This window comes from Ciconia boyciana, chromosome 8 (assembly GCF_034638445.1).
Source record: "Ciconia boyciana chromosome 8, ASM3463844v1, whole genome shotgun sequence".
Lineage (NCBI taxonomy): Eukaryota > Metazoa > Chordata > Aves > Ciconiiformes > Ciconiidae > Ciconia > Ciconia boyciana.
In genome coordinates, this window is record NC_132941.1 from 26752394 (window position 1) to 27329109 (window position 576716).

General features: G+C 39.1%; 1 protein-coding gene across 4 annotated transcripts; it reads right to left on the minus strand.

Annotated features, from left to right (window-relative positions):
• Positions 1–2295: 2295 nt before the first annotated feature.
• Positions 2296–381057, minus strand: PCDH15 (protocadherin related 15). Of its 4 annotated transcripts, none has more exons than XM_072869956.1 (36): positions 380967–381057; positions 349955–350020; positions 286845–287005; positions 282442–282597; positions 271625–271744; positions 266086–266196; positions 262677–262847; positions 236044–236152; positions 229192–229304; positions 206746–206952; positions 194284–194418; positions 193015–193164; positions 182943–183136; positions 176297–176429; positions 170403–170482; positions 164230–164323; positions 147092–147220; positions 128061–128366; positions 126638–126862; positions 111469–111585; positions 97884–98024; positions 95499–95611; positions 82025–82134; positions 81098–81238; positions 67909–68036; positions 50906–51121; positions 46445–46533; positions 34738–34914; positions 27167–27385; positions 23270–23380; positions 12073–12094; positions 10463–10501; positions 9127–9200; positions 8179–8311; positions 5942–7408; positions 2296–2850 (listed from the first exon to the last, which is right to left on the minus strand). In XM_072869956.1, the coding sequence occupies exons 1-36, from the start codon at positions 381055–381057 to the stop codon at positions 2296–2298; spliced, it is 6603 nt and encodes a 2200-aa protein (XP_072726057.1). The 4 variants fall into 4 exon arrangements, with proteins under 4 accessions (XP_072726057.1, XP_072726060.1, XP_072726058.1 ...); XM_072869957.1 differs by having other exon boundaries at positions 2678–2852; positions 5874–7408; XM_072869959.1 differs by lacking the exon at positions 5942–7408.
• Positions 381058–576716: the final 195659 nt, after the last annotated feature.

The following is a 576716-nucleotide window of genomic DNA, read 5'->3' on the forward strand; positions in this document are numbered from 1 at the left end:
TTTTGCCTTTGATAAGCATGCACAGCACTGCTGACCACCAGTGTTAGGCTTGACAGTCCTTCACAGAGCTAGAGCTAAAGCTGGTACAGCTGTGAATCTGTAGAAAAAGAAACAATTTTTTTTCCGCTCAGAAAATTGAGAGTAGCTGGGAGAAAATGTTTCTCTAAAAAGCATATGACCTTATTGAAGTACTTAGTAAGAACCGAACTGACAGATCTTGCAATAAAAATGATGTAGTGAAATAATAACAGTATCTTAAACAGGATTAAAATATAATATTTTACTAGTTATTTCAAAGAATAGATTTCTTTTTTTTCCTTCCATCATTCTTATCTGTATGTTCAGACTCTAGCTAAACTCCAAACAGCTATTTTGTGTTAGGTACCAAGTGCAAATATGACAAGATAAAAGAGTTCGGAGAAAGAAATACCCTGTCTTTCTGCCCCGCCCCCCCCCCCCCGGGGTAGGCTACATTGCATTTCTCATGCCTAAAAACAAGCACTGGCTCTCAAAATATTTGGTCAGAAACCTCAGCTTGAAAAGGAGGTATTTGACAGAAATGTCACATTTACATCGGTGTAACATGCGAACAGCTTCTAAAGACAAACATTAAGAGGAATCTTGTGGAGGAGAACCTGTGCAAGGGGAAAACAAACACAATCGCAGTAGCAGAAGTCCATTTACTGCCAGGGCAGAACCAACAGCCATCGTCATCCAGATCTTGTGGTGAAACTTCAGCTATAGCAACAGGGAAAGAATGATTATACCAACCACTTCCTTACTAATTGCACACATTTATCTGTTGACTCTTCTATCTTTTGAGAGGTATTCATATTGTTCTCACAACTAGTTGGTCATATCTTGAAAAAAAAGTTTCCATAATACAACAGGACATTTTTCTCATGTGAATACGCATCTTCTTTTTTTTCTTTCCTATATCACATTGGAGAAAAATACTTTGCTCTGTATTGCTAGTGTCTTTTAGGTATTGGTGATTATGAACAGTGGCGTTTCTCAGCTCCCTATTCAAGTTGTAACACAATACACTTACTACTTTGAGGTACAAATAGAAATTATAAGTAGATGCCAAAATTTATGTAGTGTATTGTACAAGTTATGTTTTCTTAAAGTTTTTGAAACAATTCTGTGTGTGTGTTCTGACACCCTTTGCCCTTCACAAATCCGTTCATGCATATTAGCTTTGTAAAATATTCACTTTTTATCCTCTTCACCATGATCCATTTGTCTTCTCAGCAGGTTTGTGTTCAACACTATTGGAGTGGAATAGTGATTGTACCATTTAACCCAACAGCTAGCTGGGCTTGAAAATGTATCCATCCCATTCCTATTAATTACTCTTTAATGCCTATTTCTATCATGCAGACCTGTGTATCATCCTGGTTTATTTTGAAGGAATATAGCCATAGGATGACAATTATTGATGGAGCATATAAACTGGAGGTAAAGACCGTATAAAGAAGAAAACAGAACTGATGTGGGAAGAGATGAAAAGATGAAAAATTGACTAGAGAAGAAAATTGGAATGAGCTAATTTACAAAAGAAAATGAACAAACCACGGCCAGGTAACTCTCAATAAGATGAATTGCTACGCATTTCCTTCCTCTTTGCTATTTTTATCTTATTTAATCTTCTATTCCACTTTTCTATGTAACGGTGCTATACTCTTACAAACTCTATTCCACTCTTACATAAGTTTGCTAGCTGGGTGTTGAGCGAGATCCTCTGTTTGCATAAACTGGTGTATCACTATCGACTTTGGTATTGTTACTCAAATTTAAGCCAGCCGAGGATTTGCTCCATTGACTTTCATGGATTTATTTTTAATTTATTACTCTGAGTTCAGAATCAAGAGCTCTGGATATAAATCTTGAACATAAATAGGCAATTTCCAAATCTAAACAGTATAGCCACAAGTACCATACAGAAAAACAAGCTAGGCATGTATAGAACTGTCTGAAAAGTTAACCAAATGTTGCTGTGCATTTATTAGTAGTTTACTGTTTATTAAACAAAAAATCAAGATCCAAAAAACCTAATTAATTTAAATGAAGTACTGTTTAGTGAAATGGGAGCCTGTCAAAATAGTTGTTGGGGAGGACAATTAATTGGTACAAATGTGAGTGCAAATTTTGTTTTTAAATTTTTAAAGCGTGTCATTTGTAGTATACAACATATGTGCACAATACAAATTTAATACATTTTCCTCAGTGACAATAAAAAGCGCAGTTTATTAAAAACTGAAGTAAAAATTAAAATAAAAAAAAAAAATAAAATCACAGTTTTGTCATTGGTATGTGAAGGTTGTTCCAAGGGCCCATCCAGAGCTCCTCTTCATCTGACTGCGTGTGTTCACTGTGCGACTCCAAGGGCTCTTTGACATCCTCATTATCAACAACTGATTCTTGCTCTTCTGTGCTTTTCATTTTGGAGCCCCCTGGCTTTGTCACTATATTTTCGGCCCCTATAGTAGAGGAAGCAAATGAGACACTGCAAGGTCTTGTGTTCATTTTATCACTAGAAGATGGTCCCTTTGACAACGTGTTCAGTGGGACATTCTCCTCGTGTGTCACTGCAAGCTTGTCCAGTTTCTTGAATTGTTTCCCCAGCCTCACTGGAGATGTGACTTTTAAATTATTACCAAGGCAAACACGACGGGTTCTGACAACAGAGCCATTCTGTGCGATGTAGATGTTACCATTGATGTTGTTTTGAATATTCGGGTTATTAAGACGATTCCTGTGGCTAGAATCGGGAGCGCTGTCTTCTCCAGTGGAGCCGGTCTCATACTCTGGGTCGACTATCAACTTGATCCTTTTCTTTCTGGCCCACTGTTTGACAATAAATAGAAGCGTTGTTAAATCTCAGCACTATTTCTTACAGTTTCCTGCCCTTTTTCTATCTGTTATCTAGACACTCATATGAATTTTTATTAACGTGGTCTTTTGTATGCTTCCTTTTAGGTTGTACACAGATAATTCTTAATTGTTTTGATTAACACTGTGTGCCAGTTTGCATGAACATGCAAACAATTCTTTGTACTAAAAAGTTATAAGAAAGATAAACTCATTTTAGTTCATGAACTGCATAATGCGAGTCAGAGCGTATAAAAACTGTGATGTTTTTCTTCAGGTTTGGAAAGTAGTGACAAATTTATGGGGTTTTTTTTTGCTAAAGATGCATTCAGCTGTGCTCCTGTTAAGTCAGAGCGCACCTTCTTTGGAAAAATCTGAGGATGGAGGCATTACTTTCTGAAAGAAAATTTCTGTAAATCACGATATTGGTAAGCCGGTCATATTTTGACAAAGCAATGTCTCAGTCTGTCTTACAAAGAGAGATGAAAACCAACTAGATTAATTACCCCTTTAACAGAAACTGGAAGGCACTAATGATGAAGCCGTTGTGTAAATGATACTTCTAAGAAACTACTGTACTAATGGGTAAATGCTAGAAAGGTCTTAGAAGTTTTCTTCTAGAGTATTACTACATTGTAAATTCAGTGCAGAAATGGGACTGAGCAGGTATGTTTTATACGCACAACACATCAAGCAGAGAAAGATCTCAGGACCTAGACAAGGGAAATTCTCAGGCATGATGTTGGCAAAATTGGCTGGTTAAAAAAAGAAAAGCTTGATATAAGGCTTTGTGCCAGTTCCAGCCTAGTGGGATCAATGGAGATGCTTTGCTATTAAATGGAAGATGGTGGAGAAATGAGACTTTAGATTTTATATAATTTATTTTTTCTTTTAAAGAGTTAATGCAAACAATTTCCATGTTGCTGTAACTTTGTACTAATAGTGATTACACAAAACCCATTACTTATTTTAATTTATAATTGATCTTTTTAAAATAAATGCCTCCTTGCAGTGCACTGAAACAAGCTACTATCATTCTTGAATTAATAATGAAAACACTGTTATTTCACTAAGGCAGCAGATACCATCACAGTTAACTCCCACTGCAATACGTACACATGCACACAAGAAAAGCCAGTTTTTAGGGAAAGAAAATCATGCAAGGTACAAACGTGTGATGATTACTCTTAAGCTTTTGAGAAGTTACACTTTGTACAAATTACTTAGAGGCCTATTCTTTTGTTCCTGATAAAGACATACAATTTTCTTCACACAGATATATTCAGGTGGATGAAAAGACTGACTAGTTTAAATGGGATTTATGTTAAAACACTGTGTGCAGCTACAGCTTTGTGCTATATGGGAATACAAAAAAGTAGGTAAGTGATCATAAATCTAGTTCACATTTCAACTGGAATTAAAGACAATAGTTGAAAAGTTAGTATCACGCTTTGCAGCTCAACATCCATTGTCCTGCCAGAGTTACTCCACAGCAGGCTCAAGTATCTTAAAAATTCAAACATTTTTCTCTCCCAGGTCTAACAGAGACTTCCTGGCAGAGCTTTAGTGCATATGCCAGAATTTGTACTAGCTTTAAAGTACTCACTCACAAGACTAATCCAATACTGGCTCAAAGCTTTAATTTTATTTAGGCTTCTTATGGCTTATCTGGATAAATCTAGTGGTTGAGAAATGGCTCTGTGGCTTTTGATACAAGATAAATAAAGCACAGATAGCTTGTGTGTATACAAAGCTTGCATACTCTGTGTGCTGACAGCACGGATAAGAGCTCCATGAGGAAGTACATCATGCAGAGGTTGCTTCTTGTATGAAAACACAAAGGCCACTTGCGCTCTCAATAACAGAAGTCCTTCCTACATAATCACACTCATTCTGAGCAGAACTGTTCTAATGAAAGTGCTACAAGATTTCTCTATTGAATGACATCAGATATTCCAGGTTATTGAATTTTAAAAGGCAGATACCAAAATACAGAACATAGGTGATGGTTACCTTCAGCAACACTTTGCTGTTACGCATCTCAAACTTTTCAACAGATTAAAAAAAAATAAATAAAACCAGTGTACTGTTAGGTGGGCAGGGCAGAAGTTGGAAAATGTAATCCATTTCCTTTTCTGACCAAGCTCGCTTTGTACACCTACCTCTGCATTCTTGTCTTGTACATCACTGGTACCTGAAACCTGAATCCCATGATCCATAAACAGTTTAATCCCAGCTCTGCTAGTAATACTCTATGGTTTTGGGAGTGTTGCTTTGCTGCAATTTCAGTTGTCCTCCCTGCAAATAGGGCTGATGTTTACAGCAGAGAACTCATATGAAGATTAGCAAATGCTGTACGGTAGGGGAACATAAGGCGAAACCATGTATGACTTCTAAGTCGTTTCACCGTCATCATCATCATTCCTGTTCCTCACTGAATTCCATGTTTTGCCCCTTTTCCTTTCTGCAGTGTTCCATTTTGTAACAGACATAACCTGCATGAACATAGGGCCCTTAATAGGTTTGTGCCGTCAGGTTTGTCAAGCTATCCATCACAGCTAATGCAAAATGCAATGTTACTTTGCTTCACAATGTGCATAATGCAAAAAGGATTAAATCTAAGAACCAACACAATGCCTCTTTAACTACATTATTGACATTAGCAGAGAAAAAGAAGTACTCCTTCCTGCTATTGCTCAATGAAAATTAATCTTTCTAGATCCACCACTAAGTATACCTGAGTAGTCTCAGAGGAATTATATTAGTTTGGTTTTCTACAGTTCTATTCTTAAGACCCTATAGGGTTCAAATGCTGAAGCAATAAACTTTGACATTTTCTTTTTGTCTGTCTCTAGTCAAGTGTGTATTGCTTAGGAAAGACCACACAGAAGGCACAGCAAACAAGATCATTCCTTACTGCAAAACGTCCACCTACTGTCGCTCCTTTTTAAAAGGATGTAGAATCACCAGTAGTCTCTGACTCTGTAATGGCAGTTTCCAGGGTTTCATCTGACTGAGACTGACTGTTTTCCTGGGACATCTTTTTTCTTATTTTCTTTCTTTTCATGTTGGTGTCTGAACTTTGATTCTCAGTATCAGGGGAAGTAGCATTTTTAACAGAAGTGGCACTAGTGCTTTTTGTCCCTTCAGTACCTTTGGAAGTAACACTGATTTCACTTTCTAGGCAAGAAGATTCCTTCTTACTGACAGTTTCCTCCCTGTCAGTAGCATCTGTATCAACCTCTTCTGTGCTTTCATCCACGCTATCCTCACGATTAATAGTTGATTTTCCCCTCTTGTCTTCTTCAGTAGCAGCAGTTTTTGCATTGGCAGATGTTTCAGAAACTGCCTTATCTGTGTTATCTGCTGTCTCATCTGGGCTCGCGCTGACTTGCTCCACACTCACTTGTTCATCTTCTTCTGACACCTCTTCTATCGTGTCTTCTATTTCAAGGCTGGCAGAGGAGGTTTTGCTCTTATAGCTGGATCCTGAAGTTTTTGTGTAGCTCGTGTCCCTGTCACTACCTGATGCATTAGAGGTAATATTTGATTTCTGGCTGGATCGCCTCACTCTGCCACAAGAGCTACCTCCCCTACTTTTTATACTGGACCTTTCAGTGCTTCTTCTACTGCTTGACTCACTAGTCCCTGATTTGCTATATGAACTTTGCGTAGATGAGCTCTTTGACAGGCTACCAGCTTCATCACTGTCAGAGTCTTCCTCATCATCATTCTCTTCAGATGAGTCCTCCTCCGATTCACTGCTAGAGCTGGATCCAGAGTCATCATCAGAATCCCCAAAATCGTGCCCAGTTTCTTCATCTGAGTCCACAGTACTTTCAGTGGCTTCATCTTGGTCCAGAGTTACTTTCAAGTACTCTTTATCTTCTGACTCTGAACCAGAGCTACTACTCTTCACAGATGACTCATCCGAGGTGTATTTTCTTCTCTTCTTTTTCTTCTTCTCATAATCACTATCCTCATGTTCACTCTCTGCTGTGATATTTATTGAAACTCCTGATTTTGCTTCCTCTCTTTCATATTCTTCCTCTCCTTTTCCTCTTGCATGCACTGAATCTTTGCTAATAGGCTCTCCAAATTTTCTGGAGACACTGATCCGTTTTAACACATGATTTAGTTTTCTCATTGAAGGTCTGTCATCTGTTGATTTCTGGAAGTAACTTCCCCTGATAATCATGCTTTTCTCACCATCCACTTGGTGAGCTGACATCAACTTGGCATAACTGGAATCCTTCCTACCGCCTTTCACTTTCTGCAGAATCATCGGGAATATCTTTGCTTTCTTCCATGGAGAATGAGCAGACTCAGTTCTTCCTACTGGTTTGTGAGCACTGACTGCTACACGACTTAAATGCATCACTGCTTTTAGTTTCCTTTTTCCCTGGCTGGTCCTATATGCTCTTCCAGAACCATGTCTTAGATCCATCCCACCACCTAAAGGTCTACCTTCTATTTGAGCCCCTGCTCTCTGGCTTATACTTCTGCTTGAAGGACCTCTGCCTTGACTCATCCCCTGCAAATTATGAAAATGGAACTTGATTACAACTTGAAAGATAGTTACTACGAAAACTTGTACCCTAAAATAAGTCAGTAGGAATAAATGCAACATTTTTTTCCCCGCATCAAAACTAACTTACCTGTTTTAGAATAGCTTTTTACCAAAGTTATGGGGAAAGTTTTACTTCTAGAATAGGCTGCAAGTGCACAACTACCTTACTCTGCAACAGCAAAAAATACTGGCTCAGAAATGTTATCTCTTCTCACTTAATTAAAACCCATGCGATGAATTAAGAGTACAGTATTTCCGAAAATTAGATTTAAAAAAAAAAAAAAAAAAAAAGGAACATTTACTGACATTTTAAAATTTCTTTACATTCAGTTGTGAGCTTAATGATAAATAAGTTTAGGTGACTGCTTTTCTCAGTGGAAAATCACCAGTTATAGGCTGAATATTAGTAATACCCCATTTGGTTAACAATATAAAATGGAATTACCTAAGGCTATGTGCATTTTTCCTTGAACAAGAAATCTACACTGAGGGAAAAATAGACGTTGATATTAAAAGAAACTCTGCAATTCCTTTTTATTTCTAGAAAAAGGGAAAGAGGTGATGACACAAAACTACCACTCATCAGAAGGACAAACAGTGATTAGCACTGGAAGAGCCGCTTATTTGGTCTATACAGAACACAATATTCTAATCAATTACAAAATATATTTGACAAGGTTTAATGGTCCTTCACCTTGTGGCAGAGACAGAATCAACACACCAGAGACGCTTACCTCTTCTGCTGTCGATCCATGTGGACTATAGTAGTAGCCACCATCACTCTCGACCATGACTTCCCCATACTCATCGTACATCCCTGAAGGAGATAGCAATCGGCGGCGGCTCCCATATTGAGGCAGTTCATACCTGGCAAAAATGCCATTGTCTCTTTATAATGTGCACCAATGTGTCTCCATACACAGCAACAAATGCACACACATCTCAAAAGGACAAGAATTTCTTTGCTCTCTTTTCTCTCTACCTTTGAGAAGATTATTATTTTGTTTTCCTTAGCAGTAACACAATCTGAAACCTCTTCCTGTTGCAATTGGCTGTAAGCCCGCACTGCCAGGTCTCAGGGATCAGTCAAGAATCCCCCAAGTGCAATGACCTTCTTTCCAGGTACCTGATTTTTTGGGGGATCTTTTTTTAAATTGGGGGATGAAAGAGCAGGTTCCCTGGGATCAGTTCTGGAAAACCCTGCAAGCTTGTAAGAACAGCAATAATCCCTGAAGTGCTTGCAGTCAGATGGGCATTATCAGAACAAGGCAGGATGATGCTTTCCAGGTAAGTGTAACAGGCCAGATGCTGGCTGGGAACTGTGAGCAGAAAGTATCAGTCACTGAACTCAGGCTGGTGAGCCACAAAAGGGGAGGAGATGATGGAAATTAATTTCCAAGGAAGCAGAAATACGCAAATAAAAAAGTGAATATAAAAATGGCATGATAGATGGGGTATACACTCTGCAGCGTAATAATTAGATTCTTAAAGAAGCAGTGAGTTATACAACACCCCCTTAACTTTTAAAAAGAGTTTTGTTGTCAGCGCATGCCTTCGTGGACACAAAGATTAAAGTAATCCTGAGGTGAAGGAAAGTCCCCAGATTAGATGCTGTAATAATAAACATCACCAAGCTGGAAAAGCAGCGTTTTCAGAAATATATAGGAAAAATGAAAATATACCCATGCTCATAACTGTAGTAATCTTGCCCATAGTATTCCTGCCCTGGATCAATTCCAGACTCCATACTTAACTCCTGTCAAGAGAGAAACACTGATTGAATGCAAACAGTTACACACAGTATGACTGATGAAAAAAGCACAAAGAATGGTATCCCAAAGCACAAACAAGCAAAATAAAAAATGCTAATAATTTGAGGAACATTGACAATTGTTAAGAACCATAATGAGAAGCCAACAGGAGCTTTAAATGACCCCTTCCCTGGTCTATTCCCTGCGAGTGACTGTTCTAAGTCAGCTAAATGCAGACACTGGTCTGGTGTGGGACCCTGTCTCACTTACCCTGTACAAAAACTTCATTCAGTAGACTGGACTCACTGCAAATATGCTGTCACTTCTTGCGCCTCTCTCAAAGGAAAAAGCAGCATCGAGAGATTAGGGCTATTTTACTTACACTGTTTGTCAGGTCTCTTTTTTAATGTTTTCTCAACCATCAACAATCATCAGCAGCCTTGGACTAAGTTTAAGTATTTGTCTGTGTCCTACAAAAGCACCAGTGTGTCCTTAAGCCCCTTTCACACACTGTTTGGTATTAGGCTGCTCTGTGGAGTATCTCTGAACTGCAGCATCGACACAGAGCACCAGGGCTTGGGTTTTGGCAAGGGACTGTATGTCGTCTCTATCTCACAGCTTCCTAGAGGTTTTTCTCCTGTCCAATGAAACAATATTGTGTCAGAGCATCTTGCTGTAATTACTTATAATGACTGCAGAAACGACCACTATTCTCTACCACAAAAATGCCATCAATAGCAACGTCTCACAAAAGCTACATTTGCTCTATTGCTTATTCTGGAAATGACATTGGGCCTAAAAGATTTGAAACAGAAAGTATTGGGTTTATAATCCAGAGCTGCCTTTGCACTCCACAGCAGTGTGCTAATGCTTCCCTTGCCTTGGCAGACCAACTGCTTAGTTCATCTCTAGGTACAATAATCAATTATCAGATGACTGACATCTGAAAAAATAGATTGTGGTTGGACAGCGAGGAAATTATTCTGTCTGTGAATCTGGAGATGAAGCTAGGAAAGCCTTTCAGTCTGTGTGATGGAAGTCCATGGGAGCAACTGAAAGATGCTCAAGGGGAAAATACCAAGACACAGTAAATTTAAGGTATTTAAATAAAACAACATAAATGGGGTAACAATGTCAGGACTTTCCTTTTCATCTAAAAGAGTCAGGGGAAAAATTATTACCTGAGACAGACAAGTTTTTATTAGGAAATTATGTAAAAGCCATTTAAAAAGTTACAGAATAATTAAGAAATGAAAAATAGTGGTACCTCTGGTCTGAGAAGAGAAGGTCTCAGCAACTGCTGTTGCTACAAAAGAAAATTAGAAAGGGGTTAATTAAGCAGCAACAATTGAAGTGCAGGTCATTTGTGTTAAGATTGGAAAGAAATCCTAAAAGCACAGGTCCTTCAGAGCCTTTTGTACCGCAGTCACCTGGATACTTCCATACTCAGTGAGAAGTAGAACACTGCTAAGCACCTAATGGAGTAAAATCACTTTACAGTCCACTATTTCTTTTGCCTAATATAAAATCAAATTCCCAGTTTATGTGGTGATTCTCTAAATTATTTAACTCAAGAACTTCTGTCAGAGCCCAAGAGAACTATTGTGTGGTGTATGTTGGGAGACAGCAGGGAGACAATGGCAGACAAAAAATTATCCACAACAGGTAGAAAGCAAATCTATGGGAATCTGCAGTAAAGTCTGTGATTCAGCTATTAAAAACCTGAAGTGATTTGATTTCTTACCCAAGCTTCTACTGCAATACCATGGCTTTAATCCTCTATCTATATTTATATACTTCTGTGGCTTTTAACTGAGTACCTCGCAACCACAAATATGCTTTAATTCACAATACTAATAAGACAGTGAAGAATTATCTCATTTCTTTTCTCTACAGCTTATGTGTGATTTCTTTCTGTGTGTGGCATGCAGCAAGAAAAGCATGCTGACATGAGGGAAAAGACCCTGGGAGGCTGCACAGAGAGGACCGACAGGACGATATGGCTCCTCTCAGGTGTGTCACAGCTAAACTTGGGTCATTTTTGGTAGCCATGTTGTTAACTACTCTGCAGCTTCAGTTTTCTGCAAATGACAGACCAATACACATCACTTGCTGTTTTGTAAATTAGGATCAGATTTACTCAGGAAAATCAGTACCATTGTCCCCACACTCCTCCCAAAACTTGGTGGCACTATTCCAGCCAAGTTTCTTGGCCAAAACTAGACCCTGAGAAATGAGGAAGTTCTGTATCTGAATTAAGAGACACAAATTGGCTCTGCAAAGGGAGGAAAAAATCACAGCAGAACAACAGAAAGCTTGCAATTTGTAGAACACTACTGAATAAGGAGCAGTAGGGTCCAGATGTGCACCTTAAGATTATAGTAAAACTGATCCAGCTCTCAGCAGTAAATATCAGCCTTTACAATAGAAATGTATTTTGGAGAACTTTCCAATTATTAAATGAGTTCATTCAGATTTCTGAAGGAAACTCTCAATTTACTCATTCCTGGAGAAAAAGATGCTGCAAGAACGACTACACTGAGTTGCAGAGAAGGTCTGTGTAGTCCAGTACCAGGCCCATGACAGAGGGCAGCGGCAGATGATCAGACATGACATAAGAAAACACAACAAGTGTGGAGGGAATTCCTGGGGAAAATGCTTTTGGCAGTTTGTTGAGCAGCAGCCTCCTAGTGTGGAGGTTACGTTTGTGCCATGACGGTTACTAGCCCCCAGTGAATCCATCCATGCATCATGAACTTTTTGAACCACTTTGTATCTCTAAAACACCCAGTAGCAAAGAGTTTCACAACATAGGCTGTATAGGAAAAGTATGTTGATGCAATTAATATTTTAAACGTAACTGGGGCACAGCCTTACCTCTTGCTGTGCATATCCTCGCCTAGAAGTCAGAAAAAGAAAAAAAAAAAATTAGTATACTTCTGGGAGACCATATAAAGATGCAAATAGCCATTCTTTCTGGAGAGAGGTGAAAAGATAATGTAATAAGAAAAATTACTAGCAAGAAAAGAAATACATATCTACAATACAAAATATGTTTTTCTTTAGATTTGCTTTGGACATATGAATTATTGCATGGGAAAGGCTAGTGAATCTTTGGGATCTTTTCTTGCTTTAGATTGCAAATGAATGAGAAGAAATCCCCAGTCCTCAAAAGCCAGAGAGCCAGTGGACCCAGTGGAACACAGCAAAGAGAAAGGGGATGAACGCTGTGTTTGGTTTTCCTTGCGTTCCCATAAGAGAGGTCTGGCCCTGTCACCTTCTCCGTTGTCTCAGAGACCATCTACAAAGAGACTCTTATTTCATGCATCTGCTTAAGCAACGAAACCGTTTCTTTTCTACTTCTGGACTTTCTGTATCCACTCAGGACTCGCTAGAAATTGGCCTAGAGCTTCAATTACTAATTCCTTGTAACAATATTACAATTAAAATTACACATATCCTGACATTTCCTCTGCAGGGGGGAGTTAAATTATTTTTGCTATCTATAAGTATTCTGCCACAGGCTTTGTGCTTTTGATCTTATTGGGAATTTTTTGTTGTTGTTTTAATTCATTTTCTTGGACACATTCATATGCATGACAAATACACTTATGTCTATCAAGCTCTCTATTTTCACATTTTGTGCCAGAAAATTAAAATGGTTTAGACAAAACTAGGGAAGAGCAATTTAGGTCTTAGCATTAGTATTAAGGTTAAGCCTGGATTTTTAATTTTTTTTTTTTAAGAAGGAAAGGGTAAATGCTCAAAATTATGTTGAGCTTAACCTAGTACACAGACAGCAGTCTAGGGAAATTCTTTAATTACATTTGAGTAAATAATAAAGAACAGAGTAGAAGTCCTTTTAATTCTTTAATATCACCATCTATAAAGTTTTCTATTAATATTCAGCACATGGAATTGATTATCAGCATTAAATTAATGCTGTTACCCATATAATATAAAACTAATGAACATCTGAAATGAAGATTTATCATCAAAAGATGATCTGTGACTTTTCAAAGCCCACTTGGGGAACACTGTATTTAGTTTCCATACCACCTACAACAATCTTCAGATAAAGAAGGCCTTGTGTTGCACAGAGGATAAGTAAGCCTATTACTCTTAATTGCTCTCGAGTAGTCACTATATTGCAGATTAAAAGCATAATGTAAGTAATTCTCATTCAATTTGGAATTCAACTTTCTTAAAAATAGCACCACGCTGTGTTTTGAGAGATGCTTATACTTCTCACAGTTTTGTGTGGCCATGATTAGAAGGAAAAGCAGCCCCCAAAACACAAAATATACCCATTCACTCAATACAGCACAAGGATCTATTCTGACAAAAAAGGCAAAGGTCAAAACAACATAATTTGTTTCCAGGAAGGAATTAAAGCTCTCCACTGAGGGAGGAATTGCTTCTGGATAAACATTATCACTCAGACTTCACTGCAGTCAGTCAGAGAGAAATCTTCAATGCAAAATGGGAAGCAAGGCCATAGTGCCTATGATGATGTAGGAGAATATGACAGCTAGTATACACTGCTGGTACTTAACAAGAAAGATAAAACAAGAATGAATGTACATGTACAAAATGTGCACCGACCTTTCACAGGCCTGTATTGCTAACATAGGTTAAAGGAGCTGTGATTTGCCTAAAGCAACCATTTTCCCAATTACTGGCATCCCAGCAGGCATTTGCTATTTCATACTTTATATCTGTTTTCATATTAAAACCAAAAGCATCAGAAACCCCAAATACTACAGATACTACTCAGAGGACGCAACTGCTTATTGGTTTGCCCTGACTCTTAAAATGGAGGTTTCTTGCAGTTCATAGCTGGAACTGAGGAGAAAGAATCTGGAAGGGAGAGGAGTAATACGCTAGAGAGAGAGAGAGATATGCTACTGCTCAGTTCCAGCTTTGCAAATGGGTTTGCAAGGAAGCCCTCTCCACTGATGCAATCTCTGCTCCTGCTCAGAACTGAACCCAGTCAAGCTGATGATGAAAGGATGAGAGATATACCCAGGGTCACATCTGACCCTAATTAACCAAATCAGACAACCTGAAGAGGGGTCAATAAGCTTATATATGCTCAACTTCTTACAAACTAATATATTGGTTGTAATACTTTGTAGTGCTGCAGAACTGCGGTAGCATCCAGATATCTCAATGGGACAGAACTTCCCTGGGTTAGGTTAAAAATACACACTACTGGTACAGTTTATTTCCTGGTCTAATAGAAAGGTTTTTTTTTTTAAACAAAGGCTGTTCAAAAAAACAGCAGGAGAACAATTAATTCCAGACAAAATGAAACTAGGTTTTGTAAACTTTCCAGCTTAATAAAGGTTCCCGGAATGAGAAAGTAGGTGTTCCTCATTAGTGAAGAGCTGATTACCACAATCCCCACAGACTCTTCTGAGACTGATGAAACTAAATATTTAAAAAGGAGCTCCTGTGTGATGTCCATTCTTTCTGCTTAAGGAATGCCACAAATAATTGTAGCTAAATAAAACCTTTGGAGTTTGTGCTGTGACTTACTAAACACCTGCAGCTTTGCTGCGTTACACTACACACTGCAAAATTAGGTCATATTTGTCTAATGTTTCACTAGTGATGTAATGAACTTCACAAAAGCATCTTTTACGGGTCTACAAGCTCTAAAGTGGGATTTGGGTACTTAAAGTCAAATCTCTGTCTTAAGGTTGATCCACTCTGAACACGCTTAGCGCAATAATTTCTCATGCTCATCTCTGCACACTTTCCACTGTCCCACTGCCTCCACGCCTGGACCATGGCAGACACACAGAAGTTAAGTACACATTTAAGTAATCTTCCGATTCTGGCTCTTAAATCCTAAAAGTTTCTCTACCTAATAGCTGCTGAACTTTGACAATTTGCTGCTGGTGCTGCAGTAGTGCCACTCTTGGAGAATTTAGCGTCATCGGCAGGTATTCTACATGTGTGCATCTCATCAATTATACAGATTCTGTTACAGCAAAAATGCTACCATCGATAATCATTCCCCTCACACATTTAGCTACTATACATGTCTTGGAACTACAGTCTAGCCCAACAAGAGTTTTAAGCAAAGAAAAATTCTAATGTATCAGTGAAACTTGGGTGATGGAGTTCACGGAGTTTGGCTCTGGGACAAAGAAAGAGAGACTACCTTCAGCAGCTTCCAACTGAAGCATCCATACATGTCCTAACTGCAAATTTAAAAAAAAAAAAAAGAGAAAAGAGAAAAAGCCAAGCACCATAGAAATGCTGAGTATCTCCAGACAGTCTGATAAATAATTACCTTTTTGCTCAGAATTACAACACTTGATACTGAACTGAGGTTTTAGTTTTTCTTCATTATGTAATATTTGCCTTTCCCAATAAGTTTTTAAAAATTGTCATTTTAAACAAGAATATTTTGAATTTTGGCAAAAGACTAAAAGGAAACTTGCAAGTTGAACCAAACATTCATTTACATTCCAAAACTGCTTTTACTTACCATTTTTTCTCAAAGGACAAGCTAATTTACTATAATTGACATATTTAATGTAAAGGTCTGATTTAGATGACTGTGAGCAAAAAAGCCAGTAAGTAAATCCATAGTACATGGATTTTTACAAGTACTTGAAAAATCTTCACTTGGTGACACTAATCAGAGTGACTTTATTACAACTTAAGTGAGATGTTTCAGCTGTAAAGCTCATAATAAACTAGCATGAAAGTTGAAGAGAGACGCCAACAACATGCACATGCAAAATAAAAACCAAACCAATGCTTTGTACGTTAAAGAAATTTACAAAATAAAAACTTTTAACACGCAGTTACAATATAAAAAAATGCAATGGAAGGCAGAACATAGGTAACAGGAGGGAAGACAGCCAGGTTTACTGACACATCAAGACAAAACCCGTCTTCTGACTTGAGATGCGAACGTGAGCTGCGAGAAAGCATGCCAGCATAGCAGAGCGCTGCATCATCTCCCACAGAATAAGATGATGCATTACTGCAATAGCTCTGGCTCACTATTGCTGAGCCTGCTTACTACTGTTACGTGCTTTCTTTGGCATCCAATATTTGACAGTAAGATTCCTCCCAGGTGGTACATTTTATGGACAAAGTAAGATATTCCAATTACAGCTGCAGAAAAATCACTCTGCTTACCAATACTACCTACAGTGAAGGCTGCTTAACATAAAGCAGTATCAAGCCCTCTGCCATCTATGACCAATCCTTGGGTAAAAATGGACAGCTTTCCCCAAGAATTTTTGGTAAACAGACTAAGAACCAGCATCATAGAACAGTAAGATGTAGCTCTGAGGAAACAACTTGTAGAATTATTATACATTACAAATTTCCCAGTGAACAGGAAAGACAATGTCTCTCAATTTTGGGATTAGGACTGAATAACTAGTGATATACAGCAGAGAAAGGGAAAAAGTCTGAATTTCTAGAGAGTCTGAGGCAGATACCATGTGCTGCATTAGAGTCATCTCGCTCAAAATGTTACATGCAGAAAACATCCAACCATGAATATTACAATGCTGTCGACTGAGACGGAAAGCGTTTCTCAAGCTCCTCCACAACACAGCTCAGGTTGCCATTCTGCTGGTTGTGCTCAGCCACAGCTTCTGGAGTTGGCAGCTCTGGTGTTGCAACCGGTTTGAGCTTAGAAACATGCTTGGGCAGAACATGGTTTTTGTCTATTTGGCTGTACATGTTGGCCACAGACTTTTCGATTGCCGCTAAATTCTGAATGTTTTTAAGAATACCTTTCAGCTCCCTACGGGGAGGAGGCTCTGGCACTGTGGCCAGTGGCAGTACAGCTGGCTGTTTGGCAGGGGATTTTGAATGCTTGGCAGGGGAGAGGTGCTGGGTGCTAAGAGGAGATGAAGAAGAAGAAAGAGAAACTGTGGGTGGAGGATGTGGTGGCAACAGAGGAGGGGATGGAGGTGGTGGTGGAGGTGGCAGCAGTGGAGGTGGGGGTGGGGGAATTTTAGGTGGGTCTGGAATGCTTTCTATAACTTCTCTGGTCTGAGGAGCTAGAAAACTTTGGCAAACTGATTTCTTTATCCTAAAAGACGGAGGAGTTGGTTTGTGAGTTGGTGGAGGAGAAAGTTCTTCAGGATAGTCGTGGTGAGTGATGATTACAGAGGGGCCCGCGGAGGCCTCCGGTTCAACTACTTCAGCACAAGGTGTTGGAGAGGACAGAGAAGGGCGAAGGCAAGGAGAAGCAACCACACTTTCAGGAGACTGCTCTAGCACATTCTCTCCTTCTTGGAAACAGATGCTGTGTGTTGGCGACCGGATAGATTTCACATCAGGAGATTTCACTTGCTTCATTTCCTGCAAAGCCTGCTGCTCAAACTGTCTTGCCTTCTCTTTTACAGTTAACTTGGGGCCACTTATTTTTTGAAATAGTGGACTGCTAATATCAACACTGCTATGTTGATTTTCAGTTCCTTCATTCTCTGCTTTGAGTCTCTCCTGTTGCCACTGAATGGGGTCCATGATAACTGGCCTACTCGGAGAACCAGGTGTGTGTCTCTTAGTAACGCGAGTTGGTACCGTCCATACACGGTGACTGCCTCCCAAAGAGGCATCTCTCAACGCTAGTCTTGAAGGAGAAAGAGTATCTAGAGTATCATTTCTTTTCCGTAGAAACCCAGCAGGAGCAGGACTTTGAGTGACACCTTCCACATATAAGGGGTTTTGAGTAGTTAAGGGGTTCTCATCAGATAAAAAAGTAATGTTACTTGAAGATTTGGGGAGATTATTGTTCAATGATCCATTGATATTAGATTGCTTGTGAGCCTCAATAGCACGGGAAGCAAAGCTGCTTATAACTCTCTGACGGTCTCCTTCTTCTAAGACTGACTTTTTTCCCCTGCTTTGTTGGAAATGGTAGAGAAGAAAAAGACTTGAAAGAAAAGAAGATAATCACATGTGAGGAAACATGCATGGACATAGATACTTATGAGAGAGAAAAAAAGAACTTATGATATGAATCAGAACCATTAAATTACTGCTAGCAAACTACTATCCAACAGAAAGATCACATTTACTAGACTACTGGGCAAGACATTTACTTTTACATCTTCTTTAGGGGAGAAGGACTTGAGGAGGAAGAAAAATCAAAACAAATTTTCAGCTACTCAGCAAGTTCAAAAATAAATTAACCTCTTAAAAAAACCCCCTTAGATTTCAAAAGTATCAGTCAATACTGTACACTAACTCCCCAGTGACACAAAACATCAATGCTATGTAGTTATGCGATACGGCTTCTCTACGAGATAATATGGAATCATGATATGTATACTGTATGTATGTATAATTGTGTCTCCATCATTCAAACGGCAGTGGCACTGTGCCATACTGGATATAGCCAACACTGAATATTCACAGGGATTTTTACATTAAACCTATTTATACTAATTGTGCATCAAAACTCTGCTATTTTATAACACACATGTACGATTAGGCAACGTTTAAGTGTGCCTGCATTGCCTTTTAAGGACTGGCCATAGGCCACACACAAAATTAGAACTGTGGTTCGAGCCAGTGGTGAGCCTGAAACTACGGCCCCAGGAGGAGTCAGAGGTGCAGCTGGGCACACCTGAAGCATAGACCTGTAGTGTCTCTGTGAGGTGGCCAACGGGAGCCGAAGCCAGTCAGCTGAGATGGATGTTGTACTCAGACCATTCTCCTGACACTGATTCTTAAAGAATTACCAAGCTGGGCATCATTTCTTGCATTTACGATACACATATTGATGCAGAAATATCATTATGTGTATGAATTTAATCTCTGCACCATGTTAATCCGAGAGAAAAAACCCTGCAGTTGGATTACATTGAATTTCTACCCCAAAAAGTCTCACCATTTTCTGGAAGTCATCTAGCACCTCTGAGTGCCTCATTAACTTACCTTCCTCAAATATTTTTAATACCACAAACTTCTGAGCAGATTTTAAAATAAGCAGTATTTTAAAATCAATATTCCCAAACTGCCAGCTAGAAAAGTGTGCCCTTAGAGCCCTATTTTAAATAATGCTTACCTGACACTGAAAATAAACTTATTTCCCCCCAACCTGTGTCAAATTTAAGATATTGGCCAATGTCAGATAGAGCTAAAACCAAACCCCTTATCCTTTCAAAGAGAAGATTACCCTCGTCAGCAATGAGACTGAATCAAAATGCATTTCTATTACTGCCATATACAAATTTATCATAACTAAACAGATGGGGATCCAGCACGGGGATGCAAAAAAAAAAAAAACAAAAACCAACCAACCCACCAAAAACCAGTCTTAAAAAGGACACCCACTCTAAAAAGCTCTCTGAAATATTAAATTTATCTGTAAGACAGGCTATGGTGAGAATATGATGGTATAAGGGGACATTATGGTAGAAATGGGGTATAAAGATTGCATTTCACTTTTGTACAATTCATTTATAGCCTCACTACCTCTGCCTAATGCTGGTACTCCACATTTTGAATGCTATACTTAAAACCTTCCTATTTTGTGTGGTTAAGCAACTGCAGCTAAAGTATAGCGTGAGTACCAATGACTTCTACACACACACAAAAAAATAAAAAACAACATATAAAACTACTTTTAGCAACTTAGAGCTGTCCGATATTTTCACAAAACCTTCTAAGTTAAAAATTCTAAGTCTTGTCTCTAACAAAATTTGATTTGTATTATTTGGCATTTAGATAAAAAAGGGTTAGGCTTTGTTAACAAAAGGAATAGGGGAAAAATTACATTTTACATGATTACGTGAATGCTGGAATATGAAGTTTTAGAACTCTTGGCCAGATTGTTCCCTCTTTTTTGGTGTTGTTTTTTCATATCTCAGAAAATATTACCAAATCTAAATTAATGGAAATTTAACCTCTGGTGGTTAAATATTCCCTAGCAAAACTGAAGAGAAATTGAAATAACTAGATACTGGATAGGACTTAAGAGGAGATTTAATCTCTCTTAATAAGTTATTTAATATATAAAAGTCCCCCAAAGGCCTGTATTTAGAAATGAAACACATTTGCTTCTTAACTTTTGTTTCTTGTTTTGACTGGGAAATCACCCACACAGAGAAACTACAGCTTCTTCATGGTCACAGGAACCTCAGAGGACCAATGAGAAGAATCACTGCAGAGTACACAGCTTACTCTCCCATTTGTGAATAACACCCAGCAAAGCCACAAAGGGTTATACCAGTGAATAAACTCTCCCCAAGCACTGCAGTTCTCCAAAAAACAGTATGCCTGAGGCTTGCCTTTGGGCAGAATATAACTGTCTGAAAAATAATTGACTTCACACTAATAATAAACTAATTCTTTATCCTAAAGCAGCATACTTCGAGGTTGGTCAAGCACCCTCAGTCTATTTAGAGGGGAGAGAAATAAATGATTCTGAACTTGAAGGAAACCCTCCAGTAGAAAGCTCATGCAAGATGACATAACCTTTATGATACTGGAACAGATTATTTCAAAAGCTTCTCAGTTCCTTCCTCGCTTCACATGATGCCTCTCAATGACGAGGTTATCCTGCAATCTTTTTGTGTTTACGTATAAGTATTTTAATCAATGAGAAACATCAGCTCACCAGTTTGAAGCACATTTCTGTAAATTGAAAGAAAAGTACCTGCCTTGCAAGGAACTGTAAACAGCAGACAAGAAAGATTTTGCTTGCATCCAATTGTGAGATCTTAAGTCCATAAACTGAAAGCAACACCTCAGTGTTGGTTTTGTTTGTTTTTTTTTTTAAGGTAATAGGGCTACTTAGCTTTAGAAATAACACCATTCAAGTTCAGCAATCATACTTCACCTCTACTTCCAAGAAAAGGATAAAGAAGCATTGAAGTATTGAAACTTCACAGTAAATGTCTTTCCTGTACTTGATCAATGGACAAATAAAATATGAGTTTCAGATTGCAAGGTTTAATGGGAATTACTGAAAGGAAAATTAACTAGCATTTCTACTAGCTACAAATATTAAGACAATTAAATGAGCTTACTTACTGATGCCTACGTATCCAAAGACAGAGAAAAATGAAAATTATGAGACAAGGCAGATTTAAAACTAAAGAGCTTAGTTCCATTTCATTTGCTATAAACACCAAATTAAGAAAACAAGACACAAGGCAGCACTGCAAATGAAAGATGACTGTCTTACGACAAGTAAAGACAGGAAACATTGTACTACAATTCATGAAAAATGTTAATAAAAGGTATTCCCAAAGAATAATTTCCTCAGGTATACCAGTGCCTTGAAATCAAATATTTGACAGAAAAAAAAGATAATTTGTAATTATTTTTATTGAAACATGTTGTTTTCTTTAAAATCCTAAGGATTTTCATGTATTTTGTAAGGATTTTTACTAGTTTATGTTTAATCAGTTCCTTAGCATGATGGATATGTGTATATCTTAGCTGTATGCAAAGACATCTGAGAGAAAATATTCCAAATATGGTATCTTTTTTGGGGCGATGAAAACTATTTTTAGTTAAAATGAACAGAAATCTAAGCCTCAAAGTCAATATTGCAAATCTGTAAATGTGCACCCATATGTTGCAGTACTAAAACGTAAAAAAATCTGTGCAGGTAAAAACCCAACACAATGAGGCTTGTTCTGGGTTTAGCATAAGGTATTCATCAGTACAAAACATAGATTCATCCACTGGGATATCCAGTTCCTGCAGATAATCAGCTTTATATCACTGCCAGTAAAATAGTAGAAGTGAGTAATTAATTTCAGTAGAAATTTAGGTAAATGCCAAAGAAACATGAATTTTATCCAGCAGGGCACCTCACTGTATGTGTAAGTGTACAGATGTGATCTCATGTGGTTCACAAGCAGAAGTGCTCACATTCAAAAATGCAACTATAAGCTACTATTGAACATACATTTTTCCTCCCTTCCTGCCCAAGCAGTAACACATCACAAAGGCAAAAGGCATGGGAGGAAATTCAGCAGTTAGGAGAAGCTATTCTTGCTTCAAGTATGGCTCCTATATTTACACAGAAAAGCTCAAGCTCTGGAATTATTTCAAACTCAGAGAGTGCACTCAGATGACCAAGAGTTAAAGCAGCAGTGATACGCTTTGTCATGCTTCCTTAACATTTTATAAACTCAATCACAGCATCTGTAAAATTTCAACTTTCTCAGTAAAACAAATAATGATTGAAAATAGAACAGAAGTTGGGCAATCCTCAGCAACACCACCAGCAGCTCTCTCTCTACCTGCCTCCAAACATATCATTAATACTATGCTCTTCAGCATTACTTGGTTTTAAAATATAAACACAGACGAGTAAGCATGGCAAGCTTATCAACAACCACCCTGTATGATACAAATATTAATTGCCTATTCTCCCCTGTAATATTCTCATACTGATAATTAAATTGTTGTTGGAGTCCATAAACTTCAGATTTACAGAAGCATGAAAAAGTAGGCATCTTTGCACTATTATTATTTTACAAGCATATAATAGGTAAAAGATTGATTCATTGAACTGCCAATGGTTTCTCTATTTTGATAGTTCCTTTATCTTTAATTTCAATGTTCAAACAGTTTCAAATTTAGAACAAAACCCCCCACTCTACTCAACAGAATATTTCTTACTACACCAAATGGGGACTTCGGGGCAGCAATTTCATTGGATGTGTTTAGTCAACAGCTTTGAAAAATGTGGCATGCTGGCCTGGATTTGCAAAGGCACTAAAGAGGCCCAGTCCTGGCTCACTCTGGTAGCAATGGCCTGCTATAGGCTCTTGCTTACAAAAAACCATCTGGTTATACCCTGCTTTTTGCCAGCTTAAAACCTGTTAAAGATTCCCCCCATGCACTACAAGAAATCCCCATTAGCAGGTTAAATTGTTTTTTCTTTCCTTACAGATTTGTCCTATTTATTTTCTGGATGTTTGAGAACCCCAAGCAGCTGGGGAAAGACCCCTTCATGAAGAAAAGACTTTTTGACGTAGACTGTATGAAGTGACATCCCTGGAAAGTGAATCATGGCTTCGGTCACTAACAATTTTATTGATGTATCACAAGGAATACTCACATGGTGCTGTCGCCAAGCTCTTCATAGAGGTTATTGGCAGTGGTGCTTGCTGGTTTGCCTGCTGGTAAAGCCATCTGGATTCTCGCAGTCTTTGCACATTCAGCTTGCCGCCTTCGGTAAGCCATGTAGGGAAGGAGAAATACTCATTAGAAACACTCTATACCCTAACAGAAGCTGAGATGTAAAGTTTTCTATGTTTTTCCTACAGTTTTCAAAACATCCCTGCATTTTGTCCTCTTCAAAGAAAAGTAATAACATGATAATCTTTTCCTGGCTTTTTCATCTCTCTGTTACTTGTTCTCTCTGGGTGGAATCCCAGAGCTTCCCCTGGACAGAAACCTCCTGAGCAGCAGTATGTCACTGCCCTGGCAGGTATCTCCCAGGAAATAATGTATGTGCTAGCTTTGACACTGCTCTCATTAGGAGGTTTATCTGTTTTGGTTGCCCAAGACTAACAGTGGAGAGAGTAAGCTCTTTGGTCAAGTGCTTCATTCAAGTGCCAAGAAACTGTAATTTTAAACACAAAGAGTCTCTGTCAAAGTTTAAGTTATCACTTACAACTCCTTTCTCATTAGAGTTGGCTGGGAAATTTCCGTCTCAATGAACGGTTTTCCTGATAAAATTATTTTCACTAAGAAACAGATTTCGATTTTCTAGCCAGAAAACAAAGCCTGTGGCCCCTCGTATGCGTAACTAGGGGAGCACCACTGAGGTGGCATGACTGATCCTACCTTTCTTTGGTTTTGAGGGTGGTCGATACTTGACCCTTTTTAGGGAAGTCTCCCTATGCACTCTAGCCTGACATGCACTTGCTTGCTTGAGGAATATCACACACATGGAAATATTTCCTTTTATCTCTGCAGGAAACAATGTCCTGAACAACGGTATCTTTCATGTGTGCTAGCATGCAATAATAAAATACACTGAGTAGCCATATAAGTAACTTTTAACCTTGCCATGCAAGGTGTTCAGGAACAAGTTGGAGTATAGGAAGTAACTCTTACTGAATGTCAACTACCCCTTCTTAAAAATAAAGACTGGTAGACTGTCAGTATTCCTGTGCCATCTATTAGAAACAAAGCTGAAAATAAGTACTTACTCTTTGAATCTGGTTTGTTATGCAAAAAAAGACAGAGAGATAAAAAGGAAGGTTAAATGAATTCTGTTTGCAACAGTTGTCCTAAACAGTGAACCTAATAAGAGTAATAAACTAGATGCTACTTAATTATTCCACACACAAAATTACAGAATTAATGACATGTTTAAAGAATCATAATTTCCAGAGCTGTACAGTGTTTAGCTGCTATTTGTTATACTCTTGAAACAATTTTGCAGTCAGCATAAACATGAATTACAGTGGGGAAAACTGCTTTGGGCTTACAGAAAACAACTCCCTGCCACACAAACACACAGAGAAAAGAGTAAGACATGAAAACATGAATATACCTCATGATATTTCTTTAACAGGTGGACTATTAGGAGGGCATTTTTACAACTGTTTTCTCATTTTAACATGTTTCAAGAATCTTATAGAAAACATCTTCAGTAGTGAAGGAGTATTATTTTTGGTTGCTATTTAGAAGATACCGGTCTTTTGTGATTAGTAAATAATACAGTCTTTATAGTTACCTTATGGGGTTGTACTGGATAGTGTATTTCAAAGACACTATTTAATAGAAAAGAATAATGATGGTTTCTGGCTTGTTTACAAGTCATAAATGTAGGCACTGAGCTGCACTTTGACAGTGATAATTTTATAAATTAAATTAGTTTTCAGTAACTATTAGTTTTAAAAAATTTAGTAAGCTGATCACTGATCTGGAAAGTGCTGAAAAATGGACCTACTGCACATAAAAAGTTTTAACAGTGAGAAAATCTTAACATTTCCATTGTATGTGCTGTGAGTCCGACAGTTACATTTATCCCGCTATAATCTCAGGGAAAATATTGAAACTGATTTTGAAAAGGAGAAAAAAGGCTGTAATGCAAAAACAAACCATAAGGCTCAGGATAGCTTTTGGTGTTGATGTTAACACTAAAATTCCTTTTATTTTCTTTGGCACTCTTCAGTGATACATTTTTCATAAAAGTGTACTTTATTCACATTGGTCTGCTATAAATCCAACTCCAAGTCATACTTCTAGACAACAAAAATGTGATTTTTTGATGAAATGAAGTTATGCAGATACCTTAAAGCTCTTAAAAGAGATTGATAATCTTGTGATAACCTAACAGATGTCAAGGAAAAATAGTGCTATTAGACTTCTTAAAGAAACAAGCAATTCAGATAACAACAACAACAAACTAATTGTAGGTGGAACTGGTTCAGTAGTGTTTCACTGGAAGCAAATTTTATATACAATTTTGGGAGAAGTAAAGCAGCTTTGAGAGGCACTGCCATCCCAATGGCGCAGAATTTTGTCAAGCTCTTTCAAAGTCCTTTAAAATTGTTTTTTCCTTTGACCCAAATTGTTTGGAGAAACAGGGATGTAATTATAATCCAAAGAACGTGCAGTAACCATCAAGAAATGGCTATCCTTGGCTGTTTTTCTGGTGTCACTAAGGAAAGTGCTCTCAGGCAGGCTGCTGTTTTTTCATGTAGGATATGCTTTTTAAATTATGAGTAACATAGTGCTTTGCTAACTCCTAACTGCAGTGCAGAAAGGAAAAATGCACAGTTTAAATCTCACCTGGCATATTGTACCACATCTATTGCAGCATTCAGATTGTAATTGCTTTACTGTAATACATGTATATCAGCTCTTCCATGCCCTCTCCTCCCACAGGCTGATGCAACACTGCAGCAGGAGTCTGCACAGGCACTGACACTTCATTGCGCTCAACACAATGAAGGGAGCAGATGCCAAAGCATTTTTTGTAGAAACAAAACAAACAAAAAAGAAAAACAAACAAACAAAAAGTCCAGCAGGGCTCTGGGAAGTCCTTCCTACATGGTCCTGTGGAGCAGAGGTTTTCCATGATGAGGACATATTACATTCCAGCTAGTTCACCAATTTTAAAATGAAGATAGAAAGATATGGAGATACAGACTGATATATACAGAAATTGAATATAGCCATTTATTGGGGAAGAATTCTTTATATTTTGATTTTGTAATGATTGGTAATTCTTTGAGTGCTCAGAGCATGCATGTGGAATTAGAAATCTTTTATGAAAAGAAATTAAAGAATAAATATACAGCCTTTAAGACCAAATGCATTGATTTTAAATATGAGTGGACCTGAAAAGGCTTAGTTGAGAGGAACTTGTTAGCGATGTTGATCCTTTAATTAGTCTATTAGCCCAATTACTTAAACCTGTTAAGTCTATGAGAGGTGAGCAGAAATATAAAGAAGGTTCTCTGTGGTGTATGCTGCTTTAGAGAGTGCTAAAATAGCACAAAATCAATTCTTCATGAAACATTTGTAATTAAGAAGTGTACAGCTAGGGAAAAAATATAACTGTGAGTATTTTAGGATGTAAACACAAAAAAGTTTAGTCCTCTTATTTTGCCCAAGCTACACAATTTGATTTTTTGATTCATTTATTGAAATAGAACCTTTCTCCTCTTTTTTTTTTTTCCCCCCCATGGAATTCAGCTCTGAATCTACACTTGTGTTTCAAACATCTGGCTTTGGATCTTGTCTTTCGGCATGTATTCTAAAACAGTTACCGCACCACAACTTTACAAAGTATATCAAGATGCACTTCCCATGCATTTTCTCTTTTCATGCACAGCCCACATCAAGCAGTGACCAACTCTTGTGGTGAGAAGGAAATTAAAATTATTTCCCTGTATAATAATTTCCTTGCAATGAAGGATAATTTTCAAAGCAGTTCTGCTAAGAAATGTAGCATCCCTACAACAACGTTGCTACCACAAAAAGGAGTACTTACTGTCTGTAGCTGACCATAACTATTAAAATAGCTGGCATACAGCAAAGGATGATTATGACGGCCAGAGCAAGTAACGCGCCTTCTGTGTAGCCTACGGCTTGCGCCTGCTTCTTGACATTTGCTACCACGTCTGGGGTGCGGATCTCCAGGATGCGTCCCCCCTGCCCCAGGTATGGCTGAAACTCCTTATTGATATCCAGCAGTTTGCCATCCAGGAACCTTCAATGTCACAAAAGAAAACTATTACAGCCCAGTTCATTAACTGTGTTTGAATTACTGCATAGTTGGGTTAATAACTGTGGTCTGATAAAGCACATACCTCTTCTTTATATGCTTAAGAATATTAGTAATTCCCTGTAATCCCCGTGTTAGTGATAACTCTAATGTACTTAATACCAGAACACAGTTTAAACACTGAAAAGGAGAGGTGAGCTGAAGCTTATCCTAATTTCTAGGGGCAAAAAGTTCTCCATGCCATTGAGAGCAGCATGGCAAACAGCTTGCTTTGTGCTTTTTCCTTCAGTGGTCTGTTGCAGAGGATTAACTAACCCTCCTGCACACATCCCTAAAGACCACTCTGGCCTAAAGATCAACTTGATGCTACTCTAAAAGCAGGTAATTTTTAGAGGACTTTCCTCAGCTTCTTAGGGAAATTCTCTGGCTGGAGGGATACCCTACAGGTCGTTCCCTTTTGACTTCCCTTTCAGTATTAAAAAGAAAAGGGATTTGGAAAAAATAAGCTTTTATTAATCCCCACCCCCTTCCCCCCAGCTGCATCAATTCTGAACCTCATTCTCGCATCTGCTCTGTCTAGTTAGCCTCTGTGTCTCTGCTATTTTCTTAGATTGTACTGCTGGTACTACGTATTGAATTATTTGAGTAAGACTTTCCTCTTATAGCATGACTGTTTGATGGCAAGAGGAAAACACAGAGGGACGATGATCTGATGAACTCCTCTCCAGTGGGAGTGAACATCAGAGTAGCTGAAGGATGTGCCCTCTCAATGTTTAGCACAGTGCTGAGGGAGTTTATTCACAGGCTTCAGGCTATCTGACAGCATCTTCTCCGTCACGGCAATTTTGGGGTGGAAGCTGTAGCAACATTCCTGAGAGATGCAGGACAATTTTAACAAGGATAACAATAGCATTTTAGAAAATGCTACATCATCTGTACTCATTTCCTTGAAGTCAAATTGAAGGTCACAAAAATGACAGACAGAGATTACTGTAAACTGCCTCCTCTTTTTCTTTTTCTGAGAAGATGCAGGCCATTTCTTCTGGAGTTTCACACCTCTTCTAAAAGGAAAAGCACTAAATGCTTATAATAAAACTGTAATTTAAACTTCATGGGTTCTCCAAACGCTGCCAGATACCAGAACAATCTTGACTAACATTACTAATTACAGGAACAATAGACTATCTATACAGCTATCAGAAAATCACTGGCGTCAAGTAGGCCTACAAGGCACACTGGTAAGAGAGTTAGGTCCTAGGTAAAACTAGGGTATTAGCTAACCAGGAACCATGTGCTGCTGTCATTGTTTGCAACCCATAATAATGTCCATCTTCTGTTTGTGCATCACCTACGAGAGGAACTTGGAACAACATAGTTACCAAGCAAAGGACTGGAACAGTCTCTGAAAAAGCAAATGCAGAGGAAGAAGTTCAGTATCTGATCTGATAACTGGCAGTTTAAAGACAGGTAGCCAAATGTAAATCCTAATCAAATGACCTCATTTCCCATGTGATGGAAAATTTTCTATTGGATGACTTTTTGATAGCAAACAGTATGTTTGTTAAAGAAATTTACTTTAGGAGTTTGAAAAAATATTTTGGCCAAGGCTTTATTTGAAAAAATATATTGGCCAAGGCTTTAACTTCCAAAGGAAAATTAAAAATTCTTGGATCACTTTTGAAGTGAGGATTGACTGTCTCACAAGCTGCCAAGTAGTAGGCTCCAGCTATACAGATCAAAGCAGGAGGCACCCATTAGAATGGAGGAGGATCCTGTTGGCTCTTAGCTACAGCAGAACCCGAGACCTTTATATGTAGAGTGGTTCTCCTGGAGAAAGAAAGTCAAGTGAAAAATGCTGAGATTAAAAAAAAAAAAAAACAGCTAAAAAAAAAACCCATTCTGAAAGGATTTCTGCATATAAACTCTGAATGTCTAAAGAAAGTCTGAAATAGCTTTTATTTCCTTAGTCTGATCATGAGGCAGAAATTACACTCCTAAAAGACGATTTCTTAAAGGGTGTTAATTTCTTACAATTTATTTCCTCTGAAATTAATTTACTGATAAACTCTCATAGCATTGTTTGCCCCTGGTTTTTTTGGAACTCTGGGGAGAATGCACTCTGATCTGTGTGTATAACGTATTAGCTGGATCTCATAACATGCAGAACAATTCATCCTAAATTATGAAATGATGCTGGTTTCACAATACTATCTTCAAAGAACAGCGGTGGCTGCTCACTCACAGACCCACACTCTCACAAAAAGCAACCCAAGGCGTTTTGAAGAATCATTTCCCTTTGTATTAGTATGCTGTGCTAATATTCACAACTAATTCCTTGATTTCTTCTGCAATACACTTTCTTGGTATTTGAGCAAAAATCCCTTTTCACAGCTTAAAGACCTGCAATGATGGTTCACAAGACATAAACCGAGTATAAACAGAGCTCTAATTCTTTTGTTGTACGCTAGATGTCACTGGTGCATGTTACACGTCCTTTGAGTTGGCAAAAGCATTCGAAGTAGGACAGCATTAAACCTCTGGATGATTTTAACAATCTCTCAGTTAAAACTGTTACCATTTTCTTGACAAACCCTATTTTAACAGGTTCGTAACTCAACCGTGCACATTTACTCCACGATGAAACATGACACATTGTGCAAAAGATTCAGACAGGGTAAGCATTTTATTTTTAATGGTGGACATTTTCCACTTAATATATGCAGGAGAAATTTTCTGGATTAAACTGTTTTTATGCTCCAATAAATCAAACCCTCTTTCACATAAAAGATAAAAAAGGAGGCTGATCATTTCAGTCTGTAAAATTATCTAAGTGGCCTTAAAGTCTTTTAGGAGTTTGTGGTAGAGGGAGGAAATAACAAAGCACAGTTACTATTCAGACTCATTTTTTGGTGTAACCAGACAGATTCCTGATTAATAAAAATGTCAGGTAATCAGTCGTAACAGTCTTAAGGAAAAGTATGAATCTCTCGTTGCGTATCAGTCTTACAAAGTACAGGATAGAGAAAAATCACATGGTTTTTCCCCAGCTGGCAGCGATGAACACAGCATGGCTGTTATGTCCATGACTTCTAAATCAGGTCTTTGTTTTCCAGCCAAACATTTTGCTTGAATGCAAATATGTGGGATTGGACTACTTGATTGGGACTTCTGGATGTGAGGCAGCCCATTCAAAATAGCCTGGTAGCGAGTATGGCAGAGCCTGTGCATGTGCTGTCGTTGTGCACATCAGCATTAATCCAGCACATCCAGAGCACACTGCATCTCCTTGTATCTGTTCATTTCATAAATGATTGCTGGACATGACCTGATGTATTGGAGTGACATTTCCCAGAGATGATTATGGGAGCCTCAAACATTAGCTTTGGTTTAGTGGGCTTTACTTTTTGTAGAAATGTAGCTCTGTAGCTGGTCATGAGTATGGCTTTGCTCAGCTGCTGATGAGCATTAGCTGTCTTGACTACCTTTTCCTCCCAGCTCCAGTGTAAAGCCAAGCACCTTTGGGACCTCAACACTGCTCTGACTTGCGCCTGGCTGCCAGCACCAACAAGGATGAGTCACCAGTGATATCTGTCTGTATCCCAGCAGCAATCCACCTGCAAAGGGGAACAGGTCACTCTGCTCCACTCTGTCCTCAACTTACCCCACGTTCCTTAAAAGACCTTCGCAGATAATTGTTTTCAAACAGTGACAGGTTTAACATAAACTCCGTTAAAGTCAAGGCCTCCACTATGTTTTATAAGCAGAAACACAGCAGGGTGCTCCCAAAAAGCCCATTTAAGAAAAGCCACAGGTATCTTCCAATATCCAATAATTGTGTAAGTTGTGTTAAAATCACAACTGGCAGAATTCACGTGCTAAATCTGTGCTGTTGGTACAGTTCTCTCTTCTGTATACATTGTGAAATTTTTGAACACTTGGAAAATACTTTGGCTAAATTTATATTCCTTATTGCTAATAAGTTTTTAAAACAGGGCGCTCCATCTCTTTCTGACTTTCTAACCTTTCTCCCATCATATCCAGTTTATTAAATGATACTTCCTCTTATTGATCTCTTTTCTGCTAGGATCTGGAGCAGATTCCTGGCTGGCAGAAGGATGGTTGTGACTCTTGGCAATCTCTTCCCGATGAGGGGACAACCATTGCTGCTGTGTCCTGTGACTGGGGCAGGAAGAACATTGAGCCATCCCTCTAAAGATCAAATCTCCAGGAAAGATAGTCACAGAAGGAATTTCTTTTTAGATTTGGTTAAGCATCTGAGCTGAGCCAAATCTCTTGAGGTTCACCCACTTGCTAGCAAAAAGCTATTAACTTCAGATGTCAAGCTACAAAACTCTCACTTCATTTTTCTCCTTACTTTAGTAAGCTGACACTTACTCACCTCTACCCTAAAGCCAGGAAAGCATTCCCCGGGATTTTGCTGATTTAAATATTTAAAAGCTTTTGAAGAGAGAAAAGAAAAAGAAAAAGAAAAAAAAAAAAGCTGAGTACGCAGGCACATGGAGCATTTTAATGAGCTTGCTTCTAAGCTGATACCCTATACATTTGCAGACCAGGCAAATTAATAACCTTCCCTTCACATTTGAAAAACTGCTTTTTAACTTATCTTAACTCTATTCTATTCTGTGTATGTCACTGGACACACAAACATCCCTAAAAAGACATTCCTATCTTTTCAAAGGGCACGAAAATTAAGAGGGACACATTTTGTGACCATGAAGAGAGTCTGCATCAGAAAAAGATTCTTTTTATGGAGTTGAAAGAGCTAACCACCTCCATGCACAGATACTAGCTCACTTTCATATACTAGTAATAGTAGATTTGCAGAGAGCTTTCCAAAGTGAGGAGTAAAAGGGTATCAGAATTTTCAACTGTCATCAAGGTCACATAAATTTTCTGAACCTGGACAGCACCAAAGAATGTCCTTTTGACCTTGAGCATTTGTAATGGGATCCTACTTTGGCCATACTCTAAACTGGCTACGACTGGAAGAAAACACAAACCTCAATGAATTTACAAACTGTAAAAATGGAAAAGTAATGATGAAGAGGGATCAGTAGATAGTCTGGGTGTAAGGCAGTAAGATACATTTTATTGAGACTACTTTTGGGAGTGGGTTGGGGTACAACAGTCACTTACAGGAGCACTGCAAGCAGATTTACTGGCACTTTTCCTTAGAGAGAAAGGAAAATGGTTATTTATCAGGGATTTCTGCTGGCTTCCTGCCAGGTTTCCTTAATTTCCACTTCCACTCTTGAATAAAATTGGGAACAAAATCACAGAGACCCCATTCTGGGAATGATCAGCATCTCTGGCAGTGGACAAGTGAACACAAACTCCCACTGCATCACTGAGATCTAAAAAGATTGTTTGACCATGGAGATACCTACAAACAAGAAATGGCCACTAGAAGGAAGGAGGCTGTATTGCTATCGCTCGCTCTGAAAGCTACCACTGCTAAACTGCATCTGATTTTTATATTCCTAGTTCAGAAAGTGATGCTGGAAGACCGGAGAGGGTTCAGAGAAAACTGTAAGAGATTAAAAGAATTAAAACATAGCCCAGAGTGCAGAGGTCAAGGAACTTCTCAAGAAAAAATTTAAGAGGATGATGTGATCATAAGCCTAGACCTTGGTAGGAACCAGAAATTCAAAGCAGCAACTGGATGCTTCAATCTAGCACCCAAAGTTATAAGAAAACTCTATGACTGAATCTAGACAAATTAAAACAAAGAAAAAAGGCCTAATTTTTGACAGGAAAAATAATTACCCTTAAATAATTAAGGTTGTAGTTGTTTGGATTTTCTTGAGCAGTTGCTTTGCTGAAAGACATGCTTAAAGCAGGATTAATTTTGGGAGTTCCTATAGTCTTTATTATACTAGGTCAGACTGATAACAGTGATTTTTTCCAACCTATAAACTCTGAATATATGCAGAGCTTTAGTATGCTATAATTCATCTGTACTAAATTAAGAGCTGAGGAGAACAAGCTCTTTTTCAATCCCAGTCCACTGAGATGGCTCACAGCCATTTGCTTTTCAGGCTGCCGACTGACATGCTGCTTTATACCATCATGGAACAGTCTGGTCTAGTTTTCACCAAGATAAAAAGCAAACACAAAGGTGAAACACATGCAAAAAACCCCCAAAAGATAGCGTCTGCTTTAGAAGAGGAGCCTGATTTACATTTTAATTGGTTTGAATCACACACAGAATGCTGAAACACAAAAAAATAGTTTCTAACAAAATGATTCAATGGCCATATTGATACATTGGCAGCTGAATGGACTGAGATACTAATTTTGTCTTAGAACCTACTTGCCACTAGTGATGACTCAGAAAAACCATGTAAAGAGATTACCTTAATTTCATTTCCTTACCCATGTAATCTCTGGCTTCTCTTCTTATGCAGGCAGTGAGCAGAGTTACCGCTGGCCCCCAAAGCAGTAGCGTGCCAGAGTGCTATTCCACCAGAGCTCTGCTAAGGTGCAAAAGCCCAGGTAGAGTGGCACCCTATCAAACCGCTCTGCTGCAGCGACCAGAGCTGGCTCATTCACTGGCAACGTGCTGTGAGTACAACCAGTCAATAAAAAGCCGCCTCTTATGTTTTATGTGACACTGGAATTTAACTGCTAATTTGGAAGTCGACTGAAAAGGCAAAACAATGTCAAATTATGAAAATAAGTGTCCTGTCTACTGCTGTTCACCATCTCCTCTAGCAGCTGGTGGGGATGGGCCCACCCAGACCGGTCTGCTCAGCCCACTGCCCACCTGCGAGCACTGCTGGTTTCCTGCATGTAGATGTACACCTGGGTCATGCCCTGATGTCTATGCTTCAGACTAGGTGCGTACCACCTCTCTTCCTTCTCCTTCCCTTTCTTCTCCTTTGGTTTCCACAAAAAAGAAAAGAGAAAGAGATATGCTCCAAATGGAAACTGCAGAAATCCTGAAGGTCAATGACTGGAGCACCAAAGCCCTTGCCTGGAGATCACAGAGAAGTTTTGGTACATAGAAAGTAAATTCCTTCAGAGGAATTTAAACTGGAAGCTCCTCCACAGGGTGGACCAAACGTAACACAAGCTCTCATGGTGACAGTGTCTAAATCACACGTACTGGGGCCATTCAGCTCAAGGGAATGGACTGAATCTAGTAAAGTTGTAAACTCCCAAGCTGCACATAGGGTAGGTGTAGGGGCATACACCAACTGCTTCAACAGATTTTTCTGTTCCTGTTGTGTTGAATCACTTGCTAACAGAGACAGACCAACAGGCTTCAAAACAGTCCATCGAAATATAGGCAGAGCAACAAATAATATACTTACTTAAAAAGTTCGTTCCTCATTATAGCTCTATTTGTTTGCGGGTCGATTGCGTAGACCATGAGGTCAGACTTGGTGTAATCCTCTTCAGAGTACCCATCCCCAAACCTCCGTGCACCAATGGATTCCACCACGACCGTTGCACCAGGAATCTGATCTTGGATATAGCGTTCCAAAATCCTAAAGATGAGATGGAGCCAGAACACTGCAGTGATTTATTTGTGCTGATCAAGACTGACAACAGCCCAAATGAGATACTAATAGACAAAAACCACAGGCTTAGGAAGACAGTAACCTTCAGAGCACTTTTAAAAAATCTGTGCTCCAATATAACCTCTTAAATGCTGAACTCTTGGGAAAAGCGTAGCAGTGTTAGGAGAGGTCACCAGAAATAGTGTCCTTAAGTCTAGCTCTTTGTATTTATGACATCAGCTGAGTTTTAAATGGCTCATGAGAAACACCATCTATATTTCATAAACCCCCCCGTCATTCTTTTATTAAGCTATATGATTTCAGAACTCTTCAATTCCAGCCTTACACAGGGTGCATGCAATAAATTTTCACCCACAGAAACAACTACTTCAACCATTTTCAGTGGGATATTTATCTGGCCCTCCAATATAGGACAATATATCAGGTTCCAGAACACCTGCTACTCCAAAAGGCATGAGCAAGTTTTACAGCTGTAAGAAAGTTGGAATATTGAGCTGACACATTTACCACAGGAAAAAAATAAAATAAACTGCAGAAGTTCTACAAGCAGAAGAAAGATAGGTTGATAGAATTCAGCGGCAGCTATGCCCGAGATAACAAGGGCGTAACAACTATAAACCAAAACAAATCTGTTCTTTTTCCCAAAGAGAAGGATTCATTACAAGCTGCCAGACCAGAATGGCACACTCTGTGGATATGTACATGAATCACAATGTGTCAATACATGAGATAAATGCAATTCTGGGGAATTAAAATTTATTAGAGAAGATGACATTTACTGGTAATTTTATTCTTGTCATGTGACCAATTTTCTTTATTACTGAATAGTCTTTCCTTTCTTTTTTTTTTTCCCCTGACAACTGACTGTCATCTTAGTAGACATCTTAGTATACACTTTTGGAAGCCTTTGTTCTAAATTCAAAATCTCATCTTTTTCTAACTTTTCCATGCAGAACTGTTTATGGGAGAAGTCCTAACATGTGATGTTATTCCTAAAGTATTCAAAAAGTCAAAAAGAGAATGGCTGTTTGCAGAACATCCCTCCAAACGAACAAAAAATACTTATGCCTATGCCAGGTTGAAATGCCTTCAGAAGCACCAAACTGATGGGGAAAAGACCTCACTGAGCACCTGAAAGTTTCTGCACAGATTGCAAGCATGGTTGTACCTCAGATATGGAGAATTTATGGAAAGTTATAAGCATAACTCACTACTGCTCTAACAAACTGCTTTAAGAAAGGACAATACCTTAATAAAGTTTTTTAAAAAATATATTCTTTTCCTTCCTCCTTGTCTGGTCTGCTGCTCTAGTGGGGCCCATGAAATTTTCTGAGTTCCTGTAGCAGACTGCTTCTCTGTATCTGCTGCACTGTGCATCCAACGAAAAAAGGAGGTTTAGAAGAATTACAGCTCAGCTGGATGACCTTCAAATTCTGTATGCAACAGGGAGAACTAGTGCTCCCATTAAGACCATAGCTGGGGCTGGCAGCCAAGATGGTGGGGACCCCAACTCTGGCAAGAATGGATGGAGCCAGAAGGAAAATGGAAAGCTGCTTAGTGCCATCAGAATAGCTTTAACCATGACTGTTGGGCAAGGACAGAATACATCTCAGAGAAAACGGGAAGAGCGTCTTTGCACACAGACATGGTAACAGCACAATGAGGTTTCCAAACTGGGAATAAGAAGGGTTCAGTTAAAGCCCACAGAGAGTTTTATAAACAAAGGCATAAAAGCAATCATCAATACTGGATACAAGGGCAAGAAAGTATGGAGAAATAAACAAGAGAAGCTGGAAAGCTAAACACTCCATCAGAACTATGAGTTATGGGAAAACACAAGATTTTCTGGGCTAATTTATGTGATCAGAATATAAAATCAAAAAGCAATAGCTGAGTTGGAGGCAAAAGCAAGGGAACAAGAGGGAACATGCTGCCTGATATATCAAGGATGCACTAGGGTGTGGAGGAAGACAAATTTCAAAAAAGTACCTCAATGACTTTAAGAAGTCACTTCTTGTTTTAAATAAAATCTTTTGCAGTTACTGAGGTTACATTTTGCTGTTGTTTTTTTTTCCTGACACAAGATTTTCAAAGTACAGTAATGCTGTCAAAGCAGTATCAACATGTCATAATTTTTCAAGACCACTGATTCACATTTATCCACCCAGTTTCTCTGCTCTTTGTGAGAAAGTTTAGTGTGCCCTTAAAATACAAGCTTTTCTGTAAGATTTTGAAAAATCCAAGTCTGTCAGACCCAGGTCCTAGCCTAGCAGTGAATATATACTCTTAGTGCAGAGCTATTTTTGTAGGGAAAATAAAAATAGTAGATTGTCTGACACGTTGCTAGTTGACTGGCGTCCTCTAAACAAGCAATCCTGTTGTTTGCAGATATGGTAAACTCTACTCATCTCTGCTTCTGGCATGCACTTAACTGGCAGCTAGGGTGATAACCTGTCACAGGCACCTCAGTAACAATAATTCCCCCAGGTAAAACTTGACAGAACAAATCTGGGATATGCAGATTACTATAAAAAGAACCCCAAACATTATGTGAATGTAAGTGACTAAAAGAGACAATAACCATCTTTAGAATGGCATTTTGCACAAGGATTCAGATAGACCAAGTCTATAAAAGATTTACCTTCCTAATTAGTATACAATAATCTTCTGTTGCTGCAGGGGGGGATGCTTTTGTTTCCTTGCACAGAACTATTATTTCACCCAAGACAGAAATGCCCTGTAAGGTTGGAAAGTTATAATGTAGGTTTACTTTTAGCAGAATTGGTAGCAACATACCCTTTTCTCAGAAATTCCTGGCATAGCTTCTGCTGGAATTCATTGCCTTTGAGAATATCTTTGCTAAAACATGATTAAATTAAAACAAGAACAAATAGTATACTATTTTCTGACTATGAGAAACAGGTACATTGCAGCCATTGGCTTTAACTGACATTGCAAGAAACACCACAAAGTTAGTGGAACGACAGTAATATTTCATCTGAAACACACAAATTGCATGTTTAGGTTGAAATATATAATAAAAATGCACTGAAGACTGAAAAGTAGCAATTAAAGAATACACTTTAAAATAGGGCAGTTCCCTGTAGAGTTATTTTAAAAGTCATTCAGCTGAACTTGCGATGCTGAAAACACTGTAGTGTTTTAAAACTCTACTGAAAGCGGCCACCTGCTTGTAGTAGTACTCACAAGAACCAATTTTTAAAATGCATACTTAAAGTAACAACAGCGTCTGCAGTTCTACTGTATTTATCAGCAAAAGTTAGCTTAAAATTAGTCTGTCACTTGTTAATCAACAAGGGTAATTACCATCCTCCCAACAGTGGTGAGAAGTAGAACCAGCAACTTAACAGGCAACGAGACCTTCCTACTGCTCTAACTCCATTTAGCTCTGCAGACATAATGTAATGAACAGAAATGCCTCCCAGTGCATCTTCATTACCATCGCTTTCCAAATTCCCATCAGTAACACCAGTGAAATGAAATGAAGGTCAAGAGGATTTTCACTGTCATTGAGGACATAATGTGGCCCTAAATATCCTGAAAACTCAGAGATGATTTTTTTCATCTTTAGATGCAAAAGAAATGGAAAGGCAAAAAAATACAGGTATGTTGGTTTGTTGAGCTGTTTGTTGAGCCGTTGACCTTGGCTGGTGGCATTCTGCTTCCCAGAACATTTCTGAAACCAGCAGACAAAAACCCCAAATCTGAGATAAGGCACCACATTCCTGGGCCACACTCAGCACTACGTCCATGAGCTGATATGCGCACCTCAGGCATCATGCCGCGTGGGCAGGGCTGAGGTTGCTGCACCCCATTACAGGCAGAGAAGACCCTGCTGAACACAGGCCTAAATTAAGCGGTGCACCCTGGCATTGCAGCAATGTGCTGTTTTCTCCCCTCAGCTGCATGGATCCAGCATGCCAGACGCGTGCCCCAGCATGGGAGAGATCCTGCTACTGGGAAAGATGCAAAGGACCACTTGGAAGCTTCTTTGGAAACTAATGTGAAAGTCCATACAAGTCAGTTATCTCACCTCAAAATATGAGATACGGAATCAACCGCATGGGAGACCAGGAGCAATGGCAACTCAACTACACTAATAGTCATTGTGTAAGACTTGGTAAGTCAGCAGCAAGGTTTAATGACCCTCCATTGTCCCTGGCAGAGAAGATGCATGACATGGCCCAAAAGAGCACAGCAACATTCCAGTAGTTTTATATCCTTGAGACAAATTGCTAAGTTGTATGCATAGCCTCTGAATCAGCACACAAACAAAAGAAACAATTCAATTTGCAGAACATTTTAGATCCTCACCAGTACCTGAATTTAATTACTGCACAATTTCCTTAGCAGAAAATTCTATGGGAAAAAAATGTTTCAGTTCTCTAGTAATTTGACAGCCTGCTGTGTTTCTGGAGCACATACAAATATTTTAAGAAATTACAAAAAAAAAAAAAGAATTCACTGTTTCTTTCAGGACTCTGAAATAACTGGTACCATAGACTTGGAGCTATAACTGTTGAAGACTAGATATCGTGCATAACCTTTGGCTCCTCCACTGAAAGCTCCCCAAAATAACTTAGTAATAATAATGAATTTATATTCTACATATTTGAATATGGAAGCAAATTTGGCAACAATGCACAGATGAGAGCATTCAGCTCTGCTGGTACACATCAATACAGACTTTTCAAGTGTTTCATTTAACCCAAGTACACTCTCAATTTTGCTCAACTTCAGCCAAATTCTGTCTGTGTTCACTTTTTGCAAGGTTAATAACTGACAACTAAACTGTTGGATTTTAAACTGTACTTTCACAAATAGATAAGGACCAATTCCAGCCCCTCCTGTGCAGTTAGTGATAGCTTTGGGGGGGGTGATGCACTTGGGCCCCAGTGACCTGCTCCCACATGCCTTCTTACAACACACATACAGCACAGGGAAGGTTGTACTACTTCTGTGGCCTCTGGAGAGGCACTGAGCTGCTTTGGAGCTGCCAACACAACTCAAGAAACCCTTACTAGTTGGCTAAGTCAGCCTGCTTTGTGCTGCAACGTAGAATAAAAAAGCCAGAACTGGGGTTTATTTCAAGCCTAAGACTATTCCTTCTTTATAAAATAGCCTTTTGACAAAGATTATTTCTACTTTTACATCACACACACGGCATGTATCTAGCAGGAAGGAGCACCACTGAGCCAATTTACTCTGCATATAACAACATCTAAATTATTTAGAAAACAAGCCAGAGAGAATGTCTTTATACATACTTATCCTAATCCTGTAAAAGCATACTGGATTGCACACCATAAAGGAAATTTGCTTTCTTACATACTGTTAAAGTTTCTTTTCTTCTTTTTGTGCTCATCATGTACAACCCTGTCCTCCAAAAAACCTACACGCACTCCAACTTTTTATTTCAGTATCATTTTTCCCAGTCGCAGAAGGAACATTATGCTACACTCACCCGAAGAGTAATATACAGACATCTTGACTTTAGCCCACAAGACACATCTTCAGATCTCAGCACAAAAGGGTTTTACTGCAATAGTAAGCAAATTTCAGAATAAAGCAGAAATTTACAGCTTTATCTGAGAAGCCATGCACTGCATTATAGCGCTTCAGAGAAAATACAGTAACAGAACAACATTCAGCATTACTGAGAGGAGGGGGTAGAAGGAGATTGCTGAACCCGTGCTTCCCAGCTGGCAGTGGAAGTAGCAAGTGGAAAAGCTGGAGTTGAATAAGCTTTGGTCTCTACTACCTAACTTAATAAAGGTAGCCTAATGTTATTCATCATCCTGATTACAGTGGAGGGAGGCTAAGATCAGCTAAGAAATGGAATGGGCTCAGTTAAACACTGTACAAAGTGAGAACTACAGGACATGTATTCTCCAAGCAAAGCCAAATGTAGGGTGGATATGAAATACAATGCAGCCAGTGGCAAATGTCCCTCTAATCTCATTATTTATTTGTTTGCTAATTTTGCAATTTAATTTAGAATGAAACAATACAGTGCAAAGAAGTGAAAGGCAAAAAGGCAGAGGGTAGGTGGACCGAAGGGCCAGGAGCAAAATGAACCCATACAGCGCCAGAGCACGCTGAGGCAAAGAACAAGGCAGCTACAGCAGTACCTGTGACTAATGAACATTTAATAATGGGGAGGAAAGTTAAGCGCTAGCTGTGAAGAGTGCTTAATGGCAAGTTCACTGCCACCACCCCAATATGCAAAAAGTCCAGTCACGTGTAATTAGGCTTAATTCAGTAATTACGTGGCAAAAATCATAAAAGCAAGCAACAGAATGGTACTTCTCCCGTGGGAAAACTAATGAGTCTGAATGATTTATATACTGCAACTACATCCAGCAGGAGAGACATGCTCATTTTCTACCAATTCATGGACTGAGGAGAAGAAAAAACACTGTGCACTAAGGTTGAATATCTTAATACAGTCAAGAGCGCTTTCAGAGGCACTGCATTTCCAAACAAGCAACTCTAAGGTGGCCCATCTGAGGGGTAGTTGTGTCTGGCTTTACTAAACGTACCAAGAATGCTGGAATCCCAGTGATGCCTCATAACATCTGATTTCATTTATACACAGCCACAGCTTGATAAATATGCTACATTTCAGAGGCATTCACTCATTCTCCCAATTACTGAACATACTGACATTCTAACTAAAAAGAAAGCAGGAACAAAGAAATAGAATACGATATACACAAGTGCCATGTAAAGCACTCACGTAAGCTGTCCCTTTTAAATACCACCGACTGGCTTCTGCAACTGAGATTAGAAAACACCATTTGCTATGTTGTCAACAGCCAAACACAACTGAAGGGAAATCATCTAGATTCTGAAACATTTCCCTAAAGAGAGGACTGTGCATTGCAGCTCCTATATAAAAAATATATTATCTCATATACTATTATACATAAAATTACAGAATCACAGAATCAAAGAATCGTATAGGTTGGAAAAGACCTTTAAGATCATCAAGTCCAACCTTCTTCTGGTAGAAAACTGCCTGGTCACTTCTACATTGCGTTAGAGGTTTGAGTGTGGTTTTTCTTTAACTATAGAATTGTTCCATTCTTTTATAAGCATTACGGTATTAAAGGACTGCAGCTTATAACAGGCCAAAACACACATGAAGGAAAGTTCCCTGGAATTATCACATGTGCTATTTCCAGTAATTTTGTCTTGAAAAGTAGGGAATAACCTCTATTAAGATACACATGAACATTCAGAAGACAGATAAAGCTGCTACTCAAGGACATCTGCACTTGAATTCCACTTCCAGAGGCAGGTCTGGCCAGGAGGCTGCACGCACCTAAATTCCTCAGCCCAGAACAAAAAATCCTAGACTGACGCGGAGAGAAGGCAGGCTCAAAAGCCCACGACATACAACTAGTACAAGCATTTTGGGACCTCTACCTTTGCACTAATACAGGCACTGTGACTTGTCTGTTAGGAAGTAAAAATATGAAAAAAGGGAATCACCACCAAGACCACACTGAAAATACGGGAGACTACAGAAACTTCTTGATGTGAGAAGTCAAGATTTCAGTGTTTAAATATTTATAACTTGTTACATAATTTATTATCAAACAAAAACCAATTATCTATTGTTATATCTATGCACATTTATTAGCAGCATGAGGTGATTCAATCAGATCCTCTTTTCAAATGAAAGATTCCTACACCACCACTAACAGATTTTCTTTATATGGATGGAAAAGAAACTCCGTTCTTTCCAGGCTCACTTTTCACTACAGGGAGGGAAGAACAACATGGGAAACTTCATATGATTTTTGAAAGTGAGGAGATAATCCTCATACTGTTCTTTAACAACTCCAGAGCAGTCCAAGTACAGCTAAATGTGTTTTGTTTACCCACCTGATTGGCTCAGAAAGCACACACAATGCAAAAAACGTTAACATTAATGTTGAAAATGATGCCCAAATGGTTTTGGCTAGCTCTAATTCAGGGGAAAAAAGTTCCCTAAGCAATATTATCTCCATTTTGTAGGGTTTGTAGACTGTAGGGCAAAACCAGCCTTTTCAAGAGGAATGTATATGGAGTATTCAAAGCACTCATTTTGAGCCACTCCATTATTCCATTTCAGAGAAAATTATTTCCCATCTATAGAAGTGTGTACAGAGGGATTTAATTCACAAGACATTTCTATTACCTATGGGATGAAAGAAACACAGGTCTCTCTTGGTAATGTGGCATATCTGATTTTAGCTAGAGGTTTAAGTTGCAGCCACGTGAAAACCAAAGAACTAAATGCTCTGAGCATGAAGTTAGCTATTTTATGCTAATTGAAATACTGTTTCTTGCCCAACAAGTAAGCACTCACGAACATTGCCATATTTAAAGAACACTGTGTCATTTGCCTTCACCAAGTTTTCTGAAGGAGAGGAACACACACTGAATTTTCCACTAAGCCTCACTCCATTTTCTCTGTCATCTTCTGTAGCAGACATAAATGGACCTATCTGAACAGACATAATTAAAGTCGGTGAGAGAAATGGCAAATCTGAAATTGATGTGCAGTCCAGAGGATATGAAAAGCTTGTCAATGACATTAAAGCAGTTGGAGGAAAACTGAGGTGCTTACTGAATGACTGCAAAGGATCACGACACTATCAGAAACATCAGCTGAAGACATACCCATTGTATCCCTTGAAAAGCCCAAAATCCTAAGCCAAATAGATAGTGATGTTTCAAATCTTTTCTTCTACGGTGTGCTTCCTTTATTTGGACCATTAACCAACATACAATCTCAGGACTATGCTGAGTAAGCCTTTCCAGTGTGGAAGAACTGAATTAATTATATATTTCTTAATACCTTGTATCCACTCTCTAGTGAAAATTACAGGCAGCTGGGGAGAATCTCTTATAACTTGTTCTCCAAAGTTTAGATCTCTATTTATTTTATTGTGAAAAATCACTATAATTTCAAAAATGACCCAACTACCAACTTCCCTAACAATTCCCCATGACCAAGTACTGCAATTGGTGGTTAAATGTTATATTGAAAAATCACAAATTCCTATTATTTTATGTCCTGCATGAATTATTAAAGCCTTTATAAAAACACGGAGATAGCATTCTTTTAAACTTCAGGAGGAAAATCCAATAAATTTGAAGATGGCACTGAAATAAATAAATTTCTATGTGAAAAAGACAAGTACACATACACAAAACTATTTCTGAGACTTTCGCTCTCTCCAAATATTTTCAATAAGGGATGCGACAATTTTAAAACAAGCTAATCCAATATCTTCTGGCAAAGGTTGTCCTTGGAAGCCTATCCTTAGAAGTGAAATTCTTACACTATACTCACTTGCTGGCCTACTGGTGTTCATGAAGGTAATGGCTTCCCAAGCTAATTTTGAGAATTCAAAACCTGGCTGTGTTTTTTTGTTTTTATACCCATTCAAAAGCTTCATTCACTGTGAAATATTTACACATCTGCCAGAGACTTCCATGCACAAGGGCCAGAACAGCATGAAACAAATTTTAAAAGATTCCAACCTGGCAGAAGAGAGTTTTTTGGAGCACAGAGACTGAGGAATGTGGCTCTGGGCCATTTTCCAAGACTGTGGCAGGATATGCCAGCTATTCCTCTGGGCCCCAGAGGAGAGAAGTGACAGTATGGTTACGGTACAATTTATTGTTGAGCCACTGAACACTGCTGAGACCTGCTGGGAGCTGGAAACAAGCTGCTCCAGTGTTTGCAAAAGGAGATTTTTGCAGAGATGGTAGAAGGGTGAGATGCAATCTGCTCTTGCCATTCTTGCCATGCCACCCATTGCAGCATTCACGCTTAGTCTCACGACACGTGTCATGCAGTTGACAATCTTCATTCAACCCAGGCTTGTTCTACCCTGTTTTCAATCCACCTTCTGTAATAGCTATCTGTATTTTGCTGGTGGCTCCTTGGGCTCCGGGGCAGTCCAAAACTGGGAAGATCGCAAACACAGCTGAAGTCCAATTTAGCATGAGATCTATGCTATGTCATGCAGAAACACATGGTATAGAACATATATTCATCTTCTCCACTCAAGAAAACAGAAGCCCAGGAAGGCTATAAATGACTATGTGAAGAAACATTTCTCCAGTGCAACATGCTGAGGTGAACTTGAAGGCTTAGCAAAGCAGAAGCAAACTTTTCCTATTACTGTCACTAAAGAGATATTGTTCTTCGTCTCTCCAGCCAACACCAACACCTGACACTTTTAGAAAGCTAGATCTTAAGTTTTAAGCAAGCAGACTCCCCTTTATTATTCTTCAGTCTAGGAAATGGAGTCCCTGTGAATCCAGACTATTGCCTGAACTTAATTAGCATTTCTGACATTAGAATCTATGACAGCTAACTTACACCTGGCTCGAAAAAGAGAGAGAAAAGGGGAACATGTCCTAAATCTCCAGAATTAAATCCATCAATATTTTTTCCTAGCCCAATGAAGACATGGGCCATTTAGAGACAACACACTTCTTTTTTCAGTGAGTGATTATATCATCAACTCTAAGGTATTTCAATTTCCATGGAGAAGGTATGACAACAGTCAGGATGGAACAGACCTGCTGAAATCTGAGAAATGCCATTCATCACTGATTCAAGTGACAGAGATTACAAAGATTGTTTTTAAACTATTTCCTATAGTATTTTCTTTCCCATATTGTCTAATTAATGGTTTTATGCCTGATGACACAAAGTATAGAAAATCACCCTTGTCTTACAAAAAGAAGCTAAAAGTGAAAACCTGACTCCTGGAAGCTGATGATGTTGTGGTGTATGAGTGCTATTAAAACATATTTTACCAAAACGATTTTAGCTGGCTTCCAGTATGATAAAATACTTTGCTTTTATTGCAAAGCATTAATGTTTCCAATTACCCGTCCCCCCATCACAACATTTTATACCTGCTAGGCCTGAATAATGACACCCTGTTGCCAATTTTTTGCGATTAATATTTTATGTAGTGATGCTAGTAGTATTAATTGTACCAGTATAAATTTTCTAAATTCTGCTTTCCCTGACAGCTACGTCACCCAAATAAAATCACAGTGAAGCAATACAGCTCACAGACACACTGCCTCAACCTTTTGAAGATGTGCTTTCTTCACTTTACATCCTGGATTTTGACAGATGCAGGTTCTGTGCTCAGTGTTTGGAGGCTCCACTATGGGAGCAGCTCTGAACTTAGTTTGAACCTGCAAAGTGGGCAAATGTGCAAGCAAAGAAGTGCTGTACCTCTGCCTTCTCCAGAAGAGGGGCAAAATGTGGATTTGGGGAGGCCAGTGCTGTCACTCAACCAGTTGTGCTCCCCATCAAAGCACCCACTTGCTCATTTTCAAGTCTTTTGGCAAAAAAAGTAGATCATGGCATAAAGGGAGTACTCCTTGCTGAATCTAAATGCAAAACCAGTGAATTGTCTGATACTTGTAGAGTAAATAAATTTATTACCCTATGAGTTGATCTTTGTTTTGTTCCACAAGGGTGGGAGGAACATTAGAGACGATGACTTGCATATCCAACTGATTGACCACAGAGACCTGGAAACAAAAGAGTGAAATTCAATTGGCACTCCCATGCATAACATCCTCCCCATACAAAAAGAATGGAATAATTACTTTCCTGCCTTCACAGCCATGCCCTGATGTACGGATTTCTCATTTTAATTCCAAATAAGAGAGCTGGTAAATCTTGCTTTGCTTGGCAGCCAAAACCAATAAACAGCAGGCAAAGATTTAACTTGAACTGTAACTATGGGACTGCATCAGAATTATAGATTTTTAAGGTGGGGACTAAGAAACCTGTTCTTCATAGTTTAGACTTTACTTACAGAATCATAGATCTCCCACATGCCACATTCAAAATCACTTATGAGCATTTTGGTATTTTTGATGACTTGACAGGAAAATCCAACCTTGGAAATATGCAGTCTGCACCAATGTAAATGCAAATACCAAATTAATTCAACTAAATAAATTATACTTTGTTAGAAAATCACAATGGAAATTGTTCATCTATTTTGAAGTCATCAGTGTAAGTTATTTTAATCTCCAATTTTTTTTTAGCTTCTCCCTCTATATGGCATAAAACTGTGCATAACCATGTGCATTTTACAATTGTACTTTTATTTAAAAGGACAGGAAAAATGCCTTTTTAATACACTCAATACTTGTGTGTTTTGTTTAAAAAAAAAAAAAAAAAAAAGAAGTCCAGCATTCTATGAGAGAACTGACTGACCTCAGAACAAATCTCTCACATTAGCATTTTCTACTACAAAAGCAATGTAATTCTTCTGTTTCTCATTGGACAGACAGGGTGTAGAAGGGACTACGTGCAAGCATGAAATTCAGCACATTTGGCAAACTCTGCTTCACATCTCCTGATCTAGACTCCTCAAGCTATTTTTATCCCAAGAGAAGGCTGTCTTCCAGGAAAATGATTGCATGCATTTTCCTCCCTTTTAAATATTTTTGCATTTTGTAATAGCTCTCTCTTCACTAGCACAGCCAACCTCCCCTTAGGTTGTGATAGGAACAGTTACTTCCCATACTGGTGGAGAAAATAAAACATTTCTTAAACTTGGTTCATGTCCATATAGGCATGACAACAAACATTATACTCCAAACCACCTCCCTGTAGAGGATTCTGGAGGTAAATTTGGAAAAGTACGACAATGTTAAACCTGATAAATTTAAAAATCAGAGTTAGCCAATTCAATTCTCAAATAAAAGAAACAACCCCTGTTTTTCAAAACAGAAGTCTGAGTCCTGTAAGCAATTCAGCGGACAAGCCATAACATACTTTCACATCAAACACTGATTCACCAGCTTTAAAGCTTAATTCAACTTGAAATATTTAAATGTTCTTGAAATGTCATCAGATGCACTAATCAGCATGTACAGACTCTTGTGTAAGAAAAACAGAATTATAATGAACTCAAAATAAATTTTAGACTAAGATCTTTGAAAGGCACTCTAAAGCAATGAACAGTTTAATAGAATTAACTACATTAGCCAGTTCAAGCAACCACTGTACTGAGTATGTACCATAGTACTATAGTACATAGGACTATGTACTGAGTACTCCATCAATACAACAGTTAAAAAAAGGCAATAGTTCTTTTGATATTCAAGGAATCACAATTATGACTACTTGTTCATATACAAAAATATGAAAACACACACATTCATGACAAGCTATAGTAAAACAAGGGTGTTGAACAAAAATCAAGAAAATGTTAAGGTTTCCATAGTAACGTTAACTTGCTTGCTATCCACATTTGTAAAGGCTTTCATTTTTAAATTATTAAAAATAGCATTAAGTTGAGGAACTAAGTCCAATTTAACTACATTGTAAGAAAAGCTGTGGGGAGAAACTGTTCCCTTCCACTCGAGGAGAGATGGAAACATGCTGGGAGCAGAGGTGGAAGGTGTGGGAAAGCAAAGGCTCTTCCTGAGGCACCACCATCACCACTCTCTGGAAGCTTTTTGGGGCACAGTTACCAGGGATCATCTGACCCACCATTCCTTAGAAAGCTTTTGCTACTTCCAGTCTACTGAGCAAAAATACAGCCAGGTCCTGTGATGCTAAATAGCAGGCACCAGCCTAAATTATAGGGCTGGAAGTCAGCATGTTCAGATGTCTCATGTCCATCAGTATCTGAAGAACATACTGGTGAGAACTAGGAAAGTTCCAGGTTAAATTAAATAAGTAGCACAACAAACTGGAAGTTTGCAGCAGAGGCAGGAAAAGCATATAATTGTTGCTAACCACTAGCCCTTAAGCAATATCCCTTTGATTCCATGCTTCATTCACTAGGCGCTTTCCAATTTTTAAATCAAGCAAGGCAGAGCCCACAAACAGTCTTGATCATTATATGGCACTAATGGATTCCTGAAACTAGCTTATGCTGAGAGCTGAATGAGGAAGGGGCCTTGGGACTGCCCCAAAGCCCAACAAACATTTGATTAAAGATGATATCATAGTGAATATTCACTATCCACACTTACTTAGTACCTTTAAGTGCCTACTTGCAGCAAACTTATTTTAAAATGTAATTTCTTATTTCTTTCTTTTGTCTCACAGAGGCTAAAAAGGGACATTCCATCACATGGAACCAAACTGTAGATCCACAGGTGTCTAACTTGAGCCATCCTGTCAGTCCCAGCGAGCAGGAATGGACTGGTATCCTTCACATAGACTGTCCCCTACAGCATGAAGACATTTTACCAGTGGGTTTGGCAGCTTATACAGCTCACAGAGCTGTGCCAGGGCTCTGGGGAAGCATCCTGGCTCCAGTTCTGGAGGATACCTTGCTCTGCTCAGGTTCTTCATAGTACTGTCCCTCTGGTGTCGCCCCACTTCTTCTCTCTAGGCCTCCTCCCAGTGCAATCCTATCTTCTTCCCCCACAGCTTATTCTTTTGCATGTAATTAAATTCATTTCCCTTATCTATGTGCACTCCTTGAGCTTGTATTGAAAGGAATTAACACCTCCCACTCCGAGCACCTGACACCACAGTGTGAACAGAAATTCTGTTCAAATCATGAAGCCCAGGAACAGCTTAGTCTAGTTAGAAAGGATCTTCGCATATGGATCATGTTCAGTGCAAACCCGAACTTCCACGGTGGGATGGTGTCAGTCTGTAATTGTATCTACAGCTACTCTAAGCTTTCACACCTTGCTCAAATACACTGTACCAGAGAGCTCATCACTCACTCGGACAACCTAAAGATACCTCTATAAATTAATGAGACATACTTCACTTTCTAATTTTAATGTCGATGCCTTCTGACTATATTTTAATATACTGTTACTGCATAAATTGCAAAAGGATGCCCTATCATTTTGGGAGGTCAAGCATGAGGACATCATACATTATGTTTATTTGCTGAACTCCTGCATAACTCAATATACCAAGTGTTATGGCTATCATATGTATAATTTGACAGTGTTCCCATGAACTAGATAATGCACTTCATCCCTATTACATTATGCTAATATTAATCCAATCCATCAAGTTATATAGGCTTTAAAGAAATTTAGCTTTGATGGTTTCTGTGACTGGACTAAGTCAATGTCCTTTACTCAGCACAAAAACATAAGCTCAAGGCCTAAAGCTGGTGCCATTTTTGAAATGTTGCTTCCCTGAAAACTTAGAAGTACAGTCTCAGCCCAGAATTATTCCTTGCATCTCCCTTCAAGACATGAGCAACTAAGACATGGCAACCTTGGCTTTTCCCAGTAAGTCTTGAGCTTTCAGAGACTGTTTGCTGAGATATTGCCTGCACTGCAAGCCAGATAGACCAGATCTAACTCTGACCCAGAAGCTATGTACTCATGTTAACACAGAGTACAGCCCAAGTTAGCAAGCTTTCAGCTTGGCTTATTAACTGCGGTTTCATGCCATGCTAACTCTGCTTCACAGGTTTGATACGGGAGCTGGCTGCACCTTGCTGGCTTAGAGAATAGATGGAGATGATCTGTAAATGCTTGTGTCCAACTACACAGATATGAACTGCTTTATACTTGTAATGCACAAAACCAGCACTTTTTTTGCTGTCATCTGGGTCCAGAAGACCCAGAACCTAACTTAGGTCCATGTTTAATGCAAACAATTAGAATCTAAATTGAACCGTTAACAATGGCTCATTGAATAAATAAAATACTGAACATCATGTCTAGTGTGGTGACTGAGATCAGTATCTCTGCCATGAAACATGAACACATTTCAGATAGTCATAAAAGCTTTTGGTTTAAAAAAAAAAAAAGCTTTATTTCAGTGAACTTAAAAAGATTAAGTACACACAGTTTATGGCCTTCCTATATGGAAGGAAACTGGAATGAAACTTCATGTAGTGTTTGAATTTCGTCAGGAATTATTCCATTAAGAAAATGCCCGGCTCATACTTACAAGTACTTCTGCTTTGCTGCTCAGTCCTTTTCCATAATTGTCAGTTGCAATGACCTGAAACTTGAAATAGGATCTTCTCATATTTTTGAACAGCATAGCAGTTTTTATTAGCCCTGTGTAAGCTTCAATCACAAAACCTTCTTTACCATCCTTGATTGGAGGAATGATGAGTCTGTATTGCATGGAACTGTAATTCCCAGTGTCTTTATCATCAGCCTAATAGGAAAAAGAAAACAAGCAGAGGCAAATAAAGGAAGTATACATGCAAAGACTCATTAACCTTGTCCTTTAAATAAAGTTGCATATTGGTCCAGCACATTTCTTCCACTCTGACCTTTAAAACATTAGATCCCGGAGAGCAGATATTGCTATTATTTTAAATGGTTCATTTAACTTCGCTGCACACAGTTTTGCTTTTCCAGCAATTTCTTTCTCTTGTGTTGGCACTAAACTGCTCAAAAAAAAAAAAAAAAAAGAAAAGAAAAAAAGAAGGAAAATATAAATGGACTTTTCAAGTCTGCAACAAACTGAACAGGTAAGAATAGTTTAATTCTGAGAAACCTCCACTGCCAAATTCTTGTTGACAAATGTTAAATATCAAAGAAAAAAACCCCCAGCAACGCATTCACAAACTTACTCAACAAGAATGTCCTCCCTCTTCTTACAGACATTCTGCGCCCTCAGTGATTGAGCACATGTATTTTTGGAGTAATTTTATCCTTTTTTATTAAAAAAAGAAAGGATTGAGTGGCATTCCTGCAATGCTGTACAATGAACCTGATGTACAGACCCAGTGTAGGATACAAACCTGCCCTGGCATTCTCCCGTTGCTGAACTGCTGCAATTAAGATGCAGTCCTGGCATCTATTAGGCAGCCCTGGGAGCTATATTATTTCACCTACCTTGTGCCTGACAAACCTGCATAGCCCTGTTCTAGGCTCTCCAGACCTACTCCTTTGCAGAAATCATGCTCCTGTTCAAAAGGCAGTACCCGTATTCAGATGAGAGTGTTTTTGAGGACCCTTATAATGCTTTCATGTCCTCTTTCTAGGAAGAGGTCAGCGAGATGGTAGCTTATTACTGCCTGTACATTTGCCCACTCATTAGACTTGGGCACTGCCTCAGCATCTGGGACACTTCAGCATCTATTAGCAGGCTTTTGTCAAAATATTGGCAGGACTTCTTAAGCCTGTGGCTTCAGCTAATGTTGGAGAAAAAACACCCTTAACTTCAAAAAGGTGCAGATCTTTGTGTAAAATCCATATTTCACCACGACTTAAAAACCAAAAACAATAATCACTATCTAGTCAGGGTTTATGGCAGCGTGAAGACTTGTTTACCATGGTATGCCACTGCCATCTAAAAAAGCATTATCTGTGCAAGGCCATTAAGCCTTCAAGAGATGGCCATTAATCATCATTAATTGTTTCCTCACCATCAGTGAACAAGAACTATGAAGTGGAAACTTTTACTAACTCCTATTTTGTCTTTATTTTCTGATAATTTTCAGGGAATACCAGTGAGGAGATACCACAAGCGAGTCTATGCAGCACAGTGATTGCATTGTGCACCATCAAGAGATACCTGTGCCAGATGAATGATCCAAGTACTCAAAACTGTACGTGCTTTCCATGCTACTCTGTCTGCTATGTGACCAGATGAAATAGATATAACTATACAGCGCTTAAGCAATAATATCTGGGCTGGTTTAGCTAGAGGTAGCAAACATGTTTCACACAGCACACCAATGTGCGCCAGAGCTGCCCAAAAGATGAGCTCCCTCAGTGACACTGGTTCCACTCATCACAGAGACAGCACTGTTTAAAATGGTCCTTGCATCCTTTGTAAATGTTTTGTTTTCCTCTAAATTGTCAAAGCTTTATCTGGCTCGGCTATGAAAAGTGTAAATATAAAATGTGTCAAAAGTGCTTTTGTTCTCTAGTTCTATAGCTTTTTTTAAGGCTTTTAAAATCAAGATTACTACTTCTTGGGTGATCTCAAACTCCTTTATTAGCATTTTTAGAAAAGATGGGGAAGGTTAAAAGCTTTCTGAAATTTACCCCTTTCTGTCAGTCAGAAGGTAAAGATATCAGTGAACTTTTCCAGAGCACTCCTGCTATCCAACTGGCATGGGTAACTACAACCCCAAAACATCATGGAGCCAGCAGACAGGAGCTTGACAGGTGGATTTTCAGGACTAGGCTCATTTTTGGTTTTCCTTTTGACAAGTAAATTGCTGAAGGAACAAATAAATGTGAAGCCATGCTATATGGCACAAGGAAGCAAGGAAGTGGCTGTACCTAAAAATCAGGTTGATAGGCAAGTGCTAACAGTCATCACTATTTGAGAGCTAAATGTGAGCGCTCAGCACTAAGCTCAAGTCAGCCCTTTTAAGAAGTACATAAATGCCTGAATTGCACAACAGGTTACCTTCATTCCTCCAGCAACCGCACCAACTTCACTGACCTTATTGAACTCTTACTCCCACCACAGTTTCATCTGATGTATTCTCAAATTAGCATGTTGTGGTGGGTTGATCTTGGCCAGATGCCGGAGGCCCACCCAGCTACTCTCTCACCCCCCTCTTCAAAAGGACAGGGGAGAAAATAAGATAAAAAAAGCTCACAGGTTGAGATAAGCTTACTTATCAATCATTGTCACAGACAAAACAGACTCAACTTGAGGAAAATTAATTTAATTTACTGCCATATAAAATAGATTTGTAAGATAAGAAACAAAGACAAAAACTAAAACACCACCTCAGCCATGCCTGGCCACAGGGCTGTTGGAACCGTTTGTGCCTGGCCTGGGCAGCATTGGCCTCTCCTTACAAGAGACCCCTCAGCTCCCACCAGCGGGCATGGGCATGCTGTACACATCTAAAAATCAAATATTTCACTTCAAATACCTGTTTGTAACCAAATGCAACGGAAATTTTAAAATTACAACTAAAAGATTCCACATGATTACTATTACTACTAAAATTACTATTACTAAAGAAACATTTTAAACCAGCATGGTAATAGAAATAAAACATCCTTGAAAACATGCAAACTGTAGGTTACAGAGGCATTCAAAGTAGCTTCTCGGTGCTTTTTGGATAAATTTTGCCTATGTGTTCTAGGAGAGCTTTACATCCTCCATATACTCAAAAAAGAGATCAGGAAGCCTCTGCCTGTAGTAGCAGGGGATAACACTTGGTACAACCCATCCAGAAGATCACCTACGCGCTGCTCAAGACACAAAAAAGAAACTTCTTCGGAAATTATTTCATGGTGATGCAGAGCAGCTAACTTTTAAAAATAATCACTTCTTTGCCTCATACCTAACAAATCACTGTGTGCATGCAGCTAAGACCAAGCAAGTACAGGTTGTACAACATAGCTCAGTTTTAAGCCATGAACAACATAGAAAAGATCAGTCTGGCAAAAACCACTGGCTTATCCACGCTCAATTTTGCATGTTGGTAATGGAGCTGGGGGGGGGGGAGGGGGAGTAATTCCTGTAACCCCACACGGCATGTGTTTTGGCACATGAACCACATAGGCACAGGTAGTAGAGCACTATCTGATCTGGCTCCTTTGCGGTCTTCACCATAGCGAGACAGGATTTACAGTGACTGCCTGGCTAACTGTCAAAGGCTCTCTGGAGGTGCCCTGTGAGATGAGCACTACACCCTTTCAATAAAAAGCCAATTTCTTTTTTAAAATGGATTTATTAGATTGGTTCAGCTGGGCCATAAGCCTATCTTTTTTTTTTTATTATTAGCAAATTCTATCTCAATAGAAAGATATGACTTTTAACAGTAGTTTGTTTCAGTAACAACAGAAATCAATTTCACCTTCAGTATTTTACGCTTGTATATGTGTCCAACTAAGGACAAACAAAATTTGGATCCAAATTAGGGTATCAATATTGCAGGCACAGACATTAAATAAAGTCAGTCTTTCTGAACAAACATCACACTAGTGTAGTTGCTTAGAAGTAACAGTATGATAAGCCTTGCAGCTAAGTTTAATGCATGAACTCCAGTGAAACTCCAGTGAAAGAGGCATTTTGAAATTTTAAGCATGCAGCCTCTAAAATCCTGCAGTTCAGATGCCCAAAGCTGGTAGGCAGGCTATGAGTTAATTTTCAGAGGTTCTGAGAACTCAGTGGCACTCTGGAGAAATCGATGGCCGCAAAATCATTACAGTTCAGGCTATTTCCGTCTCAGAAATCATCTACACGCAGATGAGCAAAGCCAGGTGCAAAACAGCCTGAGGAACCTGGAAAAATCCAGATTCCAATTTCAAATATTTTAACTTTTTGTTTACATTTCCCTCCTTTTCACCACTATTTATACTTTGATAAAGTATAAATAACAACACTCAGTACAACGTTCAGCTTTGCAGGACCACCAGAGAGAGCTTGTGAGCTGCTGACATTAATGCAGCAACTTCTTTAATACAGAGTAAGGATGTTTGCTATTCTTGTAATTTGTCCTGAAGGTAAATATTTTTGACACTTCATTAGGAAGAGATATACGACATCTCAAGAGCTGTGTTATAACTGTCAAAGAAGAGAAAGAGCTATACTTAATCTTAATATTACAGCAGTATATCTTCCTTTTGTTATGTGCAAGAAATACAGATGTCTCCTAAATTCTGCTATGATTGAGTACTGATAAATATGTAAGATTTTTAGGAATTACCAGACCAAATTCAACCCTCTTGTAATGGAGCATAAGCATGCCCACACGAATGGAGTTTCATTGGCATCATTGTGCCCTGCCTCCAGCCCTTACCCATCCTCTCCCACGGTGGAAAAGGTGCAACTGCCAGTGTGCTCCCTAACCCCACCACAAAAGCACATTACACCAGCCAGGTATCAGCTGAAATATGCTGCTCTAGGCCCTAACATTGAGGGTATTTACCACAAAGTCATCAACAGTTATTTTTTATAACTTTATTGGCAGCTATCTTTCTTGCAGCAAAAAGACCAATAAGCCAAGCATTCTTGGTGACTACATCTCCTATACACGGACTGCCAGCACAACTTGCAGCAAGTCATCAGAAACGTTAAAATTCCTGGCACTGCAGAGGCAGCAAAGAGACAGACGTGGTCGGCACCGGATTCGCTCTCAGATAAGCAATGTCTGATTCAGCTCAGCACTGCAGCAGCAATGGGATGAAAGGTACAGCTCCTTTGCTGCGAACAAAAAGTGCTTTTAACACATTGGTTGCCTTAAAACAGAGAGGGAGCAGAAGGGTACTTGGTTTGGTTTGGTTTTCAGCTTTAGGAGGACTGAGAGGGAAAAAAGCATTAGCTCAAATATGGACATATATAGGACACACTAGAGATGAGTCAAGCTGCATGTCTGGAAGACAAGAGATGAAAATATATGAGCTGAAAACTAGGAGTGATAGAGATCCCTTTAGTGGTGCCTCTGTAATAGTTAGAGTTTGTCCTAGTATATATGTTTTTTTTCTGGCGTAACTAATTAACACAAGACTCGGGTTGTATTTGAGCACTTCACACAGCAGCTGTCCCTAAAGGCCATCCAAATATCTCACAGCTAAGAATTTGGTGGAAAGAGGTCTGTAAAGGACGGTCAGTTTGAGGAGCAGCTGCCAGGAGATGCAAAGCTACAGAATTCTGAGGCAGTCTGTGGCAAAAACAAGCTGATGACCATGAGTTCAAAAGTGCTAGAGACAGGTAACAGTGTAAAAGAGCACAGTAGTGAAGAAATACAGGAAAAAAAAAAAAAAAAGAGGAAAACTGCAATAGCTACAACAAACTTACTGGCTTAAGTGTCTGTAAATCACAAAGTAAAACCGCCTCTAAAACAGTACAATGGCAGATGTGGCTTCAGAACTGAAAATATTCAACAATCTGTAAATTCCTACTGGCAAAAATGGTCTTGTTCTAAAAGCTATTTTATGTACCAGCAACTGATTGGAAACAGTTGAACCTGCCATCGGCTTAGTGGCACTAAGCTAGGAAGAAGACAAAAAACCCAACAGCCCAGTCCCACTCATTTTACGTGCCCTGTTAGCATCCTCAGGCTCATGATTAAGGGTGACCCTGCTAGGGAGACTGGAAAACATTTAAAATTAACAATTACATTTAACTCTAAGCAGCTAGTTTGAATTTAGCTCACACTGAGAATGATAAAAACTTTAATCGTCTGATGATTATGCAATAGCTTCAGGAGCTATGGTTAATGAAGATTTTAATGCTCATCCCAAACAAGCCACCAAACATGTCAGCCCACTGGCAATTTTGGTGACAGTATCAGAGTGTTATTGCCACATGACATTGCTTTTACACGTCTCTCTGGGTGAGGGGATAAATGCCCTATCATAACTCTGTGATTGTGTGGCCACATAGTTGCACCTCACACTGTGATATTCTCTGTGGAATTGTGCAGATTTGAGAAATGTCAAATAATCACCTTTCATGAGGGCTGCATGGAGCCAAAGATTAATTAATTTACGCTTTAAATGCATTGTTTGTTAGGCATACTTACAAAGGTACTTCAACAAAGAGGAAAAGAACAGACTCTGCTAAGCTTATTGCTGATCACTGCCCAGCCCACTCCCGAGTAAACCCCAGCTCCACAAAAACTTCTGAGAAATACAGGTAGTAAGAAAAAAAAGTGAAGGAGAAGTGTTCACTTTTTCCTCCCATGATGTCAAAAGGTGTAGAAACATGGATCAATTTTGATAGGCTGTCTCATGGAAAAAAAATGTGAATAAGAGGTGTTCCCAAACTTGTATTTTGAAAAAAATATTAGAAACATTGGTTTTATAGCATTTTCCTGCTATGCTAATAGCAGTGCTCAATACAGTAGGTTTATGTGTATGTGCTGCAACCGAGTGCAGACCACGCAGTTGATCCTCCATGGGATGGGAATGCTCCAGCATTGCGAACACTCCAGGCGTACTCACCCCTTCCAGCCCCTGTAGGAGGTACTTTAGAAGGCCCGTGCAGGACTAACAGTCTCAAAAATGTTAGAAAATTACATAGTAATTAAAACAATCTAATATGACATTTGAAAAAATCACAAAGGGTAGTAGTTTTTCTGAACACTGCCGGAGGAAGACATAGTACTGTTTTTTACAGTAAAAACTTTAGCAAGCCACCATATTATCTAGAGATATGTTCTTTGAAAGAAATTACCTGTGTGCTTGGAATTACTGTAATATTATTCTTAGCAGGACAAGCAGCTTCCTGTCAGAGGCCAGATGTTATAGCAAATGGGTGTGTTTGAGGGTGTGCTGTTGTCACTGCAAATAGGCTTCAAAGTAGATTTTTACTTCTACCAAGTATGTTTTCTCCCTACAGATTACTCTCTGTGATTCATAAATTGTATTTTAACTAATGAAAGATTGTGACTGGCAAAGCAGTTCATTTTTACAAAGAAGTTCTCTTGTGTATACGCAAAAGCATAATTAGAGAAGGAAAAACTTTGTGTTTCACAGCAGAAAGGTGTCTCAAGGTGCTGAGGGTTGAATCTCACTTTTACAGAACTTGGCACTGTGAAGATTTACGTGTCATCCCAAGGAAAAAGGAAATACCAAAAGAAATCTAGAGGTTATAGGCATAAGTAGAAAATAACTGGAGATCTAACATGGATAAATGCATCTGGGCAAAAAAGTATTCCCAGTATTCTCTCTATATGTAACACATAACCATACCCAGGAATTTTAAACATTTATTCTATCAATTGCTCTAGATCAGTATGCAACTGCTAAGTTAGATTGCTTTCAAGGATTATGGTTAAGTAAAGAGTAATTCCTGTTTCCCCCTGTGTCATTAGGGTAAAAACCTGTAGCATAAAATGCCTTTGTTTTATTTTGCTGTTCTGTATATTAAGATAGTCAAATAGTAACAAAGGATGAAGTTACATTATGAAGTTACATATCAGAAAGGGGCACAAAATACAGAAAAGGTCTGAAATGAAAATATGATCAATCATATTGTAAGAATCAAGTTTCCTTCAGGATGTAACTGCATTTCAGACTCCACTGGCTCATATTATCATCATCAAACCTCTCTGCTCGCTTCATATTAGAGCTATTTCTATCAAATACAGGTCAGCCACTTCCAGAGACTTTGATTCACTGGCATTTATTTTGGCAAGCTTCCTTTTCTGCAAACATTTTCAGTACAAAAAATACCTTTATAAACTGAGGAGTAATTCAGAAAAGAACCTCTCACTTTCTTTACTAGAATTAGCATCTCTGATATTTCCTCATTTAAATGCACTTCAACAAACAAAACTAGAGAGACTAATACTGTAAAAGAAAATGTTTAAAAAGAAAGGGCTAATAACATAGTGAAAAGTCAATTCCTGCTAGTAATTTCCCTGAAGATTGTGTTGATTTGGGTTTTGTTTTTATAGAGCAGATTGAAAATATTGTGTATGTGGCTAAAGGAAGTCTGGTTCTAATTCTGAGGGGAAAACCTGGAGTTATATGAAAATACCAGTGGCAAAGAAAAATAACTAATTCTAATATAATGAAAAGCAAAGCAAAGCTCAAACCACAAAATCCATAAATTAGTAGTTATGAGTACTACGTCTGTTTTTAATTAATATATTCATAACAAAAAGCACAAAAAGGCCTTTAGTCATGGAAATGGGCTCTTATATACATTGAAAATTCTGGGGGAAAAAAGAGAATTGCAGAACAGGGGAGAGAACATAAAAGGTTATTATTATACCAATCCCCATCAGGACTGTCCAACACCTGAAACCTTTTTCTGAGCACCACCAGAACTGTAATTAAAGCAATTATCCAGACCACTGTTCCAGCTGTCCCACCACTGCAGGCCCAGCACAATGGTTGCAGGGTGAAGGGGAAACCCAAATAACCAGCAACCAAGATGCCCCACAGCTGTCCTACCACCACGGCTTCTGACTAGCCTTTGGTCTTGCATCAAATCATCGATCATGACCTCAAAAGATCTCATCTGTGTGTTGTATATCTTTGATAGGCTTTGGGGGAAATGAGTAGGCTTAAAAAGACGGCTGTGTGAAATTGCCTGTAGATTTGAGATGTGATAATCAGCCTCAGCTATCATTTCAAGAGAAATGGTATTTAACACAGCTCCACATTTCCTGCTGAGCTATTAGCAATATAAACATGGTCTTTAAGATGCAAGGACTAAAGCCTCAGTTAAGAAGTGCCATTTGAATAAATACATTCTTTTTATCTTTTTCTTAGAGACATTAGTACTTATCAGCTTTCAGAGGACACTAGCCTTAAAACAATCATATTCATATAGAATAATTCATATGGCATATCATTAACCAAATTAATTCTAATTAAAAGTGACTTCTTGATAATGATTTCTGGCATTCTTCTGAGCTCAAGCTTCCTTTATATCTACTTATAGTAAACTTTCTGAAAATCTAGAGCAAGACAACACACTACCCTATTCTAAAAGGATTTTGCATTCAAATGAATATATTTAAGAGAGTGGTTGATGCTGACAGCAAAATTGTTGCACCTTATAGAGCTTGGAGAAGCAATCTATAGTATTTGTCTTAGTCACATACGTAACTGTTTTGATGATGAGAGAAGTGTTTATCCAATATTTTATTGGCCTATTTGTCTCTAAATTCAATTTATGTGTCAGATTATGTACTCAATACTAGTTTTCTTCTCTCCCTGCATTTTTTTTGTGTTTGCCCCATGGCAGTTAGATTATTTCTCACTCCCAGTGCTACTCACTAGGCTGTATGGCATAATTAGTGCCAAGATCGGGGTGCTTTACAAAGTATTTTTCAAGAGGGGAAGAATTGTGCTTTGATGGGAGGGGTGAAATTTTGTTCAAGCCACAGAGTACAGAATGATTTAGGCAACTGAAGTTAAACATACAAATGTTAAGCAGTATATTTGTGATGAATTTATCTAAAAGTGATTTACATAAAGTGCTATATTAAAAATTAATGGCTACAGCACATCATTAAGTACTGTTAAAGAGGAACTAATTGTGTTTGGTTTTTTTTAATTTGAAAGCTGTATTTTTTGCATAGGGCAATAAAGCTTGTCATCTTATTTTTATATAAATTACATTAATAAAAAGTGAGCCATTTTTATGTGCCAATAACATTGTACAAATAAAAGAGAGGTAGTTGAGAATAACTTATTAAATGCCAAAATGAAACAGAACTGGAGATCTGCCTACAGCTTAGGGGAGCATCAGCAGGACACCAATTACCCAGGGCAAAGCCTGAGCAAAAACTGCCCTGCACACACCCCTGGTTTCCGCTGGGAAAACGCAAGTGCATGGCCAGGAAGAGAGCTGCGGGCACCTTAACACAGCCCTTGGCCTGGACAATTGCTGGAAAAGGCCATTGCAGATCTTGGTGGGGTAAGGATCACCTGGAGGTGAGGATCTGGGCATAAACACAGCTGTTAATCCTAACCTGCAACATAAGCGTCTCTCGGTATTAACACCAACACTGTTCTGACATTTCAGACTATTTTTCTTTTTAAACTATTGCAAAACTAGATACATTTTAAAAAACTTAAAATATTGTTTACCTCTTGCTTAATGTAACCCATATACTCTCTAAAATAAAGACACAGTGAATTTCAACTCAGATCATAAAACAATTTTTGAACCTCCTTAGTATCTACACTGGTAAACACCTATAATTTAGTGCTTCCTAGCTAACGCCTCTCAGCTCATCTTTTCTATTTCCTATTTGATAAAAAGGAAAAATTATATTAGCTTAAACTGCCACTAAATGATAACTGCTGGCAAGTGCCTGCCACTGTGATTATTATGCGTAACTAATTTAATTACAGCAATCACAAATAAAAGCAGGCATACCCTGTAAATAATATCTAACTGCAGGAGCCATATCAATATCTAAATACCAGCCGCCACTCAGATTACTGCAATTAACCCACCCATCCATTGATCTTTTCCCATGGTTATTCCACCAACAGTGACTGGACAAAGCAAACCTGTTGGCACAGGCCTGCTCCAACCTCTTGGCAGACAACAGGAGCTGGGTTAAAGCACTGTATTAAAGCAGCTCCACGGTGTCCATAAAGACCTGCCCATTTGTAAAGCTGTCCCAGAGCTTCAGCAGACTGAGCTCTCTGACAGTGCAGCCATGCTAGTATGATCTCCCTCCTGGCCTCTGATGCTCAGCTCAGGAACATGTTGCAAACTTCAGGAAGCTGACACTGAAGATGCTTGAACATAACAAAGAACCATGCGGTGTTCATTCAAACACTCTGCTAAAGTCACAAACAGCTTTGACCTCGAGCTTTTAGGAGAAAGGAAAAGTTTCAAGATGAGTCTTGGTTTTCTGTTGCTGGAGCGTGTCCAGAGAAGGGCAATGAAGCTGGTGAAGGGTCTGGAGAACAAGTTTTATGACAAGCAGCTGAGGGAACTGGCGTTGTTTAGTCTGGAGAAAAGGAGGCTGAGGGGAGACCTTATTGCTCTCTACAACTACCTGAAAGGAGGTTGTAGTGAGGTGTGTGTCAGTCTCTTCTTCCAAGTAACTAGTGATAGGAGGAGAGGAAATGGCCTCAAGTTGCGCCAGGGGAGGTTTAGACTGGATATTAGGAAAAACTTCTTTACTGAAAGGGTGGTCAAGCATTGGAACAGGCTGCCCAAGGAGGTGGTGGAGTCACCATCCCTGGAGGAGTAAAAAAATGTGTAGATGTGGCATTTCGGGACATGGTTTAGTAGGCATGGAGGTGCTGTGTTGACAGTTGGACTAGATTATCTTAGAGGTCTTTTCCAACCTTAATGATTCTATAATTCTATGATATTTTCCTCAAAAATCGATGCATGGATAAATGGTAACAGAAAACAAACCACTATCTGCCACTTGGGCTTAACATGAAATTCCAGACCCTGATCTTCAGATGTAAAAGGCTGAAGTAGATACAGGTACCCCAATGATGAGCTGTTACCTCAACGCAAGTAGTATCTACTTAACCCGCCCCCCCCCCCCCCCCCCCTTGCTTTCAGTATAAATAAACTATCAATGACCAGCTTCTTGCAATAAATCTGACCCTTATGTTCAACAAACGATATCTCCTTCTGCCACTCCAGAAAAAGGCATTTCTCGCTAATGGAGCCAGTGCGGGTCTTTCCAAAATTAGGGCTTCCAGAAGCAGCATCCTCTGCCAGCCTGCCAGAAGGCCCCTGTTGGGGAATTTGTATTGTACCCATTGAGGCAAATTAAACGCACATTTGTGCTTAAAGTAGAAAAATATAATTAATGAATGTGATTTAGCTTCTCTGAAAGTCTGCTAAAATATGGTTAACTAGTAAATTATGCTATAGAAGTTGTGTTATACAAAACTTTTTGCTACTATATGAAGGCAATCAAATAGAGTGCCAAATGGTTGCCTGCCCTTAATGCTTCCAACATTTGGGCAAGTAGGTCACCTCAAAAAAAAGAGAACTTTGCCATATTTTATCACTTTCACATGAGAAAGTAAATGTAGGTGCTCACAATGTGAATTATCTTCATTCATGACTTAAATATCCCTTTCTATGATCTAAAACATCTTTATGGTACATAACAGTTACACAATTGACCAGATAGTCATGAGAAATATATCACCATTAACTTGAGTTGCATTTTTATGATATAAAAGCAGAGGATGGACCCTATCTCACCTCTGATCATGTGCTGGTTTTTTCCTTCTTATTCTCTCTTCACTGAATTGGGTTGCTCTCATTTCTCTTCTAATATGCCCTACTGTTTTACAGACTTCAGTTTATCCTCTCCCCTGTGCAATTTCTTAAGCATCTGGACATCTTTAACATCATCTTTACAACGTCCTGACATCATCTTTAACCTTGATAACTGCCTCTACGTATTGACAGCACAGTAAATGCCTGGTACAAAACAATGTTATGACTTACACTAGCCCTGTCCACAGGTGCAGGAACTGACATAGGTCATTAGGAGCATGGATATTCACATGAAAAGATATAAATATAAAGGCCTTGGAGAGTGATGAGTAGGAGTTGGTATTAAACATACACACACACACTATGACTGACAAAGAAAAGGTGGACTGAGAATTTTCAAACAACTGACTTGACTATCCAAATCGTCCACTACTAATAGAAGTCTTCAACTTTCAGGTTTTCAAATAAAATCTGTCACACAGATAAAAATCAAGAGAAAAACCAAAGAAGCTAGGAGTTAATCAACAGAGTCCCTGCTGTACCTCTAGAATGCCCAATTTTCTTTAATACAAGAAAAACACTGGCTCAATTCAGAGTCCATTCTTTTTTTGGTAAACAACAATCTTACACTTTAATTTAAAATAAACACTTTCTCCTTCCCTCAGGATAATGGAATGTACATAAAAAACCAATTTAAAAGTTAATGTCACTTCTACAACATTTAGTACCTATGTATTGCTGGTATCTCCTTGAAGTACAGGGGAAAAAATGGCAAGTTTGGGTCCTAGTGTGCAGGAAGTGTTGCATACTTTTCTACAACAGTGACTGTATGGCATTGCTGTGACAAATACTGTGACGCTATTCATAATTAGAAAATGTTGGTTCACTGAGTCCCAATAACAATGATTTCAACCATCTATAATATGCAGTTTTACATTTCTCAGTTGTAAAAATTCTTCTGCTAGTCAATACCATGTTCAAGCATCATCAAAGTTGTTGTGACAGGGAGAATGAGAATATGTTGAGAATGTAAGTTTCTTTTCAAGATTACTCAGATGTCATTAAAAAATTTAGTAACAATTAATGAATGCAGAAGATGAAAGAAAATGCATTTAAAACTCCTACTAAGGAGGATTTTTTATTAGAATAAAAATTTGAATAATACTACTAAAAATATAAATTCTAATAATTTTTATTAGAATAAAAATTTGGATAATTTCTACAGTGCAAGCTATATGTGTACTTTATTAATGTTCTTAATTTCAACTTGGAAAACTACTCATTTAATTCTGCTCACCTGAACTCTTCAAGAAAATACATTAATTTGATTAATTCTTAACACTAATTGGAATGGGTATCGTATTTAAATAACAGAGCAAGTACTTTTTTTTCTATAGGACAGAAAATAAGCTAAGTAGCACCAACTGCTGAAAATGCTTGGTACTGAAACAATCAATTACAGCCTGATTTTCTGTGACAAGCACTTCTTAACTGTTTCTAATTTAACTAAGCACACAGTTATGTTTGATACCATCCACTAGTAACAATTTATCTCTTACACCTTGTTCTATTTTGTCTGTCAGCAAAGACAGGGAGAATTCTGTCATACATTTTAACAGAAGCAAGTTAGAGACATAAAATTGTAATTTCTTTTGTGTCTTCCTTTGTGTTGTCCTTTTCTGTCCTCTGATCACCTTTCTTGAGTCAAATGTTTTTGAAGGGTAAAAGCAGATTTCCCTCTTCACCCCCAAATATCCTTTACCTGTATGCCTGCTCTTTTTCACACACTTCTTATTCCCTTGACTGACACACATGAATATCTGTGCCTAAGAAATCAGGAATGCCTCTTCAAAAACTAGGTAGGGTTTCACAACCTGTTCAAATTTTGTATGATCAACTCAAAATGTAATTTTACGTTTGTGTCTTCTGTTTCATTTACTTTCACACACATAGCACTCCTTTATCTAAGTAACTTTGCTATTCACTGTACTTTATCTACTCCAGTATCTTTGTGCAGTTCTATATCTTCAGCACTTCTAAAATTCAAGGATCTGACACAACTTTCTGTTTCCCATTTTTGAGTATGCCAGTGCTTCAGTTAAAGGTTCGTAGCCAGATACAATAACTGGCAAAATGTCTGGAAAAAGAGACAGGAACAAGAACATTAGCCCTACCTTCAAAACTGTGCTCATTTATGGCCTCAGATCACCCTAACAGCAACACTACCACAATTTCTTTAACTTGTGCATCTAGAATTTCCTTTTCATTGAACCAAGCAGACATCTGGTTATACGTCACTATCTATTTTGTATAGCGTAGAAATCTGGTGTACCTTCAAACTTCAAGGAAGAAAATAAATTTATAAAAATAAATTTTGCAATTCATTTTTGGAACATATTATTGCCAACACAAAATGCTGCTTTATTACTCACTTTGTAATGTCTTTATTTGCATGCAAGTAAACCTCTGAAGTAAATACAGGCATTGCACAAGCTAGGTGACTTTTTTTCGGTTTCATTTACAAAGTCTGAACTGAGCCTTCACAGTTGATAAAGTAGTAGTAAATAAACGTGCCTTGTCAACAAGCATTCTGGGCTAATCGTTCTTTCCAGTTACCAATGCATATCTTTAATCTCCTCTCATCATAATTCCTTCCTACACCTTCCCTTTCATTCAGGATTGCTAATTCTTTTAACCATCCGGTGTTCTCCTAATAATGCTATGAGAGAAGTTCCACTGACTTTGATCTGCCAACAGATCTTTTCTGATCCGGTTTCCCAAATTATCCTGCAGTTTGGGCACAGGTCTTTCCATCAGGCAACATTTAATGCTGCCTGCTGAACAGCATCCTTTGCTACACCAGGAACACACTTGGGGCAAAGCGGTATTAAGGGTCCTTCACATTTTTGCAGTTGGGATACTAGCAAGCACAAGCTTAGCCTTAGCACCATCCCAGGGCAGCATGTAATGTGAAATTCCTGACCAGCCCCATTCAGTAGGTCTGTCCCTACCTGCTATGGCCTCAAACACAATCTGCCTGAAAAGGAATCTGGGAAGAATTGGCGTAGGGCAGATTTATACACTATAATGTTCCCTTTCCAAGTTATGTTCAGTAAATTCCCAGCTGTTTACTTGTACTGCTGTATGCGTTTCTGGAAAAGACCAATATGGAAACTCTGGGGACAAAAAATTGCCTATGATAAGCACTGTATTAAAAAAAAAAACACACAAATATCTGGACTAGTGCACAAAGTAAACAAATTTCATCTACAGAGGCTTCTATCCAATAGTCAATGCTTAACAATTTCCCACTTCTCTGCCATTTCTGGGCTTACTTTGAGAAGGAGTGCCATGAAACAAAAAAGCAATGGACAACTTTCATAAGCTCTGATATTCTCTATTTCATTCCTGGTTCTCTAAACACATAATGAGGTCAAAGTAAAACTCTTAGCAGGTCTTATTTCTGTGCCCTTTCATGCATAAGCTAGAATCAGCAACTTCAAAGCTATTCCACTAATGCTTAAGGTGAAAAAAGATGCAGGAGGCCTGCTGAGGTAACAAAATAAAGGCAGAGGAAACAAGCTGACTTGGAAAGTCCTGGCAACTCAAGCTGTCTCTAGCACAAAAGATTGCATCACAAAGCATGTTACAGAAAACAAACAGCTTTTATTCTAAGCTCTATTTCTATCTGACACTAATTACAATCTATATATTTCCTTGAATTTTCTCTTTTGTTTGTTCTTTAAAAAAAACAACCAACCTACAGATAGTCAATTTTACTCACAAATTGCATCACAGTGCACAGACCTGAAATTGCTTTGCTGACCTGAAACAGAAACTGTTCTTTCCTTTTTAAAGCATAAACATGCTGCTGCCAAAGAAGCAGTCAGAAGAATGTAAGGTAAAGACTAGTGGTGAGTGTAAAAGAATCCTCTAAATATTAACGTATCTAAAAGGATAGCTACAAGTCTTCAAATGAAAAACGAGCACATAAATTCAATAGAAATAAAACTTGCAAAACTGAGTTCTAAGCTCAAAATCAACCTTGTGTCAGTTACTGCCAGAATACTATGCCGATGCATGTCACTCATATACGCACAAATGGAAACCATCACACTTATATTCATACTCAAACACTGATTTAATAAGAATAATTACCCATTCTGTGCTCACTATACTTGATGATAAAAAGAAATAAAATGAAAATTACTGCCAGTGTCTGAGGAGCTCAGGCAGTTTTAGGAGAAACACGTTACGTAACCTCCTGTGAAAAATCAAACCGGTGAGTAAATATTTTCCCACTGCAAGTAAATGTTATTTAAAATAAATTTCCATCTTACCTTAACTTTAAGCACAGAAGAAAACATTTTGGCATCTTCAGAAACTCCTCCAATGTACATTTTTTTGGTGAAGACAGGCACATGGTCATTTTCATCCTTCACTTCAATAAACACCTTGGCTGTATTACCTAAAAGAAGGAATGAAAAGTATACATGGACCATTTGGCAATAAATCTTTAACACCTACTGGAGTTCAAACATTTACAGCCCAAACAGATCATGTAAGATAAGTGCACAGATAACACTGCAAAAATAAATACATTAGAAATAATAGCACATTTGGTATGAAAAGTATGAACTTGAAGGAAGTAAAGAGATTTCTTTTTTTTTTTTTGTACTCTGCTTTTATTGTTTCTGCATTTGCAATTTTTTCTGAATCAATCTTGAGCCGAAATTTGTACCTTTATAGAAAATTATTCCCATTATCTGTACACCTGCGCTTTGCTATTAGGGCTATCTGAATTTGCCTGTAAGCAAAAAGCTGCCATGGCTTTCTTTAGAAAGCAAGCTACTTGGGGAAAATATAAGAAAAGACCTGTAACTAATTTTTCAAATAAATAGAAAAGCACAAGTAAGAATATTGTACTTCAGTAGCACAGATTTTGGTCACATTAAATTCTCACAAGTGTTATAAGGAGGTAATGAACAGGTGATGTATACTAGTAGTTATGTTGCAAACAGCAGCTTGCTTTTTCCACTTCATGTACAGCTTGCTTTATGTATTTTAATCATTACTAACTCCCACGCAAATACTGAATGGGTTATTCTGCCATGGAGTCTGTAAAGTCACAAATGTTCATGCAATAGCGCTGGAAGAAACATCTTCTGGATGAACAACATGCTACTTTACATTGCAGGAACTCAAGAAGTATTACTTCCCCTCTAGAGGTTCAACACACCTTCAAGCAAAATACAGCTGTTAATTTGTGTTTTATTAAACAGTTACTGATCCACCCCACTGAACAATAAACATCTCTCTCCTTCTGCAAGGAAAAGACATCTAGCAAAAATTATGGACCTAGTGCAAAAAAGATTCAACTGCACAGTAATCTATACCAACATCTGTTTGTCTCTCAGAATTGTGTAATCCAGAAAGATTGCTGGAAATTATAATATCCCATTCATTAAAACCACATTTTCAAGTGATAAACTGCCTCATTTCAGAGTTGGTTTTCCCAACTTGTTTCAGTGCCAGGGTAATTTAAATGTTGCACAGGTGCCATGCTGATCTGAGTTAGCTTCAAAATGCAGTCTCATTTAGAAAGAGCTTAGTAGCTGTATCTTTAGGGGACAAAAACTTAAAACCCAGACTATTTCTTTAGACTGCCAAAGTCACCAAAGATATCCTGTCTATCTGATGATCCAACTGATGGGAAACAAATGAGGACTTCATAAACATAACTGAAAACTGAGAAAAACATTTAAAATGCCATCCAATGCATTAGTACAGAGAGAAGAAAAAAAGAGAAAGGAAAGAAAAAAAAGGAAATGACATTTCCTCACAGGAATAATCAGTTATTCACCTTCCATACAGATCTGTGCAGATATGTTAAGCAACTTGTAGGTGCTGTTACTTCATGGGGAAAATGACTTCACGACAAGCTCTCTTTTTATGGATGTGAAAAAAAAAGCCATAATCCAACATATGAATGTGTGTAATGTGGACATAATGGTCTATTTGTAATAATCTCTAGATTGCTTATGTTCATTTTAAAAGAATGCTTCTTACCTTGACTACATTATTTATTACAGTGAAGAAAAATTTCAGTCAAAGAGGTATTGTGAGGTCCTATGAATAGTCAAATCTCTCTTGTTAAACCGGATCCTTAATGTTTCTGGCTGCAATACTAATTTACAGTTAGAAACTGCAGCCCTGTTGAGAAAAATTAGATTCCCAGGCAGGCTTTTTCACTGCAGCTACACACTTAAGGGAAGAAGGCAATTGAAGCAGGATTACAGGCAATGTGTGTAAGTGACCTTGCCCTGCTGAGCTAATAAACAGTTATATCAATGGCTGGCACCAGTTTACTGCTGTAGGGAAGATCCTAATTGTATCACGTTCAGTGCTGGTAGGACTAGGCATTTGCTAACCTGCACTAGCTCTCTAATGCAAGTGAAACATCTTTTGCATAGTACTCGCTATCTTCATCATTTCAAAGCCAGTTTTGGTGAGGTGGCTTAGCCTCGTGCAAAGTTTGCTTTGCAATTTGCTGAAAAACATTTGTTTAATTTTCTGATAGTTCTCTGAGCTGCCAAAATGATGATTTGTTTAGCGATGGTTGAATGTTTTGAAAATGAGAAATGAAAGTTACTGCATTAAGAACAAAGTAAATTAAATACCCCGCGTATATACAGAATAACAGTAGCATCGTTAATGTTAAACATATACCTTCATTTTATCTTACTGCCTGATTGTTATACACAGCTTATATTTCATTCTTTCTGGCAGATGGAGGGGAACACAGCATCTGTGAACTCCTCACTACCGCATGCTTTTTATCTGATTCCAACCTACAGCTGGCCACAGTGAACAACTCCCAGCCAGTTACAAAGGTTACCTTATTCTCACATCAGATAAGCCCAGAAGAAGCGCACATTAAAATCCCTCATCAGAAACTGTGCCATGCGTGTGAAGGTCATGCCAGACCCTTCGCCATGGGGATTTCCCCAGCCACTCTGCTTGATTCAGTCAGACATTCCCTGCACGCCGGGCTCTGGTGCCAGAAACACGGGGTATGGTGCTCCTACATCCACCACCCCTGCACCTCCAGTGCCCTGCCTGACTGAAAAGGTCACCCAACCTGAGCATGCTCTTACAGAGTCTGGTTACAGCATTAGACTCTTTTTTCCTTCATATTCCAAATATTTAGTGCTTGTTCTAAATATTGTTTGTGTGTGGCTGTAGCCCTCTTTTCTTGTACCTGAAGGGAGGCAACAGCATCCACTATATAATGTGCCCTGTTAGTTACTGGTAGTCTCGCAGGTAAGGCAGTGAACACTGAAGGACACCAATATTTACATTCACCTTCCAGAGGGGAAATTTTGTATCCCCATGTATGTAAAACCTTGTTTCTTTGGTATTCTAGGTCTGGAATCCAGCTCCCGTTACATTCTTTTTCATGGATTCCAGGAGTTGAAAACAGAATTTACTCCTCCATGGTACTTCTTGTGAGACCTCACGCAATCAAAGTATAATTCTTATTACTGTGAGTGAGCTACCTAAATAGCTGGCCAGGTGAAAGAAGAAAGGATCCTTCCCTGGACAAAGCAGCACAGGACTGCCAATGTGGCCAAAAAGAGCAGAGAAGAAAATCTTCTAGATTTTCTAGACTGAGTGCTATAACCACCTTCCTTCAGCTGTGAGGGAAGTGCTTTTCTGCACACAAAGTACACCGATCATATTTGATAAGCAAACAGCTTCTTTAGTTTTACTGCACATTTTTATTGCTAAGACACATTTATTGTCTGGATTTTTCACACCAATTAGTTCAACAATCATGAAGGTCAGGTCAGCTTCCCAGACAATACACTGCAAAGGAAGTTTCTGCACCACATCCTCCTGCAAGGTCTCCTGTGTCCCATTGGCCTCCTCTCTTCTAGACCCCCCTGAGATGAGCTGCAGTGCACAGAGTACACAGAACCGCAGCTGCTTGTAAGTCATCTTCAGCTTATAAGAACCAAACATATTGCATGCACTGCTCCAGCTAAATAATTGCTCCCAAGACTAGAAGACGAGGCATTTGGATCTTTCAGCTTCTGTGATTTGCTTAAGGAGAGTGAAAACATCCTGAAAGCTGCTCTAAAGGAAACCTGAGGATCCTCTGAAACACATAAAACTAGTAGATCATGAATGACTAACATAAAAAACAAAACCAACAAAAACTCCAGGGAGCTGGTCAGAACTACTGTGTACTAGCATTTCCAGAAGTTTTTCCCAAACACACTTGTTGAAAACTCTTTTCCACTATCACTGCTTATCTAAGTAGTGCTAATAATGTGCCTGATTCATGTAGTTTCTTGCCAGATTGCAGAAATTAAGTTCAACTAAAGCAATGCTTTTTGAACACTGGGACAGTGTCAACTATGCTTTGAGTGTTACCAGATTTGTTTTACATTATGCTTTCACCGATGATACTGCACTTGTCTTCTATAATACGCCAAACCAGCCATTGATACAGCTGCTCTTCATGCATCGATAATTTTAGCATAAAAACCCCCTGCATCTAGCTTAAGCTGTGGCTGTGTGTTCTGCAGTAGGTAACAGCAGATTCTTCTCTTTTAAAAGTTCATTTTAATCAAACTGGGAACAAGAATTGTAATTCGTCAGGCTTCAATAGCACTTTGCTTTACTACTGTCTTACAAGTCTGTCGAGCAGACTTTGTACTTTGGTAGGTAAACTAAACTGAACTGCAGCTGCACTCAATCTCGCCTTACTAAATTTGGCAGAACCAAATAGGAATCAGCACCAAATATTTTTCAGTGGCATTCTGATCTAAATCAGCATGTGCCCATAAAGCCTGAAGAAGCTCATCATATGCTTTAGCTGATCAAGAACAGTGCAAAAAGAAGCTTCGATGAGACGTAAACAGCAATGTATTTGAAATAGCACTGATCCAAGGTCTGATTTAAATAAATATAAAACATCTCTTTCTACCAAATAATGAATTGAAAGGGAGCTCACATTTTATGCAGTCTCTCTAAAATACATTGCTTTGCTGCCCAGAGAAACTTGAAGTTTGTCCCAGTGGCTTTCACGGAAACTACCTCAGAGCTGTGTGGCAGAGGAGGCAGATTCGCAGCTCTTTAGACTCTGCAGCATATTTTTTGTCCATCTGTCACGTCTCCCAGATTCAGGGACTGGCATAGCAGCCAACTTATAAAACACCAACAGCATGAACTTTTGCAACATGTTTGAAACTAAAAATGTAAGGCTACTTGAAAAGTCAATAATACAGGGATACAGAATTAATTTTAATATTTAACTTAGTAAAACTATTGTTCCCAATTAGTATGGAGCAGTTGCAGAATTTTGCTTGCAAAACTAGTTTTATCCCTTTTTGCTTTATGATTCCCAAAGGTTTATTTTGTGATTATAAAACTAAAAACATTACAGTAGAGACAGAACTGTTCTCCTTTTACCCTCCAACTCCCACAGCAAAGCCCTGCCTCACAGCTGGGATTACAGCAGCAATTTGACAACAGAAATGACCCTCCTTGGGGCAGTGCCTCTGCATACGTCTGGGGAATCGGTATGCAGCACTTCTTGCTTGGGGCTGTGCCAAAGGCAAAAAATAGTTCTAACTGAATGAATAAAACATGTCAATAATAAATTGAAAGGTGCATTTTTGCTGAAAAATCTTTCGATACCAAAATAAAAACATGTCTACCAAGATCATATATTCACACCTGGCAGTGAATGTAATATTTAGCACACTTGATTGAAATGAAAAAACATGGCAGTGTATTCCCCTCTCAGCTGGTCTAACACTCTTGAGATACCTTACCTCTTGCTTGTTGAATTCTACTTCTAAGTCGATTTTTAACAAAAATTCGTGCTACTCTGAATTCTGCAGCACCCATGAGAGTTTGGAGGGATATCTTGTTTTAGTCACCTGTAGTAGGCTGGATGCAAACACAAAGACAGCAATTTTTTGCAATTTTTAAAAAAGAAATCTGCTTATCAAGCCAGTGCAAGCACAACTGTGAAAAAAAAAAAAAAGTTCGTTGTTTGCAGTGCTTTTCATTTCTTTTTAATTCCTCTTAAAAGACAGTAAAACATGTGGTTCTGTCATTATTCTTGCATCTCTAGGAATGTGAAATACACGCTTGCTGCTCTTCCTTTCCCTTTCCCTTTGCTGAGCCAATCAAGAGTGCAAGCAAAAATAAAAAAGAGGATGCAGGAGAGATGACAGTGGGACTACAAGCAATGCTGGAAGTTTCCTAATGAAGATGCAGGTGACAAGATCAGGGATGTAGGGGAGAGTTCCACTGCATTTGCAAGTCCATGACACAAGAACCTCCCCTTTTCACCCCTGCCATGAGAATGTGACTTACTTGGGAGGCAGAGGTGTCTCACAGTCAGTCTTAGAGACAATCAAAACAAGACAAAACCTACAGTAGAGCAACCTGCAGTCAAAAATACTCCCTTGGGCCTCCCTTTCAACAACTGATCGAGCAACAAGCTGTTAACACAGGTAACTTCTAATGAAGACAAACTTTTCATGCAGAACCTGTGCCAACTCGTAACACCTTCGCCCGTAATGTTTAATTTTTAAACAATCTGTTTCCATCCATGTCCATTTGCAGACAGACACCGGAACAGCCTGGAGGCTACCTTGCTGAGCAGCCACAGAGGCCGGGTGAAGCTACACACAGACAGCAACAATAAGTCAAGATAAGAGAGCAAATGACAACTGCTGTCGGCAGCAGTGCAGTGAGCAGTGCAGTGGCAGGCTGAAAGGGTCATATGTGCAGAGTCAGGGAATGAAAAGATGCGCTCTTCTCAGATGCTGGAAACTGTGAACACTGGAAAACATGAGACTGAATCCTCCACTTCTGTACTTGGAGGAATTTGGAGGGCCCTTTTGTCAGTGGTGTTCAAAAGTAAACGTATTCTGGCGCTCTTGTAAATATACCCTTCTCTCCAGGTCAAAGTGGGAAGCCTTGGTGTCTCCTACCACAATGCATGTTTCACCTGTCTGGCACAGGAACCAGACAGCCACTAATGCTTTGATTCTTAAAACCAGGACCATGTCTACTTTCATGGTAAAACTCTCTTTTCACCCCTTCTTGTCTATATCACTCCACTGCTCTTTCTTACTGTGTTTAGGCAGCACTTTCTCTTCGCTGCTCCCTTTGGTTTCCTGCAAATCCCTCTGCTTCCTCCTGTTCCTTCATTCCTTGCCACAACAATGTTATTGCTCTGACCGCATTTCTCCTAGGTATCAAACTGCAGGACAGTGAGATGCTGATTAAAACTTTGCAAACAGCTGACAGTGCTCAAATGAGGTAAAAAGATGATGTTTCTCCTGTTCTTGTTCAAGAAGTACTTCCGGTTTAGTAAATGATAAAGTGCACTGATACATCCCCTTCAGCTCTTCACAACTCTTTCTGGGAGGAAGGAGCTGCTTGCTCTGTGATAGATTACAGAGCAGCACCTTCCAATTGCAGAATACATCCTGCCACACAGTTTTGGGATGTTCACCTTATATATCAGAGGTTTTTTTCATCTTATCCATTGAGGGAGAACTGAAAGCTTCCACCTGGAAGCTAATAATCACAATCCTAATTTGACCTACGGTATACTACTGGACTGTCCTGGTTTTGGCTGAGATAGAGTTAATTTTCTTCCTAGTAGCTGATATAGAGCTGTGTTTTGGATTTAGGATGAGAATAACGTTGATAACACACTGACGTTTTAGTTGGTGCTAAGTAATGTTTAGACCAGTCAAGGACTTTTCAGCTTCCCATGCTCTGCCAGGTGCACAAGAAGCTGGGAGGGGGCACAGCCAGGACAGCTGACCCAAATTGGCCAAAGGGCTATTCCATACCACATGACATCATGCTCAGTACATAAACTGGGGGAAGTTGGCCGGGTGCAGTGATTGCTGCTCAGGGACTGGCAGTGCGTCAGTTGGAGGGTGGTGAGCAGTTGTATCACTGTTTGTTTTTTTTTCTCTGGGTTTTGTTCCTCTCTCACTCTCTTGTTGTTTTCCTTCTCATTACAATTTATTATTATTATTTTTGTTCTAATTATTAAACTGTTCTTATCTCAACCCATGAGTTTTCTTACTTTTGCTCTTCCAATTCTCTTCCCCATCCCACCAGGGGGGGAGGGTGAGCGAGTGGCTGTGTGGTACTTAATTGCCGACTGGGGCTAAACCACAACAGACCTTTTTGGCGCCCAACGTGGGGCTCAAAGAGTTTGAAATAATAACAGATTAACCAGAGCGTATTAAGGAATTTAGATCTGTTAATAGTTGCGGGCCACAATATTGATTCATCTGTTCCCTATATTGGCTTATCTGATCTGCACCATGCTCATTTTTCTGGTGTACATGTTAAAGATTGGTGTTGGTTTTCGCAGTTTGCTATGCTCTGCAGTGATTAGTGATGTTTTGCCTGCAAGATTTGTTATTAAAACAGTGACCTTGGGTTTATTTTGGTATCTAAGTGTCATACTGAAACCATTACTGTACGTCAGGTACCACCTTATGGAGACAATTAGCAATTGTATTTCTTCCTCTGAGAGATTTTATGGAGGAAATACAAAATGGCACCTTCGCTACTTTCTTCTACAATGTTTCCTCCTCCGCTACAAGAACTTTTCAGTATATTGAACATCCTTGGGTAGTTAAGATACATCTACTGGTATTGCTTCGGAATATTGTTTCGGTTTTGTCTAAGATTAGTAAGCAATTTGAGAATATCATCCAGAGATCTGCCCCAAGGCTGGATAGTTATGAGTGGCAGGGTGTGTGGGATAGCATGGGCAAACGCCTAGGACGGTGGGCACCTCCAGTGTTCTGGAACTTCACCCCTGAACAAGTGCAGAATCCTGAAAAATTAGTACAATATTTGGAAAAAGTATGTTGTCACTCTGACAATTCTAAGGAGATACAAATCACTGCAATGTTGTGGGGCCTGGCCCATGCCTACCGAGCCCTGTTCAACACTATTCAGAACCCTCAAGGATCTGGTGACAAAATGACAGACACCACGGCTACTCCAGCCCCCCCTGCGACAGGCACTTGCAGTCACTCCAGCCCAGCCCTGCAACATGGACTATGGTCTATTGTGATAGGTAATCTAAGAAGCAAAGAGCAGACAGAAAAAAAACAAGGCTGCTAAATTTAACTGAATTGGAGAAGTCGATTAATACTGAAAGTCTTTCAGGGCTCAGCATCACCAGTTGCTCATTCCTCAAGCCAGTATTCCAACCTTTTAAATTCACTGTCATCAGAAATCCTAACAAATCCTAACTTCCATTCAAATGAAGTAAAAATGCACCACAACTTCATATTATAAAGTTTCAGTTAAAGTAACTCATTTAAGGAGTTCAATTCCGCTGAAAGAGTGTGATTTTTCATGATTTAGCATCATATTTTAAAAACCCAGTTTAAGTCACCAATTTTATGTTCTCATACTCCAAATGACATGTCAATTTACTTTCTCTCCTCATTTATTTATTCAGTTATTACTACGCTATCAGTTGGCACTATCACTGAATGACAAGCTTAGTTATACTTAACGCAGCATCATCCACTTTTCCACTGCACAGATGAAAAAACCTCCTACTTCTATATAATTATCTTCTGTAATACCATACAGTTAAAAAAAAATTTGGTACCTAGCTTCTGAGTTTCATGAAATTCAGCACTGTTTTGTGGCTGAGCAGTTCATCAGTGCTGCATTATCTAGCTCCAAAAGGGCTCACCATTGCAGCTCCAGAGTAGGTAATCAATTCACCGCCAACAAATTCCAGAATGGTTCACTGATTCAGTGGTTCACCAATTCAGTGGTATCCAACACCGGAACTGGCAGAAATTCATTGCCATTGAGTCTATTAATTCAATGTCACATAATTCTAGAGAAGTGCATTCAAAGTCACCTAACTCTAAAGTGGTTCATCATTTCAATGTCACCAAAGTCCACAATGGTGCATTAATTCTGTCTCGTCTCCTTCCACTGTAGTTCATCAATTCAGTGCCCCGAAACTCTGAAGTAGTATTTAACCTGATTAAAACTCATCAAGAAAGAAAAAGGTGCTGAGAAAATGAAGAGACATACATCATAACAAATGTAGGAATCAAACCTAGAGGTCAAGGGATCTCCATTGCAAAGACATAGGTGATTTAGTTAGGCAGATACTTGTAAAGTATTTTAAAAATATACATCTACCAAATTCTTTAGCTATCCATCCAGCACAGCGCATATTCAAAACTTAATACATGCTGTGTACTCATGGATATCCAAACACATACAGCAAGTGCATATCTTCCTTTAAATTGGACTAAATTCAAACTCCAGTCATTATCAAGCATCCCCGAATAAAATAATTCAGCCATCACCTTTTTAAAACTGCTGCCCAGTTGGGAGAACTGCTCTAGTGCAGACTATGAGTCGGAAGAGGGATATAGACACCACTGCTTCCCTGATCTGTGAGGTCTGCCCAAAGACCCCTCCTGGAACCTGCCGACTTCCTTCCTCGTCTGTTCATCCATGTCAGAGAAAGACTTGAAAAAAGCTGGATGCTGCACAGAAGCCTTATCTCCTCACTGCGTATGGTCTGGCCACATTTTACAGAATATAACCTTAACTGCACCTCTCCCAGACACAAAGAAATGCAGTCAACTGCACTAGCTCTCTCGTTCTCTCCCTCTCCAGATATATCATCGATGGTGGCTATAACTGCACACAAAATCTTACATCGCTGTTAATACAATTCAACTTCTGACCATTGAATAATCACTACATGTTACACCACACACATGCTCAATTCTTTCTTAAGGAAGAAGAAATATCTATGATAATATATGCTCAATTTCCAAAAATCTTCCACTGGTTACATGGGTAGTACTGGAAAGCCTGATGAATGTATTTGAACTGCCACCCCCTGTACAATGTCTCAGGCTATAGTCTATCACCTCATTTTATGGCATGTTCCCAAATACTTAAGCCCATTAAGTCTAATATCTTTAAGAACTTTAAAAATCTGTAAGCAAATTTTCATGAAGTACCGATTTCAGTGTCACAAGCAGGTTCTACCATAGTATCTTTATACAGAAGAAACAGACTTGCACCGTGTTTAAATTACTATCCTGAAAAATCTGAATTTTGACCTCTAATCTATACACAATACTCTTAAGCATATGCACCAAACTGGCACTGAAACAAACTAGAGATGGGTTTCCTAATATTCACAGCTATTATTGTATCCATCAGAACAATAATTAGAAGACTAACTATAGAAAAAGGACAGCAGAATCAGCCCAGTTAGTTAAGGGTGGCCCTTTGTTTGTAACCCTCAGACTATTAACTCTGTGGATCACAACCTGCAGCGTGGAAAAGACACTGTCTGTCATGGAACAACTTTGTCACCTTTGACAATAACAGGGTGGCACTTTGGCTCTCTGCCTGCCCATGTGCCAGCCAAAGAGCCCAGAGTGAGTAGCAAAAGCAAAAGAGCTGGCACAGCTCACTTCTCCCTGCAGCAAGGGAGAAAGAGGGATCACACTGTGCTCTGAGTCCTAATTTGCCCAGTGCTCTCTGTGCCTGGACACGGGCACAATGAATTATCTCTTACTCAGGGCAGGTGGAAAGGTGACAGTCTAACATTAGTGACAGATGAAAGACTGATGGAATTTTTTTTGCCCCTGGCTTGCCACACAGACCTCCTTGGGAACAGAGATCAAAACAAAGTCCACGGTCGCACAATCCCTACAGCATCATACTGCCAGTAATGACTTAAAGGATGCACTTGAACTAAAATTGCTCATTATATTACTGGGAGCTTCCAAAAACTCTAAGAAGGTTTTATTATGTACACACTTTGATAAGTGCCCAAATCTCACTCATGTTTAGGAACAGTCTGGTACTGGCATTTTGTTTATGGTATCTCCCCCTGCCTGTCTCCCTGGATTGACAAGTAACTAAATAATGGTTACCTGCATAAAACTGAAGTCTGAAGTAAATTTGAACTCCATTTGTATTTAATGGTTTCAAAATACCAAGGTGATGTCCTTTTTTGAATGAATTTTACACACACATCAATAAACAGCAGGTACCCAAAGCTTGGCCTCCTGGGGATTCCTCAGCTCACACAATGGCGAATGCAATGAGATGGCACAGCAGCATCTCTTGGACAGACATTTATAAACTAAAGAGGCTGACATTTCCCTCTCCATCTATTAGTTCATGGGGGTGTTTTTGGTCAGGATTAGCCTGCTTTTTTCCAGTGCTAAAGATTTGCTCTATGATTAACACCGGTGGAAGTGCAGAGGAGAAAAAAGCTCCAGCCACCAGCGACAGATCCAGCCCACAGCTCATACTGGAATAACTGTGACTGCAGAACAAATGACCTGAAATAATCTTACATTCAATTTGAAATGAAATAAGGTAATATTTTCACAGCCTTTAAACAAATGTTCAATTCCTCACTGCCCTTTTCTCAGTGCAACAGTCCACTGCCCTGGGCTTATTTTCATTGCATCCATGATGCTCCTTAGCTAGAGCAGGGAAAAACTGAGACTCACAGAGACCAAAACTACAGGAAAAAAAAATAATTGAGAAAACAAACACAGTCTGTGTAAAAATGTGTACCAAAACACTTTTTGGTACAAGGTTTGTTTTTTTTTACTAGGGCCCAACTGTGGCTTAAGTAGGAAGTTGTATAGGATGGGACAGGACACTAAGTGAGCCAGATGTTGGAAAGCCAGATTTCCCAGACCTTTTCCTTACACAGAGGATGATAACAATAATCAAAAGACTTTTCAAATTACTTTCATTAGAAAAAGGAAACCATTAAAGGGAAAAAGAAAACCCTCACCATGAGACAGAGCCAAAGCAAAACAGCTTGTAAATAAACTCCTTCCTGCCTAGAGATGCTGCAAAGAACCTTCTTGTCTTTGTCACAGCAGGTCCTTGCCTCCAGTTTGCTCTCAGTCAGGGTTGCAATAAACTCCTCAGGGGTGCTGCAGGAGTCTTTTTCTTCCTGTCACCCTTGCTGTGTAGCTGTTCCCCATTCCTCTTGGTAGCGTCCCAACATTTGCTGCGATGTTACCAGCCCAGCAGGGAGGAAGTCTGTATTTGGGCTGTATAATGTGTTTACAAAAAAGTAACTGTGACATTCCATCACAAAAAGCTCTGATTACACTGAAAATGTTCAATTTGTGCCATCAACTCTCTGTTTATATATAAACATGACTTGCCAGTATCAGTGAGACCTACAACTATGTAATGTTGATATGATTTGTGAGGATTTAGCTCAAGACTGATTAGCTCCATGTATGGAAGGCAAGCATAGAGATCCACAAATGCACTCTCTGCTGCTCACATACCATCATCACCATTGTATTTCTGATAACAAAACAAGGTCACAAGCTAGAGTGCAGTTATCAATATCCTCAAAAAATAACAATACATATGTATATTAAAAAGAGATTTAAAAATAAGGATTTTTAAACTTACTTTTGGAAGGGACACGCAGATTGGATCGTACCACTTGTAAGGAGTCTGCTTGAACTCGAAGCTCATAACTTTTCACACTTTCATAATCCAGAGACTTTCTAACTGAGATCACGCCTGTTCTATTATTAATAGCAAACACATCTGAAATCCAGCAAAAACAGAAGTAACTTTTTAAGATGCATAAACACTTTTTTTTAATGCCTAAATGCTTCTATTTTGGTGATGACACTATTTTCTGACACTGTCTTCAGAAAGTCATTCCCATCCCTCCCTCAGGCCTGTAAAAGCCCATATAAATCCTCTGTGAAGTTATCTTCAAAGAAGCACAGCAGCTGAATCTGACCTGGCACTGGAATAACCAACTAGAGTACACACTGGCAAGAGCAGCCAAGACACACAGCTCACTCTCACAAAAAGGAGGATGGGATGGGGAATTCTTCCACATGCCTCCAAATAATTTAGTGTAATTTTGCTTAGAGATTTCAAGGTGGATCACAGAGAGTACCCAAGAAGGATGCAAATGCAGGAATGATGTTTTATTTAAATATCAGGCTCTAATCTAATACTTGTAGCTATGGCATGGCAAAGACTATAATGCCTTAAAACAGATTTCTAATCAAGAAGTTCGACTACATCAAAGCTATTTATATTCTTATTTCAGTATGCCATGGATTCACATCATGTGGCACCACTGTGAATTTTCACATCAGTGAAAATTTCATTGTATTTTAGTGTTTATTGTAATCCTGCTAACTAATCTGATCTTTAGCTGATCTCTGAAGGCTTGATAATAGCAGTCCCTCCTGCTTGTTCAGATGAGGTGGGATTTCACCTCAGCAGCTTTATTCCTCATCGCTATTTCTTGAAGACTTCGGATGCATGCACTAGGCTCAGCATAACCACTAAGACTGAAATATTAGTACTTACCCTCTTCATTTCCGGAAACAATGGAATATACAATTGTCTGGTTCAACGCAGCAGCTGTAACAACTGCGACCACAGTTCCTTTTGGTGCACTTTCACTCACTGGCGGCGGTCTGCAGAATTGAACAAAAGTATTTGTGTCATCTTCCAGTGGCCTGAACAGCAGGTTACTGAAACTTATTCCTCAGGTTAACAGTTTCATCCATCTATTAGGCTACCAAAGTGAGAGGATGTTATTACAGAAAGACATATTAAAAAGGCAAAGGTTTAACCTTTGTCTCTGCAAATGCAAAAAACAGTAAGAAGTCTGTTTCATCAAGAGGTGACAATATGATGATATGAAAATATAAATGGTTCAATATGAAGATATAATGGTTCTTTGATATAAGAAATGGAAAAGCAGGCAATAATGAGTAGAAAATAACAGAAACACAAGAACCACCACAGACTGATAAACTGCAAGTAAAATTTAGAACATAATAGCTCTTTTATGATACTCACCTCTACTAAGAAAACTCAGTAATGTATCAGAAATGCATGCAGGAAAATTCATTCATGGGTAAACCTCCATCATTTAAAAAGTAAGCACTTTAAAGCCACCTCCACAGGAATTCCTACTCTTCAGAAAGATCCAAATATTTTCCTGCCAACCCATTTCAGTACTAAAAGCCTGCAACTGCAACTCAAGTATACATACACATCTTTTAAGCATTCAGTAAATTGCTTCTGATTCACTGAGCACTGATTCATGTAAAGAAAGAAAAAGAAAAAGGATTACACTACTAACACATTGGTATCTCATGTTCTTCGTACCCTACAAACACTGAGAACAGAGCATCTCATATTCAGCATAGTTTCATCCTGTATAAATAATGAGTTTCCTCCTGAAATGCTGCAAAGAATTACTTCACTCTTTCTCTTCTATTGTTCAAATGCTGTCTCCTCAGAAAATGTGATGAGTAACATTTTGAGATGCTGTTTCCTCAAGGAAACTGTAACTACTTCAGAATGAACAAAGAGTCTGTACTAATGTATTTAAAACAGCAATCTAAACAATTTCAACAGGGAGAAGTGAGACTCTTGAGCTAAGCTCAGATTTTCATCACAGCAAGTAAAGGCTGAATTCATGCTTAAAACTATTCATGCTAGTGAACAAATAAATTTGAAAAGAAGTTTTTGCACTCATTCATAAATGCAGATGCATCTTTATTAAAACTAACATTATCCAATTATTTTCCATTTTAAAAAATTACACTCACTCAGTATATAACAAAATAAGAGACAGACGAGGATATGTTGAGATAGGCTCCTAAATAGGAGTAGACTTTAAGGCGTATATCAGCTGTGCACTGATCTTCACAATTCTGGACAGAATCTACACTTGCTTTTGTTTCAGAGAATATTTTACGACTTCCCTCTTTCATCCTCCAGGTATTTTTCAAATACTCCACCCCATACCACATTTTCCCATTCTAAGGGCAGAAAGCTGGAACCCCAGGTTACAATCCTAACTATTGAACCCAAACCTTTGCCATCACACACCAAGAGACCAACAATCTGCCCTTGATCTCTGTCTTACAAACATTTTATTTGGGATGAATATTGGTTCGAACATGCTAGAAAAAGTTCTAGATAATGACACCGAATATACGGAATTAAGTTAAAAAATTTCAGCAGGTAAATTATTCATTATCGTTTAAAAAAAAAAAATAAAAAAGACACCTGGTTAGTTTGGGTGATGATGCCTGTTACACGACCTCTTGCCCTGGAGGTGATGTACTTGCCTTCATGCTTTGCGGCTTTCTGCAGCAACTGCCTTCTGCCTACAAGAACATTGGTCAGAAGTTTACCTATGCTTCTGCCTCTTCCCTCAAGTTGCTATTCAGACTGCCTTCACCCTGACCCTAGATTCTCTGACTACTCCCTTACTTTGCCCTAAGGGCTATAATTCTCTTGCTCTTCCTGAGTTCTTGCTCTCAGCTTAATCCAATTATAGCACCATATTGCTGGCTTGACTGCTCATGCTCCAGATTACATCACCTGTAAAAAAGATGCCAAAGGCAAACCACCTGTAAAAAAAAATGCCAAAGGCAAACCATACCCATGCCCCATAGGGGTAAAACGCACTCTTCCTTCCCTTCTTGTAACATCTTCCATGCTTTATTGACTTGTTTTGTTTTGCTTCCTGTGGAGGGCCCAGTCTGTCTTAAATTAAAACACTGTATCTCACTTAGCATGGTGAGGTATCAATTCTTCTGAGCATCCCTAGGCCTTCCGCTGTACAAATAATGGGGAGAAAATACTGTTCCAGGCTGAGACACACTGGATCATGTAATAGTTACTGTACTGAAACACTGACCTCCCAATATTTTTGCAGAAAAAGATGACGGTAAGTTCACTTCTACTCACACACACATGCACAGAGCAGATCACTCTGGCTCCCAACTGTCTGCCTCAAGTGTGCTATCAGCAGTAGAAATAAAATTCATTATTGCTACCTGATTTATTAAGCTGCAAAACTAGTGCTATAAACTACTTACTAATGTGCATTTTACAAACGAAAAGGTTAATCTTAAAGACAGGAAAAAAAGGCTGTCAAATCTGAAAGCATTTCAAGCTGTAGCTCTTTTGATGAGGTCAGAGATACAGGCCAGTGAGGAAAACAAAGATCCTTTTTATGTTGCATTATGTATTACATTGTTTTCTTTTTCTTCTGAAGGCATATAATTTGAACAAAAAACCTCATGACAGTGTATAAACAAAACCCACATTTCATCTGAAGCACACTTTCAGTATATTCTTTTAACGGAAATGGCCTTGTAACTTTCCCTCTGACATAGTTGAATTCAATGAATTGACAAATCAATATCAATTAGCAAGCAGCTTTTGTGTTTGCTATGAGACGCTATAGAGGGAGTGGACAGAAAACTGCCACAGTAATTGTACTGATTTTGTTTCCCTGATTTAAATAAGGTGATCAGGTTCAACAGGAGCAATGCATCAGCTGAATTAAAACATACAGCTGGTCTCTTAAGAACATTTTGCTGAATTGTAAAGAAGTGAACCAGCAAAAGACAATGGTATTCAAGCTGACAATATACTGCTCTTTATCCTGTACTACAAGCTCTAATAAGCTTTCTTTGGGGAGAAGTTCATTATTTTCCAATTTTTGAAGGACTAAGATGTACAACAGTGCTTTTTTGGTTTTTTTTGTAAGTGGTAGACATTCTATTCAAAGACATTTTAGGGGACAGGCAAGGGCATTTTTATGCAATAATTTTGCATTACTGGATGATAAAGGCTGGTTATTTTTGTGAGAAGAAGTGACACTAGGAAAGCAGTGCAATTCAGTCCAAGCCACCCAGAGAAGCTTACAAAACAGACAGCATAGTGAAAGGGAAGGGTACTGCTGTGACTTCAACACATGATTAGGATTCAGAGCATCTGAAGGTATTTTTCTCTGATAATGTTTGCAACACCTTATTGAGCCTCTGAATGCAACTGCCAATATAGTCATTACCCTGCCAGCCACAGGCTCTGACTATACCTGACAGTACATTTCTGTCACTGTCACCTGTGTAGGATTGGCATGCCATTGCCTTACAGTCCAGTGCTGACTTATTTGACATATTTTATATGAAACAGTTACTTTTTGAGCTTCTAAACAAAACATCTTCTCAAATACGTGGTTTCTAATATTCCTCCCCAATACGTACATGCATGGGTATCCACATACAATCGGTCACTGAATGAAAGAAGGCCCTGTGCATTAACATGATAATCCACTTGCACCTCATAAATCTTAGGGTGAAATGGAATAAACAGCAATTAATGTACACTTTAGTCACCTCAGCTGCAACTCAGTCTACCCATAGTCTTAATCTTTCCTCCTGAACACTCTCCTTTGCACAGCTATCTTTTGACCATGTCAAAATAAATATATTTCTATACCAATGTTTCATTCATTCACATGGTATTTTTCTGTAACCATCACAGCAATGTGCAATTTAGGTTGGTCAATCTTCACTTTAACGTTTTCACAGAAATAGTAAACAGTATCTTGTCAGCATCCAGGATGGGATGGATACCAGAGGGGTCCCCATCACCGCAGCGCAACGAAAACCCTGTAGGATCCCCGGACTCAGCGTGAAGCCACCCAACCTGCCCAAACCCTTCCTGACAAGCTGTGGTGGGAAAAGCGGGCAGGAAGGCAGCAAAGTGTAAAAAAGGAGCAGCCTCAATCGCTTTGTGCCATGCTGAGATAAGATTGGTATCCCGATGACCTCGGATTTGGGAAGAACAAAGTAATTTAACAAAATAGATGTTCAATAATAAGTGTTCTGTCCCACTCTTCTGATTTAGTTACCCCGAACAAGTTTAAGATTTGCCTGTATTTCTTTGAGGCCTCTGTTTCATTGCTTACTGCTTCAGTATGAAACCAAGCCACAAAATGTGTTTGCCCCTCAGAAAAAAAAAAGCAACCCCAAATTAGAAGAACAGGATTAAAATAAAGTCATTATTTATATGCAAAAACACTGAAAAAGAATACAAATTGTAAAAGAATAGTATATTTTCATTAGCTATATCTCAATTATCCTTATCTTGATCAGAGGGGGAAATGGAGACTGGACACTATCAAATACATTTCAGGGCTTAACTATTTTTAATATCCAAAGCGAAATTTTAACTTTTTCTCTCTTCTTTTCTGCTTCTTTTTTTCCTTTGCTAAACACGTCAGACTCTCATCCATTTTTCAATTTGCCTGATATCCAATATGCTTTAAATTCACCACGAAACTTTTCTATCTCCAAAAGCATGAACATGAGATTTAATCAAAAATTAAATTTAAAACCAGCAAACCCAATAATAAATTGGGAAATTGGTTTAGTACTGAAGTTTAATAGTGTGATATGTATGTACTCTGTATTAGACCCTTCAAGTTGACTCTATTTTGTGGATTATATTTTAGTTCATGGAGGTCCATAAGCATACCTCAGAACTTACATTTCTGTTTGTTTGTTTGTTTAATTACATTGCTAGGATTCTTAGCTCAGCTTGACTAAAATGTCATTTGGACCTCTCCTGCTAAAATCGTCTCCCTACCTTCTCTCACATTACAGCTTCTTTAAAGAGTTTTGGCCTTAGCTACTTTCAACTCTCAAGGGCATTTTACCTAGAGCTATTCCACCCTCCTCTATCTGAAACATGTTTCTGAGCAGCGTACCCATTCCTGCACAGACTCTTTTCATCCGACTCCTCGTGGGAAGTGATTTCATCTGGCTTTTCGTCTGTCTGATGCTTTGCATTAAAGAGAAGCCATGTAAGCCATTAAAAACAACTGAATTTATGTATTTTTCTGGAGAAAAGTCAAGTGTAGACAGCACACTAGAGTGTCTAAAATGAGGCGAGCTAATACTGAAGTTATACGGAAACTAAAATAGCTAATAAAAGCTCTACAAACAGAAACACTTAAATTGGTCTGGCTATACAGCTGAGTTTTTAAAATTGTGAAAAAAATGTACAAGTTTCTAACTGGTGCAGCAAAACAAGAAGTAAAGAAACAAGAAAGCAAGAAGTAAACATCATGATGGCAGCTCTTTTAATCCTTTCACCAATGCATTTAGACTCAGCTTCCTGTCCTTGCTCAAAAAAAGAAGGACCTAGCCACATTTTAGAGCAATAATTGAACAATTTCTCAAATTTTCAGTTTCCAATAGAGCAACTGTAACAATCTGAACAGTTTGTCAGAGACAGTGATTCTTTTTTTCTGGAAAATAATATTTTCTTCTTAATTAGATGTATTTTTCAAGCCATTTATCTTCAAAGTGTCCTGACAAGGATCATGTATTCCTTACCGTACTTACTATCCTCACTTTCTGTCTCAATTCTCAAATTGAGACAGAAGACATTCTGACCTTTTCATGGTGTTTATCTCTAAAACAGATGACAAGGGAGTCTGGAAATTGTTACAGTGAACCCATCATAACCTGTTATTTTTTAAACAAAATGTCAAATTTTGTTCCTGTGAACTCTCTGTCATCAGGCATAATGCATTTGTGTTATCCCGCCAATCTTCCTAAATTAAAGCTAAGGACATGAAGACATGAAAATTTCTGTCATGGTTACTACAGAAGCAAAAAACAAAACAAAACAAATTTCCCATCAAGCACAATGTAGGACACACTCACATACTTGAATTGGTCAGACAGGTATTGATAGGATCAATTCGAAGACCAAGGATAATGCCGTGGCTTTGTGCTCTCATAATACACTGCCGAAAGCTGACAGGGTTTAATACTACAGCTGTGTATTATTTCTATTCCATATTCACATTCCCAGAGTGACTTGGTTCTACATTTCATTAAACTGCAACATGGTGTTGAAAGCTCTGACCCCCATCCTCACCAAGCACAGCAAGGCAGATTCTCTGCACAGACCTGGGCCCTGTGGTTACCTCTTCTGGTATAACCAGGTAACATGCAGCTAGATTCATTTTGCCATAATATTTCATTCAAAAAAGCCCATTAAAATAGTTTCCTTTTCATTTGGTATAAAGAAGTAGAAGATTTTAATAAAATGCAATGTAGCACTACTAAAACAAGAAAAACCAGAAAAAATGGGTGATCCTTCTACTACACTGTAATCATCTGCTAACTTGCTCACTAATTTTTCTATGGCAAACCATGCTTCAGTATCTGCTGTAGAAATAAGTTAATTTCCTAACTTTTATAACCACACGCTAAAGTGTGCTTTCTTATTTTTTATTACACACTGAATAAGTACCAGGAGACCACCACCATAAAACAGTGATTTGAAAGGCAAAATCACACGACCACCACCATAAAACAGTGATTTGAAAGGCAAAATCACACATATTTTCCTGAAGCCAAGCTGCCACTGACACGAGGCAAATAAAAAATGCATGTTGGAACCTATGCATCATTCCTCTAGCTTCAGTTTGAGGAAAACATTGGCTATTTGTCCCTCCACCTCAGAAATGCTGCATCAAAAATGTTGCCAGTGGTATTTCACTCTTTTTCATGTCTTTCATTCATAAAATGTAAATGTAAATTCATTATGGGAAAGGCAGGAGAAGCAGTGGTAAAACTTGGATATCCTGGGAAAAGGATTACCCAAATGGATCCTCTAAATCTACCATTACTAAACAAAATACTTTTGAGGGACAAAACTAAAACCCTGTGCACTCCTGTTGCAAGAAGAGGGAAATGATCCGCTAACTGAGCACTACTTAAAACGGCAGTGAGCTCTAATAGGAAGGAAAAAAAGAAAACTTAAGTATAGAGGCTTAAAGAAAGCCTGATGAAAAACCAACTGCATCTAAGGTAGAAGTTTATACACTGCCACTTCGGCACATGGTTTCATTAAGGAAGCATCTTGATTCCCTGAATAATGACATTTTACTTAGAGAAAATAAGTTATGACTTTTCAAATTACTTCTCAAAGCAACATGTCAGAGACAAGTAAGTAAATCAGTAAAAAAATAGCTTTGGAAATCTCACTGTGGCCTACAACCCAAAAATGTTCCCTTCCCCTCCAAATGCCTGGTGTATACGGTTTGGGTTTTTTTCCTCTGTTTTGCTCTTTAACAAAGGACATTGTCAGCTGCTGACCTCATTTCTGAACAGAGCTTATCACTCCTGATTTTTTAAGACACGTGTAGATTAACCTGTTCCTCTCCCTGGAATAACTCATTTCTCTTAATACTTGTATTTTTCTCTCATGCACTGTAAAGAAGGATGGCTGAATTAGTAGGATACTCATGATAAGAAAAGCACAGTTGCTTCTATGAGGCCTCAGACATTCACAACATTGTGGATGCTGTTCTGTGCCAATCTGCACCTTTTGGAAGGAGGCACCGAATTAGAGAGATTTCAAACATGAAATGCTACCCATACCCTCAATGCTGCTGTGCAGGATTCCACATTTCCATTTCACAATGAGAATAACTGTTTGACTGAATGGCAGTAAACCAGAGAACTGGGAAAAGCCTCTTGGAATAACATTTCCAATTGACTCCTCATATGCCTCTAAATTTTTTTTTGTGAAATCCTGCAGTACACAGCTATTTGCTTTGATGATATCTGCCTACAGTATCAACGGATTTCATTAAGTGGAAAACATTACATCCCATCTTCTACTGAGTGAGCAAGAGGTCCACATGTCACAAAATCTCACTTTTTAACCGGAACACATTTTCACAGTAGAGCATTGTTGCTAGTAGAGAAATAAAGTGCCACACTACATTTACGTCAAGTAATAGCCTCAAATTTGCAACTACACGTATTTCCTCATCAATTGGAACCAAACTTCAGGTTACCATACAACTGGACACATCTTTTCAAACAAGTTGGGGACCTATAATGCAATACTAACAGAAGCTAAAAGTTCCCAGTATTTTCCTCTTTTTGCTATGAAATGGCTGAACACCTGTTTAATGTGCCCACAGGCAATCATTAGGAACCAATGACACTGCTTTTGGTTAACATTTCATTTCATTTCCTGCACATTGCTATTAGCAATGCCCTTCTAGTTGCAGAGGATGTAATATTTATTAATTAACAAAACAAGAAAAAGATCCCAAGTCCCTTTGAACTTTTAATTTTTTAAAATGAGAATGTACTCATAAAGAGGACAGGCTTGCTGAAAAAAAACACACCTCTTTATATTCATCTCAGGTTCACTTCACATCTGGTCTTCACTGTTCCGTAGCACTACTAATTATGATTTGTTAATTAAGAAATGAAAGTGCTGCCATTACCTGTTTGGAAGAAATGGAAACTTCTGGATCAATTACTTGCTCTGGAGTTCAATCAAGAGGTGATCTGGGTGGAGCCCTCAGAACAAGAGAAATAATAGCTTGGGAAAGGAGCACTCAAAACAGCTGATTTGATTTTCCCAAACAAGTGAGTTATTGCCAGAGACATGGCTGTTTCACCAGCACTAAGCAGAATGAGATCAAAGTCAGCATTAAAAACCTTAATAAACTGTGTGAACGGCCACACCCTGTTTTGGGCAGCAATGCAGAAAGTCTCACATGCGGTGTGCCAGCACCCATTTCTTCATCACCTTGCTGTGCCCAGCACCCCCAGGCCCTTGCTCTCCAGGCTGTCACTTTGGCTGGAGAGAGGCAGCGGAAGTGGCACGTCAGGCCTTGTCCATATACTGCTGACAGCTGTCCCATGCGTCAGGTTCGGCGCTCCCTCTGCCATCAGTGCTTTGGAGAACAAGCAAAATCTGACTGACTGCCAACTACCCTACAGGGAGATGCAGCGAGAAAAGCATCAGCAGCAGTGTCCTTCCCCGGCAGCAAAAGGTCAAGTGGGCTCAGAGGTGGACTAGCCATCTACAATTAAATGTCTGGATGTTACAGGCCTTTGATTCTTTTTGATTTTTGCCTCTTCACACATTGCGTTTTTGTGGAACAAGCAAACAATGCTTGGTTGAAAAACACTTTACTTAGTAGGTACTGCTGCTGTCAGCTCTCTGAAAGTCATATTTAATATCCATGACAAGGGCAGATAAGGATCCAAGTAGAGAAGGATCCACATCGCTAATGCAGTTAAACTCTTCAGAACGAAGATCTGGGCTAGGAGCACTGGGATAGCCTGCAGTACCAGCTAAAGTGCAGTGAGGGCAGTTAGGTTCACACCTAATGATGCACTAGAGAGAGATCTGTAGGAGTTGCAGTGTATCGGTGTCCCCAGAAGACAGTTATGTGCAAGGAGCACTAGGCATGGATCATCTGGCCCTGATTAACTATGCTAATGGCCAGCAAGCCCCTGAGGGTGGCATCTTCACAAGCTGCTGGACCAGATCATGCAGACCTGCTGGCTGATGCTGCTCTGCTTCTAACAGGATACGAGTGCATGGAGGAGGAATGTCCTAAAGCATGCTGCACTCAGACTGCTGGGATGCTTTGCCTTGACTTGCTAGTTCGCACCAGAAGAGTTGACTGGTTGCAGCTTTCTGATGTACTTTAGCGGTCATCTCAGTCATTAGGACGGAACTATGTTTTATCACTCACTTGTCATAAAGCAACTGCTCCATGTTGTATTTTATGGTTCTCAGAGCTCTTAGCTTCCCTTTGCTGTTTTATATGTATAGCGCAGCAGCATTTAGAAGTCTCCAGTATAATTTACAATCCAAACAAAGAAGGTGGGGGGGGAAAAGAGACTAATTAATTTTCCCCAAATTATGGAATAATGTAGAGGGAGAGCCAGTGAATAAAATGCAAATCTCTGACTCTCATCTACTTGACTGCTGCCTCCTGTGGAAGTCACTTTAAGACATGGATAATAATCAATCAAAGCCTCCCTTAGTATGAACAGGACTCCAAGCAGAGATCCTAATGCACTAGTGTACTTCTGACAGAGCAGAGAGCTGCCAGTCCAACAGCTCAAGGCAGAGTTGCACTTTTATCTCCCTATCTGCCCAACACGGCTATGCCTTTTTGATTATGCCATCTGGTCCCCTCTCTCCCATTTTTTGTATTTATTTTTGATTTGTAATACATGCTGCAACTGCACAGGCAGCTTTACTGTGTGAAACTGTTCAACTGTGACCTTCTTCTAAATACACAGAAATGAAGTTTGTAAAACAGCTAGAAAACAATGCTGGAATCATCCGGATTATGATAATTATGCAAGCAAAGATCAATACTAATCCGCTCTAAAGACACTAATTCTCAATCCTTCAGAAATTCTAGTACCCACATGCAACAGTTTATCATTTTGCAAGCAGCACCATTACTCTGTGCTGACATTTACCCAGAAGATATACTATGTCAACTGAAAAATAAGGTTATATGAAACCTGCCAGTTTCAGTTTGCACCGCTGTCAAGAGACCAAACACGAAGTGGAGTTTTCAGAGTGTGACAATCCCTGAAAACCTTAGGAATCAAAACTAGTCCTGCTCCAAAATGTTTGAGAGAGTCTCAGAGCTGAATCAGAAAGTTATGGGGTTGTTTTCAGTTAATTTCTGATGCTGAAGAAAATGAGTAACTGCCTTTGCTGCCCCCAAAAGATTTTAAGAGTTTTTTTACGACGGCGTGCATCAAAAAGTTTACCAAGAATGGAGTAGCGCTATTTCTTTGGAAAGAGAAACTAGGCTATTCATCTAATCCTGATGAGTTCACAAGGAGGAGAAGATAAAATGGGTCATTCAGTTGTCATCTAAGGGTATCAGGGGATATGAGCCACTTTTTACTGTGTGTGAAGCTTTCTTCACAGTGAAATAAAGTTCCCATCTCCTGGGATAAAACTGGAGCTCAAGGTGGCCTCAGAAACTGTGAGCTCAGTTCATTTTTCAGAAGGCAATGCAAACTCTGCCTGTGCTCCTGAATCTTAAAGTCTCTTCTCACAACCCTGCAAACAAAGACACTGTGTTGGTTGACATGAGAACTGCAAGATACCTCTTCTACATCGTAGAGGTGGACCACACCGTGCTCCAAGTACTCCTGAGGCTGGGCTCATGCTGAATTTGGCCTGAGCGGCCTAGCACTGTGGCTGCATTGTAGCCTCTCCCAAAACACACTGCTCGGGATCACATTTGTCACCAGGTAAGAGTCAAGAACAAGCTCCTTAAAGGTGAAGGTCATTTGGAATAAAGTTATAGAAGAAAAAGGAAACAAAGCGCATTACTAAGTATGCCCCTAGCAGCGAAGAGTCTCTTTAGCGGCTCCAGCCCCCTGCCTGGCTCCTGAGGCTACGTAAATTAGCTTTTGTAATTTAGCCAAAATGTGGAGTATCTTGGAAGGGTATCATCGTATGTCCTTTTTATGTCCTTCTGTTAAACATAACTACACATTTTTTTCCTCACAGCTATGCATATAGGACCTGTTCATTTTTTTTCTTGAAAATTGTTAACACAGAAGGTTAAGTCTATTACAGAAAGGCTTTAAATATTATTCAGAAATTGCATGCACTGACATATCTGAAATTAAATAAAAATGTTTCCAGTTGTTACTGTAATTAACTACCTTTTGCTACATCAACTAAACTACACTTCATACATTTGGAGATATCTAATAAAATACAGGGAGTAGCAGGAATAATCTCTCTCAAGAAAAATCCTTCAGGAAAGGATTATCATTTGCACTATCATTAAATGCAAAGTTTGTAATTTTGCACTATTCCTTCAGATTTCGCATTTGTTTCAGGATTAAATACAAAATTAGTAGAGGACTGGCAGTATTTTGCTATTTTTCATTTCCTTAAGGTATTTAGTCAAAATGCTAATACTCTAATCATGAGGAAAAATAGAATCATGAATTTTTGTCTAAACTCCTTAAAATAGCTGGGCAAGTCCTCTCATTAGGGTCTACTGAAGGCAATACTACTACATTCAATTTCTGTTTTCTGATTTCCCACAGTACTTTGTTTTGAAAACATATGTACAAAACCCATTATACCCATTCTGATACTGATTATGTCACTACATTGGAATCAAGAACGCATATTGCGGCAAGGCTGTAACTTCTTGATATCGGGAGGAGGCTGGTTGCATTGGTCCTATCACTTCCTATTATTATATAGATGTCAAACTGCTTACGAACACATTCTCTCTAACAAAATTTAACAAACTAATGAGCCTGTGCACCACTTTTTTTTTTTTTTAACTTAAAATCAACCCATTTTCTTAAAATTATCAGAGGGTAAACTTTATCAAATCTTGACTCTCTAGTAATAACAACTATCATCTGCACTTCTAATGTCAAAGAGGTCGAGTCTGAATTCTCTTGTGTCCCACATGAATGGTGTACAGGATTAAAACACACTCAGACAGACTGGAGGAAACTTAACCTAGAGCCCCAGTGATCTGAGCTACAATTTCAATGCATGGAATTTTTTGTTTATCCACGACTGACATTTTCAACAGCTTCTGAAAGGATAATTTCAAACAAACCTCTCCTCACTGTCATTGTCACCTACAATCCAGATCTTTTCAGTTGGAGACAACCTGTTAAGATGGTAAAATTGCACCACTATCTGATATGATTAGGGAATGGGTAGCTGCCAAATAACTTGTGGCTAAGAGAAAGAAGCAACTCTAAAGTATTTTGCCACCCTCACTTTGTCAAATAGGAGTGCTGCAAAAAAGTCCTGCATGTAATTTCACACAGTCATGCTTCTGGTGGAGCTGAGCACTGATTGCTCTATCTCAGAGCAGCATCCAATTTATTTCCTAAAGAAGCGTTAACACCAGTAAATATGTTATCAGCTCTAAGTACACTAGGCTTTTGGTGCTCTGGTTCAAACCTTATTTTTGTGTCTTATTTCCTTCCATGAGCCAAAGTGAACAGCAGAAGGTATAAAAGTTGAGGTATATGCAGGGGAAGCACTTCCACACTGACAACGGAGTATTTTCATAGCCTGCGTATCTCAGACTAGCATTCAAACAGGAACTTATTTCAATTTAAAAAATAACAGCTGTAATGTGAATGAATAAATGCTTTACCTGTATTCATCCTGCATAAACCGTGGAATTACTGAAGGCTGCAGTACAGCAATTTCTACAGTAGTGGTGCTGAACTTCACAGGATCCCCATCATCATACGCAATGACCACTAGCTAGAAACAATACAAAAAAATCACTCTCTTAGTATAGGCAAGAACATTTTTTCTGTTGACTTGCAACAATACTACTTGTATTTTCAGGGTCTAACAAGTCAGATGAGATTTTCTTTCACTGCAAATCATACATTGTATAAGAACAAAACATAGAGGAAAAAGGTGACAACCATCCACAAATTGAACCATCTGCTAGAAAATTTACAGAAACTGGAATTCAAATACAACAGTCTTCTACAAATACCTCTCAAAAACACATTGCCAGATTCAATCACATTTTTCAGGGGATTCCCTTTACATCTAATCACAGACTGTCCTTACTCAGAACTCCAGAATAAATTTCAACTTCTTTAATGGTATATAATTCAATTCTACATTTATGCAGTAGAATAATTTTTATTGAAAAACCACCTATAACTCCCAATAAAACAGAAAAAGTGATAGGTAAGAATTCTGTGTTGCTGACATTAATATTTAAAATTGAGGTCTGATATAAAACCAAAAAAATTTAACATTACCTCCCCTCCAAAAAAACCCCTCTTAGAAGAGAGATCTTTGGTATGCTAAAACACGGACAAGCCCAGAAGACCTTCTCCAAAGGTGGCTTATTATAAATCTTTTGCTTATCTGATCTTTACTCATGTCTATTTGTTTCTTTAATCTGTGCTTGTCTGCTGGGAAAAATAGGTTCAGCTGTCTTCAGCTTTCATATGAAGGTAAGCTATATGCTAGCAAAAGGATGAGAGACCAGCCCACTGAAGATGGAGTAATGGACAGTTTTCCAGTTTCCCCTCTCTCTAAATTTGTCCTTATTTCAGGAGGTCACTAGATGGAGCAGGTCAGCACCTCATTCTAGCAAAGGGTTTTCAACTCATTTCCGCAAGTCCAAGCTATTGTCAGAATAGGTCGGTGAAAAGACAGCTTAAAACAAAATAAGGCATTTTTTTCCAGCCAATATATTAGGGAACTAACCAATGCAAGATATCGTAATTGCAGAAAGTATAAGCATGTTAAAAATTGACTGGAAAAATTCACTGAAGATTCAGTGGCAGATACAGGCCCAATGGTCTAGATGCAAATACCAACTCAAAGTCTCCACATCACTGATTTCTGGAGTCTTTTCTGTGCTTCTTCCCTAAGCATCCATATTTTCTGAAAAGTAATGCTCTGCTACATTTACCATTGGTCTGCCCTAATATAGAGCAGTCTTCATACAGAAATGTAGCTCCATGTCCATGTACACATCATCTGTGTGTTATGTATCACAGCTTCAGAAAAAAGCCACACAGAACAGTTAATAAGAAGGAAAAATAAAAAGTGGAACAACAGAAAAGCTACACTCTGGTGATGTTAACCAAGAGATAATTCTCTTCCCCTTTGAGTTTTACTACGTTAGTCAAAAACTGAAGAGAACTCAAATTAGCACTCTCCTAAGTTCCTAAAACAGTGACAGCATTTCAGTGCTATTCAAGCTCACAGTAGTGCTTGACGGGACACTCAGAAGTGGAAAACGGTGGACAGCTTTATTCCTTATAATGGAAAAGTAGGCAAATAAACCTCTCTTTAATCCTAATTTCAAAAATAAATAACTGGAAGAAGAAACAAAACACACCTTAATGACCATACAGAAGGTGGGCAGTTTCCAAGTAGGGAAATTACATATAAACCCCCACCTATTATAAATACTTTTTTTTTTTTTTTCTTACTGACACACTTTAATTTTCATTTTTAACTACCCCCTCCACTCATGGATTTAAGAGGGAAGATCTGTCCCAATGATTTTGATTAAAATCACAACTTACTCCACACTAACTACACTTGAGACTTTTCAGGAACAATAGCAACACAAGAGTAATTTAAGTCTCCTTAAAGCCAATGTTTTTACAAGTCCCAAACTATCCAACTGCGTAGTAACTTTCTTTACAATATATCTCGCTATTCTTACAACGTTCTCACAAAACTGCTATGCTGACAGCCCTGCTGAAAACAAAGAGATCAGAAAGGTAACTTTCAAAAACTGAGATTTCCTTCAGCTGCCTCCCTGTTTCTTCTGCCCTCCTAACGGTAGCAATCACATCCATTCAAGACATTTCTGAAATCAAAGAGGCACAAAACATGTACCAGGAAGCAATTAAGGAAGCAAAGAAACAAACAAAAAAATTTCACATCTTTCTATGCAATATAAAGCAACACAGAGAAACACGAAGGTAAAAGGAATTCCATCAAATGCAGGCAACATTTACTGACAATATACAGCTATATGAGTTCATACCTTAAACACTGTACTTGGCTCTTCATTTAGGTTGACTCGAGTTACTACACGACCTGAGTTTTCATCCACGTCAAAAATGCTGGCACTGTAAGGAAACTGGACAACATCTACTTTGTATCGGACTCGACTTGCTGGTGTGCCCTGTAAGGCAAAACCAAAGCAACTCGCATATTTTTGTATTTTTACAGATCTCATGAAGTTAGAAAAGGATTAAAATACAGCATTGGTAAACAGACCCTCACAAACAAAACTTGCAGTTTGCCTTCCTCAGAACGGGGTTTGTTACTAAGCATCCCCCCCCGCCTCCAAAATACCTTATTCCAAATACCAAATCCCCCAAAATACCTTACAGTGACATTGGAGAGGTCCAGTAAGAAAAATGACCAGAGGTTTGGAAAGAAGAGAGCTGAAAAACCCATCTACTTAAATACAGACAGAAGCAGTGGTCTGTTTTATAACTACTGAAATTTTTAAATAATAAAGATGGGCATGGCTTAAAGTTGGTTAATACACCTTTCAAGAATATTTGAATGTATTATAAAAACTCCTTTAAAGTTCAATAAACTTCTAAATACTCTAAAAAATCCAACACTTATTCAGCTTGTCCTGAAAGTTACAGTGTCTTGTTGCTGAAGATGGGAAGATGTGTGTTATATTATTTTCTGAAAAGTCAGACTATAGTTCTGCATACAGGACAGTCCGGCCTATGTGACATTCACATGCTTTGCTTTTAGAGGAAACGAAATGAAAAAAGCACCGGGTTGCCTGGGCAAACCCACCATGCGGCCTAAATAGACTTTTTTACATACAAATCAAACAGTAGCATCTGAAGGTTTTACTTTTCACCAAAGCTGAGTGATTAAGAACTAATACATTTCAAAATCCTCATCTCTAAGTAGTAAGACACAGAGATTATAGGGCCTGCAGCACTTCCAAACATATTCCAACACATGCTCTTTCTGTGGCTGAACTGTACAGGTCTAGAAATTTTTGGCACAACCATCTAAAAGCTCACATCCATGCCTTCCTCATTGAAGAGGTGAGCCTGTCCCGCTCTGCAGGGCTGAGATGGTCACAAGTGCTTGTGTGAAGTGACGGGACACCTGTGGCCCTCCTCACCTGTAACAGAGGGCTTCTGCCTCTCAGCAGGACACTGCACATTAGCAGTACCACTTACTATTAGATATCAGAGCTGGCTCTAAGCGCAACGTCAGAAAACAAAAAGGAGAATACATTTGTCATATCAGTGGTAATGGAAAATGCAGTTTTGCAAAGGGATTTTAAGTAGCCCTGTAATGAACCCTCCCACTGTTCAAACCCTGTTTCCATGACAAGGAATGAACAGAGGCAGCCCATGCATGTGTCACAAACTGTCTGCATGCATATGCACCCAAAAATACCAAATTAAAAGGGGAATCAGAAAAGGCATTGCCAGAGGGTATAATAGATGAATTTTTCAGATCAGTAACTCAGCATTTTCTAAAAGAAGGCTATTTACCTGATTTAACTGTTTTAACACTAACTGCCAAAATAAATAACATTTATTATGAAGAATGAAGTTTCTTAAAGTATTCATTATATTCCAATGATCCCATCCCAGCAGTCACCCTCCAGGGACCTTCAGAGGACATGAAGTAACACCATGCCTATAAGCACAGCCTAAGAGGCAGCTGCTCCCACATCACAGAGATGGGAGGGCCCTGGCAGCTTGCACTGACCTGTGTGATCTATCAACTCTCAAAAAGCAAAATGGGTGGCAATGCTTGTCCCTGGGATCTCCACAGTCCCACCACTCCCTGGTAGCACCCCAGGCCCTGCTGCAACAGCTGCTTTCCCTCGTGCGCCTGGAGGAGCTTCCCCGGTAGCGGTGGGATGGTTCCTGGCACCCATCTAACTTTAAAAGTAGCAGACACTTCTGGCAGGAATCACCCAACCTCTTTCGGATGAGATGAATTATACCATTGACTGGTTACAGAGGATGTCTGGGAGACATTAAAATTTAACAGGTTACTTCCATTCTCAGTGAGTGCCCCTTCACTAGTATTGATAGTAATCCACTGTTTTCAAAGACTAAAAGGTGACGTAGCAGCAGGTTACTAAAGCAGTGAAGCTAGTATGAATATAAACTACGTACTAAAGAGCTGTAAAAAGAAAGGGGCATCGAAGAAGGGGTTTAAAACAAAGAAAGGGGTTTTTTGCACACTGATGTCTGAATAACTATTTTTCAGCACACCAAAGTCTGTGTTACCTGGATATGTAGATACTTGAGACATTTCACAAAATTCAAACTAGGTTGTTTGCTAAATATATTTAGGATTAGATTCAGAGAAGCACTTAGAAACTCGGGTCCTATCGTTGGTATGATTTCAGTTTCTTAATGCTTCTGAGTCTAGAACCTCAGATTTGGTTTTGACCTTTACATTGTATTTAAACAGACAAAATATCAGAGCCCACAGTTTCATTAATAGCTAATTGATAATTTTCATCTGTATTCAATAATGTGGTATAAAGCAACTCTGTTGTTATTGAGAATATATTCAATGCACCATGTTAGCTACTAACTACAAGGAAACATGAAATTTACTTTCGTAAACAGCAACAGAAACAGCTGCAAAAGTGGTTTAAGCGCACTAAATCATATCAACATTTTGTTGATACAACAAAAGTGCACCGAAATGCTCAGTCAAAATACATAGTCTAAACTAAAAACTTCACTGGAATGGATTTAGCACAGGTATTTTACATCATGCTAATGCATGCTACAGAGCTGTACAACATGGTATCAGATTTTGCCACGTTAACTTCTGATGAGTAGTAGGACTATTCAATGAATAAACCATACTTCAATGTGAGAAAAGTGACCCTTCAGCGAAGAATATTTATTTGAATTAAAAATTATAGGTAACTTGTAAAGAATTTAATTGGCGGTATCAATTTTACAGCTGTTAAAAGAACAAGAATACTTAAGTCTAATACTAAAAGAGTAGGACAGAGGACAAGGCACCCAGGCCACCTCAGCCTTCATAAAAACCTGTGCACATAACACCTTGCACGTAAAGAGAAGGGAGAGAGGGCTAGATGCAACCGAGACATTCACAGAGTTTCTGGGGAGACTTGTACAGCTTCTCCTCTGGATGATTTTAACTACAGCAGTGATGAGGCCATTACCTCTTTGAGCCTTCCAAGGAAATCCAGCCCAGGAAGGGTTTATTAGCCACTACACTGCTCCAGTGCTGCTGGCAAGCCAGGACCTTTTACAATTCAAGAACTGGGTTTGCCAGATGTGTTTTGGTGTTTAGTGAAGTAATATATAAAAGATCATGTTAAAAGTATTTTTATGGGACCACACACACTTAAGAGTGCAAATCCTTGAAAACATGAGAAATTTCAGAGATCATAGCATAACAGAGACGATTATACAACTTTCCCCTGGCATTCTCTGATTGAATCATTTTTCTTCAACATTATAATTAAGAGGAAATTACCTGCTGCTATCCACTCTATTTGGTTTCAGAGTAGCGGTCCGCACATTTGCTTGGAAGACTAAAAGCTATCATCATCATTAAACCTGCACACACTACGTAATTTGTTATTAAATAAACAAAAATCTCATCAGGTTATTGCTCCTGATATAACTATCAAGTACACTTTTCTCCTGTCATTTCTGAAAACAACAAAACAGGGATTTATTTTTTATTTACTACATTTTGGCACCAAGGTAATCAGAAAAATCTCCAGAGAGATTTCCCAGGGAAATCTATTTAGAAGCAAGTTTTAATTATCTCAAATATTAATAATCTTTTGCCTCTGTTCTAAATTAATTAGATGCATTCCTATGTCTACAGCAAAACTCAAATATAGCAGATAATATTCTCAAATAAAGCATAGAGCAAGGATTTTACTTGGTAGGAACCATGTTCATCCTCTCAAACTAAAGTTTTCCTGAGAGTTTAACACTAATATGAAACTTAGATCTAAAGCTCATCCAGCTTCAATTATTTCTTTTATTGCTGCATAATTCCTTAAGTTTCCATTTGCTCTGGGGAAATGACATTCATTTGTGACACAGCTGAGGGGTATGAAAATGTCCCCAACATTGACGTTAGATGATCAGGCTGCACACAAGAGGCCCTGGGCAAAGAGGTCATGGAGGGTGCACATGCGCACTGTCGAGATAACCCTCAACAGGCATAGATAGGTTGCAGAGAAATTGTAACGTGATAAAGCCAGGAAAAATGGTGAGAAGAGTAACACAAAGATAACTTCTGTATGTTTTCACGTATATTTCTGCAAGCAATTCAAAAGGAAGCTAGGAATCATTACTTCCACTGTCCAAATGGGTAACAGACATACAAAACGAGAATGATCTGGCCCAGGAAAGAGCGGGAAAAAATGCATTACACTTTCATTTGCAGTCTACTCGTGAAGATCCCCGTTGCACATCTGGTAGATGACGTGGATTTTACCCCTAAGTACTGGTATGGAATAGTGGCATAATGAATACAGACTTATTTACCTAGTCTCTTTATACTCAATGCCACTTTCTGACTGAAGTTAGAAAACTTCTGAGGGTATTATAGATAAAATGTGAAACTGGTAAGGAGTTTAATTTATTAAATACACTATTTATTTATTTAATTTAGTAATTATCTCCATCTGTAGATTTCAATGCAAATCTGAATTCTGTAAAGTTAATTCTATGAAAAAAATTGGAAAGTGATGCTAAAAACAAAATTTACAGGTGGCTGCTCATGTTCTTTGTAACATGCTCAAAGTAAATCATTAAAGATGGGGCAGACCACAGAGTAGGCGAATGATTTTGGTGGGTCTTATACCAGCTATGAGTTGTGAATGGTGCACTCACGTATATTCATCCTAAATTCATCTACATAAACTCTTAAAATTTGAAGGATTTTACTCTTTAGTATGTAACTCAACAAGAGGGTCTGAAATATTGAATTATTAATTATAGCAAGCTGAACACAAAAAGAACATGAACTTTTAAAGCCATGAGATAAAATTACTTTAAGAACTCATTGAATTTGCAGCATGTTTCCCATATACAAATCTCCAGCAGACACTATGAAATCCAACAGTAATAGTTTTTAAAAGATCAAGCTCTGGACTGCCTGAAAATGCTTTCATCTCCAATTAAATATCTGTGAAATCTCTTAATTAAATATCTGTTAGCATCTTATTTTTAGTGGGTGCCTGTAAAACAATAAGGACAATTACTCTCAATTTGACAAAAGGGCTCCATTGAACAAAAACCTTACAAGGTGTTATGAGATTGGAAAAACCATTAAATTGGATGTTCTGGAGCTCTGGAAGCTGGCTGCTTGTAAAAATTAGTGTCTTGCATCTGTTTCTATTGACATTTCAAATCAACAAAATCAGAATAGGCAGGGGAATTGCCCACAGAAGAAATATTCCAGTTTTTACATTGATAAACCATACAAAAAAAGGCATATACAGGAAAAGCAAACATCTCAAGTTATATCAATCCTGGGAATATTCACCTTCTGATAAACAAAGCAAGCAAATGAAGCATCTATCAAATAGCTCTGGTTGCTCTCCTTTCAAAATATTTGCAGGGTTAAGAACTTTGAGAACATAGTCATAATCATTTGGCATCTTTCATCGCCATGCCACTTCAATAAAGCATAAACTGTTCACAATGAAGAAAACCCTATTTCTGCTCTCCAAGGATGATCTCAGGTGTCCTTGAATAACTTAGGTATGTGTACAGCCATCTGTTCAGACCTGCTGAACATAATCACAGGTAGCCCCTTTGCCAAGCAAAAAAGCAACCTCAATTCAAATCCCTCCACATGCAATTGTATCATTTAAAATACAGATTTGTAAACTTTGGTATATAACAGGAAATAAACCACGTTTAAAGCTCTTCCTCATCACCAAAAGCTTCCCAGCCTTGAGACTGATCAAGTTTGACCTCTAAAGTTTCAAAGCAAACCATTGCTCTGCTGTGCATTTGGTTTGATCATTCCACAGAGCCACAAGAGTCCCCTTACTTTTCTTTCTCTTGCTCCTGGAAGTGACTGTCCCTATCATTTTAATTCAGGCTACACATTAGCTTGTGTAGGAAACAAAGATACCAGGCCTTTTTTTTTTGTGGCCATGTACAATACAGGTTAGCATTTATTTTTAGTTTAAGTTAAACCAAAACCCACAACAGAGAATGGAAAAGCAGCATAAGGGAGGTAGTTTAAAAACAACTTCAGCTGTGCCTCTGTACAGCTGCTGAGTGCAGAAGTGGTGACTCACCCAGATGGCCCAAGCAGTATCTAGACACTGGTTCCACATGTGTTCACTTGCCACTCCTGAAGCATTTTAAGCAGCTCTGCTTTTAGGCAGGCCACTTGTCATTCTTTGAGCGCTAACCCCTCAAACTGAGCACCGAGAGGGGAAACATTATGAACAGTCCTGAGGACTCTCAGCATCTGATTGACGTCAAATTGAGGGATTTATGCACCTGTAGCAACCCTGATACAGGTTTCAGATTTCTTCAGCTACAAAGGATCATCTATTTGCCCAAAGAACAGATGGCAATAGATGCTGGCTGGGGATACTAAAGACTGTGCTAATAAAACTCAGAAGCGTCGGTGAGAGAGTCAGACACTAACTTTGTCCAGGCTTTGAGGATTCCAGGTATCTCTCCCTGTAAAGACTTGAAAATACCTCTGAGAGAAACCAAAGCTGCATAACATTTGTGTTAGCTAAACCAAAGCAGCACTTAAAAATACATTTTGTTCTATAGGATATTATCACATCTACCTTAGTTGCTAGAAGCACTTCTTTGGCACCTCCAGCAGAGATGCAGTGTTTCTATGGTTTCCCAGCCACACAAAACTCTTGCAAAGTTATGCACCTCACACAGGACATCTGTGTGCACTTTTCACCATTTTTGACTTTGTCTTTTGGTCAGATCACTGTCTTCAACACAAAAGAGTCGGTGGAGAAACTAAACTCAAACAGGGTCAATGGAGTTCTTCCAGGAAACAAAGCAAGGAGTTTAGTAGAGGGAAAAAAACTGGGTTTCTCACTTAGTTGTATCATATTTCTGTCTGGGATTACTCAGACACCCATTTACACTGTGTATACAGCAAGTCAAACCCACTTGGGACTCACTGAAGCAACTTTGGCAACATAAATACAGCAAAGCCTGTCTGAGTGACTCTGCACACCTGTGCTCGGGAAGTCCAAGCATGTTTTGGAGGCACAGCTTCACTGTGCAAGGCTCCAGACTTGCCCTGAACATGATGCTTGACCATGATGTCCAACAGCCTAAACTAATCCACTCCTGGATACTAAGAAACCCCAGATAAATAGACAAAGTCCTTCAGTTCCAGCTGAACAATGCTTCTGGAAAGAAAACTCAAGATGATATGTGAGGGAAACCCTCGATGCACAACTGTCTCTGCTGTTTCCCACTTACACAGTGCAGCCCCCTAACACAGTGTTACCACCCTTTTAGCTCAGTTTGCACAGTGGCTTTGATGCCTCACCCATCTGCTTCTTCACAGTTACCCCCCACGCAAACAGTACAACTTTTCTCAACTGGTCTAAAAGCTACTTCCCTCTCTTCTTTCAGATCTCTACACAACAAAATATTTTGAATACATGAGTACTTATACCTTAAAGGGATTATTCAAATGCCAAAGAGAAACTGTGCTCAACTCTCTCAACAATTTCAACTGCAATGTTTGTAAAATTGAACATTTTTATTTTACTAAGGTATACCAGTTATTTAGAAAGAATTGAAGCTGTACTCAAGCTTTTCCTTAGCAGTCATAGAACCATGGCTCTAGCCTACTACCATAATTCCCTCTGGCTCCCTTGGCCTGTTTTTGTTGCTTTCTGCTTAGTATTTTCTTACCCTTTACATGTAGTGTGCCTGGAATTAGATGTAAGCTCTTCTCAGAAAGACAGGGTGAGCAACTATAGGAGGTACTAAGTCATTTGAAAAGTCAGATACCATGTAACTATTTTTAAACTGTAGGAAAATATACTGTGGATTGTTCCAATAAACCAAAGGACAATATGTTGATTTACGATATTCCATGAAACAGATGTAAATCAAAGTTTACCAGATTTCAATTACCAGAACAGTATTTTGAAGTAGAGCATTTGCAACAAATGTAAAAGTAACTCCTGAAACATAATTTATATTCTCAGTCACTGCAAAAAAGTGAATTCAAAAGGCGAAAAGGAAAGGTGAAACTGGTTAGAACTTAAACTGACATTTGCTCAAGACAGCCCTTCAAATCCTGTTTCTGGCCTTTAGCTGCAAATAATTTACTGCATGGAGATTTGATGGGGGTAGTTTTTTAAAGAAAAAACAACAAGATAACCTTTAATGTACATCTTCAATAAATTAATTAAACAGTACTTAATTTAAGAGTAAAAGCTCACTCTTACTCCTTGTGACTGTTTTCGGAAGCATATCAGTCACTCATGGCACTTCCATATCTATATGCTATAAGTTTCTAAATCACTTAGGAAATACACTGCTACTGTAAACCAGAAAACTCTATGCCACAAGTCTCTTCCAACCTCTCACCTTTCACCTATGTTACCTTTTGTACCCATGCCACCCTCACCGACCATTTAATGCTTGCATTTACATTTATGTCTTGTCCTTTAGAAGTCAAAAGCCACAGATAAATGATCTTTTCTCAGGAACATCACTGAATGAGCACTTCCACAGTCAAAAAGTAACACAGTAGGTAAAATACCTGCATCCTTTGCTACAGATGATGATTTATTAAGGTTGACTTCAGTGGTATGAAATGTTTTTCTACCACTTACATACCCGTCACTGCTGCTGTCACCCTTGCTGTTGAGGGACTAGGAGGAACAACAGGGCAACACCACAATAGTCCCAGTCCAGCAGCTCAAAGGAGGAACGGGCTGAGGATGGTGCCTATGGGGTGAAATGGAGAGCCAAACTCCACTGACACCATTCAACACCTCCTTCCTATCCCAAACCTGCTCTTCTGCTTTTGGAAAATTCAAATTTGGCTTATCTGCAGAGAAATCACATGCAGGTGCTGAGCATTTCAATTTGGATTCTCATACTATCCATATTAATTTGACAATGCAGAGCAAAGTTGGGATTTGCTGAAGACAGTGTGCAGTCTCTGAAGAGCTGATTACGCCTGAAAAGCTTTTATTGCAGATGATGAAAAAAATCTAGCTTGACTTTTATTCTGGGCTGAGTTTAACGTTGACAGGGGAATAGTCTACATTACTTGTAAAATGACAACAGAAAAATTCAGGTTTGGATACTTCAAATTAGTTAGGCTCTTATTAGACCTGCCCTGATAATCAGGCATATTTTAAAGCCACAATTATTTTCTTAATAGATATGTATTTCTTTTCCTGAACTGGTAAAATAGATGTATTAGTACTGTGCAAATAAGATTCCACCAAGTTAAAACACCCAAACCAAACAACTAAAATATTGATGATGATGATAACTAACAATATTCTTTCCCTTAAGGCAAGTTTAGAGGAAGGTACTCTTGCTGAACAGAGAAAAGGTTGTGTGTTTTTTTAAAACAATTTCTGGTGAATTCATATCAAATACTTTGTGACACCACTTAATGTCAAAGCCAGCTCCAAATAAATACAGATTTGCCAGCAGCACAAAACATCTAAACAGGCTGGCTCAGTCAGAAAAAGAAACAAAGCCATTTATGCCTGATAGTTTTCTCTATCTTCTTTTTTATTTTAAAACTAAAAACTATCAGCCATTAGTTTGAAATAAAATACCAACTTTCAAAAACTATTTTATAAGTTTTCCTCCATAACTGACTAACTTTTATGGCTATTGTATTCATTAAATGCCTAAGGGTAGCTTCATTTTTAAGTCTTCATAAAAATCAAAGAAATGCAACAGTTGATTTCAAAGAACATTATCTTAACATTACTGTCATATGCATTTATGCCTGTTGTAATGGTAATAAACAGGATCCTACAGTCAGTGATTTTGATCTCTCTCTCATGCACGTGCATCAATTTCTCCACAAAAGTAGAAGCGATCCCCACATCTTTCAAATATGAAACACTCAAAACCATATAAAAGAAATCCACTTAAATACGTGAGGAAATCACAGGAAAGGAATCTGGGAGACATAAGCACTTTAGGTTTTTATTCTGCCATTCTCATACCACCTAGAGATGGCTGTTGTTTCCCACTGTACAAAACAGCACACAAGCTTACCCACGTCCATTTCTACACTTATCTGTTAAAGTGATAGTGACAGAAATGTTAGAAAAGCAGAGTGTTCAGAAGGGCTTGGTTTTTCTTAAATGAAAGAGTGAAATAACTTTGCTTAGGAAATGCTGATTCCACAGGACTAAGAATTGTTATAAATATACGTTAATCAGTTTCTGAACTATTTTATTTTCTCCAATATCTCAGTGATATCTGAGACACATTAAACCCAGGGATTATAAAATGGAGCTTATATCAGAATGGGCAAATACTTTATCGAGACCAAAATATCTTGTTGTAGGGCAACAGATACTATTAACTAAAAGCTGCACAAAAATGAAGTTAAAAAGTGATTCTCTAGCACCAGTGAATAATTTTTTTTTCTATCCTCACTAACCCATTTATGTCAAAATTTCCATGGAATAGAAATTAATCTTCTTGCCCAGTTTCATTGATCCTTAACATCCTTTTCTGCAGGCTCTTCTCAAAGGTCAGTATGATAAACCTGGTAGGAGCACATACGTACTGGGGCAAGGGGCAGAGACAGGTCCATAGAACTTTGACTAATGAACTTAATATTTTAGATTTCTACTGTGGCAATCAAAAAATCACACAGTTTCAACAGTCATGCACAGCCAGTTTTCCCCACTCTCCGCTGGCAGATCACTCTGAAGCAACTCCACTTGTGATATGGGCAGAGTGCTTCCTTTTGAATTATTTGCTGCTAAGTGCTGGAGATGAGAGCTCTTGAACAGAAATGGTTCCCAAGTCATTCCTAGGCAGAGCAAGAGAGAATCTTCTCCAGCTAAGCAGCATCTGCTGAACTCCCTGAAATGCTGAATACAATTCAGATCCATTTATATGAAGGCAAGGTTTACTAATTTGGTGGTAGTATTCCAGTAGTACAGTGTTTTATTCAGGAAGAAATGTGAGCAGAATGAGCTACTGTCTTTGTGCAATATATAGTGGAAACATAACCCTTGCAGGCTTCTAATGCCACCCAGAAACTTTGCCCACTTTGATGTCAATTTCCATTCTGTAATCGCCATGTATTGTGCCTAACATATGGAAGAATAAGATATTCATGAAACATGACAGTAAAACTCATTCACAGAGTAGAATCAAATAGTCTTAAAATCAATTTCAAAATTGTTTTCCAGCAAATAACTATGAGATCTGAGCAATTGAGCCTACCTTCCCCTGCAAATCACTGTTTTATACAGTGACTAAGATGATGGTGGAAAGTAGGCCTGGTGTGCCCCAGGGAACAGGGAAGGAGATCAGACAAAAGCATTAGACTTCCACAGAGCAAAAAGGCAGTGGGAGCAAGAGTGTAGGTAGGCCACAAAAATATGAACACTTATGAAGCCCTCTGAAGGGCTATAGCAGGGAGTTCTATATTTTAGACTTCTACAACGCTACTAGAGATATATCCCCTTGCTTAGGTGTAATGGTTCAAGTCCAGAAAAGGACCAGGTGATGCGGTTACAAGTCTGGTTAACACTGCATGTCCCTGATCTTCACAGGTGCTGCAGCTTGTTACCTTTATAGCAACTTCCTGGCTTGGAAGACTTCCACACACCTGCAGGTATGCCTCAAGTTTTTCAGGAACTCTGGACAGACTCTTTCCTGGTAGTTAAGGTATTTTACATGAAAATAAAGCTAAAGATTGGAATCCTTCAGCCAGTGGAGGGAAGGCAGCCTAGGCCTCTTAACACCTCATGGAAAGACTTTTCTTAGCAAGGTTAATATAACAAGATGCAAAGAGAGGAGAGCAGGTACTACTACTACATCATCTTTCTCCTGCTACATGCTAAAAGCTATGAGTACAACCAGATGTGTCTTTGAAGAAGAGTGTAGGTGCCTGCCATGAAGAGAAGGGTCCTAGGCTATGCATTTTTAAAAACATCTCTAAAGCAAGACACTAGAAATTCCCACTTGCCTCTGCTGATCAGTCTAATGCATACACGATGACTATTCTGCTTTTAATTCAGCAGATTTGTGACTAACATGTTGGTTAGTTGGGACGCTATGCCAATGTGCCTATGCTCTATGGAAGGAGCTTAACACACACCTTGGGCTCTATTCTGCAAGCAGAGCACTCAAATCAGGCACCAACATCTCTTATACTCCCCTTCAAATTGTCCAAGACTAGCCATTAAAGCACACCTCTCTCCATTTCTTTTGTTTACTGATCAAATAATATCTACATCCTCTGTTGCCGCATTCCTTATATATTCTGTAGCACTATTAATTGATAACTACTGCTATTCATTACCTACTTGATGATACTACTGTCTTTCATATACTTTAAACAAACAATAGTCCAGATCTTCAGCTGTTATAAACTACCTTAAATGCCTCCAAGTTCAGTACTACCCCACTGATATGTATCACCTGCAGGGAATTTACTTACCTTTGTGCGTTAGGACTTTTTACAAGGGGATAGCAGGACTGTCCCTACAGAAGCACTGCTGTAGCATTTCTGTCCTTAGATGGTAAATAAATTACTATGTAGCATATTTAGCTAAGCTACAGTTGATTTGTGTCAAAGCACTGCCATCAGCTTTTAATGTGCATGGCACATTCTCTCTGAACTCTTCTCCCTGATAATTATTCTCCTTAATATGCCCAACACTAACAATTAAAAATTAAACCTGGCTGGCAGAACATCTTTGGCTTTTACTGTCCTCAGTGTATCATCTGGTCACCAATGTTCATCAACCTCTGATTACAAAAATTGATATTACCCTTCAGAATAGCTAACAAGTCAAAAATATGTGCCCGGTTCTGTCAATCAAGTGCTTCACCAGGGAACAGCAATAAAAGCCAGTGGCAGAAATAACTTTATCCCCCAAACAGGTGCACTTGGTTCAAATACTGCACATCCAATAGGTCTGGTTGGTGAGCTGTACAGTTCCACGTGACCCCGTGATGTCTCACACTGGAAATGCACAATGACTGCAAAATGAAGAAAGCGACAATCTTACAAAGTTGTGCTTTGTTTCCTCTTTAAGCTGCAGAACTGTACCAAAGACAGGCACGGCTTCCCTTCCTGCCTATTCCTCTTATTAATCTACAACGTGAAGTTGGATAAAGAGCTTTCAAAAAATATTCCTGACAGAAAGGAGCTGTATCACTGATTTGCCAGCTTCAGGAACAATCATTGTAAAGGCAGCCTCTGTCCAGAACAACAAAGGACAGGCTGACATAAAAAAATGTATGAGTTACCACTCTGTGAAACTCATAATAATCACCTTTATTGTTGAGAGAATAAGGCCAGTTATGAGGGTTAAAGATTTTTCCTTCTTGGGTGCAGAGCATTAATAGAACCTTTTTGCTTACCGGAGGATCTTGATCCTCAGCTGAAACTGTAGTGATAACGGTGCCCTTGACTGCATCAGGAGCAACCATTCCCCTGTAGAGCTTTTTGCTAAATACTGGAGAGTAATCATTCATATCCTGCAAAACATAATTAAGAGTTTAGTTCTGAAGTTCAAACAAAATTATAGACGCATTCACAATCATTTTTTTTTCAAACTCTACCCAATCACTGTTTCCTCATTAGGAAGCTTATTTGCCATTCACAGTCTCTCTCGGCTCTCAATTCCACTACCATTGCACAAAACTAGCACACAAGGGGAAGGTGTCAAAGTTTAAAAAAAAAAAAAATTCATGTGAGTTAGATCAACAGAAGGAAATTCTGCAGAAAAACACACAGTCTCACAAGTAAACAAAGCAGAGATTACCATGACATCTGCTTCTCAAGCAGTGGGCCACAACATGGCTTTGCTAATTTTCTAAAATGAATGAGCTGCTGTTGCTTGACAGTGTTTGTTACCTCTAATATGCAATAAATGGACGGAAAATATAATGTCAGATTAGTATCAACACCTCATGAGAACTAAAGATGGTGTTCTTCAGACTGATGTGCACGTTGTCAAAAAGAAGCTTCAAAGGCTTGAGTTAAGCCCAATTTCATTGACGCAGTAGTATGTGTATGCACATAAGTATACTTGCACACCTATATATGTGTGCACAGCTATATATGTGTATATATACATTCATGGGTATCTCCTTGGTGAAAGAAACACCATGCTGTGTGGGATTGTGCAAGGTGGCACTAAGGTAGATTCAGCAGTCAGATGCACGTGGCTCTGAGTGACATGGTGCCCCACGCATCAGGAGCCGCAAACATTTAGAAACTCAACCAGCATCACAGGTTATTAAAAAGGTATTCATTCTGACTGTCACAAGTTGTCAGAAAATAATTTTTTGTCAAAATTCTCTCACAGACAGTCCAGAAAATTTATTTGTAAGTTCCTTTAAAAAAATAAACAGACATCTCTAAATCACAATCTTTATTCTACAAAGAAAACTGAAGTCCATTTTTCTGTAGAGCCACCTCCCTAGCTTGAATTCTATTGAGAACAAATTTATTCATTTTTGCATAGTACTATTTCCATTGTTTTGTGTATATGGATAACATAGATTAAATTTTCTGGGTTTTTTTCAGAACAAATAAGAATCATAGAATCATAGAATGCTTTGGATTGGAAGGGACCTTTACAGGTCATCTAGTCCAAGCCCCCTGCCTTCAGCACACAAGAGTGACTTTCCTGATCCACAAATGAAGAGCAGACTTTTTTCCCCCCTTAAAGCAGAATGTGTGCCTGAGCTCTGGGGGAATACAGGTGCCTCCCATCTCTTAGTAATCCACACAAACACAGCTACTCAAAGTTTATACAATGATGCCTCTACCTGTTGTCACAGCTCTTCATGCTGCAAATGCAATATGCTGATACTGGCTAGCATGCTGTATTACACAATCATTTAAAACATTCATCCATACCTCATCAGAGGAAATGACAGTATAATAAACATCTATATAAAAAAAGATCATTACAAGTCCACGTAGTAAATGCCTGAATAATTAATACATTTTGTTCTGCTCAAAGGTCTGCAATCCAAGCCTTCAAGGCACTGGAAATGCTTTTTCTCCGATTTTTAGATTTTCAGAGAGACAACTGGATCATCAGAAAGCAAGTACTAGGTAATTCAAACTAGGAGAGCATTCAGATGAAAACATTTTGGAAAAACATCCAAATTCAAACAGAACAGCATTTTTGCATAGAATTACAGGCATTGAATCTCATAATTTCAATTACTTGACCTGTTTGCAAGGAAATAATTTACTTCATCTGAGAATTTAATACCCAGGAGTATTTTACATAATCTTGTTTCTCATGACTCTTCAAAGTGACATCGTGTTTATAAAATAAGCTATCCTTTGTTCCATGTTGCTCCCAGAAACTCCACTCCAGAGCAATATACTGCTGTGGCAAAGAAACCAACATCACAACAGCAATCTCACACTGTAAGACTCCATTCACATCCACTGTACCCCAAAGAAAAGACGGGGAATTACTTTATTTGAAGCAGACACAATGTAGCTATGAATACAGAAATCCTAGTCATAGAATATTAAAAATAATCTCCAGTATGATAGGAGAAATGTGATACAACACTACATGCATAGGTCTTACAACTGTGTAAATCAGTGTGTTTGGAACTGTTTTGGTTTGTAGACCCTGAAAGTTTTCCAGTGGGATACACAATATTTTAAAAACTGCATACACACAAAGACGACACCTTCTGTCCTTCCATATGAAGTCTCCATCTGGGGTAATGACCCAATACTATGCTTATAATAACTGTTTTTTTGGTTTTTTTTTTTTTTCAGCTTCTGCTTCCCATAATCTAGATGCTTAGGCTCACCTCCATGAAGCAGGTGAAGTTTCTGAAATAACCCATCCTTTTATCTGTATTTATTCATTTATTTTGAATCAATCTCCCTCTGTGCACCTGCAAATCCACAGCCATACCTGGTCTTTTTTCTTTGGCATAGCAGCAAGAGATCACACTCTGTTGTTTGTTCTCTGGGGGATGGGAAGAATTGCTGTGTGATGTTTTTGTTATCTTTTGAATACCTTTATGTAACCTTAGTGCCTGAAAATCTGTGACTTAAGGTATCGGAAAGCATAATCCTGTTTAAAGATGATACACTACATTCTCTTCTATAGAAAATGACTAAGTCATCCTACTTAACACACCTATTTTTCAAGATACATGGATCAGTACAAAATACACAGGAATACAAAGCAAAGCATAAAGTAGGACACAGAAAGCCTTCTGCCTCTCCAACTTATCTTTCCTCTAAGACAAGCTTTATGCACAATTGTGCCTCATAAACCTTAGCCGAGCCAAGTGAATAGGCACCAAATGTTTCAGTCATAACTAGACAGAACAGCTCCACGTACTTTTCTTCCCAGCTCATCTCTTCCTGAATCCTAAAGCAGCCACTAATTTTTAATAGCAGAGTTCAAGCTTAAATGTTTCCACTTTTAAACAAAATAAAAGTTCCCCATAAGAATCACCACAGGTCTTCTCATTATGCAGCTGTAGTAAGTGCACTTCAGAGAGCACAACTATCATTACAGACAGGTGATCAAGTCTCACGTACTCATCACAAATGTCTATGATAAATAACTGTTAGAAGCAGAACAGGGATTTTTGCAGGCCGAAGGTTTAACATGCAAAACAGGCAGATGGCATGGAAATGGGCTTTTTTTTTGGTTGTAATGCCGTCTTTATTCTAGTAAAAGCCTTGGTTCAGAGGCAGCAGGAAGAAACGACTCTTCTGGGCAATTTTCGATGAAGTAAGTAGACATTTTGTTAAGACACACGTGTGTGACAGGTACACAAAGATCGGGGCTTTTGGCATAGCGATCACCAGCTTTTCGTACCTCATTTTCGCGCCTTTTGTGCTCTGCCGTGCCCCCCGGCACGTACCCACCTCGGCAGGGGCAGCAGGAGAGGCGGGACCCCTTGGTCACCAGACAGGGTCCACACAGCCAGTGAGGCACCGTGGCTTGGAGAAGCTTCTGGATCATGGACAATTATGACCACAGCTCAGATCCAACCCAAGGTATAAATGGGGCTCCACCGGAGACCCCCTTCGAGTGTGGTCTTCTCGGAGCAGCGGTGCCGTGTGTTCGGGACCTCTCCCCTCGGGTTGGGACGCCACCTGAGGAAACTTACTGGGATTGAGTGCCCTCACCTCCTTTGGTGAGTGATTTTTCTTCTGGATATATCCTTGCGTGAGCCCTCGCTCCCCCCCACCCCAGCATGAGCAATTATATATTCTGGGTACCCACGAGAGAGAGAGTTTCCCCCTTTGTGAGTGAGCGTGTGTGCACGCTTTGGATCCTCGTTCTTGTGTGTATTGCTGTGTAGTAACAATACCCAGACTGACACCTCGAACCTGTTAACGTGTTAATGTTATCAGAGTGTTGATTGATTTTGGTTTACCCCTGTTTCTCATTGGTTTCTGTTGTGGTTTGGGCTGTTTTGTGAAATAAAATTGTTTGAGCTTGTCCCTCATTTGAATTAGTTTTAGTGTACCTCCGTGACAACATGTTGGAGAAATTCATATATTATCATCTCCTTCAACTGGTATAATTTCTTTTTACATATTACGGGCACTTAAAGGTACCAAAAGGTCACCAAAAGAAACTATTGATTTTCCATCAAAAAGCACCACCAAGGATGGAATACAGTCTAAATCTGATTTTGTTAGAGCACAGAAAGAAAGCAAGCTCTGTATTTTCTGTGAATAGCTCAAGATGTCATGGGCATGATCCGCCCCATCCCACCCCCAAAACCTGTGCCCCTGTAGTCAAGGTCCCCAATCGAATTTTCTTCACTGAAGTAGACTTAACAGTGAGTAGTGTTCAGCATTCCCTGACAGATACAGAGATAGAGTTTTCAGGTTTTCATCACAGAGGGACTTTGGGAAAAAAGATAACATTTAGAGAAAGTACTGGGCTTCTGTCATTACTGGAGACCAAAGACATAGACATGTTTTTGCACAGCTAAATAATAGAAGATTACTCCATACCTGATAGCTTCTGCTTAAAACACCACTAAACCTGACTTTGCATAGAAATGGATGCAGCATATGAGTGCAATCCTTAACCACAGGTTAGGAATAGGGTACTAACCTTCCACAAAGTGGTAGTAAGAAGTAGTGTAATCACCTTTAAAATCTGGGGCATAATCCTACGCATGCTCTTGTGGCCAAACTGCAGCATCTTACAACTGTTCACAGTTCATTGCTTCAGTCACATACATCCAGGTTGCTATCAACTATCAGACACAGACAAAAATATGTAAATGGAAAGTATAGGTAATGAATTCTCTATATATCTCACTTTAAAATACCTGGGCTGTGTATTTTGACAGTAAGGTAATAGCAGCCTCATATTTATATATAAATACAAAACAGCCTTTGTGTCACTGCTCACCTAGCTGCAGATTTATTATGTTTTCATACATCTTTGTTTACAAAACAGTGAAAGTCAAAGCATAAAAACCCCAAAGCTTTCTCCCTAGCAATAGATGCTCTTTATCTACCACTTTTTGTTTGGTTTTGTTTCACATTGCTCACACTGGGCAGCACATAAAAGCAGAACAGGACACATTCTTACATCTTTCCCTTGTGCAAAGATTAAGAATCCAGCATGAAGAAAGCACAATAAGGGAGAGATGCTCAAATATTACTGTCCTTGAGAATCCACATTAGGACCTTCCAAAGCAAAGGAAGACATATTAAGAGATTTCTTGATGCCACCTCATTTGTTAACTCAGACGTCACCCTTAGCATGTGAATGATCCTACTTCCTGACCAGCTTCCTTACCCTCTGAACAAGACACATCTCATTCACAAGATTTAAAGGGTTGTTATTGAGCAAAAGGTTTGTAGGAAACAAATACTGACCTGTCTGCAAAGATTATGAAAATGCTGAAAAAAAAATGTTGGTGAACTAAGATAGTAATCTAGGAATGCCAATGAGGAGAAACAAAGCATGGGGGAGGAAAGGCATTAAGGAGTAAATCAATATGTAATTTAAAAATCATTAAGACAGCCACTAGCTGTAATGTACTAATACTAAACTAGGTGCTCCTAGACAGGTGGTGACTGCCAACATGGGAGGGCAACACACAACTAGAATAGAAGAAAAATACCGGCAGTACAGCGTTCTCAACATAAAATTAACTTGTAAACTTCATTGGACTTCAGAGACATTAATATATTTTTGATTTATGGGGACACCAAGAGACCTTTAATGCTTGTACTCCACTAAGTTAACATCTAGGTGAAATAATCTCCTCTGCCTCCTCATTCACTGACCTGGGAAACACACAAATTGGATTCAAATGTCTTCTTCTTCCCTGCACTGTCACTGCCCCTTAACTTCATCTGAAGTGCATATAGCTCAGGGTGTCCTGTGTGTGCAGCGCAGCACAGAGAGCACAGATCCGCATACTTGCAGTGAGCAGAGGCTACCCTAGCTCAGCCACTTTGGCAGCTCCTGGATCCTGGAGTCACCAGGATTTACGACAGTCTTTGTCACAAACTGGAGCAGTCCCTGCGTTCCTCTCTGACTTCACAGTGGATCCTGCAGATCCACCTCCCAAAGGATCGAGAAGCATGTATGAAAATAAAATCCCACATTTCAAAAACATAACCTGAGCAGCAAAGCCTGGGAAGGTCAACTGCACCAGGAGTTGCTATGGCAGTTCCAGGACCTTTGGAAAATCCTGCCCAAAGGAAGGAGCTGGATACACCAGGATTACAGCTCCTTTCTGCTGGTTGCTGAGAGCAAGGCAGTTGTGATGAGCTCAGGACATGGCCCCTTCTCACTCCAGTGAGCTACAGCTGCAGGTCATGACTGTTACCATGTTTCAATTAAAATGCAACATTGCAATGAGTGACAGACTTGCCTGATTTGAATATTACCACTAACCTAAAGACTTTCTAAAGAATAATAAATTTCTTTTTAAAATGTGTTTTGGTAGAAATCTTGTTTTCTAAGAGAAAAAAGAGAGTAAAAACTTAATTTTTCATCAGCTATCTCCACGCAAACAGAAGCAACTCCGGATGACACTCCAATATATTTGATATATATATATATTTACGTGTATATACGTATATTTATATATACATATCTATCCCAGGCATAATAATTTGTGCAAATGCCCTTTTATCCTACAAAGGGAACCCTGTTACTGCACTGAAAAAATTGCTTCCTTTAGCCTGCAGTGCACTAGAGGGCAGCCCTACCAAATGGGAGTGAAGCCTCTCCTCCTCCCCAACACCCATAAAAATGAACATGTTTTACCCTCTCCCAATTTCCTCCTTATGAAAACAGGGTTATACTTTTTTTACATTTAGTCATCTAGGTTTGGGATTTTTTTGAGCTTATAGAATCAGTCTGATTTTTTAATTCCTGTTTTGTGTAGTATGTGACCTAATTATAATCAAGTATTATTTATTAAAATAGCTGTAATTCTGTGATAGAAAAATATAATTATTAATCTGCTGAATAGTTCCAGAGGGACAAATTCCTGTCAAAGAACACTAAAATCACAGATTCTTTGATTTATCTAGACCACTAAGAGAATCACACTGTTTAGAAGATTTTTCACCATTATCGACAGAGTATATGTGTAGAGGTGCCTACCCCGGGAGCCTGCATTACAAATGCAATTTTGCACAAAGCTTCCTTTTCTTCTTGCCTCTCTCCTCAACTGCTAAGCAGAAAGCATCGTACCATAAAGATTCTAACAGTCTGAGGAAATGTTTTACTCCCCTATTTCTGACCTGTTGAAAAAAAATCACTCATTAAGTGTGTTAGCTTCTTAAATATTACATTTTCTTGGTTTGTAAATACATAACGAGTTTGTAAGCACATCCATGTGTTTTTCCTACCACTTTAGGACTGCGCTCTTTGATTACACCTGCTGATACCAAGGTTTCTAGTCAACTATATCTAAGTGGAAATCAACATTCCCTTGCTATAAAAAAAGTGTGACTAAACAGCACCTGACCTAATAAATGCGTATTAGGCATTTACAACTCCTTTTGCAGTCTGCTGGCTTTTATCACAAGTGTAATAAATAGGGGGAAAAAAAAAAAGGGTATTTTTAAAGTGATCCCTCCTTCCACTAGTGTTAAGTGTGCATAACATAATCCCACAAAGGGAGAAAGTAAAAAGGTTTACTTCAAAGCATATGTCTCACACTGAAATTTTCAATCCTTCCCAATTTTTTCTACAGCTACAGATATGTATCTGTAATTTTCTGCTGTCATTTTGTTTTGAACATCTGCCACTTAAGTCTTTGTGCACATTACCAGAGCTGGTGGCTTCCCATCTGAGCTGCCTCCAAGTGTTTAATAATCCCCTGCTGTTTGGGGACTTCCAAGGGCACATTTAACATTTCTCTACTATATCCGTGAAACTCTCTTCTACAGAAAGGAAAGGGGTGTTTTGGTATCACTATACTTGAAAATCATTATTCCTCTTGTGCATTCTTTAACCACAAAAAGATGTCACTCAATGCCTTATTTAAAAAAAAAAAAAATCCAATATATTTTATTACTAAATAAGCAGAATGAAATAACCCTTAAGGCCACAAGATACCATGGCCCTAAGGGCACCCGTAGCCTTTAACGGCCCAGACCTGCCTCACCTAGGCCCCCCCAACACCCCACCCCTGAGCCCAGGACCCCATTTCAGCCCAGTCGGGGCCCTCAGTCCTGCTCCAGTAATGCCATAGGATACCAGGCTCCAGCCCTGCTTCTGGCCCCATCCCCTTTTGCTCCTGGCTGGACTCCCTGGACAGACCCCAGACTGGGTTCATGCCCTCGCCATATCTGGGGTTGTTGATGGAGCCTGTTGGTCTGCCTGGCTGGCTCTGTCCCCACAGGGACTGTGCCCAGTCGGGGAGGGCACTGCCCATATTGGGTCACCCTTGGCTCCTGGCTCATCCCTCCACATGGAGCAGCCTTGCTCACACTAATCTCTCACAATAATTTTCAATTTCTTCATCTGTTAACTACCAGTTCATGAAAAAAACAGGAAAGTGGGAATTGAACCCTTTGTAACAAGCACCCAAGGAGCCACAGATCTTTGACCTCTACCACAAGGCCTTATCCTGCCCTTTAACAAAACATTTTTTGGGCCTAAGTGAGCAAGTGCTTTCATTTTGATGCAACTATGTAATGGGTTCCTGAAGCTCTGCTTAGCTTTAAAGGAAATGCCAAGTGCAGGTTATCACTTGGCAGAAACCTCTCCATCTCCACAGATGACTGAACAGATAAGTTGAGGTTGGGGGGGGCTGGGAATCTGTTTACTGGCACCATAGTCCAACACCATGCCCGTTACTCCATTAATGCCACTAGAAAAGAGATGAATAAGCAGTTACATTTTGGAGGCAATACAGCTCATTTTTTTAACCTTTGTGTAAGTTATGTGCTGCTGTTGTGCTGGACTGCCCTGTTACTCTTTAAACAGGAAATGGTTTTCATTACATGTTAGAGAGGAAGGATTAGCTTCATGGATGTAAATTTATTGAGAAAACATAACTTAAATTTTATTTTAGAAATATTAGAAACTGATGACTGTTCGACCTTAACTGATTCACTAATGTATTTTACCTTCCATGGATCCTTCATTACCTGTATAATTTCTGGCAGAAAATCTTCATTATTATTGTAATTAAATCTCACCATAACATGAATATGGTTTAGTGGTGGACTTGGCAGTGTTAGGTTAACGGTTGGACTCTATGATCTTAAAGGTCTTTTCCAACCTAAATGATTCCACCATTCCAACTATGAAATCCCACCATAATGAAGCAATGATGTATTACTGCTCACCTGCTCATTAGAAATAAGACTTGAGTGAATTTCTAGTAAATACCTGCAGGAAGAGAAAGCAGTGACAGCTACACATATGCATGGCTATTTAAACATCTGGTGGAGCAGGGTTTGAACCAAAATGTGTCCCCCTCCCTAATGACAACCTGTGGATCCCTCTTCTCCCATTCTCTCCTAGTGATAATTTAAGCATTTTATAGAGAATAAAGCCACTCACTCCCCAGCACTCTGCAGCAGTACACTAAATGTGCTCTGTGAGAAGAGGGGGTCCTGCTGTAATATTGTACTCCACTGTCTCAAGTGCTCAGTTCCTGCATACTTTCTCCAACACACCTTCATTTTCTTTGCTTTACTGTTGGCTTCAATTGTTTGGTTTGAGAGGGTGATTCATCCACAAACATGCAGCTTCTTCCAACCTTCCCACCTTAGAAAAGCAAACAAATTATATTTCTCCTTGTTCTGATTCAAGGTTTTGGTTGTAAGAGAAATAAAGGGAGCTTTCTTGTCTAAGCAGGTTGGAGCTCTGCGCTGCTATGGCATCATTACAACCAAGATCATGCCATTGGCTTCCAACTTCAATGTGAAGGACCGCAAGAATGTTCATGTTGATGAAGGACCATTCAGAGCAACCATGCAGAGATAAGCATGCAGAGATTTAGCTGATACACATTTTTGCATGGTTGGTTTGTTTCTTTTATGCAAAGTTCCCAAGGAAGGGAAGACTTAGCATAGTGATTATGAAAGATAAATTCACCCCCACAGTGAGTACCAATCAATGTATATAATGCATCATCTAAAGCATATGTTGACCCAACTTCTCAGTGGTATACCTCTCTTGAAAAACTAGTTTAACTGTTGCAGTTTGTGTGTTCTCTGATGATAGCAATATGTTTATTGATGTTCATGGGTAAAGTCAGTTTTACTAAATCTGGAAATTAATTGTATAATGTTTATAACAGTCCACTTGGATTAAGGCATGGATTAAGGCATTAATTATATGAAATACTTGGTAGGCAGTCTCGTAACATGGCATTGCTAGAAATATATAGATCTGTTCTTACTTATTCTTGTTGCTCTATCACTTTGAATCATCAGCCAGAGATAATGGCTTCATTCCACTACATACTCTACTTGAAAAGCTAAAAAGAAAACCAATCTCAGAACACATAAGGGGGAGAAAGAGCAATTATAACAAACAAGAGAGAGACATAAAGTAATAAAAAAATAATGCAGGTAATAAGAGGAGGTCACAGCATAAAATATGCAAGTACCTTACAGGCCCCATGATACAGAAATTCTTATAATATGTATTTAGGAACACATTACTCATTTAACAGCAATCTAAACTGGAAAAAGGTTAGTCCTGTTTCTGTTAAGAAGCTCTATTACCATAGTAATTGTTTCTGAATGCTAAATCCTAATAATAAGCATACCATTTGAACAGTAATGATTTTGCTTCTTCCAATACTTGGGAACATTTATATTGTGAGGGGATGCTTGTGCATACTGCAATATGCACTACAGGCACTCTTAGCAAACAATTCAGCCCTCTCAGACACTGAGCGAATGCAAATCTCTGCCGTTCTCATGGTGAGAGAAATTATGCCTTGACAGTGGCAAACCACTGAAAAATAGCACACAAATTGTTTCTTGAAGTTGCTGTTTTTATCCCTTAAACTATGTTTTCGAGACTGATAAAATTTTCTATGTCTAACATGTATAATTATATATATATATAAAAAACCCAGATAAAATAAAAAGTTTTGTGTTCTTGATTACAGATCAGATTACAATCATCAGTTATTCTGGATGAACATTTGTGCAATCTCCCATGCCATCCCAAGACAAGATGACTCATTACTACTTTCAGGTTAAGGTGAAAAGTAATGAAAGCAGCAAAAGGAATGCGAGAACTGTGGAAAGCAGAAAAATCTCAGTCTGGTTGGGGTGGTTTGCATCTTTCTGGCAAGAAATCAATGCCACTTATACTATTCCTCCTCAGTAATACTAGAGAGGATGCAACAATTTATTAATTTACCTTTGGCTTTCTTTGAAGAAAGAGTCATAAGACACTCATACAATGTAAAAGGCCATTTGGCTGCAGCAGTGGCCAATAATGTATTTCAATACTGACATGCAGGTAACAGGTTAAGTTCACGGAGGTTAATACAAACTATTTGTAACTTGTCATGCCAAAGGCTGAAAGCGAGAGTCTAAAGAAAGTCACTGTGCGTATCTACGCTCCCCCAAGCCACAAAGATCAGTGTGATTATGGGTATACTGCACTGCTGCTCATTCAGTTTTATATCACATTAATGATATATGAAACCATCAGATGTTGTCCATAGTTGGTTAACAGAATCCTATTACACAGTAAAATTACAATGCTTTTGGTTAAGAGCTGGACTGTGAAAAATGACGAACATTAACAGAGCAGCACAAGCCCAAAAGGACTTGGAGACATCTGTAATACAAATAACGCTTTGAGGATTATAGGACCTGAATCCGTAACAGTTACTTGAATTCCCTGCTTGGACCCACTATTGCCTTAATGCTTGCTTCTGGTTTTCTCTAGTTCAATTTTGTGTTATTGAAGACTGCAATTGGCACAAGTTATGTTAGGGCCTACTGTGTATCTGCACTTGGTTTATTTGCTGTTTGGGGTCACAAACACTGTATTAAAATAATTACTCTAATACCATCTTCTAAATAAAGTAAAAGAACTTTTACTACTAAGAAGAATCAGACACATCCAGTTTCTGGTCCCAGAGCCAGAGCAAAAGACAGGGTGAATGGAACAACTCCTCCAGAGCCATGGCAGAGGGATGTTTATCCCCACGCAGAAGCACTGTGTCCCTGAACACAGGCTCTGATTTGGCAGGTGATCTGGCAGAAATCGTGAGTTTTAGAACCCCTTCAATTCCCTGTGCAGACATCTTAATTGGTCAACAAAAAATTATAAATTACTCCAATGAAACAGTGAACATGCTCATCAGGAGTTATCTATTTAGCTAAGCCCTAAAACAGCAGCTACATAAACCACTACATAATGCATGTCATGTACGCCATCATGCATTCAAGACCCAGGGATGGATTCAGTGCCCTGTAAACAACCCTCACTGAGCTGCTGGACAGAAATCAGTTCCCTCTGTCAGCTTACAAGAGTGTGCTGATGTTGGCCCTGTACAAGGTGTACACTGCCTCTGTCCTCAAGGGAACTTTAGTGCCTTGCCCTCTCTGCACTGATCAGGACTTTTCACCCCCAGCCAAGGCACCTCAGCTCTCCTCTTTCAGAACAAGGGGGAATATGAGTCTCTTCCGTTAAGAACAAACTCAGGCTGCACTGCAACGCACTTTGTTACTTCTGTATTTGTCTTCACACCTGAGGCCTGCTCTTCTCCATGTTCTCGCTTGGCTTCCAAGACTCTGCATCCCTCTCCTGCTGCTCTGTCTCTTGAATCAACCATTCAAGGTGTCTTCTTGTGGATCCTTCTCATCTCACACAGGGGTAGCACATGGCTCTGATTTCTATCTCCACCTTTTCCCCCACCCTGTAAATTTTCTATCTGGAAAGTTCATCTATAAGCTCAAATTAAACCATTCTTTCTATTTTATACATCTCTTGTGACCAAGGTTCTACATTTCTACCATCTGATATATAACCCATTCATAACACCTGCGCAACAAAATGAGATCTTAAAAATGTTTTTTCCACAAGCCCTCCCCAATTCTCTCAAAATACTACTGCCACTCAAAATACTACTGTTCTACCTGTCACTCAAGGTTGGAACCTAAGCATCATCTTAATCTCAGCAATATATTTAACATTTAATTATGTCCACTGATCTGTTGCAAGTCAGCCTGTCACTGAGTATGACACTTAATAATTTCTTTGATTTATCTTCTTTCTCATTTAAAATATAAGCTGCTTGTCCTCACTTTCAGGCCCTGTTCTGTCCCCAGCCTAACACCTGTTACTGCTGAAATTGTTACTCCTGGCTCCAGCCTATATTCCATAGGAATATAGCCACTCCAGCCTCTCACATACTGCCTTTCCAATCAAGTATCATCATGCTCCCTTTTTGTTGTTCATGTGTGGGCAGTTTCCAGGAAAACAAGAAACCTATTTGTTTGATCCTACTAATCCCCTTCTTAAGTTCCCTATTTCCATACCACCTCCTTTGACAGTGCACAAGCTGCTGTTACACTAAAGCCACCAAGTTGAACTGTATTGCTTCCCTATACCGTCAATGAATACAATACAAACACACAATCATACAAGCTGGGTCAGCCCTATGATGCAGACTACAGCTTTTCTCTGAATTCAGTCCTATTTGAATTTCAGTACCTTTAAAAAACCCATCAAAAACACCAAACAAACCCAAACACTTAATTCTTTCAAAAATTCACTGTGCTGGAAGAAAGTTTCTTTAAGGAAAAAAACAGGTTTGAGCAACTTCCTCCTTAAAAGTATTAATAGAAAAGGCTCAAGGAATGATGTCAAAAGTTATGTTTTCTTTGATTGACTTGGAAACTGCCAAGGAAGAGCACAGACTATTAGGAAACAGGTGACCTGCATCTCAGTCTGGGAAACTTTGCAGAGATGGAGAGGTATTATTGTAGAAGCCTCCTTACACTGTCATCAAAGCTAATAATCGGAGACATTTACTGTCCCTAAAATAATTCTGAGCTCAGTAGAGACTGACAAACAGAATTACTCAAAATCACATGGCAATTGATAGCATCTGCAGATACACAGTAAGCTAGAACCTGAGACTGATTCATATATGCTAACTACTTTCTGCAGACTTACATTTAAACTGAAGTTGCCAGATATGAAGTTCACATGTGAGCTATGCTTTTCTTCCTGCTACAATTTTTGCTTCTTAGCTAAATTACGAGTAATTAAACTCTCTTCTCTCCCACAGTTCTTCACTGACAAAGTCAACAAAAATGAAGCAACTGCACAAAAGGACTCATCTGACTGGCTCCAGAACTGCACCTTTGTAAATGCAAGGAGGCATGATTTACAGCATCTAAAATATCCTCTCCTCTTGGACATGACTACCTCAACCAAATTAAGATGGGTAAGTACTAATGTTTCAGCTACAAACGCTTTTCATTTGTGGATCGTTACCAAACAGAATACCATTATCCCCATATTACTGGCGAGATAACTGAAACCCAGAGGTGATGCTGTAACTCACTGCATAAAAACAATTAATTGTGCAAGACCACTAAATAAGCCTGTTCCTTTGCAGCTCTGTATTTTCAAGCAGCAGAATCTGAAATATAGCATGTGGTGTGCCACATCAGCACTCAATACACCCAAATGGTTCATAAAATTACAATTTATGAGAGCTTCAACTGAAACGTGATGGTGTCATTTTTGCAAACAATTCCATTAGGTACTTATTTCAACCTTTCAGGGATTCTAAAGGACTAAACGTTTATATGCGTGTCAGGTATTCTTGTACTTCATGAATCTGTGATCCAAGATTTAACTATGTAATTGTATATAGCAAAGTAATTATAGCTGTTATAAAGTGTATATTTAACTGAACAAGTTGCTGTCAGAAAAAGGCAGTAGTTTCATACAAGTGAAAAAGCAGGAAAGCAGACATACTGCTAGCGTGCTCTGGTGTTTCATCAGGACACCTGTAAGGGTTGATGAAGTATTTTGTAACAAATAGCAGAGGATGCTATCAACTGACAAGCTATTTCTCTTACCTTTACTCTCACTGTGACAGTAGCGAGACCAGGAGGCATAGTGCCCTTGCTATCGAAGGCTTCCACAAGAAAGGTGAAGGTTGCGTCTGTGTCAGAGAATGATTCATAATCCAAGGACTTCAAAAGCGATAACTCGCCTGTATACTTGTTCAGTGCAAAATACTGTAGTGCTTCCTGCGTCCGTATTCGATAGTTAACATCGGAACCAAGATCAACATCCTTCGCCTAGAGCATGCCATACAGAAAACCCCCCCATTTTAACCAAACAAAATCCATTTTCACAAAAAAACCCTACTAGATTTAAAGAACATAAAAAAGGAAACTACTGCAAACAACTTAAGTTCCGTTACATTATTCTAATAGTATTAGATGTACGTAATACTATTGTGCAAACACGAGGTAGACAAATCCACTTAAGGTTATAAAATCCAGATACCTGCCATGGCAAATGAGCACAGTATTCTGGGCAACAGTCACTGGAAACTCAGTCTGTTCTCGTTCTCTTCCCTGCTATTGGCCACTGCCAGGGAGAGGATGCTGGGCTAAGCAGACATTTGATCTCACCCCATATGACAGCACGGATGTTTTTATTTCATACCAGTATTTAGACAAAGAATATTAATTTTCATCAGGATAAGGAGTATTATGTGGTTGCTCCATCTGTAATTTGACATTAGATTTATCTGCAGTCAGGTTCAGAGAAAACCATTCTTGTTGAAATTGTCTCAGGACAGATTCTTCTCATTAAAGGATGCTGACCAAAACATCGGGAGAATACATAGACTGCTTGCGGGAAGTGCATCTCAGGCGTCTTTAGAGATCTAGCTCATCCTTGAACAATTAACTCTCACTTGTCTGAGTATCTTTTATAGTCAGTGAAGAGAAGACAACACCTCCAGGTGTTCACTTCACTTATCCAGCTCCACTTCACTTATCCAGTACTCCAGCTATCCTAGATGATGATCTTGGTATTGGATGAATTGCTTCTGGAAGCAACTATTTGTCTCCATTAATCATAATGTGAGGTTAGACAGCCAGGTTTGACTTAAATGTCTAAATCAGTTGAGATAAAGCTCTCTTTTGCTACTAATGCAAACAGGTAGAAGCAGTATGATGAGCTTTCAAAAACAAATCAAAAGCACTTTAAATGTATAAAACAATATTCCAAAAAATGACAATAGTAGTGTAGGTTTTGTTGTTTGTTTGGTTTTTAATAATTGCTCTTATTTCCAAATGAACCTCAGCTTCGAAGTATTTTTATGTACCTGTCTAAAGTCATGCATTTTTCAGTCTGTTAAGTGTCATAGCTTCCCCCACTCAAGTTTGCTGTCTTTTACTGCAGTCTCACTGACAAGTAAGAACATGCTTAGTATTGCAGAACATTTACAAAACATCTTCTTCACTTTATAAAATGCTTTCTTACCTCTATTTGCAGGAAGACAGTGCCTGGGGGGAGATTTTCTGGCACGCAGACAGTGTAGGAAGCATTAGTAAAAACAGGGCTGTTGTCATCAATATCCAGCACCTTGATCACTAAAGTTAGCATTGAACGGCGAGGGTCCACAGCTCCGTCTGTTGCTTCAACAATAAGTTCATAATAGTCTCTTACTTCTCTGTTCAGTTTAACTGCTGTATAAATGCTACCATTTGATGTGATTCGGAAAAGATTGTTGAAGTTTGCCAAACTGTAATGAACTTGGCCATTAACACCAGCATCTGGGTCCGTAGCCTAAAGAAACAGAAAAAAGAACCATGTTTTAATGCACATTTTAAATACCTACAAGGGACATACCTACATGGGAGTAACAAGGTAAGCTAGGGTAATATCCAACAGGGTACTAATGCTTGTGTGGCTACTCAGCATTTCTTGTTTATGGCAGCTTGCCTCTCTCTGATATTGTGCTGAAGATAAAATATCCCACAGAAACAAATCTCTTCATTTGCAGTGACAGAAGGTAGGTTTACTGGATCCCAACTGGACTTCAGGAGAAAATACACATTTAGTTGTTCAGCCTTGGACAACTGTGTACATAAGCAGAAGACAAACTAGATGCTTTTAAAGTCAAGCCCTTAGATACTTCTAATGCTGAAGTATCTTCAGGGTTAGGTGGTGTCTGAGGGGAATTTTTGTTTTATACTGTTTGATTTAGGTGTTTCATTGCTGCTCAAATAATTATGGAGTACAGGCTTAGATGAAAGATGGATGCAGTCAGCAGATAGCTAGAATGCACACATTAGTTAGAAATTTTCATTTCTTTTTGACAAACATGACAAACATGTTTGTCACATTTCGTGATATTTTAATCATCAGTCTCTGAAGAGCTTAACTTTCTATAGTTTATCATGTTCTTCAAAACCAAATGTTATCACATTTCATCCTTATTCTTCTACACTCAGAAGAGGAAGATGATTGCAATAGAAAACTGTTTAGGTTTTGTTCAGTTGGTATCTTTGTTCTCACACACTGAACTAAGTCTCAAATTTCAGTATCAGCCAAATAATTCTTGCTATTACATAACTGCCCTTATAGAGAGGGACAAAATTCATATGTTTTTCCTAGAGCTACCAGGCCCTCAACATAGTCTGAATACTCACCTGCTATTTTGCCTCCTCTTAATTAAATTATGGCATGATGAATAAGGTTATGTAAATTAAACAAAGAGCATTCTGTGAGCAAGGTATTTTCATTTATTTGACTTTATAAATAAGGCTACAGACATCTGGGAAAATTAATAAGAGACTTTCATGTTTTGATATCAGAACAATTGTCAGAAAGTTTCCATGAATGTTTAATTCTGGTGAAAGTATTAATTGTAAGACTTTGTAATGAAACCATTTATCTTCCCAGAAATCAATTAAGAGTTAATTAAAATTGTTAGTAAGAAAAATTTGACTGTGCCTTCCCTCTGCACTACATCAATGCGCCAAGCAGTAATGGCTACAACTTCATAATGACCAGTCTATGGATAACACATCCTTTTAATCGACATCTTTCAATGTATGGTTGATTTGCTTAGTTTACAATCAATTCTATTTCCTCTGCAGAAATAACTGATTTGGGGCAGAAAGACCTCCTAGATGACATACTGGAAAACCATCAGAAAGCTTCTCAAGGAGAAAAGTTTAAAGTATACAGTAACAGACACTTAGCCCAACAGAAAGAAAAGCAAAGTATAGGAATGCAGAGTAAGTTGCAGAGCTTCTGGAAAAGACACTAACAGCAAGATTCACTTTCATAAGACTTAATGTCCAACACATGCATGAGGTCAGTCCTCATACTTAGCCTCTAATTTAAGCCAAAGCCATATTATAGCAATTAAATTGATACTAAACATCTGGAGTTAAAAACCAAACAAAAAAACCCACCAAAATCTCTAACAGTAATCTGAAATACTACTACCATTGGGAACTATGAGAATAAACCAGGTAACATTTTTATTTAAGATTAATTTGGAAGTATGTTTTTGAATAGACAAACTTATTTTTTTAGGAAAGTAAATTAAAATTATTTTCAAATATATGGCAGGCTTTGCAATTTGGTTCCTAAAAACATGACTATGTATGTTGTAAGCTCATTTGTGTACAACCTTGGTCATAAACATCTTTTCCACATTCTGCAGGACTGATTTGTTTCCATGCAGAGTAGCAGGCAAATCATCATTGTTAAATCCAATTAAACTAATTGTTATAATACCACCATAACACTGGTGAGAAGTCAACCAAAGACATGTGAAGACAAGCATTAGCTCTGTGCATTTTTACATATCTTAGTCCTGTGCTTCCACAGCACAGGGCAAATTCAGATTTCAGAAGGATGCTCTGACTGAGCCCTCAAACAGAAGTTTGCTGCACTTTGTCCACTAAAATTTCTACCATATGGATTCTCAAATTATCTATTAGACAAAAAAATCATCTTTTCTCCAAGCATCCTTCTCTATCTGTGGCATTACACCAGAGACAACTACTGCCTATTTACAAACCCCATTGCTTGAGCAACACTTCGTGTTACCCATCTTTGATGAACACCATGCAGAAGCACAGCCACTGAGGAGAAGAGCAAAGCTGAGAAGTTACAAGTACGAGCACTGTCCAACCTACCTACAGCTGGCTTTGCAACCCTTAGAGATGTGGAAAGGCCAGAATGTCATAGCTGGTGGCTGCCAAGCCCATGCCAGGGGCTGCCTTCTCCTGCCCAGACTCCCCTATCACACAGCAGAGGGGCTTTTATATCCCATAACAGCCCCTCCCTGTCCTACTGTGGTCTCCCCACAGCCTGTAGGGGAATCTGCTCCAGCACCTGAAGCTCCTCTTTCCTCCTCAGTGCTTGCAGGGCTGTTCCTCACTGCCAGGAGGAGTTTCGCCCTTTCTTAATTCTGTTTCCCAGAGGCACCACCAGAACCACTGATGGGCTCAGCTGTGCCCTGTGGGGGCCATTGGAACCAGCTGGAACAGGTTGGAACGAGCTGTGCCTGACTTCTCCCCACAGAGACCCCTCAGTCCCAATGCCAGCCCTGGGCAACCCATGCACATGTATATATGTCCAAAACTGAAGTGCAGGTTTTTAAAGAATGAAAATGCATTTTATTGTGAAAAAAGCTTTAAGAAAATGCTATTAATTTTACCAAATTAGATCAGGTTTACAGTTTAAGATCTCTATTAATTAACATTTTATCACTATAAACTTGAAAAGAGATAATGTACTCTTTATGGATATGACAGAAAAAGAGTTCAATCTGATTTCTGAAAAAATCCTATCTCAGGGGTATACAAAATTAACTCTTTCCACATGGAAATAATTTCACAGAGCCTCTTGGAGCCTGTGGGCAGCAGCTCCATGGAGAAGTCTTTGAAGGACTTGCTGGTGGCATGGTTACTATCTGTTCCTGTTTGCAGCTATTGCTTTGTATCAAAATAGATTACTTCAATTCATCCCCCCACTCTGTCACTGACAGGTACAAGCTGGCATGCATGTATTACAAGCTTCAACCGGAAGGTAAAGAAAGAGGAGGTCTGCACAACGAGGAGCTGGGCTTTCAGAAAGTCCTGCTTCAAAAATCAGCCCTGCTTGAACTTATCACTAACCTTAAAACAGAAGCCAGCAACATCCCAATAAATTTAATATGATTTGCTCATTACCAACGCTGAGATGAATTACCTGGGTATACAGTTACCAGAGGTGGAGAGAATCATAGAATCATTTAGGTTGGAAAACACCTTTAAGTTCAAGTGCAACCATTAACCTAGCACTGCCAAGTCCACCACTAAACCATGTCCCTAAGTACCACGTCTACATGTCTTTTAAATACCTCCAGGGATGGTGACTCAACCACCTCTCTGGGCAGCCTGTTCCAATGCTTGACCACCCTTTCAGTAAAGAAGTTTTTCCTAATATCCAGTCTAAACCTCCCCTGGCGCAACTTGAGGCCATTTCCTCTCCTCCTATCACTAGTTACTTGGAAGAAGAGACCAACACACAACTCTCTACAACCTCCTTTCAGGTAGTTGTAGAGAGCAATAAGGTCTCCCCTGAGCCTCCTTTTCTCCAGGCTATACAACCCCAGTTCCTTCAGCCGCTCCTCATAAGGCTTGTTCTCCAGACCCTTCACCAGCTTCGTTTCCCTTCTCTGGACACACTCTAGCAACAAAATGTCCTTCTTGTACCGAGGGGCCCAAAACTGAACACAGTATTCGAGGTGCGGCCTCACCAGTGCTGAGTACAGGGGGATGATCACTTCCCTACTCCTGCTGGCGACACTATTCTGATACAAGCTAGGATGCTATTAGCCTTCTTGGCCACCTGGGCACACTGCTGGCTGTCAACCAACACCCTCAGGTCCTTTTCCGCCAGGCAGCTTTCCAGCCACTCTTCCCCAGGCCTGTGGCATTGCATGGGTTTGTTGTGACCCAAGTGCAGGACCTGGCACTTAGCCTTGTTGAATCTCACATAGCAGCCAGTTCCCTTGTCTGTTTTCAGCTATAGCAATGAGATACAAATCACAGATATTATTTTTCTCTGGGCTACACCAACATTCTTAATAATTTCTTCTATTAGGTAAGGTCCATTAGGAGTAAAAAAGATCAAGGCAAACACTGAGCACAAAATTGGCCAGATTTCTTTCTATTCCCCATAGTGCAGTCTCTGTCTCACCCTAGCTTCAAATCCCTACACATCTGATCTTGCGTAAGATACGTGCAGAACACATTTCCCCCCCCTACGATAAGCCACAGCTGTCAAAGTTGAGGCAGCAGAAGTGATAATCCACATTTCCAAAGATGAACACTCACTCTTTCCCCGCCACAGTGGGATGTCAAGACCAGACAAGTGAAGAAAGAACACACTCATTTCTGCCTTGTTTTCCTGCTAGAAGACTTTTTGATCACATCCAGGCCTAACCCAAGTCCTCCTTCCCCTCATCCCTACAGTCTCAAAAAGAAGGAAAGTATCAGTTCAAGTGAGCGTAGAGGCAGAGCTGGGTAACAAGCAAGAGAGCAAAGGAGCCTGAGGCACTCTCAGCCTTCACATGAGCACTACTGCAACACCTGAGTTTCCACTCATCATATTACCCCAAAATCTGCCAGTGCATTCTGGTGTTTGTTCACTTGCAGTCACATGCAATACACTTGGTAAATCTGGATAGGAAACTAAGCTGATTTTGCTATTCTGGGTAAAAGAAAAATTCGGAACAATCCCTCTGCATGCTCAGAGGTTTTCCTCTGTTCTTATTCAAACTGGTTCAAGCAGCCTGTTAGGCAAATTTACTACACCAGTGTTACACAACTGAAGGCCTCATAAATTCACTTAAGTCAACGTGGCCTAACCAAAGGGGATTTTGTCAGGATAGAGGAGCCTGCTTTACATAGGTCTAAGGTAATTTATTTTCTTTAAACCGAGAGCATCTGCAGGAGTATAAATTAAGACTTAAGAAAAGAAACAAAACAATCCCCTGATGACTGGCTCCTCTCGCCAATGCTGCAAGAGACGCAGAAAGATGAGATGCATGTTTCTACCTCTCCCATCTCATTATGTTTATCCAGAATTAGGAAAAGCATGTTCCTCTGAAAAGCCTCTAGTAACTACTGCTGTTATTCTAGTAACTCCTCAGATCTACATGACTACTCTCATTTCCACCTCTCACGTGGCTACCTTATAAAGTGCTGTATGATAAGACAAACCTGGAAACCTAGGAATATAAATGAATTATTACTTTATTTCCCAGAAAATATGTCCCACATTTACTGGAGATACCATAATCTACAAGTTGATATAGCCTTTATCTGTTGTGGTAAGTTTAAATTTGCATTACCAACTATGCTTCAACATTACTAAGAAACCTTCATTAATACAAACCAACAGTGTTCCAGAATAACAAATTATCTTCCTTTGCCTCAAACAGCTTGAAAATACAATTCTGGGAGATCTGAATTACCAAAATATCTCTTGAAGGATCATTAACTCTGAAATATAATGACAAGTGCTTAAATGTCAACAATATTAATTATATAATTATCATTCTTTTCAAAAGAAACCTCCTACTAGCAACCACAACTCTTGCTCACAATGGGTGACAACAGGATTTAAGCAGGTTAATTGAGGGTTTATGCTCGGACTGCTGGAGCTGGAAAACAGCAAAATAAGGCAGTGGGTTGTTATTCATACTTGCCTATAAAGCAGAGGCAAACATGACAGGTATCTCCTCATTAAACCTGCAAGATGAAACACTTCTTAGGGACCACTTCACCACCAACCCAACTTCCTCCAGATTAAATTTTCCTTCAGGTCTTCTTCAGGGACAGAAATTCCCCATGATCCATACCCACCCCAACAAAAGCTCTTGATCTCTGACAGCCTCTCCAGTATTCCAGCAAACACTGCAGCTCAAAGGAGGGATGGAAATTGTGCTGGAGGATACAAAAGATGCTGTTGGTGGGAGTTGGGTTGTTTTCATGGATGATAACATGATTTTTTTATTATTATGGGTTTAATGGGTTTATTATTATGAGTTTAATTTTTTATTGCCCCTCAATTGTGTCAAATAGCAAATCAAGTGTGGGTGGGAGTGCTAAATTGGATTTTGTACTTGTTTTTCAGGGAGGTTACTGTTTGTGCTTGTAGGACAAAATTAACATCTCCCAGATGCAGTAGGAGGCCACAGATATTTGAAACTTTTCTGACCTCTTGATATTTATTTAAAAATATTTTAAAGGAGGGAAAATAGTCATCCATAAAAGCTTGGAATTTTTCTTCTTCCCTATATTTCAGAAAGGCTTTTCCTCTCTTTCATTTCTTTTTGCCTGCTTTTACACAGTCTTTCATTTCTCTATTTCATTCATTACGTGCTCTAAGCAAAGGAAAACAGTAGAAGGTACCAACAGTTTTGAAAGATTCCTGTCAGCTGGACTCAAAATAATGTCAAAAGAAGTAAGGAAACAAGGAAATAATTTTGTCTTCCCAGTGTTGTCAGCAGTTTCGCACACACTTTTCTCTTGTTTCATGCAGTTAGAGTAATAAATCATGCTCCTAAACATACATGGCATCGCTGTATGCCCATTACAGATAGTTGCAATACTCCCTTAGGCAATGCAGCCCAAAAACTACAAGAGTTCATTTCTAGAGAACTTCCTACAAAGCTGACATTAAATTACATTATTCATATAAAGAAAAAAAAAATTCTTTTACAGCCTTGCAGGATTAGAGGACTGCAGGTTTTGTACAAGTTTCACATAAGAAATGATATTATGCTTTCATTCTGTGTTCATGCTCAACCGAAAGTATACAGAAGGCTTTCTAACTTACTTGATTCTGCTATATAATTTCTGACATGCCACGAAACTTAATGTTACACTGCAAAAAGAGACAGAGGCTTAGTTACAATGTGTGATAAATCTTAAATGTTCTGAATTATTGGCCTGCAAAAAAATGACTTGATGAAGAAAGATGATAGAAAGCATATACAATAAAATTGGACATTGTAATACCAAGGGGCAAATTCAGTGATCTGTCACTGGCTGGGGCAGTCCAATTGGGTGTAGCCGGCCAAAAAAAAATGGAGAGGCAAAAATGAAACTCAGAGGCAACACCCTCAAATTTTCGCTATCTTGAAATTTCAAGGCAACTCCTACTTCTTTAAGAGAACAAACTAATGCCCTACACACAGGCTTTTGAAAAACACTACAGGTTTTGTGTATATCCTCCAGGAACTTTTGGAAAGAAAAAGTATCTTATTGAACTACCCAGTCATACCACCTTATAATTTTTCTCATAACTACACTTAGAGAAATTTGTTAGCGTAAAGGTAGCACATGGTAAAATTTTCAAATACTGACATTTTAGCCATTATATAAGATGGGAAAACCTTTGATAATTTCATAGTCAATGCTAATTCCAGTGCATCTGGGGGGGTTAGATCAGAAACCAATTAAAAGTGACTCTAAATAAAACTACACAGTAAGAACAGTTAAATACTACAAGCAAATATAAATTAAAATAAATGAAAATCGGAAAGCTCATGGCTACAACACCATGATTTAATGGACTGGTGAACCTCCTACAAAAGTTAATCACATTGTAGCACTTAAAAATAGACAAGCTTTCTTTACTCTGGCACACAACCAAATCTTATATTTAGAGACTTGCACTGTCTGTTTTTACTTGAAAGATGATTAGAAATTTTGCTTTTATGATGAGTATGTTCTTTGGCAATGATATGATCACGCAATTCAGAGATTAATCCAATGAATATATATACTAGCAAAAATAAAAACCAAAGCTTTCTAAATCAAAGTTGAAATATATTTATATTGTTTAAAATCTCCACATTTAGCTGGGCTCCCAAACATTTCTGTAATATGTTAATCCATGTTAAAGTTATTTTTGTAATTTCTCTAGACTGCTGGCTCTCCTCATAAGCCCACCTAATTAGACAACATTAGAATTAGAATCCAAGCTGGAACATAACAGCCAACATTTGGATTTGAAACTACTTATCTCACTGGCCAGACTCTTAAAACACTCTTCGTTGTGTTCTGTTGTCTTCTCTTGTTCACAGAAGAATACTTAAAGGAAATTAGTTTTCTTAAATCACTTACAGATATCGAGGCCACAACGTTTGAATATTAGAAAAAAGTTAGACACCTGACATGTATCACAAGAAAACTCCCCAACTTCTCCTTCTACCAGGCAGTCTTCAAAAAAGGAATCACTAATCTAGACAATTGTTCAAGTCACAGAACACCTATAATGAGAGACTGCAGTCAAAAGGTAGCAGGCCCAATATAAACCACTCTAATTTATAAGCTCAGGAAAACCATAGTTTCTTAGGCTAGTGACAGAAATCTCAACAGCCAAATCTAAACAAACAGAATCAGCCATCAAAATACTAAATAAACGTGTATTAGAGACATGAAAACACTGATTCAGAAGATTTAGTATGGCATCAGGCTCAAACAGATGAAAGGGCTTAAAAACCACACTGGGATGCAAGGTGTCAGACTGGCAAAACCAAGAATTCCTTTAATACAAAAATCCCTGGACTCTCAATGATCAACTGCTGTGAACATGAAAGTGATTGAAATGCTCCTCTGAAAAAAGTATCAAAATTTCCACTGCATTAAAGCAGAAATGTTATTATTCTGAAGACAAAAATGTAAATTAATGCATGAACATAATATTGGAAACAGGAAAGACAAGACCACAGCTCTCAGCTCTTGAAATCCATTTAGTTTAAAAAGTCACCCCATTTACCATGTTATGGGTGGCAAGGAGCTTTTTAAACCTATTTGATCTGAGTCTTAAGCTCACCTAAGTTCAAGGAACTGCTGTAAAGCAGAGGGAGCGTGGCTGCAGCCACATGCTGTGAAATACCCTCCAGGAATTATACATTAGCTAATTATACATAAGCTAATCCTGCCTAGCACTGCTGGTCTAAGATGAAAAAAAACTGCACAAATCTACGACCACAACTACTATTTCTTCTCATGCCACAGATTTGGACTTGAAACCGTGACATCTATCCTGTTTTAAGAGGCTGAAGGAATTTGCTTGTTAACAAACAGGTGAAAATCCACCTAGAAGCACATGGGACAACCATATTGACTTCAGCAATGGCTGTCATTTCATTTCTTCTCACTGTCTAAGTATAGATGCAGCATTTAATAATTATTATGACAGCTAATTATAAAATCTGAGAAACTATAAGGGGGAAGAAAGATAAAATTAAGTTAAAATATATAGTGATCACTATTCATAGAAGTTACCATTTTCTGTATTTCTCATCCTTCTTACATATCCCCTTCCAGGTCAGAAAGAAGATATTCCCCAAGACTTATCATTTTGATGAAAGCAAGGAGCATACCATTTAGCTTAAACCAAAAGCAAATCCCAACACCTTTTCTGTACACAACTTTAAGCAGTGTTCAGCCAAGCTGACATGAGCATGCCCTATCATGCGCATGCAAAAGATTAAAGGCAGACTCTGTGGATGCAGTGATTCAGAGAAGCTGCAATTCTTCCACCTTGATCAGGTATTAGGGACTGACAAAACTGATATGGGCTGGGCAAGAAGCAAGAGTAAAAGCACTTGCAACAGGACTTGAGCACATCCATGCCCTATTGGAAATACTCTCCCCTCTGCACGTCTTGTCTGACATGAAACTATGAAAGTCTTTATGTCACCAGCATCTCTATGAGGATCTTAAGGGAGACAGTACTGAAAGCCTTACTAAAGGCCTCTCTAACCTACCATGTAGACAACTTTCTTAATAAGCATGCAAGGAAATGAATCCACAAAGGTCCTATCAAAATGACCTTGTGATGATCCAATCACTTATAAGAAACTACATGGAAGTTACAGTAATGAGCACAAACAGAAACTCAAGAATAACAGTTTATGAGCTATTTTGCACTGGAAAGTCACACCTCATTCCTACACACATAGACACTGCATAGTCGTGCCACTAAATGGTAACAGATAGTGATACAGATGCACACATTGCAATCAAATACAAAAGTCTGAATTTCCTCTAGTTGTGGTTCATCTGCCATGTTACGATTCTCCAATTTTAGATTCTGATTAATTTTTTTATGCATTCTGATTTTAAAATCCTAGCTGTTCATATTGCGTTTACATTTATTAGATGAATTTGAAATACGTTGTTAGGTAATGCATTATGTAGCGAGCGGCAGTCATGGACTCACTCTGGGTATTTGAGATTTACTTCAGAGGCTGCGATTTTACTTTTTCCCAAAGGCTTAATTCCTTTCCCTCATAGACTATCCTCTCCTGCCAATAAATCTCCCTTTTTTCCCGGTCTTGTCCTTTTTTCTCCACCTCTAATTTTCCTACAAGTTGTCTAAAGGTACAGGAAACCTGAGAATTTCATATCAGAAGCTGGTATTTTTAATACAGATAAGGTGTAATCTACAATGCAGGTTGTGGGAAATCATATGCTGTTCTATGAGCCTTCCCACAGAAAACTTGACAATGGTGATTTAGGTAAAGCCAGATTCCTTTCTAAACTTTTTACAACAAAATCTTTTAATGTAATACCTCATCAGCATTTGAAGCAGTTTTCCTGTGTACAGAAACACAGAATCATATAATTGTAAGGGATCTCCAGAGGTCATTTTGTCCCACACAAAAAAGCCTTACCAACATCTGTGGAATTTCACAGAATCAAAGAAACATTAAGGTTGGAAAAGACCTCTAAGATCATCTAGTCTAACTGTCCACTCAACACTTCCATGCCTACTAAACCATGTCCCGAAATGCCACATCTACACATTTTTTTTACTCCTCCAGGGATGGTGACTCCACCACCTCTCTGGGCAGCCTGTTCCAATGCTTGATAACCCTTTCAGTAAAGAAGTTTTTCCTAATATCCAATCTAAACCTCTCCTGACGCAACTTGAGGCCATTTCCTCTCGTCCTATTGCTTGTAACTTGGAAGAAGAGACTGACACCCACCTCACTACAACCTCCTTTCAGGTAGAGAGCGATTAAGGTCTCCCCTCAGCCTCCACTCCTCCAGACTAAACAACCCCAGTTCCTTCAGCCACTCCTCATAAGACTTGATCGCCAGACCCTTCACCAGCTTCGTTGCCCTTCTCTAAACATGCTCCAGCAACAAGATGTCCTTCTTGTAGTGAGGGGCCCAAAACTGAACACAGTATTCGAGGTGCAGCCTCACCAGTGCCGAGTACAGGGGCATGATCACTTCCCTAGTCCTGCTGGCCACACTATTCCTGATACAAGCCAGGATACTGTTGGCTTTCTTGGCCACCTGGGCACACTGCTGGCTCATATTCAGCCGGCTGTCAACCAACACTCCCAGGTCCTTTTCTGCTGGGCAGCTTTCCGGCCACTCTTCCCCAAGCCTGTGGCGTTGCATGGGGTGGTTGTGACCAAAGTGCAGGACCAGACACTTGGTCTTGTTAAACCTCATACAATTGACCTCGGCCCATCGATCCAGCCTGTCCAGGTCCCTCTGCAGAGCCTTCCTACCCTCAAGCAGATCGACACTCCCACCCAATTTGTTGTCATCTGCAAACTTACTGAGGGCGCACTCAATCCCCTCATCCAGATCATGGATTAAGATATTAAACAAGACTGGCCCCAAAACTGAGCCCTGGGGAACACCGCTTGTGACCGGCTGCCAACTGGTTTTAACTCCGTTCACCACAACTCTCTGGGCTCGGCCATCCAGCCAATTTTTTACTCAGCGAAGAGTACACCTGCCTAAGCCATGAGCCACCAGCTTCTCTAGGAGAATGCTGTGGGAAACAGTGTCAAAGGCTTTACTAAAGTCCAGGTAGGTAACATCTGCAGCTTTTTCCTCATCCCCTAGGCGGGTCACCTGGTCATAAAAGGAGATCAGGTTGGTCAAGCAGGATCTGCCTTTCCTGAACCCATGCTGGCTGGGCTTGATCCCCTGGTTGGCCTGCACATGCCTGTTGAGCACACTCAAGATGAACCGCTCCATAATTTTCCCTGGTACCGAGGTCAGGCTGACAGGCCTGTAGTTCCCCGGGTCCTCCTTCCAGCCCTTCTTGTAGATGGGTGTCACACTGGCAAGCCTCCAGTCACCTGGGACCTCCCCTGTTAACCAGGTCTGCTGGTAAATGATGGAGAGTGGCTTGGCAAGCTCCTCCACCAGCTCCCTCAGTACTCTCAGGTGGATCCCATCTGGCCCCATAGACTTGTGAGTGTCCAGGTGGCATAGCAGGTCGTTAACTGCTTCCTCCTGGATTATGGGGGGTTTATTTTGCTCTCTGTCCCTGTCTTCCAGCTCAGGGGGCTGAATTCCCTGGGGATAACTGGTCTGACTATTAAAGACTGAGGCAAAGAAGGCATTAAGTACCTCAGCCTTTTCCTCATCCTTGGTGGCAATGTTCCCCCCCGCATCCAATAAAGGAGGGAGATTCTCCTTGTCTCTCTTTTTGTTGTTAATGTATTTGTAAAAACATTTTTAAGTATCTCTTACAACAGTGGCCAGATGGAGTTCTAGCTGGGCTTTGGCCTTTCTGATCTCTGCATGACTTGATGACATCCCTGTACTCTTCTTGAGTTGCGTGCCCCTTCTTCCAAAAGTGATAAACTCTCCTTTTTTTCCTGAGTCTCAGCAAAAGCCCCCTGTTCAGCCAGGCTGGTCGTCTTCCCCGCCGGTTCGTCTTAGGGCACATGGGGACAGCCTGCTCCTGTGCCTTTAAGACTTCCTTCTGGAAGAATGCCCAGCCTTCCTGGACCCCCTTGCCCTTCAGGGCTGTCTCCCAAGGGACTCTCTCAACCGGTGTCCTGAACAGGCCAAAGCCTGCCCTCCAGAAGTCCATGGTAGTGGTTTTGCTCACCCCCCTCCTTATTTCGCCATGAATCGAGAACTCTATCATATCATGGTCGCTAAGCCCAAGACAGCCTCCAACCACCACATCTCCCACCAGTCCTTCTCTGTTTGTAAACAGCAGGTCAAGCGAGGCACCTCCCCTGCTAGGCTCACTTACCAGCTGTGTCAGCAAGTTATCTGCCACGCATTCCAGGAACCTCCTAGACTGTTTCCTCTCCGCTGTGCTGTATTTCCAGCAGACGTCCGGTAAGTTGAAGACCCCCATGAGAACAAGGGCTAGCGATTGTGGGACTCCTGCCAGCTGTTTACAGAATGCTTCATCTATCTCTTCATCCTGGTTGGGTGGTCTATAACAGACACCCAGCAGGATTATCTGCCTTGTTGGCCTTCCCCCTCATCCTTACCCATAAGCACTCGACCTTATCGTCATAATCGCTGAGTTGTACACAATCGAAACGCTCCCCTAACAGACAGAGCCACCCACCGCCTCTCCTTCCTTGCCTATCCCTTCTGAAGAGCTTATAGCCACCATTGCAGCACTCTAGTCATGAGAGTCATCCCACCACGTTTCTGTGATGGCGACTAAGTCATAGCTATCCTGCTGCACAATGGCTTCCAGCTCCTCCTGTTTGTTGCCCATGCTGCGTGCATTGGTGTAGATGCACTTGAGCTGGGCTATTGATTTCTCTCCCAACATTGGCATGCCACCCTTAGGCTCCTCTCTAGCGAGCCTGGTTACATCCCCTTCCCGCTTCAAACCTAGTTTAAAGCCCTCTCTATGAGCCCTGCCAACTCACGAGTGAGAATCCTTTTCCCCCTTTGAGACAGCTGAACTCCATCTGTCGCCAGCAGGCCCGGTGCCATGTAAACATCCCCATGATCAAAAAACCCCAAATTCCGCCCATGGCGCCAGCCTCTGAGCCACATGTTGAGCAGATGAGTTTCCCTGTTCCTTTTGGTATTCTTCCCTGCCACTGATGGGATTGAGAAAAACACTACCTGCGCTCCTGATCCCTCAACCAATCGCCCCAGTGCCCTGAAGTCCCTTTTGATTGCTTTTGGACTTCTCTCTGCAACCTCATCATACCCAACCTGCATAACCATTTAAACTGGGCTTTAAAAATCATGAGACTTGCAGGGTTTACCACCTTATGGTAGAAGCTTGTAAGAATTCATTGATATTCACAGACAGAAAGCTGTGTTAGGAAATTGGCATCATAATTACATTTCATTAGCATTCAAAAGTGACAGTTTGCTTCTTTACACAACACATCTAAAACACTTCTATACCATTAAAAGAAAATGTTTAGAATCAGTAGACTGGTGCCATATAGGCTGTCTTTGTCTCACTTACTTGTCTTACAGTTTTGCCTTGCTTTGTTCTGTAGTGGACAGGTGCTATTGGATATATACCACAGGTATGAATTTACATTTATTATGTAAATAGAAAAGTAAAAGATTTCCATTGTACAGCACAATCAAAGAAAGTCCTCCAAAGCTCACTTTTCCAATAGGTAGAATAGCTCCATCCTAAAGAGCAACTTACTTCAAGCATTTCTTTCCTCATTTAAAAAAAGCAGCAGAAGACAGAGGTATTACACACACAGTTTGCAAACCCCTTTCATTATTGGAGCTTATTTATACCATCTCCATTTTAGGGAAGATCTAAGGTCCAACATTACTTGAACATCTGATTAGGGGTTGGTTTGTCCACTGCCATGTAACTCTTTATCCATATTTTCCTTCTTATTTCCTTTCATGTACCTGTCTCCCCTTGATAACAACATGTTCCTGTTGGAGATTTCAAACAGTGCTTATCAGTGACACAAAAATATGCCTACAAGAAACAAACGATGGGTGTGTATGAACGAATCTGGGTAAATATAAAAAACAGATGAATAAAAACTTGAGTTTTTTTCAAGTTTCCCATTTGAAGCTTTTTGTTTCTTGTTGGTCCTTTATAGAGAACTTCATTCAGCAATTCTCCTCCTGTCTTGCTGGGGGATCCCCACGATCAGACATGAAAGAACAGCAGGGAATCTAATACACCTCTGACTGCCCCAATTTAGACAACATTACATAAAATAAAAGGGATTTGAAATACATCCGCTACACTTCCAGCCTTATCCTTTCTAGCTTTTGTTCTTTTAATCTTCAGTACGCTCCTCAAATCCACACAGGCAGCACTCCTATGCCAGTGCCTTCAGGAACTCCAGCTTGCAGACAAAGAGCCATCAGAGCGGCAGAGAGTGAGAGCAATTCAGAGCGTGAATACTGCCTCCCTGCCGGTAACAAGCTCTCTGCTCTTCGACAGAAAATCTTTAATTGTCCTTGTTCTGCATCTCCTTGGGAGACAAATTCCCAAACGTTACCTAAGCCCTTATGGGAATCCCTTTTTAAGTCCACCTTTCCCACTCAAAACCAAGTAGAGCATAGAAATCTCTTGTCTGTGGCAGGAGTTATTAATGGGAGTGTTTGACCTAATTGTTTTATACCCGAAATTGCTTATAACCTTACCTGTATTAGGGGACAGGGGACAAAAGGAGGGTGTGAATATGATTCATCACTTATTTAGAATAGATGAGCAAACAAGAGACATGAAGTTTTGCAGTCTCAGGAGAGGAAAGAAAGAGAAAGCCCATATAGAAAGTCAAGAATGGGAAAAACATTTCAATAGCTGTTCACATGTTATCTAGACTATTTCTAACATTTTAATATAGGTACTGATAAATTTATTACAGCTTTACCTTTCTACTTATTGACATCATAGACTATATACCCAGACCTACCAGCATGACTATCGTGTCAACTGGCAATTGTAAAAAACATTGTAAAAAAGAAATAATAATAATAGTAGCTAATAATGAAACCATATAATAATTGATTTTGGTGGATCTTGCATGAATAAAATAATGGACTTCACTATAAAATACATTCAAATAGTAAGCCGATTAAAACAAAATAAATTCTGTTGGGAGGGAACTCTGGAGGTTGTTTGGTCAATCCTTCAGCATCCAGGTCATTGCTTACATCTTATTTCCTTAAAGTCCACAACTTTATCATCTTCTGCTGTGGGTAGTGCTTTCCTCCCCCAGGGTGACACTGGGCTCAGGCAGCTTACAATCCTGGTACCAAACCTTATCAGTAAAAAAACCTGAGGCATCAAAGTAGTGAGCACCTTTTCCATATCCTTCGTCACCAGGTCCTCTGAGGCAATGAGCAGCAGGGCCCATACCTTCTTAGGTCTTAAGATAAAAATCTCTTGCTATATTCTTCCCCATGCAAAATGGGAAGCCAACATTCAAAAGAGAAAGGGACACCATAAAAGCTGTTTGTTTATTCTTTTTTCAATCATCTATACCACTGCTTACTCTGGTGGATTTCAGGTTTCTGTTTGAAAAGAATATAGTAAAAGACATTCTGAAAAGCAGGCTTGCCAGTTAGCGGCTTAATTCTTGATAGTGAAAACACATGACACAATAAGGGCTACCTTCTTTTATCAGGCTGTTTTCATCTAAAATAGGCCTTTATGTTTTAACCACATTACAGCTTCTATACAAAATGTATTCCCATACCTATTGTGGTTCTAATGTACTGTGAAGCACAACACCACAAAAAAAGATATTTAAATTTTTAAAGAAGAATATCCTCAAACAACATAGCTACACCTAAATGTTCGTCATCCTTATGTCAATAATCTCACTGAAGCCAGAAAAAAATTCCAAAAGCCCAGATCACTTTTCTATACTATCTATTTACATTTGTAAATATGAAACAATGGAAACTACATCCAGTATTTGTGCTATAAAGAGGTGCCTTTTCCTGGACTGGGAATTAGGACCGGTGATAAACATGACAGTAAAAGCATTTATTCCACAACTAGAAATAAGCTATCACAAGGCTTGATTACCTATTTTCATTTCAACACAACTTATAAAGTATACTAATTTATAAGATAGAGAGATTCTGTTACAGTAACTTGTTTTATTTTATAGTTCCATCTAAGCTAAAAATAGACCCAATCTAGTGTTTGAGAAGATTATTGCACCTTGACGGCACCCAGCAAAACACAAAATGAATTTTAAAGATATTTTTTGGTATTTATTTGAAATATCATGTCCGTACATTTTAGGATGCAAAATGAAAAATGACCACATAACATGAATGCAATGACAAAAACCAAAGCAGTAACTTATTGATTTATGGAAACTGATTTAATTGCAAGGATCCTAATTTCTATATGTCCCAGACTTCAAAACAGCCTTTGACGTGGCTGATATTTCTAACATAACAAAATTAAGCTTTAGGAAAACTGTAATCTTCATCAATGCTGACAAAAAGTTATTTCCCTGGAAAATTACACCTGAGCTTAGACAGCTTCAGAGCAGTACCCACCTTTACTGATACTAGGTTATACAGCAAGCAGAGCATAGACATATGTAGAACCACTTCAGTATAAGTGCAAATGAAACTACTGAAGAAGCCTACAAAACCTGAAGTACAACTTGAACAAAATCAAACTTCATGAATAACTAACAAAATTAGACGGAAACACAAACCTAACCCAAAGAAGCATTTTTTCAATTTATAAATACCAGAAAACAACTGAAGTGAAATTCACTTAGAAAGAACACAAAATTAACAAGAAAGGTGATAGATGAGAAACTCTGATGGATGTCTTACTGAATAACATAAATTTGGAAACAAACATGATTATTATGGCTATATGCTGCCCAGTATGGTTCCAATACTACCTGAAACGTCCTATTCTTTCTGAAGGTACTGCTAATACAGCAGTTAAGGAGCTCCCATTTTCTATTGATATGGTTGCTATGGGAAAGAAAGGCAGATTTTTCCTAAATTCCTGAAAAAACATGCTTCCAAATTAATCTTTTACCTACAGCTCATATTGCATCTAGCTTTTGTGCTAACGCATCACTGAAGGAAATATTAAACATTATATTCAACCGCTACTTAAAAAAACCCCAATTCATACTTTCTTCTTTCACCTGATATTAAGAAAAACTGACTTTGCCAAAAAAAGTGGTGTATGTTTCACGTGACTGAATCTGCATTCGATAGTCCAGAAGATCCCTATATGTTATAAACATTTACACAGCTTCAAATCACTGAAATTAACAATACCTCAAGCACAACATATTTTTATGACAGGTAATCAATTACTTCAGTCAACAGTTTAACTGTCTTTATATGCATGACAATTTTATATACGTGTCACTTATGTTCGAAAAATATTTTAAAAGAAATCGGTAAGAGTATAAAAACATGGCGACAATATTGTAACACTGTAAATCTGTCATAAGCAAGCTTTTACAGTGGTATGTCTTCAAAAACAGTTTTTTAATGTGCTATTTTTAAATGAAAAAGCCTTTTCAGCTATTAAGCATAGAGAAGAAGAAAATCAAGGCTGTATTTTAAAGCCCAAAAGATGAATTTGTTAACATAAATGCATCTGACAACAGACAGTTTGCATTTAAACCTAAGACATTTTGATGTGAATTTGTCTAAGGTACAATTATTTTGTGCTCTTTCCTAACAGTCTGGACACTTTGGGTAATAAAATAAACAATTTAACTCTCTGCACAGTTAATAACTTACCCTTACTTGACCAACAAAAGCATTGGCTTCCTCTTCCTGTACAGACAGGTTTTTAGGTAGAAACATATCAAAAACTGGTCCGTTGTCATTTACATCTGTCACCACTATATTAACAGTAGCAGTTGAGGTCTACAGAGAAAGATAACATGAACAAATTATCTTTATTTTACAGTTTCACAGATGACAACTGATCAGCAACCTTACTGCTATGTATTAGACCCATGCAGTACAGAATCACAGGTAAACAGATTATTGATTTTTTTTTGCATGCTTTTCTGAAACAGGAAGCATTATTTGTTTGAAGAGTTTATTTTTACCTTTCCTTTCTTATAAGACAAAACAGGCTTGAGACTGAATAATGTATTAGAGATGCTTGAAGGTTTCAAGTATCTTTCTTCTTAAACGGTATTTTAAGGATTTAAGGATCTTTCATTCTGAGTGGGGAAAAAAGCCAGAAATATCAAAATTTGCCAGAACTATAAATTTGGAAAGAAATGACTGATTTTACTAGTCAAAATATGCTACTGTGATGATTAGCCAGCCTCTTAGCTGGCACAATCATGCAACCACAGCTCCATGGTGAGCTCAGCTGGCCTTAGCTCAGAGATCTCTGTATCACCCTTCACCCACATGACGCTGACGTGCTATTAAGCATTAGCACATCAACTTTAACATACAGAGAGGTGCCTAGTGGGAACAGCATAATTAACTATATTTAACACACATAAGATTTTAATAAAACATGTCTGTGCTCCCTACTGAAATTTTCTATCCAAATCAAAGGAAATGGAGAGTGCAGATCTTTGTTTGCAGATCTTCACAGCTTGAGTCAAATCTCTTTTCACTGGTCCTATATACTGTTTCAGACACAAAACACCACGTTATTGTATTTAATACATTAATTGTATTTTAAATCCATTCAACAAATGCTAACACCTTTGTTATCAGAGATACTTTTATTCCATAAATTCAAATCCAGTACAGCAGCAAGTACCATTGCGAACCATAGCTTCAAGCTTATTACAGTTTAAGATCATAATAGAAACAGATACATCAGCTAACACTAGCTACTTCATGCAGTTAGTTATTTCAGAACATGCCTAAGCATTGGCATCTCTTCTCCGTTTCTCATGTTTAACAGTTTTGCATTGAGGTGAAATACCTCAGTTTGAGCCTCATGAATTTAAACATTGTGGCAAGAGTAACAAAAACATGCCTTTATTTTATACCCTATAAATATAACTACAGAAGAGCTGAGGCTAATAATGCAAGTTTCTGTGGCCAGTGACACAGGTTGCAAAGAGAAGGAATGAACAGTACTCTTCATCCACTAGAGAAAAGAGAAGCACTACTAGGCAAAAACCATGGTAAGAAAGATTGAAATTATGCACTAGGAAAGCCTTTCATTGCAAGAACAGAGAAGCACAGGCACAGTGCAGGGAGGCTGTAGCATCTTCCCCAGGAGCAAGGTGCGTTAGTATCTGGCATGACTGATAGCGGTGTAAACTGATGCTGTGGTGGAGTTGTGGATGGGCAGGCTAACCTGGTATTATAACACGGTATCATTAGTCTATGAATGCTTCCTTCATAGACATATGAAGAAAAGAAAATAAAATTATCTTGTTCTATAAATACAGCCAGTTAGACAAGTATACTAAGGGAGATGGATGCTAGAAAGCAACACGTGTGAAGTTTAACACTGATGCCTTATTGCTAATGCTGGTTGTCCAGACTCTGTTTTGTACTGTTCCCCCAGTGACAGTAATATTTGTAATTATGTCCATGCTGCAGCCACTGCTACTGTGAAGTGCAGCGTAAAATCAAACACAGTGTATTAAATCAGCTTTCCTGTGCTATATCTAGATGCCTTCTGATACTGAACTACTTTGCGTCAAGCTACATTGGGGAAAACTCTGAAGAAGTTCCTTGCTTTAGGCACAAGACCAACCTGTTAGAAAGTGGCACCTCACACGATTCATAAAGAAACCTGTAGCCATCCTCCCTTAAAAAACAAAACCCCCCAAAAAGTCTGAATGTAAATCTGCATCTTTGTATGCCTTTTCTGAAACATCTGGTGCAGTACCTCCCATGTAACAAACCTCAAGCAGTTTTACACTCTCATAGGTCTGTGCAGCAACTGCTCACAATAAATGCAGATTATCGTCTAATTTTTATTAAGGGGCAAGCTCCTTGTATCTGCCACATGGGAAAAGCACTTGCAAAGGACAACTAATGTACTCACTATCTTAATAGTATGTAGTCATGCTTTCATTGCTGTGTTGCCAGTTCAATCTGATAACTTACTCTCTGCAGGAGAGATCCTCTAACAGGTCAATCTCCTTCACCTTCCAAATCCTCAGACTTGGCAAGTGTCCCAGTCACGGGTATTGGAGTCAGCTGCCTCTTTTCACAGCTATAAATCCAGCTGGTGCGTTTGCACAGTGTCCCACACATTCACTGCGGTGCTACCTGTGCTAGCAGGCTTCCTTTGCAATCCCTCTTGATATCGGCACAGCAAAGAGCAGATCCCAAACACACACAAGTAGCATAAATAATATCCATGCACAATACAGCTCTTTCAGAGTGAGAGTTTCTACAGTTTTTGTATAGAGGCAAATGCAGAAAACAGATCTGTTCCACAACAAGCACCATCCAATAACTACTTAATACTTAAAAAGTAATGAATACAGAATATTTTGAAACAAACAAACAAAAAGATGCTTTCAGGCTGGCTTCTTATATTTGCTTATGCTCAGTTATTTGCTAATTGTTTCTGAAACCACCATTCCCACATTCAATTTATATAAAGAAAAAGTACTTTACAATTTATGCATCGTCAACACAAAACATACTCCAGAATGTTTGCTCTGATGTGCAACATGCACTGAATGTAAACCAATCTTCCGAAGCTAACTTGATTCCACAGAATACAGGGTAATAAAACCTCTTAGATTTAATACAAGAGAGAAATATGGCATAAAAAACACTGCCTTAAGACAGTGAGTAATTCTCAATTTGAAAATATTTATTTTGCATTCAAAAAAATTTTAACAGGATGTGTCTGATAATCTGTGGCATGTTTACTTCTGATGATGCTGAATCAACCCACAGCAGCTCCCAGAACAGCTGCCAAAACATGCCTTTGCATCTGATAACTTCCGAATCAAGTGACGAAAGTAAAATTACTGTTGGGAACTACTTACAGGCCTAACTTTTGTACAGAAGTGCATGCCAATGGGGGTGCTTAAATACGTATTTTAGATAAACATAGCAACACATTATGAGGTACTCCTATGAGCACTTCTCCTAAATGACAGTGTTTTTCTAAACCCAAGCAACACTCTGCTCTGGAAGCATGCAATTAACAACATGACCCTGCAGCAATACTTTTATGTCTTGAACAAAAAAGGGAACTTTTCTTCTCCTCAAGCCTTTTTGAAACCCAATCGTTATAATATTATTAGAAATACAGAGCTCACAGAAATACTGGAATAAGTCTAGAAGGGGTCATTTGAAGTATCAAAGGAGACTCAGGTTTCATCTAAGAGGAGACAGCAGAGGCAGCAGGGAAGGCTGAGCTCTGCTTAATATAACCTGGATTTTAAGATTAATTTTAAGATCCTTTTTAATATCTTTATCAGTGATGTAGAGGAGGTAATGAAGCACACTCTCCTCAAGTTTGCAGGTGATACCAAACTGGGAGTAACAGTCAGTACGCTGGAGGGCAGGGCTGCCATTCAGAAGGACTTTGGCCAGCTGAGAAATGGGTCAACAGGAACCTTATGAAATTCAGCAGGGACTAATGCCCAGTCCTGCCCCTGGGAAGGACAAGCCCCTCACAGGGACCTGGGCCAGGGCTTGCCTAGCCAGGAGCAGCTCTGTGGGAAAGGCCTGTGAGTGTCAGCAAACAGTGAGTGGAGCAGGAGCAGCTGCGTGCCCTGGCAGCAACACAGGCCAGCAGCTCATGGGCTCTATGGACAGGGGTCCAGCCTGGAGACCCAAGGAAAGGATTATCCCCTCTGCTCAGCCCTCAGAAGACCACACCTAGATACTTCGACAGTGTCAGGAGAGAAAATGAGTGTAAACGGAAACAAGAGAGGTTCAGACTGGACATAAGGAACAGCTTCTCCCCATGAGGACAAAAATGAGAGCATTTCAGCACAATGAAGTACAAGTGTTTTCCATACACTGTGCTCTAGCTTGTCTTTGCACTGTGGACAGGTACTGGGAACCTGTTCTCAGCACTCCCTGGATAAGAACACAAAGAATCAAGTTTTTGATGCCTTTATACCATTAGATAGGGGTTACCTGAAAAATGCAGTAAATCAACTATCAGCCTGACTTGTGTATGTGAAGGGTGAAAGCTTTCTTGAGTTATTCTATAGGTTATTCTGTAATGTAGGGTAGGAATTGTTATTGGTGCTGAGGGATTCCAGGTCAGACTAAACCCCCAGACTAACAAGAACTGGAAAGATTGAAGAGTTTTTGCTTAGCTTAGTTTTGCAAGAAAAAAAAGAGAGTTTGTGGGGATTTTATAAGAAGGGAGAGAGGGAGGTAAAAGAGACGAGACATTGGGAATTGTTTCCCAACTCTTCTGTTATCTAAGAATTTTAGTATTTTTCAAATTGATGGCAATACTTTTACTCATCTTAAGCATCCTACCTTACCTGCCAGTCAACACAGCCACACAGGATAATGCTTCACTTGTTATCAAGTCTCAAGCCATACTTAAACTTTCACTTTGAATTAAAAAAGCGATAAATTGCAAATGAATAATATTTTATTGAGATGCCAAACAGGAAAATTATTTTATAAAATTAAGTTTTCTGTTCTTCCTAAACTTCCAAGGGTACTGAAATAAGATCCTTTAATAAGACCAACATTTCAAATATATCCTCATTTTTATATTAGTCACAATTTAGCAAACTATCAGAAGTGGATGCATTCAGTGGCAGGATCACCAAGAGGGGCATCCAAAACAAGCTCTGGGTTAGCAGCAATGCCCCTGTGTTCTCTTCCTTTAAATCAGTAACAACAAACTCTGAAACTGAGAAAGAATATGGGAATACTCAAAAATCTTGTTATTTCATCTGAATACAGGAAACATTTGTTATCCCACTGATGGAGCAATGCCAACCTTTTCCATGAAGTGGTAGTCAGTTGGCTACCTTTATTTCTCTGAGATCATAGGGCAGCTGTTCTGCCATTAGCATCAGAAACTGCTATAATCAAAGATTCTTAAATAAAATTAACATTTTCATATCCCCATTAGATAGCTCCAAAGATTTGCTTAAGCTCTCTGCAAGCCACAGCTTAAGACTGACGTGCTGTTCTGAAATAGCCTTTATTAGACAAATAGAATAAATTACAGTGGGTTATTCAGAACTGCAACACAGAGCAGTATTAGTAACATTATGGTCATCCGTCCTGTGGATAATGTAAAAAGTCACTAGAAACACTAAAATTACATTGAGTAAATAATCATTGCTTAGAAGTTATGTTCAAGGCTAGCCACAACCTTTCTTCAGTCTGTGACTGGAACAGAAAATAAGAAAGCAAGTAGACTGTGGGTCATACCCTTTCTTACAGCAGCCAAGTAACTATTTGGCACACTAGTCAACAGGTGAGAAGGACCCCAGGTAGTGAATGCATGCCTTGGGGATAAAAAGTGCACTGCAGAGAGGATAAAAGTAAACACACTGAGAAAGGGTCACTATATTTTGTATGAAGCTCTGTTTCTTGTACCTTTAGAGAAGCCTATCATTTCTTATCACTATTTTCAACCGCAGGTAGCAGTGGCTGCCTGAGAATGCTCCCACTGTCATGTAAACTGCACTTCATTTTCTATGTCACTAGCTTAAATTCTTCTACTAAGGAAACCTCCAGCACACAGAGAGGTGGTGATGCTTTTAACTCTGTCACAACTCATCACACCAAAATTTTTAAGTCAGTGATGAAGAGCATAAGGAGCTCTAAAAGTAATTCTGGCCCTTGACTATCAAAGCAGCAAAAGTTATATTTAATGACAAGTTCCAGTTGGGTGCCCATTTACTTCTGCAAAGCCAGCTTTCTTGTCTTGTTGGGGTGTGTGCATGAAGATAGCTGTACTGCACATCTCATAGCCTCAAGATTAAAAAAAGATTTAATTTCTCTTCATTCATCAGTTCTCATACTTCAAGTGCTGTAACATGTATCAGGAACCTATGTCCCAGCTCCCTACAACATTACTGTCCTCTTTGGCTCTAGTCTTGTACCACTGCAAGGTGACTTGAGTATGGCAGACTAAAATTAAGGCAATGCTTATAACTACCAGCAGCATGAAGCAGAGTTTTCCTTGCAAAGCTTGGGGAAAACGAATAGAGAAAAAGATGATGTTTGAAGAAAAGATGTTTGAAGAATCACAGAATGCTTTGGATTGGAAGGGACCTTTACAGGTCATCTAGCCCAACCTCCCTGCAAGAGCAGGGACATCTTTAACTAGATCAGGTTGCTCAGAGCCCCATCCAACCTGACCTTGGATGGGGCTCTGAGCAAACTGATCAGACAGTCAGAAAGAAAATCAGTTGCAGATAGAATCTTCTAATTCTCCCACTTGATTGTATACATGCTATTTTGTTCATTACATCAGAATGAAAGCAGAAGTGTCACAAATTTCTTAAGGAATTATGAAAAGTTGCAGTGTTTTGTAGAGAATCCTAAAAGAGACAGTAAAATAGCACACTCATGAAACAGAGCTGCTGTTTCACTAAAGCTCTTGACATGTTTAATGACCACTAAATGTCTTTAAACAAACTTGAGTGGTTCCCCAAAGTAATGAGACACACCTAATTCACAGCTGGTTTTGTATATCAACTGAATGGATACTCCTCATGCAAATACGAAGATAATATGGCAAGGATACATAAAAAAGCGCCTTGGCTGTTTTAAAACTAGGCATTTCTACAAAAGATTTGTCAAGTATGGTTTGGAAAGGAGCGTTGAAGCTATTACTGGAAAATCACACAGGGAAAAAAGTAGTACAGCCTCATATCAGGCATTTCCTATTTATTACTGAAGCAAACCATGTTTACTTTTCTTTTATAATAAACATAAGTCAAACAAAAGATCAACAGCTGCAATTTATAGCTTTCTTAGTGCCACTAAAATAGTTCTTACATATATAATTCTTCCCAAGCAATAAATGTAACATCTACATTGTCTCGACAAATATCTTTTGTCCTAAGTATGCCAGACACTGATAAATGTTATGGATGATAAATTTGATGGAGATTTCACTTGTGACTTATTTTATTTGTACCCTGCCATTTAAATTGAAGTTGGGAATTGATGAGAGCATTCTATGCCTTGGAGAGGAAACATTCTTAGCTCTAATGTCAAGCAAGTTTATTAATTTAGACAAACTCCAAGACAAATGCTATCATCTCCAGATATAACTAGTTTGCAAATAATAAGACCTGAGGCAAAGCCCAAGGCCTTATTTGATCGAAAAAGAAACTGTAAATAATGCTTCTGATCAGTCATATCAGGACTTATCTATATTCAATTCAAGAAAACTACACTTAAATGATGATATCCAAAATAATGGCTATTATTTACCAAACAGGGGAAACAGCTGCTCAGATCTTAAGATACTGGGTGTAATAAGGATCAGGATAAAATATACATAAACTGTGTAACATGTAAATTGCCATGCTGTCCAAATTCAGTGCTCCAGGAGAGTGACAGCCTGAAGAGCAACATTGCTAATGGGAATCTAATAAGAATTGGTAATGGAGGATGACAATGAAGTGCCCAAGTTGGAAAAAGTGATGGGTAAACGTGCACAACTGATTATGGCCTTGTTCACCGACCTTTCTGAATGCACAGAAGCTGCATAACCACAACAAACAACATCCACTGGGCCACAGAGAAGGGGGGGGCATGTTATTCTTTTCCGGTCTGTTCCTACCAGCAAGGCTGCAAGCCTCAGGTATTTTCAGACCTTGTTTTCTTCCAGTGTAGGGCATGAGAACTTTAAAAGCGTTATCTACTGACCCACTACACCTCTCCAAGTTATAAAGAAGAAATGGCCAGCTAGACTGCAAAGACATTTAAGAGAGAGGAGACTGAGGCTGCAGGGAAAGACAAGGCTGGAGCTTGTCAATAATTACACTGATGAAAAAAGATCAGAAAAAGCCTGGGGACGAGAAAAAGAGAAAAGCTGTCAAACACACAAAAATAAATCTCCAAAGGAAACTCCCCCTAAACTAAACCCTCACACATCCAAAAAAGAAAATGTAAAAGATGAGAACTCAGCAGGAAAGGAAGAGAAAATCACATACATTCCAGAAATGTCCTTGACAAATGCATGGGACTGACAGGATAGGTCTCCACTGTTATGCCAGTCACTGGCCACGTAACAGCCAGGGCTCCAACACTGTGTATCTATTTGTGGAAGAGAAAGAGTATTGATCTGCTGTCCAAGCAGCTGAAAAGCATCTCAATATCACAGGAATGAAACATTACTGTTTCTGTGGGATGAATCAGCAGCAACTGGTAGCTTATATCCCAAACTATATAGCTCACACTAAACCACTCAAATTTAGAGCATACTGTGTGCTACACATCACCTAACATAGTTGGAGGCTAATGTACAAAGTAGGCTACGTTTGTCATGCAACCTGGCAGAGCCAAAGCTGTGGAAAAATGGGTCTGCATCTAAACTAAAAGCTCGGGATTCAGCATCTTAATGGCAAATGGATAAAGTGGTAGCATCTCTACCAATGTCCTTATATCATAAACCAAACCTGAGAACTTCAAAACAGGTGAGGAACATGGGCTGCCGTATCCTTCAGCTGCAATTCCCCTAGCCTTCTTGCATGGGCTATCTATTTTGAACTGGAGACTTCACTGCTGTTATAAAAAGAACAGAGGTTTCCGCTAACCTGCAAGATCTGTCTGAAAGGCATGCTCAGCTACAGAGAGGGGTTCAGGGCAAGGAGCTTTAAGAGGTGTGTCTGCTCTTGAGCTCTCTAACTTGAGCTCTCTAACTTGCGCTTGAGCTCTCTAGCTCTCTAATACAGTGCTGGCTGAAAAACAGTCTGCCTGACTTATGTTTTCCAGTTTAACTAGAATTCACAACCATTGTATTTACTGTCATGACTGTGGTATTACTGTATACACACAATAACAGTAATTATACTCAAAGTTACACTATACATCATTGTTATTGGGAACTCTGCTGCAAGATCTATTTTAACATAGTTTTACTTAAGCTTATTTATTTTGGGATACAAAATGCTTCTATTGAAAATGCTTCTATTTTATCCTTGGTGCAGAACTGTTTCTCACCTTAAAATAATTAAAGTCATCTTTCAAAACGGAATTACAATCTGCTCTACGTCTTTGATTGAAAACTGTGATCAATCTATTTCTTATGAGAATTAGTTAAATCACCCCTTCCCTGTCAGCATTTGAAATCAAAGCCTTTATGGGGAATATTACCCATGCAATGCAAGCAGACAAGTTGTACAAACACTGGAAGTTTGGGAGTCTCCTAAAGCTTGCCCTAATAAAAGAGCTGATGCACAGAGAAAATCCTTCTCTCACAGAAGAGGAAATCTGGCCAGATAAATTCTTCTCATGCAAACTGAAGTTTACAGATCAGCAGAAATTTTTAAGGCTTTCTCATATGAAGTATATAACTTGTCAGGAAAATAGTAATAGGCAGTGTTTCTCTTCAGTTACAGTTTGTATTGTTGAAAAGAAAATCATTTGAGGAGTGCTTTAGAGGTGGAAGTACAAAATCTTTTATCTGTTTATATTGTTCCTTTTCATATATTTAAGAACTATTCCTTCCCATTGCACTGACAGATCAAAATAAATGGGCTACATTAAGGTAGTATTAAGGTTCCACAGTATGAACAGATTCCATTGATTTTTTTTTTTTTTTGCAACCTTGTTTTACTGATTACAAAAAGGTCAGTTAAGTAGAAGCCTTTTTCAATATAAGCCTTTTTGTACACAAAATCTCTGTTCAATGAGTATTTACTGAAAGAGGCGTGCATGCTTTATTCTTGATAGTTAATGGAACTGATGTGGAGCAGATACAGGTAATATTTACAGGAGTAACAGAAAATTTACTGTAATTAATTCTCTATGCTATTCAAGTAGTAAATTTTTGTCTAAATTACCTTGTTCTAGTGCTACCTGTTTGCTCTAAGGAATGTAATTAATTCAAGTGTCATGGGAGATAGATGCTCTAAATTATTAAAGATCTTCTAAGATGACTGAAATACCCAAGTCTAACTTACATGATGAAACACAATGCACTGAAATAAGGCCACTTATGGTTCACTCAGCAGCTGAATATCCTCCTGAAATGTTGGTCTGCTCTGATCAAGAACAAGACAGTGAGGAGGAATATGGCATGGTTATCTGTGTCTACACAAAGCACACCAGTGTGCCTCAAGGCCCCTGGGACTGAGAGACTATTAGGCTGCCTCGCTCCGACGCATCTTTGTCTAGGATCAAGAATACAATGGTATTTATTCTACCTTCATTTACAGCCTGTGGCAATTATTTAACTAGATCATAAGGTAAGCAAATTCTAGTTTTCAACTGTTGGTCCTTCTGAGGGCATTGTTGTGGCAGACACCACTATGACCTTCTACGAACGCCATACTCATGCATACTGCAGCCAGGAATATGGTTTTCAGAGCTTCTAAATTCTAAGTCCCGGTACTAAGTACAGTGCAAACCCATGAACGTTTTAGCCACACTTAAAGGTTAAACATCGCGGTGTCTCACTTTTATGCATTGGACATCAGAGTGGAATCTGGCATCCAGTGCTGGGTACCCAGAACCACATATAGAAAGCACAAAAAAAGACTTAGAGTGTCTTCAAAAATGCCAATTCAGTCCCTGCATTCAGCACGCAGCTGGTCTGGCCAGCCCAGCCCACCGAGAAAACAGTTCTCTCTCCAATGCCTTTCTAAGGGTCACCTGATGGTGCCTCTGTCTCCTTAGGAAACACGGCCCCAAACCAGTTTTGGGGTCCGCAATGCTAAAATTACTCTGATTTTTTCATGAAGTGTTCATTGCAGAAGAAATGGGCACTGCCTGAGACTAATGGGCAAGATCTTGGATTCATGGCTTTCAGAGACACCCTCCCAGAGCTAGGTCACCTTTGATCTTTCCTATCCAGCGAATCTCAGACTATATCCTGAACAGCCCAACTTCAAAAGAGCAAATGGACAACAGCTTCTTCTGGACTTCCAAAGTAGTTTAGTGGTCTGGTGGTTGAGTCTTCCAAGACATACAAAAGAATCTGAACCCCTGTCAGTATTTTTTGGGTATCACAAAGTGAGTGTAACAAGAGACATCAATATTGTCGGTCTCCTTCAGCCATATTAAAAAGGAAGGCTGCAGCTACCTGGCAGGTTGAGAACACCCCCTGGATGACTGACAATTTTTAAGAATACCTAATTACTAACTCCCAAACGGCTTTGTAAACTAGGCATTGCGCTGCTCTGTTTTGCAAAGACTTGGGCAGAAACACATTTCTGAAGTGCCTCGTGAATATTTTCAGGACTTGACATTTGTATTTGGAGGTTTGAATTCTGCTTAAATCACAAAATATTACACAGTAAGACAATACAATGGAGCTTCCTGTTTTATCTATATAAATGAACTGACACATACACACTCACGCAAGCCAAAAATAAATAGCACAGAAGGCTTTTTCTTTCTCCAAAAAAAAGTAATGCATATTTATTTCTGACTTCTTGCTCTGAAATGCAGAGACATGAATTCTTGCCTTTAAATCCCATCCAAACATACCACAATTTGTGAAAACAATCTGAGCTTGATATAGTTTTTTATTTGCACGTCACTCCTCTGCCCATCTACAACTAAGTCTCATTACTAGGGAAATAAAAATATTTTCCTGACTACTCAATTAATGCATACTTAATTGTTCGTTGTGTTGTATTGTTAACAGTGACAGGTGGTAGGTCATGTTATTCCAAGGTCAGAGAAAAACCACAAGCCTGTTAATGCTCCAGGTTATAAATCAGAACAATAACTTGGGAAGCATAGTCAAGCATTTTAAACAATCAAGAGCATTATAAGGCATGCAAAAGTGATGAAACGGTGTCAGCCACGCCACACCACTAAATGGAAAGCTGTATTGCTTGGTGAAGGCATAAGTAGGTCTGTATTAATTTTGATGGAATAAGCAGTCCCCAAAAGTCAAAAGGTGTCAACATGACTGTCACCACATAACATTAGGCAGTTAAATAAGCCTTGGGGTTTGCAATAGAAACCTCAACTACTTAGTGCCATAGCAACGTTGTTAAAAGTCTCTTAGACCCTTTATTAATGACACAGAAAAAGGAGCAAGAAAAAAAATACCATTAAAACACCAACAATTTAAGGTGTGCAGGACCACAGACTTTTCAAATGCAAAAATGTGTTCAACAGACTTCATAGATAATGATGGAGAATAGTTATGTTCGTCTAGAGAACACTGGGGATAAAAAGGAGGGCTGATACCATACTGCATACTGTGTACTAGTCCAATATCCCCTGGGGTTTACAGCAGAGTGGAGCAAGCAGGTCACACAGCTGCGAGAGGCAGAATTTCAGCCCCTAGAAGATCAGGAATCCAGTAACCTGTGAGTTTAGAAAGGTAATGGTTCGTACCACCACGATGACAGGAAAGGCACCCGAAGAAAACATGGCCCCCCAAGAGACTGGTGATGGGGCTGCTTTACTCCAAGCAGAAGTGTGATCCTGTGTGGGAAGTGTCCTGCTGCACCATGTGCTGACCTCCAAACTCCTGGAGATACCAGAACTGGAAAGAAAGATCCATTTTGGCATGTCTCCCCGGGCTAAAGATGACCCTGTCAGGGCTGGAGATGGCAATCAGTGTGTGAACTGGACTAGCATTAAAGGTAGGAAACAAGATGAATCTTTCTGGCCCTTTCTTTCTGTTTGCTTCAGGTGAGCCAATCCCAGAGACTGATGACTCAATACCAAAATACAGGCTTCACCCACTTAACGAGCCTTACTTATCTCTAAGGAGAAAAACATTCTTAGTTTTACGAGAACCATGCTGAACAGACAAGAGAGTCGTCACCTTGAAACAGACAACTTTTAAAGCAGCATGGGATAAATTTCTTTCTGAAAGCTCTAACAATTTCAAAGCATAGCAACAGTTCCCATCTGAAGTATTCCATCTAAAATGCAGTATTTTATACACTATTATTTAAAAATTAAATGAGCTGAACTTATGCCCCTTTGAAACCTACGTTATAATGGCTAAAAATCTTTGTTCACAACAGAATTTAGCTGAAAAATATTATCGATATTGAAATGTCTTGAGTACTGTTCACAATTTCTGAAGCAAATTCAATGGATGAAGTTACAAAGACTGAACTTTCTCAGATAAGTATGAAATGTCAATAAAAATGTTTTATTTTTTCTACTACGTAAGGGTACTAACATGGCTTTTTATGCATCTTTATACTTGAAGGCTATGAATTAAATAACCTGCTCCACAGTTAAATTGTCAATGCAAGCATAGCTGACCATGCTTGAGGAACAGGCTCAAATGACATAACCTCTTGAGATCCTGTGCAACCTGAATTATCCTGTAATCCTATGACTGTTGTTCATAAAACCTAACTACAAAAATGTACAAACGCCAAGTTTTCATGTTGTAACTGAACAGGAAAGTTCTAGTTAAAAAAAATTACCAAGAAAAAAAACAACCCCAAACCACACTAATAAAGTATTTTCCCTTTAAATTCCTTTCAAATTTTAAAGAAACAAGCAAATACAGAAAAGGTTGTATAGAATACAAAAGCTTATTCTAAGTATATTTGACACTAATGGGTAGTTTCAAACAGCCGACTATTGGATGGAAGAAAATCAGTTTTTGTATGTTACTAGCTAAATATGTTAATGTCATTTAAATTAAGTTGCACCTGCCTATGGAATTAACTCTGTGATTTTAGGGAAACTGAAAAAAGTTCTTCAATCAGATAACTGGTTTTCTGTAGGCACTAATAGAATTGTTCAAAAAAGTAAACCTTGATGACAAGCAGCAGGTGAATTAGTTGAGGGAACAGTAGTTTTGTAATTGTAGGAATAGTTTTTTTTTCCTAAAGAGACATCATTGCTTTCTGATATAAACTAGTTAAAAAGAAAAGGTCCTCCATGAAATTTCACTGACTTGTTGAAACAAGCATTTATGTCCGTAGAACAGTTTGCCATGTTACCAGCTAGCAACTTTAAATTAGTCCCTGACCCAGGAGGAGCCTGTCAAACAGTAGAGAGTAAGTCCAAAAGAGCTGCAAATCAAAGAAATTGTGCAAAGACACAAGGAAGCCTTGTAAATTAGTCAAAACCACTGTTTCCTGGCATGGAAAAGGCATGGACATTTAATGGGCTGAGCTGCCCTGTTTCATCTATTTGTTTGTAAAATAAAAGCCGAGAGACTTATACAGTCTCATTTGTGACACTGGCAAGCCCAGCCTAACCCTTGAGCCTAACCCTCAAACCCAACTCCTAACCCTTTCGTTTCAAGTACTGTCACCAGAAGCTTAGGGTGCAAGAGCAGTCAAGTCAGCTTGTCACGTAAGCCATACTGCTGGGCAATTTTAAGAATAAAGGTGCCCCACCACCGGCAGAAAGTATCGTAACAGAAGAAAACAGCTACAGCCAGGTAAGAGAGAGTGTTGAAGATCCTAAACCAAGCAGCAGTAAAGAGAACACACACAAGCTAAAAATGTGTGACCACATTTCACTGTGAGAACAATTAACACACACACACACACCTGCAGATACAAAACTCCAGGAAAAAAACATATGGTATTGAGGAAGGAAAGCAGATAATGAGATAGCAAGGGAATGGATATTTTTTTTTTAAGTGTATGTTGTTGTTATAACAACAACAACATAACACCACCATCCATCAAGAGCATTCAGTACCAGAGAGTCAAGCAACCTGCTGCTGCTTTGCTTGTCTTTCTGCTTGCCAAGTGACTGCTGTACTAGTAAGAACTGTTATGCTTATTGAGAAATGATGAGTTTTGTGCCAGTGTTAGGAAATCACAAATACCTTTCATTGATGTTACAACAGTTCTTTGGGCTCTAATTATTTGACTTCCTTGTGGGATACTCTTGATATTTTCTCTAAAAAACCCCCCACTAAAAAAAATAATCCTTGAAATTTGCATATCATTACAACTACTTTTGAAAATGCTACTGTTCTTATTTGTATTACCAGACCTCTAGGAACCTCTAGCCCTGTCTTCACTGGGCTACGCAATGCACGAAGAAGAAAAGGACAGTCCATTCCTCCAACAACATGCCTGCTACTTGCCCCAGCCTGGCTACTGAACTGCTCACAGACTGAAGTATCGATGACTTCTGCTGCAACAGGTAGTCCACCCTACATCAGTGTAGTTCAGAGACTATACTAACGAAGCCCTCCACAGTTTGTTTTTGGTGGTTTTTACACAATTGAGCTTCAAAAGCCACATCTCACCTTATGTACAACTATTTTATATTAAGGAGTATGCTGTGATTAACTGGATTTCTATTAAAAAAGCAACTCAACTTCTGAGTGTTAAAATGGATCAGATGTCCAGTTAAGTTCCAGGACAAAGAGAATGAATCTCTAGATGAAAGGAAGATGAAATATCTTTTCAGTAGCCTTTCTATGCCCCAGACAGTATTTCAGCAGCATAACATAGTCTGAAACAGAATACAAGTCTTTTATTTAAACCTTCAGATTTCACAGCTGGAAGTTAGAGATTAAAACAATTGAACTCAGAGCTATCAAGAATGGAGAATACTTCACAAGTAATAAAATTACAAGTATTAAGATGAATTACTGAAGATAACTGTAACCCAATTTTTAATGGAAAAGGTGTAGACCCTATTATAGTTATTCCATATTACCATAGAGTTGCATAAAGGCTCTAAAACTTTCTCAATACTTTGGGAAAAAAAAATTCTGAGTAAATGCTGAGCAGGAAGGCAAATCTTATAAGCTGAAGAAGCTAAAATAGGGAAAAGAGCATGCCACAGAAATAAGACATAAGATTTTTTTCTGCTGTGGTGAAGACAGGGTGAGCAAGGATCCAAACCACAGAGCTTCTATGATCGCTCCTTAGCAAACTGTCAAAGATTTCTCTGTTTCAATCTCAAAGCTGAACACTGCCTCCTAGAATAGCCCAGATAACGTGGCTATATTATTTTACATCTGCCCTTATACACTGTAATTTTAAGGTCGGATACTTAGAGACTTCTCCATCTATGCTATTATTCCATGGCACAAATCCATAGCAGAACTGCTGCACTCCCATGTACCTTGCACAATCCAACTGTGGTAAATTTCCCCTGTTCGGATTGCTGCAAACTTTTAGAAAACCTAATTCCATTGCCTCTACTTGGTACATAAATACTTATCCTTAAATAGCCCTCCATTTTTTATTATGGAAATTGAAAAATCACAATTTTGTTGTACTAAACACAAATGTGAGCAATATGTTTGTTGGTTTGATTGCGGGGTCACTGCACGCCTGGATCAATGCAAACATACAAGACTTAGAAATACCTCCCGGTAAAAAAGTTTTATTTTTTAAGAGAAGTGGCATGGGCACTTTTCCAGATTTTTCCTGAGAACTTAAAAAAATTGAAGCTGGACAGTGCTTTCATCTGTCAATTCTGAAAAAAGTTCAATGCATTTGACTAGAGAAAGCACAAATCTGTAATACAGGTGCCCACATAACTGATTTTTAGGAGAGGGTATGAAAGAAGTCTGGTTATTTTACTAGCATGGAGAAGAAATAGTAAGATGATGCACATATATGAATAAAACAAAACCTTGACTGCAGTGGTTCTTGTTGAAGGATAACAAAAAGGCAGAAGTAGCAGCAAAGTCACTCTGTTTCAAGATCAAGGACATTACCCCAATGATATACAGGCTTTATCTACACAAACCTTTTTGAGATAAAGGAAAATTGTTGCAGATTACAGATATATTTGATCAAGACCCATATAAAAGATACTACAATTAGACTACTTCATGTCCCTAACTACGTATCATAATAGCCCATTTTCTTAAACTATTACAGGAAACTCACCCCATCTGGTCTGCCATCCGAGGCTGTAACAATCAGAATATAGCGATCAGTGCTTTCTCTGTCCAAGGGCTTTCCTAAGGCTAGGAGTCCAGAACTAGTAATAAAACAAAAACATAAAATGTTATCACAACAGTTTTAAGACATCTACAAGCACTTTTGTTCCACTACTTTGTGTTACACAAATGTTTCCCTTTGAGCAAGTTAATAATCTTTTAGGCTTTATTACAACTAAAAGCATATTTTGTGTAGGTAAAGGCTAATAAAAACAATGAGCCAATTTCTAATGTTTTCCACTTCGATACATGTATAATTTAGGATTAAAATAACAACCTACTGATCTATAGAAATATACAAAAGATAGACCTACACTGAACACAGGACCGTCACTGGATAGAAAGCTGCATGCTATAATAAATGAGAGGAGAGAATCACAAGCAGTCTGTTAATCACAGAGGACTCCTGATAGCCCTGACAGGATTGCAGCAGTAAACTGCGGGAATACAACACACACGGTCTTAAGTATGAGGCTCTGTAGAGTTTTACAGGGCAAGGTTACTAACTTGCATGCTAAAGGTTACTAACTTGCATGTAGTCAAAGTGCTGCAATGAGCTAATGCCCATTCAGTGCATGCATAGATACACCATATTCCCTAATAATAAAGTATTAACATAGGCACAAATGTTGTGGAAAACTAATCAGGATATTGTGATTATTGATGCCCATTTAAAAAAGACAACAAATGAAGGGCTATTTGGAAGCCACATGCACAAAAAATAAAACAAAATTTTACAAAAATGCTGTTTGAAAGCATTGCGAATTCCTACAACTGCTGACAAATAAAACAACCTAGATTTTGTCTCTAGGATGATCTCATTTCCTCATGCAGAAGTCTGGAAGCCACCTGGAGGTGTGTTGTAGCAACACAGAGACAAGATCCCACTGTGGACTCATTACTTTAATATTAGGAAGCATCAGAAAAGTACCGTTGAGTTGACAATCCTGTCTAAGCAAGCTAAACTCTGCTTAACTGAACTGGCAGAAGTGGTACTTCCATGACCAGCGCTAAAGCTCTGCATCTCATTTACAGGATTTTGGTGTCTACTGGAACATGGTCAAGTATGTAACAAATTGAGATCCCTGTTAAATGCCACCCAATCCACAGGCTATTTAACAAACATGCACCAATAAACGTGGATTCAGGATGACAGTTATCCTCTTGTTGCAGGGCTGAGCAGCTTCTCCCATGAAACTCCACCAAACGTGTCACAGTTGGCTGTAACATTTTAAGAAAAGTGTAACAACACATGATTTTGCAGTGCAAAATCCACACCGGCTGGGATCTTCGTATGCTATGACTTTCCATGTGTTATTCCATTTTTAATGGACATATCAGACACAAGCATTTGTCAGGCGCAACTATAAATTTTACTGGTTAAACCTACGTTTTATGTTCATAACCTAGAACCTAAACAGCTACTTGTTCAGAAAGAGGTTTTATTAAAACAACCAAAAAAAGCCAAAGCCAAAGCCAAACTGAACCAAGAAGTCCCAAACTGAGATCTCATTAGCTGTACTTCTCCAGAACACTTAAGTGTATGTAATCTGTGCCTAAGCATTTTTTTTTCCCTAGGCTATAAATTTCTGCAGAGTTTCTGCTGTGATTTCTTACTCTCAGAGAAGACCTCAACAAACTGGTTCTAGACCAAGACTTTTTCCAACATTGTTTTCATCAGAGACAAATACCAACACTTACTGGCAAGCTGTTACTGCAAGCAGTTTCTTAAAATAAATACTACAGAAATAGGTGGAAACAGTGAGTGGGAGCATAACTCTCCCCTAGGACTGAAAGGTCAGTAGGTAAAATAATATCCAAACTCAGTAATCAAAGAAAATAATATTTCAGGAGATGCTACATTCAATCTGCCTCATTGCTACACAACTAAAACATAGGAACATGTCATGTTTAGCTTCCTCAAAAAAGGAAAAGCTAGCAACCTTCATTGTACCTAAAATACTTTCTGGAGGTTGGTAAAAACCAACAGGACACATGAATATTGTGTGTAGATTTGTGACCCAGTAAATATGGAGCTGACATGTCTTGTGCCAAGCTACAACAGGGCCTGAGGACCCATCTTGCTTCTTTGCATGGACTTGCCTGGGCCTGCTCAAAGGTTGGTTTCAGCTTTAAACAGCAATTATCTAATGAGCAGGTACCCGATACCAATGTTGTTTTAGCTTTTGCTTACTTTTCTACAATTTTGTAGCGTCATGCCTATTTTTATATATATAGTTTTTGTAACTAATGGGTAGCTATAACATGGTTAGTGTGTGAAGATTGAACTATGTATGGAGCTGGAGAGGCATGGTGTCTAGTGTACTGAAAGTTCAGGCACAAGATGACACCAGAGCCTGGGGCTACAAACACCTCACCAGTGGCCTACTACTGATAAAGAAACACAACCTTAGGGGCTGCCCAAAACCAGTCTGGGGTCACAAAGAGAACAATAAACAAGTATCCACATATGTAAAACACACCACATGCAGTAAGTTCAGATTAAGATAGACTTGCACACAGATAGGGGGGAAAAAATGTGGTACAGAGCGTGTTAACAAACATTAAAATGACTCGAAATGGATCCTAGAGTGAGGAGAATGAAACTGTCAGCATTATACTCCTCCTATCAGGGCAGGACTTCAGATGCTGAAGGCTCGGCATAGACCCCTGCTCCAGAGGAAATTACTGCCCTTAGGGCCCAAAGGGAAAGTGGAAAGGTAAAGCATAACACCAGAGCAAGGGACAGACCTTAGAAAGTTTGTGTACATATTTATATACGTTTTTTATATATAGTTATATATATAGTAATATAAATATATGTAGCTATATATATAGCTGTAATGACATATAGCTATATATCTAAACATATATAGCTATATATAATTAAAATACATGTATATATACATGTATGATTATACATATATAAATGTTAAAATTACATATATACATAAAATAAATTACATTATACATATTTTATATTTACATACATACACATACTAAAACATATGTATATATGCAATTTTAGCTATATGCATTAGTGTCATAACTGGACTACTAATAAGAGTTTGAATAGACTATTAAGACTTTAATTAGACTAACAGTAAACTCTTAGCTTTGCATACATACATGGCCCACAAGAAGGCAACGAGTGTAAAAGTGGTGGGATTTCCAGCCACCTATCCTGTAATTTGCGTGCAACAAATTAATAACACTGCGTATCTCATTTTTGCTTCCAGTCTCATGTACTATCTCCTGCTAAGGAATATTCACCTGACCTCAATTAATATTATTGTTATATACTAAAGACCATTTAACTTTTAAACTAAATTTTTTATAATTTATAAATAGCAGATGTTGAAACAGTAGTGACGCTACTGAGAAAGGCATTAACTTTGAGGGCTGTAGGAAAGTCAGATGTTTTATTAACTGACACGAAATGCTAAAGCATGCTCTGTATTTTAACAATTCTCTTATCTCCAGGTGTTTCTCCAAATCAATTAGCTATCATAATATATCATATATATTTTTCAGCATTTGTTCAAGACTGCAGTAAAATATGAACAGAAGAATTTTTTAGGAAAGGAACAGTGAACAAAACATAAAACATTTATGTGGTAAAGTATTCACAAAAAAAAAAAAAATCAAAGTGGAGCTAAGAATAAAATATTGACAACAAGTACTGCTTTACTAACACTGACCTTTAGCTGCATGTATCCGTTTAAATTTCTCCAATACCTTTGCACTATCATACCACCTTTTTTTATCTCCTCCTCCCTACATCTTGAACAATTGCAATCTACCTTCTCCATTTCAATAGATGAACATCATTCAAGAGACAGGCTAATTTATAAGAACTCCTGTGCTTTACTCAAGGATTCAGATGTACTCGCATTCATTTAATACCCCAGCTTTTACTCATCACTTTCCCTGGGGAACATAAGGAGGTACTGAATTACTACAGATCATGCTCAGGTTGCATTGCCAAAGAATAAAGAACAAAACCATCTCACAATCCTCAGACTGAGGGTAAAAGAGATCTAGTAGGTAGATGTAAAATTGGTAAGATTTGGTAGTCATGCCACCAGTTAGGGAATTACACAGGGATTAACTGACATGCTCCGGGATGCAAGAAAATAATCCAGATGAGAAAAAGGAAGAGAGAGAATCATGTTCATGGCCTCTGCCTTGGCCTTAATGTATCTTAAAATGTATTTATGTAACATTGAGATAAACTTCTGTAGCCTTAATATGCCACTCACATTAACTATATGCTTTGTTTAATATTAATCCTACTTTAAGCTCCTATCAAGACATTTCAGCATCTAGAAAAAAACGTGCAAAAGGCTGAAGAAAGCTCTGCACAAACAATTTCCAAGAAAACAGATGCAAGGAGAGAAGGAGAAAACACTTCAAAGACCTCTCCTTTTTACCAAGAGGCAACAGATCAAAAAGACAAGCAAATGCCTGAGTTTGTGCTGAAACCCTCAATGCGCCATGATGCTCAGACACATGTGAGGGATGTGAGGTTGGGTGGGGGGAAAGGGGGCATGACAGGCCCTGGGGAGGTGACACCTGCAACTGCTGCAACACTGCCCGTGGACACGTAGGGGTGTGCTGTGCCCACAGCCTTCAGAGAGCACACCAGTGACTTCTTACTTGTTTTCAGACTGAATTCAGAGCTGTGAATTCACATGCCACCTTTAACACCTTGACTTCTGGGTATCACCACACTGTTTACATCCAAAGCTGGACAATACAGGAGCTGCCTAGGATCCGACTTCTAGAATACCTTCCCACCACGGGTTTGGCAGGCCAGAAGTTGGCCTGAATTTGCACACATTTTTTAAGTCTCTCTGGTATGGAGAACTATCAGGACTCTTCTGGTGCGATGTGAACAGCACTGTGATAAGCATGAACTATACAAAACAACTACCCACTAAGTAACTCCCCCCCTTTGGAGCATTCTCTCATGTAGCCAGGCACACTCCTCATTATTTAAGTTCTAAAGGTCACAGAGTAGATCAGACCAAGCTTCCCTATGTTAAGGGGAGGATTGCTAGCACTGCTTGTGCAGAAAACCCTCCAAATCTGCGCTGTGCTGGAGCTACGACTCCTAGTGCTCCCCTCTGAGCTGATGAACAAAGCACACCTTCCCTGATTTGCACTGAAAACTCCAGCACTAAGCAATGAATAAAACCAGCAGCCCAACATCATTTCCTGCTCTTGCCACCTCAATGAAACAGTCTCCTCTCTGTAAGTTGTCCCTTTCCTTGCCTGACAAGTCTATTATTAGAGGGCCCATAAACCTTGGTGGATAACAGCATCAGCATCTCTGGGGATCTTCAAGGCTTTTTTCACATTGTTTCATAAGTGATTTGATTCTCCGTATATGGGAGATTTATCACAGCGAGTAACCTAGAGCTTACTCAGGATATACAGACCTGTTTCAGTACAATCTCTCCCCCACACTGAATTAGAACAATTTTTTGCAATTATACCCGCACCATGAACAAGTAAGCCCCAGGTTACTTCCGTCCCATCATCTACCATAGGAAGTCAGCTCACCACCCTCCCTTCTTCCTGCAAAGAAAAAAGATACTTCGGAGCGTAAATAACAGCTGCTTGGGTAAAATAAAGAAGGGAGCAGTGGGACAGGCACAGACCCACCTGGTGCTTATAATTTCATAATGTACCCTTCTCTTCCTAACTATGTTTAAGTTGATATTCAATTTAAGGAAAAGATACTTTCAAACAATGCTCAAAAGACTTTCCACTACAGACTAAAACACTTGAAGGCAGGAAACTAAAGCAAAAATTGTCCCTGTCATTATTCAAGAGCTGACAAGTATAAGGCTTTATTTAATCCGTGGTCACTCTTTTAAATACAATGTTTCCACCTCAGAGAGTTTTACCTACTAAAGTGTTTAAAATAAATAAACAGTCCCCTGTGAAAAATTCCAGAGTTCAATAGCATTCACAGAGCTCTCATTAACGTCTGAGTGCCAATCTAAAGAACAGTTGAATATGTCTGATTATAAGCCTTTTCTTTTGCTCTCAGCCCACATATTCACTTGACTGAAAAGTTACAAGTCTATTTTCTAAGGGTTTTCCACTTACCTTTGAGAGAGATTAAAAACTTGTTGAGGATCTCCATTCTGAATGAGGTATCTTATAGGGTCACCCTCTCTATCAAAAGCCTTTAGGAAAAAAGAAGATAAAATGAAGTCACTTATAAAGCTTTCTTTTCTTTCCTTCAATTTATAAACTGGAAAATTAACACCTGAAGTTATATCAAAGTTATCTACAGGAATGATGCTAACCTCCCTACTTATAAGGCAACAGTGGTAATTACAGACAGGCTACTTAAAATAAAGCTGTAGCACATCCGAATTCTTATCCTACAAAGAAAAGACAATATCCTGAATACAGACTTTCAAATTGCTACTACACATAAACACACAGCATCACAAGTATGAAATTCAGGCTTTATTCAATTACTTTTATTTTTGTACAGCTACAGACTAATTAGACTGAATGTTTTGCTTCCTTTGCTCCTAATTCTTCATTTCCACTTCTTATCCAGATTCTTCTTTCTGTTAGTTTACCAGAACCCCAATCCTATTGCTGATGCTGTGTTGAGCAGTGTAGACATTGCAGCACCCACCCTCCACCATAATTTGCTTTTGGGGGAATGAAGATCAGGATGAGACCTTCAAGAAGGACTCTTAACAGCACCAAAACAAGTATATTCCACCTACTAGATGACAAAGCAGGTTTTCAGAAGCTGAGTAAACTACTTTTGAAGTTAAGCTTCAGCTAATCTATTTCCAAAAATAGCTGTGTAATTGTTACTTTATTTGTCAAGTTGACACACACCTTTTCCCCAAAAAGACTATCAGGTACTTTTCAGAGAAAATACCGTCTACCAAACTGTCTTACAGTTACAACTATTTAGCATTGAAAATCTGAAGTGATTAAGCATGTTATCACAGGAAAAACAGTAAAAACGCTGCTATGAGAATTGCAAGGCCAACCAATAAGTTCAAAGAAGGGCAGATAGGATTTAATAGGAGACAGGTCAAAATTAAAAAGAAGATAAGGAGAGAGTATTTTTGTGTTTTTCATCTTTCAACAACCATCCTTTTTCTTATTTATTTTCCATAAGCATTTCCTGTAGACCACAGTCAAGAACTGTGTATCTTTGGGCTGACCATATAAAAAGCAGTTCTTAAGACAAAAAAAGAAAAACAAGAAAAAACCAACCACCACACTCCAACATGAAGAACAGAAGCACAAACTATTCCAGTGTGCAGGCAGAACAGGGAATCTAGTAAGAGACCAACTTGCCTTAACCAAAGGAAGCATATAGTAAATAGTGGCTAAATCAGATGAAGGGGACCAGTATAAAAAAAGCAAGCACAACTATATGGCGACAAAGTTAGAAAAAGTCAAGGCAAAACTGTAATAGAAACAGAAAAGAATACAAAGGATAACAAAGGAATGTTTAAATTACAGAGGAAACTTTAGGAGCGTGGTACCTTGCCACAGTATAAAAGCAGAAAGGATGATGTTGAGAAGGTCAAAGAGCTAACACTTCTTGCGTTTCAGCTGCAATCAAGCAGCTAACAAAATTAACTGTGGAAACAAAGGGGTAAAATCTCAGACGAGAGTAGGGAAAGAATAAGGCAGAGAATATGTACATAAACAGAGCATCTTTAAATCATCTGCTGAAATTAAAGCCTGATGAAATTCATCCTAGTGTATAAAAACATGGGCTGAAGCAATCTCAAAGCCATTAGCAGTTTTCTTGGAAAACTCACAGAGGATAAACGTGCTGAAGGGCAAACACAAGAGTGCATCTTTCATAGAGGAAAGAGCCAGGAAATCACAGACCAGATAGATAGAGCTCAATTCCCAGAAAACCACAAATAATCAAATTATTCGTAAGTACCTACGATGACAATACGGAGATGGATAACACAAAGCTAAATTTCTCGAGAACAAGGTATGTCGAAGCAATCTAATCTTCTTTTACAACAAGACAACAGGTCTCATAAATAGGGAAAAAGCTGTGGATGTAATAATGCATCTCAGCCATAGTAAGGCTTTTCACACTGCCTTATGTGACATTTTCACAAACAAGTTTAGAGAACATGGTCTCCAAATGGAAGATGGAATTAAGCAAGAATAAAACTGATCATAAAAACTGAGGTCAGACAGCAGTGGATAGCATTTAGTATTGACTAAATTCTGCAAAGGTGTGTGTATTTGTTCCAATACTGATCAATATTTTCATTAACAACATCAGTGACAGAATAGAAAATTTGTTGATAAAATGCACAGATGGCACCAAGTGACAGGAGGTGCCAGCACGTTAGAAGGTGCCAGCACGTTAGAAGGTGTGAGTGGAATTCAGATGTTCTTATGCTGAAGACATGAATGGTCAGTTAAAGACAAGTGAAAATTTGTTAGCCAAGAATATGAAACTATACAAATACTGGGTGCAGAAAATCTGACTAGCTGGCATCTCTGAGGAGTACCATAGATCCTAAATCACCAGAATCACATTGTTGCTTCTATCTTTAGTGGTCCTTTGTATTCTTTTTACCTTACCTGCAGGGGATCCTGTCCTCACTTCACATTTAGGGGTATCTCAGAGGTTTGTTTATGGTCTACATTAATTCATAACAAGTCAGGAGACTTTTGAAAAGACAAAAGATAAAAGACTGGTTCTAGTTCATTTAATTTTCTCCTTATGTCCGAAGAAATGCACCTTTCAATCAACATACTTAAAAAATAGGGGGAAAAAGTTTATCATTGTTTTAAAAAACTTCAGTTTTCTTTAAAACCAAAGAACAGCAAGTTATTATGTACATAAGAAAAACACTGAAGACTTGCACATGAGAAAAGAGCAATCTATACCTACTGTTTTCCAGATCAATTTTATACAGTGACTTCATAAATTGTACACAATGATTTCATGTTGCTTCCTTGTTCCACACATAACTGGACCGTGATAGCAGTCCTATTTGTTTTGCAGACTCACAGAAAAATTACACTATTTGCATATTTTAATTAATAATGGCTGGCAGAACATGAAGCAAGAAATGCCTCCCAGGCAGGCAATAAACTCTGAGGTTTATTTACAAATTAATACTGCGGAGATCATTTAATATTGCCTTAATCTCAAATGTTGTTAATTAAAACACCAGTCACAATCAACTGGGTACATTATAAAATAAATAATAGTATAAGAAAAAATATAAACTTCCATCATCTGCATGAAAAATTTTAACAGAAAAGAAGAAAGTATATTTTATTTTTAGAACATGTATTTTAACGTCTAATAGGCAAATTTAAAACAGCTGCATTTGCACTGCTATTGACACTGACGTTTTGCAGATCTTCATATTTGCTAACTCTGGAATATTTAGACTAACTTGCTCGGTCTTCCCCAGTTTTTGTAATCCTCATGCTGTATGCAACACTAACAAAAGATTATTAATAGAGACTCATAAAAGCATAACCTCTCAACCCTTCTGCACCAACCAAAACATACTTTAAGTCCAAAACACTTAATGTATTGATAAGACTACTCATGAAAGAAAAAGTCAGTGTGAAAATTTACACACAGAAATGCTTGTTAAATATCCGAGGTCAGGTAATATTTCATATTATCTGTGGAACACAGGCAATACCTTAAGCTATTGTTAAATTCCACAAAAAACCAAGATAACTAATTGGTAACTTTCTGTTTGCCTGGAAAAGACAGCACAAGATTTCATAAACTTAAATACTCAGTTTATGAATGTTTAAAATGTCCTGGCCAATTTTATACAGGGAATAAAAAAAGATGAAGACAGAAATATACTCCACACAACAGAAGTCCTTTAATACTGATGGGCGTATTAATGCAGAATGAGGCATTTGAACTAGCACTGTAAAGACAATGCATCCCCATCTCAGGTCCAGGACCACCAGCCCTACAAGAGATACAGTCTTTGACTAAGCCCCTAGACATGAAGCCAAACATACTCGTGATTTAACAATTAAGTAGTTTTCATAAACAGAAATTGTCTAGCAGAATTCAAGTCATGCATAGCATACTCGTAATAAAAGATAAAGCTACATTGCAGTAACAGTAAGTAGAAGACAACATTTTCTATGCGTTTCCAAAGCTCTTAAAAGTAACTGATGCATTTCACTCTTTCCCAAACACAGCAACTGGTCATTTCTGGGGATCTTGGGCATGTAGCAAGAGAACAGCCACTGCTGTATCACCAAAACACTCACCAGCATCCTGGCTAGGAGGAGAGTAGCTGGCATGACCATTTTGCATCTCTCCTGCCCTACCTAGCACAGGCTCTCTCTCCCAGGTTTACTCAGCATACATTACCAAGGATCATTTGAAAAGGGAAACAAAACCTGGGTGAAATGTTTGGGGTTTAGTGAAGCATAAAAGCAGACAGGTTATTCCAACAATGAGGTTCACTTTCTAACCACATTTAAATAGCATAAAATCCTTAAATACTAAAACCTGCTAATAGTTTTTCTGCCCCCAACGATCACCCAGACCTTCAGCTGTATATTCCAGCACCTGTCAAGTAAACACAAATGTTTCTGTTTCTCAGCACGCTCCTGGCTCCCATTACTCTTTGGGGTTTCCAAAACCACGCATCTCCCCACCAGTGAGGAGAAGGCTCCGGAATAGCATGGCTCTTCAATTCTGAAGTCACTGCAGGCATTAAAGACATGCCAGAAGTTAATTTTCAGCACGGAGCTAAATGAGTCATCCTCCCTCAGTGCAGGTGACTATATCAGCTTAATGATCCATAATCATATTTCATCAGCAAATGATTTTAACAGAAACTTACCCATTCACCTGCATCAGTGACTCAAAGTTCCTCTATTTCACACACTTTGGTTTAGATTATTCTTTTTCCATGCATTTACTGAATGTGCAAAACAGAGCCACGCACTTCAGCTGATATGAACTGACCTAATTCCACTGAGTTCAACAGACTTCAACAGAGCTACACTGACTTAAAGCAGATAAGACTATTGCTCTCTACGGTTTCTGTTTAGCTCAGGTATCTCCAGTCTTCTTCCTCTGAATGGCTTTATATGAAGTCTGAATAATGCTATGATGTTTACAGAAACCACGCTCAGGGGAGCATGCTGTACTGAGTTTATTGCTTTAGACTTGAGGCCATAATTATTTCATAGTAATATTAAGTTCCTGAACACCCCAAAAAACATCTAGAGTTGTAATTTATCTGCCTATTTTGCGCAGCTGGCTTTCAAGACATGTGGACAGAACACAATGCAGCAAAAGCTTAGGGAAGAGTAAATAAGCTAGGAGAAAGCTGATATATTAACCATGAAGCAGCACACAGAGAAGCAACCTGGGTCTGCAAAGTACATCAGTGCAGCATTATTTATAAGCAATACTGGACTAACGCGCTTTCACTGCTTCCACTTGCAGAGCTCTATCAGGTGGTCAGTTAGTACAGGGACCTCTGCTTTTTGTTAGCCTGTTAACAGCAGTTGTTACATACACCAAGGGGAGTAAGTATCTTCAGATGCTTTTCAAAAACACCAGGCTAAAGAAGGCTGTGTGGCAAAAATCTTGCTGAAATTCCATGTGAATGAGGTGCAGAAGGTCCTAAGCTCCTCTGATTTGCTGGCAAACATATATAAAGAGATTTTAACATACGAAATCACAGGCCTTTCAAGTTTTGAGCCATTCATGAAAATTTTTTCTCATATACTTCAGTCCCATATGCAGCCTACAGTACCTTTTAGCACATTTAACACAAAAAAGAAGTTACAGATATATCCAAATAAGCACTTTTCCTATATGGTCCATGTAAAAGGGGCTATTTATTACAATTAAATATTTTTCAATCCCTATAAACTGTCCTTTCCCCCTGTATGTGAGGACTGGGTTCTGCATGGCATGGACAAAAACAGAAGGAACGTGGTAAAGGCTTACAGGGAAGCATCTGTACCTGCAGGTTTAACAAAACAGCTCCAGTTCTCATGGCCTCGCTGACTTCAAGGCTGTACATCAGCTGGGGAAAGCGGGGAGGGCTCTGGTTGTTGGGTGGAAGGACCTCAATATAAACAGTAGTAATAGAGCTCCTGCAACGTGAGGAGAGGGAAAAAAGTTGTCAAAGCCAGTCAAAAATCAATAAATCAACAAACACAAGGCAACCAACAATGTCTATTTTATACACTGTGTGTTCTCTAGCTCTAACAACCTCCCTTTGCTCCTTTAAAAGCTTCAGGACATATTTTTCATTCTGCATCAAAAATAAAGCAGGCTGGCACATTAACAGAAGAAAAGCTAAATAATTTATTTAGAAGTAGCCCAAGTGTTCTTGGAAAAACAAAACAATAAGATATCGGTGCACACTCCACATAAAAAGAATACTCATAGTCCTCCAGTGATACTGTGTCCTCTAGAAGAGGATGGCATTCTGAGATAGTAACTGCCCCTGCCAAGCACAATATCCACCCCTGGAACATCCCTGCCATCATTCGGTTTGCTACCTTTCTTTGGAAGAGAGAGAACAGAAAATGTTCACAGAGACAATAATGCCTGAAGACGACTGATGCACACAACTCTGTAATAGGCTGCATCAATACTGTGGTTCACGCAGATAAACCCAAGCCCACTTCAGACTGGTGAGCCACGGCAATACAGGTGGCTTACAAAACCCACCAAGGAAACCTGGCAAACCCTCCAACTAACCCAAATGCCCAGCAGAAAGTATTCCAGTTTGCAAGCTGAAAGCTCTTCTGGAAACACTGACACCCACTACAGACCCTGCAAAGACCATGCTGTACACACACTTGCTATTCCACTGCGCCAAAATTATAAAGGTAGCCAAAAGTCTCCCTGAAACTGAAAGAGATTTAAAATTTGGCTTAAAGTGACCTTTCTCTTGCATCTTTGCTCATTTATCCTGTCTACCTTCTCTCCTGAATGTTAAATCAGCACCCCGCCCCAGAACAAACACCCGATTAGACCAAGTGTTACACTGCAGGTGGAGATTTCCTCCCCATAAGCCCTTGGACAAAGTTGGTAAATCTCAAGCTTTAGGGCTGAAGGAACGAAACCGCTTCAGGACAAAGGGAGATGCCTCCCTTCCTTTTTTTTTTTTTTTTTGGGGGGGGGGGGGGGGGGAGGGGGAGGGGAGAGAAAAAAAATGTGCATGCACAGTGAGCTGCTTCTTGCAGGGCTAGCAAACTCAGAGCATTTTTAGAGACTCCTTCCAGAAATTGCCAGATATATTTTAGTTGAAAACAGCTTCTGTGTTAACTGATAGAGTTTATTAAATACCAAAACGACACGTCTCTGATCGGTATTTTTCATTAGCTGTACAGGATTCTGACCAAGCACAGTCACCACTGTTACAAATGCTTCCCACGATCCTTTCCCAGCAGGTTTAATAACTCCGCACCACTGATTGGAGCTGGGCAGACCATTGCTGCAACACCGTGATAGCTAGCTACGTTTTAGGGGCTGTATCGCACAGCAGGTCTGACCACGTTCCAAGATAATGAACCACGAAAGCCTCTGTCCAGAAAGACAAGTCCCACCCATAAGTAACTGCCACAGAAGGAGCTCCATCCCTACAGGGGCACATCCACACACACAGCCCGCACTCCACAGCCCAAGAGGAAGGGATTAAACCCAGCCTGGTGCATCCCACCTTTCACAGCTCATCCACACATTTTGGCCAGTTTGGAGCACATACCGAGAGCTGCTTCACTGCTGCCTGCTTCGTCAGTTGTATTGCACAGGGTGCCTGGGCCCAGGGGCAGCAGCGAGGCTGAGGGGTCTCTGTGAGGAGAGGCTGGGGCTGTCCCAGGGTGGGCACAGCCAGTTCGGACAGCCCCACAGCCAGGCACAGCTGAGCCCCTCAGCCCCAATGGTGGTGCCTCTGGGGGAACAAATTTCAGAAAGGGGAAAAACACCAAACAGGAGAAGACTGAGGAAAAAAAGCGTGAGGAACAGCCCTGCGAGCACCGAGGTGGAGGAGAGGAGGAGAAGGAGGTGCTCCAGGCACCAGAGCAGAGACTCCCCTGCAGCCCGTGGGAAGACCTCGGTGGGGCAGGGAAAGGTGTGAGGAGGAAGAAACGGCAGAAAGGAGCTGTTACGGACTGACCGTAACCCCCATTCCCCACCCCCTGCACAGCCCAGAGGTAGAGGAGTTGGGAATGAAGGAGTGAAGTTGAGCCTGGGAAAAAAGGGGAGTTGGAGGAAGTTGTCATTTTAGTTTTTGTCTTTATTTCTCACCATCTAAACCCATTTTAATTGTCAATACATTAAATTAATTTTCCCCAAGTTGAGTCTGTTTTGCCTGTGATGGTAACTGGTAAGCGACCTCCCTGTCTATCTCAACCCACAAGCTTTCTCGCCTTATTTTCTTCCCTGTCCTGTTGAGGAGGGAAAGTGAGAGAGCAGCTGGAGGGTATCTAGCAGCTGGCCAAGGTCAACCCACCACCTATATATTAACAATATATGCAAGTTGACTCTAATGAGCCTTAAATGTTCAACTGCTCCCTGCCAGCCATGTCATGACAGCCTAGCAAACATCCGTCTGTGCCCCAAAACCCTGGCTACCAGCTAGTGCAGGGCAATCCCAAGCTTCCCATGGTCAGCGATGCTGCAGATGCTGCTTTGCCACAGCTGTGTGTCTCTGTAGGAAGTGCCAGATTCTACAAATAGAGGAGATGAGGATCTTACTGCTTTGAACATAATACCCAGGTCCTTATTTGATTTAATAAAACTTTAAACAAGTGCATAACTTGCACGGAAATGCATCAGTGAATGGTAGAGCCTTCCCATCTGCCATATTCTTGGGCATTTAAGAAGCGGAATTGGCAGATTACTGACTCAATGGATATAAACAAAACCAGCATAATCAGGGGAAGACGGATGATTACAACTAAAGTTGACCATTCAGTGTAGATTACCTCCTTATGAACTACAGTCAGTTTCCTGTCTTCTTGTCTATTTTAAAATACTCCCTCATATCCCACTAATCTTTCTGAATTGATGTTCCACACTTACATTGTTGGAGTAAAAAAACACCATCACCAAATGCTCAACAACAGACATAATGAATTAGCAGACAAAATATCACTTGAGCACTGGGGCTGCATATTTTCTTGGGATAGCTGCTGTCTGTGTATGATATACACATCCAAATAGTTGTGGTTTAGTGTGCATTTTTCTTCTACTGCTGAGTATTTAATAAAAATATATCGTTCCGTATCATTTTTTTCCTGATCCTGCTACATCTTAATAATACCCAAGCTGATTTATTGTCTATCAAGCTCTTAAAAAAAAAAAAAAAGTTTCTGTTCACCACAATAGTAAGCAAATTTTCTTCAAATCTTTAGGATAAGATCACAAAAGTAAAGCACTAGTAGTCTGCAAACTAAAAGCACTATAATATTAAATAGCTACTTTTTTTTCATATCCAATCCATTTTTTATTAGTGCCTTGCAATTTTAACCCATTGTTTTTGTGTGTGTTTTATACAGCCCATTTAAGTGGCTGGCAAAATCTAGTTTGGCATGCGAAAGGAAAGGAGACAGAGCTGAGCCTTCCAACAACTGCAGTTGGTGTTCTAACACTGCAGGGACAGGTGAATACACTGAGAACAGAACAGAGCTCAGGAACTGAATAGTGCTCAAACTCACACAAGCATGGAAATACAGCTTTTACACTACTCCAGTTAAATGGCAATGCAAGAAAAGCATGGTCGACAAGTCACTGAGATTGCATCCCTGTCTCTGCTTTAACTCTGTGTGCTTTCCACATAAAACTAGATTATAAAGTGTATAATGAATATATTTATATATATGTGGACCAATATTTCTTTGGCCAAACAATCTCTGCATATGCAAGTCAAAAAGAAAGTGTACTTTTCCACTATGTATTTCAATAATCTCATGATCAAGTACTTTCTAGATTGGACCTGATCTGGCAAATCGCTGTTATCACTAAGTGAAATGCTTCCACTGTACAGGAATCTGAGGTCAATGGTGAAAAGGCTAAGGTCTGAAATGAAATTGTTTGATTTTACAAATGTTGTTCTCATTTTTTTCAGTAACAGAAACTGCTAATCACTATATGCTTAACTGTAACTTCAGTTCTGAAAAGCTAAATGTCATCTTTAAACTTTTATACTTTGTAGAAACTTAAATATACTTAAAGTACATAAGTGTACTTAAATATACCTCAATAACTGACATTAATGATGCTTCCTATAGATAGAAACTTTAATAATACTCAACAAAATATCTTGTTTTATGCACAGTCACCCGCCAAGGATTTAATGTGCCATCCTATGCAAAAAAGCTGCACAGAATGCATTTCAATTTAAATTTGTGCTCACAAAGGCTAAAGAGCTACAGTTCCTCAGCCAGGTTTAGTAGTTTGGTCTTGCTTTGTGCATAGCAAGGGGATAATTGAAACCCGGCCAGTTTACACATGACTACATGTAGCCTAGTATGTCCTGCAGCAGAATCCAGATTTGGGAAAAAAAAAAATTTAATATTTAAAATTACATCAAAATCCTTTACTTATTTTACAGGGCACACACCTTCCTGCCTGCACAGCTACATAATGGCTGGCTAGGCCTAGCCCATTCCTAGAGGCTCAAATACTGGTTACTGCCTCCACCAAGGCAACGTGAACCATCTAACACAACATGACAACTTTGCATTAGAAGGAGCAAGAAGTTCATACAATCCCAACTGCGAGGTACTAACCACCTCTCAAGACAGAATGAAGGAATTAAGGAGATGCAAAAGGACAGTTTTAAAGACCTCAGAGCTGTAGCACACGTGAGCTCCCCCTGGCTTTTCTCTGCATAAAATGATAGGAGACTGCTTCAAGCACCACCAGCTCATTTCTGGTTTTCCAGCCTTACAGAAAGAACATCAGGAAGGCAGCAAAATGTTTTTATCCAAATGTCCATTACCATACAGTAAGAGTTGTCCATGTTCTTTCTCCATGGCACCTTGCTGAAGATGCAGTGGCCCTCCCCCTCATTTTTTAACCTTCGCAGACACAGAAAAAACAGCTCTGGACCCCAAATACACCTCAGGGGTACACACCTCAAAGCCAGGCTGGCCCCAGGGCCACCCACCCCAGCTATGGGAATACTGCCTAGGTGCAGTGGTTTTTTGAACACATATTAAAAGCTATGAAGCAAATTACATAATGTAATTCCATAAAAGGGGAGACAAGCAGAAATGACAAGAAAGGAAGGCTTTTCCACTTATGAAGGTTATTCCAATAAAGACATTTTCAGAGGAGGAAGCACACACTCCCAACATACATCATCAGAAGTATGTATTTTTAGACAATATAAAGATTTCTCAAACATAAAAGGAGCTGACAGCAATCAAAGCTGTATTGTAGGGGCTACTGTTGTTGGGGCCACGCGGCTGGATTCTGAAGCTCTCTGAAGTGGCACTATTGATTTTTCTCCTCCACTTTAATACTATGCTAGTACCACACAAAAGTAAGTGCATAATAGTCCACAATCTTCTCCTTGGCACAACTAACAGCCTATTATCAGCTACCCTAAGAGAGGGCTTATCATGAAAGCAAGGAACAGAGGCAAAGGAGAAGAAAATTCAACAAGACAACTGTGTTACCAGATATTAGTTTTATGAACAGTCTAACAATCTGAATACTTCAGTGATTGGAAAACGTAATTATAAAATCTGTGCAGAACAGTATAAGCTGCTTTCTTGGAGACATGATAGAAGCAGCGGGTCCTGAAGAAAAGCCAATGACTGAAATTCCGCTTTTGTGTTATCTTTCCTTCTTACATTCCCCATCTGAGGAAAAGAGAAAAGGTTGTGGGAGATTTAAATGCTGGAAACTACTTTTCCTCTCTGTCATCCTCTTTGGACAATGAGGTTATCACATTATCAATACCAGGCCCAGAACGTGAAAGCCACTTTTATGCACCCCCACACACACGTTCATGCAAGCAGGACTTGGTATCTTTACTTTTTGAGAGCATCCTATTCTACCCATACTAAATTTGCAGGCTGCACCTCTCTATCAGCTAGTGGAGAACAGAAATAATTCTGCTGGTGAGAATTTAGATCTTAGTGAGAGCACTGCTCACCACTGGCACAGCTTGTCAGGTATGTCCACAGCATGCCAAGTCTGGATGGCCTTGCACACCCTATACCTGGAGAGAAGGTCTCCAGCTCAGCAGCCAGGCTATTTCTGATCCTTTCTGCATCACAGCAAGCTGCATTCTGAACCAAAAGCACCTCCTTTCTCACTTGCTTTCTTCCTTACATCCCTTCATTTCAATTTCTCATAACAAATGGGCATGCGCAATGACAGCACAACATACGAACTTTTAAAAAATAGACCATCACAAGCAAATGAAATAAATGAAAACTGTGTACTGTAAGGAAAACATAAATAAGGAACAAAAAGTGAAAGACTTCCAATATGACACTTTCCCAAAATGTGATCCTTACACCAAACAGAACACATTGAATCGTATTCCAGTGCAGAGTTATAGACATAAGGGTGTGCCACACTTCTTACGCACTGCTAAGCACTGATTAAAAAATTAGTTTCATTATAAGATGAATTACCTTCTCTGTGCAGGAGGAGCACTATCAGATGCTTTGACAGTGAGAGCATAGGATCGCCCCACTGACAATACAACTCCTGGAGCAATGGTGATAAGGCCTGTTCGGTCATTGATGATGAAGTCTCCCTGATCCCCAGCCAAAATTTCATATGCTATCTGTCCATTGGGTCCCTCGTCCGCATCTACAGCAGTGAGCTGCAATTCAAAACCAGAATGTCAGCACGCATGGTTCTGTGTTGTAGTTCAGTAGTCTTTTATAAGGCAACTCAGTAGGGGTAGAAGAAGCAGAGATGAGGGAAAACTTGAATACTTGTAACATATGCCATAATTTCTGATTACTGCACAACAAAGATACAGTTTAAATGAAGGATAATAGGTGTAAAAACATCATGAAGCAGAGAAAAACTGCTTACCTAAGATTGCAAGCAAATTATTTTAAGATACGAATTAAGAAAACTAATTAAGACCAAGTTTACTCTCTGTGGATTGGAATTTATAACACTTCCTATTAAAGGGGGTGGGGAGATACTTACTGTGTCGCAAATCTAACAAGAGGATCATATTTAATTACCTGAAGTTCCCATCCCTCTCTACACTCTTCAAAGTGACAGCCTTGTAATGCAAGACCTGGATATTAGAATTTCTGGCAGTAACATGCCCTCATTGTGTGGAACTGGAGAACAATGTTTGTGTTACTCACATGTGCACGTACCGTAAAGGAAGCCGAGTGGAAGGGAAATGGCAGCTATTCCCATATGGATACACACGTAGGAGGCACAACCACGCACATCACTGACGCGCCAGGGCCTGTTTCACATGACAACGTGACACCACCTACCTGAAAGGCTGTGCTTGTGGGGGCAATCTCAGAGCCGTGTGATAAATGCAACTGAGCATGTACCTCTGCACTTTGTGGCCTCTACACCGTCTCTCTACTGGGACTGTGATTACTCTCACATGTAGCATTTCTTCTATATAATTGTACAATTTTGATTCTCAGCATGAGAAAAATCTAAGGCCTAATATTTTAGACCCAAATTATAATGATGAACATGAGTTGTTACCAATGAAATGAGGGGGTTCTTATCTTGCCCCTGGGAAAGGCAACCGGTTTATCCCACTTCTGTAGCATGCCATGCTAAATCAAACACACTGGGCCAGAAAATATAGCTCAGTAGTCATATTTGTTTGCTTTTAGCTAAATGTCAAGTACCAACAACTGACTGCCATGCCATAAAGCAATTAACTAGCAATCTGAGATTTCACATCAGACCCCTGCCATCACACAGCCAGAAATATGCATCCATGCCTCAGTCACGCCAGTTGACAGCCCCACATCCTAGCTAAGCCTTTTCACCTGTCCTCTTCCTTTACACCTATATAGAATAACACAAGTTATTCTACATATGACGTATAATCACACAGCAAACTGCTCACAGTACCTATCACTTGACCTGTATTACTACGATTAAAATTGCATCTTAATTACCACCATGTTCAGAAAACAAAAAGGAGCACAGCATTCTGTTACATTTAGGGTTGAGTCACCTAAGTACCACCAAACTATGCCAGTACCTCTGGACTTTCTAAGGTGAATTTCTTCTTCCCATAGGGTTAGTTTGCTGACACACACACTGGTTTATGTTGGCTCTGAATTTTGTAGGACTGTGTATCACCTCAAACAGCACATGGGATGATGTAAAGCTGTACGAGCAGTACTTGAACATCTAGGAGGCCAGAGCTGCAGCAGGCAGTGGAAGCACTGCCTGTGCACCCAGCTATCCGGTACCAACAGCAGTGGAGTGGAAATGACAGGGAACGATGGCACAATGGGCTCCTGCTGCTCCCAGCTGCAGCTGAGTAGTTCGAGGTGGGAAATGGCAAGGAGCACCAGCAGGTACAGCAGCAGAGCCCCCCCAAGGATGTACAAAGCAATAAGAAATCCCAGCCTCAGAAATGATTCCCTGCAGGGCTCCTAAAGTGAGAATGAAAAAAAAGAATAGACGTGTAGCTCCTTGGAAGGTCTCTGCTGGCCTATCTGCTTTGGCTTTCTTGACACAAACACTCATGCCAGTGGGCAGCATTGCATGTAGAATTGCAAGTCCAGGATTTAAGGGTAACACACAGTGACACAAAACCTTGTCTGTGAAGCCGACAGCAGGATCAACAGATGTTATCTCAGCCAGGGCCAGGCAACACAGCAGGCTAAATGTCTGCCTGCCAGACACCCTTTTCTCATCCCTGTGACACTCTCAAAGTTGACAGCAGTGCAGACAGGTAGAGGAAACTCATTCAAGTCTCTGCTACATTAGGATATAATGTAATCTATTAATCAATATAGCACGATGCTCAACCTTCAGCAGGTCACAGCCTTTCAGAGCACTGCCTAGAACTTTCAAACCACCTCTGCCCATTGATAGCTAAAGAACTAGAAGAGTAGAAATGAAACCTTGCAATTAGAACAAGAAGGGAGATGAATAATAAAACCCAAAGCTGTAATATTCAAGTTAATCACACTTGCATACAACATTAAACACCAAGGGGAGTATGTGAAAAACTTAAGGATCTAGCTGCTTTAAAGGATAATCTCCATTCTTTATGCATATAGGGTCAGTGAAATATGAAATTTCATATGAAAAGTAAAAAAATTGCTCAAAACCAAGAACTAAGCCCACAATAGCTTAAACAGAATAAATTAATTGAAATGCTAAAAAATAAGTGATTTAGGTGTATAAGCAGAAGTGGGGTTTACCTTCTTTGTCAGGAGTGCAAGCTATTACTGCTGTTGGGGACTGAGCTACTTTATTGGAGAACCAACCATTTTTAACATGGAATAGGTTGTACACAGGATTCATCAACTGAAAAGCATGTTAGTTAAGTGACTTTTCTCCTGAAGTAATCAGTGTTCTGCTTCTTTCACACACAGCACAGCGATCCAAAGCAGATTTCCAACACAGAAGTATTTATCTAAACTGATTTTATTTGAATTCCTGCCATAGATGCTTCCTTCCAACAATGCAAACTGATCACTGTTGGACTACAATAAGCAAATCTTCTTAATTCATCCTCTTACAGTATTTTGAGACATACACAGGATAAACACTTGAAATACCTTAAAAATCACAAAACAGATATCATCTCCTCTTAGAAGTTTAAAAAACAAATTAATATCCAATGTGTTATTTTTGGAGAACAAATCTCATTCTGTATTTTCTTTTGAAATTCTGAAAAAGTCATGCTATGAAGACTGCACTTCTGGAACGTGCTTTGCATTCCATCCATATCATGTCTTGATATACCCATATATTAACTTGCAACAGTCAGAGTTAACACCAAAACTCAGCACATAAAACAGACTTTCTGTGCCCTTTTAGGGTTTAGAGCTTAAAACCCTCTCAAACTCCATTTCTTTAATCACTCGTTCTATAGTTTCTATACACAACTGCCTGTGTTCATTAACCTCGCAAAGAGTAACTATCAAACTAAGTGACATAGTTAAGAAAAGTGCTGCCATAACCTTCTCTACTGAACTTCAAAAGTAAGGCACACAAAAAGATAAATAAAGGCTTTATGCAAAATACAAGGTCCTAAGTATTTAATGACAGGATTTGGAACAAGGCCAGTTTTTACTGTGATGACATGAAAAAGGAAATTAACACAAGTACATAGATTAATAAGGTTAATTAAACTTACAAATACTGAATGCTTTAAAAGATAAGTGATTTGAATAACGTTTTGGGGCAAAAACAGGAATCAAAACCAGAATTAAACAGAATTAAGGTTTAACAGCTGCCATAATATATGATTCTATAAATTCCATCTCCAGCTGTCCCAGACCGATAGAGCTTCATAGTTAACAAGATTTGAGAAACACGGTCTAAAATATACAGAAAGAAGTACAAAACAAGATTTATTTTACTTTCCTAAGAAACTTTTTGCATCCACCAGTATTGGCTTCATTACATTCACATTTAATGTATTGAAAGTTTTGCAAAATAGGTATATGTTCTATTGCAGCAACAAGTGGTTTTCTTGGAAGGAAAAGGAGACTTACAATGACGCCTTACAGCTTACAAAGACACATTCTTAAGTCACTATACAAGCTCTGTTCAGACTCACTTTACGCTTGGAGGAAACTGGACTTCAACACTTGACCTGCAACCGTTCCACAGCAGCACTTTTAGGGACCTTGCCCTGAACAGATAAAGTGATTACCAACCTTTCCAGTAGCCCTACATTTTTCAACAAATTAAATGTTTAGCAAAGTTGGTCTGAATCGTACCAACCTAAAGCAAATCCTGCAGAAACTGTGAGTCACACCAGTTCACCTCCCAACGGCTGTCCTTGAAATAAGTGTTCCAGTCAAGCGAGTGCAAGGCTCCAGAGCCACATTCAGTACACATTTATGTTGTATAACAGTGTCAAGGAAACAGTACAGTTCCTCTCCGGAGCAGCATACCAGTGAAAAACACTGGGCTGCCAGAACTTAGATGGCAACTACACGCCTCCCTCATGCTTCTAGGGCTCAGCAGTACAACTCAGCCATTAGCTGCAATAGGAAAAGCAGTAATAAGTTTCTATGTGTCAGGGGCAAACAGGATTGTGATGGAGATATTCCTAAACTTGAGCTAACAAAATGTAACGCTAATGTAGAGTAGGTCAAAATACTTTCTCAATATCTTCCTTCAGACGTTTCATTAAGTCTCTATCCATTATATTTTTACTTGAGTATATAAGTGCATTTACTGAGAAATGCAAACATAACCCAGTTTTGTCTTCTGTTTCTGTTAATAATGTTTACTTTGTAGTTGGAAATTAATATGCTGATGGACTGAAGGCAAAGGGTTGCAAATAACCACATAAATAAAACCTTAAGTATGGTTTGGAGATGACTTTTACAAAGATTTCCTCTAAATTGTTCTGTGGCTTTATAGCAAGATGCGTGTTTAAGAGCTGTAAACCATGAGCATATGCCAAGCTGCAAATATCCAAACATGTCTAATACATAATTTAGTATGTGTCCGTATGCAAGGATGGCTCAAGTCACATGTGCGTACGTGCAGGAAATGAAAAGAAACTGTTTAAAAGAGACAAAGTGATCCAGCGCTGAGAAGCCGCATTTGAGGTAATGGCAAAACAGTCGCAGAGGAGGCATTTATTTAATGGCTCTAAATAAAATTTGTCCCCGTGTACAACAAACTACAGTTACTGCTCGAGACTAATTCTACTGTGAGCAAGAGATAAGTGACAGAGACTTTACTGCCTGCAGTTTAACCATGTTTTTATCTTTTTGCTTTCATTTATGACCTTCAGCACAATGGCCGTTTATGCTGCAATGTGTGAAGTTAAGTACTCTGCGTAACCAGGGTGTAGGGCAGGACCTCCAAATTAACTTGCACTGGTGATCTTAGGCAGAATTGTTTCAGCTCACACAAGGTGAACAGGTAATGCATTAATCCACTGCATAGCTTATTTTCCATTTTTAATCATAGAGTTATTTAATTCTTCTTATAAGAGAGCCCTTGAACATAGGTCATACCTCTGCAACAGGAAATGAGGTAGAAATTAAGATACACAGATAAATTAAAATAGGTTATTTTGGTTTCATACATTCAAAGCAGAGCAAGAACAGCATATCATTCTTAAGGCCAGTTCAGGTGTCTTTCTGTAAAGAGAACATACACAAAATCTCTTCACAGGCCAAGGAAGTCTTTGACCTTCAGGCAAATTTACGCCAAGATTTAGGTGGATAATGTTTTTTTGCCATCTTCTATCCCTTCTCAGCTCTCTCATTTTCTTGCTCAATATTCTCTGTGCCCTGCATAGTTTATGCTGTATACAGAAACGAGAGATGTCTAAAGAAACAGAGTGGATTTAAATTACTTATGTGAAATATTATTGCATTACGACTGCATGCTCCAACCATCAATGCGTAACTAGTTTAGATATCTGAATCACAGTAAGAAAGTACTAATAGAAAAGTGGAAAACAGGACAGCAAAATTATAATAATATAAAAAAATGGAATTAAGTACTTTAACAGGTTTAATATGAATCAGTCTTTCTACTGATAATTATTATTTACCACACATTTAACTGTTTTAAATGACCGATTTCTCAATCGGCTATTGTCTCTCTTATGGAGCACAATAAAATACCTATAAAAGCAGAAGGAAAAATCAGATAAGAAATTCTCAAGCTGAAAGGGACAGAATACACAGACATTTAAACTTAACTGAGAAAATACTCTCCTCAACTAAGGCCTCAAAACAATCTCACAAGTACTCAGAGTAGACAACTGAAATAAAAACTTCCCAAATCAATTCTGTTTTCAACACCCCAATGGTACTGCCATAGCCCCTGCCCAAGAAGTCAGGGAGCAGAGACTTCATGCTCCGCTGTGTATCCTCAGAAAGTGGAGGGAGGTCGTTCCTATAAAGGGGACAAGCTTCTCTATCATGATACGCACCAACTTTCTGAAAAATATACAAGCAGCCATGCAAAGCTGCAGCTAACATGTGCAACTGGAAGGCAAAATGTAGATTACCCACCACTACCAGGCTCCCAGATGAAACCAATGCAACTCAGTAGCACACAATTTTGTTTCCACTGTTTCGCTCGCTCCTCTAAAAGGCAACAGGGAAAGGAGGGAAATGCCTTGCTCTAACCACCCGGGGGGGGGGGGGGGGGGTGAGGGGGATTGGAAAAAAAAAAAAAATTAATTTCATTTGTAATGAATTTTTCTTTTCCTGCTATTTGTGGTTATTTTCAAGCAGAGCCTAAGGATTTTTTAATTTACCTTTTTTTAAGAGTGTACCAGACAGTAAACGCAATCTAAACTATTAACTAATATGTTTGGGGTTATTTTTCAGGACTAAAATCAAAACATTTTCCCACAAAATGGGACAACAAGCAAGTACAAACTGGGGTTATTTGTACATTTTCATGCAACTGCATTCATCAAAAACAGAAAAAAAAATCTTAAACCCTTATTACACTCAGGATAATAAAAGCAAAGTGGCAACTACATGAGAGCACTTACACTGCTATATCAGAAATTTTCATTTTTGTAGAAAGATGACATGCTTCGTTAAAGAAATACTTTCTTGATCATCTCTGAAAATAAGTCTGAGTAGAGTTAAGTCCAAGCCATTGCTTATGAGTAAATGATTATGAGATTGTACAGATTCACTGAGGTCAGTGTTTTTTTTCTAACCTTTCTCTGATTAGAGAAAGTGGTTTTTACAGACTAATCATACCTGACCTGTGTCATTTTCCTCTGAGAACTATCACAGCTGATCATCACCTCACAGCAGAGAATCTCAAATGATTCTTAAATCAATTATAAGATAGGGTTACAAGATGAGTTTGTTCCAAATACAGAGAACAAGCTAAATATATAATCAAAATCACTGTATTAGCAGTTAAAAAAAAAAAAAGTCTGTTTTCCATTTGAGAAGGTATTTATAAAGCAGAAGCAAATAGTGACCAGGCAGCACATATCCACCTTCCTGGCCTAAGGAAACCCATGGGTATGCATGGCACCACAGACTCAGTGGCTACTCATAACTCCACAAGACAAATCCCATTCCTCACACTCCTATAACACTGAATGAAAGACTCAGTGCCTGCAGCCCAGGCAGAATAACAAGGTGAGCAACTTCCCAAATACTCCAGCAGCCCAAAATCATTATTACTGGCATTATTATAGCATGCAGAAATCTTAAGATGACTCTTAGGTTTTTTTATGTCAGTTAGTTTATAAACTCAGATCATCTGGCAATGTAAGATTAGTTGAAAAACCACCCCTCTCCCCAAACAGCCAGAATTTTCTACCCTCCATCTCTGACCACATTATAAACTCACATAGTCTGAAAGTAACCACGTGTTGACCTTGCAGACAGAAGTGTGGAGGAAGGAAAAAACTCACTCTCAGAACTCTTACGTTTTTCAAAATAATTTTAATTTTTAGCAAAGGCAAGTTTAAGGCCTGACTTCCCCACTACTCATTTCCAACTTCACAATGTCATTCTAGAAGGGACCTGTTCCAGACCTACTTCAGGCATTAACTAAGTTCAAATGCTCTGCACAATATTTACATCTAAACTTTTCCTCTTACCATTTCTACCCTTGCACTTTTTTGTCCTTGCAGTGTTTCTAATCTGCATAATTCCATTGATCAGATCGATGTTCTTTATACAAGCGGTTACACAGTGTCAGTGTGGGAAGGCGAAAGGTAACTGCTGCCATGGGCAGTGGAGGAGCAGGAACATAATAGTCTCTCAGACCAAACCAGCTCACAAAGTAATTTGTGTCTCAGCTAAGCTAATTCTGGTGGCACAGGCTAACGCAGATGGCCTTGCAGAGCCACCCTCTTGCTTTTTCCCAGAAGGAACAATTTATTAAGGAATTTGTACTCCTGCTGTTTGCACACCTCCAGGATCTGAAAATATTTGCAGTTGAAACACCAGAAAGTATAAAGCCTCAGAACAGCACATTCCCTTGAACACAGAAGTACTGTAGCATTGCAGCTGTTTTAGAAAAGCACAGTAGCTGCTCTACTTGACCCCAGGTACCATAACCACAACTCAGGCAGCTCAGAGTATCCTTAAGGCCAACTTTGGGGACTGAAGGGTACTTTGGGGACTAAGGCCTTCTTTGGGTACCATTCTTTTCACACATGCTGCAATCTCATTTAGCAACATCTTCTGCCTCATGTTTCCTGGCACAGGCACCTTTAAAAGGAAAAACCATTTAGATACTCAGATACTTTAAATCCACAACACTCTACTTTGCCTGATGCCCTGCACAACAAAGGCCATGTGATAACCCTAATAATTTATTTTTGGACTAGAGTGCTTATGCTTTAGGAAAAAAAGCCTTGATGTAAATATTTTCAGCACTGTATGTATCTCTGTACCTTAAATATCAAGTGAATGTATTGTACTCGCAAAATCCACATATTTATACAGGGAGTTAGAAGTTTATGAGATGTTGCAAATACAGCTCCTGAGCTCCACCTGCCTTTCGATCGTTCAGGACAACAGTATTTGGTCTCTTTTTTTTTTTTTTCCCCCACACAGCCTTGTGCATAGCTTGAAGGAATTTAATTATGTTTCAAACTTTTATCTTTCCCCCAAATCTCGCGAAAATGTCCCCATGGCTCTCATTGATGCTTTTTAAGCACTTGTAGCCCAGACTGATGAAAAGACAAGACTAACATTAATGAAGATCGAAGATTGCAAATGCAGCAAGCCAATACAGCTCAAGTAGGGCATATGTCAGAACAGAGACTGAACTCTCTTCTCCTAATACTGTTAAATCACTGCTACCTTCAAATGCTTAATTCCTGATTATATTCCAGAAAATGGTATTTTATTAGTTAAGTCAGCTGATTCCCGCCCCCCTCCCCCCCCCAATACTCCCAACTGTCTTCTCCCATCCTTGAATGCTGACCTCCACTAACAGCATCTTGTCTTCTCATCCATCTAGACTGGAAGCACTCAGGAGCATGGTTGATATCTTAGAAGAATTACTACCCAAAAAAGCCTTTTTCCATTAACTTCAGTGCAACCAGGATTCACCTCCAGTCTGCACTGAAACATAAATCAGTTCTTGCAAACTTTAATTAAAAGTGCTTCTCTCTCTGGGCCTGTGTTCAACACATTTTTCACTGCTCATTTGCTCTACAAACAAACGGCTTCTGTAAAAACCAAAAGGTTTTATGACATGGTAAAACACTTCTGGTTATGTTCTAGTGAACTGTTTACATGTTCTCCCAAAATATTTTATTTCAATATCCCGCTAATACAGAGGAATATTTTTTTCTTTTGAGATTTTTCAGATGACAAGGTTTTGTAAAACTTCAGATGAAACAGCTGAACTGCAGCTATGTAAGACAGGCCTATCATTTAGTATTATCAACTTTTTAATATTTATGTAACTAATGCAGCAGATCGAGATACACAAACTTCATTTCTAGCTGTTTTCAGTGCATCTCCAATTTGTATTAATGAGACCATCTACTGCTAACAAAAAGTGAGTTAACAAGCTAATAAAAAGACCTGAAATTACCTTTATAACGCCTTCCCCAGGCCTCATATCTGTGTAAATCTTGACATTGTATGATATATTGGAGAAGGCTGGGGAATTATCATTTGCATCAATCACCAGGATATTGACTGTCACTGCAACACTCTCCTGTACACCATCAGAAGCTGTCATCTTCAGGTTAAAAAAAAAAAGGCAGAACAGGAACATATTTTAATGGTGTGTTCTTATACAATTCCAACTATGAGAAAACACAGTGTGACAACTAAAAATCAGCATTTCATTTTTCATTTTTTGTCTGCACTTACAACTACAGGAAGCTTCAGCTGAGCTTGAGCCTGCAGCGCGCAAGACTCAGGGCAAAAGCAAAGTGAAACAATGCCTTTAAAACATACTGTGTCAGATTAGCAGGAGAAATGAGAGGGAAACAGTTATGAGGGCTGGGGCCGGGATCTGAGCTGCAGTCCATGGCTGGAAGGGCCCGTCCCCAGCTGTGCTGAACACCCTCAAGGAGCAGGGCCTGGCCACAACAGCTCACAAACCTAACACAGCAAGGCCTGGGCACGGCCACACACAGGAGCTGCTATACGTTATGTTAAACCTCAAAGACAGCATTTTAAGGTGGGACTTAAAGAGCTAGAGGCCTTCTTACTCCATAGAGGAAATCTGAGCTCTCCTTTCAAATGCTAAACGGACAGAAAATACGGAGGCATTGTTTGGGAGCCCCTGCAGAGGAACAGGGTTTCCCTACAGCACATTTGCAAATTGCTGTAGGGCTGTTAAGATGTTTACTCACAGACTGGGAAATGCCCGAGGGATTATTAAGTCCATTCAAGCTTTTCTTTTTTTACATATTGCTGGCTGTGGTTTATGTTAGCCTACTTTTTTATTTTGTACTAAAATAAAGCAAAAAGGCCATTTACAGGCATCACATTCATGTCTCAAGGGCCGAGAAAAGACCTGGCAAAGGTGGCCTTCAAAGGCCATGCCAGATACACAAGAGTCAGACTGTGTCATGGGAGGGTGGTGAGGAGCAGGATATAAGCCTGAGACCATGGAGATGATGCTGGTAGGGGGATCTGAAATGTTGCTATCAAATCAAACACATGCATTTTGGAAGAGCACACTACCCCAATTATCAACTCCCCCCACCCCCAGTATTGCTTCTGCTCATCCTTCACTGGTTTTCTTCTTCTGTGCCATTTTAATGATCTACAACGATGTTGTAACTAATGATTTTTCAACACTTGCTCTGAACAATGCCTGATGTGCCTTCAAGTGCATTTAGCTTACCGAGAAGGTGTAAAGCTGCTGGACTTCTCTGTCAACAGGCTGCAGCAGGGTGAGGTAGCGGGTGATGCCACTCTGAGTCACAGTGAAAAACATATTGTAATCGTTCAAAAAGAGATGGAGCTGGGGATCCTTGGTCTATAAATGATATCAAAAAAGAGCATTTTATTATAAATTCATATATACCATTAAGTTTCCAATTACCCAATGCAAGTGCTTGTTTTAGTTGAAACCTAAATAAGCAGAAAGTACAAACACTGTGAATAACAATCTACAAAACTATATTAAAAAAAGTGCTGATCTAAAAATCTAATCATCTTGATGAAAGACATATTAAAAATACACTTTAACCTATAGAGTAAGTAAACCCAATGGTAAACAAACACTTGTATCTGTTAGTTTTAAATGATGCTTCTTTTCATTAAAACAGTAATTTTTAAGCCAAATATAGCTGACCAATATAAGAAACCAGACTCAAGCATTTGTCTTCAACCATATTAAAAACAAAACAAAACTTATTTTGATTAATGGAGCGATAAAACAGTTGGGTTGATGCAATGAAAAAAGATAATAATATGTGTTGAAGCATATTGCTAAATAGATGCTTTCAGAAATTCTCCTTACGTCTCGAAAAGAATCAAAATACATTGATACACAATTACAAATCTCCCAGCTGATCAGGTGAAAACCATAGTAAAGCAACTGTGGTATAATTTTCAATACGAAGTAACATTTTAAGGTAAAGAGAGAAAAAAAAGGCAAGTCAAGGCACTGTTAATTTTTTACTCATTACTTCCCTAGGTAGCCTGCTGGGAACACGGATTTCAGGTCTGGATGGCTCCACGTACAACCAGGTGAGCACTAAGAGCGGTGCTGCAGTTCTAAAGCTGCATGCAAAACCACGTGACAACATAAAGATACGGCAATGCCTCATGAGACACCCCCTGAGCAACCACTCAGGAACTCATCCTTCCATTTCCATCCTCTCTCCTAGCATGGTTGGCAGATTATAAGAGTATGGGGAAGAAGAATGAAATGTTCCCTGGGGAAAAAGACTGATATTAATTTTGGGGCAAATGGAATCTCAGCTAACAGAAAGGGGGAGGAATGTCTCTGCCATGCACAGAATCAGAAGTTAGTACTGTATTCACAGGGAACAGAGCAGATTAACTGAAGTCCAGAACCTCAAGCCAGTTCCTTCCAGTGTGAACTTGCCAGATGGATACAAAGCTGCAAAATGGACTTCCTACCCTTAGTCCTGGATGCCAGCACAGAGCAGGCAAAAAGGGTGTTTAAGCTCTGTATGCCCTGGTGGTTCTGAAAAGCCCCACAAATTCAGGCACTTTTCCAGGATGTCAGTGTTGTTGAAATGCCGGAAATGTGAATCGTGACCAGAATGAAATATCTCAACATCTTCCCCCATCTCTTTAAAGATGCCATTGAGTTATTAAACTGATTAGACTGCAAGCGTCACTATATTACAGTTAAATTTAAAAATAAACTACATTACCTTTTATTGCCTACACTATTCCAACAAACATTTCTGTGTCCTTGTATGTAATCTGGTTGATTTAACCTGACTTAATGTGCTACTCTTGGTCATTAGTTATTTAGTTTATTTCTGTTATATGAGGCAAGGTTACAAAAGAGGAATGCAAATGTGATCGGTCAAAACACAAAAGGCTAGGAGATGAGTCCTATAAAAACTGTTCTGAACTGCCCCAAATAATGTGGAGATGAGGAATCTTAGGACTAGAGAGGACAGAGGAAGCAGAATAAAACCTAACAGAAAATCCAGTGGCTGCGCAAGGCATAACTCGAGAAGTATTTTTACCAGCTACTTTCCAACATAATTCTACAGAACCTGCCCCATACAGAGTAGGAGACACAACGCAGTCAGAAATAGCTGAATTCAACAAATTATCCAAAAAGTAGCATTATGTTCTTCTTCTCTGAACATTTTCTCAACCTCAATCCAAAACGCTTCCAGGAGGTTAACTCCTACCCTGTCATTATTGTCATTCCTACATAACTAAAAAAAGAAAACAGACCACTGGAAAGTTCACCAATCCCTACAGTATAGTAGGCATAAACACTGGAGCCAACTCTAACATGCACTAAGTGTCATAATGAACAACTATGAGGACAGATTAGTACAACAGAAGGAGAAAGAGAAACTTATTTTAGCAATCCAAAATACTCTAAAGCGCACGTTTTGGAAGGCTAAGATTATACTATTTAAATGAGAAACTATTTCAGTTGCCAAAAGCTACATGAAAGAAATATCAAAGTGTTCCAAATGAGTGGTTTCCTATTGCCTAAAGCTTTGCTGCAACTATGCCAGCTTTCAGTAAAATTAAAATTCATTTTACAGCTAGCAATGCAAACGGTAATTTCTTTTTTCCATGAAAAATTACAGAAGGTAATTGCCAATAATTGTTCACTTTGTAGACACTAAAGTCAGTCAAAAATTTAATTTCAAAAAACTCGGGTTAGTTGTTACAGTTCTTGCTTGACTTGCCGTTTTGAACACTAATAAACAGTATTTTTTTCCTAATTTGTTCTTGAGAAAAACCAATGATGGAGATCCCATACACTCCCAAAGTAATCTAACCTATTCCTTAGGTATTCTTGTATTAGAAATTTTATCCTAATGTGTAAATTAAATTGCCTTTACTGCAATCAATGCCTATTTCTATCATCTTCCATACATATTGAAACTACAAAGCAATTTATTTCCTTAATCTTTGCATTGTTATGCCAAGATTGTTATGCCATAATCTTGTTATGCCAAGATTACATTTTTATAACATTTTATGCTGAAAGAAAGTCTGCTCAACTTAACTGTGAATGTTTTATGTGGCAGATACTGTGAGAGAATACACTTCTGGGAAATAATCCATCTATGTTGCCAACACTATTTCCAATACTTTTATTTTTTAAACTATTATTTTATTTTGGGCCCTCGACTTAAGCATTGTGATTTCTGACAACATTACTGGGTCAGGTAGACTAGCTTGTCTCTGCTAAATTGTTTGGCATATAATTTTATGTAGAAAACTATCAGAATCCACACAAAAGAGTATACATGCAACCTGCAAAGACCCTTTCAAGCACGCAGTTCAAACCTGATATGGTCTGCATACTTCAAACTGACTAGTAGGTACTTTTTAAATTAAAAAAACCTTTTTGTAATACTTAAGATTTCTATAAAGACATATAATTATTTAAGGAACATAAAGCAATCATAACATAACCACAGTACAACTTTATGCCCTAAATGAATTTGGTCCAATGTGTTCAAAGGGCTCTTTGCAGGCTTCACAAAACAAATGACAGTCCCAGTCTCCAACACCAACAGGGCAGAGAAAAATCAAGGAGGACAGGGGGAAATAAATAAATAAAGCACACAATTAAAACAAGAAGTAATTTTGCAAACATAATACCCAATACCTACAGGAATGACACCTGGTGCAAGCTACAAAGAAAAACATATGATACAAAATGAATACAAGTAAAGAAACACAAACCTGATACTGATGGACATCATAAAAGCAGTACATTTGTGAAAAAAATGGTTATAGAGAAAAATACAATAAAATGAGATGCATAAAGTGCTTCAATGCACTCTTAATAAACAAAGCCTGCATTTGAATTTGTTCTGCTTGAAAATTTCTGGAGAAGTTCCTGAAAGTTTGAAAGCCTGTGCAGATGCTAATATTACATTTCTGCTGCTCCTTCCCTCCCACAAGGGCTTACAAGCTCTTCCTAAAGCAAACAGTTTTCTACAATTTACTAAGATTAAACCAAAATTACATGATATTGTCAAGAATGAGCAGACAATGACACATATTCTGTATGTGTTTCAACATCCCCAAGGACTTTTTAGAGGGAATATATTTGGCTGTTAAATTCTCCAGAGTAGCCAGAACAAGCACCCAAGAGTATCAGAACTGCTTAAGCTTCCTGATTGCTAGCACAGGCTTGTCTCCAAAAAGCTGTAACAATAACAAAGATAATTTAATGACACATCTTGGTTTTCCAACATTCTTCATGCAGAGGATGATCAGCACTGAAATGCGCATGGAAGAGAGTTATTTTGTTGAAGAGATGTTTCCAGCATTTGACCTCCTCATTTCTGGGTGAAAGTAGAAAATCTTTTCCACTCATGTCTTTCATTGGAAAAATCTGAGATTCACAGTCTTGCAGAGGCAAAGCAAGTGAGATTCTCAGTCCCACTGACAAGGGTCTTGCAATCAGACTGTGTTAGCACTGACCTCGTTGCTTTTCTCTAACTTGTATGAGATGAGTTCTGCGGGGCCTAATGAGATGGTCATCCAGGTTCACAATAGCTTGGATGGAATAGACAAGGAAGACACAGCATCTGGATTGAATTTCCTGCATCTTTAACATTGCCATTAGATATCAGAAAAATAACCTGAAGCACAGTCTCCTGAGAAGTCTTTGTGATGGCTTAAGTCATAAAACCGCTTAGATCAACAGAACCCAAGGAGGAGAACAAATCAAGCCTAAATTCTGAGCAACTGAAAAACTGAGGGAGATAAACCAGTCTGAGAAGACTTTGCCCAGGACACCCTATGAATGATTTTTTTCTCTTTAAATATTTTTTCTTTAAAGTGAGTTTATTTAAATAATATTTAATTGTACAATTTAAAAATAACAATAAAAAAAGCTCTTCACCATTTGTGTCATCTCCACTTTGGAGGAAAAGATGTCAAAAGGCTAATGAGAGAACCAGGATGGATGCTGAGCACTGCTTTAATTCTGAATTCTTTCAGTCACCACCAAAACCTTTCCAGTCCTGGCACAAAGCAAGGGCTGCAGCACTAGCATGACTATAAAGTCAGGGACTAAAAAGTGCTACAACACTTTTTAGACTTTTTCAAGTTGAGGTGCAAAGGGCCGTGCCCCTCCCTGAATGAAAAGCCGACAGAAAAGTTTTGAAAAAAATAATCTTCTGTTCCTCATACAAATGAGCCACTCCTGGGAGAGGGCAAAAAACAAATGCCAGCATCTTCAGCACTTCCACTAATTAGCAATAGCATTTGTTTAAAAAAGGGCAGATATACAAAAAAGAAATTCCTTGAGGACTCCAAGAAACTCAAAGAGAGAAAGAATAGCTTCAGAAGGCAGAAAACATTAGGTATGCATCCTGCACAAATAAAGGAAGAAATACAATGCTATGGTTGCAATTCAATGTTAAGATTTTTATTTTTCCGTTTTAAGCAGAAAGATTCAGAAAAGAAAAAACCCTATCTTTATAAAGCCTAAAGAAAGAGAAGAAGCCTTTTTGCTTTGCCTTTCCCTTTTGTTTGTTTTAATAATGATATTAATGAGCTGTTACATTTGGGAAGAATATTTCCTGAATTATTATTTTGTAATGTGACTATTAGAGTGTCACAGAAGTGCTATACAGGGATAGCAGTATTATGAGAACTCTCCTCTCAAGAGAATACTGGCTGCAAAACAAGTTCAAACAATAACAGTGAAAGATACAAGCAATCAGGCAAATATTAGAGAAAAACGTTTCAGTATTTAAAATGCTTCAGTACTCTTGGATAAAAAAATCCATTATTTTTCCTTATCTTGATATATCATTGAAAATCCATGACCTGCATTTGTAGTTACATTTAAAAGTTATTTTATCCATTATTTGCTCTGTCCTCTTGGGTTGCTACTGAGACGCCTTTATGTAAAATAATAATTCTTTAAAATTTCCCACAAGTGCTCTGGAAACGCAGATGTTGAGCAACCATTACTTAGTTTGACTTCAACTTTGTAGACAATGGAATCATAAAACAAGAAACTGGTCTAGTAGAAAAGGATTTGGAGAGGAACCTATGGTAATAACTGACCTGCATCATATTCCACTTCCCAGGGATGCTGCACTGGGCTGTAGGCATTCGCTGAAGCATCAGGGTTACTGAACAGGTCCTTTTCTGAATGTGTGCTGGGATGTTAAATGCTTTTGAACACATGCTGGCACACCTTATAAACATGACATAAATTCTGTGTTCTAATGAGCAATGTACAAATTACCTTACACCCCGAGTTTATTCATCAAGACACTGCATGTGGTATCAGCAACAGCTTCGTAGTTGAGTATTATGTAATGGATATGAATGCTGATTAGTGTCTTTCCACTTGGAAGTTAAATCCTGGGTTGGGGGTGTGTGTGTGTGTGTGTGTGTGTGTGTGTGTGTGTGCATGCGTGTTTGTTTTTAAGAGACTTTCAACAAGACTGGGCATACAAGGCAGTAAGGCTGTTACTGTGTAGCTTTTTCACCAACCCTAACCACCAGAGCAGAAGAAATTAGCACCCTCCCATGGAACCAAAAGAGTAAGGAAGCAAGTGGCTCAGGAAGCCTTATGTAAACAGCAATCAGATCATACTGTTTAAATTCCTCATCTCAGCTTTGGTTTACTCAGGTCTTAAGGTACCCGTATGGCTTAATTTAATTTATGCCATTTAAACAGACCACTTAATTATATCAGCACTTGGCAGTGCTGCTCTAGTTAAAGGTCTGTTCTCAATGTCACATCTATAAATTAATTTTTGGAAAGTTTATAGCAGGACCCTATTATAATTCCCACAAGTTTTAAATTTAGAATGTGTGTTGGTTTTTTCTTAAGATACATAGTTAAGATGACCACTTTCTTCATGCATTTATCTGAAGCAGGGAGTTATTTTAATGTGAAATATAATCTCAACTGATTCGTCAATTGAAAGACTGAATACATTTAGCCAGTGTCAGTATTGGAAACTAACATGCACAAGCACGTAGAGGATCTATGTCAGCTTCTCATCAGCAATCCCTACGTACTAAATACATTAATTTACCAAGATACAATGAAGTCATCAGAACATTAAGACCTGCAAAAGTTAATAAGCATTACCTGTGCTTACTAACCTACCCTGAGCTACCACCTAGTCCCAGCAAGAAGACACCTGTCATTTTAGTTTGTTTGGCTGTTTTTATTTATGAGTTACATGTAACTACTGCACTCCCAGCCTTACTCTGCTGAAGTCTTATGCCCACAACAGGTTATAAGCACCACATGAATCACTGACACATGTATTAACACACAGGCAGTTAAATCTGATTCTCTCCTCCCTCACATCCATGTTACACGTGCACCATTTCATAGAACTAGAAAGAGCTATGCTGGCATGAGCCAGGTGATGCCAAAGGAATAGGGAATTGCACAGAGCACTTCCACCCAAGGACAAGGCTGATCATCTCTCTGTGGCTGCAGGCAGGTCTCTATGTCCTGAGATAAGTCTACATTCAGGAAAGTCAGCATTCTGGAAAGAGAGAGGACACATCACCTCTGGTAGATCTGATGCATCAGGTCTGGTTGGCCTTAAGCATCAACAAAACATGCAAGAGAGAAGACTGATACAGTCATGGAATCTGGCACCAGGTTCCCTAAGTAGTTCAGGTTGTTGAGACAGAGCAACCCTTCCCTCCCCCTGTATCTCCCAGGCTTGGTAATGAGCACTTACGGCTGTGCCACTGGCCCTTATCCCCCCCTACATAACGGAAGCGTCCTTGCAGGTACAGAGCCATCCTAGCAGCAAGGAGAAGGACAGAACATGAGGGACACTGGCCAGGTTACACCACAGCCCATCTCCCCCGGCACATGGCATTACAACCCAGCAGGTCCAGAGATCGTCATTATTTTGTCCTCACTTTGGGGGAATGGGGTGTCAAAATTAAGTTTTTACGCCACATCATTTCCCAGTCTAGAAATCCTTGGCAGTTATTCATCATGCAACAGTGAAATATTACACTTTTTCAATAATAAACAAAAATAATTAACTGGAAAACTTTTGTCTCTGTGTCATTTTGTGTCGTGACTGAACTAGATTTTTCACTAACTTAACCAAACTCCTGTTATTAGTTGTCCAATGAAAATAACAACATGATGTAAAACAACCAAGTGTTAAGTTCACTGGGAAATACTTTTGGGCCCTTGAATGGTCACTTCCTGTGGATATGACATTTCAGGTCTATTTGTACTGAAACACAGAAATATTTAACAACTTCTAATCAGCTGCCTAAAGCAGCTTGTGTTCAAGAATGATAAACTTGTTTTCCATCGTCTTTGGATGCAGATTATTTAAGTTCTGTTAGTGCTCCAAATTGAAATATCTGCTGCAGATTGGACACATCTTTTTATTATTAGTTGTGCTGGTTTTGGCTGGGATAGAGTTAATTTTCTTTATAGTAGCTAGTACGGGGCTATGTTTTGGATTTGTGCTAAAAACAGTGTTGATAATACAGAGATGTTTTAGTCGTTGCTAAGTAGTGCTTATACTAAATCAAGGACTTTTCAGCTTCCCATGCTCTGCCAGGTACACAAGAAGCTAGGAGGGGATACAGCTGGGACAGCTGACCCCAACTGACCAAAAGGCTATTCCATACCAGGTGACATCATGCTCAGTATATAAAGCTGAGGAAGAAGAATCATAGAATCATTAAGGCTGGAAAAGACCTCTAAGATCACCTAGTCCAACCATCAACCCAACACCTCCATGCCTACTAAACCATGTCCAGAAATGCCACATCTACATGTTTTTTGAACTCCTCCAGGGATGGTGACTCAACCACCTCTCTGGGCAGCCTGTTCCAATGCTTGACCACACTTTCAGTAAAGAAGTTTTTCCTAATATCCAGTATAAACCTCTCCCAACGCAACTAGAGGCCATTTCCTCTCGTCCTATCACTAGTTACTTGGAAGAAGAGACCAACACACACCTCACTACAACCTCCTTTCAGGTAGTTGTAGAGAGCAATAAGGTCTCCCCTCAGCCTCCTTTTCTCCAGGCTAAACAACTTCTCCAGTTCCCTCAGCCGCTCCTCATAAGGCTTGTTCTCCAGACTCTTCACCAGCTTTGTTTCCCTTCTCTGGACACACTCCAGCAACAAAATGTCCTTCTTGTACTGAGGGGCCCAAAACTGAACACAGTATTCGAGGTGTGGCCTCACTAGTGCCGAGTACAGGGGCACGATCACTTCCCTACTCCTGCTGGAGACACTATTCCTGATACAAGCCAGGATGCTGTTGGCTTTCTTAGCCACCTGGGCACACTGCTGGCTCATGTTCAGCCGGCTGTCAACCAGCACCCCCAGGTCTTTTTCCGCCAGGCAGCTTTCCAGCCACTCTTCCCCAAGCCTGTAGCGTTGCATGGGGTTGTTGTGACCAAAGTGCAGGACCCGACACTTGGCCTTGTTAAACCTCATACAATTGACCTCAACCCATCGATCCAGCCTGTCCAGATCAAGAAGGAAGGGGGGGATGTTCGGAGTGATGGCGTTTGTAATCATTACGCGTGATGGAGCCCTGCTTTCCTGGAGATGGCTGAAAACCTGCCTGCCCATGGGAAGTAGTGAATGAATTCCTTGCTTTGCCTTGCCTGTGTGAGGGGCTTTTGCTTTCCCTATTAAACTGTCTTTATCTCAACCCACAAGTTTTCTCACTCTTGCCCTTCTGATTTTACCCTCTCCCACATCCCACTATGGGGGAGTGAGCGAGTGGCTGTGTGGTGCTTAGTTACTGGCTGGAGTTAAACCATGACATTAGTGATGCAATTAAAACTACAAAAATTTGGGCCACACCTATGTTGAAATTTCTAGTGCAGGCAAACACAAGTATATCAATGAACCACTCTATTCAATATCCAAATATTGAGATAACTTCATGGGAACATGCTACTGTACTACAGAGAAGGCACAACAATAAGATGTGGAGCCCTATGGTCAAAACTGCTTGTGATGACTTTCAGAGCAGCCCTCAAAACAAGGTAGTGAACTTGTACTGACAAAATCAGTAACTGAAAGCACTTTCAGTGGTGAACATAAATACCAGGATTATGTTACAAACCTCATAAAGTAGTTTATATTAAAGAAACAAATTACTCTTCCATGCAGAAGTTTTTGAAATTAAATATTTGCAGTTTGAGTGTATACAAATATCATGTGCTATACTAACTACCTGGTAGTTACATGATTCATTGAAAGAGTCAGCCCAAATTCAGGTTTTTAACAGTTCGAAGTAATCTTAATTTTCAGTCTTGTATATGATCCAATATGTAGTTACATCAAAGAACCTTGTATTATCAAATCTCTCTTTGACATCTTGTGGGTAGATTTGTGCAACTGCCAGGGAAAGGTTAATCAGAGCACTATTAACTATAACCTGAAAAACCTCTGGAGGTTAATGAAGTCCAAAGTCTTCCTGTCATTCCTTTAGTGTAACAATATCACCTACTAGGAAATAGGAGAGAGTCCCAAAAAACCACCAGCATGGAAAACTGCCACATAGATTTAAGTGTCTGAACTAGGACACTGAATTCTCTTTAATTAAAACAGTTGTTTTGAATTAGTTCAAGCACAACAGATTCAGCCCCTCCCTCACTAGCCATGCTACGTGACTTCTTTTACCACTGTGGACTTTGTATGCACAGTAGGATTTTCCTAGGTCATTGCAGCTACAAAGGCTTGAGGGCAAATATCTCAGTCCCTGGAACATTGGTGGACTTGCAGATAGAGAAATACTGGCAGCACTTTGTGGATTAACAGTGAGATTTTTGAACTATTTTCGGCTGTCCTTTCGCCCAAACTGGCAGTGTAGCAACCCAGGCAGAAACGGTTCACAACAAGCTCTCCAGCTTGCCAAAAACCCAATTCTGAGTTTCAGACCATACCTATCTAACATGTAAGTCTATCAGTCTCACAGACAGACTTGCTCGGTTTCAGTCTTCCACTCTTCAAGTGATGAATGGCCTCTCTTTCAATTTTTGTAAAGTTAATATTCAGCCACGCATGTTATAAGATGGGCATAAATAGTGCCCTAAAGTTCCACATTTCTGTAACAAACAGATATGCACCAAGGCACATTTGAACCAAAGGGTTTTACCAGTACTTTCATGAAGGTGTGGATAAAAAAAAAAAAGACATCAATTTGCTTAGGCTAAAAACATCTAAAAATATCCCCATATTTTTTTGTTTAATACACAAAGATCACAGAACTAAAAGCAGCATTCTGAGAAAATCTCTCAAATTAGTAGCTTAAAAAGGACTTAGAACTGTGGACACTAACTCATATGATTTGATTTCTGTTGTGTTCGGGCACACATGACATGAATAGATTTTATACAACACAAACAGACAATGTATTGTAAATATAAACACATACCTGATGCCTGCACACCTTTCTTATTCCTATATTAAGCCTTATTCCTATATAATAAGGAATTCCTATATTCCTATATACAAGATCCCATTAAGCTGATCTAAACAAGAAAACAGCTTTGCTTTTAACAAAAGCAATGCTGAACAAGAGTATTTCACAAGTAATACAAATCATCAGCAATGCCTGCTGATGACTGCCACATGCACTTAGTCCATACCTTTTATCCAGCCCCTAAGAAAGCCAGATCCAACAGCCATTTCCACTCACCTTTCCAACTGATTTTTATGAATGCCCATAAATTGACTGAGATTTTAATGGATAGGAAGGACATATTCTACATGAGTTTGGGCTTTAAAATAGCTTCTTAGGACTATAAATCACTCTAATGCAGTGAAGTACTGTCTGTTCAGTGACAACAGCCTCTCGTGTTTCTCAAAAATAATGAATTTGCCTATGTCAAAAGTGAAACTTTCAAAAACAGAAGATGGTTTTCAGACTATCAAGTTAAGAACTTTATTAAAGAGTATTGGTATATACTATAAATATTACTACAAAACCTATGCCTACAACTTAACTTTCTTACGCATCTGAAGATAACAAGAGAAAACAGAAACAAAAAAGAACAAAGGGGACAACTGGAAAGACAACAGTAATTAGAGGAAAAAGAAACGTTATCTAAAAACACATAAAAGCAACAGCCGTGGTGAGAACAGAAGAAATGTTAGCTCTAGAGGTGTAGTATTGTTACTACTTGGTTACTATTCTTTTGTAGATCCCCAGTTTTTACTATGAGTAAGGGTAGTTATCAAAATCCAGGTAAAGCAAAGAATGGATTGAACTTTTAGCCTCCTGACCTCCTATTCCTCTTCTTTCTGGTTTGTTCAAACTACTACTTCCTTCCACTTTGAGCTTCTCTCTCCCATTTCCCCACACCCTGTGGCAGATTCATCCTTCTCACAAAATGCATTTTTTTTCCCTCTTCGCACTAAGCATTCATCAACTCTAACAGAACACAATCTTAAGGAGAGCTGAGTAAAATACAGATTAGTTTTTCAGTTCAGACGCACTTCCAAATCTATTTGAAATCAGAATGAAAACAAAAAAGAAACCATAACAATATTAAGATTTTTGTATTTATTGATCAAAACAATTTTGTCTCAATAAAAAATAAGAAAAAAGAAAGAACTCTGAAAATAATAAAAAAGTAAGTACCAGTATGACACTATAAAAGAACAAGAAACATACCTCCTCTACATCGTTGTCCAGCACAACAATTTGTAGTGGAGAAGTCAGATTCTGGTTATCAGATATGGTCGTTCCCACTGGGGAGGATTCGAGGATGAAGCCCTCATACGTAGGTCTTGTGAAATAAGGCTTCTGATTGTTCTCGTCAAGGACTTCAATGTGCAGATTAGCAAAGGCAGGAAGAGGATGGCCGTTGTCTTGTTCAGCCTAAAAAAATACCTCATTTGTCAAAGGCTCTCAGCTAAGTAAAACTACAGTTACTAACTGGAGTTGGCTTATTATTAAGAATTACAATCCAGTTATAAAAACACATAACAATGTATAGATCACCCTATTATGAAACTTAGCATCATGAAAAAAAGAAATACCAAACAAAAATTAGCTAGGATATAAGAGCAAAAAGAGTTTCAGTCACAATAACCTTTTAAGTAGTCACAATGAAACTCAAAGCTATACAGCACACATGCAAACATAGTTCCTTAAACTACCAGTATTGAGAATTTTGGAAAAATCTTTGAAGGATGAAAGAACGCTGGAAGCTGCTGATTGTACAACAGAACCTACACCCACACCAGCAGCAAGAGAGTGAAAACTAAAAGATGACAACAGTACACGTGGACATATAATACTTGCTACAGATTACCGGAAGAGCATATTGCCCTGGATATGACTCTTTCTCCCTCTCCCCCAAAATCCATCTTTCTAGTGTTAGATGAGCGGGATTTTAATTTTGGTTTTGCCTATTTTTGAATGTCAAGCAAAACTCTCTACTTCAATTAATAACCCCCACTTTTCAATCGCAACGCCTCACCTACCAAGATTTACTCACTGATAGTTTCATCTGTTTTATTCTTATTTTCAAACTTCCTAAACAAAAAAGCACTAATTACCCATTCCAGTGTGCTAATCCAATGTAAATGTATGACATTGCTTTCTTTTTGGTTTTACTACCTATGAATAATTAAACAAACAAGGGAAGTAAAAGACAACAAGTAATTTGTTCTTTAATTTATAAAGAGCAAAACAGTTCTAATTATAGTCCTGCACACATCCCTGTAGCAAGGCAATAGTAGGGTACTGTAAGACAGTCTCCTATTGCTATGGCTTCATTGCCAAAATCTGTAAGCACACAGACCCTGAGACTGCAAAGTAGTGCACCATTACCTTTCTGCAGACGTGGGAAGTGTATTGTGCAATAAAATTCTCAGGTGTAATTATGCTTCAGAAGAGAAAAAACAGTACGTAAATTACTGTTGCTAACAGTACTTTTTGTTTGCAGAGATTTTATTTTCATTCTGGTATTTCCCCCACTTCAAAACAGGTAATTCCTCGTTTTTCAAATCCAACATCCAAGGAGCCTTCTTCTGGAAACATGCTATTTTGATTTCATCAACTAGTTATTTTTAATTTCTTCTTTAGACACTTTTTTTTTTTTTGTCTGCAAAATGTTAATTCTGTATAAAGCCTTGCTTTGTTTACCAAGCAACAATAGTATGGTGTTGATAAAAACTTCCATCACAAGCAAAAAGAAGTATAAACATCAAAATTGTTATTTTGTTCAAATTAGGTGATGACGCTTTTAGTAATTCATAAGAAATTAATTCAAAACACTCAGTTTTTCAGAAAAATGTATTTTCCTCTTTAAAATACATCAGGATTACTCTTGACCAAGAGATGGGCAACAGTGATACTGGTGCAGATTTAAAAGCAACCACCAACCTATCTGTATGTGGCTATTTTCTGACTCACGAGGATAAGGTCAGATCTGGCAAATGGATTTACATAAGCAGGCGCTAGGATCTGAAATTAATAAGGTTTTTCCTAGGAGATTAATTTCTGTTAATGAGACAAAACTCTTGAAGAAATTAGGAGTTCTGCTAGTTAATTCACTGGCACATGAAGATTTCAGTAACCAGGGTGCAGGAGGCAACATACTTATCAACTGCTGTTATTACATGCTTCTAGGGATACAGGATACTACCAGTGATCAAACCCATAGTTGTCTCAAATAATTACTACCATATTAAGTATGAATATATTTTTTTCAGCCAGATTCAATTATTCATATTCAAATAAAACACATAACAGGAAAATGGTACACCAGGCTCCAGTCCACCCAAGCAGACCGATGCTTCTGGGTGATTCCAACCAATTTTAACGAGATTTGCATTAGCTGAGAAAGTCTGCCTTCACACCGGTCATTGTAAGAGAATCACATGTATCAGTTTTATTAGCATCTAGTTATAAACCTTCCAATTGCACTGAATTTCATTCAACAGAGCAGCACTCAAACACCCCTGAAGAAATCCTGGTCCTGCAGAAGTTAACAGCAACGTATTTCAAACTCAGTATAGTAGTACCTGGCAATAGCATTGGAGACTGGATAAGTGACTCCCAAATGCTGAACATAATTTACAGAGTGAGATTTATTTTGAAGTTGATGCTCCACAGAATGAAAATAAACTTTATGTGTAAAAACTACCATCACCAAAATTACTTGAAGTACTCTGGCTACTGACCCAGTAGGATGAAACTTCAAACACATGCTGATATAGAGAGTTTTTGCCTAAGTTAATATACTAAAAGCATGAAAAAAGAGTCAGAAAAAAGACTGCTCTATGAGCAAACACATACTGATCCGATTCTATTTTATAAATAGATCTATGGCTAAGCATCGTTAAATACTCTTTCAAGAAAAATAGGCCTCTTCACAGTAAAAAGTTTACACACAACTGCTGCAAGTTTCTTTATAACAAACCTTGATGTTCCTTGCAACTGCTACGAAGAGATTCTAAAAAAAAAAAAGGAAAATGCAAAGAACAGAAGGTCCCAATCTTAACAGCTTGAACTGCCACAATAATGGCATTGCTTTAAAGCAAGGAGCACAGAACCCATCCCAGGTTAAAAGAAGAAATACTCATCTATGCAGGGTGTTTACTACATCATCATCACCACAGTATTGCAGTGTCTTTCTGAAGGAAAAGACAGTGCTTTAAATTACATACGGTCAAATACAAAGAAGGATGTGTGCTCCCAAGATTGGACTTAAAATTTTAGGCCCTGGAGACCAAAATTACAATGAAAAGGATTCCTTCCTCAGCAGGCAATTCAACTCAAAAGCACTTTGCAGGTGCTTTCCTTTTTATTCACTAGGTTGGGTACACTGGTCAAAATAATTAACTTTGGCCTCCCCATTTGAGAATTGGACAGAATTAGGCAGCTAATCCTTCAGAAAGTCAGTCAATTCTCAACTGCTTGTTGCCAAAACCAAGCGTTTCTTGCAGCACCAGGACACAGTGTCAGTGCTGCAGCAGGACACAACTCAGCTTCACTCTTTCACTTCCTTAGCAAGTGCTCTACTGCAAGACTACCATGTGAAAACCACCACGCCCAGCTCACCTCTTTTGCCATTTAATTAAGTTTTGTTTCCAAAGACACCTATATTTAGGAAAAAGCAAGCTTTGGAAACCGCCACTCAAAGTGCCTCCCCTCCAGAACTAATCCAGAAACAGATGTATCAGGGTAGGACCGGAAATCCCCAAAGCATCAGGAGCTCAGCTCTCGGGGTTCAGTGCTCAGGCACAGGCAGTGAGACAGATATGAATGCACTCGCTCTGCTGCCCTATGCACCTAGCTCTTCACCAGCACCAAATAGAAAACCCCAGTGCCAACCCTGTGACCTGAGATTCCTCTTCAAGTGCCAGGCAGAATTAGGTACAGCAGTGCCTGAGCCCTTTGCATCTGACCTTATGTCCTACTTCAGAAAGAATCTCCTTTTACAACAGCAGAAGAAAGTAAAGCAAAACACCTCTGGTAAAAGAGAGGATAGTACTTTAAAAAAAAAAAGTGCTGAAATTTTAACCAACTGTCAGTGTACCTTCCTTTAATGCTATTTTAGTAGACTTGTAAAATTTCTGCTTTTCTAATCCAATTTACCTACTTGTGGAACTGCCATTAAAACTCACTTCTAATCCATTTTAGAGACTAGTGCTATCACTTTACATTGAAACTTCTCTGACCAATACAAAGGACAAAACACAACCTCCATAGAGAAAAGTATCTATTTTCTGATCCTTATAGTACACAATTACATGTTTTAAAAAAACAGCTGTAATATTCATAAGAGCAGAAAGATATAACCTTTTCCTCTCTTTGAAAAGATTTAGCTGAAAGCTGGAAGGGAGAACAAATTGTTCATTTCTTTACAAGGCCTCTTCCAGAGTTTTTCTGTTTTAAGCCACTGGACAATACAAATAACTGTTCTTTTTTCTTTTGGCCTTTACACATAATGATGGGTCCAACAAAGCAAATTAAGAACTAAAGAAGAAATTAGTAAGCAGCTAGTTACAAATATTCACTGTCAAACTTTTTTTTTAAGAAATCATTTTCTCTAACAGCCACTTCTTTTTTCTTTTGTTTGATACAAAGAGTTTCATATAAAATATGAGAAATTTATTTGTTTTCATATGTTACATAAACACATTCCCAAAAGCAATTCTTGGCTAGAAGCAGTTCTTGTACCTTTGATGCATACCCTTCATAATTCTCTAAAAATATACAATACCTGTAATATTGTCAATATTTGCTGCATTCCCTTATTCCTTAACTTCTTCTTGGGGATTTTTTTGGGTGGTGGGTGTTGGTTTTTTTGTTTGTTTGTTTTTTGTTTTTTTTTTAAGAGACGAATTAATATATAAGTTCTTCCAGACATTCAGTGCTGTTAGTGAAAACAGTTGTTCCTCATAGTGGCCCATTAAACTCTTGCTTGGGCTTGCTGGCCACAGGTGGAGCATCTCTGCTTCCCAACACATATTTTGGAGCACACAGAATAGACAATTTACATTTCTTTCAGAAAGCAAGCCACTGATATTTAAGACACAAAGCATTCTGGTTCTAATCCCCAAAAGAACATGCTCTGCTGTCAAAACAATGAGTGATCTTTCAAACAAACCCAAGGATATTGTATGAACTTAAATGGACTCCACAGTTCTTCAGCGAAGAAAGCAGTCTGCAGTGAAGCTGGCTAGATGGTTAAGGTTGAAGATATACAATCATAAGGAGGCACTAATAGAGCAAAAAAGAACAAGTGTGCAATGAAGCCTTCATCACAGCGACACACATGGTGATGAAGACTCTAGACTTTCACATTGTTATGAAAACTACCTAAGGGAGAACAGCAGGTACCTTCACACTGCCCCCAAGATACACAAAGAAAGAAGCACAGAATGACACTCTGGCAACTACTGCTTTAGTTAAGTAGTTGAGCACACCTAAGGAAAAAAAAGGACAAAATAATGTGAAATGTGTTAATTCTCAAATCAAAGATGTTTAGCTATGTTTATTATGTAATCTGCTGTGAGAAAGTGTATGTAATCTGCTGCTTGAGCAGTTTAAGTGCAGTGTTGAACATTTACATGCAGTTTGCAGAATGCTTATATTCGTAGTGGCCAACACATAATTTTATCCTTATGGAAGATGACTAAAGATGACACGAAACCAGTCTCACCAGAGATACTGTGCGAGGAGTGAAGAGTAACGGACTGGGTTACCAACTTGAAGAAATGTTCTATGCAGGAACAACATGAAGTTCACTTATTCAAAGCATTAGACAAAACAGCTCCCCAAAAGAAAGCAGAAATGAAAGCAATGCGATAAACTCCCTGAATCTTTAGGAAAATAAACAAAAATACAGAATTTTCTTTCCTCTTGGTGAGATAAACTAAACTTTGACAACAGAACAGCCTCCAGATGGACACTGATGCATATAGGCAAGACACTCTGGTGCTCCTCTTGCATCATCTCTGCTCCCTGTGCTCATTGCCACTGGAGGACGGCAAAGCACAGAAAAGCTGGACAGACCCATGGTGGGGATGCCTGGACAGTCTGGGGGATACAGCTGCCGAGGAATGCTGTGGGCAAAGAAGACTTAGCAGACTATCAGCATTATTCAGAGCTGGAAGCACCTGTCTTCTCCATCCCATAGCCCCAGGTTCACAATGTCATCTCCCACTGCGCAAAGCAGTATAGTCTTGTCTCAGAGAAACATCTAATAGAAAGCAAAACGCAGACACCTTTGCTTAAATGCAGGGTTCCTATTTCTCCATGGATTCACAGAATGTGACTTGTGCACTGCACCCTTGTGTAACACTTCAGGAATACTTAGTCCAGAAAATCTGTCATAAGATGCATGAAAACCAAACAGTCTGCAGTTTATCTAAGACACTTCCATGTTGCTGCTCCACCACAGGACCTCAGAGTTGATCTCCCCAGTGAATGTTAATAGGCTAATTAGGAAATAATAATGAAAAAAAACAACAAACAACCAATACAAACAAACAAACCCCCCAAACCCCAAACCAAACAAAAAACAAAACAAAAACAAGCCAAAAACCCCCAACTGACCAAACAAACAACAAACCAAAAACCAACCCAACAAAAAACCCAACAACTCCTAACAACCCTGTTGGTTATGGCTCAGGTATCCAGCAAAGCAGCCAGACACACACTGCACAACTTCATCTAACCTGCCATACAGAAGATACATTTTCTCTTCACAGCTTTGATTCTGTTTTACCTCGCCAGCCCCTCGCTTCTACATCTGCATCCTCTCCAGCCACCGGCCTAAAGCAACACAGCAGGTCCCTGCCTCTCCATTTCAGCTGTTATTTCTGAGCAGTGTTAATTCACAGATTTGACCTCTTGGGAAGATGGCTGCCACTTCTTCCAACGCAGCTAAAACTTATCTCAGCATCATCCCTTCCATCACACATTCAAAACCTACCTACAAAGACAGAAGCAGCGTCATATAAATACTACCCAGTCTGTTCCCAGGCTCTGCCCATTACACTTTTAAAGGTCTTGCTCAGCATCCAGTGAAGGTAATGGGGGCATGTGTCAAATTCAGATTATCTTAATTCAAAACATTCAGCTCAAGATCCTTTAAATTGAATTTCTGCCAGACTTTGCCAACTATGACTACTGTAATGCTGGGGTCAACAAACACCTGACATCCAATCACTGTTGCATATAGGAAACTGTTGCCTATAGTTCAGTAGCAGTCTTTGCTGAATGAACAGATTCTCAAAAACCGTGGTTGCTACATGGAAGGCAGCACAATTTTACTTTCACATCCTTAGGGTTACAGCAAGATACTATTATATTTGCTATCTGTCAGTCCTACAATGAAATAGCCTGGCTTTCTTTTCTGTTCTTTATTACTTCAGTACTCATACAGGCATCTTAACTCCACATAGCTGGTAAAGGGGAAAGGCTGAGAGATCCATGAGAATAACTTCAGAGTACAAAGCTGAGTATAGGTGAAATACAGGAGCCTAAATCCAAAGCTCTAGCTCTCAGTCTCCCTGGCTCAGCTGCTGCGTAGCACCGATAGAGTCTGGATTCCAGGATGTCCTGTTTTCTTTTCTTCATGTAATACCTTTCAGCATGTTCCTGCACATGCAGGAAAGCGCTCCTCTGGGCAGAGCAGCCTTTATCCCTCATCCAGGCCTGATGTGAGTCCAGAGAAGGTATATTACTTCCCTGTAACCATATTTCTTCGTGACACACTATTTTGTGATAAAAATTTCAAGGTACATACCTGCAAGCACCATCAGCTGGTGCATTTTGAGCAGTAGTAGCACCAGTAATGGGCATGTTTCACACCTGCTCTTCACAGGCAGTTTGAGCATCAATAAAAAAGAAAACCAGGCTTCGTTCTCACCACCCTCCAAATCAAACAGGAGGATGAGCAAGTGGAGCTGAGGGGAAAGTGGTGTGGTGGGGATAAACATGAACTTAACACAATAACAGCTGGGACATAAGTAACTTTTCTCTCCTTCAGGTGACAGGCCACATGTACACACAGTGTGGGAGAGTGGAAGTGAGACCTGCAAACCGATCTACAAGGTCTTGGAGATTTAAGGAAGCAAAGGTAGGTGGATGTTTCCTCCAGAGGCAGCAGATCCACAGGCTTGGACAAGAGCATGGTGCTGATGAATGGTGCTGCAGGTAGCTGCCCAGCGTGAACCACCCCTGGTAAACTGCAGGAGGTGTCTGAGCGAAAGGGCTCACACTGGAAGCAGATTTCTTTGTTAGCTATTTAACAACATCATTTCACACAGTCTGCAACTGTAGCAGCAACTAACCTGAGAAGAAACTGCGGAGACCTTTTAAGTATTTCAACAGCACCCATGATGAAGAGGAGTTATTTGCTCACCCCCCCTTCAAAAGATCTCATCTTGTCAATACAACAAGGCAACATTTGCCCATCATCTAGCACTTGGACAGAACTGACATTGCTCACAAGGGACAAGATTTCTGTAGGGTGGAGGGGAAAAGTGAATGCATTTTACAAGAAATCCTGTTGGAATGAAATTTTGGTTACCTTGAAATATCTCCCCTAAAGACCATTATACGCAGATTGACTTATAAAGGCTTGCATTTCTTTTATCCTTCTGGCTGAAGCAATGTCTACATTAAATAACTATTTGAGAAAATAGAGAAACACTCCTGGGAGCAGACTGGGATCTCATCTTTGCTGCTTTAAATATTTCCTCACAAGGACCATTCCATCCTTGGTGTAAAACTCAAGCTTCAAGAAACTCAGATTCAGAAATCTTTCTTCTTCCTTTTGCATGCAACCTTTATCAGGCCTGAAAGTCTCTAAAATTCCCTCCTGAAAATGCCCACTCTAGCACACGTACACACACAGAGTCTTCAGATCCAGGAAAAACACCACCACACTAGCAAAAGGGAATACAAGCATATTCTAAGCAGCAGCATTAAGTATTCCCATATTCCTTTGTTCTGTGTTTTTCTTGATTTGCTGGTAAATCTGGCACACACAACCACCCACATAACAGCACATTTCTGGCAATTTTTAAAATTCGTATATTGACTTTCTGATCCAGTTAAAATAGACATGCTCTGTTTGCCACAATGATGAAAACACTGGAAATAGTGTCTAAAAAAACAACAGAACTTATTACAGACCTCCTGACCCAAAAAAATGAAGGTAGGTTATCACCATCTAATAAATAACTGAGCCAATAATGTCTGAAACCTAAAAAAAGTGCAAAACTGAAAGAATAAATACTAGTAGTGAAAATAGTCTAGTTTACACCAATATCAGCCCTAAGAATTTTTCTTGGAACCCACGCAACCAATTGGTCCATTAAAATGAACTTTTACATGCACTACTGGACCATGGAGTTTGCTAGAATTAGAGCCAGCAATCTTTTCTTCTTCACAACCAAAGTTTTTCAAATTGCAGTTAGGTCCTGAAGTCATTTACTCTGTGCTATCACAATCCTCTTAATTCCCTGAGCAACTTAATACTTTTATTCAACAAAACAGATGTAGACATTGTTCTCCTTGTGCTTCTGTAGCCTAAGCCTGCTATACCTACACCAACCAGGTTAGCTTCTCGATATTATTTCTTTAAAAATGTGATCAAATCATTGCTTTTTTCCTGCATGACACAGTATGTGAAATGCATATCACAACAATGTACTTGAACTTACATTTGTTATCACTCATGAAATATTCAAAATTAGATTAAAAATTTCTTTGATGGATAAATATAACTTTGAATTTTTATTCCATGGCTAGACTGATTTTTTTTTTATAACATTCAAAAATCATGGCTTACTTGGAAATAGTTGCATAAAATAATACTATGTCTTTTATTTCTTCTAATTCAATTATAATGATACCTATATACCCCAACACGCAACTATTTAGCTTAAGATTGAGATAAAGTTTGCAGAATATCTGCAACATCACACATACAATCCCATGCCAAAAAAACCTGCCACTGCATCCTAGATATTTAAATGTTCACATGAAGCAAACAAAAAAATAGAATGCTATTTGAATAAGAGTCACAATATATCTAAAATTTACCTTTGGCTTTTCTGAAAGGTAAATGAGCATGTTCATTTGCTATTGGAAGTTAATGTTGGGTTTAGAATTAATGCATCCATTTAAGCATGCTGTAAAAAAAATTACAATAAACTTTACTGCCAGAAAATACCAACCTAAACAAGACAGAGAGAACCCCTAATGGGCTACTAGAGACTCCCTCATAGAGACCAAAGAGAGAGCCACTGCTTGGTTGACAACCATCTTTGTGCATCCTGTGAGTTATGTCATTTTTTCATTTTGGTTACCTTTTCACAAGCATCCCAACGAGAACCATAAATGTTATAAATTCAGTTGCCATAATTGCTTCCAGTCTTGCACTCATCTCCTTTCCAAAGACCACCAAAATCCTCTGTGCTTCCCCTGCCATTGATTATACCCTAGCATTTCAAGAGATACAGTAAAAGACGTAAGGAATAGCCTCTGGCAAACATATTTGATAGCTCACTGAGGGAGATGTAGTACTGGAGAACTGCAGACAGGTCACTTCAGATTTTCTATTTAATACAAGAACAAGGAAAGAGCCCAGGAACTTCAGACACTCAAACTTAAACTTGACTTCAAGCTGTGAAGAAGATGGAAACATTATATAGTATTTAAACCAAAGTAAGTAAAAAAAGGAGCAGTCAGCACAGATACAGAGAAGAAAGGTCAGGTCTGACAAAGTTGCTTCTTCTAAGTGCATAACTGAATTGGGAGATAAAGGTGAAACTAGGGACATAATTTATCTAGATTTAGCGTTAGCTTTAGGATTGTATATCACACACTGGATTAATTTACAAGGTCGGAAAGCACAGCATAAGGAAAGAACTACTGAAATGGATTAAAAATTGGCTTAAGGACAAGAAGCACAGAGCATCTTTAGAACATAGAAGAAATTTGACTTTACCATCAGTGAAGCCTGTGATGCAGCAGTGAAATGAAATTGGCACAGGATGTGTCTAGACACTATGCTTAAAAAAAACCATCCCAAAACATACATTTTTTCTTCATGTATCAAGGGTAAGTGACTTCAGTATCAGTAAGGCTTATGATGCTGTAGTGCAATGAACAGTAATACTTACAGCTGCCCATCTTTCCAAATAATGAAACTCCTTCTTCTTCCCTTCGGTTAAAGAAAATGCCAACTATGAAGTCATTATGCCAAGTTTCAAGTGATGGATGTTTAAGTTTTAAATGAAAAAAAGTCTGTTCACTGCAGAAAGGAAATACAGCTATTTCTGTAAATAAAAGACATTACAGAACTTACCATTTATGTAGTTAAATATTTTCATTGGTCTGTGAGTGATGACACACAACTTAGGATCAATCTTAACTCACAATCACTGGTCTTTCTAATGTGTATCTGTGACAATGCTCTAAAGGCAAGGAAAAACATTCGCCATGCTGAGATGCTGCTAAATATGGGAAAAGCTTCCTATTTTCAATATGTATGTGATAACTTTAGAGAAAGACTGATATGAAGAAACATTTTATTGATGTATAAGAATGGGTTTGGTTTTCCTGCACCCTTTTTATTCTCTCCCTATTCACAAATGCAAAACCTGTGTCTGCACTCAGATTTTCAATTTTCCATCAACTATCAACACTGTATTACACACAAGATAGAAAAAAAGGCCGCCTCAGAGAACAGAAATTTCCAGACTATTTGGACTAGGTACACTTTTGTGACAGTGATAAGCCAAGAGAAGTAATTGAATACTGAGTTCACATAAGGGATAAACATTTGAAAAGCCAATTTAAAAAGCAGTTATTGTACTTAATACCTACAGGAGATGCACAGCAGTTCAACTGAACTAATGATTTTGAAGATTTCATCATTGTCAGGAAGTGGATTGAGCAAGTATTTAATGAAAATACATTTCTCCCATTCTTTTTCTAATTTGTCACCATGAGTATAAAAATACTGTCATTTGTTCAGTTCATGTTCTATTTTGAGGCAGAGCAATCACCCTGTTTCCCATTATAGCTGATACATCTCTACTGTTGTGCAAGAACATCAGAGGAGACTATCTTCAGTTGCATTTCAAAAGAGAGAAACAAAAACAAAGCAGTTCCAGAACAAGGGCAAAACATTTTTGGAAAACCATACTTGTCATGGGGTCTATATTTTATTTTCCACTTTCTACTCGGAGAAATTTGAGAGAAAATATCAATATTTAGGAAGATGAGCTTTTTTACATATGGGTTTCTTTCTAGAGACCTATTCAATAGCAATCACTGTGAAGTTTTCTCAAAGTTCTCAACTGGTGCAGCCCAGCCGTACTTCAAACTAATAAGTCTTTATCATGTTGAATAAACTAAATAAATAGGGCATTACTCTTTGTGCTGAAATCCTTATCTGCACCACTTAAAAATTTAGAAGAGCAAAGAATAAGCACGAATCCTCTTTAATGCAGGAAAATACATTCTTTAAGATACACTGGAAGAGGGGAAAATTAGAGCTATCCTGAACAAAGATAACAAATAAAGGTCAACAGATGCACAGAGCCCAGAGATCAAAACAGGATGAGAAGAGTTGGAGGCTGACATTATTACAAAAACCTACCAAACATTGCGAATATGAAGTTTCTCAAGTGGTGGAAAAATGTTAAATAATTCAGGACTTTTAAGTATCAAAAAAACATGGACATTGGACCATTTCTGTACAGCAGTCCAGGAATTTCCAGTCTAGTGAGCCTCAATTGATGCACATCTCCTCATTGCGTGCTAGCACTGTGTTTTCTTTTGATGTTTTCTGAAACTCATAATGAAAGAGCATAAGAAGAATTGTACTAGAACAGACCAATAATCCATCCAGTGCAAAATCATGGTTGCAGCTGCAGCCAAAGACAGAAGCCTAGAGAGTAATGTAAGCAGCTCAGATTTCCCTGGATTTCTCTTTATATCAATAGATTTTTCTTCCATGAGCCAGCCCTGCCTCCTCTTGAGCCCATGTCAACTTTCGGCCCCACATTGCTGTCTGTCAAAGCAGACAAACTATATTAGATGAACACCACCATTATTTTGCTTGTTTTAAACTTGCCACCTGCTTGTTTCATTTTATAACTCCTAGCTCTTGCATGGCTGGACACAGTGAACTATTGATTCCTCTTCACTCTCAGAATTGTGACACCATATTTTACGGGTGTCTATCATATCTTCTTCATTCCTCACCTGATATGAACCTGCTTCAGTTCTGCTCTGTCCTTTTTGTGATAGAGACCAGAGCTGTGCACTGTGATCAAGACACATGTATAGCCTGAATCTGTACAGTACTGCAGAGATTTTTCCTCTGTTCTGTTCTCTATTTTTCCTCATTATTTTTAATGTTCAGTTTGCTTTTTTGCCTTTTTTTTTTTTTGGATAGCCACAGATCACTGAGCCAACCTTCACACTCAGTTATCAGTTACAATGTCAACATCTCATTCCCAAGTCAAGCCAGAACCCATCATTTTGTGTATAAGCCAAGGATGATCTTTTCTGACTTGTATCACTTCATTTTTAAGCTATTCATAATTTTATCAGACATTTTATCACCCACTCATTTGGTCTCACAAAGTCCTTCTGCAATTCTACAGTCAATCCTTGTCTTTACTACCAGAATGGTAGGAGTGGGGCAACAGCATCTATGCCAACTGGCTGATCAACCCAGCAAGGAGAAGACAACCAACAACCAAGTGAGAAAGTGGTGGACCCAGGCTGGCCACCAAAGCCTGCAGGGTGATATGAGCAGGACGCACCCCATAATCATTACAGTAGGGCTGAAGGGGGACCACCCTCATATGCACATAAATAAGGGAATGCCAACAGGGCCACATTATAGGTAAAGCTCTCATAGCCTTTCTGTGAAGTCAGCATGACCATATGCCCCCCCGAAGTGTCTGTACACTAATGCACACAGCATAGGAGCAGACTTTGGCTTAACTCAGGGATCTGCTTGGCAGGATCCCATTGGATACAGCCTTGGAGAGAAGCAGGGTGCAGCAGAGCTGGTTGACTTTCAGAAATCACCTCCAAGTCCAAAAATGGTCCATCTTGACAAGCGGGAAATTAAGGAAAGTGAGCAGCAGGCCTGCGTGGATAGGCAAGGAGCTCCTAATAAAACTCAAACATAAAAAGGAAGCCTACAAGAACTGGAACTAGGAACAGGTGATGCAGGAGGACTATAGCATGCAGGTTAGGGTTAACATGCAGGTTTAGAAAAGCCAAAGCCCACCTGGAACTGAATGGCAACAAGAAAGGCTTCTACAGGTACATCAGCAGCAAAAGGAAGACTAGGGAAAATGTAGGCCTGCTGCTGAGTGGGACAGGGCAACAGGGGACATGGAAAGGCCGCAATACTCAATGTCATCATCTTCTCAGTCTCTACAGGTAAGACCTGGCTTCAGTAATCTCCATCCTTGAGACGCACAAAAAAGTCTGGAGCCAGGAATACAGTGGAGGATCAGGTTAGGGATATATTTAAACAAACTGGATATACATGAATCCAGGGGACCTGATGGGATGCACTCACACATGCTAAGGGAGCTGGCCAATGTCACTGCAAGACCCCTCTCTACTACATTTGAAAGGTTCGTGGCAATTAAGAGTGGTTCCTGAGGTCTGGAAGAAAACAAATGTCACTGCTATCTTCAAGAAGGGAAGAAGGGAGATCCAGGGAACTACAGACCTGTCAACCTCACCTCAATGCTAGGGAAGGTCGCGGTAGAGCAAATCATTCTGGGAACCATTTCCAAACACATGAAGGACAAGGAGGAGATTAGGAGTTGTCAATGCAGGTTTATGCAGGGCAATTCATGCTCGACCACACTGACAGGCCTCTAAAATGAGATGGAATGGCTTGGTGGGTATGGGGAGAGCAGTGGATGTTATTTATCTTGACATGAGTAATGCTTTTGCTGCTGTCTCCATATGATTTCAGAGACAACTAGTGGACTAGGTATATGGACAATGAGGTGGATTAAAAACTGGCTGAATTACTGGGTACACAGTGTTCTGGGAGTCTCATGAAGTTCAAAAAAAGGCAAATGCCAAGTCCTGCACCTGGGGAGAGATAACCCTAGGCACCAGTACACATTAGGGGCCAACCAGCTTGAAAGCGGCTTTGCAGAGCAGGACATGGGGGTCCTGGTGGATGAATTGAGCAAAATGCCCTTGCAGCAAACCTGTGCTGCATTAGGAAAAGTGTTGCCAGTGGGTCAAATACTACTTAGCACTGGTGACACACATCTGGAGTGCCGGAATCAGTTCTGCGCAAAAAAAAAAAAAATAAATTTAAATACAAGTTACTGCATTTAAACATAAGAAGAAACTCTTTTAATCTGAGAGTAGTCAAACACTGGACCAGGTTGCCCAGAGAGGCTGTGGAGTCTCCAGCCTTGGAGATACTTAACGCCCGCCCCACCTCCAACCTGAGCAGTGGGGTTGGACTGGATAATCTCCAGAGATGCCTGCCAACCTCAGCAATTTTATGTTTCTGTAATAGCTCAGGATTATAAGAAGCTTTTTTATCTCAGTATTTCAACCTTTCAGATCATTTCCAGGTTTCTTAAAAAGCAAAGGGCCCCAGCCTACTGCTGTGCTGGATGACCTACCTGTTTTTTAAAACTGATCATTTAGCCTTGCCCTCTGCACCTGCTAGGGGCTGGCAAAGCATCCTCACCGAGTCTCCCTGTACTTCCACTCTGAACAGAAAACAGTCTTTGTTCAATTAATAGGCTATACAAAACAACACATATATACACTTCACTTTCTGCCTTCAAATTGCACATTTGTCCACAGTTTGGTCCTGAGACTGTTGCTGAAGTTATGCCTTCTTTTCATGTAATGCAGTAAGCTTTCAACAGCCTCGAGAGCAATGGACAGGAGAGATCAATGAAGTTCCCAACAGGAACAAAGAAACCAATTAACCTCCAAGCACGAGTAGTAGGAGAGCATCAGTTTCTGTAATTTCTGCTGAGATCCGCATCAGGGAAAATCATCCACATTGCAAAGGGCTTAACTATACTGGAACAGCTGATACACGTACTGGGAGCATCTCTCTGATCCAAATCACCTCCACCAGAAAGGAAAAGTGGCCTTTCCAGCTCCCAGGCAGTTTCTTGGGATAGGCAGGAGAACAGGCACACAAATTCATGTCATGCCAGTATCACAGAATCATAGAACCATTTCGGTTGGAAAAGTCCCTTAAGATCATTGAGTCCAACCATTAACCTAGCACTGCTAAGTCCACCACTAAACCATGTCCCTAAGCACCACGTCTACACATCTTTTAAATACCTCCAGGGATGGTGACTCCACCACTTCCCTGGGCAGCCTGTTCCAATGCTTGACAACCCTTTCGGTGAAGAATTTTTTCCTAATATCCAATCTATCATGACAGTATTCATGTAATCAAATATGTGCACCAGTAGATAGTACTTTATATTTGTAGCCAAGCTTCACACACAATCTTCCTTCATTAACAGGGAATTTGGTCTGGCTAATACTCAGGTTCAGTCTCTACATGCATACTCAAAGCAAGTACAACTGATTTATTAAAACATCCTGTGCCTAGTCACAGCCTATATAAATGCCACAGCCAATTCAGCAGGGGGAAGACTTCTAAAAATTGGAAATCACACTCCATTCAAAGATTCAAGCCTGAAGAGTAAACAGAGTAGATATTACTGCTGGAAAGTTCAACATCACTTCTTGCAGAATGGGACCCCAAACCAATTTTCTTGTAACACTGGAATTTCAAACAGTCTGTTCAACTCTGACACACGGCATTGACCTTCTGTTACCACCTAAACAACAAGGAAACGCAATCCCACTATAGAATTGTTTCTATGGTATTATCTGTCAGGAGGTTAATGCCAGTCTGACTGAAAAACCACCTGGGAATAACAGATTTTTGAGACAGGTACATAAGATACGGAAAATACTCTGTAAGGATATTCTTCAAAATATTCTGCACAGCCGCAGCACAGTGTTGAAGTACACTTCTGTTACCAATACTGTTGGGAAGGTACCAAAAAAACCAAGCAACTGTGACACACAGCAATTCTGTTTGTAAAGAGTCTATTCCCTAAGAGCTGTAAAACTCTAAGATCCAAGGAAAAGTCTTATTGAAAAGTCTTATTAAAAAGTCAGTCTACAAATGTCATTTGAAGCTGGGAAACTTATTCCCCCCCCCGCCTTTTTTTTTTTTTTTTAATCTAATTGGAGTTTTTATTGAGATGTCCAATTTACACGAATCCCTCCCAATGGCACAAATACAATCAAATACAACAGCTAGTGGTTTAAGAATTAACCATACAGGCTGTATGAAAACCTACTCTAAAACTACATTATAAATTTAATTTCCCCAGTACACAGGTGTCCACATGAGATTAACAAAACATTCCTCTATTTTTCCACCTCATGTCATAATATTCAAAGTCTTTTTAGTCATTAATACAAGTATCCCCCTGCCATTACAAATGAGAAATCAATTCTTGCAAGAGAAGTAAAATTCCTATCCTGATTTTGAATCTGACATGCATTTTCTTTATACTGGAGAAAATGTGAGGTATTGATTGTTCTAGGTAAATAATGTAGACTAGAGAAATACAACCATAAAGTGAAAAGGTACACTTATACTTCATCAGCCTCAAAATACTTCCAGTCTTTTTTTTCCTATTGCAACTCGTACAGGTTTTACAGCAATCCTGAATGAACAAAATTCTTGATTCTTCCTTACCTACTGGATACCAACCCACTGCAATATTGATGTGTTGGAGAACCAGAGCTGACTTCTGGCATATATTATAAACTGGTTATGCAACAGTTGCTAAGAAAACACCTTCCCTACCTCCTTTATTCTGTATTACTATTCATATTTTTAGTAGGACCACCTTGGGTCTTAACAGAGTTGACAAAATTTCTGTAATCATAGTAAAGAACATGGCTGTTTGTTTATTTAGAGGAGCATCACTTTTTGCTTTACAAGATACTGAAATAATCTAAGGAGTCATGATAGTTTTAAGTATTTTATAAAGCAAAAACTCTTTATGATTTGCTAGTGATAATTTCTCCCCCAAATCTCCACATACACATTCTCTGAGCAGGACTGACAGCCCTTGTAGTAGCGTAGCTCCTCATCCTCAGCCTACTCTGAAAGCCACGCGAGGCCCTGTGAACTAAATTAACCACTCGGCATGAGTAATTTTATCAAAAATCTGGTCTCTTACAGGTGTGGTAAATTCCTCTGTAGTGTAGCATTTCCATTCATTAATATTTTATTGACTGTGTAAGCACATCTAGCCTTCAGTAATCCATCCACTTTGCAAACTGATTTTAATAGAACTGTTGTTAGATTTTGTCTGATTGATAAATAACCAAAGTTCAAATAGAAAAGGATCAAAGTGCATCAATTTGATTAATTTTCCTATTTGTTTTATCATATACATGCTTAAAAAAATATACAAACCAAAAAACTACAAACAATGAAAAACGACCTCACTGACACTTTTTAGAGCTAGTATCAAGAACATAGTCTCAGTGCAATGGTCATGTTTTTTCCAGAACGGTGATCAGAGCTGCTGCCATTTTCTTCAAGCAGCTATATCCCCTTCTACAAGCAAAGGGGTATCAGAGGTGAAGTTAACTCTATTGAGGACTAAACGGATTACAGGCCTTCCTGTTACAAATCACTGTCCTCCAGAAGAAAGATAGCTACCGTAGCAACAATGCTAAGGAAATGTAGTTTTAAAAGGTTTATTATTTTATTGAGATCTCAGGAGATGTTTCAGCAAGGCTGCAGATCAAAGATGCAATTATTTTTTAGCCTTTGAGGTTGCTGAAAGTGTGCTCCCTCTCACTGTAGCTTTGGTTTGATTTCTCTATCAACTACCTTCTATAAAGCAGCACCGTTTGCTCCAGAGGAGACTGTTCTCTCTCCAAATTGTCTGCTGTCCAACGAGACATGCAAGTCCCTGCCTTTATGGACATAAATCTTCAAATGACACACGTATGTATTTATAAATAAAACTTACTCCAAAAGCAGTAATTTATTTCAAAAAGGGAATTAGTATTACAGGGTGTGATTTTGCATCTCAGAACAATCTTTTTAACAGAAGCAACAGTAAGCAAAGGGGAAAGAACACTTACAATTCACAATGTTCACAGCCTTACATACACCTTTTGGGTCTCTACTATATTTTTAGTTACAGTATTATTAACACTGGAAAGCCCTTTCAGTTTAAAGGCTCTAAATCCACATGCTTATTGTGACAGCCTTGCAGTTGCCACATGGAAATTTAAATGGGACACACACACAAAAAAATACATGCTCTTTTGTAAAAGCTCCTGTGGCTTTGCAGGGTATGGAAGTGACAGGAGCTTCCCTAGGTGGGCCAACAAGTTTGCCTCCTTGCTTATCATCAAATATCTTCTGAAGATAGCAGGGAGACTGAAAACCTTCTTATTAAGGTTTTCTTATTAAGAAATATGAGAAAATTAAGAAATAAGAAAAAGCATTTCTCATTAAGAATTTTAGCTTTTTCCACTGCCAACCTATTTGAGAATTCAACATTTATCAGCAATGCAGTTTTTATACCACAGATGAGCACACTGATTTCCTGTGCGCCTTACTTCATGCATTCTAATATTCATGTATTGACATAACCACCTTTTCCATTTCACTGTTTTCCATAATATTTAGGCAGAAAAAAACCAACCGTTGATCTCCTGGTATCAGAGGGAATATTTTAAAGATTAAGTTTAGTGAGTCCTGCAAAAATAGCATATTTTCTGTTTAAAGGGAAACACAACATATTGCACCCCTCCAGATAAGATAGAATCAGATTCAACAACTTCAACACTGAGAGAAATGCAAACTTGAGAATGTGCAAAACAAGAACCTGAAGATTTGATTTGGTACAAGTCTGAGACATTATACCAGTTCAAAAGGTCCCTGAACAACACAGCATTAAAACTTTTATTATTCTAGCAGGTGGCATATTATCATTCTTACAGACTGGTAATTTTCCTTATTATCCCCTTGACTGCACATATAACACAGCAATATGAACTCAATAATGCCTATAAACATTTCCATTAACAACAGAGCTTGCTACTTAGACATACAGAATGTGGTACCAGACCAGTGTAGTTTATTTTTTTAACTGATGTATTGTGCTACTGTATATGGTTGCTGAATTTTGACAACAACGAAACCAAAAAAAAGCACTACAGGGCTTTAACCCATAACTTCTTAGCATATTTATTTAGATATTAACCCACCTAAGTTTCTTCATCTGTCCCAGTGACAGCAGAACTCCACAACAGGAAGTAAGCTCAAAAATAGATTATTATAAAAGAATCCAATCACAAATTATTTCACTCTAAGCATATACAAGCTTTGTACTTTGACGCACACACAATCCACTGAGGTAGGAAATTAACAAAAGTATTTTAAAAGGTGTGAAGTTATTCAAAATTTCTATATGCTGCAATTTTATCTCCTCTTCTGTCATACTACAATCAGTTATATTCCTCAGAAGATACAGAAAGGACCTGTATATTAATGAACTTATTACCATCTTCCCAGAGAAACTGCTGCCCTCTCCGAGATGCTCAGAGGGAGCCTGCAAATGTGTCCCTAACTCTCCTGTGCTTAATAAATGTTCAGAGTTAGTTTAAAAAAGAAGAATTCCTACAAGTTACACAGGTACTAGCCACAGTCAGCTTTTGCATTGCCAGGCACAGGCACAGCTGGGGACCCAGGTCGCTCTGTCACATCATATTTGTATATGTTCCTTCATCCCTCCTTATTTCGAGAGCTGAAGTGCATATTATTGCTCCCCCCACTCCCAAATGCTTGAAAGACTGAGCTTTGCTTCTGCTCTGAAGGAAAAAAAAGAACAAAATACTACTCATTTTCCCTGAGGAATGATAGCAAGCATTTTGGTCTGACTGCATGACAGGCCAAAAGCATTGAGGCTGGGGCCAGCCAAACTATGGCACATGATTTCAAAGAGGTTCATAGGCTGGTATAGAAGCAGCTGCTCTTGCCAAAGGGACTGCCTGCTGTCAGTGCCACCATTAACACTCCCCCAAAAATTAGGTGGTTAGGAAAGGCAAATAAATAATTCTTACCATATCAGTACAACCCCTGTATTTATAAACAGGTTAATACTAACAAACTGCAAGAGCTTTATGACATCCCTGTGTGAAAACACGCTGCAGTTTGGAAAGCCCACCCTTTATTCTCCATGAAATACACAGATAAATACACAAGTGATCTACTACTTTAAAATAGACTACAGCAATTCCTTTCTCTTTTATTTGCTCCTCTGCTTACCAACAAATACAGCAAAACCTATACAATTTTCTGTGTCATTAGACAACAGCTTTAGGGACAACTCCAGACTGTCTCCAAAAGAACCAAATGTAATTCTGTTCTATTCTCATTAGAGACTGTCTTTACTGAACTGCCTTTTGCAGTCCGTTCACGCAAATTTCGCCTGCAGCAAAGCTTACGGCTTTGTACAATTTTGCTCAAAGTAAAATTAATAGCTTACTACATTTAACAAGTTTAGCAATTAAACACTGGTATCACGACCTCCTATTCTTTTCCTCTTAATCCTCAAATTGGCAACGAAAGCAGCAAACACTGAAAATATTTTAAACTGGCAAAACCAGGTCTCAGTAACCAGATGAAGATACATTTTGAGATTTTCTGTAAAGACACACTCTTCACAACTAACTGATATGTGCTTTGATCACTTGGCTCAGTTATGAAGAACTGCAGACTGTTGTCAAGTCAGACTGTAAAATTAAGGACAAAGCAGTATGTACAAAAGAGGAGGGAAGCCAACTCTCCTCATCAATGGTAGGATTTGAAAAGACCAAGCCCACAGAAGTGGTTTATGTCTTTTCCCAGCAATAGGAGCTGAATGAGATCAGCACTGGTTATGTTCCAGAAGCTTTCTTTTTTATTCAGTAGCAGAGCTCTAGCATGAGCTTCCTTTTTTTTTTTTTTTTAATCATCCCTGAATAAAAAGGGGGGGGAAAAAAACAACAAACCAACCAACCCCAAACCAACCAACCAAACACCAAACCAACCAACCAACAAAAAAAACACCAATGCAAAAATTGCTACAAGATGCAGAGATGATTTTTTTGTTCTCCTTGCTCCCAATACTCAGTACTCAGACAATTATTTTTATCTATATGATTGTCTAGCATTGGTTGTGAACTGGAGGAAACGTGAAATATAAAATATGCAGTCTCAGGACAAATGAGTTTGTAAAAAGCAAATGTACAAGTGGTACTTAGTTTGTTCATACAATATCAATATAACATGAAATGTCAGAACTCTGTCATGATTCATTCCCTTTTCAAAAATACTTCACACCCTTCTACCCTGTGATTGTGCAAAATGATGCCTGGTAGGCTAAAAAGTAAAAAAGAAAAACACAGGAAAGGCAAGCAAGCCCACCCCACATTTTCTCTAGAGCTTTTTGTTACTAAGCAGTTTTCAAAAGCATATGAAAATATGAATTCAGCCAAAATTACCTTAATAACCAAGTCAAACTTCTGGTGTAAATCCCTATTAATTGGCTTTAGGAGTGTGAGTACAGCTGTTGTGAGATTCATATGGAAATACTGTGGATAATCCTCAGGAGTTCCTGCAAAAAAGACATTGAGGTTTGAACAAATGCTGTTTCTGAAAGATTTAGTTAAACAATATATTTATTTTACTCATTAGTCATCAAAGGAACAAAAACTAATCCTGCTATTATAAGGATAAAATATTGCATCATGTGTACATGGAGCTTAAGGATACTACTAACATTATGTGTTTAATATTATCATTATTTCCTTACTCTCCCTAACCATGAAGATTCTTCTCAACTGGGAATCCCTAAGTACTTGATAACAACAGGAGCCCACACACACCTGCAGCTGGTGGAAATTCTGCTTCTCAGCTTCCAGGAGATATGTATAAACCTAATCAGATAAGAGGACATATGGAGAAACGAGCTTTCACTGCAAATCATCTTCCACTTGTATCCACCACATTCCTGAAACCCAACTTGCTAAACACATACCACTGAGATTTTCTCTCTCCAGCTTTGAAGTACGTTTCCCCTGAAGTATTGCTGGACATAGGCTGACGTTAGTCACAAAGCAGAGAACACTATGAACCCTTTTTTGAGCACACACATTTAAACAAAGAAAATACACAATGAGGCGATGTGACAAAGATGTTACCACTAAGTTCATGGTAGCCATGTTATTGCTCACAGATGATGCCCTGACATTTGCAATTTAAAATGCCCATTTTTAAATACCTTAGTTCTTGTAGCCCTCTGTTGCACCTATGGGCAAGCTCTTTAATGCATTAACAATATATACATAAGTAATACCAACAGAGAAGTTATTTTAGAAGTCATTCTAAAAAACCAAGTTTCTCATCAGGAAGAAAGCACCAGATGAAACCTCATCTGTGTCTAACAGCTTCCATTTATTGTCAGGAGTAAATAGCGTCTTCATGGCTGTGAGTTTTCAGGATACTCTCCAACCCAGTTAAAACAGAAGCAGTCAGAGCCTGAACAGATTTGCAAACCCACAGAGATCCAGCAAGGGCTATGCAAAGGATGGAGACAGCCATGACCTTGCTGTGCCTGGCCCCTAGGCTGGCCAGCGAGGCAGCTGCAGCCCAGAAACTTTCCTGTGGTACTGTGCTCAAGCCAAAAGGCTCTAGCAGCATAACCTGACACAGGAGGAGGTAAGAATTAAGCTACAGTGATTTTGAGCCACATGATTCTCAAATAAAGTATACAAAAAAAGTACCAATGGTACAGCATTAATTGCCAGGACAGGATGAAGCAATAAGCATATGGGATACTTTTCAGCAACAGTCTTTCGCCTATCAGGGAACAGAGGCTATACCTTTTTTTTTTCTAAAAGACAAAGGGATGTTCTCTCCTCATTTGTGTGGCGGAAAACTGTATCTGCCTTCTCTAGCCTGTGTGTCTCATCCCAATTTGTTTTGGTTTAACTTTCCGTGAGCCAGCCTGACTCTCAGCTGGGGAAATGTGAGAGCACAAATCTGAACAGAGCAGGGCTCAGAAAGCCAAAGTGTTTAGAAATGGCACGAACTCTGGCATCTCGCAGCTTATCAGTATTACTAAAAGTATCCAAAGAAACCTAAATACAGATTACAAGCCTAAGATCTCAAGTCATTTTAGGTCTAGGAGTAGTCCTGCGTAGCAGCTGAGAGACAGAAAGCACTCCTGGCTGATGGTATAAATGCCCCAGTAAGTCCTCTGAGCTCATGAGTTACGACATCTTAAAGCAGCCATGAGAGCAGGACAAATATTGCTGTGCCAATACAGTATAACAGGACATAAGATTCAACACAAAAAAGACCACTTTTCAGATAAATGATGCTATTATTTGTTCACCTTTCAAGTGGAATGATTAGAAACTGCTTTTAGAAAGTCAGTAGCTATCCCAGGAGATAGATTACTGTCCAAATTCATGTGCAATACTTTTAATATGCAACTCATCATATGACAACTATTTGCTATACTGTGTGTATATTGTGTATATGTTGTGCATGTGTGTATATATATACACACACACTGTACATATTCTGCAAATATCTCTGTATACATGTATGCCATACACCCAGACAGCAGTAACAGGAAGAAACACTATAGATTATTTTTTCTATTACACCACCAACATAAATGCAGAGTTTCTAGCTCCAAGTCCTCCCTCCCCTTCTGCCCCTTTTAACTTCAACTCCTAATTAACTATCTAATTTTTTAAGAGCACTAGGCATCCAGCAGGAGCTCCAAGCTTTTGGCAGATAACAGACTGCTGCACTCTTAGGAGGCTGCACATCACAAGGGCTGATGCTGAAGCTAAAAAAAAAAAAAAATCAAGACATGAAGAACTAAATGCAAAAGTAAAAACCAAGACATTCCCTGAAGGAGAACAAATACTTAAGGGAGGATGGAGACAGCTGTAAGAGGCATGAAGTGATCTACAGCAGGGAAGATGAAGCTAATGTTGTGTAAGGATGCCAGGAAAGAATCCAAGGGAAAAAAGCAGGTAAAGGAGAAAAAGACAGCAAGGAGCACAATCAGGAAAGTAAAGATTAGAGTATAATAGAGCTGGATTGCCCAAATCCTAACTGATGATGCCTGCTCAGCTACTGCCTACCACAGGAAGAGTCCAAACTCCAGGATACCTTAAATTCTGACTGTAAAGTTTTCTAGGAACAGAGATATCTGCTTCTGCATACACAAAAATATTTGTATTTTGACAGAGCAGACCAGCCCTCAGTCCACACTGTTGCCTGATCTGCTTCCAGAAAGCAGAAGTTTCCTACTGCAACTGTAACTATGTGTCTTCCAAATGTGTCATCTGCATATTACAGACAAGGACTACTGGCCAGAGAACTGTTCTCACCACCCCTATGCTGCCAGTCTCTTACGAGTCCAACCTGCAAGAAGATGTAACTCAGGAAAAGCAGAGAGGTCTAAAGCTCTATGGATGAGCTCTGAGTCTCCTGCCTCCAGAAATTCATCTGGTCTGTGCGTTTGGAGAGGTCTAGCGTATCAAAAGGTGGTGGGCCAGCACACACCAGAAGGTCCGTAAGCACCCTTGAGAAAGGAGGACAGCACATGAAGGGTGATACGTGGTTTCTTTTCTGTTCTTTAGCACATGGAGATGAGATTGCACCATCCGCACCAAAAATGAGGACCAAGTGCTCAACAGACCTCTGGTTACACTCTTTTGGCCCAGGCAACAGAAGCAGCGAGATGACAGCCCAGGAGGGAACATGATCTCTTCTACCTTGATGACCTTACAGTAGAGGGGAATGTCCACAGGGTGAAGAGGCCTCTTAGGTTTGCTTTTCTTGGAGCCAGAGGAGGGCTTTTGTGGGACATGTTGCCTGCCAAGCAAATGTGTCAGGGAGGTCATAGGACTGGAGAGAAACCCCAAAAAATGTTGTGGTGGTTTTTGGCTCATCATTTAAATATCAAACAAATAGAACACTTACTTGTTCAAAATTTGCAGCAGAAATCACAGAGACAGTTCCAGGGTCAAAACAGAAGCTAATGATTTAAAGGAAAAAATGACTTTTCCAAGAACCAGCCCCAGATAAAAGAAAGCCTTAAAATTACTAATAAAAATAGCTAAGGGAAAACCTTCAAACAGGGCTGAGCAGTAAGCACGGGGCTGTGATGCAGTTAGCACTAAGGAAAAAAATAGGGTGAGACTGCAGATGAAAGTGAGCTGGCTTCTATCCCCTTTTTATTGCACACACACTACATGCAAAGGGAGGAGGCTTGCTTACACACTTGCATATGCCAGACACTATATGTGCGTCTACTGGAATAACCCAGATATATTAACATTCCTGAAAGTCAAGGATTGGAAAAATTAGTGCATGAAAAAAAAATTTCCAAACATCACGATTACAAATGTAAAGATATCGAGCATTTTATAAGAAATGAAATATTACAGTATGGCCCCAGTTCAACCCCCTTCTCTGAAGTACTTTACTGTACTTTGAGAGGTAGTTCTTTCATCATGTGCTTTACCCAATACTTTAAATAGAAGACAACAATCCCAGTAATACTGTGCTGTAACTAGTTCTCTAATCTTAGGATGACCCTCAAGAATATTTAAGACCTAGTCTTCTACCATTTTATCAGTGTCAGTCCATAACTACTTGAACAAGAACATTCAGACATCTTGATATATCCTTTGAGAGGATTGTACTCAGAGGTCAGAATGAGAAAGAAAGCAGAAAATAATAGGCTAGTAATACACTTGGAATATTTCTTAATTTCTCAAGTGTCTTACCCTCAAGTTAACTTTTGCCTTCAGCATTGCTATGCTCACGTGAATGTGTAACAAGACTTCCACAGGTATTTATCATTACCTCATGGAGTAAGTCTAACTCCTTTTCAGTGAACTGCAGGGGAACCTGTTGTTGTTGGAACTGGAGAGGTTCACTCGTACCCTCTCCATGGGAAAGATCACTAGATTTGGTGAAAGCAGCACTGAGGCATCTACCTGAACACTTGAAAGGCTAGTTAGCTTGAAAGCATAACAGGCGGAGATCTTTATGGGCACTTAAGGATGAGGTTAGTAAGCCACATCAAGGAGAAGCAAGTTATCACTGTGGTGATGCTGGACTTAATTAAAAGAAACACGTCTTCAAAGTAGATCCTAAAGATACTGAGAAAGATGCGCAGACTTAATATATAACATCCATAGTGCCCAAAGCATATGCCAGGATTTGACTTGTATAGGTGTGCAGTGGGAGGAAGAAAGCATGGTAAAAGAACCACCAAATTACAACTCAGTCAAATAAAATTCAAAATCACTCTCATATTTGGCAAGTAGCTTATTCTCTCATTCTATGGGCATAGTTCAGACCTTCCAGTGTTTAAAAAAAGACATATCCAAAGATATAAAGAAGAACTACCTTTAGATCTGAAGCAAGGGAAAAATCCATATAACAAGAAATATCTGCAAGGCCTATTTCCTGTGAAACTATTTAATATTTTCTGAGGTAAAGTCTAAAATATAAATAGCCCTGCATACTGGGAAAGATGAAGACAGACTTAAAATCTAAAAAGAAATTGTTTTGAAGACCATGGGGGTGGGGGGGAAGATAGCCTTTCCATTGAAAAATCCCCAAAACCAAACCAAATTGCTATAATACATCTTTCTGAATTATTTCTTTGAGGTCAAAACAGTCATTCAAACATTAAAAATATCACAGGTTAGTGAAACACAATTTTTAGTAAGTTCACTCCTGAAGAACTTTGCAAGTTAAGCCAAGAACATTAAAAAAATGGACTAAATGTTGCATTAGGGCATAACTGTCAATAGGAGAATTTATAAATAAGCCAAGAATTTATAAGTAAACCAAGTCAATTTTCAAACATAAGAACACCTAGTATATTTACTCTACATGTATTTATAAATTTCCTTATAAAACAGTTTTGCTGGAAAAGGACTAGTTGACAGCAATGCATCCCTTGGTTTGCCAGATCTGAATCCAGTTACAGCCTGAAGGACTCTAGCTTGCCACATGGCTATCCAAACAAAACCTGATTTCTTTTCTTAGAGGATGCTGAGGTCTGCCATGCTGAGGCTGGTCTGCCACGGCCATGTCCCTTGCCATGGTCCTGGGAGTAGAGCCCTGGAAATGCCTCAAGACCAGTCTGTTGGCACTGCACAGATTCAGGCTCCTGCATTTTGCACACAAAGCTCAGGACCTGCACATTCAGTACAGTGGTACCTGGTACAGTAGCAATTCATTTGTACCCTCTTAAGATGGCTCTCAAAATGACAGACATCAAACCATCAAACCTACTATTTTTCCCCTTTCACAACAGAACTATAATATACATAAGCATCTTTTTTTTTTTTTTAAATGACAAACAAAACTATGCAATCTGGTCATTAAAATCTTTACTTCCACCTCTCCATGGCAAGCCATGGAGAGGATTTAGCTGCAGTTTAACACAGCAAACATGAAAAAGATGCAATTTCACAAAACACACGATTCTGAATTCCCACGCTAGTCACAGGGCACAGAAATTACTACAACATCAGTCTCTGTACTTTGGGAAGAGCAGGGCAGGTGGAGGACTGCAACTGCAAACCACTGCCTTAGGCCTTTTCCATTATCAAATCATACAAGCTAAGCAATTGGAAACAAATGCCAAACACAGGAAAGTAGCAAGGAGAGGAAAAAACCAAAAACACACCCCCCCAACAACAACAAAACAACAAAAAACCAAACAATCCAAACCCACAGCAGAATATAAGAAATCCCCCAGCAAAGTGGGTATTCTCTGAACTCTTTCTAGAACTGCATTCCTCTCTAGCCAGAAAACAGCACAGTCAACTAAACAAACACTAAATTACAAGGGAAAGCATACAAGCTCACAGGCAGCAAACTTAAAGGTAGATGCAGTAAGACCCTTTAAGCTGCTCTGTGCCAGAACACTTTTGGAAGGAAGCCTGCTCTAAGTGACTTTCTTCAGCATCTTTTATTGCACCTTTCCATCTGTGAATGAAAAATGCATTGCAGCATAGCTATGAGCAAAGACAAATCTGTCTTCTTTTGCTTGCTGTGTTGCTCCATTTGCTAAACCAGACAATTCTGAATCTAATCTGAATAAATAATAATAAATAATGCAACCATCTGAAATAACCTTCTAAATTGCTATTAAATGTAAATTGGTAGAACAATGATTTCAAACATCCCAGTAACCACAATATGAATTTTTATTAGGTTTCCACTCTCCCAGTCAATCTTTCTCTGGCTAGTCATAATAAAGTGACTGATCGTGAATGATAGCAAGAGTAGCAGACACCAACCAACTAGGATGGAATAGAGGATGCCCGGTCGATCAGAAGGAGGCTGGATGTTTCGGTCCTGATCTATGGCTTGTATGGGTGGAGTGACACTGATGGGATTCACACGTGCCTGAAATGAAAAATCAGACAGATTTGAAACAGAAAAATTAGAAAGCCAGTAGGCAGATCCTTAGGTTTAACACAAAAACATCCCACTGAAAAAGATATTTGCTGAAATTGCACGAGGAAAAAAAATGTCATATTTAAGAATAGTTACAGCACATGTCCCTTTTGAAATCAAAATTAAGTAGGCAACATATATTTCTACAGCAACCTCCCTTCTTTTAGATACGTTTTATACTATAATAGCATCTTCAAGGAAAGGAAGCTCACAAACGTTCAAGCAAATGCTTGACTATACTACTATAAATAGTTCCTTAAATCAGGTATTTCAGACATCATCATAGCAGTGAAATACAACAAATGCTTTAAAAAAGGAAATAAAAACAAACTGAATTTGAGAATCATTAGGAGCTAGAGTGGCTGTGATACACAAATACATACTGCAAGAAAAATTCAAGCCAAGGTACAGACATTCCAAGGACAGATACATTTGAAAAGTTTGGATGGACACTGCAATAATTCACACCATTATTCAGAAGTGGAGTGATCTTGCACGCCAAACATGGAAACAGAAAGCCAGAAAAAGCATTTGCAGGCTTTCATCTTGTTCAGTATTTATACACCCAATTTTTTACCTACCAACTTAATAGCATTCCTGTACCTACTAATAGCACTTAGCCCTCACTATTGCTTTGAATATTTTCTAAAGTTTTCCTATGCTGATACACTCTCCAGTAATAACATCAGATCTGCTATTCCCAACTCTAAAAGAACAGTTTCAGTAACCTTGGCTGCTTAATCAACTAGAAACATAGCTACCCCATGAATGTATGTGCACCAGTCTTTTCTCTCCCCTTGGAACTTTCATTTGTGTGGCCAAAATGTTTAATAAACTCTATGAAAAACCAGATGCCTTTTTTCCATGTATGACTAAACCTAGAAGCCTTTGGGTTGGAAAGCTCTAACCCTCCATGTTCTGCAAGAGGGAACTTGAAATTTAGCGTAGGAATAGGAATGAGACGAGTCCACACTTGGCAAAGTTTTGGCACAGCCTTTAGAAATCCTCCTGCTGAGATTTGGAAGAAATCTGCAAGAGCTTTAGCGATGTCTGTCAATAAACCCAGAGGGAAAAGAGGTGAGCCAGGAGGAAGAGAACAAGACAGGAATGGATGCAAGGCAGTTTGCACGAGGGGAGAGTTAATACCCCCTCCCATAATTTTGGATACGCAGCCGCATAGTCATCTGCAATAACACAAGCTATTCTGCCCGCGGTTTGTCCACCCAGAAGTCACTTCCTACAGGTTACTGAGGTCCGACCAGGCTTTTCCAGGCTCATGAGCCAGGGCTTGTAGCCACGTGTGGTTACACAGCTCTTGGCTTTGGGTGCAGAGCATCTGCCTACCAACACGGGACTGGTACCTCTTCACTCTGCCTCTCTGCTCATGGCTTTTTCCACAGTTCCCAACGAGCAGGTGAGGCCCTTTGTCACACGCCTGTTTCCATTTTTGACTCTTTCAAATATTAAATTCTTAAAAGTATAAAGAGGAAGATGAGCTCAAAATAGGCATAAAGAAAGAGAGAAGAAGATATATTTGACATATGTTTGAATTTTTAAAATGCTTTAGGACTGCATAAAAGTTACATGCTGAGAGATAAGATTATGCGTAAAACTGTCCAAGACTAAAATGCTATTTTTAAATTTACAGATCAATTGAAGCAGTCTCAGACAAATCTACATTATAGTTAAAAACATACCCACAACTAAAACAGTTTCATTTGCTAAGGCTGGCTAGGTTTTAAACTCACCATAAAACTAGGTTTTAGACTCACCAAACTCACTCACAATATTGCAGGCCAAGCTGAAACATCCAAGTCTATGCTAGAGTAACAGCGATGGATCGCGCCTTGTCAATAATGAGCTGTCAGCTGTACCCAATCGCCGGAACTAGACTAAAATAATAATTGTTGGATATTTAACTCAGATAGCAAGGACATGTGCTTTACTTCCCAATTCAAGGAGAAGCTCGAGAGCAGCATTTAGAAAAACTGCATTTGAAATTAAACAGGTTCTACTTGAACAATAGATATTTTGTCCCACGCTGCCACCATTACACTGACTCCTCAGAACCAAAGCAATCAATTTAACAGAAGCAAGTTGTAAAAGAAAACAAAGAAGTATAAGACGACTAAGAATAAAACACGAAATCCATTAAATTTTCATTCCATATAAGTTGTTTTTCTAAGTACTGTACACACCCTGAAATGGGCTGCTCATAAACTAGAAGATACCACACAACAAAGTCAGTCGCAATCCGCTGAAATGTTTAGGGATAATTTAAAGCTGTTTTGAATTAAATAGGCTGATGCGCCTTGAAGCAAAGCTAAAGGTACTTTCATATTGTTTTAATAATCCATAGATAACACAAGTATCTTTTTCATTTAAACTTAAATTTGAGCTATGAAAACATAACTGCACAAAGAAGCAGACATTAAGTATGTTAATAAATTTGTAAAAGCATGCGTATGATCATTTCAGAAGGTGAACATGTACTTTTAATGAAAAATAATTATTTTTAAAACTTGTAGTCAAAACATGCTGTGATCAATACCAGTAATAACCATGATTATTACATAGGGATATTTCTTTCTTTCCTGAGCACTTTAAAAATGTAAAAGGCACAAACAGGTGCTCACAACATCCCCCATGTCCCGCTGACGTGGTGCTGCTTGGCAGCAAAGCCATTGGGGCTCATGCAGCCCAAGGCAGCTCTGCGGAGCCCATCTCGCTGTGACAGGGCCCCAGTCCTGCCCCCAAAACTGTTCTGCCTATCACGGTTAGCAGTTGTTGCTAGAGGCCAGCAGACCACAACAATACAATACCCACTGCCACCCTCACCAGGAGGTTCAGAGAAAAGACGAGGCTTTGCTCAGCCTTTCAAGAGAGATGACACGGTCACATAAAGATAGAAGGTGGCTGCTGACTTAAGCAGAGGAGGCAGAGCCTCCTCACAGCTCTGCAGAGCGGGCAAACGTTAGAAAGTGGGGTGTGTGACAGCCACCATTGTGTATTAAATCCAACATCCTTGCAAAAGACAAAAAAAACCCCCTAGCATTGTCGTTCTCAGCCTCAAAGGAGAGCTTCATAAAAAGATGGAAGCTCATTAAAAGGAAGGGAAAACAGATTACTGAAAAGAGTGAAATGTTTGCAGGGCCCACGACTGCTTAAGGACACTCAGTTGGAGGCAAAGAAAAAGCACATGGGGTTTTTATTGAGACAGGCTTGAGAAAGGGCAAAGCAAGGCAAGCCAGCACGGCTATGCAGAGGTGCAGGGAAGGTTACTCAGGATAAATAGATGGCCTTCAAAAACCAGCCACTTCCAAATGAAGAACATAAAAGGGTTCACAAGCCCTGGCAGATGCAGGTGATTAAAAAACAAACTAACAAGGAGATCCTGTCAGTTCTAGGGTAAAATATGCAGTAATTTATTTACTTTTCCCCATTAGGGAAGAGATCTCTCAGTTATTGGTTTTGGTATTAATAGACTTCCAGGTGCTTCAATATAGCAGAATACACCATCAGGCAGGCCAAAAAAAAGAACCCAAACCCCAACTTGCAAATGTTATCACAAGTATTAATAAATTTTAAAAAACATAAATCCTTCTTCAAACAGAACTGTGACAGGAAGCCTGCCAGGGAGTCTGCAGGGCCAAGAGATGATCAAGGCAAAAAAAAAAAAAAAAAAAAATAAAAAAAGCTCAAAGAGATTAAGATAGTAGCGCAAAACCTATTTTTTTTTTTTTTTTCCTTCTTTTGTGTTCACCATGAAAGGACTCTGATGGGTCCCCATGCCAGCACCTTCTCCATGCGGCATGCCTAGCACGTCCCGCAAAAAATCATAGCATTCAGAGGCATTATGGACTGAACAAGCCAAATGAAGAATAACATGAGGCCAAGAGCAGATGGGTTTCTAAAGGAAGGCAAGAGTGAATCATATGAACTTGCTGTGCTATGTAATCTCCTGCTTAAAAGTGCTTTGGTACCTGAGAAACAGCAGGTAGCAAACGTAATACCAAAATTAAACGGGTCCCAGGGCAACCCAGGGGAATACCACCATGAAGCCCGAGGCTTGTACCAGGAAAAATTAGCAGGTGATATAATAACAGTCTGAGCAAACACATAAATAAATACACCAGGGAAAGTTTGGGTTTCTGCATAGGGAAATCCAGCCTCTCAAACTTACTGTGGCTCCCTACAGGAATCAGTGGCGCATGTATACCACAGAACTGTTTGATACAATGCATGTAGACTTCCAGTCAACTTTGACAAGCTCCCTTACAAAATACTCTTAAGGAAATTTGGCCTCGTCAGAAAACAAGCGAAGACCCGCGTATCCAGAAACAGTTAGGTTAAGAGACATGACACAGAGCAGAAGTAAGCTTTCAGTTCCCGTAGGGAGAGACGGGAGACCCATAGGGATCTGTGCTAGTACCAGAGCTGCTCAGCTCATTCCTACGTGACCTCAGAAAGATGGGGGAGAGCACAGCAAGAAGAATTACAGACTATACTCAATTATTCAGAGTAGAGAGGATGAGGGTCACCTGCAAAAGACTGCACTTTTAAGCACTGAAGGCTGCATACTTAGTGAAGTGCCTCAAGTTTTCGCACATTTTTCTTGCGCATATTCAGTCCTTTTATGAAAAACCACCAACCAAAACTCTCAGTACTCTTACACAGATAAATCTCAGCTATGTTTGGGAGGGCGATGAATCAAAATGATCCTCCTCATCAGTGAAATCAAACAAGACTTGACCACTTAGGGGCTGTGAGGACAGAGCACTGGGAATCTTTTCCTCAGCTCTCTTCAATAGAACGATCTCTCATAATTCATTATGAAATGATCAGTGAATAATAAAATGTTTATTCACAAATGTCATAAAACTGTGCCATTCGCCTACCCCAGTCATCAATGATACACGCTTCAAAAAGCGGCATCGAGTTTCTGTCATGGGAAAGAAGACTGGAAATTATCTGAAGTTACTCTTATAAAATCGAAAGGGCTAGAAAAAGAAAAAAACCACAACCGCAAATATTCATTCAAATGCTTTGTCTTAATGCATTTAGTGTAGCTGGAAAATGCTTCTATTAATTTTCTACAGTGTTTTTATGTCTTGCTCTTTGACCTGTGTGGTTAGCCAAAATTTGGCTACAAACTGTTTCTGTTTAGAAGAGAAACCGATAATGCAGCCAGGTCTGTTTTAAACAATCCTGTTTATTCAGTAGAAAGGCAAAAGTCATGTTTCCCTGGAGAGCAGAGAAATTTAGCTTCCAGACACCAGTACTCCTGCTTACATCTTTGAACATACTTCAACCACAAAAATTCTTTTTGCTTTTATTCAGGAACTGACTACCACCACCACATCTGAGCCTGTCTCTGATGCTTCCTTCTCCGCCTGCGTTTCTGTTTCAGCATACACACCTTCATAACGCAGTGAAGGTCTTTCAGTTGATATCTCTATTGCAAATGGTGACACGTGGCTAGAATACAGGTGTCTAAGTAGGATAATAACATTATAATAATATGATAATAAAAAAATAGTAGTGACTGGCAGAAACCTCCCTATTTTTTCTTACCTGAAAAATAAATAAAAAAAATTTAAAGCAAAAGATCTTTAAAGTCCCAAAGTCCCAAAACTTGCAAAGGAAGCCATAAACCTCTGCATGCATTCACGCAAGAGTGTTTTAAGCTCCTACTAAGGATAGTGAGGAAAAGGAGCAACTGATTTTTTAATTTATTTATTCACGTGGAGCTTAAAAAATTTAGGATTGCTGTTGCATTCAATAATCCAAAGAGTATCTCTAGGCATTTGCATAAAAACATGTATTTTTTTCACCGTCACATGGTGACTGAAATACAGTATGGAACAATTAAAAGGAAGCTTACAACCAAGATGCAGAATATGCATTTTGTGCTTTCAAGCATAATAAAACAAAAGTGACTATTTTTGAAGATACTATTTTCCAAAGATTTTGCATGTACATTATTTTATTTAAAACATTTTAAGATGTTCATGACTGCCAGACTTTCAATAGAAAGATATTTAAAATGTCATGTGTTAAATGTAATAACTCAATTATTTGATTAAAAACTGAAACTGAGGGTTTTTGTCATCTTATACAGACACTTTTGATTGATTGTTCAAATGACTGCCATCTGCCTCCTCCACCTGCCTTAGTTATAACTCCACTCACCATCCTCCTCCCCTGAGATTTTTCTCATCTACTTTTGAGGGTAAAACATTGCTTCTCAGCACTGCACAAAGTCTTTGGAAGATATCAGCTTGGACCTTGCATCTCTGGGAAAACACTGCTTATGGTTTAAAACCAGCACGTTGCCAAAAAACTCCCAGAGGGTCATTTTTGCTAAATAATTATTAATAAGCAAGATAAAGAAAAGCAAAGAGAAGACCAACTTCAGGGAACTCATTTACCTGAAGGAAGTACCTTCCTTTCTTTATATGTTCACCTGGAGCTCATCTTCCTGATTTCTAAAGCCATGCAGGTCAGAAATGCTATACTTGAAGTTAATGAAATAAAAACTGGTTCAATCTCTTAGGAGTGAGAGCTGAACTTAATGCTGCATATCTACAGTTTTACCCAGATACCTCCCCAGAATACAGCGACTTCATGCATTATTGAACAGTAGCTTTTAAGTGACTTAAAACCTCTCATGTCAAGAACTCAGTTCTCCCTGTATCTAACACTGTTCTCTCAATATTGTCTGTTTGTTACTAAATAATTACATGTTAGAGTCATGAAATACCAGAACCTAACTGCAAGACTGAACAACCATTTAGGATTTCAAATTAGCTACCCATGCTGTACCACATACAGCATTATGCTGAATTCAAGTTGCCATAGGCTTATCCAAGGCACTGATTCTATCAAGTACTAAGCATTAAATGAGGAAAGAAAAAAGCACTGATTGGTATTTGCTATGAGTTACAAGTTTAGAGTTTGGTTTGTTTTTTTTTTTAAGACAGGGGACCATAATAATTGTTGCACAGCTGATACCAAGCATAGTTCTGCTTTAAAAAAAGAAAGATTTCCTATCTTTTCCATGGTCTACCTGAGATGCAAAGGTAAATTTGCCAACCGTATCTATTTATGGAGAACTTCTTCCCGTAGGGAAGATAAGAAGGAAAAAGGAGGAAATGACACATTTTTAGAGTTAGAACAACAACATGATTTTCTGCAGACCTTTTTTTTTTTTTGCTTATTACCACAAAAATGGTTGTGTTCTGAGAAACTGAGACACAGTTAACCTTACTGAACTAGGACACTGCCTGGTTTTGAGCAGTTAATTTATTAATAAGAACTGTCTTTTACATGGTTGAAGACAACAGACTATGAACCAGCCATAGGTTCACAAACTGGGGTGATGCTGCTTTGATGATTCACAACCACTTCAGCTCCCACGTGCCTGCCCTGAGATGCTTCTGGGAGTCAGTGGTCAGGGCTACTACATAGGCAGAAGTAAACATTACCAACTACTGTAAAAGATAAAGCCATATGAAAAGAAGAGTTCCCAAACTTTTGTTTAGATTCACTAAGGCGAGCTTCCCACCCATAATAATGCTCCTATGTCTATTAGCCTGCATGAAATCCACTAACAGAAGGGGCAAAAACTAAATCTTTAGAATTTATTATTGTATTCAAACACAGTGAGACATTTTCTACCCACTAATTCACCTGGAAGACTAAGTTATTAAGACATACACAAAGATTGCTAAAAAGTAAAAAAAAAAAAAAAAAAGGGGGGGGGGGGGAGGACGAGGACGGACACAGGAGGATGGATGGACATAATGAAAACATGCATTACTCCAGGTTGACCAAAATAAGATACACCACACTGCCCTGAGCAACAATCCACAAAAAAAAGGAATGTTCACTTGCATTAATAATTCAGTCTGCCAGTTTGTGGTGGCATTTCTTAGGCAGACACACAGCTAACTGACCTTAACCCAATATATGCATTTCTAACATGGCTATGAAAACCTGTCCTAAATCATAGTCTTACCAAATAAATGGATATTGTTTTAAAATAATTCCCTAAGTCATAGTAAACCCTGTGTTACCTATTTGATTGTCCTAAGAGCTCTAAGGCACTCGTATACACATATATGACCTGTTCCCCGGATGTATGGAGGACATTTTTAAGATGATTAATGCTGAACAGTTAAGCATTTTCTGTAAGGAGTTCAATAAGTTGTCTAATATTGAAAAATCTGAAACATCTCCCCAGGCATTCTTCTCTGAGAACATAAGAACATATATCCCATTGTGAAAAGAGCACACCTAATTCCTAAATACTAGCTTATTCTAATTTATTCAGATTCAGCAGATTATAATATTAATTAATTGAATATTACAGGATTCACATTTACTAAGTGTCACAGTGGCGACAATCTGCCGCCTCCCTACCCCACACCCCCATCTACACTGGCATCCCCCATCAATAACTGCAAGCAAACTCAATTGCCTTGCCCTCCCATTTTCTCAGCTGCCAGCAATCCTTGCTTCCCTGCTGCCGCTTCCAGACAATCAATCACTCCACAAGGCCTTGTGCTGCCTTCATGTCAAGTGGCACGCACTGACACCCCCAAGGAACACCAGTATTTTTATTGAGTGGTAGCACCAAGTGCAGTGTAACTAAAAATCAAGGCCAGGGACTTGTATGCTCAAGAATTCCCCTCTTTTCCCAAGCTGTGGGTCTGAATCTGTACAATCATCCAAATTTCTAGCCAAGGACACAAGGAACTGAATTCTGCACCGATTAAGTGGCTCAATGATTTTCAAGGAAATAAGACCACAGTTCCCTGCCTCTCTGTTGTCAGGTTAAAATATATAAAGAGTTTGGCAAACCGGATTCATGAATTCACTGAATTTACCAATATGCTGGTTTTGGCTGGGATAGAGTTAATTTTCTTCACAGTAGCTAGTATGGGGCTATGTTTCGGATTTGTCCTGGAAACAGTGTTGATAACATGTTTTAGGTATTCCTGAGCAGTGCTTCCACAGAGTCAAGGCCTTTTCTACCTCTCACACCACCCCACCAGTGAGTAGGCTGGGGGTGCACAAGAAGCTAGGAGGGGATACAGCTGGGACAGCTGACCCCAACTGACCAAAGGGATATTCCACACCATATGACATCATGCTCAGCAGATAAAGCTGGGGGAAGAAGAAGGAAGGGGGGGACGTTCGGAGTGATGGCATTTGTCTTCCCAAGTAACCGTTACGCGTGATGGAGCCCTGCTTTCCTGGAGATGGCTGAAAACCTGCCTGCCCATGGGAAGTAGTGAATGAATTCCTTGCTTTGCTTTGCTTGTGTGCGTGGCTTTTGCTTTACCCTATTAAACTGTCTTTATCTCAACCCACGAGTTTTCTCACTTTTACCCTTCCAATTCTCTCCCCCATCCCACCCGGGGGGAGCAAGCAAGCGGCTGTGTGGGACTTAGCTGCCTGCTGGGTTAAACCACAACAACCAAGACAGCAGAACTCTCATCTCTATACAAACAAGGGTGAGAAGCTTTTTGCCAGCTAGAAAATATTAGTAAAGCAACATACATTACCCTTTCAAAGGGAGCCCTACAATATTAAACCAAGAAAGTTTTTGATGAATTGATGAATCATTAGGATCACACTGGTTCTCCTTGTGCTTTCTCGAGGAACATGTGAGACTAGAATACAAACTGTAAATCGGAAATTAGTTAATTTATATCCGTGCTGCACAGAAATACATACACTATTGCCAACACACAGTACTAAAACAGCAGGAAGAACTGCAAAACCATTCCAACATCATTTCTTGCCGCTGCTTCAGATGCTTTGCCAGTACAACAAGGGCTGTGACGAAACACTAATGAACACAAATACATCATAAAGTACTTGCATGTCAGTAAAATGCAGAAAATATTTCAACAGTTATCCAACCACAAGTGAAGTAAATCCAAAAAGCAAGAAACACCCTAGAAAACTATATTCAGCTGAAGATACTACCAAAAACTTGCCATTAGTCAGACTGAGTTTGTCATGTCAAATTTCCTATTTGCAGGATCTCACTATCCTCCCTCTCTTCTTGCCTTCACATTGATAGCTACAAGTGCCTACAGACACTCCCTTTGATCAGTGAGCAAACACAGGGAGAAGCAGTGCCTCCTGTTAGGGGTCTGCAGAATTTCCTATGCTAGTCTTGGAGGGCTAATGCGATATGAAGATGTACAGGAACACAGGGTGAATGGGATTTTCTGACCCTCCTTTTTGACACAATACAGAACACCAAACTTTTGGGCTAAGAGCTCAACTGAAAGCCAGTACAAAGAGAGAGGAAGAAAACCCCAAGCACAGCTTTAAAACACACTGTGAAGCTGAAAGAGAATGGAGAGTAAATCCTCTGCAGAAAGCTGTTCTGATCAAATTGTCACAGGAGCTAGATTTATATAGCAACAATTCTGTGCCTCGGAAACTGTTCCCCAAGAAAGGGCAAACCCACATCAGGAAACCAACCCCCTCAAAATCTATGTTGCTCAACCTAGAGATTTGCAGCCAGTTCACCTAATTGATACTTCTTACTTTTTTGCAACACTGTACATACATCTGAAGGTCCATGCTCTGTTAAAATAATACCTCTTACCACCAGATGATGTTTCAGAGTTCAATCAGACTGTGTGAAATGTCCACACTTGATATGAAAATGAAATACGAGCAGCACTGAGCAGCATTCCTGGAGATTAGCTTTGCTGTGTAGCACTTGGGTGAAAGGGCACTTTTATCAATACCAGTAAGTAAAACAGGAACTGTGTTACAACAGTCCATCCAGCGGAATCTAACTATTAACAGTAGATAGTAAAATTGGTATTATGAAATCATTGTTAAAAATTGTTCAGTTCAAACATATGTATTAAGCAGAAGGTAATTATAATGGGGGGTTGATCTGCAAGTTTAAAATAAATCTAACTTTTATATTTATTTATTTATTAAGAAGTTTACTTTCATTTCTAAAAGCCACTGATAAAAAGCAACAGCAGATAATTTATGCAGTTGACATGTCTGAACTAACCTCTCATGTCTTCTCTGGGGGTACAAAAAGTGTTTTGCTAACTGATAGGAAAAACTAGGTCGCAAGATTGATTATTAAAAAGGAACTTGCTTTCTAAATTCAGCACCATAATTGTCAAATAGTTTTTAGTACCTAATTTGGTTGTTCAATATAATCCATGGTTGCTGCATTCTTAGTTTTCTGTTGTGTCCAATGTTTATGCAGTTTACTAAAATCAAAACTGTAAAATTCAAATATCCTGACAGATCGTGTTGTTAACAGAGTAAGCTGTCAAAAACCACAATTCCTTTCATTTATTTGTAAAAACAAGCCACCTTTGAGGGGAGAAAAATATTTTGAAAGAGCAGCAAGATAGCATAATGAATCAGAGCAAACAGAAAAATAGAGACTATTTTTATCAATGATGTCTTCCAGGAACGGCAGGTCCAACAAAGAGTTGAATTTCATCAGGATCTGATTACAGTGTTTACTAAATTGCTTTTTCTGTATCTGACATGCTTTATAAGAAATGTCTCCAACAGAGAATCTGTGCTGGAGACTAAACAAAATGCATTATGCAGTGGGCCTCCTGCCTTGGCACGCAGGTATAATCTCCTGTGTAATTCAGGCAAAAGCAAGAATTCAATTTGGAGGTTCTACTCATTCCAATGTGATGACTGTGATTAAAGAACAAGAAACATTTCCTTTTTGACATGTCACTTTTTTCCATACAAACTATGAAGCCTATTTCCTTGATTATCTTTCAAATTCTTGATGGTAGGTTTACTATTATGATTTCTGTTCAGGATTCAGAATGAGATAAGAGAACAGCTGCAGAAAAACAAGGTGTAAAACCCAAGACAAAACACACCTACTTCTGCCTGACACAGATTCACAAAGAATAGAAATTATTTAAAGGTCATTTTAACACTTCACTGTACTAACTTAAAGATATTTTTTTCTAAGAGTAACTTCATTACCAAAAAAAATTGTTTTCTTTTAAATGCATATTTCTCTCAGATGGTAAAAAGGAACACAGTTGTCAGCTATGTCAACAGTTGCTAATTTCAGCTGAGTTTGCAAACATTTAATCTTAATTGATACTGTTAAGGAGAAGAGGCTGATGGCTTCCTTATGCCTTTGAAAAATTAGCCACAATATAATATACTAGAAAAGGCATGAAAAGTTATGATCAAAGGTATGATCAAAAGCAGGGCATAGCCTGTATACATACAGACTCTGGCTTAGCAAGTACCTTTCAGCCTGAAAAAAATGACAAGAAATACGTGAAAGGTCTATAAAACTGTGTGTTACAGAGAGCATGCATCAACTGCTCACTGCTTCTTGCAAACCAGCAGCTCAGGATCGTCTAAACAAATTACCTGGTGGCAGGCTCAAAATGCGCAGAACAACAAGGACCTTCACCCAAATACAGTCATGCTATGGTGGCTCCTTGCTACAGGCACTGTAGGGGCTAAAAGTTTACCTTGGCTCAAAAATCAGACAGGTTCACAGAACAAAAAAAAAATCTCTACTATCAATTTTTAAGACAGCGCTTCTAATTGCAACATGGGAGAACCCTTTGGGGAAGTATAATCAGTATCACTGGTGGGATCTTTCTTACATTAATTTGTATGAAACTAGACAAAAAACCCCATAACAAAACACTAATTCATTTAAAAGTCAAAAAAGGTAAACATAGAAATGAATAGGTCAGTGTTTCACCCAGATCCTTTGTCTCTTGACTGATTCATTTTACACATACATTTTATTAAGATAATGTTGTTGGTTTGGTTTTTTATTTACACATTTAGTATTTTCCTTCAGAGAACTTTGCTTTGGTAGACCCATTTTCTCACCTGGAGGAACAAGCAAAGTCAGAAGTCTCAAAGGAGAGGAAATTTCGGAAGTATTGAATCTGCAGTCAAGCAGTGTTCCCATCAGTCAGGCTGATACAGGAGTTCAACATTTGGGGTTAGCAAAACATCACTATGGACCAGCACTCTCAGCTTTATGAAAAAACATTTACATTTTCTTTACTGATTTTTTTTTTTTTTTTTTTTTTTGGTGGTACTTGCAAGTAAATGGATGCTTTTCTAGTTCAGGCATGGGAATGTCAGCTGTAACTACCTAACACCTGACTTATTCAAACTGTATCCACCACTGTCCTTTTTCTCATTAAAGTTTGTCACCCTGTCAAGAGATAATTTTAGGTAGAGATTTTGTGCCCAGAGCCAGCTACAAATTCTATCTCACCATTATTATAACCACTTTATTACACTACTTTAATGGTAACATTAACAGTGGCATTAATGCCACTTAGAATGAAGGTTAAAGGAAAAATTAGTTTTCCTAGGTGTATTCTGATAGTTTAATTTTCAATAAATTTGTGCAGTTATGCAGATATATCACGTGTGTGCATGTACACACACAATCTGCAAGGCTCACTTCATCCGTAAGTTCATCCTCACATCTTTTATAGTGAAATTTTACTCTTGCATTTAAATCCTTCTTTTCTCAAAGCCCAATACTCTTCCAGAACAAAAAGCGGGAATTATTTACAAAGCAAACTCCTACCTATCTAACCATATTAGCTGCTTTAAACTTGAGCACTGCTGTACAGCCAGAGGTATTGATGCAGAGCCAAATGCAGACTAACCACATTTTCCTGTTTCCAAAGAGGGCGTTCCAGCTCACCATGAATTTCCTCATGCTCTAGAGGAAAAACTGCTAGGATTTAAGCAAGGTTTTCTACAGAAGCATTATCAATAGCACAGAGAAGAGACAAACATAATCGTCCTGGTAATGGTGATGATAGGCTGCTCATTCCCTACCCTACAACTGCATCGTGCAGCCCATGGCTGGAGGCAGGGAAACACTCTTTGTCGTGGCACAACACATTCTCTCTGGCTTCTTCACATTTTAGACAGGGGGGCAGGGCACTGGGAGAAGCTGAGCTGCTGGACTGGGATAGCAAGGGTTCTTTGGCTGCTCCCTCCCTGGTGTGATCCCAACATGGACAACACAGCTGGGAAGGCTGCTGGCCCCTCAAGGGCAAACACTGCCTTGGGAAGACGACAACAACAACAAAAAGTAGAACAAGGGCACATCTGTACCACAGACTGCAGTGGACCAAGAAGACTCCCAAGTTAGCCTTAAAAGACCAGGGACAACCAAAAAAACAGGTAGAGCAGGCCAAGGTGAGCTCTGAGCTGCCATAACTATGTTGCTAGCAAGAGCTATACTGTGAATGCCAAGCCTGGCAAGGAAGTCTGTGTCAAATCACATGCTCTTGGCTGTGGAATGCCACGCAATTGCTGATGAGAAGGTGACAGCAAAAGCCTGTTTCTGAGCAGGCCACAAGACTTCGTGGTGATCAAAAAGGAAGCAGCACTCCTGCAGCCTCCGAGGGTTAACACTTCCGCCCCAGAAAGGAAGCTCCTCTGCTACTTTATCTCCCATTACCTGCAAGCGTACTTGCAGAAATCTTCAAAACCTTAACTAATGAATCATTATTTGAATATCTGAAGAACTAATATAATCTGCACCCTCTGCATTGTGACAACAAGCTGAAAAGAGGAATCTTTCTTCCTCACCCTTAAACAGCTAGTTTATAGTTTAACAGGATAGCCTAGCTATTGAAATGGTAATTATCTCTACAAGAATCAGTGTTAAGACATAAATGAGAATTTTTCTGAAGTTCAGTGATAAAGCATCAATGCAAAAGTATTTTCTCTAAATGTCAACACTGAAAACCTTTAAATGTTTCTAAATGACATTTAAGGATCAAATAAATTAATACATATGCTTCCTCTGACAATAGTGCCACTTCACACCGTAACAAACACGGTTTTATGAAATAGAAAACAGACGTGCATATTGTGAAAGTGGCTTTTTTGTCATGGCAAATATCCAAGGCAGCAATTAAATCACACAAATAGTTGATTGTATATTCAAGACACAGACCAGAGCTCAGAACAAGACAGGGATGGTATTTTCTCAGGCACTCTTTCCTCTCCTGAAGCTCAAGTTTTTGAGGAGAGAAAGGCTCAATCACTTCATATCTGAAATCCCTTAATGGCATCACAGAAAGCAAGACAGTTTCAAACCCCAGGTTGTGGGATATCTCACAAATGTGAGGAATCACACTTTTCTACTGTCCTCACATAATTATTTTTGTAAGCTGTGTGATCTCACGCATTATGCTAAAGTCTTATTTATTATGAGGCAGTTGGGTTTTTTTTTCCTTCCTTCTAACAAACTTCAAAATGAAAACTGGAGAATGAACAAAGAATACAATAAGATGAAACAGCAAGATCTTTTGAACTAAGACTAGGGTGTTTGTCAGTTTTTGTACTTCATTAAATGAATAGATTTTTGTCATTGATTCTGCCACACAACAAGAAGGTGGTTTATGCTAGTGAACCTGTACTACTGCACACATCAAACCCACCCAGGAACCCTGGTGATCTCTCTCAAATATTTTATGTATTTTGCTTATGTGGCTGATGTGCCAGACCAAACTTTGAATCAATCAAAGTAGATCATCTTCTTTTCTTAAAGGAAATGACTTCTAATTACAGCTCCACAGTTACTTCTTCCAAGCAAAATCGGGACTGTTTTTCTTCTTAGCTTCTGACAAAGCTATAAGAATCGAATATTTTCCCAGTGTTCCCAGTAAGTTACTAACCATGATGATAAATATCAGGCAATTAATGGAACATTTCCATATTTGGAAAAAAGAAGAAAATTATGTATATGATAAAAATCAATCATTTTTACCCGTTTATTCCCCCCTTACTTTGGATAATTAAAGGAATCAGATTTGAGATTAACTCTCTAAAATTTCTCTTTACCACTTGATAAATACCTAGAAAATGTGCCTGTTTTCACCATCAGCCAAATATTCATCCCAGATTGGGTCTCTGGTGAACTACAGAGTTCCTGCTCCTCCCACGCCTGCAAGGGAGCCCCATAGCCACTGTGTATCACGGCTCACTTGATAACCCAGTCCTAGCAATAAACAAAATGTGTTTCTCTCACCCCAAACATAGCTTCAAAGATGATCTGCAATGATATATTTCTTTTCCTATTTCATTTTTTACTTTATATTGCCCAGAACTTCTCAGTTTTCAGTCAAGCTTGAACTTTTTTCCCTTAAAACCTCCAATTGTGCATTTTAAGAAGGATTATTAGTAGTGAAAACCTAAAGCATGTAAATCATGCTCAACCAATTCTCTTTTCACATGATAAAAAGAGTCCATGTGTCTTTCTGGTCTACCTTTCAATTAAATTTGCTATTCTCCCCCCTTTTCTGGTATGTACCAAACATACGAGGCAAGATCTCCACCATAGTAACCCCACATTTAAAGCAAGTTTCCTGTACTCAGAGCGAACTGTGACATATCACTTTACTCCTACCCATAGACATCAACTCTATTTCTGAAACGCAACTTGATTAAAATCACCAGCAGGAAAGTATATTTCAGACTATATTCACTTATTCTGCAGCCTTGCTATAATTTTCTCAACCAGAAACAGTGTTTTCAATAACTGAAACATCTGGTTGCTTTAAAGATTCATCACATTTTATAAATTACAGGCATGGTTTTGTTTGTTCTTGAAGTGAAAAGCAGCCAACTTAACTTCCCCTCTATCTGAAATACATCTATATTTAAAATCGCAAGTTAATCTTAGACACTAAACAGTGACTACCCTGCCTCATCAATATATCAAGCAAGTGAAGTGCTTGCCTGCCTGCTAATAGAGATTATAGAAAACAATTCTCAGGTTCATGTATTCACACATTAAAGTTACTGACAGTTTTACTCACAGTTCTTTTTAATTAGCCATGCCATCTTGGTATACTCCCAAATACATAAAAATTAATTACCTGTAATATCACATCTTTGTAATTTTAAGCTTTTCATGCTTCACTACTTTTCAGTGACATTTCCTTTAAAAAAAAGGCCCTACTTATCAAGAGATTGCATATAGGAGACAGACAATCAATCACAAAAACAGAAAAGGAAGGGAAAAATCATAACAGAAGACTTAGAACACCTTTTATGACTCCTTATCATGCACTAGCAGATAATCAATAGCTTATCAAAGCTGTCCCTTTTGACTTTGCTGAAAGAGTCATTTCCATAGAGTTAATTCAAAATCACCGATATCGAGTTATAAAAAAGCCTATGCTAGTAAATCTAGTGTGAACACTACTGCTTGTTTAACATTGTCCATTACCTTGATCTTAATATCAATTTGGTGACTTCTGTATGGCTGCAATTAGAGTGAAAAGAGTGGAAAAAAATGCAAATGAAAAGTTTATCCATAAACTTTAAAGGGGAAACTGCACATAAGAGAGGATTTTATCATTGCTTTTGAATTGCTTTCCGACTTCCAAAGCAATTCAATATTGCCCAGCAGTTCATCATGCATCTATGCTTAAATTTAATTAGAAAAATTGCTATCTGCTGCTCAACTACACTGCAAATAACTTGGCCATAACAATTTGCCTTTTTCAATAAAAAAAATACACCAACAACTGCATACATGTCATGGAAATCAATCTTCATTTTCCCTTTCCTAGTCTGAGTTTCAGGTTTTACCTAAATTGCTAATGAAAAATTAATACCTGAAAAATGGGTCAATTTGCTCATCTTTCAGCCAGTGGCAAAGGGACTATTCAAAGCCTCAGACATGACAGAAATTCTTTTCTAATTTACTGAACAAGCAACAAGCCAAGAACATATAGATACAGCCCCGATTTTTAAAGCATTTCTCTGGTTTGTTCTTGTAGTATGGCTGAAGTGACACCATTGCCCTGTCTACCAAATAATTTTTGACTAGTAAATACACAGGAACTCATTCATCTTACAGCCCAACAGTTGACAGCACATGCTATCTTTCACCAAAGATTTTCATCTAATTAACGCCAATTGCCAGGCTTTTCTAAATAAATATTCTAAGATATAGTATACAGGTAAGAAAGTACATAAACCTTTTAGAGCAAATAACGATTTACCAGTGCTATTTTGTCTAATATTTACTCAGATACAGTAGCATTTGTGAAGAAAAGGCAAAATGATTATGGCATTAAATATGAGAATGAGTTCATACAGAAAGCTGGACAACACATGCATACAGTAAAACCAAAAAGTTAACAGCCTAGACTATAACGTACAAGAGGCATGATTTTCTATGCTCTGGAGCTACTACATTCATTAGAGAATGGCTGCAGAAATGTTAAACAAAATATAAAGCTTTTACCTTTAATCATTTGTTGTACAGACTGTATAGAAACTCTGAAATAACAGCTATTAGAAGTTTATCTTCTCAACTAAACATTTATTTAAAACCAAAGCATGCTTATGCTTATTTCTCTTTCCTATCAAGCCCTGAAACCACATGGTACAAAGAACGCACGCATTTGTTATTGGTAAATGTAAAAGGGATCCTCAGGCAGCATGAATGTAGTTGAAGTCAAAGATGAACACAGCACAGTTAATAAGGAATTTGTGCGTTCCCATGTATTGATTACTGAGAAACGCACATCTGAATTCAAAGCTAAGATCAGTCTCTAACATAGGAAGGGATAAAGAAACAGACGGAGGGAAAAAAACAACAAAAAACTTCCACGCAAGAGGGAGACAGAGCATATCTACTGGGCTAGGCAGCAAGATGTGCCTCTATAAACAGCCAACCTACTTTCCTAGAGCGCCTTGGCATACCTCCAATTTCAGCATTAAGTCTCAATGCCAGGTACCACTGCAAAGCTGGACACTGCCTATTCAAAATGCAAAGTCACTTCTTTCCTTATCAAAAATGTTTGTATAAAGAGAAACATGAGTTCTCCTACTGATTATAGCTCTATTTCAGGAACCCACAAACCCAAGCCACACTTCAAACATCCAGTTACGCCAGCGGACATCATTGTGCTCAATCATGGTCTAATCCCAGGACAAAGCGTAAATACCATCCCCTACAAGATCATTTAGCATCAGTCCCAAAAATTGGATAGCATCTATTTTGCTGAGAAAAGAATAACTAGAAAGAAATTATCTCTCAAATAATTTCCTGATGCTTGATGCAACTAAATCACCAGTACAGCTCGTAAGACTATACAGGCAGAGTAAGCCAAAGGCTGGCTTTTACCATGTTTCAATGAAAGATTCCAAATCTTAGTAAAAGAGCAAAGAAAAAAAAGACATATTGACATAAACTGCTTCAGAAACTAACAACTTCCTAAATTAGCCATGAACATTTGCAGTTTTAAATGTACCATATCTAATCAAGAAAAAAATGATTTGGGAAGAAAAACTGGCCATCTAACCTGATTTTTTACTTTTATGCAGTTTGAATGTCAGCATTCACCCCCATGCACATCTGACTTTAAGCGGTCATGCTTACAAGAAAAGGCAAGAAAGGTTGAAAGGTTTTATTAAAGTTGATTTAACCACACGTATTCACTTCAACTCAGTCTAAATTTTTAACTTCCCAAATTATGAAGACTGTCTGTTTCAGTGCCACAAAAATCTTACTTAGCATCTGTATGGCAGCTCAGGCTGAACTAGCAAGTCTCTCTCAAAGCTCAGGGAAAGTTATTTGGTTTTAGTTTGCACGGCAGGTACCTGGATAAAACGTCTTCTGTGGGTAGGTATCTCCCACAGCAAAAATTCGAAATAACTAAATAAAATAAAAAGCACCACTAAAAAAAACCCAGAACATTTTGATGAACTTTATTCTTTGACTAATACCTGCCACTGTAACTAAGTTGAGGAGATGCTGTTTCTAGAAGTTTCAGATATTACTTGTTTTGCAAGTTTTATATTAACATGTCTCTATGAGAAAATTTCCAGGAGGTTTTCTGTTTAGAAGGAATTGGGATTTGTACAGATAGCAAGGAAGTGCAATGAAATTACTTTAGAAAGAATTGTTAAGTGGTTGTCATCCTCAAGCCCAGAGGTACTGAAAAAACAGCACATCCTCTGCAATGTTAATTAGCTATCAATAATAAGCATAGAACTGATTTGTACAGAGCTGATTAAACCTGGTTACTTACAGAAGCATCCTGTGTTCCCAACACCAGCCCCACCCACTGGATCAAATGACTTCAAGTCCTCCAAACTCCTTCTTTCTTCTCCACCTCAATGAAACCAGGCTTTCCTGTAGTGCCGTAATCTCATTTCCCTCCTACAGCATTTCCATTTCTCATACCCAGAGAATCACCTATTTCCTGCACATCCCACAGTCTGCCCACTGCAATAGGTGATGGTGCCCAGAAGGTACCATAAAGGGTCAGTTCCCAATTCCCCAAACAATAAACACAAATAAAAGCCAAACAGCAATACACCAGGGAAGGTGATATGAAAGTTATTTTACTGCAACCGCTACAGGACGTCGCCCTGGGCTAGAATGTTGCAAGAGAATGGGAAATGGCTTGGAGAAAAACTGTTGTGATTGCCCCTAGAGTTTCAGCAAGAAATGAAAAGATAAAATGCAATTTTTAAAAAGCACCTGTCATTCTTGACGTAACTATCAGTCTGATGCAAAATACATTTTTCACTGCTAACTGGGAACTATTCCAGTGACTCTGGATTCCAAGTAAGATGTACTTTCTGTCAAGATACATTGAGGATTTGATGAATTTACTGTATAGCCACAATTACTAATACTATGATGGTTTATTACGCTTTGTATTATGCTTTGCATATATGAAAGTCAATGTACTTTTTTGTCCCTTGTATGAAGTATTCAAAACCTTTCTCCTTGGGGGCGGGGGTAAGAAGCTGGTTGAAGCAATCAGAAAAGACTCTGCTCAGTTTTAAATATAGAATATATAATGACCTAACTTCACAATTAAAAAAATATTGTAACTCTTGATTTCTGTGACAGCAAACTGTTCATTTCACCTTACCATCAAAAGTCTGCAGTTTCCAGAGTTTCAAAACTATGTGTTACAGGATGCACGCAGTGCTCTTCAGGGAGGACTTCCTCCCTGACTGATCAGGCAAGGCTTTTATCCAGCAGGATTACCACCTCTTAAAAGTTCAGTTTTCTTCCCCTGAATGCAAACTAATCTAACTAAAGAGGTCCTTCTTGCTAACAAAAGCCTGAGGACTTCTAAGGGCACTTCCTGCTCTTCAACATCTTTTTTTATCCCCCTCAACCACATTGTTCTTTGGAGAATTTTTATTTATTTATTTTTATTTTAGCGTTTCATCTAGCAGTCCTCTGCTCAGACCCATCTCCTTGAGGCTCTGCTCAACAGGGCAGCTGAGCCCACAGACTTTGTAAGGTCCCTGCTGACACAACTCCTAAGGATACTGAGGATAATTAGTACAAAAATAAATACTTTCTATGTAGAAAGATACATCAGTGATGCATTAATAAGCAATGTCTCATAATGCAGCTAGGTGTTTAAAGTGTTGAATCTTGAATTAGTACAAACAAAGCCACGTAGGTGTCATGGAGTATATTAGTGTTCTTGTGGACTGATAATTACCCTACAGAAACTGATAGTTAATCAGTCTGTTGCGAAAGTCGTCCAGTAACTGATTAAATAAACCTAATCTATATTTTACTGCTAATTGGCTTTCCTTCTTTGCATGACAATGGAAAAAATTGAGTATAGAAATGGACAAAACCTTCAAAAGTAAGCATGACAGGAATAGCTTAAAGGGGAAAGAAGGAGGAGAAATCTTTCCAAGGTTATGAGATGTTCATGAGGTTACATTTTTTTTAACTCCATTTGATGACTTGCACATACTGTTGCTACATACAATAAATGCTAACTTACTGAAGTCTTCCTGAGACAATGAAAAAAATAAAATACTTACCAGATTTGATCAGACACAGAAACACTACGGCAAATATAAAACTATGTAAAAAAAAAACCAAACCCAAACCAACCAAAACCTAACAACACAGGTTTTCTCAGAAACAGAAATATAGCTAACAACAATAAACTCATTCCTAGAGAGAAAGTAGGACAGTTACAGTTAGGGGAAAATACACAGAAGTATATGGACCATTTAGCAGACACAGGAGGTTCATACATGCATCCTTTCATCTAGCACAGATACCTCTTTTCTTTTAGTTATAAGGCAACATATTTGGCTTGTAGCACTCGAATTTTGAAAGGTATATGCTAGCTCATTGTAAGACAACACTGAAGCTGTACTTTGCATTCCCCTAAAGGAAATGAAGTCAAACAATTTGCACATGTATTACAAGACGGAACTTCAAACAATGACTCTGAATGCTGTCATGGGCTTTGGTGTCTTTTCTGTAAGATAATAGTTTTTGCAATGATTATTAGAGAACTTAAAATTCAGATTTATTTCTTTGCCCTCCTGGTCTGGGAACTTGTAAAGCAGCTTACTCCATCACTGTCATGGGCACTGAATCAGACTCAACAGGTAGCACTTCACAAGCAAATTACTGCCCAGGGAAGCAATACATAACCTAAGGTGTGGATTACAGGCTGTTAACTGAGCTCTGTGTCTGGGCGTCAGCAGTGGTGAGGCAGTTTAGCCCTCACTTACCACTCACCTACCACAGGATTAAGCATTCAGAATAGTTAATGTGCTACAAAAACATGCAAAGTTTGTTAACTCCAAACTATGAGTTTCCGCCTCCTCTACGAAGTTGCAAAAGCATCTCACAAGCATTTGATATCAGAGACACTAATGTTTATATGACCTTAGTGATCCTAGATGTAATAAGGCCATCATAGCAATTAATTACACTAGCTCATTAGTGGCTCTGCAAAAGTGACACTCACAAAACTAGGCAACCACCAATGCAGAACACTGCACCTTGTGGCAAAGCTCAGTCGGTTACAGGCAGCACCCAGCTGACCGAGAAGGTACTATCACATTTCATTCTATATGCACACCCAGAGAGGACCATCAGATAACCTTTGGCTCTGCTTGGAAGATCTGCAGCTTTGGGGAAATTTACACCATCTGTACAAATAGCAGAAATGCAAAACAGGGTTTTACAAGTGTATAAACAGTAATTATACAGCACTCTGACCAGCCTGGAGCAGATTTAGTAATATTATTAATACTGCCATGAGTCAGACCAACTTTCAGAAGGCATAGTGTAAACCTTGATATTGTTCTTCAGGAAAATAAATTGCTTCTCTGGTAACAAAGAGATCCATTAATTTTGCTGGCCTCTCTCATCTCTGTTAGCCAAAGTCCATAAACAAAGCACATGGTGTATGGATTCTTCATTGCCAATGTAACCCACTGGTTTAGAGCATCTAAGGGAAAGAAGCTTGGAAAGGAAATACAATTTTTACCTCAATAAATTCACGAAGGACAACTAAAGATAAGTAATTGTGCAAGACTGAACAAAAATATTATTCTTACCAGTTACATTAAATTCTTTACTTTAGGGGTCTGCTGAGTAGGCATGTTGCCCTGTAAAGCAGGACTTGTTTTTCAAGCTACTGCTTCTGAATAATTCATACTTCAACGCTCTTTGTTCTAGATTCATTAATATTCCTTCTCATGTTCATTGAAAAATTAAAAAGCAAATTAAAAAAATGACAACGTTGGACAAAAAATAGTCCTTTAGCCTATGTATGGCTACAATTAAAAAAACTTCAGCGAACAGCATTCTGTTCTATTTGCTACACCCACTGGAAGATTCAACACCTACAGTGTAGTAAAGATCAATCTTTTAAAAAAACAACTGGTGCAAGAAACTTCAGATAAATTGTTGTGAGGAGTATATTGGTCACTACCAGCTTCTATATAATCTGACATCGTAGTTATAGTCTTACAGCATTACGGACTCAGATAGGTCCTGTCTACGTGGTGCAACGCAATGGTTTCACATCATGCAGCAATCTCCAACCTATCTCTGAACGGGGTCCTCTGCCCAGGCTGCTTTGCCAGATCAGAGCATTGCATGCGTCCACTGTCAGCTCCTAGCTAGTCCAGACAGCTCAGGCTTCTCTGCATTTTATTATACTGCTTGTTTGCAGGACAAATGTAATACATATGTTTACTAGCTGAACCTTTTTAGGTACCATCCATATCTTCTAAATGAATTATAGATTAGAAGTCAAGTAAATATTTGAGGTACAAAGGTAGAACTTTGAGTTCAAACATCCTTCTTCCACTTACATTTATCAAAACAGCCGCAGTGCTACAAATAGATAAGCAGCAAATAGCTGGTAGTTTATCAACAGAACCAGTTTCTCATTTCATAGATCAGGTTTCTCAAGGTGCAGTTTGACGCAAAAAAGCCAAAAAGTAAACAAAAAAGCTGACTCCTGAGCAGATTGTAGCTTGTGAAGTTGAATGAACACATTTTGCACATCTCAGCACCTAATCACAAGTCAGATTTTTCCTAGCCTAGATACCCTCCTTGGCAGACACCACTTTGTCTTCCAGTGCAGTTTATGTGCCTGACCAAGGGCAGGAACAAAAGACAGAGCTGGATTCCTTCCATCTAAGAGAGCTGTATCAGGAAAATTATATGACTTGCATTATACCTTAATGTAACCAGATAAAAGCAAGGTAATGACCAAACACCAATTATTCATAATTTCTGCCTTACCTACCTCTGTACTGGGAACTCTATCAGATCTATGCAGATAAAATGGGGTCATACTCTGCCATCCTGCACAGTCTGGGTACCCCAGTAACCTTGATGAGGCCACATGCTCAGCTAGGGAATAACTTGTGGTTGCCCAGTTAACTTAAAATGACATTGAGCCCAAGCCAAATTAATGTAAAATTAAAAACAAAAATCCAAAACACAAAGTCCAAAACAGACAACACTGTTACAAAGGCTTATCAAATACCAAGGTGTACAAGTGAAAGAGAGATACGTAAATCAATATAATAAGATTAAATCTGGAACGTCTCTCTCCTTCCCTTTCCCAACTGATTTGCTGCTGTCAAAAGCTGAGTATTTCAAGGCTCCAGTCTTGCTGCACCTTACAAATCAGGCTGCAGTTGTTAGGAAGAGCTTCTCCGGTAGAGAGAAATACCACCTCCGTTGGAGGTGCACGTGCTCTGTAAGACCCAATCTTCCTCCAGAAGCTTGCCAAGGGGTCCAGACTGACTTATACCACCTCCCTGAAACTTGTTCTAAACCTTCCTTATCCAGAAGGCACACTAATCACACATCTTGATTACAATAAGGCTTATGTCACCTCCTTGAGATTGTACCTGTTATTAAACCAGAGCCTGTACCATTAACCTGTGCAGAAGCAATTGATCAACTGCTATATATTAGACTCAATTTCAGCTGTTCTTAAATGGATAAAACAACTGTGAGAGATTTTGAAACTGACTAAGAGCATCATCTGAATCAACCAGGCAGGGTAGTGGCAGTGCTTGGCATCCCTGGTCAAGCATATCTGCAGTGGGACCCTGAGGCCAGACAAAGCAGGAAATCATAATGTGTGGAATGGCAAAAGACCACCAGACACAGGACAGCAAGATGAATAAGTCAGAGAATAGCAGGAACTGCCACACGTCTCAGCCTCCCCTGTCTTCTGGTTAGGGGAAGCAGGACTGACAGTGTGTCCCGCAATGAACAAGGGAGGTCATGATCTTAATGTCAGTACTTAACATTATCTTAATGTCATCATCAGTTGGGTGGGGTAACACCTAGTGATTCTATTGGTTCTTCCTTTTTATATTCTTAAATACATGAATCAAAGGTCATATATCAATATCAATTAAGAAATTCATATTTCTGTTTCACCCACCACAGAAATGCACATCTCCATTATACCAAGCAGCAGTTCTCCTGTAAGGAAGGGGCATTGGCACCATCTTGCATCAAGAAATGATAAAGCTCTCACCTCTTCCTTTTGGGATTCATTGTGCACATTCCAGTGTGAAACGAGTCTTACACTGGCCTTTACCCTTATCCTAACTTATGTTTTAACTGACATACTTAGTACAAGCATCTACATGGGATAAACACACATTGCTCTTTAGTGCCTCTTGATTGAAACCAGATAATAGCAATAAATAATCTTTTCAGGGACTAGCAACTAATGCTTCCTTTTCAAAAAAAAAAAAAAAAAAAAAATTTCTCCTAAGGTCCATAACAATCCTGAATGGAATAACATGTCAAGTCCCTTCTCAAAAGTACTTCTTCAGGATATTTCAAGAGCAAAACATGGACAGATCAGGAAAAGCAATTCCACAACTTACAGAATTTCAGCAAGACTCAGCCCTTGTAGTGAATGAGCAGTCTGCCATTGTATCAAAACTAGAATTTCACCTACATATATCTTACCTTGGTTTTCTTTTGTTTAGCACATAAAATGTGGCATAAAGCATACATGACCCTTCAAGTTACAGCTCTCAATTATGTCCACAGAAGATGATGACAGTTGCTTGCAAAATAAACATATCAAACTCTCAAAAAAAAAAAATCAAGATGACTTACAGGATCAGTCAGTTCTGGCAAGCTCGCTTGGTAAGTGAGAGGTCTACAGTCACGAGTATTATTCACCAAGACACAAGGAAGAAACATTGGTCCCAAATCATCCCCATCGAGCACGTCTACTGTCAGGGTGGTTGTACTGGTCCTTCGCTCATTAAGATTTTGGGCTCGGTCCTGTGAAGCAAACAAGTTATATTTGGTGAGACTTTCCAAATTCAGAAAGTACAAAAAAGTTTAAAGTTAAACCTAAGGGCAAAACATATAAGCACCATAATTATCCAGGTTCTAGGAAATAGCTAATTATAGAAACTTCAGGCTCAGAGCTACAGCCTTAAAGGCTCAGAAGTACAATTAAGAAGTAAAAGTTTACCTCGTGAATTAAGAAATACTGTGAGATGTCTATCACTCAGAAATCATACAGTTTTGAGAAATTAATTCTCAGAAAATGTGTGAAATGAAGATACATGTCTTGTTAAATCTATGAAAATGCAGCATATTTGTATAAAATAAAAAGTCCCTCGTGCCTTACTTAAAATCTGAAATACACTGTTACGCTGCATTGTGTAGCTCTACCAAATCCTATCTGTAAGTAAAAGGACTTTAACTTACAGAAGTGGAAAGCACAAGCAGTAACAACTTCTTTTCTAATTGGCATTGGAGAGGCCCTGAACTGTAATGTTCAATCCACCTCTGGACGCCACAATTTAAGAAAGATTTAGTACCTCCTTTCCCCCACAAAAAAACCCAACCAAACACACCAACCAAATAAACCACTACCAAAAAAAACCCCCACACCATCAAAAACCAGCCAGGGGACAGCAATGAGATTGATCTAAGATCTCCAAACTGTACTCCATGTGGAAAGCTGATTTGCCTAGTGAATGAGTTATACTGCTCATGTTTTAAAGGTTGAAAACCACTTCTGTCCACAATAAAGCAGCTACATGTTGCATCCCAAAAAAGTCTCCATGCTGCATGACAGGCTCTTTTCAATGCATCACGGTTTGGCTTTGCCTTTTTTTTTTTTTTTTTTTTTTTTTTTTTTTTTAAATCTTTGGGTACACAAGACACCATTGAATATTGCAACTTCTTTATTGTCTCCTTTTTTTCTTTCCAGATGGTACAGAATAAAACTACACTTTATTGAATTGTGGGAACCACCCAGGTTATTTTTATACACTGAACAAGGTACACAACTAGCAACAGTTCACCTTTTCCTTCTTCTTTTATTATCACAGTGAAGAAACAGCATGACTATCCAATATTTTTTTAAAATAGTCAAAAATGTTTCCACTTTCACAGAGCAACTGTTGTGATACCTCTTCTTTACAAAAAAAGAACCTTGCAGAGGGAATATGGGCCATTAGCTAAGTCTTGCCCTCCTATCCTAGCTTAACATTGACAGAAAAGAAAAAAACAATTTTTTTAAAAAGTATTTATGCTGTTTAATATTATCATCTGTGTAAGAGGAACAGGTCATTGCTCTAAATCAGATTGGATACATTTTTTTTCCCCTACTTTGCAGTCTACTTAGTTCTTGGAACAGCTTTACATTTACTGTTACTAAATATGGGAATTTCTGCATGCAGCTTTCTTCACAATCAACAATGAAACACAATACCAGCTACAAGGAGCAGCCTTCATCATCAACTAATCTTTTTTACATTCCCCCAAATATGCACTTTTGAGTAATACTGGATCAAAGCACATATACAGAGTAATTAATTTCATGTAGTATCTTCAGGATGCAAGAACAATAAACGATCACTGCTAATGTAATCAGTGGAATATAAGTATGATTGCATAGTACATGCAATAGAGAGAATTAAATGCAGCCTGCAATATTTTGTAAAATAAAAAAATATATAAAAGGGTGCATACGGCAAACTCCTAAAAAAACTGGGCTATAGAGCTTGATTAGAGCCTTTCTTTGAGATCTAGTTTCTCATCTGTGAGCACTCAAAACTTTAGTGAGCTCAGTTCCCATTTGGGTATGTTTGAGAGAACACATGGCCTAGCAAGACATTTCAATCATGCAAGCTGCCCCATTATGTATAAACACAAGACAGAAACTATCAGCACAGCTGTAGTCCCAAACCCAGGACCACAAAGGTGACAATTTACTGTATAAGGACATATATTGAAAGGAATGAACAAATTAATACAAGATTGCTTTGTAGTACTGCCACCATGCATCCCAAGCTGTGCCTTCACCAGTTGTTTCTGCAGCGTGACAGACCTCCCTCCTCACATGAGGTGTTCGCACTGCTGCACGCCATGCCCTTCTCTTGAAAAACATGACCTGCTCAACTACCCCAGTTACTTTTCCAGGAGTGCAGTGTCTCCTGAAACTCACAGCTCTGACATCAAAGGAAAAGAGCTGTAAATACACAGTGGTGATCTGCAGAATAAATTATCGATAAAACAACAAGGCAAATCAGTTCTGAGACTTCCCATATTCCTGTTCAAGACATCAGCAAGTTATGTTACCCAGATAAAACAACTTGTTCTAACAGCCAGGAAGCATCTTTAGATATATCTAAGTGCAAAAAGCATTGAGACACCCCTGGAGCCTATCTTCTATTGGGGGAATGCTGAACATGCCACAAAATATGTAGGAAAGTGCATTGTAAAATGTATGGTATGATGTACCTACAATTCTGTATCAGAAAGACGACAGTGATATAATGTGTGAATTCAGGAGCAAGCTATCTAAATTTGCTTCAGAGCATTCTCATTTTCCCACAAATGAAGTAGTATCATAAGAGAGGTAAACAACAGAGGAAAAGTTTTCATTTCGGCTATTATCAGAAGGACAAAAAGGGGAAAAAAAGCTTTCACAGCCCTCAAGGGCACCAAAAAACTTCTGTGATAACAGATATATTAGATATAGCTTAAGCATCACTTTTCTTCTCAGTATGCATTATCCACTGCCAGCCACTCTGTAAAACCCTGTATATACACTTGGAATATGACTTGAAAGAAAAATCACTTCTTTATAGAAAAATGCATTTCAGACCTGAAGGATCCAACTCAATTGTATCCATTAAACTCATCTGAGATCAAATTAGCATTGCTGGATTTGTTAGGAAATGAACACTTAGTGACACTAGAATGCACTTTTCTGCATGGGCTGTACTTCAAATTTGCAACTTGTTCCTTGTGCCAAAAGGTTGTCTTGTTACACACACTGAGCAAGCTTTTTTAACCAGTAATAATATGCCTAAGCTTTCAACGACCTAGATAAATCTTAAATAAGATCTTCAGGAGAAGAGTATTATCAGACCTGGTATTTCAACAAGACTTTTCCTTTCCTTGGAAAAGTCTAAATCTGCAAACTAAAACCCCACCTGTGGCACCCCATTTGTGCCACCCCAGTGGCATAAATGGCCATTAAAAGATCTATACTTACATTTGCTTGAACAATGACAAAATAACGTATCTTTTCTTCATAATTTAGTCTTTCCCGTAGAACTACTGCTCCGGACAAAGTGAGAGGAATATCAAAGGTCCTGTTGGAAGTCTGCAAAAGTTAAAACAGTACAATAAAATTGAACACCTTCAACGTTAAAGCACATTTCAGATAGGGCACGATGAGATGATCAATTGGATGCCATACCAAAATTGTGTATGTTTCCAGATTAGAGATTTTAAAGTGTTCTATGTTTTCTCCCCACCCAATTTACTCCATAAGAACCCCACAATAAATAATCTGAACGTAACAGAGTTCTCTGATTCTTTGCATATACATTATTACTTCCAACCACAAACTGAAGTCTAACTATCCTGCTTCTTGCAGATTTGCCATGCTGAATTTGCAGTGGTATGTTTAGACAAGATATCCCTATTTGTCAGCTGAGAATTCGGGTCTTCAGTTTTTACAGTTTGGCTTGCCTTCATCTATTTTTTTCTCACTATCGTAGAAAGTATCAAGTATTAAAGATTAAGAAACCCACATCGCTGTACTTACCTTCTCTTTATTCTGGCTTTCATGAGGGCAATGAAGTAGCAAACACACGGAGAACATCAATGCTACACACTTAGGTGCCAGTTCCCTGTGGCAGTTATGCACATGTTCATACACTAGTAAATTCAGATTCAGGGTAAGTCAGGATGGGTAAATCAGACTAAAATCAATTTGTCCTGCATATTTGGTTAAACAGATTCAGATTACAAAGTTGTGGCATCGAATGGCAGGAGGATAATGCTGGGGTGCACACACCTTTAAAGGATTCATTTTGACTAATGACCCATTTTGGGAGGAGGACTACAGGCACAGACACAGGTTTCAGATGTGAGAATTGGTTCCAGTTCTATTATCAAATTAATCACATTAAAAAAAAATCTTTCCATGCTTCAATCTATGTGGAATACAGTTAACACGTAAGTAGGTTGAACACCTACTAAGCAATACAATATTCCAAAATCTCTCCACTGCAGAGATAAGAGTACTATTCTTTCCTTAGAAAGGCCTTACAAGGCCTTTTTTTCCTCTAGAAGTTGAAACATCTGCTTATATTGTAGTTTGTTTTTCAGCAAATAAATGATAATGATTGTTAAATTCACCATGTTGCAGATATTTGTGGTGTGCAGAAAAAAAAGGGTTGGAAAGTATATCACAGGCTCTGCTAAATAACTGGAGGCACTGTTTGCTTATGTCTGAGTTTGGCACTCATCTTTTTGGATTAAAAAAATACAGTTCCCACTGAAAAAAAAAATTTACAATATTTATACTGAGGCAAACCAGGAAACTAGAACAGACTCTTACTATTGGAAGAAGGAAGAACCAAGTAGGGTGGGGTTCACCTGCTTTTCCCCCCCCTTCCTTTCTTTTAATGGTATTTGCACAAACAAGCAAGCAGGTTGTGAACTATGCAACTAAGGGCTAGTATCTTTGCTGTACAAGATGATGCCATGTGCGCACACATATATGTGCCACTTCTAATTCACAAGGAAGATTCTCCTAACTGCTTTAACCCATTTATGTCTGATTTAAGAGGCCAGAACCAGCTGGAAAAGACTCTGCAACTGAGAATCAGCCAAGGCACTCTCAAAATAACTGCCTTTTCCTTGGCAGATCTTGGCATGAGGATGCACTGAAGCACAAGGGTACAATCTAAACTGTTAGGAAGGATCAGCAAAATTTCAGCAGAAAACTTTAATCTCTTCCCAAACTGCTTATATCTGGAGTCCCCTCTTGCTCCAACACAGCACAGAAATGCAATTGTTCAGTGGTGATTCAAAGCTTAACTTCCAAATGTAAGTTTGTGCCACGGCTCCTGAAGGTACCACATCAGATCAACCCTGTGATCCCTCTACAAACTCCATTTATTTCTGCTGCAACCCAAACTGTAAAGAAGTGTCAAGGCAATTAAAAGATGTGCACAACACCATCACATCTCAGTTGCATTTCCAGCTAATACCGAAATGAGCCAGCACATGCTGGAAGTCAGGCATATCAAGACACTGCTTTGTCACCTGCTTACTCCAAGAGAACAAAACTGGTTCTCCTTTCACTTCAAAATAGAGATAACAAAATGCTTTTGTACAGCAGTCTTCATAACTTAGAACATTTGTTGGTCCATAGTCTTGAATATGGTCCAGCAAATTTAAAATGGGAAAAGTCACCAGGATAACAATTCAATTTACTCCCCAGAGATGATAGGTGAAAAATCAGTATGACAAAAGCATTACACATATTCCCTAACTCCAGAGAAACTCAAAATGTTTAATTTTGAATCCTCACCAAACACAATACAATGAATCTCAGTAAAATTAGCTAGTAAGGAGGGAGTCCAGAACTTGTTTTAATAACCTTCAGGTATAAAGAGAGCCCTCGGAGATCTAAAAATCCACTCTGCATTAGGAGGCAGAATCTTTTTGGCAAGTTAATTGACTTGATCCTTAGCTTTTAACAGCTAAGGAAAGTTTTACAGCATTCCTTTACGTGATAGCTAGAGCCCAGCCCTATGTCAAGTATGATTTGCATTCATTTTTCTACTTGGCTTTTATATATCTTCCCAATTAAACAACAAAATAATTAAATAAAATTGAACTTCTAGAATAACACCTTGTTTTTACAGGGTTTTTTTTTTCCCAAATGCCTAAATTACTCTCCAATTAAACTTATGAGCTATAATCAGTCTGCTTTTTCTAAGGCAGGAGACTATGTCATAGGTGTGAAACAACACTGTGGACATCTTCATCACACAACAGAGGTGGATCCTAGAAGTACAAAAGTAGAGATATTTTGCACTAAGATGTACACATCATTTTTGAGCGCGGTACAATTGTTTCCCAGGTTAAGGAGGAAAATCCACTTGCAGCAGATATTATGCAGTAACTTTCTGCAAGTTGACAGCTGAGATGAAGCAGCTTACAACAACGAGAAGTCATCTCTGTCAAGCACACGCACAAAATGCATCGCTAGGTAAAGCAATGTTACGTGCATAAAGGCTATCTACAGATGAAAGAATCAGATTTATTTAATCTGGAATACAAAAGTCGTAAGGCAAAGATGCAATAAAGCAACTAACTACTCCAAATAAGTTGTTCCAACCAGGGAAATCCCTCAACAAGAACAAGCAAATTTCACTGAGTAAGAGAGAAAAATAAAAGTTTTAGGAAGTGTTTTTTAACTCTTCCTGTGGCAAAACACCAGACCAAACCACTTAGGGATGCTACAGTGTCCTTCACTAGTGGTTAGACAAACCTCTCTGCTGAACTTGAGGCTACTGTGGTTGTGGGAGATGCTTTTAGAATGATTTCCCAGGATGCCTTTGAGGAATATAATGCTATGACTTAATAGTAAATTAAATACAAAGCAGCTCTTCTATTTCACTGTGCCACAATACATTTTAACAGAAACAATATTTTAAGAGGTTTGGATTTTTTTATTTATTATTGTTTCCAGTATACCAACATATTCAATGTATGCTGAAATGTTTAATTTTTTAAAAACACTTTCAATTTTCTAAAGTTATCTAGAAGAGGTATTTTCTCAGCGCCAACATTTTTCATAGGCTTTACTGAAACAGAAAAAATTATGTGAGCTGTTAAGTACTGTAAGTTAAGTAACTATAAGTTAAGAAAAAAGGCTGGAGAGAAAATTTCAAAGGTTGGGGTTTTTTTTTGTGAATTTGAAACGGCTTGTCCATTCCTGTCGCTCCTTCCTGCCCGCTGTTTACTTTTCAAATATTTGTGATAGCAGAATAGCATTTATTTATAACACTTCTGTTATGCAAAGAGTTAAAAGATTATGTTAGCATAACATTTTAGTGCTCACTACTTCCATAGAAAACCCTTGCCTTTGTTTATAAAGTTTAGGAGAGAAACTCTTCAGTCATACATACTGCCAGTACAAAGAACAGCTGAGAATGTAACATGATGAACCCACACATCATGCACTAGTAATTTTACTCATTTCAGTAGTCTCACTGAAGTGTCGTAACTCAAGAAACTGCTGAAGTCTGTGCAATCAATTTAATCTCTCAGAAACAACTGCAAACATTTAAAAAGTGAAATCATTCCAAATATACATAACCTATAAAGTCAGAAAATTCCCTACCTCCCAAAAACCTAACATCACAATTCTGCTTTTGTCAAAAAGACATTGCCTCTTTGCAAAACAATGCTCCCCAGAAAAGATTGTGGCTTAAGGCGCTGCAAAGTTTCTCAAGAAACGGTCTCTGTCCTAAAAATATGTAGGTATAGTAAGTAGATATTATGCCTCAGCATGTAGCTATGCAAAAATCAACAATTCGCCCAGTGGAAAGTAAAAAAGTAGGCTCTTATATTATTAGTTCACACTGAATTATTCCTTGATACTGTCACTATTCTATAAAATTCTACCTCCTAAAAAGTATAAGCACTAAGTGTAATTCAGTAGATACTTAAACTCTTGTTGGCTTCAATGGAAATAGGACTGAAGCCTTTATGAGGTGTACAGCTTAAATGGTGCAAATTGAATCAGAACTCATGTGCCTACACTTCTAATGAAACTGCAAATCAGATTGCCGTTTTCCCACAAAACCATTTCTGCTCAAACTCCCCTGAAGTAGGGAATTTCAATGAGAGGTTACTAAATCTATATATTATAGATTTTCCCCCTACTTTAACATCTATGTCATCTTTGGAATGAATACATAATCAGGTTAGCCTGCTTAATAAATTATCACACCAGCTGATCCACAGTAACTGCGCTCTTCGCCCATGGCAAAAGATAGCTTGGTTTGCAAAAAAAGGACTGCTAAAATTACTTCCAATTTGCTATGAAAATGCATATGGACACTTCACACAAATCACCCATGTGCAAAACCTTGTTATAATAGAGAAATTCACACACCTGACCCTAAAAATAATTTATTTTAATATTTTAACCTTTTTGTCTCTAAAAGTGTGTGTTCGCAAAGATAATAGGTGGGGATCACTAGTGTTTTATTTTAATAATATATATCCCTCTTTTTTTAAAACAGTGATCTTTAAATATAAATGGCTCCATGAGAAAAGTCAGAATGTCTCTTTTGAGAGTAACTTAGCCATGCCTATGAATATTTCTTAGCTGTGAATCCATTAGGTATAAATGTGTAGGAGTAAGTACAACCACCTATCCTGGACTGAAAAGGCATGCCAAAACCAAGATGAAGTGTGTGAACAACACTGGAGAAGACAGGAGATTATTAATGATTGATACTGAAGTAATCCAGCTGCTAACAGCATGGCAATGAAAGGGAAAGTAAATTCAGCTGTGTTTACATGGCAAGCAAGGCTCATAGGCAGAGAAGATATTCTACATCATGAAGGAAAGAATTTCTTTATGAAGTCCAACAGCAACGTCTTGTTCATTTGCTGCTTGTTCATTCATCTGCTGTTCATTGCTGCAACAAATGTATATATATATATATATACACACACACCCACACACCTGAAAGAAAAAAGCTAAATGCACTTACCTTGTCATTAGGATTGTACTGGATGACATATTCTATCTGGCCATTCGGACCATCATCAATGTCAGTAGCACCATTGTTTCCAGAAAATCCTGTAAAGATGGTTGTTCCAACTGGAGTTAACTGCAAGAACAGAGACAGACAGATACCCATTAAAACCTTAATGTATACTAGAAACAATTAAAGAACTGTTTGCAAAGCTTCCCCTCCCGTAACTCTGGTCTATAATGCAAGGTTAGCATTCTCTCCTCCCCTTTCTTCGCCCTGGAACCTCATGTATGAGCAACTACTTAGACACAATGTACTTTAACTGATGCCAAGCATCACACAGAGAATGAAACCAATTTCCATTTTTATTCCACAGATCCTCTGCATCAGAACAGAACCCCATTTGTTTTTAAAAAGATGAAGATGAAAAACCCAAAATCTTAGAAATGACAGAATACATGGAATAAATATAAATAGATTAAAAAAATAAAAGCTACTTTTTCAGACTCAGGAAGCAAAATAAAGATGAGCTACAAAAGTAAACAGAACTTATTTAACAGTGTCTTCATAACAATGTGAATAGCACCAGATAAATATTATTACATACAAACACAGACAAGCAGAGAGCTTTATGGCTTTAAACAAACACAAGAATGATGCTGTTTCTCCAATATTTTGTTGGCAGCAATTAAATACCATAAAATTATATTTTGAAAATGAATCAGTTTATAATTTTCCTAGCGTAGATAAATAGCATGAAATCAAGACCCATTGAGATCAAGGACAGAAGTCCAACTGACTTCTTGGGAGTCATCATTTCTCAATTTTAATATTCAGAAAACTTTGTGAGTAATCAACCCGAAAAAGAAAAAGAAATGAACAAACAGTTCTGGATTCAACATAGACATTGCTCTTAGACATGCTTCCTGCTGCTGCTCTCATCACACCCAAGTTTTTGGCCCTTGACTTTACAGAGACCCACTGACCCCTCTTCTTTCCTCTGAATTTTACATTAAGTTGTTGCACATCTTTAAACCCATAGGGTCTAAAAAGGTTTGAAATGCTGTAAAAAGAGAAGGTGGCACAGACAAATGTGGATGTTATTTCACTTTCATATTCTGTAGTTCACACCATAAAGCAAATAATCAACTGCCCATTTCCTCCTATAGCCATAGTTCCTGGTCTTGTTTTATTTTTTATAATAAATTACTGCTAATTTATTTGCAGTTTTACTTCCTGCTAATTTATTTATTTGCTGCTAATTACTTTAAGAGTTTAATGGCTGACAGAGTTCTCTGAGAAATATTTTAAGGGCTGAGAATACTGAATCTTTGAAATGAAAAACACCAGTTCAAAGCCTTTTTTATGATAAAACAGGTGGGGCTTAATTTACAATACTTATTCACATTACCTATGCCACAACAAGTATGTATGTTTATGTTTTGCTACAAACTTGACTTGCTTACTATTGGTACAGATAGAAGTGTCAAATGTGGGTGTAGGAAGTTGACTGTTCCCTCATGCTTACTAATTGCAAGATAATTACCTCACACAGAGTCTGCCTTGTACCTCTGGTACAGCAGCAGCTGTTCAAGAATTCAGGAGAGCAACCACCTCAGAAACATGAGCCTTGCCTGACAGTATAAAGTCAGAGCCAACTGTCATAAAGCAAGGAGGATAACTTACTGGTTAATGACAAACTGCATGTGTAGGGGAGAAGGGGCTTTCTCATGTTTTTGTAAGGGGATAGAAGAACAAAGCAACCTAAAAACCAATTTGGAAAATTTACAGGAGGGTTTGTAGGGTTTTTTTCCTCACTAATGGTGGGCTGCCCTTGGCCGGCTGCCAGACACCCACCCAGGTGCCCTCTCACCCCTCTCCTCAGCAGCACAGGGGAGAAAAATCAGATGAACATGCTTGAGGGTCGAGACAGGGAGATCACTTACCCATTACCCTCACAGGCAGAGCAGACTAGACTTATTAATTCATTTATCTTATTAATTAATACTGGAAAATTAATTTCACTTACTGCCAAAATTCTCCTCGCTGCTGCACAGCATTTTCCCCTTTCTTAAATCAATTTCCCTGAGGCACTGCCAGCCTGGCTGAGGGGCTCAGCTGGGCCCTGTGCTAGGCCCTTGGAACCGGCTGGAACTGGCTGTGCCCAGCTCAGGGCAGCCCCAGCCTCTCCTCACAGAGACCCTTCAGCCCCTTCGTGGGCATGGACACCCAGTACAACACTAAATAAAATAGTTTAACCAATTAATCATTGGTTAAATGATACAGTCTCATTAGGGGAAAGAGCCGGGCACCACGCTGGCTTGTCAGGGGTTGGCACCCAACGGAAACCTCCTGTGCTTCTGCTGTCAAAACAGAGAAAAGTCTCAGTGCTCCCAGACGAAGAAGAGAGGAGCAGCTTTGAAGACATCACATGTGTAACAGGCTGGAAAGCAGGGCAGGGAACATGCTGTCAAACACCACACTCATTAACTACGCTGCTCCGTTAGGCTGCCTACACGTTTCTCAGCACTCGCTCCGAAGGACTGCTCCCTGCTCCACACCTGCGGGCGGCTGTCACACCATGAGAGCATGCACTCTCAGGAGAGGGAGAAGTTACTGCTGGAAATTCAAATGACAGATCTCTAACAAAAAAAAATCCTGTCACATCAGAACAGCCCAAGAGCTGACAGATACCCAAGGAGGTGTTGGTACCACTCCCTCTAGTTGGATGCTGTAATGCCCCGTCCTGCAAAGGGAGAGGGCAGAGCTCCAGTGCAACATCCTAGACATCGAGACTGCCCTAACCAGGTACCTCCAAAGCTGCCAAGTTGCTGCGGAAGGGTGGGACCTGCACAAGTGCTCACAGCTGAAGGATGCCAAGAACTCTGTTGCTTTTCAGAAGCATGTAAACGCTTGGTTTCCACTGAATTCAGCCAGCAGCTCTGCCCAGCACTAGTTATTTGCTCTGTTTCAACCAGAGCAGCTGTATCGGGGTCCTGAGAGGGTGTAGATAAATGATGACTAACGTAAAAAGGCTCCGGCACTGTAAAGCACATCATTAAGTAATAACAAAGGAGACAGTTGTAAAATGGAAATAGCAGTAAACACCAAAATTACAATTGCACACTCTTACAGTAAAAGTCAAAAGCTAAAGTCTTGGATTTAGTGTATTACATCCAAAATAACTGACTGCAGATGTGCAGACCTTCATGAACCTAATACACAGGTTTCTACATTATCTGCATTTTCTTTTATGCAATACAAACAATATTAGAAAGGACACTGAAAAAAAGTCTCCTGTCACTCCCTCTTCCTGAAAGTTAGGAAAAAATTAACTCATTTCACTCAACTTTCCAGCCTGCCCAAGGTCTCACATCAGACACTACTGCAGCCTTTGGAAAAATTCAGATGAGCTCTTAACTAAATGTCTCAAACTCCACTCAAACTTCTAATCATTTGAGCGAGGCACTCAGCATTCAAAGCTACACAATATTTTTTACACTGAGCTGTCAACATTGCGATAATTTACCATTAGCCAGCAATATCACTTTTACCCACAATTTGTGAGGGTTTTCTGACACACTGCTGTCATCATTCACTTTATTGTTGGAACAATAAGGAGGAACTCAGTTCACCTTATAACACATGACTATATATATAGCAATATATACATATAGTGTGTATATATATATACACACACACACGGTTCTTTACCAACTTGAATAATCCCACTGTTCTTGTTTAAATAAGAATTACTTATTATGTGAACAGCCCGTGAGGAACTGCATTCCTAGGAAGAAAGACAGGTAACATGGGAATAAAACGCATATTTTTCTAGCAAATATTATGGAGGTATCTAAAACACGTATCCAAAAGCTAAAAGAGCAGGCTGAAAGACTGGGTTTGATCTCATGCAGACATAAAATGGGCATGTCATTTGAATACATGCACGTGCAAGCAGAACAAACTGGCTAATCACATTTTCGGCACTGGTGAAAAGCAGACCACCAAGATGGTTTTGTATTATATACTATATAATATACATGATTTCTCAAACCAGTGATCAAATTCATTCTTTAGTAGATGCACACAGTCTCTAGACAGTAAAGACTTATCTAGAGCTCAAACCACCCCACATCATTGCTATGCCAACCTGTAACAGAGAGATTCTACACAGCACCCATTTCCCCCCAGTTTCCAACTCAGTTAATTCTCTGAAAAATCTTCCACCACCAATGCTTCTGGCAGTTGGGGGAAGTGGAAATACGTCTACAGAGGGGCTTCCTGGCTCCTTTGCTTTGCTGCCTTTCAGAAAGGCCCAAAAATGGCTCCAGAAAGTGTTGCTTCAGCTATGTCTAGAGCCCCACTTGCCTCCTACTTCAGAGAATACCTTGGAGAGGAATTTTGTTTCTCCATGTTAAACTTTAGTATCTCCTACAGAAAGGGACTAAAGTTATGCAGTAAACTGTTTGACCATGCTGAGTGTCTTACCTTATGCAAGATTAAATGTTAGGAATTATAAAGAAAAAATTATGAGAGTGTTAGTGACAGTTTGAGGATAATCATCTCTGTGGGAATTCAACGTGGTGAAAAAGAACACGATGACAAGAAACAAGTAAGATTTCAAAAGAATGCAATTAAACAAATGGAGAGGAAATGGATACAATAAATCTTATTCTTCCATAGTCAACAGCTGTAATGCTTAAAAATTTCCTCTTCAACATGATTTATGTCTATTAGAGGTCTAGATGCAGACAGGAACGTTCAACACTTCCATAAAACATTTTGAAAATAAATTTTCCTATTATTGCCTATTTACAAAGTTAAAAATGAATAATTTTTCACAGTGGCCCTGAACAGCAGCGCAAAGTAAGATTTACAGTTAATCATACTGAGCTAATATTCTTTTGATGATGTCTACCTGAAAAGATTAATTATTTCAATACCACAAGGAAAAAGAGATGAATAATTACACCAGAAGCAATGAAAATTCAGCACAAGTTATAATTCTCAACAGCCCAAAGCCAAAGTCTTAAGATGACTGAGGTTCAAGAAACACACTCATTTTGCAAAGGATTCTCATCTCTGCCAACTTAAGGGGGGGGAAATAAAACCAAAAAACCAAAAACCAAACCAACTCTAAAATTTTGGTTTACAAACAGGAAATTCTCATCAGCTATAAGGTTACATACATTTAATAAAGTAACACTGACTTCAAACAGTATTCTAGGAACTCCACTACCATTTCCAAAAAACCCCTGCTATTAAATGCTCCTGAGCTTCCCAGCACCTCTGTAGCACTCAGGTAAGGCTCATGTGAAAAATTAATACAAAAAAGTCAAGTCTTATAAAACCCAGGCAATGCAGAATTAGAGTTGTATTACCAAGATAAAATTTTTAAGATAAAATGTTTAAGATTTAAAACACAGACAACCACAATTCTGCCTTAGTAATACAAGATTTTAGTTTCTAGTCCCTGTATTAGGTTATATGTATTTAAAAACCTTGTGGCAATACTATAGATTTGCCTGTAGAGCGTTAACTGAGTTGCATAATTCTTCTGAATTTCAACCTAACTATAGAACTTTGTTTTAATACACTGGAATAATATCTAATATATAGTCACTAATACACATGGTCAAATTTAGCCCCAGGCTAATGTCATTTTGTCAGGATTTTTTTCTAAATGAATAACGATGTGACGTTTTCATATGAATAAAAATCTATAACACACAAAACAAATAACCCTGCAGAGTCTTTCTAATTATCATAAAAATTTTAACATCAACCTTAACGCATTTTTACTTTTATGAGGAGATTCATAATGCTGTGGATAGCGGTTAGATTTGCTTTTGGCTGCGACACATACATTGTTTGTCTTGAAAAAGGATAAGAAATGGAAAAGGGAAACTTGCTCCTAAACGGTAGCATCCCTCTAAAGGGCTTCTGCACTTGTGCTATGCTAAGCTCCTGGTGAGACCAGAGCCTGCTATAATATAGACGAAAAACCAGAAACCCCATGCTCTTTACAGAGCAGCGGCACCGGGCCAGTTGTGACATGAAGGAAAAGAGCCTGTTTCTGTCCTAGTGCTTGCACAGACTCTGCGGTGTGGTACACACAGTAGCAGCAGCCCAAGAGTGATGATCAGCTTAGTTACTTCAGATGTCAGAACAGCAGTACTTAGGATTGGTCTGAATTATGTCCCAAATCTGTTTCATAACCCAGGCAACTATAAAAAGTCAATAGCTTAATTACAACCTCATTTTCTTGACTATAGCTTATGCACAAAATGCCAGTTAATTTTAAGCAGATGGCTATTTTGTGTCTGCATTAGTCCCATTGAAGACTAGATACAATGGAGACTATTTATGCACATATATGTATACACACAAGCGTGCACATAAATATATAGGTACACACATTCACATGTAGGGTGTTTTATTTGCCCCTCCCCCCCCCCAGCAGGGTGGGTTTTTTCCTATTAACTAATTCTTGCCCCCCTCCAGCAGGGTGGGTTTTTTCCTATTAACTAATTCTAATTAGCTATTTCATTTATAAATGCTCAGATAATAACACTTTGCTGAAAAAGCATATAGTTATTTTAGGGAAACAGACATTCTATTTTATACTTTAAACTAAGAAGCTGAACTTTTAAAACCAATTTTATCTGTAACTTAATATGAATATCAGCACTGCCACTCAAAGCTAAGCCAAGTGAAACAAACATTACAGGCAACATCAACAAGCACAAGAACAATCATACTGCAGCTACATATGAAAAAATCCATACTTTTAATAGAATAATTAAGATCCTCCTGAAAAAACTATTTCCTCAATAAACATGTAATAATTCTTATACTTAGATGCAAAAGATACATTTTCAAACCACACACGCACAGGAGGGGAACATTAACTTTTCTGCATCTTTTAATTCTGAAACATTTTACCCAGGGGTCTTCTATACATTCAAGTGTGTGAATGACAGAAGAAAACACTTAAATCCCTAAGGATCATTTGACAATATGCAGCATAGAGCCAAATTCTACAGACACTATCTACATATAGAGATTTCTCAGGATTTTTAGGATCCAGATAAAAATATTTGAAGCAATAGAGTGAGAAATTATGGTATTTCTCAGCTCAGTATCAGAGATGAGACCTGACACGATGAAAAAAAGGCTTTAAAACACCTTGAGTAAGGAAGGAAGGGACGATGGCTTTTTTGTAAGAGAGAACACAGTTACTGGATTAATAAGTGTGCATATTGTGAAGTTTGCCTTAAGGCATGGAATTTTGCTCTCTTCATGCTTACGCATGTTAGGAAGAACTTAAGAGGCAGCAGAAGGGAGACCAAAGGGAGTATTGCCACTGAAATACTGAGGTTATCAGCAATTAGGTGTTAATGATAAAATTGTCTACTCCTAAACTAAAGGATGGCTTTAAAAAAATCAAATAAATGCTACCATGTTATTGCTGAACTTACACCCATGCAACTTCTGATGCTGTGACAGATGCCTGTGACAACATGGAAGAGTTTGATACACATCAGTCAGTATTTCTCGTAATAAGAATTTTCATATACATATGTTCACAAGCAACTGGGAAAGAAATAAATTGGTCAAGAGCTATTACATACACTGCCTTTGGTCTAACATATTTTACAGCTACAAGTGACTGGAGCTTGGGTGAACTTACTAGGAAAGCACCACTTCATGTTTCCCAAACCTTATGCTCTTCCTTGAGCATCTGCAAGGGGAACTGACAGAAAAAATACACTGGATTAGGGGAGCTTTTGGTTCTAACTTAGTACGGACATCCTCCTTTTCTACCTAATCAAGTGTAACAATTGACAAATGTTTTGGTATAAACCAAGACACTACCCTACCAAATCCATCTCAATCTAAGCCTTCTAGAAAAATATGGGCTTAATTTTAAACTATGCCTTTTTATGTGCAAATGGAAAAATCACGTGCCAAACTAGGATTTATTTTTGTATTACAATCACCCTCAGTTTCTTTTACAAACTAATTTTAGTATATTGTGGACAGTTCAAATATAAAAGAATATTTGACATAAAAAACATTCTATTTCTCCAAAATATAATTTTACCCCTTGACATTTCTGAAACTGAAAAACTACCTAATGGAGTAAAATCTAGCTACAGTTATTTGTCTTGTATTACAGGTGCCAATAATTACAATAGTTTTGACCGTTTGGGAAAATCTTTGCCATAGACTTTACCCCTCTCCCCGCCCTCTCCCTCCCCCCCCCCAAAAAAAAAGGGGGGATGAGGGGTGATAATAGCAAGGCTGACAGTTTTGCCCAGGATTTCCTTACAGTAGGTGTATACAGGAAGCACAATGCTTTTGGGAGACGCTACACCTACAAAGCACACACACTGTCAAGCTGGTTAGCACAGGAGTTGTAAATCCAACGCTTACTGTGTATGTGCACATGGATTAAATAGTACGTGTGGAAAGTCCACCTAATGTTTTGTGCAAGCACCAGTGTCTGTAGTATGGTTATAAAGCCACAGTGCATGTGTTCTTCATCCCACATAGAACAGCCAGAGAAAGACATGGCAGCTGATAGGAGAAACTGCCAAGTACAACCCTGTAAAGCACCTGAACAAGTCCTCAAATTGACACAGATGAAATTTCCTGGCTACAAAAAATAGGAGATATTTGTGACGCTCACATGTATGGTAGCTGTAAATAATAAAATCTACTTGTGCTTTGATTTGCTTCACGTTACTTATGTAAGAGAAGTTTCTGTACTTTTTAGTTTACAAGCAAACTGAAAACAGAAGACCAGAGGCAATCAAAAAATCACCACAAAACCCTCATTCCAGTGTAGTTAAATTCACTAGAGGCAGTGCCAATTACTAGCAGAATAAACTACCATTAAAAAATGTAAACACTCACTAAAACCTTTGAGAAAGTCTGAGATGCTTTATGAACTTTTTTTTGGTTACTTAATGAGAGCATTAACCCACTGGGTACAGCTGAAGGGCTCAGTGGTGCCATGTCAGAAGCTGTAAGCATAACAGTGATAAAATGAAACAAAGAAGCTAATTAAATCAGGACTGCAACTGGTGGAAACAACAACGTTGCATTTTGCCCAATAGTAACGCAAATAAATGATTGCATATACTTGCAACATTGCTAAATTTATTAATATAAACAATTTTAAATTATGCATTTTTCACTCTGTCTTTTGGACTTCTTTCTAATTATGGAAAAACCTTGCGTCCTTAGCATTACAGCACTGACAGAGTTCAACCTGCCTCCAGTTTTACTGCAAAACTTATGCAGGTCTTGGAAGTGACCTGGGACCTGCATCACAGCCCATACAGGCACTTCACACTAATGTTTATGTTGCCCTTTAATCAAGGCCAGAAGCACTTTCTGCAACAGGTCTGCAAAAAACACAGAAATTACAATTACCATGTAAAGGCCAACTTGAAAACAATTTAAAGGCAATAAGGAGGACTTTACTGGTACTCATACAGATGGTATTTTGTGACCTCCAAATTCTGGGGTAAGAAACATCGGTAAAGGGATCGCTGAAAATTTGTCTGTAGGGAAACAATCTCAATTTAAAAGGTGTCACCAGTCAGGAGACCACTAAGTTTGAAAAACTTGTATATCCTTATATCAACTTCAGCTCTCTACTCAAAAATAATGTGGGATTGGGTTATTTTTTTTCTCCATACTTTTGGCCTAATTAGGCCTAAACTCATCAACCAACTCTCCCTGCTCCTTTCCTGGGGCCTATGGGATCTCCTGCACATCACTTGGCTGCATGATTGATCACTTAGAGCAATGTAGTGATTGTAACAGGATACGCAGACACACTGAAAAGCTGTATCTCCCAAACACACAAAACTATGAAAGTTTTTTTGAAACAGCAAATCAATTCTACTAAAAATCAAACAACACAAAAGCACTCATGTTCTTTCACAAAACAAAACCCACCCAACAGGGACACAATGCACACTGCTTTATTTTCTTAACTGTAATTCTTCATATCTTTACCTGCAGAAGACTGACCCATCTTTCCATTCTCCTCTTAGTTTCAGTCTGGACATTTCCACTTCTGCATGTAAGCTCCCACTTCAACTTCTTATTAACTAAAGCCCCAGCATACTAACTTACTGAAAACACAGATCCTTTGTACTGGTTATTAGCAGATTATTCAATCCCTAATAGAACAAAAAAAACTTAACTGTAAAGTGAAATTAAAGTTGTACCAGCTCAAGAAAGAAATAAATTTTTTCCTTCAAGGAATACAGAGAAGTCCAATCCACAGCTCTCTATTCCATAAAAAGATAAAGCAAAATAATTCCATTCACAGATATCATTTAAAAAAGAGAAACAGCAATAAACCAAAACTGCACTTTGCAAGCTTCAATATTGTTAATAAAACCTTTTGAACTAGTTGCTTTACATTTGTTTTTCATAAATACACTTGTTTTACTTCCAGGTTTGTTGATACAACTGCGTAATGCAGTAAAACATCTTGTAAATGTAACAGAAATCAATGCTTCACTCATTGAGACATAGCTTCAGATTCTAGTGTCTTCTGCAATATTACAGGCATGAATGAAAAGTGTGCTTGTCTTCGTATTCATTAAGAAAAAGGAAGAACAGCTTACATGCTAAAAACTGAAGTATACTGTCTGTGCTGTTTTCCAAAGCAACACAAATGGAAGGGATTTTAAAACAACTGAATTTACTGGGTTTTCAAATGAGAAGTGAAAGAACTGAAAGCTGGCATTTAGCAATGACACCATGCAAAAGAGAAAGGAATAAAGGTAAGCGATTCTGACCTCATTTACGGCCACATAGTATCGCTGCTGCTGGAACTGAGGCGAGTTATCGTTCCTGTCTCTCACCACAATCCGTACTTCATGGTTGATAATGGTGCCAACCTTTTTGTTAACACACTGGACTTGCACCACAATGGATTGAATGGACATTGGTGGCTGTAAGTGAAAACACATTTTTATAATACATAGTCAAAATCTGAACTAACAGTTAAATTTTCCACTGATGTTAATATTGGTCAGGTTCACTTATAGCCCATCACCCTGCCTGTATTATGTTTAATGCTCTATGTCTGGATTAGAAAGCTTCTCTGAGCGTGTTCTGACTACAACTCATGCTGGCAATATTTTAAGCAGACCTACATGTCTTACAGCTGTATTTTTCAGACCGAGCTTTGCCAGCTGTATATGTTAACACAGAAATAAAAATCCCCAGCACAATTAACCCTTCACACTTCCCTTGAGCACAACAACAACAAAAGCAGCACATCTTTTGAACATCATCCGATTATTGAAAGATACCTAGAAAATGTCACGCATTTTAACATTTGGTTTATTAATACTGGAATTGAAAGGTCAAGTCAGAAATAAATTCAATATGCTACCACTTACATTTACCAAGTAATTTAGAAACAATTTGGTCACCTTTAAGTGTAGACAATCCAAAGTCTTTTTGTTTTTACTCCAGTGAACATCATAATATTCAAATAAAAATAACTCCCAAACTTGATAAACGGGTAAAGAAATTCAAGCTGGAAAGGCTATTACTACTTACTTGAGTTAATAAAACAATTCTAAGAAGAAAAAAGGAAAAGGCACCTTTGGTTGAAATGGAAATTCAGAAAGACTGCTATGGAAATACACCATTCCAGTGTGACTTCTATTTACAACGTTCCCACCATGGCAAGTGTCAATGTACATGTTTGAAGCAACAGTCTGGCATGTAAAATATTGACAGCAAGTCCATTTTGATTTTGTACCTAACACTCAGCAGAGAGCAAGCAAACATGGGAAAGGACAAAATGAATAAATTCTATATTTATTAACCTCAAAGTCTTCAAGAAAATAAACAACTCAGAAACATAATTTAAAGATGCCCGTGCCATACAATTCTGTACAGTGAATGCAAACAGGTTTTTGTACTGAGATTCTGAGACTTACAATTATTCCATAATTATATATCTACATAATTATGCTTTCACTCATTCTAAATGCTACAATTTCTTTGATTGATTTTTTTCCAGTTTTGCTATAATGGATTTTAGAACCATATGGCTTTCTTTACCCTTCAGACTTTGGCACTAATCAGTTTTTAACAAGTCAGCAGACTTGGGGAAAGAAGGGGGCTTTACGGTGGTGTTGAGATCTTACATTAAATGTCTATTCTTCCCTATACATTTTACCCTCAACTTTCTCTGCAATGAAGTACAGCATGAGCTTTTAACGAAAAGACCATTCTCTGCTGTAAAAATCTGCAGCCAGCGATGATGTGGTTCTATTTTTATCAGTGGAATTTCTAACACAGGTAGAAACATACCAAATATCATCTGTAACTTAAATTAAGCCTCTAAAATTATAATCTCCATTTATTTTTCAAGCTGGTATTCTTCGCAAAAGATCCAAGAATTTTTAAGCCACCTTTAATAAACTTCAAACACTACTGAGTTTATCTAGCTTCATTAGCAATGCCCAAGAAAAACATAGTTAGTTGTAACTATAGATATGTAAATACATGATGTTCTGGATTTGGTCTTTTCCACAAGAACATGGAAACAAATAGTTTGTTGTCTTTGGTAAAATATGACAGAGTACAGGACCAATATTACCAATACATACCATTTCTACTGGGTCAGTGCTTAAGATTTAAAATCAGATCTTTAAACAAACACTCATCAATCTAGGCATTTATAGACAATGAACATAAATACGCAATGGCATAACGTAACGAACTGCTTATGATACTGGGGACATATTATCCCAACATCTTTTAGCAGTTCCTTTCACCTTCAGTTCTGATTTATTGCTATTCGTCCTTTCTAAGTACTTAAAGTTTTGGAAGAAAAGTCTGGAATTTTCTTTTTATCTTATTTTGTTGGGAAAACATACTGTCATTCTTAGTAAAATCAATCAGTGGAATCTAATAAGATTTTCTTTCAAGAAAAGTAATAAAAAAAGAACAGGGTCAGGCTAACTGAATCAGCAGGGAGTTGAGAAGTGGGCACATCAGAGAGAAAAATGGGAAGAGTATCCAAATATATTGAATGCAATCTTACATGCACCATTTGTGAATCAGAGAGCACAATTTCTGCTCTGTAATAAAAAATTGAATTATAATGTTCAACTTAATAAAACCCCAAATTTTATTGGTACTACTAAGTTTCACATGGTTTTAACTTGAAAAGGTGAGAAAAATTTACTACTTTTTTTTTTAAAAAAAAAAAAAGGAACCGCACATGCTCTTGAACGATTTTGCATTTTAGGGGTTAGTATAGCTCTGGTTCTGAAGGCTGGAAACAGCCTTTAGGTAAGACCCATATTAATCAAGTTCATTACGTAAATTTCACATTTTTACTCAGTCAGTGGGGTTGTTGTGGGTTGCTTTCATTTTCTTTGCCTTGTGACTTACAGTAATTAATTGAGACCACAGAAGACAGCTACAGTGGGGCTCACACTCACTCCATTACCTTAAATCTCAGATTTTCTTTCCATATCCCAGTAAACTTAAAAAAACACAAATGAATAATTTTACCCAGCGCTATCGTACTAGGGATAAGAAGTGTTACAGTTCATAGTAAAAAAAAAAAAAAAAAAAAGAGGAAATAACCCCTTAAATACCAATGCAAAACCTCCAATATCACCTATAATTAAGAAAATAGACACCTTCCATGTGTTTCCTTGCAACTTGAGTCTACTTCTTACAAAGAACATCACTGTAAAGTGTCTGTATGTATTCATAATAATGTAAAGCATTTGTGACTGGTACTAATGTTGGAAATCAAATCATTTGACAAGGTTGTTTTCATAAAGCATCTAGTTAAATTCAGGTAAAGCAGCTCAGATGAACAATCCTGTAGAGAAAAAAGTATCACTAAAAGAGGCATTGAAAAAAGTATTAGCACTGATCTAACAGGAATTAATTTTGTTTCCTAATGCCATATGGATATGCAGACTTGCATGGCGTGAAGAATTGAGCCTGCACTTCCTAGAGTGGTTCTTAAGTCTCACCTCCCATTAGGGGCTCTTGTTTTTTGCTCTGACTTAAAATAAAACTGAAAAGCCAAACATGTTCCAGCACCTGCCTGTCTCCTCAAAGGCAGCCAGCTCTTTGGCACTTGAGGAAATGCCGACTCTGCTGATGCACCGAGAAGTCTTGTGCCACCATGTCCCTTCTGCCACATTTTGTGCTGCGTGCCTTTGCTTCACATATGAAAACAGTTTGTGAATTAAAACTAGATTAAGAACAACTGAATTCAATTAGCTCTTTGAAACTAAAACTGGAAATGAAGAAAAATTTGCATGTTGTTTCCAGTACTTATGAATATATCTCAAAACACACTGAGAAGACAAATTAATCAATCAAGCTAATACAAAACAAACTTTCATGCACTCCAAGGAGAACTCCTGATCTTTAAAGCACTCTTTCCATGTTGATTACAGTCACTTTTGAGTCAATTTTCCTTTCAGATTCTGACGAACTGCAGCAATGCTGTAACACTGTGAGAAAATGTCTCTATTTTTAAAGTGTTTCTCTTCAATGAAATTAGCACAGATGAGAACACTCCTATTTATTTTGTGCTTTTAATCTTTCTTTTTATAAAAATCAAACTTAGCCTAACAATATTTCTTTAATGCTTTTAGGAACAAGCATACCACACAGATTTTATGCTGCCTTAAAAAAAGAATCTAAACTAGCAAATTCTCAATTGAATATGTTAAGCTTTATAAGTGGATTGTAATATTCACAATTCTTTTGCTCTCTCTGACATCTCATAAGTCAATGTACACAGCTAGAGCAGGCTTTTAATAAGTGTCACAGGACATGAGGTGAGCAGCACTTCTCCTTCCAGAAAAAAGCAGCAAACAAGAATAAAAATGTTTTTAATTCAGTAAACAAGTCCAGTTTGGGTTGATATATATTTCTGCCAACGCACACATCTATTTGTTCAGTCTTTATTGTGTTTGTCCACATATTTGTTGTGCAGAAACGATCACATTTCTGCATGTTCCCAGTAAGTCCTAATAAAGAATCAAATTAACACTGTTCACATCCATCTGGGGACAGAAGATAGATGCAGCTATTATATTCTAGCAAGTCTTGTGTTTATGGTATTTCTATGAGCATATACAGATTCAGAAATTAATGTCTATGGGGAGAAAAGAAAACAAACAGCAAACCCCAAACTTACATCTCTGTCCAGAATTCGGCCAGTGCTATTTAGGTATAACCTCTGGCTGATAGGATCAAGGATCACCCAGTAATCCATGTTGTCCTTTAAGGAGAGTTCAATGGTGGGGTCCAGCCCTCCTGCGGTCCCTTTGATCAGCATATTATCAACCAGGATAGTGCCTGCAAAAAAAATAAACACACAAGGGAGAAATTTATATATGCATCTACATTTTAATGTATTTTCATAACAACTGCAGCACTAAAAATACTGTTTTCTAACTAGCATTTCTGGTATTTTATGTTTTAAGTGATGTTTAAAAAGTCTGAACCTTATTATCTGTAATGAAAAACTGCCTCTGATACTGAAGCTATTTCAGACAATACTAGAAGAAGCACTTGCAATGCACCATAACGTAAGTTGACAATGAGACCCATCATATACAAATATCAATTTAACATTATGAGTTTTTTCTTCATTAAGTAATCATCACCCAATCTCACCTCAAAGAAACAAAAGCACTGAAATAACAACTAAATCTGGAATACATTTTCTACAGCAAGAGTGACACATCAAGGTGAGGGGAAAAAAAAAAGAACAGTTACATAAAGCTCTCCAGGAAAAAAGAGGTTTTATACCTTGAGTTGCTCTGCAACAGAGAACTAAATTGCAGCATAAAAATGAAAACTATATCTACCAAGCCAAAGGTAGTACTTAATTAGGACCAGCCATCTATTCAACATATATAACATGCTTTTTTTATTTTCTTGTCCCATCCTGTCAGTTAGAAGTCTTGCCTGACAGCTCTATTCGTCAGTTCACAGTACCCACGATATACATAATTCCCTGTGTAAAACACTCCAACTTACTTTCCAAATGTCAAGCATTACTAACTACCCTAAACATTGCACTTGGGTACCTCAGATTTGCATGCACTGTATTTATAAACACTTCTCTAAGAGTTCATTTTTCTGAAAAATTAACACTACCCAGTTTTCTTCACACTGAAATATTAAAAGAAATGATCTTTAAGTTCATCGACAGTTACGAAGAAAATCTGTGAACATCACTAGCTGCAGAACATTTAAATTAGTTAAAAATATTTATCATGTAACCTCCTGTATTAAGGGCCCAAATAATTTATTCCAAAGTAGAGAGTAAAGTTTCTTTACACCTTCACTTTATAACAGCCACTCTGCATAAATATATTCATCTGGGGAGAGTGGTTCCGAGTTGGGCCGATGCTTTTTCTGGATAAACCAGTAAAACTAATTACTGGTCTTAGCCACAGCAAACTGGTTTACGGCCCTATGGAGGAAAACACCACAGTAAGGGTTTTTCCATCGTTTATTTTGAAACTACTTTTTATAACACAATAGAGATGACAGGAAGAAATACTGCCAAACATCCGTAACTTTGCACCAAAGACTGGTTTCAAGTTAAAGGAGCAATACCCTTTTAGCCACATGAGAAACACAGTTGCTACGCATGTGTTTTACAGCTATCAGCACGATTTCTTGTGCAATACTGTCTGTACAATTACACTCTGACCCAGTAGCTTGAAACTGGCATACAACTTTTGGGAGACCACCACTAGTTTTAATGCAAAGAGGATTTCACCAGGAAAAACAAGCTGATTACCAGCCCTGTGACAGTTCAAAGCATTTATGCCTAGTCATAAATTTCTCTAAAATCTATAAAATCCACCAGCTTCTGCATATTGCCCTCATTATTGTGCCTCAATGATGACGCAAAGAAAGGTCAGCAATCCAAATTTGAGGTCTCCTGAACAAAAGGTGGCCCAAGAAAAGCCTCCCTGAAAAAAAACCCACCAAGATAACAAACACCACAATCACGCTAATGGCTTCAGTCATTTTAGTTTCTTCCAGTCTTCTTGTTCAGACCTGAAGGTGAAGTCTAAGTTCTAGCTACATCTTCACCAGCACTAATCCCAACAGAAGGCTCTACACCTCTATTTGAATGACTCCCAAGGGAAATAAAAATCTGCAATTTCCACCTGTAAACAGCACAGCAGTAGAAATTTCAGCAAGGGCCACCTGTGCATAACAAATCTGTAAGTTGGTGCTTATAGCAAATATTACATGTACAAATTCTTCCTGGGAAAGGAGGAGCTTAAGGGATGGAAGAATTGGGCAATTGAAATAACCAGATGACATGGAAAAGGGAATAGGAGAGGGTTGTGAAAGTAGTGGAAAAATATACTGCAATGGATGATTAAGAAACAGGGGAAGGAAAAAGCAGCAACAGCTTCTGTCTTCTCTCCCATGTTGAAGTCTAGTAAGTCAATGAGGAGCAAAGGGGCATCACAGCACAAGTTACAAGGACACAGAGCTACCACATCCGCCCACCAATACAACACTTTCAGATGCTTAAGCAATCGTGACATATAAAGAGGGTTTATTTCTTTCAGAAAAGTGTTTAAAAAAATAAAGATTTTCCTATAATGAAAACTGGTCCCTGGTTTCTATAAAACTCAAGATTATGAATATAATCCAACACTAGTAGGTCCTGACTGAAGTGACAGTCACAAAGGGAAATTCCTTTCAGACTTCACAGTCACGCTGCCTGTAGAGAAATCCAGCGTATGCAGCACTAAAGGAATTAGACCGATAATCATGGCAGAGCTCTGACTACTAATAAAATATAGTCTGCAGGGCTGTGCCCCTGTGAAGGTAGCAATTACCCTTCCATGAACTGCATACAAGTAATCTAAGGCAAAAACACATACCTCAAAGGCACGTATAAATTTCTCACGGGACAGTGTGCATTTGGAAGTGCCAAGACACAAGGGCCTTAATATCAGAAGCAGTTTCCACATGTTAAGGATTGCACTCCGCATTAGTTACAGGCAAAAACCAGAAGTATAATTTTAAACTGCAAGATCTACATAAAGAGGAAAGTGGTGCAAAACAAGTCAACAGTGGTTGTAACAGTGTCCTTATGGTGGCATACACCAAATATTTTACTACCTAGCATTTGCAGACAGCTTTGGGTCAGTATAGGCTAAGTACACCATGGTTTGTTGCTCATTGTCCAAGGAGGCTTCGTCCTTCCTTGCCTAGTTTCTAGAACATTGACTTCTGTGAAACTCAACCTTCCGCAAGGGCTAAAGAGCTCAAACAACTTTAATTTTTAATGAACCTCAGAATAAATTATTGTAATTACATACTTTAAAAACACATTGAATCAACTTAAAATTTTCATGTGATGATGAATTTCGTGCACTCTCTAGTAAACCACTGCTACTTAACTGACCTCACTGCTTTGAATTCTGCATCTCGTTCGACTTTCCTCTGTTGCACTCTATAATAGTTATCTGCTTGATTTAGCAAAAAGCACTTCTGTTTGGTTTGTTTTGACACAGTGACTCTTTTGTTCTTAAAAACGGACTGGTTTTTCTTCAGATATTCATGAGGCACTTGTACTCTGTCTTTGAGACACAGCAGTTTGCAAATAAGCCTTTTAATAGCCATCCTTAAAGTATTATTCTTCTAATTTACAAAGAATCTGACATTGTGGGTCTTTTTTTTTCCCCCCCCTGCTTTAGATATCTTTGATTTTGTTCCTTAAATCCTGCCTCTGTCCTTGGCCTAAAATGCCAGGGAGGTAACATACAAACAATAAATCTGAATATACACAGTTCAATGCAACTGCATCAACAGTTTGTCCATTAACTCTCCATACACACAAGCACAAAAGCAAACATCTCCCTCGATATTTGCAACACACTAATACAGTAAGTTTAGACAATTTGCTTTTGTAGGTTTTTTTGCGCAAACAGAAGCTCCAATAATGCTCTAGCTGAAGTGAAATCTTTTACCTTGTTATAAAAGTTACATACCTTCTCCTGCAATTATATTGCAAGTTCAATTTTACAGTATTGGGGGGAATGAGGGGTTGGTCAAAGTCTGATGAGGGCATCTGAACAGGATGCTGCCACTCACAGTGAGGAGAGAGGTGGTCCACGTAGATGCATGTTTCACATATCCAACTTCTGGGAAGTTACACTCAAATGCCCGAATGTTCGATAGCATTTCAGCACTACTCCTTCCACTTCTGTCCTGTGTGCAAAATCATTGAAAAGGACACCTGGGACTAGAATTAGTGATATTTTTCCTGGCTAATTAAAAAAAAGATTCATGTGAAAGTTAGACTGCACATGAACACAAGTAGATTTTAAGAACAGCTCTTCATCTTGTGCGGAGACCACAATTTGGCTGCTTTTCCACCTTCACTGAAACCTAATGGTGACTGAGAGGTCTTGTGGAAAGACCACACAGATTTAAGGGATTAGTACAGAATAAGTCTCAAGGAATCAAAGTCAAGCAAGTCATTGGCTAAAAAACAACAAAATCCAGAAACCAACAGACTGTACAAGAGAGGAAAGATCTATTATTTTCAGGTGTAATATTTTTCTGAAAGTAACGACATTTACTTAGAAATGCTATCTGAGCTTGTTGGGAATTATTTAACAAGTAGCTACAAAACAAGACAACAAAAATAAAAGTTATAAAGTCCTGTAAACATTATAACAATAGTTCTACACTAGACTATTGTGAGGAATCCAGAAGCTGAAAATCTTCATTAGACTGAAATAATAGGGAAGGGTTTGTTTTAAATATCAATCTCCAAGGAAGGTGATCTTTTTATGGGAAGGGCATTAGGAGGGACTCAGGTGTAAAAGCCATGAAATACAGAATTTGCGGTTTATGCAGACCTGCATAAACTAAAGCCAGCAGACCTGCAGTGCTCAGTGAGGACTCACTTATTAAATGATTTAACACATCTTGGGATTATTTTAGTTGAATGTTTCAGCAGAGCCCTTTTTTAAGGAGTCAGTGAATTACGTCTGGTCTGGGAATAACCCTTAGGCCACCACATGAATCAGAAAACAGGATCTAGTAAAATGAAACCCGCAGCACTTTGCTTTTAGGATTTAAAAGGCATTCACATCAGTTGCCTACATGCAAGGATTACAAAACAAGCAGGTTGTTTACTTCCACCAGTAATATTTCAAATTCAAAAATTAAACTCACAGCTGGAGGGAAGCACCATATTCTTCCCACCTGAGGCAATAACTAAAAAGATGAAAGAGAGCCAGGAGCAGGATTTCTTTCTGCAGTTGCTGAGCTCAAGGCATGTGGAGCATGTCCCACTTCCCCAGTGACACTACTGAAGAGTTGCACCAGGCAAAGGCTCAACTTTGTGCCGGATAGGGGGACCAAAGACTTCACACATCATGGATGGTCAGTCCCAGTGATGTTGAAGAGATATACCTAACTGCAACCAATTAAGCTGTATTTCTGCAGAAATACAAAATCCAAATTGGACAGACTTCACCCTTGACAAGGCTCTTGTAAACACCATCAACAGCATGTAGCCTTCTACATGCTCAGTACTAGATGGCCTGCATTCAGCTTCAGCTGTGTTCCGTGCAGAAAATTGTGAGAGATCCCAGAAGCACCTGAGTGCTCACAAGCTACAGGGCTGAAGCCAAAGGCTGAAGGGAAGTGGGTCTGAAGCCAAGGCAGAAGTATAATAGCTCCCCCAAAGTTTTTATCATCCAAATGTACTTATCCTTCCTTTGAAAACAGTCTAAAACTTGTTATTCTCATTTTCCAAGTTGATTAAAAGAGAAAACCACCTGCAACAGCACGATTAACCTCCAATATTGCCAAATTTCATTAGCAGCTACTTCAGGTGTATGATGTACAAAAAGGCTAAAGCTAATTTAAAAAATCATATTCTGCTGTTCACACAGAACATACTTTTTATTTCAGCACATTAACCAAGTCTGTATAACAAGTCCACATAAGATGTCAGGGAATTTACATTAAACATACACAATGTTTCCTACCCTGGGACACCGACTATGAATTTTTCATGGTACCCATCTGGAAGAAGTGACTTTAGGAAAAAAAAATCAGGTATCTGACACACTGTACCCACAGAGGCATGGTACATTACATTGAGCAGCATGACATATTACTTATTCACTTATGGGAAAGAAAGTAAACTTCCAAAAGACAAGTCAAAAGAAAAATTGGTACTTAAAAGGCATATATGTACATACACACACGCATTCACTAAACTGCAGTAAGGGCAAGTACCAATAGCTGTCAATAAATGGAAGGAAACTCATCACTTCTGCACTCTAAAGCAGTAGGTTTTTTTCACACCTAGTCTGTTAAAAAATGAAAACCAACCAAGCAAGGATAGTGACAAAAGGGAGCCTAAAGAAGTGAGAAACTCCTGCTTTGTAAAGAGCCATTGAAGTTAGCACCTCTGGACAGCAACAGGCTGGCAAGCTCCAACTTGGTGGTGGTGACAGTGAGCGGCAGCTGGGCTGATGTCCAGATAGGGACACGCACTGGAGCTGGGAAACCCAATGTCAGACAGATCAAGTGGTGAAAAACCTTCTGCCAAAGGGTGAACAGCATTCCTGTTGGTGCCACCACACTTGCATCTTCTGCTGGTCAAGTTGAAGAGACCAAAGCAGGTGGAGGGACGTCAGAGATTCAGGAAGGTCTCCAATGTGCCAGCTCCACCTCTGTGTGTTCAGGACCATTAAGAATGTGCTGCAGAACCCAAGTTCCACCTGCACACACCCAATAGGTTCTTCTCCACTAGGTGACTCCTGAGCAACATTTACACAGCATACAACACACCAGGTTTCTTTCAGACAGAGCAAATGTGCATTTAAAAACACACCTATATCTCTGCACTGCTCTCCTCTGCCTGCCACTGATTGTAAAGCAATTTGAAAATGGGGATTATTTTCTTATAGAAAGGCATTAGATTGATCAGTTGAAATAGTAGTTGCTTTTTTTTATATTCTATAGAGTTCTCATAGTCTGGATCATAAACTTATTTTTCTACATCTGAAGGTGTATATTTATACATGTGAAGGTCTGTAGCATAGGATGGATTAAGTAGCAATAAATTAGAAGTCAATGGAAAATGAAAGCCTTATTGCAGAATTAAATTCTCAACATTATCATGAACTTACTTAGACCCGTGCTGCAGGTTCATACATAAAAATAGGATAATTCTACAAAGCCACCTCCTGGATTACGTATTTCCTATTCTCCATCCTCACATCATCAGTAGGGATCTCTGAAAAGTTTCCAAGGTTGTTTCAAGATTGTTTTCCTGGCATCCTGGCCTGTCTTCTCCTGTCCTGCTCCACATGCAGCCACATCCTCCAAGCAATTACAGAGCGTAGCTAAAACCAGCCTATTATTTTGGCCAAACTAGGAGTCTGACAAGATCAGGTTTAAAGCTTTTATTCCTAGTCCTCCCACATGGACCTTATGCCTTCCCACCTTGAGCCACTGTAAGAATTTGTGTACTATGGGGAAAAGGTCTGTCGTTAAAGCATTGTTCAGTACCAGTTTGGGTCCATTAAGTAAAGGTGACCCACTTTCTTGTTTTAGTGCTTCCCAGCCAGCATGAAGACAGAGACTTAGCACTAACAACTCCTACTCCAGGCTGAAACGATGCATCAAGATGATGGAAGACATTTTAGAGGTAGCTCCCAACTGGGGAAAGGCAGAAGCACTGGGATCAGCATCAGTTCAGAGCATACGTGTGCCTGTCCTGCAGGACAAAGAATCACAGTCCTTCCTCCTCACCTGCCCTCCACAAACAATGGGACAGAGTCCCATAAAGCCATAGAAGGGGCACCTCAGTACTTCACACACACGACTCATATGTGACTTTGAAAAATCTGACCCACAGCATTTACACTCTACATCAAAACATAACAAATAAGCATGAAAAGAAACCAGAATAAGAAAGCATGATGGTGAAATGCTAACTACTAAATTCACTAAATATTCGGTACTTGCCTTCCTAGGTGTATAAACCTAGATTAATGTTTTTGTTGATTTCCTCCTTTTAAGAGGATGAGCAAGAGGCGAACAGATAAAAAGCAACTGTGGAAAGACAGAGATGGATGCCCAGGAGAAACCAGAGGGCAAAGAGGAAGCAGTGAAGCAGAGTTTGGGTCACAGAGCAGCACTGAGAGGAGCAGAGATTTTAAAAAGCCAGAGGGCAGAGCAGGGATACAGGAAAAAAGAATTCAGGCTGTAGAGCGTATACTGTCTTAACACAAATACTGCTAAGGACTGGAGAGGCCAAGGGTCTGGCTGGGGACAAAGTTTACAAGTTGCAAGTTTACTCCAAGTCCCAGGTCATCTTATTCTTGCACAAAGCCCCATCCTGTAATATTATGGCAGCAAAGGAGCATCTCAGACAAAAACAAGCACCCCATCCTTCCTTGCACAGTTAGAGAGAAAAAAATGAAAACAATGAATACTAAAAGGCTTAAAGCAGGAAAACATGAAAACAGTTTTTCAGAAATCCTTTTCCAAAAACAACTTTTTTTCTTTTTAATGCTCGGAGTTGCAGCAGCAGGATAATTGCCTGGTTCACAGAAGGGTCCTCTTGTTCTGCCTTTAATGTTTCACTGGGGAAAGGTCACCACCAGGCCCCATGCTGAGGCCACTGACATTGCTCTTGTATTCTCTTTCTGCAAGTGTTTCTGGTAGAAAGACTCTTGGTGCTGAGAAACCTAAATTAGGTAGGTAAAGCATACCAGTGTCCAAGGACTGACTCAAGTTTGTTGATTTTTAACATACCATTATTTTACTTCTTGCCTCAACAGAACCCAGTACTTCTACCAAAAGATTAACTATATTTGTTGGATCTCAACAGACTACATATCTCCACCATACTGCAACAGACTACACAGAGCAAAATCTAGAGTCCTACTCCCAATTATTATAGCAACAATCTAAGGTAAATTGGAAAGAGATGTAGCTCCCTCCCAAGAGTATCAGAGCCATGGTTATACTGGCTGCTTCCTACCCGCTCCTCCAGCAGCCACATTTATGAGACCTTAAACTAAAAAGTTAGCAGAAGGACCCTTTATGTAAGGCCTTTCCAACATTTAATTTATCTTTCCATAGCCAGCTCATGAGGTGCACTTTTCTTGTGCCTGCCCACCCACACCACTGACAGTGGCACACTTCCATCAACTCCTTTCCCTCCAAAGCTTTCTGCTTCTCACATTTTGCCCTCCCTTTCACTCAGCACTGGGGTCAGGAGCCAACATCGTTGAACAGAGCCTCTAAACATCAAAGAAGGCTTTTAACTACATTTAGCAGTATTTTTGCAACATAGGACCACAGGAATGTCTTTATGGGATCAGACTATGGTCTGCAAAGTCCTTTATTATGTAAGACAATACTCTGCATTGCAAGCAGCAAAGCAAAACAAGTCTGAAGAAGATAGGGGTGAGAACTGAATGTCCATCCCCTACAGGGGATCATTTTTTCTCTTTCAGTCTTCAAAAACTCCTTCTGGGAAAATTTTCTGTTTTCCTTAACATTTGTGATCTCTTTGTGATGCTCTGAAATGCAAAGTGATCTTTTCCTAATAATTTGTAACATTTTATTTGGAACTTTATTTTGCTTTCAGGTATTCTGCTAAAAGCACTTAGTAGTTTTTGGTTGTTGGTTTTGTTTTAAATACAAATCCTTGATAAACCTAAGCACTCACTGCAGTGATAATAGCCACTTCAAAGCCCATTATTTCACACATGAAGCTAGTACCAACTTTTCTCCCCATGAGGATCACTTTTCATTTATCCACGTTACATTTCTCATCTGCCATTCTCTTAGTCACTCAATATTAATATTTTCTGCATACTCCTCCCTCCCTGCCCCACCTTTTTTTTTTTTTTTTTTTAATTACTGTGGACAGCCTAGCTGTCCAAACCAATCACTCTACTTGTGGAAAACTTGTAAACATGCTGAATAAAACAGGTCTTAGCACATATTCTTGGAAGAATCCACTAATGACTTTCCTCTACTGTGAAAATCAGCCAAATCTGATATAGGGTTTGGGGTTTCTTTGGTTGCTTTCTTATCAATGCAAGAATCCTGCCTCTCATTGCATAAAACTTCCCTTCTTTAAAGAGGCTTTGGTAAAGGAGCTCACTGAACTGCTTCTAGAAATCAAGTTTACTTATATCTCCCTCCTCCACATGCTCCTTGGCTCCAGATCTCTCTTGTCCACGGGCTTACTGGCTTTATAGGTAAAAAAAAACATTTGAGGCATTTACAAACCACACAGGCTCTTCTTCAAAAGCTTTTAAAAGCTTACAACTGCATACCTTGAGAAGGCATCAATCATATTTTGCTCAAAGGACTATTTCTAAATAGCTAACTATGCATACGTTCAAAACATATCAACCTGCTGAGGGAAAACTAATAATCTGACCTCTCTCCAAGTCAGCAGACATGGATATGCAGAGCGGCAAAGTTCTCCGAACAACTGGAGGGGAGGTTAGGGTTGCTGGCTGTGGGGCAGCCAGGAGGACCCCCCCAGTCCAGGGGCTTTTAGCAGCCTCCCCGCCCCCAAGGCCACCTGCTCATCTGCCAAGTAGGCTGTTGAGTCTCTGGCAACTCCACAAGGGTAAAATGTCTACTGAAAAAAAATTTTGAAAGACCTTGAATTGTGGGATTCCTCTTTCATTTTTTATTTTAGCAAATAGGACCAGAAATGATTGCTACGGTTGACATAAGATTCTCCATTATCTATACAAAAGCTGCCAATTCTTGAAAAAAATACTCCCAGATCAGTGCTGTCATACCAGACAACATATACAGACACAAAGAAAATGACCATTAACAAAAATGTTACCTTATAAAGTACCCACACAGACAATGGAAAGGCTATGAAGACCAAAAATACAGAGACTAAAACTTCTGGGAACATTTGAAAAAGAAAACATTCCCCTTACCACACAGCACTGAAATAATAAAAACGCACATACTACAGTCAGCAGTGAGATAAAAAGTCTTCATGCTATTCCAGCAAACACTTGGTTTCTTGTCTCATTTCCCAGAAGACCTTGGCAACAGCAATTCTTGAAGGTGATTTAGATTTTAAGACACAGCACACAACAACAAGGATATGTGTAAATAGGCAGAACACAACAACTTTGAGTTAGGCTTTTCAGGGATGAAGCTGTCTGGAATTAGAGATACTTACTCCAGTTACACGTTCTTTGATAAAGGAAATGCATTAGCACCATTAAGTTTCCCATAAGCTTTACTGTACTTAGACAAACTCTTTTGTGAGAAATAAAAAATAGCATAGGAATTATCCCTGCATTTCATCAGGGTCAGATGATGAGGGAAAATGCTTCTGAAGTGACTAAAGGTGATGTAATTATCATCTGATAATGTGCACAGATTATTAAGTTAGGTACCTGCCAACAAAATTATTTGCATTTAAGAGGAGTCATGTTCCCATGGATATCCAAGCCTTTCCATTTAAATACATTGTCACAAAACCAATCTCATTTCTATTTCAGACCTGTTTTATTTTCTTGAGATCATATTAATAAACATTAATAAATGTTGTATTTACTCTTCATCTGCCAAGCAGGTACCAAGCCAGGACAAAGCAAAATAGATTTTAGCTGTGTGACTACAGAGACATTAGTGGAACCCCAAGACACACATGACAGTTATTTTCTAGCACAACACATTTCAGATGTAATTTACTATGTCTGTGCAATATGGGCAAGCTCTTCATAATTAAGACAGACCCACGCATCCCAGACACAGCAAAGTCACCACGTGCACACACAACTGAGTCCCAGTTTTATGCCATGTGCCTGGGAAGTCCCAGCATCTAGGAGTCCAGTCACAGTTTCTACCTACACAACATTTCTGGGAGGAAATGTGTTTTGTACAGCAAACAGGATAAGTGGCGCCTGCAGTCAGCAGAAAGACACGGTATTTTCTCATGACCTTTGCACAGGACTGCAAAGATCCCCTGCAAAACACTCCTCTCTGGTACCTTCCTTCTCCAAATCTATAAACAGACATCCTCACCTGCAAGCACACCGCAGTTTCCATCATCCGTTTTTTTGTTCATCTAACCCAAAAGTGTGACATTGCATTCAACCCAAAAGTCCAAGCACTTTCCTTTAAATTTGTGTTCGCCTTCTTTAACTTTGGTCTTTCTCTTCGCAAATGCTTCCTCAAGTGAACAGGTTCTGTCTCTTTCCTTGACTGCACTCAAACTACATCTGCAACCTGTCATACTGAGTGCAATGTGCCACATTTTAAAATCAGAAACTAAACCCAGCAGCACTTACAGTGTACACTGACCAGTCCTTAAATGAGACAGAAATATGCACGTATAGGTTGAATGATATGCAACTTCAAAAAATATTTCTGCTGAAAACTGAAAGTGTTCCTGAATTAACTTAGTGCCACCTGCAATGACTTTTTTTGACAGAACTACAGACCATGTGTGATAAAGTTTGTATTTGCAGTCCTTCCATTTCCTCTTGAGATCCTCAAGTGATAATTTTCTGATAACACTATTTTTAAGTTCCTGGAAATATTCTCTGTCAGGTTTGACAAATGCTGCTGCAATACAAACAGGTTTTCATCAGAAATCTGCCTCATTTTTTACTTTCTGCTGGGAACACCAGACCAGGCTCTCAGTGCCTACATGCACCAGGAATGAAGAGGAGCCTGAGCTGACACCTGTGGTGTCAGCTTGGACCAGCTCAAAATGCCAAACTTGACCCAACCCGGCCCCCCCCCCCAAGCATGGGAATCTCCAGGGTGAGCCCATGGCTCCTGAGCTCTGGGGCAGGGTGACCAGCGGGAAGGGCTTCAGCCAGGGCTCTTCAGGCCTTTTAGGTTCCTCCTGCCACATGGGAGAACCTGCAAGTCCCCAAAACTCAATGTAGGGGGAAACACCCAAGTTGGAGCAATTAGTTTCCTGGTTCTTTCCCTACAGGTAAGCCTCAGGATCTTGGAAGATGCATGTGAAGCAAAGGTCCTCCAGTTCCTCCTCCTTGACCAATACTTGCTACCTGGGCATCAGCCGCTTCATGCACAAGATGCATGTGAATTGGACAGACTGGTTGTCCCGTTTCATGTATATTTTTCTGAGAGGACACCATATTTCTATTTCCATTCTACAGAAAATAAAAAAATATCTAATTTTCATTCTGATTCTAGAAAAATTACTTATTTGGAATTACAGATTTTTGTCACTCAGGAAGTGCGGGTTTTTGGCTAGGTTTGCCTCTCAAAATAGAAACCTGTATTTCAAAATTAACCTAAGCTACATCTCTGGGACTGTGGAAATAGGGTGTGACTTGAGCTCTCAAAACAGGCAAGCAAGATTGACAATAAGGAGGCAGGCGTGCATGTGGGTATCTTTGACCAGTGAAATTCTCATGCAAACTATTTTATCAAAATGAGTGTTTCAGCACACAACCCACAGAGATGGAGTGCAGGGCAGCTGTCCATTCATCGCATTTCCTTGGGAAAGCTGCATATTCAGGTAATCTGTTTTAGAGTTCTCGGGCACATTTCAGAATGTGTCGGATCACGAATATATATTAAAAGCTGTTTTTGTAAATCTTCTTTGCTTTCCAATTCCTTTAGCCATTACTCAAGCAAAACAACATTGGAGTTTAATGGTTCTTTGTTTAGAAAAGTCTGATTTACACTTTAAACACTCAAGGACTTATAAATAATGAAACAGATCAAGCATTTATTTGGGAAACACCATGATCAGGCAATGGTCATTGAAGGTGTGAATTAAATGACTTGAATGTTTTCACCTTAATTTGGAGCCATCCTAGGGCCTGTTTGCACACCATTCTGAGAGGAGCAGCAGGAGCCTATAACACTCTGCTCTAAAGTTGAATTATTAAAATCATAAGAGGCCTACCTAAACATCGCTTATGGCTTTCTGCATAGTTTTTTTTTTATATTTCCTGGGCATCTACTGTGCACTGTAATAATCACATGTACCTGTTCTCTCCTTATAGCAGCAGCAAAAAAGGACAACTTACTGATGCTTACACATCCTCTCTATCTGCTCATGGTACTTTCTGCAGGGAAGTATCCTGAGAAAAAAAATGAGCATTGCCAGCAAACCTGAATTTTCTTGGTGCACCCCATTCAATAACAAAGGCAGAGCAATTAAAGCCATGTTTTCCAAAACCTTGCCCCAACATGACTGCTTAGTCTGAGTTTGGCTCTAGTCTCCCAGCTGTAGATGTTAGAAAGCCACAGACACTGCAACCTGAGCCTCAAGAAAGGGGAATAAAAAGGTGAGTGTGTGGGAAACGCAGGGAAAAGCCACCATCAAACTTCATCCAGGTAGAAAAATATATCACAGACCTAAATTTGTATCTTTAACTAGATTTGGATACAAGTCTTGTTAAACAATAACTCAGTCTTACTGTACTCTATGGCTACAATCTCTGTCCTATTTTCAGAGGCAAAAAGAACCCTTAAGGTATGGAATGGAGCACTACAGATCAACTGAATACTGGACTTCATAATAGATAGAGGAAAATCCAGAATTTGTTGGAAAACTCCTTATCTCTTTAGAAATACAAAACTGGTAGATGTAATTTTTCAGAGAATGAAGGAAGGGACTTCTTATGATGCCTCAGCAGCAGCAACTGGAGGACAAACTACCCCAATTGACAAATGCCAGGAGAGCCCAATAGCAGGACAGAAGAAAAGGAGATTCTGCCTTTGAAATTTATTCTTTGCTGATCTGTAATAGTCTGTTTTTTGGAGGAAGGGTGCCCTTTTTTTTAGAATAGCCTAAGCTTTCTATGCATTACTGTCTAGCATTCCCCTTCTATGAGGACAGGGAAAGCATTCTCTTTCGTGGGGAGAGAGAAATCCTTTCTTTCTTTTAGAACGGCTTTATTACAGAAATAAAAAGCATAAGAAAAGGACTTTATTATGAAATCTAAAAGACCATTTGTGACCTACAGTTGTGCATAAACTTCCATAAATTGAGTTGATGTCAAGGAATCAATGTCAAAAAACTGACAAGAGAGTGGTTAAGCAAAAGAGTCACACCACCAGTTTTGGAGTAGAATACAGAATCAAGCAATTCAGATAGCAAGCAGAATGAGCGATGGATTACAATGGACAGACTAATAAAAATATCAGTCTAACATCCTTCCATACTGTGTTATTCTCATTGCACTAAACCACACAAAATCTAGCTGATTTATGTCACTGGTACCAACTCATGGTTGTGTTTGCAGACATACCAATAGAAACTAAGAAAACCAGAAATACTTGGCACTACCATCCTGCCTAGAAGCAATTTTTTTTTTCATCTTTGAGGACATTCAAAAGCAAGTTCTAAGCCATTTTGTTGCCTCTGCAACCAAGCACGGGATTTGAGTTATGAAGAAGCCAAAGTCCTTAATGCCACTAAAATGTTACATTTATTGGGGGAAATGCCAAACCTGTTAAAGCCACACTATTCCCCAGAGACAGTAAATTATTTCAGACTTCCCCGACTTGGGTGTCAGGGAAGCAGCGAGGACGTATCCAGCTTACAAGTGTAATGTGAGGATCAGGTTTTTAACCTCTTTGTCACTTACCTTGCAAATGATGATTAATATTTTTTTTCCTCAGATATACCTGCTCTTTCTTCAAAGGGAAATCACAGTCACTAAAAAGTTGTCTGAACAGGTCGTAGCATAAAGAAAAAGTCATTGAGTGAACTGAAAATAACCATTTGGAAGAGGCTGCTAGAGAGCTCATGGCATTTGATTTTGCTTGTAATCCAAAAGCTCTCTTAAAAAAAGAAGAACCGAGTTAGAATAAAATGGAAAGAAAAACTTTAGGCATTTCCTTTATGAAGTAGTTGCAGCAAATCCTACAAGGAAAAGAAAAAGCCTTGGCATGCAATGAAGTAAAAAAATCACTGAAATGATAAAACATATTAATGATTATATACACACACAATTGGTACCACCTGACTTGAGCCTCAGCCAAGCTTCTTGCTGTAATACTGCTGAGAACCTCACAATGTTTAACCATCTGAGATTACTTCTTAGTAAAACAAGGGTGTTGTCTTAAGACAGTAATTTTTAATGACAAAACCAGCTGTAAATAAACCTCTTGCTCCTTTTAAAGATTCTTGCACCTTTTAATAGTTCTAGATTATCTTTTTCAGAGCAGGAATTTGAAATAAAGCAAAGCATTGAATCACATCAGGGATGTGCCTTTTGTTGCCCCATGAAAATTTGCCCATGTGCACACTGCTGAATAAAACACAGTTCATGTGTTCAAAACAGGACTTGGGAATTTAGCAACTACACTATTAGAAAATCCCACCATCTCTGAGCACACCGGTACCTCATCCCAACTCCCCATGGCAGCTTGCTCACATGCCAGCCCCCAACACAGCAGCACGTCATCCATTTCCCCACATTGCCTGCTCGGGATTGCAGCTGGAAATTTCCAGGGTCTAAACTGGGATTATAAAAACGACCATGAGAACAGAGCTTCTCTAGGAATGAAAGCCAGACAGAACTGGGATGCAATTCCAAATCCACGAGGGAAGTGAGAAGTCTGAACCTGTTAGCATACAAAATCCTTCTACTAGAAGGCTAAGGGCAGGATTCCCACATCTCACCACTTCTCTGCTGCCAAGATGCTCCTGTGAAACCTCTCCACAAAGTACTCACCTCATCCCTCCACTGCTGCCGGCCCACACTGAGGCGGCATTAGTGCTATTTTAACAATTCCAGAAAGAAAGTTTCAGCAAAAAGTTTCAACAATCAGAAACACTTCCCATTGCTTCTTCAAACAAAATTTACAAACCAGGGGGGTTCATTTGTCATAAGAGGCCGCACCACGGCAGCTGGGAAAGGCAAAGCTCCCTCAAGGAGAGGCCAAAAAAGCAGCTAAACCAAGCACATGACGACAAGTAATCAACTTAATGCAGTTAAACAGAATATCTGCCCTAAGCAAGGTGTATTACCTTATGCATTGGAAAGCACTGGTTCCTGCCTTGCAGCTGAGGGACAGTAATCATCAGACAGGGAGGGCTAACTTGTTAAAATAAATTAACTTGATGGCTTGCCAGCCTGCGTGCATACTTTAATCCTGTGTGGGCCAGTGTGACTTGGAGGTTTGGGCACTGCCATAAGTTTTTTTAATTGCACCTCAGGGCAGGCGGAGAGGAGGAAAAGCCCTCTGTGCACCCTCAACCCTCCAAGTATCCATTTTCTTAAATAAACTCACATGGGCTGCTTAATCCAGGATTATATGCATGTTATAATTAAACGTATGGTAACTGCCACACACTTCTACACAGATACAGGCTATTTTCCATTGCAAAACCCTTATGGCAACCAACTAATTTCTCTGATGTTACTCTTTATGCACCTTTGAGGCTGCCTTTGAAACAGTCTTATGGTTACTGCAATTACCTTCTCAGGTGAGAGAAGTAAGAAGCTCTCTAGCCTCCTCGCTTTGTTCTTATAACGTATCACTGCAAAGCTAATTGACTGTCTCTTCCAGAGCCTGCCACCACTTTGCCAGCTGTATACTACAGCTCTCTGGGGGCTCATATTCACAAGAAATCCTTTACTGAAAAGGTCACTGACATATTAACAATCAGAACCAAAATGGTCACCTTATGGCAAAGTTTTAAGAGAATTTCTAATTACGTGGATATTGAAAAATTAAGTGTTCTTGAATATTAAACAAATATGCAAGTAAAGCAGCCTTCAGGAAGCTGTGCACCGTTAACTTTCAGTACCACATTCCCCAACTTCAGCAAGTTGCCTCAAAAGGCACCTAATTATAAAGTTACTCACAAGCAAGTTTGCTGGGGAGAGAGAGGCTACAGAGCTACAGCTGTGAAACCACTACTCTAATTGCAAGAAACCTACAGTATAATTATTGCCCACCACAAACTTGTCCCTGCAAAACCAGGTGTACGAGTACAATAGGGAAAATACATCTTCACACACCTGGCTGCTGTAACAAGATGATCCTAATGCTTCCACACACATAGCTCTGGCTATGCGTACAGGTGCTGTGCAAATGTATCAAACAAAGCATAAGAAGAAAAAGCCCAGAAAGCAAATTGAGTGAAAATGCAGGAAAACTGAAGTTAGTGGTTTCAGATGATCTACTTAGACCTGTACACAAGTGGTTTAAACACCTCCTGGTCTCATCCCCAGCTGCTTCTGTTTCACTTGAGTCACATCTGCCTGATTTAGAAGAACAAAGAATATAAAAAAATCCTCTTTAAGATGAAGCCTTTTCATTATGCCTTGAAAGGCACAATGGAGAAATATCTGTAATTGAATAATAGAAGATCCTTGCTTCTGGATAGAAGATAGATAGATACACCAATTAAAGGCTCTATTGTAACATAAACATTAAAAATTACTCTAACTTTTCATTTTCAAATAAAAAGCCGTTTTCAGAGTTATCATGTGCCCAGCATTGGAGAGCATATTTTTATCACTAATTCTGCAATGCAAAATGTAAAATTCTACTACCAAAGTGTGAAAAAAAAAAATTGAATAACTTGTCTGGCTTGTTTGGTCAGTGCAGGGGGAAAAAAACTTGAAATCCATAGGTAAAAGAGAAATATAAATGTACTTTTAAAAAACTGGAAATGATGCATTGCTTTAGCCTGCACAAATAAGGGCTAATAGTATGGGTTATTACCACTGAATAAACAGCTAGCTTCTCTTTAAACTTTGTAAAGTGTTTGACTGGAGTGACATACATAATAAATAGCCTTATACAACTTAATTGTATTACTAGAAAATAGTTATATTGGCATCCCACACTTAACAAATGTGGCAAAGAATATCCCTTTCAGAGGATGGAGTTCCGAGTATAATGAAGAAAATGAAATTTCTACATGAAAAGATATGCATGCGTGTATTTTTCAGGATAAGTACATTAAAAGAGTAATTCTATATTGGTTTGACTTTTACAGCCCAGAAGTCTCATAGGAGAAGACTGTTACATATCAGGACTTCACACTGAGACAGTATCTTGATTATAACATCTTTTCAGGCAAGCAGGCTGCAGAACACCAACAAATACTCAGTTGCCGAAAGGCCTGGAGGGAGAAAACCAGCCGGATGGCTTTGAATCCCATCAGAGATATTAAATGCAGAGTTCCTAGCACTCCACGTTTTTCCTCCTATTGCAAAATTTCCTGTATTTTAATAGCCCTGAATAAGAAGTATTTCTACAGATTTATACAATTATTGCACACATTTCAAGGAAAATAATGTGAAAGTTTGTGAGCATAATTTCACTCATGAATTCAACATGAACGACAGTTTATTACTCTCAACAATATGTCTGAGACACTAACAAATAATACTAAAAAAAGTTTAAATTCTATTTCTGAGAGATTAATACTGTAGGAGTGTAATCATATTTACATATAGAGCCACAGAAGTATTATGTCCAAACAACTGGAAGTGAACAGTTTATTTAATGTCCCCTCTCAGTATTTTCCCAGCCCTTACTGCTGTATGTGTCCTTCCCCAGGTCCCCCCTCAGACACACTTGTTTCCTATAAAATAAATAAACACAGCAAGAAAGAAATAGGAAAAAGAAAAATAATCCCTTTCTGTTCTGTACATCACCAACCTTTTCTTTATGCTAACCCGCAGCTTGGTTTTTGGCCAGATCTTAAATGGAAATTGGCCACATGAAATCCATGTCCATCCAGTCTCAGATTCGCACACAATACCTTCAAAACTCCTTGGTCTCTCTCAACCAAGCGTTAAACACGGCTGGAAATCTCAAATAGCATTCCTAGGGGTGCTGTGAGAAATGAGGGATTTGGGTTGAGAAGACCATCTCCTCCACAGAGGCAAAGCCTGGCTACGGCAACTGGAGCACACAGCTTGGGAGCCCGTCTCACACGTTGCCTTTCTATGGCAGGGGACAAGAGGAGATAAAATTAATGACAAAGGGCAAATACGTACAAAACAACCTGTGCTTGTAGCAGATCTCATGCCAGAAAATAACCTGTCAAAAGGAGATACCTACAGAGCATGTATTCCTATACTAAGGCACAAATACTTTGGGCCAAATGGGTAACATGTTTAATACCACTTTTTGCAAAAAACCTACAAAAGAAGAAACAGTGGCTACAGAATCAACACTTCTTGGAAGTAGAACCAACCTAAGCATGGAAGCATCCACAGAGGCCATCAAGCTTGCAGAATACTAACAGTAATTGGCAACTGCTACAGCTCTTGCATGATTATTGTTTTGCATCCAATCTAATTATGTATCTTGCACAGTTTATTGTTAGTGTTTGCTGATAAAGGTTGGTTTGGCAGCCCTTAAAATCTGTTAACACTTCAAGCCTGAGGAAATCAGACTTTCAGTGAAATCTCCTGCATGCTCATTTTATTTGTGTTCTCACAATATTTGTTCTGAAGCATCTACATTTTCAGACTTCTTTTTTTTTAAACAAAAATAACATAAGACAAAATGAGAGCTTCCGATGGAAGGAAAAAAAAAAATCTCAGAAACCTAATGATATTTTCTGATGCTCTCTCAAACACAGCATGCTTTTATCTTTACACCGAGCAATTCCAGCAATACACTGTAGGAGCAAATTATTTGCGCAGTTGAGTATTTTTTTTTCAGTGGTACTTCTCGGTTTGTCTTTCCTGAACACAGGCTGCAATCTCTTCCTTTCTTTTGACAGAGATACTTAACAGCAGAGTATGTAAGCAGATTTCAAAGCTAATTGAAAATAGGAACATAGAGCCTAACAATATTAAATCAAAAAACCTGTCAAATTTAGTAACAGACCATTTGCATCTCCTTTATTTTGTTGTACAAGTTCTTTGCATAGAAAAAACCCCACAAAATAGATGTCAACTTGCTTTGTAAATATCTAATAAGGATGAAAATAAGTATCTCAAATGCTAATGAAGCATCAGCAATGTTTATTTGCCAAGCAAATTACTGAAAGGCAAGTCACTGACTTGACACTACCAAGAGGGAGGAAAAGCATTAAGAACTGACCCACTTTCCAACCTTCCCACATAAGCATTTACTGTATTAAACAGTGCCATAGCACAGACCTGAGCACTGGAGACCAATAGTCAGTGCTGGTAAATGGTTAGTACTGTCTCCAGGATGTTTTTGGCCCCGGCCAGCTAGTCCTTGCCCAAACAACAGCTGGGCACAGCTTGGGAGATGCCACTACTCAGGTTTGGATGCAGGTACTGGCTTTAGAGGCCAAGGGAGCAAAATTGTACAGACATGATCAGACCATGCCAGTTGGCTTCAGGGACACAGAAAAGGCCCTCGTGCTGCTTAACTTATAGATGTTATAGGCTTAACAGTATAGATGTGCCCGCAGAGGCTCAAAACTAGTAATGCTCCAAGTATAAGCAACTAATTTAAAACTTTGGCTTCATCACTCAAATTACTTCTGGGTCTCATCACTCAGTCACTGATGACCGAAGTGAATACCCAGCATCATGTGCTGGAATCATTATCTATATAATTCTCCTCCCCATTTTCTCTAGCTTTCAAAGGCAAGGCTTGAAGCAACATAGGAGTAGAGTTTAAGGTTTTAAATGAAATTTAGGCTTGACTTTATTCTCAGACCTGGATGCAGCTGTAACTGCATTAGTATAGAGATCTCCAGTTCAAGAGATATGCAGAGATGGTAAGTGGACACAGAATAGGACAGCTCTGTCCCACACATCTTCTATGAGCAGCACTTTTATTGCCCAAATAAATCCAGCAATTCACTAACTGGTGCAGAAACTGCTCCAAAATCAGTTCTTCCTCTAAGAGGGAAGCCTAGCTGCGCTGCACAAGGAGCTGCAAACAGCACTGCAGAGTCAGTCCTCTGCTTGCCTACGTATTTTACCTGCAATTGCAACTGCACGTCATTGAGTAGTTTTCTAGTCAAACCCTTTCATAATTGCTGATATTTTATGCATGACATTGACAAAGTTGCTTTTTCTGGCATTTTGAATGTCTAGCTCAAAGAAGTGGAGAGGGCAAGTTAAAAAAACATTAACATCTGCTAACAGTTGAATTTTAGTTTGGGCAACTCTGCCCAGTTAATCACCATTTTACCTTTTCATTGTAGCAGAAGAGTCATTGTCCGACCAGTATTTGGTTTCTGTTTTGCTCCCAGTGTGGAGCAATAATATGGACACAGTTGTGTCTGTTTAAAGAGGCCAAGCAAAATAAATTCCTTCCAGTTGTTCAAGCCTAACCCGAAAGTTATACACAAGGTAACTTATCAGTCTACTCAGAAATTTTAGGTATTATTTTGAATTCCCTTCAACATTGTAACAACATTTTAAAACAAAATTATTAATAAGCTTTTGCAAAGAAAACAGCTCACATGGTATTAAATCCACTTCCTTACAATAAAATATTTCTTATCTAAAAATATATCTCTGCTCATCTAAAAACGTAAAACATCCAAACCTATTAAATATCCAGCCTATTAAGCCACACACACATTCAATAACACATTTTTATTGCTTTCTCGCATGTGATGAAGAACTGTTAATAAATTAAAGAGGTTTTTAAGGAGTAAATTCTCTAAGCAGCCACAGACTAGCGTGTGGAATCCTCAGTTACTCCAAATCTTAAGCTTGCAAATTTTTCACAGGAAGCAGACCCAAAGCATTTAAAGGCTGCTTGATACAAATGGAAAGCATCTAAAAAACAGGAGATGCGGTCCATAGTTACAAAATGAGATGCTCCTTGGAGTGCGTTGCTTCTGAAAAATATTCACAAATCATTGTGGACAAGCTACTCCACTTGCCCTCTCAAACAGTAAATCAAAACTGTGCTATCCTTAGACACGTTACGAAGATAAAAGACAGAAGAAACAGGGATGTCAGTTTAACTCTGTGCATAGCACCAGTTAGCCTCAAACTGCAAGAGTGACTAGTTCTCATAGCCGCTTGTTAAGAAACTGATAAATGGGAAAGGATCCAGTGAAGAAAAAAAAAAATTAGTGCATAAGTAATACTACACAAGAATGCACTGAAAGAGCTGAACCAGTCTGACTATGGGAAAGAAGAACAAAAACTTACCTGATCCCTCTGTATAAGTATTGCCAGTAGCTGGAAGTATCAGTTATGAAAGGTGGAGTTAGAGGAGAACAGTACGAGAACCATGTCCGAATACTAAAAACATATCATTAAGGAACCAAGAGAGAGGACAACTAAACATTGAAATTAATCACTAAAGTTAACCAAATAGAAGTGTAATGTAATAAGTGTAATGCCATTAAATACAATGTAATAAATAGGTATTATCCCTTAAAGTATTTTTTTCCAATTATATACTTATTACTGTACTGTGATACTACCCCTGCAATACAGAGGTAAATGTTAATTTAATAGCCTATAGTATGTAGGTTATGAGAGATATTTTTAAGGTCCATTTTGAGACTGAACTACATGAACTTATAGGAAAAAATATGCAGCTTACTACCTAAACATGTAACAGTGTTGGCAGAAAGATCCCTTGATTATGTCTGTTAAAGTGTCTCTGTTACTCACTTGTTGAAACAAGTCATAGAATACCAGAAGACTTTTTGGCTACTGGATTTTCTTATAAGTTTACAAGGCCTTCAACAACTACAGCTGTCTGTTACTCATGTAAATCCAGAAATAACAGATCAGATGTTACAGTGAAGAATTCTGAAAAACATTGCGCTGGAGTCAAAGGCGTTACTCCAGATGAATGTTCCTATATTCAAAGGATGAGAATGTTTACCTCAATTACCTGGTGTTTTTTTGGTTTGGGTTTTTTATGTTTAAATAAAGTAAAGCTATTTCATGTACCTAACAACATACTGAGACAGACAATTCATGTGGTAATATAAAACAATCTTTATAGGCCATTTAGATTTGATAATCCTGAAACCTTTTGACCAGTTTCATTCAAACCATAATTTGGTCCACCACTAGGACCAGGAGCTACAGAGCTACGAGATGGCATTCACAGGAGTGAACAGTGAGGGGGAACTGAGGGCTGGCATATTTTATTTCCCATTTATATCTTAACCCCTTCATAAACTGCTAACCAGAAACAAATGTAGAGAGCTGTTTGGAGTAATGAGATACCTAATATAGCATCATTATTACTATATTCTGCTTTCCAAAATTCATTTTTTAAACCAAGCACACATCTACTAGCTTTGACATAAACTAAAATCTGGAAGTTTGGGGGGTTTTTTAATATTGAAGTCAGCAAGTTATGAATACCTATCCAATATATCAAAAAAGTACTTCTCTGCTGTCCTTTCTTATCAGAATAATTTCTTACAGCTACTTGCAAATTATATCTTTTGAGTTGTAGTCTGACTCCAAACAAACACCACTGAGAAATAATGTCGAACAACAGCATTTGCAGTGGCACCAGCTTGCTCTGTGCGACACGCACACACAACTCCCAGGGAGATACACGTCAGGCATTCAGGGAACATATCTTGAGCCAATGCGCAAATTCCTTCCCCTGAACTACTAATAAGCCATTTGTCCTTTTGAGGCACTGGGGGAGTTTTTACATGGCACTGGAAGATGAAAACAGAGCCTAGGGCAGTGATGCCCCAACAGCAACATTACCCCAAGCCCAGCCCTAGGAAGTGCAGGAAGCCTGGGGAATCTGCCCAAAGAAAACCCTGGGAAAAGAGCTGGTAGCAATCCAGACTACTTTCTCAGTTAGAAACGATATGCTGATCGAGCACTACATTAATGACATTTACTACAGTCACAGTATCATAAATCTATAATCCTTTTTCTCAAACTATATTGTTGTACAGTATATTAAACCATCTCCTAATAAACTGTACTACGTCCCCTCTTTCTTACCTCCCAAGCACATAAAATAAACATCTACAAATGGAAATAATTTATAAAATGAAGCGCACTATTTTTTTCTAAGAGAAAAAGAGAACAATATACTTGGCCATATATTTTATTCTTACAAATCCCCCTTTCCCCCCAATTTTTCTTTCCTGCAGCATCATTACCATGTCATCTGAATGAATTTGCCTGCCCCTGAGCAGTCAGCATTGAATATTCAGTGCTGGCTTCCATTTTGACATGTTGTTACAAAAGATATCTTTTTTTTTTTCCTTAGTTTGCATAAAGCTATCCTTGAAGAGGTCAGAGCATCCCAAGGGGAAGCCAGTGTCATTTGAGAAGCTCAATAAAAGCTGATTACATGGGCAAATAAACAATGTTAGAAGTAATTCTTCATGGACATTCAAACCTTTTAGGTTTTTTTTTTCTTTTTTATTACAGAGAGTATTGTCATTTCCAGCACATTCTTAGAATAAAATAGAGAGGCTTAAAAACTAACTGGTATTTTGTTCAGATGAATGACTGTAGGAAGACCCATTCCATTATGGGAAATTAAGAACTGACCTCAGGGACTAGGCAGAGCCGCACTCAATACAAACTCTTAACTTTGTTCCAACCCTTCCTGTTCAGCTTTTAAAACAAAATGTATTTTGAAATCTTGCTTTAACCCCAAAAGTATTTCTACTCAGTGGTCCAAAACAGTAAGAGTAAAATCTGACTAGTACAACCATTCCTACCATTTTTCTTCTTGGGTGTGTGGTTCTCTACGTTCTTAATTTGCCACACGCATTCCTCTTTAGGTATCTTCGATGGCTAGCAGCCACACTATTTTGTTTCTGTTCAAGTTTAGCTTCTGATCCAGGCACTGCAGAGACAGTCTGCATGTATGGAGAGAGGAAGGGGCTGCTTTCCTACAGAATCAGTCAGGCCAGACAGCCCATTTACTGCTGCATCAGCTGCGGTATTGGGACCTGGCAGCAGCTTGGAGAACAACTCTAGAGAAGAAATAACTTCCTCTATAAACATACATTTAGCAAAAGCAGCTAGAAACAAAAAATTTTCTCAGGCTAATAGTTTTGCCTCTTCTATCTCCATGCTGAAGGTACAAAGACTATTTGATTGTGTTGCTCCTAGCTTTGCTGCTGTTCACCCTAATTGCCAGTACTTAAGAGTTTCCTCCTTTACATTCACTTACAGAGACATTATGGAGCTCTTGTGCCTTAATTTTAAGCTGTCTTCACCATTCCTGGTTATGGCCAAATCAGTGTGATTCGGGGGTTAAACACACATTAGATTTGAGAGAATGGCAAGGAGGAGGAAGTCTCTGCAGAGAACAACACTGACCTGCCAACAGAGGTATGCAAGTCTCTGGCTGGGATTCACAGGTATCCAGAAGCAGGTCCCTGATTGTTCCTGGCCTCTTCAGGGGCTCCCAACCATGGCTGTCAACCGTGGACCTCTTGGTCAAAACTACTGCTAACACTCTACTGTACTCTGCGTTATCTTCTCACATTGCTAGCTATTCTGATTAATTACAGTATTCACAGTCCACACTTAGAAACTGACCTCTACATTTTTAATGCAAATTTAATGCTGAAAACCATTTTAATGGAAGTGCAAATGAAACCAAACCACAATATTCAAACCGAACATTTAACTCCCCCCAAACAATTCATCTGTGTGCTTTTAATGAAGACTTAATGACAGCATTTTCAGTTCGGATCACAAGTGAACAACTGAATACTAGTAGCTGCAAATAAAAAATGTGTTTCAGTTTAAACATTCATAAGCCCTGTGGCTGGTGACAGATACCTGTCATACTCCAAATGGGGCTAGGAACAAATTTTATTCCACATAGGATAAATCAACATCTTGACTCCAAAACATTTTAGTAGTAACGGAAAGCAGTCATGCCTCCAGCTTGGAAAGACATGTATAAAGACATCAGTTAGAACAATACAGTCAACTTGATTTTCAGAAGAGAACGTGATGGGATGCAATAAAAAATTTGCCAAAAACACCTAAGCAGACTTTTCAGTGCACTGGATGCAATACTTCAACAAAAATTCAAATAAATATTGAATATTAAAAACATCATGGGCATAAATACCTAATGGGCATTTGGGCAGAAAATTGATCCCACAGTCAGAAGTCTGGTAGAAAAGCTCACGACCAGCTCTTCAAAGCTGAAAGACTTGCTCAACTTAAAACCAACCTAAAAACCACATTCAGGAATGAGATGAGAATAACCGACATTTACGCAAATAAATGTGTGACCTGATTTGACTGAATGGTATATGGAGGAAGTAATAATATAGTTTATTACTGATAATCACATTGTCCGAGAACTCTGTTAAACTGAAGGAAGGCATATACCTGAATAAGGTAATTTAGATGACGAACAGAATCACTGATATCATGTTACCTCATGGGGGCATATACCATAAAAACTGCACACATGCAATTAAGGCTGAAGCAGACCCACTCAAATGACTCCTAGGCCATTTATTAGAAAGAACGAAAAGAAAGATACAGTAAAGGAAAGAAGGAGATTTGGTGATGGTAGCACTCTGAAGGCTGGTGGAGTGGCCAACTCTGCTATCTGGGGGAATTCCACCGGGCTTGGTGCAAGATGATATCTCTAAGTGGCAATTTGGTTTTTGCAATCATTAAGAGAACAAGAAAAGTGACAAATGTTAATGAGACTTTTTCAGCCGTTTACCTAGATCCAAAGGAAACAATTGCTATTGTCCAGAATAGACAAAGCAAAGCATTATTTCCTGTTTATATGGAAAAAAAATCAGAATTTTTAACTCCACACAGGCGCACAACAAATTGATTCAAATTCTAACCTAGATGACACACAAATCAATCAAAAGCACTTACACAGGGTCATTTTTCAAGCCAAGAAATAGCTCAATTCAAATTCTCTTCAGGTGGTTTTACTGACTGTAAAGGGGTGTTTTCCAGTTACTGCCATGTGTCAGAGGTACCAATTAATCAGCATAAACAGTTGCAGTGTTAAACTATATAAGGCAGAATTAGAACTGTGGAGTGAGTTTGTTTTGTTGGTGTTTTGTTTGTTTGGGTTTTGTATTAAATGCAGTAGCAGCCAAACAAAAAAAACTCAGCCTCCACAGTAATTCTGGTCAGTCCAAAAACAGTATCTGTAAGGTGGGAGGAAAAGGAGGGGAGCTTGCTTTTGAATCTCAAAATAAGAGCATTTTATTCTGGCTGTTGAAAGTTTGCTTTGGTTTCTGGTTTCTTTGTTTTTCTTTTCCTTCAGTGCAAGGGCAAAAGAAACAAGTTAGTTTCAGATTTCACATCACTTCCAGTTGAAAAGTTAGAAAATTCTTTCAATACTATATGAAAAGTTCAGTTGGGTTTTCTTTTTTTTCGACAAAACAGTTGTCAAATTCTACCCATGCATATAAAAAAAATATATTATTCACAGGAAAATCATGTAATTCTCCGTGTCGCTCTTAATCTCATTATGTCTGCGATAGCAGCGCTTGCAAAGAGATCTTTGCTACTGCCTGCCGCAGACCCCCCAGGGAAACTTTCCTCCAAAATGCTTTATGCAGCTCTAGGTCTTTTGCTTAGGTAAAAATACTGACAATAATCTCCAAGAGGAGTAATTTATCCTGCCTATTTTGAAATCTCCTGTCTCATTTGCTGTGGAGTTAACTGGCGTGTTTAATTGAAGCTGTTAAATCAGATAGAGACAAATCCATGGGCTGAAGAATTTCCCATGTCAGCAACTGCTGTAGTACCCACCAAAATGCTCCACAATAAATTGGAGAAGATTTGGCTCCATGTTCAGCTGTAGGGAAAGCAAAAAGAAAATGCGATTGCAGAGAGCAGCTTTTTCAGTGAAGACTTGGTCCAACTCAAAGCAAGCAATTCCACCAACACTTGAACAAATGAAGTCTGCTTTCTCTGCAGATAGCTTTCTTTTGAGTCACTTTAACTGAGTTAAACCAAAAATGCAATAGTAAACATACAAAGATGCTCTTTTTCCATTAAGTCCTTTGGCAGCAGCAGGCTGGCATGCAGATGTGGTTATCCATGCTCCTGTTACACAGGATGAAGCAATCTTACTACGGGAATTACCTGAACACAACCAAGACATACCACAGCTTTTCAAGTCAACATTATAAACCACAGCAGCTGCAATCTTAAGTTTGTAGACGAGCAATACCAGCCAGCTGCTCTTCTATCCTAATTGAGACTTTTTCATTAAGAAAAAAAAAAATTACCTTCCTCACTTGTGCCTCTGTCCAGCTTGCCAGATGCCCCTTGCTCATTGTGAACTGAGCAAGGGGCAGTTCATTGTGATATTCACAAATGTCCAGATAAAATCTTGCCCTTCTACAGGTCTAACCACTCTTTCAACAACATTTTTTTAGTATGTAATGAAGAGGATAACTTATTTGATACCCTTTACTATCATCTTTTTACAGTATTTCCTCAAAGCATATGGTTCTCTGTCCTGGTTTCAGCTGGAATAGAGTTAATTTTCTTCCTAGTAGCTGGTATAGTGCTGTGTTTTGGATTTAGGATGAGAATATGTTGATAGCACACTGATGTTTTAGTTGTTGCTAAATAGTGCTTATACCAGGCCAAGGACTTTTCAGCATCCCATGCTCTGTCAGGTGCACAAGAAGCTGGGAGGGGGGCACAGCCAAGATAGTTGATCCTAACTGGCCAAAGGGCTATTCCATACCATATGACATCATGCTCAGTATAGAAACTGGGGGGAGTTGGCCAGGGGATAGTGATCACTGCTCAGGTACTGGCTGGGAATCAGTCAGCAGGTGGTGAGCAGTTGCATCACTTTTTTTTTCCCCTCCTCGAGTTTTGGTTCTCTTGTTTTCCTTTTCATTACAATTTATTATTATTATTTTATTTCAGTTATTAAACTGTTCTTATCTCAGACCATGAGTTTTCTCACTTTTGCTCTTCCAATTCTCTCCTCCATCCCACCGAGGGGGGAGGGTGAGCGAGCGGCTGTGTGGTGTTTGGTTGCCGACTGAGGCTAAACCCATGATATTCTCCTATTTTAATTTATTTTTTTCCTTCAGCCTGCTCTCCGTATCCCCAAGTACATTTACCTAAGACTTCCCCTTTTGTCTTGTGACATAAAACAAGAAAAAAAAACCCACTAACTTTTTTTTTCCCCCAAACGTGGAAACAGAGACACTGCACATATCCTTCTTTCTCTGCCCCTACCCATTCTTCACAAACATAAAGGTTCAGCAGCATATTTCTCAACCATCAGATACCTACCTCAAAGAGAAGTTATGAAAGTGAACATGGGCAATGTCCCTACATATTCAGAGAAGCAAAAAGGGACCGCTAACATGTTTCAAATTCAGAAAGCATATTACACAAGACTACAACCCTTTTGTATGGGCCATCAGTTGGCACATGCCAGGCCATGCTGTGCCCACGGCGAGTTAAACTCTTTGCACGTTTGTCCGTAGGCACAGAGCGAGGGGGCCAGGGCCAGGCAGGCCTATTGCCTCTCCTTACAGACCGAAGTTCACTCTTCTAACCCATCCATATCGTATTTTTTTAATGGAGCTATCTCAGAGGAGACAGTCTTTGCTTAGACACCTTTAATATATCTATTATGAATCACAGCTTAAACTAATACTGTGCCACAGATTAACTTGGACACATGAAACAGGTCCATCGTAAAGCGTGAAAAATCCATACTTACAGCTATGAAGCAATGCATTTTTTTCCCATCCTTATTTTTGTTCAAGTGCAAGGGTACTCATCTTGTAAAAGGCAAATTATATACCGATAGGAATTTCCTCAGGACTTGTATAGTACTACAACAATGTGGCCAGAGCTTACTGCACGTAAATAAGAAGCCGTAAGATGTACAGAGCATCTTTTCTGTCCTATTAGTGAATGCACCAATGCCCAATAAATGCAGTTATTTTATCCATTGTAAAACTCCTAGACAGTAAAGAATATCAAAGCTTCACATAAATGACATTATTTCACCAGAGCGGTTAAACTAATGATTTCAACTACACGCTCTTTGTGACATTAAAAGATACTGTATATAATTACATATTTTATACATTTAACAAGCAGCCTAACAGCCAATTGCTCATTGTCTATTCAGAGCTTAAAATTAAGTGTCCAGCTGTGGCAGTTAACCAATTTTCCATTAAGACAGAAGGGTGGTTGTTTTTATTCAACAAACAGTTCATTTTCATCGTAAGTAAAAGGGAAAAAGGAAGTTTGCCAGAAACATGAATTTTACCATACTGTAAAGAAGAGACTAGCAGGTGGTTCTGGGGCACAATTATGCTAGATTTAGACATTTATCTTGGAGTAATCCCGAGTCCTGGCTATTACAGCTATGATTATTTGGCTTTATCTTGTTACTGCTAGAAACTTTCTGCAACATATCCTTTAATTTCCAGCAGAAATTCACCATACATACTTTGATGCACTACAACTGCTCCTACTTACAGTTCTATTTTAGTACATTTTCATCCTCTGAGAGTTTGTATTTATGTTCCCTCTTGAAAATATTTTAAAAAATCCATCCCAGCAGTGTCAAACTTAACTTTTTTATTTTTAAATTATTCCAGCTGAGTAGAGTTTGCCCTCTATTTCTTCCTGCTTTCTTCCTTCTCCAACTCTAAGGAGGCTGCAGATTTTTTTGTTGGTCCGTTCCACAGATCTAACCGAGCAGTCAGCTGCTACTTACCTCAAAGCTTCCCCTCTTTATAGCAAGGTCCCATAGCTGGCCCAGGGCAAGGTCAGACACGTGTCCCCCACCAGCTCCTGAGACTCCTTTGCACAGTCAGGTTATGATCAGGTCAAATATTTGTCCCAACAGGCTTTCTTCCACAGTAATTGGTAGTGAATATTAGAAGCATATCTGACTCGTTTACTAGGTGTAGAGCAAAATCTTTGCTGTACTTTCAAGGCTCCTACAATCAGTTTAGAAAAATCCAGAGCCAACAAGTGTAGCTGGGCCACCATATTACAGGGATCTTAAAAAGAGCCTGGATATACATTTTTCCATGACTAATCCCTTTTTTGAGTTCACTCACATTTCAGACACTTTGGGGCAGCAGGTGTCACAGTTTGACGAGGCACTACAAGAATGTTTTGCTTGCTTAATCATGCAATCTAGTAATTGCACACAATAGCTCCTAGTTCTCCTGCTAGGAAAACAGTTAAAGCTTTTCCTACCATTTATTACCCTACAGACCTAAATGACTATTTGCTTCTATGAGAATACCATTAAAGAGTTCATTAAAGTCACTATTAAAATGTGGCATATTGACAATTACCACCTGAATGGGGCACCATGCCTTGCTCAGGAGGCCACCGGGATGGCTTCTCCACCTCGCTGCTTCAGGACACAGGCTCTCACAGTGCCCACGGCTTCACTCGCCGCACTGCCGTTTACCGGTTCTGCCTGGCCTAGCCACAGCCTGCCACCACTTACTGTGCCTTCGGTCTTCTCAGCCTCCCAGGTCATCCAGCTGGAAGGCAGAGCACAGATATTAAGCTTTTCCTATTCAATGCACTGAAATTGCATATTCCTGCAGCCTATGGAGACACTATCGTATTTGTTGCCTTGTTTCCCTTTTATAAGTCTGTGCTTTCTTTAGGGCTTCCCTAGAAACAACCCACCTCGTTACGCCTGGCTCATTTGCTCTTGTTGCAAGAATCCCATCAATTCTCTACCTTCCAGCAAGCTTCTGATGCATCTGTTACAACAGTAATTTCAGATGTCCAAAGCACATATATGCTGCTATAGTTTTTAAGACTCCAAGCATTAGTATAAAAATCTGCATATTTTGTCATGGTCTGGTTGCTCGGCTGGTCTAATCAGAATAAAATCTTACTTCCCAGGGCACTTCTTCATTGTTTTCTACCTGAAGTTAATCAAATTCTACCCTCTCCTTGTATAAAAAAAACTGAGTTTCAGTGATTGCCTCCACAGAAGATGAATTCCCTCAAACTCCTCATTTGTCAAAACCATTCATTCCTCAAGTTCCCTACAGACTTCTAACTTTAAATGCCATTTTGGCTTCAATGAAATCCATCTTAAATGATTACTATTAAAAGGAGCCATGAAACTCCATGAAAACCTGGAGGCACTGCTAAGCACATTATTTGCCTCCTACGAAACTTGTTTTATTTTTTTATTATATATATTTTTATTATATATATATATTATATATATTATATATTTTTTAATTATAAAACTAACCTTGTTTTATTTATGAAAATAAGACTTAAATGAAAACATACCATGTTTAGTCTTTACATAATATCAACTCACCGTGTAACACATGCTGGCCAATAAATGTACATGGCAATTTTACATGGCTGAGAAAAAAAGGCAGTTTTAGCCTACTGTCTGGAAGCTTAAAGTATCTGAAATGCATGACTACCAGCTGGCTTAATATTATTACCTCTTTTTCAGATGTTTTCCGCTAGAGCAGTGGCAGAAAGATGCAGAGCCTGGAGCTGTTCCTGCTATTTTAGGCCCCTCATCCCTTTTTATTAGGGTAGTACTTGGATCAAGGAGCTCAGACAGGGTGCACAAAGGAGTATTACTCACAGTTTCTCCTTTCTTTTCTAATTCCATTATCTTTTACTATGTCACAAAGTCCAAGTCTTATCACCAAATATACTTTGGCAATGCGGCTCTTCCCACAGGAGCCTCCTCACTGATTTTTTGAGAGTTCATTTTGACAGCAATTTTGAAGATCACGCAGGTAATGGCTCATTCCGGTGTGCTCTGCACCCAGCAGTAACAATGCACCTCTCAATTTGCTGGAAGAATCTTGGACAATGCATCATAGCTTCAAAGAAAGTAATTCCTAGTTCACTCTGCCAGTAACAACGGATAGGTCACACAAGGATAGCACTCTCAGACTTGAACCTAAATCCTCTGTGTCGCAACCAGTCCACTCCATTTTCTCTAACAACGGGGGGTTAGCAATGAAGCTTGTAAATCAAAAACTAATCATGAAATGGAGCCAGCTTTAAAACAACATTAAATGGCAGGCATTCTTCCACACTGCATGGTGACTGAGCTCCAGATGCCCTTGCACCTTGCAATCCTGTAATACTGCTGGCTAAGCACTAGCACTTATGGAAGAAGTCTGACCACTGCCCTAAGCAGCACAGAGAGCAACTCCAAAGTTACTATTCTCACAACCAAAACTTCAAATGTTATTTAAATACTTCTACAGAGAACATTCTCAATCTTCTCTCCTTTAATACTCCCATGCTTCTACCAGGAAAAAAAATATTTCATACTGGATCCAATTAAGATGCAATCAATTTTAACTGGATGTGTTTTGAGCAGGCATAAATATTTCTCATAAAGGAAGTTAGTAAATTTGATTGATATAGATTAATACAGAGAAATTGAATTATATAATGAACAGCTGGAAGCTAACTTTGTCCTTGCAAGCATAAGATAATACCAAAGGTCTCTTGGCCTTCAAGTACATACAAATCAAAGAGGAAGAGGAGTCTTTCAAACAGGGCAAAAAGATCCACTAAGCACAGTAGGAACTTAAATGCTGGTATGCCAACAGCTTGCTACATTTCCGTACTAATGACCTGTCAACTTCACATTTCAAAATACAGCTCTTTATTTAAGTTGGAAAATGTCCTATTTTGTATTCATGCCTTTGTTTCACATTTCAGTCCTAGTCCTCTTTCCAGTTTGTTTCCCGCATTAATATCATTATTTTAATTTAACATAAATTGTGCTACATAAGTTTTGCTTTACCAGCATTGGTATCCGCCCCTACCCACTTAGGGAATTCTCTTGCTTTCTATTCTGGCTATTCACAATTGTTGCTCATCTGGCCAGTGAGCGAGACCACAACCAAGACTCTGCTAACCCAAATCAGGAATTTTTACTTCTCTCCCATTGGAAATGAACCAAATGAACATAGAATCATAGAATCATTAAGGTTGGAAAAGACCTCTAAGACCATCTAGTCCAACTGTCAACCCAGAGTTGTGGGTTGACACAAGTGTGCTTGTCCCTTCCCTGATAACTGGGGAGTTCCCCTTTAAATACCCACAGAAGATGCACCCTCAAACCTCATCTCCTTCAGCACAGCATGGCAGTGGGGGGATGAATACATCATCCGCTCAAAGCAACAGTAATGACCTATTGAGGCTTTGAGAAAGGCACAAACCTTGATAAAGGGATGAGTCAACATCTATGCTGCAAATGCTTGGAAAGGAGCACTGCCCCACACTGCTACCAGAGTCAGGTGGGCACCAACAGAAACGTGCTCCAGTAATCACCAGGGCTCACTTTGCTGTTTCCCAATGGGTTTTAGCACAGCTGGAGATCACCTACACTGGAAATAAACTGTGTGGAAGACTTCTAAAGAGGCTGATTAACATCAGGATCACAAAGATATTAAAGCACTAGAAGATGAGGCGTTTGGAAGACTCCTCTCCTTGGTGAGATGAAAATCTACTACCACCTTCAAAAGAAACCTAAATCTGTCACTCTGGCTGACACAGTACCAATGAGGAATGTCACTTCCAAAGTAACAAAAGAAAAGGGAGAAGAGTCTTCTGAAAGATATATAGTCAGCATACACAAATACGAATACATACATTGGGATGGGGAACTCTAGCTTAATACAAATATACCAGGCTCCAAGCAAGTCATTTCCACTCAGGCATCAGACCTTGGAATTGTGATCAGATTCTATGAAAGCAGCAGTCCAGCATTTAACAGAGGTCAAATAAAACAGTAGAAACCATTAGGAAACAGAAAAAAACCCACTCAAACATTTTGGCACTATATACTCTTCAGTGGCCCTTTATCTGCAACACTGTTTGCAGTTCTATCCCTCTCACAGTGATGGACTGTTCTGCATGCTTCCTCTGGGCAGAATTGGGTTTGCTTGCTCCTGGAGACGGCCCCTGGCATCAGACACTGTGGCTCTTTGGTTTTCTCTCCTTCCCATCAGCTATAACATCTCTGTAGGTTACTAGTTGCAATTAGTAGTTTACGTCAATAAGCGAGATGAAGCAAGGCCTCACTGTAAAGGAATGTGACAGTCACAGCTACGTTTTCATCCTACTGACTGGGCAGCCTTAACAACCCCTTCCACTGAGTTACATCTACAGTTCAAAGTGAGAGGAGATGCATCTCATTTTGATTTATTTGGGCAGCAACAATCAGTATATCTGTACGAGAGCAGGCTGCCCTAGGCTGCTTCTGCAATTGGTGGAGACCTCATTCACATGGACAGCAGTGTCCATGGCACACTACATCTATTCATTTACCTTTCCCATACCTTTGGCATGTTGTCTTCTCTCTGTACTTCAAGAATCTGAAGATTTTTAATATATGTTGCTATTGATTTTTTTTTCCCCACACTTCTAACAATCTTCATTAGTCATTTCCAATTCAGCTGTATCTTTCACTGACAAGAGGTAACCAGAAAGAGGACAGGGCTGTCACACTTGATTAGCTGCCTTTGTTTTCTATGGCTTTGCATCCCTTTTGGTGTCAAACGTGTTTTTACCTTGCGTGAGAGAACAGCACAACTCTTTAAACCATTTGTCAAGCTTCTGCTAAGGTTCTCCTATCTTAGTCATGATCCTGTTCACAAAAAAGTGTTATAAGGGCATATTTAAGTCACTTTAAAAGATAGATAGGTATAAGATGGTTTACATTGACTGGCACAAAATTCTAATGCCAAACATCTCTATATGACCATAACTTTAAAATTTACTTCACCTTATTCTTTAAATAGAAATGTAGTAATGTCGGGAAGTATCTGCTCTGACAGAAGCCACTGATCACACATCTCAGCTATTGCCCTGTAAGGGAGTGATTGGAAATTTGAAGAAACTTGTCCCTTTTTGACAACATGTGGGCCTCAATATACCACCATGCTTTTGCTGGTGAGGTAAAACGCATTTGACCTAAGTTAACTTTGACTTGTGAACCTGTGTGAATGCACAACATCAGCAAGCCTTTAACAACTTCTGGTAGCAAAGCAAGTGCAGTCTTCCCTTGGGTACCCGTAATCAGCAGCAGAGTAACAGACACCTCTCATCAAAACAGTAAGATGTAAACAGTAAGATGTATTTTCCACTTTAAAAGGTTACACAGGCATGTAACCCTTTAGCTCAATACCCTCAAGGTAGCAATCAGCTAAAAAAACCAAAGCCAACTTGATCAGGCAAAGTAGACAAAGAAAAACACTCCAGCAAATGGAAGCCATTGAACGCTAATAGAGATGAAGAAAGTAATGTGAGACAGAGGCAACGCTTCACAACACCGACAAGAGAAACAAAAGACCCCAGGAGAAATCTGTGACTAACCAAGTTAAGCCCTTGAAAGCAGCTTTGATATCTTGCTTTGTTATGTTTTATAGAAAGCAAAAAATCTGAACCCTGCTTAACATCTCTGTCCACAGGACAGAAAAGTCAGAGACATTTATTAAATATACATCCATTTTTCAGCAGAAAAAGGTGATTTAGTCACAAGATGCTGATGAAACACTTATTATTTACAGTGTAACAGAGGACAATGTCAAACAAGTGTTGACATTTTTGTGCCTCTGCTCCCAGTGTGCAGACATGGAGGTGTTTTGGAAGAGCTAGCGGAATGCTCACATCACTTAGCAATAGTCCTGAAACACAGGGAAAGCAAACATTGTGCCATTCTTTAAACTCAGTAAATATACACATCAGTTGAATGTTGATTCCAGGAAAAAAATGCAAGCACACATACAAGACTCAATGCATGTGGCAGGAATATAATATAATTAAGCCTATTAACATGGGCTTATGGAAAACACCAACCTTGTATTATTTCTAATTAATTACAAGCCTGGATGACAATGGGAGTGCAACTTACTAAGTTTAAATTTCCATGGCCTCATACCACCTAAGCTGATTATGAAACTATAAAAATAAACCAGATGAAAGTTAAATGGATTAGTAGCTAGTTAGCTGAGAGATCTCAAAATGCAACCAAGAGGAAATCACTGCATTAGCCAATTGTAAACACACAGGTCCAGGTCAGGAAACATTTTGGAAATGCAGAGTGTCCTGACCAGGAAAGGTCTGGCTACCACCAAGACACTGCAGAGCCCCTTAGGTACCTCTTTCCTTTTGAGATGAGAACAGTTGCAGACTTCAAGTGTACTCAGGGCAAATATCAGAGGCTCTGGGCATGCCCATTTTTCCTCTGGCATCTGCCTGCAACCACTACTGAAGACAGGACATTGTCCACAAGGGCTGATGCAGTCTGTCATTGTGTAACCAAGGGGATAACAAGGATGCCAGCAGGGTTCTGTTACTGCTGTATTTGGTATTAGCATAGCCAAGGAGGAACTTTGGGTCCATAGTCCTGTAGTCCCTAACTCACAAAATATGAAGTTAATCCGAGTCCTTCAAAAGCAGTCAGAGAAAAGACCAGATCAATGACCAAATCAGAGAACCTTTGGTATCATAAGAAATGCTTTAAAACTCCCTCTTTCTATTTCATCAAGCAGAGATTGAGGAATGACCTGATCAGACCTTGTGCTGCCTTAAGGCACCAGGCCAGAAACTACTTTCACTGTGGATAATAATAGTCCAGCAAGACTTGATTCTCACCATGGGAACAAGGAAGGTGTATTTTCTTTTAAAGGTAGAATATTTAACTTTTCAAGCAGTTTATCAACAATGTGAATGGATTATTAACAGAAATGTTGTTAGATGATGATTAGAAAAATAAAACCTGTGCTGTGTGAGGATATTCCCGTTCCCTGAGAGACAAGAAGGTTACAGCAACTTTATAAACTATTCAGCCAGCTACAGCACTTTTCGATTTTTCCAGTTCTCAGTCTCATCCTTGCACTCATCTAACAGTAAGGCTTATATTTTGACTTGAGCTGGAAAAGTGTTCTTCCTTAGCTAATACCCTGTTGTCTTTGATGGTATGAAGCAGAAAAGGGCAAGAGGCTTATCTCAACTTCGCTTTTTCTTTCTTCTACTTTTCTGTGGGTTTAACCTCACAGATAGCAGTCACGTACAAAAAATTGGACCGACATCTATAACTCATAAAATACATACTGCTATTCCACAGTTGTCACATTGCTCACCCTGCTTAAATGCTTATTAGAGCTAATAGAAACGGTACAAAAAGTTTCAAGGCTATGCCCAGCTGTGGAATGAAAAGGAGAGTGCAAATCAGTACTGAAGTGAGAGTAAACATGTGTTTTCAATGTATTTTAATGTGTACCAATCCAGCACACACAAGATATGAGATGCTTAACAAGGCAGAAGACAAAAGAAGAACTAGCAGCTAAAAGGAAAATATGAAAATAACAGCCTGGACCGCTCTGACTTCTGCTTAAATTGGCTGAACAGAGACTATTCTTTACCAGGGGACGAACAGATCTTTTGAACGCCATTTGCAGGCCACAGAAACAGCACTCACTTCTATCTTTTCTTGGACAAATGGATAATTATTCCATAAATACACTAAAAAAAAAAGTAGCCCTTGGTTATATGAAATTAAGTTGTAAACTGCATTTGACCCAGAACGAGCAGGATCCCCACTTCTGATTTACACAGTTCCCCACAATCCCAGGAACCAAACTCTTCCCAGCTCAGCCCAAGCCCAGGACAGATCTTCCCTCAGCATTAGGAAAAGCACAGCTGCTACTACTGGCCATGAGCTCGAGTGGGGATCAACCTGTCAGTTTTATAATGATCTTTTTCAGACTGTTTCAACTCTTCCGACCTATAACTGGCACACAAACATAATCTTTTAATTTGAGATATTTACATCTGACATCTATCAGGCACGTTTGCAGATACACAACTATCCAAGCTGAAAACTAACATAGATCTTGCCACAGATTATAAAGAAATAAATCAAAGGCAGCACATTTTTCAAATTAAGGTGGGTTTTTTGTTGTTGTTTTTTAAACTATGCCACACCATATTTTAATAGTAAAAAAAGCCCTAACTTTCAATGTACTGCCAGTTGGGTGAAATTGCCCTTTAAAAAGAGCAACTACCATTTCCCATCTGCCTAAAGAATAAAGGATGAATGAAAGGAAATCTCTTATTCAGTTTAAAAATAATGAGGCATCAGTACATAGCTGCTTCAGCTCTATCAAACTGAATTAACAGTTCATGAGTTTAAAGTTGTTTTTTTTTCCCCTCAGTCTCTGCCAATGTTTGTCTTTTTTCAATACAATTGATATAAAAATCAAACAACCTACAACCTCATAACCACCCAATCCCTTCTTGTCTGTTTACAAACAGCTAAAATTTACTAACTTAACTTGTACTTAACCTTACTAAACTGATAGTACAACTTACCAGCTACATTTTTTGAAGTCTCAACTCCAAACAGGTATTGACCGCACCCAAATATGAGAAGGACTTGGGCTGTTTGGAGCAGAAACCTGGCATATGCAAAGGAAACACCAAGAGCAGCGATGCAGCAGCTCATACCAACTAGCACTGCAAACTGGGCAGTAAAAGGTGCTTTTCATGTTCAGGTCTGTGGAGTCACCTGCAAGCTCAAGTCACTCCTGTGGCAGCAGTGCTCCTCTTGACCGTAACAGATTCAGCTGATTAACATGAGATAATTCTAATTGTACCTAATGTTACAACTACTTAAAATCCCCAGGTGATACAGAGAAACTGTTGCATAGAGATCCTGGATTTCAAGGAAGCACGTCAGTCGTACTGAACAAGTTGTAAAACCCACAGAAGGTATCTTTAATCTTATTATCTCACACTGAAAGAGCTACAGTTCATGTAGTTTGAACGAGTACTGTAAAACACAAGCATGCAAAACCCCATGCAATGCTATTAACACAGTTTTATCATCTATTTCCTCTCCACCCCTCCATGTTGACTGAGGCCCAATAAAGCGTATTATTTTATGCTTTTTATTATGCATAGAATTATGCATAGAATTAACTATGAAAAACATGTCCTGATAATACACCTCCCATGCTGGCATTTACTGGTGCTCAGGAACCGTTCATAATCTTGTGTTTTAACCACTATCAATTATCATTAAAAGGTTGAAGTCATCACCTACTGTTTGATAAATAATGCATGAGTGAGCTTTCAACAACAGGCAAGAAATATCATTTCCAGATCTTTAATGTATAACAAGCAGTAGTCTGTAAGGACCTGAACAAAGCGTATCCTCCTGTTGCAGAGTCTGGTCAAAGAAAGGTGCTCTTTAAGTGCCTTTTATAGAGCTTGGCATTATCCTAAAGGCAGCTGAAAACGTATGGTTTACCATGAAATGTTGTTAATAAAAAACACTGAAATAGCAGAAAGTAGTTAGAACTAGTATCATATGATATTCCAAGGGGGTGGGGTGGATAATCAACATCTCAATAAACTGAAGGCTCTGTAAGGATGGTTACTGTATGCATTGTTTAAACACGCATTCTTCTTATGGAAATATATTTTGCAGTCTACTGTTATCAGGCTTTTTTTTTTTTTTTTTTAAATAATCATAGCAGTATTCCTCAGGCCCACCTTCAAGCTACACTACAAAAGAAGAGGAGCGGAGCACATCTCTCTCAGCTCCTCTCAGCCACAGATGCTTAAAAGCAGGGGCACTCCGTGGGAGAGGCAGGGGTGGCAAACACATGTTGACAACACATCTTAAAGATAAATAGTTTCTCAACCCTGAGGATTAATTAAGTGCCTGGAGGGGCATCTCAGAGCTCCTGTTGACTGAGGGACTACACTTCCAAAAGCAACGTTGCTTTGTGATGCTTCAACAGGAGCATTAATGCTTAATAAAAGCATGAAACAAACTCCATATGGTAGCTTTGCAAATTTAACGCGTTAATACATTATGAGCTGATGATACTGATTGTTGCTTGAGCTGTACTTGAAAGGGTTTTAATAACCCGGGGCAGTCATCCCTAAGCACCTTGTGCCAAATACGCAGGCAGCGCTGAAGCAGGCAATCCCTTCCCGCAGTCTGCAGCAGGCGCAGAAGTATGAGGAGTCCTGCTAAAACACACATCCTGTGGCTACCAAGCAAAAAAATACACCTAAGAGCTGACAACTTTTACTGCACATGTAGGTTTACAGAAAAATGCAGATTCGCTTGCCTTAATAGTCTAGCAAAAATCCAATGTAACATTAGTTAAATATTATGGAAAAGACATAAGATTTTCGTCTTTCAAGGCCCTTCTGCAAGGGCCTTGCTTTTACAGGAGAAGTGGGAGAAATTAACTGCTAAGTGCATTCCTTCATGGACAAATGAAGGCAAGGACAAGAGGCTAATGGCTTCAAGGACATTTTAGATATATGGACCCTTCAAGGGTCCATTTTAGATATATGGACCCTTCAAGGACCCTTTAGATATATGAACACTAACATCCTATTGAGGGTGTAAGGTCCTATTGAGAAACAGTCTTTAAATTGTGAAAGCAGTCTTAATATATGTTCTAAATAGGACAAGAAAAAAAAAACACAACAGAAAATTCCTTTACTAAAGTATACAAAGCCAAACTTGCTGACAAATGCGACTTTTACACTTATCTGATTTAGAAAACAAAACAAAAAACCAAAACTCCTTTTCTTTCCCACAGAAAAGAAGTGCAAGGGGGAGCACATGAGCGTGTAGAACATCGCATCATAAACATCAACCATTTGGTCACCGTTTTTTCTTCCTTCAGTGGGCAACTTCTTACTATCGGATAAGATATAGTTAAAAAATGCATTCAATTCAAATCCTGAAAGACAAATATTACAAATTTTGCCTCATATGAATTGCTAAAAGATCTGGACACTGAGTCAGGCTTCTTGTTCTCAACACAGAGCTGCAGGAGGTCTGACACCTGTACTTCATGGCTTACCTAGCAAAGCCCAATCCTGTTTTACTTGGAAGACCTCTTCAGCTAAAACCAAAGATGGACAAAATACACACATCAGTGCATACATCACACTGAATAGTCCATGCTATTCAACAGCCGTGCCGGAGAAAGACAAGCTCTGGAGTAAAAGATTTTGTACTTCTTGCAGACCATTCAAATCAGTCAGTTTATCACCAGTCCTGAAGTACATTGCTAAGATTATCTTACTCCACTCAATCTAGAAAAATTATATTGCATGAATCATCTAACAAAGTGTTTAAAAATCCTGCAGATTGCACTGCCAGAAAACAAACCCGTTCCCTTTGATTGCTCCTCTGTGTAGATAAAACTTGACATCTATTTGCTTATTGCTGTTAAGTGTGCCTGTCATCACCCAAAGAAATTGCCATGCAATACAGAGAAGAAAAACATAACAAGCGTAACTGTCTGTCTTTAGTAAAAATATACTGATACAGTGACTAGATGCTTCTAGAGATAAGTAAGCTTCAGCTTTCAAATCTCAGAGCAGAAAAAACTATTTGTAATTAAGTAAAGCCATGTTGCAAAAACCTGAAACAGGCTCCACAGCAACACCATTCAGATCCCAGCCATGGACAACAGTCTGAACAGAGTCTGAAACCAATGCAACATAATTCACACAGGTAAGGAGGATAAACCCCACAGAGATAAGCCTTCCTCTTCTTGTCTAGCTTAACATGACACTATGTGGACAAGCAGACCCAACTCATTATTGTCACAGTTAGCTGAACGGTAAGCTCCAGGGAAAAATTCACTGTGCTGCATATTCACTTGGCGCACAGAAACGCTTCAGTTGTGGCAATACAAAATTGCTCCTATAGACTCCAGACATTGCACAGGAATTGGAGGAGACTTCTTTCATTGCCATTAACAACAAGGAATACGCTCACTAAAGGAGTTTGTACCCACTCAAGATAAAAGGCTGACCTCTTCTGAAAAGCACCTTGAAGACATTAGTGAGTCAGTCCGAGTTGTAGTGGCCTGATTGGGAAGATCAAGGTTTGCCTAAATGCTGTTGCAGCCAGATGATTTCCAGCCACCAGGGTTGGAATTAGAATTTTATATTAAAAGACCAAAGAACGATAAGTTCTGACGCTCATGAATATATCTTATTAATAAAAGCTGTTTGATATGCTAAGTTGCAAAGCAGAAGAGTGAACTGGCATCTGTTGAGTTCCCCCATGCATAGGTGATGTTAAACTTTATGCTCTTCCAACCAATAATTTCAGGTTTCTTACAGAAACCACCAGATGAAATTGTGTCTCACACTAAGCAGGAGAACAGACTAGATGTGTGGGTTTTTACTGCCATGGATGGCATCACTAAAAATGACTGGCCCCAAACCAGACCTCTGACAAATTGCTCTGTCTGATCTTTCTCCTTTAAACAACAGTGGTGGCTGTTGATTCTGCAACAACTTCTTCGTGCATCCACAATTGTGCACGTAATCTGGCTTTTTTTAAACTATAATTTCTGTTCTAGAAAGTCATAGACCAATGTCACATCTGGTATGGAGTGGTATATCCATCTTACCCAGGCTGTATTTACTGGCATGCTTATACTTTTTCTCACGTACTATTGAAATCATAGTCCTGAATAATTTCTGTTCCTTAAAATAGTATATTTGTTATAGATCAGCCAATACATATGCCAATATATTTTCCAATCATATATTATCGCCAAGCTTGAAAGATTTATTTAAATCCTCATCGTCTCATCCATGATTTCATGCATCAGCTCTTTCACTATTGTGGGATTAAAATTATCTGCTTTCCTTCCTGCTCCTCCTGCTTTGAGGAGAGACAGCTCACTGATTGTCATTCAACCTAAATGCAGTCACTTCCATTGTTTCCATACCTTTTCGTCAGCTGTCCTGCAATTGCCCTCAATTTCAGCATGGTCTTCCTTAATTACAAGCCAGAAAACGTGCATATTTAGGTTTGAGGCAATATCCAAGACCATCTTTAACCTTTACTCTCCCTAAAGCACAGCCATCCCACTTCATTTATACTTTTTGTTCTCTTTGCTGAAAAATATTTTTCTTCTTAATATCTATTTCAATGTCCGAGTCAACTAGATTTTGATAATTCTCACTTCTTGATGTCTTGGTCAAAGCCTTCTTTCTTTACTGACCCCTTTTCTCCATTTCCCATCTACATCTCAAGTGTTTTTCAAGAATTTCATTTACCTAGCTGGTTCATTTTTAGCACCTTGAGTTAATAAAATAAAATCTTATTTATTTCCTAAAATAGCATTACTTAAACTGGAAAAAAAATATCTAAAAATCAAAGTGATTAAATATTGACCTATGAATTTAAATTCAATTGAAGAGCTATACTGACATTCATAATCCTGAACCCTTTCAAATACCAGCTCTCCTCCACTGTGATAAAGAACATCCCAGACACCAAACTCTGCTTGTCCCATCCCTTTTGATATTGCAGTTTACTGTGTGGTTCAAATAAAATAAGACATCCTGAATTTATAATGATTTTTGCCTGGAGGCTGCTGATCTCAGATACCTACGGCACGTATCATTCTGAATCTAGTGTGAACATCCTGCATTAATATAGCAACATCCCAAATATGTAGAAAAATATGCATATAGAGGGGGCTGAGGTTCTTGACTAATTCCCCAAAGCTTTTCTGAGCAGCATTACATGAATAAATAAGAACTTGAATAAAATGTTCTAGAAAATGGTTTCGAGTTAGGGCTAAAAGAGTGTGCCATCTTGCCTCTGTTAACCATCACTTGCAACTGCAAGGCTTCTGTTGATCAGAATTGTCTTTAATAAAGAAACATCCTCAACTATGCCTTAAATGAGAAAACAGCATTTCTGTTCAAAGTGATTTAAGAATAACTGCACCTGGTAATTTTTCAGGTTACCTAAAAAACTCATCATCCAACAAGGTGGATGTTACTGAAATTCTTTTACATTTCCAAGGAAGTGCTGGCAGTCCTCTTGGTAACTTTTGCTCCCATTATCTTTTCTAAAGCTGTAATTCCTGCCTAGCTAAGAATAATGAGCTATAAATCAGAAGTTGAGAGAGTTATACAAATCAAATCAGCAGTAGCTAATCTAATGCAAAATGTCATGTAAAGTCAACTGCACCTTTTTTATTTCAACCTAAGTGTCAAACTGACAGTCCAATATAGGAGATCACAACACTCACTGTGACCCCCAAGCAAGTGCTTAATCTCATGGACAAAATACTTTCCCCCTCCCCTGGGGATAGAGCTGGACACAGTGTCATCACAGAAGATTGGTCCTAGAACTGCAATGATCTTTAATGAGAATTATTTCAGTGGCAATTATCTTGCTCTTTTTCTTTTTGATTCAGTACTTCAACTCTCACCTACCTCAGGAGTAAAAAATTATGTCCTCTGATCTGTAATGAAGGGCAAACATGAACTATTTCCAGTTGTCCTCTACAATCCTGAGCATAACATTTTGGGGACATCCAGAGAAGTTTAAGAGCCACAAGGTGTGTAATATTCAAAGCTACTGCATAGAACATCCGAAAGTTCGCCTGGGACATCCCTGGTCATTTAACATATCAGAAGCTTGTCTCTCTAAATAAGATCTTGATCCAGAAATTTTCAAGATAGCTTAGATAAAACAGGAACTACTGTATACAGAAACTAAAGTTTAATACATCTCAATATTATACCAATTTCAGTCTTAACAAATCAGGAACAATTAGGAGGTAAAAATGAATATGACTTCCCTACAGTTGTTGGTAAAAGAGGAAAGTAAATAGCAATCAGACAATGAGCACACCATCTCATTTATTTTTCTTTTCCTTAATGATCAACATAGGGGACTGCAGAACATTATACCCCCAAAAGATGCAAACAATTCAAATAAATTTGCATTACCAACAAATCATCCTGCTTGCTAATAAGGCAGTTTTTAGCGTATGCCCAGAATCATAGAATAAGTAAGTTTTGAAGGCACTGCCAGAGGCCATGTAGACCAAGGCCCTGCTCAAATCATGGCCAACTTCTGAAATCAGGAGTAACCTTAATTGCAGCTTCAGCAATTTATAGCTTTTTCCAGTGTTTGCTTTAGCTTTCAGTCTAACAGAAATAACTTATCCGTAGGTTATTTGGAGGGCAGGGGAATCTGGTCCAGAAAGCTAATTCCTAGCAGCCCGTACACAGGGTTCACATCTTGTCAAGAGCCCATGTTACCAAACCTCATACTCAAAGTTTCCAAACCTCATACTCAAGAAAAGGTCCAGTGATAAAAGGGTAATAAATATTATTCATGAGACTAAGCATAAAAAAAAGAATGTTAATCTCTTAAAACACTGTAGCCACTGAATTCCCTAGGAAAAGGCACAAACCCCTTTTTGGATGTTTCCTCTATCACGGATGAACCTTTCCAGAAAGAGGAAGCATGTCTCCACAATCTGTAGTCTTTAAATGGTAAATAAAATTATATCAATTACACTTTCACATCATCATACACCTGCAAATATTTTGGATCCATAAATCAAGGTATTTCCCAGAAAACTTACACAGCTGGTGAACAGCCTTGGTTTATACCAGCTAGAGACTTGTTACCAGTATTTTTCATAGCCCGAAGGCAATTTTATCTATAAATTGACAACTGTCCGCCTGGCTTATGTGCCTAACACTCTTGGAAAGCTAATGAAATCCAGGTACCATCACAGTCTGTAAGGCATGCCTGGTTTGAGTTCAACAGCTAGTCTTTCATGCTTTCAGAGTCATGACTGTTTCACTATGAAATGAAAGGGAGTTGTGGCATAAATATGGCATTGCACTAAGCTGTACTGAAGAACAAATCCATAGAGAAAAAAATTTTGAAGTAGGAAAAATAGTGGAATGCAAAGAGAAACTGGAGTACTAGTACCTGTTCAGTTTCTTGTTTCTTACCTGTATCTTAAAATGAATAAACGATATTTAAATTTTTTTTTTAGAAATCCACATACATATTTAGTAAAGAACTGAAAAGATACATTACTTCAGCTGTACTTCTCCAAATTTCTCCTGCTCTAACACACACAAGTAGCACCTCTGAAACAGAATGCAAAATTATAAGGAAGACCATAGCAATGTAAACACTAGTGTACTTACAGCATTTTGGGGAAAGAAAAAAAGGCAATGAAGCTGAATGAATGCATTAAGACTAACAGCTCAGAAAAAGGAAAATAAACCTGATGGGGAGCATAAAAGGAAAATAGATCTCCATTGATTTAAGGTTTGTTTGATTTGGGTTTTTTTGAGAAATGGCAAAGAATCAGTAAAGTCAGGTGAAACCCACTAAACATTTCCTTAAGAAAGGCAAATTTCATCTTTTAATTTCTTCTTTGAAATTTCTATCACTTTGAAGCAATAGAGTTTGACCACAGAATAAGGGAGGGGGTGGGGGGCGTGGGGACGATGACACCAACCCTGGGAGCTACATCAACACAGTGCAAAAAGGGAATCAAAGCAAGGGATGAGGGGATGAGTAACGATCTCTGGTAAACTGAATAAAGAAGAAGATTAAGGCAAAGTCAGAACTGAATTCCCCAGGGGTCTCTGGTCTGTGGGGTAAGCAGAGTTAATTCTGGAAACAGAAATTGATAAAAAGTGACCTTTGACAGACAGATATGGGGAGGAATCTACTTCTGAATGCATTCAGGATCCCAAACTTAGAAAGAAATTAGGACATTCAACAGTTAATTACAGAGAGAAAGCATAATTCACAAAAGGATTCCCAAAGGGACCTAATAAGATTTTTGCTTTTAAAAGGAAAGAGACACAGGAGGCATTAACAAGAGTCAGTGAACAGGTGAAAATGCAACAAGGAGGGAGGAAACAAAGTGGTGAGTATTACCTACCAGAAACAAACACAGAGGGGATGGACCAGCACGCGACCTACATCTCAGGCTGCCATGTTTGCCAGCACTGCACCCTCTCACCCCACCCCTTTTTACACTGGATGGAACTATGGAAAGGCTTGAATGCATAAAACAGAGGGTGGGGAGCTGCATGTGAAGGGTAATAGCACCAGTAATGAAAAGAAAAAAAAAGAACAAACAAGAAAAACTATCAAAACACACAGACATGCTTGAAAAGACAGGTGGTTCTCTCAGATGCTGGTTTCCTCAGGGATGCCCTTTTCAAAAACTATTAATTCCTTGAGCGGAAGATAATTTATCACAGAATTGCTCTTTTAAACTTCACCTTGTTGTGACAGTGACAAAATAATAGGCCCAACACAAATGCTCAGTAGTGCATTTCAGAAGCAGTATTTGCCAGATTTTTCATTGGTCTCGTAAACCATTCTGAAAAATAAAACTTAATGCCTGGCAGCAGCCATGTATAATTATTCTTCTGAAAAGAACTAATATACATTTGGGCTGATTTAGAACTTGGCATAAAATAATTACACAAACAACAAAAAAAAAATATTTATGCCCTACAAGCCTCACACTCTGTAGAAGTTTGGCATAATTTTTATTCTGAATGCATTCAGTACTGCAGCCACGGCTCCTGCACTACAGTACCACAAACAACAATAAAACACCTGGTTTATATGCAAAAGAGCTTTGTCCCAAGGGGCAGTGAATCAACCCTGGTCTTAAAACAGTGCAGGGTCATGATGAAAAACAGCATAAAAGCATTTAGGAGTTCACAGCTGACAGCAGCCTTTCTCCGTCAGCAAATACTCGATCAAAAAAATCTTGCTCCTTCAGACCATACAGTTGACCACTGCTTCTCAAAATAGCTACAGAAGAAAGGACAGGCTTATCAGAGGAAGAAAATTATCACTAGGAATGTGCTAATGGTATAAATTAGAGGCAGATACCCAGAAAGTTGAGACTTGATGGTTTATTTTAATCTGGCTGTATTTTCCTAAACAGTTGTGTCAGTAGCATAAAAAGTAGAATACCATAGTAATGATGAAAAATGGTAAGTGAATAAAGGAGGAAAAAAAAAAAAAGTCAGAGCCATGGAGGATAACATTTGGCTTGATTAACATGACTTTGAAAATCTAAAAGGATACAAGGGGCTTTCACATGAAACTGTAACAAAGTAAACCAACAAATGTAATTTATATTTGAGCCAAACAAAGCTTTGAAATCCATCATTTATTGAATTATTTTACTGTTACAAGCACTCTGCTTTTGAAAACAAGCAATAACTTAAGTGTTATTCTTACTAGCGTTTCAAAGTAGGAATAAAGCTAAAATTACTGATGTTTTCAGAGCAAACGACTTACAAACACAGGGAATATGAGGGAGAAAAATATACCCCGAGTTGCTGTACAGTTATCTGTCTTTTCAAGATCAAAGCTAAATAAATGTAATTAAAGGAAGCTGGGGCATGACCATTTACAGGCTTCCCCCCCCCCCCCCCCCCTTTTTTTTTTAAGGTATTAATGCTTATGAAAGCATTGAGAACAGCTCGTGACTTACCTGGTCCAGTTTCAAGCTACCAGTAGCCCTTTCAGACACATGTTGAAGAATGAGAGATGCAAAGCCATACCTTCTCATTCAGATTTGAAAAAGCATTGGGGTTTTATCATAATTTTAAATGAAAATTTAGTTGATGTTTCCATAGAAGCAAGCAAATTTTCAAAAGCATGCCTCGCTTATAGAAAGCCTCTCAGAAAAGTAATGGGAATTTTGTTCTGCGGTACAGACTTTCAAAGGTCCTCAGGCACCTCCTGAAAGAGACACAATGACTCAATTTCTCATTTACTGGATTTTCTGTAGATTCCGTATATTCTGTTATGGTAAAGAGTGAAGCAGGAAGGGTACCTCTACCTGGACACTATCCTCTACATCATGCCGAGTTCTTCGGATAGCAAGTGGAGAGGACTATATCCACCTTGCTAAGGGCAACTGAACATGCTGAGCTTTCCACAGGATGGGTGGCAAGAAGAAACCATGTAATTGGGGCTCCTCAGGAAAAGCAAGACAAGCAGGCCTGCAAGCACTCTAACCTTAAGCCCTACAGACAGTTACAAGATTTTCTGGATAGTTCAAAGAAGGGCCTGGGCACAATTATTTTTTTTTTTTCCAAATCTGGGATGCCAGCCAAAAATGAACACTGTTGGAAACGACATATACTGTGGTTACTGCAATGGGACTTGTTTAGTTTAGTTTTGTGCATTTTAATAAAACACTTCATTTTCCAAGAAGGTAAGGTGGGGAATTCTTTTGACACAGAAGAGAACGAAAGAAGAACAATTTGGGATCCCATCACACTGTTAAACGTATCACACCGTGTTAACTGGACTTTGAAAAGAACTGAAGTGACTCAGACCCCCTGACCAAAACCAAGCAGGCTTACAAACCTAACATGCTTAATCTTTCAAAAAAGCTTTTTAGATACCTATCCCACAAACACATGTTTCGCTAAAGGATGTTGGCTCTCCATACTTAAGTATTCTGGGATGCATCCAAATCATCTATGGCAGAGAGATTCCCAAGCTAAGATTAAACTGAACATACTGTAAATCCAGCTGCCAGTTTACAGTGCTGTGCAGATACACTGCTTCAGTCCAAACAAGCACAGCCAGCTTTGTCTGCAGGCCTCCTTACAGGCTTTCAGCAGCAGCTTGCCAGCCTGAACAGTGTTTCACACATGGCAACGTTGCATCCAAACCTATGCCACAGACTACTTCCCGGTATCAGGCTCCATAACAACACATGCATAGAACCAGAGAAAAACTCACCATACTCTTTGAAGGCATATCATAAGGACTCCTAAAAATAAGAGATAGTAAACTGGTTTAAAAGGCACTGAATATCTTATCTATCTTTACTACCATGGAAACAAGACTTAAAACCAACTGTTTAAATTAATATTTTAAGAAACTTATTACATGAAACCAAAAGTATGTATTTTCATAGATTAGAGAAAATTTTTACTACAGCTTTACAACAGCCAGATCATTTTCTCATTCAAACAAGTTACCTGGGTTAGGTGAGGAAGTGAGCTTAAAATAAAAATACATGTAAAAATTAGGAATAATGCTAATTAAACTATGGTGGCTATTTAAAAAAAAAAAAAAAAAAACACCCAAACCAAAACCAAACAACGACCAAATCCTCAGATACAAAAGAGCTGTATTCAGAAAAAAAAATTAAAAGTAAAAATTAGTAAAACATACATTTTACTAAATTATTCTCTTTCCACAAGCATTCCCCCACAAATACTGTCTCTATAGCTGTACATAATACTCACAATTGGCTATCTAACAATCTTGAAGGCTGAAGTCCTCTCTACATGCAAAAACGTTACAGCAGTAACATGTGTTGTAAACTTTACAGCCTGACAGGAACTTACTAAGGCTTAATCGTAGAGCTCATTTCTTTTTATCAAGACATTTAAGGAAAGATGACAACTTCAGCATTGTCATCATGTAAGTGAGTGCAATACTGAATTATATCCTCCAACTAGTAGTCATTTCAATTCAAAGTATTACAGATTATTTACCATTTGTACAATCGTATGGCAACATGTCCTATCACAGATTCATGCCCTATGTTTCTATGCCAGAAGTGTACTCATCTCCAGCCCCATCCTCTGCTGTTCCTGACTGGACTCCCCACATGGACCTGCTCCATCACCTCACTGTGCCTGCAACTGTTGTTTGACCCTGTTACCACCATCTCTGCTCTGCCCACCCTGCTCAGGTCCTGGCCAGTGGGGACACTGCCCCACCAGTGTTGGGGTCACCCAGCTCAGCTCCACCACACTGCTCACTGATACAAACACTAATAATAGCTAACACTTTTACTACACCTAACAAGCTACTTAACAGGATGTAGTAAAACAGGAGCATCACCGACAGACATGATGTGAAACAGAACAGAGGACCCCATTGATGAGCATACCCCTACCTTCAGAACAGATCTTACTCTCAAAGGTTTCCTCTGGTCATCATCTCTCTTCAGTATGTGCGATCAATCGCATGTCCCAAGCCACCATCAGAATTTGAGCACATGGATCATTCCAACTCAATCAAGTGAACACTTCTAGCAGAGTGAAAATAGTTCTTGACAATATTAGCAAAAAAGATGACATAATAGCTGCAGCATCTGACAAGTCCCAATTCATCTTAGTTCACATGGACAGAAAAAAAAATCAACTTACGCTTTACAGTGGATTAGTTGTAAATATTGCAATTCAAAAGTATACAGAAATGAGTAACATGCTATTACCATACACAGGACTGAGTTGAACAAGAGGTGAATTTGTGAGCTGAGTCAGTTCAGCTCAACAGAGCCCAAGCAGGTAAGAACAGATGATTATGGGATCGAGTAGCTCAAGCGCACAGGAACCAGCAGAGCCGGGGCTTCTAGGAACAAGAGCACCTGCCCAATATAGAGCTCAAAAGAGCTAAAGGAAGAAGGAAGAACGGATGGTAGCTGCAAGGTAGGAACCGTATCGTTTGACACCAAACACACATAAGAGACCGTTCCCCAAAAGGCAAAAGAAGATCCATTCACTCTGACATCAGTTGCAGACCTTTGCCAGTGGCATAAGAGGAGACCTGAGCTCTCAACAGTGCAAAATCTCCATGGTAGTCACAATACTCACATTGCCTAGGGCAGGGCCAGCTGAGACATTCAGAACAGACCCGGGTTTGATCTTTCCTAGAAGGTGGCTGAGGCAGGCTCACCCATATCTATGAACCCTATATTCCTGCTTTGGACTCTGATACATACTTTTATGAAACTCAACAAAAGTATTTCTCCCCCTCGCCCCTTGCTACCAGATGCTTAAATCTATTCCTGGCTCTGCCGCTCATTTGTCTTGGCATTCACGTAAATGCCACCAATTCCACATCAGGTAAGAGCTGCTTATAGGAACAGGCAGCGGAGAATATAAAACAAGAACGGCTGACTTGATGGTGGGTAGTGTAACAGTAACAGATATCCATTACAATGACAGTGACACGCTCCGGGGAAGAGATTTTCTTCCAGATGAGCAGCGTGCCAAATGTAAATCATGTTTCCACAAGAGGAAAGGTTTCACAAAAGGAGAACTTGGCAAGAATTAATTTTAAGTCATGTCAGTAACAGCAGTATCACTTGGTGAAAATAAGGCAGATAAATATTTAAATGCATCATCTAACTTATTGGGCTAACTTATACATGCTACTCTTGCTTCTGAAAGGATTTTCACAGTACCCACTTTTAGCCATGACGAAAGGAAGTGAAACATGCAGCTCAACATGTAGTTTGTGGAAAACAGTGTTCTGTATTCAAAACCATGCCATGGAAAGAAATTCTGCTTATGTTTTGAATGCAGTGTGAACAAAGATTTCAAAACAAGTTTCTTTCAAAGTTCACCGGTGCTCCCTCTTTGCTTGCAAGGAATAGAAAAATAGAGCTATGTTAATCTCCTGTGGGTATACATGTTAATTAAGAAACAGTAACTCCAAAAATAAAGCGATACCAAAACACTTACAAAGTACAACATTACCATTCTGGCAATTACTACCAGAGGATTGATCACAACAGTCACCTCCCACTCCCCGGAAGAAAACTGATTTTAAGTAGGCTTAAAATGTACTAAATACTCCTATCCTTATACTGCTTTACTGGAACTGTAAAAGAGAACACAGGCAAAGAATATTGCTAGTAAAAAATGATAGTCAATGTTTCAAAATTATATGAAATAAATAAATTGTTGCAATATGCAGTTCTTCATGTGCAAAGGTAAATTGACAACCTGGGAATATGAATGGATTGAGTATCATAACTAGAATTTATTCTGAATACTCAAACTGTCCAAGATGAGCTGTTCAGAAAATTTTAAGTCACTCTGAAGAGAATTTCCACTAAAAAAAGTAAATCTCAAATACATTTTGAAAAGGCCTCAGCATTACAGAGCACAATCATTATTCACAAAAAATATACATACCACAAAATGGAGTTAAATTCCCAATTTTCGGCATTTTAAACATCAATACTAGGGAAGATCTGTGGTCTTGCCTGATCTGCTAATTACTCCTACAGTTATTCAACATTTAGTGAACAAAACTCAGTAGCCTGCAGTTGAATTAATGCCTGTGGGTACACAGAGACAGTTGCAAGTTCTCAGCACAAAAAAGATTTCAGCAGATACAACTTGAGCCAAGATGTGACACTTGAACATGTACACAGACAACGCAGTGAAAAACAAAATAGCTTTGATGACTACATACAAGTCCTAAGAACCTACAGAGGTAGATGAGGCAGTTAATGATAAAAATAAGGGGAAAAAACCTCTCATGCCTGAAGGTAATTTAAGGACATCTATTTCACCTGCCCCCAAGAGCACCAATACCAGGTTAAGATATTTTTCTAGACAGCTGACAGCACAAAACCATTTTAAATAATTCCAACTCTGTCATTTACTAACTATATTTTCTATCCCTAAGAATAAATTAATCAGTTTCTAAAAGGACGACTTCTTTTCTCCCCTACTTCCACCCCAAATTATCTCCTGCTTTCTGGCACTTTGATTTTTTTCTTAAAATAACTAATTTAAAAAAAACTGAAAAAGGAGAATTGCAAATATCTTTAACAAAAGCTCTGCTTAAATACTGGCCACTGCATATGTCTGTACTCATGAATAGAAGTGGAATAATAAGCTCATCCATTTTACAGCTTCTTCAGCCTTCACATATTTGTCCTCCATGAAAAACATGTGAGTGTGAATTTAAATCTGTGGTATAAAAATAGCATTAGACATCAAATTGATTCATGACTTTTCAATGAAATTGTTAATACCAAAATCCTAAGAATGTATAATTTCAGAATGGAAATGAACAGGCTTGAATGAAACAAAAATAACTTCCATAAATTAAGGCCTCTTTCCGCACCTCATGAATTTATAAACTAAATCAAATTGTCAGCTAAGAAGTGATACTTTCTTGCATTAGTTTACATTTTGATTTAAACAACTTAAGACAGCAAGTTGAGCACCAACATGTATGAGCCCGCTGCTAACATGAAGAACAGGAAGAAAACCACAAATACAAGTTACAAAAAAAATATTCCATATTCCGTCTTGTTGAAGACATTTATTAGCTGAGCATAAGAGAATTTTCTAACTTCTAGCTCTTACACTTACCCTTCACCTGCTTGACTCTAAGCCTTCCTACCTGGCAAGAACAGCAGCTATACTCTTCCAGGCAATTTACTCTTTCTTGAAATATAAATTTGTTATGCTCTGATAAGATTCCTGTTGTTGCATTTAATAATGCTTCTTGGGACAGCTGATTAAGACCAAATAAGCCTTAGTCTTAATTGGCTGTATCTCTGAATACAAAAGAAGGCAATTTCTATCTCTGGCAACCAAGTACGCAAGTCATGACAGAAAAAGAGGAATAATCTAAAAGTACATTATTACACTGTGGCATATTAGCCAATTTTCCTCCATTATGGAGAAATTTGAGGACAGTACTTGGAACAGAACATTCAGAAAATCCTTGAGTGTGAAGAAAAGTTCTACCAGAAGAATAAACCATCGGCTACAATTAGGTTTCTCTTGATACTCTTGCACTTGCACCCCACTGCATGCTTCCCACCTCAAATCCAAGGAGCACAGCAGTAGTCAGTAAGCCCCTTTCTGATGCTATTGCTGGAAGTTTGCTGGATTGTACAGTGCTCCCAGGGGATTTTTATAGCCCAAACTAACCCGTTTCTCCAAGTCTAACCAACACACTCCTAAATGGCACAGGAATGCCCTGAATGATCCAGAACCAGAGCCAGTACTTGCCAGGGCTGTGAACACCAAGCTGCGGGCTTTCTTTTTGGGTGGCCTCAGGATCTGACCATATCTTCAGAGACAAATCTAGACAAAACCTAAAACAGCCCATGCAACATCTGTTCATCTGGAAAAGCATCTTAGAAATTAGAAAAGCATCAATAGGAAACATGCAGGCTCCCAATGTTGTATTAGTCACTTTAGCATTAGTATCAAGGCTTGCTGAAGTCTTAGGCCACAAGAACTTTCACCTAGATCCACTGACCATGCACTGAACTTTTACTTGCTTACATGAAGAAAGACCCCCGAAACCAGTGCAGACCAGAAAGATAAGAAGGCTTCAACCTTAGCAGAAGCTGCAGTCTTAGAGATAAGAGAAGAATCGGCCCGCCTAGAGACAATGAAAGGGCCCAATGAAGAACGGGAAGACCCCAGACCCTGATACTACTATTGGTCCGAACTGTCTCCTGAGGGGAGGGGAATTTAGATTGTAAGGGTATAATTACCCAGAGATTTCTTTGTTCTGGGTTCCTCACCAGAGGCACCCAGCTCGACCTGTTTTCACCACGGTACCAATAAATTCGTCTGGCGTACATCGTATCGGAGACTCTGCTTCGGGAAAGCTAGGGTCAAGCCAGAGGGGAGAGGAAGCACCTGAGAATGAGTGTCTGTGTGAGTGAGGAGTCGAAAAGGGGCACCCGTCAGCTCAGTGGAGCTGCCCGCTGCGAAGGGACTCAGGTCCTAGCAGTTAAAGTCTCGGGTGGTGTGTGTGCAACTGCCTGAATGGTGTGTGAATGCTTGGGCAGCAGCTTCTCCTTTAACACCAAATCAGTCCAGGTGTGGGAAGATGGGGTTGAACTATACAGCACTCTGCAATGTGGTAAATCCAGTCTTCAGCCCTTAGTAGCAGCTCTAGAACTGTGCAGCCACATGGCATACACAAATCAATACAAATCCACTTCCTGTGTTAAAATTTGTCCAAAACATTCTGAAAGGGTAACTTCTTCTGATAGAAGTTACTTAATCTGGCAGATATTAGATGTAATGTATCACCTTTCTTCCTAAATAAAAACATAAAGCCAGAATAAACTCCATACTGCGTGCCCTAATTTGACAAAATGTTATTATGTGCCTGGGCCTGATCCAGATCAGATTTGTATTGCCAGCTAATCTAATGTTGCACAGACCCAGTATTAATGATCACAGAATAGCACACAAATTCAGCAAAAGACTACTGATGTTCAATGTTACAATCATATTAGCCACCTAGATTGGATCGGTAGCTAACTGATATCGCTAGACTGAACTGCAATCCTCAGCTGACAAGTATCTAGACTTACTTAAGCATTCTCAGATGTATACATGGGATCTGAGAAAGTCACAGTATCTGTACAAGAGCAATAGTTTTACAATTGAAGAAAAGTTGGTGATTTAGAAGCAAAGTTGAATGAACTCCTCTTTCCCTTGTACAGCAAGATAATATTTTATTCAAAGATTTATTTATTGGCTGCAATACCTTAACTTACACTTTATCGTATATATACACAACATACCACATCTCCATTGCTACAGAAACTAGATTCCAGATTGGTGAAGATATATTTGAAAAGGAATACTTTCCACAGCTGGTGAAAAACATTCAACAACCACTTTAGGAAGCTGTAAGATAGTCTAAAGATTTGAGAAAAATCTACGTGTGGACACGTAGGCATATAGACAATTGCATAACTTAGACTGGAAATCTACTGAAGGAGTTTCTTCCTGGAAACATTTCACAGGAACGATAACAACATAAGCTTTTTTTTTTTTAAATCCCCATTATAGAAATGTAATTGTTAACTGCTACAAAAGAAATAGTGCACTAAGTGAAAGTTAAATGCAAAGATTCCTCAAACTGTGCTTATGGGCAAACTAAGAAAAAATCAATACAAAATTACAGTACATTACAGCTTGGTGTCTTTTCCCTTTCTATATCCACACAAACATCCCAGATTTGAGAGATGTTTTTCTCAGAATCACTTGAAATGGTAAAACTAAGATTACTTTCCTTTCATAATGCTACATAAAGATGATTTTTGAAAGATAGGAAGTAATAGGGGGAAATATGTTGTTTTAAAATTAAAGATTGAGAGGCTCATAAAGACAGTACACTATAACTTACAAGAATATACAATTTTATAAATTTTAACACCTCTATGCAACATGCTAGCATCTGTACAGCTTAAAAGAAAATCAAGTCCTCCCTCCTGCAGCAAGAAACCCAGAGCTAAGGCTGAAAGCTCTGCTCTGTTTTAGTCCCATTAATCCCCATGGAATAGCTTTAAGTCTTGTTTAGGTGCTGAGTACACAAGGCTGTCTTCAGCTCATCTTATTTGTAACTTCCCCTTCCCCCCCCCATTGAGTGTCAACTGACTCATCTCACTCCTGGTAAACAGAGAGCTACTGCAGACAGTGCAACAAGTCAAAGGCTCTACATGAAGGCCCCCAAAAACTTGGGGTGCGGTTGCAATGAAAAAGTCTGAAGTATGAATAAGTCGCATTTATTCCATCTTTAAAACTAGTTAAAACCAAATCTCAAATTCAGTAATAAGAAAAATTCATGGGTGAAAATAACTCTGCCTATAAAACCCCCCCCCATACATCTAGAAGAATTACATTTTGCCATTAATATGATCTCAAGTACTATCACTCATTCAGTTAAAGGAAAAATGAAAGAATAATTCATTTGTACCTTAAGAAATGTAAAGTTCACCCCTTCTAGGATTCTTCACAGGAACACAACTATAATCTAACATACTATTGTACCTAAATTACTTGATATCAAGATATATTAATCCAGTGGTGGGAAACTGTTAAATCCTAACATCTATGCTGACCTCTCAAGAAGATCTTTAAAGGTCAGACATGGTAACTGTGTGTCTGACTATGAAAACAAGAAATAGTTAAGTATTCCTTTTGTAAAGTATTTTTGTGAAGTATTTTTATTCCCCAAGATTTGCTGGTCTCCAGACTTTTTGTGAATTAGAAATGATTGAACTCAGTATGCTCAGAAGCAACATTCAACACAGTGGAACTGAAGATATACTTCTAAAGAGCAGGAGTTTCTGTTTATTCAGTTGCCAGAATATGATATATGCACTGGATGAAATGTAATGTCACACAGAAGTGTTAATCCTGTTATTGTTTTGAGATCTTCATTCTAAAACCTTCGAAGAGACAGTCCAACATCAACAACAGACCTTTGAAAGCTGCAGTGCAAGGAATTCAAACAACCTGATTAGATTTCATACTTTAAGGGATCTAGAGACATATTTGTATATATTAGAACAAAAATAGGCAGATTGTTTCTCTGCATCTATCGGCAATTCCAATACAATGTTTGTTTGGTCACTGGAAATGTATAACATGTAATCTGCGTATAATTCAAACGTCTATCACTACAGCTTCGCTATCACTTTTAACAACTATATAATGTCAATTTTGAGACTGAATGACAAATGATTTGAAATAATTTTTGATAAGCTATTCTAGTGAATTCACACACACAGTAAATACACTCACCCTGTTGATCCTGGCATCGATACCCATGATTTTTACTTTCAGGCTGCACGCTCTATAACACAGCAATGTCCAATCCTCATACCAAAGCTCCCAACATATCAAAAACTGGTATTAAAACATTTTCTTATCACAACACACTGCTTCGGCTGACCTTCCTTATTACTCTTTAAATCCTCTGTTTGTTCCCTTCTCAAGATTTTTACAAAGGTTTTTTGGCAGCAGAGCTGTTTTGACTTATTTATAATGCCTTACCATTTATACAGATTCATCTTCTAATGCATAGGAAGGGTGAAAGGCTACAGCAGATGAGCTCTGGTAAACAAACCATTTCTAGTGAATGTAACAGAGGTCATTCTGTAAATCTAACTGAGACCCTACTGGTGATGAATCAGTTCTCAGCCTGCTTCTTTCACTAGTCGTTTCAAGCTGTAGCTGTAGTGTAAAATATGTAAGGAAATCGGCCAAGGGCAACCCTGTAGAGCACAAATTGATACTGTAAGCCAAAACAAAGCATCACACAAATGGAAGCGTACTCATCAGGATACAATAGTGGCTTGCCTAGAACCAAAACATCAGCATATTGAAAGAGCAAAACTAACAACAGTGTATTAATTTTTGCAACACTGATGGCATAGCCAGACACTACTTATAAACATCTTCTGTAAGCATGTGAACATGACCGGGGCGGGGGGGGGAGGGAAATGGGTGCAGTTCCATGCAGGAAGCATCCAAGTAACAAAACGTTACTTGACCAGTTAGTCTTCTAATTCCCTGATATATATGTGTGCGCGCACACCTGCACATGGGTCTATACTCATACACATTCAGTTGCAATGATACCCATCATTCAGCATAGATCCAAATTTGACTCTAGCAAGCTAAAAGCATTTGCCCTCAACCTGAAGACATCTGGAAGGGTGCACACACGGAGGTGGGGGAAAAAAAAAAAAATCTGTCTCAAAGACAGCAAAAGGTTTAAGGACATTTCAACTCAAGAACTGGCTTCCCAGGAGATCTGTTTACTTAATACATATTGTGACTTACAGATGAGGTGTGTCACTTCCATTAACTACAATGCAAATTGAAGTTTCTACTTCCAATTTGATTCCTTTAATGGGGAGTTAATGGTTCATAGTGAAATAGATAAATTAAATAATTGCAGACACATGCAAAGCTTTTAGGAAATTCATGCTTCTCCCCACCATACTCAACCATCTTTCTTGCAGGATCAGTTATATTTGAACAGAAATTTTAACTTTTTAGTTTTTAGCAAACACTGAATGAAGTATTAAAAAGCTAAGAAATAAAGTTTATTATGCCATTCAATTAGAGAGCTACAAGCTTTTTCTTTTTCTAAATTTTGGCTTATATTTCAAATGACTTTATGGTCAGCTTCTAGTCCTAGTTTCAGCTGTTGTTCCCACCACATTCTCCAGGTAACTCACTCAAGTGCTGCTAGCACTTAAGAGTAAAGTGCTACAAAACATGCCAGTACTACCTATGTATAATCAAGAATACTTGATGCCTTCCCAACAAGGTGATACAGATACAATAATTTCATAAGCATCAAATCCCAAGACTCCTTCTATAGTACATACATTGAAAAAAGGTAAAGGAAAAAAAACACAGTACTGATTCTGGACCCTTGAACTATTTAGGTACCATATATACCAAACTATTTCAACAATAGTTAACTAATATTACAGCACAGATTACACACAGAAGTTCTGCTATTAAAGAGTAAGACCTATCATGGATGTTGTGATCACACACCACTTAAACACTCTGAAAGAAAAAAAAAAAAACCAAACTTTTTTTTTCACTTGATAGAAGCACGATATAAACATGATACAGCTTTCTACTTAAATTAATATTGCACTGTATAAGTTACTTTTATGGCACTCAGGCTGCATTACAAAAAAAACAAAACAAACAAAAACAGGGGAGGAAAAAATAAAGTCCTACTCAGCATGTGGACACAATTACCAGAGGAATTTCATTTTGCTGAGACCAATCATCATTTTTTAGTTTCAGCAGACATGATTGCAAGAAAAATCAGCACAGGAGGAAGAAAACAGCCTGTTTTTAAAAGCCACTCCAGTACCAACTAACAGAACTCTTCAGCACTCTGGTGCTGGTTCTCTTACCCTTATCTGCCTGACCATGAGCAACTCCAACTACAAGCCGCCCCCCCAAGGATAAGAGCAGAAAGGTTCCACCAGCATGACCTGGACTTCGTTCACCATTTCATGCACCCATATATGATAAATCATAACCACATGCAACACACAACTGTGCCTAGCTTACAAGGTTAAAAAAAAAAAATCACAAAATAAAAATCAGGAAACAGTAGTAACTTAATATCAGGAGTTACAGCCAGCTGTACAAAGTGTTGACTCTAATGGGGTAAAGCACTTCATCACATTACAGTATGCTGCATAAATGCAATGCTAAGACTACAGATCAACAATTCAAGAACTGTATGATTTGACAGAATAAATTAAAAACAAACAAAAAAACCCATTCATTTTCTTTTGAAGTTTCCACGACTACATGCAAGCAAGTTTTGCCATTTCAGAGGTGTCCATAAACTCATGTTATTAAACTTGGAGCAAAATAACAGGAAACCTTCCAAAAGCTGCATGTGAAACCCAGATTACAGCAATGTTAACATCCCTACCAAGCTTCAGAGAAAGAAGGTTTCAGCTTTACCTAGCCACACCAAAAACAAAAACAAAGACTGACCAGAATTTTGTCCTCTGGTAACATCATACTGACATAAGAAGTCAGACGGTAAAAAGTAAGTTGGCACATTAGCAACAAGGGAGCTAAACTACTGTTGTATTACAAATAATTGTGATCTATATACTTGTTAAAACTAAAAGCATATTCACAAGAGCTATCTAGAGTCAAAGACCAACGTCATCAAAATGTGTAACTTTCAGGAAGAAATGACACCTCTCAGCATTTTGGATCACTGCCACCTTTCCACCCACAACCCCTGTTAACAGGTCTTCACAGAACAGTCCTCAAAGTCAAAGCATAGGGGTCCTCACTGCCAAGCCAGACACTCCACTCCCCTACATGCGCCTCTACACCCTGATCAGCTAACATGAGGTAACCGAAGGGCTGTTGCAGAAAACCAAGGTGCACTCACCGTTCCGACTTTCTTCATCAATAGGAACTATCGTGGCTGGAGGACCTGTTCTGGCCAATTTGCAATCTATAAAGATGAAAAGAGAAATTATTTCTAATTCCAGAAGAAGGATCTGGGGGTTTTGTTGCTGTTTTTTTAAAACAAGTCAGCATGTTCGGCATACTGAAGACAAGTATTTACTTAAATATGTATGTACATATCTATGTATGAGCTACAACTGTTAACTAAGTTACACTCACAGAGGATCAAAATCTGAGTTGTTTTCTTATCCCTTACTCAGATAAACTTTATAAAGCAAAGGAGAATCCGATGACAAAGGATTTAACATCTCAGATGCTGATCTATATTTAAAATTTGTTTTACTTAAACACTTAAACAGCAAAAATCACAACACTTTAAACAGCAAAAACACTTTTGCTGTTTAATCATTTAAACAGCAAAAACTTAATATGGTTTGTTCTGGTATCTGTTACGTGAGCCTTCCTTTCCACGTCATGAACACACACACCCTGAATCATTGCCACATACCACAACAAGACAGTTTGATGGCTACACTATAAACCTGTTCATGTCTTGCTCTAGAGATACCACACCAGGGATCTCAGTGAAGCAAAAGTCCTTCAGGACAGGGATAATACGATGGTAATTTAACCCAAAGAAATAACAGAGGAATGATTAAAAGGTATAACTCATAATTAAAGCTTCACAACAGGAACAAAAATAATTTGAATTTAATTGCAACAAAACGATCTAATTAAAGATAGTGAACAGAATTTTAATAATGTTCTAAGGAAAATAAAAATTAAAAACAGACAAGCAATGTTCAGGAAGTTACATTTTGCCATCTTACCCTCATATTGCCAGTCTGGAGTCAAAAGTTTAGAGTCATCAATGGAAGCAGAGCAGAATAATGAAAGAAAATAAGTAAGATTTTGTTGGTTTACTCAGAAGATAGATTCAAAGGCATAAAGCAGTACATGCAGAACTAGCAAAAGCATAGGTGTAGTCTTAAAAATATATAAAAGTATATATACTGCATGTGATGACTGTACTTTGTGAACAATTTAGTTTTCTACATTAAATAGAAGAAAAATACTACCTCTTTAAAGCACACAGAAATAAAAAGTTAATTAAGACGTGCCTTTCATTTTCAAAGAGCCACACAGTACCCCTGAAACAGCGTGATAAGAAACAAGCATTCTCCTTCCCATGGAGAACTGTATATGAGATTGCAGTCCACATTTTTAAAGATATTTAGGCGCTCCTCTGATCCTCCTGACACAGCCCCGGCCACGTGGATGGCTACACCCCATTTGTAAGAAATGACAGGCTCCAACTGGTTTCTTGGCAAGGAAAGACACACTGGAGTATCACTGTATTTTTTTGAGAGATCTAAACGCTTCACACAAAAATCCCAACAGAAAATCATTTGTAAATTAAACACAAGAGCAAGCCAAGGTAAAACACTATTTCCCAGCTTACAGTAAAAATTACACATTCATTGACTTCAAAAGAATTGTGCTGCATCTAATTACAGACCATAATTAGCCCAGGACAGCCAAGACCTATGCAGGAAGATCAAGAGAGTGAAGCCTTTATTCAGATCTCCCTTTAGGTGAAGTGTCTAAAGGACACCTCCATGGCATGGTATTTCCTCTAGCAACAGCTGTGCTATTCAGCTGATGAGTTCAACTGCAAGACCAAACTTCTAAACACCAAGGGTAAGGACTGATAGCATGGCATTCCTTGAGGCTGTTAATATTTATGAACAGCCTAAACGACACCTGAATTAATACTAATGATAATAGTCACACAGTAATTTCTTTTTTTTTTTAAGACGAAGAGGCAAACCTTGCTCTGAAGGTAGAATAGAGAGAGATTGTGTGGGTACCTACTCACTCTCCTTCCTTACATCAGTGACACTGCTTGTAGAGTTTCACAGACCCACTTAGTTTGCTATCCTAAGCAGTCTAAATGAAATTATTTAGCTAACAAATTCTCAGTACTTATTCCTTTTATTCTTATATGCTCTAGTTTGATACCTAAAAATTGAATTTTCTGTTGGTAATTTTCAAGCTTTTTGTTTTGAAGGCATTAACAGAACAAACAGATCATCTGAAAAAAACTACGCCTTACATTTCATTGTAGTTTCCTACAAGCATATCATGTGGGAAGATAAGCAGTGTTTGCATATCTACATGAAATAAGAAGATCTTTTTTTCCTGCTCTTATTTTTTTTTTCCCACTGGATGCTATAAAAATAACAGGACCATACCAGACACAACTCTAATCTTTTCCAGAGACATGTGTTACAATTTTCTAGAAGTTCAGGATTTGGCTAATTGAACGACCCTTCAACAAACTCTTTGTTAGGGCAACAAAGCTCACGGATACAAACTTTTACTGAGCCTTTGTTTTCATGAATGGTCCTGCTATTCACCATTGAACAGCAATCACTGCACACACAACTAAAAAGTAATCCAAAGCAAGGACAATTTTTAATTCTAAAAATTGCATATGCCTTACCAAAAGAATAATTTTTTTTTTTTTTTTTGAAAGCTGAATGAGCTTTTTCCCCATCACCTATGTTTCCATGATGTTTTCTCTTTGCTGGGTGTCTCAATGAAAAGTTCACCCAAATCAGGCCAACGTCTAGTTCTGTTCTTCAATGAGCAAATTATCAAAATTACAAGCCAATCACATGTTAGCAGTCTTTTCACAGGACTGGTTTTCCACCAAACACATCAGGATTTCTAGAATTATAATCAAAGCAGTTATTTGATATGTTTTAAATGAATGTTCAGCATTGAAATCTGGATATAGAGAGTCTCAGAAAAGGCAGACTAAGTTAAGGCAGAACTACAGTTAAGTTCAGCAATTTGCAGAGAATTTATTGCAAGTGTGAGCAGGTGAAGCAATAAAAGTTATCATGAGATAAATTTCAATGAAAAGAAGAGATTAGAGCGATAGCCAAAACTATTGCTATAGCTAGGGGAGCAAAAAATAAACAGGATGTGTAGTAGAAATCTTGCTGTGGATTACCCTCATGGCACCAATAAAAAATTTCTGAAGAAACATGTGGTTGGATTGCATAGATAAGAGTTTACAGGTTATTTCATATAATTTCAACCATGTCAGTACTAGCCAAATATCAGATTGCTTTTTAAGATGTCACCCCTCCCTCTGCTTTCTCAAAGATTGAACCTAATAATACCTTATTTAGTGTCACATTCATCACCACACACTGAACAGATAAGTTTAAAATTGTAGTCTTACACAAATCTCCAGTTCAAAGGGAGACAATAATTTTAATTAAAAAACCTTAAAGACAAGTTACATGTTGTAAATACATGGGTGGTACCTTTTTTTTCCTTGCAAAAATACAATCAATAAGCAGCAGCAGCACTAAGACCTCAATAAGCAATAAGCTCAAGCACTGTGTTGTATCACCAGGCACCAGCCAGACCTGGTGGGAAATACTGGATACATGAAAAAGAACATCTTTAGACTGAACCATGTGCACAGAAAGGTTATTCCCATCACCACGGTGATGGAGAGTCTATCCTATAAAGATGACAGAGGCTTGAATTATCTAGTCTAGGAAAATGAAAGCTCTTTAGAAATACACTTGCCTAAATATCAAGGGGGAAGTGTGAGTTACTTAAACTGAAGAGCAATACCAGTGCAAAGAACACTATGAGTGCAAAGGAGAGATGGCTGCATGCTGCCCAGAAATTTAAAAGGTACATTTCAAGCCCTAACTTTTTTTTTTTTTTTTGGACTGGCAGAGAAGGTAGGTCCTGGAACACTATTCCACAGCAGGAATAGCCCAGAAATGCAATTTCAGCATTTTTGAAACATACCTTTATTTGCTTCTGAAAAGGACTGAAATGCTCCTCAACAATATTATGAGATGGGGCTCAGTTTTTCTCAAGTTTTATTTAAATGCTCCTCAACAGAAATTATTTCAGCAGTAACAGATTGCTTCATTCAACATAAAGAAGCATAGATAATTGCAGCACCAAAGGTGACTTATAAAGGAAATATTTACACAAGACTTTACTTTCCTGTTCTTTTATTTTAAAGTGCCCTATGTCTGATTGTGGGCCTCAGTATAAATCTATTAGATACTTTAACTGTTCCAATTTCACGCTTCGGATTACTACCAGAATACTGACATGCAGCTAACTAACAATTCAAATTTTTAATAAAACTACTGCATGGTTTCCTTCCATCACATAGTTTCTTCAAAAAGAGGCCCCACTGCCCCATCGAACAGCAGCCAGCAAGCAGTAGCAGGGAACACCGCACAGACAGAGGCTGTCTGACTTGCCTTACCAATGGAAGGAACCTCTGCTCTGCTGGAAGCACGGGCAGAAGCAACACGCTGAGCCACAGTCTATTTGTTCTACGTTTATTTGTTCTAACTTTCCCAAAAAAAAGCAAGTTGTCCTTGAAATTCCTGGGCATAATAGAGTAGTCATGGAAGTCAAATCACACTAAACAGAACACACTTTAAGAAATGCAGAAAAGGCACTACATAAATGAGGTTCCCTATCTACAGTTTTCACAATATGTTTTATGTGTAAGCAGCAGCACTGGCAAATGTAATCAGGATGTAGCAGTGCCCTTCCCCCAGGCACCTAACAGAAAAAGCAGTAGACATCAGGCAAATAAAACTTAGTAAATAAAACAACAAGCTATGAAGGCTTTCCTAAAAGCTTACAGAAAAGCATTTTTGTTCCTGTCATTAACTTCACTGTTTCACCCAACTACTTCATTTGCTTTACACTTATATACAATCAAGGCAGAGGCAGATAAATAAAGGGCCTGTCTCCTTGGGAGCAAAGCAAACACCTCTTTAACAAACTCTTCATAGAACAGTTACGTGGCTCAGATCCATTTGGTTTCTGATGGCTAATTTTAATTATTTTAATTTCTAATTATTTTTAATGAGATGGCTCAGAGGAAACCCTCAATCATTGTTCTAGGTAAGATGCTCAGCAAGGTCAAACAGCCTGAGCCGAAACAAACATAACAACTTGAATAATCCCATACTCTGCCAACTGAGCCTGATGACCTTTTCCTTTCACCTCAGTCCTTGCCCCCTCAAAGCCACTTCCCATCCAATGGTTACATTACTTAGAGGACTTCTCTCTGTTTCAACTTCACAGCTAAAGTAAACAGAAACATTTATAAAAATGAAAACAAATGTTATTGAATTAGCTAATTAGAAACTTCAAGTGTGGGGACCTGACATGCAACACAAAAAGCTCGAAAGACACCCGAGTGGAAACAGCCCCACAACAAGCCAGGGGTTAACCTGCCTGACAGCCAAAGGCCCCTTCCCATCACTGCTCCCCCACAAGCGTGGGCGGTTGCAATTAAAGATTAACAGCAGTGCACTCTCCCCTCCCGAACTCTCTTCTCCTCATTCCCACCATCCTGAAAGGCCAACTGCATCCTCACAGCCCCTCTCTGGCAGGGGGTGTCTTTCTCCTGCCATCTCCCAAGACGACCAGTTCCTCCGCAAAGGTGTTTCAAAGGACCTTACAAAATGGTCTCCTGCTCCGAATCACCTGAGGCATGCACCTCTTCGCCACTGACTGTAGATGGAGCTTAGGAGGCTACAGTAGCCTTTACAAATATCTCCTTAATAACACTTCCTATAAGCCCCACATTCATACACTTGCAAAGATGACTGTAGCTTCACACACATTTAGAAGCTGTCTCACAATGAAGACATGAAGCTAGAGATAGTCGCAGTGATCAAGAATGGCCTATAACATCCCTCTACTAAATGCAATTACTTGGAAACCCAAAATACCCATTCATACTTCATATATCCCTAAATTCCAGCTAAATAAAATATTTGAATTAGTTGGGAGCAGTGTCTGAAGTTGTCTGTTCTGATCATTAAATCATATGACTGCAAGGCATACAATTGCGCTGACTGCTTGAAAGTTTAATAATGAAAATGGCTTGCCCTATTAAGCCTTATAAATTTAAGTGACTATAACCAAAAAAAGGTCTCCTGCAACATTTGAGAGGAGCTGTGTTCCCGGTAAGAGTACAACTTTAAGAAAAGTTCAATAACTTAGTCCTACCACAATGTCAGACAGAAAGTGTTTCACCTTGACCAAAGGGAAAAAAAAAAAGGCGGGGGGGGGGGGGGGTGTGTGTGCCCTACAGGGAGTACAGCACACTCATGTGGAAAACAAACAGCCAACCTGAACCTTTCTGGGGACATTATTCTATGAAATAACTGTGACCTCCTCCTAAGAGCTCCTGAAATTAAAACAAAAAAAAATTCCACTTCAATATGCTAATCACCAACTCTTCTTCCCGCTGCTTCAGAAACACCCAGTTATTACTCTAATTTATTTCACATTTTCTCTTATAGTCAGTTTTGCTTTTATATATTCAGATCAGTAGTTCTGTTTGTTTTTATTTAAACAAACAATCATAGGGAGTACAACAACTGGCAATCTCAAAAAACTCACCTAGTTCCTAGCAGTTACACATTTAAAAGATTTATTTAATAAAATTCTACTAACTGCTGAAGGAAATTATTTTATCTGGTGGCAGAATAAAATTTCATTCTTTGTCACTGGAACAAAGATCAGACTCTAAACTTTATCAATAATTGTAGAAAGCTCTATTACTCTTCAACATCAATCCCTTACTTATCTAGGGCTTCTTCCTGAGTCAGAAAATCGTACTATGCAAGTACTCTGTATTTATATTTCAGCCACTTTTGTTGCATTAATGAACTTCAAAACATTAAACTTAACAATTACTAGTATTTGCCTGTACATTTAATCCAAACTGAAAACATTTTGAAAGGTGATATGTCACACTGACAACAGCTTCCCTGTAAAGCTGTACTCAAAGGACAGAATTAAGGCCTGACAACTCTGACACACTGAATAAAGCCATATTCGTTCAAGAGGAAAAACTCAAACCTATCTTCAAGCACAGCTACAAAAGCAATATGCCAAGAATACTGTATTAACTCTTACTGATTTTTTTTCCTGTTAATTTGTCCAAACTCCTCCTGAATCCATGAAAATGTGTAGCATCTAGAACATCTTAGCACAAGTTTATTTTGAACCTAGTCACTGCTTGTTCACATGGTACCACTTCATCACAGTGCAGAAGAAACAGTATCTAACCACTCCCTACTACCCTCTACACCCTTCTATGACTTCAATGAAACATTTTATTATCCCTAAATATTGCAGCAAACAAAAATTTAAAGTGAGTTCAGGATTCTGACCCACTTCATTGACTATGTGCTATGAATAACAAAACTGGTAATATGGAAAATTTAATATTAAAATTGGTTGCCATCTTCAAAGTCGTTTGTGGCCAATTACAACTCTGGAGCCTCCAGACAAAGAGCCCTGCTGATGCCTCAGAATCATCAATTGCACGGAGATAATTTTTAAGCCATATGTGCAAATATAACAATAAGGCACGTTAACAACATACAGGACCAGTCAGCTTAACCCCTCTTTAAAACCAATATGGACGAACACAAGCAATAGTTTTCAGGCTAACACCACATACACTATACTACACTTCATCAGAAATACTGTGGCAGTTTAAGATGTCATTGTCTCCTGGCTGGAGGAAAAGTCACCCCTACTTCTGACCTGACAAAGCAGAGCATGTCGTCATTTGAACTAAGCCAGCTCATTTTGTCCTCAAGTCCACAAGGTGACCACGTGCGGTCTTTTAGTTTGGCTGAACTGTTTGAGTAATAGCAGCTGTTGACAAAGCAGTAACAAATGACTGGCAAGTGAGATGGGAGGCTTTGACACCTTGATCCACCCTTGCAGATTCTGAAGCAACTGTCTGACAATAGCCTAATGCACAAATCATTTTTCTGAACACTGGAATTACAGGCCCAGCTATCTACCTGTGCTCCGCACTAAGGGAGGCACTAAAGCCGCTGTATTTGATATACATGTGATTATAGAGAAAACCTTGGATAGTTCAACACCAAATGCTGGGAAGTCAATCTCTGTAAGAATGAAGCACTGACAAGCCATTTAGTACTACAAAAACCTGACAAAGCAAGCAAGCCAAAACTATTTTCCATAGCCAGAAGAGTGGGAGCAGAGTCAAGAGAAAAGCCTAAATGAACAGAGGGGATTTTTTAGTTTTCTAGTAACTAGAGTGGAGCTAAAAGTCTAGATTTTTAAAGTTTTGTTTCTTCCCCTCTGCATTTATATGCATTTTAATTTTGCTCTAGTGAGAATAAAACAAAGCAAACACTCAACATTCAGCAGCGCTCCTTAGTTCAGTGAGAGCAGTAAGCACTAAGCAGCAGTCAATTTCAAGCATACTCTTTTTTTCAGTTCTGACCCTTTCCATCCCTGTTGAGAGAGAAAGAAAAAAGAGCTTGTGAAATAGGGTTTAGGAAGTCAAAGTATTTAAAGCCTTTTTTCCCCATTTCTTCTGCACTGTTAAGCACGTAAAACACTTGCATAAAAGTCTTACACATATACAGTGAGAACCACTAAGTCCTCAAGCCCGAGTTGCTGATAATACTGTGTCCATTTTAAATAAGAAGTCAATGAGAATTCATTAGTAGAAAAACAGACACATGATTTCTGCTTGATCACTGACTGGAAATTAAAGAGAGTTTGTACATATGCCACATAAAAGATGTGCGATGGAACAAAGCCAAAACACCTGCACTGATTGATTACTAAAATGTTGCCAGAACAACAAGTGCCACGAGTGTATATTCTGAATTGGTGGGGTGGTTGGAGATGGTACAAGCTACTGAGAAAGCCTGTTTCAAGAGAACTAAGTGGTTCACAAAACAGAGTATCAATGAATACAATAAAACCTCAAGCCCACAGGTTTTATGGATTGAAATCCCCAGCAAAGCTCTTGGGAGTCTGTGATGTACAGGGAAAGTGATAACGTTCTCTGCTTTATTTAAATCGGAGATGCAAGACATGAAAGAAATGAAATTCCAACAGTCTGTGGCATTGGCTGAAGTTAAAGCACCTCACATTTAAATCTGATGGAAAAATGTATTTCTGTTTTCAGGTGCACTTTATTCTCAGAAATGCCCCAATTGCTCATTAAGTAAACAGTCCTTTGAAAGACCTTATACTTACCTCCACATTTTGTATTTCCACCACTCATTCATCAGGGAACACTCATAGAGAAACCCCATGAAAGAGTCTCTCTAAGCATCTTGATTTACAGAACAAGGTTCCTAATAAAGAGCTACATAGAACCATACATTTAAATTGAGTAACTAAGCAACCCAATTTAAGGCAAAAATGTCCTGTCTTGTTTCCTGTGTGACTGAATTCAAAACTACAGCTGTGCAATTTAGGATAAGCTTGGCATAACCTTTACATTAGTAGGCTTGTACTATAATTGCTCTGTATTGAAAATAGCATAAGAAGGGCTTTCACAGACTATTTTCAGCTCTTCCTGACAGACTTCTCTAATTGTAGAAAATGGGAAGGAACAACAGTGAACTTGAGTTTGATTCAAACACATTTGCAATACTTCTTAAACCTACACTGAATTTCTGTGCTTTGATTCAGAGTGGCTCAGTTAAGCACTACGCTAAAATTCATAGCTCAGAAATTCAAAGACACAAGTGAAAGAGGATCTAAATGTTAAAATCTGACTGTAGCTGAATTTGGGTTTGGTTTTGTTTTTAACTGGACAAAAAATGAGGCTGATGGATAATGAAGTACAAAAAGGACATAAACCAAATAAAGAGTATTACTATAAGCTCTTGTTCCCACAGCCTCAGAAAATGTGCTTTTATACAGAATATGCGACCTGAACAGCCGATTTATTTTGTAGCTTTATTTTTCCATTCTTCCACGTCTTTTTTCACAGATATAATATCTATAAAGGGTTTGATACGTGAAAATTGCCTTGCAAGTGCTGTGGATTGCTATTTTACTTTAACAGCTTTAGAAAAATGCAGTACCATCCGTCTTTCAGGCAATATTCTTTTAGACTGAAATAACTTTCCATTTTACAAGCAGTTTTAGAGTTGACAGTCTTTAAAAATCATACTTGTGCCTGAAAACACTGTAAAACACATAAAAATATGATACTATGCCATGAAGCACCTAAAATCACTATTACCAAAAGTAATTTTTTAAGACCATTAAAATGCAATGGATGACTCTAGAATAGCTGTAATATCTTCAGAAGTGCTTAAACTTCAAGAGTTGACTAAAACTGCTGTTAACCATTACTATGAACTGAGCATTAAAATTTCATGCTGTTTTCAAATTGCATTTTCCCTATTACCCGTGTGATGCATTTAAGACAAAAATTTCATACAGGAGGATGAAAAAATATTTAATATTTGGAATTAAACTGAATCCAGGTACTCTAAGCAAATTTTAAAGCACAGCAATTTTAACTGCTGTATAAAAGCAGATATTTAACTACTAGTACAAGCAACTTGGAAAAAACAGTTGAAGGTACTTGTAACCTTTCATATTACTGAAACTTCTTTACATGCAAATAAAAAGGGATTAGCATTTATTAACTGAAACATAGGAGAGGAGACAACTAAACTGCCTATAGATGAGCTAATAATATTTAGCCTTCCCCTGTTTGTAAAGGGTAAATTTGTGACTTTTAGACTTTAGGCTCAACATTAATGTTCATTGCCACTGAAATCACATTTAATTATCAGTCTTCTCATCTTCCCCTGAACAGTTTCTCCCATTTCAGTCCAGGATTCTTTTTGTACACAACAGACAGAAAACATAAGTTTGTTTTCCAGGGAACTGACTGAGATTAGCCGAGACAAAAGAAAGAAGCATTAAAAGGAAGTTTAGGAAGTTTAAGATTGAATTTAGAAAAAAACCTTCATGAAATTTTTCTATATACACAGGAATATTTTCATTTTTAAAGCAGATGTAAAATTTTAGAATATTACATTACCATATATGAATACCATTGAATGGTATTCTTGAGACTACGGTTTCAGCGACTTTCTTTTCTTTAGAAAGCAGCGTTTTATAGACTAGAAAAAATTTCTATTGACATGAAACCTCAAACTCCCTTTGGGTTTTTAAGACTATAACACACACACCCCCTACACCCTAAACATCAGCAACTTTCACATGTTATTAAGAAAAAAAAAAAAAGTCAGGTTGTCAGAGTTTCCCTTCTACCTTCAGTGGTAGAACAAGAAGCTGGTTTGCTCCTCTGAGGTCACCTCTCCCACGCTGAGCACTAGCTACTGTAAATATTTAAATAGTTCAAGAAAATTCCACTAGGTACCAGATGTGCCAAATCTACAGCAGGTAACCCACGCCCACCTCCACCGAAAACAGGCTGCGCTAATTAACCTGCCAGTTCTAGGATTGTTTATGTTTCAGGTAATTAACTAGCAATTTTGTGAACATCAACATATTGTGCCTATAAATATCTTTCTCATGACATCTCTAATGAAGTCAATGTTGATCAACATCTTCCTGTAATTTAATCAAGACATCAAGCAGCAGTGACAGAAGGCGAGGAAGTCACTTTGCTGCTGGGTAAAGCAATACCCCGCTGTGCCCTTCACGGAAATAAAGGGAAGGAAGATAACTCCTTGCCTTAAAGGACACCTTATTCTTTCAGCTCCTTGAGTATTCACTCAAATGCTGCTAAAATTAGCCAGTCAAGATAGACTTCCACAACCACATCTTAATTACAACAGCGCAGTACAAATTGTCTCCCTCTTTCTCCATGGCAAACACAATCCCATTCTGGGAGGACAAGCTGCCACGTCCTACACTCACGGGACTCCACTGGATTACCTGGCGTGCACCAGAGTATCCCCCCACTCCTGCAGAAACAACCATCTGCACGACTGCGGACTGACCTGGATGTTTTTCACATTTAAAATACAGACCCTGATAGTCTTAGTCTTAACTAAATCATGATTTAATTACCATTGAACACGGTCTTGAAGTAAGACAGACACTGAGCTTTGGTTTTGAAAGCAGAAAGGTTTAGATATTTCAAGTGGAAGACATTGTATCCAACATTAGCAACCAAAAAGGCCACAAAAAGGGCCAAAATTTGTTTTTTAAGCATATTTCCAAGCAGACGTGTAATAGCAGAATCCAGGAAGTAGCACATAATGAACTTGTTACTTACAATCAAGTTCCTGTGGCTTCATAAAGTTAACTTATTTTTTATAGAGGATGCCGACATACATTCACAGATGTAAAAACTAATTAGCCAAGGATCTGGAAAATGCTGCCCCCACAGCCTGGGTGAAAAGGTACAGAGCTGTGAGTGGAAAGCAGGCTCCAAAGTCGCAGAAAGTCCTTTCCCCAAAAAAAGTTAAGGCATCTAGGATACTGCGCAGCTCTTACATGCCACCAGACTGAGTCACATCCATTTGCATGTTCCTCATCTGTGAAAAATGCAAAGTAATAAGACTTCACAGAAAGTATCATCCTTTAAAGTATCTGTTTAATAAATTATGGTCCAATGGATTCAATAATTGAAGTCTGAACTGCTTTCTGCCCATCACAGATCTAGCCTGTGTCTAAATAGCCTGAACCTGAGTCAATTATAAAAGCAATAAGGACTTTAATGTTGAATAGCTACAAAGAGTTATTTGTTTTTCTTCTGGTTAGGTGCATACTTTTGATACCTATTTTGTTGAGAAAAAAAAGGATACAATCTTAATTTTATAATTAAAGTTCTTCCCATCTGCAATGATAATCATACCCATTTGTGGCAGGTGCACCCGCTCTGATTAAAAAAAAACGAGGGTCCCAACTTTTTGCACCCATACTTTTGCGTGTTTACAGGGACACGTGCCCACCAGCACATACACACCTTGGGCGACGAGTGGAAGTTGAGGCCCTCAGGCCATCAGAACTGACCACACAGACTTGACCAGGGTATAAATGGAGCTCTGCCCGAGGGCAAACCGGGTTGGTCCTCCTCGGAGCAGTGGGTCTCTAGCCGGGGGACTCTGCCCTTGGGTCGGGACACCACCCAAGGGAACTCCTCAAGATTGAGAGCCCTCATCTCATAGGGGAGCGATGTGCACGTTTTGAACTCTCATTTCTAAGGCCGAGCGTTGAACAATTTTGATAAGCCTCATTTCTAGTTGGTTTTCTGTTAAACAATTTTGGTTTAAATAAAGTTTGAGTTTATCACCTGCCTAATTTGACTTTGCACGCCTCTGCGACACTGTTCTTATATGAGTTGTACTTCGGTTTCCTGGTCCACAGTTTATTATTCACATTTTCAGGTAAATTCACAAAAAACATCTCCCAGTTCCAAACACAATTTTTCTGAAAAGACGCAGGGCAGGGGGGCATGGAGAATACAAAGCTTATGTGCAAAGTTAGTACTTTCTTCAAAATGTAGTTTAGAAAAAACCTTTTGGTGAAATGCATGAAGGTGTAACAAGCCTCTTTTTGGAAGCATCTATTTAATAAGCAAACTACAATCTGAGATGAAAGAGCATGTCTATGGCATCATCTGTTACTCCTGCCAGAACTTCCTTACACTTGCATTTGGAAAGCTTGGGCCCTATTAACTCCAAAATGGTAAATACAAAATAGTTACAGCCTTTGTTTGTCTTTGAACCAATTTAAGCTTTATTTTAATAAATTTAAGGTTTTTAGGCATCTCCCCTGTAAAGCAACTATGTGAGGAAAGAAGTATTGGATGAGACAAAAGACTGTTTGACTCAGCAACCTTCAGCAGACAGTGGTGACTAGCACCCCTCTGGAGAGGATTCCCAATATGCACCAAGCACCCCCAAAACACGGTGTTAAAGCCAAGCAAAGCAGCTGATGCTGGTGCGTGGGCTCTCCAAGCTGTAAACACTAAAAGACTTCTTCCAGAAACTTATACATGTTAGACAGGATGATTTTTTTTTTTTTTTTTTTTTAATAACACTAGTGAAAATGAAGTCCCAGCATGGTACATCTGCTGTCTGAAACCTTTATCATCAGACAACAGATAAATTGCAAGACGAGAGTGAATACTTTTCTGCTACATTGAAAAAGACATTTCATATCCCTTGCAATATGAGTCCAAACCCTGAAAATACTTACTTCTCAATTTTTACATACTTAGAAAACAGTTTCAAAAATAAACACCTTATAGGACATACTGATTACCATCAAAATCTCTGACTATCACTAATCTCTGGTAGAGTTGAAGACATGGAAGAAAAATATTTTCCTAAAACAGACACAGCGGTGGTACCCTTGTGCTTCCCAAGATACCAAATAGCAAAGAAGCATCATAGAAACAGTTAACAAATCTACTGCTCCTGGTGCTAATAATGAATATAGGTAAATTAACATAAAATGAAAGTTCAGCTTCTTACTGCAAAGACTATCAAAATTTCAAAAAAAGATAATTATTTGATGGCAGAAATTAAGATTGATCCTCTGTTCTTGTAACAATACAGCTCTTGTAACAATACAGGAGACAACACAGTTTTGTCTCCTATGAAAAACGAGAAGTACCAAAGGAATATCAGCTTCTGCCCATCAGTGATCCATCTTTCCCCTCCATATACATACGTACACACAAACACTTCTCAAAACAGCATTTGACTAGAAAGGACAAGTATTAGTAGGTGTACTTGTTAAGTCAGTCCAATCCAAGTGCAGTCAGGGAAGTTTACATCAGCAAGGATGGGCAGCAAAGCCAAATATGTTTTTTCTTAAATTACAAAAATACAGTAATAATTTGGACCCACAGGCTACATAGAGGCCATCAGCAGGAGGACAGAAGCGATGCCTCCAAGCTGGACTCGGTTTCACCTCTGTAACTGGAAACACAAGGATATAGGGGAGCTTTCAAATTCTTCCTGTAAAGGTTTCCACCTATGAAATAGGATTGAAAATAATCCTGCAAATGAGACGGCAATTGCACAGGTACTTCTGTAGGTTTTAAATGCATTCTTAGCATTCAGTAGTGCCATAAACTATCCCCCTCCTAATCCCATTCAACGCTATTTTTTGATTTTTCTCTAGCATGCAGGCACTGATAAAGTAGCACACCTGACACAAAAGTACTCAGCTTCTACTCCGTATCTAGACTGACTGGAATAGAGAGGTTGATTAATTTTGTATTAGCCAGATACACAATTGAAAATAAATCCCAAGCCATTGATTACACTGGAAGAACAAACAGATAAGCCATTTTCTTTTCATACCTCTAGTACTTAATTATACAAAGATTCTACCCACAAGGACTATAAGAAAACAGTTGAGCACAGCTATGGGGCTTTTTTATTACTATTTTCTATGTATGATTATGTTCTTTAAGTATAAAATGAATTTTTCTTGTAAGATTCTGGTTCTTTATGAGTTTATTTCTGCACAATCAAGAAAACAGTCACTTATCTGAAGCCATTCACTCAATTTATCTTTCCATGTCAGTATGTTCATAACTATTTTAATTATCAAACAACAGGGTTCACTGATTATATGGAGCCTAGTGAAGACCACACCTGTAAATGTCTGGCTTTATCTGCAGTTTGCATACTGAGCAATTCAAAGACATTTAAAATACAGTAGTCTCCCATCATGTTTCTTTGAGCACCCAGAGTGTTATTAGCCAAGCAGAGTCTCATCACCTGTTAATCACTACCTCCTTAGCAGAATAAAAAGAGTAAGGCTTGAAGACAAAACAAAACTGCTAAGCCCCTGGAGCTGTAAAACCACTAGCCCATGCCACAATACCCATTGGTGTTATTAACTAAACAGATAAAATTGTAGATATGAGGACCAATTGACATGAGCAGCATCCCAGAGGCAAGCTTCTGTGTCTTCCTGATTAGCTTCATTCAATTATGACTTCTTAATTGTTCATGTGCTAAAGCTCATTAAATGAAAAATAATATTGCTTCCTGCAGGTTGTGCACTTGAGATTTGAAAAATGGACACCACTGTTGTACCTTTCAGATACTGCCAGAGAGATTTCAAAGAGCAGTTACAGCCTATCAAAAGTGAAGTAAACTGCTATTTTTTGTGGTTGTAGGATCCTCAATCTCATTGTGAGCTCAGTGACAGAGTATTTCTCATTTTCTTCTAAACTACTAGTAACTTTTAACTTTAAAATCATTCAACTTTTTTCTTCTCCCCAAGATGACCAAAATCTTAAGAGTTAACACAGCTGCTCATAAATTTAACAGCACCAGAAAACAAAACAAATCTTTGGGCTTGTCTTTAGCTTTATAGTGTTAACCTGTAACTAATGCAGCCCAGAAAGATGAAATACCACAACTTCATAGAGCTACACTTTAAAACTTTTCCAGTTCTCTTTGGTGAATTCAAGTTACTCCTTCACTATGTGTTAATCCAGAAATCATTCCAGAGCATTTCTGAACAAAAACTCTCTAATATTCCCAAACCACATTGCACATGTAGAAGCAGCATGATTTTTGCAGAAGGTACTATGCTGTTAGGTAGACAAGCAAAGAAGAGTCAAGCTTTTGGTTGGTTGGTTGGTTGCCCCCTCCCCCCCCGAAAACATACAAATAACTCCAAATTGATGCTCTGGGAAAGACTGAAAGACTTAATGTCTCGAACACTGCAGCGAGGCGAGGTGCGATTTGCACGCTGACTGCGGGTCGGCTAGCACAGAGCGGGGAGAGCGGAGAGGGGGACGTGGAGAGCACGTCGGAGGATGCGCAGTTCCGGGTTCTGACGGACCTTACCATATATGGCCAGAGGTCACAGAGTTTATCTGAGGAAGGGGCTTGCGACCGCCCGAGAGAACCCTCCGCACTGGTGCCTGCGCAGAAGATTGAGAAGTTTCTAGAACAAGAATCACAGAAGTCCTCAAAGGGGGCGTAACCAGAGGCGGCGACTAGAGTATAAAAGGCATGCGCCCACCACTGGAAGATTGCCACGCCTGTCATCGTGGGTTTTAAGAGTGGTGACATCTCTCTCTCTCTTTCCTTTCCTTCTTATAAATGTTCCAGTAAGATCCCACCGTTGCCAACCCCTTTATGCTTTCCCAGTTTTCCAAGTTGATGTGTTCCATGTTCAAGTTGTTCCGACTACAAATAAAGTGCCTCATTGATCATTCGGTGTCATTTCACCTTAATTTAGTCTGAGGGAGTTTGAGAATCCAAGTGAGTCCCAAGTGGGGTGGAGAGGGACCTGGTAGGCAAACACTGACTGTTGTGTGTCTACCCTTACCATCCTCATAACCCTTAGACGTAAACCATTGACCAAGTCTGAGACTACGACTCGATCCAGCCACACCTAGACTCCTCTCTGAAGAGTTTAGAAAGCAAGGGGGTCCTTTCTGAACCTCGTGACTCAACAGGAAGGCCACCTCTTTTCCCTTAGCCACACATCAGACTCACACCTTTCTTGTGACATACTCAGCATCGCAATTCTCCTTCTCCCTCCCGCTCCCTCCACCGGTGGGACGTGACATGCTCCTAACCCCATCTCTATCAAATGAAAGCATCTTCTTCACCTACTGTATCATTACGCTTAGCAGGAATTGCAGATGCCCCATTTAATTGAACTGGAATAGATTTCCTATCAGGACAAACATACTTTGTGACCATCTCATAAGAAACATACCATATAGAACGTGGCATTTTAGTGAAGAAGAAACTGTAAACAAAATATCTATATCAACAAAGACCATAAAATAACATCTTTGATTAATATCTGCTACTGAAATAAATTTAAGACTATGAAAATTTGCTACAGTTGCATATGTTATATCAGGTATCTGGCATGTTCAACTACAAATGATGTACAAGTGCATTTTTTTCTTTCCCTCCCCAGAAAGACCAACCCAAAACCAACTAGTAACGGGTCAATGGAACTGATAGCTCACAAAATGTACCTACACACATTAAAAACTTCAAACTTCCTCCTCTCATTTACAAAACAGTACTTACCAAATGAGATGGTATTTACAATATTAAAAAAAAAAAAAACAAAAACAAACAAACAAAAAAACCAAACCCCACAACACCACATTTTTTCCAATTTAGAAACTGTAGCCAAGCAGGAAAAAGGGCTCAAATAAACCTTAAAATGCTTCTCAGAAGGGAAGCATCACAAATACCTCTCCAGAGCCTCTTACCAGGAAACTCTGTCATCCAGTATCATTATCAGCTGTACCATGTGGAAGAAAAATAGTCCACCCTGTTTTCCTTTTATGTTTTTTATGAAATCTTTCAAAACTTACTATGTTTTTGGTGTGTGTGTGGGGGGGGGTTTGTTTTTTTTTTTGTTTTGTTTTTTGTTTTTTTAAGAATTAATTTTTGTGCTGTGTTATTCATTTGCAACCAAAAAAAGCCCAGCTGTTTCTCAAGAAACATGATCAGTCTGCATTGGCTAACTAGTCACAAAGAAAACAACAAAACTACCACCTCCAGCAACATCAGGCAACAACAGATGTCTTGTTTTAAGCTTGGACCATCCAGAGGTTCAGATGAAACTTTTAATGAGGGAGGCCCCTAGCTGCTTACAACTGTGTGTTCCTCTTTAGGACCCAACAAATAAGTCATTTCTAAACAGAGTTGTTTGAACAAAGCCATGAAATTAGTCTCATGCAAGACTTGCACAACAGATCAAATAATTAACTCCTGTCCCATTATATATCCTTTAAATCAGGGAACCACTTGACAGTAACAGAATTATATGCAGGTGCTCAAAGCAATGACATTCCAAAACAAGATGATACTAACAGAAAACCCTTCTTGTCAGTATAATTGAGTAAATACAGACAGCTTATTCTAGCAAATAAAGAGGAAAAATAATTATTTTGATGATAACTTGTTTTTCTCAACAAGCCAGTCCCTGAGCAGTAATCGCTGCCCCTCCGGCCAACTCCCCCCAGTTTATATACTGAGCATGACATCATATGGTATGGAATAGCCCTTTGGCCAGTTTGGGTCAGCTGTCCCAGCTGTGTCCCCTCCCAATTTCTTGTGCACCTGGCAGAGCATGGGAAGCTGAAAAGTCCTTGACTAGTGTAAACATCACTTAGCACCAACTAAAACATGAGTGTGCTATCAACATTATTCTCATCCTAAATCCAAAACACAGCACTATACCAGCTACTAGGAAGAAAATTAACTCCATCCCAGCCAAAACCAGGACAATCAAGTATTTAATGTTGCATCAATACTGCAGGCAAAATACTCAGCAGCTTAAAAATCAGTGACTAAAACTATGATATTACAGTACAGGACCAAGCAAAGCAAACAACGCAAGTAAACTATTCATTGCTCTGCAGGAATATGTTTAAAAATGCCTAACAGTTTGCAATACCTTGAATAGAAAACCCATTTAGATGTTTCTAAAATGAGAAGCAATAGTGTTTATCGCTACTGAATTCAGAAAAGAAAACTGAAATGGCATTGTAGGTAAACACAGTCAAAATCATACCGCAACATCCATCCTTCTGTGAAAGTCATCTTTCTAGGATAATTCAGACTAGATCTGTTCAGCCTTCAATTGCAGAGAAATCCCATTTATCTATAAATTCAATTTGAGAACACAATTTCTCTCCCTTGCTTCCTTTTTTACCTCCTCAGCCCTTCACTTTGCAATCAGTCTTAGTCAGGCGTATCACGATAATTTGACTTTATTTAAATATTTGATTTCTGCTCATTGTAGCCTACATATATAAACTACTCATCTCCGCACCAATTTAAAGCTTGCCATGCCTCAGTACATTGCATATCTAATAAATACTGCAGTAAAGGACAGACTTTTTATTATTTTTTTTTAAAACCTAACTCAGTAAGACCCTTCGATGACTTTTTTTTCTTTTTAAATCCATCTACTGCTTTCTTCTGTTTACTCAAGTGTTTTCCTTTCACCATCTACAAAAGAACTTTTCTCTTTCAACAGAGATTCCCTAGAAGAGATGAGAGAGAGGGTATTTGCCTGGGAGGAAACCCAGTGATCATGTCTGTGCATAAGGGCAAAAGTCTTCAAGACAAAAGTCTTTCCAAGTCCGTTCTATTTGCTCTGTTAAGTTCATATTAAATATTAACATCATAGTCTTAACTGTTGCAAAAGTCAAAGGCGTTTATTCACCCAGCACGATAGGCCAGAGATACAAACTGCAGTTATTTCAAAAACTACAGCAATATTTGTGGAAAGGTGGGGGGGGGGGGGAAGGTGTTTGGTTTGGGGTTTTTTTGGTGGTTGTTTTTGGTTTTAGGTTCAAAACTCCAGATGTTTCCTCGCCACAGGCATTCCATATAAATCCCTAGCAATTGACTGAGTTTACATGAGCTTTAGTCAACAAAAACACTGTCTATATTTAAAGATAGACAACAGCTGAACAGCAACTATTGCCTAATCTGAAAATGATTACTGTAAAATTAATGCATTAAAATGAGCTGTGAGAGCTCATCCTTTACAATTATTGACCAAACACATGACTGCTCCCACTACACACACTACAGCAGAGATACTGTTGTCTGGCGCACGAACTCAGACCCTGCAGAAGTTCAGTTTCAGGAAGCGCTGAAAAATCCAGACCCCTATTTAAAGCCTTCCTAAGTAGGAGTCCATACTTACCAAGTAATCAAAAAAAGTCAAGATCTCCTCTGAAAAAAGATTTCACACTTCATTTTTTTTCAGAACAACTTGGTTACAGTACTACTGATCTTTTTCTACACTAACCACTCAAAACTTCATATTTATTGCTATTGTAATTGGAAGTGTCCTTGCAATAACCCACTCTTCAATCACGTCTGCCACATAATAAAACAGAAGACTTATGCTCATTATTGATACACTTAAGAATGCCACTCCTAATATATAAATTAATTGGACTGAAGCAAAACTGGGTATTTGAAGTTATTCAAAACCAAATCTGTAATTCGTAATGCACAGAACCTGTGCTCTAAAGGACACAGCTATGGGTCAGTTCTTGTTATGTGAAAATCAAATAATAATAAAATTAAGTTTTGGTCAAGTTGAAGTTCCTGTGCCTTGTTTTAAACAGATACTTCTCATAAAAAACGTATTACATTGAAGCATAGTAGCAACAGGGAGGTAGTTTCTATCACAGTTGATTTGTCAACATATGACAGTCTCATATAAGCATTCAGAAAATAATTCTTAACTGCTGGACCAAGTGAGACAAGGGAACATGAGGTGAGAGTTGGGAAAGTAACATGACAGGGCAGGGCAGCGACAGTGATGCACAGGAGCAGAAGGAATATGCAGCTTGCCAAGCTAGCAACAAAGTTCAGTGGCAGAACAGGGAACCCCAAAGATAAGGGAGAGGTTGTTACAATGCACAAAAATGAGCGTTTACAGAAGACTAAGCATGAAAGAGTATGTGCACCAGAACTTCTAGCCAGCAGGAAGAAGGGAAAGTGGAGAAAGAGGAAGGAGCAAATAGGTGTTTCTCCCCACTCCCTGGCTTTAAAAGGGTAAATTCATCGATTCTGGAAACTTATGTTTCTGCTCAGAAAATATCTGTGTTTCAACTCATACCTCATCCCATTCCTCACATGTCCTGTGGCTGCAATGAAGTCTACAGTAGAGAACACTGCAACTTAACAGACTCCTTTCCCCAGACTTATTGCTTCATCTTAAGAAAACAATTTTAGAAAGGGTTAGTCTGAAAATGAACTTCAGTAAAGAAAAAAGAAAACTTGTGCTATGAATACTGTATTTCTAAGCCACCTTTTAGGTACATAACCCAACTAATCAACTAAACTATGTTTGCAGGCTACCTATAACCAACCTCAATCTTGAGTAGCTCAAAGCTTCTATGTTGACACAAATAATCTGCTGCAGTCATACTTCTTACTGTAAAAGAGATTACCAGCCTCCCACATCGTGACGCACCCAGGAATTCTCAGCTGCAAAACCTTTGCTACATATACAACATGTGAATGCAAAAAAGTCAGCAAAATATTTCTCATAAAAATAAAAATTGAATAGGTAGTATAAATGGCAGACCACAAGCAGGAATAACATGGCACTAAGGACATAGGTAGATTTTAAATGCTGTCTATTTGTAATATATCTCTGTTTTTTGAAAGTCAGACTAGTCTAGTTATTGCTCTTCAAAAACAATTTCAAAGTCTGATTTCCTACAAAGTAATTTCAATAAATAGCCGAGGTAAAATATTTACATTTGTTCTTATTAAGGGCCTCCTAGTAAAGAAATATGGTCAAACAGCGTGAGCTATCTTACTACTAGATCTAGTGGCCTACTGATCTGCAAATGTGTTTATTCCAGAAAACTGGAATAAAATGAAACAAGCAGGTTCTGCTGATCCAGCTGGAGGTGTCACAGCAATTCAGCAGGTAATTGAGAGACAGATTTGCTGGATTAGTGCAGATGGAGTTTATCTTGTAGGGAACAACGTCAGAACACATGGAACTACACAAAAAATACAAAACCAAGAATTGTTTGGAATAGTATTTTGAATAATTCAATTGGCAGTGTCCCATCTACAGCCAGTAGATTCTGTTTAGATTGAAATTAAGAACGTGAATGTGTGCAGGAGGCACCTCGGCAGTTAATTCAAGTCCAGAGGAAAAGATGTCAGTAGAGCTAAACCAAGCTCTGTGCACGAAAGGTTGTTGCCTTCAATGTCTTTACGCTACTTAGAGCGGAGATACAAAATGCACATGTGAATGCACACTTTACATTAATGCATGCATGTTTACAATGAGATTCAGAATATTCATGACTGAAGAGCTTTACTGCAGAATAATCACACTGAGCAGTTACAGTATAATCCTCTGTACTCAGCAATACACATTAATTCCACCTCATCCCCCCAAAATCAAGGGGGAAATCTACCACATCTGAGAAAGCACTGTCCTATTCACACCATGTCAGTGCACCATCTCTCTTGGCTAAAAGGAATTACTTTCAATGGAAGTAGTAAATTTGTTCTGTGAAATCCGGACATGAGATAGGGATCACAGACAGATACAGTATCCTAGAAAACTTGACTTCCTTACTCTATGTCAAAACACTGACTAAATTGTCAAATAAATTTACACCGATACATCTCTCCAGTCAAGACTCTTTCCAACATTACCACTAAAGCATAAAAATGACCAGTACAGGGGTTAGCGCTGCTCAACATGCATGCTCTATAGCTATAAACCAACATATGAACACACAGACACAACTGTCGCTGATTTTTAGGAGCTCAGCCCAGTATCGTTGGAGTTTACTCTATGAAAGTCCCTAAGTCCAAGCCACTCTTACAGAGGGGACACAAGCTGTGCCAGTGCCCTTTCACAAGGGTTTCTGCTTTCCCTGCAGCAGGCCTTCCCTTCCCAGACACGAATCTCACCTTAGAAAGGGCACCTGTCCCTTGAAGGAAAAGTGCCAGCTCAGTATTCACAGCTTTCCCACACCAAGGGATAGCTCAGGTCACCCAAGTCCTAAATGACTCAAAGAACATCGATGCTCACAACCACATAATCCAGGCAATCCAACACACACCACCTTGTGTGCCAAAGAGTAAGGCTAAGCAGAAAGAACTTGATAGGCCAGTGCCAAGAAGAGGCTCGTTCCTAGCTAGATCCCAGTATCTGGTTGTTCCAAGGATGTTGGGATCTGGAATTTGTTGCTTCTCAACAAGCAGCTTTCTGCCTCATCCATTCCAGTACCATCACAGGGAGCACGCAGTGTACTCTGTCACTTCTGCCAGGAGACTGAGGGCTGAAATTTGCACATTACCTAAGACGAACCTTGTTTCCGATGCTCATATTCCATGGATTTAACTCACCTCTTGCCAAAGGGAAATTGATCTTCTGCAGACTCAAAGCATTGCTAGTTGCACTTCAAGACATCCCATCAGTTACACTTTGAAGAACTAACGCCTCCAGAGGATCTAATGGCTGAACTACAATTCAAAGACATCAAGGACAGCTCTTTTGCCTTTAGGATCACTGCAAAGCCAAGTGCCAGAGGTCCCAAGCAAAAGCAGCGAGTTTTCATAAACAAATTGCTTCTGTTCTGAAGAACAGGGACTTCCCCAGGCAGCCCTTAGGCAAGCACCTGTTTGCATTTCTCTTCTTTCACTGAATATGTACCATATAGGGCTCAGGGAGTGATAAATGGGCTACATGTATTCAAATACGCATTTTCCTGAGTTAATTTCCTGCACAACAGTAATATATCAAGATCTGAAACTATTTTATTTTTAAAGTAGCCTCTTAAAGTGATTTGTGAGGCCCTTCAGTTATTCAATTTTTGTAGCATAGGTCTCTGTTAGACTGAATAAAAGACAGTAACTAATAGAGGGGGGCCCCATGCAGCAGAAAAACAGCTGAAGGACCTTATTCCTGAACAATCCTGGTGGCAAAAGTGAATTGCACAGTTGTGTTTTTCACAGGAAAACCCTTATTTAAGAAGCAATCTCCATTCAGGGTAAAAACCATTTAAATGGCTATTCCTTACATGCTGATTAAAAAAAAAAATATCTGCTTAACCCTTATGAAGTGAAATACATATTTGGATAAGTAAACCTTCTGATTAGCCTTGATTTTTATTTCATTTCAGATGCCAGCACTAACTATAGATAGGCTTAATCTCAATTAGTTCAACACCTCTAAGTGTTGAAGTTGGAAAGAGATGCGTTTCTTCCTGCCTGGCCTTGCAAAGTCTGAGTTTCAGTTTAAGAATCCAGCAAGGATAGAGTTTTATATTATGCCTAACCTGGAAGCTGCTAGTAAGCCCTTCCAGACTTGGTGTCACCCTCCCCTGCTGCAGATCTAACAGTTATGCAGCTGTAGGGTGAGTCAGGTCAGCTTATTGAGCCAACAGAAAATAAACCCAGCAAGCTCTGTTCGGTCAAGTGGTTGTTTGGTTTTTGTTGTTTTTAGGGGTTTTTGGTTTGTGGGTTTCTTTTTTTTTTTCTTTTAATATGCAAAAGGAGCCAGGAGTAAGAGTTTCTGTTCTTTTGATAGAGAGAAAAAAAACCTTAATTTTGCTATAAGTGAGGCCTGACTTTAGTCTACTTTTAAACCACCCATCCCCACTTCTATGCACCTTTCTCTCGGTAGTAGTAGGAAAAACAGTAGCAGAGTGGTGCAGTAGGAGACTGTTCTCAAGCAGCTCCTTTAGCATAGCCAGGCAGATGGTCAGACTTACCTGGCAATCTGCTACCTTGAGCAGCTTCCCACACAGCCAGCTTTGCATCCAAGGTAAAAAAAAACAGTAGGTGCTTAATGTTCAACACAACCCTACTGCATACATCATGATGCAAGATATTTTCAATACCTAGCAATCACAGTTTTCCACCAATTCCCACTGAAGCCAGTTATTTCCTCAATTTCTCCCTACTGTATATTTTACCCCAAACAAAACTCCCCCACAAAAAAACCCCCATGTTGATTCAGCCTGTCAAGGGCCTTCATTAGCTTAAGGACAAAAAGCAGTATCTACTATCTTATATTCTAACCAAAATGAGATTTTAGATTTTTTTTTTTCCCCCTTCCATATACATGGTAAGTTAGACTGCAATGAAAACGCTAATGTATTCCTTCAAGCTTCCTAAGCATGAAATCTTTGTCCTACAGAGCTGCTTCTTCTAGCATATCCTATTACTCTGAGAAAAGATCCAACTGGCAGGTTAGAACTAAACCCACTAAGCCATCAGTGACAGATACATATTCCACAGTGCAATGTCAATGGCACATCTCCTGTTCAAAAGGCTGGAGTAGTCAAAAGTAAGGAAATGAGCCTGAAACTGGAAGATAACATCATACTACTTCGGTGCCAAGTCCAAATTCAGCCATGCATTTGGAAAAAAAAAAAGAAAAGTTAAAAAAGAAATCAAAATAGATCATTCCTACTTTACCATATAGTACAACATAAGTACTGGTTCCATAACAAACGCAAGTGGAATTCAAGCATTGACATTTTTGGATGTTATGCGATAGAATGGTGTAACAATTCCCTGGGTCAGCTGAGATGTAGAGAGACAGGCAACAGCAAGTGTCGAGCTGCGCAGGGGAATACAGGCAGCCTTTGCAAGCCCAGCCTTTCCTCTCCCACCCCTCAAGATCTCCCTAAAGCACAATCCAAATTTGCACCTGCATTACAAGATAACATACGGACTGAGACGGTCTCATCTCCAAGTATATTAATTGAGGACTTTTGTCAGTATCCTTGTTTTACAGCTAAAAATCTTCAAGTGAAATTATAAGGGGCTTCTCAAACCTTCTATTCATTTGTGTATAAAAAAGGCAAAACAAGCCAACTTCAGGTTAAAAGCAGCCCCAACAAATGACTATCTTCAAAAATCTTTCAAAGATGCCATTATATTAAACAAATCACCACAATTCACAATCCCATTAAACACTTCTGAAAAATCTTAGTAACAGAATCATTGCAACTTTTGTTGGTGGATCTTCAGGTTTGCTTTTGGTTTTCTTTTGTTTTTAAACAGTGATCAGAATTATTTTTGCCTTTCTTTCATCTTTTAAGAGTAAAGAATAAATTACTGGTATCCCCAAGTTCACAGCTATATCCTTCATGACAGGTATATACTAACTCTAAATGCTGAAGACTATTAAATCTGTTAATTGTCAAATGACCATTTTTGCTGGATCAGTTTGGTGTGGCACAAAAGTGCACACAGACAGCTGTTAAATTCAGCAGCCTTATCTACTGACCAAAAAATTGCTGCTAAAGTGTTTCTTCTAGTCATATACATTGGATTGGGGGGGGTGGGAGGGGGAAGGAATTGGATCCTGGGTTTCCACCTTCCTCCTCACTGCTTCTTTTAGCTTGAGAGTTTGCCTCTGAATTTAATACAGTAGCATTGAAAAAAATAAAAGAGATTGTAGCTGACCTAATTTCACATATTGCAAGGCTATAACTGACATTTCTATTCCTACTTAAGCTAAAATATTAAAAAAAAACAAAAACCAAAAAACTTTGCAGTCTTTCTCCTGCTTGGAAAAGAGCAAGCTAGGGGCAGAAGAAATAGTAAAACCAGATTTCTTTCTTTAAAACACAACAAAAAACACCCCAACCCAAGCAACAACAAATAAACAAACCCACAACAACAAAAACCACCTTACCACCCACAGTCTTACATTTATTCTAGCATACCACGTGATTGAGCAAAAGAATAACACAAAGAAATCACGGGAAGAAAACACTGGATGGGTTCATCAACAGTACATTGAGACTAATGTGATAACTCTTAACAAAATAATTGGTTTTTTAATAATTTGGGGGGGAGGATTGTTTTTTTAATACAAAGGGACTACAGTAGATGTAAAGTATTTGCATTTCATCAACAAATTTTACATATTCCCCACAGGAAATTATTAAGCTAGAAAGGCTGGATTAGTATGAAAATTATAAGTACCACCTGAAGAGAGCTGTCTAAAATAAGATGACAAGCAGACTTAGTTCAGATGGGTATTTTGTCCTGAAAGGTGATAGAATTCTCTACAAATAAGTAGTAACATATAACTGAAATTTCAGCTCACTGAAAACTTGGAACAAGAAATGCAGGACACAAATTTATTAGCGGCACAAATGGAAACAAAACTTGAGCACAAATTTGACATTGCTTTGCACGCCACTTAGACACCACTGACAAAAACATTGCTGTGAAAAAAAAAGTCCCTAAAGGCCCGTGCTTATCAGTTACAGATGATGATAGAAAAAGACAGAGCTGTATTATATTACAGCACAACCGCCAGCCACCAACGCACAAAATACACTTTACTGAAATAACTCCAATAAAGACAGCAAAGCACAGCTGGCATAGTAAAGAACTGTCAGGATGTCACCTGGACACAAAATACAAATGCCAGCAACCACGTTCAAGAGAGGAATTTAGCCGAAAGAAGGACACAGCAGGACTACCAGGATCATGAGGACAAGGAGAATCTACTTTGCAAGGGCAGCCTACAGAAATGTGTTTGTTTAGTTTAGCGAGCAAAAACCAAAAGGGGGAATTACTGCTCTCTAAACGTTCCTTTGGCTGGAGAGCAGAAGCACCAGTGATGGAAACACATTACGTAAACTGAAAGATTACGCAGGTGCTATCAGCTAGCCATGAATAAATTGTCTAATTTCTACAAGATGATGGCATTGAGCCAAACGAACAAATGAGATCCTGGGGAAGCTTTCTAATAAGTATAGAAAGAAAGCAGCCTAACCATTTCCAAGGCAGTCCTTGATAAAGTTTTTAAGGTTACTTTGTAGCATCATTAATTACTGTGGCTGGGGAAGATTTGATGACTCAGGAGGTCAAGCAAAAACATCTGAAATAGAGAAAATATGAGCTAATGGAGCAAAATGCAGTAATAGAGGCACGCAACAAACTAAATATGCACAGCTACAACCATGAAAACAGATCATTTGCATGCTAGATACAAATAAATAGGCTATAATTTCTGCCATAATTGATTTTTCCTGTTTGTATTCATGATTGTTCTGCTGTTAAAATAATGACACTGTTTTTAAATTGCAATTGCTAGAAGAGTTCATCTTTTACACGTTAGGTTACAAATTTTGTTATTAAAAAAAAAACACAAACACACACAAACACAACCAAAAAAACACAAAAAAACCTGGGAAGAATATAATGATGCGGCCACACTAGCAGGGATCATTGTAAACTTGTCTGAAACACTGGCTTAGACAGAAAACACAAAATTTCAAGAATCTAAATTAATGCACTAAAAGAAAGTCTGTAAAACCCCAATACTGTCCGAATACTGCCTCCAAAGCTGTGGATATTTGGAGTAGATATATTGCTAAGTTGTCCACAAGATTTACACCTGACTTTAAAATATTCTGTATTTTCAGGTCTGCTTCATTTCCTAGCGACACAAAGTCACTAGGAAAGTTTGAACTATTTAAAAAAAACTTGTCACTTGGCAAGCATTCAATATAAGAAACAAATAAAAAGTCAAACTGGTGCAAGGCAATTTAAAAAAACAAAAAGAAATCTAAATAGCTGAGTTTCTGCTGCCATTGCTATCTGGCAGTGATGCAATTTTCACCTGCTCACAGTAACTCCTGACACACAGTGAAGTTGCACATATTCTCTCCTACCACATGACCCCATCAGGCAACAAACAGTTATATGAACAACAGATCACTAACTGCAACTACATGTTTACAGCCTTTTTAAGCAAGGAAGTTGCTATACATTTTCAGTCACACTACTATTAATGAATGATAGCTTTATATATAACTGTGGACAAGTATCTTTCCCCTTCCTCTAAATCACCTCTAACAAAAAGGTACAATCTGCATACTTTTTGAGATAGGGACATTAATTAACGTGGAAGTTTGTCATATAAGAAGTAGAAAGGAACAAAAATTGAAACTTTTGGAAAAAGGAACCTGTTTTCCTATTTTGAAGTTTTCCTATTTTGTCTACTACCATACTTTCTGGAGCATCTGTGCCATGTGTTTTGCACACTTCAGCATCATTCAAGTGTAACTAGAAATCAGTATTCAACTGAAATTCACAATGTTCTTTTGATCAAAGATGTCTTTTTGGATGAATGTTATGATGTTGCCTGTGTGAGTACAAACAAGATCACAGTAAAAAGTGTTGCATTGTATTTTCAGCCTACCATGAATGCTCTTTTTTCATGACCCCAGAATGGATATAGCCCAGTGCAGTCATATCCTGCTTCCCTCCCCTCCCTTTGACTTATTCCCATTGCTCTCCAGCATCCACTTCCTCCTGTGCTGCTGAACACACCAGGGAACATCCCACTGCCATGCAGCCTCTCCTCCCTCAAATCTAGCATTTTGCTGCTCAAAGAGCACTTGACAACCATCACACCAAGTCCAACACTGCAAAGCATAATGGCCTCACTCCTCTGCTATAATAAATGATTAAAAAGCAAGCTAATTGTATCCAAGCATAGATCAAGTATCTGAAATATGAGCAGCTCATACACTTCACTTCAGCATCAAGAATGACAGTGATAATGACAGTACGAAAATGGACAGAATGCAATTAGTTTTCTTGTATCTTATGGACACCAAATACAATGTAGGGTTGAGCTGGGGGACAGAAGGGAATAAAAGGGCATTTGGAGAACAATTACTAGAGCAAGAAAAATATACTTTCTACTTGATAACAAAAAAACTAAGCAAAGTTCAAGTAGGACTGAATACATCTCACAAAAGCAAAACTACTGTACTTCATAACAGAGCCAAAATAGAGTTTTCTAAAAGAAAATCCAGCTGCAAGAATAAGTCATAAATATGTACTATTACAGCGTACCTACATGGAAAGCGTAAGTGCCACTTACAATGAGCAACTTCATTACAGACATTCTGAAACCCTACTCAGTTTTTACTTACTGCCCTCATTATTCTTAAGAGTCTGTCAAAGAACCAGTCTGTCAAACTCAGCTCTTCAACTTTTTTAAATAGTTCAAAAGAATAAATCATAATCAGTTATCTAGGTCTGTAAGTTTTTCTTCCTATAGATAATTAGCAGAACACATTTCTGGTATTTCTTAATTAAATTCAACAAAGATGCTGTAAGGATGAGCATGAGCTATCGGTGCCATGTTTCAGAGTTTCTGCAATTTTCTGCATTTTTTCCTCCAGAAGACCCTCATTGTGGATCTCTTCTCAATTTTTTGGTCAGATATGTATACAGGCCATTAACAATTCTCTCTCAAACTCCTGTTCCGAGTGCTGTAACTGTAGATTTACAAATAAAGCAAGGTAAAGCATTTGTTCAATGAATAAGAGGAAACAAATTTTAATGCTAGAGTCCAAAACTGAATAATCATAACTTCATATTTTTATCTTGCCTGGTAAATCAACAGCTTTGTAAAATATAATCATTGGCAGATGCTTAAAATCATTAAACATACTCACAGTTCGTTCTTTATTGTAACCCTTTATTGATACCTAACAAGTATCAAACAACTTTTTCAAGTAATAACTGGGGGGGGTGTGTGTGTGTGTGTGTGTATTAAAATGAAATCACAGAATCACCCCTCCCACAGATATGCCCCCACAGCAAAAACCTTACCTTCATCATTCTGGGCCAAACAGCCTGCTAAGGTAGTAGCTACTGCAATCCCTACAGCTAACCATTTCCAGAGACAAAACCGCTGTAGCATTTTTTGTCAAGCTTCACTCAAGGCAGATCTGAAAAAGAAAGATGTGATACATGCATTAGTCAACCAACCTACACAAAGGTGAGTGATTACACACTATTTCATGGGTAACTATGTGTGCATAACTACATAGGGCATATATAGTCTATAAGAGTGCGACATTGTTTCTGTTAAAACAAGCAAGGTTAATCCCATCAGCATCAATACATACATATGTACTCGTTCACTCGGTAATCACATACACACAGGCCTCCAAGTAAAGAAAATGCAAGTTTCTTGCTTAAATCAGGTCCAATTTCCATAATTTCCATAAAATGAAGTATTTATGTTAGCCTTATGCTTTAAAGCACTTTGGAGAAATGACCATATCGGAGAAATTCCGCTTATTAAAACTGGTGTTCAATTGCAAAAATCAGCAGGGACCCAGTATTCAAAGACATTGCCCAGCAGAACCTCTCCCAGCAAAAACATGAACGAACCCCATAGGTGGCCTTCTTTAATGAGATAGACTGTTGGTTCATGCCCAACAAAGGAGGAAAACAAAAAACCCCACATGTACAAAAAACCCCAGGAGAATAAACTGGCCAAGACAGGTCTAGATGAACTCCAAAGCATATTTAGAATGAGTAACATTAGAAAGTTATCTAAAGCTCTGTTTTATAGCTCCAATAAAGAGAACTAACATATTTCTGTAGCCCAGAACTGAATTATTTAAAAATACTCCTTCACATTTAAAAACATTGTGACAAATACAATGGACTTCCTAGCAACAGAAGCATGAAATGGAGAGATACTTACAGCAGTATAAAAACAAGATATTGTATAGAAAGGGTTTAAGTGCTGTCAATTTTCCCAAGCAAAGCACTTGACTCAGATTTCATTGACACTTTCTGCTTATAACTTTCTATGGTGGTTACAAAACTGCTGTATTTCATTCCAAGTCAAACAAACAGACTATTACCCCCCACTTAACAACCTCAGCATTAACACTACCCAATCCTCTGTCAGTGAGACATTATTGAAGATGTGCTATCATTTTCCTTCCACAAATCAAGCTTATAGAAAACACAAATGTACGGACAGCATCTAATTCACACAACACACACACACAAAAAATCTACTTAGGGCATAAAAACATCCTTTTAGATAACTCTCAAGAGTTATCTGAGCCACAAGCAAGCAGGGTTTCCACTAACAGAAATAGGTGATAGTTTCATTAAGTAGTGGACAAGCCAAGAATTTCTCTAAGATCTGAATTTATTCCAAATCATATCATATTGCAAAACATTTTTGTTAATATGAAGGAAACAGTGCTATGATAAACACTGTTCCTCTTCAAAAAAAACCAAAAAAGACTGAAACGAGTATGTGTCAAGGGTTTTAGAGGAAAAACTGTTTGGTGGTTTGTTTTGTGGTTTTGTTCAGTGGGGTTTTTTTGGTTGTGTCCCCCCCCAAATGGATAAGGAAAGCAAGCAGTGAAATTTAATAAACCAGACTGAGTAGCCCATATTTACTTAAATATTTAAAGTTCCTAGCTGGTTGACACTGTATATATTTAGCCTGCTTCCAGGGCAATTCACATGGGTGGGACCTATTAGTCTCCTTTACACAGCAAGCAGAGCTCTTTTTTTCCTTGCAAAGACATGGATCACAGTTGGCTTTTTGCCTTCCAGTGGATTTTAATACCAACATTCGCTATTCTAAACAATGCTGTAAAAATAAAAGGCAGCAGCAAAACCATTTACAATCCTACACCACACACACTGCTGCACTTCTCATTCAGGGGTTAAAGATGGAGAGGCTTTTCCAATCTCCATCTTCATTCAAGTAGGACTCTTCCCATCCTGTTCAGCAGCAGTAGGTCACTGCAGGCAGTTAGTTGCAATAGGCAGCAGTTTCAGAAAGAACTTAAATATTATACATCAAACAAGGAGGCAGCCTGTGTCTAATTTAAGCAGCAGTGCAGATCTCATGGGACTGTTCATTTTCATTTCAGCTAGACAAACGTCAGCCTTGACAAAACAGCTCAAGGTTACAAGAATTCATTAATTCAAGCTATGCAATAGTAGCTATAAACCATACTAAAAGCACCTACCTTCCTCCCCCTCGCCGCCTCCTCTTCCACTGGCACTTCTACAACAGTTTCTGCCCCTAATGCCAGCAGAGACAGCTCAAATGAGCATTTCAGACCCTTTCTAAGGGGCCTATTATTCCTATACATATGAGGAGACCAGAATTGTTAGCAAAGATCCCACTACCCATAAGAAAAAACTATTTAAAAGCTTGCTACGTAACTATGAAAAAAAGGAAGCTTTGGGCTCATCAAGTATGTTACCAATAACTTGACAAGTATGTTACCCATACAGAAAAAGAGCAGCTAGTTCTTTCTTGAAGGGGAAAAAAAAAACCACCACAAACCAACAAAACAACCAACCAACACCAAACCCTTCCTTGAGGAACCCACTCAGGAAGTTTGCCAGTGTTGCTCAAAAGTGGCTTTTTCCTCCCTTCTACTTACCAAAATGCTAATTTGATTACTGTCACCTGAATATTCACTTAGCCAATTCAGAAGTCATTCTGAATTTTGCAACAACACCTTCAAAGAACAGAAATTACTTCCACCATAATATATTCTAGTTGACTACTTTTAAATAAAGGCTTAGTATCTCCACATTGCCCAAATGGATTCAACTGAATCCAATGTCATCGTTAGACTTCCTGGGAACTTCTGAGGATGTAAACTTCTCAGTATTTCACCATTTTTTCCTCCTACATTACATGGAGATCCTAAAGAATTGGTCTCTGTCACTTTTTCAGTTTAATCAGTCAGTGTTATTACATTAGGTGGCATTTGCTGTCAAGTGCTTCCAACCTTTTACACCTCAAAAAACAGAAACAAGTGGTTCAGGAGACTATCTTAGTTTCTTCAGGTCAGTCTAAGAAAGAATCACATCCATATGCAGATTGCACGTGTTATAAGACCTAGAAAGAAATGCACATACACACTCTTCAGAGGCCTCTGGTACTTCATTTTACAACCTTGAAAGAAAATCCAGATCTCCAATCATGATGTTCTATTTTAGAAAGTTATTCAGAGCTCAGCTGACATCCTTGAGTTGATTCTACTCTAGAGAGATTTTAGGACAGAATCTTGGCAGGTTTATTTTTGATTTTGATGAAATGTCAAGTAAACCACGAGGATAGCAACACTGCTGCTCTAAGAATAAGCATCTTTATATGCAACTGTAATACCACAGAATAAAAACTGGTCCCCCTTTTTCCTCCAATTTGTACCAGAAAAAACTGGTACGAAGTGTAGAAAGCAAGAATATTCTTAAGTTCAACAGATTCTGCTAACTCACAAATAGCTTACAACGAAACACAAGTTACTACAAAGTCCCCAAGGTAGACAATCTATAAGAAATGCAGTGTTGAACTCTAGGTGCACAGTCTGACAGGGCAAAGGACAATTATGAATTGATGATAGAAGGAAGACCTGTAAAGTAAGAACATACAATATGTCTATAAGACTCAGTATTTTCCTGGAAAATATTCTAACGTTGCTACAGCAGAATTTTAAAGTTTGATGTTACCATGGGCAACAAGGTTATACACTCAAGCAGAAAAAACTTTAAATGAAAAATAAAAAGAATTAAAGTTTAGGGGAATTTCAGTTCCTAGCATGTCTGCATTTAAAAAAAGAAAAAAGTTTCAATAATATTCTCTCCAGAGCATTTCCTGTTTGACTGTACAGCTGTACTGAGAAACAAAAATATGCACAGATTTTCCCAGAGGAGCAGTGGCAGCAGCTGATCACTGGAGATGTTTACAGCTCTACTGCAGCAAACTGGCATAATCACACTCCAAGGAGCAATCATGTCTCCTCACCTCACTTCTGGCTTTTTTTTCTTCCCCTCTTGCCAGTGTAGCTATTGCATCAGCCAAAATGCCAGCTAGATATCTATATATGAGGCACGTCAACAAATTTTAAGAGGGGATAAAAGTGAATAAAACACCCCCAAAATATCAAATATGAGTTATCACATCCAAACACCTTGAATACATTTAAGACCCAGTGATATTGCAGTAACCTTAAATACTTACTTTAAGATCAGGTGTTATCACAGTACTTAATGTTGCATTCATTTGCAGCTGAGGGGGGAAACATGGACTCAGTCAAAATAAATAGCCATGCATGGTTGGGGTAAAAATTATTTTAAAATACCCATACAGAATTGTGCTTGGTATGAAAATAAAAACTTAAGTTAAGAAGTTTTTTGAAATTGGGTACATGTTAACACAGTCTAATGCCACATGTTGAATGGAACTGATTCTTTATAAAAGTTAACCTCTCAGAGAAAAATAGGCAAGGGAGAAAAAAAGCAAGAGTCATTGACATGATTAGGAGATAACAGAGAATGAAAACCTAGTGTACAAATACACAAACCCTTGCAAACATTGTCCACATTGGTCTCCAGCAAACTCCAAACCCAAACCTAAATTGCAGCAGAACATGGAGTTTCAGTATTTTTAAACACTCGAAATAATCCAATTTGAATAGAAACATCTAAACTTTGGACTGATTTTGCAGCAAGCCAGAGGCCATTGGCTTATTCAGAGCAGAACTGACCTATACACACCTGATTTTGTATGAATTGTAGAATATAGTAGTGTCATAACACATAAACAGTCACACAGCAAGAACTTACTTAAGTGTTTTCTTACCATTAACAAAAACCTGAAAACAACTTGGAGGCAAACACTATCGGGGCTTCAAACCTATTGTAAGAGGAGTAAGTGCATACTTAAAAAGAAATCATTAAGTACATATTAATTCAGGAGACATGTAAACAAATATTTGCCATTTTAATATACACATCAAAAACAATAGCTCCTGTGAAACTGCCATGGTTGGATGAGTAATACAGCATTTAAGAAAACAATTAAATTCCCATTTGTATGTATGCTAGTAATTTACACAACCAGTCAGAACTCCTTCAAGCATCAGAAGTTACACATTTTGCTTAGTGGTGTTGCTCTTTATATATCACAATTGTGATAAAATATCAAAGCATATGATAAACTACTTTTAAAAGTATAAGGTACTGAATTGTTTAAACAGAGGAAAAATTATAGTCGACAGTTTTATTATGAAGCTCATCTATATTATTACTGATCAGATGAACTCTTTTAAAGATTGAAGACACAAAACCAGGGAGTCTCTGAAGTGCAAATGCTTATTCGGAGAGAACTGGTGCCATAATAAATCAGAAATGTCAGTAGAAACAAAAAAAAGTATCTTACAGAAGCCAAAAAAGGAGATTAATTTGCTTTACAGTCTGACAGCATTCCTCACTTAGTTAAAGCTACAGTCCATTAAACTATGTCGCAAATGTTGTATTTTTGTTGCTGAAACAATTATGTTGAACTGTCAACATAAGAAAAAAAAACTTCTAAAATATTATTTAAACACAAGAACAGACAAAAACACCCTCTGGTTTGTCTCAATGCCATTCTTAAATAATGTCACTTCATATGGTAGGCAGCTACATCTGCCTTAACATATATCCTCATCCAGTTAGGCACAGCAGAGCACCTACCCGTTTACAGTTTTAGCTGTTCCTAGTTACCACACAAACAAAACACGGCACAGCACTGCAGCTCTTACACTAGCAAGCAGATGGGACAGCAGAAGTCAGTGCTGGGACCTGACATCCACACTAAGTATTCTCAGAGGGTTTTTACTTCCAATTAGCTGGGTCCTGAGCCCAAATCACTGGTGGAGCACAACAGCTGGAAAGCTACAGTGCTGGAAAACACCCTCACTTTAGGCTTAACCAGGAAAAAAAAAAAAAAAAAAAAAAAAAAAAAAAAAAAAAAAAAAAAAAAGATTCCAGCTCACAAGCTCAGGGACTGCTCAGGCTAGTTCGTGGCACCTTGGAAGGCTAAATGCCAGCCCACAAACTCCCATGCCCAGTTGCTGTGCTTCCCAGGCAGCTGCTGAGCCTATCTCATAGCACCTACTTGCGACCAATAGAAGAGCCAATGAAGGAAGACTTCACCTTTGAATTAAAGCCACATAAGCTATTTATAGCTCTAATTCAGCAGCAAGTGTGAATAACTGTTTACTGAAGTCAAATATCTGTTTAAATGCTTTCCTGAAGAATTTAAGCATAAGCAAATATTTGGCTGAACTGGGGTTATAGGGAATCATTTACCATGCAAATACAACACTTTCTCCAGTTTTGGATGTTCCAAAACCCAGAACACTACTACAGTTTTTATTTCACTAACACTGTGCAAGCGCTTCATAAGTAAACATTTCAGCCTATGGACTCTTGGATTTACTCAACGCTTATTATATTAGCTATAGGGCTCTCATGCTACAGAATTAGCACAACTGGTATGGATTTTGTAACTCTCCTCTCCTTGGATAAAACCTTTCAGTAATATGAAGGTTTTTAAAATCAAGTTTCAAAGTTTCAAACTCACAACTCAATTCCCTCTTCACAGCTGCTGGATCCGTTCTTACGGATCTGTTCCGCATAAAGAAATATATTAAAAATAGAGTAGTGTTGAAGCTACATTTGTGGCTCTCCTGTTCTGTGCTTACCAAGGTCTGGAGTTTAGCCTTACTTGGAGAGAGCATTTTTAGAAAGAAAATACACAAGAACTTAAGCAAAAGCTGATGGGAATTTATATGAAGATCTGAAAATATTTTCATCTGCAAGTTAAAATGCCTCAGCATGTGCTTTGTATCTATGTTCAAATAATTCACACATTGCTCCTTGCCCATATTCTTCTAAGGCCTACTAGTTTTAATTACTTCCTTGCCCTACTCTTTAGACCTATTCTTTTCTGTGCCTTTCTTACTGAAACAACCACTTTTCCATGAGATGCACAGCCACTGCCACAGCAAGGTATTTCAAAGCCAAAGTACAAAATCAGTAACAGTGAGTTACTTGCCTCTACATTAGCTCAAAAGTAACTTACAACTTCAGTGACAGCACTTCATCTATGTACAGCTGACCCAGTACCCAGATATGAAAGATGCAATTTAAAAGTTAATCATTAAAGAGTCATTTGTACTTCAATGCAGAAATTCCTAAGTTTATTTCAATATTTTGTACCCCAAAACACAGTAACTGGTGTTTTCCTACACTTCATGAATAATAAAGTTCTTTATTTTCCATCTCTATATAGCAACAGTAGCCAACATGCATATGGCCCGATTCACAGTAGGTGACATCTTGAGAGCACTTTTCCAATCTCCCTGCCAGCAGAGTATACTATAAATGCACTGTATTAACACATGATGTGGCATGCTGCTAATTTCCACAGAAAAGAGAGAAGATTGCTAAGTATATGTAGGTTTGTGCAGAGAAGTGTCAACTATAGTACCAAAAATAGAAAAAAGCTTTTTGTAGAATAACTGAAGTAGGGATGGAGATGGACTTTTGTTTCCTGCTGCCATCACTAGTTGTGACTGCTTGATTTATTTTCTGTATTTTTAAAAAGTAATCCAGCTATTAGATGGATTAACAGCATTACAGCCTCTTAATTATGGGTGGGTGAACAGACAGGAATGAATTGGCTACCCTACAAATCCAATTTTTTTAATGCGTTATATAGATATTCAGTTTCCCAGCCCCTCTGCATGGACTTAACCTATAAAACATTGTTCTCACAGAAGGCTTCAAGTGCTTTATCAAAACAAGTTTGTAAGTTGGGGCTGCATCACACTGTACACATGAAACTCCTGCTTTGCAGATAGTGGCTCTAGAAAGAGGGGAGGGGAAAGATATCCTAAAACCTCTTATATTGGTGCCAGGCGGCTTCATTTTAAAAGTAACAATAACTGCTTAACATACAAACATTAAAAAACATTAATTACATTAGTCAGAAGGAGTTAAGTTAGTTCTTCAATAACCTTTGTCTTTACAAAGTGCAGGCTATTTTGCTGGTTAATAATGAAAATATATTTTGATATAAAAGTACAAAGTAAAAGATAAGTTTCATTGCTTTTACTGCAAGACAAGTATTGGATGGTATCCCAGAAACCTCTCAATTTCTCCCTTGCCAGAGCTGTTTCTCTCCAAGGATCATTCATTGGGCTTACTTAATACAGAGGAGCGAATCAGAGGTTTTCTTAAAGTGAAAACTAAGGAAGATCTTGGTATCACTGCAGTGGAAAGAATGTTGGATTTTTGAAATCTCAAATACTTTGAAAGTTCAGGTTTTTCCCAGCTCCCACCCAAGTTCTCAACAAGCTAAAAGATTCTCACAGGAGCAAAACACATGAATTGCAAAGAGGAAGAAAAAGCACGCTCAGACGCACAACTCTTAGCCTGTGCTGCTGGGAAGCTAAATGAATGTTACTGCCCTCAGGTTAAGGAATTGGGCTTTGTCCAGGAGAGACCTGCTGTCACGAATGGCAGCAAATAGCAAAAATAGCTAAAAGCAGTGAGGCTGGAAGGCAGCCAGCTCACTGCTCTGCCACCAGCTGGGGGACAGGAGGGACACGCTGCTGCCCAGCTCCAAGGAGGACCTTCGGTCTCCAGCTGCAGCTACTGTCACGCACATACCGAGCCATTGTCAGGAGCATACAATAAGTAGGTGTATTCTGCGGTACCCTTAAAAAAAGATGGCCCAGTTAAAATGGTTCACTCTCAGCACCATTAGAGGAATTGAATTTCTGGGTCTAGATATCTGTTCATCCTTCCCAAGATGACTTGATTCAAAGATGATCCTACCTTTAAATACTCATGTTAAAGTCAAAACATGCAAACCTACCCAGCTCTATCCCTAACTTTCCCATCCGTGTTTCCTAATAGAGCAGGCAGACACCACCACAGGCATGAGTTTCTCTCTGATGCCAGGAACTATTCTGTCAAGAGTCCCTCCAAGTGCTCCTTGTAGGAAACCAGTAACTGTCTCAATATCTTAAGGCTTAAACTGCCTTGCATTATGGCAATGGAAATGTCCAAAACTATGTTAAGTGTATTTTATTGAAGAAAATTAAATTTTCTCAAGTAGGATTTATATGCTGCAGTTTCTCTGAGAGAATTTATTTAAATTTTGTAAAATAAATACATCAAATGTGTCAAAGCAAAGCCTACCTTTCTAGAAAAATGACTGTTTCTACCTGCCTGTTAGTAATTACACGTCAAAAGTAGTGTTAAACACATCCTGAAGTAATTACAGTTTTTTTATTAGCTGTTAAAATAGTTCAATGCAATGACATTTCAGAATTAACATGCACACACATAAATATACACACACGTGCGCACACACACACTTAGCAGACATTATATTCAGCTACTTCAATGTCAAGTTGAAGATTGTGTTGTTATGTATTACTGGGCCAGAAGCTTTAAAAATAGTTCTAGCTTTTGAAGTTAGGACAGCTTACAAAATAGGAAGGCTGATTAAGCCAAATAACTCTCAGAGTTGTTGTATGTCTGCTCTCCAAGTTACAGGCTAAGTAACTGTAAAGAAAGTTTAGAAGGTTTACAGCTGTCTTCTGTTGTAATTTGTTTCTCTGGAAATATGATGAATTTTCCACCACTTAACACTGTAAAGCAGTTTGTTCTTAAACTACCTGTAATTACTGTTTATAACAAATCTTGATAAAGAAACCCACCAAGAAGAGTCCTTGAGAGTTATCTGTAGTCCCATTTCTAATGTTGCTCCTAACAATCATATTCCTAGACAGATCCCTGTGGAGACAGGACAGCTCAACTGGTTGTGTCATGCTAGAAGTTTTGTTCTGATCACAGAGAGTAAAACCAGAAGTCCTCCACTGCTGCTGCTTACTGGAGTAACTCCATCCCCTTTCATGTTGCTGAGCAGGGCACTCAGCTACACGCTCTCCTGCCTGAGACATCTATAAGCAGTTGCTGGTAGCAGTGGGACAACAGCATTACAAAGTTGTCCAAAAGCTAACACACACGCCATTATTGTACAGACGAAGGATTTGGTTCAGCCTGCGTTCCTTTGCACCCTTGGTGCGAAGTACCTGCTTCTCCTCATTTCACAATAAATCTCAGACACCTCTTCTCTCACCGGTGCCCATCTGCTATTAACCCCCAATAAACCAGTGACACTCCAAGCATGGCTTTTACCCTCCAGCCACAGCTGACTATGGGAGAAAGTCCCTTTCTAAACTCTCCAGAGACCAGACTCCTCATAAATTAAGCTATTTAACAAAGAATTGAGGTTTCTTTTCTAGAAAAGTGCAGTAAATAGCAAGTTCCATGTTTATCAGTTCCTTGCTTACTAGGTCACTCAGTGCATTATCAATTACCATATTCTGCTGTGCATTTATCAGCACTTAAATCAACAAATTATTTAACACATAAGCCAAGTACACAAGCAGGCTTCAAGATATTAAACAACCTCATATACTCAATTACACAACTGTTACGTTTAGACCTTTCATACATTACCACAGTTTTGTTGGGAATCCTCGTCAGTCTGGACAGCTCAATTTGAGAGTCTGCTAATCAAGTCGCATGCAAGATCTCAATTTTTTTAACCACATACCTGCTGCTAATTACCCATCCTATATTTCAAGTCCTGCATAGCATTACTTTTGCCTATGCTTGCTAGGCCTGCCCTTCAGTTTCCTTCTGCTCCCATCTAGCAGCAATCCAAACCCCAAGGAGTCCTGTCTCAACTCTGTCAGGTGCTAGTTCTGCACATCAAACTTGCTTTTCATTACCACTCCTATACAGCTTCTTCCAAACCTCCAGCTCTGCTCCATGTTCTCCCATATGCTCCTCTACTCTCCAAGCTTTTCCATATCTGACATCATGTCTATCAATCCTCAAGTACTCTTTCACTCTTGTGCTCCATGATTTTCCTTCCCAGTATTTCTGGGGGATCTTACCTTTAAAAATCCCTCTTATCACTTCTTAATAGGCAATAAGAGCATAATTAGATGTGATTACTTGTTTTGATTATACTTTGATTGCTTTCTCAGCTTGTTGGCTGTGAGGGAAAGGAGGCAGTTAAGTATTTGCTCATGTTTTCACATATTTATTCTTTCCCTTTTAAAAATCTTCACAGAAGTTGCATCACTCTGCTCTCGACATTCGCCCATCTCTATCTAACCATATTGCCTTCTAAACCTCCTCATCACTCCAATGGCCTGTTAGCCCTTTGGCAAGCACATATATCCATCTCCGGAACCTCTCTTTCTCCAGATACCCATACAACTCAATACAGTATCATCAAGTCCCAATACTCAGCATTTCACTTTCTAGATTTCCTGGATTGTGCATATTCCTGCTTTCCTTAAACCAAAGAACAGACAGCTCTCTCACATGCCCAGGTTTCTTTGGCTATTCTGAGATGCTTAGTCTCTGCATCTTTGAAGGGAATACTTCTCTCCCAACCTTCAAGAATTTGAAAAGTGCTTATGCACACTAATGAATAAAGGTATTGATCTTGCATTTATCAGCTTCTTTGTTCAACTGCATCTGTCGGTGATTCACACATTGCAGAGTTGGGGGGTACATGCCGATGTATGGTGACATTTTGATGTGCACAGGGCACTCATTCAGGGACAGCTGGCGATAGAGAGCCTATCAAAGCTGCTGTGTGCCTTCAATGGGGAAAGAGAAAAGATTCTTGCATTTCTTTAAGAAACAATGTCATCTGTTGAAGAGCATTGCACCTCACCACAACATTGTGTAACAGAGACAATAAAACAGCATCACAAACAAACTTTGAGGTAGACAGAACAAGAGAGACAGACAACCATGTAGGAAGTGATGCAAAATGAGGACCTCACTGCAACATTTAAAATTACTCCAGCAAGTTTCTTTAGTGTAAATGTAGGACATACCTTGGGAACAGGTTAAGCAGTTTTGTTGAACACAAGACATCTAATAGTCTATTTAGATGCTTATCTAAATAGTTGCTATATTAGTGATTATTTCCACAGACAAAGAAGTTCAGCTAAAATGGGTTTACAAATATTTAACTTTAACCAACTACCGAATTATTCAAGTAAAAATAAGATATTTAAAAGAAATCCAAGAACACTACATACTACCAATAAAAGAGCTTTCACAGCTTCTGTTTTAACAACACAGCTATAATGCATCAGTTACAGTAATACTCAAAAACAGGGCTATGTTATTCTCAAATTTCAAAAGATGTCAAAGTAAATAAGATTGAAGCAATTTCCTAGAACATCTCATAAAGGAAAAAATAACCTTGTTGTTTGACAGTCTTTAAACTAACAGTATCCTTACACCCACAACAGGGTCATCTAGCCCCACCATTTTGTCTCTGACCGAGGCCAGCTGTGGCAGAATGGGCAAAAGTAAACAAGTAAATGCATTCTGAGATGCAGACAGCATTAAAGATGTGGACAGCCCATATATGTCAACAGGTGCCTGATCAAGTTCTCTCCCTCTCAGCATCCTACTTGATATTTTCATTGTTACTGAGCTGACACTTCCATGAATTCCACAAAAACTGGCGCTTAGAAGTCATTAAGCTGAGCTGGTAAAGTTCAATAGAGTCTGGAAACAGCCAACACAACTTTGACACTCACTGACCTCCACAGAGCATGTGAATGAGTCAACAGATACCTACTAGGGTATTATCACAAGTTCAGTCGTGAGATAATAAACCAAGCTTTAGAAACTAGGGGTGAAGATTCCCCTTTTACCTGGAGTAATATAACTTGACCCATGGTTCAGCAGCAGTGGCCCCAATACAGAAACTTGTTGACCCTCAAACAAGCACACAATGACATGCAAGCAGACTAGTACCCAAGTCACTCACATGAAAGAAAATACATACACAAGTTCATGATGGACAGCTAGGCAATGGCTTGCCTTATTCAAGAAAGAGTAAGTGATACCAACCCAGCTCAGAAACTGCTCTGACCACAACACTTAAAGAAGTAATTTTACTACCTAGGAATCTGACAACAGTGAACCTGAAAGACACCAGTGCAACTGTTAACATTTACAAACAGCAGACGCACAGAATTGGTAACACACAAAGCAGAGTCCTACCCACTGCTGAAGTCAGAGGACAATAAGGAAAGAGGAATGGACTCAAGAGTCATGATTTTTGGTACAGGCAAGAGAGTGGGGTTCTGGACATGGTCCCGAGGCAATTACTTTGAAGCAAGGGGAAGATGCATTCATATAGCTTGCATCAAAAAGACGACCTGTACAGGAATTATGGCTAAATAGTGCCAACTGAAGTGATATGACCACTCCTGGTGCCTTGTTCCTCCTTGCACAGTATCCTGAGGCTGTCAGGATGATAAGGTACAAAAAAGGCCCCAGCAGCAAGAACATAAAAACAGAATTACAGAAAACATTCATCCTAAAGATAAAATTAGAGGACAGTCTTCATTTAGTGTCCAAAGAGAGATACCTTTCCATGCAGGCAGATATTTGATGGGATAGGCCACACCCCTAGGATTGAGCGATACTTTCATGCTCCTTCCTCAGTTTTGTTGGGGGTTTTTTTGTTTTGTTTTTCTTTTTTAGGATGGTCTTGTATCAAAGTGTATAAAGAGATACAAGGCTCTGGTATGCTTTAGAAGGGAAAGTAGTCATAGTGTATGAGATGAGCTGTCCAAGATGAAATGCTGAACTGTAGGAAACAATTTTAATCAGACAAATTTAGTTGTAAATGCAATAGAAAACTAAGAGATAACAGACCAGATGAGCTGGCCCACATGGTTTACTGCTGTTGGATAAAGGAGGTGTAGGTGTCAGTACTGAAGTCAGTGGAGTAGCGTGGAATGAAGAAGTGCCAGCTGTGAAAGCTGACTCCACAGAGTTCAGCTATGGTTAACAACCAAAGAGGATTGTGAGCAGCTCTGTGAGGATTTAAATGCATTTAGTACCTGAGCAATAGCTTGGGAAATGAATTTCCATTTGGATAAAAATGCACATTGGGACAAATAAGGTATGCATGTATGCAAATAGGGATTCTGAATTTGTCAGCTTTTTACCTATTTTCCCCTCAGAAGAGGCAGTATAGATAGCTACTGCAGTGTAATGGGTACTGAGCTAAAGTAAACAAAATGCTGGGGAGCATTAGAAGAGATAGAAATAGGACCTAAATTATAATGCCATTATAAAGGACAATAGAAAACCCCTAGAACATTGAACACTGGTTTTGCTGCCACAATTTCAGAAAAAGACACCAGAGAAGGCAAAGGTCTCAGGAAGGACAGCTCAACTGTCTTTAAGACACTGTGGGACCTAACCCTTCTCAAAGAGAACAAGAAACCCAAAATACCAACACCCACCTCAGAGAAGGAAGCCCAAGGATTACTTGTCACAAGAAAGAGACGTTACAGATATCAAGTGAAATCTTGGTTACCAAAACTGCTGTAGTAACAAATTTTTCACTTGACACTGTAATATTGCTATACTACAGGAATACAGACAGAAATACAAGCAAGAATAAATACAAACAAATCTTTTTCCACACAAACTAAACATTTGGGCTTGTTCAGGAAGTCATCAGGACAGGGAGAGCAACTGATTCTACTCCCAGTTAAGTTACCTTTCCAAACAACAATATTTTTAACTATGCAGGTTAAGGTAAGGATATTCTATGCTTCAAGGCTTTTGCAAACTGCCTACAGGAGCCAAGAGAGAATACACATGTAGTGCTATATAGTTCACCTCAGGCCATGGTTCAGGGCGCTTTTTACTTTCTTCAAAATATGTGTAACAGAGGAACATATGCCAAACATAACAGATTAATGGCTTAATTCAGTTGCCAATTCATATGTTTGAACTTTTTTTTTTCCCCCAGCTGCATTTCATAAATTTAGTAAAGCATATAAACCCATAAATGAAGTGTGAGTTTCCCCACACATTTCTACACTTGTTCCAAGCTAAAGAAACTGCTTGGAATAAGGAATTTTTTTCACCTTACCTCTTTTGCTTTACTTGCACCACTTTGGCCCTCAGCACACAGAAGAGGCAAGAGAAGGTACCATACCTAAGCATAAGCCAGCCCACTTTGGGGGGAACTCAGGCTTAAATCCAGCTGTTTCAACAGCATGCTAATTCAGACCAGCTGTAGTTAGTAATGTGCCTCCAAGTGAAAACACAGCCTAAAGAGGCTCTCCAATACCTCTTTCTCCCTCACACAGTATTTCAAAGTAATGTGATCTCAAAACACAGTTTTTATTCTACAAAACAAACACCTAATGAAATTACACAATCTGCCCAGTCTCTTCTGTTTCCATTCAAAGAAAAAAAATACAATTTTCATATTTGAATCTCTTACTGTAGTGTGGTGCTGCAAAGCTGGAGGAGAAATGTGTTTCCAGCCTAGGAAAGGAAGAGTTAAAACCCACTAAATGAAATACAGCAGAGCAATTCAAAAGAAATAATCCACACTTTCACCTACTTAGTTTTCAGCAAGCGAAGGCACACTGTGAGCAACAAGACTATTTTCTTTTTTGAAATGCATCATTCAATTTAAAGGTGTTTCCTGTCAGCAAATTATACATGTTTTTTGCAAGTCCACACTGACAACAGAAATCCCCTCTCGAGATGCTGAAATCACGGTTATGTCATGTTCCTGTGGAGAGCTGCACCTACTGAAGCCCCTAAACTTGTACAAATCCATTATCACACAATAATGAGAAGTTATAGAGACAGAAGGTCCCAGGTAGCAGTACTGCCTTGTAGGCACAAACTGTCCTACCACACTGATGTAATACCTGCTCCCCAGGCAGCATTTCTGACTTTGTGTAGTATGTAGCTCCAACTCCACAGAGACCATTCTGTCATTTTCTCCCCAAAACAAGTACTGGAGTAAAATGATGACATTTTTGTCTGCTCTCCTTCTTCTCCAGAGTGCTACTGTATGGTGGTTTTTCCAAAGGGGATTCCCCAGCAGTGCCAAGCAGCAGGTCTCTCTTAATGGTAGACTTCTGAAGGCCGGGGCATCGCTATCTGCCTCAAGAGCGGAGCATGCCTGGAGGGTAGGACTATCAGCACTGCAAATTCCCCTCTAGCCTCCACTGCCCAGCCTAACTACCTCCACCAAAGCAGGCCTCACAATATTTTAACAGCAATGCTTCTGAAGTCAGAACTGTTTCCATTATTTTTTTCTCCAACATATACCATTTCAAGACCAACTCCAAGTCAACAGGTACTAGAGTGCCATTTATAGCACATAGTCCAGCACTTCTCCTTGACACACAATTTAAAGATAGACTTGAAAGTAATCATGAAGGCCTTTTCTTCGCTAGCATGTAGCTACGCGGATTAGCCACGTCATCAGTTCCCCAAGACCCAGACTGCCTTCCCATAAGACAGATTTCTGCTTTAGTGCCAGGGCTCATTTGATTAGGAAGCTATGTGTTTTGCTCTGAACACACAGATATATTACTGCAGTGACATGAACTTTTTCCTGGATCTAGCTCCTAATTTGCACAACAACTGTGATGTAAGGTATTCCTCCCCAGGAGAGGATATTGGAAAAATCTCCTTCAAGACAAAATATCATTATAACAATAAGGAGTTCTGTCTTAGATTTTGCCTTGATTTTGATGGCTTGCCTCTATATGGATGTAGTACCAACAGAGATCTTTGAGAAATTATACAAAATAGGATCCATGACAGAAGCACTGAAACTTGTCCCAAGGATACAGTCAAACTTAGGTGGCACAACTAAGAAGAGGACATCACAGTAATGGCAAGAATGCTGCTGCACAGCCTTACCCCATTTTTTGAAGTTCAAATTATCAGTGCTCTCTCATAAATTGCATCTTGAAGGCATTAGATAGTTTTAAACTTGCTGAGATTAGATTTTTTTGTAAAGAAACAGTTTTGATAATATAATTGGATTGATGGTGTTAAATAACTATGCCACTATATGCCAGGACTTTTTTTTTTTTTACCATCCCCCTTTGAGAGGCAGAGGGGAAAAGAAAGAAATCAAGGAAAGAATGAGAAAAAAATGCTTTGAACTTAACACTAAACAAAGGTCATGACGAGCCAGCTATGGCTAAACCTCCTTACAAGCCACTTACATGGGGAATCTACTCAAATTGGAAGGCAGCAACTCAAAATACCCACTGATAAGCAGACCTATCCTAGAACAACTTAGATATACAGTTAACTTAGGTAGCTATAAATCACTTTAGAGCTGGCAATCTCAATCATGACTAAAACATATTATCCTTTTATTGAAATTAATCTCAAGACATCTTTATAGAGCCTTCTACACTTCTACACTCTTGCAGTTTTCAAGTGTTTGCAAAGTTCCGTTGAATTTCTCCTCAAATCTTTTATGCATGCACCATTTACCCAATGCTTTAATCATCATTTATACCTTTCTCAGAGCAAATGCAGAGAGGCAAAAATGCAAATATATATATTTTTAGGTATCACTTAGTATGCAATCATAAATACTACACATATCTGAAAACACAACGGATGCAGGCAGATTGCAAAATCTGGTTCAGCAGATGTCCCATCAGGAGAACCTCAGGGGACTGAAAAGTTATGCAAGTGTATGTTGGTCTACTGTGCTATAGTCCTCTTGCAGGATCTTTTAGAAATAAAATCCTATTGTTTCTGTTTTGTGCCCTTCAACATAAATCTCTCTTTTAAACAAACTGTCACAGGGAAAGGTCCTTCCCCAACTGAAAGACAATCTAGTGCTGCAATTTTTTAAATCCTATGATTTCTGGTTTGTGCCCTTTCACTTAAGTCTCTCTTTTAAACAAATTATCACAGGGAAAAGTCTTTCCCCAACTGAAAGATAATCTAGTGTTGCAATTTTTATTACATTTGAATATGAAGTATTATTCACAAGAAATCCTAGTCTTCTACTATTATGTACAGGTGGTGTTAGAGTAATACCCATTCCAAACCACTCAGTTTTATAATGGAAAGACATAGGAAATGCATCTATACAACACAGCTGCTCTTTGGAACTGTGCTGTAGTTTCAGTGTCATTATAATTGCTTAGAAAAATAATTTGTGATTGAACTGATTTTTACAATACACATTTAAAATTTGTCTTTTTCGTACTGGTTCCCCCCCAAACATAAGCATGCAACGTCTGCTGAAGAACAGACTTTTCAGTATGAAAAATACTGGCAAAAAATATTAACCACTATTTTAATAAAAGGTTTTCAGAAGTACTCTGTTCGTGAGATTCTACCAGCTGTCCTGGTTTCAGCTGAGATAGAGTTAATTTTCTTTATAGTGGCTGGTATGGGGCTATGTTTTGGATTTGTGCTGAAAACAGTGTTGATAATACAGAGATGTTTTAGTTGTTGCTGCACTAGTCAAGGACTTTTCAGCTTCCCGTGCTCTGCCAGGTGCAGAAGAAGCTGGGAGGGGACACAGCCAAGATAGTTGATCCAAACTAACCAAAGGGCTATTCCATACCACATGACGTCATGCTCAGTATATAAAGCTGGGGAAGAAGAAGGAAGGGGGAACATTTGGAGTGATGGTGTTTGTCTTCCCAAGTAACCATTACGCGTGATGGAACCCTGCTTTCCTGGAGATGGCTGAATACCTGCCTGCCCATGGGAAGTGGTGAATGAATTCCTTGCTTTGCTTCGCTTGCGTGCGCGGCTTTTGCTTTCCCTATTAAACTGTCTTTATCTCAAGCCTCCATTTTTCTTACTTTTGCTCTTCCAATTCTCTCCCCCATCCCACCAGGGGGGAGTGAGCGAGCGAGCGGCTGCATGGTGCTTAGTTCCCGGCTGGGGCTAAACCACAACACCAGCTTTGATCCAAATTATAAGTTTAATGAGATAATGAATTTGAAAATTCATTAGGACACAAAATGACCCAACAGTGGACTACTTTATTTCTTAATGGCTGCTCCATATTTTTCCTTTTAACTCAAATGAATAATTATACCTCCAGACTCTTTAAAGGGGGAAGGAGGGAATCAGTGCTCAAAGAATAAGCATTAAATGCAAGGGAGATACCTTGCATTCTTTATAGGGAAGCCAGGCTTTCAATCACTTCAAATTCAGAATTGGGCTCAGGTAAGGAACTACCAGCATTATTCTACAAGAATAATATTTACAGGGTACAAAATTCAGAGAATTAACCTGCTTAATATAGCCGAAGGAGTTCAAGAGCACAGAAGTTTCCCAACACTATTTGCTGAATTCATCACATCTTACCTCCTCATTTGTCACCAAAAAACCAAATCCTAGTCCCATCTGTTTCAACTGTAATCAATTAATATTCATTTCTCCCTTTCCTTTCTGTTCCCTCAAGCTGAATTTCATAGAAACAGGTCTTTATTAAAAGATTATTTTTCCCTCTTTGAGGATCACTAATACAGAAGGCCTCTGATACCAATCCAATTACCAAAAGTTATGGAGACCTGCCACTGTACTAACCAGACAGGTCCAAGTGAGGTCACTCTATTGTTAGGAAAAATAGAAACCAGAGCACAGAAAACCATTTTTAAGGTAAAGGAAATAGCAGCTCAGACAAGCCCAGGAAGCTGGGCTGGTCACTGGAATGAATTTGCAAGAGATTAAAGGGGACAAGCTACACTCCAACCAAACAATTGGTTGACAGCATATTTAGGATATAAACAGAAAAGGTCTTCTCTAAATAGATCAGATCTTTAATGCTTTGAAAGGTACTGTTTGCAGGCTCTGCCATGCAATAAATTGATTTAGCAAAATGTCAAGATAGAGGGAGGAGGCAAGAAACAGGAGTTAAATTCCTCCCAGAAGAACATAAACTATATAACTGTACTGAAAAAGGCAGCTAAAGGATTTACTGATCTTCTGGAGTATTTAATGAAATTATTCTCCTGAGCATAGTCTTTATGAGCTGCATCATTACTATCTCTCCCCCAATAACTTGCTCCCTTCTCACTACGCAAAAAAACTTCACATAAATACCTTCATACTCATGATTTCAATCACTTGTGCAACTGGAAGACTGCTGTTTAAAAACCATCTTACACTTTCACTTACCTGGCATAATCTGGTTTAAAATCCCTAAAATCCAAATCTGAGCATCCCAAAACACAGAGTGTAATTTTGTTTGGTGGCAGGACATCAACTCCACTCTTACTACACAAAAAAGTTTTCTATAATCTTTAAAGTTAATTAAATGTCCAATCTGACCATAACTTTTCTATTATATAACTAAATCTAGTTCACCATTAACAAACATAACCATAACAAACAGCTGAACTGTATTAACACACAATAAAAAGGTGGGATCTCTGAAAAACAATTCAAGCTGAATTCTTACTTCAGAGGAGGTAAGGAAAAAACACTATTTTAGCATCAACTGGCTACTACAAATTTTCTTCTACAGATAAGAGCCTCTTAGATTTTAAAAAAGTTTATAATAAAGCAAAATTGTTGGCTTTACTTTTGAAAATTTTGACTTTACCTATGTTTGAATCTTCATTTCAACATACCCCAAAACATGATCACTGCAGATTTTTATCTTGCCTATCTGCAAGTTCACTGAGGTCAGAAGAGACTGGAATAAGCAGTTAGCAGGGGTCAGGCCTGACTGAAAACTCCTGAGCTTTACCATTTACCAGCCAGTGCACACTGCTGCTGAACTCTCAAAATACACATTCGCAAGGTGTTTGGGTTTTTTTCCTCAAAGTGTCTTTGGAACACAGCAGGTATCTCATAATACAAATGCACCACATACCCAAAATCCAGGAGGAAAGAAAGAGGCAGCATCTATCTAGAAGGGAACAGCAAATCATACATGACAGCTTTCTGCATTGCTGAAGTGGTATGCTTCCCACATCTGACCTACTGGGTATGAACTCAGGTCTGGCACCTCCTTACAGCACACCATTTCACCTCGTGCCTTTAAGCCTCCATGGCCCTTCTGAAAATAAGATTTTGAAGTCATTAAAATAAAGTTATTCTCTAAAGTGCTCTTTGATACAAGCCAAATAAAAGCCACCAGTGTGGCCACATAGACAAAACACTGTATTTCAATGTCTATGGATGCTCTTTCACCCAGCATCTGACATCCACCACTGCATTACACTTGTCAAATACCCAGCAAGAGATACTATCCCTGTTTCATCCCCGATTTTTGGCCATAACTGTCTCTCAGTATCATTAATGCAATATGCGAAAGGAAATGGCAAGCTGTAAGTGAACGCATGAAAGATTCACCAACTATGCCGAGGAAGCAGAGGCTGCATGAACCTCTGCTAGCTCACTTGTCAGCAGGTACAGAACCAACACTGAGTCACAACAGGGGCTTCATGGACACATTAGAAAAGGCTCAAGTAAAAGAAGTGGTAGAACATGATTGTAACAAGTATCCTTCCCCTGCTTCCACTGAAAAAGGCAACACAAAAAGCATGCTTATTTAATATAGCGAATCCTCTTAGTATAAGTATGGAACTACTAGAAATGGTTCAGGGATTACAAACAGAAGAGGCAAAGGATTCATAAGATCATACATGGGAAGAAAGCTAGGCTTATCCAGTATTTGACAAAATGCAGGCTGCACTGAAGAAAAGCTTATTTTTCCTGTTTTAAAATTAAGTCCCTCTGTTATCATCTTTCCTTTTCCTGCTTTATTCTTCTCTCAGTTAAATGATCTCAAAAGAAGAGGATGCTACCCAGCACTTCAGCACGCATTACTTTTCAAATCTCAGAATTAAAAACACCTGAAAAACACAATTGTTCAGCACAACACCAAGTAACACAACAGATTTAAACAGTTCAATATGATTCATTGCAAAAATCTGTAAAATTACGTTTTGTGATTGAGTACACTTTTACAATAACTTGCCAATGTGAACACTTTGTATTGCTGGAAGATGCCTGGTTTAATTTACAGTAGAAAATGGCTACATCTTAAAAGGCATTACAAGTGGAGGCACTAGAACATAAACAAGTTTTGTGCAAACACAGAAAATATATATGCCAGTGCACTGATATAAGCAATTCTGGCCTCAAGTACAAGGGAATCAAGTTTGAAGGCAATAGTTCTCCTTGAGTAAAGGTTTCAAAATATAACCTTTCCACTAAGGGAGCTGACAAATACATAAATACAACCTGAGTATCCTGATTTTTGGAGAGGACAGGTGAGGTCCATGGAAAAAAAAAACCACCATACTATTTCAGCTACAATAAAGAATTTATTTCACTCTTAGTCTTCATGTTATCATTCTGTTTGTATTAAAATATGTCTTAATGTATAAAAATGCCTAAGAAAGCTGATTTGCAGAGTTCGTCAATCTCGCAAGGCAAAGATTTGGGTCAAAAGAAATTTCACCTGGGAAGAAGTGATGGGCCTACAGCAACCTTCTCAAGAGTCTGGGAACCTCAAGATCCCTCAGGCTGACAGGTGGAGGAATACTTACTGATGAGGATGCTCTGGCTCAGCTACAGCTCCATGAGTTCCTGTGGGGCAACTACGCACGGGGGGAAGCTGACATTTGTAGATGAGACACAGAACTGACACACTGATTACTTGTGACCTACAAAAGTAGTATGGCACTTTCATTTAAAAAAAAAAAATTTTTAAATCAATCTGTCCAATTTGGCATCACATTTCAATTCTCCACCTTCTTCTTTGAGAACAGCGACATGTGTTGGTAAAACTGATTATGTGTCAGTGGCAACAAGAAAAGGTCTTGACACTTAATTCAGTAGCTTAGGGAAAGTCTTCTATTTGTTTTAAGAACAAAATCCTTCATTGTATTCGCAACACACGGGTGAAGTGTTGCTACAGAAGAGCAGATGAAGGAGAGATACCCATTTGTAACATTTCAAAAGTTACTAGCCTTCAAAACAAATCTAACAAGTTCCTGTAAATATCTTCACTTTTTTGAAGTATTTTCTTTGTAGAAGAATTAGATAGGCCCTGATAGAGCATAAATACTTTGAGCATATGATTAAGAAGCACCTTGCAGTTCACTGCATATCTATATTGAAAATGTGGGAGGGTAAACCCAGGTGCTTTGAGATCTTCCTGCATTGACATATTTGTCCTTATAGATGGCAGTTCCCTAAGTTAAATCCATGGTCTTACAGTTGAACAGCATTAGTAGATAAAAGTTTACCGATGTTAATTTTTCAGAAAATAAAATCAGAACAAAATCCACCCTGCACCTTTCCCTTCTGTGTTCTACTTCCTCCCCCCAAATACACTTAGGGGGGAAATACTGAACACAGGGCAAACAGAACACAGTAAAGAAACAGAGGTAGACAACTATGACAATTTTTGGAGTAGCTAATATACACCACTATCAATCCTATAATAGGATAAGCAGCAATACCCTTTTTCTTACATTCACATGAGAACAAGTTTTCATACTGGCTATGTAAACATTAACAAGAAAAAAGAAACTGCCTTTGAAGAATTAAAGTACCTATCAATTTTTTTTTTCCACCCTTATGAAGACAAAAAGTTATCAGTTGTCCTGGTTTTGGCTGGGATGGAGTTAATTTTCTTCCTAGTAGCTGGTATAGTGCTGTGTTTTGGATTTAGGATGAGAATAATGTTGATAGCACACTCATGTTTTAGTTGGTGCTAAGTAATGTTTACACTAGTCAAGGACTTTTCAGCTTCCCATGCTCTGCCAGGTGCACAAGAAACTGGGAGGGGGCACAGCCAAACTGGCCAAAGGGCTATTCCATACCATATGATGTCATGCTCAGTATATAAATTGAGGGGAGTTGGCTGGGGGGGAGGGTAGCAATCACTGCTCAGGGACTGGCTGGGCATCACTCAGTGGGTGGTGAGTGATTGCATTCCTTGGGGTTTTTTTTCCTGGGTTTTGTTCCTCTCTCACTCTCTTGTTGTTTTCCTTCAATACAATTCTTTCATACAATTTATTATTATTATAATTTTTTTTCCCCAATTATTAAACTGTTCTTATCTCAACCCACGAGTTTTCTTACTTTTGCTCTTCACATTCTCTCCTTCATCCCACGGGGGGCGGGGGGGGGGTGAGCAAGCAGCTGTGTGGTGCTTAGTTGCTGACTGAAGCTAAACCATGGCATCAGTCTAGACAAACCTATGGCTTAACAGGCATAGCTGCTTTATCTCCAAAGAAAAAGATCAATAGGAAGATCATTAGGAAGACAAAGTGGAAAAAAAAAGACATCACAGGAAAAACCCATAGCAACTACTTTCATGCAACAATGCCTCAGTGCTTGCATTGGAAGAGATGGGAACAATCTACCCTTGCTCCCCTTCAGTCCTGATTACACACCTCCGTCACATCCTTGTTCTGTCATTCCTCCTCCAGGCTGAGAGTCCTAGCTTACTAAGTTATTCTTCACAGAGAAATTATTTATATGTCTAAAATTAGATCTCTGCTGAATTTGGCCTCAATTTCACGAAATCTAAACAGAGGGAAAAATGAGGAACTCATTCCAAGGGAAAATGAACAAAACGTTTTTCTACCTCCTACGTTTCAGTGGAGAAAGTGGAAAGTCTTTTTATAAAACCCAAACATTCAGGAAAGAGAGAAACCTGTCAACACATCACCATCACTGCTTAAGCACAGGGAAAAAAGGCACATTCCAGCTGTCATGTGAACTATGGGACACCACAGCTGTAGGTCAGAACCAGGACTAGACTCATACCTTCCACCTCTACAAACACTGTGCCTCCAAGGAGAATGAAAAAAAAAAAAAAAAAACAAAACAAAACAAACAACCACACCAAAAACACCCACAAAAACCCCACAAACAAAAAAAACCCCACAAAACAAAAAAACCCCAAACAAAAACAAACCCACAATTTCCATGAGTTGTTCACAATTAGTTGAACATTCATAGTTCAGTTGTATCAGCTGTATAGTCTTTGCTGCTACATCTATGTATCAAATGGTAATCAGGAAAGAAGCAATGCATCACATCTTAAAAATCTCCACTCAGCTATGGAAAAAGCACTAGTATTTTTTTGCTAGTTGTAGCTTTTCTGTGATCATACAAATGTGACTAACTCAGGTCAGGAGTCAGTTATTATATTCTTGTCTGCTCCATGACCCAGTCCGGTTCAAACACCAGCTCATTTCTCTTGCTTTGCACCCTTTCATCTCTTCTATTAACTCACCTCTCTAACCTTTCCCTGATAAATCATTCTCAATTTACTCTAATCTTCAAGTAGCATAGACAGTACCCTAGCTTTCAGAGACAGAGATGGGACAAGATACTCATCTTTTCCCTACCCACCAGGAGAGGTCATTAATAGCAACAAAAATGCAGAGGAAAAAACAATTACAAAGTATTATGTCTATGTCTAATAGTTTCAAATAGCTGTTGAGCTAAATCTCTGTACCAGGCTTATATTTATATATCACTGGAATGCAACAATAGGAAATGTTTTTTGTGTAGAAAGACGACTTGTATGTCACCTTATAACAGTGAAAGACCCATTAAGTTATTCCTCGATGGATACTAATCATTAGTCTCTCTATGGAGGAGCCTTTTAACACCCATGCTCTCAAAGAAGAGCAGGAATCCCTTGATAGCCTACTTACAGGAAGCAGTCAGGGTTGCATGCAAATGCAATCGAGACTGCCAAACACACAAAAAAAACAGAGAGCATAAAAAAGGAGAAACAAAATACTGTGTCAGATTTGTACATGGATCTGCAGAAGCAGCTGATGATTGTAACTTATTCATATGCTGACCTGAAGGCAAACAATTAAGACACCTTCAAAACCATGCTGAAGCTAAGCTGTTGCCACCACCATTACTCCACCGGTCTGATTTCTGAAAAGAACTTCCCCTTAGGGAACAATATACAAAAATAGAGTGACCATGCTCTTTTACCACATCCCCCCTCTTCTTAAAAAATAATTTGCTTTAACAAGAGATGATGAAGGCAAAAGCCATGCAGAAGGTTAGGTGAGAGAGCAATACTCTTGGGAGGCAAAGAAGTGTATTATATCTGCTGGTGAGGGAAAAAGGTACTTTTAAAATCAACATTTAGTAAAGTGGAACAACTGCATTTCATAAAGCAAATCCAAAGTTCTGCTGCACAGACATATGGCATATAATAAAATGGAAATTGGTCAGAGCTGCTGAAATATCATAGCATAAATTAAATTATTTTCTAACAAAATAGTTACCTACTGGGAACATTTCCTGCCTTTGTATACCAATTACTGCTTAATTACTGTCAGGCCACCACACTTCCTAAAGTAACACCAGAAGGTAATTTATAACACCGGTAAATGAAATGTCTGTTACGTCAATAACAAGAAGCATAACTGTTTGTTAGAAACTTGTTTTTAATTCAGTAAATAATAGCCAGAAAATCAGCATGATTAATACTGTTAGTTACTAAATTAATCATCTAGCGTAATCTAATAATATTTAATAACAGAAAGATTATTTAATTCTTATGGATGAGCAAAGTACTGGAAGAAAGATTCTTCTCCTTGATTACAGAGCTCTAGAGGGGCAATGTATTATGGCATTAGTAGCTGCTTCATTACCTATTGTCTGCTGGGCAGATAAACAGTCAACTGACAGAGGCAGAGGTTTAAGAGCACAGGCCTCCCAAGTATTTCGGGGGGATCATTTCACTGCAATCACACAAACATACAGAAGAAACAGAATGAGTGTTTCTACAAGCCAATGGTTTCCAATGGTTTGAATCCCCCCTCCCTGACAGTCTGAAGTCCCCTGGATAAATCAGGTTTCCCATAAATGTCTGCCTCAAAATAGTTTTGCAATACAGAAGTAGTTTATTCCCTAGGGACAACAAAAGCTAGCAAAATTTCAGAATTCCAGCATTTATGTGAGCAAATTCACTTTTGAAAAAAAGCACAGTATTTGGAATACCTGGGTCATCAATACTTGATCATTGATCCTCAAATGCTTTTCAGAACTATTTTCTCTGGTTCTAGCTACTCTCTTCCAACTCATAGTAGGATACACCCCATTTCCTATCTGAAGTGAAAGAAAATTAAAATTTGCTGAAAGCAAGAGCAGAACCAGAGAAAAACTCCTCATCCATTTCTACTCAGACCTGTCTACTGCAAAGCCCCAGGCTTCAAGGACGGTAACTAGCATTTAAGGAAAAATATCTTAGTTTTGTTCCTCAGACAGTTTTAAGCACATGATAAATCTGGAGAACAGCTTGGCAACTACATATTCTAAGAAGGAAGAAAATCATGGCATAAGAGGAACAAACCTCAGTAAACAGATTAATTATCTTCAAACTAGGGATTCTGAAACAAGAGCCACAAGGGACAGGGTCCTCCTCCCTACAGACTGAATCATTGCAAACTGGGTCCTACGATCCATAAAGCCCATCGTTGTAAAAGCAACCTGACATGAAGCTCTAGATCCATTAGTATTTTACCCAAAGTCTTTAATGAGATGCAATAAGTCCCAAAATAAATAAAGCACAAGTCTGCAACTGTCAGCAAAACATGATCAGTGTAGTTCTGGCTGCATATGCGCTACCTTTTTTTTTTTTTTCATATATATATATATATATATATATATAGACACACAAGTCCCCAGGAAAATGTGCATCATCAGCATTATGCAGTAGAATCCCTCAATGCTCATTTTCAAGATCACTCAGCATCTTAAAAACCGTTTAATAGTCTCTCTTGATAGTCTGATCCATATGATTTGAAGTTTTAAAATCAGGACATCCAAACTCATAACATAACAGATAATAGCCAAGAACAACTTTGAACAGGACATTTGATCTAGGCAGTAAGAAAGACAATTAATTATTATAGCAATTTAGGAATTCTGTTTCTCTAAAAGCAAGTACAAGCATTTCCAAAACAGTTTTCTCCGTATAATTTTACTGGTCAAGTCATGAGAATTCCTTCAAATTCTTCATTCAGGATGCTTCTTTCCTCTTTAAAAATAACTTCCATGGTAGTGCAAAACAGAAGATAATTTATCATAACCAGTGTCTCTTAGAATTCTAATCAACCAGTACCTAAACTTCACTATTTAATTCTCATTGTTCACATACAAGCGTGTTCAGTTGAAAAAGTTTAAGCCTTGCAGTTTCATCTGATCATATGGGAAGGCACTGAAGTATCAAAAGTGGAAGGCGTTATAGGCAATTTAGCTTTTAATTAATCTAAACTTGGAACTAAAATTATATGCAATTTAATTTTATGTTTTAATCAGTCTCTTAATATAGCATTTTAATCTCCAGAAGCACGCACACACTCATATTTGGAAGGGTGCAATATAAGGCTCATCTAAGCTCTCCACATCACTTGAAAACAGGTCCTGAATTTTAATTAACCCAAGAACAACAGGTCAAACTAAGCTCTGCACTAGTGAGAATTGAGGAAAAATCCCAAAACCTTGCCTCACTTAAAACAAAGAAATTTAATTTTCCCAAAAAATCATATGAAATAACATTAGAAATTAAAACCTTCATCATAGACTTATCAATGCTAAGAGGCGGGGGGGAAAGAAGGAAAAGAAGCATTGCAACGTTGCAACCTGCTTGGAAAACCCTTTTCAGTGGGAAGGTCCACGTCAGATGTTCTATGGGGGGAACAAGCGCTGACGAACTATTCTGCCACAGGTCAGTGTGCAATCTAAATAGAAAAGTTAGCTGAAAACATGTGTGCAGACAGACAGTATAAATAGTGAAAACTGCGAAGTGTAATACTCTGGCCTTACTATTGGGCTAGATTTGTTACCTGACCTTCTCAAGTGAGACATCTGCCACTGATGACTCAAGTGAGTCATCATTAACACATCAAGAGCAAGAAGATAGGTTAATGGTCAAAACACTGGAGAATGGAGTCTTTACTCAGAATTGTAGAGAAGCAGAAGTTGATCTACGTGCATCTCCACCTGTCCCCAACAAGAATCAGCTTCCTCTGCGCCACAAGTACTTTCTTGTCTCTCTCGTTTAAGCATATAGTTGCACACTATTGAAAGTTTGCTGCACAGTATCAAGTAAACATCTTCATCCTGGGAGAAATTTTAGATGTGCAAAAGAAATCAAGAAATCCTTCCAAAAAGTTTTACACACAGTTCAACAATATGTATCAGTATAAACAAGAAACAAAAGCTCAAATATTTGGAATTCCACGTGTGTCCAACATGCAGCACGTTTTTCTACTGAAATGAATACCAGAAAATAAAAAACTCTGAAGTTTTTAATCATAGAGATGATTAAAAAGGTTTTATTTCAGAGTCAACTTGCCTAGGTTTGTTAATGGATGGACACGAAGCAACACACACAGAACCTGTAACACATTACAGCTCACAAGGTGCAAAAGCTCCTCTCCCTGAAAACTCAAGGTAAGTTCAGATCTACAGTGTTTGTTACTAATCAGCTTTCAGGGGGACAGGGACACCAGCAACATCTTCTAATTTAAGTAAACCCAAAAGCAAATGGTCCATCCATACACGTTTTTATACAAAGCACGTGTCAACCAGGAGCTGCCTTCAGACTCTTGACAGCATGCCAAAGTGGTCCACAGTGGCAGACCTTTCAGGCACGCAGTAAGTAAAACTGTCAGAATGAGAAAAATGAATAGTTGGAGTGTGAAAAAAGCTTTAATTGAACTTGATCTGTACATCAATTTAGCCTCTAGGGCAAACTAAAATTGCTTGGCTCTTACTATCCTAGAAACATCCAAATCACTGTCCAGTGTGATTCATGTTCCAGGCTGAATCATCTGAACCAATTAAGAAAATGTAACTCTCAGACTTTGTTCTAAACCACCACCACCCTGGCCCACTTGATACAGTGACGCTGCTTTGAATCTCTGTGGACACAATGAGTGAGGACGAGAGAAGCATTCAGCCAGTCTGCTCAAGAACTTAGTAGCTCTTTCCTTGTCTCACAAAAAACATAGAGATAAAGGATCTGACCTTGCTTTCTGATACCACATGCTGGTAAAATATTGCAAGCTTGCAACAGTAGAATCACTTTGTTCAAAGTGGGGGTAAACAGCAAAGAGATTCTGGATTATGCAATCCATGTTTATGAAAAAAATCCAGAGTAACAACATAAACAATTCAGAGTAATATTACTCAATTTGAGCTGGAAACACACATTTCTACAGTTTCAAATTGCTAGGAATTTAAAAGGTGATTTTCAGGCTCAAGTAATAACACCAAAACTACCATTCAGGCATTCCCTAAGCAACACATACAGCTGGAAGGTGAACACACCGCTTGATTTCTTTACTTGCAAATCTGTCTCAGAGGTAAGCAGACACTGAATGACAGACCTGAAAGAAACTGTGAAACAAATATCCCCCTTCTGCATTCAGTTATTTCCCACTAGACGTTTACAATTAATTTCTCCAAACTGGTCATAAGTAATAAGAATTAACAGCTCACATTAGTCAACTGCAATTGATCTTAATCAATAGACAGTAGTTCTTAAAGAAGTATCTTGCCCTTATGCAAGTTACAGTTTTAATCCAGTCTCTCAAGATCAGATTCCCTTTACCTTCCCCATACAATGCTTATTCCATAGTTGCAGTCAGCACTTCACCTTTCTAAGCGTATTTAATTTTGCCCTTTTTCTGCCTCCCTTCCTGTTTACCCCACACCAGCAACTGCAGAACCAAGTACACTGAAACACTTGATCTTTGATACACTTGATCTTTGATACAGTGAACTTCACTTGTCTTCCTATCTAGCTCATGGATAGCACACTAAACATTCAGAGTTTTAAAAAAAAAAAAAATCAAGTTTTTGCACTGCAAGGCAGGAACCTAATGTTAATGTGACAAGTAACAAATACAGTCTTACAGGACAGCCACAAAAGCGTTTATAAATTCTTAGCCCGTGACAACCTTGGAGAGAGGCAGAGAGACTAGACATACAGATTTCCTTCGAGCAGCTATTGAACATTATGTTGTCCAATGCAAAAAGATTAACTAACATCGTGAGAAAGAGTCTATATTTAGAACAGGTTTTACTGATCAGCAGGTAGCAAAAACATGAGAGGTTTTCCTCTCACAGTGGTAGAAGAGTGTGTGCAAGAACCATATTGAGATGATCCTTCAAACACCTGGCACTCAATTGGGTCCAATTACATGGTACAGGTTGCTCTTACATCTTCCCAAGGAGCAACCTACTGGCCAAGGGCCAGGAAGCTCTCTAAAGTAATATCACTCCCCCAAAAAATGATTTGCAAAACTAAATGCCATGCTTCTAACCATTTCACTTTGAATTCTGGCCATGACTCATTCCAATAGCAGTAGAAAAGTCAACAATTTAGATGCATCTCTATCTAGCCTCAAAGATAAGGGAATAGAGATGACAACTGTCACACTTGAAGATGATTATCTGTGAAAGTTAGATCTTTGCACAATTTTTATTGCTCTTTTCTAAAGTCGACGATTCTGAGAGAACTGGCAGGAAAGACTGGATACTCAGCAAATGCAGCTTTGCTTACTTTCATCATAAAGGTTGGTGGTAATCATACTTGTAACAGCGTGACCAGCTCCTTTCCCAGGAAGGGATCACATCGCCCTTCCTGTTGATGCTCTGTAACATTCAATATATATTCAATTGTCCAATGGTGAAACTGCAGAACAGGGCGTCAACAAGGCAGCCAAATCCCTCCATTTTCTTTGTAATTCTGACAGTACTTCATGCACGAGTACGCAAAGGAAAACAGCCAAGTAAAGCTCAAAAGAAAAATAAAGAGCGGGCAAAGAAGAAAAGTTGACTAGCTTCATTTGAGACACATCCGCCCCCTGTGGCCTCTTTTCAGTTGGAGAGAATTGTCCTCTGCCTGCCAGCAGCAGTGACCACAGGGACACAACCTCCAGCCAGTTAATCCAGTCCCATATAGGTCTGACCATGGTGATCTGCATGGCCTTCACACTTGCTTGCTGGGGCAAACTGCAGTTGTGAATTAAGATGAAGACCATGAATCCCATCCAGCCTCAGGTGAGTTACTAAGCAAGACTGGTACTTGTAAGTACATTACTCAGACGCTCTGTGCAAGAGAAAAACTATTTCATTCTGTGGTCACTTAATGATAATTATCTCAAACTTCAACCACCAGAAAAGGTTGCACACAGCCTCGCCCTCAGACCTCCACCTGCCAGAAAACAGCAATAAAAGTGTTCAAACTAAAAGTGTTCAAACTAAAAGTGTTCAAACTAAAAGTGACTGTAGTAGAGTCACCAAATTGGGCTTTCTTGGAAAGTTTTATGTGTAGAATGTTGCTTCTAAGGAGAAAAAGGAATTAAGGCTTATAGCTATTAAGAGAAAAATGCAGGTCTCCTCTCTGTCCACCAGAATCACTAACCATGTACCACCTCAAACTTTTCCTTATACAGGATTAGGTTTAGGCCAAATGACTCCTTTACTCTTGTGAGAGACTGAAAGAGTTAATGTCTCAAACATTGTGGTGAAGCGAGGTGCGATTTGCACTGCGATGGCAGGTTGGCGAGCACAGGGTGGGGGAGAGCAAGAGCAGGATGTGGAAAGCACGTCCAAGGATGTGGAAAGCACGTCCAAGGATGTGGAGTTCCGGGTTCTGACGGGCCTCACCATTTATGACCAGAGGTCACACAGAGTTTATCTGAGGAAGGGGCTTGCGACCACCTGAGAGACCCCTCGCGACCACCCCCCTTCCCTAGCACCTGCACGGAAGATTGAGAACTTTCTAGAACAAGAATCATATAAGTCCTCAAGGGGTGTAACCAGAGATGGGGACATGCCCCCCCAGGGAACCACATGTGTGCCATCACCGGAGGATTGCCATGCCTGTTGTCGTCACTGCAGGATCCAAGGATGGTGATACCTTTCTCTATCTTCTTCTCTTCTCCTTTCCTTTTCTCACATCTCTCTTCCTCTACTCTTCCACTATATATGTTTTGGATAAATTGTGATGGGTTGTCCGGAAAATAGCTCCATTGCCAAATTGCCTCTGTTCGTTCGTTGAGCTTGCCAGTTTGTTAAGTTTGTCCATTTGTTGAATTCACCAGTTAATAAAATTGCTAGTCAGACTGTTCCTCTGAGTCATTGTTGTGACTCTACCAGCCATACAGCTCTGTCGAGCAGAGATCAGCCTTTGTCGGTACACAAAACCTCAGGAAATCAAAAAGATTCACCCACCAAGTGGGACAAGACAACTCTCCCCCTCAAAAAGCTTATTCCATAGGTTCTGCTGCAATTCAGAGTGAGACGTGCAGAGCTGAGTGCCTGTAGCATGACACACAACCGGCCAAAGTCTTTTCTTTCAGTTTGTCACTACTGTACAAAGAGGCTTCTATTTTAACTTTTTATACTCATTGGTAACCTCCTGAGTACTAAAGAAGTTCCCACTACAAATTTCATGGTTGGTAACGAACGGTTACCTGCAGATGTCAGAGAAAATTGTTGTGGCTTTGTGTTAGAACATTATCATAGTGAGACTGGTGTTACTTTGGGCTTTCCTCCATCTTTCAGAACGGGAAAGTATATTAACATAAATTCCACAAGGAAAACAACATTTTGCATTTTTTTTCCTGTAAGCTTTCAAGTGGTGAGACTTAGTTACACCAGAACAGTCCGATTCTTCTACTGAAGATTCAAATGAATTCTACAATCTTTTTTTAAATAAGCCAACATGCAAAAGGAACAATCCACTTGTAGTTGATGACTGTATGACTTCAGACAGATATTTGTAATAATATGTTTCAGGAGTATGACAAATAGCCTTCAAGTAATTTAGTCAACAAAATTCTTCCATTTGATATCCCTTCTGAGTACTAAACTGATCTTGGCAAGCTGTTCATAATTACTCCTAAACACGTATGCAACATCATTTTTAAAAAAATGCTTAACTAGCCAACATTCAAAAGTAAAAAACACTGCTTGTGACATGTATCATCATCCAAATTGTGTGTTATTTTTCCCCTCTAAATCAAGACACAGTTTGCAATGCAATATTGTATTCCACTTCTCACTTCCATAGTGACCCATGTAAAGAATAGAAGCAAACGAACAGAGACCACACAAATAACCTTTTCCAAAACAAATAATCTTTTAAAACTCTTCTTACATACACTGTGCTCTGCCATCACAGAGAAAGAAAACCCCTCTTGAAATGAAGGCATGAGGAGAACTTGTTTGCAAGCATGGCTGAGAACACAATTACGCTCCTCCTGAGCATGGACTGTCGAGATCAGCTAAGTGGTGGTCGTATGGAAACACTGTAGCTATCAAACGCAAATCCTTTTACGTTTATAAAGACATGAACCATGAACATGATTCTATCCACATACTTTTAAAAGTGCATCCTCACCACATTTCTGTCAGGGCCCAAAGGGGCACTAATTGGCCTCGGTGTCCCTGATCAGGCTCATCCAGGCTTCCCCACTGCCCCTGCAATGCTGTAGGATGCCAGTCTCCAGCCCTGTCACAGGTGCTGGGCCCCACCTGACCCAGGACATGCCCCATCCCCACAGAGAGGCCAGATGATCCAGCCTCAGGGCTGCCCCGCTCCCTGGCTGGGGCGCTAAGACAGACCCTGCCCTGCAAGCCCTGTTACCCCCCTGGCTCCCCAGCCAGCTGCTGGCCCCTCACCTTGACAATTGCATTTCTCATCTAAATTTTTTTTCATCTCATAAACATATACCCCACCCCCAACACACAAAAATTAAAAAAAAAAAATCAAATCTAAAACCTATTACTACTAGGATTAAACCTCTAACATTAGGCATGTGCCACTAAGTCAACTCCTTATCCCATACTTCCAGCTACAGCAACAGAAGCACTCCTGACTGCACAGCCAGAAGCACCTTCCTGAACCCAAAGGCCAACAAGCAAATGCTCATTTATTTTACACTGGGCCCACTCCCATGACTCTTGCATTTTAATGCCACACAGAACATTTCACTCCCATCATGCACAGCATTGGCAGTTTTATTTAACTAAGCAATACCCACAGTAACTCCAACTAGCTGTGGCTCAAGCATGAGATGTTTTAAAAACATTTCTAGTTATGAATAGTTTCAAAGCAAGAGGAAATTTATAACATCCCTTGTTAATTTATTTCAATAGTTGATTACTGTCCTGGTTTCGGCTGGGATAGAGTTAATTTTCTTCCTAGTAGCTGGTATAGTGCAGTGCTTTGGATTTTAGTATGAGAATGATATTGATAACACGCTGATGTTTTGGCTGTCGCTAAGCGGTATTTACATTGGTCAAGGACCTTTTTTTTGTTTTTTTTTCCCCAGCTTCTCATGCTCTGCCAGGCGCCCAAGAAATGGGAGGGGGCACATCCAGGATAGTTGATCCAAACTGACCAAAGGGCTATTCCATACCATATGATGTCATGCCCAGTATATAAACTGGGGAGTTGGCCGGGGGGCTGCGATCGCCGCCCGGGGACTGGCTGGGCGTCGGTCGGCGGGTGGTGAGCGGTTGTATAATTTTATTTTATTTTATTTTTTTTCCCTTTCCCTTTTGTTTCCCTCCCTTGGGTTTTGTTCCTCTTTCTCTCTCATTGTATTCCTTCTCAGTATAATTCATTATTATTATTATTATTATTATTATTTTGTTCCAATTATTAAACTGTTCTTGTCTCAACCCACGAGTTTTCTTACTTTTGCTCTTCCGATTCTCTCCCCCATCCCACTGGGGGGGGAGTGAGAGAGCGGCTGTGTGGTGCTTAGTTGCCAGCTGGGGCTAAACCACGACAGTCCTTTTTGGCGCCCAACGTGGGGCTCGAAGGGTTGAGATAATAACAGATTAACCAGAGTGTATTAAGGAATTCAGATCTGTTAGTAGTTGTGGGACGTGATATTGATCCATCTGTTCCTAGCATTGGTTTACCTGATCTGCACCATGCTCATTTTTTGCTGTACATGTTAAAGATCGGTGTTGGTTTTTGCAGTTTGCTGTGCTCTGCTTTAATTGGTGATGTTTTGCCTGTGAGATTTGTTATTAAAACAGTGACCTTGGGTTTATTTTGGTATCTAAGTGCTGTACTGAAACCGTTATTGTATGTCGGGTATCAGCTTATGGAGACAATTCGCAATTATACCTCTGCCTCTGAGAGGTTTTTTATGGAGGAAATGCAGAATTGTACCTTCACTACTTTCTTCTACAATGCTTCCTCCTTCATTACAATAACTTTTCAGTATTTTGAACAACCTTGGGTAGTTAAGATACTTCTATTGGTATTGCTTGGGAATATTGTTTCGATCTTGTCCAAGGTTAGTAAGCAATTTAAGAACATAATTCAGAGATCTGCCCCAAGGCTGGATAGTTATGAGTGGCAGGGTGTGTGGGATAGCATGGGCAAATGCCTAGGACGGTGGGCACCTCCAGTGTTTTGGAACTTCACCCCTGAACAAGTGCAGAATCCTGAAAAATTAGTAGACTATTTGGAAAAAGTATGCTGTCACCCTGGCAATTCTAGGGAGACACAAATCACTGCCATGTGCTGGGGTCTGGCCCATGCCTACCGAGCCCTGTTCAACACTATTCAGTACCCTCAAGGATCCGGTGGCAAAATGCCAGGCACTGCAGCTGCTCCAGTCCCCCCTGCGACAGGCACTGCGGCTGTTCCGACTACCCCTGCGACAGGCACTGCGGCTGTCCCGATTACCCCTGCAACAGGCACTACGGCTGCTCCAGCCCCCTGCGACAGGCACTGCGGCTGTTCCGACTGCCCCTGCGACAGGCACTGCGGCTGTCCCGATTACCCCTGCGACAGGCGCTGCGGCTGTCCCGATTACCCCTGCGACAGGCACTACGGCTGCTCCAGCCCCCCCTGCGACAGGCACTGCGACTATTCCGGCTACCCCTGCGACAGGCACTACGGCTGTTCCGACTACCCCTGCGACAGGCACTGCAGTTGCAGCTGCTCCGGATAACTCCGTTACAAGCATTGCGGTTCAAACAGGGAACGAACCCGTGTCAGTATCAGTCGCCCCTATACATAAAAAGAAATCCTGGAAGCGAAAGTCAGCTCGTTTAGAAAGGGAAGATGAAAGAGCAGGGCTATCACAGGGAGAGGAAGAGGAAGAACTCGTAAATGAGACAGAAACCACCCGATCCCTATCCCTAAGTGAGCTGCGAGATATGCGAAAAGATTTCAGCCGTCGTCCAGGGGAGCACATTGTCACCTGGCTGCTCCGATGCTGGGATAGTGGGGCCAGTAGCCTGGAATTGGAGGGTAAGGAAGCCAAGCAGCTGGGATCTATTTCTAGGGAAGGGGGCATTGACAAAGCAATTGGAAAAGGGGAACCAGCCCGCAGCCTCTGGAGGCGACTCCTGTCAGCTATAAAAGAAAGATATCCCTTCAAGGAAGATGTTGTATATCGCCCTGGGAAATGGACCACCATGGAAAAAGGCATCCAGTACCTGAGGGAATTAGCTGTGCTGGAAGTGATTTATAGTGACCTGAACGACGTGCGGTCACCCACAGATCCAGATGAGGTCCAGTGCACAAGACCTATGTGGCGGAAGTTGGTACGAAACGCACCACCGTCGTGTGCCAACTCATTGGCAATACTGACCTGGAAAGACGGAGACGGTCCAACAGTGAATGAAGCTGCTAGTAACCTCCGGGAATATGAAGAAAGTATCTCTTCCTCCCTTGTCTCAGCTGTGGAGAAACTGTCCCAGGAGTTCCAACGGTTCAAAGAAGATATGTCCTACTCCCCACCTATACGGACCAGTGTCTCAGCTATTAGGAGTCAGTGTTCTTCTGCTCAAGAGAGAGGATATAGAGGGTACACACCACGGGGCACTCTATGGTTTTTCCTGCGTGACCACGGAGAGGACATGAGGAAGGGGGATGGAAAACCTACCTCAACCCTAGAGGCACGGGTACGTGAGTTGCAAGGAAAAACAATCACCAAAGGGGGTTCTTCCAGGAAAATTGCTGCTCCAGTTTCCAGTGGACAATTCCCCAGACAGAGTAAAAGGGCTGATCTTACTTCTGATTTTAATGAAGAAACTCCTGACTCGTATATACAAGAAATGGGTAATGAATATTATGACCAGAATTAGGGGGGCCCTGCCTCCAGCCAGGTGGAGGAAAGGGACAACCGGGTTTACTGGACTGTGTGGATTCGATGGCCTGGCACATCAGACCCACAGGAGTATAAGGCTCTAGTAGACACCGGTGCACAGTGTACCCTAATGCCATCAAGCTATATCGGGGCAGAACCCATCTGTATTTGTGGAGTGACAGGGGCATCCCAACAGCTGACTGTCTTGGAGGCTGAAGTGAGCCTAACTGGGAATGAGTGGCAAAAGCACCCCATTGTGACTGGCCCTGAGGCTCCGTGCATCCTTGGCATAGACTACCTCAGGAGAGGGTATTTCAAGGACCCAAAAGGGTACCGGTGGGCTTTTGGTATAGCTGCCTTGGAGACGGAGGAAATTAAGCAGCTATCTACCTTGCCTGGTCTCTCAGAGGACCCTTCTGTTGTGGGGTTGCTGAGGGTTGAAGAACAACGGGTGCCAATTGCTACCACAACGGTGCACCGGAGGCAATATCGTACCAACCGAGACTCCCTGATTCCCATCCATGAGCTGATTCGTCGACTGGAGAGCCAAGGAGTGATCAGTAAGACTCGCTCACCTTTTAACAGTCCTATATGGCCAGTGAGAAAGTCTAATGGAGAGTGGAGACTAACAGTAGACTATCGTGGCTTGAATGAAGTCACGCCGCCCCTGAGTGCTGCTGTGCCGGACATGCTGGAACTTCAATACGAACTGGAGTCAAAAGCAGCCAAATGGTATGCTACAATTGATATTGCTAATGCGTTTTTCTCAATCCCTTTGGCAGCAGAGTGCAGGCCACAGTTTGCTTTCACCTGGAGGGGTGTTCAGTACACCTGGAATCGACTGCCCCAGGGGTGGAAACACAGCCCTACCATTTGCCATGGACTGATTCAGACTGCACTGGAACAGGGCGAAGCTCCAGAACATCTGCAATACATTGATGACATTATCGTGTGGGGCAATACAGCAGAGGAAGTTTTTGAGAAAGGGAAGAAAATAGTCCAGATCCTCCTGAAAGCCGGTTTTGCCATAAAACAAAGTAAGGTCAAGGGACCTGCACAGGAGATCCAGTTTTTAGGAATAAAATGGCAAGATGGACGTCGTCAGATCCCAATGGATGTGATTAACAAAATAACAGCCATGTCTCCACCAACTAGCAAAAAGGAAACACAAGCTTTCTTAGGCGTTGTGGGTTTTTGGAGAATGCATATTCCAAATTACAGTCTGATCGTAAGCCCTCTCTACCAAGTGACCCGGAAGAAGAATGATTTCAAATGGGGCCCTGAGCAACGACAAGCTTTTGAACAAATTAAACGGGAGATAGTTCATGCAGTAGCCCTTGGGCCAGTTCGGGCAGGGCAAGACGTAAAAAATGTGCTCTACACTGCAGCTGGAGAGAATGGCCCTACCTGGAGCCTCTGGCAGAAAGCACCAGGGGAGACTCGAGGTCGACCCCTAGGGTTTTGGAGTCGGGGATACAGAGGATCTGAGGCCCGCTATACTCCAACTGAAAAAGAGATATTAGCAGCATATGAAGGGGTTCGAGCTGCTTCAGAAGTGGTTGGTACTGAAGCACAACTCCTCTTGGCACCTCGACTGCCGGTGCTGGGATGGATGTTCAAAGGGAGTGTCCCCTCTACACATCATGCAACTGATGCTACGTGGAGTAAGTGGGTTGCACTGATCACACAACGGGCTCGGATAGGAAACCCCAATCGCCCAGGAATCTTGGAAGTAATTATGGACTGGCCAGAAAGCAAAGGTTTCGGAATATCGCCAGAGGAGGAGGTGACGCGTGCTGAGGAGGCCCCACTGTACAATAAATTGCCAGAAAATGAGAAGCAGTATGCACTGTTCACTGATGGGTCCTGTCGTATTGTAGGAAAGCATCGGAGGTGGAAGGCTGCTGTATGGAGTCCTATACGACAAGTGGTAGAAACTGCTGAAGGAGATGGTGAATCGAGCCAATTTGCAGAACTAAAAGCCATTCAGCTGGCTTTAGACATTGCTGAACGAGAAAAGTGGCCAGTGCTCTATCTCTATACTGACTCATGGATGGTGGCAAATGCCCTGTGGGGGTGGTTACAGCAATGGAAGCAGAACAATTGGCAGCGCAGAGGCAAACCCATCTGGGCTGCAGCATTGTGGCAAGATATTGCTGCCCAGGTAGAGAACCTGATTGTAAAAGTACGTCACGTAGATGCTCACGTACCCAAGAGTCGGGCCACTGAGGAACATCAAAATAACCAGCAGGTGGATCAGGCTGCTAAGATTGAAGTGGCTCAGGTGGATCTGGACTGGCAACATAAGGGTGAATTATTTATAGCTCGGTGGGCCCATGACACCTCAGGCCATCAAGGAAGAGATGCAACATATAGATGGGCTCGTGATCGAGGGGTGGACTTGACCATGGACACTATTGCACAGGTTATCCATGAATGTGAAACATGCGCTGCAATTAAACAAGCCAAGCGGTTAAAGCCTCTGTGGTATGGAGGGCGATGGCTAAAATATAAATATGGGGAGGCCTGGCAGATCGATTATATCACACTCCCACAAACCCGCCAAGGCAAGCGCTATGTGCTTACAATGGTGGAAGCAACCACCGGATGGCTGGAAACATATCCTGTGCCCCATGCCACCGCCCGGAACACTATCCTGGGCCTTGAAAAGCAAGTCCTGTGGCGACATGGCACCCCAGAAAGAATTGAGTCAGACAACGGAACACATTTTCGAAACAGCCTCATAGACACCTGGGCTAAAGAGCATGGCATTGAGTGGGTATATCACATTCCCTATCATGCACCAGCCTCTGGGAAAATTGAACGATATAATGGACTGTTAAAGACTACACTGAGAGCACTGGGTGGTGGGACATTTAAACATTGGGATACACATTTAGCAAAGGCCACCTGGTTAGTCAACATTAGAGGATCTGTCAATCGAGCTGGCCCTGCCCAATCAAAACTTTTACACACTGTAGAAGGGGATAAGGTCCCTGTAGTACACATAAAAACATACTGGGGAAGACAGTTTGGGTTACTCCTGCCTCAGGCAAAGGCAAGCCCATTCGTGGGATTGCTTTTGCTCAAGGACCCGGGTGTACTTGGTGGGTAATGTGAAAGGATGGGGAAGTCCAATGTGTACCTCAAGGGGATTTGATTTTGGGTGAGAATAGCCAATGAACTAAATGGTATGATGTTAATTGCTATATAATACTGTGTGTCATCACTTTTATGGTTATTATACACCATATCAATGGTATTTCAATAAGGATCACCCAGATTAGTGAAAAATGAACTTCGATGAAAGCAAGCAAAGTGCAGAAGTGATGGAACCAGAACTGGCTTCAGCATCCAGAACAATCCAGAACAATTCAGATTCAGAACAATCCAGCACCATGCAGCATCTCTTCTGCCCTGAAGGACTATTATGACAGATGAAGCCCAAAGTCATGAACTAAATGACCTTAATAAACATTTTAGAAGGATGACTCATAGACCAAGGGAATGATAATTGTGTGTACATATATATATATATATACCAAGAGACAGGAAAAAAAATGGTGGTGATTAATTGTATTAGAAAGGGTAGAACCTGGGCATGACGTAAATGGTATGGAATAAGGGGTGGATACTGTCCTGGTTTCGGCTGGGATAGAGTTAATTTTCTTCCTAGTAGCTGGTATAGTGCAGTGCTTTGGATTTTAGTATGAGAATGATATTGATAACACGCTGATGTTTTGGCTGTCGCTAAGCGGTATTTACATTGGTCAAGGACCTTTTTTTTGTTTTTTTTTCCCCAGCTTCTCATGCTCTGCCAGGCGCCCAAGAAATGGGAGGGGGCACATCCAGGATAGTTGATCCAAACTGACCAAAGGGCTATTCCATACCATATGATGTCATGCCCAGTATATAAACTGGGGGAGTTGGCCGGGGGGTTGCGATCGCCGCTCGGGGACTGGCTGGGCGTCAGTCGGCGGGTGGTGAGCGGTTGTATAATTTTATTTTATTTTATTATTTTTTTTTCCTTTCCCTTTTGTTTCCCTCCCTTGGGTTTTGTTCCTCTTTCTCTCTCATTGTATTCCTTCTCAGTATAATTCATTATTATTATTATTATTATTATTTTGTTCCAATTATTAAACTGTTCTTGTCTCAACCCACGAGTTTTCTTACTTTTGCTCTTCCGATTCTCTCCCCCATCCCACTGGGGGGGGAGTGAGAGAGCGGCTGTGTGGTGCTTAGTTGCCAGCTGGGGCTAAACCACGACAATTACCTTCAGTAAAATATTTACAGCTTGTTTACAATCTAAACTTTAACAATTCTGACTTACTGCCATTATATTTTGTTACACATTTGACTGCAAGAATAAAGGCCCTCTAGCAATAAAAACTGTTTCCAAATAAAAATAATTAATTTTTAATAGATCTGTCTTTATTAGAAGTATTAGCATCAGAAGATAATTTACTAGAGTCTAGGAAATACATTTGCATTTCATGTTTTGATATTCTGGTTCACGATCTGCAATAAAAGCCAGCTCTGGTTTTCTCCTTCACAGTTTACATGTTGCTACACAGAGAGATGGCCAAAGCAACTGCATTACACAAATGCCACCCGGGCCCTGTACCCGTTGCCTCAACAAGGCAACGGGTACAGGGGTACTTGGACACTCAGCAGCTGAGCTCTACCCAAGAGCGCAAGGAGGAACACAAGTCAGCCTGGATCAAAAATGTTACCCTACAAGTAATTAATTCCCTTTCTCCTTGTGCATTGGTGTTACGTAGCACTTATTTTTAAAACTTTAGTATTAAAATATACTTTTTTCATCTCAGTTTTAAACTGCAGAGACTCTGTATAAGGGCTACAATATTGTGAAAGTTACAGTTATACGCAAGGAGCTTCCAATATGCAATTTGCCCACTCCATCTGGTTCTTTATCCTTCTCATATGCACAAACCATCCAATTTAGATGGCCCAATTTCCAGTTTCTCCTCATGTCAACAAACTGATTATGAGTTTGGCAAACAAGGGTTGCAGCAAAACCACTCAATCTTCCCAATTATTTGAATTTTATAATATACTTCACCTGGAGGACATTTAACAAATCCTGAAATAGTTCACACATTGCCACCAGAGCTGCTTGAAACCGGCCCAAGCAGATAAATTACAGGCAATCAGTGATTATAAGCAGGCACTTTGCACTTCCAGTAATAAAAGCTAGGTACCCTCTGACTTCATTAGAGGCTACCAAGACAGACTATAACAGCCACCAGAATTCAGCTCTTCAGTAATCACAGTCCAGGAATTAACAGAAATAATATGGTTAAGATTAATTTGTGGGAGGGATAAGGGATAGAAAACCAATGCATAGTTTTCAGCAGTACCTGCCTCTTAGTAATACAGGCTAAAAATAAATTCCTGGCTCTGCTATACATTAATATAGGGATCCACAGTGAAGCCATAGAGAGATGTTACCATCTCCTCTAGCATCAAAGCTACCAGTCTTTAGATCAAACTGAACTATTAGTTTGTCTCCCTCCAGTGCTTTGAAGGAGCACAAGAGACACCTCTCCATTCAGAAACGCAGAACCTGCATTATGACCAACTAAAGCAAAAACAGAGCAAAGAGCAATCCACAGAACATGGGGGACCCACAGACTACTCTTCGTTGATTTTGGGGGCACCGGATAAAGAACAAAAATTTCATCTAGCCTCTACCTTGCCCCACAAGAGCCACCGAGGTGCAGCTGAGGACACAAGGTGCTGAAGAGGGAGCTGCTCAGTGCAGAAAGAATCATGAACACTGCATGAACACTTCCCCTTCTTGTCACCAGAAGTATCATGTAAACAGTCATCACCCCACACTTTCCTGCTCTTGCTATTGATTACTGATCTTCCCCAAAACGATAATGGATATGTGTGGTAGTATTCCTGAGTTTGTCCAGCAGCCTTTAAGTTCCCAAATTTCAACATTTCAGATAAACCTGTACAGTCTACAGACTCTCCCTTTAAAGAGCAAGGGCTGGTAAAGTCTCCAAAACATCCTGCAAAAATTGTGCCTGGAAGCAGCATCTGTAAGGCTCTAAGTTGCATCCTGGCTTCAGAGAAATTTGATAGCAGACCAGTAGCATGAAACCTCGATCTACTTACAGGAAGACTCTTATGCACAGCAGAGTCCTTGGGCATGCCCAAATACCACAAAAGTATTTAAAAGTACCACAATTTCCAGGCTGTCCAGCCCACAGCACAGCTCACCACATGATGTTCTGTATGCAGGAAGCAGAAGTGACCCTTGTTAAGAGCTGTCTGCTCTTCCTTTGGCCCCTTTAGAGAAGAAACCATCTGTGCTGCAAAGAAGCCTAATGACCAAGAGCCAACAGTGCATATTCGATGAAAGAGAGAAAAATAAAACCAATCCTGAGCTGAGCAGCTCTCCACCTTCAACATTCTGCCCTGTTTGCCTGAAGCTGATGTGATGAGACCTAAGCTTTTGCTTTCCCACTCTTGTCTCAACACAGTTTTGGCCCAGACAGTTCCCAGCTCTTCTGCAGCTGCAGTGCCCTGCAGTTCTAAAGCCACTGCCTGGAGGCAATGGAGCAATTAAAAGTGGGGAAAAAACACAGACACCTGAGGAAATATTAGGCAATGAGAAGGGTCACTGAAGAAACACAAGAACCAAGTGCACAACACATGTTGAGGCAATGATTAGCACAGCAGCTCTTTAGCTACAGGTGCCTGAAAAGGCAGCACATGAGCTCCAGTGAGCTCTGCAGCCACAAACTGCACTCTGCACCATCCAGAATGGGATGAAAGATGACCTCTCAAGGTCATCTAAGAATATGTTATTGTTAATATCACTCAACCCAGCTACTGCATTTCAATAAGCTATTAAAAAAATACTCAGAAGGAAAGGACCATCAAGGGTTTGGGTTTTGTACCTTTAAAGAACAATATACAAGGAAGGTAACATGGTGAAAAACCCAACTACTTGAACCCAAGGGTTAAATACATCAAGCTGCCCATCTGCTGACTTTGACAATATTGATGCTAATGCAAAAATATTAAGTAAAAGGCAAACCCCCCCCCCCCATGATAACTGGAAGACAATACCTTAAAATACAATCTAAAAGAACAGGATGAACAAATCAGTTCAATAAATTTCCTGCCCTTCTCAAAACTGTTTTCTTATTAATATGACTAAGTTTGGCTAGAACAAAGCAATAATTAGTGCATGAAAAATGGAAAGTATAAACAGTTATTGTTTGGAGAAATAAGGGTAAACATACACACACTTAAGAAGCCCACAAGAGCAAAATAAAGCTCTGTTCACAAGAATATTAATTCTGAAGTAGTTTATTGTAGTTTTTTTAATATGCATGGCAGCTTTAGGCTAACATTTATGATATCTGAAGATAAAACCAGGTGCATCAACTACTCAAGACCGTGTACTGAGAGTTTGCTTAGAACACAAGTTAACCCTTTGGTAAATGATGATGAACCAGCAGACAGTGCAATATAAAAGTAGTCAAGTATTTTTGCACTTTCAAAACAAAGTAGTCATGCTCAAACCCAGTCCAACTTCAACTGCCCACAACCTTCCCAGACAAGGTACTTGAGAGTGCTCAGACCAAGCTGGGAACAAACAGTGCCATAATTCCCTCTGCTGACAGACATAGTCCTGTACTTCTACTACAACGCTGTGGTAAGTTTATAAATGTACATATACATATGTTACAGATTGCACTTCCTTCAGAACATAATACAGTATTTTAGACAAAGAATATACACACAGATTTTTCTGCTATTACCTTGTCATCTCTTGCTAGTCATATTGATAGTTGCAAGTTTGAAAACTACTTACAGGAAACATTTTGATGTGAGTTCATGCATACATTATCTAAGACTCACCTAATTAACTACAGAAATTCTTGCAACTCCCTCTTTTAATAAACCCATATTTCCAACAGTGCTCTTTGAGAAAATTGCAGAAATATACTGCTGAATTACATTGCCATAGTTTTGGGTAATTTATACACATGTAGGTTGCATAAAGGTGTATGTGCTACTATGTCATTTCTGAAGAGTTTGGCATTTCTAAGACTTAAATTACATGCAGTTAACATTACCATAGATGTAAAAATTAAAAGACCTAAGAAGGTTTTAATACAGAAACTAGTAACTTACCACTTTTCTTAACTAGACCTGATACCAGCATGAAGACAAATTATTAACTACCAGTCAATGTGTCTCCAGCTTGTCTTTCTTCATACACCTCCTCCCCTCCAGCAGGACAGGACTAATCATGAAGAACAAAAGTGAGAAAACTCGGGAGTTGAGATAAAGATGTTTTATCAGGTGAAGGAAAGAGAGACAAAGAAACAAACCAAACCCCATCAAGCGAAGCACAGGAAGTCGCCAACCGCCACCCCACAGGCAGAAGACACCCCTACAACCACCTCAGCAGCAACTCCCTCCCGCCCTTTTTAACTGCTGAGCATGACCTTATATGGAACGGAACTCGCTATTGGCCGGCTGGGGCCGGCTGCCCCGCCCGCCTCCTAGCGGCCGCGCAGGTGTAAGGGTATCCGAGGTGCCGCCTCAGCCGCCCTCCCCGGCCTCCGCCGCTTGAGCCGCACAAGCGGAGTTACCTCCAGCCCGGCCAGACCCGCCCGCGTAAACATGACCGACAGAGCAGCCTAAGTACTCACAAACAGCATCACAGTACTCGTACTGCTGGGACACCTACAAACCGTGCGCAGTATTTTCTTATAAGCAAAAGCCTTGAACACTGGATATTGGCAGGTACTTGTGAGGAACTGTAGGCTATGAGAAACACGCAAACATAAAATGGCCATTTTAAATGCACCTCTTTCTCACCAGTCCTTCTTACCCACACCAGGCTCCATGTCACTTGTTCAAAACAGCAAAGATAGTTTCAAGGCTTAAGAAAAACAGAATGGAGGTACTGTCAGCTGAAGTGTATCTTCTTGCATGTTACACCCACTATCTCGGTGTTCTTACCATGTTCAATTTAAGTTGTTCTTCCTTTTCAAGGAACTGAAGTAACCATGTAACACCCGAAGCCTTCACTCCTGAAAATCTCTGGAAGCAGCTACTTATACATCTGAGAACACCGTGAGGTAACAAAGGTTATACACATAAAATTAGACTACTAGTAACACAAGCAACACCTGGCCCTGTGTGTACACACCTGTGTGCTTAATATATACATGTTTGTGCTCATATAAAAGGGTGTGTGTACACAAAGAAAACAGTCACTGCAGTCAGCAAGGTCTCTGCTACTGATTCAATTTGTAATCAAATGAGACCCTGATAATCTCTGGACTTCCCTTCAGCAATATGTGAAATACAAGTAGAGATGTCCATAAAACTTCGTACACACAGATGTTTTCAGCAACGACAGTCTCCACAGTACTCACCTACAGAGAGGTGAAGCCTGAGGACCAGAGGCTTCTGCAGCCCCTGACACAACACGGGAAGATAAAAGTTTCACCAATCCCAAATACACAAGTTCCAGCCATTATCATCCTAGAAGAACCATCAAAGGTGCATCTTTCTCCCTCAAACACAGGGAAAAAACCCTAAATTAAATATCAGCTAAGACTGGAGAAAATACTTTTCATAGGATGTAGTGATCTGGCTTTAAACCAATTTTTTAACTAATTAAATTGTAAGCAGAAAAAGCAGTAGTCAGAGACCCACTTTAATTTATCTCTTAATTTTTCTACATTGTTTGTACGAGTGCTCTGTAAAGTAACTTCCCCAAACCTGCTCCAATACCCAAATTTTACAATAGCTACATGAGATAAGCACATCAAGAACTGAAGAAAAGGTGTCTTTTAATTGCCCCTGCCGTTCTCCAATTAAAAAAAGATTAAAACATGCTTGCAATTGAAGTAAAAAAAAAAGTTTGGAAACAATTTCATTTTGCTCATTAGAAGTTGAATCCATGCTGCTTTGAAGTCTGTGCTATACTATTTCAGGTTGGGAGGGGAAAGACTGAAAAAAGTTTGTTTTTTTTTTAACCAGTTTGTTAAGCAACATTTACAAATTCTAAATGCAAATTAAGCTAGGCTGTTATATCATCTTTACATTTCTATATGAAAGTCTGACTACTAAATGCTAGGATAACAACTAATACAGTAAATGTTAGGAGCTCAAGAAAGAAAACAAATAATGCATACCTACATTCCAAGTAGACTGCAGCCAGAAATCTTACTCTTCCCTTAAAAAAAATCTGAGCAATTCCAACTCAGGTAAACATAGTAGTGTTTAAAACTTCACTTAAAAAAAAAAAAAAATCTACATTCCCCAATTTTCTCAGACACACATACAAAGTCAAAAGCCAAAATCTCTTTTTAAAGGCTACCCCTTCTTTCTCTTCTCCTACCCATTACAGTCACTTAAGCAAACCCATGCTTCACCAGAAACCAAACCTTCCAGAGTTTTACAGAAATTGTTACACTTCCTTATAGCAGCAGGAATTCATGTTTCCCAGTTTCTGACACTGGCTTTAAGATGCTTTCTTGCAATGTTAAAGAAGTCAGACTTTCTTCTCCCTTCTTCAGTGCTAAATAGGCAGCCCTATCAAGCCTTAGTCATGACACATGAGGGGGTTTGGGGGTTTTTTTGGGGGGGAGGAGGAGAGTGTAGCTGCTACAGATGCGTATCATTCCCCCACTTCAGGTATTTAGACCACACTCAATCGCAGGTGCAGGTATCTTCTCACATGGCTCAGCAGGTTCATATCCAAGGAATACATATTGGCCCTTCAGGTTTGCTTATTTTATTCACCAGTCAATCCCTTCCTAAGAGCAGTTTGAGATTCAGTACTGCATTTGCTACAAGGTGATTACAAGATTTCTGCACACATTCAAATGGCTCTATGTGGCTGAGAAGCTACTATGCTTCTAGTATGAAATACGGAAATTTTTTTTTTACGAACTATGCAAGTTTTTTTTTTTTAAATTTAAGACCTGCAGAAACTGACCAAGAAAATTTGATCAGGAATCAGAAGAATCAACTACCAGCAGACAAAAACAAACAAATTGTCTGTCCAAAAAATGGAGGGATGTCTGTGAAACACAAAACTTCAATGCTGCTTCAGGAGCATTAAAAGGCATGGAGGGCAACTTTATCTTTAAATTCACTCTCTGGCTTGTCCCCAAAGTCTTTTAAACCATCTTGTTGGTTTTATATCAAGAAGACAAGACAATCACTATGACAAATGGCAACATTTAAATTTTCAAGATTAATTCACTCATAAGCACATCACCTGTCTGCTACTTCACTCCCACATGAAGTCTGAGACCTTAAAGTGCTTGAATTTAAGTGAAGCTTGTTACACCTTTGTATACAGCTCCTATTTCACTCTTACTCTGTGGCAAAAGGCTGAGGGAACAATTTTCACCTTTTCCCTCAGCCACACTTACTATATAAAAGACCCTAAGTAGTGCCTGTGTGGCTCTGTTGTGCATTTCTGGCCTAATCCATGCTGGGAAACATTGCCAGAGTTCAATAGATGAATTCTTCTGCCAGTAAAGCTCATACATTTATTCCAGTGGAAAGCGTGCACAAAGCAATTTTATCTGGACTTCCCAAACACACCTACATAATATCCATGCAGCAGTTTATAATTTTCTTAGCTAACTGCTGCTGAGGTTTTCATGGGAATCAGGCCCATGCTCTAAAAGCAATGAGTTCTGGAACTTCTGGACTTTCATGAAAATGCTGATACTCGCTTTATTGGTGTTTCTGAGTAACCAAGTATTAGAAATGCTTAGAAGCAGCTGGTGAACCTTAAGAGCTCAGAAACCAGACAAGACCACCAGGAGAGTCCTTACCAGAACTCCTGGGCAATTTGGGTTTTATTTTGAATTTAACAGTGCATGACTTAGAATTGTTGAGTTTCCCAGAGGTTAAAAATTCTGCAAAAAATACAAGAATACAAAGCAGGATTTGCAGACTGTAAATGCCAAAACTATAAACCTTGAAAACCTGTAATTTGTTTCTTTCTAGCCTTTGAGAATTAATGGGATTATTAAATGCAATATATTAAGAATGAGAAAAGTTTAAGCCCTCATTAATTTATAGAACAACTGATTAAGCAATACTGCCCATGTCACTCTATAGACTAAAAACTGCCTGTGCAGTCTTCCTAGAAAGAGTCATAAATTGAGGTCGCTGTCATTCACATAGCATAGCTAAGTTTTAAGATATGTTTTCCACATCAGTGCCTAAGACCAAGACAATAGCAGCCTATTAAATGACTGTGGTTTAAAAAATCTCCAAAATGGGAAAGTTGTAAAAACTTACGATTAACCTAGCATACTTGTAAAGAATCCAAAGCTAAATGCAACTGTATCACCACCTACTGGGCAATGATCAACAGGGCCTTAGGGCTGGATCAGTCAAGAAAAATTGAAGGTGACATTTTGCAATGAAGACTCTGACAGTCTCTAAGACGATGGATTATGATGTGCAATTTATATCAGCATCAACCAGTCATGATATGGGAATGCAGTAAAAAACCCCTGATATTTTGAAAAGGCAATATCAGGAGTGAAATGAATGGCACTACGATGATTTGGCTCACTAACAGCTCCAAAGCGCTTGGCAGCAACAACTCCAATAATCAAACTGGAAACAGCTGAGTAGCACCTGAAGCTCAGCACTGCACCATCAGACTGCATCTAATACATCTGGTGAAGCCTCAAGACCTGCCTATCTTCAGGAACTGCCCCATGCCTTTGCAAATTTGTTTTCACAGATAATATACAGAATTGCAAACCAAAATAGCCCCAGGCAAAGAAAACACTGAGTGACCTCCCGGAGGCATCCCCAGAGCACTGCAGCTGGTGTCACTCTCAGTAGCTAGAAATGACTGAAATAGGAAGGGAGCTAATCTCCCTTACCCAGTTTTTCAAGTCTTGTACTAATGACAGGCTACAAAGGGACCTGGTGGACAAGAGAATTCAAGAATTTACGAATCAACTACTGCAAACACTCCAGGGAGCACGCAGCCATCCCTCACAGTATGTTCATCCATCATGAAAAGAGACCTTTGAGCATCCAGTCCAAAATTAGTAGGTACTTGACTGATCAGTGGTCTCAGAAACCCAAAAATAAACACATGCTTCCATGCTCCTAGATCTTCAATAAAAATTACTAGCTGACAAAACAGGATTTATTGAAATACCTGTTTTATATGTGGCATCAACACCTGACCAAAAAAAAGCCCCTCACCACCCTCCCCCAAAAAAAAAAAACCCACCAAAAAAACCCCAAACCAGTAACAGAACACATAGAACGTTCCATTTGTTACCAATAGGTTGGGTAAAAGATCCAAAAGATACGCAAGCTTTCTCATGTCAAAAATAAAACACTCTATCAACAGCAAGCATTCATAAGGTTTATTTCTTTTCTCTCCCCGCACACCCCCCCCCCCCCAAATGCAAACCCCACTGTCTGAGAAATATGCAAGGAGAAGTGAGCTTGCTTTTGTGACTCGAGTGTGCAGAGCAGGGGGAACAATGGCTTCTTTCGGTACTATTTGAATACTAATCACAATTAGGGGGAAGATGAGTGCATCTTTACCCAGTGGGAGGATTCACAACTGCAGGTATGGTGATTAGCAGCTGTGATATCCTGCACTTACGACAGCGCTCATTTTTTTGGGGAAAAAAAAAAAAAACACAAAAAACCACAAACAAAAAAACCCACAAAAAAAAAATTGTGTTAAATGTAAATTTGAATTAAAGTAACCAAAGGGAGGCACCTCTGCTGGCATTTAAACTTTACATTACTATAAATGTAGCCAACTCACATATAGAAATCCAGAGGTATGACTGTAGTTAACTGACCACCGAGAGCAGATTTGAGAGAGGCAGAATGGGGAGCGCAGGTGGATGGTATAGGAGGTCTATAGTGCTTAATTGGAAGTGCAGTTTGCACTCAAAGCAAGCCATGAAAACTAGCTTTGCTATTAATAGGAGTCTACTGTATATTGCATGAACTGCACACAGCACTGAAATCCTGAAAGGAAGCAATAGCTGTTGTTTGAGCTTAAAACCATCTCAGGGATAGAACTTGGGCTGTGCAGAGAAAAAGGAAGAGAGGGGAAAACAAGATAAAGGGATAGGTAGCATCAGTGTTGCCGTGCTTGCTGTACCCTTCTTATTCTCATCTTGAGGGACAGGCAGATTATGTTCACCAAAATAATTTTCATGCAAAAGCAGAAACCACGTGAAATAGGAAACAATAGAGAGAGCATTAAAGAACAGAAGCATTTCCAAATGTGCTTCTCACAGACTGCTGTATAAACCTAACAGGTATATAACAAGGATTTAACAACCTACTTCTTCCACTCTAAGTCGCAAAGCCACTTGGCAACGTCCGTATAGAAGATTTACTCCGCAACTTCATGTATATACAGAACGTGGTGCTTTGAACAACACATATTGCCTTAAAAATATATATCAAAGTTTCTCCGAAGCTACAGGGCATGAAATTGCAATGGGAATATCTGAAAGCAGGATGTGAGACTACAGAACACCTCATTTTTCTAGGCAGGAAAACAAAACTCTATTTGAAAGGAATCACCAAGCTGTAAGACAAAATGATTTCTGATCTAATTTAAAGGATTACCTAAAAACCTAATAATCTCCGATTTTAATTAGATAAATAGCATATTCAGATTGATTAAGCTTGTCATTTACAACAAGAGTACACATTCCTCTTCTCTATAAAGAAACAAGAATGCTCAACTGGAACATTCTTCCATTGCGAAATACCAGTTAGTCAAAGCTAAACAGCCTATGGGAGGTGCACTTTTAACACATGGATACCATTGAAGTATTTTAAATTGGCCTGTAAAGGTGTTTTTGCAAAGCACTGATTTATCTTCCTTACATTTAAAAAAACTCTTCGTTTTCCAACCCTCATGTCTAACTGTTTTCCCATCCCACACGTACAGACAGGCTGAAAGCATGACTTGCCACTACAGGTTATTGCTTCAAGAAGATATTGCCATGTTGCATCTCATTCATCAGCATGTCTTGCTAATTTTAGTAAGGAGCAAGTAAGCAACTGTGGGAACAACAACAAATGAAGACCATTCACTTAGCTGTCACCTTGACCAATTCCATTTTCCACTCAACTCTTACCACCTCAAATATTGTCATCTTCCCCAGGCACTTCCTCAGAAATACAAATGCCAGATCCTCCCCCAAGCTGCCTGCAGGAGCATTCCCATCCTCAGCAGCTTTGGAGAAGAAAAGTGGCGAAAGAAGAAAAATGTAGGCACATCAGTGCCAGCCATGCATGGCATTGTATGTACGTATTCTACTAAAGTCATCATGAGAATATTCATTATTTTCATTACGATACTGAAAATAACAAAAAATATACCAAGAAAGACTTTCAGTCTGTACAGTTTATGGACTTAGTGCTGCTACCATCCCCCATAAATATCCATGCATGTGACTCCAGGCTATTTCTTTAACAATCAGGGTAAGTTCTCCGACAAAATCACCAAGCAAACATTGCAGATGTATACAAAACATTATCCTTCCAGTTGAAAGCTCATACACATAACTCAAACTCCAGAAGCAATAAGCAAGGAAGCATTCCCATTCCTCTGAAGGATGGAATATTTAGTTTCATTTCAAAAACCTTAAGAATCCAAAAAGAAAAAGAGTTAACATCAAAAATGCTGAGATGCAAGAGAAAGAATCATACTGTGAGTTACATTAGCACTACTCAGAGTCTGGATAAGACAAGACAGTATGCTAGGACACAGAAGCCATTAAGATATGCCTAATGCCATAAAGACTGGGAAAACCCATGCTTTCAAAGTGAAAGATTGCTATTTCTATTGAAAGGCCAGAGGCTCTATAAAACCTTAGGATCAGCAACCTGTAGTTACTCGCTTCTCACCAAATTTTTAATTTATTGACATTGAAAACAATTGCACAGGACTCTTTACAAAATAAGAGACATCCAGTCACATCTGCCCTGGATGAGTGTGATTCTTCAGTTTGCTTGTCTGTGTTAGACAAAATGTCAATAGCTGCAATAATAAAAAGTTACTTTGGGAGCAATACCTTATCTGTTTTGTACAGTAAGTGGAATGATTCACAGTAGCGTAATAGCTTTGAAACACTCATGGGCCAGTCACTTATCCTTAGACCTATCCTTTAAACAATAACAACAGAAACCCCCAACCTCTTCCCCCTCCCCAAACCCCTAAAAAAACTTAAGCATAATACATGCAGTAACAGGCTTGCAAGAATTAAAGTACTTATCACAGAAGAAACTACATTTCAAGGTACATATTATAAGATATAATTTTAAATCGATAATATGCCAAAAGTATGCTAATAACTTCTGTTAACGTAAAACATTTGAGCAAAAAAACTCCGCATCCTTTCTCTACAGTTACTTATGAAATACTATTACTATTCTTGTTATGAGAAGAAAGCTGGGGTTTTGTTCTTGAATTTAGTTGGCCTCTCAAAAACTTGCTAAAGCACCAGCTTTTCTACATTTATTTTATAAAATATTGATCACTGAATATGACTAATTAACTGCAACTCAGAAATTCATATCATGTGTATGGCATGTAAGAAAAAACCACAATTTTATTGGCTTTTCCTTTCCCATAAACTCATACTTTTTTCTATATATTCTCAAACCCTCAATATCACTAAAAATCATTGTGTAGTATTTCAAGGAATTTATGTCTATTTAATGATATTTTAATGTTAGTAATTGAGCAAAAGGGGAATAATTTTTTTAAGAAATAGCAGGAATTGCTCCAAAATCCTCTTCTGGAGAGCAATAGATGTTATGCTACTTCCTGTGACCCACACTTTGCAAGAAATACAGTTTTCCTGGGATTTTATAGGGCTTATTAGTACCAACATGCAGAATGCAACACTCCTCTTGCCCAAACTCCTGCAAGAAAATATGAGCAATTTCTTGCTTGCAATTGTGACATAAAACCAATATCATTAATAAAGTTCTCCTTCCACCAAACATAAAGAACACTTCAGTTCCCAAATTTTTCTCAACAGAGAGAGTAGGGCAAGAGGTCCCAGCACCAGATGAAGAAACCGTTAGAAGGACCGAGTAAGAAGCAGTGATCACGTGTCACTGTGAAAAAACAGTCAAAAAAAGCAGTGGGCATATCACACTTTTCAAGAGAGAGACAGATACAACAATGAATGGTTTTACACTTTTTCAAATTCCCTGGAGAAGCTATTCTCTGTTTAAGGCATGAGCAAACCCAAATGTTTTACGTAGCTTCTTTCTTATTTCAGCCTGGTTGTATATAAAGGAAAATTAATTTTTATATATAAGAATACCATATTTTACAAAATATTTACTATTTCTGAAAAGTTCTATATCTAATATTTTAACTCTAATACTTAGAAATCACTAGAGTACTCAAAGTCAGCTGATTTGGGTCAATATCACAGATGTATTTCAAACCTGTTTAAGCATTAAAAAAATCCCTCCTTGAGTTATCCACGGACAAGAGTAAATACATAAGCATGTATTATACATATTAGACACTAAACATTGAATTTCCTTTCCACTTCTCATATTAAGACAGTCAACAGACTCAAAGAAATTGCATTAAAAGGATCATGTATTGTTCCATAACATAGTGTGAACTCTACAGCTTTCCTGTCATTTTCAAAACAGATTATGAAACAAAATCATTTGAATCAAGGGCAATTCCCATCTAGCTTCCAGCAGCCACACAGAGCCAAATGCTGTGCAGCTCTCTTCATAACATTCTTGTGGAGGAATAAAATGCATTCATCTGGCCCAGCCTGCTTTTGTGTTTATTCACAGATTTTACTTCTCTTTCTCCCCGCATCGTCCTCTATATCCTCATCCTCCTCCAACATGACTTATCTTTGCATATTCTTCCCATTCCTTTCACATCTATTGCCCTTCCCTTCATGCTCTCCTGCTTTTGTTCAATCCAAATCTTTGCACAGCTCTCCTCAAGGAAATAATGGGGGGGGGGGATGGATGGATGGATGGGGGGATCCTCTTCTCAAGTTGCAACTTCCTGACAAAAAAGATTTGAGGTCATAGCTAAGAGAAACTAAGGACCTTCTGAAAAGCAAGCACACCAAGCCCATGGAAAGTGCAGTATGTATGTCCAGTACTTGCAATGTCACCTACAGACCAAAATGACCTTCATCAATCCACTGTTTCATATCAAAATTATGAAAAACCACTGGACTGCATTAAAATGTTATATTGCCTAATGAACCTAGTCCGAGATACTGAGGAGCTGATCTGGACTCTGCACAGAACAGTTCCAGAAGCTCTGACTTATGAGACAGGCACAGATAAGATTTCTACATTCAGACTGCTGGAAGCCTCATAATTTTTGGATACATGATATTTCAAGGTACTGTTAATTCCCTCCAGTTATTCAGGGAGAAATGGTGCAGCACTGCAGTAATTCCACGCAGTCTTTCCTAAAAGATGCAATGAATGGGGATACTGATCCCCCAGATTTTGCTTTTGGAGAGATGGATCTGCCATCTTTTAGTTGCCTTTGCCATTATAGAAGAGCACAGTGAGAAATCACAGGTGGAGATGCCAACATAACGATGGCAGCTCCCTATATACCTCTGCTGTACAGCTAACACAAAAATATCAGTGCATTTCCCTGCTCCTGGAAGAAAAGGAGCTCTCTAAAGCACAACACAGACAAAGCAATGCTGGCTAGCAAAGCACAGGGGGAAAAATGCTTTTAAAGACCATTTGAAGTGCCATCACCTTCTCCTGTTGAAAACACATAGTATCCTGTTCAGCTAACACACACAGATGATCTCACTCTTCACGAAGCTCATGTGAATAACTAGCACCACTCATTATAATCTCCTTGCTTCTGGCACCAGGAATAGGGTTCGGCCACGTTCTCACCTCTAGGCTGGAAGAGTATAATTCTGAAGAACAATCGTAGGACAGCCCTAAAGGTTCATCTATTACAAGATGCAACTTGCATTTGAACCATGAGACCATTGACTCTGGTCTTCCCATTAGCTGTAACTACTTCCAGTAGGTTCTCAGCTCCAATCATCAGAAAAACTAATGAATCACACCTGAGCTGCAGTAAAGATCACTTCCAGATAAGTTATGGCAAGCATTTAATGCTAAAGAATTGCAGACAAAGCCCCCTCACAATCCAGCTGGCCTGGCTGAAGAAAATATTTTCAGAGAATACCAGGCAAAACAAGTTCTCTCCTCTTCTACCACTGGAAAGAACAAACCTGTTCCACCTGCTGCGGCAATATTCTGTCTATCCAAGTGCCTTTCAATGCTCCAAAAACATTTATTCAATCCTTGGAAATAAAAAGATACGCATGTATCCCAAAGAAGTCCAGTAATACAACAACATATTTGGGGAATATTCTGGTAAGTAACAGCAACTGTCTTATTAGATGGAGTCAAGAGAGTCTGCCGTGGTTTTGACAGAGCATTATTGAATGTGCAAGTCTTAACTAGCCGGTTACAACCTATAGTTCAGAAACTCCTCCTACACAAACTAATACTTTCAAAAAATATTACTGGAGTTGGTAATATAGTGCTTTGAAAAAATGTTCATTGGATTTCTCCAGAATAAATATAAAAAAAGTGTTAGTAAAGATACTTTTTTCAACTGCTAGCATCTCAGAGGACATACCCTTAGCCAGCTTTGAATATAAGGTTATTCTGATTAACTCAGAAATCTGACTGTAAAGTATAGGGTATTGAATAAACGCCTTCCAAATATTAAAATAAAAGGAAGCCTCTCTCAGACAAATAATCCATACGGATTCAGTGATCCAGAATCAGAAAAATATTACTCAGCCACCTCTCTAAAATAACAGGGAAAGCATTCATTAGCTGGACTTACTATTACCATGATGCAGTTCATTAAGTATGCTGCTTTCTTCATTCGTACAGGAAACTGCTTATAATTCTGCCGGACATGCTCAAGCTTCCCTTTCACTAGGGTTGGAAATGAAAGAAACTTCCAGATAATGAAAGCCAAACATCTGGCACATTCAGAAAACACTTGCATCCTAATGATGGTGGGAGAAGTAATCTCTCTCATCAGTTTGTTTCATAACAATCACATAGGTTGTGTGGTGAGATAGTAAGTACAGAAACCTTTCTTTACTGAGGCACTCAGATTTGTCTCATTTTCTGTGCATATCTACTGACACCCCAGATGTTTGCGAACTAGAAACCAAAGACTACATCAGCACTGCTACTACATACTAATTTTGCATTCCCACAAGTCTGCTGAAGTTAAGTCACATTTTTCAGGAGTTATATGTAAATGTTTGCCCTAAGAAAGAAACCAAGTGTCTAATCCAAGAGCCACTTCAAATCGTGCAAAGAAAGAGTTAGACATTTGCTTGTGCTACCAATGATGCTTAAGCTTCACACACACATGCACAAGCCATCACAGAGACTCTGGCACTACCTGCCCCATCAGAAAGCACTCGGTGATCTCCAATGTATGGCCAGTAATGTTGTGAAACCTGTTCAAGTGCCGGTACTTGGTGTCTGGGAGAGGCGTGACTGCGCCTAGGGCAGGAACAAGGGCAGGAGCTGCCCCAGGTGATACTGGAGGCAGTCCCAAGGGAATACTGAAGGCAACCTGCACAAAACACTATAAACCCTGCACCCACACAGGGTGGGGTTCAGGTGCCAGCGAGCTGAAGGCACAGAAGTTCCCCTTCAGCTCTGCTACAAGCAGTACGGCCAAGCCAGGGCTCACAACTCACAGTGACCCCACATGAATATCAAGGAGCCACTGCACTCAACCCAGAGGGGTAAAGCCGGTCCCCCTCAGCAAGGCTATTAAGACCCAGACCAGGATCTAAAAGAGATAGTGTTGCTGCTGAAAGAGGTGGTGCAGACAGAGGCTGACAACACACCTGGGATGCAATGCCCACTAAGACTAAGAGCAATCCCACTCTAAGGAGGGTGACCATCCCTACCAGGGAAAACAGCTCTTTAAATTGGGGGGGAGGCCTTGATGGGAAGAACAAGCAGTTCCAAGTGTCCCTCAGTATAAGGAGTACCAGTAGACACTGCTGATGCCCACACTCACAGCAAACATGGTGCTAGTTTGGATTTGTTGAGAGGTAGCCATCTTCATAAGCCTTCCAAGAAAAGACTGTGGGGAAAAAGGTATGTGAAGGCTTTCTCCCACTTTTAGGCTAGCAGAGAGGAATAAGAGCAACAGGGACAGGAACTGGAGGGGTTCACTTGAGAGCAAGCAAGCAAGCACGCACCTCTGGGGCCTCATTACTGCCTTCTTACATCATTTACATATGTGCAGTGCCTGGAAATTGCCACAGCTGACCCAGCTCCTATTGCAGTACAAGACAGCCCTTTTGAAGGCCTCTAGCTCTTCTCGTGGCACGGTGCAGAGGTTGTCCTGGGGGAGGATGCAGGCATAACACAGTGGCTGTGATGACTATTCAAGGCACAGGCTGGAGAACAAAACATCCATTTGCAGGGAGTCTCACAGACTGCACTGTGTAAATCTCAGTTGAGAGTGGTCTTATAACAGCAAAAATACCAGGCAGGCAGCAATCCAGTTAATGCAACACTACTCTGTGTGGCTTTATTTAACAGTGAGTCTAAAAACCACTTGCAAATGAACAGAGCAGTTTCATACAGTACAGAGAGGGCAAAACAGCTTTTACCTGGGGTTAAAGCTATCTGAACAGAGACATCTCCAAGGTATACTACATGGAAGTGTTTTGCATTGAGCTAAGTCAATGTGGGTAGGGAAAAAGAAATAAGTTATACCAAAAGATAAGCAACAAGTCCACCCACAGGATGGTTCATGTTGCATTCTCAGGTCTGTGATGTTGATGCAAGGCCACAATAGTGCTAAGCCTTGGATCAATCAATCATCCTTCCTCTGGAGAGCTCTGTAAGCGGTAGCAGCAGCCTTGAGCTATGTCTAGCATGCAACTCATCAGCTGAAACAAGTGCAGTAATAACTATGGTCTACCATGGCTCATAAACTGCAATGTGGACTCCACTTTCTAGCTGATGCTGGGAAATCTGGGAGATTCTAAGCTATTAAATTTTAACTTACAGGGCCATAATTTCTTATTCTGCTCCCTACCTTTAAGGAAAGCATTGCCTATGGTGTGTTCAACATTCAAGTAAGTCAGAAGGATCCAGAAACAAAGAACAGGAGTCAAGGTTAACAGAGAAGCACTTCTCTACTGGTTTACAGGTACGCTTGGGACAAGCAAGTATACTAGACTTTTGGCTGCATTTCAAGCAGTATGTGTAGCATAAAGATTCACTTGCAGAAGGAAAACCAAGGCCCACCTAAGCTATATAGAAAACAAATTGGGCACTGCATGGGACTGAAGGGTCTCAACAATACAAATTAAACAAGGCTCTAATGGTCCAGCAGAAGCAGACTAGGGCATTCACATCTCCCTTCCACCAGGCACAGCAGGGCACTTTGTATCAAGCTAGCACAAACTCCTCTAGATCTACAAAAGAGAGGACTGTCAATGCAAGCAACCGCATCACTTCATCAGCATACCATCTTTCTCACAGCCTCTCACACGTTAGTTTGCTGTGAAGTACGTTATACAGAGCACCTCACCTGTTGAGGCCTCACAACATTCATCATTCGGGCAAGCAGCAGCTCTTACATTTTGCTCAGGACAGATGAATCTTTTACATCCATGCACAGATGCCCTGGCACAGATGAATCAATTCAACATTGCACGGGATGTCTAGTAGTTCTACTCCAGGCCCATCTTAGGAAGAGTGAACTCCACTACAAATGATAGCTTGGTGGCCACTTCATTACATATTTGGTTCAGAAGTACAGAAACAGAGAGAGGATTTTGTCTAGCGTATTTTCTACAAGGTTCATGACTTCAGAGGTAGGTCAGGTATTCTGTAATTCATCTGTTTTTGTGACTGAAGACCAGGAATGGTAAGCTATCCAACACACTGTCTACTCAGCAAGAACAGCCCTGAACAGTTTTTTAACTGATTTAAAAAGAATGGTGTAGTAAGCTCATCTGGCCAGCAGTGATTTCAAAGATGCAGCACTACACTCCCTGGTCAGGATGCACCAAAGCATGCAGAAAACTGAACTTGAGACATAGAAGTGGTGGTGAATATAGAGTTATTCTCAATACACAGTATTTCTAAAGCAAATGTTCAGTGGGTTGAGCAGGGAACTTCTGAAATAGAGTCTTCAAAGCATCACGTGTTCTGGAAGCTCATTACAAAACTGTTAAAGGAAGGATACAGTGTGAAAGTACATTGCCAAATTAAAATTAGGTGTTGGTTATTTATGAACGAAGGATGTAAATTTATGGACCAAGAACAGCTCTGTATTCCATCATCAGCTTCTGACCTGTTGTGTCAAACAGCAGCTGTTTTATTTTGGCCATTCCCTGGTCTGCGAGAGTTGTGATTATGACTGTACTCAAGGTAGGAGTACAGTGACTTCTCAAATTTTTACCGTCTGCTAACTTGTAATCAAAGTCCTCCTTCCCAGGACCAGCAGTACAGCAGGTCCAGCATGCACTCTCACAGCTCAAAACCACGGAAGCACTTCATAATGACACTATAAGAGTAGTCAAAGCAGTAAACCCCCCTCCCTAAACCTTCCCCCCGCCAAACTCTTCTACCAGAAGACAGAAATCCCATGGCTGGGATTCAGCGAATGTGCACAACCTACAGACTGTGGCTAGATCAGGAACTGTCACTTGGGGAACCTAAATTCTTCTGCAACCTAGAGGCATCCTGGCCTCAGTACATTCAGAAGCAAACTGTAACAAACCATATTTGTTCTAGTCAATCATCAGAAATTACATCTCCAAATCCTCATATATGATTTGATTGTCACAATCCTGCTCTGCTCTTTCCTCACTTATTTGATTTAAGATAGTGTAAGTGCTTAAAAATAATAACAACATTTAATTTATAATACAAAGTGTGCTGGTATACTGGGAAGGAAAAGAGTACTACCAAGCAATAGCAATTTTTTGGAAATGCAAAAGGTGTTGTAGCATCTCAAATGTCACATAGAAAGTAGCTTCAGCTTACACAGCTTCAAAGCCAAAGCACCAGTGATACTCAAAAGAGTGAACAATTTCAGTAAAAAAAGTCACAGCAGAATTTCACTTTACAAAAGGTGTATGATATTAAAAACCAGTATAAAATTCCAAGAGACATTCCGTGCTTTAATAGAGCTTACCATTATTTCTGTATATTGTGATAGAAAGGTTTTATTCTTAAAAGCCCGGATTTTGGTCTGGATTTTTGCACTGAAACCTTGCAGATATTTCTTCGTCAAACCAATATTTAATATCTATCTGCATGAACTTGGTGGCAATTTACCTGATAGCTACTGCTCAGTGGAAGAGAAGGTCTACTCAGCAAAGTGGAACTTACATTAAAACAAACGGGGCACCACCAAAAGAAAGACTGGAGTAAAGACATACCCACCGCTGAAGCACATACTGTGAATACCCAAAGACTGGACAGTAGTTACTATATACATACACGCACACATTACATATGTGTCTGTATACAGAGAGCGAGTGCGCACTCAATTAGTTACAAGCACAACAGTAGTGTGGATGTAAAATCATGCCACCTGGAAGCACTAAAGCAAAGATTTGAACCTTAGAAATACTGTCTTCAATGGACTTCAGATCAGGTTCTGAATTATCGCAAAGGACAAGCTTCAGCTTTGATTACGTCTGCTAGCTTTCTGGCATCACCTCATTGTAACTGTAAAACATTATGATGTATATCCAGTTTGTGATCACCCTGTGTTGGAGAAAAGAAAAGAAAATCTTAAATATCTTCTCTACATATGGAACAGAAAATAGCATCGGCAGCATTTGAAGGAATGCCTTATGAGGAATGCTTCTGCTCCATCAGGACAAAGATAACGATTTCCACATCCATTGTGGTCTCTAGACGAAATAACCACTCTTTGATTATTCGGCTTATTACAACAAAGCACAGTAGCCACAGTTAATGACAGGGTTGAAACGCTGATGCTGTTACCATGTCTGGTCTAATTTTGGGCAGAGTTCTTCCACTAACTGTGGTTGGTTCTCCTGCGGTGCAAATTGCTGCTAGTAGAAAATAACTGTTTGCATACAAATACCAGGAGCCTGGGTAACAAAACAGAGGAACCATTGGTGCAACCAGGTAACTTCATCTTATTATTTCTCCAGACATGAGCAGAGAACATATTCTCCAAAGGATTTTCTATTTGGGACAGAGATAGTGGTGCCAGAAGAGCACCATATGTTCAACTTCAATATTGGTTTTGATCAAAATCACTCTGGGAAGAGGTGATCCAGTCAAATTGCATTTGACTGCAGTAATGCCAAAAACCTTGAAGCAACATGTAGATTTCCGTAGTGTTCTGAAGAGAAGCAAGAACTATATGGAAACTGTGCCACTATTAGAGAATTTAATTTTCCAGATACAAAGAGCAAAGAATAATAATAGCAGTGTAATTTTTATACTCTCATACATGATTGATTCAGTGGGTAACCTCTATATCTATAAGAAATAAGGTTAATTCATACTCAATTTTGAGAGAGTTCACTCAGAAAATAAACTGGATTTGAATGGTAATAAGCTGATTAAACAAAATGGAAGAACAAAAGCAAACAGATTTGTAATTAAGGGTTATCAGCATTTGTTTTGAAAAAAGAAATTAAGGGAACTAACTAGAAAAATCAACTGAATTGAGGAGCTCAGCTATCTGAATATGAAGGAGGCCTAGAAATCTTCAAATCCCAGGTATCAAACCTTTCAGTATTCCAAGCAAAGAAGAGGGAGAGAAAGACTTTCAAGAAGAAAGACTTGCTGTTTTATTCTGTATGAATGCACACCTAACAGTTAATTACCTCTAACATTGGAAGGCTTTTAATGAAAACATATGGATTTTTAAAAAGCCTAAAAACAGACACAGTGAAGAGGTCAAGAAAAGAAAAAATAGTGAGAATTGGTATAACAGAATCTCAGGAAGATCTCAAAGTCCAAACACAGTATTTTCCTGGTTTTGATAGCTTTCTAAAGATTGGATGCTCTAAGTAGGGAAGGATCAGGAAAAGAACAACTGGGGTTTCCATGCAGCAAGAAGGGTATTTTGGGAAGGATAATCTAAGTACCAAATGAATTTTTTGACCTTATTTTTAGTAAGGGCATTAATGTTTACTATGGTATGAGAGGAAGGGGGTGAACGGTGAAGAAAAAAAAATGTAAGATACACAAGGGTACAAAAGAGGAAGTAATCATAAAATGAACCAGGGACCATTAAAATCAAACCCAGAGTTTTGAAATAAACAGCACACAAAATTGAACATCACTAAAACATTTCTTTTAACTAGGATACTGCATACAATTGAAGAGTAGGAAATAAATTATTCATCATTAAAGTAAAAGAGAAGAATTTTCTACAAGCCTATAAAACTTACATCAGTGGCACACAGACCAAATATGCTTCCATTCAAATTTCCTTGTAAAGACATGAACGCGCTGGAAAATGTGAACAAATTTATTATGGGTTTAACATAAGGTAGCTTGTGACAGACTAACCTAAGAGATTACTTCATCAGATAACATTCTCCAAATGCTGTAGATCTCATTAAACTGGATTTTAGCAGAGTATTCAGCAGTGTCACATGGGAAACAGTTCAGCTGCAACTAGCAGAGGAATTTAGAGGTAGGCGAGCATCTGGTTCAAGGGGAGACAACAGTAGAAGTCCTGAAAACTTAAGTGATTATTAGAGGGTGTTAAAAATCAGTCTTGGAACTGATCTTATTAAATATTTCAACCAATAACTGTCACTAGTATTACGAACAGGCTGATAACACATAATACATCGGGGATACAGATATCGGAAGAGAGGACATAGATATTACACAGAAATAACTAGATGCTCTGAAGAACTGAAGTAACAGAAACAGGACAAAATTCAGTAAGGCTCAACTCAAGGTCACATACTCAGGGAGTACAAGAAGCTTCCTGGTACGCCATGCACTTCCCAGTGAAAACTGCAAAGGAGGAGGACCAGGGAGTTTTAGTTAATTACAACATAATTTTAAACCATGAATGTGATCCAGGTGCAAAAAGGCAAATGTGATACTTGGATCCAGAACATACTTCCAATAGGAATGAGAAAGCAATGGTATCACTGAACAAAATACTGATAATGAGTAAAAATGAATGCCACATACCATTTTGATCTCCATGTTAAAAGATGAATGGCAGATAAAAGAGGTACTCAAAAAAAGCCAGCAAAGACACTGGAAAAAAAAAAGACTGTATTTACTCTGGAAATCAGGAGAAGGATCTGAGTGTCAGGAGCTCCGGATTTCCAAGGGACCACCAGGGAGAGAACAAAAAACCCAGTCATACCCTTGTTTTCAGATGGGGCTCAATAAGTACTCCAGCAATGGTATGGTATTAAGGCTGCAGTAGCAAGAACCACAGTTGGAGATACAGATTGTCTTTTCCAATCTGAAGTTCCTAATACATATTTAAAATTATGAACTTAGAGCCAATGGTGCCAAAACTGGCTACAAATGTCAGTTTTACCACATCTCAGCCCTGGAAGTTCAATATCAATACTAAACCACACAAATGCCCTTCACAAGTCCACCCTTTGTGAAAATTTGCTTTTTTCCTTTCTTTTTTTTTTAAAGATAGTGCTTGTGGATAATGGACATTCATAGACAAAAAAATATTAACACACATAATTTAAAAAGCAGAAATTAAGTTTAAAACTGGACATCACAAATCAAAGCCTGCAGCACACAAGGATTCAATTCTAACTTTATACCTTTAACCTTTACAACAATTTAGCTGTACAGCAAGTAAAGACCAGAATCCAGCATGGCCACTTTATTTTATTTTTAATCTTAACAGATTACATTGCATTCTTTTAATGTTATTGCAAAGTATTTGTGAGCAAATGTTTCTTCAGCATAAAGACTCGTCTACTATTCCTAAAAAAGATGTTATCATCAGAGAATCCCATACACCAGTAAATCAGTAAGCTCATACAAAAAGAAAAAAAAAAAAGAAAAAAAAAGGAGAAAAAAAGAAGTTTTGGTTTTTTTTTTAAAGAAAAAAAGCCTCTAACAACCCTCCCCACCTTTCCAAAGAACATTAAAAACTTTGCACCACAATTTACAGGTGACTGCCTTTCTGGCAAAGCTATTACACCTGAGCAAATATGACACAAGGTGACAATACAATTATTCCAACCACTGATTTAGCACAAGTAGAAAACCATAAAGAAGATATCGAGTCCCAAACTTCTTTACAGTCTGCACGTTCACTCTCCAAGGGTAAGGTATGAAACACAGCAATTGGGGCTAACTTTCCTGCTTCAGCAGCTGCGTACAACAGCTGAGAGAGGAGCACTTCATCGTTAAGCAGACCAGTACTCTCCTTAAATTGCACTCTTATTTCATAGGGTTGTGACTGCAAAGCCATGCGGATTACGTTCCTGAAACCTGAGTACTAACACCGATAGATAAAATGCATCAAATAACCTCTTGCTAACCATTCTTCTGCCTCCCCAGGAAAAGAAAACCGAAAGCAATAGTTACATCAGATAAGAGTAACTGAGAATTCACGCACAAAGTCTCAAACTCTCTACAGCAAGATTCAGTCCTGTAAAAGTCCACAATACATTAATATTATTATTTATTTACTATATCTCCTATACTATTAGCTTACCAGCTCCACCAATCAGCTGACTTTATAAGAAGTAATGAAACGTGGACCTAGAGTTAACCTTACACACCGACCTGGTGTCCTCTTGTAACAACGCAGCACTTCAAATACAGTCTTCGTTCTTATGTATAAATATACACACCTACACATTCGCACACATCCATTTTGTCTTCAAATGATATCTAAAGTACAAGAAACTTGTTTACAATTCTCCACATTGAATGGAATGCAATAATCAATAAAATTTATCTTTTTTTTTACCTAAAGGAGCGTCTTTAGATTGACAGTAGTATTCCAATGAACACTGAGCAAGGAAAATGCAGAAATCCAAGAACAGTAATTACTAAAATAATACCAAGCCGCCAAAGTAACACACAAGGAATCAATAAAAAATTGCTATGCAGTGAGAAGAGTTAAATATAAAGGATATTCAAGGTATGACCAACAGAAGTTGACCTTTTTTAAAATTAGGTTAACTGTGGTATGAGAAAAAGGGGATGAAGGGGAGAGAGGCTAACAGAACAGCTACTACTGCACCGAGTTTAGAGGCATATCAACAAATTAGCCATGTACAAACCTGTAGGTTTACTAAGCCTCAACTCTAAAAATTGCAAAAATTAGCCAAAATGCTGCTTGGCATGTTAGCCTGTTATGAGCGCTTCTCTGAAAATAAATTCTTCTGAGAAAGAGGAGAACAGTTGTGGAAGCTATACTTTGCAACAAACATTAATTTCCAGTACAAATAATAGAAAAGCAAGTGTTACGATCTTTTCTATCTCACTGCAGGGAAACCACACTGATATGAAAGACAGTGATTTAGGCAGTTTCACAAAGGACATTCTGCCTAAATCAAATAAACTATTTTTTTTTACTGACTCCCCCCACTCTAAATCTAATGGAACGAGAGGGGTTCACAGTGATAAGATTTTTCTACACAGATTAATAAACTATTAGTTCTGGGGAAATTTTACCTTTACTTAATTCCAAGGGAAAGAAAACACCAAGACGAAAATCTAGCTTGGCTTAGCAGCTCAAAGTTTTCTGCTTTGGGTTATGCAGCAAGTTTTCCCCCCCACGTCTATCGACAGAGTAACACCACAACAACTGCTCGCCGCTCCCTACTTCCAAAATAAACTCGGTAAAACATAGAGCAATAGTGATTCCGATGCAACGCACGCATCTGGCACAGAAATAACCAAAGGAATAGTAACGACAAGAAAAATACCTTCGCATATCAGACCAAGAGGCACACAATCATTCTCCACCTTCTGCTGCGCATCCCAACTGCCTCAGCTGCCTCAGACCGCCGGCGGCGGGCTCCGGCAGGGACGTGCCTGCCCTCTGCCTGCAGCTCGGCACAGCGGCTCCCCGGCGCCGGAGCGTGTCGCTGTGCGGGGCCGGCAGCAGGCGCGGGGCCGGCAGCAGGCGCGGGGCCGGCAGCAGGCGCGGGGCCGGCAGCAGGCGCGGGGCCGGCAGCAGGCGCGGGGCCGGCAGCAGGCGCGGGGCCGGCAAGGGACTGCCCGGGCTCCGCCGAGCGCCTCCGGCCAGTTCGCGGCGGGTGCGGAGCCCCCAGAGACGGATCCGGTTCCCGCGGACAATCAGTGCGAGGTGCTTTCCTGCTCTGTGTCCCATCAGCCCTTCCCGGCAGCTTTGTGGTGGTTCTTTCCGCCTTCTCAGTGGCGAGGAACACAGCAGCTTACGCTTGTTTATGAGATCATTTGACAGGACAGGAGTAATCTCTTCAAAGCCCTTCTCAATATGACAGTGCTGCTAGTTAAGTCTACCTTACCTGAAATAAAGGTGCCCGATGCAATTGGGTAAAACATAAGATGGGAGCAGGTTTTGAAAAATATTTCCATCTTCTGTTTATCTTCATTAAATTTAAACAGCATTCATTGAAACTCCCATTTGCAAAAAAGCCTGCACAGACTCGCAATGCAAATCATGTGAGACTGCCCAGGCATCTAACCAAGTTTATTAAAAGTGGAATGATTAATAAGAACAGGTGGGATTTCACACCGAGCATCGACCCTCTCCAGAGCCTGCATCTGTAAGGAGTCAAGTAAGCCTGCCTGAATTTGGGCTTGGCTTTAAACCGTAACATCTATGGCTGCAAGTTCCAGCATGAGCAAGAGAACTGTAGTTACTGAACTTGCTGTGAAATGGAGAAAATGCTTATGACAGTGTTTTGGACCTTCTTGGTGAGGGATGGGTACCAGTTAACTGTGACTAGTCTGGAAACGAAAGCCAGTAGTTATCTTCTAAAAGGCTTTTGTGGCCAAAGTGAAAGAACTTCAGAAGTTCTGGGCCCATTTCCTACTGTATTGTTGTCCCTATTACAAAAAAGTGACATTTTTTCAAAATGAGATTTTTTTTGTCAGGGTACACCACAAGACTCAAGAGGAGCTCACAACAAAAGTTTTATATGAAATAATACCACAGCACATCAGTTACTTGAAAACCTGTGCTGGGACTAAAATTGTTAATCAGTTCTTAAAAAAATATATAGAATCATCTTGCAAAACTGTCTAATGCTACTGGTTCTCATAGACAAACCCTACTTACCAATAAGACTCACCCAATAAGACTTCAAATCTTAATTTCTTTCAAAAGAAACTCACAAAACCATAATTGAGACTAATCAGAGTGATCATTTTCTTTGTCCTATCAGAGCAAGAGTACTACTGACACCTGTACATGGAAAACTTGAAAAAATAGTATATATAAATAAGAATTGGAAAAAAGTAAAACCCAGGGTAATTACTCTTTCCCAGTGTAGGTGTGTGCATTTAGTTTGTTCTACTATCTATTCATAAGCTTTAGCTTTCCTGTGAGATACACCTGTCAATAGCATAAGCTACAAACATGTATTTCCATAACAGTATTCAGTGCTCACATTCGCAAAACGCCAAGACCAGCTCCCATTAAATCACAGTACAGGATCTTTGAGCCAGAATTTTGCTTTCCCCAACAACAAAAGAATTCCTACAGGTGGAAAGGACTATCCAAAAGAAACTGCTGCAGACTGAGAGAAAAGACTTCTTGCCTCAGTGCAGGCATGTCTATTAAATATTTACTATGTTACAAGAATGTTACTGTTGTTAGTTTCAAATTTTCTCAGAACATTATCAAAAGGAACTAATTCACCTTATGGTCTACAATACTTGAGTGCTTCGCATAAGGGAAGTTATTTTGGAAGCGTGAAAATCTGACAAAAATAACGATGATTGACTTGAAAGGTGCTCATTAATTTATTTACCTTCTGTGAGGATCCTGCATGTCACCAATGAGTATGTTCAAAACATATCCAGGGTCATCATTTCACAGAGGATTTTCCCTGCAATCAATTCACGAGCATGCCAAAGTCTTGTTGAAATGCATTTACACTGTTATAGTGCAGCATGGAGAAGATAAACATACAATACTGCCAGAGTCAGAGGTGTATTTTTCTGCATTCAGGGATGAGGTGTCCGGGAAATAAATTCTGCTTTTGTAAAAAGCAGGAACTAAGGTCCCATTAGAGCCTTGTTTGACCTTATCCCCACCTACCATTTCCAGGAGGGTATACCTGTCCTAGGAATGCAAGTTCAACCCACCACTGTCCAAGACAGACAGATCTTCTGACTTACTGCAAAACTGCTGCATGGCTCTGGTTCTGTTCACATTTATATGTGGATACAACAGGTTCTTCAGTTTAGCCTTTTAAAATATATACTTGTATAAAGTTACTTTCCATCTTCCAGCTATTTTAAACACCTTATATGAGATGAAGATCATTGGAAATTATGGAGCTTGTCCTCCCAAAGCACATTTCTGGGCATACGAAGAAGAAGGTGATTGGGATCAGTCAGCCCAGATTTACCAAGCTAAATCATGCCTGACTCACCCAACTGTGATAAAATGACAGAAATAATAAAGTAAGAAAAAGTGGATGAGGGGACAGCAGCTTTCTTTTCCCTTGACTTTCTCAAGACTTTCAGCACTGTCTTCCACAACATTTTTGTAACCAAGTGAGGATGGCATGGTCTAAATGGGTGAACAATTAAAAAATCGGTGAACTAAAAAACTGGTTGAATGATGGGGCTCAGATGTGGCAGGAGAGACAACAGGCATGAACTGAAACAAGAGAGATTTAGACTATATATAAGGAATAACTTTTCCTCTCGAGCAGAGGCAAGCGGTGCAGCAGGTTGCCTGTGCAGTCTCCATCCTCTGAGGTTTTCGGGACCTGACTGGACAAAGCCCTGAAGAGCCTGGTCTGACCCCAGAGCTGGCTGTGCTCTGAGCAGGAAGGTGGACCACAGACCTCTCAAGGTCCCCCCCAGTGTAAATTTTCTATCATTCCTAGTCTTGCCTCCAAGTTACATACTCGCATAAGCAGGTGGCAATTTCTGTCATTACTGAGTAGTTGCTAAACATAGCCCTGCAAGGAGCTATACTGGACTCAATAATCCTTATGGGTCCCTTCCAACTTGAGATATTCTATGATTCTATAGTTGAGAAATAGTAGCTACTACTTAGGAAACAAATGTTGGATCAAGACTTAAAGTTACCAACATACGTATTTCCAGTTAAAAGCAAGACCATAACTGTACAAAACAGTTAAAAATATTCATGATTTTAAGATTTTGTGTAGTTTAGTTGAGGCAAACGAAACTACTTGCAGCTTTCCACGGTATAGTTGTCTGTATGTTTTGTAACGTAAGGAACAACGTAAGCAGCATAAGGAGGCTGTTGGAATTACACTAGACAAAACACAGAATCATTTTATCTATGACCTGATGCGACATTTTTACTATCTTCCTGAAAAGCACAAAGTTTGCTGCTCTAGAAGGCAGAAAATGCAGATCGCAACTCAATAACTGTGATCAAACTGATTTCAGGGAACGAGGAGATTTAAAAATTGCTCCTGGCTTAGTTCTTGTATTTTCAATTTAGTTGGTTTGAACCTGGAGTAAAAGATTTGGCTGTGCTATAATTCCCTGCAAACAGGAGTTTATTATAAAATGCTGACTGCCTCTTAACTACAGTAATACCAGTAGGCCCATTATAACGTGCTACCAGGCATTCAAAAAAGACCATCCTTCTTCCATGTGAAACACTAGGTGGCAAAAAAACTAAACACGATTTGCACAGAGGCACATCACAAACATCTTAACTGATTCTGCTCAGGCCTTATTCAGTATTTTTGTCACCAAGAGGCAAGGTGTAAAGCAACAAGATCACAGCTGACCATGGAAGGAACTGGGAAGGCTGGAACATGTTCTGCAGAGACCTGCAATCTGCCCATCTGTTCACAGGGAGGGATTACATCAAATCCCATTGAGCTTTCATATTCACAAATCCAGGAGGAGCAGTAATTGGTTTACTGAAGTTTGTTAGATTCATAATCTTATCACAAATTTGTCTCAAAGCAAGTGCATTCACAGTATTAATTTTTCTCCCTTTTCAATGGCTCATTTGTTCTGTAGCACTATAAATATTATGTGAATGAAAATCACAGGAAATGGCTATTCTGCGCTCCAGTGCTTTATTAAAAGATATGTGTTTCTCCCCCCCAAAAAATCACACAGTTAATTATATCTGCATTTACACAGCTCCTTTCAGAAAGATTATCTAAGACTCTTTATAGAGCATCAAATTACAAACCCACAGCACTGACTATATGCAAACAATCAGATATATTCCATATGCAGCTGCAAAGGCTGCCATAAACATTTATATTCATGCCAGTTCATCTGTGCTAGGATTAACGGAGTGAGAAAAGCTGGCCAAGGACACCTATTTAAAGAACCAGGAGGTTTAAGTAGATGGAACCAGCACAGTAACTTCTCATCCAAAGTACAGCACAGCCAATGACTATGTAACCTGTAATTCTTACTGCAAAGGCAACATTTTGGGCACAATCCCACCTTGTCCTGCCAAGGAAATCGTGCTTCATGTGTCAGGAGCCCTTTTGGTGCAGGTCCTCAGAATGCTTGCACAAAATTATCAGGAAAAGGACTCTGCTAAAACACGTGGGGGCTTTGCACAGACCAGGATTTAGCCAACATACACGTGCCCACAGCCTGGTATGGATGAGATCCTGTTTCTTAACAGATGTGAGGCTCATTGAGGTGGAGTGGAAGGAAGATCCCCCAGTGTGATGCAGCAGAACATGGCCACGCTGGCAGTCCTGAACTGAAACAAGATTTCAGGGAGATATGTGGAATTTTTAATGCCTAAATCAAAACCGCAGACTTGAAATCCTCCTCTTCCACATAGTAATGGTGTGCTGCTGGAAGACCACAGGTGCTGCTGCATTTTGACCTTCACATTTCCCAGCTGTCTCAAGCTCCACCTCTGTGCAGACTCAGAACTGTCTTAGCCCCACCAAGGCTGAGAAACGCAGTATTTCCCACCTTAAGCAAAGTGAAATCCAGAAACTAAGGGCCCAGATGTATAGGCTACACATCACCTCCCACAATCTAACTCCCACATCCCACACCCTTCACAAAATTACTACTACAGCTTTCTGTAAAAACTCAGCCAGAGAAGGGATGGAGGTGCCTATCATCCGCCACATTAAGAAATGAAACCAAACTCAAGCCCTTCAGGACCAGAGGAAAACAAGAAGATACCACTTCTGTTTTGCAGGAAATTGCTCTAAGCGCCAGGATAGTAACAATTCTGGCAGAGACACTCCTCACCCCTGCTGCTGAATCCCTGCCAGCAAAGCAGGTTTTACTGGGCTGCAAAGCCAGATTAGTAGATAACTCCTCTGTAGCCTGGTGATCAGGCTGTTTAATGCAAAATGCAGAGAAAGTCCTGGGACAGAATTCCTTGTGCCGGCACATTTTAAACAGAAAATGTGAGCTCTGCTTAACCCTTGGAAGAAGGAGGATAAAAATCTATCCCCAAAGCAGCAATCCAGTGTGTGGGCACAAAGCTCTCCTTTCAACAGCCAAGACAGAGAGGATGCTGCCCTGGTATGCTCATCCTCTCTGGGGTCACTGTGTTGTGGCACCCGGTGTCATGTTTACAACACACAGCATAGTGTAGCAAAGAGACTCGGGAGCTGAGCAGGCTGCCCAGGGCAGCGTGGCGGGGTTCTGAGGCTAACTGCAGCTGCTCGGGTGCGAGGTTTATAAAATCAGGCATGGTGCCATCCTAGCACAGCTATGCGCTTTTAGGGCCAGCATGTCTTAGTGAGCCCCACTATCTCACGCAGAACCCAGGTTAGGATCCAGGGACCCCAGAAGATGCAGATAGGTTGTTAAAATTAACTTAATATTTAAAAGGGGCAGAGGAGCATAGCAAATACAGCAAATATATATATACACACACATATGTATATAAATACAAATATTAAAAATAAGCGTAGAGATATATACACACACATGTAATATATACATATTAAATATGCCTAGTAAATGTGTACATTTTACTTGGTGGCATAAGAGTTCAGCAGTTCTCGAAGCTTGGAAGCACCCCTTTTGACCATTTTAAGCCTACCCAAGTTTGGAACACCAAACAAGATCCAAGCACTTGAAGCACAAGACAGTGCCAAACTACTGAAGTCACAGTCAAACAATAAACAGGAATTCTAATTCTCCTTTTTCTCTCTCTGAATGTAACGGCTGTAAGAGGTGTCTCTGAAGAGCTCTCCTTGGTAACACAGTACTAACAACCCACTGTAACATCCAAATGCCATGGTCTTGTCCTAAAAACATCTCTGCAGTTCAGATGCCTATACCCTTCACTTACTGTCAACAAGCAGGCAACAAAATGTCAGCTTTGAAAACAGTTTTCTTCTGTGAACAACTGTTCACCAACGCATGAAACCAACAGCTTCACAACCACATGATTATGGCCCGGCTTCCACTCACTACTACAACAATGAGAACGTAAGCAGCTGAGCTACAGATAAAGACCATTATATTCCTGTCCCACTTGAACCCAACTTGTTTGGGGTTGCATTCTGCTTCCTTCTCACGAGGTAAGCTGACAGTAGGCAGCAGGGGAAACAAACAAACAAAAAGACCCCAGTTAAATTATTTGCTCATCCTTCAGCAATAAAAGGAGAGAGAAATGCATCACACAAAATGTCCTTTGTAGGAAATGGGTATTTTATATCCAAATATTAGTTCTTATGAGACATCTGACATCTCCTCAACTAGCAATTTTTGAAAAGCTGTAATCCTGTCTGGGAGATTTCCCTAATTGCTCCAGCAATAAACCAAAAATTGCATTAGGACTTTTTGGCATTTTTGTTGTCTCTCTGGTATCTTCTCCCATACTCTGTTCTCTGTTTCCAGCTGCCACACTCAATGCATTTGGTTGATTATCTGCTTTTCACTACCTGAAAACTTATTCTTCAAATGATTATTCTTTATATATCACTCAGAACTAAATTTTTTGAAAGGTGAAAGGTTCTCTTTGGAGAGACTGCTTTACAGCCCTGCTCAAACATCCGAAAGCACTACTACATAGCATACTATACATACAGTACAATATACAGTGAATTTACATTTAGTAAACTACTACACAATGGTTTATATTATTCTTGTTTTCACAGTTCACCACACAGAGCCCTGATCAGTAATTACTACATAGTGAAGATTTAAAAAAAAAAAGTACTTTCAGCTATCCAACCTGCATTGATCTTCCCCCAGGACACAATGGCAACCTCCATTCCAGCACTGACACTTCTGGTTGGATCCTCATATGAATTCCACTTCAAACAAGAACTGCTTTATTTCGGTAGTCCTATATACCATATACCTGCAAGTTAACTGAGGACTGTAAGTCAACTGCATGCTAGTTCCTTGTCAGTCAAGTCTAATTCCCACAGATTAGAGAAGGAAATCCTTACACTCTCTCAGGTCCTACACCCCCCAGTTAGGGAAGAGCATTTTGTTTCATCCTAAATCACCATCTTAGGAAAAAAAAAAAACAACAACAAAACCAGAATCACCCATTCATTATAACTATCTGCACCAAAAATACCAGAGGAGATGAACTAAGGTGAACTAACAGTCTCTGACTGTGAATTAGTTCCCAGACCACCTACTACCAACACCATGCGTGTTTCCTCTGATTAACTCAACGATCACATAGTTACTTGTTGTCAGTAACAAACCCACAACCACAAATCCCTCTCCTTTGCTTTGCTGGTGTCCTTATGCAACTAGTCTCCAAGGAATGCTAAGCAATGTTACTCTGAATAAGAGGTTTTGAAACTCTGTGAAAAACAGAGACAGAAAACCTAGATCATTCTTTTGTTCTTCACCACAAAATGATGATTTTCCCTAAATTCAGAGGTGTATTTGCCCTCCTGATTCCTTAATGCCTCTAGACAAAGGCTTGCTCCCAATGCCTGTGGGCATCACTAGGCAGGGGTATCCATTCTCTTACTTGAACAGAAGCCTGAGCTCTCCCTTTTAGATTTTGTCCACACCTTCTCCACTTCTTCATCTACTTCAGTTCTTTCCCTTCTCCCAGTCTGTTTCTCCCTCAGAAGACAGAGAAGTCTTCAATCATCATAGAGAGCTTCCAAGAAAAAGACAATGGCAAAAAAGCGCTCCTTTGCCCACCTCAAATACAAACAAACTGCAAACAGCCCATCAAACACACCTGCCAGAGAACTGGCAGGAGAGAAGAATTATCCACTTTGCTGCAAACCCTCTGTTCCTCAGTGCTGGATCAAGGGTGAGTTTCAATGCACTTTTATCAGCCTTTCAAAAAAGCACCAACTGGCATGACTCTGAGGCTGCTCTTTTGGTTCCAACTTTGGATCAGAGTGTTTTGATTTATTTTTTCTTTGAGTAAGCGTGAATTTTTAGGATGAGGGTCTTAAAATATAACCAGGAGTTCACAGTTCTACAATTCTGAGTCTCTACTAATATTAGGCTCTAGACTTTGCCATCAGTTCAACACAACAGCAACATTGCCATTTTTTACAATGCTGAGGCATGTACAATAAGTGAGCAGGGAGCAAATAATTACCTTTCTAGGGCCAATGAGCTTATTGTGCATGTGGCTGGAGCGGATTGATTTGAGCTAAGATGAGCAGAAAGGATACAGGCGTTCTGGCTCCTCCACACTGCCCATGGCAAATCACAGAGCACTGAATTTACAGGTTTTCTGATTCTTTTCTAAAGTTGGCAGTATTTGCTTCTTAAGATGCTCTGCATAGCTGGTATTTATTTACTGTCGAAAATTCTTGATTGTTTGGATATATATCATGCAGTAGAAAAAACATACAATGTGTATATAAAATATTTTTCTTCACATTTCTTACCCAGTTGAGGAAGGAAGATTATAACCACTCAATGCCTTCAACTTCACCTCTTAGAATCATTTCTATGTTAATGCGTTATTATGTGGCAGACTTTGAGCAAGGGTCAAGTAGCTCTTAGGAACATTGTGCAGTATTGTGAAAATTAATGGAAACATATTTAAAGTATATTGAAAAGAGCAAAGGTGGATTAAGAATACCTTTAAGTATTCCCCAAATTCATTTTTATGCTGATTCAGGTCTTACAGGAAATAAGATAAAATACTTCAGAGGAACCTGAGGTTTTTTTAAAGTATTATACAGAAAAGACCGATATGATTAACATTCTAGTTTAAAATCTTTCGCAGATAACCCCCTTATCCCCTTTCTATCTCCATGTGTTGCTCTCTACCCCATTCCTAATTTTTATGCTGAAGTATTCTAGAGCTGGATGAAACACCTCCAGAGAACAGCACAGCAGTAAGCACCGTCGGTGTTTGACTGAATCAAATGACTGTTAGGAACAACCACTTCTACAGTTAAGAAAAATTTGTCTCCAGATATATGCTGAGCCTAGCAAAGGAATGAGAGGAAGGCAGGTTCTCCTTATGCTTTGGTGATTTTCTGACTGAAACCCCAATATCTGCAACCATTACATAGGTTGTGCTAACAGAGAATAACTGTTTAGAAACATCCTTGTTAAGCCCTCGTAGATGAGACAACAAAAGGAAGGAAGAAACCTGTGCTGATGCTCTACCACAGTGCTAGTTTTCATAATCCATTTGCCCTTATTTTTGCTTTCTCTTATATCACTGTATGTATGAAGCCACTTCTACAACTTTACTTGCACAGCCACTTCAATGTCCTCTTCAAATCTCTCTTTCATTCTCCTGCTATAATTGCCAAATGCAAGTGGATGGATGGAGAATGCTGCTTTGTACTATACTTTCTTTACTCATATTTATACTTTATCATGAAAATAGAATCCAAAACATGGTCCAGATCTTGACAATGCCTTTTCTCTCTCCCTTCTGAATGTTAATTATGCTCATGTAATTTGTCTTGATCAAAATATCTCCCTTGCTTTAAGCTTAATCCTTTCTTATCCCTATTGTCTCCTTTCTTTCCAGCTCTCCTGGTACTTTCCCTTATTGTTAACTCTTCTTTCTCCATTCTCTGTATATCTGCGCCAATCCTTCAACTAGTTCCAAGTCTGTGATGCATCTCTGTTCCTCCTTCCTTGCCATTCCCCAGCTTTCCAGCTCCTGACTTTATTTCCTCTGTGCCTATCCCTGCCAGTACCTACCCCTCACTCTTTTCTTCCTCCTGTGTCTGGAGCACCTCTTCTCTCTGGAACCTCCTCCCTCTCTGCTGTGCTATTTCCTCCGCATGTACTTGGATGACCTGCTTCTTTTTCCTCCTGTCCTCCTCTCTGTGTCATCCTCTTGGCTGTCCTTACCTCCTTTCTTGTGCGTTCTTCCCCTCACTGACTCTTTTGAGGGGCTCTTGGAGGACTTCTTTCAGCTGCTGAGGTCTCAGCGGTCACATCCTGAATTCAGTGGAATCCACTTCTACCCTGCTATTGTTTCTCTCCTTATCTCTCCACTAGTATTCTACTTCCCAAACACTATGATGTAATAACCAGCTTTTCCAAAACTTACAGAATGTCCAAACTTGACTGTCAGCTGTCTGTTAGCTTTTCTACATCCATGTTTTTCCACAGACAAATACACACTATCCTTCAGAGCATGCTGTTCACATATATCTCATTGCCAGTGCACTTCCACCTCCTGTGATTCATATTCACTGGGCAGAAGTATCTACGGAGACTAAACTCCTATCACAAGTGTGCCAGCATCTGGAAGCAGCCCTGTATCTGACTGAGGGAGGTCAGGGATCCCACATCCCTTTTTTCAGCACAGATTCCAGGTGTTTTGACACTCTGGGGAAACAGATACAGACAGCTCATCCTGAAGAGCTGTCAGTGCTGGGTAGGAGACTCAGATTTACTCCTACAATCAACATCACAGTTCATTCCCTTCTACTGACCCAGACTGGATCAGATGGGATCCTGATATAAAGGAAGTAATGCTCAGTCTAGCTTGGTGAAAACATTCTGTTTGAAAATGGACTTCAGGGCAATGCTCTATGAGCATGTGAAGTCATTACTACGCAGCTGCTCTGCAGCTCTCAGAAATGGAAAGAGTTCAGTAAGAAAGCCCGAGGGACTGCTGAGCTCTGACCAACGTCTGTCCTGTCCTCAGTGTTTACCACTAGCTACCTGCTAACAGCAGCAGAATACTTCAGAAGACCATTTTCAACCACATGTTGAAAAATAAAAAAGAAAACCAACCCAGCAGTGAACGATCCTATGTATATCGTTTACTACTTGGTGATGTTTAGGCTTTTCACTGCCCGAGATCTGATCTTGCCACTTGAACAGCTCAAAAAAAAGACACAGTTGGTGTTGGATGCCAGGTTCAAGTGTGCAGCTGATTTGGGATGCCTCCTGTCCCACCTCCTTTCTCTCCAAATAAAAAAATTAATGGGGAGAGTAAGGAATAACCCATGAGTAGGCCATGCCCTGAGCACAAGGTGAACCAAGGCTGAAAACAGTGCTCTTGCAGAAACCAGGAACTGTATTTCCTAAGGGATACGTACAGGGAGACAAGGATGCTAGGAAGGCTTATAGTCCCTAGTACCTCCTGCTCAACCAGTCTGAGTATATGCCCCAGGTAAATCTAATAATAATCTTGGAATGGAGCTAGCCCAGGGCACAATGGTAATCATTTTGATACCCTCAATATGCAGTTCAAAACAGAGGAATTTATCTAAATAATGTACTTGCTCGACTTGGCTGTATCTATAATGGCCATGACAGCAGGTCAACATCAAACACAGAACAGTATAACCAGCTCAGCTACAAAAGAATACAGATGATCCTGCAAATTTCTCTGCTGCTCTACTCATCTATCACATGTTGTGTCTGATAGCAGATTAAGAATAATGACAAATCATATTCAATAAACTCGAAATGTGAAACATTTGAACTATTTTGCATTATTCCTGATAATTATAACTGATCTCAAATATCAGATTGTTACCAATCTTCATATAATGAGACAGCAGCTCATTAATGAAGAAAAATTGAGATTTTGTTTGCACTGTACTGAATTATAATTATCCGGAAATAAATACTCTATTGTTATACATTCAGAAGCAAGCATAATTTTGACGCAAAGTCGACATCTTAAAGCCCATTTCTTACCTCACACCCTTTTGGCTAAAATGTCACATCTACCTTTTTGAATCATAGAGGTACATTTAATTGTCAAATAGAAGCATTAGCATCCAAGTGAATTTTCTCATCTGAGATCATTCTGTGGTCTATACCTAATTATTATTTTCAAGAGAGAACAGCACTTCATTTTATGATTTATACAAGTTGGATATCCAACATTTACATTCAGTGCAACTAAACTTTATTAATTTTAAATCAGAATAATCTTAGGAAATGAAGATCCTGCTGAGTATAACTTGATACAAATAAGAAGTCGTGCTTATATAAAGGAAGTAAGAAAATAGATCCATTCATGATAGAAGCCCTCATTTCTAAATATCCACACGCTTTTTGTAAGGGAGAGGGAAGAAATATTTTCATTTCTTTAAAAACAACAAAAAAATCTCAGAATAGTAAGTGATATATGAGCCTTTTCTTCGCAAAGCAACATGTTAGAGTTCAGCTAGTTTCACCTACGGACATTTATTTATACTGGGAAGATAAACTATTTTGGTAACTCAGAAAAAAATGTAACAACCTCTCCACCCAAATTCACTTTTAGGTTAACATGAGTAATGAAAAATTTCAATTGGGAAAAATTTCAATTTCAGGATGATAAGCACTGAAGTAGTACACTTCACCAAAGATCTACATATAACTTTTACTATAGCAGAACTTACATTACATCATGTGTTATTTTAAGCTGTTAAATTTGATTATGACAATCTTTTTTCTAAGAAGCACCACATTCTCATTCTAGAATATGACATGACAAAGGCAGGTTTTTCCTCCTGTCCCCTTCCCCCTGGGAATTACCTTTGTCATAGTGGCACCCAAGAGCACACTTTAAACAGAGAACTGCCTTCTTACACACGTGGATAAGTACCTCTGCGACAGTTGCTGTCATTACAGGTAGCTTAACTTTTATTCAGCATAAAAAAAGGGAAGAAGTGTTTTCTTTCCCTTGCAAGAGCAATCAACCTTGCCCAGTGATGATATGCTGCCTTACTGGCTCCACCAAAACCTTTGGCTTTTTTGACTGCATGATTTGTATTACCTATTGCCAGTTAACTTGCTCATAGCTTTGCTGTTCATTACCTGGAACCCATCAAATTTTCTTCCACCGTGCAGTTTTATGGACCACTCAGTTTCACAAATCAAAGACAGTCATAGTGAAGAATGAAAGTCGACTTTTTTCCCCCTAGAGAATAACAAGTTCTCTTTGGGAGGATTCAAAACTTCTGTATTCACAACATAAAATACCAGTGATCAAAACAGACAGAAACGGTATCCAGTAAAGTAAAATGAGATCAAAACGAGGACACAGGATATTGGCGTCTTGCATGCCAGGTAAACGACCTCACACTTGTGGGATAACAATGGCTGGAAAAGAGTAAGTCACTGTGAGCTGGGGGGGTGGGGGGTGGGGGGACCTGACCAAGACTCTCATCTTGACTCCTCTGCTTTAAGGCCCAGCCGAAAGTCTGCAGAAATTGAGTCTCCCTTCTTTGGCCAGTGTCTGTATGTACGTACAATTTTTTAGGTCCTAACATGCAATGGGAATTGGTTTACGAAATCTGATGTGCAAACAACTTGGCACTCTCCCCATTCTTCACTGCCATCCCCTCCAAAAGAAAATAAAAGAAAACAAAACAAACCCCTAAGAAATCCTTTGTGTTTGCAAAGAAATGCAGCATCCCCGTGTAGATATCTTGAAACAATCCTTTTACGACCATTAACTTTCAATCTACATCTTTTGATTTGGTCCAAAAATAACACTTGTAAATCTAAGGCACTGTGTGAAAATAGTCGTAGCAATAATAATACTACTAATAATGAGGACGGGTGTCTTTTTAAAACATGAACAAATTTTGATTTTCCTCTAAAATTAACTTGTGAAGAATGAGAGCATTCTGTAATACTTATGTTCGTTGTTTACTTCCTCTATTCAGCTTTCTGGATGCTATTTATAAGAGGAAAGAATGAGTCACTGTCTTGTCTCAGGATGAGCCCTCGGGTATCGTTATATGTAATCATATAAACTGGCACAGATAGGCACTTGGGGGCCGGTGGTTTTTGGGATACAATGACAGCAACATCCACTGAGTAACAAAGAAATCTCTATTCTGGGATTAAATATAACATGAGAAAGAAATATGCTTAAGATAGTGCCCCTCCAAGAGAAAGGCATCCTGATAACCCTCCTGAGGACTTGAGAAAGGACTACGAGTGGCTCTGTGGCTGGTGAAGGTTTGCTAAGACAGCATTTTAACTCGGGAATTTTATTTCCCTACAGTCACTAAATGCTCACTCTTTTCAGAAAAGCTATGTGGCCTAGGGAAAATTAATGCCTGTTGCTAAAAATTTCCCATAGATTGTCTCTACTTCAGAGCTCATTTAGCTTTACTTCCCAGGAGGCCACGAGATAAGCAAGTGTGCCTCAGCTTTAAGGACCACCTTCAGCATCAAATAAGCCTGGGGCCTTAGGGCAGGGATAAGCTGTGGCCAGGATGGGTTGGGTGGGGGTTTTCAGGAAGGCTTAAAAAAAGGCCTGGGGAAAATCTCATTTGTACAAATGCCTGACAAATCAATGTCACAAATGTAAATGCAGAGTCCAGATTCCAACATACATTTTACCCTGAAATATTAAGAGAAACAGATGTTTTTCTGATTTATAATTATTGTTGCTTTCTTGAAAAGTTGCAGCTTTGAAGACCTTGCAAAGACTCAGGAGATAAAAAGGAGACATAAACTATGCAGCTATTTATGCTATTTACTTATAAAAGTAATAAATTCTGTGTACCTTGAGCAAAGAGCCAAAAAAACCACACAGAGACTTCTATGTGCAGAAACCCTGAATACATAGCTTTATTCTTCATCTCTCTGGCGAAAACCCAGCTCTGCAACAGGTGGCCCCATTACTTTTGATCTTTACTTTTAGGGCAGCACTCTCTGTACCAGTCCTGCCTCTCAGTCCAGAATTTCAGATCTCTTATAATACCCTGCACCAGCCCAGAGCAGACCCAACAGCTTGCACAACCATCACGTGATGCAACCTTAGGGACACTTACAATTAATGACGGCTCTGAAGGAGGTGCTCATAATTCACACCATGTGTTTCATGTCATTTAGCACAAAGATAACACCTATTTTTCTTAAATCTGTACAGTGTTTCAGAAGAATTTGAAGGTATTTAGTACTCCACATTTTTGGAGGCCAGTTAATAAGGATCAGCAGAATTGATTCAGCAGGTTGGAAGGGAAACACAGAATTTCATTTTCCTCACTTCTCTTCATATACAAACCAGCAAGCATTAATATCCCACACAGACTCAGGGATCACAGACACTAGCAGGGCAGATTTCTTCCTTTGCTTTTATGTTCAATATAAAAGGCTTTAGAAGCTTCAGCACTGATTCTAAAACATACTAAAAAAACCCCACGTACATGGTACAGATTACTGAAGAGTTCCTTGGACAAAGAAACTTTATCTGCATTTTAGAATGTCTTTCCTTTGCACAACAGAATCCTGAAACTGCTGCAGAACATCACAGCCTCAAAAACCTTTTACATGGACCTTCTGCACCAACTCATTTGCTAATGTCTCCTGTTAACTGATCTAAGCCTGGCCTCAATCTTCTTTTAATGAAAGAGAAGGAAGAGGATACTTTAACAGCTATTATTAGCTCTTAGTACCTGTCTGCAGAAAACAAAACAAAGCCGAGCCTTTAAATCCCGAGGCTTTCTTACAGGCCCAATGAGACACTTTTCAAGACAATCGTCGTATGTAAAAAAGATTCACAAATGCCGAACAATGTGTGCAAAACGATGTGGTGTACAGTGATTCCTTCACTTCAGCACCTGCATTGGGGAAGAACCTTAGGTGAACATAAAAAAGAAAACAAAATTTTGATTATTTAACCTTCACACATAGAAAACAAAATTTTAACTGCTGTAACTTTATCTGAGGCTTTGGGTCAGTTACCTGGTTTTCGCTACTGCAGGTTTTTTGCACCATCTTAAAAATCCATATGCAGCATGAGCACCTTTTTGTTGTCCATAATCTTCACATGATGCAATTAACGCTCTTATCTTACTACAGGCTAAAATGTTGCATTTCCTTCCAGAATTAAGAGTTTCACAGCCATCAGTTCCTGCAGGGCAGACAAGATGTAAATTCTGTCAGCAGCCACGCTGTTGTACTCAGCACAGTATTGGTTTTGGAGCACAGGATAGGTTTCATGCAGTTTATCAAAGACAAGTAAAGCAGCCCATGGCAGGGATAGGACCAAGGCCCTTTACTCAACCTGCAGCAGAAAAACGCCAGCAGAATGAATGCTGCGAATGCTCAGAAATTAAGCAAATCTGCTTCCCTTTCTGAAAATGAACATTGATTTCCTTATGTCTGTATTTTTGTAAATATGCAAGGAATCTGATTTTTTTTAGTAATTAGTGAAAATAAGCTTTTAAGTCAAATATTTGCTAAAAGACGGCCTAAAATATTTGATGACTGTGAAAAACGGTAACATGTGATTGCTTCCCTAACTGGATAACTTGATAGTTAACTATTACAGTGTAATTGATATATATGTAAATGGATTACACACTTAAAGTTCAGACTGCATTGGTTAGATAAACTCGCTTTATGCACTTCAAGTATAGCACAGATTGTGATTTCAGCTTGATTTTACTCTCATATTTATTATGCAGCCTGAATAATTTAGAGAAAGAGTGATTCACAGCTAAATTCACAAAGAATTTTGCAATATGTAGGAATGCATGTTATTTTAAGATCTAAAGAGATCTAGAGAGAGAAAAAAAAAAAACTGCAACATTTTTATGCTATGTTATTTTAGGTTTACTTTCCCCAACTTCATTTGCAGATAAGTTACTAACCCCCTACTTTTATATTTGCCTAATTAAATAAAGGCAAATGAGAAAATAAGGAACTTTTCCACAAGCAATCCTTCAGCCTCAAAAGAAGGGCATTATTTTTACATCATTTATTCTTTGCAGAAAAACAAGTTTTCTGAATATATTAGTACCTACCGCTTATAGTTTACACTGTGAATTACAAACATCAACAATTTTCACCTTAGCTGTCTCTGGGTAAAATACTAATTAAAGCCAGAATGTTGAAAAGGGCTGGCTGTATCTTACTGTCTCAGAGTTTTCAATGTCTTTCACATTACTGAAAGCTGCTGAGGGGGAAGGATTGCTACTGTTTTCCCCGAAATAAATTCTAAATTAACCTCCCAAAAAGGAGGATTTATATAAGAACAAATATCAAAACGTTATTGAAGTTGTCTAAACTTTTCTTCTTTCCATATCCAAATCCATATAGGCAGCAATACAAAGACATATGTCCTACTATTTTTGTGTCATATTTGTTCTCTACGTTCCCTTTCTGATGTAGCACTGTATATGCATTCACATGCATTTCTCAATAACACAGTTTAAATGCTAAGGGTTTACTGTTATCTATAATACACTACAAATGTATTTATAATACAAGAAACTTGTTTCTCACTTTTGACTATTACAATTACAGTCCTTTTTGCTGTAGCGCTTTCAGTAATATTAACGCAGTATTTTAATTAGTAAACTTGTTCACCTATGATTGTTAGAAGTACCACAACATGCATGGTAGGTAAATTGATTTAATTGTGTCACCGAAATCAGGAATCAAACTCCTTAACACCAATGTAGTATTAAGAAGCAGGCATTCTTTATTATGGCGCCAGATGCACGGGGGATCGTTCCACCAAGTGTGCATATCATAAGTTACATCAACCAAAACTTATATTGTCCGACTATATAAATATGCATCAAATTTCCCAGAATGATCATGCATATTCATTCTATTTCCCAGAACTAATTATCATATTTGCATGGTCATTACGCATGCATCCTTGATCTCCGAGGGGCTTCTGTGGGGGTCTCTGGTGGTCCTTGGTGGCTGTACAGGTGTGTCCTTTAGTTGACCCCTTCTTCTGGGCACGCACAATATCACCTTGCTTATGTAACTTGCTTCCCTTCTTCATGGTGCATGGTCCCTAACAATGATTTGGCACCCTTATTCCTATTCTAACGCAAACCAATTATTCTAACTGCCCTTCGACTTATTGTCAGGATGGGCTGGGGCTGTACTGGGAGCATAGCAGCATGTCTGTACTACTCCTTGTCCTGTTGTCTCTGAGCATAGCAGCATATCCATAGCCATAGATGTACAAACACAACATTGAAGTATTGTCTACCCCTCTCCTATCTCTATGTTGCTTAGTTACAAAAGAACAAACTAATCACTTTGGTTACATTTGGTTACAATTGCCTTGGATATTTAATAGCATTCATGTTCATTGGTATTGAGGTTATTTTTGTAGCTGAAGTTGCTTTACAAATAATTCAAAATGCAAAAACTTGGAACAATACAAGACAAACTAGAAAAATGTGTTTGGTTCACACATTTATCTTGATGACTGATAAACTACTCTTTTAAAGTAAGTCTCCATCTACCCACCCTACCCAAATCAGATTTGCAAAGAACTTTTCCCTCTAATATCTTGGAAAAATAATAAACTTCATAGTGTGGCAAGAACATTAATAAATCAGGTTCAGTTTGCAGAAGAAACACTTCCATGATTTAAGAAATATTGCAAAATACCATTTCTTCCCATTTCAGGGAAATAAACTTTTACTTTATTATCTCAATAAATTGCCAGAAAAAGTAGTCCTCTATGTTATATTTCTCTAATCCACTTGTCTCATTCTAAGGAAACACAGCCTTGAGATTCATCCAGAAAGCCACCAAGCCACCAGAGAAAATCACAGAGTGTCAGCATCCAGCTCCAAATATCAAACTCCCTTTCACAATGTGACATGAGTTCTGTATCTAAACAAACTCAATCCAAAGTGGGCCTCTCATAAAATATGCTGCAGTATACTGGTGTTGAGCTGATGCAGGTGAGGTCTCTGGAAAGGCACGTTTGAAACACAACTAAACAAACAAGGGAAAAAGAAAAATCCCTGCAGTGCATAGCCAAACTTCCAGGCAGACAACTGTCCAAATTCCCTTACCAGAAAGCTGCTTTATAAATATTAGCATTTCCTCACTTCTGGAGGAAGTTCTTAAACTTCAAGCTCTGTGGTTCTTCAACAACAGCAAAGCAAATCTGAACACCTACTAGGATGTCTTCATTAGCACTATGTGCTTACTGCAGGTATTGGAGAGGTTTTAAGATGGACTGTTCTATGGGAGCTCCCCTGCACTTCAGTTTCTCAGTTTTACGCTTCTAGACACTGAAAAGAATTTCTCCTTCTATGCTATCTTTGATATCAATGTTCACTGCCAATAGTTTTCTCCTTTTTTCACAATCCAAAAAAGGTAGGAGATGGAAATACTGTATGCTGCAATAAAAAGAAAAATACCAGAAGAGCATTTTATTAATTCGTGCTTTTACCTCCTTATCAAGCTTGCTGAGACAGTACCAGTTTAATTTTCAGTCCTTGAGGAAAAAAAGGATGAAAAAAAGCTTGTCTTTTTTTTGTTTTCTTTTATTTTGGTATATCAGCGAGTAAACACTAAAGGTCAGTTTACTGCATCTTATGTGTTATGGTTTTTTTCCTGAACAAACGTAAGAAAAGCAAGGTGTAACTACCATGATGAGTCTTGCTGCAATAAGTAGCTAATGCAAAGAAACTTACTGATCAGAGAAAGAATAATTCTTGGGGTCAGCAAACCAAAATACCATAGATTAGATGGACAGTGTGCCTAACACTTTCTCCCTCCCACTCCTTTCTGCCACAGACTCTGCCACAGACGGTTGTTGAAGACACCTTTTAGGGATCTCAGAGGTCTCTGGTCCAGGAGCCCAAGCCCCCCTCAAAGCAATCCTAAAAGCTTCCAAGGTTGGACATCCAGTGCCTAACTGTCCTCATAGTGAACTGAGTGGGTTTTTTTCTCCTCAGATCCAGTAGGATCCTCCTTGTTTCAATGTATGACCATACAGACTCCTAATGGAGGCTCTTGCAAGTCTGTATGCTAACAAATAGCTGCCATCATTTGTTCACCTCTAGTATACGTTACTTAAGGTAATGCTTAGATTTCTATTAATGAAACCATGACATTATCTACATTTTATCTTACAAATGACATCCACATCCGTGGTCTCAAAACACAAGACAAAAGTTAATATCATTCCACTGAGACAGAAACAGGTGTCATCCCTGTTTTTCAATGTTGAAAATTAAACTCACTGTAATTAAGTGGGTGGGAGAAAATTATCTTCGGCAATCACCTGTGAAACTCAGAACAGACATGAGAACTATGAGATGTCGGTGCACTAGCCTGGTATGCTGTTGTAGCCTACAACATTAAAATGAGAAGCTAATGCTAATGTGCAAGCGTGAAGATGACTGCACTCTTTGTAAACCAAGTTGCTTCCAGATCCTTTATCCAAACACCACCAGCTGCCTTAAAATGGCAAATGTTAGAGCATTTCCTAAATGCATTTACAGATATTTATAAAAGCAAACATAATTGGAGGTTCACATGGCACATGACCACATACTAGTCATAAAAGACGACTGAGCTTTTGTAATGAACTGAGTTAAAAATAGAAACTTTCCATAACTGATAGTAGTTATTTCTGGCAGACAATGTCTGCTGCCAGTGGGTTAAAGCCAAATTGTTTGTAATATGCATTTTTTGCTACTTGCAAAACTGAAGAGGTGACAGGGAACAGCTGTAAGCTAGAAAAGGGGAGAAAGCAAATACAGAAAGCAAGCCTTGTGAAATTAGGCAATACAAGAAACCCAAGGTAACATACAACAAATTGACTTGAACACTTGCTTATTCCATCCCAAGTCAGGCTTTCTTTCACCTGTTTAAATATGTAGTACCTACAGTACACTTCCCTCAGAGAACCATTTTCATACAGGAATGCCTAAAACAATCATTATAAATAAAACATGTCCTGCCTTGTTTGTGCATCATTTAGTTTCATGTACTTCAGGGAAAATTACACAAGTAGAGTCACCCTGCCTGGTGACAGCTTGCCAGTGAAAATAATTGGCATCGTGCTTTGAGGTACATGGCGTGTAAGGCACACGGTACTACATCATGTGTTAATAGGTAAGGCTAGCAATCAAGTCAGTCTAATGCTGTCAGACCTCCAGGTCAAAATATTACCATTCCTACTGAAACAGAAGACCTGGAGTTGAATGCTAAGTAATACATTTATTATGACAAAATGTGTTTATTGTGATTTATGGTATGCATGAAAAAGGCTGACTCTTGATGCTGGCTTTCACGCTTACACTATTTTGTCCTAGAACTGACAAATGTTTTCAAGCCACACAGAGTTTAAGGATGGGTTGAAGAGATCTAACTGTCTTTGCACATATGTGCATACAAAAACTATGCAAAAGTTAGTATAAAGCATAACTTAATTTTTAAAAAATCCCCCAAATTTTCACAATGATTTAAAACTATAAGCTGTGTTGTACATTAATGAATACTGCCTATCATTCTGGAATTCAAAACACTTCCCAGTAATGTACCCTAAAGCAAATGCTACAGCGTAAGTAAACAAAAAGTTCTGCATTTTTTCCAGCCATGCAGCAGTTCACACACAATTTTTTTTACATTTTGCAGTAAGTATTTAAGCATCAGCAGTGGCAGAGTCATAATAAGAGCAATTAGCAAGCAAGTTGCCTGGTGCTAGATAATTAACATATTCACGTGCAGTAAAAATACCCAATACTTATGGATTTACTAACAGCTTGCAGGCAACCCATTGCTAAGTACGCAAACCCAAATAAGGAGAGAGAATTCAGAAACAGCATTACCTAGAAAGCAAAGTAAGGGCGATTCAGCTAAAAGGCAGTTGGAAGGTGAAAATCAGCTGACTATGGTGCTTAGCAGTTCTCCCAAGCAGAGCTATCAACATCTACCTAGACAAGGAGTTTAGGCTGATTTTCCAGACGGTATTTGAGAAAGACAACAGCTGCCAAATTCCAATCATTTATCCATCATTTATCGATGTGAAGACCTTCCCTTTTATTTCATAGCAGCTCAGTTTCTCTTGGAGCTTTCGGTTAGGAACTACACCCAATGCTTTTTGAAATTCAGCCACATTTCTTTGTCCACAGACTTGATGACAGCTCCAAGGAACTGCAATATGGTTGCAAGAAAGGACTTATCTTCAAAAAAAGAGCTTGGCAACCTGCTCAAACTTCTCCATAGTGATACAGATGCAAAATATTAATTCCAGTTGCCTATTCTGGCCTTATTTCCTCTGACTTTTATGCCTTTATTACTCATCTTACAAGCTCTGTGGCCAGCTTTTTCCACCTGGCATGCTTGCAAAATAATTTATTAGTTCTCATGCCTTCTTCAAATTGTCCTTCCAATTCTTTCGTGGCATGTCTTACTGTTTAATTTGCCAGGTATTGATCTTTTCCATTTTCTTCGCTTGGACGCAGCCTCAGTTTCTGAAGACTTCTTGTATTTCTAGCAACTATCTATTCCCTGCTTCTAGCCAGGGAAGATTCCTTTTGGATTTTCTCATATCTCTTTTGATAGTTAGCATGTTCAGAACATCCCATATGATGCCTTTGAATTGTATCCATGCCATCTGCAAGAATTTAAATTGAGGGTTGTTTCTAACAACTTTCCATGTAAAGTTGTTCCCTTTTATTAAATTAAGCACAACAGTAGTATATATACATACACATCTATATTTGTCTTTGGTTATTTCTGTAAGGAACTTTTCTGGTTTCAGCTATGGAGGCACCCTTGCACTTTTCTGTATCTGTTTATACACATTTTTAGTGGAGTTCTTGTTTCTCATCAGAAATAGGGAGCTTAGCTTTTATTTCTTCTGAATATCCAATAGAAACGATATTCATCACTGACGCCAATACATTTATATGGAAATAGATGGCTTAGTTCTCAGAAGATATGTGGTCAGTAGATGTGCAATACAGGGAAGAAAACCTGCACTGTACTAGTACTATCGAAAAACATTTCGAAGTCCAGACTCTTCAATCTAGCTTTTGCATTCGAGAATATTAGGGAGATAGTAAAAATAATGCATTTTGGCCAATAGCTTAGTAAATTAAAGAGCATAGGAAACCTTTATGTATTTGCAGGATGTTTCTTCTTAGTAATTAATTCATGTTTTTTGACGGACAATGTATGAACACAAATAAGAAATACATATGGATTAAAAGCTTCTTTTCAACCTGCTGTCAGTAGCTGAGGTTTACATAACCAAATTTAAGTAACAAAGACTAAAATCTCAACCAACGGCCAGATTTTATAGAAAAGATCCTTTCATTCTTGGGATCTCCAATTTCTAACGTACTCCAGGCTCACCACATGTTTCCATTTCTCTATAAATTATCTATAAATCTTGTTTGACAGTTCTGCCGAGAATATAGCTATTATTTCAATCAGGTGAAATTTAAATTTTGCCAGGCAGCTCCTCCACAGCAAGTTGCCAGCATGATGGAAGATGTGGAAAGCCCTAACCAGAGGAGTGAAAGAGCAGTACTGTGCAAGCAGTGGTATCTAAAATTTAAACCTAGATTTTACAACTTAACTTATTCTGTAAACAAATCTAACATTTAGTTCCATCTTTGTTTTATATAAAAAGGATATATTTTACTACTATTCAGAAAGCTTTTTTCTTTCTGCTTATACATTAAGGTCACTTCAAAAACTGGATAGTTATGCCATAAACATAAAAGTTCAGATTATTCAAAGAAAACAAGGAACACTCGTGCTATTGAATATTTTGGGAAAACAATATTTTGGTGTTCTGTACTTTCCTATGAGAGCTTATGAAAGCAGACTAACCCTTTTCTTTTTTGCATTTTTATAACCCTTACCCTGTTTGTAAGTGGCTAGGCTTAATTAAATGCAGAGCTGCTTAAGTGGTAGAGTATTTTGATGCATAGATTTATCATGTTCTCTGCCATTAGTCCAGTACTAGACTAGTTGTATTTGGTCTCTAGCCAATTATCCTAATGAGGTAACTCTCAGATGGTATGTTAGTTGACAAAAGTGAATCTTCCTGGCTAAACTACTCATCATATACTCATCGACCTCCCCTAGTGCAACCATAGGTATTTCTTAATCACATAAAGTGCTGAAAGGGCCAAAGTTCAGAAGTCTGATACAGGCACATTAGAAATGACAAGCACATAAAATTTCATAAAGTCGGTAAAGATGTGTCTTTAAACAGTCAAGCAATACAAATCACCTATGACACAGCACATTAATCCCCATCTTCTACTAAGGTCTTTAGTTTCACATGTGAAGATTTTTCAATAATACAGTTGCACCTCCCAAGTTGATTATATGTATTTCCTTCACTCTCTGACCCCAGCTCATCTCCTCACCCCCACTGCAAATTGATTTTCATGCCCAAAACACATAGGCAGAGTTTCTTCCCCTCATCTTATCCCAGTCCTTGTCATCTCCGCATGGCTTTCTTCAAGTAGTGAGGCAACTAACTCTCATCAATCCACTTCTCACTTTTCAGCAGCTTCATTTCTGTTTAACCCCACTGCATGGTGCTTTAAAAAGATTTCGGACAGCTGTGGATGAGTCTTCTCATACTCAGTATTCCCCAAAACTTGAATCAAGGTGTTTCTGGTGTGCTGTACCATTTTAATATGGTAATGCCATTCTGAAACGCACAAGCCCAATCCATAGGAGTCCAAGTGTGGTCTTACAGAGTGTGTTTTACACTGCCAGGATAATGTTCCATCATTTATTGCCTTATCTTGCGGTATACAGCTCATAGGTATTGTTTGTTTTATCACTGCTAGAGGAAAGAAGACTGCACAGATAGCTTTAGCTATGCTTTTCAGTTATTATCCCAAGTGGCCTTTTTTTTTTTAATCTGCGGCATTCTCTTTTGTATTACTGGATTTATGATAATTAAATCTTCCTACACAGACTAGTGGAAACTTGGCCCATAAGCTCAGATTATTCAAATAATTTTAAACATGCTCTCACTGTTACTTTCTATTTGTACCTCTGTCAATTAAGTATCAACATAAAATTTACATTACTTTGAAACTAGGCATGATATCAAGTCATTCAAACTGAGAAGCAGCCAGAGGCATCCCTGGTGAGATGGTGTTCTATCACTGTTAAATATGTCCCAGTTTAATCAAAAGATGTCCTTCATCATTTCATTACTATACTTTTTATCTTGCACTACTTCACAATATTCAGTCCTTGATATTTCCCCAAATGAATTTCTAATCATTGTAACAGCTTTCCCACCTATCACACTGTACAGGCATCAAGCTTTGAGTTACTGTATTGAATCGTTCCTTGCTTTAATCCCGATCTTCTACTGAACAAATCCTCTCATTTTTCAAATTACAATCGTCTTATAAATTTTACTGATAACAACATGTTCATTGCCCTACAAGACAAAAGATACATTTAAGCTATTGCTCGAAGATACTTGGTAAAGATTCAGAACTTGTATATACTACATTTATTTGCATCAATTGCTAATTGCCCTATTAAAACAGAAATGGAGGAACAGCCACAGCAGCTCAGAGCTCTGCCTAGCCTTGCTCTGTCTGCTGGGCACCCACAGCACGAACCCAGGGAAGAGAGTAAGAACAGGAAAGCACATAGGGGTTCCTCCTAGGAATAATCTCCAGCAACTTGCTATTATGACTTCCAGAAGCTGAGGTTATATTCTCATGGTTACTCCCCCATGATGGATTTTCCCTTCATGACACCATCCAGGCACTTTCAGAAGTCTAACCTGGATGGCACCTTTCAAGACAAGGAGCTCTGCAACGTAACTACACACATGGGAGGAATGACTTTCTCTTGTTTATTTTGACCCTGGCATCTTATCTTCTAGGTTCACTACATGCTCCCTAACTCTTGTATTCAGGATTTTATGATTCTCTGTCATATAGCATTCAGTTTTCACTTTTCCAGACTCAAGGGTGCCAGCTTCTGCTCTCATTCCTTGTAAGCCCTTCCACACTTTTGATCATCTTTGTTGCCATTGCTCTCTACCTTCAACAGGTCTTCAATAACTCCCTTTGAGCTGAGTGACCAAAACTGCACCACATACACAGCTGACTGCCATTATACTTTCTATTTTTTTTCCAGTAAGTCCAACATTTAATTTTATTTTCTTGACTGTCAAAGGACACTTAGCCATAATATTTAGTTAAAACAAAAACACCCATCTTAATCCTCATGTTATTTCAGGGCCACAGCAGTTCACTGTTTTATCTGCACTGGATACCATGGTGTTCACTGTTTCCTCACACAGATGCCCAGGACCAAAAATTTCTTCTGCGATCACTATCCTAAAAGATTTAGCATTGACAACAAACTTCAGAGGAGCAGAAGATCCTGTGGGAATCCACAGGCAACCATCCTCTGCCCTGAAAACTATTACTCTTACCCTCCATTTGCCTTTTAACAACCGTGTTGTGTCCTTGAGAACCTCTCCCTCCATCCCACCGCAGTGCGACACACCTCTGGAATTCCCAAATTCTGGTCTGTTTTCTCCACTGGTTGTGGCCACTTCTTCCAGAGACTCTTGTCTTTACATTACAAACAATTACTGATACACTTAATATCTAACTTTGTTCCTTATTGAAGTATATGTACAGCAAAAAGGCAACAGCATACTAATACTACAATTGGACCACTTGTGTGCTATCATGTATCACTGCCAGATTGCATTCCCCATTATGTCTCCATCTCCCTTCTTCTCCGGCAATGTTTTCTTCTATAACTTGAACATTCATCTGTTCTTGGTCAAATACTTCAATCACCTTTCAACATACTATGCCTTCCCTTCAGAACATAAAAATGTTTTTCTTGTAAAATCCTCCTTTATCTGCTTTACCCACCTCTGCTTCCTTAGTTTCACAGATTACTGTGAAATGCAGGGAGGACCCAACACTTTGGTGCCAACGTGTCTTTGGTGCCAAGGGCCAAACCCATTGTTTGGTTATCAGCAGCACTGAGCTCTTTGAATGAGTATTAACAGGTTTGGACTCCTCTGCTGACCATCAAGATCCATTGCCCTTTTACTGCCTTCTAGCTAGATTTTAACTAACTACTTCAGAATGTATTTTCTTCTTACATTGTTTCCTGTTTTCTTTGCTAAACTTTTCCCATTTGTAGAGGCATCTGACTGCGCCTCATTTATCTTTTTGTCTTCCTTCAAAGTTAATATTCAGAAATCAGAAATCAAACCAGTAATAACTTATTTCCATTACAATGAATACAGCCCTTTTATATTTGTCCTTCTCATCCACGTGCCTGTATTTCTTACTTGCTCTTTTCTTCGTGTACTTGATTTCATCCCTTGAAACATAGTTTTAAAACTTCCTTGGAGCACTGCCTGCTCTTGCATAAGTTTTGTGATTTCTGATGTAAGCTATCTTACTGTCACACACATGTTGTCTCCACGTCTGGCCCAGGCTCTAACGAAGTCAACCCCTCTCTCCCATCACACACTACCTTTCATATGTACATTAAGGTTTGCAGCCTGTTTTGCTCCTCTCCCTGGTCCCTAGTCCCTAGGAGGAGCTCTCCTAGCACCACTTCACCTCCTCCTGCTCTCAAAGAGCTGGTAGCGAAAACCCCTCTGGCAATTTTAAGCTAGTGTGCACACTGAGAACACCAAGAAGCCAAACAAAGCTAAAAATCAGATTATTCTGATAACGTGGCTCAGACTTTTCATTACATCTGATGGTGAGCTCTATTTTCTTTTTTTTGGCAGTGTATTGCTGTCTGCACCAAACCTCGTCACTACGTGGAAATGGAGGGTTTTTTTGCTTTCCGGTGAAGATGGAAATGCCTCCTATTTAGAAGACTGTAGAATAAAACAACTAACTAACTGTGTAGCCCTCTCTAAATCTAGTGGAAAACTATAGGCACTGGGCAAATAAATAAAATATCATATAACTAAGATGAAAACAGTGCTTTAAAAATTGCTACTATTTCCCTTAAAATAGAAACTCTCCATCCTAAACAGCCACAGAACATATATAACCCTTGCTATTATTTCAATGCTCAATATTTGTTACATTCTTATCAAGACATCCACTCCCAAGGGAAAACCCTCCTCCACAGCTTCAAAGAGAGAATAAATACATTTGAAAAGCAAAATCAAGGGTCATAAGCTATCTAGAATAGTCCCCTCGTATATGCATCCTTCCACTTGCTACCAAGGCATAAACTGTGCAAGGACTATTTGCCTCTCTACCTACCAGCGTACTACTAATAGCATGACTAAAATGAAAGTGTGTATAGCTCTAATGGGCCTATCACCAGCATGATATAATGGACTTAAAAAGCCTTCCTACATTTTTTTTTTTTTTTTGTCAAATAGTGGAAATTCAGCACAGAATAAATTAGATGTTCTACTTACAAAATAAAAATTAGGCCCTCTTTATATATTCAACAGGCTAAGATTTTGTCATTAAACATCTTCCTATATCCAGAGTACAAAAGTATACCCTAGTCTGAATACAATTGTGGCAGTGCTATAAAATCATGATTTGCTGAAGTGATGCTTTTTTCTTTTAATTAAAACAGAATTACATAAATGAACCCTTCCATCTGATACCCTAAATGATTTAATCATCTAAAAAAAGAAACCTGAATACTATAACTATTTGCTTTCGGAGGGTCATAAGTCCAAAAATGGATGCAGAAGCTATGCAAAACCAGTGAGAGAAGAGCTGTGAGATTTAAAGCTGCATTTGCCAGGCTTCATTATCCCCAGCAGAGCACTACAAATCCAGGGCTGAGGCAGTGGTACACTCCATAGTCAAGGGGAGGTAGACATGACCCTTAGGGAGGTAACAGATGAGCATGTTGTGGGGTACTCCTGATGAACTTGGCCTGCCTGAGTGATAAAGTGCCCTGCTGCTATAAATAAACCAATCTTTTGCCACAATAAACTTATACAAATCTGTACATATTTCTACCAGTTGCCACAGGGCTGTCTTGGACACACATGGCATCCGCAGGTTGTCAATCACAGTACTCACGACTTTCCTTCAACTCCTCTGAAGCTCGAGGTTGAGCCTTCTTCAGGTCTGCTCTCAGACACAAGGAGGAAGATGGAAAGTGGGAGGTGTAGGAAATCTGCATTCTCCACAGTGCTGCTCCCAGCGTGTAACCTGTTTCTGAAAGGGAAGCCCAAGGGTTTTTTTCAAATCTCTGTTTTTTGAAAGAAATAGCAGAAGTGGTATTGACTTTTAATCCTAGGAAAGGCAAAACGTAGCCATAACAAGCCAAAAAGTACTTATAATGCTATAAGAAACCCTGCAGCTGTATTTTATTTTGATTCAAAAACTGGTAACCACAGTTAGGCTAAAAGGAGAGGAGGACTAGAGAATTTGAGGCAAAAAATGCAGCATAAAAACCACCACAGCACTAAGTAATATAAAACTCACTAAAACAGTAAAGCAACAGGAAGCTAGTGCAATCTCAGGCCTAACAGCTAACGGGAAAAAAAAAAGGCCAGTTTATATTTCTCTTTTACATCTGGAGAGTTTGGGATTAAATGTGTTGTTAAGGCAAATATTTGGGATGCCATCAAGGAAATATTAATCTATTTTTCAATATTTAGAAGAATATGCAGAAATGTCACAATATCTTGGCATTTTTAAACACTCATTAATGTTCAATTCTGCAAAAGTGTAGCTGTTTCCAATTCTGCTCATTTGTCCAAAACTGGTAAATGCATTGTTACCCACCAGCAAAACTGCTGCTTTCAACAGTGAGTTAAAACCAAAATATACTAAGCAAATGCAATAATCACATAAAAATATATATTTCACCATATTTATCAATGCAACGATCTTAACTCCAAAATAAAAGCAGCGATTTCTTATTTACATATGGATACTTTCTGAGGACCGCACTTCACCAAATACTTTTACAAGAGAATTCAGACAATGGGAAAGCTGCTTTCCACAGCCATTCCCACAGGAAAGTATTACTTGAGAATTTTCACCAAGCCAGCACAAAACTGCCAGTCACCAAAAAGCAAAGTAAGAAAGATTTTCCTGATGCATTCTTTTCTTTAGTGTCCAAGGGAAAGCTTCTAGATTGATCAAGCACTTCTCAACATATTTTTAGAAGTCTTAGGTTCTATTATTTACATTATTTTTTCCTTTGTGTGTTAAAGATGATGTGTTAGAATGGATCCTATCTTTACTCAATCTACTTGAATTTCCTTTGCAATCTAAAGAAAGAAATCCATTAGCTGAAGACCCTGGCTCACTGGAGTGAATAAAACTGGCTTACATCAGATGAAAATCACAAGAAAGGGAAACACAAGTATTTAAAAAAAAAAAAAAGTTACTGTCAACGCCAAAACTCTGATTTTACTATCATGCAGGATACCTGTCTTTCCTATTTCTCAAATCAGTTGCAGACTCTCTTGCTTTGATTCCAGCTTCAAAGATAAATTTGGTATTTATTCTCTGAGGAACAAAAACTCTGTATCATGCCTCTTTGATGTCTTGTTACGCAACTAAAAAATGCAACTTTATGGGGATAAAATGAAATAATATCAGCAGCAGCAATCTATTTACCAAAAGAAGAGAGTTTATTAGCAGTGAAGCAAATCTGAGCTGGATTGAACATGAAAGTGGGTAAGCCTTGGTTTATATGTAAAATTAAAATATCAAAGAATGCACTTAGGATTTTTCTTACAGGAAGAGTTTGATAGATATTACTTTCTCACCATTTCTTTCATCAATACTGAGCTCCATAATATGAACCTTACTTATCATAGGCCCAAATTTTTGTCTCAGTAAGAGCCAGACGTATGTAAAATGGAGCAATGATGTGGTTTTTTTAGTGTGGTACAATATAAAATAAAGCACCATATAATGAGCTCTTCTGATGTGTTGCCTGCATTTTGCAGTTAACAACCACAGCTTATGCCTACTCACGTATTTTACAAACATATCAAGCAAGATCAATAGAGGAGGAAAAAAAAAAGGCAGTTAAAGGTCTGCTCACTTTGTAAAATAAAGCTCATGCGTGAAAACCTCAGACTGAAATCTTGGCTTTCATGGAACTGCAACAGGAAGGAGCCTCTAAGAAACAAGCCCCTAACTCTTAACCTTTGCCTGAGCAGATAATTTGCTGCACAGTCTCTCTGGAGTATGAAAGGTCCCTGGCACCAATATACAATTTCAAAACTGTAAAGAAAGGTTAGGAAGGGAATCCCCACATTGATATCTAAAAAGAAGGAACACTAAATAGTATTTTAAAACAAAGTTTAACCCAGTTCATTAAAGGTTCTCCTGCCTGCCTAATTTCCACTGGTTTGATGCAAATAGCCAGGCTCTTACTCTAGGGACCTCAGGGAGGGGTAGGGGGGAATAGGTTGTTTAGTACGTTAAGCCATAGTGAGAATTAAATTTTGAAAAAGCCTAACCTACCATCATGAAATAATTTTTTTTTTTTAAATAGTGAGAGATATAAGGGAAAACCTCAAAATGCTAATTGTGAAAGTTTGGACAAATTCAGCCAGAATGAAAGGGGATCTTCAAGAGAGCCAGCACAGAACGCTGCTGTAATTTAATCCTTATTCCAATATGTTCTCAGGTGTTCAACATGAAAAATGAAAATAAAATACTTACTAACAATAATAAATTAGAGAACTTAACATTAGCCTACAGGAAATTGTTCCTTGTAATTTCTAGTAAAGAATTACTAAGCACACTAAATGTCAACATCAAGAAACAATTTTTGTGATTTACTGAAACTATAAAGTTGGCTACATGTAGTTCAAGAAGGGGTTTTTTGCCTTTTTCGTTCCTTCTTTAACCTACATAAAGCAATTGTCATTAGTAGGACTTCATGGATTTTATTGGTGAAGAGTGGGTCTGAAATAGTTTATTAATTAAAACTCAGCCTTCTGTTTGAGGCTTTAAATTTTCATTGCATCTTGGAAATGCTAGATAGATTGACACACAGTTAATTTAGAAAACATTAGGGCAAGAGAACACAGTCAGTGAGAGGGAAGCAATTGGTACAGGAGAGAACAGGAGCCGATATAATCCAATCCTCCTCTTGCATGAACAAACCTGGGGACTAAGTTAAATATTTATCTGCAGGACAGGTGCATAATGAGCAAAATCACACTGTCCCATCTTTAGCTGCAGAGAAAAAAAAACCATAATTTTTGTGCTCATTTATATACTGGTCTTACTGCTAAGACGTACAATACAGGTACTATTTGTAATGGGAATATACGATAAGCAGAGCATAGTCTTCACTTAAAGACCACTAAGAGCTTAAAACATCTGGGTCACAGTGAGCTGTCAAAATATAATAAATAGCCATTTGGATTGCTCTGAATGTTGCAATTATGATTAGCAATGCTTTGTTTTTAAATAGTGTTTTTCAAACAAAAGCAATGTAATTTCTGACATTGCAGGAACTGCAAAAACTGAGGTCCAGAGAAATGCCATGATGTGCAGAGTCCCCACAGTGGGCCAGTGCTGGCAGAGCTGGCAGCTGCAACCAGTCCAAAGCTCTGTCTAGTTCCTCATACTGCCCCACCATTAATAATCACCTGAAATAATTCATCCTGCTGGCACTTCTTAAGGTTTCTTGGTCTGAAAACCAACGGCTATCAAGGTGCAACATGAGAAGAAGCAGGTTTTTGCAAACTCGCAAAATAAATATTCTACTTCAAGAAAGAATTATTTTAAACAATACAGTTCCTGAACTACATTTTATTGTACAGAGACAGGCACATGGTATGAGAAAAATGTTCGGAAAAAATACACCACAGGCACAAAATACTTTGTTACATCTCTCATAAATGTGCTGCATTCAGCTTTTTTTTTTTTAAAGTAACTAAAACAATGCAAAAAGAAACTCAAAATAAAAAAATTGAAACCTGCCCTCTAAAATCTACATGTCCTTTTTGACTGCCTCATAATAATTACTGAAAGAAATGTTGCGCTGTGGAGAAATACAGAGGTTCTTTCATATCCGTCACAAACAACATATTTCGTGGTTCACAGGTGCAAAAATGAATAGACTGAATACATATTAAATTCTAATGCCAATGAATTGTGCAGTACAGAATTACAGTCACAGTTTTTTGAGTTCTTTATTAAATTGAGGGAGTCAGAAGTTTCACTCCGAGGACTACGCTGAATGTATTTGTCATTTGTTAGTAGAACTACAAGCTCTTTTCCCTCCTCTCTCTCTTTTAAATTTTTTTTTTTTGGCCCAGTCATTAATGCTCATGCACAAAATAAGCTATTTAACTTGTTTAACTATTTTAATTTATTTAAAATTGTTACTCTGCTCAAATAGCTGGGATTACCTTTGGGTTGAAAGACATGTTTCTTGGTTTATTGGCATGATACATAGCTGTATAACCAAGGAGGCAGGGAAAGCAATGGGACAGAGATGTTAATGGACCAAACAAAATGCTTCAGCAAACCAACCATAACAAGAGGACGGGTTGGGCTGAAATAATGTCACCACTTAATCAACCCCACAGGTTTATTAGGAATTGCTGTAACAGTCAGAGATAACCAGACTCGCTGACACCTCCTACCCCCGTTCTGTGCAGATTTTCTTCAAATGGGGAATAGACTATTTGCAATGTTGCCATCTCGTTACATTAAAAGCTCTGACAAAGACTATTCCTTAACCAACATCTAAGGATGCTGTCATTATCCCATGACTTTGTTTATACTGGTAATTAAACAAGCTAAATACATTCAACAGCCTAAACCCAGTAATAAGCATGGAACCAACATACAAACTCCCCTGCTCATGCTGTTCCCTTTTATCTCCCCTCACAGGCCTCCTGCCTTCCAGCAATGGCTTTTCCATCTTCATTCAAATAAAAGTTTCAAGACTTTGATTTGAGGAATTTCAGAAGACCGACTAAGCTGATGAAACTTTAGCTTCTTTCAGATACTTCTGCCTGCAAAATCTGAATGTTTAAGACTTCTCAGATTCTCCCCCAGGTATGAATATTCACGTCTAAATTCTTTTTTACTTTGCTGGGGAAAGATATCTAAGTTGGGATGGTTATAACACTGTATACCAAGCCACCAAAGTAGATCTGTAAAACAAGAGGTGGCAAAAGGTATATAAAAAAGCAACCTAATTCAGCGCATGCATTTCTATACCTAATACCATTCTTCCTTGAGTCATATACTTGTAGTATCTCTCCTGTTCATATATATACTGAGAAGGAACTCTAAATAGCACAACAAAATAAAATGGAAAGGACTATAACCTCCACAATGCTCTGAATTCAGCCCATCTTTTTTTAAAGCTTCTCCTTAAAAAACAATTTTTTCTATTTCTCTGCTTAAACTTGAGATTCCAGAATTCAGAGCAAAAAAAAAAAGAACCTAAAGAAATCATAAAAAAAAAAGACAGCCAGCAAAGGGGTATTTTGTATCTCAACTGCCAAAGCACACACCAAAGGACCTAGAAAACTTGTCTCTCCCATTGCTATCCCTTGATTTGAGACTGTCTGCAGAAAACATTGCTTTGTGCATTTGAGCACTAGTCATCTCTGGAGGCATGTTTAGACAAACTGATATGCAGTAAAAGCCTCTTGTTAGTCTAAATCTCTGAATACCTCCTTATCTTCCCTATCTTCCCAGTAACATGAAGATGATTCTGCAATCATCCTTCCAGGCTTTGAAGGAAATTGAAAGACACTGTAGGGTAGATAGATGAAGAATATTCATGATATTCATGAACTGTAGCAGGAGAGTAAAACAGGCTGCCCCAGAGGCTTCTGTGGAAAGATTTTGGGGAGATAACAGCCCTCAGGCCCTCCCAGCAGTGCACTGGGTTTCTGGGTGAGGAGAGGAGCAGGAGGATCTTGCTTGCAGAGGAGCCATAGGCAGGAACAGCTGATAAAGACCTTGGATGAACTCATCCTCCAACTGCTCTGTTTGCCAGTCCTTGGTTCCTGTAACTGCCAGCAGAGCAAAGAGCACTCAATCACCATTCAGTCACGCTCTCCAATTTATCTGGATATGAGGCTGCTGAAACGGTTGTATGAGCACTGTTCTGCGCATCATGTGCAAATAGCAAAGGAGAAACCCCGGTGGCTCTGCATTAGTGCATCACCCTGGACTTTGCACACACCCCAACCCATCTGTTCCTGCAAAATGGTGCAGCCAGACCACATCACCATTTCTCATTACATAAATGCACTCCTCTGATTTCCACGCAAATGTAGGCTTAATTCCATTTTACTGTTCTTCTGATCCCAACAATCTGTCCTCATATCTTCCCTGTCCTCAGCTGTGTGAATTTCAGTATCTAACCAGCAACAGAACAGTATTTGAGAAACACTGCCCTCTTGTCCCAGTCCTCTTTGCTATAGCAAGACTTAAACTGTATTTGTATACTACTACCACCAAGCGTGTGCCACTGAGCTTCAGTGAAGACACAACATCTTTCCATTTCAATTTAATACCAAATGCTTTTAAGTAATGGTTGTTCAGCATTGCTTATATTTTTTATGCCAGGTAAGTAAACGATTATATATCTGATTTATACCTTGAAACTACACACTTTCTTAAATTTCTGAGTACTCCATGCTGTTTCTGTAATAAATCTATAACAAATAGCTATTAATGGAGAACACCTGAATGGACCAGTTTCTGCCACATTGTACTTCCAAATTTATGATGCTACCTGTAGACAACCTGGTGTTACTACTGTGTACTGCAGGTAATTTTCTTGGTGCAGGAAACCCTAATGCTTCTAAGACAATGAACAGAAACGCAGCACCAGATGGCTGTATTCCTTCTAAGCTACCTGCTTCACCTAATAGCCATTTAGTGTGAGAAATAACTTTGAAGAGTTATGAAAATATCCAGCCCCAAACTAAAACACTAAGCATCTGCAGCTCCGCACAGCCTGGGATTTCTGCACACTTTCCCAGTTGAGGCTGGCCTGAACATTTGTAGTTAGCAGCACCTGAAAAAAGGTTGCAGAACGAATTGTCCAAGTAAATTATGTGACTGGAAATATCTGTGACATTTTCATCCTAGAGATATTACTAACCCTGTCTTATAATCTAAGATGACCTCAAAGGTTTCACCCAGCTGTCCCTCATTTCCTGCTAAGCTGGCTGCACTGCGTAGCCCCTTCAGAGCTACTGCTGTTGAGAGCACAAGTGATGGATGCCACAAGGCTTGAGTCTCCAAAACCATGCAGTCCCTAAACTGGCCAAAATCCAGCAGGGTTTGTTTCTGAGCTCAACAGGAGCTACAACCTCTCACCTTGCTGCTTTGCTGCTAATAAGTATGGTGCCTCTCTGGAGAAAGCAACTCTGATCTTCAGTTACTTTCAGATCTCTCAGAATGATGCACTGCACTATTCAAATGCTGGACTTTCTTACCAAAACTCTGCCAAATGCAACTTAAGCACTTTGGGCTGCTGCTGGGGGTACTGAGAGCAGTTGCATGCATCCAGGGGGGTACTGAGAGCAGGGAAAGCATGCATCCAGGCCTGTTCTCCCACAGTAGGGACCATTTAAAGATTCCCAAATTGCAGGAAATACCCAATTCCAGTTTGGTAATCTCCCCTGAATTGTTAATGACCATAAAAGCTACCAGCGTTGCAAGTACTAAGTGACAATTTCATTGGCAATCACAGCCAAGGTATTGAACACCAGAGCAGCAACTGGGGAGAGCAATCAGTGAGTGCTGCTGTCATGGTTTAACCCCAGTCAGCAAATAAGTACCACACAGCTGCTCTCCCAACCCTCCCCCTGCCCCACCCCACAGTGGGATGGGGGAGAGAATTGGAAAAAAAAAAAGTAAAATCCATGGGTTGAGATAAAGACAGTTTAATAAGACAGCAAAGGAAGAAATAATAATAATAATAATAATAATAATAATAATAATAATAATAATAATAATAATAATAATAATAATAATAATAATAATAGTACAAAACAAGTGATGCACAATGCAATTGCTCACCACCCACCAAACAACACCCAGCCAGTCCCCGAGCAGCGATTGCTGTCCCCCAGCCAACTCCCCCCAGTTTATATACTGAGCATGACATCATATGGTATGGAATAGCCCTTTGGCCAGCTTGGGTCAGCTGTCCTGGCTGTGCTCCCTTCCAGCTTCTTGTGCACCTCCTCACTGGCAGAGCATGGGAAGCTGAAAAGTCCTTGACTTAGTATAAGCACTGCTTTGCAACAACTTAGCAGCATCAGTGTGTTATCAACATTATTCTTATACTAAATCCAAAACACAGCACTATACCAGCTACTAGGAAGAAAATTAACTCCGTCCCAGCCAAAACCAGCACAGCTGCATTCATTGGAGCCACACACAAAGGAAGGACTAAATCATGGAGCAGAAAAGCTGACTTGTGAGAAAATGAACCTTGCTGGAATTTTGCTCCTATTTAGGTAAAAAAATAAAACTCTCTTTGATTCTAGACAAATCAATTCAGCCAATACTCAGCTCTGAGAAATTGCTCCAAATACTTGAGTCATTCAAGTAGTCTAAGGATTATCTTGGTCCCCATCAAGGTAAACAATTCAGTAGCATTTTTAAGTACCAATCAAAGAGAACTGATAGAAAAGCAGACCTTTAAAATGGTAATGAAAGAGAAAGAGGTTATTCAGGTATAATCCCATTATATTTCAGCTCCAGTACTGGGAGCTTTTTTATTTCTGACTATACAACTGCTGAGAATAAATGAGAGCCCAAGCAAATGTCCTGATACGTGCAGTCGCTCTGTACCCACATAGCTGAATGTTCACCAGCTAATCTAGGCTTCTGGTCACACCTGCCAGGTTATCATCTCTGGCTATGATAGGGACACCACCCCTCCCCTTGCCTACAGATTCTCTGCTATGCAACCTCAATAATCCCAACTGAGATGTGGCAAATTGCATATTTACTTATTAATTAGAGCCTTAAGCAGTGACAACAAAACAAAAAAAGCATCAACAGCCAAGTGAGGTAGGCACTACTGGAGCTATTTAGTGGTGTTTTCATACTAAACAAAGACTCAGTAAGGAATTACAGTTCCAAGAGGTTAGGAATTTAGGAGAACTGTATTTTCTTGATGCATTTTATTTCAATGCATAAATACATATCCGTATGAAATTATGAAGCTTTCTTTTGTAAATCCTACATGAGCGTATGTCAAGCATATGTCACTAATTCTGGGTGCCCACTTAGGCACCAAGTACTGGTGAACAGAGCCAGCTCTAGTTATCTCTGTGGCTTTACTTGTGCCACTATACAACTGTGATAGCTGACAAGATTTCTCTCCTTTAGGGAGTATAATTTAGGAACAAATTCACTTTGGGGAGGAATGGCCCAGTGCTGAGATACAATTCAACTAAAGCTCAAATTGCAGAGTCTATAAAACTATCTATAACTGTATCTTGAACAGGGAAAACAAATTTATGGATGCACGCAAGAGAGACAAATCATGGAGATAAGTATCATATATAAATCTACAGAGGCTACATAATTACTGCATCAGAGATCCGTGATTAATCTTATTCTTTTGAGGATAGAGATACTGATACATCAAGGGTGTCTCTACTAGAGTGCTACAGTTCAGGACAGACGTACACTTCTGAAGTGACTGTCCTCATTGTCCCCACTTTACAGCACGCTGGTGTGCATTGCAGAGAGGTCTCGGACCACAAAAACGGGATTCCTGGAGGATAAAACTATGAAATTTAGGAATGATGCGGCTGTTCCAGCTGCTGAGGGACAGCCACTTCAGGGGACCAGGCTAGAGCCAGTCCGCACAAAATCTCTTGTACATGTTGCATGGATGTCGGGTCCCCAGCACTAACTGTTTAACCCTACAACGCACTTTAGTCCATGCAAAAAATCCCACAGCGGGCTCCTTGTTGGTCATTTGCACAGCAGCAGCCCCTGTGCCAGCACAGGGCTCTGCTAAAGACTGCTCTCCCCTGGCTCTGGCCCTCCTTGGCCAGGGGATGACACTGATGTTGCTCCAACCAGCTTTAATTTGCTACACTTCAAAGATAAAACACTTAATGTCTTAATAAACATCTCACAGAACCACACTTGGAGAAGTACAGAATAGTGTTTTCCTCAATAAAACACAAAGCCAGGAAGTGCTGCCATTTCCTTAGTAGGCTAAGCAATGGGATTGCAGGCATCTCTGCTGAGTGATACACGTGACAACTCCCAGTGAAAGGGTGAAAGAGCTAGATAGGAATTTAGATTAATTTCTCAGATTGATACCAAGCACCAGTGGGGGCAGCAAAGCTTGAACTGAAGTCTTGCCATATTTTAAAGACAACATTTCTATTTTCAGCTGGGTTTCTCCAAGAAGCGAGGTTCACATAACCATACCATGCCACTGCCTTTTTGTCCTTTCCCCAAAAATCGTTGATAGCACTATCAACGCTATTAAGATGCAAATCACTTCATGAAAGCAGACAGCCAGATAGAGGACAGTGATTCCCAAACATCCCTACGAGGGGATGTGCTGCAGGTTACACTTCATGTTCATTAAATATAAGGAAAGTCCACTGAAGAGACAGTTGTTCTGACTCTCCGGCAGAGGGAAATGCCTTGCGAGGGCACTCAGAGCACAAGAGGGAGACATGAAGCCATAAGGACACTAGGCCTCACCCGTTCTGTTACTAAGAGCAAGACTTTTAGGTTCAGAAGCATTCCTGCAGTTCATCTATAAAGATGATCTGTCCCTGAAAATGCTTTTAACAAGAAAACATTAAAAAGGGATAAATGGACAAACATTTGATGCACTGATAACTTTGTGCTATAAGTCTTATGACCTGTAATAAAGCAGGCAGGCTCTTATAGAGGAATGTCATATACTTGCTTTTGTATTCATAAAAGCTGGCACTGCCAGTCACTATATTAAAACCTGAACTTGGTTCAGGTAAAATATTTACACTGTAAATATTTTTTCCCTTCCTAGTGAGTGTGGAAAACAGCATTTAGCTCTAGGAGCATCTATGCAGTTATTTTAAAACATTGTATATGTCAACACATAGCAGCACCAGCCAGAGACAGTCATTGCTGCAACCTTATTTTCCTGTAGTCTAATTTCATTTGCAAGACCTCTAGAGGGCAGTGAATAAAAGACAGTAAAGTACCAGAAATAGCCATAAATGTTAAATACAAATTTAAAAATTGGGATCTCATCTAATTACTTCCTTGTATTGAAAATCTTCCAGGTAATTCTATGGATTAATGGATTACTGCAATGGGATTTTTCCAAGCCCAAATCCTATGCTCTCTGGCAGAGTGCACTGACAGTCTTTACAGCAGTGCACTTCCTCAGTGATTTACTCTTTTCAAAAAGAAATCACTTTCTTGTACCTAAGCTAAAATACACAGCAGGCAATCTGACTTCCATGGTGCTCATGGGCAAACAAGATTTTTCTTTTTCCTATAGAAAGTCACACTAAGCCAAGAAAAAGTGAAAATATAGTTGAATAAAGCTGACCTGTTTACCCAATATACAACAGTATAATATTAATGTTCAAGTTAATATCAAAACAGCCAGGACCTACAGCAGAAGGTAGCCTCTTAGATAATTCCTCTTCGGTTTTCATGTATGTACTGGACACAGAATCAGGCATACTGCTAATAACTTCACTATACATTTGACCATGGCACATCCAATTAACCCATTACTGACAGAATATGTAAAATCTAGGATAAAACTTAAATTAAGCACAGCAGACATTACAGTAGGTACAGTATACTTTGTTTTATCTTGCACAGGAAGACTATCAATCAATATGGCACCAGCCCACACGATTATATAATTTCAGCTATGCTTTAGTCACTTCTTATGGCTTTGTAAACCTTGTGCAATTCTGAAATTGGCTACGCAATTACCACAGGCAGAGCTGTCCAGACCTTAAGTTAATGCCCTGTTTATTTTTGGAATGCAGAATAGATCTGCAAATGCATCTAAGAATACCAGAAACTGAGAGCGCAACAAAATAATGCTTGAAAATTTGTGTACTAAAACATGATGCCAGGGCTCTGAGGGTACTAATACACTCAAAGGCCCCAGGGCCTGCAGCTGCTGGCGTGGGGAACAGTGAGCTGCCCCGGCCCCCCTAGTGAGCCACTGGTCCTTGCTGTGCCTTGACACTCGCTGAATGCAACCCCTCTCCAAAAAAACAGAGAAACCAAGAACAGCAAGTCAGCAATGCATTACCGATCTTTCTAGACTCCTGGGTGATTCACTGCCATTATAAATTGTCACTGCTCCCAAGAAGTCAGACACTGACAATTTACTCTTACCTGCTGCATTTTTTTAACCTTGTTGTGAATTTTTATCTTTTTCCTGCCCCTGCAATCTTCTCATCCCCCTTCCATCAGTGTTTCCTGTTGTATCAATTCCCTCATATTTAAAAGGGTTAGAAAGCTAATGGCTGCTTTTGCAATTCACATTTGTGAAGATACATACTTACATGAACTTCTGAGCCTTCTTCATACTCCTGCAGAGCTTGCTGCAGTGTCATAGAGCGATAGCCTATAGGAATGAAAAATTGGGAAAATGTTATTCATGCTCTTTTAACAGAATGCAACTAAATAATTTTGCTATCATCTATTATATAGATATCTACATGTCACAGTAAGGTGGGGACAGTAGCATGTTGTACTATTGATGAAGCCTGGAGGAATCTCTTTTCTCCTGGGAGAAATCCACTTTTGCTGACAGTGTTCTACCTGTGGACTTCTCTCTGTAGAAGTAAATGGTAAAGCAGAGCAAGAAAGCGAGAAGTCAAAAGTGAAAATAAAAGATAGGTGCAAACAAGAAAGAACAGTAAGAATATATCATGATTCAAAAAGTGAGCTCAAAAAGAAGCAAGAAGAAGAAACAAGATGTGTGGCAAGGCCTTGGAGTAGTAGCTTTGGATGGAAATGGCCTTGGGTAGATCATAAATATTGTTACAGCTTCATCAGTCAGTAAAGATGCCTAAAGCTGCATCCACCCACAGAATGACAGTGCACATGGTAAGGAGTGTATTCTACATTTTTTGAGTATGAAAGCACTGCTAGTTCAGGATCTTTCAGAAGTGGTATTTTTATTCTTTTAAGCTAAAATAGGTTACATTACACTCTTCACGCTAGCTGGATTGTACGTCCATTTGGCAGGAGGTTGCTTCTCTTTTACTATGCAGCCTTTAAACTGATTTCTCAGTTTTACGTAAGTGCTCTTCAAAAAGATTAAATAGAAGTCTATCTTTCAAACAGCTTGAGAAATTCTTACCTCCCAGCCACAAAGAATAAGAAATGGATGAGAGGTTGAATCCCCTGTTTGAGCAGGAAGGCTAGTGTAGTCCTGACTAATGAATCCCAACTAGACTCTCTCATTACAGACATAGCATGTCTCAGATATAATCTAAATCACATACAGGTTGCATTCTTAGAACAAGTGCAGCACTACTACTGAGATGAAAGAGCACATCTAAATCTGGAAATCAAGAAGAGGTGCGGGAGTAGCACCATGCCCTTCCCCACAGTGAAGATGCACCGTTATTGCAAACTGGAAGAGGAGGGAGCATATTAGAGGCAAAATGAAGAATACTTCTGCTAGTGTATAATCTCAATTACATGCTTGCATACAAAAATCTTTTGCTCAGGTGTGAGCCAGTAATTCCCTACCCCAGGCAGACAGGCTTCAACAAACGAAACAAACCACCTAGATAGAATTAAAGCGCCCTCTACAAGCAGATTAAGGAAAGCAGACAGACAAGCAGCAGAGATAACTAACTTTTCTGTCTCTCCCACTGGAAAATAACCATGTAATTGAATACAAACTAAGAGAAGCTGGATTCTTTAAAGAAACGATTTGCTTATGGTTTGCTCCTCTGGGAGTAATCCAAATGCTGTGCTGAAATTTATTGCATTCATGCAACAGAGGTTTTCATTTTAACCAAAGAAGTAAATGCAAAAGGATACGTCTCAAACAAAGACACAATTTTGTGCAAACCCACAAACCTAGATTATGGCTTGTTAGAAAACATTATCAGTATAAGTGCTTGCAGCTGAAGGTACTGTGAGCTCACAGGCTTTGCTTCATCTGCCTTGCCCCTTCCAGACACTCGTACTGTATACATTATCTTGTGAATGCACTATCTGGGAAGAAGAGAAGGGAAAGTCTCTGCTAGCAAGAGTGAGTATATGCCAATTTATGATTTCTTCTTGTTAATAAAAATAATTATTTGAAATAATGCAAGATCAGGATGATAACTCTGAAGAACAGAAAACAGGCAAACAAAATCATTGAAAAAATTAAGTTCAGTACAGAAGTGAGGACCTCTGTGGTGCCAGCTAGAAAGCCAACAGGCACACACTATAGCACAGGAGCCCTCCCACTGCAACATGCGTAGCCATACTTCTTCCTCCCCAAAGTTAGCACTTTTCAGACCATGCTGGTGCTCAGCATCCCAAGGAATAAAACCCATCCTGATCTTTATCTTCTTCTGCACGGGTCAGTATTTTTGGCAGCTATTATTGCTGTTTGCAACATACTTTCTACTCTAAATCATTTGCTTAGAGAGCTGCAGAAAGACAGTTTAATGCCCAAGTTACAAGTCCCTTCCTTCACCCCAACCCTTCCCAGGCTTATTCATCTGGGAGGAGTCCCTGCTACAGAGCTCCTCTTACAGAACAAAAGTAGCAGCTGGCAAAACTCAGAGGTATTTGCTCCATTTCATGGTCTTTCACCTCAAATTTCTTGCACATCTGGTTATGCAGGAAAATTTGGTAAAAAACCCCCAACTATAGCAATAAAATTGCATAGCAGCTGGAAACAATTTGGCTACTTAGGCCACTGGCAAATTAGAAAGGCTTTTGTGAATCTACTGTCAGTATACAGAGAGGGAGGTAAGTCACTTGAAAATAGAACCATTTAATCCAAAGATTTCAAAAAATAATCCCAAATCGATTTTTTTTCTCTCATTAGCCAGTACATTGAGAAGCTCCTGGTAAGCATAGCCATTATGTTCATTGAAAATAGAAATAAAAACCTGGAAAATACAAGTTAACTTGATGGGAAGGGGGGAAGGCTTCACTCCCTCCCCACCATCAGTGCTACCATCCTAAAACTTTAACTGGAGCAAAATGAACTTCTGCCTTCATACACTATGATTTACAATTGAAAGCAAAATCCCTGCATATTTGTTTTCAAAATCATATGGGTACCTGTGTGTACTACTGAATAAGCTGGTGATGTCCTCCGTAGGGATAAAGCATCAAGAAAATCTCAGCTTATCCAAACACTGGACTATTGGTGTCCCTTTGTCTGCCCACCTTCCGCTTCAACTGTTCCTTTGGGCAGCATCAGCTTTTTTTCTTCTCAGCCACACAGATACTCTTTTCCTCTCTGTGCTCAGTTCTGGTTTGGGTATGTTAAGACAAAAGCAAGGTCAAGGCTTCTATTTTAATGGTCTCAGAGCCATCACCAGGTTGCTTGGAACTTCAACAAGTCATCAAGTCAATTTCCTGCTCCAAGACACGATCAGATCTTTCTTTCATTCCTGATCCATGTTTGTTTTAACTCTTTAGAGAGACATTTAACTTTAGTATATCCACCATTTGAGATTGCCCTACATTGGTGTCAGGCAACTTACTCACTACTTGAACTGTTAATGTCCCCTGTCTCCCCAAACGTCTAATACAAACCTTCCTTACCGCAATTTACACCCATTCATTTTATGCCATCCATTACGGGTAAAAAAAACCCCCAAACTATCTTCCCCTTTGAAGTAGCCTTTCATGTAGTGGAATACTGTTTTCAAATTTCCCTTCTTTCGTATTCAAACTAAATAATTTCAGTTTACCACTGCAGGGCGTATTTTCTAGACCTCTGGTTGATTTTACTGTTCTCTTCTGACTCCACCCAGCTGGCCCCCTTCTTTCCTGAAAGGCACTGCCCAGATCAGGACACAGACCCCAGCTAGTCTGCTATTGCCTCTGCATAAAGCAGAACAATTTCTTTGTCCTTGTTGCAGGTTATGCTCCATACATGCATCAGGATTATGTTTGCCTTTATTTTTTCCCCCATCACAATGGCACTTTTGCTTCATATTCAGCTTTTTTCACCATCCTTTTCCCCTCCTTTCTCTTCCAACATAATCCTTAGCTGTTCCTCACTTTTTATTTGCTTTAAGGGTGGGATTTTTTCTGAACATCCTCCTTATTTTTTTCCTTTTCTTTTCTTCCCCAAGACCATTTCTGTAATTAGCATACATAGCTTTAAAAAAGCACCTGCTCATCACAAGTGCTACAAATGTGGTGCACAGGCATTGTTATAATCAGCCCTACTTTGTTCTTTGAAAGACCTCCTCATATTAACCTCAGAAGAAAAGCAAGGTAATTTGATCACTGCCTGACTCTGGATTCACCCTGGCTGATTTTAACCTGTCTTCAGACAGAAATGGAATTTCCCATCTCTCTCCAAACTGGTACCTGGACTGGCCCAATGTCTTTAAGGAGCTGCCTGTACTGTGAAGTGGCTCTTAGGAGCTTTAACAGTGCTGAGGTATATTTAAATCAATTCAGCTCAAGGAGATTTTTTTTTTTGAGTGCTCATTCTTAGTCTATTTTTCTTCAAATAGAAAACAGGGTAATTAAGAGAAAACTTTTAATAAATCAACAGAAAGAAAGAAAACAAACCTGGCACCCAAATGAAGGTATTTCACAATTTAAAACTATAAGAATTTAACTCAGTTGCATTCAGATCTGATCCTATTTTGTCATAATATGTTAGATATTTTCGTGAACCAGAAACCATGTGGGAGAACCTGTGCACCAGATGGCAAGTGAAGAAGGACAAATACAACGTACTGCATGTAAGAAGTAGTCAAATGTGCAGGTACAGTATGGGGATGGACTTGCTCAGCACTGAACAGAATGACTAGGGACACTGCAGAGGATCACAACTAAATGCTGCAATGTAATCCTGAAACCTGGCTGGAATATTGTCTGTGAGGAACCGCAAGAAATTCTGGCTCTGTTCTGGACTGGTGTTTCCCAGTGAGACAATCTGTCCGGTTTTGGACACTGCACTTACATATGCAGGCAGAGGGGAGCATATTCAAGAACAACAGGAATATTAGATTTCTAAAATACAACCTGTGAGCAAAGACTTCAAGAATAACAAAGATCTAATAATAATCACCACATTCACTAAAGTGTGTTATAAAGAGGAACTCTTTACAAAGGAAAGTCATTGGGAATAGCAGAACAAAACAGATTGGCAATCTGAATAGACCAGAGCCTGCAAAAGAGATACAAGCCAACCACGATGGCCTTACCTAGCAGAATTATCAGGAAATGCCAGCCTGCCCACAGCGTGCTACAAAACTGCAACACCACTTCGGATTAAATTAGCAACATTTCTATCAAAGTAAGTAAACAGAACAACCTTCTTATTTTGTCCAAGCTGGGATTATTTACACATACCTTGATTTTAGCCCCTGGTTATATTCTGGCTTAGCTTCCTTTTTTAAATTGGCATACAGAGCTCAGTTGCTGTTTCCTCTGCCTCCACAAGAGCAAGCAGCTCCTACTGACCTTCCCAGGCATGGGAGATACAGGCTAACCATGTGGCTGGCTTTCAGACCTTCCCAAAGAAGCAGGACATTCATTTGAAACAACCTGGCTAAGAGCAAGAAAGCTCAACCCTGCTGTTGGCATTTTTCTAAATAAAACAATGACACTGAGCAATATTTGCACCTGCATGTGAAAAAGGCAGCAAGAAATATAAATTGCACTCATACTGGAATTACAATTAACTCAATTCTGCCGTGTTGGTTCTACTCAATACATACAATACCTCTTGATTTAGGTGAAACTGAGAAAATGTAAGTATACAACAGTAAATTAATTTATTTTAAACTCTATTCTAAGAGAGCTAATTTACTTTCCTTTTCAATGTGTCCCCCTTTCAACAGTCATCATCTAAAGTATCTAGCCTTATTTAGGTTTTCCCAGAGGTCCTGCTGAAGCTGATGGCAGGGAAGTAAGGGACAATTAGGAAGATAGCAGAGAGGCAAGAAGCCAGTAGAAGGGTTAAGATGATGACAGCAGCATTGCTGGCTCCAAAGAAAGTTAGGAACCAGCAATCTATATCCCAGAGAAGCTGATGGGTGAGACCACTTTTATGCCTATAAGGTTTTATCCTGTTTAACTGAGTACTGATCCTGCCTTCCTTTATCCCAAGTGTGTAAGAAAAAATTACAATTAGTGCAGATCAGTTATATCTGTTCAGATAAAATTATGGTTTATCCTAAAACCACTGCTATATATCACAGCAGAGCCTTCCAGTAGGGCTAGCAGAAGGATGGAAAATATAATTTTCCAACTGCTTTTTGTCACCTTCAACAGCAATGATGATTTTACCTACTGTATTTTTTTAAAGTGTTTTCTGTTCATGTTTTATTTTGCTCTAGTTTGCCTTTTAACATTTCAAAAGCTCCTGAGAAATCTGAAAGGAAACAGGACAGAGGGACATGTTGAATGAGATGTTAAATTAAGGACATGCATATTCAATTTGTCTTTGTGTTGGAATGGTTGCTATTATGTGTTTCTTCAGGAAAAAAAAAAGAAGATGAGAGATTGGAGATTTTTCTTGCGTAATTTTTTTTGCAATAACTTATCTTTAAAACTAGTCACCTAGCTGAATCCTGGTTCCAATCCTAGAGGAAAACATGCAATGCAGTTTTAACAAGCTGCTTACAACAGCAAGCAGTTACACATTTTAAGCAGGTGGCTTGAGTTCTTTCATGTCAATGTTTCCCATTGACAATCACAATTTAGACTGTGAAAATATTCTTACAATGATTAGGTGCAGATGGCTTAGGAGATGGTCTGAAATAATGAATACACAGTTCATGGACAACTAGATTGATTGCTTTCATAGCTTGAGCGTTTTTTGACCTCTGAAGCTGAGCTTGTAGAGTGGAGTTACGCCATGGGTTTATATTCAGTGGACGTTATAAGATCCTTAGAAACCCCAAGGTCTTTTAGATTAATTTTATATGACTACTACTTGATATCTGATGGGTCTGTAACCTCATAACACAGCTGCAATCTGATGTAAAGCAAGGAAATGTTCTGATTCACAGTCATTACAGAGCAGGACCTGACTTCTCTCATCACAAGGACCTACCCCTCACCACTTGGTCGGTACACACCCTTCTATGTCATGTCCTTCACAAATGAGTTTCCTAGTCACTCACCCTTAACATCCATTCCTCATTTTCCTCCTGAATATTCAGCAACCTCTGCCTCCTTGCAGCCAGAGCAGAGCAGTCCAGCCGACACTCACAAGACTGGGAGGCCAAGGGAAGAGCAGAATCAGCTCCCTCCCTCTGAGCTGCTCTTAGCTGCAGTTACAGCCCTGCTTTCGCTCAATCAGGTCTCTCAGGCACTTGGCTCGAGGCTGATGGGGATGCCCTTTGCTGCAAGGCTATCAGCAAACCTTCCCTTCTACTACACCATTAACAGGCAAAGTGAAAGATTTTGAGGAATTTTCATATGGGTGGAAGCTGAATTATTATAGTTTCATTTTACTTATAAATTTACAAATACGGAAATTAACTAATCCTACTGCAGCACATTATGCCTTTGTCTCTTGGTCAATCTGTTAGTTGATTCTCAAAACAGTTTCATTGTTACCTTTTGCCATTTAGTTGTGTTTGTTTATTCACTTATTCAAAGGCAGAAGATAAGCTTTTTTCCTCACTGCATAGACTCACTGTCAGTAGACTTTAGTGCCCTTTGAGAAATCTTGCATTGATCCTGAGAGTAACTACCAAACTACCAAAAAGGAAAGTGGAAATTTCTTCTTGAAACGAATTGGCTAACTCTTGGCACATGTTTGGACCCCAAACTCTTAATCTACATGATAGTGAAATTCAATTTTAAAAATTTCCACTAGAAATAAGTTAATATTTTAAAGACAGTATCACCCATTATAACATGAATTGTACATTTAAGCAAAAATATGCTGATGTTAAAAAATCATCTTGTTTTCAAATTTTACTTAGAGTAAAAAAAGTATACATGGAAATTATCACCAGGAGAACAAGCAAATTCCTGAACTGTCTCTCACACATTTGCAGGTCTATGATTGCTGTACCCTCTGATTCACCTCTGAAGGCTGTCTGGACCATAATAAAGATGCACCTTTGAAAGTGCTCTAATTAGGAAGCCTGATGCCATAACCTTATCATTAAAGGCTGTGCTGAGTTTTAAATTCAAAGGCAACGTAGTCACAGGTAGACTAGTTTCTGCTTGCAAAGTAATACATTGGTATAGTAAAAATGACTTGTACATAGAAAATAAGGAAGCAGCAACTTCAAGGGGCTTTGATGTAGTTGCATAGCAAAAGTACAATTAAGATATTTTATTTCAGCCCACCAAAGTTTAGTGGCTGAAGCAGGTCTTCATGGTTATTTTCCTGTAATCTCAATCCAATTGTCTGAGCTCTGCTTGCTTTTAAAGGCTGCGTGTTGGTCCATCCTCCATGCAGCACAGGAGAATAAGATAACTTTCTCACTCCATAGCACTGTTTTCTGCACAAAGGATAAAGGACGTTTCACTGAATTGCTGCGTTCTAGAAGGATGAAGCTTTTACCTCAAGTTCAAAAAGCTTAGCGTGAGAAGGTAGGCATGCACTGTCCCCATACATTGGGGTGGACTAGGAAGGGAGTCTCTTCATGCTTTAAGGTAATTAATTACTGCATATACTAAAGACGACCCAACTCAAGGTGGAGAAAAAGTGTTGAGGGCAGCAACTCTTGAAACCACAGTGAAGTAATCAAGTACATTGGCTTGCTTCAGCGCTAGTTTTCCCACAAAAAGTAGTGATAAAGTGACTGCTTTAAAATCAGTTTTGTCTTTACTTTCTTGATGAGATGCCTTCATAGCAACTATACATCTACTGTCTTTCTGGGGATAGCACAGATATGGACTCTCATTTATTCCGCCGTTCCTAAGCCATATTGCTGAAGACTCTGGAAAATGAAATGGGATGGGGGGGGGAGGGGGGAGATGGGACACAGATGGACGGAGCAGTCCAGACACTGCCAACATTACCCTGAAAAACTAGTGACCTCCAAGGAGGTACCTCTTATTTTAAGATAGACCTCACTGGAGAGCTCACACATTTCTCTGGAAGAGAACTGGACAGGAACGACACATTCAGTGTATTAGTCAAGAACTGAATTACTGCTCTCCCAAACGCGGCATTTGACTTGGCTGTCAAGTGCGTAACATCTAATAAAAGGCAGTGCACTGTTTCACTCTGCTGACTTGCAGGTCTCAGAGACCAAAGAAGATGGTGTTGGCTTTGCCTTGATATTTAGGACGGAAGCTTGCCAATAATTTTAAAGCAGATGAATATACATGTACTCTGTAAGGCTCTTTTTCTAGAAATTTAATAAAAAGTTCCAGCGTTGAGGTGGGGACAGATTGAATAAATAAAAGTGTGGAAATGTCCCAGGAGGGCCTAACGTGTATCTAGCAAATGTACTAAGTACTACACCACTTCTTTTCTGTCATTAATAGTAGTTTCAAGACAAGGGCTAGTAAGTAATGGATCAGTCCTGGTAAAAGTTCGGGGCTACCTTTGGAATTAATTTAGGGTATGATCTCCTCAATATCTGTCCTTACGGAAAGACATGCAAGGTGGCCTTGCCAGAGCCTGGCATCACTCACTTTGTGAAGGGACAAAGCCCAGGACACACACCATCATGCTGCAGCAAATAATTTGAAAGCAGTACAAGATGATGCTCCAAAAGAGTTTGAAGAGGGAGCCGAGTCTGAAGGCTTCGTCCATGAAAAGTTTGTGTTGCAGGCCAGGCCATTACTGCTAACTCCTGCAGTAAAAACTCCAGGCCACTACTGCTGCCGATGGACAGGCAGCAAAGTCTCCAAAGGCAATGTTCTCATACATACAACCCATGAGCAGAGCATGGGGAAAGGGTTATCAATCATAACGTCAAATCTGCTGCCTTGTTCAAGCGAAACTCTGCATTGCTAAGAAAGTTGAAAGGCTAGCACTCCTATCTTTCAATAGATACAATTTCGGAAATACCATGTTCAAACTCTTCTGGGATGCAAGAAAAACGGTATGCTCTGTCTCAGCTTCAGCTCGATTTGGAACAACTTCCAGTACAGACTGGTTTTCTGAGCCCTATCCATGTAAGGATTAAAAGTTTGTTGAGCAGATCAATGACAGCAAACTGTGGTTGCAAAAGCAGGGTTTGTAGCGACCATAAAGAATTCAAAAGCAGTGGGTCTTACACAGTCAGTATGATTTTATAAATAGTCACATTTAATGAAATGCTCACTCTGAATTAGTCACTGGTCCTTGAGTGTCAGAAGCATAGAATAAGCTGGGAAGCCTCTAAATAAACAGTTTTATCTGCCCAGAACAGCAATAGTGCGTGTAACAACTTGCCCATATCTCCAAAAAGATCTACTAATGGCAAGATGGAGAATAATACAGTGCAAGGTTGTTCAGTAGGGCCACATTGCCATAACACATCAATCTTTTGAGTTGAATCAAAGCCAGACTTGTCATTCTCCTAATGGCACTGTAAGCCTTGGTGCTTTCAGTGACTGTGAAATTTTAAGCATCACTCTTACGCATTGATATTTTCAGTAGCAAAGCCTATGCCAGCACTGTTGAGTGTCTTGACACAAATGACAGATCTGTTCAAATCTGAGGGAACCAGCAGTCAGGAAGGTTGGGATATCATATTATTCTTCTCATCTCAATGTCATACAAGACTTTGCCACTTTCCTCTAGGGTTTCTGCTGTGCCCATGTGCAAAAGCTCCTTGAAAAGTTCTCTGGATCCTCAGCCACACTGCTCCTAGGTTAAAACTACCGTTAAATTGAAGCCATGATAGGTGCACACCAGTGATCCTGGTTATGCCAAGAATAAATTTCTGAAGATTTGTGGAAGACTTGAAAGAAGCTTAGGCTAACCTAAGAACAAGGAGTGCAGGCAGTTTGCTTGTTGCTATGGCTGGTCAGAGCAAACTGATGACCTTTCTGACTATCAGAAAAGCATACGAAAAGATGCAGGGTCTTCAAAGGGCAGTGCTAATAAAGAAAAAAAAACCCTCTGTTTTTCTCAATTTTCTGTATCAGAAACATCTTGATTAGAATTCACAATGACTCACATTCAAAGGCCTGCTTCTAATCCCTAAAATACTATCAACACAGATAGTTGGTTGCAAAGATGCTTTAAGGCATAGTTGGCAAACTCCCCAACAGACATTTTTTTCTCTTCATTAAATGTAGCAGATTTTTCAATATTTTAACTCTCTCCCCTTTCCACACCTCCACACTGATACATACCAACAGCCATCATTTAAATTACATGTTGATGGTGAATTTATGTGATGTATTATCCACTATATTATATTAAACAGAGAAAAAGTAGACTCTGCTATCATAACTATTGAGACTGTTTTTCCTTCCATGTTGATTTACATGCAAGTAACCAACTTACCAACCTTGCAAATGTCAATCTGCACTGAGGCAAGAAGCCGTGAAGTTCTTAAGCAGACACTCTGCTTGGGACTGAGAGGTCAGTGTTTGTGTTATTTATTCTTACTGGGGAAATATTTTACTCTTAAGTTAGGGAGGACTTTCTCACTATCAACAGAAATAATCATTGAAGATTTCAACCAAGAAAAGTCAGGACCTCAGACTAAATTAAATAAAAACATTCAAAAGAATTAATTTTGTTAAAGTGCAGACAGAAATAAATACAGAGAATAAACTCAGTAATGTAATAGCATCATACTCAAAAGAGGCGTGCCTATTTATTCAGGCGGCCAGTGTCTCAGGCAGCAAGCCCAGATATGGCTGCCAGCTCTTCTTGGGGAAGTCAAAACTGCAAAATCCACTAAGGTGGACTCTAACTTCCATGTAGGAATTTCTCTTACTTGGCACCTATTTTCCACCAATTTTAAATGCCCTTAAAAACATACTTTCCTTAATATTTCTCTGTCTCACTTCCCTTCTTGGAAACCCCAATAACTACTTCCCCAAGGCATGTTTTATAATTAAGTGACATTATGGCAAAAGCAAGCATAAAATGGAGACTGGGGCTACCTGCCTGTAAAACTACATAGCACAAGTAGGAGGAAAGACCTGGGTTATGGGAGAAGCCTTATATTAGTTCAGATTCTGAACAGAACCTGAACAATACTGATGAAAGGCTAATGAAAGCCTGAGGCTTCCAGTTTGGCTATTCAAATTAGACCTGCCGTTGCCTAACTGAGAATATCTGTAAACTGGATTAGCTCCAAATAATGATCCTACTTATGTGCAAAAGCATGTATTTGTAGCATAACTATTGGTATACATGAATGAGTGTGAAATGCATAAATATGTGGCTTATTAGCAAACTCATCACATATAGGAATATAAGAAGAGACGTCTAATAAACTTTAACTGCTGGTGCTGCTGGCTGCTTGGGTCCCACTGTGATACTATTTGATCAACAATGTAACCAACATTTTGTTCCTTATGGCATTGTTTTCGAGAAAATATAGAAGATCACTGTGAAAATAAGGTAAATTTGTGGCTGGAGGAGTCAAGCTCCATGGTTAGTTGGAAAGACAGATGCAAGTGCATCAATCAACAGTAAGATTACAGCACTGCAGGAACACAACATTTTTAACGTGCAAGAACCAGCACTTTGAGTGAAGAAACGGTAGCAATGCAGCTACTGCTGCAAAATTAATAAAAATATTCTTAGCTTCTGAAGAATAAAGCCATTATTGTTGTAACAAAGGACAGTCTTGCCCTTAAGCTTTCTTGAGCGTATCGGTCTGGCTACTAGTGGGCAGCACAAAGGGAGGTCTTGACGTCCTGCTCCACTCACATAAGGAAGCTTAAGTATAGCAAGGTTTGCCATAAAGAATACCGAAATCTTGTGGTGGTAGGCATTGTGTTAAAAACAAAAGAAAACAAAAGAAAACAAAACCTAGACAGTTACCTGGTACTCCTATTCTGTGCTTTGCTAAAGCGTGCCTTGTAAAAGAGAGCATGAATGTGCTTGAGAGGCACAAGAGTGGGCTGTCCCCAGGTGCCGAAAGACGAGCCAGCAGGGAAGACGACCAGCCTGGCTGAATAGAGAGCTCTGGCTAGAACTCAGGAAAAAGAGGAGAGTCTATGACCTCTGGAAGAAGGGGCAGGCAAGTCAGGAGGACTACAAAGGTGTAGCGAGGCTGTGCAGGGAGAAAATTAGAAGGGCCAAAGCTGAGCTAGAGCTCAATTTGGCTGCTGCTGTAAAAGACAACAAAAAATACTTCTTCAAATACATTAGCAGCAAAAGGAGAGCTAAGGAGAATCTCCAGCCCCTAGTAGATGGGGGAGGGAACACAGCGATCAAGGATGAGGAAAAGGCTGAGGTATTTAATGCCTTCTTTGCCTCAGTCTTTAATAGTAGGGCCAATTGTTCTCTGGGTACCCAGCCCCCCGAGTCGGAAGATAGGGACAGGGACCAGAATGGAGCCCCCATAATCCAGGGGGAAATGGTTAGTGACCTGCTACACCACTTAGACACTCACAAGTCTATGGGGCCTGATGAGATCCACCCGAGAGTACTGAAGGAACTGGCAGATGTGCTCACCAAGCCCCTTTCCATCATTTACCAGCAGTCCTGGCTAACTGGGGAGGTCCCAGTTGACTGGAGATTAGCAAATGTGACATCCATCTACAAGATGGGCCGGAAGGAGGACCCGGGGAACTACAGACCTGTCAGTTTGACCTCAGTACCGGGGAAGCTGATGGAGCAGATCATCCTGAGTGCCATCATACGGCATGTAGAGGATAACCAAGGGATCAAGCCCAGCCAGCATGGGTTCAGGAAAGGCAGGTCCTGCTTGACCAACCTGATCTCCTTCTACAACAAGGTGACCCGCCTAGTAGATGAGGGAAAGGCTGTGGATGTTGTCTATCTAGACTTCAGTAAAGCCTTTGACACAGTTTCCCACAGCATTCTCCTGGAGAAACTGGCTGCTCACGGCTTGGATGGGTGTACTCTTCGCTGGGTAAAGAACTGGCTGGATGGCTGGGACCAAAGAGTGGTGGTGAATGCAGTTTACTCCAGTTGGCGGCCAGTCACAAGCGGTGTTCCCCAGGGCTCTGTGTTGGGGCCACTTCTGTTTAATATCTTTATCAATGATCTGGATGAAGGGATTGAGTGCACCCTCAGTAAATTTGCAGATGACACCAAGTTGGGTGGGAGTGTCGATCTGCTTGAGGGTAGGAAGGCTCTGCAGAGGGATCTGCACAGGCTGGATCAATGGGCCGAGGTCAATTGTATGAGGTTCAACAAAGCCAAGTGCAAGGTCCTGCACTTGGGCCACAGCAACCCCATGCAACGCTACAGGCTTGGGGAAGAGTGGCTGGAAAGCTGCCCAGCAGAGAAGGACCTGGGAGTGTTGGTTGACAGCCAGCTGAATATGAGCCAGCAGTGTGCCCAGGTGGCCAAGAAAGCCAATGGCATCCTGGCTTGTATCAGAAATAGCGTGGCCAGCAGGACTAGGGAAGTGATCATGCCCCTGTACTCAGCACTGGTGAGGCCGCACCTCTAATACTGTGTTCAGTTTTGGGCCCCCCACTACAAGAGAGACATTGAGGTGCTGGAGCACGTCCAGAGAAGGGCAACGAAGCTGGTGAAGGGTCTGGAGCAGAAGTCTTATGAGGAGCGGCTGAGGGAACTGGGGTTGTTTAGCCTGGAGAAAAGGAGGCTCAGGGGAGACCTTATCGCTCTCTACAGCTACCTGAAAGGAGGTTGTAGGGAGGTGGGGGTTGGTCTCTTCTCCCAGGTAACAAGTGATAGGACGAGAGGAAATGGCCTCAAGTTGTGCCAGGGGAGGTTTAGACTGGATATTAGGAAATTTTACTTCACTGAAAGGGTTATTAAGCATTGGAACAGGCTGCCCAGGGAAGTGGTTGAGTCGCCATCCCTGGAGGTATTTAAAAGCCATTTGGATGAGGTGCTTAGGGACATGGTATAGTGGTGGTCTTGGTAGTGTTAGGTTTACGGTTGGACTCGATGATCTTAAAGGTCTTTTCCAACCTATACGATTCTGTGACCTAGTAGCACAGGACATGGTGGCAAAACTGATTCTCAGACCAGCCAAATTGCCAGAAACTAGAAAACAAAAAGGCATATCCTTTTTCTAAATCAAGTTAGTTCAATTATGCATGGTAATTTTTTTCACAGTAATATGGAAACCTTTTTTTAAAAAGCCAAATTCACTAGATACGAGGTTTCACAAATGAGCTGCATGTTGTTTAAAATAATTTCTTCATTTCACACTGTTTTTTAGCATGTGGAAACACAAAGTCTGCTCCCTTCTTTGTCAATTAATGTGAATTCTTTGGTTTATGACATACTTTCACCAGCAACTTCACTCTTGCATCAAAACCCTATCAGAATGTTTATCAGTAAATGTTTATTTAATAACATGGATTTCTAAATCAGTTTCTCTAATTTCAGTACTTTACCCCCGGAATAATACATGAGAGCTGAAAATTAACATATATAGATATTTTCTTGGTAATGTATAACTGCACATCTGTGATGTGAAAAAGCAAGCAAGGTATTAAGGGAACGGAAAACAGTTCAGAAATACCATAATGCTATTATGCAAATGACTTTTATGCCTTCCTATGGATATACTGTTTATAAAAAAGGGAATGATTATAATCAGGGAAGGAATCTCCAACGTTGCCTACCTGACTACATATAGGAAGAGAGGTGAAAGAAGTCACTAAGTTAAATCAGCATTAGAGTTGGAAGCACTGTTAAGGTTAGCATCGCCTGGCTACATTTTAAGAACTTGGTCAGGCTACAAGTAAGCCCTCAGAGTGAGGTAGGATATGCCTCATGGTCACTGGGATGGCAAAGGCCACCTGGGCTGCTGTAGGGCTACTGCTTCAGAGCATGGCAGCCGAAAGACAAGAACTAGGGTTCAAGAATTCAGTCCACACCAGGAAAGCAGATTACATTTGTTATTGAATGCACAAGGTGCTCCTCGGTTATGGGTTAAGCTGATGAAGTTCAGGGATGCCAGGTTTTGCTAACAGGAAATGTTGCTAGTGTAGGAATGCTTTGAGAATTTCATGTGGAAGGGGCTACAGGACTAGATTTACAGCTAATGGTGGCAACAGGCACTTGATCTAAAATTAAGAGATGGACAGCTCTGAAGGCAACATGATTAGAGATAGTTAGACCATTTTTCTGCTACTGGAATATTTCATAATTTCACTATGAAAACCATTTGAAAAATCATCTCTTTTGTGGGAAAATGCTACATGAAAGCTGGGAAGTTGCATTCATGTTCAAAAGAAGGGTAGGTGTATTTGCTGGGAAAAACACTATTTTGTCTGTCCTCACACAAGGTTTCTGGTCCTTGGTGTCCAATGCTAAATTATTTCTCTTCATATAGCAGACCAGCAGGCAATTTTGACACACACTAAGCTTCTGCTAATGAGTTTACAGTTTTCTATTTCACAATCAGCACAACTAAATCAACTCTAGCTGCTACTGCGTGTTTTCTTTCTAGGGGAAAACTGTATCAGTTGTTGCTTTGACATTAATATTCTCCTGAGTTTTGCTGTTGGTTTCTTAAAATGAACAATCCCCCAAACTATTTTGATGTGTGACTTTTCTTAGCAAAGCACTCACCCTGTTCTCTGCTGCTGCTGATGTCACCTGTGATTCAGGGGTCTATTGTAGGGGCCACTCTCAAAAGGAGACTCTGTCTTTTTTCATGTTACTCTGCCAATGAACTTCCTTTGTTAAGAAATAATGGCCTTGGCTGAAAATAGTGGACCACCAGGCTAGTGGTGTACGTGCCCAGCAACCTGGGCATTATGTTGATAACAGAACAGAAAATACATATCTTCAGGATGATTCTGTAAAAAGAATAAAGTTAGTGGTATTCTGTAGCTGAAGCTGTTTCTGGAGGGGCTCTTTCTACTTTTACCCATCTTCTATCACTTCATATATGCACTCATACATGTCATGTCCTTCTACATCTCCTCCCTCTCCTTTCTCCTTTATCTTCAAAATAGGCTACAGGATTAATCTAGGATGGACCATCCCCAAATTAATTTTTGTAACAGTACCAGACAGTAAAAAAGCTCTGTTCAAAAAAAACAAATTCCGCAAATGAAAGCCTTTGCTCTTTACTGGAGTCCTGGCATTACTTTTGCAAACACCCAGGAGGCTGGCTGGCTCTGATTCCCTTTCAGCTAACCCCATTGCAAAGCTGCTCCATTAGTTGCAAATTGTTTCAAATGCAGAGGCATGTATGTTTGCTGGTTTGAATGATCGAGAACATATTATGCATTCCCTGCATTATTTATATTGGCTACTTGTAAGTTGTTTATTTATTTATTTAAAGTTTCCATCTGTAGGTTCTGGCTACATTTCAAAATCTCCTCCTTCAATCATGTTCTAATGCATATCCGTTCTCCCAGAACATCTGTCCTTTAGGGTCCTATTATATGTAAGCTAACAGTAATACAATCTTTCATCTTATTATATGTGTACAGTTTTCTTTGTTCTTAAAATCCCCAGAATCAACTCATAATCTTAGAGCTTCATTTCATTATTAAAAATAAAATATTAGTTTCAAGTCCTCATGACTTTTTCAGACCTGACAAAAATATTAACACTGTATTTGCAATGACAGACCTCAGGGTAGGGAAGTATCTTCCACTGCTCTAAAATCTGTTTTAAAAAACAAGTATATGAAAATGTGTTAGTTCAGATGACTAGGGGTCTCATATTCATAACCTTCTTTTAATCTGCCTTTTTTATTCTTTCATCTAACTCTTTTACTACAGTAAGAGATCTCCACAAGATTATTTATATAATTAAGATGCTTTAAAATGACAGAATACATTTTTAGACTTCTAGCATCTATGCTGTATATGGCTCCAAATATTTTAGATAGTAACATATCTAACATTATTGTGTCATGAATATAATTTCAGCCTGCTGCACCAAAGCATCACGATCCAACCTTCTGTTAGAAAGATTCATTCATCTAGGGATGTCCACAGAGCAACATGAAGGTATCAGCAGACCACGCATAAGCCATACTGATTTATCTCTAGCTTTGACTGCTAACTGTATCAGTAAAAATATGGTGCCACGGGTTTCTACAAGTAGGCGCCTGAAGAGTTGTTGCCCAGTGCTGAATATCTTTACTATAACTTTACTATTAGTATACTGTACCTTTACTATTACCATGGTTTGCCACAGGAGATGACAGCAAGTGCAGGTATGTTCCAAGCAGGTCTTACACTCCACATGTTTTTAATTTCTATGTTTTAACAGTAGCTCTGAAGAGCCACTGTGATCGATACATAGCTGATGGATTATGCAGAGAACTGTATGTATTATTGTTTCTGTTGTCCTTGTGGAGGTAGCACCAGATTTACTGGTGGCATTACAGTTCAGCTTCTGCATTGCCACCTCACATATGCCTGTGTGCTCCACAGTCAGTTGTGTGCTTTCTGAGTTGGCAGGAGTGGAAGTGCAGATGCAAGAGATTTATCCTCTGAGGGAAAACAGCTCTTCAACTACTTTCAGATAAATGCTAAGCGCATAGGCTTTGAATCCAGCTAATTAATTCAGTGTATGCACCAGAACATAGGTTTGGAAAGGACCACCTGGGTCACCGATCCCCACTAACTGGAAGCAATCATATAACAAATGTTAAGAGCAGTGTCCTGCAGGATGTCATAGTCTGCCTTCTCCATTTACTCCATGTCATAAAGTAACGTTCTTCTAAAACACACACCTTGATCAAATTATGATCTTTAGGAGATGGGCCGGGAAGTCTCAAAAATTATAGCATATGACAGGAAAAGTGGAGGAGGTAAGGGGACGCTACAAGCAACATTGTAGCACTCTGAGCTGGCTGAATACATTGCATGAAAACATCCCTAAGACCCTACAAGACCAGTCCCACTACGTTGGAGGAAGGGAAACATGCCAGAAATTAAGTATTGAAGCAAAAAGGTCCTCCTGGACTCCTGAGGCGACTTGAGAAGCCCCAAGGCAGAGGAATAATCAAAAACAGTATTACTGTACAACAGTAAATACAACTGACAGATAGTTCAAGTCTATTTCCTTCAAAGCTTGGGGACACCCACAAACTGGGTGCCCACCTCCCAGTATTGCAAGCTGTTACTGAGAACTGCAGGTGCGCTTCCACTCAGTAATCTCATCCCTCCCATAAACTTCCTCTTAAAAAAACAGTGGTTTTGTGTCCCAGCTGTGTTTGGAAAGCCCTTCTAGAATTTCACTCATCTCTGGTTAACATGACTTTTTCTAATTTCCAGTCTAAACATACTCAAGACACACTTAAGTCCTCTTGATTTTCTATCCATATTATTATTTTCTATTCCCTCACTCATATTTGAACCCTCAATGTATTTTTAAAAAGTAAACATCTCTATTTTGCTATAAAAGCAAATAAATCTCAGTCAGTCCTGTAACAGGGAGGTATGGAGGCACACCATGCAATTACTCATGCGTCTCTACAACTCTCCAGGTTTAAATAGATCTTCTGATGACAAGTAACTAAAACACATATGATAGTTTAAATGAGCCTTGTACAACTGGGCAAACAATTCCCTCTTCCCCTCCTTGCTAGGCACAGCCCAAAATCCCTTTCAGCAGTTTGGGTTTTTTCAGCAGCTCCATCAACAGTGGCTCCTCGGTCCTCTCATTTTAAGCTCCATAACAAGTTATGTACGACCCTTCACAGGAGGGTCCACCAAGCCCAGCAGTCCCTCCCTGACAGCAGCAGCCCCTAAGGAAGAGCAGAGCTATCCATCCCATGGGAGAATTTCCCAAAACTCTCGCCTGACCCCGAAACACTTGCAGCTCCTGAACAAAAAGTAAAGTCTTCATATTTTTCAGGCCCTGTTATGCTTTCCTTCCATAAGTCTGTCCTATTGCTGTCCGCACCTATGTGAAAGGCTAGCACTCACCTCCTGCCATAACTCGGACTCCACAACAACCACCACGCACTTGGGAGACCCCTCCCTTTAAGTGCTGCACACTCACCACCCTCTAATTTCACTCCCTGCCCCTGACCCTGGAAACGATAATGACCAGCAGATCCCTGCTCACTCCCTGCAGCCCCCAGGGAATTGTTCAGAACCTCCGTCTCTTTCCCATACCAAGGAATGCTACGCTATTTAATCATTCCTTGGAAGAAATCTGTGTCACACTTTCCATCCTCCAAACTTTCCTAGCTCCTGCTATACCCTCTTGAGATGGAGAAAAAGTACTGTACTTTTTCTACTTAAGATGCAAGAGAAACATTGGCTTACACAGTAGCAATGTAACATTTTCAGGATATTTTTGGTACCTTTCCTGTTATATTACTTTTATAACCACTACTGACACTAAAGTTAACATTCTCAGAGAAGCATCTTTTGTATTTTACAGCTCTAGCTATGCCCAACATTTTGGTCAGTGAGTGGCAATGGTCAGCTCAGCATTCATCACCTCATGTGTGGGATTTTTGTCATCTTCACTTTGCATCCACCTCCAGTGAATGTCACCTGCCACTGCCTTGCCTGGGTGCTTTGTTCTGCACAATCCTTCTGCAGTTTTTCACAGTCAGCACTCATCTTCAGTGCTTTGAATAAAAGCATCATCAGCACACTCTGTCATCTTTTCCAGTTCATTTATCAGTTGAGTATCACAGGTTTAAGCAGAGATTCTTTTGAGACCCTACTGCTGTCATCCTCTTAGAAAACTGATAAGTTAGTCCTACCTTCTGTTTTGTATCTTTTGACCAATTTTTTGTTGATCTGTAGAGCATTCCTTTTATCTGAAGGAACTGCAGATTCTTAAGTGTACAGTAACGAAGTACCACTTTCTCATCCTTTTGGCTTTAATCACTAATCCTCAGAGGGTTAGCCACAGAGTATAGCATACCCATATTTCACTGGGGAGGGCCCATTTTTGGGTTCGTTTGCTCCTTTTTACCACCATGATGTCATTTTGGCATGACTCTGGCGCTGCTACTCTGGAGGTGCGGTTGTGCTAAAATGCCTCCTCTTTTTCCTCTCTCAGTAGTTTTAGGGTTCCTCAACTAGAGAAAGGATTGTGACCCTGAAGGCAGTGTGTCAATGAACCTTTCAGTGTTCCGGAATTCCTCAAAGAAGCTGACCTTGAGGACACTGAGCTCTCCTCCTAGCCAGCACACATCTGCCAGTGCCATGTAAAGCAGATGCTCAATATATTTTGACACACACTTAATAAGCTGGACCCCCCACACCATGTGTTGGCTCTAACTGTAATTCTTCTATGAGGAGGGATGAGCACTGATTGCTTTAGTTTGCCTTTGTACCAGGTTGATCTGATCTGTAGTAAGTGTCTTGCTGCATTCCTCCCTCCCATAGCCAAAACTACACAGTTTTATCCACCAGCTACCTCCCAGGCCTCCCCTTGCTTCATTATGGTCATTGCTCAGCCTCTAGCTTTGTGTCTGTGACTGAGCTTCTGCTACAGCTACACCCATCCTAGATGAAGTTTCTTACCTCAAAGTAACATGACTGCTCATTTAGTGCCTGAGTTCTGTGCTGGCTTGTTTCCAGGTTTTTGGTTTGTTTGGGGATTTTTGGAATGGAGGAGACAGATGGGCTGGTTATATGAAGATCAGTTCCTCAGCTGCTACAGTAACCTACTTCTTGGTAGTCTGGCAACTTCCTACTCCTAATGCAACGTTAGGGTTCACACCTGCAGCCACTTTGGACTTTATAGAATAAGGTTCGGAACCTGATATTTAAAATCTAGGATCTTATTTTATTAGAATTTATAGAATTTGAATACCTAGGCTCTAAACTATTTAAAGTAAATTGCAACTGTGGTAAGCAGGTGTTCATGAAAATTATGTAGATCATGAAAGCTTCAGCTATGTGCTACAACCAAAAAGTTGAACTTCCATATGCTGAAACTCTTGTTTATAGCAACCCCCCCACTATTAGTCCCTAACAGAATAGCAATGTACTACTTATTAAATTTTGTCCTGTCTTTGTTATACTAATCCACAAAGTCAACAAAATTCTCCTGTATAATACTTCTGTCCTTCACAGCATTACAGGAGTTTAAAAAACTGTATCAAAGACCTTGTGCCAAGGTTACTAAAGGAAGTATTACACAGGACCGGTCATAAGACCTGTCCCTTATGAATACTTGCAATAACTCCTGCAACCTGGTGACGCACCTCTCAGTACATCCTGTCACAGTCCCCTCTTTTCCCAGCTCCTTATCTGCCTAAGCCAGCTTCTTGTAATTCCTGTGTTAATCTGCACTATCTCCACTTTAAATAATAATTTCCTTTGGGAACTGTACTGAATGAATGCTTCCTATAAATCTAGATAGCTTAAGCCCACCACATTACTGTAGTCTGAGATGTTCACTCTCTCAGCGAAAAGAAACATTAAGTTGGCCTGACAAAATCACCTTCTGATCAGAATTTTGCATTTTATCCCACTTTTCACTTATGATGATGTTCTTGATTACTCTTTGTTCAAAACCTGTCCTAAGACATTATACAGTGTTGAAATAACCTAATTTGCATGTACTTTTCAGGATTTCTTTTTTGCTCTTTTTGCATATATGTTAGTATTCACCAGTCAGAGTGCATTATCCCCATACTGAAATAAACATTAAGAGTTTTTGCTAGTAGACTTCTGGTGACCAGAGGTAAAATCAGAAAAGTAACGTATTCAGTTTCTACAAAGGAGGTAACCAACAAAAACAAGAGCTTTCCTATCCTTTACTCATCCTCAAATAAATCACGCAGACTCAACAACAAAAACTCCCAACAGAAAGGAGATCGGTCATTTAGTATTCCAGGACGATTTTACAGCTTACCACTTCAATAGCAGTATTAAACCAACAGTGGAGCATTTAGAAGTGGAATGGAAATACTGCTGTGATAATTGCTTTGGCAAAAATTAGTTCATATCGTTTTAGAACAACTGTTTAATATTGTTCGTTAAGTTTTAAATCTGATAGCACTGGTATGCTACCTTGTTCATACTTTATCTGTATGTTTCATAGGAAATAAAATATTTTTTTCATTGAAGTTTACATTGCCATCTGAGTTCAGTGCAACTTACCAAGGAAAAGGAACCTAACATATTTCCACCTTCTCCTATCTTGCTACTCTTTTTTGAAGTCCCAGCTAGAAATTTAGAAGTGAAAATGTGACTTGAAGAGAGATAACTCTGGTCACGATACGTGTATTTCCAACAAAACCAACCATCTTTTCCCTGTGGTATGGCAGAGTTGCTGAGCCGATTGCCATCTTGTGATTCAAATCAACAATTAAATTCTTAGCGCCATGGAATGTGCAGCAGCCATCATTCCAAAAGCTTCCTATGGACAGATTTTCTATCATTTCCCCACAACATTTTCTGAGTTAATATTTCAAAGACATGACCTTCAGTCACAAGTACATCATGTAAGCATTATTCCCACCATATAAGTCTATACACACATCTTAAAACATGGTTACTAAATTTAAAAACAGAAAACTAAAATATAAGGAATATAAGGAAAAAATTATATAGTTTTCAGGAAGTGCAGTGGACACAGTGGTAAATGAAAAAAACAACCCATCCAGAGGTGAACTCATACTCAAGGAATGCAGGTTATTAAGTGGATTATTGGAGAGAGCATTTTGGAAATCATTCTCACCAAAAGCATGCCCATATTAAAAGGGAAATTACAGTAACTTAATTGCACTTCTCAGCCATAGCTGTTGAGATTATATGTTGATCACCTGGAAAGCAGAAAATAGAAGATTAATAATATTGTTCATATTTTAATTACTGATTAAGAGCAGCAACTAATATCACATATTTATCCTTTATTAAAATAGTTTTAGCCTTCCAAACAAATAGAAAAGAGCAGAATACATAGCTTTTGATATCTGCTATTTTATTCCTGATAAAGGCAGCTTTGAATAAGAAAAATAACAAGAAAACAATGCCTGAGGTTTTCATTAGTTTACATATTTTCATGAAGGCTGGCAACTCAGAAATCAAGGAAAAACTCATAAAAACTTTTATTCTTACAAAATATCTACCCTAAAACATATCCATCTGGCACTTATCTGTAATTTGTTTAGACTCAAATATATTCTCTGCCTTTCCCCACCCTAAAATATTTAACAGTAGAATCTCTGACTGGTGTTTTACAGCCCTTTCCTATGTGCCTGTGAGTTCTCTCTGGGATGGAGAACACAACTGGTGGGCGTAGGAGTATTTTGGGGACCATTTCTCCAGGTGAGACTGTGCCATGGGGAAACTTGGAATGGCCATAAAAGTTGAGGGATTCAAGAAGCATTTGGGCCTCCAGGCACAGACTGTCAGTGCTGGAGGTTTCACCTTTCTCACAGCTCCAAGGGGAAACAGGAAAGGACCTCTACCAAGGAGTGCTTTCTGGTGGGCACAAGGCAGAGACGCAGGTTTCCTAATGGTGTGAGACCTGGGATAGCAGGGGGCAGGAGCATTAGGAACACACTGGGGAAACTGGGTCGTCACTGGCTACACTCCCATTTTTCCCCTCCATAGGTACCCCTCTTGCCTCCTCCTGGTAACATCTTGTGCCAAACTTCTGGAAGTGCGTAAGCTTACTAGTGATCAGCATAGTGGTACCTACATCAAGGAACACTGTTGTTTAGATAGTTTACTGAGTCATTGAGAAAGTGTGACTTTAAGTCACCCATATTCAATAGAATTAAACCTAAACCAAGACTGCAGCTCTGAATGTTTCCAGACTTCAAGGTTACACACAGCCTGAAAATGTAATCTGAAGTGAAAAAGTTGTATAAGGTCTCATTTTCAGACTAGGCATGCAGAATACACATAAACCAAACCCATTTCAAACAGTTCCAGAATCAGAAGGCTTGCAATGAGCAAGGCACAACTGCCTGCTGCAGCCTGGGCCAAGCTCCATACAGCAAAAATCTCAGGGATGAAACTGAGTTTGAAACCGTGTCCCGGTTTCAGCTGGGATAGAGTTAATTTTCTTCCTAGTAGCTGGTGTAGTGCTGTGTTTTGGATTTAGGATGAGAATAATGTTGATAACACACTCATGTTTCAGTTGTTGCTAAGTAATGTTTACACCAGTCAAGGACTTTTCAGCTTCCCATGCTCTGCCAGGTGCACAAGAAGCTGGGAGGGGGCACAGCCAAGATAGTTGATCCTAACTGGCCAAAGGGCTATTCCATACCACATGACATCATGCTCAGTATAGAAACTGGGGGGAGTTGGCCGGGGGACAGCAATCGCTGCTCCGGGACTGGCTGGGTGTCGGTCAGCAGGTGGTGAGCTGTTGTATCACTTGTTTTTTTTGCTGGGTTTTGTTCCTCTCACAGTCTCTTGTTTTCCTCTACTCTCACATTTTTCTTTTCATTGCAATTTATTTTTATTATTTTTTTTCCCCCAATTATTAAACTGTTCTTATCTCAACCCACGAGTTTTCTTACTTTTGCTCTTCCAATTCTCTCCCCCATCCCACCAGGGGGGGAAGGGTCAGAGAGCGGCTCTGTGGTGCTTAATTGCCAACTGAAGCTAAACCACAACAAACTGCATTTCAGCAGGATCTTTTATTTTGGGGGGGAGGTTGTGAGTTGTTATTGGTTGGCTTTAGAAATTAATTGTATAGTTGCTGGGCTCATTTCACCTCTCTTTTTCAGCAAAATCCAGGTCTTTACTAAGAGAGCACCTGTCAGCATTATCTTTGGACAATTTCACATGAAATGAAGACATTTTGCAGGTTGCTGCTTTCTCTTTTACTTTAGCATTCATAAGTCATCTACGTAATAAGACCCAATTGTCCAGAATCAACTAATAAAAAACCAAAACTTATTCTCTGGGCTGTTAATTGACAGCACAGAAGGTATTAGTTATATTGGAGTTAGCCAGCTTTGCCGTGCTCTTAAAGCAGAAAGCAGGTATCTTCAGGTACACGTGGCTTGCTTTGCAATAACCAAAACTGTTGTTTTGTTCTGAGGTGGAATAAATACCACCTCAGAACAAACCACCTGAGGTAGGCTGAGTAGTCAGATTTATAAAATAACTCATGGCTTTTAAGGATGATGTAAGTTTATGAAAACACATGGATGTTATGCTGACTTCAAACAAAATATCACATAAGGGGAAACAACATGGTATTTTATTAGCCTTCAACATAACTAAATAAAAATTGGTAAGCTTCATTAACAAGACACCATATATAACTTTTCCCCAGAACAGGTCTGCTTGACCAAATAATTTCTCTCTACTATGTATGTATGTACACACACAAAAAAAAGAAAAAACCCAAAGTACAATCAGACAAAAAAAAAGGAATAAACAACATGCAGTTCATTACAACAAACATTTGTTTGTATTTCTGAAGACATCAAACAATTCTACCATATTTTTCAAGAAAAAAAAAAAGTGGTTCCAGCATACAAACATATTACTGAAACTTACTTCTGAAAGAACTCCTATTCTTTCTTTTAAACAGAGGATAGTTCATCGAGTGTGTGCACTGGTCTGTATGGAATACAGGAACGTTCTACCAATACCATGGTTACCACTGATTTGACATTCCACCCAAATAATTACATATTTCACCCACAAAAATCCACAGCATTAAGGCTGCAATTAGTTTGTCCAGAGAATGCCCAGTCTTCCATGCATGTAGTAGAGGGAGAGGGACAAAATGAATTGCATTGCCTTGGGAACAGGGTTTACTACTTGCTTTACTAAGAGATTAATGCCTATTGTCAGCAGATTTTATGATAAATGATTGTCATTTTGCATTTTTGTAATGAAGATGCATCATGCTGTGTGTTGTTCACACACTGTAGAACATTTTTCCTCTAATAATCAAGGGCTTTTAGTTCTGTATATTATTTTACAAAACAAAACAAAAAAAGGCTGTTTAGATTGTGATTGTTTTGGATTTTAACACTAAAAAAACCCACACAGACACTTCATCTCAGAGTTTTCTACAGAACTAGAAGATAACACAGCTATAGACTGTGGCTATTACATCAGCCTGTGATTTGGTGCAAGAGGAGCAGATGAAAGCAGGCAGCGCTGTAACCATTTCATCTACACAATCTATAATTTGGGTTTTTACTTTGGACTTTACATCCCCACCATACATGTGGTTCAAAGTTGCCTGAAGGATTAGTCACTCATTTGGACCCTCACACCCCAATTAGGGGGAGCAGAGCACTTTGTGCCCACTGGAACAGGACTTCTGGTTTAGTTTCCTCTAAAAGGAACCTCCTTAACATGCACCAAACACTCCGAATTGACCGAAAACCCAGTAAACAGGAAGATCAAAGGATTCACTTCAAAACCATGCTACTGTTCCAAACTATTAACTATTTCTGAAGAGGAAGTGAGATAGGATGTGTTAAGAAAAACACACTAACATGGTAGGGGTAAAGTAATAACATGCTTTTAAACAATTCAGTGCCCTCTCCTAGCCCTTGTCTGCATGTATTACATAATATCAAAATTCATCCTGAAAGGCAAGAACTGGGGGGATCCTTCAGTTAGCAGTGATGACATGGTTATCTAGTAAGGAACCATTAAACCCTTATATCTATTGAAAACTGGACATTTGGCCTTTTATTTCTTTGCTGTCCTTTCAGTGATGGAAGTCTCAGTAAAAGGTGTTCTGAACTTCTGCTGCCATGTTTCCTTGTAACCAGCAGATGTATATATACATTTCTTTTAAATTAGAGAGGAAGCACAAATGGCACATTGGTATAATTTCAAAATATTGTGCTGATTAAATACATCTTCAAGGCTGTAATTCAAGACTAGCTTAATTTCTATGATTGATGACTGCCTGAAAAACAACTCCTAACATTAAATCAGAAACATTTTTGGTATTATTTCAAAGATCCTGGTTTTTTTGAGGACAGCCTTCTCCTCCTTTCTTATTACTACAATAAAATATTTCACCTGAAGGAGAAGAAAAGGCCAAGTTTGGGAAGAAGAAAGGTGAAGACGTCTCTGTTCCTGAGAACACTCACAAGCAATGTCAAAACCCTGAAGGACAGGTTCAGTCTATAGTTCTGCCCAGATGCTTGTAATTTTTCATTTTCTGAAGACTGAAGGAATTGTTGGGAAAGTACAAATGCTAGAATTCAAGTATATAAAGGATTCATTTCTGAGTTTTCCTGAAATGGGTTCCTGACCTTTTTCAACAGACATCTGCTGACTCTCCCAGTATGCTGACACGATGAGCTTGCAATGGCCAAGACCAGGGGCTTCGATCCAGTGAAGTTGGTTATATTTGAGTTAGTGTTGAAGGACTTGTTGCCTCTTTGTGCATCTGCGCTCACTCAGTTATAATTGCCAGATCTAGCAACTGCTTTAGTATGTCCTGTTGAAGACTGGTAATATTTTTCCAAACTTTGGTATACAGCCAAATGCTGACAGTTGTAGCCAGTGGTTAAGAATAAGCTGCAACGAGGTTTGGGGATGGGAACCAGGTACCAAAGCAGAGGCAGCAGCAACAGGGATAAAGTCAAGGCACACCAAACTGAAGTGAAGCAGAACTGGCCTTAAAATTCACAAAATCAAAAATGCTTTGCTGTAAGAAGGTCAGGGTTTCAAACAAGGAGTCATGTGGGCAGATCAGGAAACCAAGAGCAGGAACCTGGACTGGGCAGGAAGGTACCAGAGCATGACCAAGCCTAGAGAGCAGGAGACAGACACAAGAACCGGGGGCTAGAAAGAAGGAATCCGGAGGCAACATTGCTAACTCTGGAACCCAGTGCCCAGGAAAGGCTGCCCCATAGCGTGGTGATTGAACTGACATTAGAAATGGCAAGATTTGAACCCTCCCTATCGGATGACCTCAGCCCTCCCTGGCTGTCCCCCAAGCAGGAAAGTACTTCTTGTCATTAAGAGCACTCCTTGTCCCTTCCCACCACTTAGTTTCAAGTATTCCTGATATTGCGGAGCATTTACCTGGGCTGTGCCAGGCTCCATTACCACATAACAGAAAAATCGGTACAAAACTCTGTCATATTGCTCAGCTTGGGAAATACTACTCATGTCCAAAACACTACAAACTATCTGGGTTAGTTTTCTATTTGGGGTGATGATGGGTTCAGCAGCTGCCTACTGCCTATGCACTGTCAGTATCTGGTTAGGATTTCTGATTGTGGGTTAGCATTCAGGTTAGGGCCAGGAGGTTCAACTTACTTTTTAGGATCAGAGTTACAGATTAGAGTGAGGCAGAGCATGAGGGTGAAGCAGAGCATGAAGATGAGGGTCTCTGCCTAAGGTTTCTGGTTAGCAGGGAGTGTATGGGCTGGATTTCTTAGGGGTTTGGATTAGGGCTAGGCTTAGGGGGTAGCATGTCAAGGCTAAGGATCAGGGCTAGTGTTTAGGGTAAGGGTTTGGGGTTCAGCTTTGAAGTAGGATTTGGTGGTTCAGAATTAGAGTAGGGATTGGGGTAAGAGCTTGGGGAAAGCTTTGAAGTAAAGGTTAGGGCAGGTGCTGGGACAAGTGACTCCTCATACGAGCACCCACATGCTGTCCTCTGCCGTGCCTCTTCTTGGCCCTCAAGCTCTGCTCCTCCCCAGTCAGGTTCCTCCAACACAAGTTACCTCACAGCCCACATCCACCATGTCACATTTACCTACACCTCACTTGAGCTGCAGCTCCCTCTCCCCTGCCTCTGAGCAACCCCCTCCTATCATGGCCTTTTTCTCCAGGACCTCCCAGGCCTGCCCTCCTCCTGCCTGCTGGGTCACAGACTGCTGAGAGGCAGGGTGGGAGTGGGGGGTGAGGTCTTAGGGATCCAGGTCAACACATTGGTTTGGGGCATCTGGTGAGGGTGTCTGCTCTGGGACTCTGGGATCAGAGCTATGGGTAAGGCTAGGGATGAGAGCTCACCTGTTAGAGTGAGGGATCAGGGTTAAGGATTAGGGTGAGTGTTTGGTTTCTCCATAGGGTTTCCGGTTAGTGTTTAAGGCATGGGCAAACTTTTTTGTTTAGGGGTTCAGTTTAGTGGAAGAGTTAGGGTAAGAGCTTATGATTTTGGGCTTCAGCTCAGAAGTAAGCATTTGGGGTTAGGAATGGGGTAAGGGCTAGGCGTAAGGTTTAGGTTTAAAGTTAGGGCTTCAGGTTAGTGGTTAGACATTGGCTAAGGGCCTATCTGAAGAGATCTCACAAGTAGTGTCTCAGCCACATCACCTTTACCTGAACCCCCCTTACCTCCACAAAAGCTGCAATCTCTGTTGGCCCGGCTCTGGGACACCCTTCATGTCCTCACATGCTGTCACCAGCACCTGGCCTCACCACCAGCACCCACGCGCACTGGCCTCTGCCCTGCCTCGCTTCTACTCTCCCCAGCTACCCTCCCCAAGCTCTGCTCCTCTGTGCTATCCCTGACAGGCACCATCACGTCACAAAGCTGCCTGCTGCTCACCAATCAGCTTCCTCCAATGCAAGTGACCTCACAAGCACACACCTACCGTGTCACTTCTGCCTGCAGCTCCCTCTAAGGTCCCACCACCTCTCCCCAGCCCTTGATCTGGGCCATAAGCTCCCTGCCCTTCTCTGCTGCGAGACACACTCTGCATGGCTGCTTTCATACCACCCTTTTAGTCCACGTGCATATTTAACACTGAACATTTTAACAAGAATAAGATCAGAGATGGACACAGGGTATTGTTAGGAACTTATGAAAAAAAAAAGTTTTCATTCATTTCTTCGGTCCTGCCTTATTTTATTTATTTCTACATGTAATTTACTTTTTTCCTCTCCAGCAGGTTCTCTGAACCTCTACTTTCACTTGGCCTCTTCTCTCTTCCACTAAAACAAGTGACTCTCATAAGTATTTTTAAAAGTTACATTAAAAATCAGCATGAAGAGCAATATTATCAAAGCTAAGGAATGCAGATTCACACTTTTCATGAAGCAAGAATCCGAAATCTCTCAGGCATCTTTGAAAATTACCACCTTTATTTTAATTAAGCAAATATTACCTATAATGATTCTTACAGTAGGTACATTTTTGTATATGAAACCCTAGAAAACTGTATCTCTACACTTCTCTCAATGTCTGATCTTGAATTTTTATGCATCTAAGATATACTCCGTAACTCAAGAAATTAAAGAATACCGAACAGCTCTTTAAATATTCACATAATTTTCCCTCTGCAGACACTACTCACTACTTTTTTTTTTTGTCTGCTTACAAGGAAAATTCATGAACCAAAATCACTAAGTAGCATTAGGGTGGGGGAAGCAGAATTGCTTTGCATGCGAACATTTTTTCTCCTCTCCTGTAGAAAAAAATGGGTTTTGGTTTTGCCTGAAGAGTATGTTAAGTAAAAGTTTTCATCAGAAAAAACACAAATGCAACTATATCCTCTGCAACTAATAAAACTTATCTGTTCCAGGTTTGTAAATCAATATGCTTACTTCCTAATAAACAAAACTTACAGGTGGTGTTCCTAAAATCTCTAAAAAAACCACCATCTTTCAAAAGTCTCCATCAACTACTAATAATATGTAAAGACTATTATTCTGGCATTATAAGTTTTTATAAGTTTTGCTGTCAAATTGCTGTCATCATTATAAGTTTTGCTGTCAAACTGGAGCAATGAAAACTTGATTTACTGAAATCCTTTTCTGGAAAATCAACTCAGTCATATTTTTCTGGGCAACAGAAAGTAAACTTGAATCCAAGTAAGTGATTTGTTTTAGCATTACTTCTTGCTTTCTGTATACATTTCATATATATGTCTGCCTCTGTTTATAATGCATGTAAATGCTGGTTTCACACAGCTGGTGGAACCTGGCTGATTGAACACAGAAGCAGAGATCAAATTCCAAAATTATAATCTCAGTTCTGATTTTTTTTTCTGTAGTCTGTGCCACACAAACTCCCTATACAACTCAACTGCATCCAAAGTACATTTAAAGAATTTACTGCTTATAATAAAATAAAACCTCCAAAATAGCTTTTAAAAAGTCTTAGTGAATTTTTTCCTAAATGCAGGTCACTCAAAATTTCACAGTGCCTCAGAAAAAGGTTTGCTTATAGATCAACAGGGATTGCATGTTTATTCAATCTATAGAATAAATGAACAAAACGGCTCTGTGCTTGTTCCATATTCCTCATCTGTCTTTGTACCATTTTACACTGCCTCACACCTCAATTCTTCAGGCACTGCTTGCTTTGACCAGCTGTCTCGATGTGTAATACAATACACTTTAAAAATTTGTATAAATAAAATAATCTTGGCAACCAACAGCCATACTGCATCGTACCTAGCACTTGCAGTAGAAATTGCTAGGGATACCATTACAAATCACACTGGATGAAAAGACAGAGATATCTAACAATTGTTCCATTTGGATACAATGGAAACAAGAAGCATGGTTTGGAAAAACGTTGGTATGCTATCTCAGATGAAGCCCACACAGATACCTTGTAACTTGTAAACAGGTCCTCAGTGTAAGCAGAAAATCCAGCTTGAGGCATGATTCATCCCTTACACCAGCCTCTGGTGAAGCAGGGGAATACCAGGAGGAGACCCTAGTCAGAGAAGTCATTGAGATGCCCTTTCTCCTATTCCTGTACAGCCCATCTGTGAAATCCCTGGTTGTCTTTACAGCTAGGACATCAGGCTGTCTATTCACATTAGGCATCAGCTGCCAGACTCAATGTTTTTAACTTCAGCAAATTTTGAAGCCCTACATGTATGTAGGTAGTGCTGTGAGGAAGACCAAACCTCAGCTCTGCAGAAACCCAGTTCTGACACTACATCTACCGGGAGATGAGTGGGGAAGAGACTGGAGAGAGACAAGTCATCTCTACACAGACTCTTTCTTAAGAATAGTCAATGTTATGAAGCTGGCTCTAGGACAAGCTAGTCAGCGTGGCATCTCTGTGTCCAGAGTGGCTTTCTATTAAATCAGACACTAATGGAAAATGGAGTAAACCTGGGAACTGAACTTTTCAGATTTTTGAAAACTTGAAGTGCGTGGGGTTCATAACCCAAACAACAGATTACACTGAATCACCACTGCAATCTGTTGTATATGTCAGCCCTGAGATGAATTGATAATTTCAACAATTAACGATTTGAATTGTTTTAGAAACACCATAAAGGAGAAAACAATAAAATGTTCACAGAAAACATTAGAAAAGTGCATGTAATTTCATGACATTCAGAATGCTGCTTAGACACCCAAAGGACAGACAACTGAAATATCTACACATATACATACACTGTTTATCAATAGTTTGTCTCTCTCTCAGTTTCTCTCAGCTGATCATCAGTAGTTCTTAGAGAAAAAATCTCCATTAGAGCCCCTCCCAGTCCTGGTTTCTCCTGGTATGCTTGCAGGACCTTTCCCTGGCTTCTATTTTCTGTTTTCTACTACCCCAGTTGCACAGCTGGTTTCCAAGACAGTATTCATCATGTACACTGACCACTTCTCTACAGACAGAGACATAAAATAACTGGAAGTTGTGAGTTCACATGTAAACTCTCTTGGTTTTTTTTAAGTATTAAAAAAAATCCTTTACTTTCCACAGCTGAAGTTTGAAGTACAGATTCTCCAAAAAGGGATCTCCCAAGCAACTGAGGGTCCCTATGGTCTCTGGTCACACTGTAGCAGGCTCCAAGCCAAAGAGCATCACTAGGAGCCTAGCCAGCAGCCTACCACCTCCTCCTCATGTACTACATCTGTAGTGCGGTGTTCAAGAAATTGGTTGTAACCCTACTGCGGGAATGCATGAAGTGCCACTATCATTGCAGATCAGCAGTAGAGAAGGTCTAATATTCCCTCAGTCTCTTCTTTTGCCCTCACCTCACTCAACAGGGAAACCGAGTGCTTTCACAAAAATTTCTTTGCTGAGTATTACAGGATATGGCATTCAGCTAACACAGGAACACTGCCTTGTTCCTCCAGCTTCATCAGGGCCCGCAAAAAATCTTATTCCTTTCAGAGGATGTCTTAAAACATGAAACAGATGGATCCTTCAACATGCAAGATCATCCCAAAGGTTTGACATGAGGAGAAATGTAGAAAATACCTTTTATCTTTCTTTGGCTTATTCAGGCTGAAAAGGCTTTAGCTCACTTAATACTGACTTCTTTATAAAAGCAGAAAACACGGTGCCAGTCCCTTCCTATGAAATGCTCTTATTCGTCAAGGAGGGAAGTTGGAGAGAAACCCAGAGAGCGAGAGAAGCTGCAAATATGTCCTCACCCAGCTCCAGCTATGCCAAGTGAAAAGCTGCCTGGGCCCACACGTCTCCCAGCCTACGTCCAGCTGCTCCTCGCTGCTGTTCTGGCAGAGGCACCCACTCCCCCAGCCCTGCTGGGAGCACGGGCCACCAGCTTGCTCTCCAATCTGTTTCAAACACAGTGAAACAAGTTTAAGTGACAGGCTGTGGTTAATTTGGAAAAAAATGGCTTCAGAAAAACTCCTAGAAGCTACCCAGTCATGAGGTTTGTGGAGGTGGGAATGCACTGAGAGCGGTGAAGAACAGCAGGTTGACCTTCTCAGCAGACACAGCCAAGGAGAAACTGGGTAAACAACCTTTCCACTCAGGAAAGATGGGGTACCCCCTGATGTGCATTTGAAAATCTTAATCCTCAAGGGAAGTTAAGTCTGCACCAGATTTAGCGTTCGAACAGATTCATATATTCTGCAGTTACAAACTGACAGCAAGAGATGCCAAATGCAAATTCTGCATGAGACAGGAAAGGATTTAGGATTTTGTCTAAGCAAACACAGAGCTGCAGCTGCTCCTAGACCATGAAAATAATGTTGTGGTTTCAGCCACACACTCCACATCACGAACCTGGGCAGAACCAGCAGATGGATGTTCCCAGTTACAGTCCCAGACACAATCCCTTGCTCACACTCTGTGCTTTCCCCCAGCCTAGAAAGAGTTCTTAAATAGGGATGACATGAACTTGTATGACATAATTGCACTGAACTTCTTAAACAAGTGGTTGCTTTTCCATGTTTGTTCATACTCATCACTGTCCTCCTGAAATCTCCCTCCTATTCTCCATCTTAATAAGGTTCAGGAATGTTTGAGCAGCATATTCTGGAATAAAAGCTCCCACAGTCTTTCATCCTGTGGAATATTTATGTTAGCCCGTTTTAGGCTGTGTTTGGCTTGGTTAATATTTCTGGCACTTACATGGAACGCTTCAAGGAATCCTTCAGCAATGTACAAATTTATGGTTCCGAACACATATATTCCTAGCTCTTTTTCCTACATCAGCGCTCTGTCCACTGATGAACATAACTAAAGACAAAATCATAAACTCATGCCCTTTACTGTTAAAGACAATATCCTCATCTGCAAAAACTTTGGTACTTGAAAGCAAATGGGTATCTACAAGGCCATTCATATTAAGGATCACACATATGCAGTTACGTTATGTGTATGAATTCCCACAAATCTCTCCATAGGAGTACCTACACTGTAGAGAATGCATTTGCATGTTCCCATATACTCATTGTGTGTCTACATACTACACACAAGAAGACAGGACAGAAACTGTTGATTAATCAAAGATTAGTCACGCTGATGTATTAAAACACATTAAAAAGACCAAATTTTACCTGAGATATCGAAACTAAAAGTCTAAGGTATTTTGATATTTGTAACAAGCTTTCTTTTAGCAGCCTGCTAAAAAACACATTTTTTTTCCACATTTGGGCTTCAATTCATACTTACACAAGGTCTATTTTGTATCATTTTGGCACTTAAAGTATCACTCAACAGCAAGCTACAAACATAATAATTTTAGGTTTTGGAGTAAATTTGAATAACTTATTTGGGGGGAAAAAAAAGTATATTTCTAGAGCTTCTGTTTGTGAGATAATCAAAATAGTAGATTTTAATTTTCAGTAGGTTCCAAAATACCATTAAAAAACAGATATATTTAGAGAATTTTGTGCATTGCCTCACACAGAACAAAATCCCAAGGCCTGAGTAGTATTATAAACCTTGGCAATCTTGCTATTAAATGTTCTCAGACACTACTAAAACTTGTTTCAAATTACTGTAACATATTTGGTCTTAATCAGATTTGATCCCAGGTCTGAAAAGTATTTCTATATCTCATATTGCCACCGGCCCCTGTAGTCCTGCACTTTGATATCATGTATTTTGTATTTCTCTAGTTAATGCACAATGATAAACGAATACCTGTGGGATTTCCAGAATTTGTGAACCAGCCAATCCAGCAAATCATTTACGCATGCAAATAGTTCCATATATTTCCTGACATTACTGCAAATGAGAAAGGAATCTGAGCTGTAGCATTAATACATCATACTCAAATTAAAGCTTAGCAATGCATGAATTGTTCAGATTTGTATTCAAATAAGACAAGTGTCAAATCCAGAGGCGATCTTGAAGCTGACATTAAGTTTTACTTTTTAGATTTTTCCCTGCATACTCTAAGTTTGGGTTCAAGGACTTTGCTTCAACACTTGCTTAAGAATATCCAGCTTAAAAAACACATGTTTCTCATCAAAGGAGTCTTTTGAATTGAAAAATCATAAGGAATGCTCTTCTTGCCCCATTTCCATTTTTGCAATTATATTATAAAAACATTAATTTTAGCAGTCAAACTCTTTAAGAAACTGTTTACATAAGCAGCTTTTTAGTTGATGCATTATCACTGTCATTTTAAAACATTTATGTAGCTTGTTTATGTTACTTTGTTAATTTTATTGTAATTTAGTATTAATTAATAGCTCTGTGGTTATAAAGTGGTTAATCAGTTACAACTCTTAATTATGCCACAGCATTGCTTAATAAAACAATACACTATTGGGATTATACCAAATTAATTAAATTCACCTGCTATCCTCTTTTATGGGTAATTAATTGCACGATAAAAGCAGTCATGAAATTGTTTTCATGGCAACTAGCCTAAAAAGACTTCACACGTATTCTTTCTTACCTTAACTACAGAGAAAACCCATCACTGATTTCAATGGTTTTCTACAGATCTGCACGAGGATCGTAACTGTCTCAAAAACAGCAAACAGTCATAGAAATTTAGTAATGGAGCAACCTTGTTTCTGAAGTAATGCTGAAACAGAGGACTGGCATACTCAGCTCCAGTCAGTGGTTGTCCAGCCGAGAAGCCTGTCCCCAACAGCGGCCAACAAGCTGCTGCTTTAGGACTTACTGAGCCAGACGTACCACCTTTGCCTGGTGAGGTCACAGGAGAATTTTTCCTCCATGAAGTTACCAAATTGCACCTTGAACCCACCTAAGCTTTTGCCGTTTGCCATCCGTGGCAGCAAGGTCCACGCACTAACCACTACATGGGAAAGCACTCCATTTGCTTGCTTTAGATCTGCTACTAGATAATTTCATGTAATATATTCTAATCCTACTTCTTGTATTATGACAAAGAATTAATAAATTGCCCGTAACCACTTTTCCCCACTTTGAAGCTTATATCCCTCCATGAGGTCCAACGCCTCAGCTGCATCTCTCAGGCTGGACAGTCCAAATCCATTCAGTGTCTCCTCACATGATGCCACTCTACCCAACTGCCCCTCTTTAGGCTTTTTTAGTCCTATTAGTTATGCATAGCCATTTATAGCCTGTTTGATATTGCCTAGCACTTGTCATGACTAAATTAAATCTTAATTATTTCAGATCATTTTTTCATGTGTCAACTTAATTTAAAATTATAATTCTGTCCTTGTCAAAATGCTTTCAAATCTTTCTGAAGCTGCTGTGTCTGCAACTTTCCAATTCTAGTCTTTATGATATCGCACAAGTCAATGAAGAAAAAAATTAAACATGACAGTCTCATGTTTAATATTTGTTGCAAGCTCACGACAGACTTGAAAACTCCTCCCTGTCTGACAGCACACATGCAAGACAATGGTTTCACATTCAGTCATGACCGTGTTATTGGTGACTTACTCTAGATTATAATTCCAATGTTCGCTTATGAGAACAGCACGTGGTAAACTTTTAAGAGAGCAACTTAACTTGAAACAAACTGCAATCCTTGCTCTGTCCCTATCCACTAAACCAGTTAGTTATGCAACGAAATTTCCCTTGTCAGTCCTCTGGGATCTCTCCTGTCACCCATCAGTCTCAGGTATGGGCCATGGATAATGGTTCAGAGATTGTTCTGGCCAGTTCCGCAGATACTTTAGGGTGAATTTCATTAGTCTGGTGACTTGAATACAAATAATCTCTCTAATTATTTTTCTAACTTTATCTATTCCTCATTGGACCCTTGCATTATCTCCTTAAATTAGTGAAGAAACTCTGATTATATTTCCAGTGCTTCTCATGATGAGAGGAAGCATTTAATTAAATATTTGTAGAATACACTATTCAATACTTCATCTTGTGGAAAATGAGTACTGTGCATTTTACTCTTACCTGGTAACAAAACTAAATTTAAAAATACCTTAAGACAGATATTTTACTGAATGGAGTGTGAAAATATTCACACTCCAAGTCCCAAAGGTTGGTTGATCTCTTCTGACGCTGATCGTTTTATGTTAAATGGATGGGTATCATCTTTTATCAAAGCCCTCTGACAGACTGGCAGAGATGGTACAAAACTAGTGCAGTTTTTGGAGAAAAAAAGTTAGAAAAAGGAACTGTTCAGCTATAAAGCTTAGCAGAAGGATTTTGAGATGGCTGAGCTGATATAATTTCTCAGCACCATCTCACATATTTGTTTAATAGTTGATAGGGTGATACCTTTGTCCTAATCTTTATTTTAGATTTTCCCTCCCCACGAGGTATTTTCAGAGATGAAGTTTTATGTCTGAACATAAGCACCTCTGTATAATTTGTCCCTTTACTAATTGTTTACTTTTGCAGTCCACAGGCCTTTACTGCAGTGATGCCTTAACAGAATTCACACACAAATTCCGGAAAACGAAAGGCTAAAGATCACTCAACAAAAACGAGGTTGGGACTGGCTTTACATGGAGGTCTCTATGCTGTGCAACCTCTTTACCTCACCAATTACAGCATGTTTTATACTTGAGGCATTACTGAGCTGACTTTTTTCCCAGGACTCTTCTTCCTCCTAAACCTACTGGTTCTGGTTTTTTGTGTCTTCCGTAGAATGAGGAATTAGTAAAGTTTTGCTTCTGTCTAAGCAATAAGCTGTCACATGAGAGGGCAGGAAGCGTGGTACCAAAGGACACCAAGTGATATGAAATCTGCACCACAGTTCACTGGGGTTCTCCTGGAGCACTGAAACTACATGCTTCACGTATGTCTTTTTTGAACACAGGAAAAGGTTTGTGTAGAGTAGCCTGGAGCTGGCTCCTCCACCCTGACCCTTGCTGCCACTCAGTTCAGGCTAGGCTTCCTTCCAGCACTTCCATCCATGGCCTTAGAAACAGCCCTTAATGTACTTGCTGGTGATTTTTTCAAAGGTGAGCGTGCCCCAGCCACTTCCATGCTTCCCATGTCGCAGGGATAAAATGCCTCCACTGAAGACCAGTATAGATATTATGAGGGTGCCTTGTGATTACTAATTGAGAGGGAAGAACACAGCTGGGTTCTGGGCTGGTTCCCATTGCCTTTGAAGCACAGGAGGAGGAGGAATGCCTAATGCTGCACAAAAGCAAAAGACAGCAGACTTGAATCTGAAAGGGGACCTCCCTGGTGACATTCAGCAGTGTGGAAAGAAACTCCCTACATGACTCAGGCAAACACAAATGCATGAGAAAAATATGCTCTTCAAACAAAAGCTCTTCCTAGTGCCTACATGTGCCTGGGGGGTGGCTCAGGGGAGACACACATATATTCGTGCAGCTCAGCAGCGACCTCCCATCTTGCTCCCGAACATCTTCTGGGGGTTTAAGCATAGATCCACTCTGGCTATTACCAACCCCTAGTACCAAAGGAAACAGCTAATTGCTCATTCAAGAAATTCACTGCCCACAAATGAACACGCTGGTGTGACATCTTAACTTACTGACTAAGTACTAAGACTCTTACAAGCACTTTGTCAAAAAACTGCATCTTTCCCCTTCTGGGGAACTTTATTGCTACAGTGCTTTCTTATTCAGCAGGTAATGCTAGGTCAAGACATAGCACTAATATCTTCTAGTCCATATACACTGTATAGAACCATGTTTGTATTTTTGTCCTCAGTTGGTAGGTATTATATGTTTCAATACCTTCCTGATGGTTATGCAGCAGCTAAGGGTTAAAAAGAGAACGGCTAGGGCATTAAGAGATTTTCTTTCTGTTATTCTCCTAATTTTTCCTTTCTATTCAGCTGTTATAAACGTTTCATTTGACATAAAGGAACACCACTTGCTGCGTTCATGTGATACACGTAAATCTTGAAAGTCAGCTATTAAAGCCGTGCAGTCTGAGCACTCCTGATATCACAACTATGCCCGTGCAGGGCTATCTTCAATGTGTGCACATACCAGGGTTGAATCTGCCTGTCAGGTCACAGCTGTTACCCTGTTCCCCCCTCCCTTCCATGCAAGGCTGCTACCTTTCATTACTCCTCCTCCTAGCACATATACACACTGGTTAGAGCTCAGGGGATTTAGGATCACCTCCTTTCTTCTTCCCTGGAAAGCAAGAGGGAAAAACCCCAGTGCTCTCCATACTGCACTGCACACTAGGCAATGCTGCTCACAAGTCACAGAGCTCAGTCAAGAGGGTGAAAGGTGCTTCTACACCTTTCTCAGCATGGACTTGAAAGGCATGTAAGTCCAAAAAACCAGAAGACTACAGGGAGGTAGCATGGTTTTAAAGGTCAGGAGAGAAAAAGAAAAACAAAGAAATCAAAAAAGGGAGCAAGGGAGTAAGGAGAAAAGACATGACATATGGTGAGCATGGCAGACGCTAGGGAGGAACGCACCACAAAGTAGGTGGTTTCCAAAGAATAACCTGACATTACACGCAAATGTGGCCACCCATTGATAGATCACTCATCTCCATCATGGTAATTATTCAGAAACATTTTAGAACTTGCCATCGTCGCTAACAGCTATTTAAATTTGGGATGTACAGCAGAAGTTGCACAGTATTGCACCTGTCTTGTCCTTTATTTGGTACAAAATTAGTCATTTTTGCTGTGAAAATTCACATGTAAAAGCAAATCTTTAAAAGTAGCTTGCAAGTGTTTTAAGTTTCAAAAATCTGTTTCTGTAAAAGCCTAACAATGGCTCTGCATTTCTTCACGTCATGGCTGCACGTTACAAAAAAAAAATAAAAAAGGCACAGCTCACAGGTAACAGGGTAATGTATGACTGAAAGGGCTCCTGGCTGTCAGGAGGAGACGTCACAAGTGAAAAGTAAGAGAAAAATAAAGCATAGTGAAAGGAAAACTAAAGCAGTGTTGTTAAGTCTTTCCTTTCTAAAATTGCATAGTTATGCTGAAGTATTTAGACCCGTCATAGGAACACAGCCACACACACGCTCTCCAACACATGCAACATGCCACACAGACTTCATTCAGCAGTCTCTGGAAGACAATCAAGACAGAGAAAGCATGCCTTCATTTCAAGGAGAATTTCCAGAAAACCAGATTCAAATACCTTTAAGGTATTCGTACACCAAAAAAAAAAAAAAAAGAGGCCCCAAGAGTTTGTGAAACATCCCTCCTGTATGCTGTGAGCGTGAAACTACTTAAATGGCTCTGCCAGCTTCAAAAGATACAACTGCTGCAACAGTCCCTCACCTGGAGGTTTCTTCCCTAACCTAGCAAAAGGGGTCAAATAAGAAATCCTCACCCATCTTCCTGTAAAATACACTGAAAGCTGACACATTGAGATGATGTGGCAGACTTCATACAGCTGCAGATAGAGACAATAGCTCTCTCCAGTAACCCCAGGTGGAAGACAAAATTGAACACCTGATAGACATTTTTGCTCTGATTGCCTGACAACGGCCGAAAGGCAGTTCAGACTAACAACCTATTCTACAACTTGTAAGTGTAATCCACTTGTATTTTCCCTCTCTCCGTTTCCAGCAGGTCAGCAGATGCCTGTGCCTGCAAAGTAACAATCTGAACTGTCACCTGGCTAGCTTAACACTACCAGTAAAAAATAATGTAATAATAAAAAAATCTAACATTCCTCAAACACACCAACCTCATCCAAAGAGGTTTTTTATTTATTAATTTTCTTTTAAACACAGATACTAAAGAAGGCGACATCTCAGAGAGCTCCACTTGGGAGTTACTGACAGCATCAGAAGAGACCCAACATCCAACACACAGTGTTTAGAAAAAGAGTGAATTGATCTTCTTATATCAGCTTTGAAACTGCCTTCTGTAGCACCCAGAGAGAGCTTGCCCTTCAGGCAGGTTTTTACAGGCTCTCATGGCTTTACTTTGGTTGCCGTTGTAGCCGAAATATACAGCTTTAGTACGAAGGGATTATCTGTTATCCTACCCTTTGGGAGAACCTCATACTGTGACAAAGACTTTTCTCTGCTTATTTTAATCTCTTAAATTTCACAAAACTAACAAAAGTACAGCACATCTAGCATTACTTTTTTTTTTTTTCCTAATGCCCCTCAGCCCCTTGAGGGCTAAGCAATCATTGAATGGTATTTAACATCACCATAGCTGATTCTTAATTCACTGATAAACTGAAGTTTGATGACATTTTGGGGTTCATAATCCGAATTGTCACACTGCTCAATAGGGCCTTTTTCTACTGTATTTTTGGGGAAAGAACAAAGTCAGAAGGGACTAGATCACAGTCCTGGAAATAAAAAAACAACCCACACCAAAACAAACCACATTCTGCGCTTCAGGATCAATTGATTTTTGGTATCCTCTGTCAAGCCTTACCCACAAGGATTACCTCTTGGTATCAACAGAACCATTTAATCCTCTGCTGTGATTTGGTATATTCTCTCCTGGCTCAGAAAAATCTTCACCAGCGGCTACTTTTTCCTAAGAGACTTAATATCCTGCTAGTGAAAGGACATTAGTCTGTTTGAACACAGATCATACAAACTAGAGTTCTTTAAAGAACAGAAGCAGGGGCAAACCCACAGGGTTTATGCTAGGCTACATGGCCCATCCTCAGGCTAGTGACACCTTCAAAGCCCAAGGGCACAAAGGAGAAGTCAGGGCATTGCTTGTCCAGAGTGTTGCTGGCAAGTTTTTGGTCATTTATCTTCACAGAGGTAGCAAGTCCAAAGAAAGCAGGAAGCACAGGTCCTGGACCCTCCAGTGGGATATGGGTTTGTGGTAGTTGTTTTTGTAGCCAAGAACCATCATATGCTGCCATCAAGAATTTTAAAGACAAGGACAACTGAAGACCTAAAAGTTCTAATATTGCATAATTAATCAGGGTTATATTAAATAAATCACTACAAGTAAAAGCAAACAAAAGTCTTCTCCTCCCACTTCAATTCACTTGCTCTTGGATTCAAATATGCATACAAATACAGGAGGTTATACTACAAGAGTATGCTACAGTGCAGAAGAACTTGAGTAGTCACCACCAATTCTTCCCTTTTACCAGCAGCACTTCCAGGGGAGAAAAAAGCATGTGTTCATACATGGAAGGTGACTTCTTCATACCCTCCCAGCAATGCCAACTCACAAGCAAACAGCCTTATGCACTAATAAGGATTATAAGGAGTAGAGTTTCTTCTTAAAGGAAACATAATATTCTGTGCCAAGTGCTTCGTTCCGAACACATTGTTTCTACAAGCGCAAAGCTGAGGAGGCAATATAAAAGACTGCTTGAATGTAAAAATAAGAATCGGAGAGAAAGAGCCAAAACAGTATTATATCACAGAATATCTGTAAGAATATCGTCCTTGTGAACAGGTTCACTAGGTTACATATTTCTGTTGACCAAAAAACACAGGGTTCACTCTGGTGCAACTCTACAGCCAGGGTTAAACAAAAGAAAAGGCAATCTCGCAACAGTCCCATCTATCCATAAAATCCACAAATCTAGCCATCATATAGGAACAAATGCAGCAATTCTTACACGCGCACAACTCTACACTGAAGGCAGAATTCACACCAACAGAAATGACTGGGCGGCACGTTGGAAGAACAGCAAAGATCAGCTGTATGCTCCGTGCCTGATTTGCTACTGCCCAAAATAATCTCCATATATATTCACCTTCCAATTTTGTTTTGCTTTCATTTTCCGTGGTTAAAAAGACCAAAGAATAGTATCTTGCCAACAGCCCTTCTAACCCAGCACACTCTTAGATGAAATGCAAACCACTAATAGTACTGCTGAAGGGTGAAAGAGCATCTCGCCATATCTGCAAAGATTTTTAAAATCAGACAGACTGCCCAAAGGACACAATATAAACCAGGAGCCACTATCTGAATGTGCCTGGAGATCTCGGCAGCAAGAAGACAGATGTGCTGGAGGATGCAGAGCTTATGTATCCTCTATGAAGCAGCTGACGATCCTGTTTAATCACAGTCCTACTCAAGTCTTGGTCCTTGATCCTCACAGAGGTCCCCTTTGGCACAGCGTGGGCTTTTCTTACCTCTGATCGGGCCAGGAGAAGAATAGTGAACCTGAAACACTGAATCAGAAAGGGATCCACATAAACAGAAAGGACTTAGATCTGCTCACACAGTATTCCAGTCTGGTGAAGAACAGAGAAATTGGGGAAATTATCCATTGACTTTACAAGACAAGGATTCTTTTTTTTTTTTTTTTTTTTTAAGATAGTGACTATGTTTTTTCTGCTTCTTTGCTTGTATTCTACAGAGCTAGTTGTACAAAGGAAATGTTTTTGTTTCCAGGCATTTTTTTACTATTTCATTTGCAATGCTTGCATGCCAAGCAGAGAAGCAATATTAACTGCTAGGCAAAAAGGTCCGGTGGCTACCCATCCCTATGCCAGAGAAACAAATGGATGCACCCAGCCAGATCATAAGTCTACTGTACCACTTCATAAATAATTTTCTTGAGGATTCATAATACCTGTATGAATCACATGAATGTTATGGCTTTTTTTAAAAAAAGTTACTTTCTTCCAGTTCTTACAATTTTGGTGGGTATGTAATCGGTTAAATTCTCTGATCTTCCCTGTTAGTAGAATGCTAAAAATTAAGATTTTTGCCCTGCTACTAGATAACCAGGAAGAGAACCAACTTTTCCATTAATTCTGGTGGGCATCTGCTTGATGCTTGATGTCCAGTTTTGACCTTCTTGTTGATGCCAGCAACATCCTCAAAATACAAATGCGTTTGTAGAGGTCAGTCTTGCAGTTCACCCATAAGATGAGAAACCTGCCTCAATCTATGGCAAATGACAAAGAAGGTCTACAAGAAAGTCATTAGATAGATTTTTCTCTCTTTCCTTTCTGCCCATTCATTACAGGATTTCATTCTAGAAAAGTAACTACCTTCATTGTTAATATGCCTGTTATTTTCTAAATAAAATTCTATTTATTTTATAATTAAATAACAGAAGTAGGAAAACATCTAGGAGAGGAAATGGCAAGTCCCAGTGGAGAAAACTATACGAGAAAACTATACGAGAAAATTTGATTTTTTTAAAATTCAAGAGTGAATATAGATTTGAAGCATAATAAAAACTGAATGGTTGTTTGAGTAAGGAGGAAAACCAATCAAAGAAAGCAATCATGTAGAAAACAATCCCTTCCAATGGTAATGACACCTCTATTCCAAACAGGCAGCCAATGTTTGAGACTTTGTGCAAGCTAGATTTTTGTCTCAGCGTTATCATCTGCTCTCATTCAAAAATACAACCAGTCAAATCATCAAATTGCTTATGTCTCCATCTTGGAAATGTAGTTGAAGATGGAGAGAGGAATTATTTCTGAAAAATTATACTGAAGAAAGTATGAATATATGTGACAAACTCAGGCAGAGTTAGCTCAGAGAATGGATAAGAAGGTTGCAGGTTTTCCCTTCCTAGCTGGTTTGCCTGCATCTGGATTCAGAACATGTTCGAATGAATGCTCTATTTTTTTTTTTGTATGTAGCAATTAGATGTTCAGCAAAGCATACGCTTATACTAATTCAATTCCTTTCATGCATTGCCCTTTAATTGATCTCATTTGTGTGCAGTGTGACTTTCCTGCTGTCTATGAGAAGAGTAATTTATTCTTATGCCACATTGGGGGAAACTTTTATGATCCAACTATGCTAACTTATTTTCTTACAATGATTTCTTTATTGCTAGCAAACATGGTGATCACACCACTTAAAAGTTAAATAATATCTAGTATATTACATATAGTACATTATTATCTATATATAATATACAATACTTTTCATATTTATCCTTGGAAAAACAGATCCTCTGATACCACCCCTATATAAATTAAAAAATGGAGTACTATGACCATTGTGTAGACCTTTTCCCTCTCCTCCTACCTAAAAAAATAAATAATGAAATAAAATGCAGAGAAAAATATTTCATTAGCTGAATCAGAGAGTCTTCCCAGAAAAAGTAACTAGATATTGGTAATAAAAATGTTAAGTTTCCCATTGTTAAATCACTCATTAAGCCTGCGAAGAGTCTTTCAGAACTCATTATCCATTGCAGGACAAGAAGCAGTAGAGTAAGATAACATCAAAATACACACCTCTTGCCAGCTACACATGCATGCATACTTGCCTGCCTTAGCCATAAGCAACAAATGAAGAAACCCCTAATATCCAGAACCTCTAGCTCAACTACACGAGATTTTAAAAAATCAAGAATTCAGAGTGGCCAGTATTAACATGCTTCTATTACCTCCCCCCCCCCCCCTTACAGAATTGAACAATGAAATATTACAACTGCTCTTCAGCAGCCTAAGGGGCGATAATTTAAGGACACTGACTATAATGTAAACAATGTGGCTTTGACTGATGTAACAATACGTAGAATAGTCAAAAAGGACAAATTTTCTGTGAAGCCTCTCTTTTACCAAATCACAGTGTGACTCTAAGCCTTTGCTACTGGCAAAGAATAATTATTTTAAAGCTACTGAGGTTTTGTGACAGCATTAATTTCCATGGACATTTGAATGTCATATAGACATTTTAATTAAAAAAATCAAAATTACTTTAAAGTCTGGATGATTTTGGTGCTTTCATTCTAGAGAACAGAGTTAAACATACTTGTTCACTTCAGTAAGGGGCATTTTTCTCCATCCTCTTGATCGTTCAGAAATGTTTGCCAGGATCTCAGTTCCACCCTTAGGTCCCTGCAACCTCTCAGCACGAGGCATCTAGATGCCTTACACGAGCCCTTTGCCACTACTGCTCTCCCACCTCTTCTCCCATAAAGCTTCCAAAAGATCCAGCCTCCACTCTGTGCAACATCACGAGTACTTGTGACACACTTTCCAAAAGAATCAGGCCTGGCCCTAGTATAGGAACTTGGGGAACTTCATTGCTTCCCTCCCTGAAATGCCAAAACTGCCCATGTTCCGTCATCCCCCATTTCCTATGTACATGACTGACCTTGTTGATGGGCCTCAGTGTGCTCAAGCAGAATAACTGATGTGCAAACACTCAGGAGGTGAATCCTATGAAACCACCGCATACAGTGTCAGAATAGATGTAATTAATACACCTAAACAACAGCTTAAGTCATACACTACAGCAAAGATGCACAATCAGCATAACAAAGATTAATTATTAAACTAATAAAGGCTGGTATTTCTGCTGCCTTATCTGCAGCAAAGAATACTCCATCTGGCTTGCGCACTTCCCCATCAGCAAGGAAATCTAATGCTTTAAATTGGCATGTTCATGATTAGTACATAAAACCTTTTAGGCGAAGGGTATATGTTATTCCTGTTTCCGTTTGAAACAGAAAATCTAGATACACATTTACTAAGTCAAAGTGGTCTTGATGTAGAAGAACTTAAATTCCTTCCACATCTCAAATATAACAAAATAACATTATATGATTTTTTTTTCTTTAAGTCATCATGTAGTGAAATTGGAAACCAAACACACAGCAGGGATACCTCAGGGATTTTCACACTGCCTATTTGTTTTGTAAAAAATTAATACATTATAGACAGGAAGTAATTCAGGCTGCTTCTCCTCACTACTTCAGAGGGAAAAATACTCATTTTATTTTTCAGTGAAACAGAATACTCATTGCCCACATGCCATACAAAAGTAATTTTACAAAATGCCTTTAACAGATATTGGAAGACAGACACATACTGGCTTTCAAAATCCCGCAAACCACCTGAGCTGTGACTGGCTGAACAAATTTCACTGTAAATTTCAGCATTCTCAGAAGACAATGATTTGATCCTTGCTACATCTATCTGTAGGCTGCCAGAATTGGCAATTTGAAATCATGTTACTTAATAGTTTTAATTAAACCATGAAAAATACAACCACATTAAGTGTGCTGATATACCAAGCTGGAAACAGAGATGGATTCATACATAAAATGCTGCAAGGTATGATTGCATACTATGATTTTTAAAGCTTACAAATCAGTTACAACTATAAAACCATCACTGAGAATAATTATAAGCCTAAAACAAACAAGTCATTTCATTCTCATACCATGAAAGCTCTTCTATTAATCTGTTTCTTATCAAGAACTTACCTAAAAGAGGCTACACTAAGAAAATCACACCCCAAAAATTTAAAAATACAGATTTTTTTAACACAAGCTTAAAAAGACAAAAAAAATCTTGAATAAAACTGTATGTATTTTTTTCTCTACATAACAGTAATGTTATGTAGAAAACATGCAATTATGAAAAAACTTCAGGACCACAACAATGAAAAAATCCAAACAAGTGATACTACCAATGTCATCACAAGGCCAAATGCTGGGGCAACAAATCCAAGCTGTCCATAGGAAATAGTGTAGGTGTCACAAAAGAAAAATGGGTACCCTTTGTCACTGAAAAATGTGGTTTCTAGAAGTGTCTTTCCTAGACAAAAAGAAAGGTTATTAAACTGTTCCCTCTCTCTGCTTCTGTATTCCTTTCACCATGGACACATATGAGTATCAAACTCAGACATGCTCACATGAATTTTCCTTGGTGGACATGAAAATGTGTGTCACATGTTCAACTAACCTTCATGTTAGTGATTCTGTTCCACCCCTTTAAGACTAATGCAAGTAAAACAAATTCCTCTTTTCTGCTCTCACAACTCGCCCTTACAAGCTTTCTACATGACACGTGTATGTCTCTCTTGTTAGACCACGCCAACTCATGGCAGAATAAATGAACGACTTCTAGAGAGGAACAATAACCTTGGCTCGTTCAGGTGAAGTGGACTATACTAAATTACATGAGCATGCTGCACCTATATCTGCCCATATAACACTTCCATTTTTCAGGTAAGGCACTCTAAAAATGCAAATACTGATGTATGAAGGACAGCAGCAACCACAGTGTCACCGCAGTGATCCCTTGTCACTTCTCTTTCCCCGGTGTTTGCCCACCCCTGCCAACCCAGCTGTGCTTCCATGTCCCTTTGAAGTAGTGACAACCAAAGTACTGTTTCGGCAGCACAAAAGCAACTCTGTTCCTCCATACACCGTACACCAAGGGTTTCTGTGTTTATTGTGGTCCTTCAAATTATCCAGGCTCCCTCTTCAAGACAAGCCTCCTGCATTATTGCAACTTCCTCAGTATTTTCACAAAGCTACTTTGGAACCTACCAAAAACTGTATGTAATTCAGGGTTTGTTTTTTAAACTCAGCATTCCTAACACTCACCTTCTCACCTTGGCATAAGGCCCAGCAGAATTTAAATTATTTGTTTATACAGCACTGAACATTTTCCATATTTCTTCAAATGATGAGCCAAATTGAAACACAGGTTCCACACAGCATCTGAATATTGTATTAATTCATAAAGTGGACATGGAGAGCAAACCTTCCCAAATCAAAATCATATCTTAACAGTGAGATAAAAACAAGCCCATATCAAATTACAACTTTAAAGTACATTCCTGCATAAACAGCATGAGCCTTGAAATGGGAAAAACTGCCATGCAAATTATACCAGCTGGCAAGATGTGTTCTTTACAAAGGTATAACATTCTGATAGATAAATACTGTGACTTTCTGACAAAAAACCCAAACACAAACAACCCCAAACTATTCTACAGCAGTGTGAGCCTTATAATTCAAATTAGAGCTCAGTTTTAGAACATTTGACATAGGTATAACACAAACAATAGTGGTGTTGTAAATTTATCGATGCAATTTCATACCCTTCTTCCTCTGCACAATCACACAGCATTAGATTTAATGTAATTGACTTGTACCAATGCAGGAGCAGCTTGTGTGGGAGAATATTAGCAAGACAGGTGGAAAGAAAAATGTAACTCGCATTCAGGCAAATGTGACAGCTTTACATTTCTGATGACTACTCTCTATCATGCTTTACGTGTATGTCTCTGGAGTAACAGGTAATACCTACTACCACTGTCCTCCCTGCTGTTCTGAGGGAAATTTTAGACAAGTGCCACTGTCCTCCACATCGGCTCCTGTTCTCAGGCTCCGGTTGAGCCTTCTGCAGGTGAGCCACCAGCAAGCCCAGGACTGGTGCTACTGTGCTGGTGCAGAACAGAGCTGTACACTTGATCAGCATGAATCACATTGCTCGTTCCCTGGGAAAACCTGTAACCGAGCTTCAACTTACCTTTTCTGTCCCAGTTATCATGCAAGAAAAGACATGATTTTCAGTAGAAGAAGTGGTTTCTGCATATGCAAGAAGACTTGTATTGGAAAGGTGCAATCTAAAAACTTTCCTGATCTGGGGAAATTTTCCTGTACTTGTTTTTACGACGGAAGTGCTGTTATCTCGGCCTGATGATATGCAACAGCCTTCTACTATCCAAAACATAGACTTATTTTAAAGTCTCAATAGTTCAAAACACCCTATTTGCTTCTGACTGAATTTATGGGTATGTTTTCCAAGCAACATGTGGGAGGTAAGCACACCATCTGATTATTAAGTAACAGGATTCGTATAATACAACCTTTGGGCGTACACCCTTAATGGCACTCCAAATCATTTCTCCATGGACTTAACACAGCTTGTGTGAGAAGAAGCCTCACCTGTCCTCTAGGGTTAATGCTGCACTGTTAATAACAGTAATAATGTGATTTACACTTAACTAATTCCTATATGAAGAAAAAAGAGCATATTTTAAATTTAAAAAATAATAATTTGTCCAGGGAAGTGACCTACAATTGGCAAATACATTATGAAACCCAGAAACCTGTGAGGCACTATTTTGCAATAGTGCTCCACAGCTGCAATGCTTTGCACCTCATCTTTCAAAATACATGAGAATAATACACCAAAGGTATGCATGACTAGCAAAAACAAAGTGAAAGAGGCTAAGTGTAAGGATTCAGCTTGGTACCAATATCATTGTATATTTTGATGAATGATACTGGTGCATTAAGCATGTTTTATGTGAGGAAACTATATGGGTACGTTAGTCAGTATCAGGATGACTGTGAACTAGCACCTAGTGTGACACAGAGAAAGGTAGACATAATCCTAGGATGTATGAGGAAAAGATATAAAGAGAAATTATATCATTGTACTGGCTACAGATACTCAGAAACACTGCGCTTGTATTGAAAAAGGTACACAGGAGGCTATTGAAAAGATGGGGAAAAGTGCACCTCTATTATAAGAGCATCATAACTCTGACACAGGATACGGCTGCTGGCTATAAATATTCCTGGATTAAATAGCACAGAAGAGGAGGTGCGACTCAAGCTCACCTTTTCTGTTTATTTCACACAATAACAAACAGCTGTAAAGCAGGAATGATTCCACTGAGGCTGGAAATGAGAAAGCTAACCACTTAGGGCTAAATTTACAGCTACCAGAGGGAAAGATTTCATAAACTGGGAGTTAAAGGAGAAAACAAACAAGTTTAAGATACACCATGATAATTTAGTGAATGACAGACCCAAGCAGTCTCCCACCACCCTGTTTGCGCAGTTTGTAGGCATCCTTTGAAACTGTTTTTCTCCCCCTCAGGTGCTGGAGCAGGAGAGCAGCTTTCATTGCTGAACCTGCAAAGATAATGCTATCTGGTCTGCTGCTTGGAAATAGACTGAGGTCAGACATTAATTCTATATACTCTCAACACCAACAATATCAAATAAATCTTTATGCCCAAGGCTGACCTCAATTTAATTCTCATCAGTAGCCTACGAGTGAAAATAAGTAATATCAGCACCTACCTATTCCCAGGATCCCTAGATTTCCTTTTGCACATACTTTTTCTACACGCAACTTCCTCTGTGCATGCAAGAGTCTTTACCAATCTGAACTAAAATAATGTGTAAGAGCTGGTTAAAAATAAGAAGATAAAAGGGGAAGACAGCAGGATCTATAAGTAAGTATAGTGGCTATAATATGTACAGTAGCTACTTCTAATGGCCTTAAAAAGAGAGAGATGTTTACAAACATTTGTTTTCAGAAAGGTAGATTATAAAATGCAATTTGAATGGTTTCACATCTGCTTCAAAGATTTGTACAAAAGAAACTTCAAAAGATAAGGATACATCATTCTGAAAATGAAACTGCTATCCAAAGTCACATTAATGTTGTTCATTCTCTCCGGCAGAAATGAACACATAACTCACTCACAGTGGCTGACTCCTAGAGAGGAACACCGTAAAATTTTCAATATCTTGCAGGGCAGATGTCTGCACGGGCAAGATAGTGTAGAATTATGGTATACATGAACCTTAAGCAACCTCCCCATTGATGATATTTAATTACCTGCCACACAACTATAGCCATCCCAACCATAAAAATGCATTGATCCGCTGAACTTCAAGTGGACAGAGGTCAGTTAGGATCTTTGCAAAGGCATGAAGGGCAAGCCTCCTTACATAGCAAATGTTTTACAGCCAGCAAAAACATTACATATATTCAACTATTACAATTTAATAGCTATGAAGCAATGGGCTTCCAACCAGTTAATGCATTCAATCATTCCTCCTTTAACGATTTCAGGTTTGGACAGCTACTATTATTAGGTATCATTTCAGGGAGGACAAATGCATATGCACAAAAATCTTAACATTAAAACCAGTATTTCACAGCTGACTCCTAATAGAGTCAGGAAGTAATTACTTTCAGAAGATGATGTCTTAGATAATATTTGTTCATTCATTTTCAACCCTACTGCTTTATAGCAATGCTCTCTTTCATTTGCAAGACATCTCAGCCAGAAACTGCAATGCCAGGAGGGATCTGAGATGAACTAGCAGCAGGGCCAACACTGAGCCCCCTTCACCTCTCTGGATTCTCAACCTTGCACTGGTTGAGGATTTAAGGGCGAGGGGAGGAGCTGCCCGCTGCGCCCCAAGCTCTCCACACTGCACACAGTTCTGTTTACACAATCCCATAGGCGCCCAGGGATCTCTGCTGCACTTCAAGCTGGTTTATGATGAAAGAAAAGGAACTGCAGCAATTATGACCTACTGCATCATTTCGACCAAGCTAAGGAGAGATCACATGGTACAGATTTAAAGACAAGAATCCCCTCAAAAATCATATTGAGACCAATATACTGAAACTGAAAGACAGTTCTGGAGGTCAAAAAGCACACAAATGAAACACTAAAATAAAAGCATCCTTAATTTTCTAATGCTGTCTGTTGAGTGGTCTTAAAATCCCATGAAATCTAAGAATAATTCCAGAACATAATGAAAGACCAAGAGGATGTGTGCATACAGTCTTTACAACTTCATCTTTTTTCCTCTTTGTTCACACTCACAGGTAGTCACAATCAGCTTTACAAAAGTTTTCAGATTACCAAGGACTGCAAAACAAAGTTCCACTCTCTATTTTCTTTTATGTATTTTCAAGTAAGATTTTGAAAATATAGGTAACTAGGACTAAAAGCACGTACTTGTGGGACATTTTCATTAAAAAACATGTTAGTGAGTTCACACAAGATGTTTCCACTGTATCAAGTAGTATCTAAGATTATTGTGTGTATTAGTCAACGCTTGCACTGCAATTTTTATATATGTATTTATATATCCATGATACAAAACAAGATTACTTGAATGTGAAAATTACATCTTTTCTCACAGCACTTAATTTCCAGCAAATTAAACATGGCACTACTGATAACCTACATAATGAGTAAACTCAATGTGAAATAATTCAGGGTTTTCACAGCCTTCGGGAACAATTATGTTAAATATATGGTGATTTAAGTGACCAAGTTTCTTTAAGCATATCTTTGCAACCCTTTCCCCAACTTCCTGGACTCAAAGTCTTCTGCTAGTGGCGTTGGTCACATACAAAAACTTGCTTGTTCGTTCTGGCAACTGAAAGCCTCACCATGTTTCCTGCAGGGAGATATTGCTGATTGAAGGAAGCTATTATGATTTCTCTATTAAGGAACTCTGGAAAAAAAGCTTGCAGTGAGCAGAAGGCAGGGTAACTGCAAGTTAACGCAATGCTGTCACACTTTTTTTTTTGTGTGTCTGGCTGTAAGGAAGAGCCATTGGACACCAGCATTATATCCTCTGCCATCTCTTTCCCTGCAGCAGCACATTCATTTACCTTAGGACTGGAAAACAGAGAGTAGAGATTTAATTCCTATCCTTGCTGTGGCATTGTATCTTCTTCTGTGACCTCAGTAGAGGACTGAAGGAAGTTCTGAATTGAGGACTAACTTAGATAAGTAACCTTCATGTTCCTTCTCAGTTCATTAAAATTAATCTGTGTCTTAGGGTTTGTTGCGGGGTTACTTTTTTTCTGCAGCAGACGCACCAAAGAAACTTCCTGAAATTTCCACATCACCTTCACCATTGCTAAAAGAACAGGACTGTCTGCTGGAGTCAGAGACTGATGTCAAACAAAGATTCAACATCCTTTGGGTTTCAACCAATAGCCCAGTAGTTCAAGTAACTTCTGACATTACGATGAAGTGTATGTGATGAGTGGAATTAGCCACAAAATGTAGTGACTGCTCCCTGGGTATATTCAAATTTTCTCACAGCTGGAATGAGGCAGTTAGAGAGATGGTAAACACAGTAAACTACCACAACAAACTTCCTCTCCGACACGTGTTGCCTTGCATACCAACCCAACCTTGACAGAGGGGTTGAGGGACCACTGCCACTTCCCTGCTGATGCAATTCCCCTGGTCCCAGTGGTTCATGAAGGCAGGCTTTTCACAGGCATGTGAAACATATATCATTACACCTCACCAATGTTGATTCTGCTCACCTGGGGGAATGTAAGAATGATGGGGACAGTTATCTTTACCATGTGGTTCAAAAGGCAGCGGTAAATTGCTTCCACCTTTAAATTGACCTGGATTACACTTCTTCGGGATGCACAGAAATTTGGCACTGTTTTCCCCAAAGTAGGATTTGTTAGTAATCTGCTATCTGCATCTAGAAAGAGCCTGAAATCTCAACATGTCCTTTGGGCAAAAAGGAAATCAACTCCACTGTTCCCTCTTGCTCTCAAGCTCATTTTCCATTTTGAAGCACAGTAAACTTGGATCTCCGCAGTAAGCCCATCTAGCCAGGAGGGGATTTCTGGTGGTAGGCAGAAGTACTGATGGCTGACAAAGTTGCTGGTTTACTAAGACTAATGAATCCATACTGCCTCCCCAACCATGATATTCCATCAGCTTTTCCTAACCCATTTCAGTCCATTAAGTCCTGTTTATTTTTTGACTAGACTTTTGCAGTTAAGAATCTTTCCCTCCTATTCCATGTTACAGGCACTAGATCATTCCTAACCTGTGTTTTCAGACACCACTGGCAGCGCTGGGCTTCCAGGCAGCCACTCCAGGAACTTTACAAGGGCAGCTAGATGCCAGTTTCTCCAGTTACTGTCTACAATTACATGCCATCGTAATGAGAATGAGCAATGAGATGCCATTCACGGGCCTTACGGGTTTGCCTACGACGAGAAGGTTTCAAAAGTAGGTAGCTTTTGCAGTTTGGATTCCTCACTGAATAGAGAGATAAGAAGACAACAACCATCAAGCAGATATGAAATTAGACAGAAATACAATTTAGGAAAAATATCTAGAAATTAAGATGCTCTGTGTAAGGTTATGAAAAGGGTGTCAGGCCAGGTGATGAAGAATATTTATTTGCATTCAGCTGACTTCCAGGACTGCTGTTCAGGAGAAGGCACGTGGAACTTTGGCCAGCCATGCAAATTTGCGCCTAGTTTGATGAACAATCTGCCTTTAGTGCTAAACACAGTTTAGATACATGTGAAGAAGTACTACCACTGAGTGACTTCATATACACTCTACATTACAGCAACAGTAAAATATTAATAAATGCAACTTTTGGAATCGCACTTTAAAAAGTGATTACATACCAACCTAGAACTATAGCTGTGAAAAATAACCAAATAAAACAGTATTCTTAATATTCCTCTGTCTCATTTTTAGAGCTGAACTGCCATTCAACCCTCAGCATAGCAATTACTGAACAACATTGAACAAAGCCAAATAAAGCATTCCAGGTTTTCACAGCATATGCAATTGTTTGCATAGATACTATTCAATCGGTAACGGTTGTTGTTCTACATCTAAACTTCTTTTAGTATACACTGAATAGATGAAATTAGTCTTCAACCTATTAATCCTGGTCTTATTTAATAGTATTAATACTGCATATTAAAGTGACTGACTGGGCCATACTGAAAGAAATGCAAATAGGCACTAAAGTTCCTAGCTGACCTACAGTGTTTCAGGGTCACGGTTTCAATATAATTGAACATGGAGCCATATCACCTATTTAAATATATCAGTGATTACTATGGAAGTAGGATTAATTCTATAAACTATCAACCTCTAACGACAGAACATATTTTTCACTAAGTATTTCTCATGGAGTTATTACATTCTCTCCAAAATCAAGGCATATTTCAAGATCATATTATTACAATATGCAAAACTGCAGTTTGAGACACAGGTGAATACCAAGGATCTGGGGAGAGTCTAGTCACAGCAAACACAATATGACAGAAACTTTTTTAAAATGTGAGAAAGCCCTCACATTTTATTTTACCGAAAATATACGGCACAGAACTTTTTACTGAATACTATAATAAAAGCGGTACAATACTTAGTAAAAGCACTTACATAAGAAGACTACTAGATCATTTCTTTTAAGGTCTGCTTAGCTGGGAGTTGTTCTCCAGCTCTACCTCTGAAGGGCCAGCTAGAGACTGCTGTCTTACAACTTGCAAGGAAACATCAAGTTACCACTGCTATACCTGATGCTGTTTAGCCAGTCATTTCTCTACAACACATCCTGCTGGAGACTTTGGAGTCACTGAGCCTCTTCATTTTTCCTCCACTCTGTGGAAAAGGCTCAAGGTATCTTCTGTCCTCTCTAGGTTGGTCCTTATTTAATATTCAGAGAATCACTGAATAATTGAGGTTTGATGAGACCTGGAGATCATCACCACCTCTTAGACAGTGGAAAAACACCAGAACACAATGTTGTACTTTTTGCCCATCTGTTTTTGTTACAGATGTGCATACGCATCATTTTGCAAGAAGAGAAGGTAAAAATAGCGATCATCATGTATTTCTGCACATGTGTACATTTTAACAATGGTGCCTGTAAAGTGAGGCAATGTCTTTTAAATTAATACTTCAGCAGGTGATCGTCTCCATTCTGAATGATCATAACTTAGCGATGCCAAAGAGCTTTCTGAATTTGACTGTTTGGCTGTTGAATTCTGACATTTTCCACATAACCATTAGATTGCAACTACCCTGACTGCTATGTAATATGCCTAAAATTATACTCTTCAGCAAAACTCACACCAAACAGTCTTATTATGTGTCATTACCATACTCAGCACGTCATTCCTAGCTGTATACATGTTCTCTGTGAGATCACATGTAAAATTGGACACATCCCTCAGTAAAATTATTTCTAGATAGCTGGAATAAGAACCAAGAAACCATATTTAACTTTTTTGTAGTATACATTAATCTACATCAAGCACAGACAGACTGATCCTCTACCATTGCTGAATTCTCACCATAGACAGTTTTGTTTGGCAGTCTCAGAAGATCTACATATTTTCTTCAGCAAGTACATCAAACACAACCTTTGTTTTAGCTTCATAGGCTCCTGTCCTTCCAAAATATTACTCTTCTCAAGAACTAAATCTGGGTGGCCAAGGGCACTCTCTAGCTCCCAGGTGTACACCGTGCACACAACTGCATTCAATTCTCTTCCCAATCTCGTTTCTTTTAGAAGGAAAATCAAGAGCACGCAGGGAGCTACAGGGTGCTCAGAAAGGCTCTCCAGGCTACATCATCAAGGGACTAGGAGTGTGAGGAACACTGTGAAGTTTAGGCAGTGTGTCTTAGCATCAACAAGTACTCCAAGTCTAAAAGAGAGTCTCGCTACTGTTTTATTCTTGCTCAATAACTGCAATATAAATTAACTTGCACATTTGCTCCTTCTTGCCAGCAACAATTGCCTTCCCAAAGAGACAGAATTCTCACTTAAAACTTTCCAAATGCATGTCTCTCCATGCATTTCTGGAGTGCTCTAGCAGTAACGTGGTCCGTGGTCATCCACCCTTCATCCATCCTTTCTATTCTTATGTCTTGACCTGCACTGCTCTTTGTGCTGTGAGCCCTGTCTCCATGCAGTGTATTGAAATGGCAATCATCAACAACTCCAAACTACAGTAGATACACAAACCCAGAGCTGATAAGGGAAGGCAGTGGATCTGAAACTCTCGCTCAGATTGAATGACAAATGCCAAAAGACACCTGGATTTAACTCTCAGCCCCAGAGCGCAGCTCAAGTGCTCCAGCACTGAAGAACAGCTTCCTGCTGTCCCAGTAAGGGCTGAGAAAGGCAGGAAGACGACAACCAGGGACAGACTGAGCTTCTCTTGCAACAAAAGTGATTTCTGCCACAACCCATCCATCTTACCCTTTTGTCAGCCAAGTGCTTTTAGAAGCGTTCCCATGCTCCATTAGGCCAGATAGAATCAGCCTGGAATTGACCCACTAATGCAAAGAAATTGTATTACTCTAAAAGGTACCATTTGTTACAGGATTGTATGCAGGCCGGCAAACTGTCCAGTATAAGAAGAATTATACCTCAGCTAATCAACTGTGCCCACTTGTTGAATGGGATCCATCTAGGCTGTGCAACAGTGAGCACAGGAAAATAAAATGATGCCATAAGATACCAGCAGCTCACAGTACATTTGTACACATAGAAGCATGAGGTCCTTAAGACAGTTTAAATAGTGCATACTGACAGTGAGCACATAATTGTGAGGCAGTGTGCGTGAATGTGTGAAACAACTTTTGGACTCTCGAGCAGAAGCCTTTTACTTGCTATCTGTATCAGTAAGGGCTGGTAAAGTTTGATAACGCCTGGATTAAACCAAATTGACATGTCTTGAGTCCTCCTGTTAATAAAGAGAGGTGAGATGGAACAACAAATTAGGAAGCTGATCAGGTGTGCTTTACACATAGCCTGTTTAGGTTGGGAAAACCAGGGGTTTGGGGCTTGGAAAGTAGGTGGCAGTCATCCTGGCTGGAGGAAAGATGCTGGCAGTGCAGGAAGACCCTTGAAATGGAGGGGAGAGCCACGTAGACAAACGTCATGGGATGCCCAGGAACCTTGGCTGGTAATGCTTAAGATTGGTAACTGAGCAGCTGCAGAGCATGAACAAACAGGACTTTCTGCCCAACCTTCTCAGCCAGCAGTGATCTGCCTGATGAGAAGGAAAGTCAAGAGCTAAAAAATGTGATGCTGGGCTGAGGGTCATTTACAGGGGTGAGTGTGTGAGATAATCAAGTAGGGTAAAAGCTCTAATCTCATTAGGTTCTTAAATAAACCCAGTATCCAGATACCTTACGGGCTGCTGTTTAACATATGGCATGTCCCAATGCAGATGTGTTCCTCCTTGCCACTTCACACCAGGTATGGCATCATAAGCCTGATAACTCTCCCAGATGCTAGAGGAGAGGGGCCACCTGCTCAGACTGACCCTTACCTCAGGACTGCCTGCAGCAGCATGATTCCCATGGATGCACAAAGGAGAAGGCATCACTCCTGAATCCTCAGACTGCAGTGAGGCTCTCCTCCTTTTCCACCCTAACAGACCAGCTTTTCTGCTTTTGGAGTCTCCTCCAAATGGCACCTGATGCCCTGGACACTTTTGGTCACTGCATCCCCACCTCAACAGAGTACACGACATAAGGGACATGCTGTACTGATACACCTCTTGTTTTTCCCAGACTTTTCTAGCAAAAGGTATCTGCCTCTCTCCTTTCATTATTTAACATATTTAGCTGAAGATCCTGTATGGTGATATGTACACCTTATATTTAAATAGTTAACAGGTACTTCCACAATAAGAGCTTTCCATGCTTATTGCTGGCCATCAACCAAATATAGATATATGATCTCCATCCAATGCATATAAAGTGTTTCTAATGCTTGGGTCCAGCCCTGTGTGTTGTTAGGATGTTAGATGCAGCCACTGCTCCCTTCTAGCTTTTATCTACCTTTACATTTTTAATTTTTTTTTCCCCTACAGCATGTAAATGAGACTGAAACAAAGACTGCCTGGGGACGCTGCACCCTGGGGTTGTCTGAAATGCCTGCTCACTCTATCAGCTGCATAGCAACAGGGACAAAAAAAAAAAATCAACTGCAATATTTAACTAATGTTTATACAGATATATTCACACACATGTTTTTGCTTAAGCAACTAAAAAAGGAGGGCATTGTCGGGAAACTGATCAAGAATGGAGGTCACAGCTGTAGTCAGTTTTACATAAAGCTTTAAAACTAATTATTATAAGTAACTGGGGAAGGAGACAAATTGGGATAAGCTTCATAAAAAAATTGACAAAATAAAAAAAATTTTTGCACACAAAAGACCAACTATTATTATTTGTCATTGGTTCAGCACTACAGAAACCCAAACGTCATTATTTATAAACAAATATTTTGCTTAGCAAAGTTATATATGATGCAGTAAATTATAATAACCTCTCAAACTGTAATTTCAACTCTTGCCTCGGGGTACATTGTACTAAGAAATAACTACGCTGTCAGGATAATGCTCATGTTGCTTTTAAAGAACCAGTATAACAGCCTATAGAAACACATGAGTTTAACTCAAAGTTAGCTGTTATAACTTTTACCAAGACTTGTCAGAACCAGCAACTCTTCCAAATGAAAGACAAGTAATAATCAAGTTTAGCAATCAAAAAAAACAAACAACCCCTCCCCCAAAGCCCCCCAGAAACTAAAAAAAAGAAAACCCATTGGCAATGCCCATTTCAAATTGAAGACAGCGAAATCTAAGCTCGAGTGGGAGAAACTATCAATAAACAAACTCGTAACAGCGAGTTACAGCCATTTCAGCTTTATTACTTATTTAGAGAATATTAATCTTCAGGAAGCCATGCTAGACAGACGCTCTTTTCCATTCTGCTCCAAACTAATTCTCACATCTTATCTTCTCCTGAATGTACTGGGATAGAAAAATGTGAGTGTAGAAAAGGCTGACTTATAGAAACATGAGCATTTTTACAATCTACTAAGCTTAGTACTTGCTATTAGTTTCAAAAATAGCATCTCTGTATAAAAGTGCTAGCCACAGGAAAGATGAAACATTTACAGAAACTGTAAAATATAAATTCATCTTTTATTACATCCATCTTAAATTTGCCTATTTTATTTATGCTTTGTGTTTTTCCCCAATCCATTGGCAGGTTGTAGTGTCCTTACTCTTTCTTGTGTTTAGGAAGACTGACAAAGGTAGTAGGGGGGTTTTGCAAAACAAGATTTTAAGAGGAAAGTGTAAAGCACACTAGTGAGATTAACAGGGTCTGTGTGGTCTACAGTATTACGGCACAAAAGACTGCGACAAAGCCAATTGCTGCAAAAGGAACATAAATTTGACTGGTTTTGTGAAGTACTTCTATGCATGGAAACAAAACATGCAGCAGTCCAAAAGCTGCTCTTATACATTACAATGCGGTAAAGCGCTGTTCAGTGGCAGCTTCAGGAACGCAGTTTTAGACTTGGTCCCATTTTACCTGGCTGCTAAGGTTGGAATATCTTACATTCTGCCTAAGGGCAAAGTACAAAATCAGAGGGTCAGAAAGAAGAAGAGTATTAGTGTCCAACTTTATAAGTAACAGGAAAGACAACTTTCTCTTAAACTGACAGTATCTCTTAAACATAGCACTGTTTAGCATAAGGTTGTGTTAATGTAACAGTGTAAGTGTTAACATAATATTGTGTTAAAATAACAGGAAAGACAACTTTCTCTTAAAGTGACTGTAGGGTAAAAAAATATGTCTAGAAATGACTGGCCTACTTTATTCCTTTTGTAGATTTTGCTATTCAAATCTATCCTTCCTTGAAAATATGCCACCTTGCTGCCTCACTTACAGGTGCTTACTGCAATCTCACATTTGTTTCCATTCAAATTCCTCTCACTTCTGAAAAAACTAAATTGTTCTAACAATGATACATACATTTAATTAAATAAATCGATAATATTTTTGATGCATGAAATTAACACAAGCTCACTTAAGTATTTTATTTATTCAGAAGGCCACAAGAATTTTCACTTTTCCATGTAAATGAAAAACAAACAAACAAACAAAATCTATCATTCATTTGTGTTTCCTGTACAGAACCTTACTCAAACTTTGGTCAAAATCAACCTCTTTTGTATTTCTGCATGTAAAATGAAGGCAGAATATGAGCCTGCAGTGACAGCATCCATGTCCCACACACCTTCTTTGTTCAGGGCACTTCAGAAATCTCTCATTTCTTCTTGGAGTTTCAACTAATTAACAAGTTAATATTAAAACATTTTTTAGCTCAGTTGTTATTGCACAGGGTGAGCCCTTGGACCTCACCATCTCTTCTTATCTGAAGGGTGTCTGTCACCTCCCTTACATGCAGGCTGGGGCAATGGACTGCTGCTGTCAGGATGAGCAATATGCTCTCAGCGGGATTTTAATGCCTGCTGAGAACAGGTCAGAAGAGAAATCCAGCCACACACTCACAGATAGCATCACCAGCTGCTGTTTAGGGGAAGGTCAGAAGTATTTACTGCCCTTGCAGCCCCCAAGCAAGAGCAAATACATCTCCTCAGCATCACGTAAGTCCAAAGGTATGGAGACATCCTTTAACTGAGCACAGCTATTTGTTGAGAAGCCTTTTAGCAGCAGCCACAGAAAATTACATGTGGTAAGCTCAAAAACTATCTTTTCCTCAAAGGAAAAAAAAATGAGCATTGGATCCAAACACTAAAGATGTCCTACTCAGATAAAAAAGTTTAGAAACAAATTCTTTCCGGAGCCTTCTGACACTATCTCCTTGCCATCTATCACAGTGGTAAGGCCGCCAGGAAGCAAATTAAGCAAAGGCTAGAATCACACCTGCAGTCAAATATTGAGGAAACATGGGCAGAAAGGACTTAGAGCTACAAGTACACTTACAAAAACAGGAACAAAATCAAACTGCCTTTAAAACTAATGATACAGCTATGTTATAACTAATCCACACTTCACAACTGGTATGGATTGCTGCAGAAATAACATATCCCTTTGCTTGAACACACCCAGAAGAAATTAAAGCTCAGATCCTGTCTAAACTGCAATACATGATTACTCCTGGAGACAGGTGGCAGCTTTGGCACGCTGCGTGTACAAGAACTTGACCATTTCTGTAGATGCCATTATGGTGTAACATATTAAACAGCAACATCACATCACACGTGGGGATTGTGATGGGACTAATGGATACCCAAGTCTTTGCGGGAGGAGACGTCTAAGCATCAGCTTTGGACATTGCACGTTCTCAAAAAAAGTGCAAGGTGAGCTGAGGTCAGCAGGTTCACGGGTCTGCCAACTCCCCAAATCCAATATTAAGGCCAAAGGACACGAACAAATGCAACCTCGCACATGCAACGAGGAAGGTAGGCATAAGGGAAGAAACTTTATTTTGCATTCCTGAAAAGAAACTGATTATCATATTTGCTAGCAAATGACTCAAGGAACAGATGATGGTGTGCTTCTTTTGCAGAATTCTGTCCCTTTATATACAAGGAAAGCATCTCTGACAAGAGCTTACTGGAGGTGGTGAACCCAGCTTTGAGAGAATCACTGTCCTACTAAACATGTTACAAACTGTCCTTAAAGTAAAACAACAGAAAATAAATAAAATAAATAAATAAGCAACAGGAATAGTAGTGGCAAACTGTCTTCTCTTCTTTCAGTGTGCCAAAAGACCATTAACAGTTCAGAACATTGCAAGTGGAGGCTGGCATCTTAGTACATTAGTAATGCAGCAGCTTTTAAATGAATCTGTAAATAATAAAATGTTAAACCAAATAAAGGTCAATAAAACAGCTTTTTATACAGTGTTTCTAGGATTAAAGCATGGGCATCTATCTTTACAGAAGGAAGTTATTTTGTTTTGTTTTTTTCTAGGGGAGTAGTTTTTTAATTTCTATGTGGAAGGCACTTCGTGAGCATTTCTATTGTCACTGTCACTATGAAACACTAATTCCACATAGGAAAATATCCAAAAAGACTGATACTTCTCTATGTTAGTGAGGAGCTATGCCTGTCTTTGGCACAACTGCACAATACTATCACATCTGCTTCTGCAGCGAGACAAATATTGGACAAGGCATCAGTCTGGATATCACCAGTCTTTTTTTTTTTTTCCCAAGACACTTTTGTAATGTAAAGAATGCATGTCAAGTTTCCATACATCAGGATAAATGTATTTTTAACTTCACTATCTGAAATGTGCTACCAGTTGGAATGAGACCTTCACCTAAATCCAAAATCAAGTTACAGTAAAAACAACCTTTATGGGGCTGGATAAAAAGGGAAGCGATGGACAGGAAAATAACCGCACCTCTCAGTTTTGGATTCCTGGCCAAGGTTGAAGCAGCCAGCTGGTGACATGAGGTTTCTAAAGCTCCAGCAACTTTCCAGAAGCAGCATCACAGCACTCAATGGCATTTCACTTCCATTATATGAAAGTATGTGACATGCCTACTTAATACCACATACACACATTGAAAATATGTAAATAATTTGATCCCCTCAGGGAAGCAAACATTTCTTATTTATAAGAAAAAGCCCTATATAAACTTGTGACACTAGGTTATTTTTAATAATAATAAGTAACATATGGCAATATTACCAACATTGCACAACCAGTTCATTCTTAAAAGTGAAAAGAGGCGAGATGAAGACCAAGGAACAATAAACAACCTAAAAGCAGGCCAAATGGGACTCAGTCATAGGGTGCTAAATATGGGTGTTCAGTTCTACCAGCTAAGGAAAACAGATTGGATCAAATGCTGTCACTTACAGCCTTAAAATACCTACACCAGAACACAGCAGCAAATTCCTCAAATGGTTTCAGATCCATCATTTTTATGCAGCTTTTTCAAAGCTTCCCTATAAATTTCTCCTTAAACACATCAAATACCTTAGCTTCAGATAAAACTTGCTCCTCAAACAACTTCTGCTATAAGGAAGTAACAAAGGTCAATCACAACTAAATCTGATTCTTCTAATAAAAAAAGAGAAAAATCTCAGCTCATGTAATCTGGAATTCAGGAACAGGTTAGTTATAGAATTAATTACCACTGTCAATTCCTTCTCCAAGAAACCAGACCATAGCAGCTGATGTTAATATATATATACTTACAAGGTGCAACCTATCCAGAGATTATTCCTACTTTCTGCTATAACCTCAGAAGCCCATTCAACAAATCTGCTATGAAATTCTCTGAAAATCCAGAGATGGGTTTTGTTCGTACTCCTGTAAAAGTAGTCAATATATTAAAAGATCATGTATGCAACACCCCCCAAAATATAAATCTTCACTATAAGATGGGGAAAATTATTATTACAAGAATTTGTGGAAAGGAATAATAGACTTACAAGTGTCCAGTGTGGTTCAAAGCAACCTGAGTAATTATTGTTCTTTTTCAGAAAATACCTCTGAGAAAAACACTGGTTTAGCCTTAACCAAGATTTCACAATGTAATTTATCCACATTATCAGTTTGGAAAAATGTTCACTTTATGTAAACACAATTTCATTTACAGACATCTCCCTCAAGTTATCCAGTGTAACTGAAAGCCAAGAACTATACAGATAGGTCAACCATCCATTCAACATTACCATGAGCTTTAACAATCAGCAATCTCAAATAAAAATAATCTTTCTATTGCATGGGATGACAGTTCACAGAAGATTAATTTTCCACACGGAAAAAACTTGCACACTTAGCGTGACAGTCGCTCAGATCAGCAGGATCTATCACTTGTGCCGGCGTTCCCTGGAATTGCCCATTACAGATGAAGATTTTATTTGGAGGATTCTACCTTCCAGATAAAGAAAAGCTTTTCTTTTAAAAGACTATAAAGCAGTACCCCTCTCGTACACTATCTTAAACAATTCTTCCTCAACTACTACAACAGCAAGAATTTTAAACAGGCCAATGGGTATTTTAGGCCTTAAAATCCAGCTCTACACTTCTTGCCACGGAACAAAAACTATATAGCAATTCCCATTATTTGAAATTAAGTACATAATTATCAATTAAAAGAGAGATAGAGTTTCCAGACAACACATGACACGAGACTGCTTTTGGAAGACACGTTGTTTAACCTTGCATAAAGCAGACTATACTATCAATTTAGGATGAGTGTGTGAGAAAGGCAGAACAGAAGACAAGAAAAGTAAGGAGAAAATAGGATTAACTTTTTTTTCCCTCTACAAACTTCTCCTTCCTTCTCCATAGCACCTCATTATAACTAAGGCAATATGCCCATAGGGCGAACTATATCTAATAAAGATGAAAAGTAAATTTCAGATTAGCAACTCTGTAATCTTCCTTGGAGTAGCAGTGACACCTAGTTAGTTCAATGGGTCTGGTTTTCAATATAGAATATTAGTTTTAGAGAATGTAATAACTCATCTCTGGTTTGATATAACAGAAACATCCTGTACAATAAATTTCAGTTGTCCATCTGATTGACCAATGTCCTAGGAGACAAAATCGCAGAGGTAGCTTGCAGAAGAAACCAAACCAAGGACAGGAAATAAACTGGCCCTGTGTTTTCAAGATGTTCCTATATTTTTTCAAATACATCACATATAAATCGTGCAAGGACAACTTCATCTCCAGGTCAGGGAGCAGCCTTTTGTATCAGCACAGCTTACACCAGTATGAATACAGGGATCCACAGACTCCACATTAGAAATCCTGGAATCAGATTATCCTTTCACTCATACTGATATCAAAGTCTCTATTACAGGCTTAAAGTCTTTCAACCTGGATACTATCCCCTTTTGGTATAAATCTTTTGCTTTCCAGAGGAATGCTCACAAAGGGACATCTACACAGGAAATACTGGAAAGAGCAGAGTATTCATTTCAGTAGTGCAGACGGGAGATGTTAAGAAGAAAAAACAAGGCCTCCCAGCCAGTGGAAGGTGGGCAAATACCCCAGCCAGTGGAAGGTGGGCAAATACCCCAACAAACCATGAATCTTATTACAGTTGTGATAAGATTCGTTTAAAGAAGCTGGAAAGTTAACTAAGCTATGAACATGGATAAGAAATTAATAAGCCTACAAGGTCTGGGCTCTCATGAAAGGCAATAGGATTTTTGCTTATGGTTGATACATCTTCCAAGAACCAACCACAGTTCCTACTCTACTACAAAGTTTACATCCATATTTCTCACTTCTCACACCAGGAAAACAGCCAGCCAAAACCACTAGGCAAAATAAAACCATGATAGATCAATGCATCACTAACGTTCGTTCCAAAAAGACTGAGCATGAACAGGAATTATGTCAAATGCTCAAGCACCTTGTCAAAGAGAGAGAGGGAAAGAAAATCCTGTGGACGGATTTTGTGCCTTAAGTTTCTCTCCCAAGGAAAGAAGGATACTGTCAGAAAATACTAGAGAAAAACAGCAACAATATTAGATCCTCTATTCCATGTTTCTCTTTGAAAAGACACATATTCTCTGTATTTTCAGCTTCCACCAGACGGGGGGGGGCGGGGGGGGGGGGAAGATTACTCTGGTCATGCCTCTCCAAGGCAAGGACTGCTGCCCAGACACACTGGCCAGTCCAGCAATTTGGGAACTTAAAAGCCTTAAGTCTAACTGCAAGAGCTGCATTCATAGCTACTGTTGAGCTGGCTTAGAAGCAAAAGGAGTGTATTCACATCTTTACCTGGTTATATACAAAACCCTGTTGAGAGAATCCTGAAAAATGTATTAATATTTATAGCAGAGCTTTAATCCTCACCTATAAATGAACTAAACAGCAGTAAAAAGCGTACATAAAGGGATGGGGGCACTAATACTCCAACATTTCCCAGGAGAAACGAAATATCATGAGAAGAAAAACAATGACACATTATATAAGTCTACTCCACCTTCCTCAGTCGGGTGAATGATGTTATTGTTCTGTGGACGACAGAGTGATACATAACTTCACTTGCTGCAACTTTATTAAGTCACATAGGAATTATCTTACAGTAAACTGTACAGTTCCTGTAATTAATTCTGCTCATGTATCTTCACCTATTTGGCAGAGCTGCTCTCAGCCCTTCCACTTCAAGCCTGACTCCAAGCAATTTACAGGACTTCATCACCCTTCTCACATATCTTGTTAAGACTTTGTAGAAAGGAGATGTTCTCCTGTTGTACTGCCTGACCCAGCCCCTTTCCTGAGCATCTCCATGGGATACATTCACCTAAGCCCTCTTCCTATCAGCTGTCCTATGGAGTGAACTCCTGCCCCTATGACTTTCATCCACTGAACTGCAATAACTTGGACTACACGTTCTGATACAAACAACCAGGTTGCTGCATGGAAGGTGACTTATGTGTGTCACCTTCAACATTTCAGAGGTTCAAGGAGTATGTTTTCTCAGTCAAAAAAGAAATAGCAGAATGACAAGAACAGGCCAAAATTTTGGGGGACAATTTCAAATATAGGGATGAAAGGATGGAGAACTGCTGATTTGGTATGAGAAAGGACTCCAGTTCTTAATAGCTAGTGAACTTTTCTCCTTGCTTTCTTCAGACAAAACCAATCCTTCAAGGTTCCTAGGTTTTAACTTTGAAAGAGAAAAGCAGTACCTGTAACAAGCATTGGGGCATTTATACTCCCTTCTTTAATATGAACATACATTACAGATAAAAATAAAAATTAATGCTAGTGACTATAATAATTTTTTTTTTTTTTACACAGCCCTGCCATAAACCTAAGAATGCAAAGAAAAACTTTGAGCAGGCATAATTAATTATACTTACTAAATCATTTTACTACAGAAGTACAAAAATATATATATGTTCTAATTAAAATGTTAAAACCCTTACACCAAGCTAACCACTAAATATACTATGAAACCAGGAAAACTTCATTTACTTCTGGCAAATTCTCCAACATATCTAATGAGGTGAGAACTTAATATAATTAAATTCCTCGTATTTTAGTAAAGGCTCTTACCTCAGCATATGACCATTCTGAAGCTGTTGAATTCAGAATTTGCTGAAATTAAGAACCAAGTCTATTCGCACTTAGCAAAGCCTCTGGCTACGTGCACTCACCAGGAGGGGAAAGGTAAAACAAGTTTCATCTCATTAGCAAGCAGAAAATGCTTTAAACTTAATTTCATGATCAGAAAATAAACTTCTCTCTTTAAAACCTGACATGGGGAAAACTCATTTGAAAGCATGGACTATATATCAAGGAAAGTAAACGATATGTAGAAAAAACTGCATTGCCTCTGACCTTCTATAATTTCAAGTTCTGCTTTTAGCTTCTTATGGGAGCTTTGCACTTCAAGACTTGATTCTCTGAATGTTGCAGATTTAAACTATAATTCAACTAACTCAGAACTATGGGGTTTTTCTGTACTTCGTATAATTAGAAAGATTGTGATTACAACCACAGCACACAAAAAATCCTAAGTATCACTTATTCAGATTAACCAGTTCATGGCTTTTCAAAAGCAGAGAGAGCTCTCTCTTGGATAATCTATGTATGCCCTGTGTAACATTTTATATAGATTATATGCCACCTGAGAAATCCAAGCACCACTGAAAAAAGCAGCAAGGTGCTTTAACATCCTGCTGTCTGACAGATGCTAGAGATATCTGCCCTGCTCTTCTTGGAGCCCAGCAATGCTCTTCACCTTCTTCTTCCCTATGTAAGAGCTCACTTGGCACATTAAAAGGCTCCCGTGCTTATGGTTCACATTATGCAGGTCATACTCTACTCGATGTCTCCTCCTCCTCCATCAGTAGGTACTAAGCTGCTCCAACCACCTCGAGGAATGAAGATACCACAAAGTGATGGCAAGAGGAACTACCATCCTCAATCCCTACATCGCAATAAAAATGTGTTGAAGAACTGGATAAAACATGACCCTCCATCTAAACTATCTTGTCCCACTGCTTTTCAGCCAATAACACTAATCCCACCCTAATGTAAGCCAGGCTCCCATGTTGAACAATGCTCTGAAGGATCTTATTTCACTCCATCAGAAGCTTAGGAAGCCTGGGGGGCTCAGGACGCTGACCTGGAAACCACAGGGAAGTGACTACAGCTCAATTATGTTCTTGGACATCTCATGCAGAGCAAGTCTCACTATCTCCCAAACAAGAGGGAAAGATTTACCTACTGTATGCAAAACGCCTTCTAGGATCAAACCTCTCCAGTCCTTAAAAATCATGATATCCTGCTCAAATATGAAATTATTTTATAAGTGCTGTTTATTTAATTCTACATTTTTTAATTGCTTTATGTTCTTGTTTCTAAATCTTTATGGCTCACGTTTTCAAGGGGTTTATCTGTTTTGAAAGACTAGAATTTCAGTTTTGTAGACAATTAAAAATGCTATACATTACTTCTTGTATAATTGTAGTGTATATGCATATCTTTGAAATGCTGTTAACAAGAATTAATCCAATTTTTGATTTAAATACATGTCAATTAGAGAAGAAGAAAAGGCAGTCTGTTAGAGAGACTAACTCACTGTTAGAGAAAACAGTGAGTCAACTTACTGGAAGGGGGTCTATTATTTTTAAAAAAATATTTAAATGTGACAAAAAGAATTCTGAGATTGCTTGAAGTAATCCTGTGGCAAGCTGAAGCAAAACTCCCTTTATTATAGCTTACTGCAGAAATGCTAGCTCCCAGTAAACCAGTTTGTTTTGTGGAAACATGCTGGGAATAACCATACGAATGCTGGAATAAGTAGACATACAAATTGAGATACACATTAGGAATTAAGGACTTTTGACTTGAAAGAAACACCAACATTGCAAGAAAAACCCAGCAGCTGGCAACACTGCTCAAGTGAGCAGTCAAGTTTCTGGCTACTGCCAGAGACAGTGGCAGCACTCACAGATACTACTGCTCCACTGCCTGGATGCAGGAAGCAAAGAAAAATTTTCTCTGATGGGAAACTTAATCTTGACTGAACTAACAAGTCTGGATAGGATGTTTCAGCCTTTGCTTAGAGAACAGCAGAAAACAAGCATAATCCCCACCCTGCACTACAGCATAAGGGTGAGATTTGGGAAAAAAGCATGCTGCGACTGACGGGGACTGCTCCACCTCTCTTGGCTAATCTCTTCACCGTAGGTTCTTTGCTTGACACCCACTAGCTATTTTTTAGGCAATCCAAAGACATATTTTAAAGGAGAGATGTGCAAGTTAGATGTTCTTGTACATGAAGTTCATTGCCAGTAATGTAACCAGTTCCCTCTGCCAGGAAGGCACCAAGTGATGTGTATTATTCCTCAAAATGGCCTGGAAAGTCCCTCTTGAAGTAACAACAGAAACAAATGCCCCATCTGCTGGGGGTCCAGGTAAGACCTGAATACCCCAGCAATTACCTATCTCTGATAGTCCGGCAGCATAGATAAGGTCCTACTGCAAGGAAAGGATCCCAGCCTGCTTACGTATCAGAAGTTAGGATTGAGTCTAATTGCTATTTTAGGATGTCTGCACTAAAATCCACAGTGCAGGCAGATGTTGGAAGTAGGTTTGAATTTGCTGCTGTTGACCCTACGGCCAATAGAGCTGTTAACAGCAGTCTTCAATTTCAACCTGCCTGAACTTCTTACAGTTGCATGTTATTCTCCGAGAAGCATAAATGCTTGCCTCTGCAAACTGTAATTGCACACCTCTGCAAGACAATACAGGTGTACGCTCAGCAAGGATCAGAAACGATTTCTCAAGATTACAGCATTGTACAGCCAGTTTAATAAACTTTAGAACTGGAACTGTGTTTGATCATACATATAACTTTTTGCTGTTCTTTCAAACAATGGTATTTTCCCTGAGCAACAAGGAAGTCATATGGGAAAATAGCTTTTAGGCTTCAATAATCTTTTGTATTTACTAGAAAAGCTCAACCTAATCATGTATGCAAGTCTGACACACCCAAACAAAATACAGTTTTTTCTGTTGAAATGAAGTGTGGCATGCTCACTGAGTGCCTGTGTGAGTGAAACAAAATACCCTTTATTGGAATCAGAGCCTCTAAGGAAATCATGGAAGGAAAGAAAAATCCCAAGGACTTGACTGAGACTAACAAAAATCTAGGGCGACATTTACACATTACACAAACCCATTCAATCTCAGGACTGGATTCTGTCTAAAGCTGTGCAGTTCTGCTGTTGCTTCCATTGCTTGAGGTCTCTATGGTCGATGCATTTGTTTTGCTGCTGCTGTTTGCGAGATTGACTTCACACTGAGGTTCTGCTGAATAAAGTGGTATGATTTATTTCTGTAGAGACATAAATATTGAAAATACTACCTACTGAAAATTAATATAGTCTCTGAGAAGCAGAAAGCTATTCTCCCAGCTGCATCTCTGCCTAACACGTGCATGCCATCAGTTAAATTCTGGTAACTAAAGATCTTTATCATGTAGCACATGAAGTATTAATACTGACTCTATAGTACCAAATTAGAAGCAATGTATTTGAAATTAACTCAAGTTTCATTAAAGCTTCTGCCAGACCTAAAAACTGAAGCCACTGGAAAGTAAATATATCATAAACAATTTGGCAATATAAGCTTCTTCACAGTGACATTTAGTATAGAGTCTGAGCGATCAAAGCCCTCCTAAAAATTTCCACTATCAGGGAGTCTGCAAATGGCATCAGGCAGCCAAGACCACTGCCTATCACAGCAAAGAACACCATCTCACAATTTCTTTAATTCACTTCTCATCTCTGGTCTTAGACTGTAAACTCTTCTGAGTTTCTCCCATCTGTGTTGTACACTACTGACCCTAACCTGTGAGTGCTAATGGATAATAAAAGGCAAAAAATATTAGATAACCTCTTTTGCTCTGTGCCTCAGTAGGTTATCCCTACTCGAATACAGCAAGTACAAGGCAGGCTAGCTAGCGATTATTATTCTCTACCTGGCCTATTTAAAACATGATTTTCCTCTGGAACTAAATTACTATAATATGAGGAACTGCAAAGGTTACCTAATGTAAAATCAACAAAGCTGGACTGAGTTGAGTGCCTATTCAGTGATTTAAACCAGCTGAAAATGTAGCTGCTCCCTTTCAGATTCAAAGCACTTTGAAATCTGACAAATTTTAAGCAAAGGGGTCTGCATTTTCCCAAATATACTATCCAGACACACTGAAGATTCCTGCTTTTCTCAACTGGAAAGATCTAGTTGATCTTGCTAACTGCAGAATTTTCTTGGAGAACTCAACCATCCTATGTAAAACATCACTTTCAGTCTAAAGAAACAAATGAGCCTTTTAACATTCTTCTTCCACTGGCAGTTGCAGTCCACAACCACATAAATGTAGTTGTATAAAAATTGTCTAAGCCGGCCATTTGGTAATCTTCTTAATTCACTGTAATATCAAAGATACACAATTCATGTCTTTGCATGTAATTTCAAGTGACTCTTTCTTAATCTTCTTTTTCTTTTTTGAAAACAGAAAACTGGATGAAGATTGAATTAATATATATACAAGGTAGTATATACCTGGTACAAATAAAAAGTATTAGTTTGAAGAGAATATGGGTTTAGTACTTAAATTTGTGAACCATAATATAATGAATGCATCTCATTTAACTTTAAAAGCCACCAAGCCACCTGAGTAACATGCTATCTTTTTTAAAGCAATTATTATCCACTGCCACTGTGATGACAAGTTTGCAAGGAGGAAATCTATGTTGCTTAGAAAAGGTCCAAGTCTGAAAGCAAAAACTACACTGACCGGCTCTATCCTTCAGTCATTTCACCTCGTCACAGCTAGAATAAAAATCCAATCTCCTTGTTCTAGTTATGTTTGGTATTAAAAGCACTGAAGAATGGAGCATTAGAACACAACTGAAATTTCATCTATACAGTATATTTAATTATTGACGTAGCACACATTTAAGAAGAATGAGGTCTTTATTTCATCATGTAATCTTAGATCTAACAACCTAAACCACATATACTAGTGAGACAGGGTTACTTGTGAAAATGCTGTTTCAGCAGTCACAGTCAAATCAAGAGGTAAGAAAACATATGTACATATGGGTTTGGGGAGGGAAGACTTCCCCCCGCCCCATTATGATCCAACCATCTTACCATGCTCCATGGAAAGCTGTAGAAGAAATGGGCAATCTCATTTACAGTTCTGCACAGTAACATACTTCTTTTTTTCTTCATCTTCTATATCACTGTAAAATTAATCAAGCACTAATGGCAAAAGCTTTTATGCTCCCCAATAAATGAAGGAATTAAACCATCTCAAAATCACCGATGGTTTTCTAGAAGAATAGAAATAAATGAAATAATAGCAGAGTATGCACTACAAAAACTTTTGAAGAGCATTGCTGGAATTTGAATTACTCAAGCAAATCTAGTAATTCACTCTCAATAACCCATCTTCAAGTATTTTAGTAAACTCTAAGGCCAATTAGCATTTATAGATTTTCTGCAAGCAAGTCCCCACAGTGAAAAATGATTTACTGTGATCTGGCACTTAGAAAATAAAGAAAAAAACCCCAATTGCTAAATTAGGTTACTTGCCAAGAGAATCAGGTCAGGAATTCTCATGTACCCCTCCAACTGAGTTCACGTGCTTCCACCACAACTGACTGACTTGTTTTGACTAAATATGAGCATCTGACATCCTTCTCCTCCTACATCCTTGAACTTTTTGTTAACTCTGTTTGGTTTTGAGTTTGCTCCTTTGTTAAAGCCAGTGGAAAACAGCTAGCAAGAGATTGCTTTATTTGATAGGGGAGACTATCTCATTTCTCTTTTCTTGTCCAAAAGCCATCTTATTTGCTGTTCCTAGCATGGAAATTTGCCAGAGCTCTATCTGCGTTTTACTTTTTTTTTCTACCAACGGAGGTCTCTCTGGACCATAAATTGCCTTTTCCTCCCTGCTACCTATCTTCTTGATTCACCCAGTCTAGTATTTTCTTTCTTAAACAATCCTTGAGAGTTCGGTTCAAGCCCTTACATACTAAAACTTCCTCAAAGTATTAAGACAACAGATTTTTTTTTTCTGTTTTATAAACTAACGCAGCAATGCATACACAGGATGTGCAGAAAAGGTAAAATTGCAGCACAGTGAGGAATACATATGGAAGAAGCACTGCACACAGCTTTGTACTGCATTTGTCAAGCACAAATATTTAGTCACAGCACTGCATCTCCACTTCCTCTGGGAATTTTAATTTTCTCTGATCCCTGGACAATGGAATACTTCTGTACTACTAAGTTTTATGATTAAGTTCATGTTTATAGGTATGCATATGTGCTTGATTTCCTTTTTAAACAGTCTATTGACAAGATGTGTTAGTGTTTTCATCACTTGTTTGTATTCATACCCCACCAGAATCTATAATTTATATGGTACATATTTGTTAGCAATCTGATATAAATTTTATAATCAGAGGTTTGGGGTAACAGTTACTGGCTATTCTTGAAAAGTTTCTCTGTGAGAGAACAGCTGTAGATTGCAATTTTGCTATTACAGCTATGCAAGTACAGACCAAATAAAACAAAAAATGTGAAAACACAACTGTAACTCATAAAATGTAATGAGGTATTAAAAATGCAAATATCGGAGCAATTTACAACTTTGCCTTCTACAGAATTCAGTATCAGGAACATCAGGATGGTCAAAACTCATGGAAACTTTTCTTAAAATCTAAATTCACACATTTCTGGTAAAATACATGCCATAAATTATAGCGCAACTGACAGTGAGTCCAGGTTCCATTTATACATTTGTAAACCAACTCTTGTTATCTTTTCCTTTTGTCTTCCAAAACTTTCCAACTACTAAGCTAAAATTGTGTTCAGATCTGAAAAATCTCTGCTTATGGCATTCTCTCCACCCACATGATATTAAAGTTCAGTTCAACCATTTTTATTTTTAATGAGGGTAGGAATCCGTATACATTTCATGTTGAGCGAGAGTGTGCATGCACACCAGTTTTGTCTTCTTCCCTTTTCCTTTCCTCTGCCGGGTCCATATTTTGGCCCTATCTCCATAGGATTGATTAATCATTCACCAATTCACCCCCAAGCCTCAGGAGGTTGCTTTTAACTGCTTATGGATCTTTTTCGCTTTTAAAATGAATCTAAAATATTTACTGAAGCAGACATACTTATGTCTACTACAAGGCCATTTAAAGCCATTTAAACCTATTTTTGGTTGCCATAAGGAATAGGAGGAAGCAGCCTCGGTGTAACAGCTAAATAGTTGCATTGCTTCTGCACCTAACTCAAGTGCCACGGACCTGCAGTGCAAAAGGAGCAGTGATCTCCTTTGCGCTGTGTACTGCTGATCCCATGCACAAACCCAGCGTCTGCCGCCTTCCCTCTCCTTTCTCCTCCCTCCAACCTCAATGTTTCATTTTCTGCACTTTGCATCTCAGGATCAAAGAAGTGGTATCCACTTGAAAAAATGTACCACTTAAAGCTGCCTGCCTGCAGTGTGCTTTGAACCCACAGAGAAGTTTGTTCTGTTTCCTTCCCATGTGTGTTGTGTCCTACAGTGTGAATATAATCTTCTTTGCATAGGAGAAAAACTATACATTTTCTGGCAAGAGTTGCAAGTTGCCCTTCCTCCACCTCGCACTGAACTCAGTTTATACTGTAAAATATCCTGTCAGGTTAGCAGAGTACTTAAGTAGATATTTAACAGTGCTCAGGACATGCACTCCATGTGCTCCCTACTCCACTTTGTGCTTATTAGTTCATTCACAGCTTTGCCTTCAGCAGGATTCAGGTGTGTGCTTGCAGTTAAGTGTACATTTCAATGCGTTGCTGAACTCAGTCCCACTGGATGTGGAGAGAGTCCCCATTAAACATGAGCTAAGATCTACTGCAAAGCAGGACAGCAAGGCATTTTGAACAACATCAAAAAAAAACAGGAAACAAACCCAGCTGAGTGAAACCACAATCTGAATTGCCTTTTTCCTTAGGATAGACTTTGTTAAAGTCTGTTTTAAATTTATTAGTGGCAGTAACGGCAATGGGTTCTGCTGCCACTACATCCTAAGGGGTAGTGCTTCCAAATGCTGCACATTTCCAACACAGCACATGAGTAGGATTAATGAGGGCCTGATCTGCGAGGGTCTGAGTGCCCATAGCTCCAGACAAGCTCAACATGACCATCACACTTTGCTGTAAAATCCTGTGCACCTCAGTGTGGAGCTACACAAAAATTAGGGAACCTCAATTACTGATCACTTTGTGAGTAGACTCTCAATGTACTACTGACCGCAGATGGATTCACTAGGTACTACCAGTTATAAAAACCTCATTTCTAACTTTGGCATTAAAATGGGTAGTGGGGAAAAGGGATACTTATATGCACTTTTTTCATTAACTGTTGCAATTATGCAGCACTCAGCAGACTGCAGGGCATGCCTTTGATGCAGCACTGGCTCTTATATAGGAATATATTATGTACAAACCATGTTTTACCTGATAATAAGTGATACTTTGGACAGCCCTAAAACAGTTAAATGCATGCAGCTGGCTCTCCCTCCAGCGCTCTCACTTATTGTGACTCAGGGCTTATCTTTTTAGCCAGACAGATCATTAATTTTCCTAGGTGTTTATTATCCACATGAAATGTCCTGTTCCTCTGGTATTAAGTGTATTATATCTGTAGTTTCGCCTGTGTGAAATCAGCGAGATGACCAAAGACCTTGATATTATCCTGATGTTATTACTCAATATGACATCTCTATGCCTTGGTCCCCTGAGCATAGTAAAAGTAGTTTTATAGTCAATTTTGTTTCCAAATAAATCAAGCCATAATCCCCTTGTGCCTCCAAAATCCATGATTTTTTTTCCTAAGGTAGTTTAGGCACCAAAAGACATACTATATGACTACCTACTAAACTTCAGACTTCCAAAGTAGATGATTAATTGCTACAGTTTATTAGACAACTCAACGTACTACATATGCCAAATCACATAAAACCTTGAGATCTTATTCTTAGAATGTCTGCAATTTGTGGGAGTATGCTCTTTTCCTAAAGACCATGCTTTTAATGTTAAAAGCTAAGTATGACAGTTTTATCTGTTAACTAACGTGTAAATTTTCGGAGAAGTGACAGGTGGCCATATGTCATATTAAATTGCTAGTAAATCTTTCTTTTTTCCTGGCACACTCTGTACGCTTTGTTAGATATGTACATCTTCAGAAGAGCAAGTATAACAGCACAGCAGTGTATACTTCATCTATACAGTATAGATTACTTTTTTTTCCCTTTCTAATACATATCCTTAAGTACTTCTTCCCCTGCAGTGGGGTGTCAGTCTCTGAGAGCTGTCACTTCAAATAGCTTAGCTCACAGTTACAGCTTAATTCCACACTTTTCCTTCACGCTACTCCCAGCATAACTGGGACCCACCTTTGTTAGCATCTTACTTTTGTCCTCTATCAGTTGCAACAATGTCAAGGACAATTACACCTTTCATGCCATCCAGGACATTAATGCTTTGTTTCCTTCTCCCTCTTTTATTTGCATCAGCTACAAAATCCCTTTTCATTTGGAGGTACTGTTCAAAGAGAAGTAAATGGAAGTGTCTGGATAATTCTGGAACACAATCTGGAGCAAAACTTTGCTAATGTTATTCTTCATCTCTTTTGTGATCCTTTTAAATAGAGCAACATTGCAAGGAGGCTTTTGGTCCACATTGAACATGAAGACTGAGAACTCTGTTGAAAGTGACTCAACTCATTTGCTGGTTTCTGCTCCCAGAGGACAGCACTTGCTATGCGTTTAGGAAACAAATGTTATTTAAACATGGTATGTTAACAATTTAAGCTCTACAGTCAGACACACATTTAATGCTTCGGATTTGTGAGGCTCCTCATGGAGCCTATATATCCATTCCATCTCCTCTGGGAACTGGTCAGTGTCCATCTCTTTAGCTTTCTGACAGCCTCACTCCACAACAGCCTTACGTTGCATGGTCCTGACCTTTCCTGCACTGTGGAATATGAAAAGTCTGATCTGTCACCTTCTTCCTGTACCCAAGACAGGATCTGAAATGATTCCAAAGGAAGATTCCATTTTTCCTCTGGGATGGCCAGGAAGTAAATAGTATACTAAGATATGTACGAATATGTGGGTCCTGAGGAAACTGGCTGATAGTAGAGAGAAAGGATAGATAGTAAATAGGAGGGGCAAAGGAAGCAACCTCGTGAGGTTTGACTCTGCTAGAAATGCTCTGATTTGAAAGGAAACTGGTTTCAAAGCACAGAAAAATGTTGGGCCCTTGTCCACTACAGAGCCCAGAGGACTTAGCCTTGAAGTCTGAGGCTCTCCATGTACTGCTTCTGGTGAAACACATATACAGGAACAAAGGACACCAGACAGTAAGGAGCCAGTCTGCACACACGAGCAGTCATCCAAAAATGCTTACAGCTTAATAAGATGAGGAGAAGGATGTAGAATGGGAAACTGGAGTTGCATGTTGCAGTCAACTGCACCCTGCTGCAAGGAACAGTGCTCTAGAGAAAGGAAGCAACCAGACTTGGGCATGATTTTTCACTCAGCCACAGTCACATCTCTACTGAAAACCATCATTGTAAACGCAACTGCTTAAATAGTCATTCCATCCCTCAAACAGCTTTTCTATTTCTATGAAAATACTTTAAAAAGCAAATGGCAAATAACTTAGCTGATACAAAAGTAGTGTTGCACTTGTCCTCAAATGCAACTTTTGAAAACAAGGAAATTAAAACAAAAGAAATATGCAAATCGAGCCTTATCTCTACACCCATATGCTTACAACGCATACACTCATTTGCCTTAGTATTATCTACAAATGTCCTCCAGTAAAGCTCTAAGCTGATGCCACACCATTAAACCCACATCTGTTAGATTTTATAAACTCTTTGTCCTTGATAACATCACCTTTTTAACACTATGCTTTTATTTAGCCATTTTTAAGCCCATAAACAAACCTATCTGCCACTTAATTACCATCAGTCAGGAGAAGATCCATGCTCACTAAAAATGCCCCACTTGCCCTGTGAGGAGCTCAAGACAGATGTAGAGACTTTCTCTAGCTAGGTCTTTTGACCACACAGATAGGAGTCAGGCAGAACCGCACTTATTTTATCCTTCGTTTTGAGCCCTCCAATATCCTCCAAATACCAAAGCTACATCTCTGTAAGGATACCATAGCTAATCCCAGGGTAATTCAACCCAACTAATACCATGATGGCAGCTGGAGGACCTGAAGATAACAAGTTCACAGTGTCCAGTCAACAGTATGCAAACCACAATTTTAATCTTCCACTGAGAACACTTGACAGAGTAGGAAAAGGCAAGGGCCTAAATTAAAAAGAATTGCAACATGGAAAAGTGCAACACTGTGTGATAAACTGAGAATGAGAAGACAACTAAACTTGCTCACAAATCTGGTATTAATTGACAGAACTGATTTCTGCACACCATCTAAAAATCAACCATCTCTGAAGATATATTAGAAAACAGTGAGTCTAACATTGTTTTTCATTCTTGCATCTTGTAGCAGAGAGATTAAAAAGGATGAAATTATGATAAGAATTATTAATGTCATAATATTAATGGCATAATGATTAATGTCATGGCTACTTAAGTACATAATAGAACAGCTTTCTTCAGAGAACTTGCTTTCTGTGAAAATTGGTTTTGTGAAATCAGTAGAAATATTTTTATCCTTGATTTATTACATAGCTTTGCATGAACACTAGCACACAGGGGTCTTCCAAAAGGATTCTGAAGTTTCTGAGTCAACTGCTATGAAACATATGCTTCCATGTAGCTTAAGCTTATCCTAATGAGCCAGCTCAAATGTTCTTTCTATAATAAGTTTCTTATCAGTTGGGTTCCTCTCTTCTCTAACAGTGGATCATGATACTGGAAACTGCCTGTTTACTTGCCTTTTTGTCCCGGTTTCGGCTGGGATAGAGTTAATTTTCTTCCTAGTAGCTGGTATAGTGCAGTGCTTTGGATTTTAGTATGAGAATGATATTGATAACACGCTGATGTTTTGGCTGTCGCTAAGCGGTATTTACATTGGTCAAGGACCTTTTTTTTTTTTTTTTTCCCAGCTTCTCATGCTCTGCCAGGCGCCCAAGAAATGGGAGGGGGCACATCCAGGATAGTTGATCCAAACTGACCAAAGGGCTATTCCATACCATATGATGTCATGCCCAGTATATAAACTGGGGGAGTTGGCCGGGGGGTTGCGATCGCCGCTCGGGGACTGGCTGGGCGTCGGTCGGCGGGTGGTGAGCGGTTGTATAATTTTATTTTATTTTATTATTTTTTTTTTTCCTTTCCCTTTTGTTTCCCTCCCTTGGGTTTTGTTCCTCTTTCTCTCTCATTGTATTCCTTCTCATTGTAATTCATTATTATTATTATTGTTATTATTATTATTTTGTTCCAATTGTTAAACTGTTCTTGTCTCAACCCACGAGTTTTCTTACTTTTGCTCTTCCGATTCTCTCCCCCATCCCACTGGGGGGGGAGTGAGAGAGCGGCTGTGTGGTGCTTAGTTGCCAGCTGGGGCTAAACCACGACACTTTTCTTACAAAATAAAGTATCAAACATATCTTAGCCTCATTTTCTATGCTATATGAAAACATTCACTCCAGAAAAGGAAAAAGAGAATATGACTTTGGCCTAGGCATTTTCCAACAACATCCTCTAAGGGAACAGTCACAGAGGGCACATGAAGTGAGGACATGAATGCAGTACGGAGAAACTTTTAGATTAAACCAGCTCTAAAACTATTAAGCACATGGGTAAGAGAAAGGTCCTGAGGAGGAGGCAAAAGCTAAACAGCAGTCAAGTTTATTTTCCTTTTGCCATTTTCTCAGTATTTATATTTTTTTAAATAACTAAATACATTTCACAACCTTTATAAACTTCAGACATATGAAATGAAGCAAATAGTCTACAATTCAGCAAAGTAGGCAGAACCCACTGCTGGCATATGTGTTGCCATAAACAGCAAAATTCAGTTATACAAAAAACCTCTAATCTTTAATAACCTTGATAGCAGCTATTATCCAACTAAAAACACAGTGTCCCCAGGGGAGGCAGTTCATTTGTCTGACCTATAAATACAGCTCTCAGCTGTCCATTTTGGTTTTAATTGCAGCCAGTCAATAAGAAAAAGACAAGGTAACTCCCATGACTGAGGAAAACAAGCTGAGTAGGTTTTTTATAACTACTACCCCTTCAAGGGACAGTCACTCTAATAAGTAATTTTCATCTCTCCCAAAAAGTATGTGATTAATGGAGACACGATCATAAAAAAGATTCAAATGGAGTTAGCTAATCTGATCTCTTATCATAAATAAAAGGCATACCACATAACCAGAACTCACAAACTTTATGAAGTACCTTGACCAAATACTTTTTTCCTCTAGGTAGAAGACTGCCATTGCTCACGTAAATAATGAAGAAATAAAAGACACAGTCTAACACGGGCTGAATCTTTTCCCTTAGAGAAAATCAACTTTGTATTAGAGTGCCTCAATTCCTATAAATCCCTGCAATGACTTTATAATGTATGAAAGTACATATTATTAAATATAGTCTTTACGTATGCTATTTTAAATTTTATAATGTGAAACTTAACTAGAGTCCCAGACTAATACACTCTATAACTGACCATCTTTGAGTAATTTTCTGCCTTACTGAACATACATTTTTCATACATCACATGAAAAATAATCTGAAAGCCTAGTGTCACAATATAAGAATTTAAAAAGTTTAAGTAAATCTAAAGCAACATTATGTCACAGTGACTTGCAAAACACACACAGTGACTTGCAAAAATGATTTCTCATGAGGAATCTACCAGGGTGCAAAACAACATAACCCTTGAATCCCAGACATGGGTAACGGTTAGGACCACTTACACATACCTACTTCCGTAAGAATCCCCGTAACAATAAAAACAAGTGATCCTTGCAGGGAGTGGGATAGAGAACAAACCAAAGAGCAAATAAAAGATACAGAATGGAAAACCATAGCAATGATAATACAAAGGCATGAATGAGAACAACTGTGCAAGGGAAGACTTCCCTTTAAATCTTCTCAGAGCTGTTAACACATGAAAGCCAAGAGAAAATCCTTCTCCAATTTAAGTGTACCGCAGTTAAACAGTAGAAGCAGGAACAAAATCTCCATTATAAATCTAGTGTCAAGTAGCAAAGATAAATGGAGAGAAAATAGTGTCTCACTGTGTATACCTAATTGGAGTCTCTAGTTTTCCCAAATAACTGGCACATTTGACTTCTCCCAGCAAGAGAGTATGTGTCAATAACATATTTTAGCCTACTAAAAACTACAATGATCAAAAGAACATTGCAAGAACTTCAAAAGTGCAGCAAAGGACAAGCAAAAGTATTCACAGGTTTGTAGACTGAGTCATATAACAAAAGATTAGGAGCTGGCTCCTGGCAAGGCAAAAAGGGAGATGAAGTGGAAATCGTATTGACGTGAACCAAGTCGTGGAGAAGGGTCACATTAACATGAATGCTTTTAGGAAAAGCAACTGACTGAAAAACAAGAGGTCACGTGTTGAGGTTTTGAAATGAACTAACCTACAAGCAATTACGTATTTTTCTCAGAACGGATGGCAAAAAAAAAGGACCCCAGTAACAGAAGGAAGCCATGCCCAGCACTGCTGTGAACAGCTGCATGCCTCTGTAGAGAACACAACTCAAAGGGACAGGCTGCAGCTCAGTGTTTTCTGGTTTAGAGGACAATAAAAGACAAAGCTGTTCAATCTTCTCCACCCTAAGCTCCATCTTGCACCTCTGTACATGAAGAATGACCTTTTGATAGGAAGAGATACTGGCATGCAGCCAATACTGAGGGGAAAAATGTCATATTGAGGAAAGACATACATCCTATAACAACAGGTCTGTGGCACACAGCGAGCCCATAATATAGTTCTTTTATTGCAGCCTAAAAAAATGGTTCAGTATGTACACAAAATATTCAAGTATGCCACTTTTCTGTTCTCTGTGATACTTGTAGAAAGGGAAAAAATAATCTATTATTCCTTTTCCTGAAAGCAGAATACATATGAATTTTCTGAACTGTATTGACAGCTGCATGAAGCTCTTGCCCAGTAGCCCAATGTCTGGTTTATATTTGACTATCATATATGACACCAAGTAAGAAACATATTCAGTACATTTCATAAAACAAATATAAGTGAAAATGAATATCTTTATCTTTACAGAGATTATGATCTTCCCCCAGTGGGATTACTGAATTGTCCTATTTTATTTTATCATTTTCACTTTTCTAGGATTTGACAAAATGTTCCCAGAAATTTTTCCATTAACTTCCATGGAAATTGAGTTCAGACCTACATTATCTTTGTGTTTTTGGAAGTTTTGTGTCCTCTGAATCAAATTGTTCCTGAAATGAATAAAAGCCTATTTGGATACAGGGAAAAGTGTATTCTAAATGTAATAGGTTTTTTTCTTGTTAGGTGGGGGGTTTTTGTGTGTTTTGGGTTTTTTGTGGTTTTTTGTTGTTGTTTTTTTAAATCAAAAGAGTTGTCATCTTTTAAATATATTTCCAGTTCAGCACAACAAGAACATCATCATTGCTCCTACCATGCCTTGGTATTGAACTAATTAGCAGTATTGCAATATCTAAATCTGATTATCAGCAAAGATAAGGCACATTGCCTCCATCCTTTCTGCTGTTTTCAGGGTAAGGCACTGTACGTGACAGAGCGTAAAAGACTGCCAAGTGCCTGTAAACAGGAACAGTCAATGCATCATCCCAAAGGGGACAGGCAGAGAATAAAGAATTGTAATAGACCTCCCAGGACTCCCTGTGCAGTCCCCTGCCACTTACTCACCATTCATCAGTTAAACACTTCCTAAATTTATCAAGCTCTATATTAAAACACAATAACATTTTCTGTTCCTGTGCTTTCCCCAGCCCATGCTGAAAGCCTGTTTGCAAAGTTCATTTCTGTGCTGACCTGCACATAATTTCCACAGTAAATGGACTATTTTCACTATTTTCAAATTATCTCTTTCACCTCTGGAAGTTCGCTTCCTGTCACACCACTATCACTGCTCCAGCCAGTTTCCTAGTTGCTGAACAATACTCGATTTAATCATTATCTTTTGTAGTTTTATTAATAACTCCTCATGTGAGAGCATACTAAGTACTTTCTGAAGTCTAAATACAGTAGATCTACAGAGAGACAGAAATGTCTATGGAATGTGTTGTGCTTTGGACATTTCCAATTACATTTAACTCCACCTGCTTCTGACTTCTCCATTGCTCCCATTGTTCTCTCTGGATGTACAGGGCTGAAGTTTGTTTCTCTTTCATTTGCTTTGGAGATCAACATTTTCCAGCATGCAAAAACACCACTTCCTTCTTTTTTTTTTTTTTTAAATAACTGGTAAGTCTTCTTTCCAATTCCTTGAAGGCTTTCCTTACACTGAATATACTTTTGAGGTGGTAGACCACACAGATGGCTGGAAACTTTCCTTCCTGTTCTTAGACTGCAAGTTACAAACAGATTTTCACCTCTGACCTAAAGAAATTCTTGTCCCCTCCACATACAACTTGATTTGATCCCTTCAG

Bases quoted from the DNA above. Each gene is read 5' to 3' on its own strand.
- PCDH15 (XM_072869956.1), bottom strand. From the start codon at position 381,057: ATGCTACAGCGGTTTTGTCTCTGGAAATGGTTAGCTGTAGGGATTGCA. The intron at 282,598-286,844 runs GTAAGTTTGGGG...TTTCACTTACAG, and splicing joins GCCGAATTCTGGACAGAGAT to CCACCAATGTCCATTCAATC. The intron at 183,137-193,014 runs GTAATTTCAGGT...TTTGAATTGCAG, and splicing joins CTGGGGAAGGCGTTATAAAG to CTCACTGCTGTAGATGCGGA.